Here is a 469,689-nt window from a genome sequence, read left to right on the forward strand (position 1 = left end):
TAAAGATGAGAGCAGCAGAATAGGAACAAAGCAAAAGGTTTAGTATTTACCAAATTACCAGGTGACAATGTAGCTGTTTTAATGTGTACAAAGTAATTCAAAAACATCCTTTAGTTCTGTTTTCAGGTAGGAACATGACTTTCGGTTGGCATCCCCACTGGGCAGCTATGGTACAGAGCTTTTTCTACTACCATTTTCCATCACACAGCTAACACACGCTCAGCTCCCAGGCCCAGAGCCCCAGCAGTGCTGGAGCTGCATGATTCCCTGCACCCTGCACCAGCCTCCCATGGATCTAAACGTTGTTTTGCATTGAGAAGTTTCCACTTAAGGGCCCCTCCAGCCCTTCCCAGCTCATTTGGATCCTCAGGCATCACCATCTCAGGCTGCAGGAGGCTCAACGCATCTGGTTAACAGTCATGCAAGATGGCCTGCGTGACATTTGGAGAGCTGGTGCATTATTAAAATGTGCAGAACCATGAGGGAACATGCTCAGCCTGATGTGTTACTGCCTCGAGGCAGAGGCAAGAAGGGAATCTTCTCACAGCTCCACACAGCCGCCTTTCAATGTTTGCATCAGGATTTTGCTATTAATTGATCTTGTTTAGTGCCCCAGAACTACCTGCTCCTTCGCTGTAGCTCACGGCAGTTTTAGTCCCCTTGCAATGAAAATAGCACAGCAGTTCTCCAGATAGCAGTGCATCTTGGGGGGAAAATATGCTAACCCTGCTGGTTGCTTTTACTCACTTTTGCACTTATGGCTTCAAGCTACGGCAGGGGAGATTCAGGCTGGACATGAGGAAGTATTACTTTTCAGAAAGGGTGGTCAGGCACTGCAATGGATGCCCAGGGAGGTGGTGGAGTCACCGACCCTGGGGGTGTTCAAGGAAAGGCTGGATGTTGTGTTGAGGGACATGGTTTAGTAGGAGCTATTGGGAATAGGTGAACGGTTGGACTGGATGAGCTTTTAGGTCTTTTCCAACCTTAGTGATTCGATGATTCTATGATTCACTTGGTGTTACTTACCAAGCACTCAACCAAGATTCAAGCTAGCTTCAGGTAATTCCTAAACCACTTAGTGACTGCAGCACACTGCAACAGAAGTTTATCTGGCCAGCTATTGAGAGGCTGGAACACCCCATGCTATTGCTACCAGCCTGCAACATTACAGCCTTTCTGCTTTTGCAGTACACATCTCAATCTCCTGCTCAACAGCCACACGCTGTCAGAGGTTCCTAGCAGGATGCTAAAGTGCACCAGAGGCCACAAGCCATGATGTCAGGCATGTCTGCCTGCTTGACAGTTCCATGATCTTATGACCACAGGATCTGTCACATCCCAATCTGCTTCTGTCCACACAGAAACCTGAACAGGGTTCCTCCACAATTCAGAGAGGTATAAAGATCAGGATCTGATGCCCTTCTCCACCTCAGCAGCAAGGCTTTAATAGCACATGGAACAAACACTGCAGCCACCAGCACTGGGATATGGCCCCATCCCTCCAACGTTACTCCAATTTGTTCAGTTTCATTTAATACTCACTGGACAAGAAAAAAAAAAAGGCCAAGAGGATTCCCTAACTAAATTCAGGGCACTCGGTAGGAAGGCATTGGTCCATCTGCCAATTCAAGTATAACTGCACCATTCACTGCTCAGTGACTTCATGCAGAGCAAAATAACTTCAGAAGAGATGATAAAAAACTGCTTGGATAGCAGAACAGCCTCCTGACACACACCTTCAATCCAAATTGAAAGTTAATTATAAGGCCACCCCAAACAGTGGCAAGTCCTATCTAGAGATGGGCAGCCTCCCCAAACATTGGGAATGATTCCTAAGTCAGACATAACAGAAGTTGGCACATCAGCAGCATCTGTATGCGTTGAAGACACCCCTCTACCTCTGTCTGAACTATCTCTGTGAGGGAAATGTAAGGATTCCCATCACACCCAAAAAGACAAACATCTGTTGGAGCACACCCAGAGGAAGGCAACAAAAATGATCTCAGGGATGGAACACCTCCCTTATAAGGACAGACTGTGAGAGCTGGGGCCGTTCAACCTGAAGAGAAAGCTGCAGGGAGACCTTAGAAAGGGTTTTCAGTACTTAAAGAGGAGTCGTAAGAAAGAAGGAGACACACTCTTCAGCAAAACACATTGTGGCAGGTCAACAGGAAATGGTTCCAAACTAAGAGAAATACTTATATTGAATGTAAGGATGAAGGTTTCTGTTGTTTCATTTTGTACAGTAATGGCATTGAGGCACTGTCACAGGCTGCCAGACAGGAGATGGTACCCTGTGCCTAGAGACAAAAGGTCAGGCTGGATGGGGTCTGAGCATCTGACAGGACTGTGGGCATTCCTGTTCACTGCAGGGAGCAGCACCAGACAGCCTTTAGGAGTCCCTGCCAACTCAAAAGGATTCTCTGAAACACACCAACCCAGACCAGGGCAGCAACAGACCCCCAGGAGCCCCTGATCAGAGTCACCAAGCAGCTAAGAGCAGGCAGGCTGCATCTCTAGGGCTCAAAAGCACCACTAAAGCATCACTTGGTTTTGTCTGGCTAAAGCGTAAGAGAGCAAGGCAGGCCCATTTAGACCAATACTCCACCCAGCCCTCCTAAAACAGGCGTGGTAATGGGATACAAACCACAAAAACAGTCACAGAAAGCAGTCGGACACAGATAAACGGGGCAGGGAAACCATTTATTGAGAGAGGCTACACCAAGGCGCTGCAGGTGGGACGGGGAGGCCCGAGGAAGCCGCAGGATCCGCTGGTGACAGCCTCATCCTGCCAGCGCTCAGTCCAGCTGCAAGAGAACGAGAAGAGCGTGAGGCACCAGCAGGGAAGCGCAAAGCCCTCCCGGCCCAACGCAGCCCGGCGCTCACCTTGATGAAGCCGATGTCCTTGGCGTACTGGCGGAAGCACTGCCGGCACATGTTCAGCCCGTACTTACGGATCAGGCCGTGGCGGTTGGAGCACACGCGGCTGTGAAGAGAAGGGAGCGGTCAGGGCGGGTAATGGCGGCGCGGAGCGGGGAGGGAGACCCAGAGAGTAAAGGATACCGCGACACGACGGCCCTAAAAACCCCGCCCGCCCCCGGGATGGACACCGACCACGAGCGGGAGCCCTGGCCGAATTTCCTGGGGTGACTCCAGTAGAGCTGCTGGTGCCCCATGCTGCCTGCCGCGCGCCCAGCCGCGAGAGAAAGATGGCGGCTCGCGCATGCGCTAATCAACCCTGCGCGGCCTCCCGCCCTGCACCGCGGCGCGGCCCTCGCAGCGCACGAGCACGGATGGCAGCGTGCGCGCAGACCGTGCCGCTCCCCCCTCCTTCCACGACGTGACGTCAGCGGTGAGCAGAGCTATAGCAGCGGCGTTGCGGTGGAGCCGCTGCCGGGCGCGGTGGCGCACGCCTGTAATCCCAGCTACTCGGGAGGCTGAGCCCGCCGGATCGCTTGAGCCCAGGAGTTCTGGGCTGCAGTGCGCTATGCCGAGCGGGCGTCCGCGCTAAGGCCGGCATCAATATGGTGAGCCCCGGGGAGCCGAGGCACACCAGGTTGCCTAAGGAGGGGTGAACCGGCCCAGGTCGGAAACGGAGCAGGTCAAAACTCCCGTGCCGGTCAGTAGCGGGATCGCGCCTGTGAATAGCCACTGCAGCGTAGCCTGGGCAACACAGAGAGACGCGGGTTCCTTTTGCCCGCACCACGCAACCCTTTTGCCCACCTGCGACCCCCCAACCCCTCTGTACTGCCTCGTGCGCGCAGCGCCTCCTGCTGGCAGCACCGCGCCACTGCAGGCTCCGCAGCGCCTCCTGCTGACCGAGAGCGAGTCGTACAGCCGCATAAGCTCCATCTCTTTTTTTTTTTTCCCAAGCCATCCCCTCTTGTTCTACCACCACACCGCGCCCTCAGCTCTCAGCCTGTCCTCGTACCGCACGTGCCAGTCACCTTCCCCGGAGGTGCTGAAGAACCGCGGGGATGTGGCATTGAGGGACACAGTGTGGGGGCGGGATATCAGAGGACTTTTCCAAGCGGGGCGGTTAGAAGAGCAGTTCTATGGCTCCACGATTCCCGCTCCGCCCCGCCACTAGGCGGCGCTCGCTCCCGGAGCCGCAGCTGTGGCCGCTCCTCCCCTCCCCTCGCCTTCCCTTCCCGCCCTTCCGGAAGGGCGGGAAGGCGGGAAGGGAGGGCGAGGCGAGGGGAAGGGAGGGGAGGAGCGGCCGGCGATGCGGCTGCAGTGCGATGTGGAGGTGGTGAGCCGGCTGCTGCCCACCTGCGGGCTGCGGGGCCGCGGTCGCGGCACCAGAGCTCTGCTGTCCCTCGGCCGCCAGCCCGGCCGGGCGCGGAGCGGCGTGTGCCTGATGGTTTGCACGGCGCGGGACCGGGCCGGGGTTCGCTACCGGGTGAGGCTGAGGGCTGGAGGGCCGCACGGGTCTCTTTCCCGCCCTGCTCAATGCCCGCTGTTCCCCTCCAGGTGCAGGACAACGTGGAGCGGTTCTTCACCCGCTTCGTGGAGGAGGGCAAAGCCACCGTGAGACTGAAGGAGCCCGCCGTGGATGTGTGCCTCAGTAAGGTGGGTGGGGGGGCACACATAGAACGGCCTGGGTTGCAAAGGAGCACAACGCTCATGCACTTCCAACCCCCTGCTGTGTGCAGGTCGCCAACCAGCAGCCCGGGCTGCCCAGAGCCACATCCAGCCTGGCTTTGAATGCCTGCAGGGATGGGGCAGTGTGTTCAGTGGGTTTGTGTTGGGCTTTTTGCCCTCAGCAGGTCTGCTGCACTGCACACAAGGTCTGACAGCTCCATAATCTGTTCATCTCTCGTTTAGCTCTGCAACACAGGACTTGTGTGGTGCTGAAGCACACTAATTCAGTATTCTGACATCTCTTCTACTGGGAAGGCATTGGACTTATGGCAGAAAATTACTTCCTGAACGCTTCCAGATAATTCCTTTCTTTTTTTTTTCCTGCATGTTTGTCTTGGTATTTTTCTCAACGTATTCTTAGAGACATTATAGCACCTTTATGTAGACATTGTGGAAGAAATCTACTTTAAACACTCACAGCACAAAGTACTGTTATTTTCAACTCACGAAACAGTGTAAACTTACTTATACATCCCAGCGCATTTAGCTATGAGAAGCAGCAGGTAGCTATTGCATCTCACACCAAGAGCCAAGAAATATTGCCAGCAACTTCATTCCATCAGTGAGTTGTTCCACTTGGTCTTTACAGATCTGGAGTACTTTTTCTCCTTCCTTTTTGCTTTGCTTTGATCTGTACTTAAGAGTGTGGCAGCTCTGCCTGTGGTTGGAGAGAGCTGCCTAGCGTGTCGTATCTCTATTCACCCTCTGCTTACAAGGGTGGGTGGTGACAGGACAAGGGGAATGGTTTTAAAGTGAGACAGGGGAGGTTTGGGTTGGATATGAGGAGGAAGTTTTTCAGCCAGAGGGTGGTGAGGCACTGGCACAGGTTGCCCAAGGAGGCTGTGGATGCCCCATCCCTGCAGGCATTCAAGGCCAGGCTGGATGTGGCTCTGGGCAGCCTGGGCTGCTGGTTGGCGACCTGCACACAGCAGGGGTTGGAGCTGGATGAGCACTGTGCTCCTTTGCAACCCAGGCCTTTCTGTGATCTCTGTGTCTGCAGAAAATAGTTCCAAAAGTTACTGTACAAATGAGTGCAAGAATAATGAACCTTTAATGCCATGCTCGTGTTTTCCTGCAGGCAAATGTCAGCAATCTAAAGACTTTCCTTTCAGCTGTGAGACTGGCTCACCAAGGGACCGACGTCGCTGCTCTCCCACTCTCAGCTTTGGTACCAGCAAAGACCTCAGAAGTTGAGAAGCCTAAAACCAAACTGATCATCACTTCCAGAAGGGACTATCCGCTCACCAAGGGCTTCCCCTATTCCCTCGAACACCTCCAAGCCTCATACTGCAAACTGGCCCGGGTCGACACGCGTGTGCTGTGTCTGAAGAAGCTGCGAAAGTTAGACCTGAGTCACAACCACATAAAGCAGCTGCCAGCCACCATCGGTGAGCTGGTCTTCCTTCAGGAGCTGAACCTGCACGACAATCACCTGGAGTCGTTCAGCAGCGCTCTGTGCAGCTCTACCCTCCAGAAATCTCTCCAGTGCTTGGACCTCAGCCAGAACAAAATCAAAGCGCTCCCGATTCAGTTCTGCCAGCTGCGAGAACTTGTGAATTTAAAGCTGGATGACAATGAGTTGATCAGGTTGCCGTTCAAGATTGGCCAGCTGGATCATCTGCGCTTTCTGTCAGCGGCTCGGAACAAACTGCCCTTCCTGCCCAGCGATTTTAGGAAACTCTGTCTTGAGAACTTGGATCTCTTTGGAAATCCTTTTGAACAGCCCAATCCCCTTCTTCCCAACATACAATTGAAAATACCATTGACTTTATTAGAGTGTGCTGCAAGAGCTACTGTAAATTACAGGTAAGGGTAGCACGATGGGTGCACATTTCACCTCTGTCTGAAACCTGCTCAGCTTCCCTGGTTTGGTTTTTTTTCCATTAGTGGGAACTGCTCTTCACGATGCTCAAGTTGCTTTGAATTCTGCTCGTAAATTAATGCCATTATTATCCAGGATACCACAGCTTCCAGCAGTAAATTGGGAGCTTGGAAGCATTTAGAGAATGCTGTAGATTGAAATGAGTTGTATCCACAGGATGAGGGCACCATAACAGAATGTTCTTGTCCAGCCATAGGAAAAGGTTCAGCTCTGTAATCCTGAACTGCTTTCAGCTCTTTGTATGCAGGAGCTTGTCCTCCTGTGTTACTGCGGATTTTAACGGGTCGTGTTTTCTGTTGGGCTCTGGCTTAGCAATTGCTTTCAAACATGCTTGCCCTTCATCCTGTGCTCAGATTATGCTAAAACCACATGGGAAAACCCAGCCCATAGCTGTCCTTTCCCATGTGAGAACAGCACTGGCAGGACGTCACCCTGTGCCACACAGCATGGAGGTCAGGCTGCTTTGCGTGGCACCGTGCAGAAGCTGAGCAGTGTTAGAAAGAGGCATTCCAGTAAGTCATTGCCCTGCTGGCCAGGCTGCTGGGTTTGTTGTTGTCTGTCCTCCTCTCCCCTGCCCTCACAGCACTTACAGCTCTCACTGTGTGCCCCTCCTGTGCTACCATCTGTTGCCATCCCCACTCTGCTCTTCTGGGTGGAAAGGCAGCGAGGCAGTGGAGGAGTCACGGGTACAGACAGGTGGTGAGATAAAGACCTGAGGTTCTCCTAACCTGCTTGGTGTGCCCGTTCCTGCCTTGGGGTGGGGAGAGCCCAGCAATGCTGGCCTGATTGCTCAGCAGTCCGTGCTCCAGGTGTTTGCAGGCACACGGGGCGCACCCTGCGGATGAGGTGAGCAGCCGAGCGTTCAGGTTCAAACCTTGCCCACTTCTGACCTTACATAAATCACAGTGGGCTTGCAGTGTTTGCTTTCTGCTGCAGGAGGCTCGGGAAGGTGGGGGCAGTGGAATCAGCACCTGCTCAGACCTGTGGGAGCACAGCTGGCAGCGTGCTGTGACTGGTACAGCAGCACCGAGGGAGGGAGCGCCGTGGGGCACTGTGTGCCCGGCTTTCTTATGTGGAAGTCCATCACATGGACTTGCTAAGTGTGATTATCTTCACACCCAACCCCTCCTCCCCCCCCAGAAAAAGTAGCAGGTAGGCGACAGGCATTCTGTGTGACATTCACTGGGTGTGAGAATTAACAGAGGAAGAAACAGGAGTGACAATAAGCTGTGAAAACCTTGAGAGAGGAAGAAAACAAGACACAAAAGCAAACACTTGGAAATCAATCTTCATAGTGGCATTCTGGGCAAGCACCAGAGCTGTGATTGTGTTTGTCCTGACTGGAAAAAAAGGATGTCCTGAAATCAAGCTGATGACAAAAACCACAGGAGCCTGAGCTATGTGAATGATGGCATGCTGAAAGAATGGGACACATAGGTGTAGTGATGTGAGTCAGACCTACTCTGCCAGTCCTGCGTGACAGCTGGTGGCTTCCACACACCTGGAAGTCAACGCAGCATACAGGAGTTCTTGTTTTGCGCCCCAAAAGCAGTGCCACTCTGCTGCGAGGTCAAGCTGAAGTGATTCTGTTGTGTTGGTGACAACAGCACCTTGACAAGAGAGCCTTAACTTCTCATGAGCAGCACAGCGGGCTCACTGCTGCCTCTGTGCACCCTGCAGGTTTGGGTGCTGCTTCCTCGTGTCAGAATGACAGCAGCTTTTTGGGTACCTGGCTGAGCTGGGTGAGCTGCCTGGCTAACGAGAGGGCAGGGCAAGCATTTACTATGGGTGCGTTTTTGCTCCATCTTCTCACATCCATTTCTCTCTTCTTTCCCTGTCACTACGATTCAGGCTGCTGCGATTTGTGGGAATCCCTGCTGCTTGGTGCAGTGTTTTCCGGAGGTCAAATCCTTGGCACTTGGGGGTCAGAAACGCAGCTGTGTGATATCTGTGGCTCTCTCAGAAAGCGGCCACATCTCAGCTTTGTGCTGGGGACGGTCTCGCTTCGGCACTGACAGCGTGCAGCACGGCTGTGTTTGAGTGACACTGATTGATTTCACCTCCTGCTCTTGTCCAACAGAATCCCGTACGGTTGTCAGCTGCTGCCTTCCCACCTTTGCAAAGATCTGGAAGTGGCCAAGACCTGCCAGTGTGGCAGCGCCTGCCTGAGCAGCTTCATTCAGCTGACGGTGACCATGAACCTGCACCACGTGGCTCACACCGTGGTCCTGGTGGACAACATGGGCGGCACGGAGGCGCCCATCATCTGCTACTTCTGTTCTCTGGGCTGCTATTCCCAGTTCCTGGACAGGTACCTGCAGAGCAGCGCCGACCACTGACAGCCCTGTTCTCGCAGGAGCTGCAGGAGGTTCTCTGTCGCAGCCTTGCGTGGAGGGGACGTGGTGCCCAGCTGCTGCTGGAGCCTCTGCCAGGAGCCAGAAATGCTGGTTGAATGAGAATGTACTCCAGTTGTGTTCTCCTTATTGCCTGTGCTTCGAGAAGGGGCCTTTTGTTGTCGTTTTTTTACTGAACTATTTGTATCTCTTTGTAATAGAAACACCTTTTCTAAACACACCAGCTGTGCTTTGTTTCCTTGGGCGTTGTGCAGATTGAATCCCACGCTGGGGGTTCCTGGTGTGTAATGATGATGTCGGAGAGACCCGGGAGTTCTTCACTCTGATGTGTAAAGGTTTCTTCACTCCGCTGTTTTAAACGTTCCTGTACCGTTCTGTGTCATTAAATGCTGAATCTGCTCTCTGCGTGCGGTGTATCGTCCCATCGGCACGGCCGGGAGCGACCTCTGTTAGGATCCACCTCAGTGCCGCAGATCCGGAGCGGCTCCACAGACGGCGTCCCTTCATGTCCCCGGGCACCACGGCCGGACCCCGCTCCCCGCACGCACAAACACACACACAGACACTCGCACACACGGGCGCACACGCACACACGCAGCTCCGCCCCGCCGGAAGCCCCTCTCAAAATGGCGTCGCCGGCGGCCAATGAGGACGCGGCGGCGCTGGACGCGGGCGCCCTATGGCGGGCGGCGACGTGTGAGCGTGGGGCGGCGGCGGCGCGCACACGCGCGGAGCGGGGAGCGGGAGCGGCGGCGCCGGCGGCAGCGCGGCCGCCGGCGGCGGGAGGATGAGGCTGCGGATCTACAAGCGGAAGGTGCTGCTGCTGGCGCTGGCGCTGGCGGCCTGCGCGCTGGTGCTGTGGGGAGGCGGGGGGACGGGCGGGCGGCGGAGGCGGCCGCAGCAGCCGCAGCAGCGGGGCGGCACCGGAGAGCCGCCGCGGGTCAGCGAAGCGCCGCGCCGCCCCGCCGGCGCCGGCAACGCCTCGGCCTCGGCCTCCGCCGCCGCCCCGACCGCCGGCGCGGAGAACGGCACGTTGAGCTACCGCTCGCTCGTCTACCGCCTCAACTTCGACCAACCGCTGCGCAACGCGGGGCGCTTCCCGGCCCGGCCCGGCGGCCCCGACGTGGTGCTGGTGGTGCAGGTGCACGACCGCGCCGAGCACCTGCGGCTGCTGCTCGAGTCCCTGCGGCGCGCGGCGGGCGTGGAGAACGTGCTGCTGGTGCTGAGCCACGACCTGTGGGCCGACGAGCTGAACCGGCTGGCGGCCGGCGTGGACTTCTGCCCGGTGCTGCAGGTCTTCTTCCCCTTCAGCGTGCAGCTGTACCCCCGCGAGTTCCCCGGCCACGACCCCCGCGACTGCCCCCGCGACGTGGGCAGGGCGGCGGCGCTGCGCCTGGGCTGCCTCAACGCCGAGTTCCCCGACTCGTTCGGCCACTACCGCGAGGCGCGCTTCTCGCAGACCAAGCACCACTGGTGGTGGAAGCTGCACTTCGTGTGGGAGCGCGTGCGGGCGCTGCGGGAGCACGCCGGGCCCTTCGTCTTCCTGGAGGAGGACCACTACCTGGCGCCCGACTTCTACCACGTCCTCAAGCGGCTGTGGGCGCTGCGGCAGCGCGACTGCCCCGAGTGCCAGCTGGTCTCGCTGGGCTCCTACGCGCTGGGCCGCGGGGGCTTCGCCGGCCGCGCCGACAAGGCAGAGGTGAAGACGTGGAAGTCCACGGAGCACAACATGGGCATGGCCTTCGGCAGAGACACCTACAGGCAGCTCATCGAGTGCACGGACGCCTTCTGCACGTACGATGACTACAACTGGGACTGGACGCTGCAGCACTTGACTGTCTCGTGTCTTCCAAAGTTCTGGAAGGTGCTGGTACCCGAAATCCCGCGCGTGTTTCACACGGGAGACTGCGGCATGCACCACAAGAAGTCCTGCAGGCCGTCCTCCCAGAGTGCCAAAATCGACTCTCTGTTGAGCAGCAACCGGCAGTACCTGTTCCCCGAGACGATGAGCGTCAGCAAAAGGTACTCCATGGCCCCCCTGTCCCCTCACGTCAAGAACGGAGGCTGGGGGGACATCCGGGACCACGAACTCTGTAAGAGTTACCGCCGCCTCCAGTGAGGACCTCGCTCGCAGCCTTCTCCTTTTTGAACTGCCCCATCCCGTCTTTTACAGACACACACGTGTATAAAGAGAAAAACAAACGAAAAAAACAAGCATTTATGAGTTGGTTTCTGCTTTAATATGAATAAACATTCATGTCAAAGGTGTCCCAAAACGTTCATCTCCGGTGTGCGGAGCTCGGCAGCGCTGTGTGCGGCCGGGCTGTGGAGCAGCGTGGATGGTTGTGCTCCGTGCTGCGCTCACTGGAGGACGAATAAAAGGAGGAAGAGGAGGAGAGAGCTCTGCACCAAGCACGTCTTTGCAGTGCTCGCTGTGTACGCTTTGGGTTCTTTTTTGCACCGTGTCCTGGGGCAGCGCGTTGCCTCCCTGCCATCCGCGGTGCTGTGCTGTGCCGGGTGGTTGGCTGCGTGTTGGTGAATATATGAAGGAAAAAAAGAAAAAAATCATTGTTTTTACTACGATGTAGATAAATATATACAATTTTTTTAGTTCTGCCAAAATAAAATTCAGTTGTTTTGTAATGCTGGAGGAGTTCTTCATTATCCTATAACGGTGATGGCCTCTTGTGTTGCTGCGGAGCCGGGACGTGGGACGGCATCCATCAGCCTGCACTGAACTTCACTGTGGTTTGAATGAATGGCACTAATGGAGCTAGAGTAGAGGAACAGCTGTGTGCTGCCCCCCAGCTTGCATTGGAGCTGTCAGCGGCGTGAAGTGGGAGCAGTGCTGGGTGATGGAAGGGGCTGAAAGGAGGTGAAAGCAGCAGAGCCCTTCGTTAACAGCCAGCACTCGTCAGTGTGGGTTAAGGTGATGGCACAGCACCTCTGGCAGCAGAGAGGTTTGTGTAACACGGGTGTGTTAGCAAAGGAAGTTGCTACTGAAGGTGGCACAGGTAGATTTTACATTGAGGGATGCTGGGGGGAATATGAAAAACCAATTTTGTTTCTTAATCAGATGGAATAGGGCTGGTGTTGTTAGGAGACCAGAGGTAACAGCGCATGGGGACACGGGCAGCACTGCCCTTCTTCCCCACCTTGACAACACTTTGGGTTGTGAGCGTGTCACTGAAATGTTCTTTGCAGAGCGAGCCAGGTTTTGTGAAATAGTCCAAATAATACAAAATGTTTACTCTGAATGTGCCATGATAAACTGCATTTTTGTTATGGGTAATTTGAGTGCCAAGATTTTGTATGAGCTTTGGTATTTGCTACATTTCATCGTTCCACAGTCAGGGCTGATGCTGAGAACAGCAGTGCAGGCTGTGTCAGCTCCCCCCATCCCTCCCCCAGGGCTGCACCACCATGGGCTCACCTTCCCTGCACAGCCCCCACCCCGGGGCCCTCTGTCCCTAGGGACTTCTGCACTGCAGCTCACAGAGCAGCACAGGGCCAATTCCAGAGCTGCTGTGAAACACGTCCCATTTAACTGTGTTCTGAAGAGTTACGGTCTTGTGCAACTCAAAAACCAGAAGCAGAAGCGGTCAGAATGGGAATTGAAAGTTTACTGTAGATTTGTTCTCCTGGTTATTGCACTTCAGAGAGGAGGAGCCCGCAGCGTGCTGCAGCTCCCATGGAGCTGCTTCTCAACAGTGCATCTCCTCTGGATGAAGGGAATCAGTTCCAGAAGTCGCCTGCACTGAGCAGACGGCCACGAGACAGGATGGTTGTATTGCACGGTTGTGTTTGTTCAGCTGACAGACGGGGCTGTGCTTGGATGCTGCATCACTGAAAACATGTACTAGGGCAGAATATGTGGTATAAATGCTAATTATTTCTAGGAGACTAATTAGAACTTCTCCGTGTAATTAGGAATTTCATTTGATTGCTAGAACTCGGCGGCTGCCTAATCCTGCAGTTATCACAAAATGAAGGGTTTGAGCAAATGATGAACACTGCTCATTTCTAGGTGGACTAAATACAGCGGCTCCTGAGGGAGCCATTAGAAGAAGGATATACAACTACTCCATGTAATTTGGCAACAGATTAAGAAAGTTACATAAACAATAAAGAGGCACTGTCTTCCAGGAGCGCAGAGCTTCAGCTGCATCGTTCCCGTCAGTGAAATTAGTTCAACCCATACGTATGAATAAAGGAAACTTAGACATGTTAACTTCACAAAGTATTAATGGCTTAAGCGTTCTTCGTTGACAGATTAAGAGTTTCAGAAGGAACCCGGTTCTGCTTTCAGCCCTGCAGCCATAAACCACAGTCAAACACGAGGAGGAAATGCTGGCGTGGCGCCGCTAGTCCAGTTCATACAGCACGGAGTTCTGGAAGGCGATGCTGCAGTGTGTGCTGTGGTCCCTAATGCTCTGCACGCTCCCATCCTCACCCACCTCCTGCAGGAGTGGGGATGCAGCTGGGCTCCCCGCCCCCCCTCCCTCCAACCCCAGGCCTGCAAATGCCTCATCTAAAGCTCGCTCTTTTCCCCCAGGTTTGCCAGGAAGCGCCACACCGGTGTCAGAAGGTTCCTGCTGCAAACAATGCTGTGAACTTCCATCCACTTCTCCTATTGTTTCAGCTGTTACTAAAGATGCAGCAGCTCGCTGGTTTTGTGCAGGCCGTTGCTCAGCCGTGCCAGTGGCCGCACGCTCTGGCTCTGGCTCTGTTTGGAGGTGGTCCCCGTTGTTCCTCGCAGTGACGACTCCTCCTGAGCTGCTCACCGCTTGTTTGGTTTCATCACGTTCAGAACTGGCTGCTTCCTGCGCCTGAGGAGAAAATACATTCATTGTTTTATATCTGAAGCTGACCAGGCAGCCCGAGCTGCTGTGAAGCAGGCAGGGATGCTCGTTTCTCCCCCCAGGAAGCAGTCAGTGTGGAGCAGAGGTTTTCCTGATCCCGTGCAGTGGGAATGAGGGGCCGGGAGGCTGCTCGCTTCCTCAGGGTTTCCTCTGCAGTAGGAAACGCTACTGGGCGGCTTCCACACGGTCATGGCTTATAATGCAATTAACAGAGTGGAAAAAGGCAAAGCCACCATGCCCAGAGGTGACAACATCAGCCAAAGGAGCCGAACTCTCATTGCGAGGAGCAGCTTTTAACCTTACAGTGAGGGAAATGACCGTCTTGCTGTTTGAGAACATAGGGACTGGCAAGCAGGCTGCCTTTCTCCATCGGCCTCAGCGAGTTCATCGAGGAATTGCTCTGTGTGCCTCAGGAGAGAGTGAGCTGTGCCACCTGCTGCTGCCCGATCCCCACAGGTAGCACGGCCTCCCACCAGCAGGCAAGGAGAGCTGGGCACGGGGCTGCACTGCCTGCATCACAGCTTCCCTGACCCCAGAGCGGTGGCTCACACTGCTAAGAACCAAAAGAAATACTTTTAAGAGTCTGAGACCCAATTCTTCGCAAACAAAATTCTCCAGGTTTTCACTGTCCTCGTGATAAGGCAGAGCATGAAATACTGGCAGCAACAGAACTCTCTCTGCCCATCCTAAGGATCCTTCATGTGTCAGCCACCAGCAGCAGCTTCCTGCCCTCCCTCCTGCCCCCAGTCCCTGGGGTAAGCCCAGCTCTGCTTACCAGGCTCCACCCAACTGTTGTACATAGGAAGGACGTGGAGCATTCACTTATTTAGTTCAACGTTAAGAATGTTCTGGTTTTGTTCAGAAGACATCTGCCCTGATTTGTTTGCAGCGTGTTGTCATCACCTGGATGCACGTGGGACTGCTCTAAAGAAGGCACACTAGGTAACTAGTTGGCCACTTTTCTATCAGCAAGAGACAGTGCATGGATGCCCACTGTGTATTCCTGCAAGGTGAAAGAACATCTCCAATGACAGCATCACGGCTCTCCACTTTCCCAGTGAAATATAATGAAGTTCCAATCCTTTGGTGACATTAAATGGCACAAATGTGAACCTCTCCCTACAAACTGACACCAATGCTTACAAATGCACCATACGCTGTGGCTTTTTGTGCTACATCAAGACAGAGCTGTAGCACTCAAGCTGATGCTCTCTGGCTGAAGTACAGAAATCAGTTGGCAGCATGTACTGCTGCCAGAGCTCCTTACCTTCAGCCTGATCTGAGTTCTGTCCTCAGACACATCGAGCACCTCAATCGACGTCTGAGCTTCCAGCTCTGACTGCATGCACGAGGAGGGGCACAGAACAGTGCGTAGGAATCCATCAACATTTTCTTCACTGACAAATAACCTCTCCTAAAGAAAAGAAAGAGCAGTTTATGTTCGTTCTGTCCCATACTTCAGAGGTATTGGAGCAAGAAACCCACATGGAACAACGCCAGGAGCCCGAGTCACAAACCAGCAGTCCCAGCACTCGCTTGTGGATACAGATTCTGCGTGGGACGCTCACAAGGGATGCAGTGAAGCCAACACAGAGCAGCACTTAGCTCATGTTGATTCCAAGTGCAGAGGAAAGCAACATGCTTTTTCTCTTTGGATCCACGATTCATATACAGGTCTGAGGAACCATTCACAGTGATGTGGTTCTGCTGTCCTCACCTGTCCTACCATCAGGCGGTCTTGAGCATGCAGGGATTTGTTTCAGCCTCTTGCTTTGGGAAAACACAAACACCTGAGGCATCCAGACCCTCAGAAGCCACAGCCATAAACATGCATGTCGGTATTCCTTTCACATCCACCTGAGAAGGCTCCTCAGGTGTCCCCTTAGGCACGAGCCAAGAGCGGCTGGAAGAAGCAGAGAGGCGCCCAAGGCTCACGCAGGCTGGGGCAGGTCCTGAGGCTGTGTCAGCTGCGGTTCAGCAGCAGCACCAAACACGTTGCCACAGGTTTTAAGATTTCAATCGCTTACAGTTAATGAACAGCCCTAAAACACATCCTGGAGGAGCAGTTTCCTAAGTGTGGCGGACCCGGTGCTCCTATTCTTCCAAAGGCATCTGCTTAAGGCTGTGGGTAGACAGACCTCACTCGGCACAGCAAAACCAGTTCTACCCAGAGGGCTGCCTGGGGGAATGACGTTTCCATTCAGCAGTGAACACTTGAGTTGGAAACAGGAGGAATAAGTTGCAAGGCTTCTGCCGTTGCTCATATCCAAAACATCTCATTCTGTCACACCCTCTTGTCAGCCCAACGAAAGTTACATCCAGTTAGCAGCACCTGAGCAACAAAGAAGTAATTCATTTTTGCCCCTATGGATGCAGCCTTACGCACACTCGGATGCTGCACTGTTTCTAAGGTACAACACTTGACTGTTATCTTAACAGAAACAAAATCTGTATGGGAAAAATAAAATAGCTCCCTATTATTTTCACTATTCAGTGCAGGAACCGTCACAAGTGGAAACTTCCACAAAGCTTCCCCACAACAGGCTCAGCATCTAGCCGAGGACAAGCAGCCACTGCTCGTGCTGCTGCTTGCACCGTTCTGTCTCAGTGCTGCAGCTCTCTGCTCTACTCCCACAGCCCTGCACTTACACTGCAAGGAAGAAGTCGAAGTCTGAAAGCCAGCAGCCGGGCAGAAATCAAAGCAGCAGGTGCTGTTGGCACAAGCAGTGCCATTTGTTACCAATACAATGACTGTCATTAGCGTGTTCAGACAACCAGCAACTGTAATTCAAACTCTGCGTTCACAGCTAGCATATGCTGAGCCATTTCTACTCCTGCAGATGTTATCAAGGCATGGACTTTGGCAAGAAGTCATTCAGCAATGTATTTAAAAACCTGTTTGCTCTGGCCCGTAAATGCAGCAGCAAATGATGAGCCTGCACGGATGATTCCAGTGACCCTATAAGGAAATTACTGCATCTTAAATTGTTTTCTGCTATTTATGATACTGTTGTAGCAGCTCAGAACTGCATTTGCTCTTCCCGGTGGCTCTCAGCCCTGCCCTCACACAGCTGCACTCTGAGCCCTCTGCTCTGCACTTCATACTCCAGGCCCTGACACAGGCTGCGAGGGTTTGAAAAGAGGGGCAGACCTCAGGCTTACAGCATCCATGCATCTCCTGCAGGGAGAGGCTGATCCCTGGAGCACAGACCCCTCTGTCTGTAGGGCCTCAAGGCATGGGGCTTCGAGGCTCACGGTGCTGGGGAGCGGAGGTGCTGAACTGGAGGCTCAGAGGGAAAACTTCTGTAAGGTTTTAATGACTGCAAAGATCCAACAGCTCGAAAAGCACTTCCATGGGCTTCATCAGCAGGTGAATGTTTCCTGACACAACCACTCTGTGTAAGAACATTATTCCCATAATGAACCTATCAATTCAAAGTTCATCAGGCATTTGTTTGCTTTATAGCAAAAGCAAACTATCATTTGAATGTAGTTTGGAAAGAGAATCATAGAATCATAGAATCACAAGGTTGGAAACGACCTATAAGATCATCCAGTCCAACCGTCTCCTCATCACCACTGCCACCACCAGCACTAAACCATATCACGCAGCACGTCATCCACCCTGCTCATGCTCACCTCCATGATCACCTCCCTGCTCCTGCTGGCCATTCCTAATGCAGGCCAGGATGCCGTTGGCCCTCTTGGCCACCTGGGCACACCGTGGGCTCATGTTCAGCTGAGCATCAACCAACACCCCCAGGTCCTTCTCTTCTTCACACTCATCCAGCCACTCACCCCCAAGCCTGTAACGCTGCATGGGGTTGTTGTGCCCAAAGTGCAGAACTCGACACTTGGCCTTGTTGAACCTCATCCCATTCACCTCAGCCCAGCGGTTCAGCCTGTCTAAATCCCTCTGAAGGGCCGCCCTACCCTCAGGCAGATCAACACCACCTCCCAGCTTGGTGTCATCTGCAAACTTACTGAGGATACACTCAATGCCCTCATCTAGGTCATCAATAAAGATATTAAACAAGATGGGCCCCAGTACCGACCCCTGGGGGACACCACTTGAAACAGGTCACCAGCTGGACTTCACTCCATTCACCACGACCCTCTGGGCACGGCCCTCAGCCAGTTCCTTACCCAAAGAAGTGTCTATCTGTTCAGACCACGGGCAGCCAGTTTCCCCAGAAGAAGCCTGTGAGGGACCGTGTCAAAGGCTTTGCTGAAGTCTAGGAAGACTACATCAACAGCCCTTCCCTCATCTATCAGACTGGTCACCCAGTCGTAGAAAGAGATGAGGTTGGTCAAGCACAACCTGCCTTTCATGAACCCGTGCTGGCTGGGCCTGATCCCCTGGACACTGCATACATGCTGTGCAATCTCATCCAAGATGATTTGCTCCATCACCTTCCCTGGTGCTGAGGTCAGGCTGACAGGCCTATAGTTCCCCGGATCCTAACCAAAGAGGTTACTTTGGAAGAAAAAAAAAAACAGTGACTTGGTTCTGTTGTCCTTTTCCAACCTTCTCTGGTCTCCCAAAAACCTCATGAAGGGTCCTGAAGTGCTGAGCCCAAAATTAAGTGAATCAAACCCAAACTTTCATAAAGTTCAAATGCAATAGGCTCATTTTCTAGCACCATTTTCTAAGACAATGCCATCACCAAGGGATATTGACTCTTTTTAGCAGTTTGATGACTGAAAATGGTAACACTGATTGAATGTTAAAAGAAAACATCTAACAGCTCTGAACAGCTTGGAACCGAAGGCAAAACATGGGTGCATAAAGGCAGCAGGGCTGCATCCAAGCTCACAGCTGTGATCCAACACTGCTGGCTGGATGTGCTGGCACCCTGCAGGAACACACTGCAGCAGTCCATCCATTCCCCAGCTCAGAGCTCTCCCTGATAATCAGAGCCTTTGAATGCAAAGGTTTCTTGCACTCCAACAACTCTGCAGGCTGCACACTCGGTTGCCCCTCAAACCAAGACCGTTCCTCCACCAGAGTCCTAAGTCTGAGATCTCTGATCACGAGGAAAGCTGAGCAGGGGAGCAGGCCCAGCCACAGTGCCTGGACACAGTCCAGAGGTTGGACACGTGGCAGTGACCAGAGGTTACAGTGCTGCAGCGTTATCTAAGGGCTCCTAGCAAAGGAAAAAACAGCAAGAGCTTTGATAGGGTCTCACTGGGCTCTGGTGGCCAGGCCGAGCAGAAACACCACACTGTGTTCAGTAACACAGCCATCAAACACTTACCCATGAAGATATAAGCATTCCCACAGAAGTGAAGCAAAGCTTCGTGTCACTGCACAATTCTCTTTCAGATACCTGTGTTAAGTAATGCTCACAACACATCTTTCCTAAGCAAAGAAGAGATTGTATATCACACAGTAGTGAAAAAGCAAGTTTCTTTGGTTGCACTGATGGTAGGTAAGGGAAATGAACATGAAATGCTGATGGGCTGCAACAGTGAGCCTGAGAGGAGCTGCTGAGTATCCTGGCTTGTATTTCTGTTCAGAATCAAACAGGAGAGCAAACATGACACAACAGCACTCTACAAAGCCATGTTTCAGTAATTTCCCAACTCCAGCTCTGCTGTGAACTGGGACGTTCCAGGACATGCTGTTCTCAGAAACCTTGCCTGGCAGGCTCACAAATGTTACTGATGGGTATTTAGCTCTCAGCTATTCTTTTTCATAACATATTTCACAGGTTCTGTTGTCTTAAAAAGAAAGGGGGGAGGGTTCTCTGGTGTAGGGGGTTTCCTCAGCGTGAGCTCTTAGGATTCAGACACACTCTCCTGGAAAAACAGGACCGGGAGAGAAGGGCAGAGGGATCGACACACCGAGATCTGCAGCAGAGCATAACAGCTTGTGACAAACAGTAACATCTGAGCCCCCAAAACATAAATCCAAGTCCAATGTTATGAAATTTCTGTTTTTCATAGGATTTCTGTTCACCGTGGTTTGGCCAAGGAAGGAGACTGCTCTGAAAGGAAAAAAAAGCAATGGCTGCAACTGCTGATCAGAGAGGTACGGCTCAGGGTTGGCAGAGAGCTTCACTGCGCAGCAAAGTGGGAACATCGGTGACGTTAAGAGCTATCAAATGAAGGAGTCCTTGCAGCAACACATCTGAGGTCTGGGGGGCGGAGGACTGTTGTGCTGCAGAGGTTTGCTGAAAATAAGCACTTGCTTTAGCTGGGGTGGAAATCCAGACTGCTCAGCATCTATGGAAACCGAGCTCTAAATATACCATCTTTCAGCACGGCGATTCAAGAGGCTCTGCCTTTACAAAAGGAAACCCGGTCCTTGAAGTTCTGTTTCAAGAGCGCTGTTCTAAGCGGAGCACAACTCGTTCTTCTTCCATTATCTGCATCAGTCCAATTTCTGAGGAGAAAAGAGGCCATTGTGGGAACAGAAGTTCAGAAGCACGCGAGGCAGAGCTGTGCAATTACGGGCGCAGCTATCGGCATGCTGATCTGGGCAGAGGCACACAGGAGATAAAATGCAGCCACGTGCTGCGCTACATCGCAGCCTGGGGATGGGGCTCTGAAGACACACATTCTGCTCATGCAGAGAGCAATTATCCCAATGCATTTTGCTGGCTGTTTGGTGAGTTAATGGGAGGCAATTACACGGGCAGCATCACGGGGGACTGGAACAGCCAGAGGCGAGCTAGGCACGTTTCTGCATCACTCACCCAGCAAGGAACCTGCTCCAGGCCTTCGTCTCCCATAAGAAGTGGATTCCTAGAAGATACCAGGATGGGCATTTCCTGTCCATGAGGAGCACTGGCTCTTTATTTGCTATCCCCTGTGGGAGAAGGGGCTACAAGCAGGCAGACCAGAGGTAAAGGATAACATTCTGCTCACCCAGGCCACCAAAAGCCACCTAATGCCATTCAGTGGGGCACTGCTGCTGAGCTTATCCCTAAAGTGCTCTCCTCTGCGATCGATGCAGCTGCTGGCAGATCCCAGTGCATAGCTCTGATTTACAGGAATAGATCCATAGGAGAAAAATAACAGAGATTACAGCAGACAAATTGAGGAAACCAACATTAGTAGAGGAGAAGCTACCGCAGACTAATCGTTAATGGACAGAAGACAGCATATAATAGTAGCTCTAATTAAATATTAATTTTTCTCACTTCTCTCTGAGTGAATGCAGCTATCTGTGCTGGCACAGGCACTTCTGGGAAATAGCACAGTTCAGAAGAAAAGCAAACAGAACAAATGACTTCAGATTATTCCAACTGCTTCAATTTGCTGCCCTGGATCCAAAAGGGCTGCACCACAGAAGAAATCTGTCTTTTTCACTCTGCTACATAAATGAATGGCTGGGAGGCCTGTGACTAATTCCAGAGCTCCTCCTCCTACTACTCCAGCCAAAACACTTTGCAATGTATAATAAACTCAGAACATTTAAAGATATGGGGGTTTTGTCAAAAAAAAAAAAAGAGTTGATCAAAATTCCATTCTTGAGTAGCATTTAAACACTTTTCCCTAGAAAGATGTTCCCCATCATAATAACAAATACATCAAATATCCTAACTGCAAGGCTGAGATCAAAGCATACAAACACATCCGTCAGCCAAAGCACCAGACACTGCAGCAGAATTTCCTGCTCCCAAAATGAATTTTCAGCAAGAACCCTGCAAAGAGTCACAGAAAGCTGTGCTCTGCTCCCCTACGATACAGGATTTTGCTATAACCATTTAAAATGATAAATGCTAATGAATGAGCATCAATCACAGTGACGTCTGCAAACCACTGCATCCTCACCCCATCATTTCTGCTAACGTCCCTGGAGAACTGCAGCAGGCTATCAGATACTCCAGGAGCAAGATTGCTAGATGTATGTTTAGGCCTGTCTGCTATCAACCAACAAGTGAGCAGGCTGACATGCATCATGGCACACGATGCAGGGGATGGATATATGCAGACTAGGTGACAAAGCAGTCAGAACGCTTCTAGTTGCCATTCATCCCTTCCCTATGCACACAGAACACAGGCAGCAGTTGGCACAAGAGCCTCCTGCATGCAACCTGACACTGCATCAGCAGCGTTTGCTTCTACAGACCAGCAGCAGTGTCAAACACTTTGTGCTCCCAACTGTACAGACTTGCAGGCTCCTGCTCTGCTACAAGTCAAGGAAATACACTGTAAGCAGTTCAGTGCGGGTGGTTCTCAATAAATCCATCCTCTCTGATACCCAGCTGATCAGCTCCTCCTTCAGAGAAGCTCACAGGAAAGGTGTTAGCCTGCTAGATGGGAAATAAACAGGAAGCTTCAGCTGCACAGATACTAATGGGATAAATGTATCTCCCTCAGAATCACGCAGTATGCTCTAACTGTAGGGGCTGAGCAATTAAGGCTCCAAGCCATCATCCCTTTGGATATACTTCACCAGTTTTGCAGACTTGCACTCCCATAGTTTGTTATCCAAAGTGTTTGATTTTCTAAAACACAGATAAGCTCAAAGTCACAGGGCCGAAAAGTTCAGTAAGATTTACACAGCCTTAACCCCTGCTCACGTAAGTTACATGAGGCACCGAGCTTACAGAAGGGTGGATTTGATGGAGAACTTCTCCACCAAACTTGTGTGAGTGCTGCTTCACAGAGCACCTTCTGGAGAGAGTGCTGGCCCTCAGCGAGGCATCATCCAGATGCAGCAGACATGCTGTATTTCTCCATCACACAGAGCATCTACTGCCTAATGGCCCTCAGAAGAAAAAAACATCTCCACAAGAACCATACTCAGATGTAATGAAGGGATGGGGAAGCACACCAGCACAGGGGGAGACTGCTCACAGCTACTGTGGCTACAGTACTGTGTTTTGCAGCTGTAGAGGGAATGCTGAACTGAAAGGCTCCCCTCACAACTGCATTTCAAGGAGCTGCACACATGTGTGCCTCTGGTGGGTGACCAACATCTCCTTTCTTCACATACACAGGCTGAGTGAGCCAGGAGGTTGTTACAGAATAGCTGAGGTTGGAAGGGACCTCTGGAGATTATCTTACTCAACATCCTCATTCCAAAGGCTCCCCCAGAGCACAGCACTGTGCTTTCCTATTGGTTTGCAATGTTGCTGTGAGAAGCAGCTGGTGAACTTGGCAATCTTGGCAAACACACGTGGGAAAGGTTAAGGATGAAGGCCATGCCATTTTCACTCATATCAGCATTTCTTTCAGGAAAAGACTCAGCTCTGGAGGCAGAAGTCATTCCAGCCCCAAGGACGAAGCTATCAGCTCCACAACACGACCTTCGTTCCGCTCACATGATACCAGCACTAATTATGTCATTTGTCACACTGACATCTGCTACCAGCCCTGCAAGTGATAACCTAAGAGATATCACACACACAGTGCTGCGACGTGGGGAGAGCACAGCAACCCCTGGAAGCTGTTACCTGCAGAGCGGAGGCGTCGAGGCCGAAGCAGTACTTCTCCCAAAGCCCGGTGCTCTCTGGGGCCTTGGCAAGCAGGATGACAGCGTTGTGGGCGCCCACGCTGACGCTGGTTTCGGGGGCAGCCAGCCTATTGGCGGCGGGGAACTGCAGGATGAGGGCATAGGCAACGGCACCGCTGGAGAAGCGGACGCTGTAGCGGTTGGCGGCCACCTCCCCGCTGAGGCTCTGGGGCTGGATGCCGGGCACCGGCAGGAGCAGGGTGAGGGAGGCCTCATCCTGGCGGCACCGGAAGGGAGGGCACGCAGCAGCGGCGGGACCGGAGTCACCCCCGCCCCGGGGATGAGCCATGTGGCCGGGGCCGCCCTCGGCCGGGCACGGAGGGGGGGCCCCGTCGGGAGGAGCTGGCTCGGAGCCGGCGCTCGGAGCGGGGAAAGTGGCTCCAGGCTCGGGGCCGGCGCTCGGGAAAGCGGCCTCGGAGCGGGGCGGTGGGGAGGATGCGGTCGCCGGCTCGTCGGGGAGCGCCGGGCCGGGCCGGGCCTCCTCCCGGGGCTCCTCCCACCGCTCCCCGCCGGCCTCCCCGAGCGGCGCCCCCGGGCCGGGCGGCGGTACGACGGGCAGCGTGACCAGCAGCCGCCGCTCGGCCTTGTCGAAAACGGCGCGGCCTGCGCTCTCGTCCACGCGGTACGGGAGGCGGAGGCGGAGGCGGTAGGCGGGCCGCCGCGAGTCGAGGCGCAGCTCCCGCGGGCGGACCTCCAGCTCGGCCTGAGCGGCGGAGCGGAGCAGCGGCAGCTCCACCGTCACCACCAGCTCCCGGGGCACCGGGCCGGGCGCCGAGTCGTGGCAGTAGTCCTGTAAGTCCACGTAAGAGCGGTGGCGGACGCTCCAGCGCGGGGTGGTGGGGCCGGGCGGCGGGCCGGGGGCCGGCGGGGGAGCGGCGGAAGGAAGGCCGGGCGGGGGGAGCGGCGGCGGCGGCAGGGCGGTGTCAGAGGGCGGCTGCGGGGCGCCGCCGGGCAGCGGGGAGCGGATGACGGGCGCCTGCGGGACGCCCTTGTAGCGGGCGCCGCGGAGCACGGATGCGTTGGCGCGGTCGAGCTGCACGGAGAAGCGGCTCTCCACGGCCTCCATGGCCGCGTCGCTGAGCAGCCGGCGGAAGCGGGCGCTGCGGGCGGCCAAGCGGAGCGCGGCGGGGTGGAAGACGACATCGTAAACGAGGCAGCGGCGGCCGGCCCGACCCAGCTCCTCGCGGCCCGGCGCCAGGCTGTGGGGCAGCGCCCAGCGTTGGCCGCCCGGCTCGGCGCGGGCCTGCGGCGGGGCGACGTGCGGGTTGCTGCAGATGTTGAGGTAGCAGCGGCGGGAGCCGGCCTGGCTGGTGCGCAGCACGTAGCCCGGAGTCGGGTGGATGAAGCGCACCTCCACGCCGCGCTCCCGCTCCAGGGCCGTCACCTCCTCCTCGTACAGCCGCCGCTGCTCCGGGTCGGCCAGCTCCGCCGCGTACTCGGCGAACAGCGCCCGGAACCGCTCGTCGCGGAAGGCCCGCTGCAGCCGCTCCGCTTCCTCGGAGCTCAGCTCCAGCTCCTCCAGCCTCCCCGGGCCCGCCATGGCCGCGCCGGTTGCTGTGGAGACGCATAAACAAGATGGCGGCTCCGTTCTGGCCTAGCGCGTTGTTATGGCGACGCTAAACAAGATGGCGGCACCCTTGTTTTGTTGCTATGACGACGCTAAACAAGATGGCGGTGGCGCCGTCAGTCCGTTGCTATGGCGACGGCGAGCAAGATGGCGCCCCAGTGAGCTCCGCAGGGCCACTACAACTGCTGCAGGCTATACCACCTATGGAAATCAGTACCGCCACGTCCTGATGCTCCCGCATGGATTTCAAACGACCTCACCCCTGTTCTCTTTCGCCTCTCCTTGGCTGAGTACCACTATCCACTGCCAGCACTAATCAGCCCCTGGCAAATCTGCCTTATGCCTTTCCTGCCCCAAGACAAATCCCAGCCTGCGCTGCCCTTCCTGTGGGTAGCAGAGAACTAGCTCTCAGTTCTGCTCAGCATAGGGAAAAACTGTTCTCCCTCTTTTTCACTTCCTTTCTAAAAGATACCAATTTCCTATACGTGCCCTTGCTTCTTCCAGGTGCCTTCTTTTCTTGTGTTGTGGAAATTAATTTTATCTAAACGCAGCATATTTTTGTGTAAAAGTTTATTTTTGTACAAAATAAGCGTGGCTTTGACATTTATTATGAACAGCCTGCAAAACATCATAAAATCAATCCATCTAAACAAGTGCTGCAGTTGGCCTCACAAAGGCTCAGTCTCTTTTTGTAGTCTTGTAGGAAGTCAGAGACCCTGAAGCTTGCTGAAAATACCAAACAAAAGATAGGTTTAGTTAAAAGAAATGTCAATACATACCACATCATTCTATTCTGTGATCTGTGAAAGACTTCGTAATGTTTTGATCCATCTAAAGACCTAAAACACCTCTTGGTACAATTATTTCTGTATTCAAGTAAAGATTGAATTAAACACAGATCTATCTTTTATCCCTTACATCTTTTATCCCTATTCTACAGAAGATGTCAAAAAGCTGCTGCAAAAAGACATGAAATTGAATCAGAGGCAGACAAGACAAATAGCAATTTTCCTGTTTGGTTCTACCACTGTTATTTCAAACAGATGGAATTTTTAGCACAGTTGTAAATGTTTTGATAGTGTTTAGTTTGTGTTTTTCTGGTTTTGCAACTGGTTTGGTTTTTTTCCAGCTGTTGAAAGAGCACACTGGGAATGAATAAGCACACATGTAAAATACATGAAATCAGAGCATTAAAATGGCTTCTGAGTTTGATTATGATCACAAAATGAACCAAAAATCGTTTCTAAATGTGATTAACCCATGCAACAAGTATAATGTTCAGAAACAAATCTGTTTCCCAACTGGGTCTCAGTTACTGAAAATCATTTAATACAATCTATGTTTCCGTTTACTTTTGGATCACGTTTCTCATCACTGTTTCCTGACCATAAGTTCTGAATGTCTTATTTTAGGTCTAGGCTTCTGAGCTTCTTATGCTGCTGCGTTAACTGCTAGAAGATTCATTCTGTTTATATAGTTGCTTTTCTGTATTCCTCCTGATAACTAGAAAGTCAGCAAATAAAATGAATATATTTACCTGTCTTCAACAGTCTTGTTGGAGGGGTAGAATACCTTGAAAGAAAACCCACTCCTTGGAAAAGAACCCTGTGAAGAAAAATAAACCACAAATGTGCAAGTATAACGCTGTACAGATGGTCAGAGGCAGCATGTAACTGCATTCCCTTTGGCAATTGACCCATCATTAATTTTCCTAATAATAAAGCTATTTATGAATTCAAGGTTGTCTGCACAAGTCTTATTCTGTAAAGTGTAAGGAAATCTTACAGGATTTATGCAAATGCAGTCAGTGTTGGTGACAGTGAAGGGGTCGTATTTATCCGCAATGACGAGCATGTCTGGCACAGGATAAACCCTCAGGGCGTAGTCGTAGGCCCAGTACACAGGGCTAACATACAGTGGAAGTGGTGTCAGGTGTCCTTGTGATAATATGGTCTTTACAAACTGCAAGATAAACACAGAGAGTTCATCTCAACCATACCCTATAAGTCAGTCTCGTTCCTACAAATGTTCTGCCTATAGAGAAGTTTTGAACCTGGAAATACTTTCCATGCCTCTCGCTCCCTCTGGTTAGTGGGGCTTTCTGTAGCAAAGCAGTGATTCCACTGCAACAGCTGATTTGTTTTCTTTGTTAATACACAAACTGCAAAATCTGCTCATCTGTTTCTCCAGCCCAGAAGGTACCAACACTGCCATAGATTTTCTGTAGCCTTCTTGCTTTTATTCCTCAGGGCTTTTCTTGCAATACCAGTTAACCACAAGACCTACACTTTACAGTCTTTACCCTGAAGTTGTGTTTTTGATTCCTAAGTGACACCTCCTGCTGTGTAGCTGCTCCCCTTGTAATTCCCATTTTCATCTGGCAGAATTCAGGAATCCCTGTATGAGTAAATCAAGGTTCACAGCATACACACATGTATGCAAAAATGCACACAGAAGACAGGTGCATCAGTATCCACAGTGGGGTTCTCTCTGCACACAAAGAACCTGAGCGTTGCTGCGATGGAGAGAAGGAAGAGTTAACAGCAAGTTTCCAAGTCAAACAGATTAAAAACAAAAAAACCCTATCAAATAAATAGAAACAGATTCCATCCATCACAGCAATGAGCCAGTATTGTCTAGATCATCCTCATTCACTTATATCAGTAAGTCTCATCAACTGCCGTGCACTCATTAACTAGAATCAGAGTGCTGTGTCTATGTATCAAAAGCAGGATTAAGACTTCAAGTGAAAAGGCAGATGAAGCAGATGACCTTTTGGAAAAGCGACGTGCAGCTTGACTGCAAATGTCACTGGTTAATTGATCAAATCTTAGAAAGGTAATTTCTATTAAGCTTTGCCTTTAGGAATCGATGTTTAGCGGTACGACGTTCATTGCTGGTACACACACACCAACAGCCAGCTGCTGGTAAGTTCTGAGTTCAAGGACAAGTGCAATGGGACAGTCAGCACGACTTGATGTCATCCACAAGCATCCTGGTTTGGTTATCTGCTATCAAGATACAAATGCAAGCAGTACTACCACATGTATAGATCCCTCCTCACAACTCTTTCAAGAAACCTGGTTACTCTAAGAAGTTTGCAAACACATGCAGCTCTGCAGGTCAGAGGCAGCCCAAATGTAGACCTGCTGATCAAAGGAAAAAAGAAGTCAAGAAGTTAGCAAGAAGTGCTGAACACAACTCACATGATTGGGAATGTCCATGCTGCTGCTAGGGAAGCGGACGCAGTTTCTGCACATTTTGTTTACCAAATCTTCACGGAAGATGATGATTTCTTGTGTGCAATATTGAATCCTAAATGAAAACATCAGTGAAATTAAACGAATGACAGTGAAATGCTAACAGATGGAAAGATGTATTATAATCTTTAATACAGCAAAATGAAAACACGCGTTTCAATTAAAACAATCCCTCCTCATCTTTGTTTCTTTCCCTCCAGATTCAGAAAAAAAAATGTTTTTGAGGTTTTTCTATACTGAGTTAAGCTTCTAGCAATACTTCCAAACCATTTTGTTCAAGATGGTGTCATCACTGATTTATTTCTATATTAATGTATTTTAAATTAGTTACAATTAATGTGAGGAATTCTCCTCACTTAAAAATGTTAAGACCACTACATCTGCACATAAACTAAATAGTTCAGTTCAGTTAAAATAAAGAAGAAAAAAACCAACATGAAAACTCCCAGTAAGTTAGACTGTTACCTGCAAGGATTTGTGGTGAAAACTGAAAATGGCACCAGCTGCCTGAATTCCTGAGTGATGTTTTCAGCCAGAGGAGGTCTAAAATAAGTAGCAACACGTGAATCACACAGATTTCCTACTTTCTTTAGCTATTTCATTCAGATTTTCAAAATGTAAAAAGTGAAGCAAACTGACCGTGGTAAAACAGAGCCAGGACCAGGATCTTCAGGGCCAGGAACAAACACAAATCGACTACTGCAATGAGTTAAACACATTGCTTTCATATAAAATAATCCTAGAAGTATCTAACCATTGCTTATGTACTACCACAGTTCCACAGATGAACACAAGTAACATATTCCACGGCAGAGCTGACAGTTCCTTCAGGCCTTATGAACAACTTTAATCACAACTGAGTCGTAAGGCTCATATCCATCCCGCATTGAAGTGGGAGAGCTCTTATATTTAAGAAATGACTGCTCTGGGAGCCCATCCTAGGAACTAGCTCTGCTTCACAGCTACTGTTAGGAACTCAAAGGTGAGAAGCCAGAAAGGATAAGCCTGGCTGTCTCCCTGCTTTTCTTTCCTTCGTATGTTCAAACATCTGTAGAAAGACAGATAAAGGATCCATCCCTCTTCAGGATGGTGTTGTTTTGCCTGGCTCTCAAACTAACAGCTGTGGAGAACCATGCAGGCAAGAACAGGAAGGCAGAAACAAGAAACTCTATGCAGGCAGTGTTTCAGATGACATTTCTCAGGGTTGGTACAGAAAGCCTGCAGCTGCTGCTAGCGGCATCAAGACCCGGACATCAGTTTAGTAAGCAGTACCACATGGGCAGATCCCTGCTGAATGCAAGGGAATTTTGGAGGAAAAAAGCCTCACTCAAATAGAGCTTCTGGAGAACTGTGGGCCACGCTTCATCCATCTGGGAAATGCTCCCAAGAAAGGCAGGTTCACCTTTGCTGACTCAACAGGCAGCTTCCATGACCAAATTGTTGTAGCCAGAATCAGTGCCTTACACCAATCCCCAAACAATCTTACAGGCCTGGAACCTGATTGCAGCTGGCTCACAAAAATGGGAAAACGTGCTATCTGTTCGTTCCTGAAGTGATTAAAGCAACATTTTCCAAAACAAGCACATTCCCCCTGCCACCCCCACAGCACTTCACTGTGTACCTTTTATGAATGCTGGGATATTCACATATTATATCTGCAAGAGCCTTCAAGGAACCTAGAGCCAGAGAAAAAATATCCATGGAGCAGCACTTGGTTAGAACAAAAACACACGTGACACAGATCACCTGTACACTTCAGCACAGCAAAAACAATGCACTTCTTTTCTGCCTTCTGAAACAGTTTTACCACCTCTGTTTTAATTTAATGCTCAGGATTGACTGCGAAGAATTCCACACCTTTCAGAGACTGAATTTGGTTTTTTCCATATGGTGCAGATGAGAAATTTCCACAAAAGAAAAAGCAGGTTGGAGGAGCAGAGGAATAACCTGGAAAAACAAAGCACATGTGAGTGTAACATCCACCCACCTCGAGATCTTTCATCATTCAGCCTCCAGTCCATTTAATGAAAGGCAAAAGCCAAAACAGCACTTCAAGCTCTGCTTCTATTAATACCCCTAACTATTTCCTAGACACAGGCTTTAATTATTTACAGTTCCAACAACATTGTTTGTGTGTATACAACTAATCATTGAGCCAGTCCTATAATTACACAACTAAAACCTGTAATAATAATACATTCTTTCCTTGAAAAGAAAAATAGCAAGTCAGTAGCAATGGATTGTTATTAATCTCCATGCATCATTCAATTCAAAAGCTCTCCTACTGTTTAACTCATTTTTTAGCATTATAAAGCAACAGTACTGCACGAGCATTTTAAGGATCTGATGAACCCTCACAGTAGCACTAAACACATTGCTTTTCAGCAATGGCTAAAAAAAATAAACTCATTTGCCACCTCTAAAACAAAAACAAAACATCTACTTGGGCATTTGTTTTGTGTTCCACCTCACACTCCAGCTCCCTGGCCTGCAGCACCAGACTTGCATTTCCTTCACTATGTTACAAACCAGCGGGGGTAAACAGGATAGAATTGCTTCTGGCAGGCAAATGGCTCAGCAGTATTTCTTCCTTGCTATTCCTCTCTGCTATTACTTTTATTATACAATTATGAGCTTTACCACTTGTCTATAAAAAAGAAGTCTGAAAGTGGTAAACACGATATATGCATCTCTTCCAGCTTAGTCTATTAACCTCCCTGACCGAAGCCCTTTATTGCTTCAGCATTTGCAGTTTTAGCTCAGGCTTGGTTTGGTTCAAGGATCTTGCCAACTCTCATCAGGATACAGAACTGGTTTCCTAACTTCAAAGTTCACTATTTAACTTCTCAGTAGATAATATGACAATGTGTTCAATTTTCCTTAAGTGAAAGCAGTTTGGCACCCTTAATTTTATACTGCTTGTTTTTTAAAGCAGCTGCCCTCTCACACCTCCATTCTACCTAAGGCAGACAGGACAAGCTGTTCCAAAACTGTTCTGGAATGCAAAGAAGCAATTCACAGATCTCACAGATGCTTGCTATCTAAATGTTGCCATCATTACTGATGTAATGATGCATGGAAGAAACAGCCCATATTTTGAGAATAACTGACATCTTTCCATTGGTGAAAAAAAAACAGAAAGTGTTCAAGAGGGACTGTGCATCTCATAGAACCACAGAACGGCCCGGGTTGGAAGGGACCTCAAGGATCACGAAGCTCCAAGCCCCTGTGCCATGCAGGGCCACCAACCTCCACATTTCACAGCAGCCCAGGCTGCCCAGGGCCCCATCCAACCTGGCCTTCAACACCTCCACGGATGGACGGGGCATCACAGCCTCTCTGGGCAGCTGTTCCAGCACCTCACCACTCTCACAGCACACAACTTCCCCCTGACATCCAACCTCCATCTGCCCTCCCTCAGCTCCAAACCATTTCCCCTTGTCCTGCTGTCATCTCCCCTTTCCAAGAGCTGACTCCCCTCCTGTCTGCAGGCTCCCTTTAGGTACTGCAGGCTGCACTGAGCTCACCCCGCAGCCTTCTTTTCTCCATGCTGAACAAGCCCAGCTCCCTCAGCCTGTCTTTGTAGGGAGGTGCTGCAGCCCCCTGCTCATCTTTGTGGCTCCTCTGGACCCTCTCCAACAGCTCCCTGCCTTTCCTGTACTGGGGGCTCCAGACCTGCACACAGCACTGCAGCTGGGGCCTCACAAGAGCAGAGCAGAAGGGGACAATCACCTCCTGTCCCTGCTGCCACCCCTCTGCTGATGGAGGAAAAAGTTTTCTTTAAACTAAGGCTAGGATGACTGTTCATGAACTTTCTTGTCAAAACACATAAAATGGCTACTGTCCAAAACAATATTGGTGCTAAAAGATTTATGAAAAGCAAGTGACAGCTCATAAAAATATAATACAATCCAATTTATAAATCTGTTAGGGAAAGATCCAAAAGAAATAGAACAGCAAGCATGAAATGCAAATAGCTATCGTTAAACTGCAGCAAGACCTTGCTGGCTTTATTGAGGCTGGGGTTCAGTGGGGTTCTGTAAAATACTGTCAGCAGCTGGGCTTACTGGTACTTTCTCAGAACTGAAATTCACTTAAAACACACAATAAACACAGTCTTGAAAATCGTTGCCCAACCTTTTTATTTAAAGGCATACCTTTGAAAACGGTACCAAACTCACTGTTTCACAGAAGATCACATTCAGATCATAGTTAGCAGCCCCTGGGCAGAGCAGCCATGCTGTCAGCCATATGCTGGCCAGCTTCTCCTCCATGGACAGTGATGCTCACTGTGAGCAACCACAGGATGCAAGTACAGAAAGCTACATCAGCTTACAGCTCTCCAACACAGGTTTCCCATGGGATATTCCCTGTGCTGGCTCACTGCAAGGCCAGAGCTCTCAGCCCAAAGCAGGGAGGGAACACAGCCACAGAAGGGGACCTTCCAGCTGTGCATCCTGTCACGCTTACCAGTGCCACCAGCAATGCTGCTAAGGATCAAGAGAGATGGTAAACATTCTCTCAAACAAAGCTCAGACTCAAAATGGCCACCACCTACCTGAAAACATTGTATGCAGCTTTTCTAGTACTTCAGCTTGGTCCAGCCACACATCGGAAAGAAATACAAACATGGCATCCTCATTTTCATCCTCCAGCTGCTTCAGCTTTGCGGAAGCCTTTACTGAAGTTGAGGAAGGACCTCCAAAGAAGTTTATATTCCCATAGAAGGCTCTACATTATTAAAATACTCATGTTACTTCTGTTCTCTTCCCAAATAATTACTAGTTTTGATTATGACTCACCTGAGCCATTTAAATTATTATTATGATGAAAGGTAGCTCAAATCACATCCTTTATCATTTAGTAGCTGATGGAGAAACCAAGGAAAATAAATGGCAGTCACCTAGATATAAAGCATGGGCACTGCTCTGCCATAAGTTCATAGATTATCTCAGGGTAATGTGTGCCCAGGGCTCCCTCCCTCATCCATTCCCTGAGCAACACGGAGCTTCTTATTCCTATGTAATAGTTATTTAGTTTTGCAGTTCAGAAGTGTTTAGATCTCAGTGGTTATCAACACGCTGAACATGCAAGTCTCAGAACTGCCTCCTTAAAATCGTATTTCACAGAATCACAGCATGCCCTGGATTGCACAGGAGCACAGTGCTCATCCAGCTCCAACCCCCTGCTGTGTGCAGGTCGCCAACCAGCAGCCCAGGCTGCCCAGAGCCACATCCAGCCTGGCCTTGAATGCCTGCAGGGATGGGGCATCCACAGCCTCCTTGGGCAACCTGTGCCAGTGCCTCACCACCCTCTGGCTGAAAAACTTCCTCCTCATATCCAACCCAAACCTCCCCTGTCTCACTTTAAAACCATTCCCCTTGTCCCATCACCATCCACCCTCACACACAGCCGTTCCCCTCCTGTTCATACGCTCCCTTCAAGCACTGAAGGCCACCATGAGGTCTCCCCTCAGCCTTCTTTTCTCCAAGCTAAACAAGCCTAGTTCCCTCAACCCTTCTTCACAGGAGAAGAAAGTATTTACTTTGAAATATCTGGAGAGGGGAAATAATAGCATACTTCAATGTCACAAAATTATAAAATGGTAATGAGCTGACTTGGAAACCTACAACAAAATACGAAGCCAGAGTGAGGCTGCTGAAAGTCAGTTCTATACCTTGTGGTAGCAGACGGCTCAGTAGGCGGAAATCCAAAAGCATTCACATGAAAAACTTCATCTTCATACCAACCTAAGACATTTTGGAACAACAAAATAACCTTTAGTTTTTGTAACAGCATCATACTCTAGACATTAGTCAGACAGTTGGCAGCTGTGCTGCTCAGTCCCAGCCTCCATCAATCCCTCTCTTGTGACAGCACCAGTCCCTGCACTGCTCAGCAGTGAACAGAAGTGAACTAGATGGCTGAAAAACAGGCTGAGCAAGACACCAACTATTTTAGGCCTCTACCATTTCTTTGAGTGGATTTGCTGCACAGCCACATAATTTTTCTCAACCCAACTGAGTAAGAATGTAGGGAAACAGCAATCATTTTCCCTGGCTCTGCCCCTGAAGGGTCTGCATCAAACTGCACCCTTTCTTGAGAACTGTCATCTCTTGAAAGAAGTGACTGAGTGGTACTCAATCCCCACTCGTGCTTCTCTTCTACTTAGAGTATTTCATACATTCTAAACATAAAACACATTAACAGAACACACAGAGCAATGTCCCACAAACAGCAGCGTCCATCACTGCACATCTAAGGCTCCAAAACTACACACTGTCTTAATGAGAAGCCTCTGAAGAACTGAAGCTTTGACAACACAAAGCAGTATTTTCTTATTTTTTATTTACAGTCATAGAATCATAGAATGGCCTGGGTTGAAAAGGACAACGGTCATCTAGTTCCAACCCTCCTGCTATGTGCAGGGTCCCCAACCACCAGACCAGGCTGTTCAGTTTTTCTAGTCCATGTCCTTCTGGTCACATCTTCTCCATCATGCTCTATACAGACTAACTAAGGCCAGCTCCCAATGCTGTTGTGGCTTCTCTCATCTCATCAACATCACTGAAAAGCACAGAGTGTCATGGAGCTCTGCCTCAAGAGCCTGAGATAACAGGAAAGACTTAGGGCCCAAATTCTCAGTCACAAGCTCAGCTCATGGTCAAGCCTCACCAAGATTAGACTTCTCTTTTTAGCCACATTTGGCAAACGTCTAACTGCAGCAAAAGCCACCTGCAGAATAATTCATTCCAAGTTAAAAAAGGATAAAAAGAAGAAGTCTGCTTTACCTTCTGCCAAAACGAAGCATGATTCGGTATATAAACCACTGTGGAACTGGTGAGGAAAGGTTAAGAAATATCTTTTTCTTACATCAGGACTTCTACGCTGATTCTTGTAGCCAAAGTTTGCTTTACAGCCAGCTTAATACAAACAGCACACAAACAGGAACACACTCTACTTCCACTAGCAGGGATTCTATCCTTGTCCTTCAAAAGGGCACTGAGCTCCAGCAACTATGAAACTTGTAAAAGAAAGAAAAAGATGGAGCTGCAACTTGCAGCTCTCTGTACATAATTCTTAGTGGTCAGTATGGATTTGTTATTCAAACTGAGCATCCCCAGGCCTACAGGAAATGTATTCCACTCTTAGATCACAGATAAAGGATATTGCTTTACTAAGGTCTAGCTGGACAACTCCTGTAGGGTCTTCTAGGAAATACTTCCCCTAAAAAAAACCAGGATTAATGAAGCAAAGTATATCCAGACATGTAAATGCTTTAATCACAAACACTTACCAGTCAGCATTTATAAACAGTTTAGTGAAGTGTTATATTATATACCTGGAGCGTAGATGTGGAACTGAAGCAATGTAGTTGATGTTAGCATCTTCCCTCAGATGCTCTATTAGTGTATTTCTCCCCTTAATCACAGGCCAATGCAGTGCAGTGCAACACAGTGACTGGAGGCCTCAGCATTTCAGTAAGGAGCACACCCAGAAAATGTTAACCTCCTTTCAAGGAATGAGTCCTGCACCATGGACACCGATGGCAGCTCTGTCACCAACTTACACAGGAGGATGAGGTGCTGACTGAGCCTTCTCATTTCCTAATATATTCAAGTGCTGAACGAATGGTGATCTATACAATCCACTGTAAACAGCATCTTACCTCCTTAAGCTGAGTTATCATCCCAAGGACAATCACTTCTCCCACTTTCACTGTATTGCCCAGCAGAGTTTCTACTGTTTTAAGCTGGAACCAGAGGCAAAGAATCATGTCAGATTAACTCCAGGTCTCCAAAATAGCTTTTCTGAAGCAAGCAAGACGAAGTATCAGACAGCATATACAAATATTCTTGCATAAATACACAAACAAGCTAGGACAGAATTCAGGCTCATTAGAAAATCAGGGACACATTTCTGAATGTCAAATGTAGCAGACTTGAGGGAAATATTTCCAATAATGGCTGCCAGCACAAAGAAGTGCTTAGCAAGTAAATATCTGTTGTTGCTATTTTGCTTACAAAAGCATTAAAACTGAAAAGAACAAGTGGCAATTTCTGCTCTTGCATATGAATGTCAATTTTAGTAATTGGATCTTCAGCAGAATCCGATCTGAACCACAGGGCAGATCTGAACCTCCGCCCAGGCAGTAACACTAATTATTTCTGCTGAGGAGCCTTAGATGGATGACAGAGAAAACTCCTGAGTAACATCAGTGATACCACACAGCAGGCTGTCTGCATTCTCTGGACAAACTCATTTTGGCCTGCCAAGATGCAGTTAAGGGAGAAAATCCTCCTGGAACATAGGCATAAACAATAGATGCTCTTGGCACTGTTGACAGGAGAACAGGAAGCTGTCGAGAGAGAAAGATGCCTACAGAGCCTGCGTGGAGATGCAAGCTCAACTCAGCTAAGGTCACTTGTTTCTTTTCCTACAAGATGCCATGCTCTGAACAAGCAGAAACAGGCAAGCTGTTCAAAACAAAACCTGCTTGGTGCTGAGAGACATTTGCGTGCATTTTTTCTTTTAAAATATGTAATAATTACATCACATCAGAAGAGTATTTAATACGAGAAAACTGAGATGGAAACAGAACAAACTCAGGTTGTGAACTTATTGAATCAATGGTTTGTGAATCTGGTGCTAATGAAAGAAAGAAAAATATTCTCAAGTTAAAGGAAAAAAAGTGTAAAGCTGAGCAGTTAATGTATTTCCACCTTGGGAAGCTGCATTTCTCATGCACTTCATAGCTGTTTTTAAGCAGCTTGGTCATCATGCTGAGGTAAGGCACATAACTGCCATTTTGACACACAAGCTAAAAATGATAGAAAAAAACTCATTTCCATTAATCACCCATACAAGAAGGAAAAATAAGGTGTCACTGTGCATGAAAGCACAACACCAACAGTTCCATTTGCAAGAAATAAAGACTTTTTACCTGGAATTTGCTCCTACTGTCATCAGGATGAACGACGACTGCTGCAGGTGTAAACAGCTCATGTCTGTGAGTCCTCTGCAGAAACCAAAATTGAAGTAATATAGTTTAAAAAACAAAAGAGTGCTGTCAAAAAGTCAGTTCATTACAACCACCATATAAAATAGTTTATGAAGTTCTCTCCCTCTATTTTATCCAGCAACATTTGACTTGATTTTGCACAATCAGTTCAGTGGACAATAATTTGCTTCTAAGAAATAGATTCACATTGGACTATAAAACTAAGCCAAAGAAGTAACTGCATGTGTAATGGTTTTAAAAGTTACTTCTGACTACCTGGAGGAAAGCAGTGGGACAGCAAGAGAAGGTGAACTGCATGAAACGCTGGCTGTGTGGAAGAGGGCTGGTTCTCTCTTCAGGGCAGGCCTACTAAAAGCAAGTACTTTTTTTTGTTGAGTTTGAGCTCTTTTTTTTACAAACAGGGGCAAGCTACACTAAAACTAAAGTGCAGAGCATGTAGAAAATACATTTGGCATGTAGAAATTTTCACTTATTTCAGTGCTTTTCATGCAGTCTAAATACCTCTCCTTGAAACAAACTCATTGCTACCAGCCCGTGTACCACATGCAGGAATTAGTTCTAGCAGCCTTCACTAGCAACCTGAACATTCACTTTTCTGGAGGTCACAAAGAAGTAAACTTAACGTACTGTTTGTATGGACTAAATCTTTAGCTAGTGGTTAACTGGCTGCCAGGATAGAGGCCAGGATAGAGGCAAACTGCAGTACACATTCTTCCAGCAGCAGCTGTCTGTGGAAGACAGAGTTGCTGGTGCCCTGGGGTACATCACCCTGGTCAAGCTAGTCACTGTGGGGTGGCACAGCAAAAAGCTGGGCTCACTGCCTGCCTGCCTCCTGGTGGTTCACTGGGGTTGGGACTGCACAGAGGTGAATGGTTCTGCACACAACCTGCTAGCACATGGCATGATCTGTGCTGTGCATCTGTTAGAGCAGACACCTCATAAACAATTAACAAGCCATCACGTCAGCCATTCACTCCCTGATCTCATACTGCTCATGCCAGTCTGCAGGGCAAAGCACAGCAGGGTTACACTCCAACGTGTGAGGAGAGTGGATGGGAGGAAAGAAGTGAGTTGAGGGCCTGCTCAGGGATGAGCCCATAGGCTGACTCTGAGCTGAGAGTGCAGTCTGTGCAGGGCCACCACCTAGAGATGCTGTCAGTACCTGTGGCTACCACCACCACAGCAGTGCAAAGCAAATCCTGCTGGGGAACTCTGCTCAGGAGCTGCTCGCACCAGGGGACAAGGCACAAGTGCCACCATGAGATGACAAAGCACGGCTGACTCCTACTGAGCATTCCTGATAACTGGAAAACAAATAACTGAAATAAGGCAGAAGCAAACATCAGTGCTTCAAGAAGAGGCTGAATGAGAGCTTCCCAGGGTTTCAGGGTTGTATTATCTCAACAAGCACTGTGTGCAGTGACAGGCTAGTCAAACACACGAGAGACAGGAGGAAGACACACATACAGATAGATAATCTGCTCTTATGACATGATGCTAAAATGCTCAAACACATGCATCCATCACGCTGTATGGTGTCAGCTGAGAAAACTATACCTGTATTTAACAGCAAAAAAAGAAAAAGCATTTTGTTTATGTGTTTTGTTAAACAAAGCAAAACCGTTTCTGACCTGCTGTAAGATGGAGTAGCGTTCACGGAACAACTCTGCTTTATCTCTGGCAGTTCCAAATAAATTTGGTGCAGGAAAGTTGGTCATTGACAGACTGCAAGAAGTTCAACAAAATCGAGATTAAAAAAGGTACATTCTACACACAGAAATTACTTATTGATCTAAAAGGTGCCTGCAAAAGCTATAGTGCTACTGCGTGATATATTTAGGCAATGAGTAACATTTCTGATAGGGCCTCTATGTTTCTGTTTTTGAAGGCTACATCAATTTAATTTTCCTCTACATCACAGACCTCAAGACCTGTATTTCCACGTGAACAGGACTTTGCAGAAGTCCATTATTTAAAAACAGATATGCCTATTAAGTGACTGTGAACAAGTACAGTTTCTTCCCTTTGATGAGCAGAATGTCTTCATGGAGTTCTCTGCTTCTGATAGCCTAGAAAGCTAGAAAGTGGCACTGGAATTAACCTCCTCCTGCAGACACACAGAATGTTGTTGCTGACCAGCAGATTCATGAACCAAGACTAGAAAATGACATTACATGAAGGTCATTGTAATGCCTCACCACAAACACAACTATCAGTTTCTCAGCTAACAACACCTGCAGCTTTGTAAAAGTGCAGCCTCTATTGGGCTCAGCAGTCTGGGCTGCTTGCTGTTAATGTAAATTCTTCAGTAAATGTAAATGTTCCTTAGCTCTCTTTAGAAATGCCCCAGAGCTACAGGACGTTGCAAGCTACAGTCTAGGAAATAAATACAGACAGACCAAATTTATTGGGAAAAAAAAAACAAGAGTCAAATACAGAAAGCAAAAAAGTAATCATTACGTTAGTGATGTATGCCCTTAGCCTTAGTGTCTATTGTATTCCTCAAATGCCATTAACACAACTGGCACATTGTGAGATAAATACTTGAGTTTCCGAGCTAGTCAGATCACAGGCAGCACAGAATACACTGCCACAGAAGAGACAGAGATGGCCATTTCAGCTCCATTCTACCAAGTGGGGAGAAACCCAATGGCACATTTATTAATGAGCCAGCATTTATCATAGCCTCTGTAGAGTCAGGCAGGCTTTGAGAAACAAAATTATCTTACTTTCTCACATGAGCTTGAGATGAGTGAACCCAAGAGGGAAAGAACAGAACAGAGACTTCTCAGACATAGAGAAATACAGGCTATCTCTTAAAACAAGGAGCAGTTGAAGCTTAAAATATGCACGACTTACGGTAGAAATCTCTTTCTTTCTGAATTATAAATGTAGCGTGGAATATCAAAGGCTCCAATAATGTTGAAAACATTTTCTCTGAAATGAGAATTTATTTACAGCGTTAACTGAGGTGGAACTAACAAACAATAAGGAGAGAAAATAATTAAACAAACGTTTTGAAGAGAAGTCTATTTGTTTTGTTCTCTATTGCCCTGTGTTACCACTGTACCTCCTGCTCCACTCTACCTACTGGCTACTGCAGCACCTTCTAATTAAAAAACAAAAGGAACACTACTTGGAAAAAGATACATCTCTGTGATATTTCTATCAGTATCCTCTGGTACATTTTTTGACAACAGAACAGTCTTGGTGTGCTTTATGTGAATATGTTTAAAATTACACAAATCTTCATTTACTGAGTTGATAGCTTCCATTACATGTACTGGTACTGTTCTCTTTGATACCCCCCATTACTCTTACTCTGAGAGCATCAAATCAGAATAGAGAAAAATTTTTCCATGAACCCTCACTATGGTTTACAAGCACAGGACAACAATCATTGCCTATCAGACAATGGGGTCTTGGACTTCATTTGTATTTCATACAAAACTTTATCCCCAAGCTTCTTGCACTGTAATTTAAAAGTTAGAGAGGCACGAGTGACCTGTGCAGTATTCCCTTCAGGCCTCTGCCCTGAGAACCTGTGCAGTTGCAGAATCATGGAATGACAGAATGGCCTGGATTGGAAGGGACCTCAAGGATCACGAAGCTCCAACCCCCCTGTGCCATGCAGGGCCACCAACCTCCACATTTCATAGCAGCCCAGGCTGCCCAGGGCCCCATCCAACCTGGCCTTCAACACCTCCAGGGATGGACGGGGCATCACAGCCTCTCTGGGCAGCTGTTCCAGCACCTCACCACTCTCACAGCACACAACTTCCCCCTGACATCCAACCTCCATCTGCCCTCCCTCAGCTTCAAACCATTTCCCCTTGTCCTGCTGCCATCTCCCCTTTCCAAGAGCTGACTCCCCTCCTGTCTGCAGGCTCCCTTTAGGTACTGCAGGCTGCACTGAGCTCACCCTGCAGCCTTCTTTTCTCCATGCTGAACAAGCCCAGCTCCCTCAGCCTGTCAGGAGCAAAAAACGCATTTAAGTGTAAGAGGTGACAAAAGAAAAAGTCACATTGAAACCACCAGCATTATAAAGGTTCCAATGACTAGGAGAAAAGTCAAAAATAAATAAATTTGCTTCACACTGAGGAACTGTGGGATCACAGTGTCTGACATGCCTAACAAACCATTTATTTTCATGATTTGCATTACGCTGTCAATACACAAGGCAAACACTGAAGAAAACACATTCATCACAATCACAAATAAAACTCTCAGAAGCTCAAGTAATTGTTCTCTGCTTTGTTATCAGAGAGTGAAAATCAATCATGGTTTTCCAAATAACAGCCCTGCTAGACCAAAAAAAGCACACAAAAAAGCAGAAAGCAGCACCCTGGAGGAAAACTTTTCCAAGTGCTATCTTATGAAAGTCACAAAAACAACCTCATATAACTTTCATCTGGAGAAAAGGAAATAAAGAAACGAACAGAAGTATCAAGTTCCCTATTGGTTTATTTCATTGGTTAATATTCAATCTGTGTCACATGTAACACATAACCATGTAATTTTAATTCCAGAATGTTGGCATTATATTTAGAGTCCCCCAGAGGACTATGCATGAGAACCAATTTTCTAAGAAGGAACATTACCAACCTTCCAAGGCAGCATCAGGAAGACAAAGCACAAAGCAATTACTGGCATGTGTAGCACTGCTGGAAACGCCTGCCATTTATTTCCTAATCAGAAATAAAGGCATGCATACAACTCCCATAAGCATCAAATAAAAAGAAATAATGTCACCGTACATTGTTTCATCTGATGCTTGGCTACATTCTTGGACAGCTGCTTCCACCGTGGACAGTTCAATCATATTAGTTGACACTGGAAAGAAAGTTTCTAAGAGTTAAAAGTGCAGCATATGGAGAGTGGTAAGAAAGCGTGGGGGTCTCTCATACTTTACAAGAAATGGTAGAGAAGAAATCTTCTCTACTACACAAAAAAGCATACTTTCAAAAAGGTAACAGCACACAGGATGGATCACTTAGTATTCTTACCAGTAGGATGCATCTCAAGCAAAAAATTAACCCACACTCATATTGTGCCCACCATTAATTCGCTAAACACGGACAGCAAGACAATTATAGCTTATGCAAAGCTGCCAAATATACTACAAATGTGTTAGATGAGAACTTTCACATTCTGAAGGTTAATTTTATTCCAGAACATTATCGCACAGATTGCTGTCATATATAAGTATTCAAACAGCTTAGCACAATCTTGGAGACAGGCACATTGTTGCCTTCATAGATGTTAAACTGATAATTGAAATCCAAAAACATTTCCAAACGCTGACGTCTTGTTGAATTTGAGAAGGACACCAAGGCATGGATTCACAAAAGGATTTGGTCAGTGCTGCCAAGCCTGACTGCTGGAGTTGCTGACTCAGGAAACAAAATCACACCTCATGTAAGTCAGTGCTGAAGTGCAGAGCAGGAGGGGCACCAGGTGAGCCAGCAGGAATCAGGGGGGATATCAGCACATCCAAATTGTGGTCTCTAGCAACTCACGGTCATTAGCTGGACAACGCTGGCATTAATTGCACAAAATCCCACCTTGTACAAAGACCAGCATTAGCAAAAACACCAACCACAGGTACTACATTGGCCCTGGAGCTTCTTGTACTGATTTAGAACTGCTCAAAAATGTGCACATGTGAATTTGTACCAGCAGGCTTCACACTAGGTGAGGACCAGCTCTTCAAACTGCTTTGGCTCCCTATCTGATCAGCTGTGTTTTTCAATGGCTAGTGTAAGAACGTAAAGTTATAACTTCTGTTGTTGCTACTCTATAGATAAAGCAATAAAATGCCCACATTTCATTGAACCTGCTTTAAATAGGAGAGCTGAGAATGTTTCCTGAACTCATATAAGGCCTAACGTTTATATGGGATCGAATCTCCTCAGCCAAAAAACTGGTCAGGTTTTCTGGATCTCATGAGCTCAGATTATTGAACACATGTGCATGTTAGGCATCAGTGCCACCTCCTTCAGCCATGTTCTTTAAGTGAGGATGTGACAACTCCTGTGTTTTGTGGCCCACAATTAGGGACACTGTGTCTGAGGACACACAGTCCAGACTAAGCAGGAAATGGTACCCAAAGAAAAAACTCCTGCCAGGATGACACAGTTTCAGACATGCTCAGAATTACAGGAGTTGTAGGAATGCTACCAGCAATAGTTCAACTCATAGAGTGTCTCATGCATAAAGAGGGTTTTCCAGGAGTTTTCTGGATTCACTTTTGGACTCAGCCATTTATGATATCTGATGCATTTTCATACATCAAGGATGTACAGCTCATCCATTGCTGCAGTGCCCCAACTGTTAGCAGCACCTTCAGCCCAACATTACTACAAGATCAGTCAGCATGACAGAACATCAGCACCTGCCATGAGCAAACAGAGAACATTCAGGTGCTGTTAACTCCTTCCATAGTTGCTTTAAGCACATGTGCTGGATTGTTACAGCACTCCTACCTGCCTCTGCACTTGAATGCAAGTGCAGTGACCTCTGGTCAAAGGGAGGTAACTGTTCTCTTCTCACAGATACAGCGAGGCTCTGAAAATTACAGCTGTCAACATTAATATTTCTCTGGACCTGGGCTACAGAATAACAAGTGAACTAACTTCTTGCTATTTCTTGGGTTTATTTGAGTGTTTTAGATGACAGTTTCATATACAAAGATGCCCACGCAAACTCAGCTAGGAGCTTTTAGTAGCTGGCAGTGAAGAATTTCACTACTCTTGGAATCCAAAAGTCAGGAGCTACCAACTTGCCAACTTTTCAAACAGCAAAGTGACACTGACTTTTGCTGACATTACAAACTTCAGTATTTAACAAAACAAAATGTCAACAAATACATCTATCTTGATCAACCTCCTAGACCAGAGTGACACTGCAGTGCATAAGTTGTCAGTAATTCTGTCTAAATAACATTGTAAGTGCAAGATAATCTTAGCAAGCTTAGGAAAAAAGTGTTTACTTACAAGGCTGTTTTTCAACAGCATCGATGATTCTGTCAATTACGTCCTCAAACTCTTCTTCATTGAGGGACTGAAGAGTTTCAGTGAGATATTTTACAGCTTCCCTAATGTCAACAAAGAAAGTTAGCTCAAGAAGCAATTAATATTCAGTAAAGTTCATATGAACTGTGTCAGTTTTGGCATATGTGCATACAATCACTAAATGCCTTGTGATTAAAAATGTAGAAACTGTTAGTACTGATTTCTTTTTTAAACTTGTGCTCTCTTGTCCTGTCGCAGTGTGTTGTTGAGAAGTCCCTCCTCTTTCTTCCTAATTACCTTTGAACAAGACTGGGGTTAGATTTCCCTGAGCCTTTCCTTCTTGAGGCTGAACAAACCCAAATCCTTAGCATTTTTCCACATGTCAAGGTCAGGCTGGACAGAATTGAGCACCTGATGGAGCTGTTGGAGTCCTTGTTCATTGCAGGGGAATTGGACCACATGACCTTTAAGGGTCCCTTTCGACTCAAACAATTCCACGACTCTAAATTCTCCAACATTGTAATCATCTTGGTGGTCTTCCACAGAGCCCTCCCCAGTTTTTCAATATCTCTTTTGAACCAAGGAGACCAAAACCAGAGCTTTTTTTGCTGCCTCTCACACCTCTGTGCTGTGGCTCCTTCTCTCCACAAGTCCCTTTTGGACAGCTAGCCTCCATCTTCCATCCCAAGGGCTGAACAGAGCTGGCTCATCCCTCAGGTACTGCCAGCCCACGCTAGCCCCAACTGCCTTCTGCAGGATTCACTCCACTTTATCAGTAGCTCTGATACTGGAGTTATTGTAGAATCACAGAATCATTTAATGTTGGAAAAGACCTCTAAGATCCCCAAGCCCAACCAATCCTCACCATGTCCATTAAGGCACGTACGTCCCTCAGTATCACACATTCTAAATTAAATGAGAATTACAAATCCATTTCTTCCCTCATCCTTAAATACACTCTTGCAGTTAAAGATAACGATTTTCTTATTACCATCCTCTGCCAGACAATCAAACTGGCTCTCGGTTAACGGCCCGACCTTCGCATTGCTGTTTAACAGCGGGCTCGGGGCTCGGTCTCCTAATGAAAGAGCCAGGACCTCGCTCAAAACAATCACAATCTATTCACATCAGATACAAAGCAGAGCTGATATTATGCAGAATCCTCAAAGGCGAAATTCGAGTATCGACCCAACAACGCGGCAGCTCATCGGGGAGGGGACGGAGGAGAGCTTTTAGGCAGCTTTTGGCGCTCCCTAGACCCGAGCGACGGGCGGAGGTGGACGGAAGAGGCCCACGGCAGGGCAGGAGGCGTTCGGGCAGCCCGAGAGGAGCCTCCGAGCCCGGCCGAGGCCTGCAGCCGCCTCCGCGCCCGCCCCGCGCCCCGCTACTCACGCCCGCAGCATCAGCCCGCGCGCCCGGAACGCGCAGCCCAGGCGGCGCCGCAGCCGCTCCGGCTCCATGGCTGCCGCTTGGCGCCCAGCAGCGCCGCGCCGCCCCGCCGCCCCGGCCCTGCCCCGGGGTGGGAGGAGGCCGCGGGCCGGCCGGGGTGCCGCGTGTAGCTGCAGCTCTCGCGCTCTATCGCTCGACTCTTAATTTCTCCTCTCTCTCGGATCGGTTGGTCTAAGTTTCGTCAGGCCTGGGACGCAGCTGTCAGCAGTGTGCTGGAATTGGGCGGTCTGTTGCTCATCACCTTTAGTAAAGGAAGGGCACGCGGCGATCCTGGTCTGTTTTCTTCTGCTCTGACATCATATCTGTCCCATCCAAACATCGTGTTCACAAATGTCAGTTGTCCCCAAATTTTGCATAAGTCAAACTCGCTCAGAGTTCTCACTAAACCACAACACAAAATCCAAACGCTCCTTGAACACCTCCAGCGTCGGTGACTCCACCACCTCCCTGGACCGCCCATTCCAGTGGGCTCCTCACCACCCTCACTGTGAAAGATTTCTGTTGATCTGCACCCACAGCTTCACGTTACAGCAGCTCCATGCTGAAGATGAGCATTGACGTGTGAAGATGAACTCAAAGTTCTTCAGTTCATCGCCCTGCAGCAGTGACTGTCAATGTTCCAGCATCTTTAAAGATGAATCAGGTTGGATAAAAGATTTCTTCTCCAAAAGAGCAGTGCTGCAGTGCCACAGCTGCCTGGCAGTGGTGGGTCACCTTCCCTGGAGGTGTTACAGAGCTGTGGAGATGTGGCACTGAGGGATGTGGGCAGTGGGCACGGTAGGGTGGGCTGGGGTTGGGGTTTGGGAGCTCCAACCTGAGTGATTCTGTGATTCTATAAATGCCCCCACGACTGACTTTTCACACAGGCAGGGAATTACACGCATTTTTTCCTCTGAGCTTGAGCATCTGAAGTCTGTCACAGCATACTAAGTCCTGGTACAAAGCACAGTAAATGCACTGCACCTCTTGCAGTTCCAGTCCTGTGGGGCAGCTGCCTCCTCTCCAGCCAAAAAACGACTTCATCAAAATACTCCCAGCCTCATCTGCTAAAGTACAGCTTTGTTTCACAGAAGGCTCAAAAAGTAACTGAAAGAAAGATCCTCAATCAAAACACTTTGGGGATATAAAGCCAGATTGAAAATGTCAGCTTATTTTCCGTAGTCCATTCTCAACTGCATCATTTATAATCAATTCCCCTCATCTGGAGGAAGCTCATGGGCGAAGCTGAATCTATCTACTCTCTTTAGATATAAAGCTACCATCTGACAGGTCTCAGCTATTTTGGCAGGAAACACGATCCATTTTTCATCTCAGCTAGGTGTGAATTATGAACCCTTATGTAAGTTCTTCTATTTGCTAAGATTACTGCCTTTCCTTCTTAAATAAAATAAAATAAAATAAAAAACAATCTGATTTTGCCAATGTCTCTCCCAGAGAAGGAAGGTAGCCCTCTTCTAACATAAGAAATATTAATTTCTTTTAAAACACATGACCAAACCAGGAACACAGAGGAAATTCCTGCGGCACCCTGCAGTGCTTGGGGTTCTGTTAGGTTGCCTGGAGCCTCCCACCAGAGATATAAAAGTATTCCAGTGTGAGCTACAGACTTCTGTTCCCAGAACCATCTGTCTCGTGCTCTGGAAGCCAGGCCCAGCTCTTTGCCTTCAGTTTGCAATGACTCTTGACATGACTACTATGGCATCAGCATACATGGCTTGAGAGGAGGGAGCTGACTGAAACAGTCTGATGGTTCATGATCAATTAAGCTCAAGGAGGGAAGGTTTAGGTTGAGTGTCAGGGGGAAGTTCTTTGCTATGAGAGTGGTGAGGTGCTGGAACAGCTGCCCAGAGAGGCTGTGGATGCTCCATCCATCCCTGGAGGTGTTGAAGGCCAGGTTGGATGGGGCCCTGGGCAGCCTGGGCTGCTATGAAATGGGGAAGTTGGTGGCTTTGCCTATGGCGGGGGCCTGAGACTTGACGACCCTTGGGGTCCCTTCCCAACCCAAGCCATTCTATGATTCCATGATCACACAGCACATCTGCCTAGAGCCAAAGATAGATGGGTGGAATTGTTGTTATACCAAACATGACAGATTATCTCATCTTTGACCAGTACTCCACTGGTCAAAAAACATGAGCTGCTTCATACTGCCCGAAGTATCTTTCTGAGATCACATCATAGCTCTACTTGACTTACAGATGTGTTTCTCTATCAAATGTTTCCTTCCTGTGCTTTAATCATCATCCCAGTGCATCATTCTTACTTTTATTAATTTTAACAACTGTTGACAGTTAATGTCCTCCCTTTTTGATCACAGGAAATGCATCTCACTTTGTGTCCTTTTACAGATGTTTAAATATATGTTTCTCAGAAATTCTACACCGCTACTCGTGAAGAGCTGTACCTGGATTATTTCAAATTCCATTCATTCCAAATGGATCCACTCTTCGGCTGAAACTCACCGGGTTGTTGACTGAACAATGCAGGAGCTAAAATGGGAACGAATGCATATCTCAGCCTGCTGCTCAAGGGCAAGCCAATAGGGAGGAGTGTGTGTTGGGGGAGGTTGAAGGGTAGTGACCACTCAAACAGACAAAACCTGTAGTTGGAATCATGATGGGAGATGACATGTTCAATGTCAGGCTGGTTGGGGCTCTGAGCACCTGATGGAGCTGTAGATATCCATGTTCATTGCAGGGGAATTGGAATAGATGGCCTTTATATGTCCCGTCCAACTCAAATGATTCCCTGATGAGTTCACAGTGAGCTTGCAGCACCAGCTCCATGAAGTTAAGTTCAGCAGCGGCCCCAACATGCAGATCCTGCACAACAGCCCTGGGATCCCCCTGCAGTGCTCTTCCATCTGTGGTTGGAAGCTTCTCACTTCATCTGCTTTAGAGCTGAAGATCAAATGGTAGCAATTCACAGAATAGTCCTCACTAAGGTCAGTGGTTTGAAATGCTACACAATTGTTTTTCTATCAGAAAGTATTTCACAGCTGCTGTTTGGCAGGAGCCAGACGAGCAAGTTTCTGAGAATCACAGAATGGCCCGGGTTGGAAGGGACCTCAAGGATCACGAAGCTCCAACCCCCCTGTGCCATGCAGGGCCACCAACCTCCACATTTCACAGCAGCCCAGGCTGCCCAGGGCCCCATCCAACCTGGCCTTCAACATCTCCAGGGATGGACGGGGCATCACAGCCTCTCTGGGCAGCTGTTCCAGCACCTCACCACTCTCATAGCAAAGAACTTCCCCCTGACATCCAACCTAAATCTCCCCTCTCTCAACTTCCAGCCATTTCCCCTTGTCCTGCTGTTCTCTCCCCTTTCCAATAGTTGATTCCCCTCCTGTTTGCAGGCTCCCTTTAGGTACTGCAGGCTGCAATGAGGTCACCCCGCAGCCTTCTTTTCTCCAGGCTGAACAAGCCAAGTTTCACTATGGTTGTCCTAAGCCACGTCCCACGTTGAGCTCTGCCTCAACACAAGCTTCTCTTCCGACTCCTGCACTGGCTTTATGTTCAGGTATCCTACTCTCGGCACCTTCCCGTGCTTTTACCGTCAGGTTTCAGGCCTCAAATCCATCTCTCCGTGCCCCTCACCAGACACACACGGCTGTGCACCCTCTCTGACAGGGCCCGTTCCGGGAGAGCCGCAAACAGCCAGCTAAGCACAGCCCCGCCGCCAGCCTGCCCCGCCTGCAGCGCCGGGGCACAGGGCAGAGGGCAGCCCGCCGCCGCCCCACCCTTTGGACCCTCCTCGCTTCCCGTCCGCCCGAGGGGAGCGAGCGGCGCCGAGCCGCAGCCTCTCTTAGAGGAGACGTTGGCGGGGCGCGAGCGCTGAGGCACGCGAGCTGCTTCCTCCTCCTCCTCCTCCCTAAGATGGCGGCAGACTCCATGGAGCAGTTCTGCGTGGCCGAGGAGCGGAGCGGTCACTGCGCCGTGGTGGACGGCAACTTTCTCTACGTGTGGGGGGGATACGTGGTAAGGCGGGAGGAGGCGGGCGGAGGGCGCTGAGGGCGAGGGGAAAAGAGGGAAAGCGAGCGGGGGACGCGTAGCCGCGCGGTAGGGGGGCGCGCACACCTCACGGGGCTGAGGCGCCCCGGGGTGACGGAGCGGCACTAAGCGGGGCTGACCGGGGACTGACAGAAGACTGAAAGGAGGCTGCCCCGCCGCTCCGCGTCGCCCCCTCGGCCGGTGCAGCCCCTCGCGGGCCGGCGGCGCGGCGCTGTTTACCTCAGCGCGGGCGCTGATTGGCCGTTGGGGCGGCGCGCGCCGTGGGGGCGGGAGGTTCAAACGGCGGCGGCGCGCGGGGTGGGCGTTGGGCGCGGCCGTCGTGGCTGCTGTGAGAGAGGAGCCCGCTGTGCTCCTAACCGCCCTGCTGGGTTCTCACTGAACCCCGCTCAGGAAGGCTGCCTGGAGCCCGACCCTTCCTCAACCTGTGATCGACCGCTCTGGGCTAAATACCTTTCCTCCTTCCTTTCGGGCGTGTCAGCGTTAATTTGCGGATGTTTTGTTGTTTGTTTTTCTTTCTCCATCGTGTAATTTGTGCTCTTGTTGTTGAGTCCCTGCATTTTTTGCTTATTAGTAGTTAAGTGCAGCATGCTTTCTTCCTTAGAAAGCAGTTCTGTTGGTTCACAGCTAAGCTGGTATCATGCTGAAAACATACCTGCTCTTTGCCTTCAAGGCATCACTGTCAGTTCTGGTATAAACAAATCCTTGTGGTTCTTAGTTCTGAGTTAATTTAGCCTTTAAAATAAAAACTCAGTGTTGTATGCAGTTAGTTCAGTTTATCCATAGTGCCTGCGCCCACTGGTCCTAAGATGTGCACATTGAAAGTAGCAGTCCTGGTCTTCCTCTAGGTTAAAACATGCTGCTTTTCACTACTTGTTTTTTCCTTGTTTTTCCCAGGTTAGCTTTTAGATAAGCAAAACTGCTCTGTGTTCAAACAAAGTTATTCCTGGATGTGAAGTTTAGAAGAGATCGTATGTTGTGAGTAAGCAGCAGCACGCTTCTGGGGCAATCAGGTCCCTCTGGTTTCTGGAAATCAGAATATTGTTCTTTGAAGTGCTCAATTTAAGCAATGGGATAGAGCTGAGCGGCTTGTGGAATCTGAAGGATTTCTGTGCTCCCATGCTTGATCAGTTGACCCGAAAGGAGTTGTGCTGCCAGTATTGAAAATACAGAGAGAGAAACTGAAGGGCTGTTGGGAAGCTGTGAAGTGTCCTGTGAGCTGTTCCTGCAGGGTTCTTTCCTGTTAGGGCCTTCAGTAGGTGGTGTAGGAGGAAGATGTCATGGTTTAACATTGAGGAAGTTAACTGCCTCTCAAATATGAATGCATCAGATGATCTGTCACATTCAGGAAGGTCTAATACTCTTTTTTGGCCTTAAGTTCAGTAATACTCTATAGCTGTGCAGCATCTAACTCCCTGGAAATCTCTGTGCCATAGTCTTCAGAAACGCAGGTTGGATTGACCTGACTAGTGTAACCCTTCACAAAAACAGATGACTTTGTTTTTACCTTTTACGTGCTATTGGTGGCCTATTGCCCAGTGACTTATTATTCAGAGCTGGTTCTCCAGCAAATACTTGGCCTCAGTTGTACCTAGATTAAATATAGCAGACTTCTGTGCTTCTTTTAAAGCTGCGAACTGCATGCTATGGCAGAGAAAGGCACCTGGCAGGATAAAGTGTACCAAAGGTAGTGCTTGTTTGCCTGTTCAACACCTCTCAAATTGATGAGATAATAATAAGGGCAAGTAATGAATATCAGTAATTAATAACTACATTTCCATTTTGTGTATGAGCTCATTTACTCTCGTTCATTTCATTTTTATCTATGCTTTTTATTTCTCTGGCTGCTTATTCCCTTAATTCCTCGCAAAGGTTAAGGCAATAATGACACAATAGTTACCCAGCTGGAGTTCTGCCATCACATTCTTTCAGATTTGCTTTTCTTGGCTGTTATCCTTTCTCATTAGTATTTCCCAAATTATTTTTCTTTCATATACAGCTCCTGTTTCACAGAGCAGTCAGGTTTCTCCTTCATGTTACGACATCTATTAAGCTTTTCTGTATTTGACAATTGGTTAAGGTCCTTCATGCTGCTGCTGCCCATAACTGCTCATGTGCCTTTCAGTTATGCTTTTCTCTTTGTTTTGCTATGTTCTGCCTGGAATTGCCTCAGTGACTTGAGGAAAGACCCAGTGCAAAAGGAAAAACATCTTCTTTGAACTTCTAGTATAAAATGTAAATTATTAGCATTATTGAGCTGCGTGCTCAAAAAGGTAACGATCAGAGCAAAAAAGCATGACTGTTCTGGTAGGTCATATCCTTAAGAGCATTCCATGTTGCTAAGTAACGTGATCTGGTATTCATTTTAAAATATATGGTGCATAATATATGAGTGATTAAACATCTGATTTTTTTTGTTCCATTTTAGTCGATTGAAGAAAATGAAGTGTATTTGCCTAATGATGAGCTCTGGATCTATGAAATGGATAGCGGGTTATGGTAAGTTGAATTATTTATATTTAATTAATATACTAAATTGGTATTTGTGTAGGTTATAGTTAGCTGCCATGCAAAGACTTCAGTTATGTGAGTTATTGGTTACTGGGAGTTCACATTGCAGGTGTGTAATGCGAAGACTGGAAAACAGACATGTGTACTTCCAAATAACACATTAATTGCTTAAATATGATTGTGGGGTTTGCTTTGCTTTTTTTCTTGAAAGAACGTTTGAAATGGCCACTTAAGTCTCTGCTGTTAGAATAGATGTATTTTACTTGTGCCTTGTCCTCCATACGTTAATGTTCAAGGACTATTGTAGATCTATTTACAATTACATGTATTTGTGCTATTACTTATAACTGTGTTATGAGTGCATTTGTAAAAGTAATTCTTAACTAACCAAATCTTGCATGTCTTTAGCACTTTAATCATTGCATTTTTTATTTACTCTGCGTATATATCCTATACAAAGAGATAATAATGCTTCTGTTTGAAGTTTTCCTACGGAATCTACTGTAATTGTGTTCAGTCTGTCAAGTAGGATTAATTTGGGTTCATATGTGTGCTCTGCCAGCTGCTTTTCTAGTATCCCAACTGTTTATGTATTTCTTGCTTTCCCATATGAAAAACATCAATTTGAAATTGAGGAAGAAGGGGATCAGGTCTGTCTCAGGAGAGCATCTTATAGTATGTATGAAATTCCATGCTTTAGTCAAATGACTGACTTTGAAAGCAGCATTCTGGCTGTTGTTGTCTGTGTCTTTTGGTGAAAGGGCTGGCCAAAGCAACCCCATATCCTCTCTTATTCCTTCCCCCGTCCCCGTGTTGCTGTATCATGTGTGTTGGTACAGCTGTTTATATGGGCACGTAGGAAATTGGATCAGGAAAGCGATCCGAGTTATATTTAACTTCTCTTTTTTTCAGACTTAGTTTTCAGATGGATCAGTTCTTGAGCTCATTCACATCCAGCACCAGCAGTTGTGTGCATACAGCTGGGTGCACAGCGTGACACAGGAACGAGAGAGCAAGAGCAGAGAAGGGGAAGGTGGCTTTGATGGCAGAGCAAAGATACTTGGGCACAGTGCCCTGTACTGCTGCTGTCCAGCACAGTGTTCAGTAAGGTCACACGTTCATTGTTCACATCTGGTAATTAAGGACATGTAAAGCTTTTCCTTTTAAAGGAAACTGCTTTCAGTTCTTGTAGGCTGGAATAAGGTCGAGCATCAGAACTCAAAGCTGCATGAATCCTTCTCTTCTCTATGGTCACCAGTGGTAGAAACTGAAGGCATCTGGTTGAAGTGGAGATGTGGCAAAGATGGGAGTGAATGGGATTGTCTGGTCAGTAGGCCTAGCAGAGAAAAGAAATACTGGAACCAGATGGGAGGCCGTGCCTGAGGAAAGAGAAATAACAAATTACTGGTTTGTAGGTGACACTGGCAAGGAGAAGGCTGGGGACTGCTGAATGCTCCTTGATGAAACTGACACTGTTAAAGCTTTTGTGTTGTGCTAAATACAGTGCGAACTGTGGTTTGAGAAGTGACTGATTGAGGTGTGACCCAGTACCACAATTAGTGAGAACTGCAGACCTGTATTTCTACTTCTGCCTCAGTTCTCCACTTCTGCTATAAACAACAATACCATGTTCTAATTTCAGGAGTTTTTGCAATTATCACTAATACTATTTCCAGTGTTTTAATAACTATTTTTTAGCCATAATAATAGCCTTTTAATTTGAGAAGCTTCATAAATGCATGCACAATATTCAATTGAAAGCACTCTTACAGCACCAGAGCCTGACTTCCTGTATCAGCTGTGGTTTCTACTAGTTATAGCCAGCACACTGCAACTGTGTTATTAGCTTTAAGCACAAAAATCATTAATACCTGTACTTTGTTTGTTCATTTTAGCATGTTTGGAAACAGCATTGTGAGACTTAATATACTTGCCAAATTGCAGGACGATGCACCTGATGGAAGGAGAGCTGCCTACCTCCATGTCAGGAAGCTGTGGAGCGAGCATTAATGGGAAGCTGTACATTTTTGGTGGATTTGATGATAAAGGATACAGTAATCGGGTATTGTGTTCTTTTCTTCGTAACGTGTCGTATTTGAACAAACAGAAATACTGACCTGACTGAAATAAGGAGAAATGTAAGGAAAAACTCTCATTTGTAGAAAAAATGTACTTTTAAACTGACCAAAAAAACCCCTTTCTGTTTTAATGTTCAACTCCATTTATTTTTTTTCTTTGAATTTTTGTTGAATCGTAGCTTCAGAACGAGACTCAGTTTGAAACATTTTCTTTCTAAGAATTGCCAGAGCTTTCCTGAGGACTTTAAAAAAAATTGATAGTGGCAGTTGAAATTGATCTTGTACATCACTTTGGTGATTACCTTCCTCACATAATGAGCAGTAGATAAAATATAACTGCTGGTTTTCACAGTAACCAAAGAGCGAAGCGGCTTTGCTATCATTTAGTGCAGAGGCAGGCAGAGTTCGGTGCAGGCTAGAAAATAACTGATAGGAAGGCTGCCGTCACCTTTCAGGTTAGCAGTCCCTCCTCAAACACTGCTGATTTTGGTGTGGGTATTCCATTTAGGTCAGGTAGAAATACCTGTGGTTATTAGAACTGAACAGAGAGCTGCTGCAGGTTGCTTACAAGGCTTCTGTTGGCAGGAGGAGCAGGGTATTACTATACTGGTCTGACAGAGAAGGCAAGGAAACTGGCCACTCATGTTTTAACTGTGTTTTTGTGGTGAATGGGGCTCTTGCCATGTGTTGCTATCTATTATAGAGTTCACACTGTGTTTTTATTTTTAAAGGAACAGCATATTCTGGGGGTAGGGATGTTGTTTTTGGTGCTGCTTTGTACCAGATCGTTCAGCACCATTTATACTGAAAATGTTGTGATTTTGTTTTTCTTTTAAGCTGTATTATGTTAATTTGCGAACAAAAAATGGAACCTATAGGTGGAAAAAAATCACCAATTTTAAAGGTCAACCTCCTACACCACGTGACAAGCTCTCCTGCTGGGTGTACAAGGACAGGTAACACATTAACAATATTTATTATGTATTGACTGCAGAGAGGGAGTGCTATAACATGAAGAGAACACAGGCTGGTGATGTGTGACACTAAATCTTAGCTTGAGTTGCTGTGGGATTTTGTGTGACTCTCCTAACTTTATACCAGAGTTCTCTCACGTGTGAGCTGAATGAATGGTAAGTATAAACCTGCTTTAGGAGAGGGTTAGGAAGCTCGGGGAAAGTTTCTGGGTTGCTTTGAGGCTTTGGGTAAAAACTATTGCACTTGTATTACTTCCAGAAGTTAAAAGAAATCAGTGTAGAAATGACATTGAATTTCTGTTGCTTTATGTAACTATTAATTTATTTCCTGCAATAGGGTATATTTAGTATATTTTGAAGTATTTTTAGTAGCATACAAGTACTAAGAATTGCAAGGACATGTCAGTATCATTGCATTATGAGATCCAAGCCAGCCCGTGTGTGTTATATAATTACTGAGCATATTTGGGGAAAAAAATGCTTAGCTAAAACATATTTTACATCAGATTTTACAGTTATTATGGAAGGTTGCTGGATTGTGGCATCTGTAGTCACAACTGAGTGATGTCAGCTATTTATGACAAAATTATTGTGATTGAGTAAGAAAATGGTGTATGCTAAACATTTCAAAATGTAAATGATTCTGATGGATTCTACATTAGAGATGTTCAGATTAAGCTGTATGATGTATCTGGGCTGTATCTTGGTTTTGTAATTCTAATTTAACTTCAAGATAAACAAAAATTGTGTCTTAGAATCACAGAATGGTTTGGATTGGAAAAAGACTTTTAAGATCATCCAGTTCCAAGCCCTGCTGCAGGCAGGGACACCTCCCTCTAGAGCAGGTTGCTCCCAGCCCCATCCAGCCTGGCCTGGAGTGCTTCCAGGGAGGGACATCCACAGCCTCACTGGGCAACCTGCTCCAGTGTCTCCGTGTATTTGAAGCAAACTTCATTTGCTATTAATGCAAGATCATTCAAAATTAAACGGTAGTCTGAATAGATAAACTTAATCAGTACACTGAGATCACCTGTTTCAGGTGGCAGAGTGTAACCAGCATAACCTTTTTGTTTAACAAGAGCACGTGGGGCCCAGCTATGCACATTAGAATTTTACAAGGTGTGAATTTACAGATCTTAGTGTACTGCACGATGCTTTCACTGTTTGCTTAGGAATGTCAGTCTGGAATGACTTCACCACGGCATCATTTCCTTAATTGCCCTCTCCCAAGATACCAAATACCCTCAAATGTTGAAGTTAAACAAACCTTTAGGAGCCATTTCCTGTGGATGGCTTTTTGATGGGTGGAATATGAGGCTGGGAGGTACGTGACAATGCCTGCAGTGCAGCACTTCCAGTAACTTTTAGTTGGAAGAATCTCTTAAGTGATGGAAGGAGTTTGTGAGCTGAGCTTTGGGAACATTAGTTGAAAAAGGGGGTTTATGGAAAGCTAACAAATACTGCAGAAGCATGGGAAGTGGAAAAAGCGTGGAGATGTTCTGCCTTGTGTGTAATGTGTCATTTTGCCTTGTGTCTGGCAACATGACTGTGATAAACTTGTGGGTGGAGGAATGCAGAGTGGGCACTTGGAGGTATCTTGTATCTCCCTCCTCATAGAGGTGGATTTTTGTCAGGCACAGAGGACTGTAACAGTTCTACCTTTGTGCTGGAAAGGTTCTCTGTGTAATTAGGTGCAACGTGAAATATTTGTATTTGTGTTATTCATAGTACAGTAGGTAAAGCACAACTTCAAACTGATCATTACAGCTTATTCATTTGAGTGCTATGTTAAAAGCTAACTTCTTTTCTCTGTTGGTGTTTCAGGCTAATATATTTTGGGGGCTATGGCTGTAGGAAGCACAATGAGCTGAGTGATTGCTTTGATGTCCATGATGCATTTTGGGTAAGGGATTTCCTGCAACTTAGAATGTTTTGTCCTTCCTGATTGTCAAAACATGGCCTTTTTGCTTTGCTCACTAGGTGTGAAGGTCTGCTTGATTGTCTTTTATGTGTAGAATCAGCACAAATGTAAATTTGAGTCTTCTATTGAAAATCTCTTGTTGCACTTTGGAATGGGGTTGAGCATTTATTTGTAGCACCCACTGCTAGGCTTTGAGTACAATGAAACAAAATGCTGTGAAAGTAAAAACAAAGACAGTATTTAAAATCTGAAAGTGTATTTTAAGCATAGAACTCCCAGAGTATGTTAGATTTTCTTTTTTTCCTTGAAGTAATAGCAGGGAATATTATAGCTTCACAGATGTAACGGACAAACACCACTGGTGGTTTTTCTTAATTTCTTTACCAAGTCAATGCCAGGTGCTTTAATGACTGTAATGAGCTCCTACAGATGGCAGAAGGAAGGAGTCTGGTGAAAGTGTTCATTCACATGAATTAATAGATATGCATTCAAAGGAGTGCAGAGCCTTAGCTCACATGCTAAATATTGCCTTGCAGGAAATGTACTACTTTGTGCAGTAAGATATATTGTAGAACTTGCCTACTGCAGCCACTGATTTTGGAGCTCAAAACTCGTTTTCAGAAGAGCCATCATCCCTAATGCTCCTGACTGCTGCTGGTCTGCTTTAACCACACCCAAGTTCCTCTAAAACACTTTAAAACAGCCCACGTTGGTTTTTTTTTCCTTAAATAAAATAGTTTAGTTTATTTTCTTTTTGATAGATCACTTCTCAGTCTGTACCCTTTAATGAGCACATAGATTTTAAGATGAAATAACATTTTTTATTTCTGAACTTCTCTTTTAGGAAGGACAGATTTTCTGGGGATGGCATAATGATGTTCATGTTTTTGATACAAACACACAAACTTGGTCTCAACCCGCAATTAGAGTGAGTGTTTTTAAGTCTTGCTGTCTGAGAAAATTGTGCTTTTCCTGCATTTTGAATAGTTCCCAAGCTCTAGAAATTGATGTCAGGACAATTTGAATATGCATAGTGTCACACTGGTTTGTAACGCTGAACAGGAGGACATTGACAGAACTGAAATGTGCAGGACTCAAGGTTTGACACCGTGACTTTTTGCCCTCCAGGATGTGATTAGATGGGTGTTGGGTTTTTTCTGTCATGTTCTGAGACTAAAAATATAGAAAGGTTCAGAGAGCTATTTGTAATATGTATAGATTAGATGCTACAGTATTTCATACCTAGAATGCAGAGCTTTGTATTCAGACTTCAGATGTTGGGAATACAAAATTACTGTCAGCTCTCCATTACTGGAAGGATGAGGCACTGGAATACTCCCCAAAAGCATTTATTGTGTATAGCAGAGAGGTGCTGAGAATCAGTCAGAGCATGGAGGCATTTCAGTGGCCCTCGCACAGCACACGTGGGTCCTGCAGAATGCATTCTGCTGCCTCTTGGGCTGTCCTGTAGTTCTTTCAGGGCTGGAAACATTCCTTAGCTGGGGCATAAGCATTAAGCCATGCTGCATGTCCTAGCAAAGGCCTTCTGGGACACAGCAAAGGTCTTTGGGCGGTGTGTGGTGTAAATGTATGAATGGTTTTAGTGGTGCCTGCTGGTGTTGATGAACACTGTTGATCTGTTTTGATGTGAAGCTGTTTGGTTGATTGCAACCGTGTATAATTAATCTGCAACGTGGATGAATTTTCACAGATAACTGAGAGTTGGCCCTATGAGAATTTAAGGCTGGCCAGGGGATTTCTTCCTCCCTTCTTTCCCCTCTCCTTTTTCATAAAGCTGATAGGTCAGTCAGTGTGAGTGATAGCAACAGTGGTCTTGAAATTGAGGCTCTCTTGGTTTAACATTCAGCCCTCATAGTCTTAAAAAAGGCCAAGAGAGAGACAGAAAACCTATCTGTATTGTTAGATGAGGCCTTCAGTCTTTATTTGTGAAGTACAAATGTTGGTTAATATGAGGGGGTTACATGTGCATTATTTGAGTGCTGGGTAAATGCAGTTGCTGTATTCTCTTGGGGCCTAGTATTGAAAAATGTTTCAACAAATCCCTCATAGCCATACAGTCATGTTAGAATAAACAGACCAGATAGCCTCCAGCAAATACAGTATTTCAGTAGTCTTCCAAAGGAGTGGATATACTCAGTTTCCCAGTAAAATACTGATTAAATAGAATAATATAGAGATTCAGAAAATCCTGCTGAGTTTACAGAAAGACTCATTAGAGGTATATGGCAACAAGGTCTGTTGCCATAGGTTGTTTTATTTACCAGATGTTCTGAAATTCCTACAAAATTAAATGCAAAAAAAATGAATTTATTGTTTAAAAATAAAAGCTATCTCTTTCCAACTTAGCCAGGGAAGATTTTGTAGCATGTGGCTGTTAGGTGTTACACAAACACTAAGAATCTGATCCCAGAGATCTCTGGTACCAGTTCCTGATAGTTTGCACCTGGGAAAAAGTAAAGTTTCCTGGAATATATCAGCAGTTACTGATGTGTTATTTTAATTTCATGCTTAGGAAGTAAAGATAGATGAATTGAATTTCACTTGAATAAATCATTGATAAATTAGACCAGGAGGGAATACATTAAGCATTAGCAGCTGAAGGAACTCATTGGAAGCTGTCCTTAGCAGCTGTGTGTATTTTCTAATGCCTGTGGAGTCTTGGATGTGCTTATAAATTATTTATCGATGCCTGTTGGCCTTTGTGACCGACTGCCCACGACTCCTTGGCTGACACTTTGACCACGTTGTGAAATAACATCTGTTGATCCTTCCAGGGTGGAGATCCACCTCAGCCTCGAGCAGCCCACACGTGTGCTGTACTGGGAAATAAAGGATACATCTTTGGAGGACGAGTGCTGGTTAGTGTATAATTAAAACATTTATTGGTGGTAACGTTATTTTTTTTGTTAGAGTTTGTGTTTCCTTGTTTTGAAGGTTGTTTTTTTTCTTGTTTGTTTGTTTAAAGCAAATTATTTTTGCAGTAGAAACAAGTCCAAAGCATTACTGGCCTAACCAGTATGTTTATGAGTGGTGAACCCAGAATGCTCTTTCATTCCCCTGTGCCTTACAAAATGGAGATTCTGTCTTTCTGTCTACAGTATTGATGCTGAAATATGAATTGTACCAAAAAGGGAAAAACAGATTGACTGTATGATAAATGTAAATGCTTAGAAATCAACAAAAATGGCTGACCTGCATCTGTAGGAGATGCTTCTTGAGAAGCAGAGAGAACAAACCTGACAACAGGTCAGATTTTAATAAATGGAGGGATGCTAGCATTCTGTGCTTGGTACAGCATTGCAGGTTTATGCATCGCTTAATGAAATGATAGCAAGTAGTGAACACAACCAGGATTTTAGCTTGTGCTATTTTTCTTTCCTAGAGGAAGGGAAACTATGTCAGAACAGTCATTTCTTCCTCATTTTTACCTGCTGAGAAATTGAAGTTTATTATAATGTGTTTGATTTATATTTTATATTGACAATTGCAACACATGCTTCTGAAAGGTAGGAAATACCAGATTTCAGCTGGCTTGATAATTTAAACTATTTTTTGCATACTAGTGTCTGAATTATGGTCATTTAGAAAAGCAGGATGTGATTACAATGTCTGGACACAAAGCTCATGTCTCTGTACATTCAAGCTGGCCCAGCAAGCTGCAGCACGTTATCTGATAGCACAGGCTGCTGCAGCCAGCAGTCATCTCAGTCCCATTAAGCCTCTCCTCTGCTCTCTGAACTCCAGTTTTGCAGTCTGTCTTTACCTTCAGCCTGTTTTGTGTCCTTGTTAAAGAATATGTGAAGAGCATTGGAGACATTGCTGTCAACAGCTCTTTTCTGTGTGTCCAATAGAGGCTCTTGACTGCATGAGTAAGGTTTGTATGTACTTTCTTGATAGCTGATCTAAGACTGTACCATTTAGTACACTGTCTTAAATCTACTGCCACTTAAGAATCATCAAGGGCAAAGAGATGTAGATGATGTACTGTGCATATTTAAAGCAAAGCTGGGTTCTCACTGTATTGTCTTAACTCTTAAATTCCTTACTTTCCTAGCGCTTTTTCACTTGGGGGAAAACAAAAGTCACAGGTATAATCCTATGGTTGGTCATCTGTACCTAAGGAACTTGAAGCTACCACTGGAAAGTAGGGAGATACTAAAATCTCAATAAAACATTTAATTTTTCTAGCATTGGTTAGAGGAAATTTTCTCCTTACACTTCTTCTCTGTTGAAGCATAAAATAAATGTAAGTATTTAAACCTGAGGCAGCAATCCAATATTAATAATATATATCCCTTTCTTATGTCTAAAAACAGAGATAGTAGTGAGTAGTCTTAACTAATGTAGGTTTCACCAAGCATCTGGAAAGTTCTTTGCCAGATTAGTTTTGTTATGGGAGGGAAAATGTACCAACTCTTCTTAGAGCTGCTGCAAAAGCATAGGTAAGATAATATTTTTATATGTCTCCATATGAGCTGGAATTCATAAGAAATGTGAGAAACATTGTGAGGCAAGTAAAAAAAAAAAAACAACACCTAATTTAAGTTACTGTGTACTCACTCATCCATATTTATAAAAAATTGCTACAGTTTTAGCCTGTTTTTTACCTGTTACTGATTCATAGCCTTTAATTGTATTCAGCTAGAAGATGAGCCTTTATGCTTTCTATTGCTATGAAAAGTAACAGTAAAGGAGCTTTTGAAAGCACTCTGTCTCCATAGTTTTACTGTATGCAAGAAAAGGAGTTAAGTAACTGTTGGTTGGAAATGTCCTATAGTGAACATACACCAGCTTCATCTTAGAAAGCTTTGATAACCTAAACCTTGAATTCTCAAGGTATTGTAATTTTTCCCCATTCAAGTTCTCCTTATTTTTCAAGCTGTAAAAGTCGTGCTGTGACTTTTTTCGTTCTTCTCAAGGAAGGCCTACAGTTCTGTTACAAAATGGCTTACTCCTGCTTGCTCAGATGGAGACCAGGCACGCAGATCAAGGCAGGTGGAAAATGGCCACAAAAATCAAATATGCAGTCAGTTATTCACTTAGAATTTCTTCCCACTGCTGAGGGAAAAGTTTTTACCCAAGTACCTTTTCAGGGCAATCAGAGAGGAAAGTAACCAAGGCTGATGGTGTTGATTCTTAGCAGTCTGCATTATGTTGCCTTTGATACAGGCTCACAGTCTTTGGATTGTTGCTGAAGCCCCACCTCTGTCTGGCAAAACTGCAAACAGTAGCTTCCAGAGCTGTGGGTTTGGACAAACATGATTTACAAATATCTAAGGAAATAAATGGGTAGTGGGAGAGACTGAAAAAGTATCTGGTCTTAAGCAAATACCGTGTGTCACAGTTAGCTGCAGTAGGCTGTGAGGTCTATAAATGAATTCTTGCTAACCACAGCTGAACTGAATCCTGCCTCTCATTTAGCAAGTCTACAGACATGAGAGGGAGAGAAACTAAATGTAAAGAACAAAATCTGCAGCTCAGGACCTTCTGATCTACCATTCATTTCTGTGTACTTCTGTGGCCTACAAAGCTCTGCTCCCTCTGGCTTTCTCTCAGTCTCTCTGTAGTGCAGAGGTACTTTGCAGAACAGGATTGCATCGTGTGCTGTGTCCAAGCTAAGCCAGGGTTGCTGCACTGTGCCTGTTGCAATTGAACTGCTCTGTGACTCCAGCTAAGACTTCCACACAGCCTGTGCTACCCACAAGTTATTAGTAAACTGGAGCTCACCTGTGATTTCTCCACTGAGCTGTTGTGTAATTAGATATGCCCTAAGAGGACGTGCCCTCTGGCTCCAGTTAATTCTGTCTGTTTCACTGCAGGATTCAGAAATACAAGAAAGCTCCAGCCTGAAAGGGTTTTTCTCTCCCTCAAGTAGCACCTGCTTTCTTAATAACCACTTGCTAAATTTCACTGAAGCCACTTGGGGAGGACATGAGAGACGAGTGAAATTTTGGAAAGCTGTATTTAATTTTGTATGAGAGTAGTAAGTGTAATTTCCACCTTAGAGATACCTTATTATCAATTCACTTTCTATTCTAGAAATAAATGAAGGAAGCTTACAGAGTTTAGGAAACATTCAGTGAGGCGTGAGGAGTTAATGTAAGACACGAAGCAGGGAAGGAAAGCTAAAGACATCAGTAAAGAACTGCGCTTCCTGAGAAGAGTAACCTCCCCCCAGAGGGTGAAGTCTTGCTTTTGTCCATAAATTAAGGAGCAAATATGGGGTTGCTCTGCTCCTCCTTCTCCTTCTAGTTCACCATAATACAAATCTTCCCAGGGAAAAGGCTCTACAAGGAACCAGAAAGGGCCAGGAAGGCTTGAAGTCATGAGGCTTCTCCTATTCATCCTTCTGGGAGGAAAGGGCACCTTTTTCCAAAGTTGGAGCTAGAGCTGGTAAAAGAAGATGATGATCAAAATCAATTGTACCAGGAATCATTTGAAAACAGGCTCAGAAGTATTATGTGGACTCTGTTCCTCCAGGTAAGACCCTGAAAATCAGGAATGGGAGAAAGTGGGAAGGAAGGAAAGTTAGTCCAAAAGATGGTGAAGTCTCATGTTTAAGCAGAAAGTTTTTGTATAAAGATTGATGAAGTAGTAATGCAGTCTTTTCAGCAGCTCTTCACGCATCTGATGCCTAATGTATGCATGCTTATATTTCTTTTTAACCTTTTTGTCACTGAAGATAAGAAGATACATTGAACTGCAGTATTTCTTTTACAAAGATTTGAGTTGTAATAGCTGTTTGATTGTAAATCTGAGCCTGGAGAGCTATACTGAGTTTACTGTAACAGCAGTGATCAATAAATATGTCACCCTTAGTGCCTTTCATCACACTAGAAAGCTAGTCCTGAGACAAAGCAGATCTTGGTTAATGTTTACTGGGCTGCATCTAAATGAATATGCCATAGATATGTAAGATATCTGAGTCCTTGTGGCTCATAGGGAAATGCAAACCCTCTTACGATGCTTAATGCTTTTGAGCCTGTTAAGAACCAATGTAGGATTATGAGCTGAGTGATTAAATATAGTAGCTGGGAGTTATAAATACAGGAGCAACTGTAGGAAAACTTGGCGTGCTTGCCTATGTGATACCTGACTGTGAGCTTTATAGTTTCCCTAATGAGGGTTGAGTAGATAGACATTTTAATTTATTAAAGCTATGTTAAAGGGCTGAATCTCAGACAGAAATGTCCAACTGATGCTGTGTTTTGAATTCAGAATGAAGTTGATGTAATTACTCATTTGTCAATCTGTTGAAACATTAGCATGTAAAGTTATTATACATTGATTTCCTAGGGACCGAGGAACTGAAAACTGCTCCATCTTCTGCCTTTTTAAAGAGAGGAAAGTCAGCTAAGAGGTCTTGAACAGCATCTTCATGAAAGCTTAATTTGCAATATAACAGCACCTTTCTTTCTTCCCCTCCTTTAATCCATGTCCTCTGTATTGAACTGTTATTCCAAGACGATTAAATATTTGCAATTCTGGAGGCCACAATGTTGTTTTTTTCCCCACCCTATCCTCAAGTGTCTAACTGTGTACAAGTACAGCAGAAGAATCTCAGTAATTGCATTTTGCTTTCTACGTGTGTGATGTGTTCCTCGTTTCCTTCAGAGCCACCTGAAGGAGCAGGAAGCTGAATAGACTTGTCGTGGAAGACAGATCATCTCACTAGCTGTTAGTTGGACCAGATTCTATTGTTATACTCACCTTCTTGTGGGGGTAAAGTTTCTCAGGCAACGCACAAAAGCACTTGTATTCTGTTTTTCTTAAGTCTGTTGGCTTATCTGAAGACAAAGCACTAGTTAACATCATCTTCCCCTGGACAGAAACAGGCTAGCACATAAGAGATCAGAGGAGGCCACAGCTATCTTGAAAACCTTGCTGTTCCCTGACAAATGCTGAGAGACCTTCCATAGCTTTGATGGACTGCTCTGGAAGTCTCTCAAACTCGCTAACTGGCTGAGTTCTCAGCGATAAAACTACTATTCTGACTTAAATGACAAGTCTAGTTTCTGCCTCAAAGGATCTACAAGCTGGAGAAAGGCTTATTCTAATAGATCTATGGACTGCCTTAGGAGAAAGAAATTGTAAGGTAAGGCAAGCTATATTTCCCTACTTCTCAGATACTGTTTAGTACTACCAAGGGGAATCACAAATGTCAGTCAGGTGTACTGCAAGGCACTGAAAATACTGCTACAATCTCAAGCAAAGAAATTTTCTCACATTCTCTTCCCAGTCCCCCTCCTTTTATGTTTTCAAGGCAATTACTTCATTCTAAAACACAGGCATATATGCAAGCGCATTGATTTCCCATTCTTCTTACTGATGCATTTTATTATTGCCATGGCAAATGCTAAAGGATCATGGAACCTTATTGACAGCAGTAACTTTGTGAAAGGGCTTGCCATCCAGACAAGAAAAACAAACACAGATGTTTTTAACTTCCTGTGGGATGTCATGCACTGAGTATGTTACAAGAAATAAGTGAGCAGGCAGCCAGGAAGATGCGTAGTTACAACCAGAACGCAAATAAAAAATGAGAAGCTATGTATAGAGTGTTGTACCTTCTGCTATTGCCTACTGCAAGTTCTGTGGATGAAAATTAAACACATCTCCAGGAGTATCACATAGCTCTTCATTAAAGATTGTTTAAGAATAGAAGTGACTCCGTAGTGCCGCTGCTTTATTACCAGGTGTACTCCTGACAGTTTACTTTCAGAGAGTTGCCTGGTGGTTTTTTTTGGTTGTTATTGTTTGTTTGTTTTTTAGAAGAAATGCTTTCCATCTGCCTCACAGCGCAGAGTTGTTTTAAGGCACACGGGTACAGGTTTCTTTCTGTCCTAGGATGGTATCACTGAAATACTTTGCTCATTGTTCACTTAATACAACTTAACTGGGACATTTTCTTTCTTTCTTCTTTTTTTTTTTTTTATTTTTATTTTTTAATTTATTTTAGCAAACGAGGATGAATGATTTGCACTGCCTGAATTTAGACACTTGGACCTGGTCTGGAAGGTAAGCTTTTCTCTCTGATGTTTAAAGTTGAATGTAGCAAATTGAAACACACAGTTAAATAGTTCCAGTGTTGATTTTGTAGCTTAGCCAAGAGGAGAATGGGAGTTTGGGGACAATTACAACAGCTGTTACATTGTGATCTCAATTTAATTTAATTTGATAGGGGTTACTACACTTGTTCTGTTCCGCACCAAATCATTGTTAATGCTATTTCAAGCACAGCACGCAGTGATTTAACATCCTAATGTCCATGAAGGGTTCATTTATACATATGGAATTTTAGTTCTGATGTCCTGAATACTGTGTTTTCCTATACTTTTCCTATATATTTTGCTCTCTGCAGTCCAGGTTGAGGAAAGGTGATTTTCTTATTTTTTCCATTTCAAGCATCTAAAACTTTTTTTTTTTAATTAGGTAAAATAGCTGACCTAAATATTTCAGTTTTAAACAATGTGAAGTATTAGCATGCATTTTTAAATGCTATCCTACACTTTCAATACTACATGCATAGAGTCAGTGAATGTATTGTTAGCTTATAGACAAACCAGGAGACCAACAGGTGATAACCACTCTTCTGCTCCTACCTGCAAGGAAACCTAATGATAATCCCAGAAATGACCAGAAAGTGCAGCTTTACAATTCTATGCACATTCTGACGCTGCTCCAGAGCTTTATGTGCTTCATGCACCTATGATGGACATCTGTGACTTGCTGATCCAATCTCTGCCCTCTGAAACAAGAGCTAAAGCAGGGTGTCCTCCCTCAATTCCTTCTTAGTGCTGGCGGGCAGCAGGACAAGGAAGTCCCACAGTGACCTAGCAGACCTAGCAGGGTAGCTAATCAAAAAAGCACCTCTTTGGAGACTTCTTACATCAGCACTTAAGATTAACTGAAGGTTTAATTGACCATTTTCTTTGTTGTTTTAAAACAAAGAATATTTTGCTTAGATGACACCACTGTTATTCTTAGAGAGTGAACTTTCCCTCCAGGTGGATTGATTATGCCAGTTACTGGATGTCATTGCTTCCTTGTTTTTGATTGTTGCACAAGCAGTTACTGTTTGACTGACTTTATTATTGCTTTAATAAAGGAAAGCTGTGACATTTGAGTGACAGGTCAGTAAGAGGAACATCAAGCCTTGAAGGAAAGGTGTCATAGTTGCAGTTCTAAGACCAAGCTGGCCATATTAAAGTTCCTATCCATGTTATTGGCATGTGAAAGCTAATTTCCAGGTTTTCAAAATTTTTCTGTTCCTGGCCTCAGTACAGCAGATGATTTTACATACAAGTACATGTACATAGTCTGAGACTGAGGATAGACATACTAAATGTAACCATTCCTTTAAACTTGGTCCAGTATCCAATTATGTCTATATTGTGATCCAGAGTAGCTCAGAGGACTGACCTGTGACTTAGTATAGCCTGATAATTTGGGACACTGCTGCAAAAAAGCTTTGCAGGGTGTTTGCACCATGCGTATTTATTCAGACCTAGCAGGGTAGCTAATCAAAAGCTGTTCTTACAGGCAGCCTCTGCTCTCCCTTTGGTGTCCGATCTTACAGGAGCCTGAAAAGTAATTCAGACCATCACTAATGGAAGGATTCAGATCAGGCACAGTCATCTGCAAATCAGGAAAAAAGGGCACTTGCCTAATACAAGACAGTGTTCTCTTCAAATAATTATAGCTACAAATATATTATCTATTATGGTATGATCTCATATCACCAGTCTACCTGTCAGCATGCACAGTAGCTCTAAAATAGATTTAATCTCCTAATTATAAGAGGAGCAAAAATTCAGCGTGTCTTTCAGGAACTATCAAAACAGTATTCACATTTTAACTCTGTTCCACAGGCTGTCTTTGCTCAGCTTACTTGGGAAATGATTTTTGGGTAAATACATCCATTATAGAGTCACTGTCAGTAGCTATACTAGAAATTGGGCATTGTAGGGAACATCTCCAGGCTAAAGAACGTAGTCCCAGAAGTTCCACCATTCTGCACAGTGTAGAATTAGATAGACTAGATAAACAGAGTGGCATTTTTTCTCTTCTGTATTTTAACCAATGAAGTTACATATTAAGAGTGAGAAATAAACCAAATCACCCCATATCCTTTGAGCACCAGCAGCTGTGAATAGTTCTAATTGTTTCCAGCTAAAAACTGTCTCAGAAGATGAGTGAGGAAGTTCCTTCAGACTTTCTTGCCATCAGTGTGAATATTTTCTGCTCCAGGTGTTTCTTGCAATTACCCTTTCCTTTTTTATGCTATCACTTCATATTCCTCTGCTCTAATGACAAATGAAAAACGGAGCAAGCTGCAACCTTTCTGATCTTGATAAGAGAGTTACCTCAGACACTGCAGCAGCAGAGAGGTTGCTTTTTGACTGCCCACATGAATTATCACCAAATGAGGGTCAAACTTTTAATACAGGTTAAAAAGTTTGGCTATCTGAACGCTGCAGATGTTTGGATTTCTACTGTGAAGTCCACATCTCCTGTTGAGGTGTTGGTTTGAACAGTCCAACATCCACATTCACTTGTTTGGAATTTTTCAGAGAAAATAATGAACATACTGGTGATTTTATTGAAGGCCTTGTGGCCTGTCGTGAACTGACACGCTGTCATGACTCATCATACACTTCTTTCACCAGCCTGCTTTACCAACCAGTCGTACCAGGTTTTCTTTCTTATTTAACTCATAACAGGTTTCTTAAGGAATTGCATCATATGAATTTACTAATCCAGGAATATATTCCAGCATGGGATTGCAGTAATAGTCGTTGTCTTTTACCACGGTATTCATTGTTAAGCTTCTTTAAAAATACTCTTGCATTACTCAGGTACAGCTTTGACTTGCCACTGTTACCTGCCAGCACAAGTAAGGCTCAGAGCTAAGGACTGGTCTTTCCTGGAGTTAACTGTATACAGAAAAGATTAAAGAAATGCCCCCATGTTGCCACCACCTCTTGGTTCTGTCCTCAAACCTTCCTCCCCAAATCTTAACTGCTATGCAGAAGAAAAAAATGCTAAATATGAGTAACTGGGAGGGTCTTTTTACAGACTGTTGTTGAAATAAAGGCCTTTAAATGAATGTCTTTAAGTTAGAAATAGTGATTTTCAGAGGTAAAACATTTCTTCTTGAAGAGTAATGTAGTTTATACTGTCTCTTACCACTGGCACTCTTACCAGGATGCCACATTAATACGTCCAGTGTTGAAACTGTCAGGTAGAGGTGGAGCAGGGAAAGACCCTACTGCTACTCAGAACTTACTTCATCTCTGAGCTCCACCAACCTGCTACTCAAAATGTCCAATAGTATGATATTTCTATTACCACAGTATATTTTTTGTAGCAGTAGCAAGGAAGATTCAAACACTATCACTCAGTATCAATCAGTATCTGGTACATACTTTCCTAAACATCAAAGCTTTTGTATCTCAGCAGAGGCTGCCTCTTTTGCAGATCTGAGAAGTATCTCATAGGAGAGTTATGTGAAGCAGGCAGTTAAATAAGCGTTGTCAACTTGGCTCCAACTTCAGTGCCAAATTTAGTAGGAACGGTTTTGCAATCGCTGTTTAATTAGCTGTGATTCTTCAGTCTTTGCTTCCAGATGGAGAGCTGCTCAACAGTCAGCAGTAGTGAGATTCCTCTAACTGCAGGTGCCTGCATTACTCACCCTGGGCTTCCTCTGTGCTCAGTTAGAGAAACAGGCACTTCTTTGGCATGAGACAACTGCTGCCAACGTAGACATCTGAAAAGTGTCACAAGTTCTGCTCTTCAAGAAACTGTTTCTCTTGATGGATTGTAAAGGAAATACAGATTATTGTCTCTTTTTGCTGTATCGCAGTATCGATAGAGCACACATCTGGCTAAACTAGATTAACCCCTCTTTAGCAAAGTAGGAAAAAAAGAAAGGTAACTGGTTCTTGGAAACAAAATCTGGGTGGTTTGTTGCAAAGTCCCCTCTTTTGGTCTATGGACAGTCCAGCAAGAGTCTGACCCTGCCACAGAGCTGACTGGTGTCTGTAGCTGTTCTTTTTGTTATCTTTCCAAAATCAGGACATAGTATGTGGTAGCCTAGACTGTGTGTGTCTACATTTAGGTACATTTACAAGAGAAGTTCCCTTTTGCTAGACTGAGATACAAGGTGGTCTGATGCCCTCTGGAGGTCTGTATCTTTCTCTGCTGACTTTTGGAATCCACCTGATGCAACTGTACACCACAGTGCCCAGACTAAGGCGATGTGAATTCAGGCCACCCACTACAGGAGATCCCAAATGTTCAGCTTCTTTATCCAGATTCTCATCTCAAGCATTATGTAACAGCAGCTAAAATGAAATACCTCAATAAGATCTGGAAGAACATTATTTTTGTCATGTGACCTGAATTTTAGAATAATAAACTGCTTCTGTTTCATACTTGCAAATTTTACTCTTTAGTCACTTTTTTTCCCCTCAAAGTTTGAGCAGCCCACCATTATGTGAAAAGGCACAGTGCTGGGAGAGATACTGTACCCTTGGGCTAAGACATAAAGCCACCATCCTTGCAGCGTTTAAAGTTATCTTCTTAGGAAATGAAAGGTAGTAATTCTGTAGTTTAATTCCATTCCAGTTTTAAATTCCTACGTGTGCTGTGCAGGTCATTTGAATATACTGTTCTTCCCTTGCTGTCCTGAGTGCTTTCAGTTGTTTGTTAATTAGTGGCTTCAGTAGTATTAAGAAAACAAACAAAATAGCAATCTCTGCTTTTCTCCTCTCCTCTGATATTTATGTCACTGTTGAGAGGACAGTCAAAGCACCTGCTTTAGATTTGAACACTGCTCTTCTTGAGGGTAAACTCAGATTGCTGAATTGCAGATTTTTTCACTGGGAAAATATCCAAGCCTGCCTTTAAGACAGACTGAATTAACAATTAAATTTCCCATCAGGTTCATGTTCAACATTCTTTAAAAAATTGCTTTTTGTTTCTTTGTTTCATCAAGAATTAGTATCAGTGGGGAGAAACCAAAGGATCGATCATGGCACACCCTGACTCCAATAGGAGATGACAGACTCTTTCTTTTTGGAGGACTGAGTTCTGATAATGTTCCTTTAAGTAAGTAATTTAAAGGTTATAATTTGACTGTATACTTCAGTGCTAACTAAATACACTGTGATGTTTGTTGTCTTTCTTAAACTAGAGTTGAGTTTTTTCAGAGTTCTTCTGGCACTTTAAGTATTTATCTTGCCATGTTGCTTCTTAAAGAAATGTAGGTGCATGTTGTGCAGCACAGTGATAAGATATGGTGATAAATCTTTCACTGAGCTGCCTGTGATCTAAAAAAACCAAATGTTTCACACACTCAGGTATGAGCAGGGGGTAACTGTTGATCTGAACATGAATTGCAGTAAGAAGATGCATGACATCAATGTGTTATTTGTACATTTTTGGATGAATCACAGCTACAAAATGTGAAATAGGAAGTAAGGTGGTCTCCATATTCTGTGTTCCCTTTCTAGAAAGAGCAGCTTTTGTAGAAAAGGCAATCTTCTCATGACAGGATATGAAAATAGCTTTGAGTGTCACAGATATGTTCCATTGGGAGGGGATGCTTTCCTAAAGGATGTTGACCTGCTTTCATAGGAACGTCAGCCTGCTTTTTCAATGTATCAAAAAGAAAAGAAAAAAAGCAGTTTAATTTCAGATTTCAATGCAGCATGCTTTTGGTAAGTGAACGGCTAGGTTAAACTACAGAGATTGAAATGGTGCTAGTTAATGTAGTAATGATGTTTTTGTTATCTTAATGCACCATCCTGCTGGAACACAGAGCTTTGTGTATAAGTGAAGGGAAGGAAATAAACTGCTGACATATGTTCTTATTTACAGGTGATGGCTGGATTCACAGCATTACAACAAATGGATGGAAACAACTTACTCATCTGCCTAAGAGCAGGCCTAGGTACACAATAACAGTTGCTGAAATTTACACATTTCAAGTTAAGGAATTCTGAATTACTCAACAGTGTTTTTAAACTATGTTATATAAGAATATTTTAGAAATATTTTACAAAAATGGATGCAGTGTGATTGAAGGATTGCACTACTTCGTTATGCTCCTTCACAGCAGATAAGGCTTTACTTTGTGGTTGTTACAGCTGAATTATAATGCTTATTTGCATTCAAATATTTTAATGCAAATTCACCTTTTTATACAAGAAAATTTATATTGTTTAACTTCGAGGAATTTTATAACCAAGGAGAATTACACACCCTGGTTAATGATGGCACATCTTGAGAAACAAGGGGAAGACAACAATTAAAATGCTGACGGACCTTTTGGGCTCCAAAAGAATTACAAACAGCTCTTGTTGGTTTGGTTTGGTTTGTTTTTCTCTGAGCCGAAGCAACTAATCATGATCACAGGTGTGCAGAGCTGACTTTAATACTAAACAACAGCTGGATTTAAGCAGCACAATCAAGGCTTGTAAAGTTGGTTTTTTAGTTTTAAGAACTGATAATCAAAATAAACCCTACGTCTAGGATGTATGTGGCTGTGCTGTCCCAGATTCTGTTCCCCTTTCCTCTCAAGTTCATGACTACAGAAAAAGATCACTTCTGACTACTTTATCCTATCCTAGGTTACTTTAAAATATAGCCCACCAAGTTTTCTGTTTTCTTATATTTAAAACTATTTCAAGCCTAAATAAATTCATACCTTAGCTTCATAGAATATTTTCTGTCTTTTTACAGTCAGTGAACTGGTATGTGAAAACTGCTGATTGCTTTAAATAACTAAGCACATCATTAGCTGTCAAGGTTAATTAGTCTTCCTGTTTGATTCTTTACACGGATGGGCTTCTAGAAGTTACCTGCTGAAGTGCACTGCCTCCCCTTGTGGGTTTTAGTTTTTGGTGCATCATAGAAAGGGACTGGAAAGGAGCAGGATGTGCTCGTCCTACCAGCAGCAGGCTGGGAACCTGCAGCTCAGCCTTTTCTCTGCAGTTAAGCTGTAAAAACATTGGTTGCTGGCACTCTTGAGCCCCAGGGGGCTTACAGGCAGCTCAATGGCAGATCCCTTACTGGGCTGCAAAGCTTCCCTGTCACTTGACTGTGCTGACAGGGAGGCTGCTGAGCAATCCACCTGCCTTGCTGCTGTGGAAGCACCAAAAAAGGGCAGCTGAGACTGGTACTGCTTGCTTTGCTGTGCATGCAGCCCTGAGAGAATGGAGCCATGGGGTTCATCTCATGAGTGTCTGAAAGTTCCCTCCAGTTCAAATGTGTCTTGCTATTCTCTGCTGCCTTCAGATTTTGGTGTACAGTTTTGGCAGGCTGAGGACAGTTGCCCTTCACTGATAAGGAAGTAAATGACAGTCCAGCACCACCTTCTTAAAGGAAGATATTGCAGTAACATTTTTCAAGTCTTGGAAACACATAAAAGAAGCCACAGCAAAAACCTGTCTATATATTGAATTAGTCTGAATGAGTTGCTCACATGCCTTTAACAATAGGACTTAAAATGTTCTGGCATTATACTTAAATGTGCACTTAGGTTAGATATTTCTCTCTACTGCACTACTGCATGTGTCAGTATATTTTCCTGGTGCTTCTGCAAAATTGTTTCTCATTAAATTCTTTAAAGAACAGTTCCTTTAGTTTCATTTAACCTCCTTTTTCCAGTAAATTGTCTCCTTTTTCTTTATTGGTAGAAAAGAATATATTTTTTTCTGTCCATAAATTGTGCTTTAGAAAACGTTTTGCATGCCAAATTAATTAACAAATTATATGTTTAATTTAGAAATTCCTAGTGTTTGCATTGCCATGTAATTCTGTTACTGTAGATAGAAGAGCTATGTAAAAGGTTACATGAATTCAGCTCCTGTGTAATTTAAATAACATGCTTTATTAGAATGTTTAGGTGCTAAGTTAGAGCAGCTGTGAGAGGACATAAACTCTGTCAGTCTGTAGAGAAATGCATCAGGTTGCAAGATAGGATGGCAACAAGGTGAAGGCAGGAAAGGCTTCAAGTGTTCTTCGGTGATGAAGTCCAGGCCAGAGTTTCCCTAAGGCAGATAAGGCAGAGACAGATCTATGCACAGGTATGAGGAAGAGAAAAGGTGGGACGCAGTTCAGCCTGAGGAGAGCGGTGAATAATTGAAGTGAATGGAGTAAGAAAGTGCGAATGCTTCCTTTTGCACAAGAGCTGTAGCTGCATGTGTTGTTTTGGTTAAGTTCACGTAAGGGGCCAGAGCTCTGCGGCCATAATCATCCTGTTACTTCAGTGGTGATACACCAGTAGAAAACTGACACGTTTTTGTCTGCTAGCAATAAAAAGTAAACCTGGCAAGGTGTAGCTACTGAAGTAGCAGAGTCGTCGTCAAGGCAAGATTATTTAAGCCAACTTTTTTGTTTTGTTTTTGCTGCTGTTTTTTTTATACTACCTGCTTTTATGCGTACAGTACAAATTACTTGTGGACATGGCATAAGTAATTGATGCACAGAAAATGACCCCCGTGAGATTTGGGGTAAGCACAAAAGTGATATGAGATAATCTGTGCTACCAAGCTCTCATCCTAGTGCTCAGGGATAAGAGTCAGTACTAAAATCCCCACGACTTTGAAACAAATACAATTATCTCATGGATTAAAGAAACAGGATAAAGGCTGTTTTGATAAAAGCTTGCTTTCTAAAATTTCTCCACTGCAACTTTCTGTTGCACCACTGATAATTTGCACACTGATTTGCACATAAGACAAAGTAACTACAATACAGCCAAGTCAAGTAGTGACAAAAGTGTACTGGTCTGCATGAAATGTAATCATTCACCAAAATTCTCATGGAAAGGATAGTCACATTGCTCTCTCCTTTTGTATTGTTCAGTAATGGAATAATTACATAATATTCTAAGGGACTGGGTTAGTTTTTGAAAACCTTTTAAATAATGTCTTTGTCTTGGTTTTCTAAAAGGTGGGGGTTATGTTGCACTACTCTACATGTACATCTGCCTCTCTTTGCCATGTATGTTTGGAATCAGTTGGTCAGTAATATTTGACAAAGCAGAAACCTCAGAGGTACTTCCCAGGGTATTACTCTGTGCAAATAAATGCTCAGACAGAAAAGAAGGACTCGTACTGGGCTTCACTCCCGTGGAGCTGAGGGCTCACTAGCAAACAAAGTCTTCCTTAAGACACAAACAGTGAAGAACCAGCTTTATTGTTTCTCCACCTCACAGTGCAAGTTGTAAAATTAATTATTTCAAACCTTGCAATTCTTCTTGCTAAGTGGTGTGAGAAGAATGAGACTTCAAGGCTCTCTGTGCACAAGAAGTGCAATCCCAGGACTGAGCAAAGGTGACCTTTCCATTTTAATTTAAAGGAATGCAGACCCCCTAATGGAAGAGTTGTGAAAAGAAACTTGAATATGAGGAATGTAGGAAAGTGTGTGAGGTAGTTAATATGTGGATGTATTGCATAAAAATATGTAACTTTTGGAATTGTTTTACTGATAACACACATCTGCTCATTGTTATTTGGTCACTGAACCTATTCACAATGTTATTTCTAGACTGTGGCATACAGCCTGCCTTGGAAAAGAAGGAGAGGTGATGGTGTTTGGTGGAAGCAAAGATGACTTGCACTTCATGGACACGGTCAGTAAACTGAACAACAAAATCCCAGCACTATAGTTAATATAAGTGAAATAAAATGAAGTTAATACAGTTGCTGATATAGAATCATAGAATTGCTCAGGTTGGAAAAGACCTTAAAGATCATTGAGTCCAACCACAACCTAACCATCCAACCCTAACAACCCTCTGCTAAATCATGGCCCTGAGCACCACATCCAAACAGTCTTCAAACACATGGAGACTCAACCACTCCCTTCCAGTCCTTAACAACCCCTTCAGTAAAGAAGTTTTTCCTGATACAAGGATATGAGAGGATGATGTGACCTTAGGTGTTCCTGAAAGCTAGTTTAGAAAGGGTTTTTCTTGCTTTTGTTAGGCTCATAAAGAAGTCTACTATTCAGATTCCTTCTAAATAATTATTTGTCTGCAATTTAAAACTTTGGATGTAGCAATAGGTGTTATATTGATGTACAAAATAGCAGTATTTCTGAGAAAAGCTGTTTGTCATTTACATGCTTGTTTTCTTTCTCTCAATCAGGGTCACTGCAGTGACTTGCTGATATTTCAGACACAACCTTACTCACTTCTCAGGTGAGCTGAGGCTGTTTACATCGCTCTGGTGCTGTTTGTACACAAAGGTTTTAATGTAATCCTGTGTAGGCAGGTAAACTGTAAAATGACTCAGCAAACCTTTGAAACATGCAGTGTATAATAATCCATAGCAGTTTAAACACCAGTTGGTGTCTAATCCTCTGTCTCCTGCACGTGTGTGCACAACACGTGTACTGAACATTGCACGAAGCTTTTACTCAGCACCACTTTGGGTTACAGATAACTTACCTAAATCAGAGAATCACAGCATGGCCTGGGTTGCAAAGGAGCACAGTGCTCATCCAGCTCCAACCCCCTGCTGTGTGCAGGTCGCCAACCAGCAGCCCAGGCTGCCCAGAGCCACATCCAGCCTGGCCTTGAATGCCTGCAGGGATGGGGCATCCACAGCCTCCTTGGGCAACCTGTGCCAGTGCCTCACCACCCTCTGGCTGAAAAACTTCCTCCTCATATCCAACCCAAACCTCCCCTGTCTCACTTTAAAACCATTCCCCTTGTCCCATCACCACCCACCCTCACACACAGCCGTTCCCCTCCTGTTTATCTGCTCCCTTCAAGCACTGGAAGGCCACCATGAGGTCTCCCTGGAGCTTCTCCAAGCTAAATAAGCCCAGTTCCCTCAACCTTTCCTCATAGGAGAGGTGCTCCAGCCCTCTGATCATCTTAGTGGCCCTGTTCTGGACATATCTTTGTTGTGCTGGGAACTCTAAGGACCTTTTTTTTAATTAAAAAAAAAATGTTCCTTTTTTTGTTCCTTTTTTTTCCCTACCTCTTCTTCAGGTTGTGCCTTGACTGCATTGGTAAAAACGCAGCCCTACTGAACAATCAAATCCCTTGTTTGCCATCCAAACTTCTGCAGCAGGTGCTGAAGAAAATAACCTTCTGGGCTGCAATGAACCACCGGCAAGAGAAGAAAGCAGAGACGGAGCGGCAGTGCCAGCTGAGCAGCACATGAGCAGTGGGCACACAGCTGCTGAACGCTTCGGTTTCTTCACAGCGTACGGCCAAGTCTTTTGTTAGTGAACTTTCCTAATGCTACAGAACAACAGTATGTTCAGCTGAGTTTCTAAGTGAAGTTTGAGAATGAGGAAATCCTTTTCATGGAAAACGTTTTGTTTTCTGCGCCGTAGGAAATTGGGAAAATTTAATTTGTATGTATTGTTAACTTCTACTGTTGTGGTCTTAACGAGACAGCCCATACAACTTGTTCCTCTGGAAGGTGATGTGCCACCAAATGCATTCAGTTGACCAAAATGTGGCTTAAGCCACAGAGCTTACCGCAGCCTTATGGCACCAGCCTTCTGAAAAGCGAGTGGAGCACTGCCCTTGGGAGAGTCACACCTGGCATAGCACCACCGAATCCCACCGTTAGATCAACCAAACTGGTATCTGGCACCTGGCTGAAAGGCAGGGCTGAACACTGCACCGGGGGGTGGAAGCACAGCCTGAAGGGAGCCGCACCGAGAGGGGAGGGAGCGTTACAGCGCCTGTCAGCACCGAGTGCTTTGGGAAATAGGCTGTACGTTGTATTGGAACGTGTAAAGTTTCTATTTAATTGTTGAAAAAACGTTTATTTATTGGTTAAAGAAGAGCAGATGTAGTACTCGCTATTTTTCTGTTTCAGATACCTAGTTAACAGGAGCGCAGTCATTAAAGTTTTATAGAGAGTTGGAGAACGATCCGTTTGGATGCTTTGTGACGTGTTACACTGTGAAACCCACGATCTGAAACCGACAGCTTTCCCCAACACCCCCAACCTCTTGCGCACGGCGCAGCGCCTCTGCGCCGCCCCGTCTGCGGCCCCTCCCCCGCCGGGCGGAGCTGCGCCTGCGCAGTACGGCCGGAAGTGCGGCCCTCGGTTGTTGGTGCTGCGCAGTACAATCGGAAGTGCGGCCCTGCTGTTGTTGGTGCTGCGCAGTGCGACCGGAAGTGCGGCCCCGGCGTTTGTTAGTGCTGCGCGGGGCCCGCTGAGGTGAGCGGGGGGTGCGGCTGGGCTGGGAGCGGTGCTGTGCGAGCGTTGTGCCTCGGCCCCGCGCTGAGGGGAGGCGGCGGGGTCCCCTGAGGCAAGGGCTGGAGTGCCGTGCGGGGCTCGGGGCCGCTCGGTGCGGGGGGAGTGTGGCCGAAGGCCGCAGGCGTTGTGTGGCGTGTCTTCTACGGCGCGCAAATAGTGCTGGTCGTGGGCAGGGCTCGGTGCGGGTCTGGTGGGCCTGAGGCAGAGGGGTGGGCAGGGGTCTCTGAAGCGTAACTAACGCGGCAGAATTGCGTGCTGGGGGTGTTGCGGTGCCGGTCACTGAGGCGGTTCATGCTGAAGTCGCAGTTAGCCCGCTCGCGTTCCGTGCCCCCCTGAAGACCTTTCCCTGTCCGCACCGAGCCCTGCTTTGCCCCCGGCCGCCTCAGCCCTCGCTCCGCCCGAAGGCTCCGGCAGCTGGCGGCCTGAGGCTGGCACCTCCCAGCTGGTGCTGCCCTGGGGCTCCTCCTGGGCCCCGTCGGTAGGTTTGGGCCTTCTGTCCGCGGTGTAATGCAGAGAGGGGCTCTGCTTTGTTCTGCGATGTAGGTGAGGTCCTGCACTGAGCAGCATGGATGGTTTGGGGGGGAGGAGGCTTAGCTTTGGAGGCCCAAAACGGTGGCCCCACCACCTCCCTGGGCAGCCTGTCCAGCACCTGACTGCTCTTTCTGAGACATTGTTTTTCCTAACATCCAGCTGACCCTCCCTGACACGACTTGAGGCCATCACCTTTTATGCTGTCACTGTTGCCAGGGAGCAGAGGCTGACCCCCACCTCACCACCTCCTGTTCAGGAGTTGTAGAGAGTGATGAGGGCTCCTCTGAGCTCCTCTTCTCTGGGACAGCAGTCTCAGTTCTCTCAGCCACTCCCTGTAAGATATGCGCTCCTGAGCCCTCACAGCTCTGTTGCCCTTCTAAAACTTTCCTGAGTGATGTGAAAGCTTCTTCCTGAAGAACATCATTCTGAAAGCGTGTGGTTTATCGTTTTTTTTTCCCTCTGTTTACCCTGATGGTTTTCAAAACCGTTCCGTTATTGTGTGTCGCACCAGATCAAAATGGCTGATGATAATGAAGACCTGCAGGCAGATGAAGAGCTCCCGGCTCCAGCTGAGGACAGCTTTGAGCAGCTGGAGAACGACAGCCCTGCAGAGCGCAGCGGGCACGTGGCAGTGACTGATGGGCGCTGCATGTACGTCTGGGGAGGATACAAGGTACACTGTGCTCTGTGCTACCTGCCTGTCACCCTTAGTGCTTGTAATTATGTACTGTTTGTTTGGACGTGGCTCTGGAGGCATTCAAGGCCAGGCTGGATGTGGCTCTGGGCAGCCTGGGTTGCTGGTTGGCGACCTGCACACAGCAGGGGGTTGGAACTGGATGAGCACTGTGCTCCTTTGCAACCCAGGCCATGCTGTGATTATGATCCCTCCTCTAAAAAGCTAAAGCTCCAGTTATAAAGGTAGAACATACAATCTGCTATGGAATGCATTCCCTGCAAAGTGTTGCTTTTTTTACACCGTTATCAGCACAACTGTATGTTGCATGTTACCAATCACGAGTTGGTTATTTAACATGTTGAGGTGCATGCATGGCAAGTGGAGCCAAACCATTCTACAGTTTTGACAGGAATGAAAAGGAATCATTTTTCACTGGACAGCAGATTCAGTGGGTGAATTTTAGCTCAAGACAAAGCTTTGATGTATTGCCATCCCTGGAGGTGCCCAAGGCCGTGGATGGGCCCTGGGCAGCCTGAGCTGGGGGGAAGTCAGCCCACAACAGGGGTGGGGCTGGGAGCTGTGTGGTCCCTTTCAACACAACCGTGCTGTGGTTCTGTGATTATTCAGTTGGTGTCATGGGAGTGGGAATTACAGAGAGCACTTTGGCTCCTTTGTGCACCCAGGCTGCTCTGCCTGGCATGTGAACGTAGGGTTCAGCTTCCATGTGTCCCAGCCTGTGGCCCCGTGGGGAGTTTGGTCCCCAGCAGAAACAGTAGTAAGGTTCAAATGGCTGTGTGCAGGCAGGAGGTATAAGAGGGCAGCAGGCACTGCTCCTGTTGTTTTTGCAGGTTGGGTCTGTGAGGGCTTGTAAACATTCAGAGCTGCCTGTAATTCAAGCGTCCTTTTTCTTTTCTGATATGTTCTGCAGAATGCCCAAGTTAGGGGATTTTATGACTTCTATCTGCCTAGAGATGAAATATGGATCTACAACATGGAAACTGGAAGATGGTACAGTAAATAATTAACTTGATATCTTTTGCTTTATGGAAAAAAAACAAGTCTTAAATTGGTACAGTGACCACACTGAGGGTCTGTGGGCAGAAGGGGAACTCCCTGACTTTTTTGTTCCCACCTATCCTGCTGTTGCATACTGTGTACAATACTTCCAAAGTTATTATTTTGTGTTTTTTTTCATGTGATAAACAAATTTTCCCAGGAGTGAGTGGGGTGAAGTGGGAGAGAGAGCTCAGGGAGTCAGCACAGGCAAATGTCAGCATCAGCATGGGGTGTCCTGGGATGTCTGGGGTAGGATGCAACACCTGAGCACTGAGTGGGTGCCACGTGGTGGCGGAGGAAGCGTTGTGGGTACCTCCTGTGTTTTATTTCTTGTCGTTTTTGCTAAGTATTTAAGCTGCCAAAGAAGCTGCTGGGTCTGCTAGGGGCCATAACGTGGTGTGGAACTGCATGCCTGAAAGCACAGGAGGAGAAGGGAACACGCTGCTCTGATGCTGTAGCTGGCTGGGGCCACGTGCTGTGAAGCCCAGTCTCCTCTGTGCTTAGCAGGAAATGCAACTTCAGCACTTCTTGCTTGGCAGAGTGGTTTGGGAAGCCTTCAGTGCATTTATGGTGTTTACAGACATTAGAGAAAAACAGCAGCAAAATGAAACCCGCAGTTTGGACAGGTGCAGCCTTTTTGCCTGGGGTTCTTCTGGGATATGGAATGGGAACAGCACCCTGAACTCCTGCACTGGGCAGACAGGATTCCTCCCTCAGAAACCACGGGATAATTCAGCTGTCTTTTCCCCACCCCAGCTCCCCATAGTGCCTGGTGTTGTGAAATGTTCAAGCTTCGTGGGTCTGAAAAACTCAGAGCTGAGTGCTGCACAGCGACCTGTCAGAGTTACAGATGTGATGGTGGTGGTTCAGGTTTTCACTCCAGACAAAATCGTTCCTGTTTATTTTGGGTAACTATAATGTCTGATTCTGTGTTCGTAGGAAGAAGAGTAAGACAGAGGGAGATGTTCCACCCTCCATGTCTGGAAGTTGTGCTGTGTGTGTAGACAGGGTGGTGTATCTGTTTGGAGGACACCATGCACGTGGCAACACAAACAAGGTCAGTGATTTAGTAAACCCTTTCTCACAAATGAGTCCCTCATCGTTAGCTTTTGGTCCCGTTCTGTACAGAGCTGGACTTCTCAGTTACTTGAAATCTATCTGTAGCAGGAAATGGATCGACTTAGCAAATCACAGAAGCTTTTTCTTCTGAATTGCTGGACGGATCGGAAATCGGTTCAGAGCTTTAATGTTAGTAATGGGATCCTGAACGTGGATCCAGGCCCTGTGTGCTCCGTGGCTTCACCTACTGGCAAGCAGATAGCAGCCTTTGTGCCCTGTCAGCAGCTTCCTCAGGTGCAAACCAACTGAAGCCATGTGTTTTCGTGTTTGCCTGAGAGGTTCTGGCTAACAAAATGCTGTGCTCACCACGTGAATCTCTTTATTTTCCACTCAGGTGATCAGCTGGCACACTTTGATCCATTCGGTGTGTTAGTTCTCTGCTGCAGGTCAGATAATCTGTTTTCCAAACTTGAGGCTGGCCTCCAGCTCTGCACCATTGCTCCCTGGTGGCTTTCCAGCACAGAGGAGCGCTGTGACCTTTTACTTGTTTGGGAGGCACTTGCTCTGCAGTTCACCCTGTAAATTATATCACACCAGAGCTTCCAGGTTTGCTTCTTTGAAAGGTGGAAATTTCCAGAGGTTGCTGAATTAATCTCAGGAGGTGTTGTGCAAAAGCTTTAAAAACACTTTTTTGGAACTGTTAAGTTACAAGGCAGTTGTGATGTTGTGCACACCTTCATTTGCTTCTGAATGGTCCCATTTGTGCACGGTCCTGTTCCTTTTGTAACAGAATGTTTGGGGCCTGAGTCTGCAAAAGGATCTTTGGGTCCACAGTTCATTCCTCATGTTATCTGTGCTCTGTGCAGTGAGGGAGAGAGAGCTCACGTAGTGCTGCTGTACCAATGCGTGCCAATTACAGGTTGTTGGTGTAGCATCGCTCAGACTTGAGCTTTCAGCTAACTGTTTGGGTAAAAGAAATCTTTTTATTTTCTACAGTTCTACATGTTAAATTCCAGATCCACGGACAAAGTGCTGCAGTGGGTCAGAGTAGAGTGTCAGGGGGTCCCCCCTTCATCAAAGGACAAACTCGGCGTGTGGGTTTACAAAAACAAGTAAGGCTCCAGCAGCAAAGCACAGCAGTCCTTGTGTGTGTGTGTGTGTGTGTGTGTGTGTGTGTGTGTGTGTGTGTGCTTTTCATCACTCCCAGCCTTGCTGTTGTTGTGTCTTTCTGTTTGCACAAGAGCTGCAGCAGCAGGACTTCTTGCCTGCAGCACAAATGTGCTTTGGGAAGATGCTGGATTTGTCCCCCAGCCTTTTAAATCTGCTCTGTCCTTTAGCTGTTGCTAAATGAAGGACCTAATTCCCAGTCTGGGTGTGTGTAAGCCACAAAGTATCCACGTGAGTCACGGTGCAAACAGTGGGCTCCTTACAGGCAAATCTTCCACAGTGCTTCTTGGTCTGCTGTTGTAAAGAGTGGTTGCTTGTATCTGTGCCCTTCTTGGCAAGGACAGAGAAGCCTGTTCTGGGATTCCCATTACACACAAAATGCAATCTGTTGTTCTTATCTCAGGGAACAGCCTGTGTGTCTTTGATGCTTCACGAGCAGGAGAGCAGGAAGCCATTTTAATAACAAAACATATATTGCTTTTTCAGCAGTGCGTGTTCTTAATTCTGCCTGGTTTGTGCTGGTTGCATTTGTTGTGGGATTCGCTGCAGAGAAAGCAAAGCTTGCAGAGTGCCTGTGGTGTTCCTTTCCAGATTGCAGGCATGGAGAGACAGCTCACTGTGGATTTGCAGGACTCGAGCTGTGGCAGTTCTGTCAGCTTTATCAGTTGTTTTGTGTTTCTTCATTAAGACTTTCTGGCAAAAACACAGGGCTCCGTGCAGAACAGGCACTTGAGCTCTGCCTTTCAGCCCTCTCCTCTCTGGTGGCTTCTCTCTTCTCACCCACACACTCTCTATGTTCCATGGCTTCTCAAAGGACTGTTTGTGAATCTTTTGGGACTGGGGAAATTGAGCAGCACGCTTGGAAAGGGCAGAGGCAGGAGCCCATAGTTCTGTGTGGGAGCCCTGAGAGTGAAGGCTGGAGCACGGGGATCAGGCAGCTGGCCTGGCAGCTTTGCTTTTAGAACAGCAGCAAAGCTCAGCAGCCTGGGGCCTGGGAAACACCTCCAGAGAGGGATTTTGTGTGGGTGCTGAGGTCGGTTAGGCAAGAAACAGGGCCCCACACCTGGCAAACTTGCACTGTTGATGTTTTGGAAATAATGAAGTCAGAGGTGCTTCCCTGCCTTCAGTCTGAGCCCAACCTTTAACAGAGCTTTAGTTGGTAGTGAGAAATGTGATCACGTTTGTTGCATGTTTTGTTTCAGGCTAATCTTTTTTGGAGGCTATGGTTATTTTCCTGAAGGGAAACAACGAGGAACTTTTGAATTTGATGAGACCTCTTTTTGGGTAAGCAAACTTTTCTCACCTTGAAGTTATTTCTGTTGACACCCAATAGTTCATTAGTGCCTACTAAAACTTGCTTCTCTGTAAATATTTTTAAAGAATTCAGGGCTTCCTAGAGGGTGGAATGACCACGTGCATGTTCTGGACACTGAAACATTTACCTGGAGCCAGCCTATAACTACGGTAATCACTGTTCTTACAGCAGTTGAAGTTACAGCTCTTCAGAAAGTCGTGCTGTATCTCTTCTAGCAGCCTGTGAAATCACACATGACTCTGCCAGGCCTGCCTTCACTGCTTACATTTAAGTTAGAATAGGTTGCTGATGAAAGAAATCCTTCCTAACCCCTGGGCCTCCACCTGGTGCGACTTGAGGCCGATAACAAGTGCTGGTTTACATTGTTTCTGTGGCTTCTCCCTCCTCTCCAAAAGTAAGAAGCTCGCCTGTTCTGTGCTCTTTATCTCTTCATCTTTTTTCCCACTGAGTTGCTTTCTTTCATGCTTCAGTGGTGTTGTTCTTAAGGGGAGCTCAGGGAAACAAAGTTCATGGTTTCCTGTGTGTGTCCATGGCAGCTCCTTGTGTGTCACTTGACTGCTGGATCCTTGTCAAAACAAAAAGCTCTGCAACTGCAAAGTGGCCTCATTTAAAGTGTCCCAGCAGTATTTAGGGACAAATAGAGTGAGGCTGCCACAGGGTTTGAAGAAATGAAATGTGAGATAAGTAACTCCTTGCTCAAATTACCGAGGATCTGCTTTGTCTGAATTCCTATGGATCTTAGATACTTCACAGTAGCTCGACAAAAATCCTGCCTGGCATTCATTATATCATTACCTTGTTCACAGTGAAGCCTTTTGCCTCACACATTTCTGCCCACAGAACGACTTTTTGCTCCCTACTCCTTGGTGACCTTAAGTCTGACCATAGCTCAGCCTCTCATTTCCTTGGCTGGCTGCTTTGTGGGGCTGGGATGCCCCACATGTGGGGGTTTCCCTTGGAATGAGGTTTTCTTTTGTTAACACATCTGATAAACTTCCCTTCTTATTCCATGTTTTCTTTTCCCAGGGTAAAACTCCATCACCACGAGCAGCTCATGCATGTGCTACAGTGGGGAACAGAGGCTTTGTGTTTGGAGGCAGATACAGAGTAAGTCACAGCCCTGCTGAGAGCTGTGCTACCAAAACCCAAATGCAGCATCCAGCCACGCTCTGCTTTGTTGTAGGAGTCCCGAATGAACGACCTGTACTACCTGAATTTGGATACGTGGGAGTGGAATGAAATGTAGGTACTAAAACTCCAGTTCCTTAGTGTGGAAAGCAGTGTAAAGGTGTCATCTTTATTCACTTCTAATCAATCCAGTGAAGCTTAGTAAACTGCAGTAGGTGAGCAGACACAAGTAGGATGAGCTCCCTGGTTTTTGCCAGCAGTGTTTTTTCAAGACTTCATATGAGCAAAGCTCTTTTTGCTTTAGACACAGTAAAAACTTGCTGTTGGGTCATGACCTGCGTGCAGCACGAAGTCATGTGGGTCAAAGACCTGAAACATAATGAGCAGCACTGTTTAACTTCAGCCCATCAGTGATTAATGGTGCTCTTGTTGAAACACAGAATGGCACAAGGCGTCTGCCCGGTGGGCCGCTCCTGGCATTCTCTAACACCCATTTCCTCTGATCATCTCTTTCTCTTTGGAGGATTCACCACTGACAAGCAGCCATTAAGTAAGTCATTCCAAAAGGATTTTGTCTTTGTGTTCTTCAGTAAGAGCCTGAGCTACTGCCTAGTCACCCTGAAGTCTTTGTACATTCCCTCCACGTCCTGTGATGTCCTGTGATCCGGTTCCTTGTGGCCAGCAGCTGAGTTGACAGAGTAGGAGTCACTGAGTGTGTGCAGACATTGCTATTTACAGAGCTCAGGCTGCTCTAGAAACATCACATGCAAATTGCAGTTAGTAAGAGCTCTGCAGTTCTCTGTCTTTCCTCCTATTAAAGTGCTGTTTTCAGACAGGCAGCCCAAAGCTTCATAGAATCACAGCATGGCCTGGGTTGCACAGGAGCACAGTGCTCATCCAGCTCCAACCCCCTGCTGTGTGCAGGTCACCAACCAGCAGCCCAGGCTGCCCAGAGCCACATCCAGCCTGGCCTTGAATGCCTGCAGGGATGGGGCATCCACAGCCTCCTTGGGCAACCTGTGCCAGTGCCTCACCACCTCTGGCTGAAAAACTTCCTCCTCATATCCAACCCAAACCTCCCCTGTCTCAGTTTAAGACCATTCCCCTTGTCCTGTTACCATCCATCCTTGTAAACAGCCGTTCCCCCAAGCTGCAGAGGGTTTGTCCTGAAAAACTTGATTTATTTAAGAACAAAGATTATACAGCCTGCACTGTATTATACCATAGTACTGGTTTACTGCAACAACAGTGACAGAACTAAAAGCATCCTGTTTATATTTGGGGTTTTGCTTGTTTTCAGGTGATGCCTGGATTTATTGTATCAGCAAGAACGAGTGGGTACAGTTTGAGCATAACTACTCTGAAAAACCCAGGTATGGTGCACCCTTACTTGGAAACTTAGCAAAGAAAAAAGAATGAGGGGCCTGTTTGTGATGGCACTGAGGGAGGACACACACTGCTCACACTGCTTGTCTTTCTAACAGCACAATACCCTGTGTTAGCATTTCCTACCCCACAAACACCGACGTGCAGCATCTGTATGACAGTGCTGTGCCCAGGGTGGAAGCAGCCAGCATGTAGCTCAGTGCTTTGTGAAGCTGCAGGAAACAGGGATTTGGGGCTGGATGTGCAGGCTGAAGGGGCCCTGAGCTGTGTGTGCCAGCACAGGAGCTGGCTGGAGCCCGTGTGTCCCTGCTGTGCCACAAACACACACTGTTCTCAGCGTCTTCATTCAGAGCTGGCCCTGTGCCCCCCGGGGTGTTTTTGTATTCCATAAAGACCTCCTGAGTAAACTGGAGGTGATGACCAGCAATTTAAAAAGCACTGAAGCAGTGGTGATGCATGCATAGGGCATCATAAACACTGGTGTCATGTGAGCTGTGACCCATCGTGTCTGGGGAAGAGGTTTGGGTTGGACTTATGGCAGCAGTGGTTCCCTGCTGTGCCCGTGGGCCCTGCTGCTGGCAGTGAGGAGGGGGCTGTTTTTCAAAGCCACAAGAGAGGTACAGATCTGTTCCTTCAGCCTGTTGACTGGAGGGGCACGCAGTGCTCTCACAGGCTGTATTTTCATTGCAGCCATCCTGCAGGAGTTTGATGTGTGCCTGTATCTGCAGGCAGTTGAGCCCCGCAGCCCTGCTCTAACCAGAGCAGCCTGCCCAGTCCAGCATTGACCGGCCAGGAGTTCTATTCCTCAAACCACAGACTCCCATTGCATTGGTCAGTGCTGCAGGACAGCGTTGGGAAGGCAGACCTGCGTGTGTTAGCTTCAAGTTCAAACCCCAGACGTGGCTTTTTGGGTGGAGTGTTGTTGTTGAATGCTGCCTTCTGTTTGCAGGCTGTGGCACACTGCTTGTGCAAGCGAAGAAGGAGAGGTGATCGTCTTTGGGGGCTGTGCCAACAACTTGCTGGCCCATTCTAAAGCTGTAAGTTTATCCCAAGCTTTGCTTTCCTTCTTGCACAGCCCTGCCCTGCCTGCAGGAGCTGCAATTCCTTAGTGCTGCAGCAGGCATGAAGTGCTTCTCATCCTGTGTCTGCAGGACTGGCAGACACACAAACAAAGCTCTAAGGGGAAACGTGCTGCTTTTCTAGAGCAGGTCACTATAGAGTGTTCAAACAGACGTGGTTTGTTTCCCTCATGGTGGTGTTTCACTTGGAGCTCTCATCTGCTGGCTCCTGCTTTAGCTTTGCTCGGTGCTTCTCACCAGGTGAACTCAGTGGGCCCCTCCCAAAGCAGTTTCTTCACTGCAGTGCCCTGTTGAGGCCACGTGGCACAGAGTGGGTTTCTTTAGCCAGGACAGGGAGTATTATGGTCTATGAAGTCCCCACATGGCTGGAAAGTGACTGGGAACAGGCACAGCTGTGCATTTTAATGTCAGAACCAAGGGTGTCAGGTGGAACCAGCAAGTGGCAAATGAGAGTGGTGCAACACCTCATCCTTTAAAACAACAATAAAAAACAGTGACTGCTGAGCCTGCTGCAGTCCCTGGGCCCAGAGGATCTCACATGCAGATCCCTGGAGACCTGGAAGCTCCAGCAGCACCCGCAGGGGTTGTTGGGTTGCTGCTGTTCCGTTTGCTGAGCTGGGTGCTGGCCAGGCAGAGCAGGATGGGAGGCACTGATCCACCTGTAGTTCCCTTAGTGCTAACTGCAGGCACCACGGGGTTTGGGGAGCAGTTCTGGGTCTGGCTTATGTGAACTCCAGCCCCAGACCTGTGCTGTGTCTGCCTTCCTCACCCAGATCCCTCTGAACCTTGGCTGGTTTGGTTCTGCTGTCATGATAGGATCCACACAAACTGATTCTCTCTTTCTCCCTCCCACGTGCAGGCTCACAGTAATGAAATACTTGTGTTTTCTCTACAACCACGATCTCTTGTAAGGTAAGAAAGCAAGACTTCAACATTGAGCTGTGGTGCCCCCTTCTAAAGCAGCTGGTGCAGGCTTAGTGCCAATCTAAAATGCTTGAAAACATTTCTTCCTTTAAAGAGAGCTGAAACAACAGCAGCTGAGTATGGGCACAGAGTGAGATTCAGTGGTGGTGTGGCAGCAGACAGCTGTAAATGATCATTAGCTCACCTTGCAGGACTCCATTCATGCTAACAGCAGCTGTGTGCTCCTGTCCCCCAGGCTGTGCCTCGAAGCAGTCATTTGCTTTAAGGAGATGTTGGCCAGCTCCTGGAATTGCCTCCCCAAGCACTTGCTGCACAGCGTCAATCAACGGTTCGGAAGCAACAACACCTCTGGCTCCTGAGCTCCTGTGCTGACAGCTCTGAGCGGTGCATGGATGGTCAGTTCTAAGATGTAATAATTAATTGTACCACGTGTGGCAGACATGAAACCTGTATAGATGAAGTAGCTGTACTGTAGGTAGTTGCTTCCCGCCTTGAAGTTGCATGTGAATGGCCTAGAGAAAACCTATTTTTGTGTAAAGATGTTTGCAATAACTGTATTTAATGCAAGTGGAGGTGGATGCTGTGCTTCAGCCAAACCTAGTTGTGGGTTTGTCCACCGTGAAGTTACTTGTGAGGGCCAACCCTGAGCAAAATGAGGTGTGGATACGTGGAAATAAAGCTGTCTGAAGTCCCAGTTGCTGCTGTGGACATTGGTGGCTGTGCAGCAGATAGAGAGGCCCTGCAGACACGGGAAGGAGAAGCGCTGCTTTAGTCTGTGCTGAAGAGTGCTGTGATGGGTGAGTCCTGTTTTAGTCTGTGCTGTTAGGGAACTGCTTCTCATACTTTGCTACAGAGGTCAGAGAAACGGGATTTGGAAATTGTATGTGACCCAAATTGCTAAACTGTTGTAAACCTTCAGCTGTCAAAGCACCACGGCTCTCTGCTTGGTCTGGTCTATGAAACTCTTTTTATGTTGTGGAATTTCAATTGTGAACCTTAGGTAGCAGATATTCTGCCCTGAGCAGTGTAACTGAGTGTGCCTGAGCCTGCTGTCAGCTGTCAGGAACTGCAGAGCTCACCTGCAGCAGAACAGCCTGAGCCACAGAGCTCAGCCTGCTGGCACCTGGGGCACAGGGCAGGCTGTGCTGCTGTTGGGAATGGGGTACATCTTGTTTAGTGAAAAAAGTCAATAAACAACTGACTTGTAGGACATAACGATTCCTGCAGTGTGATGTTTGCACTCATTTCTTTTCCAAGCTTTAGCTGGGGCTTCTGGGAGAGCTCACAGGGCTGTGGAGAGAGTTTGAGACCTCCAGGCTGTGCTGATGAGCAGCTGCACGTGGACTCATTCTGCTCCTCTGTGTGTGCTGCTCTTGTGCACAGCAGTGAGAGTTACACAGCACAGGTTGCACTGCTGGGAGCTGGGGAAGTGCTGGAGCTGGAATTTTTGGCTCCTGGCCTGCCTCCATGCTGCGTGTTGGAGAAAATAACTGTCTTTTCTCAAGTCAAGCATATTATTCACTGAGACATCTCTACCACGAGCTCCGATCCCCTGCAGGGGAAAGAGGCAGGTTAGGTGGAAGCAGAACATCTCAGGTTGTGCTGGAGGAAATCAGGGCATGCCTCAGCCCAGAGCAAGGTGGGGAAAGCATTAGAGAGCACACAGCTTGACAGCACATCACTGACCAGAGGCCAGCAATTTACTTCCATGTTTGGATGCCATGTATAGCAATGGAGGTGTCAGAGTCCATCTAAACTGTGATGGAGGAACTGGTCCACATCTGCTTGCTGCCAGAGAAGCTGAGTGCAGCTGAATGGCAGCAGTGAGGGCAGGGCTGTCTGCCCACCTGCAGGCACCCATCTCGACTGCTCAGCTGCAGTTTGGTGGTGAAACTCAAATACCCATTCACTTCTTCTTCCTGTTGAGCAGATTCGGTGCAGACACTTTCACTTTGCCAGGAATATTTCTTGATAAGTCAGTATCCTGCAAGACATCAGAGATGATAAACTGAACGTACAGAGATGGATTTATAAGCATCTTCCTCCCCAGGCAATGCTTCTGAGTCAGCCAGCAGGAACCAATGTGCCCAGTTCCCCTCAGAGAATGCAGGGCTGACATCAGGCTGCTGCTCTCTCATTCAGTGCAGAACCTCTGGCTGGTTTTCTGTGCACTGTGTGGGGGTCCCTGTGTCAATGATTTCCCCACAACACAGCCAGTGGGAATGGAAACAGCCTCCCAAAACCAGAGGGTTTTATGCAGATGATGCTTTTGTCAGATATTATTCTGATCAAGAGACACAGAACAGAAACCTACAACCCAGCGTTGCTGGTGAAGCTCATGTTCTATGAACTCCTTCCACCCTAAGCAGTAAATCTCCCCCAGCAGTACTGAGGAGCACAGCTGACCTTTCCAAGAAGGCCAATGGCATCCTGGCCTGTATCAGGAATGGTGTGATGAGCAGTGCTAGGGATCATCCTGCCCTGTACTCAGCACTGGTGAGGCCTCACCTCGAGTTCTGTGTTCAGTTTGGGGCACCTCAGTACAGAAAGGACACTGAGGTGCTGCAGCAGGTCCAAAAGAAGGGCAACAAGGCTGTGAAGGGCTTGGAGAATACGGCCTATGAGGAGAGACTGGAGGAACTGGGGCTGTTTGGGCTGGGGAAAAGGAGGCTGAGGGGAAACCTTGCTGCTCTCTTCCAATACCTGAAAGGTGCTTACAGAAAGAGCTGGGCTGGTCTCTTCTCACTGGTGACAGGACAAGGGGAAATGGCCTCAGGTTACACCAGGGGAAGTTTAGGTTGGATATCAGGACAAACTTCTGTACAGAAAGGGTTGTGAAGCACTGCAATGGGCTCCCAGGGAGGTGGTTGAGTCACCATCCCTGGACGTGCTTAAAAACCATTTGGATGTGGTGCTCAGGGCCATGATTTAGCAGAGGGTTGTGAGAGTTGGGGCAGGACGGTTAGGATGAAGTTGGACTCGATGATCTTTAAGGTCTTTCCCAACCTGTTAGAATTCTATGATTCTAACACATTAATTCTGTGAAGTATTTACCCCCACCATGGCAACAGTGGGCCATTTCTCTGCTGCTCTGTGTGTGAGAGAAACTCAGCCCAGCCCCCACTCACCTTAACACTGCGGAACAGGTCTTTTTCTCTTGCAGAGGCTTCTTTGGACTGCATGAAGTTATGCAAGGCAATCTTTGCAGCTGTAAAAACACAGGAAAGATTTGAAGATTGAAACGTGCTCTGGCTTCCAGTGCTGAGGATTCATCTGCTTTAATACAGTACCTTTTCCTTTCTTTTGGGTGCCTGGAGTGAGCTTGACTTTGTACCTTTCAGAAAGAAAAGTTTCCATCAGTCCCAGGGCCGAATGCCCCCAAACCTCCCCCACAGCAAAGCTGCAACTCACTTGTAGTTTGTCATGGCCGTGTAGGGAGCGCAGATGGGCACGGCAAAGAGCAGGATGTCCTCAGCGTGTGGCTGGCCTGTCAGTGAGTCCAGCAGGGCTGTGCCATCCTGAAGGGGAAGGAAGCACACTGTGACAGCAGGAGCAGCACCCAACTCAAAACAACCACCCCATGTCATGGGGAAGATGAGTGGTGTTCCCTTCCCATCACCCGCAGGTGCCACGTGACAAACCAAGGTGTGCTCAAGTCTGGCTCATCACTCTCCTCACTGGTATTTAATTCCTAACCTATCACTCATGACAGACCAGCCTGGAAGTTGTGCGCTGTGAGTGGTGAGGTGCTGGAACAGCTGCCCAGAGAGGCTGTGATGCCCCGTCCATCCCTGGAGGTGTTGAAGGCCAGGTTGGATGGGGCCCTGGGCAGCCTGGGCTGCTGTGAAATGGGGAGGTTGGTGGCCCTGCATGGCACAGGGGGGTTGGAGCTTCGTGATCCTTGAGGTCCCTTCCAACCTGGGCAGTTCTAAAATTCCATGATTCTACCATTCCTGAAGTCACACCACTCACAGCAGGACGGACCTCAGTTTTCAGTGACCCCAATGAGACTCCCAAATGCAGCCACATCTTCACAGGGTCACCAAAAGTTCCCTCCTACCGTTATCCTTTAATTAAAGGTTTTAAGGACCCAGCTAATGACCAGCCTCGGGCAACACCCACAGCCTGTAATTGTATACACAACACCTTGAAGCTTTTTTTTTTTTAAATGTAAATAAGCTTCTCAATCAAACTGCACTGCATCAGCCTGTGTCACCCTCCAGCCCAGAGCCACCTACTACTGAGCAGCGCAAAGACCTCCAAAGACAGGGGCCAACCTTCAATTCAGACAGTTTCCATAAGGGAATGTGGTATGTGATAAACAGTGTAAGAAGAAAGCTGGGTTCAAACAGCCTCGAGCACAGAGGGAGCCCTAAGAGCAGAACCAAACCCTTCTGGAGGGCTCAGCACATGAACTTCCATGCCAGTCCCAACCTGCTGAGGGCCAGGTTTGTGCCCCTGGTGCTGCTGACACAGAGCTGCGTGCTACAGCACGGCCCAACAGCCCTGAGGGGGAGTAAACCCTTCTCAGCACATTTAGGAGTTTCAAAGATGGGAACATTTTTACCTCCACTCCTGGCTGATCCTGGTCTTGCTCATCCTGTGAACACAGAAAAGGAGACAGAGCTGAAATGAGCGCGTACCTGCTTGCTGATCCCTGAGCCCATGGAGAAAATCAGTTCTTTTATCAGCACAACACAAAAAGCCAAACTCTCATTGCAGAGATAAATTGCTTGAAAGGTAAAAAGAGCATTTTTATGAAGGTGAGGGGAAGGCTGTTCCCTTCAGAACTCATTAGCTTGGCACACACAAACTGGAGGAGAGAGACGGACTGTGATTCAGAGATACTGATTCACAACGTCAGAGCTGGGGGGCTCTAAGCTGCACTTCAGCTGCACCGAGTGGGAGGTATTGACTAAACCAGATCCTTGGCAGTCTGGTGACGTACTCAAACCTTCCTCCTGGCTGTGCTGAGAACACAGCATGCACATGGATTGCTGCAGGGTCTTTTTGCTGCTCCTGGAAACCAAAGGGCTCCTGCAGACAGGGTGTTAGGCATGCTCATCTCCACAGCACCCCAAAAACCAGCTCAGCCACCCGAGCAGAACCGCACTACACAGCACCAGGAGACCACAGCAGCGAGTGAGAAGGAAGAGATGTGTGGACAGGAGAGAAGAGGCAGCACACTGCTCACCTTCTCATCCTGCTGCTCCTCCAGGGCCGGGTCCTCTGACTCATGCAGCAGGACTCCTCCTGGCAGCATCTCCTTGCCCCCTCCAGCACTGTGATGCACAGCCTTGGATTTCTGCTGTTGCTTCTTCACCGGTTCTTCTTTCGTCTTCCCCTTTTTCCCTTTTTTCCCTTTCTCCTCTTTGTTTGACCCTGCAGACTGGGGTTGCACATAAGAGGCAGTCAGAGCCGGCAACCGCAGCACCGCAGGGAGGCAGAGCTGCTTTCACTCACCCCCAGCAGCTTCATGATGAGCTCCCGGTCCTCCTCATCCTGGTCCTTGTACTTCTCCTTCATCTTCTTCATTTTACTCTACAGAAGAAAGCGCACCAACAGCTTTAGGAACTGACTTTTGCACAGCTTTGCAACCCATAAAGAACTAAATGCTGTGCCCACACACACCCCTTTTAGGTCTTCCAAGCCTCTCTGCAAGCAGTTCAGCAGTAACCAAGGGACTGTGCATTCAGTGAGAGGAGCACCACGTGCTCACTGCTCTCAGAGCAGCTCCATCCTCCCCAAACCATCAAGAGCTCCACCAAGAGTCTGAAACTACGGGGCACCACGGACATCCCAGGGAAACCCCAGGTTTCTCCCACATTTCACATGGCAATGGCTCAGCTCGTGGGTAAACCTGCTCACCTTCTGTCCCCGTTTGATGGGCTGAGGGGCTGGCACACCCTTAGTGGTGTTGGGAGGGGGGGCACGCTGTGTCTCCGTGTCTTTCTGCCTCTCTTCAGGCGGATCCAAGTTCTCAGAGTCATTCTGCTGCTTCTTTTTCTTCATTTCTCTAAGGAAAACAATCACTTGTCACAACACCTCTTGCTGCCATGAGGGAGGCTGCTGCTCTCCTGCCAGCACTACCACTCTGCTTCCCAGCCACAGGGAGCCTGAGGCACATCCACTGGAAATTAACCCTCCTCAGTAAAACCTCAAACCTATGGGAATGCAAAGAATTCTATTAACTGCTGGAGCTGGAGCCTCCACCTGTGAGTGATCACCTCCCACAGCCTCCCAGCCCCTCAGCTGCTGGCCGGTGCCATCTCTGACACAGCTGTGTTCACAAGGCTCCTGTCAACCAGTTCAAACCCAGATGGAGGAAGATTTCTATGTTTCCTGATGACAAAGAATGCACAGATCCCCAGATTCCATTTTCCAATCCCAGCCACTCATTCCTGGAGAAGGAATGAGGAGGAGGAAGGAATTCATCTCACCCCAAACACGGAGATGCTCTCACCTCCTCTCCTTGGCAGACAGGTGTCTTCGCCCCTGGGACTTGCTGTCACTCTAAGAAGTGAAACACAGTTAGAGCACACCATGTCCAGCAGCAGGTGACACTGATTTTTGCCCCACACCTGAACTGGGACCTTACCAAGTTGGGTTCTTCCTCTTTGGGGATGGTTTTCTGCAGGGATCTGCAGGGAGATCAAAATGGAGCCCGTCACTGGATGAAGATCAACTGCACACACACACACACCCCAGATGTAAGCCAGCCTGGTTACATTGCACCTGGCTTTCTACTTCAAAAATTTAGCTTGGGTGAACAGAAAAGAGCAGCAATATTGGGATTTGGTTTACAAAGCAAGATCTCTGCCAGGTTGTCCCAAATACACAAAACAATACAACAAGGGTAGCTTGTACATAATACACACTAAATGAAAACACACCACGTGAGCACCCTGATGCTGAGTGCCCATGCACAACAACCCTGACTGGCCATGGTATTCCCTACAATGGCTGCCTGCTTCCACCCACTCAGTCACTCTGCTTTACAGCCTCTGAGGAGTTCCATTTCCAGAGACACCAGGGAGATGAGCTCATCTCACAGCTACACGCAGAGCAGCAGCTCAGCACCAATCACTCAGGTTTTTGGGTCTGAATGACTCTGCAGAGAAAAGTGGGGCGGCCATCTTCTGAGGAGCAAAATCAGTGTGTGGGTGATTGAGGGATGTTTGGGCCAAAACAGGCACTGACAAATGGGGACCAAAGAGCCAGACAGCCTTCACTGGGGAATGGGCAGCTATCTGTGTACTTCAGGAGGTGGGACAAAGGGAAAGCTCTGTAGGGAAGGGGCAAGGAACGGTACACAGCATGGCAGCACTACCACAGCACAGGGTTACTGCCCTGCACCTGACAGCCTGCGTAGCTGAGCGTCACAAAGTGACAGCATCTTATCACAGCCCTGGTCCTGGCAGCATTTGAGCAGTATGGAGAACCTCAGGAGGGCCCACAGTGCTGATCAACGCAGCTGCTTTGCTTACCTTTGAGACTGAAGATGCGACAGGTCGATTGTTGTATCCGGGTAATTCACCTCTTCCTCTTTCACTTCACTCTTTGGCTCTGGATGTTCCACTTCAGATCCTCCATCATCCTCTTCAGAGACACCCTCTGGCACAGGAGGTGTGCTTACTCTGTCCTGGTCAAGGTCAGCAACATTCTCGTCGCCATTATTTTCAGATGTGGCTTCCACATCTCCTGGTGCTTCGTGGCACTCTGCCTTGTCCTCTTCGCTGCTGCTATCTCCTCCTTCTGGGGCACACAGGTGAGGAAAGCACAGCTCACATCAGAAATGGCAGAGTGAGCCCAACAGCTGCCTCTGGCAGCAGTGTAAACTGTACCTAATAGCTCCACTTCTTCTGACACCAGCTCACTGGCACCGCTGGAAACTGTTTCCAGATCCTCATCCTGTACTTTGATCTTCCTTTCTTCTCGGTGTCTCCAAACGCAGCTTTCATCCACCTAACAACAAAGCACCCTTATGTGGCCAGCACCAGCTCCACCACGGCTCTTTAGCCTTTTTGGAGAGCACCCCACTCAGCCTTACTCGTTCCCTTTGAACACTTCTTGTCATTCCAAGGGCAGTCAAACTAAATCAGCACAATTTAAACCTATTCTGACAACCCAGTAAGTGCAGGTAGCAAAGAGGCACACACTGCTGCACAAACAGCAGACACACACAGGCCTCCAACAGAGCTAGTGCAAAAATCCAGCAGATACAGTCATGTTAACAGTGTGTTTAAAAAAAAAAAGGTAATTGGGAATACATTGACAGCTAGAAAATAAGTTTCCAACAGCTTAAACAAATTACAAAAGGCAGCAAGAGCTGCACAGAAAAAGCAGTACCTTGAACAAGAAGCTAAAGCCCATCATCAAATAAGAAGGTGGAAGAAAATTCTTCTTCCCTGAAAAACAAAGACAGAGTCTCATGAAGAGGTTCAACAGCTGTGTTAGATGGAGTATTTTTTAAATCCATTTTTGCTACAAGCTTTAGGCTGCCAAAAGTTACACCAGGGCTCATTGTAGCTTTTGGATGAGGGCAGAACAGGAGAAACCAAAACAGCTCAGCTAACAATCTTCTGTCCAGGGCCCCAGCTAGCAGATGCTGCCTGATATTTGGTCTGCACTGCTCAGAACAGACTGAGAAGTGCAGGCTGTCACAGCAGTGGGGCAGCTCAGGGCACTGCCCTGCCATTGCAGCACAGCACCTTCAGGCAAAAAATCTCAGCCTGGAGAAGAGAAGGCTGCAGGGTGACCTCATTGCAGCCTATCAATACCTGAAGGGAACCTACAGCCAGGAGGGGAGTAAACTCTTCAAAAGGGCTGACAACAGCAGGACTAGGGGAAATGGATCCAAGTTGAAGGAGGGAAGATTTAGGTTGGATGTTAGGGGGAAGTTCTTTACTAGGAGAGTGGTTAGGCCCTGGAACGGGCTGCCCAGGGAGGTTGTGGATGCCCCGTCCTTGGACGTGTTTAAGGCCAGGTTGGACGGGGTCCTGGGCAACCTGATCTGAATGTGTATGTTTGGTGGCCCTGCTAGGCAGGGGGGTTGGAACTCCATGATCCTTGGGGTCCCTTCCAACCCGGGTGATTCTGTGATTCTGTGAAAATGGACGCCCCCATCCCAGCAGTGCCCAAGGATGGGCCGGATGGGGCCCTGGGCAGCCTGACCTGCTGGGAGAGGCTCTGCCCACAGCAGAGGCTGCAGGAGCTTCAGGCTCCTTTCCAGCCCCAACTTCTTTGTGATTCTGTGAAAACAGCTCATAACATAACTGCACTGCTGCTTTGTGCCTCACCTCGGATCATGAAGCTTCCAGTAGTGAGATATTCTCCTGTAGGTGCAGTTTTAGAAACCTGGAAGAACGTGATGTCAGCATGTCATGGAAGATCAGCATTGTGTCATAACAGCACCACAACAGCAACGTTCCAGCAAGCCACGTTTTTAACTTCTGGGAATAGCTTTCTGTAAGAACTCCATATCCCAGGGTTTTTCTGTTCTTTGTAGGACATTTCCCTAAAAGCTGCTCCAGTTCAGCTGCACACTGCTGGCACTACATTTAGAAGTGCTGGTGAGGACCTGAGCTAGTCAGGCAATAGGAACACAGAAGACTTTACTGCAATCTCTCTAGGCTTACAGTTGAGTAACTTGGAAATGCATTCAGACAATGGTTAATCCATAAGCTAGAAGCCCAAGTGAAAAACAAAAGAAAAAAAAAGAAAAAAAGAAAAGGCTAGTTCTAAAATTTCTTTTTAATAGAAGTGATGCCCCTTCAGAAGTAAGACGACAGGCTTGCAACACTTCCTCTACCATGCTCATATCATATCAGAGGTTAACCTGCCCAACCCTACCCTGAGCGCAGCACTCAGGGAGAACCTGCAAGGAACACTGACAGAGAACAGTTCCAGCCCCATCCAGCAGTTCCCAGATAGAGCCACAGCAGCTTCTCCAGATGTTCTAACTGCCAAGGTCACACACAAGTGTCCTCACCTGGTTGTGGGAGACCCACCAAGCACTGGTGACAACACGGGCATCCCAGGCAGCGCTGTAGCACAAGGCCATCGTGCCTGCCTCCGTCAGGGTGCGCGGAGGAATGGGTTCACCTACAACAGGAACACCCAACACATCAGTGAATGCAATACACCCACAACAGATGTCATCCCTCAACATCCACACGCAGCCTAACCCAGTATATGGGCTTCCCAGGGCACTGGGCAGTGACAGCATGGGCTGCCTAAGCTGTAAGGCACAAGCAGCATCCATGGCTGCTCTTCACAGCTCCTCAGCGGAGGCTGAAGCCACACGTGCTACTGCTCTCCCTCCTCAACACAGCTCTGCAAGGCAGCAATAAGTGCACTGCTCACACAGCTAATTTCTGCCACTGGCCACAAACAGGGCAAAGGTTTGCACAGCTGATCTCCCACAGGACACGTCCAACTGCACCAACACTTTCATGCTGAGATCAGCACCCTCTGCCAGCACCCAAACTGCTTGTGCCATCCACAGAAGTCTCAGCAGGTCTCCAGTCCCTGCAACCAGCAGCAAAGCACTTGCACCAAAACTTCTGCCATCAATTACTGCTTCTCTCAGTGAGCACAGCTCTGCTGTTCCTTCCCACCAGGAGCTCAAGTGAACAAGCACAAACAGCCAGCCATGGCTGGGAAGCACTTTCAGGTGATGACAATCTGATCTTGGAGGAACTGAAGCCTCTCGTGTCCCAACTGAAACCCCTGCTGGAATTGGGTGCTGCAGTGAGGGGGGAAGGAGCTCGCTGGGCTGGACTTGGACATGCAATGCAATGTCTTGAGGCTTCTACAAGCCCCCCAATCAGCCCCACACAAAGCACCTGTTGGATTCTTGATCACGCAGCTTGTGGCTCCGTGGAGGTCAGCGTGCACATATATGTCCCCTGGAAAAGAAATGACTCAAGTCAGTCATGTATGTGGTAACCACGCAGACCACCAGAGCTAAGGCAAAGGCTCCTGGTACCAGTGGGAAGCAGCTCTCTTGTCTGCAAACAACAGGATGGGAAGAGTCTTTCAGCCCACCCCAGGTGCCCCAGGCAGGATCAGCTCATTTGCTCCTGACAGGAGTCCACCCAACCCACTCTTACTGCAGGGTGCAGCCTCCCACAGCACTCAGCAGACAACACACACACAGCCCTCAGAACTCACCATCACCAAAAGCCCTTTTGCCAAAGTCTCAGCCTAACAACAGAGCAGTCAGAGCTCCCTGCATCATCCAGAAACAAAGAAACTGATAATATTCTCCCTGATTACTCACCTGGTTTAAGATACCGCTTCACAATCAGCTCATTCTGCTGCTGATCTCTCCCAGCAATAACGAGGTAATTCTCAGAGCTAATGAACCACAGGAACTTCTCAAACCTGCCAGATCACACCAAAGCACTGCGTGAAGAACACCTGGAACTCACAGGATGGTACAGAGATGCTTTGTGTGCCAAAGTCAGGGAATGTTCATCTCAGTGTCTGTGATGTACAAAATAGCTTCATATCCTTCCATGTGCCTGGGGCACACAGACAAGGCATGATACAAATACAGCATCGCTGCCAACAGTATTTTGAGATTAAAAAGTACTGCTACCAAAAAGCCCAGCAGCCTCCTGTTTGTTTTTAATGCTTTAGTTATCAAACTACACAAACCTCTGTTCATTTGTTAAAAGCTACTGCCACTATCTACCTCACAGACACTGAGCTGCCAGAAAGTAACAGAGGAGTTCTCTAAGCCCACCTCCTAGCTGTGCTGAGAGCAAAAACTCAGCTCAACTACAATCCATATCCATAGAGAAGAACCTTCCCAGGCAAAGGCACTGCCAGGATCAGGTCAGAAGCTCAAATGAGTAACTGCAAGGAGGCTGAGTGCAAATTGCAATGCTCAGAATTCATACTCAGCTCCACTGCTAAGCTCCTGAAGTCAGACTGACACAAACGTTTCAGATTTGTGCACGTCCCCAACGCATCACATAATAACAACAAAACTGTACTTGCCAATAGACCTTTCTTGCTTTCTGAATGGTGGTAACTGTCTGAACTTCCTTCAGTGTCTGCTTCGTCTTCTTCTCAGCTGATTTAAATGCCTAGTTAGACAAAAAAGCATCATCCCAATCTGCCAGCACAGGAATCACAGCACTGCTAAATGGACAGCAGGAAAAGCAACAGGCAATTTCTCTGAACTTTTTTGAGAGTGCAGGCTGTGCAATCTGCTAATAGCAAGGCCACATTCCCTTCGTGCACAGAACAAGACTAAGGCTCAAATCATCACAGCTGTCTGACCTGCACTGTGGCCCTGCTTATCAGTTGGTCGAGCATAAGGATTCCCACTGACTTCCCACTGCTGCCTTTGTAATTACAGCTCTGTCAGCACCTCCAGGCACTCACAGTGCTGACCAAACAGCACAGCAGGCACCTGCTCTCCTTTATTCAGTCACTTTGAGAGCTTCACAACAATACAACCCTGGTTTGTTGTCCTCAGCTTTCAGGTCTCATCAGAACTACTTCAACTAGGGCAGGCTTGTCCATGTATCAGTGACAGGGATTCAGCTTTCAAATGCCTTCTAAAAACAAAGACAAATACCTTTTGTGCAGCTTCTACTGTCTTCTGTGTTTTCTTAGCTGCGTGTCTCTTGTGATCATAGTACCTGCAAAAGACAAGTTTGTTAATGCTTGAAATCCCTGTGTTCTTAGAGTGCATTTCTCCTCATTCCTTACATTTGTTGTAAACATTCTATTTGGAGACAGTATTCTTCAGCCCAGATCTTTGGATCTCCTTATACGAGGAAAGCAGCCAAACAAAGTGACTTCCTTCTCAGACTGACAGAGTGCCTGCAGTGCTGTGTGACAAGAAGCAGCCACGTTCTGCCCCTGCCCAGAATTGTACTCAAAGTCACATGAATGCCACAGCTGGAGAATATCTGCTGTGCAACTGTGAGGCATTGGCTTTTGAGCAGGAAAACGCACAGCCTGCACCTCGTGGCCATCTACCCACTTCAATGTCTGATGTTTCTTTTCAGAAAGGTGCAGACAGAGCCCTTCCTGTGCATCATCCCTAACCACTGCAAAACACAGGAACTTGGACTAACAAAGCACACTGAACCTTACTTTTTGGCATTGGCGTATGCAGACAAACTGAGATCAACATCAACTAATGATGGCTTGTTTTTCTGAGGTTTCTTCAACTGCTTGTTTTTATTTTTCTTCTTTTTGCCCTTGGGCTCTTCTGTTTCTTCTTTCTCTATGTCAGCATCCTCCCCCTCCTCTTCCTCTTCAGATAACACATATGGGTTCCTAAAAAGCATGATATCACGTGATTAAGAAAACTGTTTCTTTGTTAATCTCACTGCAATTGCATCCTTACTTCAAGCAGGCACGCTGAGCAAACATTAGCTGGGATTTGTGTCTGCTCCTCATTGCTATGTTCAATCCACCTCAGCACAGCTGTGCTATGTCTGCATAGCACAAGAGTCTCACTCCTTTTTCTCTCTCTTATTTTTTTAAAAGCACCACAACACAGCATTCAAACCTGTGTAACAACATTCCCAGTAGCATTTTGTTACCAGAACTTCTAACAGAACCAGCACCAAAGCTTGCAGCTCACAGCAGCTGCATTGCTGAACCATCAGCCTGTCATAGGGCTGCTTTTAGCATTGAAAGGAACAGGGTCTCACAGCAATTTTAGACCAAAGTAATTAGCAAAACATGCACAGCTAACTGCTGGCTAATCCAAGGGTGGTTTGGACCTCTACTGCTTTATGACACATTCCAATGACTTAGAATACAGTCAGACAGATGCACCAGAACAACAGACTGACCAGATCAACAACAATTACAGTAACTAAATTATTATTACTTTTGAAAGCAAAAAAGAAGGCATCCATCTTTGCTCACAAAGCCATGTTCTCTTCACACAGCTTGCAAATAAAACACAACAGCTTCAGTAACAATTTACCAGCTATAAAGACACTTACCTCCTGTGCAGCCTCTTGGTATGGATGACCTGAATGCACTCACCTCAACAGCATTGTGATGTGATTTGTCTGCAGCTTTAATTCTTTGATTGCATTTGCTACAGGGTCTCCCTGTGCCTGAGCCTCCTTAACAATTGCTCCAATCTCTGTCCAGTCTATCTGGTTGGCCAAGGCGCTTCGCACCACCTGGATGGCTCGGTTGACCATCTCCAAGTTCATTTCTATCAGTTCTCCTTTTATCTTATCGACTTCCTGAAGGTAAAAACAGAGATTGACACCCATTGAAGCTAAACACACACTGGGTGATGTTTTTAAGTTAGCAGAAGTAATTAATGCTGAGACAAAACTCACGAATGGCACAGAAGCAATCACACTGGGCAATGTGGCCCTTGCAAGCAGAGCTGCACAAATAAATTTTGCCAAGGGAAGTACAAAGCATTTGTATGAGAGCAGAGGCCCACTGTGCAGGCCTACCCTCCCTGGTGGGTTACAGGACAACAGCAGGGCTCACTTTGGGGCCTAATGCTGACCACAGCAATCATGACCAGCAGGTACAATTCTGTGTCTTCCTAGGTGCAAAATTCCAGTCTTACTTGAGCTTGCTGAAGAGCTTCCAGTCTTTGCTCGTGATCTCTACGGACATTTTCAAGTTTCTTCAATGCTTGTTTTTCCTTTCATACAAGATTAACATGGAAAAAATATATATATATATATATATATATGTAAATGACATCATCTAATCATCATCTAATCACTGTAAGATACTCAATACAGCACCCCAGAAAAGAAAAATACAACAGCATAAGAGAAGCAAAGACACCAAAATACTGTTGCTAACATGATTACTTGCACTGCAGAACTAACTACTACATCACCTTGTCTGAAATCCATTCTCCACCAACTCAGCATCTCCACAGCACAAATAAGTAAGCAACACCTCCCCCATCTCCAACTACAGAATCAGAATGTCCCAAAGCACTCGAAGCCCACAGAGCCACCTCAGGTGCTCCATCTCCATGACAGCATACCTGCTGCAATGCTTTCAGGTCAATTTTCTGTCCTTCAAGCTTGGAGTAGAACTCATCTGCTGCCTGCAAGAGAAAATCAGTTTGAAGGATCTCCAAGTTGCATTATGCTATACCAGCAACAAGCAGGCAGGGAAGGTTGGGCACCACAGAGGTGACTGCAGAGCTCTAAAAGAGGAGATAAGCTCAAACAAGGTTCAGTAACTTTCTCCATTTTACCTTTGCAGATGAGTTCAGCAAGGCCATCAAGGTATGTCTTGCTACAAGCTGTGGGCTGTGCATGACAGTAACTAGCTGGCCAAAGTAGGGCCTGCATTTTTTATTACAATATGATGAAATGGAACCTGCTGTATCACACAGTGTGCTCTGCAGATTGTGACTGCAATTATTGACCTATGTGCCCTGAATTCCTGCTCCTTCAATAAGTCATTTAAAAAACAACAACAACAAACTATAGGAAGCCTAGAAGCTATGGCTAAGGACTGCTCCTGGTGGGCTGCTCCAGTTTCCAGATAACTGCAGTTAAAACAAAAGGCAGGATGCTTTCAGACCATCAGTGCTGTGAAGAAGATGACAGAAACTCAGGCAGCAGGGCAGGAAAGAGAATGGAGAACTCTAACGATCAAGGTCAGGGACCTGATAATGATTCCATGTAATGTTAACGAGTCAAGGACCAGGAGGGACTGCACACAAGGACATGGCAAATTGGACATCTCAGGCTTCCAAAGTAGTCACTGTGATGGTGGAAATGATTGTTTGCCTCCAGCAGGAACTCGGGATCTGAACTTCTAACACTGACAACGTGTTTGACCAGGACTGGTGACAGCCAACAGCCCTGCAGGTTCAGAACACTCCATTATTTCACCTATGGGGCCTATCAACTGAGTCAGCAAAGGCAGCCCTGCCCAACAGTAGCCTTTTCTGTGTAAACATTCATCCATTCAATTCATCAGCTCTTCCAAGGCCTCTGTTTTCATTAGCAACACCTGCACTACTTTTTTTTAACGGTTCTTTTTAGCATCAGTCAATTAAAGCACTTAAGTACAGCATCAGCAAAAGCACTGTACCTTATTGAATGAGTCAAATTCCAAGTAGGGACATTTTGAATGTTGAGAAAACAAGAAAGGATGAAATTCCTCATATCTGTAAAATACACATTTGATATTATCACCTGAAAACTAATGTCAGTCACGCAGATTAGTAGAAAAGGAAATAAATACTCCAGATATTTACGTGTAGATATCTTCTGCTGGTTTATCTGGTTCCAGGCTTGGCTTTTTCTCCTTCTTCTGGATAATATAACCCTGAAGGAGTGCAGAAATACGTCTATCAGCACTGGCCTTTGAAAAGAATCCCCTTATCTTGGGAAGGCAGTACGATTCAGGTGCTAATCGACCATGCAGCCCAAGACAGTAATGCACTCTGTCAGGGAGACTTAGAATGGCCTGGGTTGCACAGGAGCACAGCGCTCATCCAGCTCCAACCCCCTGCTGGTGGGTTGTGCAGGTCACCAACCAGCAGCCCAGGCTGCCCAGAGCCACATCCAGCCTGGCCTTGAATGCCTGCAGAGATGGGGCATCCACAGCCTCCTTGGCAACCTGTGCCAGTGCCTCACCACCTTCTGGGCTCCTTTGGAGCACAAAGTCCTGACTGCTTGCTGCTCTCCATTCCAACTTACCCCACTAACAATGGTGAGCTCACCTTACAGACCTCAGAACTGCCCTACAGCTCCCCACACAAACGCAGGGTTGACACGCAGAAGGGCATCACATGCTGTGACAGCACAAGTGCATTCTACATAATCTGCGTGTGAATTATTTAACTGCTGTGCAGGAAGGTAGCAAAGTGCAAGGAAGTACTTTTTGTTCCCCCTAGCTGGAGCCCAAGGTTCCAGAACAAAATCTGGAGCTGATCCTGCCAGGAACAGGCACGTGCTGAGCAATACTTCCTACCAGTTCAGTTCTGCAATCCCTGCATAACTGATAGCCACAGTGCCCAGCTCAGACCTTACCTTTCCATTGAAATCCTCAGTGAGTGTCATATATTCTTCTGCTTTTTCTAAAGCACTGAGTACTTTTTCAATATTTTCTGAAGAGAGAAAGGGGAGGAGAGGAATATTTTAAAACATCTAGAAAAGAAAGATGTTTTTATCCAAATACAGCACAACAGCAGATCAACAAAGGACCCAGGCAACTGCTCCTCCAATTAAGTCCCAGCTATGACACAACCCTGCCATAGGAGTCCTATGTTCTATTTCCAGTGTACTCACAATCCTAGAGTTTAATGTGGACCAGGTTGGTCCCAATGTAGAACATTAAAGCACATAATGTGATCAGAACTGCAGGCTTAAGGAATACTCATCCCTTTGAAAATAATCTTACATAGCAATGTGTAGACATAGAAATGTGTACAACCCCTAAGGCATTATTTCCTACATACCTTTACTTTCCATATGTTGATCTATTTTGACATAACCAGAAAATCCAGCTTCTATAAGGCAATGCTCAATGAGAGTGGCTCCATAAGCTATTTAAAAAATGAAAAACAAAGATAACCACCTCCTGAAAACATTCTCAGTGAAATCTGCATTCACATTAAGATCAGCACAGAAAGCATTTCCATAAGCCTTGACCAGGATATGCAGTCAATCCCCAGATTGCAGAGAGTGAGGCACTGTGCTCCCAAATTCAGAAGGCAGAATCTATGGTGAACAGGTGAGCAGGACTCCTGCAGCTGCCCTCAGAAATGCTGGCTGGTTGTGCAGAACTGACAGGGCTCTGATGAGATTTTAGCAAATTAGGGATGCTTGGAAGTATGAAGGGTCTAGGACTGAGTGATGCTAAATGGTTCCAAAAGAGACTGGGTAAACAGGTGGAAGAAGAGTGCAAGCTAAGACATTAAATGCAAAGGTGCTCAATGATCAGGGTGGGAAGCCTGTAAAGCATGGCTACTGGGCCTGAGACACTGCTCTGCTAAAGTATCAGTGCTTCTGCTATGGGAGGAAAGTAATTAGGAGCAGGTTGTTTCTTTAGAAGGAAAGCAGGCTGGAGAAAGAAAGGAACAACGGTGGTGAAAAAGGGAAACGAGAAATGGGAAAAGTAACACTTAGGTCTGCAAATCGTGTGATTTAAGTTGTTCAAGGTGCCTGCCAAGCACCCTGCATTTATCAACAGTGCCAAACAGGGAGAATAAACCAAATCTGTTGTTCTGACCACGCCAAACAAGTTAAATCTGCTTCTGCAGTCAGAAGAACTGGGGCATGGGGTGCTTCACCTCTCTTTACAGAGAGCACCCACACAGACAGGTCGAGCCTCCTTGGTTTTATATCAGTGCTCAAACCAGGACAGGCATCACCCAGCTGCTCCTCAACAACACCCCTGCCCTGGCTGCACACTTCCATCTCCTGCTGGGGAGAGCCAACAGAACCGTACCCATATCCTCCAAACTGAAGCAGCACTGCAAGGCTCACTGTGCAGCCAACTTTAAATACGTTTTCTTTTAAAATCTATTCCATTTTCAAAAGCTTGGTTTATTTTATTATTTCTCTAACACACATCAAAGCAGACTGCCAAAAAAACCCCAAAAACTTAAAAAGACTGTGCAGAATCACCTATTGCCCTCGTTTCTCTTCCTTACGAAACAGCACTACTTACGAAGATGTGGGTTAAGAACCCTCTTCAGCTGTTCCCCTTTGGGTGCATTTGATATTATCTCAGTTAACCTACAGAAGATAAAAGAGTTGCCGTTTGAAAGAACAACAGATTTTCAGGTCACATTGTATTGCCTAGAAGCAACAACACATTTTCAGTATGAAAAGGGCAAAGTAGCCTGCAGTACATGAAGACTAGCCCCAGATACAGCACTTTTAAAGAACACTAGAGTTCAAAGTGTCATTAAGTTCAAGTAGGCCTACTTTTCAAGCCTGCCAGGTCCCTTTGGACAGCATTCCTTCCTTCTGTTGTATTAGCTGCACCACTCAGCTTGGTGCCATCGACAAACTCGTTGAGGGTGCGCTGGATCCCATCTTCCAGGTCACTGAACAAGATGGCAAAGAGCCTCAGCCCAAAGAAGGACCCCTGGGGGCCACCACCCATCAGCAGCCTCCACCTGGACACAGAGCCGTAAGTAATTTGGGTTTATTCCCACACATACACCATTAAAAAGCAATTACCTTTCCAAGGAGGGCAGAGGGGTGGGTGCTTTTGCACTGTCAACTGGGTATCGTTCCCGAACTGCAAATCTGACATCATCTGCTTCATCCGTGCGAAACCTCAGAATGTTTAAAATGAGATATTCGTGGTCTGTCAGGACTATGTTACCCTGCAAGCACACCACAGCGGGCCCTTAGCAAAGGCTGTGCTCAAGTGTTCACTTCCAGAGCACCATTGGCAGCTCTGCACTCACCCTGTCGTACAGCTCGATGATCAGGTGATAAGCAGCTTCATTGCTTCCAAACTGGAAGTCCACAATTCTGTCTATTCCCAGCTGTCTCACGCTGACCAGTCTTCTGGTCTTCAGGTGCTTACGGCACTGCCAACAGCAGAGAGAACAGCTGTGAGAAGATGCAGACACATCTGCTTGTGACATTTTACATCAACACGCATTTGCTTTTTTGTTTTAGCTGTCAACCCCTCCAACAACACTGGCTGCTTCTTAATACAAATACTACAAAAGGAATATTACAAAAATTATATTGCTGGGCTCAGTAATATAAACATAATAATGCTTTGATATTTACAGGCAACATGATTGTCACCATCAAAAGATTTTTTCTATTTCAACAGCTATTTGTTGTGCTGGCTCGTTCAAAGCAAGGTCATCTGTCACTTCAGCAAGAGTGGCTAATTAAAGTTCAGAGGGTGTGTATTACACAGAGAACCAAGATTAATCCTGCATCCACACAGGACATGCAAAGCCAGCGCAGAGTCTTTGCAGAGCCCTCTCAGTGAGGCCACATCCAGGGGCAGCAGGCTGTGCAGATCTGTGTGAGCTGCATCCCCACAGATCTGCCTATAAGAAAGCAACTAGCAGCTTGCAGCAAGACCTGAACCCTCCAAGTCTGAACAGACCGAACAGAAAGACCTTATTGACACAGCATTAATACATTTGGACAATCCAATGACGAGGGTCTCACTGGAGTAAAATTCAGAACAGTCTGGGTGGCTCACAAAATGTTCAGCACATTAATACCAGCATTCACAAATCTACACCTTCAATGTTTCTGGCACTGAGCATCAGCAAAATGATCTGAACTCCTAATTTGCTCGTCCCATGTCCTCAGTCACCTGCCTGACCAGGATCTAATAGGTAAACCCTTCAGAGTTTTCTTGTCCCCAAGGTCAGAACGTTAATGCTGCTTTCTTTAATCAGCATTCTTTTCAAAATGAAAGCACCAGTTCGTTTACCTTCATTGCAAAGCCAGATGGCATCATGTTTTTTGGCCACTCAAACTCCGTGGTGTGAATCCGTATGCCAGATTCGAGCAGCAGTGTGGCCTTGCAGTCTGGTCTGTTAACAAAACAAAGACTCAATTTGGCATGTGAGCAGCCACCTCTGACTACACAGCAGCCTGCAATGGGATGAGATGGAACTACCATAACCAGCAGCGCATCATCTACAGGAAACAGTGGACAAAACCAAGGAACACCAGCAAACAGTGCTCCAACCAGGCTGACAGCAAGAGGATGCCCATGCTTTAAATCTATAGATAACACACCAAGCAAAATGAATGCTTTTGGAGTTAACTCTCCCACTCAACTGGAGGCAGGCAGGTGCCACAGGCTGCAGTGGAGGACATGATGCACCCTACTCACTGCCTGGGCACTGGTGTCACTCATAGAACTGCCACTCTCCATTCCTGCCACTTCTCTCTCCCTTCCTCACTCACAAAAACATGGCAAAATCTGGAGAGTTTTCTTCTCAGAAACAGTGGTGCTGCAGTGGCACAGCTGCCCAGGGAGGTAGGGGAGTCACTGCCTCTGGAGGTGTTCCAAACAGTGAAGATATGGCACTGAGGGACATGGTTTAGTGGGTATGGTGGGGTGGGCTGGCAGCTGGACCTGGAGATGTTAGAGGTCCTTACAAACCTCAGTAATTCTACAAAAAAGAAACATCCATATCCACATGCTCTTATGGCAGCTCCTCTACCTTTCTGGACATTTTCTGCTGCATTTTAAAAAACTGAGACAGGGGAGGTTTAGGTTGGATATGAGGAGGAAGTTTTTCAGCCAGAGGGTGGTGAGGCACTGGCACAGGTTGCCCAAGGAGGCTGTGGATGCCCCAACCCTGCAGGCATTCAAGGCCAGGCTGGATGTGGCTCTGGGCAGCCTGGGCTGCTGGTTGGTGACCTGCACACAGCAGGGGGTTGGAAGTGGATCAGCATTGTGTTCCTGTGCAACCCAGGCCATGCTGTGATTCTATGATGTGATTCTATTAACTTTTTCTCTTCTCACACCTGTACCACAGGCTATCTCACAAGAATTTCCAGAATAACAACAGCTGCATTTTATCAGGGAACAACAGAATTCCAATGAAAACTTCTCAGAAAAGCCAAACACAGTTCATACATGCAACAAACGCAGCAACAATGTAATGAAACATAAAGATATCCTTACTTTTGGAGGCGAATAAGGTACGTCTTATTGTCCACATCATAAACATTGTTCACTCTCATTCCCAGTAAGCTGCCAAAAACAAAACACGTACTTTGGAGAACACAATACATACAAGGGCCAGGAAACAAAAAAAAAAAAGAAAAAAGCAGGATAACTGAGATATACACAAGTGTGAGCGGTGATAAATCACCACAGAGGTTACTGGCTGCGGCCCCCAGCGCCACGGCACGGCCTGAGGGACGGCGAGGCTTTCCCCACGATCAAACGGGAGAGCTGAGCGGGCAGCAGGGGGGACAGGAGCGGCAGCCGTGACGGCGGGCAGGCGGCAGAGCAACGCCGGTGTGAAGGGGCACGGAGGAGGCCGCTAGCACGGGGCAGAGCGGAGCCGCCTCACACGGCGCCGGTTGCACACCGCGGGCAGCAGGCGGTACCTCAGGCGCAGCTCGGCCACCAGCGCGCGGATGTCGATGGTGCTGAATCGCGACTTCATGCTGCCGGTGCCGCTGTTGATGCCGGTGTCACCGTCCACCCCTCACGGCCGCCCTCGCGCATGCGCCAACGCCCGCTACGGGTGCCGCTCGGTGCCAATTCCCGTCGCGGGGACGGAACTCGCGCTCCGCTCCGCGCGCACGCGCCGTGCCGTGCGCAGGGGGGGGCTCCGGAGGGCGCGTGGGCAAAAGGGTTGCGTGGTGCGGGCAAAAGGAACCCGCGTCTCTCTGTGTTGCCCAGGCTACGCTGCAGTGGCTATTCACAGGCGCGATCCCGCTACTGACCGGCACGGGAGTTTTGACCTGCTCCGTTTCCGACCTGGGCCGGTTCACCCCTCCTTAGGCAACCTGGTGTGCCTCGGCTCCCCGGGGCTCACCATATTGATGCCGGCCTTAGCGCGGACGCCCGCTCGGCATAGCGCACTGCAGCCCAGAACTCCTGGGCTCAAGCGATCCGGCGGGCTCAGCCTCCCGAGTAGCTGGGATTACAGGCGTGCGCCACCGCGCCCGGCAGCGGCTTCACCGCAACGCCGCCACCCGATGCCGGCTGTGCGTCCGGACCGGGCGGAGCCTCCGCTTCTCTCCGCAGGGCTTTGCTACGGAGCTGCGCGCTATAGCGGTGCAGCACCGCTCTTAGGAACAATAAATGTTGTTCCTAATATCCAGTCTGAATTTTCCACGCGGCAGCCTGAGGCCACGACCTCTCATCCTGTCACTGTTACCTGCGGAGCTGGGAGAGTCCAGAGGAGCCACAAAGGCTGCAGCACCTCCACTACAAAGACAGGCTGAGGGAGCTGGGCTTGTTCAGCATGGAGAAAAGAAGGCTGCGGGGTGACCTCAGTGCAGCCTGCAGTACCTAAAGGGAGCCTGCAGACAGGAGGGGAGTCAGCTCTTGGAAAGGGGAGATGGCAGCAGGACAAGGGGAAATGGTTTGGAGTTGAGGGAGGGCAGATGGAGGTTGGATGTCAGGGGGAAGTTGTGTGCTGTGAGAGTGGTGAGGTGCTGGAACAGCTGCCCAGAGAGGCTGTGATGCCCCGTCCATCCCTGGAGGTGTTGAAGGCCAGGTTGGATGGGGCCCTGGGCAGCCTGGGCTGCTGTGAAATGGGGAGGTTGGTGGCCCTGCATGGCACAGGGGGGTTGGAGCTTCGTGATCTTTCCAACCCAGGCCATTCTGTCATTCTGTGATTATCTGGGAAAAGAGGCTGACCCCCACCTCAGCACCACCTCCTTTGAACTGTAGACAGCAATGAAGTCTCCATTCAGGCTCCTCAAAAATTATCAAACCACAGAGAGCAAGCCATGGAATGTATTTTGAGACTGAAGCTGTTCCAGCTAAGAGACGAGTCTGGCCCCATCTCTTGATCACCTTCCCTTCAAACATGCATAGTTCAGATCCCCAGTGCCTTTTCTTCTCCAGGCTGAACAGGCCCAGCCCCCTCTGCTTGCCTCAGAGGAGAGGCTGAGCAGCCAGGGTTGGGCTGGGTGCTTCTCACAGGTTCCTGCCTTGATTCTGTGATTACATGATTCTATGATAGGAGAGCTGCTCCAGCCCCTTCCTTATTTTCAACAGCATCTCAGCTTGGGCCCCTGCTGAGGAGGTGGATGGTCCCTGAGCTGCTCCAGAGAGGCCAGCCTCATCCTGGGCACCTGCAGCTCCTCAGCTTGAGCCCTGGTTGCTTCTCATACAACCAGTTGGGGTCTGGCTGCCAGTGCCTAGCTGGGTTCCAGAGAAGGATCAGGGGCATCTCCTTGACTGGGAAATTTCTTTTAATGAGTGCTTCTCTCTCCCCTATTAGAGAAACATAATTTTTCCCCTCTTTTCCTCCCTCTTCCCCTCAAGAAAGGCCCCTGTGCATCGTGCCCCCTGCAGCTCACACCACACACGCACAGTTCCCAATCACACAGCAAAAGGAAGCTGGGTCCCGCTCTCTTGCCCAGGCTGTGCTGCAGGGACTGTTCACAGGCGCGATCCCGCTACTGATCAGCACAGGAGTTTTGACCTGCTCCGTTTCCGACCTGGGCCGGTTCACCCCTCCTTAGGCGACCTGGTGCCCCCTGGCTCCCCGGAGAACACCATATCGATGCTGATCTTAGCCTGGACGCCCGCTCGGCACAGCTCTCTGCAGCCCAGAACCCCCAGGCTCAAGCTGTCCGCCAGCCTCAGCCTCCCTGACGCTTGGATTACAGGCACAAGCCACCGTGCCCGGCTGTTTTTCAGCCTTTGGCAGATTCCTCGACATCTGTCTTGTATGGGCTCTGCCTGGCCACACAGTGGCAGTGGGGATCTGAGAGACAGTCCTGCTGCCCGTGTTTAAAAATGGATGGACGGATACACAGGAAAGGCATTTCTGAGCACAAGTAGATTTAAGCAGCTGACAAAACCCAGAGTTCTCACTTTTAGCCTGGAGAGACACGCTATGATGCTCTGCTTTCATTTTAACCCCAAAGAGGCACGATGTCTCCGGAAGCTCCATCTCTGAGACAGCTCAGCTCTTCATTTACTGAAGAGAGCATAAGAGATGTCTCACTCTTTGCTTTCTCTTACAAAGAAAGGCATCTTGATGCACCAGAGGTCTCCTAAGAGAGAGGAGCTCAGAGCTGAGGACACAGAGTAGTTGTGACAGCAAACAAGAAGTGGAGGAGGCTAATGAGATGATCCTGGGAACTTTGGCTCCATCTGGAGCAGGCTGAACCTGACTGCTGGAGGGATGTTTGCTAAAGTGCACGTCTGGGAAAATCTGCTGCCTGGGATTTCCCATGTTCGTAGTTAAATTTACTGGGATCTCAAAGGTTTGGCAGATCCTGCACTATGACCCCTCACTGCTGCAAGAAACCACAACACACACAACCTAAGCACACACAAATGAGCAAAGCTGTGGCCACGTCTGCAGGAGACGCTTTTGTTTTCTCTCAGTATCGACTCTTTTGTGCTCACTCTCTGGGATGGACGGTGCTGCAGCTGCCAAGCGCAGGGTCGTGGGGAAAGCAGACAAAAGAGGTTGGGTCCCGCTCTCTTGCCCAGGCTGTGCTGCAGGGACTGTTCACAGGCGCGATCCCGCTACTGACCAGCACGGGAGCTTTGACCTGCTCCGTTTCCGACCTGGGCCGGTTCACCCCTCCTTAGGCGACCTGGTACCTCCCGGTTCCCCGGGGGACACCATATCGGTGCCGGCCTTAGCCTGGACGCCCGCTCGGCACAGCTCTCTGCAGCCCAGAACCCCCGGGCTCAAGCTGTCCGCCAGCCTCAGCCTCCCCGACGCTTGGATTACAGGCACAAGCCACTGTGCCCGGCTGGCTGCAGCTCACACTGTCTCTGCTCTCCAACACTCAGGGATTAGCCTCACCATAGCAGCAGGATGCATTCGTGCTTTAGCAGCACATGGGAGAGGAAGAGCACAGTCTGCAGAGCATAGCTTTTCAAGTAAAGATTCAGTGCAATACTTTGTTTTGGAATGGCCAAACTAAGCTTTGTAGGACAAAAAAAGTGTGTTGTCCTCCCTTATGGTGTCCAGGAAGAGCTCCTGATTTTTGTATTGAGGTACTGTAAAGAGAGGTACTAAGCAGCAACCTACTTGCTGCATGAAGACTGGGGGCTGCAATGAGATGTTCTGATTCCCAGAGGACATGATATTAACAAAAATGTAATGCAAAAAAAGCAGGAGCTTCTTTCCTTTATCTGTTCACAACTGCAATAGAGAGCTGTGTAGAAATAACCTCACAGAACACCTGAGATCTGCACCATGTATTTGCACCTCAGAGGGCTGTCCAAGCTGTCTCGCTTCATGCTCCAGTTATCTGCTTAAGGAAGAGCTGTCAGTGACAGCTGGAGTTTTGGCTAATGGTATTAGTTAATGACTACAGGGTCATGGGTGTGAGGAGATGGAGGCTTTACGTCCACAAAAGGACAGGAAAGGCCAGCAATTTGCACAGAGATACAACTCAGGTTGTTGCTCCTGGCAGAGCCTGGCATCCCCCCAGCACCTCCTCCTGCCAGTAGCACTGCTCTGTTTGGCCAAAAATGCACACTTTTCACTGCAAATGCAGGCTTTTCATCGCACTTAAAAACTATCACGAGTGGATTGAGATACCAGGGGGGTGAAGCTACCTGTTTTGCTTGACAAAATGTGGTAGGAACAAGCTTGGCAGGCTGAGGAGGGCTGAAACATGGCTGAGACAGATTCAAAGTCCTGCAACATCCCCCTGACGTGTCCCCTGCCTTCAAACATTACCTGTTATGAAGAATGTGGCTGCTCACAGATGGGAAAACTCAGCTGCCCCACAGAGCCACATGTTGGGAACCAGAGGCCTTGGGAAGGAGGGGTAAAACACACAGCTTCTGCAAAGCCAAAGTATCCAGAGCTCCTTGGAATCACCATACTGCTTCCATGCTTAGCAAGATACTGACATGGCTGAGATCATCCTGGTGTCAGCAATGGCCTGGTCCAAAACCAGCTCACAGGTCTCCAGAGGACAGAAGCTGCTGCCTGGAGGGTTGCCTGTGTCTACAGAAAGGTGGAGGACATCCAAGGAGACCAGGACAGGGTCTGATTTCTGTTTAGAAATTTAGAAATTCAGGGTCAATTTCTGATTAGAAAAGCAGAACTCCCAGCAATTCTCCAGGGTCCTCACTACGCACACAGCACACACAGGGGCTAACAAATCTGCTGCAACCACAGCACTCAACTCCCGCCCTGAGTCCCACCCTTGCACTGTTCCATAAAACCTCACAGGAAGAAGCTGAGGACGTGTTCAGTGCTGCACTACTGATAACATTTGCATCGCAGGCTGAAGCTTCAGCTTCCTGGCCAAGCCCTGCTGCGGCTGCACAAACGCAGATGTTGCAGAATGGCAGGAAATACTGCTGAGATGTCCTGGGGCCACCTCCGTCACTCTCCGACTACAGCTGTCCATGGAAAGCACTACTTTGACCTGTCCCCCCTCCAAGATGGCACTTGGCCTGCTGTGTCCTATCTCTTGGTGATAAGAAAACCGAGATAAAGCTGTGATAACAAGGTTATTACTCGTTTTCACAGCAGAGCTTTGCTATACAGACACTAAGGGCAAAGTATTAATGCACTGGCCTTCCTTGGAAGGCCACAGGGTTCTCTGAAAGATCATAGAATCCTAGAATGGCCTGAGTTGCACAGGAGCACAGTGCTCATCCAGCTCCAACCCCTGCTGTGTGCAGGTCACCAACCAGCAGCCCAGGCTGCCCAGAGCCACATCCAGCCTGGCCTTGAATGCCTGCAGGGATGGGGCATCCACAGCCTCCTTGGGCAACCTGTGCCAGTGCCTCACCACCCTCTGGCTGAAAAACTTCCTCCTGTTCCCCTCTCATGGTGTCAAAAAACTAAGCAAGATAAGCAACAGCATATGAAAATGGAGCTGGCCTGATAACCCGCATTGATTGGGAGGGTAAATTATATTCAAGTGATAAAAAGAAAGGGGGCATTGACCCATTTCCTTGAAGTTTGCTTGTTGGTTATAACACAAAGCCAAAATGTATCATTTTCTTCTGCCGTATTCTTGTGACAGCACTGGGATCACAGGTGGAGGACAGAACAAGTAGACACAGGCTTACACCACCATGAAAGACACAGCAGCAGATGTCAGTAGCTGTGCAGCTGGTGAGGGAAGCAATAAGGAGCAGACAGCCCTGGGCCCGGCCCAGGCCCAGCCACCAGAAGGCCCTGCAGGCATCTGCAGATATCCTTTTCCCCAGGCTTGAGCCTCTAATCACTTTATAACTCTAATTACTTCATGCTCTCAAGGCTGGAAATCCACGCTGGCAGCTCAGCAGGACACACTGTGCGCTGACTTCTGAAACATTTACCTTGCACAGGAACGCGTCAGGCTCTCCCAAGGACACAAGCAAGCTTTGAATTCTTAAGCAGGTCCCTGAAACCCAACCCCTTGGAGGAGGGCAGCTTTTCAGGTAAGGTGGAACACCTTCAGGTATTGTAAAGGCTTTTGTTTGGTGTTTGACCTTGAGAATCAACCAGCAACACAATAAACAGAGCTTTATTGGGCACTCCTACAGGTGTGGGTTTGTAGGCTGTCTGCAGGGTGAGCACCCAACTACACCCATCTCCCCCCGACCGACGCAGTGCTATGTCGCCAAAGACCTTTCCACACCACGGCCACCTCAGATGCCATCACAAGGCCCAGCTTTCACAGCGGTGTCACCGAGCGGCGGTGAGCTCTCCCACCTGGGGAGCACTGGGCGACACGCCGTCCTCACGGCAGGGCTCTTCTGCAGCCATTTTTAAGGGCAGCCACGTGTGACCCTTCCTGCCCGCTGACACAAAACAGCCGTTCCGGAAGCAGGCAGTGCTCTCCCACCTCTTCCTACCAACCCATAGCTTCGAGCTACACGGACTGCACCGCACAGGGCTGATGAGTGACTGATTGCAGCTCTTAACCGCTACAATTCCCAACATCCCAACTACCTAATTGTACAGTGCGCGATCCTAAACTTCACTTCACCCTCAAAAACACCAACAAGCGCTTTTTTAGAACCTTCTAAAGCCACCCGATGCTCACACCCGGCGGCAGACCCCCTCCGGAAGGGCAGGCCACCCCCCGCCCCCCGCCTGGCCCTTTAAGGCGCTCCCCGCACCCCCCGCCCTCTCCCGCTGACGCGCGATCGCGTGGCGCCTCTCCCCATAGCAGCCCGGCCCCCCGCGCCGCCCGCACGCGCACGGCGCGCTCAGCAGGCGGGCCCGGCCCCGCCCCTCCCTCCGCGCAGCCGCAGCAGCGCAGGAAGCGGCGCCCCCCGCCCGCGCCGCGGGGAAGGAGGAGCGGCCGGCAGCGCGCACGCGCGCCGCTCCTCCCGGGCAAACTGGGGCACCGCCTCCGCCCTTCCGCTCCGCGCCGCGCGGTGCGCGCACGCTTCCGCCCACGCGGGAGGGGCGGGGCTCCTTCCGCCGCCTCCGCGCAGGCGCGGCGCCCCCCCCCGAGGCCGCGCGGCGGGAAGCGGGCGAGCGCCCCCGCCCCGTCGGCGGCGCACGCGCGGGCGGCGGGGCGGGGCGCGGCGCGCACGCGCGGTGGCGGCGGAGGGGAAGTGAGGCGGGCTCGCGCGGCGCCTTTCCGGCGGTGCTGGCTGAGGGAGCGGCGCGGAGCGGAGCCGGCTCCGAGCGCGCGGGCGGCCCCGAGGTAAACGCCGCCTCCCGCTCCGCTCGTTTTCCGCGGGCAGCGCGCCCGGCCGCCGCTCCTCCCGCCGCCCATGAGCTGAGGCGCCGGGGCGGCAGCCGAGGCGGGAGCCGGGCGGAGCCGCCTCCTCGGGCCCGGCGGGCGAGCGGGGCGCGGCGCGGCCCCTCACCCCGCGGCGGCCGGGCCTTCCCCACGGCCTTCCTCCGGCCCCCGCCCCGCCGTTTCCGCCGCCGCCCCATGCGCGGTCGCCGCTGAGCCGCGGCCCCGGCCCCGCTCGCTCGGGCCGCCCCGGGGCTCTCGCCGCTCGCCCTCCGCGCCCTCCGCCCCGCAGCAGGCGCCGGGCCCTTGGATGCCGCCGAGATGGGCAAGGTGCTATCCAAGATCTTCGGCAACAAGGAGATGCGGATCCTGATGCTGGGGCTGGACGCGGCCGGCAAAACCACCATCCTGTACAAACTGAAGCTGGGCCAGTCCGTCACCACCATCCCCACCGTGGGCTTCAACGTGGAGACGGTCACTTACAAAAACGTCAAGTTCAACGTGTGGGATGTGGGGGGGCAGGACAAGATCCGGCCCCTCTGGAGGCACTACTACACGGGCACGCAGGGCTTGATCTTCGTGGTGGACTGCGCCGATCGCGACCGCATCGACGAGGCCCGCCAGGAGCTGCACCGCATCATCAACGACAGGGAGATGCGGGACGCCATCATCCTCATCTTCGCCAACAAGCAGGACCTGCCCGATGCCATGAAACCCCACGAAATCCAGGAGAAACTGGGCCTGACCCGGATCAGGGATAGGAATTGGTACGTGCAGCCCTCCTGTGCTACGACAGGGGACGGACTCTACGAAGGGCTGACATGGTTAACGTCCAATTATAAATCCTAATGAGAGAGTAACTATTTAGTCTACAAAGAATTAAAGAGGAAAAGAGAAAAAAAAAAAAAATAATAACCCACACGGCTTTCCGGAAGAATGATTCTCTACAGAAAAGTAAAACAAAAGCATCCATAGGATTATGATCACCTTTCTCCAATGACCACCCTTTCCTTCTCCACACCTGACTGGATTCCTGTTTTAACTCTCCTCGCTTGGCGTTAGGATGCTCTAACCTCCGAATGTGACACGAACACAAGCACTAGATGCTATGGCAGACCTCCAGCAAACAGGGGAAAGACACGTTGTAGACTTGCTAAGTAACTTCTTTTTTTTCTCTCGATAGCCCTTAAGATGGTTTGATTATTTTGGGGGACGGCTGGGGGAGGGGTACCATTTTCAGTGTATGCTTTCTGGTTCTACTTTTTTGATGATATTTTTGTTCCTCTCTCACTTGCTGTAGATTGCTACTTTTTTGCCTTCATGCGGAATATGTCGATAGGTCGACTTCATCTAGTAAACTGAAAACTCTTGCTTAAAATCAAACTGCAGTCTGTCTTTTTATATTAAGGACTTTTTTTAAAGTTCTGTTAATCTGTAACTAAGTAGTGACTCTCGGTCTGGCTCCATATCTCAGCCTCGTAACGAGACGAATTCCTGCCCGCGGTGGCAGATAGGAATACCATTGTAACATGTTCAAAGTGCATATCGGGCGTCATGTTAACTAGGTAATGTAAGAACTGCTTTGAAATGTCAGCTGTGAAGTTCTGAACCATACATCATGCATGAGAAGGGATGCAAATAAGTTCCCCATCCTACATAGCAACCATATAGCGAATAAAACGTGAATGATGTAATAACAGTTCCAGGGTATGAACTGTTCCGTTTCTGTCTTGCATTACAAATTGAATGATGTTTAGCTGCAGTTTTTACTCCTTTGGTCAGTCTCCAATTCAATGCAAGATAGGTTCCTTCCAGAAAAATGCAGCAATAACCTGCAAGCGTTGCAACAAGTTCTGCTCCAAACTGGCGGGTTGGGGCAGAAGTCTAGCACCGACTTGCCTGCCTCGGGATGAAGGCACATTGCTTCATCTTCAGGCCTCACAATCTTGAAAGGATTTCTCACTTTTGGCTTCACCTTCAGGCATCTGAATCTCGGCAGGGTTTCTCGTTTCTGAGTGCGTGCCGCTGGGAGAACAAACAGAGCCCTGTGGCTGTGGGTGCGCAGAGGGGCAGAGCTGAGGGCTGAGCTGCGCCCTGGGGAAGCAGGCTGAGCTCCCGCACAGCCGCGCAGCCTCGGCCCCGAGTTGCTGCTGCAGTGCTGTAGGAAGGGAACCGTGTTGGATGGCTGAAGCCCATTGAGTAACTGCCAATGAGAGCGGGGTGGAGAGAGTGAGAATACGACTATGAATGTAAACTTCCATGATTAGTTCTTAAAGGGCAAGCAGCTCATTCGCCGTGCCACAGCGTGCAGGTGTGGCTGGCAAAAACACCCCACCCAGAGCCAGTGTTAGTGTGAAGTCTCAATCAAGTATTAATGCTGGCCGCAAAAAATGCTAAAGCAGCTGGTTCTGATTCAGCCTTAAGGATTAACTTCTGATTTCCTCAAGGAGTTCGACTCCATTGGGGAATTCTAGGAATGTATGCTACAAAACCAGAAGAAAATGTTGGTTGTTTTCTTTTTTTTTTTCCTCAAGGATATGAGTTTGATGTGAAATTGGGGCATTACACTACAGTTGTGCAAAGTACATTGTAAATGGAGCTCTTACCAAAGATGAATGGGAAGATTAACACACACACACACACACAAATAATACTGAATTCACTTCTGAAATCGAATGTTTCGGACCATGCAAAAGTTACTTTGGATCTGGTTCCAAACGATGTGGGGTGCAAGTGGGACCGAATGGGTTCTTGGTGCTGGAAGATAGAGCACTGACTGTAAGCCCTGCTGAGCTGAGGGGTGTGAGATGAGCCTGGTGTCCAGTACTGCAATCTCAGTTCTGGAGGAGGGGGGTCCTTCCCACCCCAGCCTTGTTGCTGTCGGAATGTCACTGCTCTATTTTCCAGCTTGTTACAAACGTAAGACTTTTTGTGTTCCTCTTGATGTAATTTAACAAACAGTGTGGCGGTATAAAGGCTAAAATGCAAGAATATGGTTTCTGTTTTCTTCTGGAGCATAAATAAAACAGCCAAGCACAAAGTAAATGCCTAAACTGGAAAACTTGAAGCTCTCTCAATGGTTCTTGAACTTTCTTAAATCTATTCTCAGTCAAAATGGAAACGTCCATCACTTCATTTCCCGTCTCTGTCGGTTTGCTGTGCCGGGGCAGAGCTCCTCGCCAGGCTTTGTGTTGCCTCACATCCACCAGTTTGTACTCTGTAGCTTCAGACATTCTGCTTTTGCAGGGAAAAGGAAACCAATTTGTTTTCTTCTTTTGTCTTTCGGTTGCTTGTTTGGTTGGTTTTGTGTTTTTTTTTTAATGTCTTATTTTTTTGGGGGGGTGGAGGGAGATAAAAGTGACCGGAACGTGGCGGAGCCTTCACAAATAAATGGCCATTGCTACCGAACGCCTCTGGCGGTTTCACTTTCAGAATCTCCTTGATAGGATGGAGCTGCAGCTCACCGTGGGGTGAGGTGCTCCAGAGCCCAGTGATACCACGAAGCGAGCCCGAGCACGGCCGTTTGTGTCCATGTGAATCTATGGAGTGAGTTTTGAATGGCGTTAAACCGTGTCTGATCAGTGAATGAGTTTGTAGACTGTGATCTCCCTGATGAGAAAACAGGAATTTTGTGTTCTCAATATGGCTGTAGTGTTGGTAAAGAACTAATAAGCAGAAAATAAAGCAATTACACAGCGGAGCTCTCCTGGTATGTTCCTTCTATTTAATTATGAGAGAAACAGAAAGGGGCAACATGGCACTGCAGCAGCGTGTTCTGCTGACATAAAGAGCTCTCTGTTGTATCTCACAGCGGTGAAAGCCTGTCTGCAATTCCCATCAGACTTAGATGAGGGGCTGTTATAAATGGGAAGGGCCATGGTGAGGCACTGGCACAGGTTGCCCAAGGAGGCTGTGGATGCCCCATCCCTGCAGGCATTCAAGGCCAGGCTGGATGTGGCTCTGGGCAGCCTGGGCTGCTGGTTGGCGACCTGCACACAGCAGGGGCTTGGAGCTGGATGAGCACTGTGCTCCTGTGCAATTCAATGCTTCCATGATGGCTGAGCAATGGACGGTTGTGTGGGGAGCACGTGGGGCCAGCATGAAGGCAGCTATGCCGTGGAAGCACCCGGCCCGTTGGCTGCCCATTGGGGCTGGAGGCAGCTGCCATTGACACAGCGCCATTCGGGGCTTGGGGAATGGCTGGGAAATGTAGCTGGGCTGTGTGGGAGCGCGGTTGAGCTGCTGGGCCTTCCTGCTCCCCAGCTGGCCCTGTCTGCCCGCATGTCAGCGAAGGGTGCGGCTGCGTAAATGAACTCGCTGCAGCTTAATTAAGCTCCTTCAGGTGGGTAGACAAAGCTCTGGAGGAGTAAACTCACTTCTCTTTCATGGCAGGAGTTAGTCAGGGCTCAGAACGCCAGCGCCGATGCTTGAAATCAGAGCCCTGGGTTGTGCCGTGCGTGAGTCACCCAGCAGGGCCTTCCCCAGTCACAGGGCTGCCGTCCTCACGGGCAGGGATAGGAACAAATGCGCCTGCCATCCCTAATTGGAAATTAACCCTGCTAATGCAGTCTCACGGGTAATGGTTCTCCCCAAGGAGCGGCTCTTGGGTTTTAGAAACCACCGGGATGCTCAGTGCTGGAGGAGCCACGCTGGGCACCGTGCTGTGAGCTCTGGGAGCAGAGCAGAGCTCTCCCACAGCACGGAGGCAGCCCCGGCCTGGGCACCACGCTGTTCCTTTTCAGCTTTGCTCCCTCAGCCCAAAATGCTTTGGTGCTTTCAGGAGAAAACTTTCTGCTGGCAGATGGGGAAGCGTGAAGTCGCAGAGCTGTCATGGAGGCGGTGGCACTTCCATGGAGCAAACCCGTTCCTCTTCTGACCTCCAAAGTGTGACAGCAGAGCTGACGTCTCCGAGCAGCTTTGGGCGAGGTGGGGGACTCAAATGCTGCGGTCAACCTCGTGTTCAGGACTTGGAGCTGTGTAATTTCAGCCCTGCCTTCGGTTTGGAAGGGGAAACGGCTGAGTCAGAGCCCCGTGGTGCTCAGCACTGAGGTTTCCTCCCTGCGAGCGCCCAGAGCTGGGGTGCAGGGCGGCTGCTTTGCTGCACGCCGTCCAGGAAGCAGCTTCTCGTGCTTGAGAACAGGTATCTCCGCCCTTGGAAAAGAGAAAAAAAAGAATCAGAGGTGTGAGTCATCTGCAGAGCCTGGCTGAGGCTGCATGGTCTCAGCGCTGTGCTCCTCCACAGCTGGGAGCCTTCCCCTTCCCTTTGCTCGGTGTGCAACAGCTTTTAGTTAAAAACAAAACAAAACAAAACAAAACCAGCAATAAAACAACTTAGGCAGTATTTAATGGGTATCTGTTTCGGTAGAGAAGGAAGCCAGTAATACTCGAAACGCTGTGTATTTTTCCTTAGGAGTGCTCACATGGGTGGATCCCCGTCCCCAGGGCTGCCACCAGCAAGTCCAGGCTCAGCCTCGTGCCTCTCACCGTCACGGAAGAGAAGGGAGTGGAGCTGTGCACAGCGGGCTGAGCCCCAGAGCTGCTCCTGTGTCCAACACAGGGTGAGTCCCTCGGTTCAGGCACGGAGGCAGCAGCAGCACAAAGGCCGTGGGGTGAAGAGGACAGCATCAAGCGGGGCTGAAGGCATGCTCAGCGTGGCATTGCCATCCTTTGCTATCCCAGGGCACAGGCTGGCTCGGTCCCCGTGCTGCTGACATGTTGCTGTTCTCTCCCCCAGGAGCTTTCTGCTTATTCCTGTTGAAAGAACAGGGGCTGTTGTCAAGCGGGCGCTCAGTCGTCGGCTGCCAACATTCAGCCGCCGCCACGCAGCGGGCCGGGCTGCGCTCACAGTTATCCCATTAGCTTAACATCTGCCAGAACGCCCTTTCCCCACAGGGGCTGGATTAGTTTGGAGCTGACCCAGCTCTCCTGGAAGCTTTGCCTATCACGTACTTGTGGCTTCCAATCCGCTGCCCTAACTGGAACCAAACCCAGCCAGTGTGCTCGCCGGAGAGCTTTTCCTTCAGCCCGACAACATTGCCGTGAGCTGGCTCTGCAGAAGTGAGCCCTGCTGATCAAGTGCCCAAATTACATCCTCCTTCAGTGTCCCCGTTGCATCCTATCCATCACATCAATAGCTGTGTGTTCACGCTCACAATTCCTGGCTGTGATGGAGCCCGGCAATGGCCCAGCCCTGCAGGACCCTCAGTCTGCTGGGCTCAGGGGGGGAATGCAGGAAGGGCAAAAGCACAGAGCAGGGTGGGCAGGGACACACAGCACTGCGGGGTTCCTCCTTCCCCTGCAGCAATAAAAGCTTCCCCTCTTCTCCTTCTGGACCTTCTCAACCACACGTCCCTCTGCGCTTCCTCTTTTAGCACCTAAAAAACAAAAAAACCCCACACCAAAAAGCATCGGCCTCAGCTTTGCTGGAGGCTGCAGGACTCCAGCCAGTGAAGTCAAAGCTGCTCCGCCGATCCCTGGGCTGAAGTCAATCTTTTCCGGTCTGATCGCACGGCCAAGGAATGTCTGTGCATGCACAGTGTGGCTGGGGAGGGCTCAGAGCTGTGCCCGAGTGCTGCTCTGCTGCTTCCCTTTGCCTGCAGTGCAGAGGCTGCAGGGGATGCAGGGTCCTGCAGAGGAACCCAAGCATCTGGGCCACGTGCTGCCCCTGAGATGCTGAGGGGGAAATTAGGTTGGCTAGTAGGGTTAGGTTGGGTATGAGAAACATTTATTCTCCAAAAGAGTGATGCTGCACTGCACAGCTGCCCGTGGAGTGGTGGGGTCACCATCCCTGGAGGTGCTGCAGAGCCGTGGGGATGTGGAGCTGAGGGACGTGGGCAGTGGGAACAGTGAGGTGGGTTGGAGATCTTGGAGGTCTTTCTAACCTGGATGTTTCTATGCGTGGCTGCAGCCAGCATTGCCCAAAAGCCGCTCTGAGGCCTCCAAGCCTTCCCCCAGGCACTGCCTCCCCACTGCACAGCGCTGCCCACAGCACAGAGCTCACCTGCTCCAATCTCAGCTCTGCCCAATGAGAGCAGACACCCACAGCCGTGTCCGGCCCCGTGACACCTCGTTACACATTAACAGCAATGCCAATATTGACCTATTGCCCTACAGGGCAGCTCTGGTGCCTCCACACCCCACTGCCCGTGCTGCAGACACCCCAAAACGTGCCCACATCATAGCGAAGCAGAGGGGACCTCGACTTTTCCCTCTATTTGTTTCACAGCTGTGCAGCTCCGAAGGGAAATCACGCGGCCGTGCTTTTCTCATTAAGCGCCGTCACATTTTCCAGACAGAAGCTCAGAGCTCAGTGCTGTAAAATTGGGATTTTTTCCTCCTTTTTCAGCTGCAGATGCTTAAGGATCCCTGGCTGAAGGATCCTTCCCTTTCCCACTATGAGCAACACGTGGGGCACCCTGCACCCCAACCCCAGCCCCAGCCAAACTGCCCCATGCAGCAAGCAGCGGCGGGTCAAGGAGGTATCTGTGTGTGTACAGATGGGTGTTTGTGCAAGAAGAGGAGCCCCACACGCAGACATTGCAGCTCCATTGCCCCCAGCCCGCTCAGGGCTGCTCCGCCGGCACTTCTCATCGCGTGATCCCGAGCTGCTTTTGAAGGATGTGACCTAATTAATGCTCAGCTCTTTTCAATATGATTTTCATAGTCCCACGGGCTCCTTTTCCCTGTGCGACCGGCCGGCCCGGCTGGGCCTCCTGGGACGTCTGGGAGCAGGAAGAGAAAACATCAGAGCGCAGCCCCATGCAGTGCAGTGCAAAGGCCGTGCACGGCCCCCAGTTTGTCTCCTTCCTGCAGTGCTGATGGCGCAGAGCTGGGGGCTCCCTGCAGCCCCCTTGGCCGTGCCATTGAGCTGGGTTGGCCATGCCGAGGCAGCTGCATTGCCTGCCATTGAGCCCCAGGGGTGGGTGTCGGGGCTGATGCACTGAGCCTCAGCGACACAGGGCCGTCCCCACGTCCTATGGGGTAGGTGACCCCTTCCCCACTCACCCACTTTTGGCTAAAAACAGAGTAAATGGCTCAAATCTGACTCCAAACATGGCCCAACCCGACCTTCACCACCTACAGCAGCCAGACACTGAGCCCGGGGGCTGTTGGATTGGGAAAAAAAAAGTGACCTTTGTGGTGCATTTGTTGGGATGGGACGTTTCCCCCTGGTGGGCCAAACAGGAGGAAGCTCCCATTGCAGAATCTGGGTGCACTGTGGCCAGGTGAGCGAGGTGCCATGAGTTCCCACAGCAAGGATGGGAGCTGGGACGTCCTGCATGAGTTGGCAAAACAGCTGAGCAAGCTGATCTGCAATTAAGGATGATCTGCACTTCCTCCTCCTGATTAGCATCCAGAAAGCCCATTCACTCATACACTGAGTGCTGCCTGCTTTGGCTGGAGCACCGTTCCCATGCACCAGGAGCAGGTGAGCAGCTCAGCCAGGCCAAGGTGGCTGTAGGGTGCATCACACAGACACCCCATGCAGAAGATGTCCCAACTCCCAGCACTCCCAGTTCTCCTGGTGTGCTGTTGCCTGCATCTGCTCTGGGGCATCGCCTTCCCCATGCTGCAAACCTGCAGCAAAACAGCATTTCAGAGCGGCGTGGCCAAATTGGCATCCTGGCGTCACACAACCATCCATTTCTTGGCATTAAAAGCAGAGCAACCCAAGGGACACCCAGTGCTTCTCTCTGACCCTGCGGGCTCCCCGGCCTCCTCCCGCCGTGCCCAAATCCCACATGCTGCACCCGCCCCTCCTGCTCGGTGTGGGTGCGCCGGGCGTCACCAGCCCTGCACTGCCCCAACCTGCCCAGCCACCCCCAGCGGTTCCTGGCACCCCCAGGCTGGCTTGGCCTTCTGTGCACTCCCTGCTGCTCCTCCTGCCTCTGGGCAGCCCCCAGGATTTCCCTGTCAGCTGCTGCGATGCAAGCACGATGGGGAGAATGAATGGTGATGGGGTGTTGAAGTGCTGGTAGTGCCTTGAATCGGGTGGGAAGACAAGCAGAGGGAGAGGCTGAGCTCGGGGGACAGAGGCTATCCGGGAATGGAGCTAATGTTTAGCTTTGGACTTTGCCAAGGGTGCCAAAGGGCACAGAGGGGTGCAGCAGCAGGCAGCATGGGGTGGACAGTGAGGGTGCCATTGGTGACAGCATTGCCAGTGCAACGGTGGATGCCGTTGGTGGATCCCACTGGTGGTGCTATTGGTGGATCCCACTGGTGGCTGCCATTTCTAGATGCCATTTCCCCCACACCCAGGGACCCCACAGATGCCCACCCCCACGACTGGAAGCTCTCCAAGGTTTGTCTCCATCCCCCACATCGCCAGTTCAGTGGGGAGCGGTGTTTGCTGACACGGCCTTGCTGAGCTCTGCCGTTTTGCTCAGCTCAGTACAATGCTCAACCACTGCTGATTTATTTTTATCAGCCCGCTCCCGTGCTGCACTGAGGGGATGTTGCAAAGAGAAGCCTGGTGCCGTCGATGACAGAGCTGTGGAAGTGTCCCCAGTGCTGGTGTGTCCCGCTAGCCTGGATAACCCTCCCCGCTGGGCATCTTGTCTCTATTTAAACCCCTCTCCAGGGATATTATTAAGGACATGTCTGTTAAATTGCTCTGTACCAACGCGGTGCAGCTCATCCCCATCACCTCACAGCCATTGGGCGTCACCTTCCCCATGCTGCATCCCACACCTTTCAGCTTTGCCGTGGGATTTTGCATGGCAAATACTTGTCCCCTGCTCCCCCAGTCCCAAATTATTGCAATGGTACCGCCAAAAAGCTAAAAATACGAGGACAGGAGAGCCCCCGAGGTGTTTGGGAACATCACACCTCCCTGCTCCGCGCCGAGCCGCCGATCCTTAAATATCTGGCCCAAATCCACGGGAGCATGGAGCTGCTTAACTCTTTGTGCTCAACCCAAAGGGAAACTCAGTGCCAAACTTCAGCTGGACGAGAAAACCCAAAATCAAGGAGGGGAACACGGAGCCCATCAGGAAGTGGTGGCTGTGGGTTTTGTTGCATTTCTACTCAGCGCTTCCTGTGTAGCTCAAAAAAAGGGATGATGGCTGGATGTGGCTCTGGGCAGCCTGGGCTGCTGGTTGGTGACCCTGCACACAGCAGGGGGTTGGAACTGGATGAGCACTGTGCTCCTGTGCAACCCAGGCCGTTCTATGATTCTATGACTCCCCTCCCCCCATTAGTAATGAGCACCCCTTACAAGGAGCCCTATAACAGCACCATTCTGGGACACCCCAAGAAGCCCCTGCATCCCACAGGGCGCATCCCTCCAGAGTGGGAGCTCTGGAGGGCAGAGATAATTAACATGCACTAATTACAGACAGAGTCCCGCTCATTGGGCTGCTCTTGAGGTTTCCAACTCTCAGCCAGGGTGGCAGGAAGCCGGGCTGTCACCATGCAGCTCAGCCGCTCCTCTGTGCAGCACAGGAAATGCAGCAAGGGGCACCAGCAGCCCGGGCTGGTAGCATTCTCCAGTGGCACAGTGGCACAGCGAGTGGTGGGGTCACCATGGAGGTGCTCCAGAGCCATGGGGATGCAGCACTGCTGCCCGGAGCTGTGGGTGTCCCATCCCTGCAGGTGCCTGAGGCCATGGATGGGCCCTGGGTAACCTGAGTTAGGGGGCACCCAGCCCATGGCAGAAGTGGGGCTGGGGAGGCTCCTTCCAACCCAACCTGTGCTGTAATTCTGTGACTGTGCTGCAATGAGCTCAGCCCCGAGCAGCCAGGAGGATCACAGCTCCTTTCCAAACTCCCTTCCCCCCCCCCAAACCAAAAGCAGCCGTTTCATCTTGCGGCTCTGGGGAGTGACAAGCGCTGTGCTCAGGGCCTCCTTCCCCACACCACCCTGCTTCACAGCCACTTCCTCTGCGTGAAAACAGGAGCAGCAGCAGTCAAGGTGCAGGCGGTTGGGTTTCACAGCCCCTGGCATTGGGTGCAGGGGGTGCGGGGTCCTCCTGGGGCCACCACAAGGTGCCCTTCGCCCCACAGCAGCCCCAGCGGGAGAGCTGCACGCACTGAGCTGAGGGTGGGGAGCAGCAGCTGCCGGCTGCACATAAGGAAGAGAAACACTCAACTTCCTTTTTTTCTTCTGAGACAGAAAAGGAAGTGCCAAAATCACAGAGATAAAATGCACCCAAGCCCTGGAAAACACCACTCCTCCCTGCACCGCCCAGAGACAGCACAGCGCTGGTGGTGTCCTCACATCCACCCAGGGACAACGATTCCAGGGTAAGGGTTTCCACCAGGGAAGCCAGGCTGGCATAAACATGCTGGTAAATATCCCCCTGCAGGCCAGCTTTTAATTACGGAGCTCTTTTCCTTCCAAGTTAACAAATAACGCACGTGGTCACGACAAATTATGCCCTCACTCTGCTGTGCATTCAGGGGCTGTGCTCTGTAAGGAGCAAAGCTTGCAAGGAACATCTCGGAGGATGCAAACGGAGCATGGAGGGGTGCAGCAGCGGCGAGGTGCCTCCCAGCAGCAGCAGCCCTGCCTCTGTGGGTGTGCACGGCCACAAACAGAGCAGGAGCAACATCTCCTTTGAAACTCCATTTCAAAGCAATCGCTGCGCAGCAACGAGAGGCAGCTTGGCAAGAAACACCAACTGTGAGAGGAACCTGCTCACCAGAATAGCTGAAAGGTGTCAGCATGCAACGCTGCACCTCCTTAGAATAGCAAAGCGCAGATGGAGTTAAAAGAAAGAACAATTTTGCACGGCACAGACACCATCTGTGTGCTGTGTGTGTACAGTGCCCACCGCCACCGCTGCGCCTGCAATGCAGGAAACCACGGCTACAAAGGAAACAAGCAGCCACTGCCCACCTCACGTAGCAAAGTTTTATTGAGTGGCTCCCAGGGCTCATCTGTCCCCCAGATGGGGTTCCCCCCTCGGGCAGTGCTGCCTATGGCACAGAGAACACACAGCAGCGCTGCACTGAGCCGTGGGTCCGTTCCACTCTGCCTGAGCCTGCAGACAGCACAGCCTTCCTAATGGAAAGGTGCAGGGGGGGCACACGGCCCAACGAGACCACTTCTCCTCTACATCACCACCAACGCTGCAGGCCTTTCCTTTGTGGGGTTCACTCCTCAGCAGGGTCCCATCCAGCTGCCGAAGAACAGGCGGTGCTGCCACAGAGCTCACGATGGGGAATTCTGTGAAGAGATTTAAAGGAAAATGGAAAGATACAAACGTTTGAACAGACTGGCTTTGTTTCAACACCAGGCCCACGTGCCAGCATCAAACACCTTCGTTATGCATATCTGTGTGGTTACTGGGATAGGCTGCCCAGCTCTGCTCTGTGCAGTGGGGTGGGGAAGAGGGTGGCAGAGCAGAGCACCAGGAGCTCAGAGCAGCACTGTGTGGTGTTTGTAACACTCAGGGGCCCCAAACCTTCAGCCCAGCAGCCCACAGGGACAAAGGCTGGCACCTGGCACAGCGCTGTGCTTTGGAACTAAAGAGCTCCACTGTGCAAGCACAGCTTTGGTCTGCAGCTTCACGGGTTCCCTGAAGGCATTTCACAGTCACTTTACAACCCTAACCGTGCCAAGTAAGCAGCAGCTCTGCTCACTGCTGGCAATGTGTGCTGATCCATGAGCCATGAGCCCCGGCCACCCACCGTTCGTTTCCTGTGGATGGTCACGATGTGGATGTCCTCACTGCGATACTCCTCGTCGTGCTGATCCAGGGGCACTCGTTCCAGCTCAAAGTCCACCTGAAGCAGCTGTGAGGACAGCATGGGGTCATTGGGTGGCACTGGCCTTTGGAATGGAGCGTGCATGAAGACAAGCCCGGTGACAAAGGGGCCCAAAGCAGCAAGTTGCTTGTCTCCTGGTGCAGCTCATTCAGCCTCATTGTAACTCACCCAGTGCCAATTTACAGCTGCAGACACCTAGCAGTGCAAAATTAGAGTCACCAGTTCAAGGGTAAATCAAAAAATAACCTAAACCGAAGGCTTTAGACAGAAGGGTTTGCTTCCTTCTGTCTCCAAAGCACCACTTCAAACCGCAGCACCTGCCTCGCTCTGCCAGCCCTCGCAACTGGAGGGAAAGGAAAACAAACACACATCGCCTGCAGGATCGACTTGGCTGAACCCCGACGAGCCGAGGAAGGAAATAAATTATGGGAAAGCAGAAATCATCCAGAAACACCCACACTGCCTGCATTGACTGCTGTCTGAGGGCGGCCTCCCAGCTGCCTTCACAGGTGCAGAGCCAAACCCGGCGCCGGGGCAGCCCCATAGGGACAGCGAGCACTGTGCTGTGAGTCCGACCTGCTCACAACACACACCTGGTCCATGGGAATCCCACCACTACCAGCAGCACCTCAGTGCAGCACAGCAGTGCCTGGGAATGCAGCTGTGCCATTCTGCAGGGCTTGCTTCCTGAAGCAGCCCGCCATGGAACACGTGAAAAGAAAACAGCTTCTCGCCAGGTTAATGTTTAACTCTCCCCATAACCTCTGTTAGGAACCAGCCGCTGCAGAAAGAAGAGCACGGCCACCTGCTAGCCTGCTCCTATGGAATCACTCTGCTCTGACACACAACTGGTGATGCAGAGGGGCCCTTTTGCAGCTCAGTGTCCAGCCCAAAAGCATCAGCACAGTTATGGTGAGTGCTAACATTCCATACCTTCTGCCTCTGGAGGGAAGGGAGGCTCAGTGAGCACCCAGGAAGGCTCTGCTGATGAAACTGCCACCAAGTTCAGCTCAGCCAACCCATTCCCACACCCCAACTCATTGCACACGCAATCACAGAATGGCCCGGGTTGGAAGGGACCTCAAGGATCACGAAGCTCCAACCCCCCTGTGCCATGCAGGGCCACCAACCTCCACATTTCACAGCAGCCCAGGCTGCCCAGGGCCCCATCCAACCTGGCCTTGAACACCTCCAGGGATGGACGGGGCATCGCAGCCTCTCTGGGCAGCTGTTCCAGCACCTCACCACTCTCACAGCACACAACTTCCCCTGACATCCAACCTCAACCTTCCCTCCTTCAACTTCACACCGTTTCCCCCTGTCCTGCCGTTCTCTCCCCTTTCCAAGAGCTGCACCTGAAGCACACAACACAGACACTCACCTCGAAGTACCTTCTCTCAATCTCGGGGTTCCTCCCCATGGTCCTCTGCTCATAGCAGCACAGCACACACGTATCGGGGCCGGTCAGCTCTCGCAGCGTCTTCAGCAGCGGCTCTAAGGACTGCCCAAAGGATAAGAATTCCCCGCTTACAGCCCGTTTCATCGGCACGGTGCCCACCGCCTCCAGCCCCGGGCAGCTGCTCAGTGCCGTTACGCGGCACAACGGGGACGAGCGGGGCGCACAGCGCGGCGCGGCCGTTTCCTCACGCTTCTCCCCGCTCACAACCGCCGCGGGCCCCGACGGCGCGGCGCTGCTTTACCTCCTCATAGTAGATGCAGTCGGCCATGAGGATGTAATCGGGGGGCGGTCGGAACTCGGACACGTCCTCACCCCTGCGAGGCGGCGCGCGGTGAGCGCGGGGCGAGCGGAAGCGGGAAGGGGGGGGGTGAGCCGGGGTGCATACAAACCATTTCAGTACCTCGGCTCGCACCGACCCGGTCACCAGGTGCCGGTTGTTCTCGATGTTGACGGCCAGCAGCTCCTGCAGCTCCTGCAGGTCGGTGAGCGTCACGTCGGCCCTAGGACGCGCGGCGGCCGTCAGCCCGCGACCCCCGCGGCCCCGCCCGCAGCCCGCGGCCCGAGGACGGCGCGGCCCCGCGCTCACCCCAGCGTGGCCGCCATGATGCCGACGGCGCCGGTGCCCGCGCCCAGCTCCAGCACGGCCCTGCGCGACAGTGGCCACGCGCCGCTCTCCAGGAACTTGGCGAGCACCAGAGCCGCGTCCCACACCACGCAGCCCACGCCGCCCGACCGCTGCTCCAAGCGCAGCGCCGGCCCGGCCCGCCGCTCCAGCTCCCGCACGAAGCTCGCCATGGCCGCAGCGACTGAGCCGGCGCGGCCCCTCCTACAGTGCGGGCTGACAGGGTGGGAGGGAGGGCAGGTTTGGGTTGGAAGTTGTGTGCTGTGTGAGCGGTGAGGTGCTGGAACGGCTGCCCAGAGAGGCTGTGATGCCCCGTCCATCCCTGGAGGTGTTGAAGGCCAGGTTGGATGGGGCCCTGGGCAGCCTGGGCTGCTGTGAAACGTGGAGGTTGGTGGCCCTGCATGGCACAGGGGGGTTGGAGCTTCGTGATCCTCGAGGTCCCTTCCAACCCGGGCCGTTCTGTGAGGGCTGGAGCAGCTCTGCTGTGAGGAAAGGTTGAGGGAGCTGGGTTTGTTCAGCTTGGAGAAGCTCCAGGGAGACCTCATGGTGGCCTTCCAATATTTGAAGGGAGCTGATAAACAGGAGGGGAACGGCTGTTTGTGAGGGTGGGTAGTGATGGGACAAGGGGAATGGTTTTAAAGTGAGACAGGGGAGGTTTGGGTTGGATATGAGGAGGAAGTTTTTCAGCCAGAGGGTGGTGAGGCACTGGCACAGGTTGCCCAAGGAGGCTGTGGATGCCCCATCCCTGCAGGCATTCAAGGCCAGGCTGGATGTGGCTCTGGGCAGCCTGGGCTGCTGGTTGGCGACCTGCACACAGCAGGGGGTTGGAGCTGGATGAGCACTGTGCTCCTTTGCAACCCAGGCCACGCTGTGGTGATTCTATGGTTCCCCACACTCCCCAATCACACCGGGTGCCTCAGTGCCATGATGCCCTTGGTTTCTTGCCAACGCTCCCATCCCTTCCCCAAGAAGCATTCACTGCCTTTGCTAAGGACTCCAAACTCTGCATTCAGACCTCCACGTATTTTTAAAATACTTGAAAAAAGGAATTAATAAAATTGTTCCCCCCCCCCCCCCCCAATCATTCTTTTTGATGTGCTGCAGCCAAGTCACAGTGCCAGAAGAAACCATTCAGGCTCCAGAACAGGAGGAACTGCTGGAACTCGGTCCCTGAAGCACCCAGCAAGACATTTCATTTACCCTTCAGAGCTCTCACATCCCATCTGTTTATCTGCTCTGTTCTGACGGAGCTGCCTTTTCCCACACAAACCAACTCCAAACCCAGCAATTTCACATTCTTCCTCTAGCATTTTTTTGCTCTTTTTATCCACCCCTCTAATTATAAAGCAGCTGAAATGCCAGTTTGCTTCTCCATCTTGGCATTCCGGTGAACCGCACTGGTGGGAATCTGCCTGCCTTTGGCTACTTCCACAGCACAGCAGTTGCTTTGGGAACGTGTGTTTCTGTACCCGCCGTGCTCCTGGGCTGCTGGCATTGCTGCTGCCCTGCCTCGGAACGTTCCTTCCTTTTGGCATTTTCCAGCTCCTGTTATGCTTGGAAGAAGGTTTAATTGTGCGGTAAGCGAGCCATAAGCAAGGCTTTTTTTGCATCACGCTGTGATTTATATGCTTCCAGTGAGTTCCAGCACTGGCACTGTGAAGGTACGAGCAGGATTTCATGCATGGGAAATGCAGCTGAGAACGCTGCTTTGCTGCCACGTTCCAGCACAGGCCGATACCTCAGGCAGCGCTCCCACCTTGTGACTCCTGCTCATCAGGTGATGGATGAGCTTGGTGCTCTCCTGCCATCCTGCTGGAGCCAATTCACGTGTGTGCACGGCCTGCTAAGCCCAAGCTGCAAACACCACGCTTACTGGGACCTGCTGCTGGCAAACAGGACTCGCAGGCTCCTTTGTCCCCTAGGGCCCACCAGGAACCTGTGCCAGCTGCACTGCTCCTCAGGACAGCCCCAGACAGCAGAAAGCAGCTGTGGTGGGAATGCCCACCTCCCCCCATGTACCTCTAGTGGAGAACAGTGACCTGCACTCAAGCCCTCTTTCAGCTGCATCGCTGAGCTTCCCAGTGAAACCATTCAGGGCCCCACTGCAAGTCGCCTGTTTCTGTTAGCTCTAAGTGTGGGATTTACAACTGCTGCCCAAAGCCAGTGAATGTATTCTGCTGCTTCCACAGGTTCAAACATCCTTGAATTCCACCCAAAACCAGCCCTTTACAAAGGTTCTGGACGGCGTATCCTGCACAACATCCTCCATAAAGTGCTTTAGCTTTTGGTGAGCCCCAGCAAGGTCAGGATGGGCTCTGGGGGTCCCTTCCAACGGAGGGAAGTACTTTGATGTGCACAGAAGGCATTGCTAATCAGCAGATGCTCAGCTTAAGACAATATGGGAAGGACTTTGCTGAGTCAGGGCCAAAAGATAAAGCTATGCTGCATTTTAATATGGGATACTGAAGGTGCACCTGGTCTAAGCACTTGTATGGAAGGTATAAAAAGCTGATGTTTATGTAGTCTGAAGTTTGAAAGAGTCCCCAGACGCCCAGCAACAAACAGTGTTGAGGTTTGAGAAGGACATTACTCATCTGTTCACAGTAGATGCTGGTGAGGGCTGCAGAGAGTTAACACAAATAAATGAGCACATTCTCCCTGGTCAGCTCACTGGGCAGATCTCCAGAACTGCAAAAGCCAACAGCTGCCACTGCTGTGCTCAGCAGGGGAGCACTGGGCAGAGCTGCACCACCGGACAGCTGTGGTTCAGCCCAAACTCACACTACAGAAGAGGTTTGATCTGTGTTCTGTAACAACCGGAACCAAAGCATCATCCATTTCCTGCATGCACCACCAGTGACTCCTCTGTGAGATCAACCCCTCCCTGCAGCACAGAAGGCACAGGCAGAGCAGAGTCCAAGAGAGAGAAACTGCAAGATGCACCTTCCCAAAAGACGATAAAACCTGAAAGAGCAGTGCAGAAAATCAGGGTGTTCTGCATCACCAGCAACTCGCTGAGTCCCAACCACATCCTCAGAAGGAACACGCAGCGCTCGGGCTCTTGAAAATTAAGACTGGGGTGATTTATTAATCTTGTTAAGAACTCTGATACAAAGCACAGTAAAAGGCCACAGACCAGTAAATAAAATGTGGCTTCTGGCCACTGTATAAATGCTGCTACACTACTACTGGTAAAACAGACTCGCTCTCACACCAGATCACACCAGTAGTCTGACTGGTAAAGAAAAGTTCCATTCAGTTGTCAGTTTAAAAAGTTTAATAAAGCTTTAAATGTTTGCTGGTTTAAATGCTACCAATTTCCAAAATGGATTCATGATTAAGTTAGGTGAAATCTGAAGGAAGTTATTAGGTTTGGAAGGCAAGACTGTTCCTAAGCCAGAGGAATCCTTCTGGCCACATAAGATGGCGAGCAGCAGGCTGTTCCAGGCCTCGTTTCACTTCCTTTTGTACAGGTTATCAGCACTACTGTAAATATACAATATGAACAACTGTACATACACGGCGTATAGCTTTGTTCTCCAGAAGAGCAGAACAACTCTTTAGCTTAAGACATCTTCACCTACCGAAACAAAAAGGCACATCTGAACAAGATGCATGCTAAGTACGTAGAGGGGTGCTTTCCAGTATGGGAGACAGGCAGTCCTTGTTCATCAGTCAACACCAACTGGATATTTTGGTATCACCTGTGAGATTTCACTCCATTTCTCTTTGTCTTCAGCAGCAAATCAACACGCATTACAACATTGGGGAACAGCAGCTGTCACTCACAAACCTCCGAGCCCAAAGTTAGAAGGCAGGTGGCCGGAGGCTGAGATCAGTAACACTGTGTGTATCCTCACCTCATGGAACCATCCCATGGTTCTTTCCAAAAAGGAACAAAAAAAAGGCCATTAGTGCTCAAATCAGAAGATTCCACAGATGCACCTTTTTTTTTTTTTGGCTCAGTGCAATCAAATGATGTCAGTTTCAACTCCATTAGTGTCGTTTACAGTGCAAAAGGTATCTTTGTATACTGGCATAACTGGCGGCACTGAGGGTGTGAAAGAAGGCAATGCTGCTGCTCACCTGAGGGCAACGCTGTCCAACAGACGCAGGCCAGACTGTGTAGTTTTGTTGGGTTTTGTCCCCAATTTAAGCTATTTTTTGTTTGTTTGATCAGCAGCACTTTAAGAGCACAATTTGCGAAAGTACTAAAATACACTGCCTTTCTGAATAAATAACAAAAGGAACTTTACAAAGACTATTCCAGTGTCAATGACTACCATGGCTAAGGTCATTGAGGAGCTTCTGCATTTTCCAGCAAAGACAGTCTGTGCAAAGGGGGGTGGGAGAGCTCCCTTTTGTAAGTCTTTGGCGGCAGCTTCGGGAGCTGAGGGCTCGAATTCTGCCTGGGTGGGACGGGGGGCGCAGGCGGGTGGCCAGGGCTGTTGTGAGCGGCGCCCATCACGCAGCAGCGACGCAGCAGCCGTGGAGAGGGAGTGCTGGGAGGAGTGCCAGGAGAGCTGGGGCCTGGGCCGGCCTCCCGGAACCAGTCGGGATCTCTGTGCATGCGGCCCAACGGCGGCGGCTGCAGGTTTAGAGGGCAGTTGATAAAGTGTTCGGGAGGCCGGTGAGGAACCGGAGGTGGAGTGTCGGGGAGAGGGTCCCGAGGGGGAGGAGGAGGAGGGCTGTGCAGAGGCTGCTCAAAGGGGCTGTAAGCAGGAGCACGAGGCTGCAGCTTTGGAGGTGGCGGCTGCCGAGGTGGAATCGCTGGAGGATCATCATCTGATTTCAGGCTTCCCTGCAGTGTTACAGAGAAAGAGACACTGTAATGGCTGATAGGACGAGGGGAAGGTTTTAAAGTGAGACAGGGGAGGTTTGGGTTGGATATGAGGAGGAAGTTTTGGAGCCAGAGGGTGGTGAGGCACTGGCACAGGTTGCCCAAGGAGGCTGTGGATGCCCCATCCCTGCAGGCATTCAAGGCCAGGCTGGATGTGGCTCTGGGCAGCCTGGGCTGCTGGTTGGTGACCTGCACACAGCAGAGGGTTGGAGCTGGATGAGCACTGTGCTCCTGTGCAACCCAGGCTGTTCTACGACTCAACAATTCTAAGAAACATAGATTTGCAGGTAAAGACTACTTTTGGAGAATGCTCCAGGCAGACTTCATTTTGGTCTTCCAGCACTTCAAGGTACAAACAGGAGGGGGAGTGACTTTTTCCATGGGCAGATAGTGATAGGACAAGGGGGAATGGCTTTCGACTATAAGAGGAGAAATTTGGGTTAGGTGTTATGGGGAAAGTCTTCAGCCAGAGGGCTGTGAGGCCCTGGCACTGCAACAGAGCTGTGGGTGCCCCATCCCTGAGATGCCTGAAGCTGTGGATGGGCTCTGGGCAGCCTGAGCTGGGGGGCTGTGTGTGTGGGGGGTGAGGGGCAGTTCAGGGTCCCTTCCCATCCAGCTCTGCTGTGATTCTCAGTATGATTTTCTGAAAGGGATGGAATTTTCTTGATGTCTGCTATTGGTGCTGTTAAATATGTGATAACGGCCCAGCCATATCTTGGATCTGATTACAACTGGCATGTTCCTGAAGCAGCTAGCTGCATTTGAACACCAGGAACTTGAAACTTCAAAAATAACTGGAGCACTGCTTTTGAAAGGTGCCAAACTCTAAAAGACCAACAGAGTCTTGCCTGAGGAGATCATAGATGAGATCATAGAGATGTTCAGTGCTTTGTTGTCAAAGCTACTCAATACAGGACAATACCTTGGCATTAGAAACATCCTGATCCATCTTTTTTCGAGGAGGAAGCGGAGGAGGGTTTTGAGGCTCATCACTTAGCTTAGGAAAGCTACCCCATGAGCTGAAGAAAGTCTCTGCAGAGAGAAAAGCTGGTATTTTAGTGCTTGTGTAACAGGAACATACTCAAGAATATTAAACCAGCCCAGATGCAACTCAAACAAGCAGATCTTTGTGCTCAACAGCAACATGAACCATTAACTCAAGTAGCATGAAACTCTCACTTGGTTCTTTAATCAGATACACTGCTCACAAAGTGGTCTCCCGTTTCTGATATCAAAGATAAGCACCTGCAGTTAACAGTTAATGCTAAAAGATACAAAAATGAAGAGAATGAAGTCAACGCTTGCTCAGCTTTCTCTGCAATGTGTTCCTCGTGGCAGAATGTGCCTGTTTATCACCCTTGCAGAGCTGGTCACATGGCTAAGTCACACTTTGGAGTGGAAGGTTTGTTCCCTTTGGCTCTATGGGTACACATTCAGATTTGGAAGCTTAGAAGCTTTGTTCAGAGTTCCTAAAGCAGGAGAGTGTAAATAAACAGATGCTAACTCTCACAGCATTTTAGGATCTTTCCAATCCTTCTTCTGAGGAAAAAATGCTCAAAGTTAAAAAACAAAAACCATCCCCCAACCTGCCTGTGAGTTTCATCACTCCTTTGCTTTTTGTCTCAGAAGTGCACAGAATTCTGTACCAACACGTTAGGACACCGTGCCCAGTTTGAACACTTGTCATGAGAAAGTATCTACGTCTGTGCAATAAGGGAGTAAGGAGAAGCTCAAACACAGATGAGTACAGGCTTTCTCTTCAGTCCTTAGCAGCAGAGCAGTTGTTTTCACTGTGTGGCAATGCTAAACTATCAGGCTGCTCCATTTTTACCATTATGCAGTAATCATCAAGGACACTCAAAAGAAAAGCAGTGTCATACTAGAGGCCTGGGGAAAATAAACAGATCAGACAGATCTTCGACTTCACAGACTGCTTTACTGGACAGCTGGTCGAAAGCCTGTACAAAACCCTTTCAGAACTCTATTTAATGGACACAATCCGTATCTTCACCCCAGATTTCTGAGACTGATTAATTACTATCCAGCTCTCCTGCAGCAGGAAAAGCAGAGTTAAACCAAATGTTTTAAATGGAGTTACAGCACTTACTTGACTGAGGCAAACTGACGGGAGCGAAGATGCTGTTGCTACCTGTTAATGAGAAATGAATTACAGACTTTCCAGACAACAGTTGCAGACAGCACATAAAGCATGCTTGCAATGACCTCAAAGATAACCAGACTCTCTAAGTTTTACCTACTGCTAATTAAGTTTTCAATGAAAAACATTCCTGAAGTAAAGACTTTAAGCACCAAGTCTCTCTGTGCAGATGCTGCATTGATGCAGTCCCTGCATGCAGTGCCACACAGGGACATTTCCCAAAACAGAATGCCTCAGCTCTGGTAGGCTAAAGGACCAGAAATATCACTTGTTAACTAATTGCTTACAGCAGGCATTTCCAAGCTGCAGGACGTGCAACACCAATGCAAGAACTTCAGAGCTCACGACCACATTTTGCTATAATACACCAATACATTTTGGAAGCCTGCAGCACAGCAACAACAATTATTAGAATCTATTGCACATTTACCATAAGAACTGTTGAGATCAATGTCTAAAAACACGCTGAACTCAGACGAAGCAGACACTGGGGGAGTGGAAGGTGTGTTGGGAGAGGTTGGTGCAGACACTGCTGACTCGTGCTCCGCCTCAGTGATTCGACTGAAACTTATCTTACTCGGCTCCTTTTCAAGTGGCAGTGGGTGACTTCTCAAGGTGCCAGAGGTGGAGCCGTGCCTGCCAGCATTGGGCCTTATCCCAGGAGACTTCAGTGGGTACATTGTTTTCCTAGGCTGGAGCAAGGAAAGCTGGTTAGAACTGCTGGCTTTTCAGGTTGTAACATTGCCAAAGTCCCCATGAGCAATTCTAAAAGGCACTCATCGCATACACCTCAAACAGCCTTTGTACAGCTGTCTCCAGGTGCCGACTGTCATTACCTATATAAGAGGAGTTGACTGAAAAGGTATGGATGGAGCTGAAAAAATTCTTTTTTTCCCAGCTTATTACATCTTTTCACATCTGGGAAGAAGGAGAATTCAAGTTTTACATGCTCATCAATCAGGACAAAACGCAAGGAAGAGAGTCAGTCTTGGGAGGGTCACGTCAAGCATCTCAGCAACTTGCAAGAGAGCTTCAAAGAACAGCCCCATGGACGTGCTGTCAGCTTACAGCACAGCTGCATGCTGTGACACATGCTGTATGGGCACTCAGCTGAGTCAGCCTGACATTCTTACACACATGGCTGGTGTGAGTGAACCCAGCTCACAAGACTCAGGTGTAACACAAAGCTGATCCTCTGAAGATGAACCACGTTCCCACCTTATGGTGGTACATACAGCTCCACTCCCATTTGATGGTCAGAGGGCTGGAGCAGCTCTCCTATGAGGAAAGGTTGAGGGAACTGGGCTTGTTCAGCTTGGAGAAGCTCCAGGGAGACCTCATGGTGGCCTTCCAGTGCTTGAAGGGAGCGTATAAACAGGATAGGAACGGCTGTATGTGAGGGTGGGTGGTGATGGGACAAGGGGAATGGTTTTAAAGTGAGACAGGGGAGGTTTGGGTTGGATATGAGGAGGAAGTTTTTGAGCCAGAGGGTGGTGAGGCACTGGCACAGGTTGCCCAAGGAGGCTGTGGATGCCCCATCCCTGCAGGCATTCAAGGCCAGGCTGGATGTGGCTCTGGGCAGCCTGGGCTGCTGGTTGGCGACCTGCACACAGCAGGGGTTGGAGCTGGATGAGCACTGTGCTCCTGTGCAGGATTACTGCACCCAGAACTGGGCCTCCCTGAAATTCCCATAACAACGTCTGGTTTGGAAAACATGAACTGTAAAGAATTCATGGTCAGATAAGTGAGACAGCAGCACTGATATCTACTTTAAGGAGAAAAAAAAAAGCCACAAGAAACAAGAAAAAGAGAAATTACTGCAGGCAGCCTTTTTGCAACAGTAATTTCTGTGGTTTCTTGCCATATTTACACAATATCATTTTAGTCACTCCCCTAGCAGGAGATTGCTATAGTGATTGGTAGTGCTGTCAACAATGACAGAAGACTCCAGCAACTCAAGTGTACAAAGTGCAATGTGTAAAAATCAAGGCAAATGAAAAACAGCAACTGAGTTTTAACTAAAGAAAAAAATATATATATAAAACCAACAAACAACTGAAATTAATGTTGTATGAGATTACTGAGAAATGTTATTGTACATTCCATCACATGACTGGAAGGTAAGATACTCAGGTGTAAAGTGGTATCATTAGATTGGGGGAAAAAGAAACGTTTGCTCTGAGATAAGCTAAAAGCAGTATCTTTTAGTAAGAAGAAACACCCAGATTTAGAAGAACACTCAAGTTTTGCTGGAGATCCACCTCATTATCCACCACAGAATTCCAGAAGGAACTGATATGGCTTATATCAGTATTTATGGGTTATACAAGCTCTCTTTTCTCACAGAGCCTGGTGAATTTCAGCTATGCAATGTACAGCACAAGACTTACAAATCTAGGAGGTTGCTTGCAGTTTCGAGGTTCAATTTCTAACGACTTGTTGAACAGATAATCTGTAAACTCTTTTTCAGGTATCTTCCCCATAGGATTGAGATTTTCAAAGAATTTCTAAACGAAACAAGCATCAATAATATTTTCTTTAAAATAAACACAGAGAGGATTTGAATGCAATACAAATGTAGCTCTTCACTACACAACTCCTGGTAAGCGTCCCAGTGCGAATGAAGGCCCTGATTTCGACAAGCAGGCAATGGAATTGTAAAATGAGGGTCTTTGTAAACTGTTTGCCAGTATCTTGTTACTAGTTGACCATGTCCAGCAGAGCACTGCTACAGCATACGCTGCGTGCTTCCCTTCACCTAACAGCACAGATCTGGGAGGGAGCAGAATGCAGATCACACAGCACTGAAAGCAACGCCAGGGATGTTTTTAAGGGGTATTTCAGATGTCATCAGTTAATTCCAAAGGCCAGGAAGGCACAAAGGACAAAAGCAGAAAGAGGCAGAGCACAGCACCGAGGGCACAGTGCAGCACCCAGCCCCCTGCACCTGATGCAGCCGAGTCCCTGGGAGTGAGGGGGCACAAATGCTGCCATCCCTCAGGTGTACTTTGCTTCTTGGTTTAAGAACACTGGCATCTCCAAAATCCTTCCCAGAAATGTCTACAATGATTCAACACAGGATGCAAGTCGCTTTTTAAACAACAGTATTATTGCCTGTGTAATTCTTCAGGCAAAGTAACCAAGCTTTTTGTTGCTTCCTGACTGATGCTGTTCACAAACCAAGAGAGCTACCCACAGGATTGTTTACTGGAAAGGTTACCATTAGCTGTGCACTCAGCAAGAACTGCTGGTACATAAAGCTGTTCTTTTAAATCATTATTACCTCTGTAGACAAACACCTGCCTTCTTGTTCCATCGTCTTCCCTTAAATTCCTTCAAATACCCAGCATACACGAGGTCTCTGTCTCATAAGTAATCTCTCCAGCATCCTTCCTTGTTTCTGCAGGCAGTGCTGGCTGACTCTGGTACACCCCTGCATTGACCAGCTTCCCTCACTGAATGAGGCTGCTCATTCACGTCTCTGCCATTCCACAGGTCAGCAGGCTCTGCTCAGCAGGTTCACTGCAGAACCCCTGAAGGACTCATTGCCCCAGGCACATACACAGCATTATAGATTAGAGGGAAGCAATTTTTCTTCTGCTGCTTAGTCACTGTATCTCATTCACTGCTTTATTGCTCAGAAATCTCACCACTACCGGGCTGCAGAACAAGGAGATGAACAAGACCCAGAACATGGAACCCAAACAAGCAGACCCCATAGCTCTGGTTGGGCTTCTGCTGTGGTACTTCTGCCACGTGCTGCTTCCAACCAGCCACCATTCCCTCCCTCCCTCCCCTGATGGTCACTGCTGACCCAAGATCAGGTCTGGTGCCAGAAGAGCAGCTGACCATTTTCTGTTGTGCACATTCCTTTCCTTCTCTTATTCCCCAAACAAAATGTTTAAGTTTTGATTACCCGAATTTCTGGCTCTATCCGTAAACAGTAAGGCTGGTTTTGATACTGCTGAATTTCTCCTGTAATTTCAGCCACTTTTCTCCTCTTACTGAAATTAATTAATTCTTTCCCTTGTCTCTTAAGGAAGTCAGGATTCCCTTCTTCTGTCTTCAGAATATTTGTTAGGTATATTCCTGAGAAAAGGAGAGATGGTTTTGAAAGTTCATTTGCATTCAAACAGCTGATTTCATTCTTTACAACAAATGAAAGATTGAAAAATAGAACCTGAGCATAAGCAGATCATTCCCTTTAATACTCCAACAGTTTATTAGCTGTCAGGAATGAATTAAGTTTGCCTTTTACATAGGAACAAGGTATTATTTAAATGGGATGCTTTTCCTGAATTCAGCATCTCGTGTTATGGAGATGAAACATTCAGGTCACATCACCAATGCAGTATTAAAATGAAGTAACAGCCATACCAACAGCACCAGTAATCTGTATCACTAAATTAACTTCTACACAAAGGCACTAAGCCTAAGAATATTACAGATCTATCAAGTCAAACTAGGATTCTGCTGTATTAAAGGATTTTTAGAGCAGAACACAACCTTTAACTTGGAGAAAAGCTAACACACCTGTATCAAACCCAGTTTAAGGCAGGCAGTACGTTGAGCCTGTTCTGGTGTTACTTACCAAAGAAAGGCACGCAGGGTGGATTGATTGACTTGAGTTTAGCTAGGTATTTTTTGAAGTGATCTTGACTTAGTTCCACTGCCTCATCCAAAACTCTCTTTTTCCTTTCCTGTAGTGCCTTAGTTGTCAAAGAGAAAAAACAAAGCAGCTATGCGGTTAGGAATGAACCAAAGTCATGATGCAGCTCTCTTAACAAAACTTAGAAACTCAAATTCATATCTGAAAGCATCTCTTATGTCAATGGTTTGTTCTGAACCACGGCATCATCAGTCCATAATCCCAGTCATGGGACTTTTGAGGCTACTGCAAACACAGACTATCAATTTTGTCCATCGATTTAGAAGCATAACCCCAGTCCTTTAATGCAATAAAAACCAAACATTTGATTTTGAATTGAATTTACAGGCTCTGTGTGGCCTTTCAAATAGTTACAAAACTCAAAACATCACATTAATGCTTCTTTTTCTATTTTAGTCAATGGAAGCTTTGCTGCCAAATCCAGGGCATTCCTTTTTCTTGTCAAGTGCAATAAGGAGTCACTATCAGTGCAGCAGTCTCTTTCTGCTGTTCATATAAACCATCCAGCAATCGTTTCTTTCTGCCTCTGACAATCAGAGTTGTCTTAGACTCTCATCCAAGAGGTGTTTGAGATAACTGCGAGCTGAGTTACAGCTTCCTTCTCCCTGCCCTTCTATCCTTGCACAGGCACCAGGTGCTGCAGTTCAAGTGCTCAAGGTCAGGGTTCTCAGCCTTGGGATCCTCCTCTTTCAGACTCATAAAACAGCAGCCTGAAGCATCAGCTTTGTTTCAGACAAGTTAATAAGCAATCAAGGCCACGGTGCTTCCCCTTTTTGAGCTGAGCACAAGATGACAGCTGCTGAAAAGCTCCATTTCCCCTTACAAATCCTTTGAGACATCCAGCCCATCTCATACTTCTCATAGCTCTTGTAACTTACTGTCTTCTAAGAAAGCAACAGTGATTTGGACTTCACTTAGCAAGTCTGTCTGGTGCACTCCTGGATCCCATAACTTACCTCGAATGTGTGATCCAGCCTGTACACCGACACAGAGTTCATTGCACTGACTATCTCCAAAACACCATTGAAATTGTTCAGATCTTGAAACACTTGCAGGATTTCTATAATCCTGCTCAGCACAGCCACTCGCTCTTCAAAGTTCTCAGTTTCCACTATACACCTGAATCGAAAGAAGTCACTTGAGAAACACCAATAAATACAGCCTGACATTCTGCTAGCTACTTCACTGAAGAATTCCATGTCAGAACTCTGTAGTACATCCAGCAGGCACATTTTGGCACACTCTCAAGGATCTCAAGCACTAATTTATGTAATCACATCTTGTATATGCTCAGGTTGAAACGCCAAGAAAGACTTTGGCTCATACTATAAAAATAGAGCAAAACTCAAGCAAGATCCAGGGTAAACAGGGTGACTCACTCAACCTGCAGAATCTACAATGGTGCATTAAATTCACAGGGTTAGGTGTGCACACACAGAGTGCTACATCCTCCTGCTGTGACATGGCCACGTCCTAAGAAGGATCTGATGTGAGGAGGGAGAAAGATGAAGGTGAAGCAACAGACACAACAGTGCTCTCAGCAGTGATGTACAGAAGTGGTGCTGAGGCCAGCACTGCCCTCAGTGCTTACTGATGTACTGTAAGTAATATAGACAGGGCTTGTGTTGACTAAGCAGACATTACTGGAGAAACATCATCTGCTGCAGGGAGCAGTGAGTCTCTGGGACTGACATGGCACGTACTCCTGAACCAAAACCCAAATCTACTGTGGTACTCTGCTGCCATCTCAAGATTCGAGGCAGCACAGTTCACATCAGAAAAGAAGGTTTCTCAATTTCAGATGGAGTTCACGCCACCACACTGACATCATCACCTCTGTACTTACTTTTCAAACCACAGAGTAAGGTTTGTAGTATGGCGAATCATTTTCAATAGGTTTGGGGAGTTAATTTCCTTATCTTCTTTAGTCCAAACGCTACCGACGAGTTCAGAAGGCTGCACTGCCCTGTTATGATAAAGGAGTGCTCAAATACAAGCAATAATGTACATTCTGTGTTAGCATTGCAAGGTTATTTCTTCTCTTAATCAGAAATTGGTATTTCCCAAATGTGATTCCATAACAGTTATTTTAAGGAACTTCTCAATGAGGATGTCTGGGAAGAAGAAAATCCATTCCTATCATAACTGAGATTGGCATTTTTGAATAAGCATTTCTACCTAAGAAAAGTACAACAGAGTAAGTTTCATCTCCTGGAAGCAGAAGGAAGCACCCTAAAGACAGTTACAATACTTTTTAAATAGGAAGCTACAGGACTTTGCAGAGTGGGGAAAAGTGGCCCATTTCAATAGGAAATCTGCTGTCACTGAAACGTTAAGGGAGCTTCACCTCTGAGTTCTGTAAGACCACAAAGAACTTCTATCCTGCAAAGCTGAGTTCTCTCATCAAGGCTTTATTTATTATAGTAACAGCAAAGCAAGGAAACAGCAGAGCGTGGCACCAGACTAAAAGACTCTTAGATCAGAGAAGCCTGCTGTAGCAGTGCTGCAACTGTATGGCAACAGTTGTGCCTTTGCCATGCAACTGAAAGAGGGGAAGATGCAATCAGGTGTTATCTTCTGACAATGCAAAAAGTGTTTCTTATTCATGTAGCAGAGTTCACTTCTGGCAAGGAGGCAGCAAGTTCACATTATCTACCCCTGATACTTCAGCTTCTTCATTTACTGTACTGATTGAGTTACGCTGTCAGAAGTCTGGTATAGAAATACAGAATGTATTTTTTCTTGTGCCTATTTTGGCATCAAACAGAAAACCTCCTTCCATAAACCCTGTAAGTGAGGGGGATGCATTTCGGACTGATTCTAAGCATTTTCAGGGGGTGAAACATGCTGACAGACACGTGCACTCAGCCAGCCCCACCTGTACAGGTCAGACTCGAGCAGCGTCAGCTGCCGAGCGATTTCGATGGGATGCAGAGTCATGAGGTCCAGCATCTCGCTGTGCCCCACACGCCAGATGTGCCACTCGATGGGGGGAGGTGGACTCTCAAAGGTGATGTTGTGACTGATCCCATTTGCCTGTGCTTTCTTTCTCCTGATGATTTTAGCAATCGATTCCACCCACTTCTTCATGGATTTTCCTACAGCACAGAAACCACGAGAAACACTTTCAGTACCATCTTAATTGACTTCTGGTACTTTAATGAAACTCAGTAATAAATGCACTCAAAATACTGCATTTCCACAGGCAGATCAGTTAGGTTTGTAGGTGCCCAGTTGTGTATAAATGCACCTACTGACACTTCTAGAGAAATTAACCAACAGAGAAGGAGCTCTCAACAAATATGGGATGGAGGGAAGGAAGTTGACAGTCAGGCAAGGATGAACATTACTGTCCAGAAGTAAACACAGTGAGGTTAAACAACACAACAGGGCTTGAAATAATTTTCAGTAGCCATTTAGAATCCAAACCTAAGACTGCTCGTGTAAAGGAACGTCACATTAACAGTTCAATTAAAGACACTAAAATTACTAGCGTGTGTACAGATATTTTCATGCCCAAAATCCAACAGTAGCAGACCAGCAGGTTGTATCAAAACGTGGAAGAGAGGACAAGCAATTCACACACCTCTTACACTTGAAATAAACGTCTCCAATCTCTCCAGTAACTCCAGATCTCTTTCAAAATCATAAAAATGGTGTTCCACCCAGTGCCGAAAAACATTTAATATTCTGAGGAAGGAGAGAGAAAGAAATATTATGGTTTTAAGGACTCGAAACTCATTCCATGCAAACATGAAACAAAAGGACTGTAAAAAAGCTGAGTTACAGATTCATGCAACCATAAACTATCAAAACTCATAGGGACACTAAAAAACCCAATTTGGATCAACTGTTTCATTAGAAACAAATTTCATTCCTACACATAATTTCATCTTTTAAGTTGTTGCAAGCATGCTGCTCTACTGCTGGAAATTGGTGACAGTTGCTACCATCAAAGGAGTTACAGTTTGAAACAAGCTCAGTGCCTCCTCTCTCTGGTGACCTCACACATATTTAACCTGGTCAATGCCATTAACATTTCCATGCCTGTGCACTGCACAGCATGGCTGCAGCATTACCCACAAGAGGTGGAATAAGCACTCAAGAAGGGGAAGGAATGAGCATCTTCATGTCCTCCACTGCCTTCCCACATCTCAGATTGCTCTGAAGTAGAGGTCAATGCTATTAACAAAACTGGTATTTACAAAGTGTATATCAAACTAACAGCTCAAATTCAGACACTTCTTTGGAACTTAAGAGAACTAAGAGTTCCAAGCTACTGTAAGATCTCCTCAATTCAAAGATTAACTATGAACCACAGAAGTGTGAGTGTTAATTAGCCACCTTAAAGCACATCTTTCATCAGGCAGGCAGTAATAAGGACACTGCTCACCAACCACAGCAGCAATTAGACAGCAAAGCATAGCTGTCACAACAATGGGTATCCTAATCTCTCAGATGAGGAAAGAGACCAGAAACCTAACATCATGGATATGTCAAAATTAGGCACAGGTTTAAAGAGCTTAAACATCATACGTAAGGCAAAAGCACTGGATTGATTTTGGAAATGAATAGCAAGGAACATAGTTACGAGCTGCCTCAAGCCTTTCTAGAGGTTCCATTTCACTGCTTATCACTGCTCCTGTTCAGCTATGGCAGTCAGCTGTGCTGTAGGAAGATCACAGAATGGCCCTGGTTGGAAGGGAGCTCAAGGATCACGAAGCTCCAACCCCCCTGTGCCATGCAGGGCCACCAACCTCCCCATTTCACAGCAGCCCAGGCTGCCCAGGGCCCCATCCAACCTGGCCTTCAACACCTCCAGGGATGGACGGGGCATCACAGCCTCTCTGGGCAGCTGTTCCAGCACCTCACCACTCTCACAGCACACAACTTCCCCCTGACATCCAACCTCCATCTGCCCTCCCTCAACTTCAAACCATTTCCCCTTGTCCTGCTGTAAGATGTATTTGTAACAAGGGAAGGAGCACAGAGGAGATCCCCAGCTAGCAGAGGTTATGAAAACGGCATCAAAAGCAGCATAACTATATTTAAACTCTTCCTCCAGTTAGGTTACAAAAAGCCATTCAGTGCAGGTTTCTTGGGAGGGGCTCTATAGGCACCTTACATGGATGTCTGCAGAAACAGCAAACAGAAAATAGCAAGGAAAAGTACGTGCTGAGAGGGAGCATGTGAAGACCTTCCAGGAACTGATAGCTCTGGAGACTAGTGGCCTTGCTGAACCCACAGGGACAGATAAACTCAGAACACCAAGAACCTGCCAAATCTGTACAAGGACAAGAGCACACACAACTATCAAGGTTACACTGGGATTGTATTACTTGGGTCACTTCCAAGAAGGTGCTGACTCTTATCAACAAGAACTGCAGGATTACATACATACATGCTTGGGTGTTTTGTTTGGAATATTTGTACATGGGTATATGATGAAAAAAAGCACTAAGTGACTTTCTAAACACCTATACTGAAGGAACTGGCATGTCATAACCCTCCACTTAAGTGTAAATTGCTCCAAGCAGGTTAACTATGAATGACTGTGCAAGGAGGGAAAAGATGAGGGCACCGGGCCTCTGGTTATCTGCCATTCATAATAACAGCTTGATGCCACTAATAACAGTGTAATGAATAAAAGCTGTTCCAGCAAATACTTGCTGTGATCTGTGTCTCCTCCTGACTCTTTCTTATCAGGGAAACAACTGGCCTCATTCATGCCAGAAGTGCTTAATTGTTGCCCAAGTTAGCTTGGTCAGCAAGACCTTGAAGATTCACTGCAGCCTGTTGCAAAGCACGGCGCAGACAAGAGTCTCCCTTTGTGCAAATCCATCAATAGGGCTGGGAAAGGGAGTAAAATACCAGAGGACTGAAAACACGGAGACAGAAACTATCTTCACAGGGCCTATTAACAAGGAATCTGTTCAGAACGCCGTCAGAATCACTTTCAGTTGTACATCTCTCACCCACTGTTGCTTTACACAGCAGCCATACAGCGTTCCTGTGGGTGGCAGAGATCACAGCTGTGAGCAGCAGAGAACCAAGCAGAGTTGCAACAACAACAACAGAAGCCAGTATGACTAATCAGAACATGGTTTGGGCTATTAGTCTGGTCACAGACAATGATAAGTCCCTACTTGACAGCACAGCAGTCTCCTAAGGAGATTACTGTCTCCAGGAACGCAATATAATCACCAAACTCAAATCTGGATTTAACAGAACAAATTTAAAAGCAAATAAACCTGAGTTGCACTGGCTGGACGTATTCCTTGCGAAATCGCTTCAGGTCTGCACTGATGGGCTGCTCCCCTTTCTCAATTGCCAGCCTGTCTGCTTCAGTAGGCTCAGGCTCTGGGATTTCAAACCTATGAATACAAGCACCAGAAAACCGATGGTAATTAAGATAAAACCCAAGCCCTTTATGTAGGACACGAAGAGCAATTTTATTTAAAGAAATTCAATGCAGCGAAACTCAAGCACTCACTCATCCAGTATCCAGTCCGCCTGGAATTCCCTCCTCCCCAGCTATGCTGTGCTAACACACCCTGCCCTCACCCTGATAATTTGCTGGTTTTCTGGTCATCACAAGACGTCTAGACTAGGATAGAAGGTTTTTAACTACCTGCTAGCTTGATTAAGCCAAGATTAGAAGAAAGCTGCAGAGCAGCTTTATCACAGTGCATTAACATGCTGTTTACAGTAAGAGTCTGTGCCTTTCAAACAAACTGACTAGAACATTTCAGTTCTTATTTGCATTGAGACACACTCAAATATGCTCTTATGATTAAGTGAAGCAGTTCAAAACATAACCAGCTGGCAGCCGAGGCACACTGAGTGCTCGAGCTGGTAAGGCATTCAGGTATTAATTTAACAAAATGGAAGAGAAAAAGCTTGCATTAAAAGAGATCAATGCCCATTTTTGAAGTTATTTTTGATGACCTTCACTGTTTTTCCTGTTTGCCAAACGTACGACACGCAGCACCAAGAACCCGAGCAGAAAAGGAGATGGTAAAGGAACCCAAAGCCCTTCTGTGCATCTTCAGAAAGGACGATCGCTGCTTACCTTTCAATCAGTAAACTCAGCAGTTCCTGGGGCTTGCAAAAGGAGCGGTATGTGGTAAGGAAAGTACGTACAAAATTGGGATCTGTAAAGACAGAATACAGAAATATAGTAAGTTGAGCACTGTGGTGTAGAAAACACCAGAACTGATACTGCTGAAAGTTCAGCCCTTTGCTTGAGCCTTGCTGAACAATTCAATGGCACGTGCTATGCTCCCTCAAACACTGCGTGCTCAACCTTGGCACACGGAATGCCTTACACTCACTGAATAGGAAACTATTCAGTGACTTCATAAAGACAAAGAAAACATGGTCGAACTACCTACTATCTGCACATCAAAAACACCTCTACTGCCCCAACAAAACATCTGTCTTACCTGTTCTTTAAATAATCTCCCCAGCAGGGACTGCACACCTCGCCCAGCCATGCCACAGCAGCATACAGGCAACCTTTGCAGGGCAGTCAGCAGTGAAATCATTACAAGAAGCACAGACCTTACAAAGCAAATGCAGCAATTCCAGACGCTGCACCTCCAGGAGCCACCACACCTCCTTCCTGCTGCTCCTCTCTGCTAGGCAGGACTGTTACCACCAGACGTGCCTGTCCACAAGCCAATGCAACTCTCAGCCAAGTGTCAACCTACCTTTCCAGGCATTTTAGCTGAGCCCAGCATGTGTTTCAGTTGGCACACTGATGCTTTAGAAGCATGCATCAATTACAGTCCTGTTTATCAAAGGCATTAGGTGCACTCTGCATCACATCTGAAGTACAGTTTCTGCCCTGTCACCTGCACCAGCACTCCCATCAGCTCGCCCCTCTGCAATAAGGAATGCAAGTCCAATGGGCATCTGCTACAAAGCTCTGTCAAACCAACTAACCAGCACAGAGCTGAGGAAAGCACCCAGTCCTCTGCAGACCACTGCACCGAGGTGCTGCAAACAAAACGTTGCTCCTTTACTCCCCAGCTGAAGGCCACCTACCGGCCTGGGCAAAAGATCACAGCCCCTATAAACAGAGGATCTTAACTCGTCCCCAAAGTACCAACCTGGACACTGAGGAAGGTGGCACAGTACACAAACATTGGGTAGCAAAAGACTAAGGACACATCTGCCATAAGAAATAGAAATCTAATTAAATAATTAATTGCAAATGCTCCCACCGATTTCAATAACGTCCCTTTAATTTCTTTCGATTCCACTCTTGTAGAATCCCCCAAGATTGTGAATAAGCAAGCTGATCAACAAACCCCTTCACTACAAATCCTGAAGGGTCATTACCCACTCCTAATCCTTCCATCCACACACAGCCACCCGTGGCAGATGCACAGCAGCAACTGAAGGCTGAAATAAAGGAAAACCAGGCCTGGAGAAGCACGTGGGCAGATGCTCCCTCAGAAATGTTTGCAGTTGTTCAGCCTTCCCTTTTTCTTGCTGGTCTGTAAACAGTCTTGAACCTGTCAGCGTTTAGTGCAGGCAGCTCACACCAGCAATCAACATGCAGTCAACTAATTTCTCTAAGAGACACACAAAAGACAAAGCAGGATGCTTCTAGGCAGGCTTCATTCCCCACAAAGTACTGTTCAATGCTTTTAAGGGATCCTATACAAACCAGAAGTAATGGTGCTTCATTCCGTGATAATGCTGCTGAGTTTGCACCCTAGTGCTGCCCTGGCCTGTTCTGCTTCTACATCACATCACCCTTGGGTATTATTTATGACACTTTTAGAAGAAAATCCTCCTCTTACAAAGGCACAGGCACTCTCTGCTCAGCAAGCCTTTCCAAAAGGTGACTGCTGCTCTGCCTTCAGAGCTGTGCAGGTGCCCTCACATTATCTTTTAGATTTTTTTTTTTAAAGTAACATTTTCAGTACAATGGAAAATAGAAGCAGTGTGTTTCTAATAGCAGCTCACAGGTCACATGCAGGAGATTAACAACTGCATCTGCTGCTCTGCATCTGTTACGTCCCACGGCAGCCCAGTACCAACTGGGGAGCTGTTAGGACAGAGGTCGTTGTGCAAATGAAGAGCCTCTGTGCTGGGACAAACCTGCTCCCACCAAACCTGAAACTAACACAAACATACCATAAACTGAACAGCTACAAGTGTATTTTGTCCTAAACACAAAGATAAAGCACCGCCACGATCTGCTAGGAGTCCCTCCCTGTGATGTTATTGAAATGTCCTTGTAGAAGGAGGGTTTGTTAGCCTTGGCTCCAAACACTGCTTGGAGAAAAGCGCATGGGAACCCAAGAGACAATGCTTTCACCAAGGATTCCCAAGGCCAAAGCAGCAAGAATTCGTGCTATAAAAACTTGCAGAGTTATGCTATCAAACTGATGCTCCAATACACTCTGAAAAAGGCACATGCCACAGAAACCCAGCACATTTTAGATGTGGAGGACTTGGAATTCACAGGCAGCACAGCTATGGGTTACCTGCATGACCCCTAGTTGGATCAACACTGAATTTCAGTGTTCCCCTTTCTTCTTGAAGATACACAGCTCAAAGCAATCCAGTTTTAGTTGTTACACAGTGTGTGTGTTTTTAAAGACTCGTACAGAAGATCTATCAAATATTTCCAGCAGTGTAAGCACATTCAATAACTACAAGCCTGATTTCTGTGGCTTTGATATTGCGTTTCACAGAAAAGTCTGAAGAACTGACTGTGATTTGCATCCTTTCCTACTGAGGGGCTTCAGAAAGCAGCAGGCTGAAGTATAACAAATGACCTCCAATGTTTCTCCTCCTCCACACAGCCTGCAACAGCCCTGCTGCTTTAGCCATGAGGGTCTTGGGAAATGAATAAGCAAAGGTTTAACAGAAAGCATCAGCAGCTCCTAGTAGTCCATTGAAACATTGCGGGGAGGGAAGGGGTCTTGCAGGCCCCAAGGCTTTTTTAAAGCTTTGCAGGTGAGGCCGCTTGGTTTAATAACAGATACTGGTTACTTCTGCAAATCTCACATTACATTTAACCAAATGTAGCAAAAAAAAAAAAAAAAAAGAAAAAAAGAAAAAAATAGCAAACAATAGATGAAAGGACCGATTTCATCACCCATACGTGCACCATCTTCAAAAACACATGTATCAAATGTACAGGGTACCTGCATACATATGGTACGTTAGCCTCTCGATTAATTTCACAACCGTTCCTCCTTTGATGATGGGAATTCCATTCCTGCTTTGCAAGTTGTCCTCAAAAACAATGTTATCTTCAGAATCTTCTACGACAAAGCGGTACACGCTTGGGCTGGGCAACCTCAGTGGCTGCTCATTTTCCTCCTGCAGCAACACTGAGTCGAGCATCCTATCCAGAGTACTCCGATACTGGAGGGAAATCAGAGCAGCCATCCAATTACTCTTCTCTTCAGCAGACTTGGCAGCAAAGAGTATACTGTTTTCATCTTTAGACACCAGTTCAAAAGCATGTTTATATTCAGATGTGTCATCTTTATCAATGATCTGTATTTTTCTCATGATTATCTTTTCCTTCAGTCTGTACTCCGCGTTGCTGTAACCGGGGAGCCGCGACTGGCCATGGTTAGTTTTACAGCTGATCATTAAGCCATCAAAGAGAAAGATGTGCCGTTCGTGTTTAGCTCCTATTTTTGTCAAGGTGCCTTCCATTATGAATTCATTGCAGCACTGCCCAATATCTTTGCCTTCCCAGCCATCAATATTCTTCTGGATTTCGTTCATTTTCTTGATGGCCAAGTGCTTGCTTCTTATTTGCCGGTTATAGAAGCGACAGACTGGCTCCCTTGAACGGATAAAAGAAAGTCACAATGGGCACATTCCATCCCAACAGACTGAAAACCAACTACGTTAGCTATATTAATGCCCTTATTTCTTCCCCCTGAATGCCCTAACCAAGTTTACTGATCCAAATAAGCCATGTGTACTGCTTTGGCTAGTGAAAGAATAAGATACTGATGTTACCCATCAGGTTTTGGGCTGCCATTCCATTTACAATGGAAACGGTCACAATGACATCTCTTGAAAAGGAAACACACACTAACTAGAAAAAAACAACAACGCCTTCCACATAATTTCTTTCTTTCTCTGCCAATATTGCAAAACCAGCACAGGTTTGTGCCTTATTACCCAGGCCGGCGTCTTGGGGAGTGTTTGCTGTAGATGCGCTCCATGCTGCACTGGAGATTCAGAAGAGCAGTAATGGCTTGCTTTAAGCACTCCCGATCCTCCTCATCTTCACTGCATTCCTGCAGTTGCTGCAACATAAAAAAGGTTTTTCTTTCAGATTTGTCTAAAGGACAGAAGGGTAGGAAGACTGACAAACATTCTTACAGTGTTTTTCACAGTGCTCAGTGAAATCAACGGCTTCCAGTTGACAAAAGAGTTGTGCCCAGCAGCACCCCCAGAACTAGCAATGCACGTACCCAAAAAATACATCAGATACTGAGGAGTGATCTGTACAAAAGCAGAGAGAGGTCGGGAGTGTAGGAAGACAACCCAGAACAGAGAACTGATGCTAACGGTCAGAGACGTCGTTTCTCTATCTGTTCACTAACGTTGTGTTCCACAGCTGATAACAGTTTTGTTCTATAGCTTGGAGTTTTGAAGCAGTCCAGGATTAAATGCTGTTTTACGTAACTACATGTGATACTTCAACGAGTCAATTAACATTTCAGAGCACATTTAAAGGACAGAAAGACAAACGTTCACCTTTTTCTTCTTACTGTTCTAAATTCAGCCATCTTCAGTATATTAATCTGCATCAACTTTGCATGACAAACTCTCCCATCCTAAATAAAGTCTGAAACTTGAGACGTGCTACTAATAGCAAATGTAAATGGTGGGAATCAGCACAAAGGCTAAATCTGCCTCTGCCACTAGTTTGAAACTTCTTGAATATGAAACGTATGGAGATATGAAAGCTAGTTACTTTTGACAACAGCATGCTTTGAGAAAGGCCTTTTCAGAGAATTCCTCTTTTTGGTTAAGGTCATCACTCCTAAAGCACGACTGATACAAGTAAGATTTTTGTTTGTAACCCCTTTGGTGTTCAAGATAATATAAATGTCTTCAAGAAAATTCAGGCAAACAGAATTGCTGGGCAATATCAGGACAATATGCCACACAATTTCGGATGAACCCTGTTTTACCTCCATACTTTAAGAGAAATCTTACTTACAATCACTCAGCATGGCAGAAGCCTTCTTTTCCTTTCCCCACTACGTTCCCTCAGCAAGGATATGTAGCGTCCTCTAAAAGTAATTGAGAGAACAGGATTTGACCAGCCTGGTCCACTCTCCTCATGTAACTGAAATGACTATGATTTTTCTTTTGCACATGCCCAAATTCATCTCGCATATTAGAAAAATGAAGTTTGCACAAAAATCTCTAGGAAGTTTATGAGCTGAGGAACAGTACAGGGAAGGGAAAAATAAGATGCCTATCCCTGTGGAAACCCTTCCTTTCCTTTGTATGAGGCACAGAAATGCAAAGAACATTAAAATGACTTGAAGAGAGCAAAATCCTAAATGTGGGAAAAGCTACTTGCTCTATTACTCTTCCTCCTCACCTGTCCTGAGCACAGTTTCTTGCATACCCTATCCAAACTACAAGCTTTGCCAGTTAGCAGGCATCAAATGGCATACTTTGCTTTTTGCTGGTGCTGGTATTGAAAACAAAGCTTCCACTTGTCCAGTAACCCACTCCAGTTCCAGAGTTAATGCCCAGATCCCTGGCCATCAGGCAGATTACCTCAAGTGTGTCTCTTTCTCTGTAATCACTCCATCAACATCTGCTTCTCCAAATGCCTGCTTTTAATCAAGCATCTTTTTGTCTAAACAGCAGATGCAAAAGCATAACATGGTTGCTAGACAGAGAAAATAGGTAAATATTTAGGAAAAGGGAGAAAAGGGTCCCTCTTACATCAGATATAGTTAGGAATATAATCAGAATATATGCACATTTAAGATACTAGTGATGATAAATTAGAGTATTAACTTCTCACTTCATTATACAGAAAACTGTCAGAAAACAGAAAAGCAGCATTCATTAGAGAAAGGATACTGTGGTGATGCTGTAGCACACTGGAAAGGGTTTCTCTGTCTGTATCAGTGATGAGGTAGCAGTGGAAAAGATCAAAAGGCAGAATTGCACAGACTTTGTGTTGCTTGACGACAGTGTAACAAGTCACAGGCATGAATGGGGGCCATCTTGTGCCTGAGAGTCACATGAGAAGGCAGAATGTATTCTGTAGGCAATAGAGGAAAGCCTTGGACGTAACCACAGATGTGAACTGCTCATTTCCAGGATTTTAAAGACTTCCCTATCTTGCACTTGCACCTTGCTCAGGACCTGGACAGACTGCACAACCCCTGGAGTTGTTCCCACTGCATTCAGTGAGTAATATTCCCCAGAACTCTGCTATTGACAGCATTTATGAAAACATCACTGGAGCTTGAAAGACCAGTGAAGCAATGAACGTCCCCCTGCACTGCTACCATTAAGGTTCTTGTCTTCACAAGCGTTCAGCAGAGTGATCTGAAGCACAGAACACTCAGACAATCAATTACAGAGGTCAGTCAGAACGTATTTGTTGTCTGCTTGCAAGATCTAACAGGTTTTGATCACTACCAGTCATGTTTCAGGATAATTCTTCAGTGTGACTCCCTTCAGCCTTTCCCGTAAATCACCTGTTGCAAAACAGCCCATGGTGAGGTTTGTCTTCTGTTGAACAAGCAATCAACATCAGTAAAGAGCTGCAGCAGCAGGGCCTGCCCTCTGACTCAAGGTGCTCAAGGCCATTTCCTGGTGTCCTCTCTCCAGCTGCTAAGAGCAGACACACCAAGCAAACTTGTGCCTCCTGCTTCAAGAAAGAGGACCCTACAACGTGTATAAAATGGCTGCACATACAGGCTTGAGCACCAAAAAGCAAAGTGCTGCACCTTGAAGGAACTCTCAAGCTTTTCACGTTTTCACTTCACAGAATCATTGAGGTTGGAAAAGACCCACTAAGATCATCAAACCCAACCACTGCCCACCTCCACCCACTACACAGCATCCCTAACTGCCACATCTCCACGTTCCTCAAAATCCTCCAGGCTCCCCGTGCAGCTCATTCCAATGCCTTCTCTCTGCTTTCACCCATTTCAGTTTTGCTATTTTGCAAAAGAGCAAACAGCAGACTGGCATTTCTGTAAATCACATCTCAATTCAGTGCTTTTGGGGGAGTGTACCAGATTTTTTGGAAGCTTTCTTCAGGAGCAACAGTCTCATACTTAGCTTTTCTCTACTGAAGCCAAGAAATTATGACATTTCAACACTCTGTTCCTTTTCCACTTCTATTTTTACCAGCTCTCTTTCAACCAAGGCTCCTACAGCCAAACACAATGGTAACAGCAGCAGTTACCAGTGCTTTATAAACATCATATATCCCAAAAACACTCTGCTTTTTAAAAAAATCACTGCTGTAGATTGAGGACATCTTAAGCATTTTAAACCTAAACAGAAGTGATGGCAAGAAAAGATTTCCATCATTTTCACTGCTAGAATTCCCTAATTAAAATAAAACAAAACAAACCAACACTGTTTAGTTCTCTCTCACAGAATCCTGTTGTATGCCAAAGATAAAAACAGCTAAAAGAAGCAACACTGCTTTTTGTACTATCTGCCAGACTGCATTCTTTGAAGCTAGGAGGCAATACTAAGAACGTGCACACAGGAGCTGATGCCATCAATAGTAACAGGAGTTATGAGCATCCCAGGAGATGGAGAACTCTTATAACAATGAGAACCTAAGACAGGCTATGAAAAATGAACCACCTTCTCTGCACAATGGTCTAAAACACAAGTAGTAAGCAGGAAAGAAAAACCTGCAAGTTTGTACACTAAGAATTTCATAGAATCATCACAGAACCACAGCATGGCCTGGGTTGCACAGGAGCACAGTGCTCATCCAGCTCCAACCCCTGCTGTGTGCAGGTCACCAACCAGCAGCCCAGGCTGCCCAGAGCCACATCCAGCCTGGCCTTGAATGCCTGCAGGGATGGGGCATCCACAGCCTCCTTGGGCAACCTGTGCCAGTGCCTCACCACCCTCTGGGGGAAAAACTTCCTCCTCATATCCAACCCAAACCTCCCCTGTCTCACTTTAAAACCATTCCCCTTGTCCCATCACCACCCACCCTCACAAACAGCCTGAAATTTGAGAATTACAGAGCACAAAACAACCACTCATCAGGAGGATGTGTGTGTTATTGTTCCCTACAAAGCAGACAGACACTGCGCAGCTTGTAAAAATCAGGCTAACGGTCACGTTCTACCAGGGCTGGGCCTTATGGCTTCACTCTGATTTCATACTGATGTGCCCTAATTGCCAGCTTTAAGAAACAATTAGCCTGACCTCCAATACAATCACAACACAGATCACTAAACTGTGTTGTTTCAGTATGAAAGAACAACATTTTAAGAAGCTCAGAGACTTACCATACACAACAGACCTTTATGGAAAGGGAAGTTGCACTACTTTGAAAGGAAGATGTAAATTACAGAGCTCTCAGTGCTCACAGACCCGTGCTGCTCTCACTGCCTGCAGTTTGTACTTTCAAACCTCTCCTCACTTCATAAAGCTTGTGCTTCTGTATGAAAACTGTGGTAATGCAGGTTTGCTGCTCTTGATACACACAGTCCTGTGGTACTGACAGCTACAGAGGGTTTGTTTTTCCTTAAACTTTTTCCTAATCTGACTATCAACAGAAACATGTTCAGATTTAAAATTTCAGTCACTTGGAATTGAAGTTGGCTATAAATCTGTGGTGATCCATATACTGTGGAAGGTTTGTGGGCCAAATTAAATGACTGGTATTTTGCTTATCTAATTCAGCATATGCAAAGTCATAGCACAGATGATCAAAAAAGAAGAAAAAAACATATTAGGTACCAACCGTTCTTTTTCTAGGCTTCAGTTTCTTTCCTTTGAAAAGACTGTACACTGGATTATAGATGTTCTAGGTTGCGAAGTTTCCTACTCTTCCTTCATTCAAGCAAACTTCTCTGAAAGGAGGGGATTTGAGTGTTTGTGAGGGTGGGTGGTGATGGGACAAGGGGAATGGTTTTAAAGTGAGACAGGGGAGGTTTAGGTTGGATATGAGGAGGAAGTTTTTCATCCAGAGGGTGGTGAGGCACTGGCACAGGTTGCCCAAGGAGGCTGTGGATGCCCCATCCCTGCAGGCATTCAAGGCCAGGCTGGATGTGGCTCTGGGCAGCCTGGGCTGCTGGTTGGCGACCTGCACACAGCAGGGGTTGGAACTGGATGAGCACTGTGCTCCTGTGCAACCCAGGCCATTCTAGGATTCTATGATGACTCTATGAAACGCAGAGTACAGACTGCTTAGACTTGTACTTATACTATACTTGTACAAATGCTAGACAGCTTTTTACAGTGAGAACTTAAAAAAAAAAAGTGTAATTTCTGATACTATTAACAAAATGCAAGCTACAGGATATTTTATTTCATCCATTTAAGTATATCCCATGTAGTTAATAATTCACTTAAATTTATTTGCATTACAAAGCTCCCTAATACAAGAGACACCTTTTTTAAACACAGTCTTCAGCTACTTAAAGCTCCATGTATTTTCTGAGATACTGCACTCTACAGCAAAGACAGCTTCTTCTTATTCAAGAATGATTATCATGGATGTCAGATGTTAAATTCCTGCTGACTGCTGACCTCTGATTTCATAACTGACTGTAGAAACATTTGCTTGTAAGCAAAACAGATACATGCTCAGTTACCTTTTGGCTTTTAGCTTTTATACCCAAGGGAAGTATCTGCTGATGCAAACCACCTTGCTAGAGCACAGCAGAATAAAACAAGTGGAAGTCATCTGTGGGGAAATCAAGCAAGGCTCTTCTAATGGAAGTAATGCCTCAATGCACAGAAATGCTCATACAGGCCAGATGCCAACGTAAACAATTTGTATAGCAAGAGCCCCAAAGTACATCCGACAGGAACAACTTTCCAGCAACTGAACAGGAATTCCTGAAAGCCTGTGTAGTTCACTAATGCCATTTCTTAGATGATAGAAAACAAGAACACAGCAGTGCTCATCTTCATTCCTTCTCATCACAGACAAAGTGTGGTACAACATGAAAAACAGCAGCGCTTGCAGCATCTCTTCTGTTTAGTATTCAGGGCAAGTGGTTGAAAATTAAGAACAGGTCACTCTGACTCTGCTGAAGGGAAGTGCTCCTCCCAGCACCAATAAGATCAACTGAGATAGAGCTGCTGTGTTCTCAGCATCTGGTCACACTTATCTGAATTATGCTTAGGTTCGTACTGAAGGGATACAAAACACAGAACTCAAGTGAAGAGAAGATTAAAAGATTTATGTATTGCATTGTTAACAATATTTGAACTCACGCTCAGTCAAGGTTTGCATAATGAGATACACAGTTACTTCAAATGTTCTTACAGGGGCAACAGGTGCTTCTGAGGATTTTTTCACATGAATTTGCTTTTCAAACACACCCTGATGTCATACTGATGTTTGTCATATTTTTCAGTGTTAAGCTGCAGCAAGTAAAATCTAACTGCCTATTTCAAAGCTCAGATTCTCCACACTAAAAAAAGGTTTCAGCAGGAAGAAAGTGTGTGGATTCACTTACCTGCAGTAACTCAAAGTAGTGCAAACAATGATAGACTGGGATAAGCATGAGCCGTGGGAGGACGTATCGTACAGCTTCTTTAAAGCCTTCAGCAGTAGACTGAAAAGGAAAAATAAACAGGATTACTTACAATGAAACACTCAAAGCAGGGCAGGACAAAGCCCTGTGCACTCCGGTGGAATTGTGAAGTCAGCCCTGCTTTAAGCAAGGTGGTTAGGTTGGATGCATTCAGCGTCCCATCTGATGTACATCACTCTGTGCTTACCAGGGAGGAAGACAGTAAAATTCCCAAGAAATCTGTCTAACAAATCAAGCAATAGAACCTGTCAATGCTCCTCCAACCTCTGTCATCACTTTCTTTTTTTTCCTATCAGCAGCTTAGGGTGGATTTTGATGCATACTTACCAGCAAGCTCTGAGAACACCTCCAACCCCTACAAGTGCTATGGCTGCATGAGAGCAGCTGAATGGATTGCATTTCTGCCAGAAGCAGCAAATTAGATGTAAGAGCTAGAGGACCAAGTCATCCACAACTCATTTTTATAAGCACCTTTTGATATACAAGACCTTCATATTGCAATCCTTAGCACCTTTACATTTCACTGTCTGCAGCACTCAATAGCAACAGCCCAAGGTGACAAGACCTAAAAATAATGCACTGTGGTTAAGCTGCACACATTTTGGACATATCTCAGAAAGCAGGACAGTGTTCATATCCATTTCCAATACAACATGTTCTATCTGGGCCACAGTTAGTTCCAGAAAACACTGGAGTGTAAGAGAGCAGTCAGGACTCCTGTATTTGTCATCAACTTCTCTCTAATTACACCTCCTTCAAATTACACATTCTGTGCTTCAGTTTACAGCCAATTTACCACAGAGATATGGAGGTATCATTACATTTTGAGGAAATCAATATTAGTATCTCACCTTCCTCAGTGAGGAATCACAAGTTTAGGAGTTAGAAAACGCATCAGAAACCTTTTCCCATTCCCAGCAGTAATTCAGTTTAAGATGAGGAGATATCCTCCAAAGGACAGGAAATCCCTGCCACCATCCACACCAAGATAACGACCAAACAGAATCCAAACTTCTGGATCTCCATTTTGGAAATGACCCCTCCCCTCTGTTTAAGACTTAAGGCCACAACTCTGCAATTGCCAGAGACAGCTGCTATGTGTCCAACAGCCCACAGCCTGGATCTGTTTTTACCCCAGGGTTGGGACAAGTGCAGAGGAACATCCCCAGGAAAGCCCACACTTCCTATGCTGAGGAGAAAGAGGAGTCCAGATTCATCATCTAATGACTCTACTTCCAATTTGATCTCAAATAGGGTTTTCAGCTTTCTATTTGCAAACGAGATGATCCATCTCACCAAACATGCAGAGATGGAATGAAAACACTCCCCATGAAGGAGAGGAAACCCATCTTACAGAGATATAAGTCCCAAACTACAAGCTAACTGTAATGGTTTTAGCTGGGAACACAGCTTCTCTGAGTATGTTACTGAACACAAGCTCAGCTCTCCTCTCAACAGTAGTCTTTAGTAGAAACATGATGCTGGCAGAGGTTGATGAAAATCACAGATGATCTTGCTGAATGAACAGGTCAAGAAAAACTGTCAGTTCTAGTGCTAAACACGAGGACCTGGGGTATGAAAGGAAGCAAAAGAAAGTAACGCTCCTTCATGCCCGTGCTTGGTGTTAGAAAGCAAAACAGAAACAGAAATGGCAGGTATGAGAGGAAACCACCTACTGCAAACCTTCCAAACATGAGAACCAAACCAATTCAGTATCTCTCATTTGCACTTACCTGGAAGTGAAGAGCAACAGCAGGTTTTGCCATTAAGTTATTAAAATGCTCATGGAATTGTGGAGAGAGAATATCCTGGGACAAGGTTTCATATGGATCAAAGGCTTGTTCCTAAACAAAGGCAGAGAATTATATACATACAAGAAGAATGCATGATATTCCCACACCCGATGGTAACATTCATCCTGTTAATAAGCTAATACACAAGTAGAATTTTTCCAAAGATCCATTTTGCAATAAGAACATATTCATTAATTCACAAATCGTTTCTACTTCTTAACTGAGGAATGCTGAGACCAAACTGTGTGCAATCTTACCATACTTATCACTGACACAAACTGTTCTGCTGAAACAGTGGGAAGCAAGCGAAGTTGTGGCTCTCACCACTCACGTTTCACAGTGAATGGTTTATCCAACTCCTCTCTGCCAGCAGGAAAAACAACTGGGAAAGAAGTGTAGCAAAGTAACGCTTCAGGTGAACTTTGGAAACTGTCACAAGGAGGCATTGTTGTACCACCATCATTTCAGAGTGCTGTGCCTAAAGGCTGCACTAATTGCACCTTTCTCCAGCCACGCAGTACAGCTGGGAAAGCATCTCAGTCTGGGACAAAGTAACTCCGCTTAAAGAGGTTAAAAAGAGTCTTCAGGGGCCGAGCTGTTTAACCAGGAGAAAAGAAGTACTTGGCTCCTGTGAAACTCTGGTGAGAAGTATGGAAAAATAAGAGCAGGCTGAGCACTATGCCCAAAAGATTACAAGAAAACAAGGCATCTTCGTCCAGTTCAAGTACAGAGCCACCAATTCCAAGACAAGAAAGTATGGATCAAGTTGAAACCACAGCACCTGGGTGGCAGATCTGCTGCAAGAACCTGTGCAGGACAGCAACAAGAGTTTCGGGCAGCAAAATCGTGACCCTGGATGGGTTATCTGGCTGTGATTCTGTAGTATCAACTGCCCATCCATCACCTGCTCCAAAGCCTGTCAAGCTGTTCATGAGTCTGCAGATTCACGGGGCTGAATCACCCACGAATCACGGAGTTACCCTGCCCTGATGGCACAGCGCCCAAAAGAAGCACATCTCTCTTTCCACTTCAATGCAGAACTGCTCTTCAGAATGAATGCTGTAGAATTTGAGGGTAGGGAACACCACAAAGGCTCATCTGAACATCATATGAAGTCTCAAGCAATGCATGCTCAAGAGGGCTCAGGAATCTCCTACCTTACTCATGGGGCAGTGTAACTAAATGAGAGCCAAGGAATCCACTCCCTTTTTACATGCAAATTCTTATCATCCCTCTTCACAGTTCTAACCATCACTGTCCATTTGCAGCAGATTTTATCTTGTGGTGGGGAAGAAAGTAGATTTGGCAGTTCAGCATGTGAAATGAGGAGGCACCAAGAGGCTGATTTTCTTGAGCTGAACCTGAATGCACTTTCACAGCCTGTTTTGTGGTACATACCACTACCTAGAAGCATACAAAGTGGGACTCCTATTTGCCAGCACCCAAATGAAAGATGGGGAAAGTAACACTGCACATTGTGGTTTCTCTTTGCCATACCAGCCAAGACAAAAAGCCTATCTATATTACCTTAATACAGCATATAGTTCTGGATTGCTGTTGGTACTGCTCAGCCCCTTTTCTGTAGTATAGAAGTATCCAAGTTTTTTACACTGTAGATACCTAAAATATCTCTTATGAAAGTGCAAATACCAGGATAATGAGCTTACAATCTACTGATAACAAATTTGCTTTGTTAGCTGCCTTCTGAAGGACGCTTAAAAAGAGGCACAAAGACACTCTGCCCTTAGTCAAGACATTCTGCCACAAGCTGAATATCACTAAAGAGATTATTTAAGGCAATAACAAAGAACTGTGGTACCCAGGATTGTGAAAGTTAAGGTCAAGTTAAAAAACAACAACAAAACAATTTTACCATCATACCAGCAACTATCCATTTTCACTTGTATTAGGCACCATGCTTTTGCATTTCTTTCACATCAGGGAAAAATTCTCCCCATACCTCCTTGTCTCAGAAACACCAAAATATTTATGTTGAAACCTTCCAGGGGACTGATGCAGAAAAACAAAGCAGGAAAATTCCAGCTTGCAAGGGCTGCTTGTTTTTAATTATCCTCTCAGATAAGTTGAAGAACCTTTACAATGGAAACACTAAGCAAACGAGCCTGGCAATGAGGCAGAGCAAGTAAACACACTGCACTTTCTAATCTCTTAACCAATCCCTTTGACACATGTCCACAGAAAGATGATCGTTACATGTGAGATCATCAAACAGTACAGTTAAGCAGATCTTCTGTATTAACTCAACTATTAAATTCAAACTTATCAACTGCATAAGGAGTTCGACAAACAGCATCCTTCACTGCCTAGTAAAGCTTCTCAGTTAATAAGAAACAAGCCAGATTTTTACTTACAAAGATGCTCCCCATAAAGCACAGGCTGCCTAAGAGCAGCTTTTGCAATAAGCAGATACGTATGTTCCCCACAATGTGCTGTGTTTGTCCAAATGTTCTTTTTTCAGTTTCAATAGAATAGCTACTTCATTTTGTTGCTCAAATGCTTATGATTGTGTCAGCAAACAGACCTTAACATCTCAAGAACTCAGACAGACCTATTCTATTGGGCTTCTGAAGTGACATCACACGAGCAGCTAACTAAAACCAGCAAAATTCATCTCTGTGAACATTGCTAAGTGAACAGCACACGGGCTGAAGGACACGAGTTCTTCACACTGCCAATAAAGTAATTATGTTCCAAAAGGTACCGGTGTGTTCATGCATTCCTCCAATTCCAAAAATCAGACATATCTGATTTACTTAATAAGACATACTCCATACTTAATAAGACATAACTCAAGTGAAATAGAGAAGGTTCCAGTTTACTCAAACACAGTATTTTTAATACAAACCATGAGCTTCACATTCGCTGTGCGGTTCATCTTTCTCTCTTTCAGGTCAGAACACCTCATCCCAAAATCTCTGTGTGAGCAGTTCAAGTCACTCATCTCACAGAGCTGTGTTCAGATGCTACAATGCCTGGACAGCACTGGGGCTGACACCAAGGCCTACAGAAATCAATGCACCACCACCTTCTAGTAAGCAATCCCAGACAATGGCTTTTCAAATCCACATCCCTGCAGAACTGGAACAATTAATTCCCACTCCACAGTAAGATTTCAGTTCTGTGCTTACCTGCTTGATACAGTGTCTGTGACAGGTAGAAAACACATTTAGTTTACCTATTGAAGAACAGCTAGGGAAGGCCTCTATTCTGAACTTATTAAAAGAGCCACTACTCATGCACTTATTGGAGAGGTTTGAGTCGTGACCAAATGTTTACTTGGAAAACAAAACTCTGGGATTAAAAAACAAACCCTAACAAAGCCCAAATGAAAACATTAAAAGCAAAACAAAACAAAATCTGTACCTCAGCAAGATCCTCAAAGCAGCTGCCAGCCAGAGGATGAGGACTGCTCTCATCAGTCATTTCAACAGTATCCTCAATCAATCCCAAAAGCTTCACTGTCAACTCATGAATATCTGAAATGTTGCTGAACACCACATCAATGTCCTGCAAACACAAAATGTGTCTTAGTAGCGTTTAGAATCACTTACCTTGCTTCTGTAAATACCAGAGCCTTTCTAAGAAGTCTGAAACAAGAGGGAAGTGGAGAGGAGAATGGAAGAAAGTTAAATTTCATGGCCTCCCCAGCCTGCAAACTTGTCTGGGCACATCCAGCTTTGCACAGTTCTCACCTCAACAAAAGAAAGCACATCATCCTTCCCAGGAAGAGCAGCAGCAGTCCTGGTACAGCCTGTTCAGTGCTTTGGACACAAATGTCCTTCTCAGCCACAATTTGCAGCTGATGTTTTCCCCTCTGTTGGTTCTTCTCTCAGAACACAACAGGAAGGAGGCAATTTCAAGTTGCTCCGAGGTCAGAGCCTCAAAACCACAGGTAAAACTAAAGCCGTTACTTGGCTACATCAGCAAAATATTACCTGGGTACAGAGGAGCTGCCTGTTTCCTTTTCCCAATCCTACTTTTAGATTCAAATTCACACTCCACAAACACACACACCTATACAACAACTTGCATTTCTGCTTGTGACCCCTCCGAAACACACTTCCCAAAACTTTGCTTTTATCCTAACCATGCAGCTAAATCTGACCTCCTGCCAGCTCTACACCATGGCAAGCTCTTCAGGGAAACAAGCAATCCAAGTCTTTCCATTCCCCAATAACACAAGACTGCTCCTCAGCTCCAAATCATCACTCCTTTCTCCTGGGTTTTCTGTTTGAATTCTGTCCCCATATCTGCATAACACCCCAATGTCCTACCAGCTACTGAGTGACCTCCACATTGAGCAGCAATGGAAATGACTGCTGCTGCCAATTCTTACGACCTTCTGGAACCATCTTGGAAACCCAGATCAGGCTTTGCTGCCCTGGCCCCCTTCTCTTCCCCTCCATGAAAGGATTCACCCATCTCTCATTACTATTACTTCAGTTACATGAGCTGTGCTTTTCCCTTAGGACTAGCATCCTGAAAAAACAATTGGCCACAAATATCATTTCCAATATCAAGTTCAACCATCTATCAAACAGCAATTTCCTTTACAGTCAGTCACGTGCTAGTGAACCTGAAGCCAAGGGCAGTTTTACTTGCAGTTTGCACAGAAAGGATGCCCTGGAGTAGACTTCAAACGTTGGTTCAGGGATCCATCTGCATTCCCTGTACACTTGGTAGACAATTTCTGTGTTAAGCAGAAGTGTAACTATTACCTACAGGACCAGGAGGCACCACCCATCTCTGACATCCGACCAGGAATCTCATCCATTAAACTCCATTCTGAGAACAGCACTCTGCATTCTAGTGGTGGCAATTTCCTCCTCTTATTGCACATACAGTCAACAGTTCTTACACATTGACATACAATAAACCATATTCAATTTTACTTCCAATGCAGTCAATGTAAAATCGGCATGTTACAGCTACTAAAGGTGAAACTAGCATTACATATCCATAACCTACTAAAGGACTTACGTTAGGTGTGAACAACTTTCTGTTAGAGAGGAAAGCTTCCCGAAATACTTTTATGATCAGATTCAGCTCCCGGAGATATTGCCTTTCTTCTGCAATTTCATTTCTCACTAGGTCATAATAATTGAGTTCCCCAGAAGAAGAAGGTTCGTCTTCACAGAGAGAAACCAAGCCAATGTCATCCTGATCAAACATATCCATCAAAACCTAGCAAAGAAATGTTAAAGAATTACATGCAAGCCTGATTCTAACTCTTGGCTCAAGCTCAGCTATTTCAGTGCGTTCAGAGAAATCCTTTGAGTTTTTAATACAATACTTTCTGTGATCACTTTCACAAGGGAGTAATATTTAAACTTTGGCAGCAAAAGGCTGGAACAGTTGCCAAAGCCATTTTTCCCTTTATAAGTTAGTACAACCTAGAAAACAAGTTACAATTCATACAGAACCAACTCTGAAACCAAGGCATACTGCCTAGGTTTGGACAAAACCCTCCCATGAAAGATAGAAGTCAATGAAAACGTTTCTCATATTAATGAAGATGGAAAACTGAAGATCTGTTCAGTATTATAAAGAAGGAAGCAGTTGTCATGAAAAACATCATGAGTACAGTAGCAGCTGAGAAACAGAAGACAACTGTTTCTGTCCTTATATTTATTTGCTAAGAAGTGTTACTGATCCCAAACAGGCTCAAGTTAAGGTGACGTCTCTACTGGGACAGTTCTGGCACAAATAAAGAGCAATGCTTCTGCATTTAAGTGAGACTCCCCTCCTACACCACTTCAGAGATACCCTCTAAAAAATCCTGCCTGTCCAGAGGACTGTTTCAGTGCCCCTCCTTACCTTATCAGCACACATGGATACTTTAATGTCCTGCTGGGAGATCTCAAAGTGTCGTATATTGAAAACGTAGTTTCCAGCCAGCTTTAAAATATCAGCTGAGATGTATTCTAAGACAGCCACAATATACAGAGAGACATGGTAATCTACTTTATAACCTAGGACCTCCTACAAATTGAAAAGAAGAGGAAAAATGCTATTTACTCTAAAAGTTCACTTGGAATGACATTAACACATTTTGTTTTCTACCAACATTGATCCTGTCTGCGTTGATAATTTACAGCATTATGATAGCAGGGGCAAAGGATAGCAAAAGGAAATTTGACCGACAGCCTCAAAGTAAATGTTTGCAAATGCTTCCTTGTGCTATTTGCTGTATGCTGACTGGAGGAACTTCAATACTGGACGTAACTTCTATTAAAAACCAAACAGGCTCTGTACCTGCATCCACACGTCTGACACAGATTTCACAAAAGGAAACCAGCGTTGTTGAGAGGTCTTACAAAACACTGTTATCTTTCCTAACTTCTCTTCCATCTCATTAACACAGACTGACACGCTGTGTGTCACAGCACAGGAACCATGCCTGAAAATTGCTTTGGTTTCTGCTTATGCCCAGATCACGTTTTCTGAATGCAGCTGGAAACTCTGGCACACGCATTACTGGAAAGAAACATCTTTTAGGCTACAAACCAGAAACAAAAACAGAGAAAGAAATACAAAAAGTGCAATGTTTGAATCACATCAATCTACTGATTCAGCACAGACCTGAAAGTGTTTCAACGCTGGCCTAAAAAAAAAAATATATCAGAGTGCTGTTTCATCATTAAAAAAAAAAGAGCCCATGTGCACAATATGAATAGATACCATGTGGCACGAAATCTTGACTGCAAGTAAGAAGCTCTACATCTGTTATAACTGACATCTGAAAACAGAGATGGTCACACTGCTCACAGCAACAATAATGTCTGTATCTGCTCTTCTGTAACATCACTGCAGATGTACAGGTTTTAAAACAAAGGTATCAGTGATATTTAACACTAACTGAAAGGGTGGCGATACACATCTTAGTCTACAGTACACAGGGAACAGGATCTACTTGTTCTCTCCTCTTTTGGTTTCTGCAGCATTTTGAAACAAATGAAGCCATCAAAACAGTGCTACTGAAGTGGGTAAGGTAGTTGAGTTAGTTTTTAACATAAATAAAACCCAAACAAATTATTATGTTTCAAAGTAGATCAACCCATTAGATGAATTCAGGAATCTATATGCACTCCACAGTACCATGTATTTGACCTGGTCAGTGATGACTACTTACTCTTCCTGTCAATATGAGCAACTTACCTAATTCTACACAAACTAAATAATTTTAGAGGTTATGCTGGAGGGCAACAGCTGGGGTGTGTGGTGTGCAGAAGCAGCAGTCATCAACTGTTGCATTAAGTACCTTTAATAAGGGGTGTATTTTGTCCACAGGCAGCAGGAGTGGGTTTCTTCTTTTCCGTTTCTCTATGGCAGACTGTGCATCAGCAATGGCCCATTTGTCTATGGGATGGGGAAATGTCTTCTGAACACGCTCCTGTCCAAACAGACACACTCACATGAACTACATTAATCAAGGAGAAGTTTAAAAAACAAAACAAATTACTTCCCCTGCAGTGTGGTTAATTATCCTCCTCCGCAGTGTTTGCAATACTTCTTACTATTATCTCCTTCAGTAACCCCAACCAACCTTCCTGCCCCAAGCACAAGGAACTTCCCATCTCCTACAACAGCTCCTGCTCTATGATCTTTAGACCACATGAACTGTAAGAAACTGCAGTTGAGATCAAAATATAAACATCAGGAAGCACTCAACAGCTCACAGCCTAAATGAAGAAAACAAGTTGTTATTGTTCCTATTTCATAAAAGGATGCAGCTTATACTATATCAGGTGAAGTTCGGGGCAGAAATGAAAAGCAAGCACAGATCTTCCAGCTGTGCCCCAGCCATCCCTGGAGGTGTTGAAGGCCAGGTTGGATGGGGCCCTGGGCAGCCTGGGCTGCTGTGAAATGGGGAGGTTGGTGGCCCTGCATGGCACAGGGGGGTTGGAGCTTCGTGATCCTTGAGGTCCCTTCCAACCCTGGCCATTCTATGATTCTGTGAGTAGAGCTGCAGTTGATGAAAGTTTCCCATAGCACTTTGTGCTGCACTGGCCTGCGCAGGAGCATCTTTCCCTGTTGCACTTTGCAATTTCAGGCCATTTTATATGTTTTTAAGTTTTATAAGTTTTATATGGATTCACATTTCCCCACCTGCATTTGAACAGCAGGATGACCCCTCTGTAAGAGAGCTGACTGCTTTGGGCTGCAGTTCCACACATTAGCAATCCCATGCTAACACATGTAAAACCCTTGTCCTGCTCTCCACAAGCTCTCCAGGCTTCCTGCTGCAGCAGCAGCCCCTATGAGCTGGGAGCAGACTGCTGGAAGAATTAGTCTAATCCAAGCTCTGATGGCTGATTCTTAAGTGACTCTGGAAAGACAGATTTTCTCTAAACTGAACAGCCAGCATATAACAAGACAAGCAAGTTGTTTTCCAGGATGCTGCAACTGCATTCTGGTTGCAGCAGATTACCTGATTTTAACCCCAAAAGCTGTTGCACAGCTCACTACTGTACTGCAGCACATACTCTGAAATGGAAGAGGAAGCCTGAGGCCTTTCTAGAGGCAGCTTTCTAGCATCTGCCCATGGCCATCCAACAGGCAGCCCTCCGTGCCAGCTGCCTGTGCCAGATGAATGCACTGCAATCTTTCCTGGGCAGCAGCCCGACACCGCAGGCTGCTCTCACTGAGATGAGCTCCCCTTGAAAAGCTACCAGAAAGCACATGTAAACAGGTACAACGTGGAATTTGGATGTCCTTCGACAAGGCACGTATTGCCTGCACCAGGATTTTGCCAGTGTTTTGTTGGAGATCATTTGCAGGGCTTTTACTATTTATAAAATGTTTATAACTTGGGATTTCTGATCTCCATCTTGCAAATGCTTAGGTTTAGTATTGTGCACAAATAGTTCCCTTAGCCCCAGGCTGTTATGTAAATAGCAGCATGATAAACTTTAGAGATTGTAACTCTCACATCATCTCCTAACAGCTTAAAACAGCAGGAGCTGAGCCAGGAGCCTTCACCTGCAGCTCTCAGATGCCTGCTGGTCAGCAACTTCACCACCAAACCATAACACAACACTCAATTCTACTTTCCCTGCTCTGAAAGGGTCTGGATTTTCTGACCTACTGAACAATAAGATCCTGGGGAATATCTTACCACTATTTAGACAGAGCTGTGTTTCTATACTAAAGAACTGTTACAGTGCCAAGTGTAACACTGTCTCATTACTCGCAGCTTTAAAACGCCAGGTATGTTTGAAACACAACACAAAGGATTTAGCATCTGCTGTGACACCTATAACCACAGCTCAGAGCTGCCAGTTCCCTCACAGGCCTGTGAGCACTCCTGCACACAGCAATTTGTGGAGCACACAAGTACCTAACCAAAAATGAACTCAGATGCACACAGAGTACTCAATCATCCCTTAATTCAGGAGCAGAAAACGATGGAGTTGGTGCATAAAGCAATCAGTGCCCTCTCAAGTTGTCCTGTGTACTGAAGGATACGATCTCTGACAGCTGGAGAAAGAGCACAGAACTTCTCAGCTTCACATCTAACCCACACTCAAAGCAGTAACAATCCTGAGAGCTATTAGGGGACTGTTAAGTTTTATTTAGTCATACTATAATCTTTATGCATCAGTATTATATTAATCATAAACCAAACTTAATTATTAATGAAGGGAGTCAATGTTGAATAAAGGGTGATTATTGCATCTGGTAAGGATCTAGAACTCCTCAGGCACTAATTTTGCAAATGTTTATTTCCATGAGGCACGTATAGCACAGTGCTTGAGGACTTCATTTCGTTTGAGGCTGAAAATCCTTGCCACGCAGACTGATGCAAAATTAATACTCTGCAAAGCTATAATGGATCACAGCTACATGAGAGCACTTTCTCCCTCTGTGCTGTACGCTCCATGAAAGCTCTCATTTTTAACTGATGACACAAAAGCAGACAGCTGCAATATTACATGAGCCTCAGCGAGTTCCAGGAACACACAGCTCCATCCCCTCAGCTCACAGTCCAGGCCTAACCTTTCATTACAACATTTCTTTTTTCTGCATAATGTCAGAGAGTGGGAAAAAAAAATCATTACAACATCCTTTCACTCTTAGGTCCAAATGTATTCAAGCAGCAGAGAATCCTCCAAAGTACTCTGCATTTTTAAAAACAATGCTGAAGGCAAGAATTCCCACCATTTCTATTCTGATCTATGGTATAAGAAAGTTAATTTCCAGTTGAACTTGCTTAATGAAACTTGAATACTGTTCAATAGTTTAGAAAAACAGCCCTGCTAAGCTCTGCTCTTCAGATTCACCTTGCTTCAACTTCAAGCTGCACTGCTCAGAATACCTTTGTTCCCCCCAGTGATGCTGGGAGCAAGCACTCATTTTCCAGTAGCTCATCTTACCTCTACATCTTGGACTGTGCGTGGCTGGGCGATGCATAGCTTGTTCAGCAGCTGAAGTATCAACTCCTCAATGTAGTAGAGGGAATCTTCCTTTGCTGACAGGTTGGGGTGAACCTGTTGCTGAACCTGTCCCAAAGAATTTGTAAAAATTAGTCTTTTTTTGGCACTTCTTTTCAACTGAAAACTGTTTACCCTTTATGGTCGCAAGGAAATTTCAAGCCAAGGCAGATTTCTGTTGAAGATGCATAGAAAGCCATCATTGTAATTCCATGGCTATTTGCTCACAGAATGAGCAGCATGCAATTATTCCTGACCCTGCTAATGAGTACTGGGTGACCTGTGAACAGAGGAGCCCCAACGTACCACAGGAAAACCAGGAAAGGAGAACTGAACAGCCTGGCAGGGCACTGAATTAAGGTGCTCTTAACTCGTGGCAATGAAAAGCCATGGCCACAACATGGACAAGGGCTGGAACAATTCTTGGAGGTGCCTGAAAGCCAGAAAACTAATCAGAGCATCAAACTCCATCTGAGGCACAAGAATGGAAGGTACCAAAAGCACAGTGCAGTGCAGGAGGCCTACAGCAAAGCATGTATCGGAATACAAGCCTCCCAACTGGCAAGCACGGTGTGACATAAACAGACGACCACTTCCCTTTAATGCCAGACAGGATAATGCAGTTCTCTCATCCCATGGAGGTGAATTGCTGCTTCCATTTCCAAGGCTAAGCTGGAGCACACAGCCTGCAGCAGGCGGCTGCAGCACCCACTCACACAAGCTGGAGTGCTGCAGCAACTCGCCTGGCCCCAAATTGTTCTCCCACTGGAAATCACTCCAACCCAACAACCACCTTGGTCTACAACACCCTCCAGAGTGAATCTATACACTGTTTTCCCTGGCAGCCTCAGTCAGGAAAGCTGGATCTCAAACTATCGCCAATAGACTCATAAATAACAGTCCAGGGGAATTCCCTACCTTCCCCCAGACAAATGATATTTTAATTGCCTCAAAACAGTAATCTTACATCCCCACATTGACATTCTGCACGTGGTTTCAAGAACAAGACAAACAAACCATTCAGTTGCTGCGAATGTGGGAGCAGGGCTGGTTATATTGGAGTGGGTAACCAAGGCACCAGGCAGGGTGCAGAGAGCACAGCCAAACGTGTGAGCCCTTATGCTGTACCCCAGGATAGATGCTCCCACTTAACTGTGAGGGTTGGAGTCTGCACTGCCCTGCTCTGCAGCTGAAGTGTCTGCATGATTGGGTACTATTGAAGAAAAAAAAACAGCCACCAGAAAGCCAAAATCACTCCATGAAAACACTTATTTAAGCCCGCAGGTTTTCAATAATACAGGAACTTTTCACGTTCTTCCTGAACAGGAGAGCTGAATTCACAAACAATGGAACACCAGGAAGTGCCAAGTTAAGGTCCTGCCTCGCTTCTCTCCGAAAAGCACTGCTCCAGCATTAGTAACCAGCTAGGAAACGAGCTGCAACCATGCTTCCCAGAGAAGGAGCCCTCTGAGATGCCCCTCACAAACATCAAGAGCAAGAGGTACAAGAGGTGAGAAGATGCAAAAAGCCTCTTTGCTGTTTCAGATCACGTGTTGTAATAACATGTCAGTGCCACCAAGAAAACTTCAGTTCACGTCTGAACAGCTCGTGCTGCATTTCCCTCGGCTTTATGAGGAGTGCAGGAGTACCTAAAAATCACGAGGACAAGCAGAGAGCACTCAGCCCTCCTCCAGCTCCAGAGAGATCTGTTTCACACAGTGAACACAAGCCTAAGTACTGCAGTCCCGTGTGCTTTCCTGGCTGGCTCTGTGTCTCTGGTTGAGGCTGCACTCCCCCAGGCCTTGCACTTGAAATGACCCCACCTGCAGCACCACAAGAGATGTTCACTGCAGCACTCCCTGCTGTAAGAGCAGTTGTGCCCTAAGCATCCTAGCAGAGAAAATGATTTCATAGTGAGACCCTGACAAAACAGAGCCAGTTATGCACTTGCTGCACAAACCAGGTGCTGCGTATCCAGGACAGTACACTTACTCCATATATTCTATTCTACAGAGAATTCACCTGAACTCTGACTGGAAGATGTGAAAAAACAGGGAGAGGATGTCTGGTAAAACACTGAGTGTAGGAACAAAGCAGGAGGAATGACTGAGGGTGCATACAGTGATCTCAGGCTCTGAGCACAACGCTGTTAGCTAGCATGGAACAACACACCACAGCTAACACGGGAATCCATTCTGATCTCACTTGTTGTGCCCTTAAGTAATTTGGTCCTTAAAAGAAGCAGCTACATGTTGCACCAAACAGTTCTTGAGAACCACTGTGCAAGCACCAATCTGACCCACAGGAGCTACGGTACAAAGTCTGAGCCTCTATGACATCTGGACTGGGAGAAATTGTTAAGTATAAAATCAAGGGCCCAACTGTTGTACCTGCAAATGCTACAAGCTGAGAGAAAAACAGAGTCAGGACTGCAAGAGGCTTCCTTCTAATGTGCACCACTGGGACAATCCAGAGGTTTGGCTGTACTGACTCAATGGATCTTTACGTAACACGCATATTTTGGTAGTAAAAACACGTTCAGAAGGCTCCAGTTGTTCCACAGTAAGAACACGTGCAAAACAAGATACTGCTCAGAAAATAAACAGAGCCCGAAAAACAACCAAACCCAGGACATGCCTATCGAGTCACTGCACAGCAGATACGACCAGAGACACACTTACTTATTTCTGCAAGACCACACGACAAAATCCCACCTCCCTCATTACATTCCATACGACAACACTTTCAGGAAGCAGAACTCAGTGCACAAGGAATCACAGAATGGCCCGGGTTGGAAGGGACCTCAAGGATCACAAAGCTCCAACCCCCCTGTGCCATGCAGGGCCACCAACCTCCACGTTTCACAGCAGCCCAGGCTGCCCAGGGCCCCATCCAGCCTGGCCTTCAACACCTCCAGGGATGGACGGGGCATCACAGCCTCTCTGGCAGCTGTTCCAGCACCTCACCACTCTCACAGCACACAACTTCCCCCTGACATCCAACCTCCATCTGCCCTCCCTCAACTCCAAACCATTTCCCCTTGTCCTGCTGCCATCTCCCCTTTCCAAGAGCTGACTCCCCTCCTGTCTGCAGGCTCCCTTTAGGTACTGCAGGCTGCACTGAGGTCACCCTGCAGCCTTCTTTTCTCCATGCTGAACAAGCCCAGCTCCCTCAGCCTGTCTTTGTAGTGGAGGTGCTGCAGTCCCCTGCTCATCTTTGTGGCTCCTCTGGACCCTCTCCAACAGCTCCCTGCCTTTCCTGTACTGAGGGCTCCAGACCTGGACACAGCACTGCAGATGGAGCCTCACAAGAGCAGAGCAGAGGGGGACAATCACCTCCTGTCCCTGCTGCCACCCTTCTTCTGATGGAGCCCAGGACACCATTTCCTTTCGAGCTGCAAGAACACACTGCTGGCTCATGTTAAGCTTCTCATCCATCAGGACCCCCGGGTCCTTCTATGCAGGGATACAAAGACTGCTCCTTCCAGTCTGTATGGACGCCTGGGATTCCTCCAGCCCAAGTGCCAAACCTTGCCCTTTGCTGTGTTGAATCTAATTAGATCCTTCCAGGCCCACCTTTCAAGTCTGTTGAGGTCCCTTCCTTCCACTTGGTCACCTGCACCACTCACTAAGAACAAGCAACCTCTAATTTAAAAAAGGCCACCACAACACCTGTTAGTAAGTTAACAACACTTCTGAACTTACCACGTTTCAGAGATCGCACGCTGAAATTGCAAACTGCTCATCACAGAAACTGCACACTCCTCTCTTCCCACAAAGCTGCCTGCAGCTTAGCAATGATTTATGTTATCCTCACCTCGTAACAACACAGCAATACCAGATCTGAGGACACAAAGCTCTGTGAGGCTGTGTAACTGAGGCAATGTATAAATTTGGGAGAAAGAGGAGTAATTAGTACATTAAATATTTGCTATTGTCTTGCCAGCACTTGACAGTATCTCTATGCACTGTGATGAGAATACGTTACTGGCAGGGAAAGCAGCTCTGGGTTTGCCTCTCACTGCCGTGCTGAAAAGATAGAAATTAAAAATGAATTGGACAAATGTTTCTCTTTAGGCTGGGTTTTTGTTCCTTTTTATCTTGTCTCTTCTGAAGATAACGCTGTCCATTAAAAATAGAAAACATCTGCTCCAAAGGCATTTTTAATCCCTCAGCCAGGATGATTTACTGTCACACTCCCCAGGAAGAAGGGAACCAGATGTAGTAGCTTAAAGGTCTGTGACACTCTTCTTTAACAACAGCATCAATATCCCCATATTCCAAGTGTAACTGTTTGAAAGAAACTCAAAGATTTCAAAACCTGAAGAGACATCTCCTAAAAACACACCATCAACTCCCCAAAAACAGCTGCACCAATTCCTGACTTCATTTCCAGCACAACACTTTCTAGATGGCTGATCTTCCTCAAAGCAAACTGTAGTAAATGCTGATAGAGGAACAGTGTGAAGTAGGCTCTTTAGCAAAACAGAGCTTAATAATCCACTTGCAATTGACCCTGACCCATCTGGTGGCTTTCTATGGTGGAGTGACAGCATTGGTGGACAAAGGGCAGCTGATGTCACCTACCTGTGCTTCTGTGAGGTCTTAGATATGGTCCCACACCACAGTTTTAACTCTGTATCAGAGAGATGCATTTGAAGGGTGGGCTGCTCTGTGGATAAGGAAGTGGTTGCATGGTGGCAGCCAGAGGGCCGTGTCCAGGCAGAGGCTGGTGCTGAGCTGTGCGCCCTTCCAGGGGTCCATCCTGAGACCAGTGCTTAGCAGCAGCAACACGGACAGTGGGAATGAGTGCACCCACAGCAGTTTGCTTTGAGAAGGCTCCAGGGACACCTCACTGTGGCCTTCCAATATTTGAAGGGAGCATATAAACAGGATAGGAACAGCTGTTTGTGAGGGTGGATGGTGATAGGACAAGGGGGAATGGTTTTAAAGTGAGACAGGGGAGGTTTGGGTTGGATATGAGGAGGAAGTTTTTCAGCCAGAGGGTGGTGAGGCACTGGCACAGGTTGCCCAAGGAGGCTGTGGATGCCCCATCCCTGCAGGCATTCAAGGCCAGGCTGGATGTGGCTCTGGGCAGCCTGGGCTGCTGGTTGGTGACCTGCACACAGCAGGGGGTTGGAGCTGGATGAGCACTGTGCTCCTGTGCAACCCAGGCCATTCTAGGATTCTATGATGACACCCAGCTGAGTGGTGACATGACAGAAGGAAGGGACACAGCCAGAGGGACCTGGACAGGCTTGAGAAGTGGGCCCACAGGAACCTCATGAGGTTCAACAAGGCCAAAAGCAAGGTGCCACACTTGGGTCACAGCAGTTCCAGCTATGCGTACAGACCAGGAGAAGCACATTGAGAGCTGCACTGCTGAGTAGCACCGGGGGGTTGGGGTGGACAAGAAGCTGGATGTGACCTAGCAGTTTGCTTGCAGCCCAGAACACCAACTGTACCCTGGGCTGCACCAACAGAGGGCAAGGAGGGGACTGACCTGTGCTCTGCCCTTGTGAGGCCCCACCTGCAGTGCTGTGTCCAGGCTTGGGCCCAGCACAGAGAGACATGAGGCTGCTGGAGCTGGTCCAGAGGAGGGCATGAAGATACTCAAAGGCTGGAGCACCTCTCCTATGGAGACAAGCTGAAGGCTGGGGGTGTTCAGCCTGGAGAGGAGAAGGCTCCAGGGAGACCTCACTGTGGCTTTGCAGTACCTAAAGGGAGCTTATAAACAGAAGAGGAACTTTTCACATGAGTGAAAAGGGACAGGACAAGGAAGAACAGTTTTGAACTAAAAGAGGGGAGAGACAGCTCAGATGTTAAGGGGAAAGTCTTCACTCAGAGGGCAGTGAGGCTCTGGCACTGCCCACAGCTCTGGATGCCCCGTCCCTGGAGGTGCCTGAGGCTGTGGATGGGCCCTGGGCAGCCCGAGCTGGGGGGCACCCAGCCCATGGCAGGGATGGCTTTGAGGTCCCTTCCAACCCATCCATTCTGTAACTCTATGACTGCAGGATTTCACCTTTTACACTGCAACCATTCGACGCACAGTCAACAAAACAAGATACTCACATAACACAGTTACTGTGCTGCAAAAAGCCTCTGGGATGCAGATCACCACCCAGTTCCCTATGCACAGGGAGGGCTCACTGAACTGCCATCCTACAGCACCACTTTAGCATAAACACAAACCTCTTCATCCTCAGCTGCCTGACTAGCAATGGATAGCACATGCTGGAAAAGGACAGAGGTGCAGGGCAGGACGTCCCACAGGAGGTGCAGGCAGGTGCTGATCCTGTTGTTTTATGCAAAGGGTCGAGCAGAAAGGCTTAAGTACACAAACACTTGTTTGCATCTTCAAATTAAACATCTGGATTACATTCATCCTTATAAAATGCCTCAAGTTGAGACAAACCCCAAACAAACCAGGCACAGCCCTTCACGCCCTCCTCCCGGCAGCAAACAGCTTGTGGTTTTTAATTTGTAGGAAGTGTTTCCTAATTGCTGCCAAATACAACTGTGCCGCTCCTTCTACTTTTTTTAAACACCTCAGCTCCAAAAACCACCTTCATGTTGTGCCAGTGCCTGAGAAAATTCTCCTCCTACCATTTGCCAATTGCAAAAGGTAGTAACAGTAGTTAAGCCAAACAGGGTAACAGCTGGAAAGAAAGAAAAAAAAAGCATTAAAAAATAGGATTTAAGCAAAAGAAACCAGTCCCTTTGGTTCCTAATTTGTGATAGGGAGTATTTCTGCAACAAGAGAAATCAGCCCATCCACAAACAAGGGACCAAAACCAACTTGCAGAGATACCCAACCACTGATAGGAAGACAAGAGGCAGAACGAACCAGCTGCTAACAAAGGCTCAGCAGCCAGCATTCCATGGGGACCTGATGCTCCTAAATCCACCAGCTGAAAGAGCATAAGTATATGAAACTACCTGAACAATTCCACCTCGACGAGGCCCCAAGGCATCGCTTTTTTTTTCTCCCCTCACAAAGAAGATTGCCCCCAGCAGATGCAATTTAGCACTCTTCTGTCACCTAAGGATCACAGAATGGCCCGGGTTGGAAGGGACCACAAGGATCACGAAGCTCCAACCCCCCTGTGCCATGCAGGGCCACCAACCTCCACATTTCACAGCAGCCCAGGCTGCCCAGGGCCCCATCCAACCTGGCCTTCAACACCTCCAGGGATGGACGGGGCATCACAGCCTCTCTGGGCAGCTGTTCCAGCACCTCACCACTCTCACAGCACACAACTTCCCCTGACATCCAACCTCCATCTGCCCTCCTAAAACAAATAGGATACAAACCTGCCTAAATGCATAGAGAATAACATTCAAGAACCAGGTTCTCAACTTCTTCACATATTAAAGCAAGAACTGAAGTATTCCATTTTTTCATTCACCGTCTGTCAGCAGCCAGCTGCACTGCACAGAACTACGTGGCTTTAGGTGTTCTGATCAAAAATGACCTTAAAACTTGCTGTGTGCACAAGGAATGAGAGTCAAGCTCTTCAAAGCACTTAAAATGCAAGCAGCACAGAAACTCTGCAAGCACTGGTAACTGCACTGACCTGTCAGCCAGCTCCATTTCTTGTTGTATTTCCAAATTAACATTTCCCACACCTCAGCATACATAACAACCACCAACACATTTGTTTTTCAACCCTGCTTCTCTGCTCCAATTAAGCGCTCATTTAAAAATAACTCAAAGAAAGCCTTCCAAATAGGAAATGGAATGCTACCCTGACCTTGCAGCACTGATTGCTGTGGTGAAGCTTGCAAGTTCAGTGTGCTCTGAGAGCAGATGTTTGGCAGGAAAGTTTCTAAAGCTCAGCTGCAGTCACAAAAGATGCTGCCTCAGGTTGTACCTAATCTGGTTGACAGGCACAGAACCACAGAACAGCCTGGGTTGGAAGGGAGCTCAAGGATCACGAAGCTCCAACCCCCCTGTGCCATGCAGGGCCACCAACCTCCACATTTCATAGCAGCCCAGGCTGCCCAGGGCCCCATCCAACCTGGCCTTCAACACCTCCAGGGATGGACTCAGTTGGGTGCCCTCTGGACCCTCTCCAACAGCTCCCTGTCTTTCCTGGGGGCTCCAGACCTGCACACAGCACTGCTGATGGGGAGTGTTCCAACACAGCTCCAACTCGATTCAGAATTAACTTAGACACTAATTAATAATATACAGCTGCAATGCTTTCTAAATGCAGAAAGTACCAACCTGTTTCTTTAATGCACAGTGGGTTTTCAGTGGTACAGCTTCCAGATATCCCATCAATGACAGCAATGCTTTTGTTACCAGAGTGCAAGATGTAAACAGTGCAATAAGCCATGAATTTCTAACACGTCCTGGTTTAAAGACCCTTCCCCCTGTATCTGTATCAGAGCACTGCATCTTTCAGGCAGGGTTTCCCAGCTGGCAGCACCTCCAGCACAGCCTGCAGCAGCCACAACGATGAGACCACTTTGTTTTGACTCACTGATACTGCACGTTCAGAAAAGAAATGCATCTTACAGTGGGATTGCTTCATGCTAGAGGGTGGCTACAGCAGACAAGGAAGATACTGAGGAGAAAAGACACCTATAAGCAATTGCACATTTTAACAAGCAGCCACCGGGGCTGAAGATTTATTTTCTCTGGTTAGAAAGAAAGCTCACAGGATGGCGACCCTGCTCTGTTGGGTTTTTTGACCCAAACGTACAGAAGTGTTTAGCACTGTCAGGAGCAGCATTAGTTCTCTGACTTTTACATCTTATTTCACAACCGAAGACGCCATTTAGATTTAATGAGACCCGTCGGGGTCAAACTGCCACAGAGCCCCACCTCTCTGCACGGTGGTTCGTGCCAGGGTGACGTGGGGAGCTTTAACCACGGGCACCCAACTGAGCACAGCACTGCACCCACTGCCTGACCACAGCACTGCTTCGGGCCAGAAGGGGCCCCAAATCATTGCTGTAAACTGCCTGTAACCTCAAGCACCTCCAGGGATGTGGCACCCACAGAATGACAGAATGGCCTGGGTTGGAAGGGACCTCAAGGATCACGAAGCTCCAACCCCCCTGTGCCATGCAGGGCCACCAACCTCCACATTTCACAGCAGCCCAGGCTGCCCAGGGCCCCATCCAACCTGGCCTCCAACACCTCCAGGGATGGACGGGGCATCACAGCCTCTCTGGGCAGCTGTTCAGCACCTCACCGCTCTCACAGCACACAACTTCCCCCTGACATCCAACCTCCATCTGCCCTCCCTCAACTCCAAACCATTTCCCCTTGTCCTGCTGCCATCTCCCCTTTCCAAGAGCTGACTCCCCTCCTGTCTGCAGGCTCCCTTTAGGTACTGCAGGCTGCACTGAGCTCACCCCACAGCCTTCTTTTCTCCATGCTGAACAAGCCCAGCTCCCTCAGCCTGTCTTTGTAGTGGAGCTGCTGCAGCCCCCTGCTCATCTCTGTGGCTCCTCTGGACCCTCTCCAACAGCTCCCTGCCTTTCTTGCACTGGGGGCTCCAGACCTGCACACAGCACTGCAGCTGGGGCCTCACAAGAGCAGAGCAGAGGGGGACAATCACCTCCTGTCCCTGCTGCCACCCCTCTGCTGATGGCCCCATAGCTGTGAGCAGTGCCATGCCCTCAGGGTGAAGGATTTCCCTCTGACACCCAACCCAAAGCACGAAGCCGTTTCCCCTGCGTGTAAGAAGGAGCCTTCCTCCTTTACCTCCGCTCACAGCCAGGAGCCCAGCACAGCACGATCCCTTCAGCAGCACCCCAGTTCGGTGCCCTCAGCACCGCCACCCCCGGACTGACCTTGCGCAGGGCGGGCACGAACAGCCCCCGCCATTTCGGGCCGTTCTCCTCACCGAAGAACTCGTAGGGCTGCGGCGGCGGTTGCATGGCTGCTGCCTGTTTTCCGCATCGGGACAACCCGCCCAGTCGCTCCCCGGACCGAGGAGGGAGCGCTGAGGGGAAGGAGAAGCCGCCGCCGCCGCCGCCCGTCAGAGCCGGGCCGGGCAGCGCTAGGCTCGCCCCCCCGCCCGGGCGGCCATCACATCCGGCGCGGTAGAGGGCCGGGCTCCGTGCCGCTCGCCGGGCGCTGACGGGGCGGCGGCTGAGGCGCCGTCGGCCCCGCTCCTTGCGGCCCGCTACCGCCGCCGCCCTCAGCGCGCATGCGCCGCCTTCGGCAAGCCGCCCTCTGCCCTACCGCTATGGCGCCACCTGCCGGCCGAGTCGCGCTCAGCGCTACGGGGGGCGGCGCCGCTCGGGGCATCGTGCCGAGGTCCGGGGGTCGCAGCGCGGCGCCACCCCCCCGGCAGCCCCTTCAGCTGCCCCTCCTTGCATTCCCTTATTCCTTCCCTCTTTACAGGAAGGCTGTGGATGCCCCGTCCATCCCTGGAGGTGTTGAAGGCCAGGTTGGATGGGGCCCTGGGCAGCCTGGGCTGCTATGAAACGTGGAGGTTGGAGGCGGGGGATTGGAGCTTCGTGATCCTTGAGGTCCCTTCCAACCCGGGCCGTTCTGTGATTCTGTGAAGCAGCCTTGCCCTGACGGAAGAATCAAGCAGAACGGCCGTCCTGGGAAAAACCAGCGGCGTGTTGCTCAGTAACCTGTCAACAGCAGCCTCGCCCTAGCTCCGGGCAGTTCCTTTCACCCCCCTAGAGAGCGCTGGTTTCAGTCCCCTCCGCCTCCCGAGCAGCCAAATTTTCCGAGCTCATTGCATTCACGGCTCGCACTTTACATAACCCCTTCTTAGGGTTTCTCTACAAGGGATGCACTGCATCGGAACACACTGCCTGTCTGCGTGATGCTTTGTCGGGCACTGACAGCTCCTCCTGCCCCGTGCTGTTTGCTGGAAAGTTTCCAACGAAGTCTTTATTTCAATGGGAAAACATTCATCAAACCCAAAGTGTGAGCAAGGAGAAAAGCATAACCCACAGTGCAGCTCCAAGCCCCCACCGCCTGTGTTCCTCCAGGTGGGACATCCCTGCCCCCAGGAAGCCACAGTTGTTCCCCGACTGCTCCAAGGTGAGGCAGTGGTGGCCCCAAAATCGATGCTACAACTGCACACAATGCAGTGAAATGAAGGAACTCAGTTTCTCCCAGGGCAGCCATCCAGTGAGCCACAGCGTGGGGCACTCAGCATTTCATCATTTGGGTTGTGCCAGGAGGTGGACTCCATGAACCCGATGGAATCCTAGAATGGCCTGGGTTGCAAAGAAGCACAATGCTCATCCAGCTCCAACCCCCTGCTGTGTGCAGGTCGCCAACCAGCAGCCCAGGCTGCCCAGAGCCACATCCAGCCTGGCCTTGAATGCCTGCAGGGATGGGGCATCCACAGCCTCCTTGGGCAACCTGTGCCACTGCCTCACCACCCTCTGGCTGAAAAACTTCCCTCTAAAATGGGTTGCTTCCAACTTGGGACTGTCTATGATGAGAGACATTACAGCATTTTTTGGAAAAATACACTCTTTTAATCACAACAGAGAAAGGCAAGCTGATTGAGCCATCCAAGTGAACTGGACCTTTTAAAAATACATACATTCATACATCTTCCTACTTCGTGGGCAATACATGAGTGATGTTACAAAAGGTTTATAGCAAGCTTTAAAAACACAAATATTCTGCTGGCTTCAGTTAAATGCTACCATCTCCTGAGAGCAAAAAGCACAGCAGGGCGCACTTTAAATGCACTAAGACTCACTGTGGTGTATGTCTGCTACACACGGTAGTGTTCTTGTTCTGTTAATACATGTCAGGGCCACACCTCGTGTGGGAGGAAGTCACTTTTGCAATCTTTCTGTAGTATTTACTGTTGACTGGCAACACTTCTGGAGGGGAGCAGAGATACGGCTGTTCCGTTGTGAGATACCACTGTACAACATTACAGCACCTGGAACATGTGAACCTTCATCGAGTATTGCTGTGGGCAGGAATACAGGTGAGAGCTTTTCACAGTCACAGAACGGCCCGGGTTGGAAGGGACCTCAAGGATCACGAAGCTCCAACCCCCCTGTGCCATGCAGGGCCACCAACCTCCCCATTTCACAGCAGCCCAGGCTGCCCAGGGCCCCATCCAACCTGGCCTTGAACACCTCCAGGGATGGACGGGGCATCACAGCCTCTCTGGGCAGCTGTTCCAGCACCTCACCACTCTCACAGCACACAACTTTACTTCAAACAGCTCCTTATTTGCATACCTGACCTTCTTCATGCATGGCAGAGAACTAGAGAAAGCAACCTTTAAAAAAAAAAAGCACATGGCAAATTGCCTGGTAGCAAACTACCCACAATTATCTGTTACCCAACATCCTGTGAACATCTGCTTTAAGAATATTCTGAAGTGCTTTGCCCCTGAGGCCACGTATTTCCTTTTGCAGCAATGATGCAGAACGCGCTGAGATGCTCAGTTGACTCAGAACTCGTTTCACATCTAGCTGTATTTTACAGCATGTTCTCCACGTGGATTCTCTTCTGGGTGCACCTCTGATACAGCTTCAAACACCAGTAAGGGTGAGCTCCCCTCCTGCAGCCAGGAGGGCAATGGGAAACCTTCCTGACTCACTGCTGCTTGGGCTCCAAGGGAAGCAGCATGCAACATGACTCAGTTAAGACAGGTTTCTGTAGCTTCCCTCCCTGCACATTTGCTTTTACAAAGGCCATTTCCACTGGGTTGCTCAACATGCTGTACAAAGATAAGCTTCTTTTGTCCTACCAGTATTCAAAGGGTAAAAAACAAACGAGAAAAAAAAAATCCCAATAACTCAAACCACCAAAGAAGTTCCCCATTCATGACGGCTTCTGAGATCTAAGCCAAATGAAAAATGTCTGATTCTGTATACATTTTAATTTCAGCTCAATATTAAAATAGATAACATAAAGATGCAGTTGGAGATTCACAGTCGAAATTGACTTGGGTTTGGTAATCTTTTGCCAGGCTTATTTCTCTCTGAAATGCTCTAAATTTAAGTACATAGCTCTGAATTCAGCTATTAAGTACATAGCTATATTCAGCTACTTTCAGTCTCCATTAAAACCTTGAATTCTGTATCTGCAGAAGAATCCTTAGGCAGGGTTTATCCTTCCATCTCCATTATTTTAACATCAGTTAGGGGTCTGATGACTCCAAGCCAATTTAAAGTGACAGAGAGACAGTGCACAGAACCACCCGGTGCCTGGGGTTCTTCAGAGGTGGGCAACCCAACCACAGAGGCTCCTTCCCCACCTACTGTGGGCCTGGTGTGAGAACCTCACCCTGCACCGAGCACCAGCCCCTCCACAGCCTGCTCCAGCTGAGCCTGCAGCCAAGCCCTCACTGTAAGCAGCCCATTTGCTTGGCTCTTGCAGATGGCAGCACCATAGCAGGTCTTGCCCGGCACCAAACATCCTCTACTTGGGAAGCCGACAAGCTGTGGGCTGGCAAACATTTCAAGTGCTGTTTTTGCACTGCACATCTTGTACCAGCAACACGCTGCCTGTTTTATCTTCATCATGAAAGGCTGCAGAGTTCAGACGAGCCGCTACACATACAAGAGGTGTAAAACAGCCCTGCGCCTGGCAATCATTCACAATTCAAATCTTTGCTTCACTTCATCAGCGATCATTTCTGCAATGGCAAGGGAGGAGGTGGCAGCAGGAGAAGGGGCGTTTCTGACATGAAGAATTCTGCTTCCAATATCTCCGATGCCACCATCGAAAACAAAGTCATCCACCAAATTCCCATCGCTGTCCAACGCTTGTGCTCTCACTCCTGATGGACCCCTGCAAAACAAAGGAGGAGCACAACGTCAGAGTGAAAGTGTTGTAACCGTCCAGTCAGCTTCATTGAAACATGATAAAGGCTAGAGGTATTATCAGCAGCCCCTCGTAGAAAATGGAGAAGATCCAGAAATTAGTTACAACATTCACAAACCACAGGAAGAAAGGAAAAGGTAAGACACTGGTGTGCTCCATTCGAAATCAAAAAGAGGGGCCTTATCTGCAGTTAGATTTTTAAGTTACACACTTTTATCCAAGCTTTGACACGTTCTCTCAGAATGTAAATACAACCCTGATCAATTTCTTCACATAGGTATTTTCAGGGTTCGTCCTTGGAGACGCTCAAGGTCAGGCTGGACGGGACTCTGAGCACCTCATGGGAAGAAATGTGACATAACAGCTCAGTGCAGACTAATTCTATAGAAGTTTACATCTCATCAGAGTCTCTGTGCCCCTCTGGTGGCAAAACCAAAGATTTTACACAATTGATTATGAGTCAGTGTAGGAAACGTGCTTCCATTCAACAGGCACTAGCTTGCTTGTCCCCTTCTGTCATTCTGTGACACCCCACTGGGTGTTACCACCTGGGCTGGTTACTAGAAAAACCATAAATGCAATTTGGAGCTAAAGAAACAAGAATCAAGAGTTCTCTTTTACTAGAAAATAACCCCCAAGGTGGAGATCTGTGCTATCTGTAACAAACCCAACAAGAACATTCCTGCTGGGTCAGACCATTGGCCCACCTACCCTAACAGCTTGCCTTCTACCTCAGTCAAAGCCAATACAGGAACAGAACAAGCCCAGAAGACTCATTCCAACTGTTTGCTCACCAACCATTTGCAGCGTGGGACTTTACCTCTCCTCCTCAGTCCTGAACAGCAAGTTTGTCCTCTGCAAACAAAGCTGCAGAGATCATTCCATTTTTCCATTCTGTCTAGCTTTAAGTCTCCAAAGCAATAGTGTAAACACCACAACATTTAAGGAATTACGTTTCATAAGCTACTAATTCTTCCTATAAGGAAGCTATTCCCTCCAGGGTGTTAGAAAATTTGCCCTTCTCCATTTCAAATTAGTCCTGAAGGCTGAGAACGCTGGAGTTTTCTCAAGTCCAAAAATCAACTGTGTTCCAATGATGAAGATGCCTGGGGAAAAAGCAATGAGAGCAGCTGCTGTGCTGCTGGGGGAGCACAGGGCACTTGGACACCCTGAGAGGCAGAGCAGGAGGTGCCTCAGTGTGATCAGGACAGAAGAAGGGCAGGTAGCCAGGCAGAGGATTTTCTCTATTGTTCCTCATTGTGAAGTCACCCTCCCTTCTCAAACACGCAATCAAGCCCTCTCTTTTCAAAAGAGAATCCTTTGTTTTGAAATGGCAAGCCTCATCAAGCATGACTTTCATGCCAGCGGTACACTGCCTGAGTTCAGTAACTCCTTTTCACCATGCTCGAGCTCTTTCTTACACTGCATTTTCTCCCTGCAAATATTTAGACAGTTAAAATCATCCCCAAGTATTCTAAACGCCTCACATTTCCTGACAAGTCTCTTCATTTCCTTATCATTTCTACACTCCTTTGAATCCCTTGTTCTCCCTCCTCGCATTACGAAGCTGAATACAATTTTATTGACGCATTCAAACCAAGTCAGTATTTGCTTCTATCTGAAGACACTTTTAAGCACACATGTAGCAACATCACTGTCCTCCTCCTTGTACAAAACAGAGATGCAAGCACTTAGAATCATAGAATCATAGAATCACTAAGGTTGGAAAAGACCTAAAAGATCACCCAGTCCAACCGTTCACCTATTCCCAATAGCTCCTACTAAACCATGTCCCTCAACACAACATCCAGTCTTTCCTTGAACACCCCCAGGGTCGGTGATTCCACCACCTCCCTGGGCATCCATTCCAGTGCCTGACACTTCTTAGAATCTCTGCCAGCTCTAGTTCTTTTCCAGCACTACACCCTTCCATTTTTCCATTAAACAGCTATGTTTTAAGCCATATGTTCAGGGTCAATTAGCAGTCTTCTAAATACAAGGAGTTATGCTACATCTCTCCCTTTAGCAGCATCAGTAACAGGTCTCTGGCTTTCCCATCCACTAGCCATTCACTGATTAATTTCACTAGCCTTTACTCTCTTTGTGGATTGAAATTCTGAAGACTTGTTTTCTTTTTGGTCTCTTCTGTGAATTTCAGCCAATGGAGACCAAACAAAGTAAAACAAACATTCCTCAGACACCTTCTTGTGGAAAGCAGCAGTATCTGTTTATGATTCCGCGGTGCATTTTGGTGGAAGAAAGCAGTGAGCTGCATTTGTTGCTGTTCAAAAAAGAAACAAAAAGAAAAGAAGAGGTTTAAGAAGCCAGTGAGTGTTACTGACAAGCAGTGTTTTCTTTACCTGAGTACATCATTGACGGTGACCTCTGGGATGAACTTCTGAAGTTCCTTCACCTGTGCACTAAGGAAACACGCTCTGTACATCTCATTCAGTCCATACGATAAGTTTCTCAGTACGAGTTTCCATAAGCCACTGTAGAGGAAAAGAAAACAACTGTGGGAGAAACAAAGCTTCCACGATAAGCACAGCCACGTCCAACTAAAGCTGCCTAAGAAGGAAGCAAATCCAACTGCCTGGTGGAATTTCCCCTTCCCAACATCAGTGATCTGACAGATGCTTTCTATTTGGAAAATAGATTCATGTTCTTCCTGCTTCAACAAACCTTGAATACAAAGCTGCAGTGCTGCAGACTCTGAGCTGAGTCTTTCCTATGTCCAGCATTTTCCTCTGGTCCAATCAAATAACCAAAAGCTGCAAATCCCCATAGCAAGAGAGGACAGCCTTACTGCTTGGGCCTTTAGTCCACAGTCGTTCTGAAAACTCTGTCATACTCCTAACAGCCTCAGCTTTCAGTCAAGGAATCTCACTGTGTCTTTGCAACAGCCTTATTTGCTAGCTTTGCTCTCCTCAAACCTTCCAACACAAAAATCTGTAGACATCAACCAAGATGCTTTCAGCTTTTTCCCTTTAATAAATTGCATAAAGTTGAGCTCCCTGCCAGAAAGCTGTTCTGCAGTTCCCCGACCTGTTCTGCAGCCTCTCTCTGGATCCAACCCAGAATTTCCACATCATTTTCCCAGTTTCATTCCTAAAATTAAGCACTCAGTAAAGGTCTGTCAACCCCTCACAGCGAAGCAAGATTTCTCTTAACTTCTAAAGATACTCTGTTCATTTATGCTTGAATTTTTAGCAGTGATTCCTAGCTCCTCTGATATGCTGCTTCCCAGTCTGCCTTATCATAGAATCACAGACTCCTAGAACAGCCTGGGTTGCACAGGAGCACAGTGCTCATCCAGCTCCAACCCCTGCTGTGTGCAGGTCGCCAACCAGCAGCCCAGGCTGCCCAGAGCCACATCCAGCCTGGCCTTGAATGCCTGCAGGGATGGGGCATCCACAGCCTCCTTGGGCAACCTGTGCCAGTGCCTCACCACCCTCTGGCTGAAGGAGGGAGCCTTTGTGGCTGCTAACACATCTCCTTGCCCTTGGGTGCATTTCAGTTCATACTGATGATCTGACAAAGTTTAACATGACAATTCAGGCCAATGTGTATTCTCTCTTCCAAGCAGAGATTTAATGCCACTGTCTAGCTTGATTAAAATACTGCACTCCATTGAACCAAAAGCAGCCCTGGAAGCCCGTTGGGAGGAACAGGGCTCACCAGCACCTTCCTATGAACGGCCACATCCTCACACTTGCAGACACATGCCTCAGCAGTTTAAAAACTTCAAATATTAGATTACACCAAGTCAAATCTCTTTGAGAAATCCACTCATATCAGCACATCTGCCTTTAAAAACTCTACAACTTGGCAGGGCTTTTGACAAGAGTGAGCTTCCACGGAACGACAAGCTGACATTTAATTAAGTGCACTCAGCAGACTAAAAGACAAGATATTACCTGTACAGCACAGCATCTAAGAAGTCTGTAGCACTGAAGTCAAACTGCTTGTAGCCCTCTCTCTTAAAGGCCAGCACTGCATTCGGACCGAGCCAAACACTGCCATCCATTCTTGGTGTGAAATGAAACCCCAGGAAAGGGAACCGAGGGTTGGGAACCTAAAGGAGGACACAACACTTACTGCAGCTATTCCAACCCAGATGAGTGAAACAGCTCCAAGCCAGCCAAGCCAACACACTGCTCCAAGAAGCATGGGAAATATCTACGAGGAGGACAGTGCAGTTTATTGCGTGAGAGAGTTACTAAAACAAACCAAAACACAGCAGAGTGGTGTCCTCCCAGTAAAAGGAAATAATTCATTTGAAATGAAACATGAAAATGAATTCAATTGGCCACTTTATTTCCAATCACCACAGTAAAATTCAATAATTCAAATAAGTATGCTACTGGCTGCTGAGCTATTATTTTTCTGCTTGTTAATTGTACAGTTCCAGCAGGCAGCTAATTGAAAATGCCAGAGAGAAGGGCTAAGTGAGACTGCATCTCAGGGAAGGCAAAACGATCAGCAGAAAAAAAAGTACATGTTTTCTCAAGGTATAAATCAACCCACAACAAAACTAATGGCACACAAATGCTATTCACCAATAGTAATTACACTGCAATAAAATAAAACGAGGAAAATCTCCCCATTCCTGTATAGCTTGCAACAGCACACAATTAGCAAGCCTGATTAATAGTAATAATAAGTAATAGTAATTTATCTCCAGATTCTTTCTCTTGTCTATCAAAGGAACACAGTGCAATTGTGTATAAAGGCTGTACCAGACATAAGCTGCCTACATACAGCAAGTATAAAATAAGCACAACTCTTCTGGGCTGGTGCTTCAGCATCTTTAGCTGTTTCGGAAAGGTGCCCACAGAGGTGAGCAGCTTACAGTCTGAAAATAAGCAAGCATTGGGTATATCAAAACATACCAAAAATGAGGACTGAAAAATCACTTCAGTGTATGTTCCTTTTGTATATTCAGAGCTCTGCTTTTTCTGTTAGAAACACACTTTAAAAGGTTTCTAAGCTTAGTACAACCATGGCACAGATGACATCTGTTGCTGGTAATGTGACAGCAAGAATTAAGCAGTTTTCTAGTCTTATTATCATGTTTGGCAGTAAGAGAAGGCTACAAGCTACCATACAGCTATGGCACAAAGCTGGAAGATACCCTCCTACACCAGCCAGTTCCTCCCTCCCATCCCAAGGCACAATCCTGCATCACTTCCAGGTGACCAGAGGTCAGACAGGCAGCTATAATAGATTATAAAGCTTGTCCTTTTCCTGCCACATCTATTTTTTTTCTATCTGTTCCTTAAGAATCATCAAAAACAAGTCATCCTGGCAGAAATCAAACGATTCTAATTTCATGTTGCGCATCATTTCAGCCCAACAGAAACAACAGTGTAATTCTGCCCTCACGTCTGTGCCTTTAGCAGTTCCTACAACACACCATGAAACACATACAAGAGAGTACATACCGGGTAAATGTTTCCTTTCACCATGTAGCACTTCTCTGGTTTTAGCACCAAATAATCTCCACGGAAGGGTACAATCCGAGGCTCAGGGCTGCAACCACTGATTTCAGACAGGCGGTCTGAGTAAAGCCCTGCACAGGTCACTATGTGCCCACAGCAGATTTCCTCACCCTGGAGGGGGATTAAAAAGGGAAGGGAAGGGAAGGGAAGGGAAGGGAAGGGAAGGGAAGGGAAGGGAAGGGAAGGGAAGGGAAGGGAAGGGAAGGGAAGGGAAGGGAAGGGAAGGGAAGGGAAGGGAAGGGAAGGGAAGGGAAGGGAAGGGAAGGGAAGGGAAGGGAAGGGAAGGGAAGGGAAGGGAAGGGAAGGGAAGGGAAGGGAAGGGAAGGGAAGGGAAGGGAAAAGCAAGACCAACCTCAATTAAAAATACAACATATCTACCAGGAGGAGACCCATCGCCCTACAGCCTTGGAAAATCCAGTCACAAACAGAAAGGAAACCAACCATATAAAACCAGATACAAAAACCAGCAGCACTAACTTCAAACACTATCTGCAGTGGGGTAGGGGATGTTTTTTGTGCACGTGTTGTTTGCCTTATTTTTTCTGCTCAGTCTCTAAGGAAAAGTCCAGGTATTCTCCCTTGAAGACAAAAAGGTTACAAGCACATTTCCTGTGCAGCATGAACTGACCCACAGGAACGACCTCAGCATATGGACCTGCTGTCCTGAATGCCCTTGTGGTCTTCTGATAATAAAACGATTACAAATGCCTCCTTATCTTTTTTCATAGATGCTGCAGATTGAGAACAAACACGAGAATACATTTCTCTCCAAATGAGTAACTAATAAAGGGAGTCCATGGGAACAACAAACGAAGGTACAAATAAGGAAGATAAGGAGCACACACCATCAGGCAGCAGAAAGTTATACTTTCATTTTTATTCCCAGCACACAGTAAACTCTGGGCATACTCACATGCTTTGCTACCAGCTGGCTGCAGTTGTTTTGTAACAGCAGCCCTGGATGGTAGTGCACATGATGCAGAACAGCAGCTTTTTGTCTTTTAGGAGGTTGATAACACACTAGGGCTCAACAGATATTCTTAAGGAAAGGAGAAATAGCTTCCTATGAAGACAATAAATCTTAAGTTTAGTTCTTACCTTAGAGCTCCTAACAATGACTGGGTACTTCAGGCCTGTAACAGAATTAGATAGAAGTGTAAATGGCCTTAAAATGGAGCCCTGTGGAACCCCTCTACTGGCTGTCTGCCAGCCTGATGTAACCCCATTTGGTATGGCATTTTGAGATCCACTCATCAGCCAACTGCTCAGCCACTGCATTCTGTTTCTGCCTACCTGTATGCTGGACACTTTGTCTAGAAGACACTGTGAGAAACAGCATCAAAAGCTTTGCTAAAATCCAAAAACGTCCTATCAAATGGCTTCCCTTGGTCAACCAGGTGTGCCAACCTTGTCATAACAGGAGATTAAATCCATGAACAGGACTTTCCCCTTGTGATCTCATGTTGGTTGTGACCAACGACTACATTGTCTTCCCAGTGTTGTTAATAACTCCCAGAATAATCTTCATAATTCCACCAGGCACTGAAGTGAGGCTGACAGGTCTGTAATTACCAGGGTCTTCCCCTGGCAGACTGCAGAAAAGCCACTCCTGGACGTATGGTTGGACATAATTACATTTATAAACTGCTGTTTTTCTACCCTTCCACAATCTGCACTCTGTGCATCACTCCAGATCCAACCCACCCTCTAGGATAAAGAAAGAGCACTGTCACAAGCACACAAATGCAATATTCAACTAAATCACATTCTAACAGGAGAGAACAACCTATTTCCCATTTATTATACTGTCATTTTCACACATTAAGTATTTCAACTGAAGGCTGACCTGCCTGGGAAAAACAGTGAGCTTGCTGAATACTCTCACTAACACCATTATGCCTTTTGTCTAAACACATCACAGACAGAAAGGCTAGGAAACGTGATTTCAATTGACACAAACATGTTTTGAACAAAATCTCTTTCAGGACTATAGCAAAAAGAAGGCAAAAACTGCCTTACCATCTTCATTTCCTGAAGAACTTTCTTTAGCCATCTCCATGTCTGTAACTTCAAAATCAGTCAAGATTGTTCCACCTGCTTCCTGGAAGTCTTCAGCATAGGACTGAGCCACTTGTCTGTAATCCACAATGCCAGTATATGGAGAATCAAGGGCCATCAGACCCTGAAATGGTATTCAGATACACACACACACACACACAAAAATCCACCAGTGAAAGTTGTATGCACACTTTGGTCTTTGATACAGATATATTTGATATATTTCCTCTGGAATAACGCACACTGCCACTGAGAATGGAGTTCTGCTGCCTCCCCATCCCTGGCTGCTTGTCCCTCACCTCTCCACATGCCAGCTCCAGTAGCAGTGTCTGCGTTTACTGACAACTAATAAGGTGAAAACCAATTACAGTGGGTTAAATAATTGTGAAACCACAGCATGAACAACTATTCCTGACATAATTCTGACTCAAGTGCAATGTATTGCAAGACCATTCAAGCCCCCTATGTTTAGGAGGAAGGGATTCAGTTCAGGAAGCCAAAGCAAGTGGAGGAAGCCTGAATCCAGTCATCTGCACAAGTCAGTGCTCAGCTGAGTCCTGAACACAAAGCAAAGAAAGTTTTAAGGAGTGGATACAAAATGTATGAAAAAGATGAAAAAGATTTCCTTCCACCAATGGTTTGTATGTACCTGCAACCACTCATAAGCAGTGAGTCACACATCTACAGCAAGACCAAGCTGCCAGCTGAAACTGTAGAGGGAGTTTACATCCATGTTCCTTTCCATCAACAACAAACCAAACAGTAACAACTCTGTAACCCACAAACTGCTCACATTTCTACTGCTGTCAAAATAAACAAGCTGAAAGGTGCCACAACATGGGTATGAAACAACACCATCAAAATTGCCTTGATACCAATTTGTATTTGCAGATGAAAAGACAAACTCATCGCTGCACTATCAAATTTGACACAAGCTATGTAATTTTAGTGGGAAGGTACAGAACTGTCTTAGCATAAGCTCAAATGCAGCAGTTCTGGACAAGGGAAAGTCTGCCAATCAACCACAAAAACACACAGGCAGGCTCCTGCAAGTAGAAGAGCAAACAAATTTTTAAAATTAGGGAGAAATTATGGTGGCTTTCTTTTCCTTTCTTTTTTTTTTTCCCTGAGCACATACATATGTGAGAGAAGACACCTATGTGTAAAGCTGAGCAAAGGCTGAAGTTCAAACAGCTTGCAGACCTATTTGCTTATAGATTCAGTCCTACAGAGGGGCTGTGGAGTCCCTCTAGAGTCACTTTGACTGCAATAATTCTGATTTCTTTGATAGGTTGATGTTAATTACCCACTCCCCAGTTTGTGAATGCTGGCTCTCGTGACACAGCCAGCATTTCACCAGCAATTAGTGCAGCAGCAGCAGCTCTTAATGACCGCAGCACACAGAGAACGGATGAACAGTGAGCAGAAGAAAACCTGGGTAAAAACATCCATCAACACAAAAGATTCTGTGGGATCACCTTATAATGTGATAGACCTGGTCTGAATTCCGTGTAATGAATCATACACGTGAAGAACTGGCCTTAGTTAAGAAGTCCCAGAAATGAATGGATCTGTACTTTTGTGTTGGCAGTTACATTTCTTCCAGGCTTTCAGGGTCTTTGGAGCTTAACATGCATGCAAATTCCCTCAAGGCAGAAACATATTTACCTTAAATTCAAAAATATCATCACCTGAAAAGCTGAGATCTTGCATGACAGTTAAATATAACAAAATCCCTTACCCTGCAGAAGGGCTCTTTTGCCTGTATTTCTTTTGTTCCAATCAACTTCAGACCTCGGACGTTGTTCTGGAGCCCTCTCTCATACAGAGCTTTGAGTCTTGGGATTTCATCTTGTTCAACAGCTACAATTAGCTACAGAAAAGATAACAAAGCACACTAGTGAGCAAAATACACAAAGCCCGTTGAGGCCTGGCATCAATCCCAAGCTAAGAGCAAGCAATAGTGAGAGCAAACATTGAATTAGAATGGAAAGGGGAAAAAAATACCTTGCACCACTACTGGCACAAGTTGGTAAATACCATCCACCACTGAGAAAGCACAATACAGTAAAGACAGTGAAAAACAAACGTTAATGTATCGTTTCAATGACCATCCATGGAAAATATTTGCTAAAAGTATTATGGGATCACAAATCTGAAAGAAGAGACGATGATTTTAAGGAGCCACTGGGATGCCTCCAAGGAGACCACACTGACCTTAATGCAAGATGCACAAATCTCAAAACTGTTTTGGTATCAGAGTAAAGGATGGGCTCTGATACCACATCTAAACTGAAGTGCAGCAGCCTCCCTTCATTCCAGCACATGGTTGGATCACTACTGCAAGAGATTTATCCAGGCTGTGAACTGTCTGCACCAAGGACTCCAGAAGCTAGCTTGCACAGGCAACACTACTTGCAGCCCCAGCTCAGCTCTGGGAACACTGGCACCTTTGCACTATAGGGCACAAAGTTGTCCAAGCCTGGGGTTGCTTTGTTTTAAAATCAGCTATAAAGATTCATAATCTTCCCTAGAATACATATTGCTGAGGAAGGTGATGCACAAAGACACACAGTGTCAGCAAAGGACCAAGAACACTGGTAGGACAGTGCTAGCCCTTCCAAAGCACCACAACCTCCCAGTTGGTTCCCAGTTCTGAGCTGGGAGCTGGCTCCTAACTGCGGGCGTAGGGCTGCACAAAGCCACACTGCCACCTTGTGACCAGTGTCACAGCTCAGGCTGCACAGCTCTGTGCACACAAACGGATCCACCTGCACTGCACATCGCAGGTACCTCTGCTCTGCGTCCCCATCTCTGGAAGAGATCTGCACCCAGTTCGCAGCTGGTGCTGAGGAAAAGCCACTGGGCTAGCGGCCATCACATCAGCCACCATCTGCATTTTTAAGGGAAAGGCCTTTGTTACCCAAGATATTTCTGAGTGACTTGGAAAGGGGAAACCAGGTAAGTGAGGTAAGTCAGGTGACAGCTCAAAGCAGCTCGAAGTGGTTTTGATACTTCGTGGAGGTGATGCTGAAGAACTACAGAGGGACATTCTGAGGCGAGCAAGAAGTGAGCAAAATGGCTGATGAAATTCAGCACAGGTGAAGTGTGAAACGATGTCCACAGAACAAAAAGTTTTGGCCTCTCACACAAAATGATGGGCGTCAGGTTCCAAGTTACTGCTCAGGACCAAGATCTTGGAGTTATTGCAGACAGTCCTATGAAACCTGTGAGACCTGCTGTAGGGAACCTGCTTTGGCAGGGGGGTTGGACACGATGATCTCTGGAGGTCCCTTCCAACCCCTACAGTTCTGTGATTCTCTGAAAACATCAGCTCCGTGTCTTGTGACAGTAAAAATGTCCCACATTGTAAATTGGGAACTGTTAGGAAAGGGGTACAAAGCAATAGTGGAGAACTGTAATATTTCAGTGCAAAAATCCAGAGTCCAACCACACCCTGAATGCTGGAGCTCATCTTGTACCAAAGATGCATTAAACTACAAATGGTTCACAGAAAACAAGATGTGAGTAACAAAAGGCACGAAACAGCTTCTCTCACAGGAGTGACTAAGCAGGCTAAGAGTCACCAGCTGCAAGAGCTGATTTATGAGGAGCAGGAAATACAAAATGATGCATGACTGGGAAAATGTCAGCACAGACTGATTGTTCAGCATGTCTTTCAATTAAAGGGCCAACAGGCATCAGATGAAGCTAGCAGGAGCTGGTTTCAAAACCAAAAGGGGTAGCTGGGCATGGGCTCACGCAATGAGTTGCTGATCTGTGAAACTGATTTTAATAGAAAAATGCTTGGACAAGAAATCCATTGAATTACCACAGACAAGCCAGATAAGGCTCAGAGTACAACTGTGAACCTGAACTGAAAGCACGTGGAATCTGGAAGAATTAGTAGATTTGCTTGTCTAGTTCTCATTCCTTCCTCGGTCTTTGGCTGTAGACACTTCCAGACACAGGTTGCATACATCCTGATCTGAACCAGTATAGCCACAATTCTGTTCCCAGCACTTTGAGATGTATTACCTGGATGTAACACGACACACATGCATGTAGCTGGGTCACATCTGAAGCTGTATTCAAGTCAGTGAGTCTTCTCAGAGCTTGTTATGCCAAGATGCATACCGAGAGCCTTTGTGTTCCTTGGAATTAATGGCTCTGCATGGGTGCCTGCCATGGCACTTTGCTTCCACTGTTACCTGGGCTGATTCAGCTCAGCTCCCAGATAAGGAGAATAATTGCTTAGGGTCAGTGAAGGAACTGATTTGGGGAGCTGAGAAAAAGAAAATATGAAAGCACCTTTGTCTGGAAGGCTGTAAAAAGCATCTCTTGGGAGAAACCACCATAGCCAGGCATAGACAATACACTGTAATATATATTATACAGTTAGAGTTTGCAAAGTAGTTCCTATACCTTCCCACATTGTTTATATGGTATTCCCTTCTGGTCGCAATACTCATAGCAGAGAGCTGCACCTTGTACACACAGCTTGGCTTTCAGGGATCCAGGAGTGTAGTAAATGCCGCTGTGAATCACACCGCTGTTATGTCCACTCTGGTGATGAGCTAAAGAGAAAGAAAAACGCACTGTTAAAATACACCATTAGAATCCCACGATTGATTATTTCACCCATTAGAAAAGCGTGGTATTGGAGGTCCTGCCCTAAATCAGTGTCATCGCAAGACGTGCTGATACAACATAACCACACAGCACACACAATTCCACCCTGGGTTTCAGAAGGTTAAAAAAAATATAGCCGTAGCAACACTTAGTTAATAACTAACTAACTTGAAATGTGCTGAATCAACATGAGGGGGCAGCAATTTTTTGCTCCAAGCGTTACAACAGCAGGCCAGATCATCCAAGCTCCTATGCTAAGTTTAATTAATCCATATTTTACAGCGACATATATCCTTGAAGGCCTCACTTAACAAAAAGTCAGTGCGACAGTCAATTGTTTGGGGCATGTCAGGTCCAGAAGGCTTTTCAAGGTCTTGTGAACTGCATCAGCTTGCTCTTTAACTTCTTCAGTTTACTCAGTTACTTTGCAACCAGGTCACACGGAGTTGAAAAACATCAATACCATTTTTACGGAAGGAGTTGGGCACGTTTTCTCTCTTAAGGTATAGAGTCATGGAGTTGGAAGGGACCACTAAAGGCCATCTGGTGCAGCTCCCCTGCAGCCTGCCCTCTTCTTTGGGGATTGCTCAGCAGCACTGAAATTACAGGGCTCCAACTTTCTTATCTCAAAGCCAGGACAGATGTCCACATGCCTCAACATTTCCTGCATCCTTAAGCATGCTGGAAATAAACCCCCCAGCGTCTGAAGCAGCGATGGGAGGCGTGCCGCTTCAGTGCTGGCCGTACACAGAGAGCACCCTCAGGAGTAACTGCAGGAACAGCAGATCCAGCCAGGCGGAAGGGAACCTTAAAGGCCATCCAGGCCCCGCCGGCCGTACCTACTTGCCGCTCCTTCTCCAGCACGACGAAGCTGAGCGCGGGGTGCCTCAGGACGAGCTGCCGGGCGGCGGCCAGCCCTACGATTCCCGCACCGACCACCGCTACGTCGAACGTGCTGCAAAAACAAGGGGCACGGGTGTGAGCGCGGTCAACGCGAGGCGGGGCCGGGCCGTCCCCGAGATCCCCTACCGCCCCGGCCCTCACGGAGCGCGGCGGCCGCGGCCTCACCTGCGCTGCCGGACCTGAGCCCTCCGCAGCGCCGCAGCCACAACGCGGCCGCAACGCCGCCCGAGCAGCGCCGCCATCTTGTGGGCGGCCGCGGGCAGGGAGGGCGGCGGAGGGCCGCGCCGGGGGAAGGGCGCTGGGCTGCCGGGGCGGGCGCTGCGAGTGACGTTTCCCTTCGCCTTTCTTTCCCCTTGGATTTTCGAGATGCTGCTGGGAAAACTTGCGCAGCCGGCGCGCAGCTTGAGCGAACGGCTGTCGGCGGGCGGCTGCAGGCGGTTCTGGGGCTGGCTGAACGCCGTGTTCAACAAGTAAGGGGCTGGCGGCGGGGCGGGACGAGTCCTCCGGATCTCTGCTTCTGTCTTCGTTCCTCATCGGCCTAACGAACAGCCTGCGTCAGAGTGGATCCAAGGGTTCATGGAATCCCAGAACGGCCCGGGTTGGAAGGGACCTCAAGGGTCACGAAGCTCCAACCCCCCTGTGCCATGCAGGGCCACCAACCTCCACATTTCATAGCAGCCCAGGCTGCCCAGGGCCCCATCCAACCTGGCCTTGAACACCTCCAGGGATGGACGGGGCATCACAGCCTCTCTGGGCAAAATAATAAGGGTTCCAACCACTGCATTTAGAGTGCTGTAATTCCTGAGGGAAGAGCGCTCACAAATGGCTTGTGTGTCACAGGTGTGAGAAGGGTTATTGCATGCCGAGTCAAGCTGTGTTTGTATTCCTCCATTAACGAAGTGATATTAAAGGAACAAACAAACAACATACAACAAACCGTAATGCCAGACTGATTAAGAACCAGCCTGTGGCAGGGAGCTGCTTTACAGGAGTGTTGCACTCCGTGATCTCCAGAGGTCCCTTCCAACCCCTACAATGCTGTGATAATAAATCTGACACCTTATAAGAAACATAAATGCTCTGCCTGGCTTTGCAGGGTGGACTACGAGCGCATCCAGGCTGTTGGGCCCGACAGGGCAGCCTCAGAGTGGCTGCTGCGGTGTGGAGCACTGGTACGCTATAAAGGCTATGAGAAATGGCAGCAGGACTACAGCGGCCTCCCCACGGGGCCCTTAGGGAAATACAAGATAGAAGCAATCAACGCCACTGAGTCTTGCATCATGTACAGAGGATTTGACTACTTGGGTAAGGTCAAACAACATAGTTCTTGTATGTACCAATGTTAATAACTGTTAATAAATGTTAATACCTCGTTCCGTAGTAAGATGTAGAGAAATCTGGTTGGTTGGTTGGTTTCCTTAAAATGCTGCTACAGAGATTCAGCAGTTCTAAGATTTTGCTGGAGGTGTGCTAGGAAGCAGGAAGAAAGATCTCAGCCTTTACTTGGAGTGGCAGTAGCACTAAGGAAGTGCACCAAAGATTGGCTGTTCAATTAACTTCATAGTTAAGAGGTTGGTTTAAAAGAAAAATAGTGTTTAAAATAGTGCCTTTCACCACCAACTGATGGTTTTGGTGGCTGTGAAGCCAAAATACTGCTTGTCCTCCAAGAATTTATGATATCTTCAAAGTCAGTAAAAGAAAAAAAGCATGCATCCATTTCTTATAGAGCATAAAAAGATCTAAAAGCGTTTCAGTTTTCCTTTAGATAACAAAAACCAGAGTGGGAATTAGCACAGTACAGCGTTCCTATTTCAGAATCATTCTTTTTCACTCAAACTTGCAGAGTTTTGTTTGTTACTTGCCTGTATCAGAGCTTTAAGGATATTACCTTAGGATGCCAAAAGGAGGTTGTTCATAATTTGAAGTCCCACAAGAGGGGACTTTGGAGATTCATTGTGCATGAGGTCCCTCTTGCATGTAGGAGTGTGCTTCTGTGTTACTGCATTTGCAATGGAACAGCCAATACTTGTTGTTGCTGGTACTCTGAAGCCAATGTTCCTTTTTGTCTTTTCAGATGGTCTTGAACACGTTACTGAAATCAAGCTGCAGAAGTGTATTTATATACAGGATGAGTGTCTGCAGAGGCTCAGCGACACAAAGAACCTACAAAAGAGCCTCCTGCAGCTGAAGATCATTTCCTGTGGGAATGTCACAGATAAAGGCATCATTGCACTTCACAAGCTGATGTAGGTGAACTGCTGAGCTCTTCTGTACCAGCCCACAGTGCTGGGTTAGGTTGCTTGGGAATGCTGAAGTCTGACTGTTTTGTGGGCTGTTCAGATGTGTGGGGCGGTGGGAGGGCTGGGATTAAGGAACTGACCTGAATAAAACCTGGGAGGGGTGGCACTGCCACTGCAGGAAATACTTCAAGTATGATTGAAAATAGTGTTGTGGATAGCTTTGAAACGACACGTGAATTAATATGTATGTGTTAATCAGCCTCTTCAGGTTGGTATCAGGTACTTAATGCAGCACTGAAGCTTGCAGCTGCAAAAGCCAGAATTGTCTGTGACAGCGTGTGAATCTCAAGGTTTTGCTTCTACCCTTGGAGCTGAGTGCAGCACATTCCCCTTTCCACCTGAAGTTACTGCACAAATCAGAGCAGGACATGCCCTCTGTCAACACACAACCTTTGCAAGAGCAATAGGAATGGTGTCAGCACACCAAGATGGTTTTGCTTGAGAATAAGAAACTACTGACAACCATGGCTTCTACTCATGACACCCCTCTGTGCTGCAGATGCTTTTCAGGGCAGGTTTTCATGGTGCCTTTTGTTATCGCCTTCCTGCATCCTACACTGCTTCCTGTCACTTGGTTACATTGTGCTCACTGTAGCCTTAGAGGTCTCAGGAGTTCTCTCTTGCAGTGTTCAGCCTGGGAAGAGGTATGGGTTGGATACAGCACCCTCCTACAGCTTGGAAGCACAGCATGTGTGCTTTATTGATTAAATTTAAAGGAAACTCGATGATGTTGAGTGGCCAGGACCTCTCTAAACTGTGTACAAGTACTGACTTTGTTATCAACTAAAAACTTCAAGCACTCCATTTGGAAAAAATCTTCTGTGAGAATCATTAACCTTTCAAATACTCTTAACAGCTGCAGTAGAATCATCCTTTGCCTGATATCTGAGCCAGCAGTTAAATAGTAGTTGCTGACTTTTCTTCTTATGTATTTATAGGAACCTTGAATATTTGTATCTGAGTGACCTTCCTGGAATAAGACAGAAAGAAACTACTGCTCGTGTCCTTCAGCAGGCACTGCCAAACCTAGAGCTGGAGCTGGATCTGGACTGAATGCAACGAGGGATATTTGATTTCATGCTCTTTATCACATGTTGTGTAAATTAAGTTGTGGATGCTGCTCTATTTACAGGTATGGAAATAAACCCAGATCTCTCAGTCCAGCCTTAAAAGTCATATGCAGTCTTTTAACAAATTTTGCAGTTAAATTTCATTAAGCTTGAGGATTCTGTGTGTAGTAGTAGGCTTTATAGGAAGCCTTAATACGTCAATCAGAAGTTACGAACTACTGTATTGCACAGAAGTTCTTGTGTAGAATGTCAGTGAACAGAATGTCAGTATTGTGATGCAGCAGTGCTGTGCAGATTTATGAGACAGTGTTGATGCCATGTGAATCATAGAGTCACAGAATCCTCGGAGTTGGAATGACAGCCATGTACTTTGTCTGAAGGTGTCACCTAGTCAGTGAGTGACAGGAGCTCCTGGGCCTTTTTTCTGCTGTTCACTCTTTGATTGGCAGTCTTTCTTTGCTTCCCTTGGACTGAGCTGCAGACAAGCAGTCTATGCTCATAAAATCAGAGCTGATGAACCAACTATCTGGATTTGTGGAGAGGTAGGCTCTCCACAATGAGCCCTGTACATTTTTGCCACACTCTCACATGGACTAAACCTTTGTACCCCTTTACTTGCAACCGTATCACTCAGTAAGAGAGTCGTCCACCCTCAGGAAAGATACATCCTTTTTAGTCAGCTCCTGAGCTTCCGTGGTAGTTCAAAGATGGGAGGTGATGATTCCAAGAAAGCCACTTTCAGAGTAATGCCCCAAGCACGGCTACAGTGCCAGAGCTGAGAGCCTCTTTTATTATCCCCAGCTGCCACCTTATCCTCAGAAGTAAATGATGCACTGAAGGGGTAACATTTTTGCTCTAGCTGCATCTCAGGCTGACAGCTCCTAGCACAGAGCAGGAGTGGCGCCAAGGGAAGTTCCTCCAGCCTGCACTGCCCAGGGCCGTGTCCAAGAGCTGACTGCTAGGCTGTCAGTTACAGCTGCACAAGGATGTTGGGTGCTTAGCAAATGCACAGAATTAGATGACTCAGCCATACAGCAATGCCAGCATTTTGAGCATAACCAGAACCACCTGACAAGGTCCAGGATTAAAATATCATATGGAATATAAAGTAGGCAGTTATGCTCAGTAAGGATGGAGCTCCTGTTTCACTGAAATAGCTCTTACTGTTGCGGAACATATAACAGAACTGGGAAAAGGAAGCATTTTTGCTCTAATTTTCAAGTAGGAAAAGGCAGTATCTTGACCATTATTAAAAGCTTACGTAGTAAAACACATCCTGTGAACTGGAAAAACAAAGCTACATTTTTTTTAATTAAAAATCAACACAATATTACATTCTGAAATTACACAAAATCCAAGATTTGTTCTAATACACAGACTTAGGCAGAATTATTGCCCGTGTCTGGCTACTGTTATAAATTATATTGAGTTGTTTTTGATAAAAACAATTTCTGTAACACTACAGGCGAATGACTTCACATGACAAAACCAGCAAATATAAATAACTTCGTATTGCAAGGAAGAGACAGACAGGAGAAGCTCTGGAAAGGCCAAAGAAAAAAAGCAGACTTCAGTAATTACATTCTCCTTCTGTTCCCAGTGCCTGTGGAGCCTTCCAGTAAGTCTAAGTCAATGCCTGTGCTCGTGATACTTTATGCCTTACACAAGATAGACATATCTTTAAAACACTGCTATTTCAGCAGGTTTGTAATCAGCTGGACCTAATTCTCCTCAGCTGCACACACACACACACACACACATCTGCCTTCCACTCACAAAGGGAATAGGTTTACAGGTCCTTGCAGGATCTGTTAGCTAGCCACAGTGACTCTGATTTATTTGGCAAGGTTACAGTTCTCCTGCCAAGTCTGAAACACAGCTAATGGATAGGCAACAGAGTTCTCAAGATTCACCCTGTAACACTGCTTTGCAGTAATCCTGAACCAGTAAGCAATCACAAATTAAAGTAAAAAGAATTATAAGTAAAGAAAAAGTAAAGAAGAATTATATTTTCTTTACACAGAACACTGGCTAACGTGAGCTTGGAGTGCACCACTTTCCTTCCACCAGTAGCCCAGAGTACCTTACAGTCCATTTCTGTATACATCATCACCTGTATTAATTCAGTTTTCCACCACGTGGCCTTTGATAAGTGCTGAAGGACTGGAACTTTGAATGCTAGGTAGTTTTTCATCTGCCACCCACTCAGATGTTAGGGAAATGGTAGTTGGATTTCCTCGTTTTGCAGAAGTACTTCTTGCTGTCCAAAGCTGGCAGAACATTGCTGCTGCTTAACTGAGGCAGGTACTGGAAGTAAAGCAAGAGTTACATCACGTGTAGTTGTTTGAAAGAAGGAGAAAGCATGCAGTTCATCTTTCAAACAGGGATATAAGGCATAAAATTATTCATACTGCACTCCTGTACTTTTCAAACTAAGAGTCACGAGCACATGCAGTTTGCTCAGCAATCCTGCTACACCTCATCCAGAATGCACTTTGCTAAATAAACCTCACCTGTCACACTGCTGTGCTGCCTATCCCCAGTCACCCGATGGAGCTGCAGTGCAGAATTCAGCCTGCAGTGAGTTCCTCTTTAACCAGGAGATTCCTTTTGGATCTGTTCAGGTGTTGTACTGAAGGACATGGTTTAGTGGGAAATACTGGTGGTAGGTGGCTGCTTGGACTGGATCCTGGAGGTCTTTGCCACCCTTAGTGATTCTGTGGTTCTGTGATCTTCTCCTATTAATTAAGGCTGCTCCAATGTGAGAACTTCACCTCCCCACGAACTGCCCAACCTGTTCTTGAGCCCGACTTGTGGGCACCACGTTAAGAAAACAACTTCCCTCCCTGGACACTGAGCATTAAACACTGCAATGAAAGCATTACCCCTGGCACGTGCTTCCGTGTCAGCTTGGCTGGTTTCCGAGCTGCTTTTTCATGTTCTTTCCCCAGATCTGCCTCCCTAACGCTGTCGAAATAGGGGTGCTGCAGCAGCTGCTCACACGTCTGCCTCTCTGCAGGGTCCATACGAAGGCAGCCCTTAGAAAAGACCAAGGGTCACACAGAACATAAAGACACATAAAGGTCTGCACGATTCCAGCTCTTTGCAACCAATGAGTATTTGCACGGATGGATGCATAGGTTTTATTTTTCAAGGAATTCTACAAATCTGGCTTTTTAGTGTCAGCTGGAAGCTTGCAAAGCAGCTCACATGAACAAATGCCACCTCTGACAGAAGGCAATACTTAGAAACTAAGGCTAGAGGGACACTTTTGTTCTACAGCAAACCATCAAGTCTCAGAAAACAGCTAAGCCCATGACTTCCAGTTGAACCAGAACGGTCTTCTTAAACTGAGGAATCCAGTGCATCACTAGCTGTGTTGTTCCAGGGTTTGGTGCTACCTAAAGCTGCACCTTAGTTTTAATGCATTCACCCTCATGGTTTCCACTTGGTGCATCTCAATGGAACAATTTGTTTTCCATGTCTGTGCTAAAGGTGAGTGGGTTAACAAGAAGCAGATTCAAAGTTTTCTCCAGTTCCCCTTCAGCTCTGTTTTTCTATGAACCTATGATCGTTCAGTGGCCAAATCTCAAACCATCTACCATCTGAACAAGCGAAGCAGACTGCATTTGTTAAGTCTCAGTGTGGAGCTCAAGCTGTAGCTCCTTGCCTCCTGGGCACGCTGCTTCGGGTAGAGGACCTTGTGAGCTTCAGCTTCAGACACTTTGCTTACCTTCATGAGAGCTAAAGCAGGGTATGAAATAGTAGGAAATTTCATTTCCAATGGCTCCTGGAGGAAAAAGAGAGAAAAAAAAGTAGTTGTATTAGCAAGCTTTTCTTTCACCACGTTGCCTATAGATTGCTGGTTAGTGCTGAGCTCGAGGGGAACGCATCTGAAGGGAGCTCCTACCATGCTCTCTGGGTCTGGAATCGTGACGCCGCTGAAGAACTGGTTGGTGCTGAACACTTGCTGGTGCCTGGGAATAAGATCCCCTTTGAGCAAGGAGGAAACAGAATTAAAATCAGTCAGAACAATTGGCTGGTTTTACAGTGTCTGCTATGAGCAAGCTGATCTAACAAGGCTGGCAGCATCCAAGAGAATACTTCAAGTACCATCAGAGGAGCCAACAAAATACTGTTCTGTGAGCACCCCCCATCAGTCACCTCAAGGAATTGGAAGTTTAACTCTACTCCTAGCTAAGGAGTTTACGGCCCCAGCTCACCTTCCTGCCTGTATACATTGCTCAGCAAAACATCACAGTTCTCCACTCGTTCCAATACGAGTTACACACGGAGCTCTGTTCCCTCCCAGCCCAGAAATCAGTCACTGCACAGCAGCATCCACGGAGGAAACCCATCCTCGTGCAGCCACGGTGGGCCTGCTGCTTACCCAGCGTTCTGCGGATCAGGTACAGCTGGTCCACGTCCGACTTGCCGGGCCACAGCGGCACCCCGGAGAGCAGCTCCGCAAAGACGCAGCCTATTGCCCACACGTCCACCGGAGGGCCGTACTGCGTGTCCCCAACCAGCAGCTCGGGGGAGCGGTACCACCTGGTGGCCACGTAGTCTGTGTAGTAATCAGCCGGGCCAGCTGGGTTGGGGTCAGGAAGGAGAGCAAAAAAGTGGGGTGTGGGGTCAGAAGGGTGCAGACGCAGCTCAGGGCAGCAACAAGAGGCTGCCCAAAGAGGCTGTGATGCCCCGTTCATCCCTGGAGGTGTTCAAGGCCAGGTTGGATGGGGCCCTGGGCAGCCTGGGCTGCTGTGAAATGGGGAGGTTGGTGGCCCTGCATGGCACAGGGGGGTTGGAGCTTCGTGATCCTTGAGCTCCCTTCCAACCTGGGCCATTCTATGATTCTGAGATCAACAGCACCTTTGGGACCCACGTGAGCTCCAGGAACAGGATGAGTCACTGCCCACCAGCAGAATCCAACTTTGCAAATACTCAGGAGTTGAGAAAAACCCAGAGCATGTTTTTCTCAAAATGAAAACACACAGAGCTCGGCTGCAGGCCCCGTGCCAGCTCTCAAAGCCCACATGATTTGCTTGAACAACAGCTACAAAAATAAAATCGGGGGCTTTATTATGATGGAAAATGTGAAGCTATTGTTTGCAGAGATGGCACCTTCTGCCAAAGGGAGCCCTCCTGCCAGGGAACTCCAGCTGTGCCCCAGCATTGCACAAGCAGTGGTCAGGCCAGCCGCCGGCTCAGCACCAGCAGGGAGCTCAGGGCACATTAATTATAGAGGCATTCAAATGTCTGAGCCAGCCCTGTTTAATCTGCTCTGGGGATCCCAATCCAAGCATCTCCAGTGCCTTCAGCAGAAGCTCTTTGTAAAAACACACCAGCCCTTATATGTTACACAAGATCATAGAATCATAGAATCATAGAATCACTAAGGTTGGAAAAGACCTAAAAGATCACCCAGTCCAACCGTTCACCTATTCCCAATAGCTCCTACTAAACCATGTCCCTCAACACAACATCCAGTCTTTCCTTGAACACCCCCAGGGTCGGTGATTCCACCACCTCCCTGGGCATCCATTCCAGTGCCTGACACTGCCTGAAGATGTAACATTACTGAGGCCTGAAAGCCCAAACCTGCACTTCACTGAGCCCTGGCATGTACCACCCATGGAGGCAGGCAGCAGCACTCACTCAGCATGCGAGCAAATCCGAAGTCACAGAGTTTGATGACAGAGTGTTTCGTTATCAGGATGTTTTCTGGCTTTACATCTCGGTGGATGCACTGGAAACAAAATCAGAAAGTAAAAACCAAACCACATCAAGGTTAGAAACAGCTATTTTAGCTTGGAAAACAGCTATTGTTAGCTTGGAGAAGAGGGGACTCCAGGGAGACCTCATTATGGCCTTTCAGTACTTGAAGGGAGCGGAGGGGAACGGCTGTTTGTGAGGGTGGATGGTGATGGGACAAGGGGAATGGTTTTAAAGTGAGACAGGGGAGGTTTGGGTTGGATATGAGGAGGAAGTTTTTCAGCCAGAGGGTGGTGAGGCACTGGCACAGGTTGCCCAAGGAGGCTGTGGATGCCCCATCCCTGCAGGCATTCAAGGCCAGGCTGGATGTGGCTCTGGGCAGCCTGGGCTGCTGGTTGGTGACCTGCACACAGCAGGGGGTTGGAGCTGGATGAGCACTGTGCTCCTGTGCAACCCAGGCCATGCTGTGATCCTGTGATTCTATTTAACCTGGCCCTTGGACAAAGAATTGCTCAATTTAGCTGCTGTTAGTTTCTTCTCCTAGGGACTGAAGTGCTCCTTGCCAACCCAGCATCACAGAGTTCCAGAGAAGGGTGACTGCATAAAACCTCATCACTTGTGATCTACAGCAGGTCAGGCTGTGCTATCTAATTGTCCCCCAGCTTTAAAACTCCATTAAATCTTTCAGACTGAGAAAGAGAGAATGAAAAAGTCAAATCACAGCTCTCATTGGTGCTGCTCAGGGGACTTACGTTGTGTTTGTGACAAAAGTTCACAGCTTGGAGGGTCTGCCAGGTGATGCTCCTGACCAGATGCTCCGGCACCCTGTAACAAGAGAGCACATTTTTACTCTTTGGGTCAAACAATTTCACTATTACAGGAGAAAGCAGAGCCTGTTGCAGGAGGCAAAGCTCTCCTGGGAGACTGCTGTCCCAGCACAGCAGGAGGAGCTGAGGGACCATCAGCACCACTTCCCTATCTGGTCAGCACAATGAGAGAGCAGGATGTATGGCAACACAGAGCATGCCACAGCACCCGGTGCCACTCAGCCAGTTTCAAGCTCAAAACCCATTTTATTTCCTACGTTTAATGCTGCAAGACTTTTGATCCATCATCAATAAAAAAATAAGCCAAAATGAAATGCAAGAGGCTGGCTTCAGGAGACCCTCCGCTGTCAAAACAGAAAGTCTTGTGCTGATGCAGCTGTTGAAAAGCTTGAGTTTCCTTGCAGAAACATCCTAGAAGGCTGAGTGCTGTGCTGACAGAGGGATGAAGCTGGTGAGATGACCCAGAACAGTGAGTGAAGAGGCATGAGCCCTCCCTGACTGTGAAAGGCTTTACCTTCTGCAGGAGCAGAGATCAAAAGCCAAGTATGGCTGCCAGGGGGAAGTTGTGTGCTGTGAGAGTGGTGAGGTGCTGGAACAGCTGCCCAGAGAGGCTGTGATGCCCCGTCCATCCCTGGAGGTGTTGAAGGCCAGGTTGGATGGGGCCCTGGGCAGCCTGGGCTGCTGTGAAATGTGGAGGTTGGTGGCCCTGCATGGCACAGGGGGGTTGGAGCTTCGTGATCCTTGAGGTCCCTTCCAACCCGGGCCGTTCTGTGATTCTATGAACTAAGGAGGACATAGGAGGTGGGATTGTCACAGGAACAAACCTGGAAAATGTTCCTTCTGTTCTCGTAGCTCACACTGTGTGCACGTGGCTGTTTGCAGAGGAGGGTATCTGACCCCTGGGAGCTCCGCAAGGCACAGCTCAGGAAGTCGTGCCAGCCAACACACACTCCTGGGCTCCACCACTGCTCTGCTACACAGCAGGTCAGTGCCATCATTATGGGCTGTGTCCATGCTGGCTGCTCTGCCACAGCCCTGACCTCTTAGCAGTGGGACACAAAGCCTCCTGCAGCCACTCAGCCCCACTGCTGCCCCGCCAGCTGCACACCACCCAAATGCTCCTGCTCAGCGCCCTGCTCAGCATGATCACAGAATCACAGAACAGCCCAGGTTGGAAAGGACCTCAAGGATCACGAAGCTCCAACCCCCCTGTGCCATGCAGGGCCACCAACCTCCCCATTTCACAGCAGCCCAGGCTGCCCAGGGCCCCATCCAACCTGGCCTTCAACACCTCCAGGGATGGACGGGGCATCACAGCCTCTCTGGGCAGCTGTTCCAGCACCTCACCACTCTCACAGCACACAACTTCCCCCTGACATCCAACCTCCAGCTGCCCTCCCTCCACTCCAAACCATTTCCCCTTGTCCTGCTGCCATCTCCCCTTTCCAAGAGCTGACTCCCCTCCTGTCTGCAGGCTCCCTTTAGGTACTGCAGGCTGCACTGAGCTCACCCCGCAGCCTTCTTTTCTCCATGCTGAACAAGCCCAGCTCCCTCAGCCTGTCTTTGTAGTGGAGGTGCTGCAGCCCCCTGCTCATCTCTGTGGCTCCTCTGGAGCCTCTCCAACAGCTCCCTGTCTTTCCTGTACTGGGGGCTCCAGACCTGCACACAGCACTGCAGCTGGGGCCTCACAAGAGCAGAGCAGAGGGGGACAATCACCTCCTGTCCCTGCTGCCACCCCTCTGCTGATGATGAGCCACACCATGCAGGAGCACAGGTGGGCTTAGGGGCAGCAACAGGTAACCCTGGGCACCGTGATGAGAAATCTGTACTGGTATGAATGATATTCTTCTGGGAACTCTTCAGAGCTGCAGTGGGCTCCCATGGACAGCCCTGGCTCCTTTGCTCCAAGCTCCCAATGAGAGAAGGGCCACTCACCCCCGCGGGTGCTTATCCAGCTCGTGGAGAACGGTGTGGTCGCAGTACTCAAAGACCAGGTGCAGCTTCCTCTTCCTCCTGAACACCTCCAGCAGGTTCACCAGGTTGGGGTGTTTCAGTTGCTGTAACACACAGCAGGCAGGTCGGTTGGTTACTGCACGTACCCAGGCTTTGCAGCTATGAAAAGCGGCTCTCCTTGGGGAATCCCACAGTGACAGAGCAACACATGGTGAGGAAAACAAAGAGCTCCTCCGATAAGCACAAAGAAAGTACGTGGACTCAGCATCTCCAAGCTGTTGCCAGAATTTGGATGGGTTATCAAGCATATTTCTAAGCAAGGGAGCTGCAAAGGGCATTGCCTAGGAGCCACACTAACCCTGCCTTCCAAGGGGCCTCTCCATCAGACAGTGCCTGCAAAGGAGCAGGGAGCAGAAATGCGCAAGGAGCTGCAGCTGGGGAGCATCCCAAAAAGCCCTGCTGCGATTCCCCCTCTAGGAAGCAGCAGTGTTGGCTTTCCACTGCCCCCAGCGGGGTCCACATGCAGACCAGCTCTGTTTTGCACATTTCCAGCACACCCCTCAGGATCCACCTGCTGCCCACTGCATGGAACGGTCCTTTATCAGACCAACATCACACAGGCACACCTTTGGCAAACAGCTGCTGCTGAGCCGGGCACTGCTGCCACAAACAAGCTGTTACTATTGACAGAAGGCTGAGCAGCCAGCCACGCAGCTCTGCACTCCGTAACCCAGCGCTTCTGGGCTGCTGCTGGCCCTGCGGCCCTCAGGATGCTGCTCCACCATCTATGCTACCACAGACTTCTGCACTTCTCCTGCCCGCATCTGCAATGCCATTTAAATCTTAATGTACTGTTTGCTAAAACAGCACAGCTATCAGGCCTCTGTGCTCCTCTGACGGTAACGTGGTGTTGTTACTTATGGAGGTGTTCAGTGAGGGATGAGGGGATAGCATGAGAGGCATTGGGAAACGCTGTGACCTGCAGAAATCTCCTCTGCTTTGGGGAGCTGAGGGCCACCTGCTTCCCAGAAAGCAAAGCTGGGCAGCTCCGTGGAAGGGAGCAGTGCAATAAGCAGCCACAGGCTGGGAGCATGGAGAAAGGAGCTGGAATCATAGAACCATAGAGTGCCCTGGGTTGCACAGGAGCACAGTGCTCATCCAGCTCGAAGCCCCTGCTGTGTGCAGGTCGCCAACCAGCAGCCCAGGCTGCCCAGAGCCACATCCAGCCTGGCCTGGAATGCCTGCAGGGATGGGGCATCCACAGCCTCCTTGGGCAACCTAAGGAACGGATCAGAACATCATTCTCTGCAGCTCTATGGGGTTCTGTTAACTTCAGAACCTCAAGCCCTTGGTGGACTGCAAGAATGCGGTCTGTCCAGGCTGACTGCATGGCTCCTGTGAAGAAAACACCTTACAGGGGCTCCTTTGGCGTTTGTAAAGCTGTTTTTCTCCTGCCCCGGTGTGGCTGCCCCCCTACCAACGCTGTGTTATGGCAGAGGAAGGGAAACGTAGGGACGGAGCGTTCCTATGGCTGTGGCACGGCTGCTCAGGGTGCCATGGAGACCAAACGAACACAAGAGCAGAAAGAGGCAGACTGAGCAAAGGGCTGCGAGCCACAAAGCTACGGACACAACCTCCGGCTGCGGGAGCTGTGCCTGAAGGCTCCGGGGAAGGAACCCCAGAACCACGAGGCCAGAGGCCAGGTCAAAGCCATTAGGAACGCGGCCATCCCTTCCATGGGCACAGCGGCCACGTCAACCCCTCTCCGCAGCGCACCGGACGGACGCTCGCCCGCCCCCCGCGCGGTGCCGCCCACCTTCAGCATGCGGATCTCCCGCAGCGCGATTTTCCGGATCACCGGGTCCTCCTCGGACTCCAGGAACTTCTTGATGGCCACGATCTGACCCGTCTCCCTGTTGCGGCACTTAAAGACGACGCCGTACGAGCCCTCCCCGACCTTCCCCAGCTTCTCGTACCGCTCCATGGCGCGGCTGCGCCCCGACCTGAGCCCGGAGCCGCGGTCAGCACCTCCCCGGGGCGGGGAGGAGGAGGAGCTGCGCCCGGGGCCGCCGGGACGGGCACGGCGCTCTCCTCCAAGACCCGAGGGCTCCGAGCTGCGTGCGGGCAGCAGGGAGCGGGGAAGCTGATCCCGAACCTGGAGCAGCCCGGTGGGCTCCTACCAGCAGCAGGCCTTCCGTCTCCTTTTGTACTCGCACACACCGCGCGGGAGCGGCGTGGTCACCGTCCCTGGAGGTGCTGCAGAGCCGTGGAGATGCGGCACTGAGGGATGTGGGCAGTGGGCACGGAGGGTGGGATGGGGGTGAGCTTGGAGAACTCAGCTCAGAGAACTCACTTTTCTGAGTGATTCTATGGCTCTTTGTGCGATGTCCCCCAGCAGAACTGCAGGTCACCGAGGTGCTCCTGGCTGCATCAGGAGAGCAGGGCACTCAGCCCTGCCTGTGGCCCTTCCCACCGACTGCCACGAAGGCAGAGATCAGCTTACCGGGCTCCATCCGATGAGGCATTGTTCCCAGCAAGTGCACCGCACCACACCGAGGTATCAAATAAAGCATCGTTTATTTGGCATAGACTGAAACGAGCAGCAACAGAAACAGAAGCAGAACAAAAAGCCTAAGTTGCCCAAATGGGAACGCATTCCATCAGCCTCGGTTACAATCTATGAAACAAAACAGAAAGTCTCAACAAACAGACGGCGCCCATCGGAGGCAGCTGGGCATGGACCACGTGGCCACTGGTGCCAAACTGCTCAGAGGAAGCAGGGAGGCTCTGCAGTGGGAATCAGCACCTCACAGCTATGTAAAACCGGGCTGCACATTTCAGAACACACCATGAGAAACTTCAACAGCTCCAAAAGGGGGTTGGCACCTGGGGCTGCTCACCCAGCACTGCTCACCTCCACTGCCACCCAGGGCACCCAGCTCAGTGCTGCAGAGCTCAGCTTCCTTCACACGTGGAACTTAAACCTCTCCCTCACGGTGCCCATCCAGCTGCCCACTCGGCCAACTTCCAAGCATTGGTGGTGGCTGACTTTGAGGTTCTGGACGTACATCAGTTATCAAACCCTGATATGGATATGGAACTGAAAAGCCAGACTTGATGTAAACCTCAAGTCAGTACCAAGAACGGCTTCTGAATGACACAGCTAAGTAGATAAAGCACTACACAGCACGCAGTCTGCTGGTGCTCCTTCCTGACCTTCAGAACACCCACACTGGCAACAAAGCACATTACTGATGCACCACGTTGTGTGAGCTCATCCCATCGGTGTTCAATTCCAACCAGCAGGTTGGTGCCCACACAGATGTGCCTGCACTCCATCTGTCAGGTTGGGAGTTCAATCAACCTCCTCCAGTTCTGCTCGCAGCCTCGAGCCAGGCCCAGCTCAGTGCCATGCTCCCATTCCTGCCCCCTCACAGCGATGCACAAAGCTCCAGACCCATCTCTCTTAGGGCAGCAGGATGGATGCTGCATGCTGCAGGGCTCCATTAAGTTGTGTGCTGTGAGGTGCTGGAACAGCTGCCCAGAGAGGCTGTGATGCCCCGTCCATCCCTGGAGGTGTTGAAGGCCAGGTTGGATGGGGCCCTGGGCAGCCTGGGCTGCTGTGAAATGGGGAGGTTGGTGGCCCTGCATGGCACAGGGGGGTTGGAGCTTCGTGATCCTTGAGCTCCCTTCCAGCCCACTCCATTCTATGATGCTATGATTCCACGATTTCAGAGCCTTCCCATCTTACCAAAGCACTGCTCCATCTGCCTACAGACTGAAGCAAGCAGGTGGACGTAAGGTAACAAAACCAGATGCCATCATCAGCCCAAGGTACCTCAAAGTCTTAATGAACGAGAAAGACAAACGAACCCACATGGCTTTTTAATGGAGGAACAAAACCAGAAGGAACAAACGCAGCTGACAGAACAGGGAAAGGGAAGAGGTGATGGAAAGCTTTAATACAGAATACTGCTTCTTATCGTATTTATTTATACCACCCAGCGGGGAACGCGGCACCCAAAGCCCAAGAGGAGGAGGAGGGCAGAGCAGAGGGCCGTGCAGCTCCGCTCTCCCCCTGGGAACAGCATAAATAACCTACACGTCAGGGCAGCCCGATACACGACGCTTCCATTCGTTAAGGATGAGGCCCGGGTGCAGTTTCCACCTCCTGCCACCAGGCTCGTCCCTAACTTGTGAAAATAAAGCATAGCTATTTTGTACATTTATATATATATATAAATATATATATAGATATAAAAATACACGCCGCCGGTCAGCTGGATACACATGCACACATGCACACACACATGGATGTGTCTGGCACACACCCACCCGGCAGCAACACGTCAATACCAACACTGCATTTTGTGTACAGCACCCCTACGTCTAGCAAAGAAGAAAATCCCTTTTATGGCAATTCTGCAGGCAAGAAGAAAATCCATACAAAATACTTGGTTGTACAAAACTGCATTTTTACAAAGTCCGACGCTGTAACATAGCCTCAGTAATGCACTACATCTCTACAAGGAAAAGAATCGTCGAATCTTTATACAGCTGTAAAAAACCAAACCTGTGAGCTGCTCCACAACCTTCCTGTGCTCAAAGTTAGATCCGTGACACCACCCTAGCAGCAGATTAATAAATAAGGATTAAATAGTCTATAGTACAAAGCCATACCGAACGGCAGACTGAAAACCAAGGAGCTCTGCGGATACTTTCACTCCCTACACAAATTGGGGTTTTTAATTAAGAAGACTCGGTATAAAAGGGGGAAACAGCCACTAGGTCTGTATCTACAGAATGCACGGTAAGCCCAAGGGAAGTAAAATAATTAACAGTTTATGGCACCTTTACTGAATAACATTATTTTAAAGGCTCTGTTTCCCTACACTAATGAGTAAAGGGCTACTTAGATCATAGCTTTTATTAAGCAAACTTGACATAACCAACCACACAGTGGCAAGAGACAGAACCAGCTGTTCCCAGCTGCTAAAATGTATTGATTTCCACCTGAAAACAGCAAAACGTAGGTGTCAAGAGAAGCAAAGAGTCACAGTCCCACATGCACTGAGTTTCCTAATGCTCCTTTTCCCCCCGCGGTGAATCCCCCACGTCGGGTCACTGCAGCTCAGTAACTGTTTTCGTGGCCAGCCAAGATGTAGAGGTTGCTGTGTGCAGTTGGGTTCTCCGTCGGCCTGCTCTCCAGCACCACCACTCTGCAACCAAACACAAACAACACCCAAGAGTCAGCAGCAAAGCACACAGTATGTGGCTGTTACAGCTTTCTTGAGGCTGGGGGGAGAGGGAGCTCCTAAATATTGGGGCATTTTCTCCTTTAAACCCATTACCTCCTTTCCCACTCTGTAGCATCTCTTCCTTAACAACACCCAGGCAAACAAGGGGCAGGGGAGCAGTCTGCCCTCCCACCCACAGGCAGCCCCTCCTGTCCTTCCCTTCTGCACCTCCATAGCTCTGATGGGATCCAAGCCAGAAAGGTGTTACTGGAGCTCACCTGAGTGTAGTAAGAAAGTCTTCTGTCTGGACAGTGATAAAAGGAGGAACCGGGCAGCTTGAGAAGGATGGAAAAAACTGCACAAAGCAGCAAAAGCTTATTGTGATCAACTTGCTCTACTGGGGGTCAGTGGGAAGGAAATCACCACTGCCTGTCATAGAATCACAGAACCACAGCATGGCCTGGGTTGCACAGGAGCACAGTGCTCATCCAGCTCCAACCCCCTGCTGTGTGCAGGTCACCAACCAGCAGCCCAGGCTGCCCAGAGCCACATCCAGCCTGGCCTTGAATGGCTGCAGGGATGGGGCATCCACAGCCTCCTTGGGCAACCTGTGCCAGTGCCTCACCACCCTCTGATGAAAAACTTCCTCCTCATATCCAACCATGCAACACAACAGGCAGAGCCCTGCCACAGGCTGCACAGCCTTTGTATGTCTGCAGTCAGAGGTGGCTGTGGGAAGAACACTCAATTCCAATGGCAGTGCTCAGGCACAACCAGCCCCCAGTGGCTCAGGTGCGCAGCACAGACTGCAGTGGGGAAATACACAAACACACACCTCCAAACCCAGGAGAACTGGGGCAGCTTCAGCAAAGCTCTCCCACTGGAGGCAGCAGTGTGCACTGCAGCCTTAGGGCTAACAAGGTGAATGCACCACGGCACGTTCAACCCTCAATGAGCTCAAGTTTGCTTCACTATTTCCACTTCTCAGGGTCCAGAGCAGCAAAGGCCTTTTTAGAAGTGATCTGTTGCCAGATAGCGTCAGTTCAGCGTGAAAATCATCACAGCTGTTGCAGGTAGAAACAAGTGAGACTTGTCCTGCAGGACTGCCTACGGATGGATCTGCTGTGGGATGGAAGCCCACATGTGTGGAAGCTCATTGAAAGAAAACAGGTGTGTGTTTCTTCACACTGATTACCTGTCAGAGCCCAGTAAGCGAAAAACCCTGGTTTCATCTGATATCTCCTGGGTAACCTGCAGAAAGATGGAGATATTAAGGTCCATTTCAGAGGCAAAATGAGATGCCCTGGTGTGAGCTGGAAGGAAGAAAGAAATCAAAAATGCAAATATAATGCAGGGAAAATTACAGGACTGAATCAGACAAAGTGGTGCTAAGTAAAGAAGCGTTCTGAACTTGATAAAGTAAAGCTCACTTTAAATCATTTTTTTACTGCTGCTTACACCAGATCTGCAGAGCCTCTGCGCAGAGCCTCTGTGTGATGCTCCTGCAAACAGAGGTGCTTAAAGCACAGTGTGAGCTTGTCAGGAGCAACACATCAGGGCAGTCAGAGAAAGCGAGCAGCAAGCTGAACCAGGCCAACAGGGGGCACGAGCACTGTCACCTGGGGAGCAGCTGGGGGGCCTAAGGGTCAACTGGCAAATAAGGAGCAGGACGTGGTCAAACCAGGAGACACTGGGAGGTTACTCACTTCATCTGACTTGAAGCTCTTGCCCTGCATGCCGTGTTTCCAGAAGGCCAGCACGCTGTCCTGAAGGCACACTGCAGAGCAGAAACACAAACTCAGCCCCACGCCTGGCTTCTCAGAACCAGGAAATCTGGGATTCTCACCAGCAGCGATAATGGGAACCACGTGGACAAAGAACACGGGAGACTTTGACTCGTGACAGAAGGACGAAACTAAAATCTGTATAAAAACCTGGTTGGAATCACCATTTGGATCTGAGGCACACATTGCTTTCTCCAGTTCAGCTCCAATCACACCACTCACACGCTCACTGTTTGCCAAGACACAGGCCTCTGTTTTTTCCCTTTTTTCCCATCACTTGCCTGGCTTTTTATTTTCCTCCTGATCTGATTCTGCAGAGACGCACTGCCAACAGCAGTTGGACTGCTGGGAATTACAGCTCAGTGCAGTGATTACTTCCAAACAGACACGAGCACGAAGAATGGGGAGGACTGTGCCACCAGGCCAAAGAGAGAGCGCAGTGAACTGCCAGCTCTGAATGATTTCATTATCAGATTCCTTAACATGATGGTGGAAGAACCCAGTGCTCTTTAAGCAGTACTGCAGAAACTGTGTTTATACAACGCTTTGTTCTCCTTGTGTCTGTGCTCAGTGCGAGCTGTGTCCCAGCTGCACACACCAAAGGCACTCAGCACAGCCCTGGGAGCAGAGGTTTTCTCAACAGCCAACTCATCTGCACCACAGACTGGCCGTGCACCAGCTGGCAGCTGCCCTCCTTCCCCCATCCTCAGCCCTTCCGAGCAGACAGCCCAAACACTCACCCACTGACTCAATGCAGAAATCAAAGCTCAGCTCGGAGGCCAACTTCTTGCTTGACTTCAGTTTCCCTTGTAAATTCACTATTTTCACAAATTCTGAAGGGAAGCAGAAAAACAAGCCTTAAGAGCCATGCCTGCAAAGGATTACTGATGGCATGAAGTATGAAATACTAATTGCAGCTTTTAGGTACAAAAACAAAACGCCCACACCTGACAGCTGGGCTGTGTGCCCCAAACAAACCCTGCTCTCAATATGAATAGAGAAAACTTTCTTATCTAAAGATTTCATGTCTTTAGACTTTATTGATGGCCTTCCTGAAAATACCCAGCTTGGTGCAGGAACGCAAACGCCAACATCAAGGCTGCAAATGTAGGCAGATTAAAGTCACTGCAGAGCTCCCAGCCAGGTCCTGACCTCTGGGGCACACACATCACTGCTACAGTCACTGTGTGTGCATTTGAATTCTTGTCTGCAATGCTGCATTACAGTGTGGTGGGAAAGAAGCAAGAATGATGAGCCTACGGAGAGGGAAAGTGGAACTGTGAGAGCCAAAGTGAGAAGAGCAATCCATAGCATCAGTTACCTGCGTGGTGTGTGTCAGTGACATACACATGAGTAATGGAGAGAGAGCTATTAATTAATGGCAGGGGTGAAATGACTGGGGCCAAAGAGTTGTGTGAGGGCAGCAGGCTGCCCAGTGGTGCTCATCACTTACTGTCCAGGCAGACCAGCACGGTGTCTCTTTCCAGCTGTGTCACATGAATGGCATCCAGCTGCTGATTGCCTTGTGGAAAAGGGAAGAGATGGTTTTATATCACATCGAAGAACTCAGCTCAGAAACCCCCTCAAACTCTGCTGATTGCCACTGTGCTTTCATACACTACAAACGTTCTGCAATCTACTGCCTTTGCTGTTCTTTCACCCTTTGCTTAAGTGCTGCACAATCCAAGAATGCTGTGGGAGCAGAGCAGGGCCCAGGGACGAGCCTATGAGCTCCAAGCATGTACTCAATATGAAAGCACTGCCCGTTAGTGGCAATAAATGAAATGCATTTCGTGTTACAGTTCAGCACAGCAAGTCAGCTTGCTTCAAGGAGACGAATTACAATGAACAGAAGGAATCATTAAGGAATCTTTCCCCCTACAAAAAGTGCTCTTTTCCCCTAAACTCACATCTGGAAAGATTATCGTGCTAATATTGAACTGGAGTTGAACGGTTTGCATACTTTTTAATTAATGAAGTTCTCATCACAGCTGTATTTAAATGTAAAGAAGTGTATCCAAGAAAGACAGCAAAGCAAAGCATCTGCAAGATATCAAGCAGCTTTTGAAGATAAACCAAAACATTCTCCTTCTTAATAGGCAGCTGAAGACAACAACCCTCCCCCAGGGGTTGGAGGACAGACAGGAATGCATTTATGTGAGTCCTGACACAGGAATGAAGGGGAAAGAGCATGAAGACTGACCCCAGCAAGAAGTATGCAACCACAAATGAGAGTGCAACCAGCAGGGTCTGCATTACTATTTAAGGACATCCAATAAGAGATGTGTCTAAAAATGAAGTCTTCAGGATCGTTCACACTGAGGCTAGCAAATCATCACAAGAGGAACTTGGGATCAGCTTCAACGCGCTCTATGCAGGGAGGCTGCCTCATTTTGCCTCGCACAAAGGTTTCCAAATGACTTCTGAGGATATTTAGCAGGCTGTAGGACAGGCCAGGCTTACCTGCACCGATTTCTGTAAACCACGAGGAAGCAGAGTTCAAGTTGATTGTCTCAAAGTGAACCACCTGGTTTGGCTCGGCGCCTTTGCTGATAGCGACGCAGACCATGGGGTATTCCTGCTCTGGGATCACCAGCATCTCAAAGACATTCAGAGGGCTCGGCAAAGGAAAATCAAAGTGCTGGGGGTAAAAAGCAACACAGGCATTTGTGAAGTTTCCCTTCCGCCTTGGAGATGTGATGCTTAAAACGACACACACAAAGTGTAAAAGATGCAGGGCTGCTTTTTGCTGCTGCTAAGAGTGTTTGTAAGCTGTGCAGGCTATGACCTGTGCTCATCCATCCTGCTGGTACTGGGCTACATCCAGCACTGCACCCATTTCAGCCACTGGATTTTCTTAGTCCGTGTGTGTCAAGGCACATCTGCAAGGGCTCAGAACCCACAGATGTGAGCAGATGGAGATGGACTCTCCATCACAGATTGCAGAAAGGTTATTTCACCACCACGTCACAATTAGGATGATGGGGCAGGTAAGAGGGACAAGCACAAGCAAATGTTCCAGAAGGAAATATTTACCTTTATTAACATGAATTTCTGCATTGGCTCATACCACTGTAACAGAACAATTCCAGACTGCAGCGCACCGCAGAGGTACTTGTGTCCTGTGTATGGATTTCTGACTATAAGAAACAAAGAGAACAACACAATCAATCCCTTCTCATTCCAGAAGACTAAATGAAAATAAAAATTGCAGGTATCTTTACAAATCATTCAACAACCAGCCCCACTTTCACACTGACAGCTGTTTTCTGCACAGCCATTTGAATATCCACAGCAATGAATGCTGTGCCACGTTCCAAATGAACGCACTCACCCTTCTGATTATGAACAACAAGCATGTGGTAAGTCCCAGTGAAGAGGCCAGAAAACAGAACCACCTTCTTCCTGGGGCTGAGGAAGGGGAGTTAAAGGTCTGGGTCCAGCTGTGACTTAAATAAAAACCATCTCCAAGCAGCCCACATGCCCAGAGCCTCCCTGTGAGCTCTGACAGCTAATGCAATAAATAAGATGGAGGGCTGGTTGTTCTTTTGGCTCAGTTACATACAAGAGCAGCCTGATTTCAGCAATTATGTATAAATATGCCAACTGCAGACACTTGAGATGAGCTGAACAGGATCGCCACGTTCACAGCTGGGTACCTCGTACTGTAACATCCTATCTCACACAGTGCTGGGGTCAGTTCTCAAACAGACACAGAACTGTCATCCTCCATTGGGTTTCCCAATAGATCTTACTTTAGATAGCAGCATGTTTAGGTTAAGAGTTGGTATGAAAAATTTCGGTTGAAGTGATAGGACAAGGGGAATGGTTTTAAAGTGAGACAGGGGAGGTTTGGGTTGGATATGAGGAGGGAGTTTTTCATCCAGAGGGTGGTGAGGCAGTGGCACAGGTTGCCCAAGGAGGCTGTGGATGCCCCATCCCTGCAGGCATTCAAGGCCAGGCTGGATGTGGCTCTGGGCAGCCTGGGCTGCTGGTTGGTGACCTGCACACAGCAGGGGGTTGGAGCTGGATGAGCACTGTGCTCCTTTGCAACCCAGGCCATGCTGTGGTTCTATGACTCCCTGATTAATTCAATGGGAAGTTATGCATGTACTCACCTATGCAGCATTTGTGACACCCTTTTGTGTCAGGAATCTTTGTCGTTAAGGCAAACTTCCTGCAACAACAGGTACAAAAAGCACATCAACCAGAGAGGCTGAGGTCCTTCCATGCTCCCAACCCATCCGTGTTCCAAAGCACTGTCATCTGTTACTAATTGCAAGAGAAAGACTTGTACCTTGGTAATATTTTGTCAGGAAACCTATGGGTTTGGATGTGAGCAGCTAGTCCTGTTTTTTTGGCTTGTTCAAACAAAGCTATCAGATTATGGGAGTAGAGCTGGAACGTCTTCCCTGCAAGAGAGAAGAGCACGCATTGCTGTGGCACACGTGCCTCCACCAGGGAGCCGTGCACGATAGGAAAATGTATGTAGAGAAAATTACCTTCTAGAAAAATGGACCACATGCGTCAGATATTTCAAGTCCAATTAGGAAGAAAAATAAAACAAGACAACGATAATAATGCATATAGAGAAGACATGGCATTCAATGCAAAGTTCAGTAACACTAACAAAGCTCTGAAAGTTAGGCACGCATTTTTAGGAGGCTGTAATTACACCTCAGCAATTAAATACCCCGGGACATTTATCCATAAATCAGGGGAAGCGGTGTGACACAAACCCACACCTTAAAGGCACAACGCTCCTCTCGCTCTGTGTGTCACAACCCTCCTGTTTCCCTGCTGGAAATTCCAGGAGAGCAGCAGAAATGCTTTGCCCCCATCCACGTGCTGGATTAACAGCACCTCCCTGCCACCTCCTCCTCCTTTAATTTCAAGCTGGTTTTATTCCCCAACTCCGGCTCATTCTGACCATGCAGCCAGGCTACAGCACAGGATCAAACCCAGCAGCAACACCGCAGTAATGCAGCTGCATTAGCAAGCTTGAGCTTAATCCTCCCTTCATTTGCTTATGATGTTTGAGAGTGCCCTGATGCAGCTCTCCCAGCTCAGGAACTGAAGAGGAGGACGCTCCAAACTCTCTGGGTGCTGTTATCAAATGACAGCTCCAGCAGTTGGACAAACACCCACGGTTTTCCAAACTGATTCAGTTAATAAAACGGTGGGAAACCGTGGCCAAGAGATTCCAGCACTTGAATTTTAGCTATGGAAATCTTTCCAACTGAAACACTCATGAAAAAAACCTTCCTATAGAAGCACAAGGAACAGAGCAGTTTTCTACTTCAGAACAGCGAACATACGATGTACTGAATTATGATTTAAGTGCCTCTCTTTATCATCCTTACATTTTTTCTTCCATTATACGTACCTGACAAGGACATCAAGGTGTTATTGATAACATACAGCCAGGTGCACTTCCGGGGAAACAACTGAAAAGAGAAATTGTTTCCTTTAGTAGAAGCACGCAGGGGTTCATCCCCACAGCTTCCTCTGCCTGCTCCACATCTGTCACTGTTCTGCAGCAACAGCCATTGGTCAAAGTCCCACTGCATGGCATTTTCCCCTTCAATTCTTCCTTCTGGAGCCCTGGCTTAGCAATACTGTTTTGTCTGAAGCACCTTCATTCATTCCCTCTCCTACCCCCAGAACACTCCAACTGGTAACAGTTTCAGTTAGCAGCACAGAGGGGTGATGGGCAAAGACTGGAGCAGCTCCTGGAAGGCAGTGGGGCTGCTTTTGTTGCAGAGGAAGGAAGTTACACAAGGGGCAGCCAGCCTGGACTTGAAAAGCTGTAAGGGTAAGAGCCTCCTGAAGGGAATTCCAATGACAGCATCCAGGAGTCTCAATCCTGAAAGGAGTAACGCAACAAGGACACGGATTTTGTTGGCTGACTGAATTTATTGAAGGTTCCCAGGTCTCCCATGAGAAAAAAATCCAGAAAGAGAAAAATAAAAGTTCCTAGGATTAAGCTGTTTTGAAAGCAGGCCATTAAAAAAAGGCACCAGCAGAGCGCTGTGCTGAGGGAGCTCTGCAATCACTGCAGAATATCACAGAACCATAAAATTGTTTGAGTTGGAAGGGATCTTTAAAGGCCATCGAGTCCAGCTCCCCTGCAATCAACAGGGACATGCTGGAGACCAGGATCTGCAAAGGAACAGCTGCACTGCTTCAAGCAAACATCCACCTATTTCCAACAGGCACTGGAAAGTGATATAATTTAACCAAAGAAATGACCAGCACAGCAAAGTAATGGATACAATGCTACACCCAATACTTCTCAGCTTGGAAACCTGCTGAATCAGACAGGGCTTCTATGCATTCAGTGAGCTCCAGGGCATTTACCTCCCCCAGCCTGTTCAGTCTCTCCCCTCCAATCTCATGTAGCTTCCTTCATTCACAACTCCCCATAGCAAAAGGTGGAAAGGGGAACAGTTGCTCCCTATGGGCCCCTGCCAAGCGACCACAAGATGGGAGAGCATTTCTGATGCAAGTATCACAAACCCAATGGAAACCAGGGCCTAATGCTGAGGATGAACTGGCAACCACGAGATAAACCAGGATGAAGAAATCTAAGGTTAAGATGTAAATCAAATGACCAACGGTAATCAGATGGAGGCAACAAGAGAAGCCAACCACGCAGATAACTGGGAAAGCAAAAGGGATAACTGGGAAAGCACACGGCTTGACAGGAAGGAACATCTGGACTACATGATGAGTGGACAAACTTGTGCTACAAGCAGATAAAAGCCCAGTTAATGACTGGTTTGACCATATCCTCATGTCAGCGGGCCCCAGGGAAAGGCCTGCTGCTTTACTTCACAGTACTTAAGAACTGGCTCAAAGCCCAAGGCCTCTCTAAGTTATTTTCAAAGGCTGCTGGAAGACAACCAAGGGCCTCAAGGACACATTTTTAATTCACACACTCACAGAATCACCAGGGTTGGAAAGGACCTCCATCACAACTCCAATGCCAACCCGTCCCCACCACGCTCACTGACACGTCCCTAAAACTCCCCAGGGGTCACAAGAGAGCTGTGCAGAGCAGGCTGCTGTGCACACACCTCCTTCAACAGAGCACCTGCTACTGGGTGCAGAGAAATAGGGAGATGTGAAGCACGTGTGCAGGATCCCTTCCAACCCAAACCATTCCATGACCCTATGATTCAGGAATCGGCAGATATTAATCCTGGAGAGACAGGAAGCACTTTGGAGGATAGGATCAGAAGGAAAAACCTGAGAAACAGTTAAAAAAGAATCTCAGGTCCCAACATTTGGTGGTAAGGAATCCAACCAGCATGGCTGAAGCCCTGCTGTAGGCCTTGGAGCTTTGCAAGTGAACCAGTCACGCTTCTGCCAGCTGAGGCTGTGCTCTCAGGAAGGGAAGCTCTCATTTTAGGATGCATTAAGTGTTCTATGTAGACATTACTGAGTTGTCTCTAGAGGCCACCAGCAGCTCCAACCCTCGACAGGACATAATAAAAGCAGCTGGCAGAGTTTGGAGAGGAGTGTTACATAAAATAACGTAGAAAATTCACAAGGACAGATTGGTTTTACTGAGTAGAGACATAACTGAGGTAAGGCCTGGGAATCTTCAGCAACAGTCACCACTTTTTTTTGTTAGACATTTATTAGAAAAGCAAGTTGTTGTTCCCTAAGTCTGCTGATACAACAAAAACATTTTTAAAGCCTTCAAACTCTGTGTTCTCCTCTTGCATTCAGGCCTTTGCTCATCTCCCAACACTTGGAAGGACCTTTACATCGTAGCAAATTCAAATGTGCACCACCAAACCTTTTGTCTGTGCTCCCTGGTAACAACACTCTGCTCCTTCTGATTCCAAAAAAGCAAATTAACACCACCACGATTGTGTGAAGTGGTTTAGAAAGGGTTAGAGAGCCCAAGAAACAGAGGAGAATGTGTGTTTATTGGTGTTAACAACGCCAGCTACAATAAATGGCCAAGGGCTTCAGTAGCAGCCCGAGGAGAAGCAATGTGCCATCTAGTGGAGATGAAAAGGAGAAAGAAAGGACAGGCAACCTGTGTTCTCCAAGGAGAAAGCTATTTAAGTGCAGAGCCCCCGTGAAAGCAGTGTTATATAAGCAGCAACAAGAATTCAAGCAGGGGAATTATTAATTTCAGGACTTCCAGTGTTTCCTTCGATGCGAATCATTTTACACCACAAAGCCCAGCATCCCATCTCTCCCCCTTCTAACATAAAACCTTCTGGCTTCCTCGTGTCACCAAATCTATTCTGTGTGTTTGATGCACCCAAATCACCTGTTCCATTGTTGCTTCGTGAAGTTCATTCAAATTCAAAGTGTAGATACCTTCTTCTGTTCCAAAGATGATGTACTGATCTGAAAAACAAGACGGGGTTTGTTTCAGAAGCTCCTGACCACTGTGGCCAACTGGTGGGTTGCAAACACAAACAACAGTGTTACCTTTAGTGTCTGGATGAATCCATGACGTTGCACAGTTGATCTTCAAAGGGCAGCCATCGAAAACTTTGGAGAAACACGCTCCCATCTGAAAGACACAGAGCTGAGAAGTTAGACAAGTTGCCAGCACAAAGCTGTTAACCTCCAGCACTCAGCCATGTAAGACACACCTGCACGCACCGCTGCGGCCTTCTCTTCAGACACAAACTGAACTGTAACATGCAAAATGCTTCTATCTTCCCCCAAAATCTACAATGCAGCCTTCCAAACCTTTCCACAGACTTCATATAGGTTAAGAAATGCAAAGAGGGATCTAAGTTACACGGACAATTCTTACCTACTGGTAAGAACAACAAGGAATGCTTATGCAACAGTGTGAGAAGGCAAAACAAGCACAAACACCCTGTTACACCCTCTCCCATCACCACCTCCCTTCCCCTTTCATTAAAGAGAATGCCAGTGCAGATCACAGCCCACAGAGCCAGCGAGGTGTCTGTCCCTTCACCACCTGACCAAACAGTGAAAGCAGGGTTTTAAGAACAGGCTTCAATACACAAATGACTGAATGAAAAGTAATCGACTATGGCACGCAGGACACCAGCCCAGACGAGGTGCTGGCTCACAGCATGAACCTTCTGACACCAGACATGATGTGACAGCGGGCTTCCAACAATTCCGAGTGCAAATGAGATTTCTTACCAGCACCTTTGGCGTTGGTGGCAAACCATTGATTGCTGGCTTCTGTGGGAAGAGAGAAAGATCATCAAGTATGTCCCACGCATTGATGTAATGCTAGCTTGAAAGGAAAGATGACACGAAGCAGCTGATCAGACTGAGAGGCGCAGTACTTACAGGAAAATCTCTTTTCTCTTTTTTACGTGGCAGCTGAGGGATCTGTGAGGATCCTTCTGCATTTTCCTCAATGAGTTTCAGCATGCCGTCCCCATTTCCTACAAAGAAGCCCAGGTACATTTTGGAACTCACTTGACATAATGAAACAGAAAATTCTTTGTTGCTCTGTTGTTGCTCTTCCCCTGTGTCTAGGAGTAGAGCACAGTGAACTACAAAGCCTCACATGGACATCTCAGGTAGCCAAATCCTTTCAAGGACAGCTGGCCACTCTTCTGCATACAAAGATACACCGTAATTAAGGCTCCTCGTTACCCAAACATTCCTTGGGCCAAGGTCCTTACAGACAGTCCTTCCTGCACATGTGTTACTTCTATTCGTGCAGGCACTGACTGGCTGAGCATCCCTGTTTGGGGAAGAACATTTTTGCCACGGGTCACAGCTCTAATAAGAACCAGCACACACAATAAAAGGAAAGATGTGCTCTGTGGTCAGCTTGTATTAAACAAACTGTCGACTGAAAACAAAGCTGATCCCAAACTGATTTCCTTTTACAGGAAACAAGTCACCTTTAGGAAATGCAATGCATTTACCCAAGTCGCTGTATCTAGCTGTGAGCAATCCTGGGCTACTGATGCTGCTGGTCATACCAATGGGGGAAGAATCAGCCTGAGGCCCACAGACAGGAATACTCTGCCTCCTATGAGCTGGTGGGGCTCTGTTCTGTGAGTCAGGGAAGTGTTTTATCGTCTGAGATTTCTCATCATCTGGGAGGTTTTCCTCAGGGTAACTGTTTATTCTTGGCTGCAACAAACAAAAGAGGTGATGAGTACCTGGGAAATGGCATCCTGAAGCACACACAAGGCAAATTTTAATTCAAGATACACTGCTGCTATGTTAAAAAGGAATCAGCCTTTGAGCAAAGGCATCTGACAGAAGAACAATCTAAGAGGTATTCCTTCTCTGCAGGAAAAATCCCAGCTGCAGGCAGAACGCTGACCGAAAGGCCATTTCACACAGCATGCTCTCCTTAAAGCAGAAATACCTAAAGCCACTTTGCCAAGAGCAGTGCACAGTGCAGGAGTTCCCACAGGTCAAAACTGTACAGACTGCAAGCCAGCAAAAACAAGAAGGCACATGAAGCCTGCCTGTAAGTGGTATTTAACAGGACTTACAACCTGCTGAGAGCATCCAAGGGCAGCAGTGCAGAGGCTGCATGAGTGGGGCTTTGCTGCCCCAAACCTGTGAAACTCACAGTCACTTACCTTAGGGGGCAGTGGAGGTGGCCCTGCTCGCTTAAGGGTTGACCTGAAATGAAAAGATGCAGTAGCTGTCTCAGTTAAACCAACAACATGAATAGAATTGCTTGAGAACATAGACTGTAAATAAGAGAAGCTAGATGCACAGAAAAGACTGACTGCAGTTTTGCACAAATGGAGTTAAACCAGAAGTCCAAGACTGGGGGCGAGGATGAAAGCATGTTAATGTTGTTAGAAGTGTTGTTTTTACTGAAGACTTATGTTCTTTCTAAATGCAGCCGTCAGAGAGCACTGCATGATAAGCACATCATACAGGTAAAGGGACTGGTTCTGTGCAGCCACCACCCTCCCATTATGTGAATGTTGCTTTTGTGTTTGTTTTACTAGAAAATGCTTCCTGACAGTGAAAATGCAGCATTTCTGGACCAGTACGTCATGTCACAGCGCAGTGTCCTCCCCGGATTTGTCAAGGTGGCAAAACAAGACCACTGGATGTCTGTAAAAACAGTCCCAACTGCATCCAAACGCAAGGCCAAGCAGCACGCAGTTCCCAGCCACTCCATGCAGTTTGCAGCTTTGGTTCTGGCTCAGTCCAACAGGGGAGCTGCACAAACCCCCAGAGCTCTGCACAGATACCTGCATGCCCACAGCACTGTTAGGCCTGGATGGATTAATCGATGCCAAGTCGGCCTGCAGGTATCAGGTGCTTCCATACACCCCACGGGAGGAGAGCAAGGAAGAAAGCATCGCTGTGCACACGTTCTCCAGATGGTCAGACAGCAGACAAGCGTGCGTTAGACCTTGGAGCACAACCAGCCTTCACTTTATGAGTGGCAAAGCTGCCCGCAGCCTTTTAAAGGAAGAGCTTTTGCCAGAGCACTGCCTGCTTAGCGAGAGCCACGCGGAGCGACCGCCGCTGCACACGAAGGAGGTTCACTCACTCTTCAACATCTTCGCTCCCATCGCCAAATTTTGTAAGCAGTCCCCTAGGTGAAACGTTTGTAAAATTGAGAGTCCTGCTCTGAGGTTCACACGTGCAACCAAAGCCATTGGTGACACCGTTCAGAACAGGCAGCTCCCGGCCCTTCTCAGAACAAAGCGCTCTCACTCGCTGCCTTAAGTCCTCCTCAAGTTGGCACAGCCCCTTCCTTCACCTTCCACCTGCCCCCAGGAATCGTAATAGCTCTCTCCCACACTTACTCCCATCAGCACACCATTCTTTCCCTGCTTGGTACTGTAAATACTGCCAAATGGCTACTAGCAGTGCAATCAAAAAGGGGAGAACAAAGGAAGGCTCTGGGGACAAATGGAGAAAGGCCTTTGCAAAGAAAAAGTAGCAGCAGATGGCCTCCTCTGGTGCTGTATGCCCAACACACAGCCTGCTTCCCATCACTGTGCAAACTGCAGTTTCAAAGCTACCCAGGGGCAGGAAGAGAAATTGTGACTGGAGGCTCAGGGCAGCCCTGGGAATATCATTCTGACACAAACACAAATGGATTGAATTTTGCAAGATGGCAATTTGCAAGTTGTGTCTTAAAAAAAGCCATAAATAACATGGATTGCATGTGCAAATGCATTCTTTAGGATGCTGCTGTGGGACTGAAGTCTGGGCTTCTGCAGCCAGCAAGACTGAGCTGGAAGGGGCTGGCCAGGCTGCAGAAAGCCAGAGCAACCCAGGACCCTGCAGGCAATGCCTCGGCCTCAAGTGCAGAGACCTGAATGCCATTGGCACACATCTTCCATGTCAGCCAGCAAGGAATGGTGACAGCCCTAACAGGAAAATGGAAACATGTCACACAAAAACTGATGCAAGCAAATCTGCATGGCTACACAATTTCCCTACAATGTATTCATTCTGAAGGAAAAAGTAGCTGTCAATAGGAGCTAGCAAAAAAACTAACAGAACAAAGGCCCACCCATCCACAAAACCCACCTCCATAAGGTATAAAACCTATACAAGTCATTTCTAAATGCTACAGCGACTGGCAAAAGCCATCAAGTAAGTTCCATCTCCAGGTACAATGTTTGCTGTGCTGGTTTCCAGCAAAGCGATTCTGGAGTGGAACAGATCCATCACCACGGCTGATAGAAGCCCCAGCACGTGGAGAGCTGCAGTGCACATCCTCTCTGTGCAGCCCTGGCGTTATCCAGCACTGCTGGGCACACACAAGCTCTGCATTTCCTGTTCATCTTTTCCAACTGGAAGTGCATTCCAAGTAAGCGGTGCGGATTCAGCACCCAGCAATGTTACGACCGTTCTTTCGATGAGAGGGATTGTGTAGGAAACCTGTATCTATTGCCAAATTTATAGCCCTAGCAATGTTTGCTACAGATACACTCATTCTGCTTCCACAGAGTCTGGTTTAGCCACAGAATCAAACCAGGAAGTTGCTTTGCAGGAGGGCAGGAAGATGGGAACTCAGAGCCCACCTCCCTCCTGCTGTCTGCATGGAGCTCACTGCTCACCACAAAGGCTTTCGGGCTCACGGAGGTCATGCAAACAACAGGAATGAGGGAATGAGAGAAGTGACTGTCACTAATGGACAGGCATAGGCAGGGCCTTGAAGGCCTCGTGGAACTTGTACTGTGCCAGCGAGAACAGAAAAATGAGCTGAACTGAAAAAGACCCAAAGGCAATCTGCACCACACTGTCACCCCTCAGGGGGCTGCAGTGTCAGCTGGCAGCTTATGCAAGACCTTTCAAAAAAGCCAAAGAAATGTATTGTGTGCTGCCCTGCTCCAAACAAAGCTGGGAACAGGCTCTGTTTGCCTGGCCATTATTGCAACCTAAAGGCCATCTTCCCTGTGTGTGCACATTGCTACTGCTGAGCTTCCATGCTACTGCTCACAGATTCCAAATCCTAGAATGGCCTGGGTTGCAAAGGAGCACAATTACCTAGTTTCAACCCCCCTGCTGTGTGCAGGTCGCCAACCAGCAGCCCAGGCTGCCCAGAGCCACATCCAGCCTGGCCTTGAATGCCTGCAGGGATGGGGCATCCACAGCCTCCTTGGGCAACCTGTGCCAGTGCCTCCCCTACTGGAACAAGATGCCCAAGGAGGTTGTGCACATCCCTTTAAAGGCACACGGTGGTAGTTTGCAGCCCAAGGAAGCCACAGACATGTTCAGTTCAGCCCCAACTTGGGCAGAGCTGTGCTCTCACCTCAGGCCAGCTTCAGCCCAGGGGAAATCACAGCTCTGCCTCCAAGCCTGCAGCCTCAAACCCTGAGCAGGATGACAACACCCCCAGCACTCACAGCACTGCATGTGCACAGCTCTTTTCTGCTTTGCCTATTGCCGAGCCCTGACTGCAGCCACAGGATGTCACAGCTGTACAAGCAGCTCACGAGAGAAGTGTAAGGCAGCACAGGATCCTGAACTCAGCCCTTGCAAGGTTACTGCTTTTCCTTCCAAAAATTACCTCTGGCAGCATTATTACAGCATGGCTGGCATACTTGGATGCTTTGCTTTCTACCTACAAGTTTTAAGTAAACCACTGTTCATCATTAAAAGAGATTCAAATCCACTCCTCAAGACAAGGACCAACCAACTGCAGGACAACTGCAAACCAGGTAAAATTTCCTTTCTTTTTTTATTTCTAAAAGGACTTGAGCTGATGGTTTGGTTTTCCAGCTCAAAGTTTTTTCTTTTCAGACTCTATTTTCTCATTAAGTCACACAAAACCCAAGATGTTTTTAAACTCTGTACTCACTTGCTGCTTCCACCTTCAACAAAAGGATTCCAATGCGAAGCAAAATCGGTACCAGCTGCCACAACCTGAGGATGCAGGGATGGTTATTGTTTTTTCCCCTACCAAACAGAAGCCACAGTATGAAAAGGCCTGGGACGTTCCCAAGCGACCCATAAGAACAACATAAAACTCCAAAGTGAGGTCATGTTTTACAGTATTGTTACAATTAGTGAAAAAATAATGTCTGCTTTGGCTCAGACTGAAAAGCAGCATCTGGAATGGCACAGTGCCAGCAGCAATTAATAAATAACATGAAAGCAACAATTTACAATGAGAGATGGATTTTCCACTCAGAGCACTTCCAAGACACCCAGCACAGCTCAGCCACCCCCAGACTGAGAGCATTCCTGTCACTGCACATGGAGCAAGGGGACCTCAGCAGTAACCACGTGCATAAATCTCAGAAGTCCCATTCAAAAAGGATGAACTTTGTTTAAAACACAGAAACGGGGTTTTTCTGGAGCACTGAGAGCTGATGGCTCCAAATCACAGTTAGTGGCAGCTGCTTCTATTCACATTGCTTAGAAATGGAGCCCTCATACACACAGCCATGCAGAGACCCACAAAGAGGCTCATTAGCTGCTCTTTAGTAAGTTGCTGAGAGCTGGGATCAACAGCAGCAGCTCGTGGGGCAAAAATTCTGCATGCTGCACTGCTAGGAGCAAGTAGCAAACAAACTGATGACAGAAAGATCAAAGACTCAAATGCAGAACAGCCTCTTCACATTATCAGATTAATTGGCTCTTGTAGTTTTTCTCATCTGAGCATGACTCTGAGCACAAAGCACAGAGGGCAATTCATTTTCTTAAAAATGTGGTGATTGTCTGGGGACCAAGAGCAGCCTTCCCATGACTCTGTGCCTCAGACACATACATACTACTTGGAGTTGAACTGCAACACAAGGAAAGTGCTACGGCTTGAAGGAATGAAGGAAAACCCAAATTTGCCCTTACCATTTCATCCCGAGCTTCTGTTTCTTTCCGCAGAGGAGGCTCAAACTGGAGCTTATCAACTACAAAACATGATGTTGTCTGCTTTAGTACACTCAGCATTGTGCTGCTGCCCTTTCAGTGCTTACTGCAGTGAAACACGTGTTGTAGAATGGGGCAGGAACATTCCCAACACTTAACTGGGCTATAAAATGACTGTCACTGCAGGTCCTATTAGTGCCCAAATGCTTAAATTGGCAAATGTGAAGCACACAGGAAGAGATGAAAAGTAATACCAAGTTGTAATATGAAAGCACACTGATATGTGACTGTGTAACCACACATTATTTTTAATGCACGTGGGAAAAAAAAAAGTAAAAGGCTTTTAACAGTAAGCCTCCTAAAAGGGAGACCTATGTGACTCAGAGCAGCCAGCATTTATCCTACCACAGGCATTTGTCCAAACCCAGAAGGAGTTTCTATGCTCAAAATTTCATCTTACATCCAACAGAATAGAGCATCAATATTGTTATAAAAGGAAATAGAAGGTTTCATGAACAGAAAATGCATGGAATTGGCACACACCCTGGTGAGGACAGCTATTAAAATCACACGTCAGGGTCAAGAAAAGGTTTAATTAATGAATTTGAAGCAGTGTGAAGAAAAACACAAAATCACAGAATGCCTAGGGTTGGATGAGAACCACAAAGCTGACTTTGTTCAACACCCTGCCATGGACAAAGTGCTACCATTTTACTGCATCATATCACAGAATCACAGCACGGCCTGGGTTGCACAGGAGCACAGTGCTCATCCAGCTCCAACCCCCTGCTGTGTGCAGGTCACCAACCAGCAGCCCAGGCTGCCCAGAGCCACATCCAGCCTGGCCTTGAATGCCTGCAGGGATGGGGCATCCACAGCCTCCTTGGGCTGTGCCAGTGCAGAATAACAGCTAATGGAGTCATGAGAAAATACACCTTTCTAACTATCAAGTCACTCTTTATTTTTGGTGCTTACCTGTAATTAGTGATTTTGTTATTCTGTAATGCTTAAAGTGCAATCACAGAACTGGAAGAACTACATTGGCCATAAGAGATTTCTACCTAAACATTACTATGCAGCAATGAGATGAAATGTGAGTTTTAATTTCAGTTTTGGAAAAATGGTGCTGGTTCTGCTGCCCAAGGAGCTGTGGGTGCCCATCCACATCCCATCCATGCCATGGATGAGCCTTGGGCAGCCTGAGCAGGAGGGAGGTATCCCTGCCCATGAAGGGGTTGGGGCTGGGTGGGTTTTAAGGTCCCTTCCATCTCAACCATTGTGTGATTCCATGAAAATATTACTGAAGATTCATGTTTGAGCACTGTTTCTTCTGCTTTTGTTTCTCATATGTGCCAACAACTCAACAGACTTTCCAGGCTATGCAGCTGAACAATGACCCCAACCTCCTCCTACTGGTAGAAACCAAGCACCACCACCAGCTGGGTGAAATACATCAGGAACTTACAGTTTATCTCTGATGCTGTTCTTTCTGCCCTAACATTCCTGTTTGTAGAACGAATCGTATGGCGAATAACAGAATGAGGCTGCAAGGAAATAAAAACAAAAAGTTACGTGGTTTTATGTCAGCTCTCAATCAACAACCAAATCAACAACCAGGCTGACCTACAGAGCTATGCTAAAACCTACAAAGAGGAAGAAGAGGTGCTGCAGAGTTGCATGCTGTAACACACACTGCCTTTGTGCTAGCCAAGAGCCAGGACCACGCTTCCTAGGCAGAAGTGTGACAAACTCTGCTAAGATGTCCTGGTTCCTCCAGCACAGCAACTTACAGGAGCTCTATAAATGGTCCAGTGCCCTTGTCAAGTTACAGTCATACATGGTGAGAGCAAAGCAAGATATTTAAACTGCATTTGTACCCAAAGCCAGAAAATGAAAGATGCTCTTACCTCAAAATCATCATCATCCACTTCACTGCAGTGTGTGTGGTTGTCGGGATTATTAACTTTGTCCAACAGCTCAACTGCTAAAGATCGTGAAAGACCAGGCTGACCTACAAAGCTATGCTAGAACCACAGAAAAGAGCAAGTTACAACACACAGCTGATCTGCAACTTGAAACAACAAACCTTCAATTCAGAATGCCACTGAATTCTGCCTCTTCTCTGGGGGCTCAACTGTTTCTTTAGCCACAGTGGCTACACTTGATATCCCTCAGTAAGCAAGGAAACGACACACTGCTGGCCAGTTGTAAACTGGGAAGTAATCTCAAACAATTACATGTTAACTTCACTTTTTATATAGTAAGCAGCTGGGTCAAGTGCAGCAAGACAGGAAAAATACGAAACAGATCCGTTTTCTGTGTGGCAGGAAGGGTCAACAGCTACATGGCTGTGCCTTATGGGCTGATGCAGCCACCTGTACAAAGGACATGCTGTAATTATCCCTACCAAATGTCAAATAAATCCTTGTCCCTGAATAAAATCTTGCTGCTTTTTATTGCTGACTAATGTTTCTTTCATTCAGATTTCACCACACACTGTAGGATCAGGGGAAGAGCACTGTTCCAGTTTGATTTCCCATTGATGAGTTGCTCACTTGGAAGCAAGAGATCATTTATGGCTGCTACCAGATGTCACTTACAGCAAGGAGTCTGTCTGCTGTTGGTCTCTTCTTTGGATTTTTTGTAAGTGCTATTTTGACAAAATTATGGAATGTTGATGACCTTAAAGAAAGAAAAATGAGGAAAGAAAATTATTATATTTAAGTTTTCAGGAAGATATTTTTGATTTAAGCTACTGAACAGAAGAGATGCACTAAGTTAGAACGCTGCCTAAGCACCTCAGTGCATCCCAGCTTTGAATAATTATGTCACCAAGTTAACAGAATAGGGGAAATACAAATCCAAATACTGGACCTTGCATGGCAAATGTTTCAACAACACAGAGAAAACAAACTAAGCACACAAGGCATTATTTCAGCTTTTTCCAGGGTCAGCTGTTACAGAACTAAGCATTGGAAATAAAAACTGTGACTCAGGTGCCCAGCAAACCCACGTAACTGATCTTGGCTACGGATAGGAAAATAAAGTTCCAAATTCCAGACAAGGTTCAGTCTTTGCACTGGTTCTTCTTCTGTGGACAACGTTAGCCAAGAATATTTGATTTTGAATCATGTCCTGCTGCTGGAGCTTAGTTCCCCCATTTGCTCTTCAGAGACACTTGGAACAACCAGCGAGCTGCTTCTCACTGAGTCTTCCTTCAGGTGAAGTCACATCTCAAGCCAAGGAGTTTAAAACCAACCTATGCTATTGTTCACAGCCTTCCACCTTCAACAGTGACAAGTATAAAGACAACCTATGAAGAAAAGTTGAGGGAACTGGGCTTGTTTAGCTTGGAGAAGAGAAAGCTCCAGGGAGACCTCATGATGGCCTTCAGTGCTTGAAGGGAGCGGATAAACAGGAGGGGGAACGGCTGTGTGTGAGGGTGGATGGTGATGGGACAAGGGGAATGGTTTTAAAGTGAGACAGGGGAGGTTTGGGTTGGATATGAGGAGGAAGTTTTTGAGCCAGAGGGTGGTGAGGCACTGGCACAGGTTGCCCAAGGAGGCTGTGGATGCCCCATCCCTGCAGGCATTCAAGGCCAGGCTGGATGTGGCTCTGGGCAGCCTGGGCTGCTGGTTGGCGACCTGCACACAGCAGGGGGTTGGAGCTGGATGAGCACTGTGCTCCTGTGCAACCCAGGCCATGCTGTGATTCTATGAAGTATTATTTTTGTTCATATTGTCTACAACATACTGAGCAAAGAACAGGGCTTAACCTACCATTTTGCTTTTTCCTTTAGCTTTGGTGGTTGAAAATTACTTTTTGACATTAAGAACAAAGCCCTGAAGGTAAAGGAGAAAAAAAAAGTTATTATATGGTGGAAAAAAATCCATTTTCATTCTGGTATCTAAACACTTTATATTAATACTTTGTGATAAGAGCCATAATGATGAAACTGGATTACAGCCTCTACTGCTTTAGAGGACAGACATGGTAAAGCTGATGATTTTCTTATCTTCAAATAAAATCTTTTTAATGCCACCCATAATCCTGTTAAGCATAAGGTTACAGTTTCTCTACCCATTTGTCACACTTAATCGCAGCGCTGCAGACACGACAATTAAAAAAACAATTTTAAATCTCCATTTAGAATTTCAATTCCAAATGTAAGCCTGTAGCCTCAGACCGGTGTCTTCAGCACAGACACGGCTCACGCGGCAAGGAGCTGCTTGTGAAGGAGCCCTGAAGAAGGCTGGGCTGGGGCTGAAGGGGACGAGCAGGGTGAGCATGCTCACCTCATGGGGTGCAGGTCGAACATGGGGGGCTGAAGCTCCGCCAGCTCGATGGCTGTGATGCCGACTGCCCAGATGTCACACAGCTGGTTGTAGCCGCCGTTCTTCTCCACCGCCGCAACCTCTGGGGCCATCCTTCAAAGAGAAGCCATCACTCGGTCAGAGAAAAGAGCCAAACAGGAATCACTGCCTAAACACGGCACGACAGGTGACTGCAGTGCAGAGAGCCCCGCCAGAAGGCTGCTGTGCCTCCCCTCACCCGGCAGCAGGGGAGAAAACACACAGGCTGCATGTTCTACCTGAGGTCACCAACTGGCCAGCAGGGCTAGGAATAGACCCAGAGCCTTATGACTCCTGGTGCAATGCTTTAATGACCAGATAATCTTCCTGCCCTGCGTCCTCCTGCTGCGGGATAAGGAGGGCAGCAAACAATTAAGTGCCAGTGTCTGAATTAAGCTGCATGTAGGCATCGAGTCAGTACTGAGCACTTCACCCTGAAAGAAAGGCAGCTGGTAGAGTCAGAACTCAAAGGCAGTTAATTGACATCCATAATCCAGCTCAAGATTTACGCTGATATGACTGCGTATCGAATGCTGTCTCACAGGGAAAATTAAGTACTAGAGATGATTAAAAGATTGTTTCACAACTGTTTTTCTGCTGTGCAGAAGGAAATGTGAAGAAAACTGAAAGACACCTTCGGGTTTATTCATGAGGAGAACAAGAAGCTAGTGAGAGACTAAATGGCCATTGGGTTGCCCAAGGAGGCTGTGGATCCCCATCCCTGCAGGCATTCAAGGCCAGGCTGGATGTGGCTCTGGGCAGCCTGGGCTGCTGGTTGGTGACCTGCACACAGCAGGGGTTGGAGCTGGATGAGCACTGTGCTCCTGTGCAACCCAGGCCATTCTATGGTTCTGTGATTCCATTATGCATTCAGAGCCTGAGAACCCAAGCTCTTGGCATGATTTGTAAATATAGGCTTAGCTTTGCAAGCACACAGCAATGGAAATGGTTTCTTACCAGTACGGGGTACCGATAAACGATTTCCTCTTCGCAATGGTGGCTGTTATTTTTGCTGCTACACCAAAGTCAGCTGGAAAATGAAATCATCATTCGTTTACAATCTGATTTTAACACTCTAATTCCATTCTAGGAAGTGCCATGTTATGAAAAAGCACTCTTTCCTAATGCAAATTAAAAATTCATTCAGCTTCGACAGTTGATTAATAATAGGATCAACTAATGTCAGTGAAGAAATACTTTTGAATTAAAACCCTTAGTTTCTACAGCTCACTCACAATCCTGCTCCCCTCCTCACTGGTTTTCCATCTCCCCAAGCAGCAATCTTACAAAATTCAGAGGTATTCAATGTAATAGTTGAGAGGAAAACCAGCGTCATGCTTTGGAAACAGTACTATTTCTGTTACTTCCAGAGGAGCCATGGGGGGCCATCTCTTCTTGCTTCTGGAGTCAGTCTAGGGGACAATTACCCCTTACTGAGAGCTGCAGACAATCAGATGGTCTTACAGAGCCAAAAGACATTCATGTCCAGCTTTATTTTGATTGCATCTGTACTATGATAGCTGGAGGACAGCTGTGGACAGATCTAATAGGTTGGCAGGCACATGCAAGGTACAGCGTGCAAGCCAAGTTTAATGGAAACAGTGGAAGCTCCTATCAGTTTCAAGGTTTTTACTTTCTGAGGGGCAGCAAAGCCCCACAACCACTCCTATTTCAACCCAAGATCACGACTGTCTCATTCTGTCTCCTAAGATGTCTCCTTGTCTGCTCCTTCCTTCCTGAAGAGCCCTCACAGCACACAGGCTCCTATGAAGATGCAGCAGACAGGCAGATAGGAGTTCTGACAAAAGATTTGGCCTGCCCGTGCCCCTCTACATGCAAAGTGGCATTAGAGGAAGCCAGCAATGCTACTCTCTTTAAGTGCCTGCCTGTGGAACCCAGAGTGCTTGACCAAGGAGAGTTTCCTCACCTCCACCTGCATGGAAACACCCAACGCCATAGGCTGGGCTGGAGGCACAGCCAGGAACAGACCCTGCACTGCAACAGGCTGCCAGGTGCAGAACTGCCCTTCTGGCTAGGAACAGAGCCAGCAATATCCAGGTTCCAGGGAAAGCTGGGAGGCTTCAGGGCTGGTTGGCTGAGAAAAGCAATTACTGTAGCTTCGTAACAGAATGCAACTTCTCATCTCATCCAGGTGTGTGTGCCCATGGAGACACTCCTCCTGCTGTCCTCTACTGACCTCCAGCAGCGGGATGTTCTTACACACCAGAGGTTTATGCCACAGAGAACATTACCCAATAAAACTGGTTACACCAACACAGGAGTTCTGCTGTGATGGGCTTCATCGTTTATAGGAAGCTCAATCACTGCTGTACACGTGCTGCTCAACAAAAACAAGCCCATACAAAATCTGAATGTTCTCACCAAGGAAAATTCCTGCCTTAAAGAAAAGCTAAAAGACCATTTGCTCAACTCATGATTGACTGCATCCAAAATCTCCTATTTGCTTTCTGTCTCCATATTAAATCCTGGCCACTTACCTAACTTGACATCTCCATGGTCTGTTAGTAGAATATTTGCACCCTAAAACATAATAAGTAGAATATTAAAATGCATTGGCAGGAATATTTTCCAGCAGTAGGAAGTTTAAGGGTTCTCAAAGTTCCCAGTTACCTTTATATCTCTGTGCATTTTCCCCTTCATATGCAAGTAAGCGAGACCCTGGAAATAAAAAAGAGACATAACCCTTCATTAGCACACCTGGTAACAGACTGCAAAGCCAGTCCCATTCAATCAGTTTTAATCACTGGATGTATTTTATTGCACAATCAACTCAGATTTGCAGGTAGGAAGTGTACTGGGTTCTGTTCCTCATCTCTCCCAGCTGCAGCCAACGCACGTGAAGACTCATTTAGTCAGTGTTGAGCATTTTATGCTGGTAAATGGACATTTTCAGAACAAGACTCAGTTCAGGTGCTCTTGTCTGTCTGTCTGCCCTGCAATACCAGTTCCTGCAGCAGCAGGAGATGAGGAACAGAAGTGCCAAGCAGGTGACTGGACGGGCCTGCACCCCACCTCCAGCAGTGAGCAGTTCAGCCACAGCTCCTGGGAAAGATGGGGCTTCATGATTCTCTTCTGCAATCATCCATGGATGCAGACAGCAGGGATGGAAATGTTCCCTGCAGAAACACTGCCTGCATCACCTTATCTTGTATTTCTACCATTACGGGCAATCAGAAAACAGAACAATTGTAGCCACCTGGTTTTCTTCTCTACAAGTGATTAGAATTTAATGCCACAATCAAGCAGGCGGTTCAAAACACACCTTCTTTAAAATGTAATTGTTGTTATTACCCAGTTACTTACCCTTGCTTACTGGGCATTGGCTGCTTTCTGCAACGACATTCAGAACTTTGTCCTGAACAACTTCTGCACTCAACGGCTGTGTCAGAACAAGGCATGAAAACTGCCCAGACAGCACTGTGATCCCAACCTGCAAAGACCTGTCTTCCACATTATCACTGCCACCACCAGCACCACCAAGGAGACAGACTGACTTTTAGTATTTCGGTCCTGCAGTGGGATCCACAGAGACATCCACAAGTGCACCAGTGCAAATTACAGCTGCAAATTACAGCACGGAAGCAGCGCTGTTCTGACAACGATTCTAAGCAAATATTTGCACAACCTTGCTGTGCTTCTTGCTGATTTCTATTTATGCAATATGGAAAACTGTCTGATTGGCCTCAAGAAGCCTCCCAGTGCTCACAAATGGCAGTGGTGGTACAGCACTGTCTTCTGAAATCGCTCATCTTCTGCCCCTACAGCCGTACCCAGCCTCTATCACATATGACTACAATACATCTGCAAAACAGTACCTGCAAAGTCTCTCTGCAAACATATGCAATTTGTAACTCTGACAGAGGTCCGGTGACTGAAAACAAAGATAAAAAGTGTGTAAGTCTACAGGCTTTAGCATGTAAATAACACTGTGAAGAACCAAATAGCAGTACTGCCTTTTTTAACATGGACTGTATTTTACACTGAGCTGAAAAGAGGTTTTGTTTGTTTGCTTTACAGAAAGGCTTTTTGCAAGAAAAACAACAGCACATTAACAGAAGACAATATCCACAATGAGATTCCATATGTAGTTAGCCCATTTCTGGTTGCAAACTTCTTAAAGGTCCTTTCTTTTTCCAGTGCCTCCAGAAAAAGGAGATCAACTACCACTGCACACCAACAATGAATGGTGCAGGGCTGGCAGAAGGCAACTAAAGGCACAGAGGAGCTCACACTGAACAGCCACTGCAGGTACTGAAGAGCCCTGCAGGGGGACAAACCAAGCTCCCGTACCTAAGTATCAGGAGAGAAAGGAGCAGTGTGATTGAAAAACAAAGTGCAGGGCAGGAGGCATTCAAGGCCAGGCTGGATGTGGCTCTGGGCAGCCTGGGCTGCTGGTTGGCGACCTGCACACAGCAGGGGGTTGGAGCTGGGTGAGCACTGTGCTCCTGTGCAACCCAGGCCATTCTAGGAGTCTGTGATGCTGGCCCAGAATGGCAGGATGTTAGCACAGAGCCACTGCTGCCATGCTGAGAAGTGCTCTGTACAAAATCTGCTGCCTGTAGCTAGAGAAGTGTTCATTTCTTCAAGAAAACACACATGCAATGCCAGCCAGCATCAACCATCCCCCAGCTTTCAAATTTTCCTCTTTGCATAAATCATTCCAAGGGTACAGAGGTTAAAATGAGTTCCCAAAGTACCATGGTAGATATCTTGGAGGGATCCCCCGCCGCAGTACTCCATGCATATCCACAGCTTTTCACGGCTATCCAGGGAAAGGCAAAACACAGACATCAGAACCCAGCTGATCACTCTCACAGCACACAACTTCCCCCCCTCATGCTGCCCTCCCTCAACTCCAAACCATTTCCCCTCGTCCTGCTGCCATCTCCCCTTTCTAAGAGCTGACTCCCCTCCTGTCTGCAGGCTCCCTTTAGGTACTGCAGGCTGCACTGAGTTCACCCCACATCCTTCTTCTCTCTTGCTCAGCCCAGCTCCCTCAGCCTGTCAATCCATCAAAATGAAAGATCAGTGACAAGCTTTTAACTTCCAACTTATCAGGTGCTGCTTTAACGATGACCTCCTAACTGCAAGGAAGAAGATGTAGAACAAACAGCTGAAGTTTACCTTCTATCAGCAGGAGCACATTAGACAAGCCCGCCCAATTCACAGTTTCAATCTGAGATTGACAGTACCTAATCACACCTAAAAAATCCTACACGGCCTCCAGAAGAGCTGCTGGGGATTTCAAAATCCAGCTATTTTGTTCCACTGAAGTCCACTTGGGCTGTACAGATGAAAACGAATGCAGCCCTCCAAGAAATCCATAGGTGAAGCCTCTTAGGAAAAGACCAAACGGGCAAAGTGGTGATATATATTCCCACGGAGCCAATTGATAAATGGCACTGTTCCACAGAAGTGGAAAATCTCCCCCCAACTTGCTGTATCACATTTAACGCGTGCGCCTGCGGACGCAGCCAGCTGGCAATGCCTTGCTCTCAGTACGTCGCATCTGCAGCACCACAACCAGCAGAAATGCTCACCAGCAGCCCAGAGTGAGGGCTCCCTTACAGCCTATACTTTCCCAGCACACAACGCTGCCATTAAATACCATACCCCAAAGCAATTGCTCACGATAAACAGTGAGCTTGTTTTATATTATGAGTGATAGACTCATAAAATCTGCCCAGCAAAGTGAGTAGGATTGGATATGTTGCAAGAGTCTCTAAGGGAGAAGTTTCTTTCTGTTCCTAGTGATAAAAATATTCCAGCCTTTTGGCCAGCAGAGAAAACAAAGTATTAGTCACTTTTGTGTGTGTTTTTTTCTAAACCCAGAAGAGAACTGAATGGAATTCAAGCTAGAGAAGAACACAGAGAGGATACAAGTAATAAACCACAGGGAGACTGTTGTAGGAAAAGCCCAGCAGAAATGCAGGTAATGCAGTGCTATTTACCTGAGATAGCTCCCAAAATAGGCGACTATGTTGCAATGTTTGCATTCTTTTACCATATATATTTCCTGCTGGATCAACGAAAAGTCATCCCCTGAAAAACAGGAAACAGTCACCATTAGAGCACACAAAAATGAACTTTGAAGGTGATCTGAAAGCATGCGTGTAACTCACAAACACCAGCCGTGAGCTTGGATAACTGCTAAGCCTTCACAAGGGCTTTCTGACACATCAGCTTCTTCAGTAAGTTTTCAACATCAGCCCTTCATTTTCCATTCTTTGATCTGTGATCTGCTTTGGTGTGAATATTTCTCAAAGGCTGATGAAGAAAGGCTGTCCTGGGAACCTGTGCTCCATGGACCAAGGCAGCTCCACAAGCACAGAGTGCTCTGGCAGGTAAGGAGAAGGTCCTGTAGGATGGGAGCATGATGGCAGCTGTCAGAGCAACCGTGCTTCACCTGCACAGCTTGCTGCCTGCAGCACAAGGCTCCTGGCCACAGGCATGAAGACTACAGCAAGGGAAGGCCAGAGTCACCTTCTGAAACTGGGAGAGATCCCAGAAAATCAGGTCTGGAAGCACCCAGGACACCACCATCCTCCTTGGCCACCAGGGCATGCTGCTGGCTCGTGGTCACCCTGCTGGTCAATTGGACCCCAGGTCCTGCAGAGCGCCCAGCAGCTCAGCCCAACCTGCTCTGATCCATGCAGTTATTCTTCCACAGCTGTAGGACTCTAAAGCTGCCCCTGTTGAACCTCTTCAGGTTCCTCTCCACCCAACACAGCCTGTCCAGGCCTCACAGAACAGCAGCACAGCCTTCTGGTGTGTCAGCCACCCCTCCTAGCTTCGCATCACCAGCAGACTCACTAATGGTGTGCTCTATCCCTTCCTCCAGGTCACTGGTGAAGATGTCAAATGAGACCAGACCCAGCAGCACCAAGCCCTGCTGTTACAGCCCTGCTGTTATAGCCTCTCACCAGGCTGTGTCACTGATCACAGCCCTCTGAGCTCTGCCAGACAGCCAGTTCTCAACTCATATCACTGCCCACCCGTCCATCCAACGCTTCTAAACCTACCTACAAAGATGTTATGGGAGACAGTGTCAAAAGCCTTGCTGAAGTCAAGACTGACAACATCCACTGCTCTCTCCATCTACCCAGCCAGTCATGCCAGCACAGAAAGCTACCATGTTGGTCAAGCACGACTTCCCCTTGGTGAATGCACGCTGACCACTCCTGATAACCTTCTCTTCCAATTCCTTGGAGAGGGCATCCGGAACAAGTTGTGCCACCACCTTCCTGTGGCCTATATTTTCTGGGTCCTCCTTTTGCCCTTTCTGAAGACTGGAGTGGCACTGACTTACCAGCAGCCCTCAGGTACCTCTCCTGTTCTCCACAGCCTTTCAAAGATGACAAGAGAGTGGTGGGACGATCACTTCTGCCAGCTCACCATAGGCTCATCATTACAAACATCCCGTCTCCAAATGCTTTGCAGCACATATGGCCTGCACGCCCACTCAGCCACCACTGACTCACAAGGAGAAGCACAGGACCCTCGTGGCCCACTCCTGTGGCTCTGTTTGGTGACCAGGACAGCTGTATCACCTACCTGAGCACTCTGGCTGGATTTGCACAGCCTGCAGGACTGACACGCTGCCCCACAGCTCTGCTCATCACAGTGGAAATCTCAGCTCTCGTACACATGAAGCTGCTCAATCATGTAGTGAAATAACTATGACACACAGAACTACATGCATGCCCAGCAAATCCTCAAGGGCTCCTTGAATATTTATTAACTACGTGGAGAAAGACTTCAGTAGGGAAAGAAAACAATAGGAGAGGAGTTTAAAAAAAGATTCTTGACATTTGAAGCACAAACAGTACTTTTCTTTGCGTAATGAGAAAAAGGAAAGGCAACACAAACTAGGCAGCTGATATCAGTACAGACTTCACACTGTGCTGCTTGCTCTATGGGTCACCTTTCAGCTATAGCTTGGCTTGGAGTGGAGCATCCTGCACATCAATGCTTGCTATGAACAAAGAAATGCTGAGTTTGAACCAGGTGGATGAATCCCTCTTATTTCTGTGACAAACACCCAAAGGGAAATCAGTAGGTATTCACAGATATCTCACTTTGAAACTAAAAAGTCTACCTAGGAAGTTCAATCTAAGCAAAGTGTGAATGCAAAGAACTCCCACCCCACACCACAGTGCTTCCTCTAACACTGCAATTTGTCCAAAAGTTCAGAGAATGAGTTGAGAATCCTCAAATCAAAGGGTCTTGGATAAGCAAGAATCAGCGTTTCAGAAGAGCTAAATGCTGTCACATGAAAATCGGGGTCAAAAAGTGTTCTGAACACCAAAAAAAATCAGTAGGCAGCATCCTGAATTGCCCTTCATTGTCATATTGACTGCATCATCTACTGTGGGCTACTGACTACCATCTAATGATGAAGATGACCTTTTCATTTGCAATTAGTAAATGGACGACCTATGCAAGAAATGGGGCAACCTACAAAAGAAGGAATTAAGAGGGATTTGGAAGGAGAGGTCCAGGCTTTATGTGAGCCAGAGCTGACAGAAAAGTAGCGAGCAGATGGAAAGAAGGAGACATAAGCATGAGAAGAGTCTGGCCAAAATATGTCAGAAAGATCCTGAAAGATCAGACTCAAAGATAGCAGGGAAGATGTATAGAGCTTCAAAGACGACAAGAATGAATTCAAAACAATGGAATTCAGAGTTTCCAGGCAGCTGGAGTATTAATCTTGGCAAGAGATGCTGGAATAGGGCAAAAATTGAATATCCTTGGATAGCACGAAAATAAAGACAACAGTAAGAGAAAGAATTTGTAGAAAATACTTCATCGAGAAGACAGCAAGATAAGAATCCTTAGTTCAAAGGTGATCATATATCCACAGAAAGAGATTTGCATCTGTTTTAGTCGTCAGAGATCTGATGCTAAATAACACGGAATTGGAAAAATGTCCTTTCTGTCTACTCACATGTTTGCAATTATGGGCTGTGGGGCACGCTGAGCAGAAGCGCAGTGCAGGGAGCTGCTGTAAATCACAGGCAGTGCAGTGACTCACCACAGCGTGCTACTATCATGCAATTTTACCTCTAACGAGCCATGCAGGACACAATGCAGGGTTACAATGGGATATTCTCCTCTGGCCAGAGCCTGCAGTCCAAGCTGGGCTGCTGGGCACAAAGAGCTGCTTGTCCATCAGCACAGCTGGTGGGGAGGAGGACTACAGGAACTTGTGGCTGCATCATCTTGCAGAGTAGCTGTTGGGTAAGATTTCAGAAGCTAAGCAAGGTAAAGCCTGGTAAATTCATGATAAACCCATATCTAAGCAGGAGATCATTGAGAAAACTAATGGCCCATTAACACTTGTAAATTCCCCTATTTGCAGACATTAGTTCTCACCTATGTGGAATTGGCACAATACCAGATGTCCCTCCTGGGCCCACACAGCCACTCTGCAGCATGACAAGGACTGCTGGCTCTGGTGCCTATCATACAGCATTATTCTGAGCGTGCCTAACCTTGATGGCTTGCAAGCAAATTTACTGCTGGTCATACTGTCATGTGCTCCACCGGCTGCTCTGAGTGGCCCCATCCTGCAGGGTCACTGCTCACACCTCTCCTGGCTCAGCTGAGATTCACTTCACTGTCCAGAAGGCTCCCTGGGGAAGAAGCTATTGTTGTGTTTGGTTTATTCTGCATTACTTCAGTGCTGCATCATGGGATGATGCTGTGTGGGGGCAGGCAGCATCCAGGGCTGCATGCAACTGGGAGGGGAGATCTGACTGCTCCTGTAGGCTCCGACAGTCACCAAAGGGTGGGACAGCAGCACTTACTGAGGCCAAATGTTGTGGCACCAGCCAGCCCTGAGCCACTGCTCCCAGCACACATGGGCAAACTGCTGTATGGCAAGCAGCAGGGTCAGGGCACAGACTGAGCATGAGCACTGCCTCTGTGCCCCTCTTCTTGCTTTCTTTACTGCCCCACAGACCTGCATTGCTGTATGCCAACCCTTTGGAAAACTGCAAAAAAAAAAATCCTATTAAAGTTTTATGTCTTTAATAATAGCAGTACATTAAACGTCGCTCCAGCACCTGAGCTGTTTTATCCATACCTCTTTCCTTGGGATTAAAGGAAGCCTGCAGTCTGACATAAAGAATTTAAAGTCCCCAAACTTGAAGCTCAGAAACTTGATTCCAAGCAGGATACAACTATTTGGAAACAATGAGCTTTCCACCAGCAGATTTCATGGCCAGGCATCTCAGCTGCCACGTGCTAACCGCCACTGGTCCTCATTATGTCAGCTGATACAAACATTACTGATGGCAGTGCAATGCCACAGCACACAGATGTTTGGAGTGGCAGTTCTAATTCCACAACCAATTTACACCTGGATGTTCTGAGTGCTGCCCTCTCACTATTGCTATTTTTCTTCCATGCATTTTGTCAGATTAAGTGTACTCACAGTTGTGAGCAGCCCTTACCGACCTGCCTTCACCACAGATGGCACACTCCCCATCACCTCCCCAACACTTTCTCAGCATCTCTCCTACTCACAGTAATGCCTCCTCTAGCCAAAATATTGGATATTATGAAACGTTTCTTCTCCAGAAGAGTGGTAATGCATTGCAACAGGCCGTCCAGGGAGGTGGTGGAGTCACCATCCCTAGAGGTGTTAACAGCCATGGAGATGTGGCACTGTGGGCAGTGATGGGTTTAGTGCAGGTGGGGTGGGTTGGACTTGGTGACATTAGAAAGTCTTTTCCAACCTTAATGATTCTAGGACTCTGTGGTCCTCCTGCTGGCCTTCATCATCCAAGTAACTGTTTCTGTGAACGAAAGCTTACAGTGCATGGGAACATGAACTCACACCCTCTGCACACATGTATTTCTGAAAGGACAACAGCAGATTACAAATAAACAAGCAAAGCAAAATTAGGCCAGATTTCAAGAAGTTCCAAATGATTAAAATGCTGGGCACTCAATATTAGAAGACCACACTGTCTGTATTCTGCTTTGTGTGTGTTCCAGAGCAGCTGTGTGGGTCAGCAGCAGCACCCAGCAGTGCATGGTACAGCACAAGCAGCAGTGCTCAGCACTGAGCAGCTCTTGCATACTGGAAGATGCAGGCGTTCAGCTCAGGCAGATGCAACCAGCAAAGGAACACAGGAATGGGAATCGAGGGCTGCTGGCAATTTCTGACTCGGTCACACCAGACACGATCCCAGGCCCAAGCAGTGAAGATGGAAGAAATAACCAGAAGTTATTTTTGTATTTCTTCAAGCCCTGGAGCTTTCAACAACTGTTAACACCCACAGGCTTACTCAAACCAGCCTCAGGTTTGTTCTTCTCCATAGCTCACAGCATCCTTAGGGAACTTATTACATAAACTGCATTGCAGCATTTCTCTCCTGCCCCGAAGGGCCTTGGAGCAACACCTGTGCTGCAAGCATCCCAAAAGGACAAAGCACAGCCACACCTGGCTCAGCCCTAAGGGCAGTATGAACCATGAGATGCAAACCAAGTGTAACCAAGCAGAGCTGGCTGCAGATGTACTGAGCACAGCACTACACAATGCTGGGGGATTGTTTTCCTATGTACAAACAGCCTTGGATGGTCCCAGGTTCAGATTGAGATCCAGCTTGAAACACATAACCGGCTACTTCTGGCCCTTAAGAAGATCTCACATGGAAAACAAATGTTGCACCAGATGAAAACCACTAACAAGACTCTTCTGCAATTGTAAACTAGAGATTACAACCAGCCTTAAAAGCGTGAAAGGTTTCTGAGGTCACTGTTTATCATCACAACTGTATTCACACCAGACGTTCACTCATTTGAAAACATTTCATGACATTTCCCCAGGGAGAAAATTCAGTGGGGTAAAGCCACCCTGGCAAACAGCTATCTCTGTGTTGACTCCACTCTCGACTCATCTGCTAAACCCATAGAAGGAAGTGGCTTTAGTGTTTCAGATGGTTTTGGCTTTTACACTGCTGAGTACAGTTGGATTAGTTTCTGAAATAGAACTGGCTCCCAAATTATTTGAAGCATTTGTGCTCAGTGAATGCTGGGAAATGTCATTAGCGTGCCATAATACTTTTGCCTAATGCTCTCCAAAGTCTATGCCAAAAAAAGTGAAAAACACTGTCTATTTTGATTCTAACAGCACAGCTTAAATAACTGGTAGCAGAATCAGTTACTGCCCAAAAACTCCAATAAACTGATGACAGTAACCCTCAAAGCGGGGCTCATTTAGGTGTCTGGAGAACAAAGGAAGGTGATAGCACATGAAATAAAATCCAGTCATGCTGGGGTCTCAGTTCTAAGCTGGAGTCTACCAACTCATTACCTGCAGCAGCAGATGAGGGATTAACAAGGAAAGGACACAGTCTGTTCTACTTTCTATTTCAGTGGTTTTGCTGGTCTCCCAGAACACTGCCATCTTGCTGTGTGCTGTTTCCTGCAGCTTTCATTCATCACATTTCTCACCTCCTGCAGGGCACTCCCTATTCCAGAGGCTTTTGCCTTCAGATTCCAACTGCCCCCGTGCACGTGTTAAACTAGCTTTGAGTCTGGAGCTTGTGTTTTTCCATCTGCAAATGAATTCCCACCTATGAAGCAGTCTGCTCCTCCCCTCCAGAAGATGCTGTAAATAACTCAAGGGGAGCCACAGCCGTGCAGAAAAAGACCTGTGCCTGGGGGTACTGGTAGATGGGAAGCCGGACATGAGCCAGCAATGAAAGCCAAGTGTATCCTGGGCTGCATCCAAAGGCCAGCAGGGCAAAGGGGGGGATCCTGTCCTTCTACTCTGTGCTGACACCTCACCTGGAGCACTGCATCCAGATGGGGAGACCTCAGTACAAGAGAGACAGGAAGCTGTTGGAGTGCATCCAGAAGAGGGCCACAAAAACGGTCCCAGGGATGGAACACTTCTGCAGGACAGGCTGAGAGCTGGGGCTGTGCAGCATGGAGAAGAGAAGGCTCCAAGGGGATCCGATATCTGAAGGGGTGCCACAGGAGAGAAGGGGACAGACTCTTTAGAGGGAATGTGGGGACAGAACAAGGGGAAAGGGTTCCAAGCTCAAAGAGGGGCAATTTAGGTTGGATACAAGGAAGAAGTCTTTGCAGTGAAGGTGGTGAGGCACCGAGCAGGCTGTCCAGTGATGTGGTGGATTCCCCATCCCTGGAGGCTTTCAGGAAGGCTGGATCAGGCCCTGGGCAACCTGATCTGGCTGTGGTGTCCCTGTGCATTGCAGGACTAGATAGTCCTCAGAGTTCCCTTCCAACTCTAAGGATTCTATGATTCTGCTTACCTGGTGACTGATGTATGAAATGTATGAGCAGCTGTGCCACGTGGTCTGGCAGCATCTCTGATAACAGCAGAGAGGAGCCCTCCCTTAGGGAGCCCCAAATGAGCAACACCTGACACTGACTCAACCCAAGACCTGATGGTGCTCTGCAAACACAACCCAACATCTCTAGTCCAAATGAGCCTGAGCACTGGCAACAAGGAGCTGCTGATTTTTATTTTTAATCTGGAAGCCTTTGAACAGCCATGTCCAGCAAAGACAGCAAGCTGCTATCATGGAGTTACAGAGGCAACAGACATCCAGAGTGCCGAACATCAATAAAGAAATGCTGTGAATCCTCCTCAGAAACAAAACAACCCCCTGAAGAGATCCCTGCCAAGAGGCTGTGGGTGCCCATGCTTTGGAGGGTGAGCAGGCTAGTAATGTTTTAAAGGGTATTTGAAAGCACAAAGCAAAATGAAAACAGCTCCAGAAGAAATCACTTCTCCAGGGCAACTCGGACGAAGACATGATGAAACCTATAAAGATGTGGTCACTGATGCTAATTAGAATGGGGTTCTCAGCAGTGATAATTTGTGGCCAGAAACTCATGTTGTTCACTGTAGCAAAACAATCTGAGGCAGGGATTGCTCAGCCTTCAAAGGGTCCTGCTTTCTCCAGCTCCAACAGCCTCACATGTCCTCTGCCTTCAGCCTTCGCACACATCTGCTCGACTGAGGATTGAGGCCATGGAACCAAGCAGAATTACAAGCCAGCACTGCACTGAGTCCAATATGGGGCCTTCAGCCCGGTGTCCTGCTTCCAGCTGAGGATGCCAAGGAAGCACTGATAAATGGACCACACAGAGATGTCTGCTCTAACACTCCTGACCTCCAGTTATGGCTCAGAAAAATCGCTCAGAAAAATCTCTCAGTCAGAGATGGCATCTTTGTATTTAATAGCCCTTCATGTATTTTTCTCTTGTATGAATCTGTGCAGCTCTTTTTCACACCTGGGTAAGCACAACCGAATACAATGAGGAGTTTCAGAGATGTGCAGAGTAAACCACACTTCCTTGTTGCTTGCAGCCTGCCACTGCTTGCTGCCACCAGCTCCAATCTGGTGTCACCACATGCACACATCAGTGCAAGGAACATTGCTTCATAGCGATGAAGCCAGTATGGCCAAGACAACTGGACTGAGCCATTAAACATAGTGCTTTTCAGTACTGGAAAGCAGCCTCCAAACAAGGTGCTGAGTATAGCACCAAATAATCAGAGAAGACAGACAGCTCTGCTCCATCAGGCTGCCACCTCATGAGATCAAACAGCTGAGAGGACCTGAAACAGCTGAAGGAGTCAGTGAGTCGCAGAGGTGACACCAGCAGCAGCTGAGGCCACAACTGAGGTTTTGCCCACGGACCACCACTGTTGAGGTCAGACCACCAGGAATTCTGCTGTGGGTTCAGAAATGTAGGGCATCCACGCAATAGGAACTGAGCCACAGCCATCGACGTCTGCACCACGCTGAGTGCATGATGCTGAGCGTGGGGAGGAGCTCAGCAACTTGTGCAGATGAGAGTTGCCATGGAGGTGGCACCGTCCTGGGGTCACTTTGTCACCAAGGAGGCCTGGCTGCTCTCTGCTTGTTTAGTCTGGTGGCACACGCCAATGGAAACTTCAAAAAGGAGAAAAAGCTGAAGAATCAAGCTGAGCCTTTTTTCTCATCTTTTCACCAGGATTTTTCAAATTCTTCCAGTTGGGAAAAAAAAAGTTCAGATTTCAGGAACTTTTAACTGTTTAAAAAAGAACCAAACTGAAACAAAACAAAACCAACTTGGGAATGAGCAGCTCAGCTCACGGGAAATCTGACATCATCCAGACCAGAGCATCTTGGATGTGGGAAACCCCAAATTCTTTTGCCTGCAATCATTTTACCAAAGAGACCAACTATCACCAGGCAAAAGAGTCACTCTCATAGGATGTCTAAATCAATTCCCATTTCATTTACATAAAAACCAAAACATACACTGAACTTTCAGCAGGAATCAACAAAACGACCTTGGAACACTTCACAGGTCAGTAGGGAATGCAGTATCCTGCAAGGAGGGAGAACTCAGCTGCATGTCTTTATTGTCAGTAAGACAAAGATGGGTCTGAATTTGTCCCCTGTATCCCCTAACCACATGATACGTGAGGGCTCATGCAGTAAATGGCACTGCAGTCTTCCCAATAATCTAGCTTGAGAGGGAGAAAATGGGGAGTGTGGTAAAGCCACCACAGCATCCAGTATAGAAATGTTTCTAACTCTTATTCTGGTAAAAACTGCACACATAGGTGCCTGACCATTCCAAAATGGCTGCAATATGAAACAAACAAAAAAACCCAACAAAAAAGCCAACCATCCAACAAACAAAACCAACAAACCCACATCCAAGTACCTCAGAGATTCCACCCAGGACTGTTACCTTCAAGAAACATTAACAGATTTTCAGAAGCCTGAAAACAAAACAAAACCAAAACAAACAGCACAGATGCAAAGACCACGTTGCTCTTTTCTTGAGCTCCTTCAGCTCACTTCTATAAGAGGTGCTCCAGCCCCACAGGCATCTTCGTGGCCTCCTCTGCACCCACTCCAACAGCTTCACATCCTTTTTGCTGGGAGCCCTGGGCTTGGATGTGGTGCTCCAGATCCATAACTACTCAAGGACAACAGGCATGTTGGAAAATTTCAGTCCCTTGGACAATGCTAAACTTTTATGAAAAATGAATGCACTTTTTAAAAGCAGCTTTCGCTGAAACTTGACTGCTGAAATAAAAACTTAGAAGTATCTGGTTGCTAAGATCGACTCTGTGATCACTATATATAATTTTGGTCATACTCTTCAGTGGAAGACATTGGTGCTCAAGCTGGTCAGAACTCTTGGGTTGACACACCAGATTTGATAGAAATCCAGTTGGAGAAACCACAAAGTACAACACCAGAAGACTCTGTGTTTATGTATCCATGCCTCCCTAACCAAGTGAGTGAACAGAACCAAGTAACCACAAACAAACAGGAGAATGCATCTCCCTGAGCAAGAAATAGGAATATATCAACACGGCAAGATCCTCATCAAAATGGCAGTCTTTAATCTGTCCAGTCAAGATGTTGGCTGTGCAGGGAGATGCTTCAGAGCTGGTCTGCAAAACCTTCACTGCCCAAAGAGAGGCTGGCAGGGACTCTGATGGCCTCCACTACAGCCTTTTGCTCCAAGCAGGGCTCACTGCAGTCAGGTCACATTGCTCATTGCCTTGTTCCAGTCAACTCCCAAGAGTCTCCCAGGATGGAGATCCCCCCATCACTTCTTTGACATTCTCCTTATGAAGAGTTTTTCCCATTTCCAACTGGAATCTCTCTTGCCATAGCCTGTGCCTACTGGCTCCCAAACCTTTGCTGGGCTCCCCACTCTGCACATTTGCAGTGGAAGATGGTGTTCAGACTCCTCTTCAGCCTTCCTGCCTCCAGAACAAAAAGCTCAGTTCCACCAGTCGTGTCCTTCCACATTTTCCTCTTTTCCTGCCTGTGTTCATTCCCTGTAGCACTCCAGTCACAGAAGTTAACCCACCACATCTCCATAAACCCTGCTACTTCCTAGCACAGTGACCATACATAAACCTCCAGTGTCCCTTAATCTCTCCACAGACTACAGGTGATAGTGAACACTGGGACAGCTCACGCTCACAGAGCCCTCATCCCTTGTCCCTAAGAGCCAGGACTCCAAACGTACAGCACAGGAGTTCAGTGGAGATACTAAGGAGGCAAGGAGATGCAGAAGAGGGATACACTAAAGAGGGGTGTGAAAGGTATTCCAGAAGGCACTGATTTTCCCAACACACCTTTGGTGAGCACTGGTACCATTGCTTGGTCCCCTCCCCGTTCTGATTCACAAAGCTCCCCACTCTTTCACAATCTACCATCTGTCCTGAATCTACTGCAACACGCTGGAACTGCAGCATTTTTTTATGAAACAACAAGTAAGGCAGATAAGAACGAACAAGGAAATCGTGAGCAGGATATAGCCAAAAGCAATGGTACATCCTGTAGAGCTTCCTGTCATCTAACCACTGAAACAGCAAAAATAAACCCACTTCTTTTGTCTGGAGCTTTGCAGCCATGAAAATCAACATGTGTAAAAACTGAAACTGCAATCCAAAAACATAGAAAAGAATGCAGAACTTACCAGGCTCTAACTTGATTATTTTTACAGCAGCCAGTTCTCCAGTATGAAGATTTCTAGCCTGAAATAAGAGAGTTAAGACACATTCAATTATGCTGCAACGGCATCTCAGAGAGTTTTACAAGATATGCTGGATGCAATGTGTTACAAATACTGCACAACACAATCAGCTGCAAGCAACCTGGGTGAGGATTATCTGCGCTTGGTATTAGCACTGCAACAACCTAGTTGGAAATCTGAAGTGTTAGCAGCAGTTCCTTCCAGAGCTTCTAAAACCAAACAGCTTTTCATCAGCAAACGAGAGCTCATGACTTCAAAACACCACGGTAAGGGCTGTTCAAACTGAGAAGTGCCCGCAGCCCATGCAGACTGGAGTGATGCACAAGACTGTGCTGCACTGCGGGCTGCCAGAGCATGCTGAACTGCACCCACCTCATGGTGGGAAACCTCTGTGTGCTCTGAAAGTGGAACTGATAGGCAGAAGAGAGAAGCTCTGCAGATGCAGCATGTTTCATGGGAACTACTGGACTCTGAAACTCCTTCCAGCAGACTCTGGCTGACTGGTGTGGTCCCCACATTCCTCCACTCTTTACTCTGAGAGTGGTGAGGTGCTGGAACAGCTGCCCAGAGAGGCTGTGATGCCCCGTCCATCCCTGGAGGTGTTGAAGGCCAGGTTGGATGGGGCCCTGGGCAGCCTGGGCTGCTGTGAAATGGGGAGGTTGGTGGCCCTGCATGGCACAGGGGGGTTCGAGCTTTGTGATCCTTGAGGTCCCTTCCAACCCGGGCCGTTCTGTGGTTCTGTGAATGCAGCTCCAATCCAACCTTCCCACCATACCTGGAGGGAGTCCTCCTGTAAACTTCCCACTGAGAGCTCAGTGCTGGAAGACAATGTTACAGGAACCTTAGACCTGGAAAGCTGTATGAGGGGATCTCATTAATGCTGTTAACTCTGGTAAAACGAGCTCTAAATCACCCAGGCACCATCACCAGAGCTAAGCTATATTATTTTTGACACACAACCTAATCCAATTAGGGACTGTGGCATTCCCTTTTTGCTGAGCATCCAGAAGTTAATGCCTTTTGACTCTGTGAGAGAAGTTCAACATCTTATGAACACATAAAATATGGCAAAAGGTTAAAATTGTAGAAAATCTGAGGAAAACTGGGCCAGCTGAAATTGATTGCTAAGTATTTAGGATAAGGATGCAAAGGAAAGTTGCCTGAGGGCTGAGCTGGAGAAAGCCACTGCAGAACATGATGTTCTTCTCTTGCTTATGGACAAGAAGTCTTCATTTAGCAACAGGTAGAGCAAGGACTTAAAATATGAATCCCTCAACTGTGTCAACACTTAGTCAAGCTTCCAAATCAAGCTTTCCTACTACTGGGAAAAAAAAAAAGCCAGCAATAATTGGCCCATTCAAAGTCCCATAGTGTTCAGGTAAGTGCCATCTGTCAGCATGCAGGGTAGGAACACTCTCAAGTGTGACTCAACTGAAAACAAAGCAAACCTGAACGACCATGCAACAGAACCAACTAATTTACGCAAATCACTGAACAGAGCGATGTCTGCTAACCACAAAGGAAACCCCTGCCACTTCTTTAAGTACCTTCCGACCAGAAATGCTCAGCAGACTGCAGCAAAATCATTGGCATTCATCAACATCCTGATGAAGCACATCAGGGACCTTTTTGGTACTGTTACACCAACCTGTTATAAAACACAGAGGTGCCTGTAAGAATGTGAGGCTCCCACTGAAGTCAGGAAACCTCAACTATCCTTCCTTCTATCCAAAACCAGCCAAGCTGTCCAGATAAAGGAGACCGAACCACACTGTGTACAGAAGATCACCTTCATCTCTGAAACACACAGAAGACTGTATTCTTTCCTGATATTCCCATCACTGTTCCTGTTATGCCAAAGCCTGAAAGAATAGCTGCAGACTGCCAAAGGTACACACACTGCTCGGCTGGGGTGCAAAGGTCCAGGCCAGAGCTCAGTGCATTGCTGGCTCTCAGCTCCCACACTGCACAGGCCACACAGCTTCACCCAAGAACACCCTGCTGCTATCCTGCATTACCATCACGTTTTTGGCAAAGCCCCAACGTGGAACATTTTGGTTTTAAGCCATCAACCTTTGCCTGATGGCATGGAAAGCTTTTTACCAGGTTGGTATTTACGGACTGAACATATTGAGCTGTCTGTATCAGTCACCCTAAAACAGGTTTCCTGGTACAATTTCATCTTCCAACTCAATACTTTTCTTGAATTGACACCAGGACCACACACACTATTTAAACCATATCATGCCAGCACCAAAGGCAAAAATACTAAGCATTCCCTCACGCTCAGCATCACAGATTCCCAGCATGGCTGTGATTGAAGGTTCTGCTGGAACCCTCTGGTCCCACTCTGTCCCAGCAGGGACACCCAGAGCTGGTGCCCAGAGCACCTGGGGCTTTTGGAGGTCCCCAAGGAGGAGACCCCACAGCCTCTGCATCAGTGCTCCATCACAGCCCAGCGCAGAAACACTTCTGATGGTCAGAGGAAGCCTCCCATGCTCCAGTTTGTGCCCATCGCCCCTTGTCCTGGCTGCATCCTCTCTGCACCCCCATTCAGGTGGGGACCCCCTCCTCAGCTCCAGGCTGAGCAGCCCCAGCTCTCGGCCCCCCTCACAGCAGAGCTGTTTCAGGCCCTGCAGCACCTCGCTGGCCTTACGCTGGGCCTCTCCTCTACTGAGGGCCCAGCACCCCACGTGCAGCCTCACCAGCACTGAGCAGGGGCGAGGACCCCCTCCCTTGACCTGCCCACAATACTTTGCCTAAGGCAGCCCAGGACACCAACAGCCCTCTTAGCAGCAAGGGCCCAGCAGCTTGTTGGGCTGCTCACAGACACTAGAACTGCACCAGATCTTCTGTCTGCAGGGTCAGTTGCAGGCATTCAGCAAGCTTCCCAGGAGAGCCACCCACCCCTAAGTGCAACTATCAGCTTTTATCCCTCCTACAAGGGCACCCACTTTACATACGTACCTACACCTCTGTCTGTTGCCACCTCTTGCTTTTTCAGCCTTTCTACTTTCTACCTTTCTGTCAGCTGAAAACTTCATCAATAATGAGCGGCGGTTATCTCATGTATCATGAAAAACAAAAGATGGTGAAGGCTAAAAACTGCTTCCCCGTGGTACACAGTTTGCATTGCTGGGCTATGTTAAAAAGGACGGTGCGGTACTGAGGGAGTCAGCCTTTGTGAACCAATCCTGACGTTTTACCAAACATGAAATCTGACAAAACTCACCCATTTCTTACAATAGTTCTTACAGCCAGTTCTGACGCTGCAGGCTAAGAGACCACAGCCTGGCCGTGGCCCAGCTCCCTCCTGTGCTGGAGCCCACATCCCCGTCAGCTCCCTGCCGCGCTTCCCACGCCACAGAAGAACAGCCCGACTTCCCCGACAGATTGCAGAAGGAAGCCAGAGCCTCTGCTGCCTGCTAGCACTGATCTTGTTCTATTTCGTGAGACTCAGAACTAAAAATTATGTTCTACATTGCTTAGAGTGAAAATTGAAACTATGGGATTTTGGCAGAAAGTTACAGAAGGAAGTTTGACTGACACAAGAATGGGACAAGAATGAGGGCATGTTTGAATGGGGTGAGCCACAGAATTAACCTCTGAATCAGAATTGTTAAAGTTGGCCTTATTTAGCTCTACATCATATACAGCGTGTATGTAGTGAAAGAAAGGCTGGGTGGTTATTTGGTCACCCCCTTTCCTGGCTATGGGAGGAGTGACAGCACCCCAATGAACACAGCCCTTCCAGAATATTTTACCAGCTACATGCTAATCCTACAGAACAAGAGAGCCTGTGTTCAAGATTAAATACAAGGACTGCTTTTTTTTTCTCCTCCCCCCCCCAATGTCCCACTACAGGACAAACCCAGGCACAGCACAAGCTCAAAGGCTAACTCAAAGTGAAGAGATGCAGCACCAGGAGGGCTGGGGGTTTGGGCAGACAAAAGCAAGAGAACTGCTTTATGTGCACATTTGAAGTTCAGCTTTGCGTGCTCAGCCTCCTTTATGGAATCACACAATTGCTCACGTTGGAAAAGACCTTAAAGATCATCAAGTCCAACCACTACTCAAGTACAACCATACTACTGCCAGGGAGGTGGTGGAGTCTCCTTCTCTGGAGATGTTCAAGACCTGCCTGGATGCCGACCTGTGCGACCTGCTGTAGAAACCTGCTTTGGCAGGGGGTTGGACTCGATGATCTCTGGAGGTCCCTTCCAACCCCTACAATGCTGTGATTCTGTGATACTCTACCACTATCCTTGTCCAGCTGCTTTCTTCTTCAACACTGAAGAAAAGAAGGGCAAGATTTGGACACCAATACCACAACTTCCAAATCACTGTTGTCAATCTCCACAGTGAAATATCCCCCTCATGCTTATGCCTTGTCTGATCTCCAGGCTTGGATCAACCCTCCAGTTCACCAGCAGATTCATTTGTTCAACTGAGGCTTCATTTAATCTAATCAGAACTGCAGCTCCTGTGGCAACCCTCCCACACACCCCCACGTTATTCATTCCTTGCCAAGTTCCACTCATCAGTGACCACGATGCTTTGCTGTCTCATCTGCTGCTTGCTTTTTCTCCACCTCCCAAAGGTCCCCTGACTTCCAGCCACTGAAATGGAGGTTCAGTCATTTGCCTTCTAGTTTCTGACTTCTGATTCTTCGTAACTCTTAACTTGCTCTGTCCTGTTCTGAAATTCCCAGCACGGATAATGGGAACAGCTTCCTTTCTAAAATATGTAACTCCAGAGCTCCTCACAAAACCTTTAAAAGCAAAACGAAGTTAATTTGCTGTGCCAGTCTAGAATTGCTATCCTTCCCAAGAGAAAGACACTGCAACCTTTTGTAGCATCATGCCTTAGCAAAGCACATTTGTAGAAGGAACCAAACTCCCTGAAAGCTCTAAGAAAACAACCCTTGAATGTCTGCAGCTAAAGGTTAACATGGGCACAGAGACCAGTCATGGCAGCTCATGGCTGCAAAGAAAACAAGCAGCTCCCAATCCCCCCACATAAGCCCTGGCCTCGGGGTCAGGACAGAGCAAAAGCCAAAGGGTCACCTCCTCGGGCTGCAGGCTGACTGCTGAGCTCTGCCTGCTCTGCAGCCTAAACCAGCAGGTCCTGATACAGCTCAGATGAACTGAGCACATTCCAGCCCCTGTCCCAACACCAGCCATCACGCCCTATGAGCACCCACTGCCCACCTTTCCAGATGTGGTATATGACTGACCTGTATTCCTCACATTCCCCTGTACCAACCTCCTACCTGGGAGCACGTACCAAGCTCACCTAGACGTGACTACCAGACAATCCTATGTGTATTTTTGTTTGTTTGATCTGAAATAAACAAACCTGACCCCGTCACATAAACAAATCCTTCATCCCAAGCAAACCCACAGAGTGCTGGGCTGAATAAAGGCCCTTCTGCTCAGCACTGAGAGCATCTCCACAACAGACACCAAACATCTTCCCCTTCATGCAGTTCCAGCTCTGCAGGAATTTAAGAAGTGTGATAGGACAGCTGTAAGGAACGGAGCATAAGTGGGATGAGTCTACAAAATCCTAAAGCAGATCTTACTGTGTGGGATTAGATTTGTGCCAGACACAACAAGCACATTTGCCACCCCGAGTCCCCGCAATGCTCTGTTAATCTCTGCAGGTGTGCCAAGGCAGCTCACCTGTAAAGCAGACATCAATCTAATCTGAGCAGTTACAACATAATACCTAAGAGCACCTTCTTATTTTCAGTGCTCTTTCTCTTTTAGGAGGCAGAAACAGCCAGAAGGCAATTGTTTACTCTGCAATTTTCCAGCTGGATCTTTAATTGAGAGCCGTACCAGGCTCTTCTATGGGGAGAAGGCACAGAGGCTTTCAGAAGCCACTTCTCTAACAGAGACTTCACAGATTCAGCACCCTGAAAGAGATCCATCTCTCACAGCCATCACCACAGCACTTTCCAGAATAAACTAAGGACAAAGATTCACATGCTAATTTTACTTGTGTCAGCGAGTTCACACTGCAGCAGCACTACCAGCACAGCCATCCATTTTCTTCTGCCAAAGAGCAGGCAGGCACTGGAATGGGCTGCCAGGAAGGTGGTGGGCATCCCTGGAGGTGTTCAAGATACATTCAGGTGTTGTACTGAGGGACATGGCTTGATAGAACAAGGGGAATGGTTTTAAAGTGAGACAGGGGAGGTTTGGGTTGGATATGAGGAGGAAGTTTTGGAGCCAGAGGGTGGTGAGGCACTGGCACAGGTTGCCCAAGGAGGCTGTGGATGCCCCATCCCTGCAGGCATTCAAGGCCAGGCTGGATGTGGCTCTGGGCAGCCTGGGCTGCTGGTTGGTGACCTGCACACAGCAGGGGCTGGAGCTGGATGAGCGCTGTGCTCCTGTGCAACCCAGGCCATGCTGTGATTCCATGATTTGGTGGGGAACTACTGGTGGTAGGGGACCAGTTTGACTGATGACCTTGGGATCTTTTTCAACCTTGGTGATTCTACGGTTTTATGACTACAGACACTTTCCTACTCAAAGCCATCAAGGATTGAAGGCTCATTAACAACGTTAGGCCAACTCCTTTTATTCCTGCAGAGGGAACAGGCCCAGGATACGTACCAGCAAACTGTCTCTCCAGCTCTGCCACAGACCTCAGCAGCCACAAAACATTCAATTCCCATTCCTACCAATCACTGCTGAAGGACAAAGACCGATGGCAATGTGGGTAACAACAGTACCAAAGCAAAGCTCAGTGCACATCTCAGCAGCATTCAGCAGAGAAAAAGTAACGCCACCAAAAAAAAGCAGCTGTATGCTTCCAAGTTGGTCATTCTCCTTGTGATCCTCCTATGAAATCTTGGCAAACCGTTGTTTGCAAATATTTGGCGCAATCCTTCCAAAATTGAAAGGCTAAAGCTAGAAATAGACCCCGACCACAAAAGTGCTATTTAGCAACTAATGCAGCGCAAGAGATACAAAACAAATACCACATGAGAGGAAAAAAACAAACAAATAAAAGCCCAATTTTGATGCAGCTGGAGCAAAAGTAAAATAACAAACACAACTTCTCAAGTCACAACAGCGTGAGTAAGATTGCTTTGGGAAGCTAATAGAAATAGCTCACCCTCCTGCAGAACAGCACACATGTGTGAGCACATAAGGTGCCACAAACCAAAGCATGGCCATGAAGCTGTGGACATGCTTAGAACTGAGCACACATGGCTGACAGCTTGAATGGCTGGGGTGTAATTAGGGGGAAGTTATGAATAGATAAATAATAAATAAAGATATGTTTGAACTTATTATTAAAGCACGCACGGAGATGGAAGTTAAAAGGGTTTCTTACATAAAAGGGTTATAAAAGGGTTGAAAGCACATATCAAGATACAGGAAAAAAAATCCCCTCCACTTTAATGGATTATAAATTCAAGTAACATTAAAAGACTGCACAGCTTATAGCTGCAAGGGCATTTATCCACTCCTCAGAGACGGAAGAACTCAGGACATGCAATCCAAAATACGTGAAGGAGAGCAAGAGAGGAATCAGGGAGTTGAACTAATGGAGCACCCAGCCTCTCAGCACCTCTAACCCCACCTCATACATCAGAAACACACCAATATCATCTGTTAGACAGACACCTGCATCGTTTGTGTCAGGGAAGCTCTGAGGAATGTCCAACAATTTGCACATAGCAAGGACAGAACTGCCAAGCATTACTCAAGAAATCAATGATTCAGGTCCAAAGCTCTTGACTGTGCTTTCCCATCAAAAATAAAGCAACAAATCCCAAACATGTGCTTTCTAAACTAGGAGGAAAGCATGGCTTTGAAGCAGAAAGCAAGCTGTAAGCCACTTCTATTCTTCAGGACCAAGCCTTCTGAAGCACAGTACAAATCCCCATTGCTTCCTTTTCCTTATTGTCATTTATCTGACAGAACATAGAGCAATGCAGGTGAAAAACACCGATTTCAGCAGCAAAATCCCATGCTAGCATTGTTATCCTGTGAGTGCCTCCCTAAATCTCAATTCCTCAAAGATACACCAACAGTGAGAGAACCAGGAGGAACCAAAGCTGGCTGTGTGAAGGAGACAGGTCTGGGTGTTTTGTTTGGTGTCGTCAGTAAATAAAACAGTGACCAGAATGGATGGAATGAATGAAAAACAAGTCATGTAAAGCAAAGAAGATAAAACAAGGTAAAAGAAAGGTTAAGTACAAAATACGTCTTGTACTTACATTGAGTGCAGAGAGGAAATACGATCTGTAATAAAGTGGAAGTGTATCCTTCTGGATTTCACAGCTGCCTCATCCCCTCACACCTTATTTTAACCCGACAGGAGGGGTTTGGTGCTTGTTTGGGGTTTTTTTTGTTCATTTTTCAAGTTTTAAGTTGCTCCCTTGACTTGGACTCATCCCCTCATGCAAATAAAGCAACCAGAAAAGAAGAAACAAGCATTTTTGACAGCTTATTCTACAGCTGTCAAACCCTGGTTTCACTTCAGCAGCCTTGTTCCAACCCACCAGGCTGCTGACCTCCCCAGCTCACTTGCTCTTTTGGACAGAAAATAACGTGCATGCTATGGAAGTTATAATATCACAGTAAACTAGGCCTTGTGATTGAATTTGTATTTAAAAGGAAGAATGTTTCCCCGATTTTAATGCAGTTGAAAACATTTACCACCTTGTCATTCCTCTTTGTTTCATTACATACGCAAAATTTCCTCTTAGCATGAAGTTGCCAGTATCCTCAGTTGGAAGGGATATCACACAAGGATCAGCCCAGCTCCTGAGTTACTGCATCTCAGCACTAACTCAGCTGCCACCAACATGCATCCTCAGCATCCTTCTTGTCCTCTGAACACTGTGATGGAGGCTGACGATCCACACGCCAGTGGAAGGAACAAGATAAGATCCTCATGAAGCTACAGCAACAAAAAGCAAAAAGCAGACCTGTAAATCAAAACAGATCCCAGCCTTAAGCAGAAAGCCAAAGCTGTCACATGTAATACTACACTTGCTATAAGGTATCCTGAAGACATGATGTACCCTGCAAGTGTATTCCACCTCAGGAAGTTTAAGATAGCATAACTGCCCTTCTCTGCACAAAGCCACCGGAGATTGAACTCGCGCAGCCAAAGGGCAACCACACAGGGATCACATGCAGATTCCACTTTGGGCTGCCCTCGGCCAAAGAAAATGATGCACATGGGTGAAGCAATGAAATCAGAAACCATGAGAGAGTAGGAGGGCCAAAGCTGTCACGTCTAGATGAACTCAGCGCCCACTGAGACGGCACTGCATCGGAGCTGTCGAGGACACAGCTGGCCCCACACCTCCCCATGGCAAACCCAGCGCCTGGCTGACATGCAGCATTCCCTGCTGGCTGCAGGAAGCACTGAGGCTCCTAGAAACAGAGGCAGCAGCTGCTTCATCTCCCTCCCAAGTTCATCATTTTGTCGTTTCATGGAGAAAAGCCACAGCCCGCTGCTCTCCTCCTCCCAGACTCATCCCCCAGAAGTGACCTTTGCTGCCCAACCCAGCACAGCCCATCTCGGTCTATGAGCTGGACAAACCTCAGAATTTGCAGAATGAGAAAGAGACAACGTTTCTGTCCCTAAAAAGGCAATCAGTTGTGGCTGCTGAAGTGACAGCAGACGATGAAGCTCAAACTTGCCTCTCCATCCTCAGAGCTCTGCCCCCAGTTTGGCACTGGGAGGAAATGTGAAACCAGGCTCTGTAGACAGGAAATGTTTGGCAAAGTTTTAAAGGCACGATGATAATTAGAAGTGTACTCAATTGCTCCTGCAGTGACTTATGCCTCTTCACAATGATCTAAGCAGTTGACTGTCACGACTCGAGCACTGCTTTGAATTTCAGCACCGACATGCCCAAACCTCTGATTTGGATTCCTCCAAGGCCAGGCTGGATGTGGCTCTGGGCAGCCTGGGCTGCTGGTTGGCAGCCCTGCACACAGCAGGGGGTTGAAACTAGATGAGCACTGTGGTCCTTTTCAACCCAGGCCATTCTAGGATTCATGCTGACCAGGTATTTCGGCTATGCAGACACGCTCAGCACACCCAGGAAGCCCTCAGGAAGTGCTGATACGACAGAAGTGATGCCCACAACACGCAGCCTGGTTCAGCTGCCTCCCTTTGCAGTACCCTGCTGTTATCCTCATCCCAGCAATGGAAATTGCCCTCCTCATACAGGCAGCATTTCACATGCTTCTTCAAAAGAAAAAGGCATCTCAGATACCTCAAATTGACTCCTACCCCCCTCTGAGAGCCCAGCATGTACTGTGAGCAACACAAACACTCTCCCTTTTACCCCCTGCAGGCTAAACTCATCACAAGAAAAAATTTCAATTACTGCTGTTTTCACACCCTCCATAAACACAGCACAAACACCTGATGCTCACACTTTAACACTTTACCATTTATCTTCCATCAAGATTAATGACTGCATTCTCGGGAGGTCATCATTCATCTCTTATCTTGCACGTCCACATATTAAACAGCAAGTGAAGGCAAATGGAACACTGTTCTCTATCAGCAAGCAGCTATACTCGCAGATGAGAGCAGAACAAAACCACTCCAGCTTGTTTGAGCAGATAGTCAAATTCCAGTCAATATTTGGCTTTACCATCTCTCAGCCTTTGCTGTTCCTTCTCACTGACCCTGGAGGTAACTGCACAGTGTACAGCTTGGCATGCACAGGGCTCCTTGGGCAGCGTGCTGCTGAAAAATACCAAACACACAACTCCAGATACTCTAAGTAGGGCATGAATGTGATAAATGGATAAACCATCCAGAGTAAGTTCATCTGTTCTGCGCCTAATTAGAAAGGGAGCAAGCCATCAAACCACCTCTTGGCAGAGATAGCCACAATTTATCTCTTTAGCACATACAGCCAGAATAAACTTGAATATACTTAACTTACATCTAAATACACATTTCTGCATTTCTACTTAGGGGGAAGAAACGATGCCTTTAACGCTGCACGAGAAAGCAAGTTCAAGGAGGTAACATCAATAAAGACAACAGAGCCCTGCAAAGTCCTCCTCTCTGCAAGTAGGAACAGCAGCTGCCTCTCTGGAGCACCTCAATGTTCACATCTCAGCAAGTCCAAATCTAGCTGTGTACAGCTGAAAATGCGCTTCATGCAAGCAGAGAGAAGACATCAGCCTTCTCTCCAGAGCCCCGCTCCCACCTTTTGAATGCTTCTGTGAGGACAAGTCTCCTTTGGAGCCCTTTGCCTGGGCCTTGGCAGGGCCAGGAGCACCCACTGAACAGATTGGCCTCTGAACCAAGCCCTGACTGAAAGCGGGCAGGAAGCAATTCCTGGCTCACCTGCAGTGGGTGGGACAGCCCACAGACAGAGCGGGGTCTTCATTTTGCCACCTTGGGCTCTTTGAGGGGCAAGGATGGTCCTTGCAGGCTCTACCCATTGTGCTGGGTGAAATCAGTAAATGTGGGGTGAAGGAATTTCTAAAGATGAAGTGCAAAATGGAAAACTCCCTGCACTAAATGCAGAATTTCTCCCTCAAATTAGGCAAGGAACTGCCAGCAGCTCAGACCTCTGTGTGACAGAGCACTCCTGCAGAACAACGTGGGAAGAGGCAAGTCTGGAGCTCAAAATGATGGCACTGGGCACTACCCAGCAGATGGAGACAGCAATTTTATAGAGCTGGTTACATGGAAATGGAGTGGGAAAGTATCCTGCCCTTCTCACTGAGCTTTTACTGAAATCCCAGGATGTGCTCACAGTAACGAAAATTGCCATGAACCACCAATCAGAGGTCCACCAAACCTTGAAAGTGGCCTCATTGATAGGAAGAATTCCAAAATTTGGAGAGAATTAAAGCATTCTGATTCTTTGAAGAAATATAAAGCCTGGGATCCTAACAAAAAGGCAAAGAAAATCTTTGAGCAACTTTTATGTATGTAGAGATCAACCCATTTCACACACGGAATCACTGTCTGTTGATGCTGCCTCCTCTCTTCATTCACAGCTGTAACCAAGAAGCAAGGTGCCAAACATGAATAAAGGTAGCAAGCGTGGTTGTTTTCCCAGCTGCAGGAAGGGCAGACAGTTGCTGGTGTCAGCCAGAAAAGCTGGCAAACTCCGTGCTGGCCTTGTGAGCAGGAAAAGCTGCTCTACAGGACACAGCTGATCTGTGTGTCACACACCTCTCCTGATGCAACCTGGAAACTCTCAGCCACCTCTTGCTATAAGTTCTCAGCCAGAGGGTGGTGAGGCACTGGCACAGGTTGTCCAAGGAGGCTGTGGATGCCCCATCCCTGCAGGCATTCAAGGCCAGGCTGGATGTGGCTCTGGGCAGCCTGGGCTGCTGGTTGGTGACCTGCACACAGCAGGGGGGTTGAAACTAGGTAATTGTGGTCATTTGTAACCCAGGCCATTCTAGGATTACGTGATTCTATGAAGTCTTGGTCACATTCAAAGTCATCCGGATGAGCTGGCACTAAAAACAACTACTGCATCTCCTGGGGCTGAAGCTGAAGTAGATACTGGTGTGCAAACACAACAATCTTTCACCTGTTCCTCCTTCTCAGAGATTTCTTCTGCTCTTGTGGTGTTTCAAAGGGGATGCAGAAACCGCACCATGCACTTGAAAGAGAGCTCTGGGGTGGAAGGCAGAAAGGCACAGCACATATAAAGCACCTCCAGTGTTCCAGACTGCTCTGCAAAAAGGTGTGCAACTCACAGGGACTGAACCAACACGCCCTCATTCCCTCCTTCCTGTGCACATCCACAAGACATTAAAGCCTCCCTGGATTGTTCCATAAATAAATGAGAAATAAACTAAAATCACCCACCCAGCAGAACATCTCCTGAAGGACAACACTGCAGAGCAGGAGGCTACAGCAGAACCAAGGCTGGTGCCACTGGGACATTAAACCCAACAGAACAGGCTCTCAGCTCCCCTATGACTTAAGAGATGCTTTAGTGCAAGGCAAACAATGCCTATAATCCTTGCAGACAAGTGCTGTCAGCACACTTTACATTGCTTCTTATACCATCACTACTGCTGGCACCAGCAGTTGCCTTTCTGGACACAGCCCTGGTCCAGCTGACAGAAGCATACTGAAAGCTGCTGCCACACTTCCTTCAGCTCCTCTCCTCTGATACCTGGGAGGACAACTATTCAAAAAGACACAGAAAAGAGACCAGACCTTATTTTTAAGATTTTGGACACTACTTGCTTTTCAGAATCAGGGAAGAATCGGCACAGGGAGACACGCTCACCTCTCTGCACTGAACCTCCACAGAATGGTGGCAGAGCCTCAGGGCTCAGCAGGAGGCAAAGGTAGGAGAGCTCCTAATGATGTCAGCACATTGCTGGACAGAGGATTCTGAGGTGAGAGCCATCAGACCAGACCATCAGACAAATGGCACAGATACTCCCACAGATCATGCACTTGTTTCAAAAGGCATCGCCCTCAGCTAGACACTGAGTCTGGGTCCTCACGTAGCATTAGTGGGAAGTACAGGTACACAGGAGGTGATATTTCAACCCAAACAGCTTTGAATGTTACACAGTAAAGATGCTTATTAAGAAGAAATCAAAGATTACAAATGGAAAAGCAAAGGCTTCCCTCAGTTCCCAAATATCCTGAAAGTGGGTGTCAGCAAGACTCTGAGTATCTCAGTTCTCAGCAGTATGTTCTGTTGCATACACATGTATCAGTACTTACTGACTGCATCCAGAAGAGAAGCATGCAACTTCCCAGAAGAAAACATCCACAACAGCAGGAAGAAACTCAGCAGCAGCTGGTCTGATGCCATTCTAAACACCTTTCACATGGAAAAACAAGAACATGCAGACTTCATGTATGGCTCCAGCAGACACTGCTAACTATAAGCTTGGAGATGGAGAGGAAGAGAGGAAATCTCTCCATGTGATAAAAGCTTATGGTAATGTATAGACGTAAGCAATGTGTGTGCACCAGGAATAGAAGCACAGAATCAGGGATGGCCAACCCAGTTGGTCCACAGCTGCAAAAATGTACTCATAGAAAGTCTGAAGTATCCGACTGAAAACTACCAGAGCCATAGTGGGGCACTGGTAGTGAAACAAAGCCATTCCACTTTTGATCCGTTGACTTGAAAAAGCAAAATGTTTTAACAAGCAAGTTAAAGACAAACTTTTGTTTTCATAGTGAGGAAAAGCGTCTGGCTGAGTTGATCCAACTTCATTGCTCAGTATCTCCCTGCAGCAATCAGAGAGCTGTGTCAGAACAACACAGGGTGCTTCTGAGTGAATGCCATCAACTGGTGCAGGAGATTAAAAAGCACCCTAGAGAATAAGAAAAAGACTTAGCAGAGGAAAGGGGAAGGAATGAAACTTCTGTGATATTTACTAAAAACGTGTCTCCTTTACAGGCATTTTCTGCTATTAATTTGGTATATTTGTCTCCCACGGCTTCAGCCAAACCAGAGCATTCAAAAACACTGCTCACATCAACCATCCTTTTGCTCCCCTTCTTCAATATTGAAGATTAGTACAAACTCCAGGGCGCCTGCATGAGACTCCACAAAAAGCAAAGCCTTGCTTAGCTAGGAGAGAATGGGAGAGAGGAGACAGCAGGTGGGAGCAGGACTCACATGTGTAGTGATGGCTTCCATTTCCCTTCTGTGTCCAAGGGGTGATTTGCAGACGTGATTCAGCTTTCTGTCCTACAACACCAGGCAGCTGGACAGCTTCTGCATTACCCACACGCAGTGTCTATTCCAGTACCACCACACAGGTACACGACCCAGCTTGGATCGTTTTTAAACACTGCTTGTATACGAGTACAGTGGGCAGACAGAAATCTGGCTGGGAAAGCCAGATGAAGACGTCAGCTTTGCAGTGCTCACCTCTGCAGAGCTCAGGGGTATGATGCTGAGCTGACAACTGTATCACTGGGAGTAAGGGGGGAAAATACCATTATCAAGTTATTAAGATCCACTGAGCACCCACCCCCATCACTATCACCTCTTCCAGAAGTCAGCAATTGAAGATATGCCTAACGCTTTGAGAGAAATTACTGCAATGGGTTGGTATCAGCTCAATAACAAAATCCTCTAATACAAAGTAAAAAAACCCCTTCCCTGCACAGATGGAACAATGATTGCACTAGGATTTTAATGAGGAGTGCACTCCCACGACTGGTAGGCCCAAACTTGGATCCAATTCCACTTGCTGTGAATAGATAAGAAAATGTTTATTTAAGGATGGTTTCTCCCCCACCCTGAAATGCATTTTGGAGAATAAATATTAAAACAACACCAACAATCCAGCGCTTATGAGCGCCCTACAAGCAACCATTGTGTGCCATGTGACAGAGAAAAAAACACCAAGGCTAAGAAAACACAGTCTAGTTTTAAGCATCCATAGATTTTTAGCAAGGACTTAAGTATGTTTCTGTAACCTAACAGTGAACACAAATATTTGCTTAACCCCCGCCTTCGACTTCCAGAAAAGAACTAATTACCCTGACAGCTACCAAATGCCCCAAGAAGAATTTGAGGCATGAACCACCACCACCACCAAAAAGCAACAGAGACAGAGCTCCCACCAGCAGAAGGGCTGCCTCACTTGGGCATCCTGAACCCAACTGTGCCCAAGACACCAGTGACTCATTACAGCGATGGAGCAGAGGAACTGCTTCAGGGGGCGAGAGGAAAATTCCATCTTAATTTAAGAATGCTCTAACAAACCTCGCCTGAGCTCTGAGACACCCCAACAATCAGATATTGACTAAGAAAGGCTTTCTATAAACACTGCTGACAGTGCTCAGCGAGCAATCTGTGCTAAGAGCCCTACCATGGACACAGAAAACTCCAAGTACAATGTTTACACATCAGCTGCTTTCAAGAAGTTTACCTTAGATACTTTTAAAATGAACACAACATCAATGGCTTTTAAAAACGAAGTTGGCTTTGCGTATTTGCCTTCACAGCCTGCACCATCCCATTCACTATTCCCTTGACACAGTTCCTCCCTGTTTGCAAGGCTCTGCAAAAACAAAGAGCGCACCAACGACCTAGAAACAGATGCAGGATTCCTGACTGCTTTAAACTCATTAACTTCACACTTGGTTTAGAGGTGCAACAACTCCGTCCAAGGCTTTGATTTACATTTCTCAGGTTGTGCAAGGAGAGGGTTTATCACTGAGTCCCCTGCAGAACAGAAGGATGTTTACTAAGACCCAAAGAGAGGAGGTTTGGTGGGAAGGGGGGGGTGTTATTTACAGGGCACAGTGCAGTGCCCTGCACCCAGCCAGCTCCGGAACTAGAAGCTATAGCACATGTCAGCACAGCTCTCCACTCATTAGCAGGATAATGAGAAGCAGAATCCGTCTCTTTTTTTTCCACTAGGAGCAAAGGGATGACACAGAGCACTTCCCTGTGACACAGCCAGTCGCTTTTCACCACGCTGCCCTACGCTGTGCAGCTATACCCAAACAAACCAGCTGAAGGCACGCAATGTTTCAGATTTATGAAACCTGAAATGTCCTTTCTAAGTTTTACGGGCCAGATTTCCCAGCAAAGAAATCATAGAATCACAAGGTTGGAAAGGATCTGCAAGATCTACTAATTCAACCATCCTCCCATCACCACTGCTACCACAAGCACTAAACCATATCTCGTAGCTCCTCAGTTGACTGATCTGCACACAGCAATCTAAGGAAAAAATAAGAATGTAAATATCCATTACCGTGAAAACAAAAGAGTTAAAAATAACTCCCCGAGGCCATTAGTAACCATTTCAAAGGGGGATGAGAACGAGATCCGACTATAAAACTCCAATTTGAACATTAGCAAACAGCCCTCCCCCAGCACGCAGCAATTACCGGCGCCTTTCATGTGGCACAGCCACGCTCCTCAGTTTGGTCACACCAGGCCCATTTCGTGTACAGTCAGCAGCATTACGAAGTGCAACATCACAGCCATTCTGCCCACGGAGTCCACAAATTCGGACTGCTGACACACGAGCCAAAAACATCACGACAAAAAGAAAGGGCTCACGGAGCCATCAGCAAATGGCCGGGTCGGAAGGGACTCAAAGACCATCAGCCGCGGGCCGGGCGACCCCCAGCTCAGCCGCCCAGGGACCCATCCACGGCCTCAGCGCCTTCAGGGACGGGCACCCACAGCTCCGGGCAGCCTGAGAAAGGCAACAAGGAGGAACGTGGGGCGCCCACACCTCTGTGGCTGGAACCGCTTGAGCAGCACCCGTCGGCTTTCAGCAGCAGCCCAGCAGCGAGCTCCAGCTCCGCTCCAGCTTCCGAAGAGCTTTAATCCGCTTCTGCCTTTCTCGGCTATTATTAACCCCGGGGATAAAGTCGTTAATCGGGAGCTGGAAGCGACGCACTCCCCGCGCAGGTAAATGCCCTCCGCCTTCAGCATCGGGCGAAGCGCCGCCCGCAGCGCTCCGTGCGGGGCCCGGAGCCGCCGAGCCGGGTGCAGTGAGCCGCCGTCCCGCGGCAGATCCGGGCCCGGGCCCTTACCTTGTACACGTCGCCGTAGGTGCCGCTGCCCACGCGCTGAATCAGCTCGTAGTCCTGCTGCGGGTTCCGCCGCATGATGTCCCCGCTCGGCCGCTCCATGGCGGCGGGCCCCGAGGGCCGCCCCTCTGCTCCGGGCCGCCGCTTAGCGCGGCCGCCGGCCTTCGGCCCTCATGGCTGCGGAGCCGGGAAGTGCCTCCCCCGCCGGGGAGGGGTCTCGGCCGCGGCTGACAAAACAAAGGGAGGGCGAGGGGCGCTGGGAACGTCCGTTGGCCGCGGGGCAGCGGGGTGGAGGTCCCGGCCCCGAGCGGCTCGGCGGCCCTCCGCAGCCAGGCCGCTACGCCCTGCCCTACCCTACCTGCGCGGCCCTTTGTCCCGGCGCTCAGGGAACGCCGCGCTGCCGCCTCCTTCCTCCTCCCTTCTCCTCCTTCCTGCTCCCGCCGCGGCCCCACGCACGCACCGCGCCGGGACGGGACGGCACAGCGCCTCCGCAGCGCCACGGCGCGGCGGGATTCGAACCCCCGGCCCTCAACTCCACGGCCGCCGCCTCCTCCGCCCCGCCGAGCGCTTCCACGGCGCCCGCCCTCACAGCGCTGCGCTGCGCTGCTCCGAGCGGCCGGCGGGGCGAGCGGCGGGATCCTCCGCACTGCACTGCACTGCACTGCCTCGGAAAGGCCGCGTCTGGAGCGCCGAGCCCCCGGTTCCAGGCAGACGGGGAACTGCTCCAGAGATGGCACGGCTCTGGGGCTGAGAGCCTCCGAGGTGTCAGCTTGAAGGCTGAGGGGGATCTTATCCATACATATCAATATCTGAAGGGCGGCAGTCAGATTAGTGAGGGCAGTGCATTTCTTCCTTCGTGGAATGCAGCGCTGAGGAATGGTGCCATCTGTCAGAGCTGTGGCGTAGCAGAAGGCTGTGGCTGCCTGGAGGACGTGAGGTGATGGGCTCATCACAGGATCACCAAGGTTGGAAAAGACCTTCAAGATCATCCAGTCCAACCATGCACCTATCACCAATAGTTCTCACTGAACCATGTCCCTCAACACAAAATCCAAACGTTCCTTGAACACCTCCAGGGTTGACAGCCCATTCCAGTGCCTGACCACTCTTTCGGAGAAAGAGTTGCACCAGGGGAGGTGTGGGTTGGATTTTTACTTCACAGAATGACAGAACGGCCCAGGTTGGAAGGGAGCTCAAGGATCACGAAGCTCCAACCCCCCTGTGCCATGCAGGGCCACCAACCTCCACATTTCACAGCAGCCCAGGCTGCCCAGGGCCCCATCCAACCTGGCCTTCAACACCTCCAAGGATGGACGGGGCATCACAGCCTCTCTGTGGATCCTAAATCTGCCCTCCCTCAACTCCAAACCATTTCCCCTTGTCCTGCTGCCATCTCCCCTTTCCAAGAGCTGACTCCCCTCCTGTCTGCAGGCTCCCTTTAGGCACTGCAGGCTGCACTGAGCTCACCCCGCAGCCTTCTTTTCTCCATGCTGAACAAGCCCAGCTCCCTCAGCCTGTCTTTGTAGTGGAGGTGCTGCAGCCCCCTGCTCATCTTTGTGGCTCCTCTGGACCCTCTCCAACAGCTCCCTGTCTTTCCTGGGGGCTCCAGACCTGCACACAGCACTGCAGCTGGGGTCTCACAAAAGCAGAGCAGAGGGGGACAATCACCTCCTGTCCCTGCTGCCACCTCTCTTCTGAAGGAGCCCAGGACACCATTTGCTTTCTGAGCTGCAAGAGCACGCTGCTGGCTCATGTTCAGCTTTTCATCCACCAAGACCCCCAGGTCCTTCTCTGCAGGGGTGTTTCCAGCAAAAGCAGCTGAAGTACAGCAGAACACCTGAGTAAAACCCACCCGTGGTCTCTGAAATGGCTGTTGAACAATTTAATAGACCAAAGAGCCCAGACACGGAGCAGAGGAATGCTGGAATCCGCAGTGGTATTGCTGCACAGTAAAATCATTAAGGCCTACAAAAGGAGGTGTGAGCACTGAGGTGCAAAAAATACCACATACTCAACGCAGGAAATATGTTTGCAGAAGCTTGGTGGGATGAATGAAATGGATGCCAGATGTATGGGCCTTTTGGTGACTGAGCCTCTTTGGCAGGCAGGCAGCCCAACTGGGCCCAACGCATTGACAAAGCAGCTCAGTGCAGCTTCCCAGGTTAAAATGGAGCCTGTTTTCAGCTTACCGCAGCGCATTTGGGAACGCCACGTGCAGGTACCTGAAACCACACCGCTGATTGCGTCAGCTTTTCCTTCCAAACACGGGCTCTCCAGCACAACTCATTAGGATTATTGCACCGTTTGAGGTTGAACTCAAAGGCTGCGTGTGCTGACGCTCAGGAATTGCACGCTCACGTCTGATTTTATTGGGCTTTGATTTATGGGCTCATTGGAAACGGTGCTTTTCAGGAGCGGGCTCCAAATGTAAACTGCCTTGCTTCCAGAGAGGCAGGGAAGCACGTGACTGCCAACTTAAAGGGATTCACATTTCATTTCCCCTCGTACTCTGAAAGCTTTCTACATCCTGTATATTCTCTCCAACATAAATACGTCAGTTTTCCTGAACACCCAGCAAATAAAGGAAAGAAAAAAACTATTTACCCTTTAGGGGGCTGTATTTCCTCTGGTGATTTTCAACAAAACAATTACCTCTGCCCTAGAAATTAGCTTCCTGCACTCCTGATAGCGAGCTGTTTGTGTCCTTTCTTTTTCCCTCTTCCTCCGCTGAATGTTTGAACGCCACTTTTCATTTTCCAGATTTTCTGCTCCTGTCAAGCCATCAGGTGACAGCACAGGAAAGGCCGTTTCATTTTCCAGTAGCAGATGGTGCATTAAGACTTGGCCTGCTACAGCATTTTGTGGATCCAAGGGCTCTGCAGTGTAATGCAGGAGCTCTTTCATAGACCACAGTTTTGCCCTTGCTGGGTTGGTTACCCTTTGCTTCACACCTGGAGGTTTGGTTTCCTGGAGCATGTTGCCCGTGTTGTGAGCTCCGAAGCTGCCTTATGGTCTGTGCTTTGTTCCACCATCCCCAGCTGGGTCTCAGTCCCTGGTAGAAGCGACACTGTAAAGTGCACATCAGTAACAGCAGCACCAAGTCTACTTATAGAGCCATTCTGTGGCTGCAAGAATGGAGGTAAGAGAGATATACAAAGCGTCCGGTCCAAGACATATATCATAGAATCACATATCATAGAATGGCCTGGGTTGCACAGGAGCACAGCGCTCATCCAGCTCCAACCCCTGCTGTGTGCAGGTCGCCAACCAGCAGCCCAGGCTGCCCAGAGCCACATCCAGCCTGGCCTTGAATGCCTGCACGGATGGGGCATCCACAGCCTCCTTGGGCAGAAGACATGGCATGACACTGCATCCTCCCAGGCACAGACTCTTGAGCACGTGTCCATCTCCATTCTGCATTTACCACCCGAAATCACGTTGCTCTGCTGGTCAAGCACGTTGAGGAATGTGCTTTTATGCAGCATCGTTCATCTGGATGGGTCCCAGCCCTAGTAGGAATGTTAAGTGGTTTTACATAAGGCATTACGTAGGATTAGAGAATGTGATCTGTTTGCATTGTAGTCTTGAGAAGAAGAACAGCGAAGGTTATTTTAATGAGATCTAGCTGGTAACGGTCGATGCAAAGCTGCACCAATTTCTAGCTGAACAGTGCTATAAAAGTGCTTTTTAAAGCAGCACAGGGTGCTGGGCACGTGAACGGCTGCTCACTCTCAAATAGGAAACTGAACTGTGAAACATCAGCACTCAGAAAAAGAAATCGGCCCTCCTTCTCATGAGATTGCCGAAGCATCTTTAATTTCACATTGTTTAACAATCTCACACTGGAGGTGTTCAAAACTGTTCTGCAAGATTGCTTCACGGTGCATTTGACAACTCAAATAGACGAGATGCACAGCAACAAGGAAGCTGAAGGCACAGTAATCAGCGACAAGGCCTGCGGCTTTCCCCCTCGTCGATTCATGCCATGCACTCTATTTTACATCAGATTTCATTCATTGTTGAGGAGACAAAGTAGGCTCTCAAGAAATGCTGCAGCTTTTTCCCTACTTTTTTTTTTTTCTTTTAAGTTTGTGGTTTGGGTTTTTCAGATTGCTTCACCTTTCTGATGAAACACATGCTTTTGCTACAGTGCATCTCTCTGCTGCCACGAGCCAAGGACTTTCCTGGAGGGTAGGATTGAGGAAGATACCCACCTACTGCCCTATTCCTGGGGATGCCCAAGGCCAGTTGGATGGGGCTCTGGGTGGCCTGATTTGGTGGCTGGCACCTTCCCTGCCCGCAGCAGGGCGGTTGGAACAAGGCGATCTTTGAGGTTCCTTTCCAACCCAAGCCGTTCTGTGATTCTGTGACATAGGAGATGAGCTACTTCCAGGGCAGCTCTCTGACACCAAATCCAGCTCTGCCTGCAGCAGGTAGGATGCTGAGCATACAGCAGCTTCTCGGTGTCATTTCAGGAGCTCACAGTGCTGCTCACACTGCTTCATGCTGATTTCTGTTGGGGGATCCACAGACAACGCAGACAGGGCAGGTTTTGCAAGGGTGGAATGACCTCCCCTTATTGGTGCATCCCTTTGGAGCTGGGAGCAGCTGGGATCACAGCCAGCACATGATGGTCAGTACAAAGGATGCCAGAAAAAAAAAACCAAACCCACAAACATGCTAACAAGAGGACCGAAGATATCCTGATGCAGGAGCAGAAAGGAAAGGTTGTTGCTCTGCTCAGGTGCTCTGAAAGGAGAGAAAAGTCACGCAGGGTTGGAAGAACAAAGCCTTCCTAGGCTGCCAAGAGGCACAAAAGTCAAACAAGACCCTCTGCCAGCTTGAAGCCAGTTCCATGGGCAAGGATTTGTTTTCTAGGGAAGGAAGAGGAGTGCAGGTGGCCACGCATTACTCCTGCGTCACCTTGTTTACATCACTGTGTCCCAGGTCGCTCTGCAGCTGAGCATGCTGTTTGCACTCGGCAGGAAGGAAGCCAGGGCAGAGGTGAGCTGGCAGCTTCACCAGCACCAACTGCTCAGCGTGAAGATATGGAGAAACGTGGCTGCTCAATTCAAAGCCACATTAACGAGGGGACTTTCAGAGAGCTGCCTGGAAACCCATCTGCCACCCCTGCTTTGAGGTGCACAAAACCTGGCTGGAGCACACTGCAAGCATCTTGCTGAATCATGCAGGCAGGTAGGATGCACAGGTATTTTTGCCAAGGCACAAGAGGAGCTGGAACCCTGGGAAGAGGTGTATCTTTGGGGGGAAATCCTAGAAACAAACTTGGCACACACAGGCTTTGGCTTGGCCTTAGTGCAGCAGAAAACAGACCAGCAGGGAAGGATGTTTTGAATAGAGCGTCCATCCATCCGTCAGCGTAGGAGAGAAAGAAAGAAAGAATTAAAAACAATATTGGAGATACATGGGAAGCTGGGCTCAGAAGCTGGGCTCTTACTGACCTTTACAGAGAAATATGAGGAAGGAAGAGGAGTCTGGGAAGGCTGTGGTTCCTCCTGCAAAACCGGTATTGTCTGAATCCATGGCTGAGAGTGGGATATTTTGTTCCAGTTCAGCAAAACCTTGCAGGAGTCCTGAGGGTGTCGTTTGGGGTGAGGGACCGACTGGGAACTGGCCTGGTGGTCTAAATCAGATTAGAAGAATTGCATCTGTTTATTGCAGGCCTTGTGCAATTGCTTGTTGTTCCTGACCAGCAAACCCAGCTGTCCCCACATGCACTCTGAGGTTTCTCTGCTCGAAGATTTTGGCTGATATCTCCTTTATCTCAATCACTTCTTATCTTCTTAACTAGTTCCTTCAGTTTACAGAGCACCTTCCAGAGGAAAGCCCTCCCCACAGAGCGATTCAACAAGTTAATTAATTAACTGCTGAAATTCCATCTCCTCTATGAGTTAAATGGCTCTGTTACAGCTCTGGTGTGCAGTGATGTTAACAGAAGCAAAGAGAATTCCTCTGGTTGCCATCTCCATGTATACGTGGGTGGTCGTAACACAGTTTGGGGTGAGAAATAGGAACCGCAGGAACAGGAGGATTTCCTAAGCAACAGGGATCTGCTTTGCTTAAAAATACTTCAGTAAAGGGGAAAGAAAAGCAGAAATTTGAGACAGGTTTCAGCTTTCAAGAAGGGGCAAAACGCTGATTTTGTTTTATTCCTTTTTGCTATTTCCTAGGAATCTTGGCCTCTTAACCTGAGAGTAAGGACACAGCAATGAAAAGCGATGACAAATCGCTGCCACAGAGGAGTGTAAGTGCTTAGGAGAAGCACAGCTAAGGTCTGAATCCTGTGCACTTTCTCATGAAATTAAGCAGAAGCAGTGAAAAAGCAAACAGTGAGCAGGCAGAAGTGATACGAACAACTGTGGGGAAGGGGGAAAAGGGCTCCAGAACCTCATACAGCAGCGTGGGAACAGCCCTGGATGGGATGGGAAAATGGGGACCCTCTGAGCAGCCCCCAGTGTGCAGTGGCACCTGAAGCAGAGCAGAGATTGTGCAGCACCCACCCGGCCCTTACATAAGCATTGCACAATGCTTCTGCTCACGAAGGATGGGAAAAGCGATGGTAAATGCTGCCGTGGTAAGTGGGCCAGGCGAGGCAAGGTGAATTATGAAACTGCCCCCGTGAGCAATGTGCTTTATTGGGTTTAAATCCAGGTTTTCTGCTCATTCTGTGGCCTTTTCAGTGCTGCATCCTCCAGCGCTGCAGCTTGCTGACCCCACGGCCATGCTCATGTTCTGCACGGCACTTTCTCTTTTTGCCTTTCCCCCATTTAGCATTGTTTTTCCTTAAGAATCCTTCCACTGTGTGCCTGCTCAGCCCTGAAATTGATTCTTTGTGAGCTGCTCGGGCAGCAAGAACTTAAGGATGCTTCCGAGGGAGGGCTCCTCATGGGTGGAAATATGAAGGCAGGAAGAATCAGAGAACGACTTGGGTTGGGTTGGGTTGGAAGGGACCTCACAGCTCCCCCAGCCCCACTCCTGCCATGGGCTGGGTGCCCCCCAGCTCAGGCTGCCCAGGGCCCATCCACAGCCTCAGGCACCTCCAGGGATGGGGCACCACAGCTGTGGGCAGCGCCAGGGCCTCACTGCCCTCTGAGGAAAGACACCACAATGGAAAGTGAAAGTGAAAAATTGCCCGTAAATGGGGCAAGACAATCTTGACCTAAACTGCAGTTCTCAAAAGCAATGAGGAAAGCAGGACTGGAGCCCATCTTGGCTTAATTAGACTTTCAAATTAACAGATCTCCTTTCCATCCTCCTTTTTTTTTTTTCCCCCCTCTCCATTTCCCAGCTGCTTTTCTTTTAACCTCCTCTTTCAACCTATTTGAACTCTGCATGTCTCCAGCACAAGAAATCCCCTCTTGCAATGCAGTCTGCTTCTTGGGCTGCTTCAAAGAATCAACAGACTTTATTTTATATATATATAAAATCATAGTATCACAGAATGGCCTGGGTTGCACAGGTGCACAGTGCTCATCCAGCTCCAACCCCCTGCTGTGTGCAGGTTGCCAACCAGCAGCCCAGGCTGCCCAGAGCCACATCCAGCCTGGCCTTGAATGCCTGCAGGGATGGGGCATCCACAGCCTCCTTGGGCAATCTCCATTTGTTGAGGCCGTACCTCAACAGCTGCACTGCGCTCCCTTCAGAAGGGCAGCACATAGCTGTGGTCCTGGATCCATCAGCAAGCCTTACCAGCAGCCGTACACCAAGGGCCAGGCTGATCACTGGTCACATTTTGCACCTGGGTGTTGCCATGCACTTGTGCTGAGTCACCATTTCCAAGAGCAATGGGTCAATCCCAAACACCAGGGGTAAGAGCAGGGGGAAGTCTGGTGGGTGATACAGAGTCACAGAACGGCCCGGGTTGGAAGGGACCTCAAGGATCACGAAGCTCCAACCCCCCTGTGCCATGCAGGGCCACCAACCTCCACATTTCACAGCAGCCCAGGCTGCCCAGGGCCCCATCCAACCTGGCCTTCAACACCTCCAGGGATGGACGGGGCATCACAGCCTCTCTGGGCAGCTGTTCCAGCACCTCACCACTCTCACAGCACACAACTTCCCCTGACATCCAACCTCCATCTGCCCTCCCTCAACTTCAAACCATTTCCCCTTGTCCTGCTGTTATCACAGGGGAACGGTTTTAAACCAAACGAGGGGAGATTTGGGTTAGATGTGAAATTCTCCATGCGGAGGGCGGCGAGTCCCCGGCACCGCGCACAGCCGTGGGTGCCCCGTGCCTGGAGGTGCCCGAGGCCGCGGACTGGTCGGGGCAGCTGAGCCGTAGCGCACCCAGCCTACAGCAGGGCTTGCGTGGCGATGTCCGTTCCCAGCCGCCCATTGTGCGATCGCTGAGCCGCACCTTTTTGCGGCCCGGCCGCCCGCAGGCTGAGCGCACAGACGTACAGCAAGCAGGCTCCGTCCCCCGCCGCCGGCGCTCCCCGCGGGGCCGGGCCGGGCCGTGCTACGCCGTAGCGGGCGGGGATGCTGCCGGCGCCCCCGCCCGCCCCGCTCCACCGCGGCAGCCGCGCCAGACGCAGCGCGGCTCGGAGCCCGCACGGAGCCTCCCGCAGCCGCCCCGCGCCATGGCCCGGAACCGCAGGGAGAGGAGCAGCTGGGGTGAGCGGCGGGCCGAGCGGGGGGCGACGCGTCCCGGTGGCGGTCGAGGAGGAGGAGGAGCGGGGGAAGGGGGGGCACGGCCGCGGCCCGCCGCTGCGCCGAACAATGCCGCGGGGCGGGGGGCGCGCCCGGCTCCTCCCGGGGCTCGGCTCGGCCGGCGGGGCGGGGCGGGGCGGGCGGTGCAGCACGGCGGGTCCGGGGCAGGGGAGGCGGCCGGGGGCTGCGGCCGGCGGTCGGGCCTTGTGTGTGTGTGTGTCCGTCTGTCTGTCAGACGTCTCTGTCAGCCCGTGTCCGTGCGTTGGATGCTGGGGATGGGGGCCGTGCCGTGGGGCCGTCCCGAGCGGCCGCCGCCCTCAGCCGGGGCCCGGCCTGCGTGGCTGTCCGCCTGTCGGCATCCCCGCCGTCCCTTCGGAGCCCCGCGGCCCCGCACGCAGCCCGCCCCGTGCCCGGGGCTCTCCGCGTTTCTCGGTGTGCCGCAGCCCTGCGAAGAGGGGCCGCTTCCACACCGCCTGAGCCCTGGGAGCTTTTAGCATTGCCAGCGAAGAGGAGGAGGAAGAGGAGGAGGAGGAGGAGGAGGAGGAAGTCTCCCGGCCGCCTTCCTGCAGGCCTTCCCGTCTCCCAGCCGCCTTCCTGCGGGCAGGAGGGGAAAACTGCGTCCCCCTGCAGCCCCGGGGTCGCACAGGTGGGCTGTGCCCCATGCACACAGCCTGGCCTTCACCTGCCCTGCTTACAGCCTTCCTCACCCGGTAGAAATTCAGCTCAGACGGTGTATAGCTACTGTTTAAGGCTGCAGGAGGCATGATGTGTCATTCCCCGTGTTCCGATCCCTGTAGTAAGGCATCAGAGCTCACGGCACCCCGTCTGCAGGTGAGCGGAGCTCTGATGTTTAGATACACAAATTAGGTTCTAATTTGGATAGATGAGTGGAGTATTTCCCATGGTAATGATTAACGGCTCGGGGACATGTTTGCAGAAGCACACAGATAACGGAGGCTGTGATTGAAGCCAACGGAGCATGCGGTGTTCTTTTTGCAGGAGGAAATAAGCAGTGTGTGCCTGATGAGGGCTGTGTGTAACCATGACTGTGCAGGAAGGAGCTCAGACCTCGGGTAAACGGGGCTGACAGCTCGCAGCCAACACTGTGACATTCTCAGCTGTGTCTCACACGAGTGTCTGTCCCGTTTTTATGCGGGTTGAGCATTGCACGCACGTACGTGTGCTTGCACTTTGCATCTTGATGGTGTGAGAAAAAAATGCACGTGATGTCAAAACAGATTTAAACGGAGAAAAAAAGCCATCCCAGGAGGTATAGGCTTGGTCTAGCAAAGCAATTAGACACGTGCCTGGTGTGAGCATACTGCTAAGCCGTGCTGGAGTGAAACGTGGTCTGTTGCTGGTTTGCTTCTGGGTCAGCTCTGCAATAACCTCATGTGGATTGATCACCTTCCATCCATCCACACACCAAACACAGGGTGTTCCTGGAGTGATTTCCCAGCACTATGCCAGGCTGCTTGACATTGCAATTAGTGCGAGAGCCAAATGCTGTGTTTTTTAGTACCAAACGGCTCCCTTTAGTAGATGCCTGCATGTATACGGCAGCAGCTCATCTCCTGAAAGATGGGTTTTGTCAGCTGCCTGCATGGTGACATCCGTCTGTGAGGTGACTTCCAGTGCCTGTTTCTCAACCTGTCTGCTAAAGGAGCTTCTGGAGTGGGTCCAGAGGAGGGGCACTAACATGATCAGAGGGCTGGAGCACCTCTGTTACGAGGAAAGGCTGAGGGAACTGGGCTTGTTAGCTTGGAGAAGAGAAAGCTCCAGGGAGACCTCATGGTGGCCTTCCAGAGCTTGAAGGGAGCGGATAAACAGGAGGGGAACGGCTGTTTGTGAGGCTGGATGGTGATGGGACAAGGGGAATGGTTTTAAAGTGAGACAGGGGAGGTTTGGGTTGGATGTGAGGAGGAAGTTTTGGAGGCAGAGGGTGGTGAGGCAGTGGCACAGGTTGCCCAAGGAGGCTGTGGATGCCCCATCCCTGCAGGCATTCAAGGCCAGGCTGGATGTGGCTCTGGGCAGCCTGGGCTGCTGGTTGGCGACCTGCACACAGCAGGGGTTGGAGCTGGATGAGCACTGTGCTCCTGTGCAACCCAGGCCATGCTGTGATTCTATGCAGGAGGGGTTTCAATCTCCTGCCTTCCAGGCAGTAAGTTCAGTCAGTAAAAACACGACACTGTTTTGGAATGGATCAAACTTTGTCCTAGTTCCTAGTTGTTAGGCAGCCTGAAAGCTGCTCACTGCAATCCTCCACCTTTGTTTCATAAAAACAATTTGCTTTTTTTAAAGATCCCGGAGTGAATTGAGGTGAGCAATTGCACAGCACGCAGAAGGAATTGCTTCCAGCCAGCTACCAAGGCTGTGTTACTGCTGCACCTCCCCGCCTGGTCGTGCAGGGGCACGTTGTGCATCTGGCACAGGGCTTAGCCCTGGGCAGGAGGTCAGCATAAGGCTGTGCATCATTGGAGGCTCTCTTACAAACATGCTGAGTGGTGCGGAGAGCTTACAGCTGCTGCTAGTTGTGGGATGGATGGCTGGGAGAGCTGTGTATAGAGAAATCATAGAACCATAGAAAGGAACCCTAGAATGGCTTGGATTCGATCTTAGAGATCATCTGGTTCCAACCTCCCTGCCTGAGAAATCACGCAGTGTTTTCGTCAGAGAAGGGGATCCTGCTTCTTCCTGGTCTGAATCCCGGTGGGTGCAGTATTACAAAGCTCTGCAGTGTGTGGCAGTGGTAGTTTGTTCTGAGATTCCTTGTGCTTTTCACCTGCAGCACTTGGCTCCCTCTGCTGTGGCAAAACCACTCGAGATCTCTGCTCCCAGTCACTCATTTAAACAGCTCAGACGAGTACAAGATATGTGAAATCTCTCACTGCCCATCATGGCACGTGCTGCAATCCAAACGACCAGCTCGTCAAGAGTTCAGTTTCAAAACCATAAAGAGGATTACAGAGGTTCCTGGTCAGGCTTTTCAAACTGGACTTGAGCTTCATGAGGGCTGTTCAAAGGGCCTGGCTGTCAGGAGGGGCTGAAAGCAGCTTCTGGAGGAAAGATTTGCTTCCAAAACAGACCAGACTGAGTTCATCAGTGCCACACTTTCTGCATGTACAGAAATGGGTTCAACTGAAAAAAAAAAATGGGTGATTTTTGGGTATATATTATATATATATATTTAGGTAATATTGCTAACAGCCTTTTTGTTTGTCGTTTTGCTTGTGACTCTGGATGCCATGTGCCTCCTGAAGAATGAAAGCTGAGGCTTTTCAGGCAGCTGGGCCTTTGCACAAATGCTACTAGAGATGAGAAGTTTCACAACAGAATTGCTAGCCTGTAACTGAGAAGGGAAGATGAGGTGTTGGGGCTTGTGAGCGAGCCGAGCCAGCAGTGCAAGCTAGAGCCCCAAATCCCTAAGCAGCTTTTGGTCTTTGTGTGCCCAGGGTTTTGAGAGGTAGCATTGCACAAAGAATGTGAACAGCAGGGTGTGAGTCAGTCAGAGATGAGCAGGAGCAAGTCCAACCTTGCCCCTCCTGTGGAGGAACAAAGATGTGCTGAGCCCTGAGCACATGTGCAAGAAACACGTAGCTGTGACACGCAGTGGTTAGTGGGCATGGTGCTGATGGTTAGCCTTGATGATCCTGGAGTTCTTCTCCAACCTTAATGATTCTATGACTGTATTCATAGGCACCAGGAATCGTGTGAACCCCCCTGCACCAAATGCCTGCAGCCACCTCCAGCTGTGCTGTGAGGCAGAGGCGTACTGTCAGCTCTACAAGGCACGGTGTGCCAGTGGATCACCTCCAAAGCCACCTTGGGTTGGGGACGCTCCAGCTCCTTGTGTCTTGGAGAAGTGTTCTTGTTTGCCACCTCAGAAAGGAGGAGTGAAGTTTCCCAAGTGGGGTAGAGGCTCACGAACCTCTGTCAAGCCAGCACAATGTATTTTAAGCGCTCTGTTTTGGAGAAGCATTTGTGCAATGTGCATTTCAGTCACTGTGTCTCACCTGTGTGTGGCTGGACTGAAACGTGGTTAACAGTCCTAGAACTTCTACCTGAGAAACAGCTGAAGGCCTTTGGGTAATGCTGTCTTAGAGATGCACTTTTGACAAACAGATAGGAATCAAGTTCCTTCTGAACATCACCCACTTAGCTTTTGTGCCTGTGTCTCTGAAGCTTGCCAGCCCTGGGAGCTCTGCTGATGGGTGTTCTGTTGTTTCAGAGCTAGCTGAGGCACAATACTTCTGTGAGAGTAGGAGATGCTGTTTTCACTTTGTATTTTGGCATTTGAGATGCATCTGTCTTAACAAACAGTTTGGTGGCTAGTAATCATTCCAGCTCTTCACAGAATCACAGAATCATAGGGGTTGGAAGGAACGTCTGGAGATCCCCAGTTCAACCCGCTGCTAAAGCAGCATCCTTACAGGAGATTGCACAGAAAGCATCCAGGAGGGTTTGAATATCTCAGAGAAGGAGACACCACCACCTCTCTGGGCAGCCTGTTCCCATGCTATGTCACCTTACAAGGTAAAGAAGTTTTTCCTTGTGTTCATATGGAATTTCTTGTGTTCCAGTTGGTGCCCATTGCCCCTTGTTCTGTCAGTGGGCACCACTGAAAAGAGCCTGGCCCTATTCTCATCACATCCACCCTTAGGTATTTATATTCATCGATGAAATCCCTTCTCAGCCTTCTCTTGTCTGGGCGAACAGCCCTAGGGCTCTCAGTCTTTCCTCATAAGGGAGATGCTTCAGGTCCTGATCATCTCTGTGGCCCTCTGCTGGCTTTCTCCAGCAGTTCTGTCTGCCTGGAAGTGGGGAGCCCAGCACTGGGTGCAGTGTTCCAGATGTGCAGTTGGGAAGAAGAACCTCCCTTGACCTGCTGCACTCTCTATGCAGTGCATCCCAGGATATCATTGGCCTTCTTGGCCATCACAACACACTGCTGGCTTATGGTCAACCGTTGGTCAATTGCTGATCATCCAGAACACCCAGATCCTTCTCTGCAGCGCTCCTTCCTGGCAGCACATCAGGATGATGTGGTTATTTCTCCCCAAGTGCATGACCCTACACTTGCCTTTGTTGGATTTCATCAGGTTCCTCTCTGCCTGACTCTCCTGTGTTGGCGCAGCCTTTTGGTGTGACAGCTGCTCCTCCTGGCTTCATTTAACCAGCTGAAGGTGTGCTCCATCCCTTCATCCAGATGAAGATGTCAGAAGAGCCTGGCCCCAGTGCTGACCCTGGGGAACACTGCTAACTCGTGTTTCTGCTAGCAGCCTTCCATCTGGGAGTGTTGTCAGAGTAGTCACGCATCTCCCTAATCTGTCTGCCTTTGGAAGAAGGAGCTGAGCTGGCCATGCCGTTCTGATGCCAGCTGGATGTCTCAGGGCTGGCGGGATGAAGATGCAGGGCCAGTTCTTTGCATAGTGCTGGTGGATGGATGAAGAGGGCTCTGCCCAGCCTGGCAGCCCTGCTTGCCCTCCCGAAGATGCTGGCTCCCTGGAGCAGCACTGTCTAGACAGACACCTGGCAGCTCAGCACCTGGGGAGTTTGCTAATTCCCTTTGTGCTTTGGGATGCAGCTGTGCCCCTCTGCACTTGGGAAGGAGAGCTCTCCACTGAGCCTCTGTGCAGGACTGATACAGGTTGCAGCACTCCCTCCACCTTAGCTCTCCAGCGGATGCTTTGTTTCAGTGCTTTGTTTCTTGTTTTCCTTCATTAGCGTGCTAAGATGCTGAGCTCTGTGCAAGCCCCTCTCACAGAGGAGAGGATCTCTGGTCCCCACTCAGAATGGCTGCTGTCTTTTCCAGCCTTTTCTGATCCTTAGCTGGCGGTTGCATGGTGCAGTTAGCTCAGCACGAGTGGAGCCAGCAGGACTCGTGTGTGGGAGCTGGAAGGGGTAAGTGCCAGGGATGCCGTGGCCTGGAGATAGATGGCTTTCTCTGCCCAGGCTGTTTGCACGGGGCAGATAAGCTTTCTGGCAGCTGGAGCCCTCTGGAGAACGCACCGAGGGATCCAGGCTGAGCGTGATCTGTTCTGTGTTTGGCTCGTGGAATGGGTAGCAGCACTGTGATACGTTTGTAATGCAAACAGCCGGGGCAAAAACAGCCTCAGAAAGGATCCACACAGCTATCGCTGCTGACTGAATTAATCCCCGGAGGGCTGCTGATAAGCAACCAAATCCCATCAATACAGACATGGCTCATTCCAGAGAAAGAACCAGTTAGAGATCATAACATCACAGAACCCGAGCTGGAAGGGACCCATAAGGATCACTGAGCCCAACTTGTGGCTCCAGATGGGACCGCTCAAAAATTAAAGTTAAAAAGGTTCAACTGTTAGACTTCTGTTTTCTCTCCTTGGTCGTTTCTGTTGTTCCATGCAGCTAAGGCTTTTGGAGCAGCAGCTCCGTGGTAAATCAGTGTGCTGTAGCAGTGGCCCAGGCTGCAGCCCTTCTCCTCCCGCAGTGCTCCAGCAAGTGAGGCTCCTGGGCTCCCCTGAGCAGGGCTGGAAATGGTCCATCTCAGGCTGTGCTGTGCAGCCTGGGTTTGCACAGGCCGTGCCCTGGGTTGTGGGTCAGTCTGTGGAATGAGATGTATTTGTTGTGTGACTCATCGAAGGAAAAAGCTGACTTTCTTAGTTGGTCTCTGCTCTCAGCCTATGACCTGTTGGTCCGGAACTAAGGAAGAGCACGAAGTTCTCACAAAGTATGCTGCGTGATCAGTGATGTGCTTTATCCAATTTATTCTTCTGTAGGGGCTCAATTGCATTAGACATGAGCTGTCTGCCCTCACACTTGGAACATGCTGTATTTGTTGACTAAACTCGATTTAATTTTAACCACAAATAATTCCTACAGCGATTGAAGAAAGCTCAGTTTTCCCGTGGACTCAGGCTGTGTCAGAGCAGGGCCATTTCCTCACTGCTGCCTGACAGCACAATAGGAACGAATGCCAATTCCCCTCTCCTTCATCTTTCCACTTTAAGTCACTGTATGGAAAAGAGAACGTGGATCCCACCCTGCTTCGGAGTCGTGGAAATGAGCTGTTATGAAACGGGGAAAAGGAACTGCATCCTGGCAGTGACTGAATGAGCAGCTTGAGAATTGACGCAATCGCACGGCGCCGAGAGAGGAGGAGTCGAGTCAGAAGATGAGTGAAAGCAGGAGTGTGTTTGGGAGAGCTGAGGCCTCCTTCCCTCCCCTTTTGGCCAGATGATGGTTTGCCACCGCCAGGTACACCTTCCTTCAAAGCAGATAACTAATTTATGCTGGAAAGAGCAATTAAAATAATTGATTTCCAGTGATGCGCATCCAGCTTATAAAAACATCTCTGGTAGATAATGCAATAACCACAGCACGGGAGTTTCATCACATGGAAATAAATAGCAAGGATCGAGTTTTGTTTGCTGGCAGCTACATGAAAGCAGAAGAGATAATGGGGCTGAAATTAGCTCAGGGACCTGCTTAATGTAATGCCTTTCCTCCTGATATCTCCAAGGAACTGGAAAAGCAGCACATCCCACTCATCGTGCTCTGTGTGATGAGCAAACAGCCTGGCTGCCCACCGTGCTCCAGCTGATGGCAGAAGGATGTCCTTCAGTGGAGCAGGGCCACTCAGACTGCTGCCTGTGTGCACAGAACCTCCCCAAATCCATCAACGCTGGGTGAATTAAAAGCAAAGTGCTGCCAGTGAAGGGATGGCACGACCTCCTGGTAGTGCTGGTTGCTGTTGGTGATGGAGCAGGGACAACCGCTGTTCTGCTGCAGGTTGGGTCACCCCTGAAGGAGCTGCTGCGGTTCTCAGCTGCTCCTGATGCTGTCAAACTGATCTGATTCTCATGTGAGGCAGTAAGAAGTCATTGGTGGAATTTTCCACTGAGGTGAGAAGATGTCTGCTCTTCCTGGAGGCCCTCATCCAGGCACCAGCAGCAGGGAGCTGGGTACCAAGCATCCCTCATGCTGGCAGGGCAGGACGGCCCTTAAACAGGAGTCGGGGCGGTCGGATCCCCAGCAGGGTCTGAGCTGGGATATCCTTTGTGCCCTCCTGCAGGGTCCCACCATGGGATGACCGTCCCTCTGTCTGTATGCTCTGTGGAGGGGACCCAGGGGTGGCACAGCTCTGTCACCTGCACACTGGGTGGCCTCGCTATGGCTACAGCCAGCAATGTTTAGATTCAGTTCCATTTACAAATGTTTTCCTGCCTCCACCATGAGTCACATCCTACAAGGACCTCTCTGCTGTCCTTTCTGTGCAGCTGTAGAAAGGAAAATCAAATCAAATAAAATAAAAAGGACTCGCTTAGCTCAGCATTGGGAAACAGCAGGAGAGAGGGATTTCCAGTGATAGGCTTTATATGGCCCTTGCAGCATGGCAGGCCCTAAAAGGACCACCAGGTTTGGCACCTGTCTGCACTTGTGTGCTGGGGAGGACCTGATGCTGGAGGAGGTATTGAGTGCATGCAGCAAGCAGGCAGACAGCATTCCGGGTTTCTGGGTGGCTCAGTGATGTGTGCCTGCTCTGGGCTTTGGGAATGGGGAGGGCTTTTCTTGGAGTGACGTTGCCCAGGGGCTGATGCTGGAAGGGCATTCAGTGCTGCTGCAGCCTGCTGTAAAACTTTGCTTTTCAGCTTATTTGGGACTTTTGCTTTGCTAAGGGAACTCCAAGCATCGGGAAGAAAAGATCTTTGTCTTTCAACTGGGAGCAGAGAAAGCTCGCAGTATATGTCTCAGAACCACCAGAAATCCCCTAGCAACAAGGCTTAACGATCCTGATATTTCATAGTGGGTTCATAGGAAATCAGAAACTCGTACAAAAGCGCCGTTGTTGCTGGAGCCATCTTTATCAGAGGCCCAGAATGGGCAAACCCCATTCCTTGTGGTATTTATAGTTTGCCTTTTAGCATGTCTGTGCATCGTCCCTGTGCTTTGCAACAGCTGGGACAGGCCTGAAAGCAGGGCTGTGGGGTCAGGGCTGAGCTGTGTGCTGGAAGCCTGCAGGCTGAGGCAGTGAGGAGGGATGCTTTGGGGCAACGTGAGGGGCTTTCCACTGCATGCAGCTCCCCCACTGGTGAGCAGGTTTTACAAGGCCTCAGGTGAGCTGGTCGGCGTGGTGCATTGCCTTTGCTGTTCCTGTTCTGTGCTGGGCAGCTGGGAAGCAATGAAAGCACACTGGCAGGAGCTGGCCTGCTGAACCCCAGGGCTGTGATTCCTACTGTCACCATGGCAGTGAATGGGCGCTGTGTGTCTGAGTGTCTGTGTGTCCTGTCTGAAGGCAAGTTGTCGAGTGGGAAGATTGCAGAATTAACCCTCAGAGCCTTGGTGCAGACTGCAGGTCGGACAGGACTCTGGGCTGTGCTGTTGCCACAGAAACTGCAGTGACATACAAGCACAGAATTACAGCATGGTTGGGTTGAAAGGAAACTGAAAGCCTCCCCAGCCCCATCCCTGCCATGGGCTGGGTGCCCCCCAGCTCAGGCTGCCCACGGCCCCAGGCATCTCCAGGGATGGGGCACCACAGCTCTGGGCAGTGCCAGGGCCTCATTGCCTTCTGAGTAAAGAATTTTCCCCTGGCATCTAACCTACATCTCCCTTCTGTGTGTTATCAACATGCTTCTCACCCTAAATCTAGAACACAGCACGGTATAAGCTGCTAAGGGAGATGTTGTGGCCTCAGCTGAGGCTCATGGAGACGTTAGGAGAACCTTTGTGCATGTGAGAAGGTGTTTCTGAAGGGCAGAGAATAATCTGTTCTCCATTTCAACTCTTGTAGGAGCATTTCGTCCAGGAGGGTCCCAGCAGGGACAGGCAGGCATGCTGACAGATTGCCCCAAAGCAGCTGGCAGCTTTATCATGATGTCTGGGGAGTGCTGCAAAGACATCTGCTCTAAGCCGGGCCGTTCTGCGGTGGATATTTTGGCCAGCTGATCTGTTACAGCCCTGTCCTGTCCTGCTTTCCATCATTCTGTGCTTTCAGAAGGAGCCACACACTTCTTGTGTCACTTGTTTCCACAGGTAGTTTTGCAGACAAGGCTTACGAGTGGAGCTCAGAGGAGGAGGAGTCCGTGAGGAAGGCAGGACCGGTGCAAGTCCTCATTGTCAAGGATGACCATTCTTTTGAACTGGATGAAGCTGCACTCAACCGCATCCTCCTCTCAGAAGCTGTCAGAGACAAAGAGGTTGTGGCTGTGTCAGTTGCTGGAGCTTTTAGAAAAGGGAAGTCCTTCCTGATGGACTTCATGCTGCGGTACATGTACAACAAGGTATGGCTGCAGCTGCACCTGGCTCTTCCACTGCTGCTCAGTGCTCCTGTGTGTCCAGGGCCGAGCAGGGAAGGACTCTGGTTTGGTGCTCTAGAGATGCTCCAGCCTCTCTTTAGCATGGAGCCTCACCAACTAAAATAGAGATGCTTCCACAGCCCCATGCAGTAGTGGGTCTCCAGTGGGACGCTGCCTTCCTTGACTCTGGAGCAGAAATGTTCACGTTTGCTATACTGTAAGAAACCTCTCTTGTGAGGGCGGCTTGTCTCCCCTACTGGGGTAGAGGCAGCACAGAGAGAGGTGTAAAAACACAGTGAAATGGGAAATTCAGCATTTCATCTGTTCTCACCTGCAGGAAGCAGTGGACTGGGTTGGAGATTACAACGAGCCTCTGACTGGTTTCTCCTGGAGGGGAGGATCTGAGCGGGAGACGACCGGCATCCAGATCTGGAGTGAGGTTTTCCTGGTGGACAAGCCTGATGGTAAAAAGGTATTTGCTTCTGTGCTGTGTGGCTCTGTCTATGTGTTACTCATCAGCTCGTCTTGCTGCTCCGGCTTCTGCCTTGTTGGAGGTGGCTGAAATGGTTGTGCAGGTTTTTGATACATATCCCTGCTTTAGCATGAGTGGGTTTGATGCACCGAGTGATGTGATGTCTGAGTGTTTCCGTGTGTCCCTGGTGTCATCCCTACCTGTCCCTCTAACTCTGGGCACCCCAGAGATCATTTCTCTGCTGTTCCCTGGAATTTGAGCCCCTTGCAAACTATTCCCTGCTCCTAAAGCAGCTGTGACATGGAACGCCTTCGTTCAGAGAGGTCATGTGTAGTGAGAACTGGGAAATCCTGCAAATTCAGCTTGTAGGCAGGAATATTTGTATCTGTCAGCTCTTCAGTGAAGTTGAGATATGCTGCTGTATTTGGCTTCCATGACGTGAAGCCAGTGCAGGCTCAGGAAAAGACCCATCTGCACTGACAGCAAATGTCAGAAGAACAAAGCAGTTCCCTGCTCTGTGTTATGCAGCATTCATTTCTTGCTGTCAGTGACTGGAGATGCTCTTTTCCTTTATCTTCTACCAAGTCTGAGGCTGGAGCACTGACATTCTCCACACACAGCTGACGTTCAATCACCTGTCCTGGTGGCATTTGAGAATGATTTTGCTCGGGTGCAGATGCCAAATGGGTGCATCCAGGCTGAGCTGGAGCTTTCTGTCTCTCAGGTTGCGGTGCTGCTGATGGACACACAGGGGACCTTCGACAGTCAGTCCACCCTGCGGGATTCAGCCACCGTGTTTGCCCTGAGCACAATGATCAGCTCAATACAGGTAAGAAGGGAGATGTCTCCAGGAAACACTTGCTAAAAGGTGGTGGCTGAAAAGCAGCAGCTTGGCACCAGCCTAATGCAGGTGGGGGAGAGACAAAGAGCAGCGTGTTCGTTGCACTGAGTGCAGGGTTCAGTCGTGAGTGCACCTCTGCAGGGAACAGTCTCATCTCACCTCACCCCAAGGGCAAAGCCAGCAGCAGATGCACTCCTTTACTCCCAGCTGACAGAGAGGAAAGGATGTTGGTTGGTGAAGTTCGTGTGCCCTTGTCTCAGTGCTGCTGGAGAAACCTCTGGGCTGTGGGTATTCTCACAGCAGGTGGTTACTGTGGAGCAGTAAGGCTTCCTTCCTCTCACCTTTGCTTCTGGAGGACAGCATTAACAGGATGGAAGCAGTGTCTCGAGACAGAGCTCAGCACATCGTATACATGGAGGAAACATTATTTACTCCTATGAGGCTTCCTGGATGGGACATGACAGCCCCTGCTGCTCCCATGCTGGAGCGTTTTGCTGTGCTGACAGGAGCAGTGCCTGTCTGTCTGTCTGTCCAGCAGCACGGCTACACTTGGAGCACCAGGGGCCAGCTGGGCCTTTGTCTGTGTCCCTGTGGTCACATTGTAAGCTTTAACCACACTGATCCAAGGGACAGCACTCTGAAGTATCTGTGTTTTCTTACAGGTTTATAACTTGTCGCAGAATGTGCAGGAGGATGATCTGCAGCACCTGCAGGTAAGACCCCTTGTCTCTGCTGCTGTTTGTCACTGGGCTCCCTGGATTATGCTCTGCACTTGCAAGATGCTTTGCTCTGGAAAGGCACGTTTGCCTTTGGAGCTACAGATGGGTCTCAGAGTTTCCCAGCTCTCGTTTTGGTTCATGGGTGTATGGGAACTGCTGAGTCATGGCCTGAACCTCTGATGGATCACCTGAGGTGAGCCATGAGCCAGCCAGAGGAGCACAGCTGAAGGCAATTCACCTGTGCTGCCGGAAGGGCTGGAGCCTGGCTCCCCCCCTCCTAGACCTATTTAAGAGCTGGCTACCAGTGGGGGAGGATCTTGTCTGGAGATCCCTCCTTGTGGTGTTTTGTGGTGAGCCCAGCATAAGGGTAAGCCTTCCATTTATTTTCTCTTGTTATCATAGTCCACTTTGCCTAACTCTCTTGTTTATTTTGTGATTGTAACATCTTGATATCCATTGGTTATACAATGGGCATGGAGGAACAGTCACTTGTGTTGAAATGTGTCTTGCTTCATAGCATGCCTGCCTGGGGCAGGGCAGTCAGTGGGATGCTCACCAGGGGCAGAGTTGTGCCCTGTAGGACTTTGGGGCTGGCAGGGATCTGTTATTTACTCCTGGAGTCATAGAATCACAAAATGGCTTGTGTTGGAAGGGACCTTAAAGCCCATCCAGCCCCCACCGTGGGCAGGGACATCTCCATCCAGAGCAGGCTGCCCAGGGCCCCATCCAGCCTGGCCTTGGACTTTTTGATTGAGAAACCCAGAGAAATTGGTTTATAAGCCTGGATATTGACATCTGGCTGTGAGTCAGTACAGATGACCCAGAAGAGTAGTTACAACTCTGAGTGCTGGAGACCAGCAGCTTTGGGCTGTTTCTTTTCTATGGCACACATGTCCTGCCTGCCTCTGCCCACAGTTTTTTCTTGTTCAGTTGGCTTCCTGACTGGCTAGTTAGGATTTTTTTTTCCAGTAGCTTAAGGAAAAGGAAAGGAAAAGTCCAGCTGGAGAAATCAGAAGAGTTCTGCACTGTTTCAGTCAGTAAACGTTTCTTTAACAAGAATACTGTATTTACGTTGAACTTATCCAGTGCAAATCCTATCTTTCAGTTGGAATTAGAAGCCATTATTGTTGAACACGTTGACCCGCTTTTAGGCATCTGTGAAATACATTATTGGTGCCTCTGCTAAGAATTTGCAGCCCAGAGAGCCCTCCAATGTTGCTGGTAGGCTGATCTTACGGTCTCTGCACAGTGGGGGTTTGCAGGGAAAGCACTTATTTCTGAATTCATTTCCACCCCTTCCTGGAGCATTTAAACAGAGCAGGGCTCCAGCAGTCCCCTCTCGCACGTGAAGTTTGAAAGCAGCAGCAAGCAGTGGATTGGAGCCATTTTTTCATAGATTTGGCAGCCAAAAGCTCTAGACTGAGATCTCTCACTTAAGGGCTCTGCGTGGTGATTGCCTGCCCATAGCAGCTCCCTCTGCCCGTTAAACACGAAGCAAACGTGGCCCCGGCAGCTGACGGTCCTCCTTCCCTTGCATCTCTCCCCAGCTGTTCACCGAATACGGACGGTTGGCTATGGAGGAAACCTTCCTGAAGCCCTTCCAGGTGAGTAGAGGCTGCTGGCCGCCAGCATCCCCCAAACCGATGGCTTTGCCACGAGGTGTCACTGCAGCTTGCAGGACGGATGAGCAGGGAGGCGTGGAGACTGGCTGAGCTGAGGCGAAGGAAAGGCTTTGTGTTTCCTTACCCGCGAGGAGCTTTCTGAATGCATCCAATCTCTTTCTGCTCTCAACCTTGGCGGCTCCCCAGCCCTGCAGCGATCCCCTCACCCAGCAGGTCTGGATGCAGCTGGAGGCTGTTAGCTGAGCGAGGCTTTGTTCCCAGGGACAAAAGGCTTCGGTGCAATGTGATGAGTGCTGTGTGGCATCAGCTGTGTTCTGGCAGGGCACCGTACAAGTGATGCCCTGCCTTGAGAGCTGTGCAGCAGCGATGTGACATCCCCAGCTGAAGGAGGGAGATCCATCCCTACAGCTCAGCCCTGTCCTGCTGAGGTGCTCAGCTTTAATGGCAGAGCTGTGGAATGAACACCCAGACAGGTTTGTAACGCTGCAGCCTTGGCTGTCAGAGCCTTGAGCCTGCTGCCTGGGAATCCTTGCACTTGGCAGAACAAAGAGCATCAGCTCAGAATGAAGGGATCAGCTCAGAGTGGCAAGTATAAGTGGGATTTTAACTTCAAATAAGTGACATCTGTTTCCCAGCCTGTGCAGAGGTGGCATTCAAGAAAGGAGAGCATTAGGCAAACACCATCTTGCTCTGGACACCAGAGCTGTGAGCAGCTCAGCACGCAGGAGGATGATGGGCTGCAGGAGCCTCTTTTGGGGGGGAAGGTGAATGTGAGTGAAAAGAGAAAAGTGGAAGGAAGGCAGGTAGGAGTCTGTGGGATGGTTTTAGCAGCTGCTGTTGAGAAAGGTGGCTCAGCAGGTTGCTAAACCTGCAATCCTGCAACAGAACAAGCTGTGCTTTGTATGGCTTTGGTAGTGGCTGTACTGAACCCTGTACACCTGGAAGGCTGGGAAGGAGTCAAAGAGATTTGGAAGATCATTGGTACCTGCATAAGCCACTATATAAACACACCACAGATACTCACTTCCCTTACCCAGGTGCCCCCAGTCTTAGTCCATCTTCTAGCTTGCACCTACAATAGGAAAGCTGGTGACTGGATGCAGGATTTGTGAGCTTTCCAAAGCAGAAAGCAGCTGTAGAAATGCAAGCAGTAATTGGGAATTGGGAATATTCACAGCTATCTAGCTTTGCCTTCCAATATTAAAAGAGAATTGTCAGTCTCCCCCATCATCCTGGAGGGCAGGAGGGGTTTATAAGGTGGCTGTGAAGGGGGGGTGAAATGAAAAGGTTAAAAAATACAATGAATGGACAAATGGAGATTTTGGGGGAGCTTTGAGTATATATTGGATATAGTGTGGGTAGATGGTTGGTAAATGGTGTTAAAGCTACCAGTAAAAATGTATGGCTTGTTGCAAGAACCAGGAGAAAACTGTAACACAGTACAGAAAAAGCCAGACATTAAATAAATATTTCTGTTCTTTATTTAAAAGTTAGCAGGGTAATCTTGCCAAATGTTACAGTGAAAGTGAAATACTCTGTCAGTAAGAAGGAGGCTGTAAGGAGACACTGTTAAATGTGCTTAAGTCATTAGGGCTGGCTGAGAGCCTGTGGCTTTGCCTAACGATGTAAGTGATGTCATGCAGGTCTGTGGGCAGTAAGTCTGGTCACACGTCCCACTATCCCTTTGACAAGGCCACAAGCTTGGTTGATAAAGGTGACTGTCACTGTGGTGTTCTGCCTTCTGTGTGCCTTATCTCCATAAAGTGCTGATGGAAATAGAGCCAACAATGCAGCCAGTCAGCATTGTCTGTTTTAATCCGTGTAAATGGATTAAAAACCCATTAACTGATAGAGGGCTGAGGATGCTGAACTAATTGTAACAGGGACGCCTCATCCTTCAGAAGCCTTTCCTTGGGGCTCCCCCCAGGGTCTCTCTGCTTCATTGCAATCTTCAGCAGCAATCTCTGTGCAAGTATGGAGCAGATGTGGTGAGATTTGGTGGAGGAGCTGATGGTGGTGGGGCCATGTGGTGAGATTTGGTGGAGGAGCTGATGGTGGTGGGGCCGTGTGAGCAGCACACAGCTGCCTGTCCCCACCTCAGCACCCTCTCCTGCAAAGCACATCTGAGGACGGCCATCTATTGCCACTTCCCAGCCAGGAGGAGGCAGCCTGCAGCTGAGGCTGGACAAATTCAGTGTGGTGATGGGGAGCAATTGAACAGCTCAGCTGGAGGTGTGGGGGCCTGGAACCAAGGCAGCTTTCTTTGCAGAAGGTGGTCTGCAGCTCGAATTCTGTGGTTGAGGTTCTGAGCCTGGAAGTCAAAGTCAATGAATGTCTTTTGTCCTTGTGATACGTGAGCCTGGAAAGGAGGATTTTGGAGAAAGCTCCTATGGGAGGATGCTGCCAAACAGGGAGTGTGGTGATAGGGAGATGGTTGAGCTGGAGCTGCTGGAAAAGAAGCAGCACTTGATGGTGGAAAATGAGCTTTTCCCTTGTGCTGCTGTGTGCTGGAACGCAGTGCTGCGTGCTGACCGGTGCCTTTGCTTGGCAGAGGGCTGAGGGTGGGTGCTGGGCACGGTGAGCACAGCAGGTCTGCTGCAATCCTGCTGGAGAAGAAAGGAAATGGCTCCCAATGCAGACAGGACGAGGAGTGCATAATGTGTTTGTGGAAAAGCCCTAAACAGGGCCCTGTCTCCTCAGCATCCTGCAGTCTCCAAAAGAACAGCATGTTCTGAAAGACAGAGCTGCAGGCGTTTGCTGTGGCTTGCAGTGCCTTTAGGAATGGCCAACTCACTGCTCTTTTTTTTTCCCCTGATGTTTTCTGGAAGAAAAATAAGAAGGGGAAACATTTTTCCCTCCCTCTCCCGAATCTTTGTTTTAAACACAGACAAGTTTTAGGGAAATTCCAATGAAAGGCATTCTCCTCATTGCTCATTCCAATGGAGAGGAGAAGCCCTGCCTCCTCTGCCCCACAACCTTCCGTGGGATGCAGAAGAGGCACCAGAGATGTAATCCCTTCCAAACCCCATTTCTGTTGAGATGCAGAGTTGTCTGTGCTGGCATTTATTTATGCACTGAATGGAAACGTCGGATGTCTCAATAAAGATCACCAAAGCCAACCATTTCTTACTCCTCCATGTGCTTCTCGTTAAAAGTCTGTCTGGAGAGCTGCCCGGTGGAAATGGCTGCAAAACGAGCCTGTGAAATTCCCATAGGATGGAGCTCAGCGCTGCTGCAGCTCGCTGCCTTTTGTCCTGGTTAGCAAAAATCCCTTCCTTGTTTTGCAGTCAAAATGACCGGCGCTGTTTTTCAAGCGAGAGACTCAAACCATCATCCAGCAAATCCCCCCTGATAACGCGTGGCTGAGCGGTGCTGCGTGGCTCTGACTGCTTCTGCTTCTGTTCCCTAGTCCCTCATATTCCTGGTGCGTGACTGGAGTTTCCCCTATGAATTTTCCTATGGATCCGACGGCGGCGCGAGGTTTTTGGAGAAGCGTCTGAAGGTTTGTCCTTTCTCCTCTGGATTTCAGGAATGATTTCCACCTGGGCTTCTGCTACCAGGCAGGGCTTTGCTCAGCTGCAAGCTGATGATGATGGTTAAGGTCACACCCCGACTTCCCCGTGCCTTAAAATCGCAGCAGAAATGCCTTAGAGAATCATAGAACCACAGAATGCCTTGGGTTGGAAGGGACCTCAAAGATCATCAGCTAGATGATCTAGATTCTAGTTGATCCTTGAGGTCCCTTCCAACCCAAGCCATTCTGGGTCAGTTCCAGCCCCTTACCGTGGGCAGGGTTGCCAGTCACTAAACCAGGCAGCAGATCAGGCTGCTCAGGGTCCCATCAAGCTGCATTTGGGACCTCCATGGCTGGGGTGTGCCAGCACTGCCCAGAGGAGTTGTGATGCTATGATCCTACATTGTTGGAAGCTGAATCCTCCATGCTGCAGTCAGTGTGGGGCTGCCCTTCTGCTGGAGGGACGAGGAAAATGCTTTAATAATAGGCTCTTGTACAGTGAAAGCGATGGGCAAGGGCTGTGTGGGGATTAATCAGGAAATGCATGGGTGATTTGGTAGTGGAGAGACCTGGTCAGAGGGAAGACAAGAATGGCCCTGGTAGGGAAACCCCACATGCTTTTGCATTCGGGTCATGCACACATGTGCACATTCTCCAGTTGATGATAACGTGCCCCAGGGCGTGTGGTCAGAGATGTGGGTTGCTGGCAGAGCTCTGGCCTTGTGCTCATGCACCGTGCTGCTAAGGGATGCCCTCCTGGTGCGGACACCTCACGCTCCTGCTGGCACTGTTGTCCCATTCTCTCTGCATGCAAAGGAAACCTGATCACACTGCTCTCCCACAGGTCTCAGGGAATCAGCACGAAGAGCTGCAGAATGTCAGGAAGCACATCCACTCCTGCTTCACCAAAATCTCCTGCTTCCTTTTACCTCACCCCGGCCTGAAGGTAGCCACCAACCCCAACTTCGACGGAAAGCTGAAAGGTACAAAGCAAAGGTCCATTGCCAGATTGATACCACAGGCTGTGATGCCTTCATCCCGTGATGCCTTTACAAGTATTTTCCATGAAGGAGCTTCTGCAGTGCATTGCTGTTCCTGGTGTGCAGCTGGGCAGAGCAGGGCAGGCTGGTTCTTGCACAGCAGGTTGTGCTGGCAGCCTTGTCACATGTGCTCTCAAAAGAACAGTTATTTCACTTTGAAAAGCAAGGCACATTTAACCCTCCTGACTTATCTGATGGGTGATTTCCCTTCAGGACAGACTTAGTTAATCAGGTGAAATAAAAGGGAAGGGTAAACAAAATGGAACTCATTCCTCTGGCAAACGATGCTAAGGAGCAGCAGGGCAGGGGAGGCAGTGGGGGGGGAGGCTGTGCTGGAAGCTGAACTGGGGTTTGTTAATTCCTCCTTTAATTTCAGGTGCTGAGCAGTATTTAACAGAGCTGGCTTAGGATTGTCAGCATCTTACTGACAGCATTCTCTTGTTCTTTCAGAGCTGTACTCAGCTTTTCTCTTGGCAAGGAGGTGCTGCTCTCTGGCACTTGGTGCACGTGAGCAGTGCCATCAAAAGCAGAAGTCACATCTGTGTTCCTGCAACTACTTTGGAGACAGTGAAGCTGGCTGGTGTATACATGCACAGCTGAATGCTCTGTCTGTGGGTTAACTTCACTAGGATCATTGCTGAGCTCACCTCCCTGAGTCACAGTGTGTGTGCCTGTATCCAGGATCCCCCCTGTTGTGTGATGGCAGTGCAGGCTGGGGCTGAGGGGTGGCACTGATGATGTTGGGTTTATTTCCAGAAATAGACGACGAGTTCATCAAGAACTTGAAGATTTTAATTCCCTGGCTTCTGAGTCCCGAGAGCCTGGATGTTAAGGAGATCAATGGAAACCACATCACCTGCCGGGGCCTTGTGGAGTATTTTAAGGTATGAGCTTTCTCCAGAGAAATCAGGCTTATTTGTTTGTGGCACATCAGCACTTTGGCTGTGAGGAAAGGGGAAAGTGTCAGCGTGTTTGGCCACACAGTGAGCCTGAGGAGTGGGCAGGGCTCCTCCTTGCCATGGAGGACTGGAGGGAGGGAGGCTGAGGGCCATATTCCCATTGCCTTTGGAAAAGGCTGCGCTGTGTTGTCATGGCTACTGGGACATTTTAATGCAAGACATCAGTGAGTAATTCTCACCACCTACTCTCTGGGGCTACCTGACTCCGGCTCCTTCTCCTTCAGTGAAGGACAGAGGTAGGTGTGCAAATCCTATGGGGTAGATATTGGAGTGAGTGATGGCAGTGTGAGTCCTCAGAGACCCCCCTGCAGCACCCAAGGAATGGACGGTGAGCCGTGTGCTGCCTGGCAAAGCATCCCCTGCTGAAGCCATCCCATGCTGGGATCCTCCTCCTCTTGGGGCTTTTCCCATCCTGTTGATGCTGTGCTGGGGTCTGTGCTGCACCTGATGTGATTTCATGTTTTGCAGGCCTACATAAAGATCTACCAGGGGGAAGAGCTGCCGCACCCCAAGTCGATGCTGCAGGTAGGTGGGCTGTGCGAGGTGACGGCTCCTGCACTGTGATTGCTGTTATGTCCCATGAGCTGTCGGAGGAGTCGCACTGGTGCAGCACTTGGAGCTCCCATGCTTTTGAAGTGCCTTACTTTGACAACCCAAGCTGTGTCCAGCAGTCACTTCAAAGCCCAAAGGAGCTGTGCTGTGGGGAAGCAGCGGAGGCAGCAGGGCTGGGCTGCTGAGCTGCAGTTTCCCTGCAGATGAGCAGCATTGTCCCCTGGCTGTGCTGTGAGCACACACTGAAGGATGTGCCCCACGTGGATGCTGCAGTGCTGGGTCAGGGCTCAGCAGGAGGCTGCAGCTGTGGCTGTTTACATACCCTGAGCCTTTTATCTGCTTTCTTGCCGTTTCCCACAGCTGAAGCCAGAGGTTTCATTGCTCTGACTTGGAGGGGAGGAATCCTCTCCTGACGCAAGCTTTTGCCTGAGGGGACTGAACAGGGAAATAGAGAAGGATCTTGTTGTGTTGGTCAGAGTGCAGTTGAAGAAGGGAGCTGTGTAATTCTGTGTGTGTTCTGGGGTACCACACGTGCCTCCAGGCCAAGAGCATGTGGATCGTGTGCCCCCAGGTTCCTTGCTGTCACTACACTTCTGTGATGACGGGAGTTGGACTCAATGGTCCTTTTGGATCCCTTTCCAGATGGGGATGTTCTGTAGTCCTTAATCTTACAATCCTGCAGCTGAACTCTGCACCCTTTTGCCCTTCTTGCAGGCCACAGCAGAAGCCAACAATTTAGCAGCAGTTGCCACTGCCAAAGACACCTACAGCAGGAGAATGGAAGAGGTAGGTGTGCTGAGCAGGCTTCCTAGCAAGGTGCCTGGTGCCCCATGGCTGTCAGCATTCAGAGGGCATTTGGGCCTTCAGTGATGTGCTTTAACTTTTAGTTGGCCTTGAAGTGCTCAGGCAGTGGGACTGGATGGTCTTTGTGTGTCCCTTCCAGCTGAATATCCTGTCTTGTCCTATCCTAATCCTATCGTATTCTTTAACCTGTGTTGTGGCTGGTGCTAATTAGGGGATAAAGTCATTATATATCATTAAATTAAAGTCATTATATATCTTTATAAGTGGCTTCTCACCTCTGCCCTGCCCTACCAGCCCATCTCAGCTCAGGCATGTGCTGATGACTGTGATGTTTCAAGGTGAAGTTCAGACTTCAGCCTGTTTCCTGCCACTTCCAGCTCTGTTCTACAGTACTGGAGGTTGCTGTGTGTTGGCATGGGAGGGGTGTGGAGCTGCATGGCCAAATTACTGTGTGCTGCCCTGGGTCTGTGTCTGTGCTGGTGCCTTAAAACCCAAAGAGCCGATCCTATGGAGCAGGAGAACAATGCTGGTTATTTGAAGGTGGGCCTTTGAGTCTCCAGGTTCCTGAGCAATAGCTTGAAGACTCAGTGCCAAGAGGAGGGCAGGTCTTGTGATGGGATGGAAGCCAGGTGAGGCTCAGGTTGGGTTCTAAGAACAATTTCTTAGGCTAAGAGGAGGAGGAGAGGGGCTGGATCCCACACCAGTGAGCCGTCAGGGTGGTTGATGCTGAAGGGGAGCGCTGGTGGTTTGCATGGCAGAACCCAGGAGCTGAGGGTGCTGAGTGACCTGGCTGTGCTTTGCAATGCAGGTCTGTGGGGGGGACAAGCCCTTCCTGGCACCCAGCGACCTGCAGGCCAAACACGTGGAGCTGAAGGACGAAGCCGTCAGGCTGTTCCGTGGGGTGAAGAAGATGGGAGGGGAGGAGTTCAGCCGCCGCTACCTCCAGCAGCTGGAGAACGAGATCGATGAGCTCTACATCCAGTACATCAAGCACAACGACAGCAAGAACATCTTCCATGCCGCCCGCACCCCCGCCACGCTCTTCGTCGTCATCTTCATCACTTACGTGATCGCCGGGGTGACCGGCTTCATTGGCTTGGACATCATAGCCAGTCTGTGCAACATGATCATGGGCTTGACACTTATCACACTGTGTACCTGGGCGTACATCAGATACTCTGGGGAGTACAGAGAACTGGGTGCAGTCATAGACCAAGTGGCGGCGGCGCTGTGGGACCAGGTAGGATGAAGAGCTTCTCATTTAAAAACCCACCGGCCAAACCCACGTCCCAACCCCGAGTTCTTAAGCATTGTTTCCTGGGGCTTTTCCTCCTCTTCGAATGGCTCTTGGGTTTGCATGTAGGGTTGCAGTGGGACAGTGTGCTTCAGTCTGTGCCTTAGGCCTTCTAGATGGGGAAAGCAGGGCCAGAAGTGTTTTCAGGTTGGGTTGTGGAGGTGATCGTTAGGGGAGAAGAGTCTTAGGCCTGGGTGGCTCTCTGAGGGTGGAAGAGCACAGCAAGCCTGAAGCTGGCCAAGGCCCTGGGCTCAAGTCTGATCCCCACAAACTGTTTTGGTCTGCCTTTTTCTGCTTGTTTTACCCATCCCAAAATGCTGCTTTATGGACACTAAATGCTGGCACAGGGCAGCATGGAATGTGATCCTGCTGGGGAGGTGCTCAGGACCACAGGAGTTTGTGTGCTTGGAGTGTCAAGGAGGAAGCCCTGCTCCTCCCTCCTGGCACAGGGCAGGGATTTGGCAGTTCCTGCCTGCAGGATGTTAAGGCTGGGGCTCTGTCCTGCCTGCTTTCAGGCTTGCCATCTCTCTTTGTCTTTGCTTTGTGCAAATAGGTGCAAAGGTCCTGGTTGGATCCTGCTGTCAGACATCCCTAAAACCTTAACAGAGGTTGCAGTGAGAAAACACTGCCCTTGGCAGCGCTGCCCCTTGGTTCCTTTTCATCCAGGAGTGAGGAGTTTTAGCTTCAGTGTGACCACCTCCACCTGCTCCACGTGTGGCTAGAGCTAGCCACACTTCATTTTTCACACTGAGCTGTTTATTGTTCAGCTTCTTCACCCCTGAACCAGGCAGTGATGTCACTCAGCAGGGCTGCCTTTAAAACAAGGCAAGCAGGGGCAGCCCATGGTCCCCTGCATCCCGGCTGGGTCCATTCTGACATCATGGTGCTGCTATTGGGGCCTTTTGAGGGATGCTGGGTGTCGAAACCCATCCCTGTGAAGGAACCTGGGATGAGTTCAGCACCACAGTGAGCACAGGAGGGGCCAGCAGAAAGTGAGAGGGATGAATTGCCTGCAAGCTGCCCTGCTGGGAAGTCAAGGAAGAGGTTGAAGTGCTTGCAGCTGCTCCCAGGCACCCAGCTGCCCCAGGCACATCTCAGCACAACCCCCAAAGAGGGGGGAGAGCACTCCCAAGGAGCTCTGCAGAGTAGCAGGGCCTCGGGCTGTTGGTGCACTGGGGGGAAGAGCAGTGCTGGGAGCCCTCAGGGCTCTGTATGTGTGCTGTCCCTGTGGGTGCAGGAGGGCTGGCTGGGGCCCTGGGGGGGCACTGAATGGAGACATTTGCTCCCTTGGACTTGTGTGATACACAGAGATGCTTCTTTCTTTTATTTTTCTTCCCCTTTTCTTTCCCCAATGCCTCTCGCAGGGAAGCACAAATGAGGTAAGTGCCTCTCGGGTCCCTCTGTTCCCCCCAGCACTTCTCCTATGGGTGCCTCGAGTGCTGGGGAACCCCTGGGAGGCAAAGCACGCGGAGCTGCTGGATGCAGGGATGGGGCTGATGGCAGCATGGGGCACCTCCAGTGCCTGGGAAGGGCACTGCTGGAGGCCAGGTGGGGGAGAGAGTTTGGGGCTTGTGTGTGTGTGTGTGTGTGTGTGTGTTATAAGGGGGGGGGGCTTGAATCTTTCTCCTATTAATTGTGTTTGGGGATGCTATGGGGCCAGCTCCATGGCACAGCCCTGCTGCACAGCTTCCCTGTGTCAGTGCTGGTGCATTTTGCTGCCTTTGAGTGAGGTGGGAACTTCTAAGCGAGATGTGGAGCAGCTCTCACGGGCTGTGAACCCCTTCTGTCCCATGGGGACCAGTGCTGGGCTGTCTGGGGGCCTCTCTGTGCCTCAAGCACTGTTGGAAGTTGTGACCTGTGGGGCTGTTGGGCTTTGCTCAATCTTTATGCAATGCTAAGAGCTTAGTGAGCTCCTGAACTGGGTCTTTCCCCTTTTGGATGTCAGAGCAGGGCTTGGAGGGCTCTTCCACCCAACCTTTCTGCAGCTTTACACTCGTGCACCATCAGCAGTGGGTGCACAAAGCAGAGGCGATCCGAGCCTCTCCCGTGATCTCTTGCAGGCTTTGTACAAGCTGTACAGCGCAGCAGCGACCCACAGACATTTGTACCACCATGCCTTCCCTGCACAGAGAGCGGAGCCGGCCGAGGGCCCCGACAGGAAGAAGATGTGACACAGCTGTGAGCCCTGCTGCTGCATGAACGCGGCACGGCCGTCGCTTCAGCCCTTCTTTGCTCCCCCCTCACGAGCTGCCACGCAGGACCAAACAGGGGCTCTGCCCCCACGGTGCCGGCCGGGAAGCTCGGGGCACATCTGGTGTTCTGTTCCATGTACATAGCGGTGCTGCTGCCCACACAAAGTGCTTTTGATTGATTTGCAATATCCAGCGTACTTCCCAGCTCCTTTACAAAGCCTTATTTCTCCCTTTTTCATTAATTGGTAAGGGAATGGTAATTTGCGTGGCGCTGCAAATAAAGACCTTCCAAATCCTAGCGTTATTCCAAACCATCTTATGTCCAGATACTTGAACGGGTTATAACACGTAACCACAGGTTTTTTTTTCTTCAATTACAGCAACGTAATTAAAAATGTATTAACTTGCTCTGTCAGCAGCCGTGAGGACACTTATGCTATGGTATGTTCGTGGTATTGTAAGGAAAGCTACTGTTCCATTCGTAACTGATGCACACAGTCTCACTTTGTACGAGTGTTGGAGAAAGTCTCACTGTATTTCTGTATATATATCCGTTGTAGTGCGTAGCAATGTGTCCAGCAGTTCTTTTATTGTCCCAACTATTAAAGTTTGCTTTTTGTTCCTAAGGAGTCGGCTCTGGAGGCTGCGTGCTGCTCAGGTCTGAACCTTCGGTTTGGCCCCTGGGGCAGCAGAAATGAGCTGATCACCCCCCCGGCTCATTAAACAAAGTGATTTTTATTGAATTCATAGGATTTACAAGAAATGTCTTTTTTCTTTTTGTCTGCAACCGTGTTTTTATTGCACTAAAAAGAAATCCATAAATAACATTTCAGGACAATCGATGAACCAGATGAGAACAGCGGTGAGGCTCCCTCGCTGTACACGTAAAAATTTCCCCCAGGTAAGGAACCCAAACAGAAGACACAGCTCGGTTCAAAAAGAGCAGTAAGAAAGGAGGAGGTGGGGACCCATCCCTGACGTTTCCAGGTGCGGGGCTGGCGCTCACACGCCGCACTGGGGAAGCTCTGCAGTGAGGTTGGTCCTTAAGGAGGGTCGGCGTTTCCCCCTCTGCCGCCTGCGAGGTGGGGAAGGAAAGCTAAAGGAACAACGAAGTAAAAAAATAAGGCAACTCCCACTTTGCTGGTGTGAAGCACGTGGCAGGTCTGTGTGCTGCAGGACTGGAACACGTCCATTAAAGCTGTAAGCAGAGCTCACAGGAAGGCCTGAGGGAAAGGCGCTGCACCAGGGATTGCAGGGTGCTTTGCATCCAGGGCCTTTCTGCTAACTGCATCTATTGCTGCTTCAAAACATGCAGTCAGCTCCTCTGTAATACAGCTGACTGCTAGGAAAGGAGAGCAGAATCAGCTCTCTGCTCCAGCTCCACGCTGGTTTTCAGCATAATAAACTAGTTTTTGTATGGAAAAAGATTAACAAACGTTTCTCATTTGTATAAACAATACATAATACATGTAGAAAAATATTCAAGAGGATAATAACAAAGGTGCAATGTCAACAAAAATAAGCTGCCTTTTCAACCAAAGCACTTCTTTATGAACTGTGGGGGCTTCTGAAAGCTCCTGGCCTCCCCTGTGTCCGTGGGGCAGCTCAGAAGTTCTTGCCATGCTGCTGGGCGTACCACTGCTGCCGCTGCTTGCGGTGCTCCAGCTCGGTGAGCAGAGCCTGCCTGTAGGCTTCATACAGCTTCACAATGCGCTCCAACTCCTTCATGAAGAGCAGCTTCAGCATGCCCTGGTACGTGTCCAGGTCTGCCAGCTGGAACAGCTCCCACTTCAGGATGTGGTCGTACCTGGAGTGGCACAGAGGGTTACTGTGGCTGCTGCGCTGCCCTGTGTTCGTACTGCGCTGCTTTCGCTCACTGCATCTCAAACCGTGGGGCACAACTCCCATGGGACAAGGGGAGGAGAGGACCAGGTAGCATCAGTGAGGAGAAACAGCCCTAATTAGAGGCCATGTCACCTCGGTGCCAAACCTCTGGCTAACAGTGAGCTCCCCTGTCTGAGCACCACAGCTTTGCTCTGTACGAGATGCTGCATCCTTCCTGCAGGTTCATTATTTCCTGCTCCTTCCCCACACTTCTAAACATCTGTAATTCACCTGCGATGCGATTTTCTCATCTTGGGTATCAGCAGCTGACAAGGCAGCTGCTGAAAGAACGAGAGACAAGATGGAATGAGCAGAGCTATGAGATCCTGGTTACATGCAGAAAGACAAAGGTTCTGATCCGTGCTTCAAAAGAGGTGGGGAAGGATCTGAACTGCAATCTCTGTTCCACGGAAGGCACTGCCAGATTCCCCACCCTCAGTGCCCCACACATGAAGTCCACCAAACTCCCAGAGCACCAACCAGGTGCTCCTGCTGACTGCAAGGATGGATAAACACAGTGTGCAGGTTTAGCTGTTCTTTAAGGAGCCCTCAAGTCAGCTGCTACCTCTCCCCCTCCCTTTCCCAGTACAAAATCAGCACGAAACAGGGTTTGCTTCTTCACATTTGAGATTGCCAAAAACTCCAGGGTTTGTACCAGCACTGCTTCAGCTGAAGAAAGGTAAAATGAGGCTGGAAAGTGTGTGATTTTGGGTTCCTCCCAACACTGATTTCAGTGTCCCAGCCTTTCAGAATGTCTCTGAGAATCTTACAGTGCTAACCTTCAAGTTTCAAGAGAAGAACCAGCAAGAACCTACACAACACAGGCTGAAATACTTAAAACTGCGTTGTCTAGATGTGCCAAAGTCCTAAATAAAGAAATGCAGCTGCAGCCAAAACCTAGAAGTATTTCTAGGAACTCAGCCCTCTCCCAGGTTACAGGAACTCAGCACGCCCATGCTGCACAAGCACACCACTGGATTGTAGGTGCACTTAAATTGGGGTGGGTTTGCCAGCAGCCATGAGAAGTAATCAAACCCACTGCAATTACACGAAATAGAAGCAGCTGAAAAGTTCAGCTGCAAGTCACTGACTGCCACATGGTCTGACAACTCCCAACTGCGCCCTGCTGCACGGCTCAGTCTCACCACGTTCTCCTCAGGAAGAAGTAGATGGTTTTATAGGTACTGAAATGCCACCTGGATGCTTTTAGGAACTGATTTTCTACTCAGTGTCAGTCTTCTGCAGAGCTGCAGCCATCAGAACACGTTTCATTGCATTGACTCACATTGAGTCCTGGAGAAGATCCCCTGCTCCTAAAAATACCCTGTGTCATTTCTGTGCCATGGGGTGCCATCCTCACACTGAAAGTAAAGCCCCCAGTTCTGCAGGGAGTGTTAAGCAACGCCTCATGCAAAGCCAACCCATAGAAGTGGTCTCCAATCTTCTGCTAAGACACAGATAAAGACCAGTTGTGCTTTTTTCCAACTTACCCATTTCCACCTGGATGAGTCAAGAGTCCAGTCCTCTTACCAGGCCAATTTTTGCTATGTTTTTGGGAGATTTAAGTGTCATACGTATGACTTAGATCAAAATGTATATAACACAGGTTATATGCATGGTGAGTGATCTAATATAGTATACTAATTAATATCTAATAATACATACAAACTATATATGTTTTAAAAGCACATTCTGACAGCAGTTTGTTGAATGGGCGATTGAGCAACAAAAATTACAGGTCTGAAGTGTTCAGACTGAATCCTCAGCCAGCAACGGTCCACTCAATTTAGTCTGACTGTATTTCTGATATGAAAAATCCAGCACAAATTCCTCATCCACTGTCAGCAGCAGCTCTCACTCAATTATGGAACAGCCAGCAGCTGGAGCTCTACTTTCAGACAGCAGAATCCACTTGGTTTCTGTCTAAATGATGCAGGTGTAATGTGGTGCAAAATAAGAGTAAAGAAAACCAGCTTACTTGACAGGAGCCCTGGCGTAGACCTGCAGCCAGTCTGGAATCTCTGCAGTGTGGTAGGGGTTTGCAGGGACGAGGAGAGGCTGGCTTCTCTCTGCCTGCTGGGGCTGGTAGGTCACTGGGGGAGGCTGGTCGTAACGGGGAACGCTGTGTGGAGGAAGGCAGAGAAATTCAGCAAGCAGCAAGCAGGATGTCCTGCTCTCAGTAAGACAGAGATGGACTTCCTGCAATATAGCAAGAAGGATCAAACAGCAGAAATTGACTGGTAGATTTGGTGCGTGCTAACTTGATTTTACCTTCATGTTTTAAGCAGCTAAAATATCTTTGCATCCCAGAGATGACTTACTTGGGTTTCAGAGGCAGCTTACCAGAACATCAATCAAGTTTACCTTCAGTCCAAAACTCAATTCTGCTCTCAGCAGCTTAGCTGTTTCATCAGCAGTCACAGAGAAAGTCACAGCTGCTTTATTTTAGTAAGGTAAGAATAATACCCTGTGTCTAAAGTGAACTAACAGAAGAGACAGAAACCAACAATTACAGCTTTAAAAGTCTCAGTTCAGAAGCAGTAAAGCTTACTTTTGAAAAATAAGCTGGTTTTGGCACATAGTATGTGAGGCAAAAGCAGTTCATAGAATCACATCACAGAGTGACAGAATGGCTGGGCTGGAAGGGACCTCAAGGATCACGAAGCTCCAACCCCCCTGTGCCATGCAGGGCCACCAACCTCCACATTTCACAGCAGCCCAGGCTGCCCAGGGCCCCATCCAACCTGGCCTTCAACACCTCCAGGGATGGACGGGGCATCACAGCCTCTCTGGGCAGCTGTTCCAGCACCTCACCACTCTCACAGCACACAACTTCCCCCTGACATCCAACCTCCATCTGCCCTCCCTCAACTCCAAACCATTTCCCCTTGTCCTGCTGCCATCTCCCCTTTCCAAGAGCTGACTCCCCTCCTGTCTGCAGGCTCCCTTTAGGTACTGCAGGCTGCACTGAGCTCACCCCGCAGCCTTCTTTTCTCCATGCTGAACAAGCCCAGCTCCCTCAGCCTGTCTTTGTAGTGCAGGTGCTGCAGCCCCCTGCTCATCTTTGTGGCTCCTCTGGATCCTCTCCAACAGCCCCCTGCCTTTCTTGCACTGGGGGCTCCAGACCTGGACACAGCACTGCAGCTGGGGCCTCACAAGAGCACAGCAGAGGGGGACAATCTGCTGATGGAGCCCAGGACACCATTTGTCTTCCAAGCCACAAGAGCACACTGCTGGCTCATGCTCAGCTTTTCATCCATCAAGACCCCCAGGTATTCCTCTGCAGGGCTGCTCCCAAGAACTGCTCCTTCCAGTTTATGGATGCCATTTCTATGTTCCCAGCTAACCAGGACAAGGCCAATCACAACAAGCAAGCCTGCCGCCGTACCTGGGAGCGCAGGGATGTTTGTATTGAGCTCTTTTATTGATGTGATCCACATAATACACTCCAAACTCTGCGGACTCCACTCTCTCCCAGCCCGGCGGCAGCCCCTCCCGCTCCAGGGGGTGGCTCCAGTGCGTGGTGTTGGTGTTGTGGTCGATGTAGTACTTCCTTCCTCTGATAGTCCAGTCCACCGACCAGCCGGGGGGCAGAGGTAAGTCTTCAGAGCTGTGATTTGTGAGATTTCCTAGGGACGTAGCAGCAACTCTCCCGATGCCTAAAGACAGAAAATCCAGGTGTTTACCTCAACGGGGAGCACCTCAAACCAACGTTCCCCCCTCCACAGACACAGGGCACAATGAACAACGCTGCCACGTTTCCAGCACACCCCTGTATGCGTTCATAAAAGAAATCCTGCTCAGGTTATGATCATAGACTTGGACTGCCTGGAAAAGAAATCACATAGCAAAGTTTTCCAGATTAACCACTGAAGAACAGTAACACAAGCAGGAGGGAAGAGTCAGGCTCGTGCAGTGCAGCCATCAGCAGCCATTCCAGTTTCCTCTGCCCTTTCCTCCTATGTCCTGTGGACACTCAGGGCTGTTCTATCAGCTCCCTTCCAAAGAAAAATGAGGGAAAACAACCAAGTGATGCAATCAAAACTTCCACAGATGTCTTTCACCTTCTGGGTGCCTACTGAATGTGCTCCTGCTGGCTGTGCTGGCCCAAACTCAACTCTACTTAAGGCATTTCCTTCAGTTATCTGCAATTCTACAGTTATTCAGTCTTTGGATAAACAAAATTCCAATTACCTTTTCATCAAATGCATCTATTCACCCTCAGCACTCAGGGTTTGTACATTACTGTTTCCCCACAGGCACAAGAAGGGGTGTGGGAGCTCCTTTCCCCAGTCTCTTGAAGTCAGGAAGAGATATGACCATAAATGCTGTGTTAGCCAATGAGGAACACATCCCTCTGCTTGTTTTGCACAGCTAACATTTTGGTGCACTTATTCCTGAGTGGAAGGAAAAGGCACAGCATTTCAGGTACAGAATTCACTCCGAATGACAACAGGAAGAGCAGAGCAGCAGAAAAGCTCTTGTATTTCTCAGCAAATTCCACATTCCTGTTGGATGACCACAGGAATGGCTCCTTCCACCAGCACACACAGCCCTTACCTGCAGAATGGCAGACTGAGAACCAGCTGGGCTGTGATTCCAGTGACAGATCAAAGTCATCACCAACAAAAAGGTTTCAAAGCAACAGAATGAACAGAAGGGAGTAAACACAAGAAGTTCCTCCTGAGTTCTGCCCTGCAGGAGGCATCTGCTCACCTACAGACCCATTTCTGGCCTGTGTGTGCTCTGCACTGCACAGCCTCACAGTTTCTCCCCTTGTCAGAGCACTCACCCACTCACCAGCTTTGTGAAGGCAGGCTAATAGCTGTGTCCAAGTGACAGCTCCATCCTCATTAGGATTAAGCAACTCAGCCCTCTACTTCCAGTGAGAAGGAGCATGCGAGCTGCTGCCTGACCTTTAGCCATGCTGGGGCCAGGGAGAGCATTTCAAACCCTAGCCATGGTTACACCACTGGTTTTGTTTGCATTCCAATGACAAAATACCAACATTTAAGCTTCTTGAAAATACTGCACTCTGGGTAAGAAGTGCAAATAAACAACAAATATTAAACCACAAATCCAAATACCCAGATTTGACAGAGGGGAACGGTTTTCATAAAGGTATAAACATATTTTGCTGCTCTCCCCACCAGCATTTTGTCTAGTTGTGCTTTTTAAAGAGTTCCTCCCACTCGAATTCCTTCACGATTGCAGCAGCAAATACAAATGGATTTGATTCATGGGGTAAAGGTGAATGTTTCTTTAACACTTTAAGGCTGGTATCAGAAGTTGCCCAAGGCAGGATGACGAACAGGCAGGAAGCCACCCTCAAGTTCTGCTGCCACAAGGCCAGTGCGTGCTAAAGAGAGCCAACGAAGGCTGGAGGATGGACTCAGGTAAATAGGAAAGCCAGCATCTGATCATAAGCAGAACTGCTATGGGAAGCAGGCCAAAAAGCAAAGCCATGCCTTGCTGGCAGGACAGCGTGGGCAGCTCTGCTTCTGCAGCAGCAGCCACCTCCAGCTGCATGGCTTCTGCCCTCAGTACACTGGGATGTCAATCTCAGAACTGTCATATACAGGTCAGAGGTGCTCAGCTCACCACTCAAAGGGGTATAAATAAACTCTGAGGGCCTGGCCACAAGTTAGTTCCAATCTATGCTATAGATATAACAGTCTGTGACAGAACCACAGAACGACCCGGGTTGGAAGGGACCTCAAGGATCATGAAGCTCCAACCCCCCTGTGCCATGCAGGGCCACCAACCTCCACATTTCACAGCAGCCCAGGCTGCCCAGGGCCCCATCCAACCTGGCCTTCAACACCTCCAGGGATGGACGGGGCATCACAGCCTCTCTGGGCAGCTGTTCCAGCACCTCACCACTCTCACAGCACACAACTTCCCCCTGACATCCAACCTCCATCTGCCCTCTCTCAACTCCAAACCATTTCCCCTTGTCCTGCTGCCATCTCCCCTTTCCAAGAGCTGACTCCCTTCCTGTCTGCAGGCTCCCTTTAGGTACTGCAGGCTGCACTGAGGTCACCCCGAAGGTCAACCACAGACCTCCCCAAACCTTTCACCTAGAGGAGAGGACAGAGATGGCGAGAGTCCATCTTCACTTTGTAAAGGGCTCCACTGAGGTGAAAATCTTACAAACAGTGATGGAAACGTGTAGGGAAGAGGTGATCCAGACCAAGGCAAGGGATGCGGAAGGCCTGACTGTGCTGGAGACAAGGAGAGAGGAACTGGCAATTAGAGGGACTGGTGCTGCTCAAGGGAAACAAGGCTGCAGAACAGTGGGTGGCTGAAATCAGACTGAGCTTAGCTGCCAGGGGAAGGAAATAAGGAGATGTGAGGTTTTCTTATGGTTGACCACATGGTACCTCTACTGATATAAAGTAACACTGATTCTTCAGAGGACAGAAGGCCAGAGGTTAACATTCCTATTGCAGTGAAACTACAGGTGGAGCCTAAGAGTCCACATCCTGTGTTGAGATGAAAGGTAAAAGCAGAGGAGAAGGGATAATGTGTTGGTTCACCTCTCTGGATTATTTCCTGCATATACGTGAGACTGAATGCTCATCCATCATGAAATCTGTCCAAGCTGTTAACTGCAAACACACACAAGTGACAAAGACCAAAACCCACCAGCAGCTCCTTGTTTTCCAAAGGCTAAGAAGGCCTGGAGACAGACAAGAGAGAAAAGCCTGCTGAGAGAGAAAGCTGTGTTGCTTCAACTGAGAAAAACACAGCTGAAAAGTCCTGTGTTCTGCCTGTGTTAGCAATTTGCTAGATTAACTTCACCTTCAAACTAACAAGTGGAGCTCCATCTCTGCATCTACAACACAGCAACACTGGTTTTGAAATCTCCCCTCCAGTCCCATAGCAGAAGCCAACAGGTGCTACTATGAGGACCAGGTACATATTTAATGATGAGCAGCCAACAGATGGATGGCTTTCCTGCACAGTCCAGATAGCCCCATGTAGTTAGCCAGCATTTAGCAAAGTTAAGGATGAAGCAGCAAGTCTGAAACATCAGCACCTCAAAATGCACTGCCTGCCAGCAGCAATGCCAGCACTGCTCTCCTTAGTTGGAACACCTCTGTGTTACAAACAAACACCACCACCAAAGCGTTGTCAGCTTCTTAACTCCATCCTCAGCCTCACTGCTGCCATTTTTACCAGCAGATTGCAAGCCACAATGAACTAACAGCATATTTCACTACATTATTCACAGGTCTGAAGTGCTTCTTCCAAACTCCTCACTGAACATCACTTCAGCAATATAAACATCACTCCAACATTGCCTGTAAGGTCACCTTTCTATGGGTAACACTGACATCCCACGTTTCTTATCTCAGTACACCTACAGCAGCATGACATACAAACCAATGGCTCTTCTGAGTCATCACAGTTAACCAAATACTTCAAAAATAAATATTTAAGGGATTTTTATATCTGATTCTCTTGTTCCAGCAGAAAACTGTGACAAGTCCTTCCCTGCGATGGGAGTGTGTGAGTATGATTCTTCCTCAGTCACACAGAACCACAGAACAGCCCAGGTTGGAAGGGACCTGAAGGATCACGAAGCTCCAACCCCCCTGTGCCATGCAGGGCCACCAACCTCCCCATTTCACAGCAGCCCAGGCTGCCCAGGGCCCCATCCAACCTGGCCTTGAACACCTCCAGGGATGGACGGGGCATCACAGCCTCTCTGGGCAGCTGTTCCAGCACCTCACCACTCACAGCACACAACTTCCCCCTGACATCCAACCTCCATCTGCCCTCCCTCAACTCCAAACCATTTCCACTTGTCCTGCTGCCATCTCCCCTTTCCAAGAGCTGACTCCCCTCCTGTCTGCAGGCTCCCTTGAGGCACTGCAGGCTGCACTGAGCTCACCCCGCAGCCTTCTTTTCTCCATGCTGAACAAGCCCAGCTCCCTCAGCCTGTCTTCATAATATTACAGTATTACAAGCCAAAAAGAATTCAGGCACTAGGAAATGAATTTCAGCACTAACTGCAAGCCAATTTGTTAATTACACGAAACAGTCATTACTCACTGTTCAACAATAAATAATTCTTTATAAAATTAACAAAAATCAAATGACACAATGATGTTCTGGGCTTGTTTAGCTTGGAGAAGAGAAGGCTCCAGGGAGACCTCATGGTGGCCTTCCAGTGCTTGAAGGGAGCGGATAAACAGGAGGGGAACGGCTGTGTGTGAGGGTGGATGGTGATGGGACAAGGGGAATGGTTTTAAAGTGAGACAGGGGAGGTTTGGGTTGGATCTGAGGAGGAAGTTTTTCCCCCAGAGGGTGGTGAGGCACTGGCACAGGTTGCCCAAGGAGGCTGTGGATGCCCCATCCCTGCAGGCATTCAAGGCCAGGCTGGATGTGGCTCTGGGCAGCCTGGGCTGCTGGTTGGCGACCTGCACACAGCAGGGGTTGGAGCTGGATGAGCACTGTGCTCCTGTGCAACCCAGGCCATGCTGTGATGCTATGAAATACCTCTGTACCTGAAGCTGTTCAGTGACATGTGAAGGGCAGCAATGAACCCATCCTCACCTGAGGTGCGCCGGCCATGGTTGTGAGACATCCTCTGGAAAAGCTCCCCGCTGTGCTCATAATACCTGTAGTCCTCATGCAAGCGATCGTTCAACTGACGTCTCCTCTGGGCATCATAGAAGTGATCATAATAGTAACAACGTGTGCCAGCATCTCCATTTTCCAAAACCGAATTGGTTTCTGCTAGAAAGGACTGGGAGGAAGAGCCATATTCTCTAGCAACATCAGCTAAACTTCGAGCAAAGTAGGAAGGCGCAGACAGTCTGTTGCTTTCACGCCTCATTATTTCTTGTGGCGGCCTCTGCACCGGCGTTCGAAGGAAACTCTGGTTTCTGGAAACAGCTCCATCTCCACCAGAGCCATAAGCAGAAGGACTCGGGTCAGGAGGGCAGATATCAGTTCGTCTTGGAATGGTTGGACCGTGACGGATAAAGGAAGGCATCAGATCTGTTACGGCAGAGAAGGGAAATGAACTCTGCACGCACTTATGGTATTTGGTTAGCTACGGTGCCTGACTTACACCATGCAAGTGACTCCATTCTAATGCCAGAACCCCTTTAAAGCACCTCTAATGCATACAGCAGCATAACGGTGGGGCTGCAGTTTGCACTGGCACGACAAAAGCCTACACACACAGAAGCTATTGTCAAAGAAGCAGAGTTCTGACAGCAAAAGAAGCCAACACAAACAGCTCCCACCCAGAGAATCAAAGAATCACAGAACGGCCCGGGTTGGAAGGGACCTCAAGGATCACGAAGCTCCAACCCCCCTGTGCCATGCAGGGCCACCAACCTCCCCATTTCACAGCAGCCCAGGCTGCCCAGGGCCCCATCCAACCTGGCCTTCAACACCTCCAGGGATGGACGGGGCATCACAGCCTCTCTGGGCAGCTGTTCCAGCACCTCACCACTCTCACAGCACACAACTTCCCCCTGACATCCAACCTCCATCTGCCCTCCCTCCACTTCAAACCATTTCCCCTTGTTCTTCCCCCAGGCCCATTCACACAGCACTGATCGCTCCCCGCCCTGCAGCCCCCAGCCGCGCCCCGCTCAGCGCCGGGCGGCTCCCACAGGCCGTACTGATGGCTGGCGGCCGGCTGAGGGCGCAGCCGAGCGCCGTGCCGTAACCGCGAGCCCTCCCAGCTCCGTGCCGCGCTCCCGCCCCGCCCCGCCCGGCGCTCGGTCACTCACTGCGGAGCAGCGGGCTGGTTTCCTTCTTCACGTACTTCCCCTGCACCTCGCCGGGCTTCGAGAGCTCCGTCCGCGTTTTCTTCCGCGACAGCATCCCACCTCCTCCTCCCGGCCCGCTCCCGCCGCCCGCATGCCCGGCTCCGCTCCGCGCAGGGCCGGGCCGCCCGCGGCCCCCTCAGGCGCTCAGGGCGGCGGGCGGAGGCCGTGAGCGGGGGGCGGGCTGCGGGGCGCGGCCGCGGGGTGCCGTTAGGCGCGGGGCGTTGTGGGGGGAGGAGACGAGAGGAAGGATGAGGATAGAGCGGCGCGGCGGCGCGGGCGCGGCGCCCCCTGGCGGACTGGAGGCCGCGATCATTCCGGTTGGCAAAACCCTCTGAGATCCAAACCCTCCGCCCATACGATTTCCATAAAAGATGGAAAAAAACAACAAACAAGCAGACTAAAAAACAACCCCACAGCTACGAGCAAGAGTCTTACAGTGATTTCTTTTTATTTTTTACATTCATTATAAATAACACGTAGGTTGGTTCCTCCTGCTTTACATGGGGGTGTAAGGACAGCACATCACAACAGACCCAACGAAAACAAACATACACGACGGTCTCCGTTTACACAGCAAACACGTCAGCAGTGGTGGCATCTCACACAGCAGGCAGCCGTGGAAAACCTGAGAGATGGTGATGCCATTTGTGTTGTACTTGACAGACCCAGGCTGTCCCCAGCTCTACCTCGCCTGTCATTTGGCTAAAATATGTTACAACCCTTTCTTTTGTCAGTCAGAATTGAAATATTTCCATTCTCTTTGTACCCAAAGTGGTAATGGGAGTATGCATAGCAAAGAATGCTTTTATACCATTCTAAATTGACACAGAGGACTTCAATGGGGTGAATTCAGCTCACATCCGTTTGATACGAGCGTGATTGCTCTGCCCCTCCCTAAACTCCAACCCTGCATACCCACATGCCTTGATTTTCACAGTGATTCATAAAGCAAGAGCTGAAAGCATTTAAAACACCTTCTGGCGATGAAGTAACTAATATCCTAACTGTCGAGCCCTGCTGTACCAAGGAGGCCCAGAAACTCAGTGATTTACCACACCACTAAATACTTTGGTATCTTTAAAATGCCTGCAGTGCACCGGAGACACATTCATGCACAAAAGACCACAAATGCTTTGCATGTTTGCATGTTTCTATGCTTATTTTCAGTAGCCTTGACTTTGTGGGACGAGCTGCTTATTTCTTGAGCTGACACAACAAGCAACACAACGCTGGTTGGAGCACCGTGACCGTTCCCCCCGCCTGGGAAGGGTTTGTCCTGAATTGTCCTGCAGCAGCAAAAGTAGTACAGCATAGAAAGGCTCCAGCATGCGTAATGACAAAAGGCACTTCTGAGAATTCATTCACACAAGCATTCCAATGAGATTTGAGTTTTTGCCCACTGTTTTCCTCCTGCACCCTTCTCCTATCCTTTCCAGTTGGTTAGGTTGATGTTTGGAAGAAAGAAACGTAGAAGGAGGCAGGATAGGGTGGGAAGAGGGACAGTTAGAACCCCTTTCCTCTGCTTCTCCCCTGTATTGCAGTGCTAACATTATAGCTTGGCTCCCTTTTTTTCATAGAATCACAGAGTCATTTAGGTTAGAAAACACCTCCAAGATTCCCCAAACCCAACCAGCCCACCGTGCCCATATCCCTCAATGCCACATCTCCATGGCTTTGGAACACCTCCAGGGACAGTGACCCCTCACTTCTGGACAACATATGGTGTTAGTATGTACTAGCTAATAATACATTTCCAAACACAGTTCTGATCACCTGAACCATACCACGCGTTGTTTCCTGGAAACAGTTTGAAACTTTGCTAATTTCCATAGGGTAAGCATAGTTCAAGGTGTGCTCAGTTACCACACTGCTAACACACAGCCCTGGTACCCACACACAGAGGTGTAGCATGAAGCACTGCACAAGTTGCCCAGAAAGGTGGTGGGGCCCCATCCCTGCAGACATCCAAGGTCAGAGGATGGGTTCTGAATGTCCATGTCCACTGAGGGGAGTGGGACCAGATGGCCTTTAAGGGTCCCTTCTGACTCAAACTGCTCTATGATTACAACTGTTACCACTTACAGATTAATATAGAATCACAGAATCCTAGAATGGCCTGGGTTGCAAAGGAGCACAGCACTCATCCAGCTCCAACCCCTGCTGTGTGCAGGTCACCAACCAGCAGCCCAGGCTGCCCAGAGCCACATCCAGCCTGGCCTTGAATGCCTGCAGGGATGGGGCATCCACAGCCTCCTTGGGCAACCTGTGCCAATATTAAAAGAAGGATCTCTCAACTTCAAATTTTAAAATCAAGCTCCAACTCATGTCAGTGCTATTTGTCAACGTGTTTAGGCAGCGGAGATTTATAAGATATGTGGATCTCTGAGATTACATAGACAAATAACCAGTACAGGCATTCACAACAGCAGAATAGTGAAATAATTTAAAAGGAAATTTTTGTTCCTCCAAGATATTCTGCCACTATGGTATGTCTTTTCCTATAAGGCAATGGAGGAGGAGAAGAGGAGGTCGTACCCAGCAAGTGCAGTTCAGTCCCTCAGCCCTGTGAGTGGCAGGTAACCCTTTAGACAAAGGCAGCATCCCCTACAGCCACGCTGCTGAGTGAGAGTCACCTTCCATAGGGGCAGTTGCATCCCAATGTCCAGGAGACAGCTGCCACGTCACAAATGCTGTCACAACTGTCACCTTGCTAGTAGTCCCAGAGATAAAGCTCCCATCTTCCCCTCCTGCACCCACGATTTATGCATATTTAAAGAGGTCCAGTTTCAAGTATTGCCAGTATGGCCCCTTTCACTGGTTTTATTTACAATAAGTACACCTTACTGGTCTGATGGAGACCAGCATTTGTAAGGAAAGCTAGCATCACATTTGGACCATTGGTAATAATTGGTTACAACCAGCTCCAAAGCGTGTGAGCTCTCATTCAGCGACTGCTGTTGGGCCCATCTCACTCCTGAAGGTGATCCCAAAAAGCCTGCGTTCCCCATGAACTCATCAGATAGGAGGTGTAATCACCACCTGTCATTACAGGACTGCGTGCTCTTCAGCCTTCCTGACTGCAGCACCACTGCAGGTTGCTCAGGGGGTACGAAGGCAATACTCGACTGAACGTAATTCTGTTCATCCTGCTCTCCCTAGCGCATGCTAACATCCATCTATTGACATCAACATCCGCATCTATTAAACTGAAGGAAACGAATGTCTTATTCCCTGAGTTCTTTGTATTCACATCGAGTTTGTTTCCTCACCGTTAATTGCAAACTTAGCTTCTGTACTCAGACCCACTACAAAAGACACGTCCTTGCAAATCACCACATCACACAGAGCACTGCGTTAGTGACAGAGGTCTGTGAGGCCTGATCACAGCATGGCCTGGGTTGCACAGGAGCACGATGCTCATCCAGTTCCAACCCCTGCTGTGTGCAGGTCGCCAACCAGCAGCCCAGGCTGCCCAGAGCCACATCACTAAGTTCCCCTCTCCCTTCTTCTGCCAGCTGTGTAATAATATTCCACCACTATACTGAATGCACAACTTACATTTCTTCGCTTCTGTTTGGTGAAGAAACTCTTCTATGGTTTTGTATTAAAAAAAAAAAAGGCCTGTACAATTTCTTAAAAAAAATAATAAAAAAAGAGCAGTAGTCTTTATTTGCCACCTGGGACATTTCTCCAGATAAAACACAGTTATGTCAGTTGGAGGCAGTAGTCTATTTACGCATCTTTGACTGCTTTTCTTCTGTGGAGAAGCAGCCATGAGGAATAACCCAGATTCCTAATGCAGAAGTGGAGCATATTGCTTTACAGAAACTAGAATCGTATTGCAGGATACAGACACCACCGGGAAAGTCTTGCTTTCAATAGCAATTCCATCAGCAGTATTCAGACTGTAGATGTCCCTCCTCGTTCCCTGTTCCAGTTGGAGCAGACCTACAGGTCCCTTCCAACTCAGATGAGCCTGATTATATTATAATTATATTACTAGGTTTGGACCAAGAAGTATCCCAGAAAACCAAAAGGGTTTTAAAGTCATTAGTTGAATACCAGCAGTTTGTGCTTCGACCTAAATAGAAATAATCAATTCAGTATATTCAGCATCCGTGTTTTAAATTAAAACCAAAGTATCAAAATAAGTTAACCTAGAAAAACATCCTTTTTTTTTTGTTGTTTTTTTTTACATAGCAAAGATTACTTTTAGCCAAAACTGAGCAGAAAAATAGTTTGGGAATAAACATAAGGATCTCTGTAGGCAGTGTCTGCTTGGGATTTAGCTCTGCCACCCCTTGGAGGCATCTCTTAACTAAAGGTTCCGCAATACAAAAAGGCAACGCAGTGAAAAGCTGAAATATTACAATTCCAGTAAAGTGCACGGGATTGTGGCGTACTTCAGGGCTTTGCTATGACCTTAACTCAGCTGCTGAACTGAAAGATGGGGATGCCAAGTTCTTTACGATCTTATTGAGGTTGGCGATCTTCTCTTCTAGTAAATAGTTTTTCTTCTCGGCAGTTTTCTGGCGCTGCTCCGTCATCTCCAAAGCCTTCAGCAGTTGAGCGTTCTCAACATAGAGATCCTTGACCACTGCGTCTGCTTTGGTGTTCTTGGAAAGCTGAATTGTGAGCGAAACGTTATTACTCAGCATACAAACAGCAACAGGAAAACGAAAAGCTTTTTTAAATGGTCAGGAGGCACAGCTGAACACCTTCATTTTAACGTACCCAAGGCAGACAACCCGCCCTCTCATCCTCTACTGTCATCTGTTACAAACTAGACGTTTATGGAGCCATCACGGATGCTATGAACGTTTTGAAACTGGAAAGTCTTTGCAAGGGACTTGAAAGATCATGCAGATGTTGGAGGGCTTCAAATGACCCTTTTCCATTTGCCCTGTAAGGACAGGTGTGCTCCACATGCTCATCAGTCCCACACAGGTCATTCCACAGAGCTTTGGGCCACCCTGTCAAATCAGGGAAAGCAGCTCGACATCTGTCTATCTACATTGGAGAAGCAATTTGGCATGAGACCGCATTGGTGTAGCTTCTCCTTAAAATGAGAGGGGAGATTGCACCTCGACAGAGGGCAGACGTTCTCTCCAACGCTATCGTGTCGCTCCCTGCTAAGTGTACAAAAGACCCTATTGAGAATTTCTGAAGAAGACAGACCAGTGCAAGAACAGAAACCCCAAAATCTTATCGAGCAAAGGATGTGTTGGGTCAGGGGGTGTGGAAAAACCAGTTCTGTAATCCCTGTATTCTTCAGAAAATTCCTTAGTCCTTTGTAAGCAACTTCAGCTAAAATGCTTGGCCCAATTTTACATTTGTTTCCTGACTTTAAGTGTGCCTGCACACCAAACATGCATAGCTTTTAGGGAATTAATGAGCGATTAATTCAGACTTCAGTTTGAATTTCTGTGAAGTTTTGGGCAAATATGTTGGCTAAGAAGAACCCAAAGAAAAACGTCTTTAATTTTCTTCTCAGCAAGAGCAATGTTGTGGCTTTTGCCTGCTTAGCTTTTTACAGAAACAACAGGGAAGATTTGGGGAAAAGGGCAAGAAGGCTTACTTGTTCCTTCAGCTGATTTACTTTATCTTGGAGAAGCCTCTTCACGAGCCTCAGTTTCTGTTCAACATCCATCATCCGCTCTTCCATCATCTTTAGAAGCTGCTCATGGCCCCCCTAGAAAGCAAAAGAAAAGAAATCTGTTCACAAAGGTCAGGTCACACTCAGTGCTATCCTTCCTTTCACTTCATGCAGAAGAAAAGTGTTGCCACTCCACGTTTGTGTTCATTTTAAAGAGTCAACACAGTTAATAAACAGATCATGGAAGCGACGTTTAAAGAACATTCATGGCATTAAATCTAAGTTGCATGTTAGATTACTTTATATAAGACAAATCAATATAAAATTCTAAGTTCTGTATCAGCTGTGATAACTGGACCTGGATAGATTCCCTTTTTCATTCTTTGGATGCTGATCTGTATTAGGGGAAAAAGAAAAGAGGCAGTCATGCTGGCTTGTTACTTTGACCGTAACTCTTCATTCCAAAGGCCTTTCAAAATTCAATTATACCCTAAAATTAGCACATTATTATTTCGATCCTGATTTCTACTTTATTTGATTAGTTGTATAAAGCTAAAGCTTCTGAATAATCCAATGTGCTTTTGTTATTTTTCTCGAGTGAGGCAGTGGGTAAACCTAACTACAATCAAAACAAACCACAGACGTCAGTTTAGTGAGAACTATTGGTGATAAGTGGATGGTTGGACTGGATGATCTCCTAATATTTTCCAACCTTGGTGATTCCATGACTCTCTGAGAATGCCTGTTGCATCAACAGTTTGAATGCAAGCCTCCCAAATAAGTCACAAACACCAGAACTGTGAGGAGTCAGCTGTTCATCTTAACTGCTGTAGAAACATCCTGTTGGATGGATTGATTCAAGTCCGCTCAAGATTTTATTTGTTGGAACTCCAGAAGCTCCTAAGTCTAATTATGGAGCTGCATGACTGCTTAGCTTATAAAGACATCAAAAAATGCTGCATTAGTGTCACCCAGAGTTAAAGAGCTGCTGGGCTGGGTGCGTTTCTAACTTTTAATACATACTACTAAAAGGAATTCCAGCAAAGTCATCTTTGTTATCTTCTGTAACTTAATTGGAATTCAAGACCATGGCTGGGCATTACACATCGTACTTTGCACACTTGGAGCCTTGAGGGAGTGGTTCAGTGGAACCTAAGAATTAGATTAGTGGTCTTAATGTCCGTGATCCTTGATTTTTGGCTTGAAGATAATTTGAGAGCGTTCTACCTAATTTCACACTTCATGCTTGATGGGAGAAGCCAGCTCAAGCTTTTAGGAAGATAGACAAAAAAGATAACCCTTAAAGAAGCAGTTGTTGACCTCAAATTATTAGTAATAAATCTCATTTAATCTAGTACTTGGAGACAGGAGAAAAACGCTAAGGAACATCATCTGAGAAACAAGTCTGATCATTTTCCCCTTTCCTGCCACTACCCTTTTTACTTGATGGTCCCAGCAATAGGATCTCAGTACTATGGAAACTCTTGCCTCAAATGTGCTCCAACACGTCCTGGGGAAGCAGAACATTCCTTATCAAAGTACATCCTCTACTGCAAATCTTCCCCAGAAGTCATATGATAGAACCACAGCACGGTTGGGTTGGAAGGGACCCTAAAGCCCATCCAATTCCAACCACCAGCTCAGGTTGCCCAGGGCCCCATCCATGAAGAAATTCAACAACGGTGTCTAAAACTTGTTAATTCTTGTTCATAAAGCTGAGGCTACTGATGCTATTAAGACAAGAGACATTATGTTTAAAAAAAATTTATTTTGCATTTACATCAAAAATGTCATCTTTCCCCAATATAAAAGTTTAGGCATCTTATACAAAAAAAAAAAGCAGCATAAATACCCCAGATTTCCTTTGTCTCATATAAAATCAGTACCATTTAAGAAAAATAGGCTCTTCCCACATTGAGAAAACCCGCATTTTAAATAACATAAATAGAAATGATTTGCAACAAATGAAAAAGAACAGCTGACAACGTCCAGAAAAATCACTCCTGGGCAAATAAATAGGAAATAACACTGTGGAGACTTAAAAAAAAAATAAAAGGATCCTCAAGTTTCTCAGCTTATGCCAGTTTGTGTGTTTGTGTGTGTGTATCATGGCAAGGAATGAGGTGGTAAGCAGCCAAGCTGTCAGAGGTGCCCGATCCTCCTGTAGGAATCTGCATGCACTGCTCGCTGCTCCGGTAGCAAGGCCTAGAGAGAGAAGGTAAGTGGGACACTTCACCCTGATATCCAGGTTGTCTTCATAAATAAGTACGTACACAAAGCAAAGCAGCAGCACAAGCCAAGCAAGCAACACAAGACAAAAACACACACAGGAGAAAGCAGGCAGAGCACCACATCACATTTCTCTGTATTAGTGCTACACAAATGCAATTAAGGAAATACTCAGGATGCGTTTTCTAGAGGTCAGGAGGCTGAAGAGGACTGGTCCACATTTGGGGGGGATTTGAAAAGATCTGTGACAGCAACAAGTGCCATTGGCAAAGCAGTTATACTTGTTAAGGGGAGAGTATCTGCCACTACGTATTGCCTCAGGTGGCCAAAAAGCATTTGTGAAAAACAGTCCCATTGACCCCCTCCTCAAACCTAGCTGCAAGCCTTCTGCTGGCACAGCTGAACAAGCTGTTGGTCAGAGGTTATTTGAATTTTCCAAAGCAGACCAGCAGAAAGGGGGAGTTGAGCAACTCTGTGTATTCCCAGCAGAACTATGGGTTGGCAGAGGTTGGAGGCAACTTCTGGGAACCTTGGCTCAGGGATGGGCCCATGGCAATCATTATTGAGCAAGGCCCAGCACAGGCTGCCCAAGGAGGCTGTGGATGCCCCATCCCTGCAGGCATTCAAGGCCAGGCTGGATGTGGCTCTGGGCAGCCTGGGCTGCTGGTTGGTGACCTGCACACAGCAGGGGGTTGGAGCTGGATGAGCACTGTGCTCCTGTGCAACCCAGGCCATTCTATGTGGCAGTGCTGGGCAGCTGCTGTCTGGGACAAGGTAGGCAGGTTAACAGAGGAGAAAAGGATGAGGGGCTTTGATGGGGTGATGTTGGAATAGTGAGCTTGGTAAGCAACAGCTCAACACAGACTGTAAAGCAAAAGAGAACACAGACCACCGTAGCCATGATCAAAAAGCAATGAAGAAAGCAAAGCAAAAGGAGCACACAAATTCCAAAAAGGAGGGTAACTTTGGTGCCTTACACAGAAGGACTGGGGATGGAAGAAAGCTGCAAAGTGCAAAGCAAGGTGATAAACTGATGCAGAAAACATGGATGCCATGACATTGTACTCAATGGTGAAAAGACAGTGAAGAGGGGTTAGGATGCAATTTCCCAAGATGCTAAAGGGAACATTGGAATGGACAAACTCAACCAGATGTTTGCTTCAGGATGACGAAGGGAAAAGAGTAAGGATTAAAAGTGTGCTTAAAGAAGCAGTTGGGTTTGTCCCAGCTTAAAGCATCCACCACTCTGCCCTTGTTTACAGTTGTATAACAAATGCTTCACAACAGTGACTTTAGGAAGCCACGTAGTAGAGCCCACACAAACAGCTGTAGATGTTCCAAAGTGGAACTTTGTTCACATCTGTTCACTTTAAGTAAAAATCGATACAAAAAGATTTACAAGCATTAAGTGCATTGACAGCAAAAGCTTGAAAAACCTCCGGGAAAGGATTTTTATATTCATGAAGGTTCTGGGAAATAGAAGTGGTGCATCTGTACAACTGCGGGTTCTGGGATATGATTAGTTTGCAAATTGCTTCTCAGGCTTTCAAAAGCAGAATTACAAAACTGCTTCTAATGCAATGCACACAGCACACTCTGCAGATGCTGCTGCTGTAATAGAGCTTATATTGATTTCAAAATTCAACTGCATGCTTTGCTTTCCAACGTGTGTGACCAAGTACATCAGTAATGCGCCTCCATCCACACTCAGTGAAAGGGAGAGAAACTTACAACTCATTTTTCCTCTTCTCCTGCATTCTTTGCTGTTAAGCTCCTTTGCAGGGAACTGTTCCCTTTAATGCTGTGGTTTAAAACAGTCACTGCAAGTTCTGTAAGCTTTAGAAACTATTACTGGACATATTTTTTTTCCCCCCCATAATACACCTTCCAAAATACACCTACTAACATGGTCAAATCTTTGAAGTTCAGAGACTTAAAGCTGATGTAGATATATCAATTTCTAATTTTGCTCTAGATAAAATACAAGAGAGTGTAAAATGTGGTTTTTTTTTCTGCTAACAGGTTAATAAAAACGTTAGCCTTTTATTTACATTACTTAGGGCTTTATCTTAAGTCATATTACTGTTATTTTAAGATACGTGCCCAAAGCCAAAGCTTTAGAGATTTAAGGATGTGGTCACCAAAACATCATCTGACTTTTCCAATGAAAAAGACCTGCAGAAAGCAGGAGCTGAGCACGTACTCAAGCAAAACTATGGGTTGGCAGCCTAATTTTAAGGTTCATTTTACATGGGAGATGCAAAATTTGCTACTAGAGCTTATTATTGCTTATCATTCAGTCTTGCATGTTGAAATACGAGGAGTGACTCAGCCCAGTGAGTGCAGAGGCTGCATCTTTGTTGGAATTAGATTGCTTTCCCTCAGAAACAGCAGGGATGATGTTTCAGGACAACAGGAACGGTGCCCTCCAAACAACACCCTATCGTGTCCAAATAATGAAGATGGGAAACTTTACAAAAAGGGTCACTTGCTTGTATTATGCTCTGCCATGTCTCAGGTGGCAGAACTCCATGTGGCAGCAACAGCCTGAGCTCATGCTTTATGTCTGATGCCAGCGTGTCTGTGCACTGTGTATTTCCCAGAGCAAAGGTTCCAGACGTGGACGTTAGGGAAAATAAAAAGCCAACTGCAAACACTTACTGCACATTGATGACAAGGAGAAAAGCCAACAGCTGAATGTGGATGGAGTGAGCCGTGAAGACTAAAGGGACTTCAGAACTGAACCACGGCTCAAGCTGCGTGGGCTGAATAAAGGCTTGTTTGTGCACAGCTTTGATGCAACTAATTCCCATTTCGAACTGGCATAAACGGAGAACGGATCTCAAAAGTCAAAACACCAAACGAACCCAACGCCCCACTGAAGCCTGCAGAGAAACGAGAGCCTTACCTGCTGCATGTGGGTTTCAGAAGGTCTGCTCTCAAGCTCCTCCTGCAACCGCTGGCCCCGCTGCTCCGCCTGCAGCAGCTGCTGCTGGAGCTGCAGGAACTGCTCCCTGGGCACCACGGCACAGCCCTGCTGTGGGAGCTCCCGGGGGTGCAGGGGCTGGCTAAGCATCCCGCTGCTGCTCGAGCGTCGCATCTGCAGGGCAACAAGACAGGCTGTCAGGGGGGAGCAGCACGGCGCGTTGCTCGAGGTGTGTGTCTGGAGTTGTTCTTGCATGACACACGATGCACTGAGCTTAAAGCTTAAAGCATCTCTTGTGCACAAGGGAAGCCAGTCTGAAGCCAGAAACAGATGCTAAGACAAACTCTTCCCAATGGAAAATGATGCATCTTTACATGCAGTTCTGTAAAGTCTATAGGAGATTGAGCTTTGATTCGTAACTTCAGGCCTGCATTACAGCTCCTGGAATCTCTGGTGAAATCCTAAACAGGTCTGTGCTGAGCTATAACTTCACTTTTGTTTTCAATTTTAACCTTAGCCCTTGCAACTCTTCTAATAACAACATCTTGGTACAAATCAAAGCTCTGGTATAGAATTAGCATAGAATCATTAAGACCTCTAAGATCCCCCAGTCCAACCATCCACCTGCAACCAATCCTGCCTACTAACAGTGGGCCTAAGCCTACACCCATCCTTCCCTTAACACCTCCAGAGATGGTGACTCCACCACCTCCCTGGGCAGCCTGTCCCAGTCACACCACTCTTCCAGAGAAGAAATTCTTCCTAATATCCAAGCCAGCATGAGGCAGGCTGAAGGTGTCACCCACCAGCATTGATTATTTCTAGTCTTTAATCTCCTCAAAAAGCAAAACAAAATCCTAAAAGCGAAACATTCTCTATACAGTCTAAAGTGACCGAAGTATCTTCATGCTCTCTGCTGCGTTGTATTGTGAATTCACTACTTAGGAGCCTTCTGTGGAACAGAAGACCTCACACATTTTATGTTTCTCGTTTAGAGTCATGCCACAAGCAGAGCTTGTTAAAATTTGAGACTTAAGTTTCAGCCAAGCCAATTTGCAGCTTGCATTTGCATAAGATTAATGCTTTCTTCGTGTAAAAATCATTCTTCCTGTAAGAGCCAGCTAACCACATCACAAAATCCTGTTATCTCATAACCATTACTCTGGTCCCTTAGGAAAAGGTGAGATTACATTAGCAGTATTACTTTTCCTTTCACAAGTGCTGTAATTAAGGCCTCAATTAGCATCACAGTTCCGTTATTGAGTTCATCTATAATGGAATCAACTATAAGCACTTGACATAATGGTGTAATTCCATCGAGGGTGCTGCTCTAATGGTGTATCCAATGGTGGAGCCCTAATGGAGATAGAGAGGGGCTTGAAATGTGATAAGAACATCAGTGCTGTGGCTGTGATAGCATCTGCCCACCTCTGCTGGCTCAAATAAATTGAATATAGGCTTAGAAGGTATTTTAAAGTAGTCTAAGTATCTCAAAAAAGCTTTTTTTAAAGAATATATAAATACGTATCAGGAAATTCTCTTGAATCAATTTGCCTACAACAAAGCTATTCTTTTACCAACAGCATAAACAGCAGAAATAATGAAATTTGAATGGGATTTGTACAGGGTTTCATGTGATGTTGCCAAACACACGGGTGGAAGAGCTGAGGAGACACCAACAAATGCTGACATCTCAAAATGAAGTCGCTAATGGCTCATGAAAACAACGTAGTCTTGCCACATTCATCTGTGGAAGGAAGTGGAACAGTAAGGAGCTCACTAAACTATCAGGGATGACACAGTGTGAGCACATATCAGTCAGTACTAGGGAAACACTTGACAGTCTGGTGAAAAGGCATGCAAAAGGCCAGAGGCAAACATGAGGACACCTTCAGGCCTCACAGTCACTGGGTGAGAAGGAAGGGATGGAGCCACTTTTCATTTTCTCACGATCAGTTTGATCCTTTTGAACGCAATCGGTCATTTCTCCATTTTCACTGCAACCCCTCTGGAATATCCAATGTTTTCCTATAGAATCCAATCACAGCACGCACTGCCTGCACCCAACAGGTTAGCGCAGCTGCCAAAGGAAGGACGTTAAAATGAATAATGGCTCCTTTACTTCAAAAGATGCATGGAGTAAAGAAGAAAATCCATTCCAGAATGTTTTCTTCATGCTATGGTAGTACATTGAAAATGGTTGCTCTACCTTCGCACACTATTTCAGAAAGAGAACTGCACCCTTCTCTGCTAGTTCCAACCACTGAGTTCTAGACAGGTTAGCCATGGACAAAAGGAGAACAGGCACAAAAGAGAAAGTTAGAGGTCACAAAGTGCTAAGTGAACATCATACACTCCTGCTGGGATAATGGTATCAGAAATAACAAGTCCTGCATGTTTGAATTACAGCTTTTGGGAGAAAACCCAACTCCATACTTGATGTTCAGACTGAAGAGTTCAACAGAGTTGGGATTTTTCCCAAAGCATAATTGGAAATACACGAAGCAAAGGCACAGGAAATAAAACTGTTTTCAACAACTGGCCAAAATTTTTCTAATCAAGTTTTTAATAATTTCACAGCTAATTACAGAGTATATTCAGCATAACACGTTTCCCGTTTGCTTCCCTGATGAAAACCATGAGGTATTTCAACCAACAGTGCTGCAAAAGCCTCATCTATAAGACTGTCTCATTTATGGAACAAGTTAAAAATGTTTTAAACTGAAATTCAGACCAAGTTCATTGCAGAGACAGCTCAGAGGTTCTGCTAAGCAAGGCTTCCATTCAGCCAACTATTCTCATGGTAAATAAGAACAGGCTTTTACATTAAGAGCAGCATTAGACAAATATTAGTCAGGACATTTGAGGTGATATGTTTTAGGAAGGAAGAACAAAGTGTTAGCCTTGCCTCAAGCACAGAAACAAAATTCTTCCCCATTTGACTTTGTATCTGGAACATCACACAAGTTACCATGAACCACACCGTGCTTCACAGAAGCACATCAATCACACTCACACTGATCATGAAAGATCACATTAACATTAACAGACAGCAATTCTTCCAGTTTTGATCATTTTCCCTGAAGAGGAAAGCTTTACTTTCGTTTTATAAATGAATTCATGGATTCAGTGACACACTGATGATAAACCTCCACACTACAGTCAGTGCAGTCAGCACCTATTGAGAAGTACCTCCATTAACTGATCGTCCAGCTTGACCTGCTTTTTCCTTAGCCCTTCATTTTCTGAGCTTGTTTCCAATTCGTGTCCAACAGAATTCATCTGACTGATCTATAGAAGACAAGAGGTTTCCTTAGAAAGGCAGCAGCTTCATTTTATCTGCTGTATTCAACATGCAAGTCATGAGTGGCTGCACGTCACACCAACCCCAGATTAAGCACTTGGACTAACCTTCCTATTGGCAGAGGACAACTCCTTCTGTAGCTGTTCACACTCTCTCTTCAAGCTTAGTTTCTCCTGCTCTATGGCTTTGACAATACCTGACTGGCTTTGATGCTTCTGATGCTTTAAGGAGAGGACAGTGGATTCCAGCTGTCGGATCTGAAGAGACCAGAGATGAACAAATGTGAGAAGACATTCCAAACCATTCCATCTGCTTTGTAGTGATGTTTTTGGCACATTCCAGTAGGTCAAAACTGACAGCCCACTGCAAATAAATCAATTGCATTTGCAATATCTGGTACCAGCTGATTTCAGATTCATAACAGATTCTGGTACTTCTGATATTTTAGCTTTGAGCAACTCTTTCTCCTCCCCATAATCTGCCTAATATTGTAAGCTAGGAAATTAAATGTGAAGAATGCTAGAAGACATAATAAATAAATCCCAGAGTTGTAGGCAATGGAAGGGCCCTCTGCAAATTCCCCATTCAACCCAGGGTAGATAGCGAGAGGACAAGGGGGGATGGTTTTAAAGTGAGACAGGGGAGGTTTGGGTTGGATCTGAGAAGGAAGTTTTTCAGCCAGAGGGTGGTGAGGCACTGGCACAGGTTGCCCCAAGGAGGCTGTGGATGCCCCATCCCTGCAGGCATTCAAGGCCAGGCTGGATGTGGCTCTGGGCAGCCTGGGCTGCTGGTTGGTGACCTGCACACAGCAGGGGTTGGAGCTGGATGAGCACTGTGCTCCTGTGCAACCCAGGCCATGCTGTGATTCTATGAACCCTCTGCTAAAGCAGGTTCCCTACAGTAGGTTGCACAGGAAAGTTTCCAGATGGGTTTTGCATATCTCCACAGGAGACCCCACCACCTCCCCGGGCAACCTGTGCCAAGGCTTTGTCACATCTGATGACCCCCCACCACCTCTGCTGCCCTCCATTGGCTTCTCTCCAGCAACTGCACATCTGCTTGGAACTGAGGAACCCAGAAGGGGATCCTGTGCTCCAGATGTGGCCTCCTCAGGGCAGAGCAGAGGGGGCAGAGCAGAATCTTCGACAAGAGACTATCTGAAGCATCCCCTACCTTCTCCCTGGCATGCACCAGCTCTGTGGCAGAGCTGCGGGCTTCCCTCTGCAGCCGTTCCTTCTCCTGCCGCAGCAGCTGCTGCTCCTGGGCCATCAGCTGCTCCAGCTCGTCCTGCTGTGTGCACCCTGGGGAAGGCACAGCCCGTGCTAGGACCCTGTTCTTAAGACAGACAGAATTGCAGGGTTAGGCCTTCAACAGAGAAGCAGACGTTTTCTCCGTTCAGGAGGTGTTTAAGGAGGCTTTTGGTAGCTGCAGGGCTCTATCTCCCTCCCAGCCTATGTGCCAGTGAAATCCAGCATGGTCATCCCAGTGTGCAGCCAAGCACTTTGCCAAATCACAGCTGGAATGCTTACTGTGAGCGCACACTCAGCTCGATGGCACAAAAATGGGCTCTATTTTGCAGCCTCATCAAATAAATAATAGAACTCCATTACATATTATTCAGCAAAGCTGCGATTCAGCTCCTGTTGCACAATTCTGAAGCACTCTCCTTCCCGTGTGCTCATTAAATATTCCTTTAATTACACAGCAAAGCAGCCAAATCGGGGGCTACATTCATAATGCTAACGCAGGACTGCTGCCTGCCACCTCCTTCAGACCCACCTCCTCATCAGCTTGGCATTGCAAACAACCTTAACAGGCTAATGATAGTTATCTCTTCAACATGAAAACTATTAAAACCAGAAAGCATCACAGAAATACTGTCTTTTTTTATGCCCTCCTCCCTCTAGGCAGTTTGATTGCTAGCTTTCTATCACTTGTGTTTATAAGAGTCAAAACCAATGTCATTCAGAAGCTGCTTGCTCAGGCTTGCAGCACTATTTCTGCCTTGCTCATTAATGAGCCAGCCTAACAATCAGACTGGCTCCAGTGACAGGATGCCCATCTGTAAGTCATCCGCGTGGATCTGACAGAGCTCAGTTACCTTCTCATTGGCGTTCTGCAGCTGCTTGTGTAAAGACATCACCTCTTGCTCAAGAGCTTCCTTCTCCTGCTGTGCCACCCGCAGGTCCGACCTCAGGCAGGACATTTGGAGGCTGGTGTTCTGCAGGGTTTCATCCAGGCTCTGAACCTGTAAGGTGCCACAAATCTCTGCTATTTGACTGCTGACTGTTGGAAGGGGTGATGAGATGATGCTGGCAGCCCAGCTCATGGAAGTGATAAACAGTTCTCCAAGTTTCTGCTTCAAATCAGCTGCCACACCCTCTTAAAAACGGCCAAAATACTGCACTCATCTTCCATCACAGAATACTTGTTGTGACATGCTGGGAAAAGGAGATTCCTTCTGATTTATTTCTTCTTCTTGGTGGCCCATGGCCAACAAGAGACAAGAGCAGTGCCATCAGCCAAGCAAATGGCCATTTGTCCCTGCTCTTGGCTGCTAGGAAACAAACAACCATCAAAAAGCAGGGAGCAGAAGCAGGATCACTGCAGTGCTGGGCAGAGCGAGTTGGCAAGAGGAACTTGGATGTGGGGAAAAAAAAAAGGTCATATTTAACAAGTTTCCTTTTGTCCTTTAAGGACATCACTTTGAAAGCCCATCAAAGCACCCATTCTGAGTTGCATGAAGTCCTTGCACATGTTAGAAGAGGGCTGTTTTCTATGAAAAAAGCTGTACCAGAAATTCCAAAATGCTTTGATTCAGGACTGTAACAAAACCCACTGTTATACCTTCTCCTGTGAAGCTGATAGCTGCGTTTTCAGGGTCTGACTCTGTTGTTCCCAGGACTTCTGCTCCTGCTTCAAGCTGCCAACAGCGCTCTCCAAGCAGCTTACTTTGGCCACCTGCAATAAGATACACAGCTAAGCCTGAATCATTTGGGATTTTCTTTAACTCAGTTTGACTTTAGGAGTTATGATAGATGGAGTTACAGCTATGCAAGGAAATTGGAGGAGAACAAACAAAACCAACCAACTCAGTTGTGAATCTGTGCACAACAGGATCATTATTTATGGCATGCCCACTGTGCTGCTCCAGCCTGGAGTTAGAATACAGAGTGCAAGAACACTGTCCTCCTTGTCCTGCTGCAACATTCCTATCCATGCCTCTGCTCCTCACTGTTTGGAATTTGCTATGTAACCAAACTGCACTCAAACTATGCTCCAAAAGCGCTCCTTAAGACCAGCAAGGGAAAAAAATGCAATGGCACAGAAGCCTCAATCTGGCCTGAAGGTAAGAAGGAAACCCAAAGCAGTTTCATAGCTTAGAGGGATGCAGACTGTGACATAAGAACTTCAGCACCTTGTTGCAGCACCCAGGTAGGGGCATGGCTGTGCAGTCCTGCCTTACCTTATCAATACATCTGCTTAATTCCTCGCTCAGCGCTTCCTTTTCTTTCAGCAGCTTTTCATTCTTAGTCATCAAGCTAGAGACTTCGTTCTGAAGGTCAGAGAGGTCAGGGCACCTGGGCAGCTGTGGGAGACAAGGCCCTCCATCAGTTCAGAGCTTTACATGCAAGCACCGAACAAAGCCTTCTCCTCACCTTAGGACCAACTGTAGTGCACTGGATAGAGTGGAAAAGATAGGAGCAGAGTACCACTCATGACCCAGGGCAGCCTGTGTCAGGGCTCCTGTGAGCCACACACCTGCAGACAGGTGCTACACCTCCTGCACTGCTTGTGTGTTAGAGCCCATGACATAATATAGGACCCACTGGGTTGTACAACACCAATTGCATTGGGTAGAGGACATAGCAGATACTAAAGCTTTGAATTTTCATTTTGTGTATCGTGCTGGGTTTTGGTTTTTATTTTTATGAATAATCAGAACAGACAGTTCTCCTTCCCACATCCATGTCCCCAGTCACCTTCTAACATCAACAGAGTAGATAAGGCTTTGATAAGATAAGGCCTCCTTCCCAGAAAAGGAGGAAAGAAAAGCCACCCAGCTGACTTCTGATCCCTTTCCCATCTGGCACAGTGCATCAGCTTTGTCTGCCTTCTCCTCTGCTCTATGGGCTTTGCTCACTCAATCTTCTGTCTTTAATTACACTCGAGCAGCAATCCACTCTTGACTCAATAGATCTCATCTGCTTTTGCTTTTTAAGGCCATTATAAATCCCAAGCATGGGGAACATCAAATGAATGCTCTGCTTTAAAGAAAATGACTTCGTGGCACCCTAATCAGGAAGGCTAATTCATTGGCAGCCTTCATTATTTATAATTATCATTATATACTTGCTGCCAAATGAACCCTGTTTATATGGGCAACAGCCAGGCCCTCCAGGACATTATCTTTTTAAAGTTCTAAGCTGTCCAAGTCTCCAATTGCTACTCTTATTGCTTTGGCTTTGCTAGGGGACATGGTGGAAGCAACCACTCCTTGAGAGGAGCTGGATGGATGTCACCAACTGCTCAGTGAAATATTCCACCCTACTCACACAAGCTAGAAAAGCCTTATATGCTGTTGAATAGTCTTGGTCTTTGTCATTAACGACTGACTGTGAAGATCTACTGCTCTGGAATAACTTTTGGCAAAGTCTAAGCAAGCAAAATCAACTACAATTGAACAGCTGTGCCTTGCACTGAGAGGCTGTCTCAAGAAGATTTATAATGCTGTCCTTGATAATACACGTTACATTATGACATTTGGTTAGAGAAATTAACTACTTCCATCTCAATCAAGAGAGCAGGGCCCAAGAAGAGACAGGTTGGTGGCTCTAAGCCATCACCTGGTGGTACCTGGGTAGGGTGCCATACCTGCTTTGCCTTCTCCAACTCCTCCTTGAGAAGGCGGTTCTCCTGCTCCAACACACGAGCTTGAACTTTCATTTCTGACAGCTCCATCTCCAAGGAGGACACCACATTTGATGACTGCGAGAAGTAAAAAGCCCTGATCTCAGTTTGAGAGACACTAATGAAGGTTCAGCAGAGGGTGCTGGGACCAGTGATACAGGTTAGGGAAATGGATGCTAATTCCTAAAGGTTCAGTTGCTCCATTCCATTAGAGCCACTTATCCCATACCTTCACTTTATTGTTTTCTAGTTCCTCTTTCAGTGCCAATCTCTCCTTTTCCCACTCTTCCAGGGTACATTTTCCTGCTTCCCTTTCCTTTTGCTTGAGCACCCTTGCCAGCTGTTGGTTGAGATCCTGCACATCTGCTTGGTTTTTGGAGTTTCTCTGGCTCAGTTCTGTGTTTTCAGAGTCCAGCTGCTGGTTCCTGGCCTTCAGATCTGCCACCTGAATTGGGAGAGCAGTGTCAGTTACGACTAGTTTTGGCACTGCATGGTAGATATATATATATATTTTTTTTTTTAAAAAACAATTGCAATAGCATCACAGTTGCCTTCAGGTTGGACCACGTAAGGAAGGAGCGATGATTACAGTGATGTTTCTCCAGAGAAGCTGCTGGACTCGGTCTGCATACCTGCTTTTTCAGATTGTCAACCATCTTCTGCACAGCCACTTTCTCCTTCCTTACTGCCTCTATCTTTAGCCTAGGAAAAAGGAAAGCTCATCAGTGTGAGGTCACTTGCTAATATACATGCCTGCAAAAACAATCTGGTTCACCTCACAAGAAATGGTCATTCCGGACTTTCATTTCACACTTAGCATCACTGCTTTGCACAGACTTGGTGAGTACCTGCTTCCTTGACACCCCCATGCATTTCTTTCCTAGAAGACTGAGGGCTGAGCACCTCTTCTATAAGGAAAGGTTGAGGGAACTGGGCTTGTTTAGCTTGGAGAAGAGAAGGCTGTGGGGAGACCTCATGGTGGCCTTCCAGTGCTTGAAGGGAGCGGATAAACAGGAGGGGAATGGCTGTGTGTGAGGGTGGATGGTGATGGGACAAGGGGAATGGCTTTAAAGTGAGACAGGGGAGGTTTGGGTTGGATCTGAGGAGGAAGTTTTTCAGCCAGAGGGTGGTGAGGCACTGGCACAGGTTGCCCAAGGAGGCTGTGGATGCCCCATCCCTGCAGGCATTCAAGGCCAGGCTGGATGTGGCTCTGGGCAGCCTGGGCTGCTGGTTGGTGACCTGCACACAGCAGGGGGTTGGAGCTGGATGAGCACTGTGCTCCTCTGCAACCCAGGCCATTCTAGGATTCTATGACAATGACCCATGGGTTAAAGCTCCTCCTTTAGCTCTAGGATCAGGCAGGAGAAACTGTGGGCTGGGGAGGGGCACAGGAACTGCTGGTGGCACCAGACAGCCTGCTTGCTTCAAAGCCTGGGCAACAGCTAAGGTGTGCAGGAGCTTTAGGAGACAGGATGCAACCTTGCAGCAAGAGCCCAGAGGTGCACACGTGGTCGCACGCAGTCCTTACCGCATCTCCTCCCGGGATCCATTCAGCTCCCGCAGTTTCAGGCTGGAAGCACTGCCCTCCTCATTTAACAGCATCACTTTGTTTTTCAGAATGGCGTTTTCTTCTCTGAGCTTCTCAGCCTCACATCTGTGGCAGAGAGATGAGACATGTGAGAACAGCTTCTGAGCGTCACCAAAGGAGAGAAGTCACTGAAAGCCTGACCTGCTTGTGATCCTTGGCAACAAAGCTGCAGCTGGGTAATTCATATGAGCTGCATAGAGATTTTACATTTAGACTGCTTCCTTGAATCATGAGAAAGGGGATATTAACTGTACAAAACACCTGCACAAAGTTATTTAAGATAGCTAGTAGAAGTTTTGCACTTCAATACTGTATTATACCTTCTGGTCCTTAAGTATCAATAACGTAGCTGTGAATTTGAAGAGCTCCACAGCACCATCAGCAGACTGCAGCATGGGGACTGCTGTGGCGGGACAAGGGGAAACAGGTTCAAACTAAAAGAGGGGAGAGTTGGATTGGACATAAGGGAGAAGTTATTGACATTAAGGATGGGGAGGCATTGCACAGGGTGCCCAGAGAGGCAGCGGTGCCCCATTCCTAAGGAAATCCAAGATCAGGGGATGGGCAGTGAGCACCGATGGAGCTGTGGGTGTCCCTGTGCACTGTGGGGAGTGGGATCAGATGGCCTCAAAGGGTTCCCTTCCAACTCAAACCATTCAATAGCTCTGTGACTCTTTAGTGTTGCCTCTGGTATTTAGAAAAAGCAAAACAATTCTAGCTTTTCCAAGTAACACTCTAGAAGTGCTAGAAAGGAAAAGAACAAAGAGGTGATATTAGTGACAGCTGAAAGCATCCTGAAAAACGTAACTACCATCTTTCAGACATTAACACAGAGGGCCTTGCTGTACACGCTGCAAAGGCAACTGCATCCAAGGGCAAATCACTTGTGTTATGTCATGCTAAGTCACGTTCAGAGGAGCAAGCCACATGTTTATCCCAGCCATGGTTATCCACATTCAGACACCTATCAGCAGTCAGATTCCGAGGCACTGCTTTCTAAGGGCTAAGCTACAGAGGTTAAGGTGGCAGCCGCAGGGCGGTCAGTAGGGCTAAGGATGGTCAGCAGGACACACTAGGTTAGTTTCTACGTGGAGCAAGCAGCAAGCTGGAGCATTGTGGGGCTGCCACGCTTCCCACAAAGCTCTGTAAGCGTACATTACCTCAAAAGATCAACTTTTTGCTGCAGCTCGGTGCACGTGCTTTGTAAGCCACGTGTCACTGCGTTCCTCTCCTCCTCCTGGGGATGCATGGCATTGGGGTTAACCAGAGTGGGGACCTCCTCCAGCATCTCACTGTGCTCCTGCAGACCTGTCTTTTCTGTTGATGCTTCCTTCATCGTGCTGCCACGTTGGGCATGCTCATCTTGCAGAGCCTTAAGCACTGCCGCCCGTTCTTCTGGCTTTCCAAGCTGGCATCGCAGCCTTAACTTCTCCCTGGACACATCTATTTCTCCTCCAACACTTTGGGTTTGGCCATCTTTCAGTTCTCTAACTGTTTTGGGGAGCTGCGTGTTTTCTTCCCAGAGCTTCATACTTTCCAGCTCTCTTTCTTCTAGCTTGCAATGAAAGCTTCTCAGTTCACACAGGTTGTCTTCCAGAACTCTGTTTTTTTCTACTAACTTCATCACTTCAGATTTCAGGCCCTCATTTTCTGCCTGAATTTCTTCTTGCAGTGACAGCAGCTTGGCTTGTGCCATCAATCTTTCTTGCAACTCTTCAACCTTCTCCCAGAGTTGAGGTATTGCACTTTCCAGGTCACCGTTCATCAATCCAGGAACACGTTCCAGTTCTTTGATGTGCTCAAGTTCAGTCTGCAGCCTTGAAGCATCAGGATGAAAGCTTTTACTCTTGGGAGCTGCTCTGTTACTTAGCAGACAGACATTCTGCTGTTCAATACCATTCTGGAGTATTTTTAGCCTGGGTACTCCCTCAAGATCTCTGTTTGTTTGCAGCAGAGGCACCTGAGAACCCACCTCTAGATCCTTGTCCAAGTCAAGGTTGCCATCACTCTCCAGTGCCATTTTACCCCCTGGCACGTGGCACATCCACACCTCAGGAGCACCACTGTCCGCTCTGCTTCCATCACACGGCTCCTCCAAACCACAACCCATCCTTTCTTCCAGGTCTGTAGCATCAGCCTCCAGGAACTGACAGCCATCCAGATCCGCTCCCTTGCCTTCATCTCTACAGTCACAGGGCAGCCCTCCAAAAAGAGGATTCACTTCATCTAGCAGCTGCAATGTTTGGTCAGAGCAATTAGGCCAGGCACGCCCCATGGATCTGCACTCAGCATCTTGCAGCCTTTGCTGCAGCCTGACAATCTCAGCAGCCATCCTGACATTTTCCTTCACAGCTTGCTCATGCACTTTCTGCAGGTTTATGAGCACATCTGCATCATCTCCCAGCGGCTCCGTAGCAGAGAAAGAAGCTATTTTGCTCTTTGCTTTGGTGTATTCGTTTTCCAGGACCCGATAGTGATTCTGTAGTGCAGAAAAACTAAGGTTCTCCCACTGCAACTTCTGCACTTTTTCTTGGAGGTTTGAGATTTCCAAATTCATCTCTGCCTTTTCTGCTTCTGCTTTCACACAAATGTCTTTGTTTAAACTTTCCAAGGCCAGAAGCTTGGAATTCAGTTCTTCCTTCTCCCGCTTATACTCACTATGGAGTCTCTCCAGCTTTTGCCTGATCAGTTTCCCACTTTCCTCCACCGTGTTGATACGCTCCTCTTTGTCCTTCAGCTCTCTCTCGTGGTCATTTTGAAGCTGTAGCATCTCACTGCTCAGCTTTCTCTCCCGCTCCTCAGCAGCATCCCTCAGCTCCTGCAGTTCTTTCTGGAGCTGCTCCTTCTCGCACACCAACATGTTCACCTCCTCCTTAAACTTCTTCTCCAGGAGCTCCTTCTCTCGGCTCAGGGCAACAGATGCAGCCTTCTCATTTGCCAGGCTTTCCTTCAGCTGCTCGTGGGCTTCAGCGACCTCCTGGGCAATCTCATCCCTTTCAAACTCCCACTGAGCCTTCTCCTCTCTCTGCAGTTCCACAAACTCACGCAGCTCTCGCTGGTAGCGGCCCTCCAGACTTTGGATGGTTTCTTCATACTTATTCACAAGTGTTTGGGTGTCAGCAGAGAACTGGCTTTCAGCATGAGATGCTCTTCTGTTATAGTCACTTTCCATTTTTTGCCTAAACGTGGTTAACATAACACATTACTAAACCCTGGGCTATCTCAGGAAGAGATCAATTTTCAAAGCTACTTCAACTGAATACCTTCTCCTACTGAGTTTTAGTGGCACTACTGTTTGCTGGGTGTTTCTGAGAGCAAAAAGTTAAACGAGGCCATTTATTGAAACTTGGTGTACTCGTTTTCCATGAAAACCATTCCATTTCCAATGAAAATTATCAATTTTCATTGATAATTCAATGATAATTGCCATGGATGTGTTCTCCTATACCTGGCATTGGATTTGAGGGGGGCAAATATTCTTGTCCCCATCTCTCCCTGTCAGCCCAGGATGCTCTCATTACTTCTGATGCTCACTCCTGACTAGATGCATGTACCAACCACCTGTTTGCTTCTTCACAAAAGGACAACTCGAAATTAAAGGGACTGTAAAGCACAGGGATGCCGAATGGAGCTCAAATTAACCACGCCTGGTTATGCTTTAGCAGCACTGCTGCCTCTGGGTGAGCTAAGAGCCAGCAGAAATATCTGCTGGAAAAGGGTCAGAAGACACAGCTCTGTGTATGAGCCCATCTGGTTCTGGAATAAAGCACTGTGCAGTTACAGCACCTGAAACGAGCACTGGGAGCGAGCTCTGTGCCAGCATCACTAAGGTCACAGTGCCAAGCAGCACAGAGCACAGCTATAGAGCCATGGGGACACTCACCTCTCCTCCTCCAACTCCTGCCTGTGCTTCCTCAGCAGCTCCTCCTTCTCCAGGGCATGTGCTTCTGCCATCCTCTCCAGCTGCTGATGGAAGCCGTGCTCCAGCTCTCCCTTCTCATCCTGCAGTGCCTGCAGCAGTGCTCTCATTTTCTCCTCTGCCCAGACTCCGTTCTGGATCAGCTCCTCCCGTTCTCGACTGAACTTCTCATTGGCCTGCTCCAACCTGGCTCTAACATCGTCCTCGTGCTCCTGCCTCAGCAGCTCCTGCAGATTGGCTTTCTCCTCACTGAAGCTGACCTGCAGCTTGTTTTTCTCAGCATTATGTTCACAGCCAAGCTTTTCTTGCTGCTCCCTGAGTGCTGCAGCCTCTCCTTGCAGCTCTGCAACTTGGCTTCTGAGCCCAGCTATCTGCTTCTCCATCACACGCATCTCCTCACTGTACTTCTTCCTCATGTCCTCCTGCTCCTTCTCACAGTGGGTTTTCGTCTCACCCAGCTGCTTCTCATAGTGACTCACCTGCAGGAGGAACACAGACTTTTTCTCCAGAACATACAACAGAAATGAACAGGAAACATCTCTAGAATGTTTTCACATAATTTATAGAGCATTTTGACATTTAGGTTGGATGTCAGGGGGAAGTTTGCGCTGTGAGAGTGGTGAGGTGCTGGAACAGCTGCCCAGAGAGGCTGTGATGCCCCGTCCATCCCTGGAGGTGTTGAAGGCCAGGTTGGATGGGGCCCTGGGCAGCCTGGGCTGCTGTGAAATGGGGAGGTTGGTGGCCCTGCATGGCACAGGGGGGGTTGGAGCTTCGTGATCCTTGAGGTCCCTTCCAACCCGGGCCATTCTGTGATTCTGACTCACTCTTTACATTGGTTTCCCCTGCTAAGAGCTCAGCATCATGTCTCACTGTGATAAAGATGGCTTTGGTGAAACTCGTATCTTTACATTAAATGAGTTTTGTCACAGAAGAGAGAGCCTGCTCACTTTAAAGTCCTAAGTCAGGTTTGTAGCTGCCATGGAAGCATTTCACCAACACATTCTTCAAAACCCTCCCCAGATTAAGAGGTGAGGGGTTTCCCTTCATTAAGGTTTTAGAAGTGACAAGAAAAGTAATGATGTCAGGGTAATATTGCTTTAGTTCCCTTTCCCCACAAGCACCACTTGTTTCCCTTTGCAAACCAGGGCAGACAGTTGCCACTCTGTCAGAATACAATTTCATTATCCCCTTATAAGATAATTTCATTATCCTATACCATACATGAAATGAGTGCATTATACAGATGCAGCATAGTTACCAGCTCTTAACTGGAGCTGAAGTCCAGTGTATCAAATGCAACAGAAGCCCAACAGGACCAATGACATCTGCTCCTGTTGCAGAACAAGCTTAGACTGCTCCCAGCTGCAAAATTTGGTGAAGTTCTAAACAAGAATAGCTTACAGTGTCTTCCAGCTCCTGCTTGAGGTGATGCAAATCCCTGTGATGCTGCTCCTTCATTTGCTCGATGGCCATTTCAGCCTCTATGCTCATATTTAATGGATTGCAGTCTTCTGACCCAAGTCCTTTAAAGAGAATAATTACATGCATCACCTTGAAACACCAAGAGCTATGTTTTCAATAGATGTATTCATACACCCAGAGGGTGGTGAGGCACTGGCACAGGTTGCCCAAGGAGGCTGTGGATGCCCCATCCCTGCAGGCATCCAAGGCCAGGCTGGATGTGGCTCTGGGCAGCCTGGGCTGCTGGTTGGTGACCTGCACACAGCAGGGGGTTGGAGCTGGATGAGCGCTGTGCTCCTGTGCAACCCAGGCCATTCTATGATCTGAGCTTTGAACATGGCACAGCAGTCATGTGCACTTAATGCTGCACATTAAAATGGGAGTGCTGCTAAGAATTTCATTGGGAAGGTTTGGGGCAGCCTTTACATAACCCCATCTGAGACATTCTAAATATCTACACTGCAGGACTTCCCATAGAGGAAACATGCCTTACCCTGGTCAGGTTCAACGCCACTGTTGCCATAGCTTTTGATATCAATATCAAACTCCTCTGACAGTGAGTTTTTCAGGGACGGCCTGAACACCTTGCCCTGAGTGCGGTACTCCTCCAGCTCTGAGTGCAGCTCATCGATCTGGTCCTGCAGCTCCTGCAGGGGAGAAGCAGAGGAAAGCTTTGGTAAAAGCAGCCAAACAGCTGGGCGTCTGCACACCAGCATAACACAGACACAAGACATGCAGGAGGGAATTGCTGCAGATAAGGACTCAGTCTTGCCAGTTAACAACCAGGATGAGAAGTGATGGCCTCAAGTTGTGCCAGGAGAGGATCAGGTTGGATATTAGGAAACATTTCCTCTCCAAAAGAGCAGTGCTGCCATAGCACAGCTGCCCAGGAATGGTCACTGCCCATGAGGGATGTGGGCAGCAGGCATGGTGGGGTGGGCTGGGGACTTGGATGTCTTCAACCTGAATGACTCTACAGGTCCCTTCTTTTGGAGAAGGCACTGTTTTTCCAAGTGCCAGCCCATGTGCAAGGAGCAGATATGTTTCTTATCAAGATGACAGAGCCTCCTTCAGATTGATACATGCATGTATTGTGCTTCTGAACTCCACCACTCTGTAGGACTTGCACTTTTTATTCCTTCTTCCTCCTACAGTTTTAAACATCACCTTCGGAACGCTTCCAAACACAGTTGAGAAATACTTCCTAAATACCATTCTACTTGGGGAAAAAAAACCAATCAAAGCAGAAGTAAAAGATCAAATTAGGAAAGAGATCTCCTCATTAGTGCCTTTCCCATCTGGTACTTCTGCCCACTTGCCAGCAGAACCTCCCAAGTGTTTGTGCCAAAGGCAGTGTGCTGAGCTCAGTGAACAGCGCTTATTGAAGATAGGAATGCCTGAACATGTAAACATGCAGCTCTGGAGACTTGGAGGGTTCAGAAAGGGAACCCTAAAGACTGACAGTGTCTGCCAGCACTCAAAAGAGCCAGCTGCACGTTCAAGCCAATTCTTATCAAGAAATATCAATCAGTTCAGCAAATATTTCTAGAAAATATTTGCTTTTTAACCCCAACTTTAACAGAGCTGCTATGCTGTTCCAATCACAGTCCTGAGCCAAGCTGGTTCCACAGTGAACAGGGATAATGCAGAACAGATGAGCCAATTGCTTGCAATCAGTGCAACCCTCAGTAAACAGATACAGAAATAGATACTCGCAGACCCACCTTCAGGAAGCATTCAGCTGCACAAGATGTGGGGAGGAGAAGGCAAGCTTTAAATGCATGTAGTTCTGTTTTCTTAAGCCAGAGCTGTTCCAGGAACAGACAGCACTCGGAAATATCCCATCCCAGCCCAGTGCTGGGTCCCCAACCCCAGGGCTCCACTCACCCTGCACTGCAGCTCGTATTCATTCTTCATTTGGGCCAACCTCTCCTCCTGCAGGAAGAACTCCGCACTGCTGGGATCCAGGTCCCCAAACTGAAACGGCACCAGCACCACCCAGTTAGCCTTCCACACAGCCCTGCTGCCTCTCTCTGCCTTATTTATTATTTTACCACTGGAATACCACCACATTCAGCTGTTATCTTGATTTTCAGATGAAGTTTTAGCAGAGGTGCAATGCAACACCAAGCACCTCGTGATGTGCGCCTGCAGCCTGGAAGGGCAGCTGTGTTCTGGGCTGCATGAGAAAGGGGCAGCCAGCAGGGACAAGGAGGTGATCGTCCACCTCTACTCAGCTCTTGGAGCCCCCATCTGCAGCACTGTGTCCAGGCCTGGGGCCCCCAGCACAGGAAGGACGTGGAGCTCTGGGAGCGGGTCCAGAGGAGGCACTGAGATGAGCAGAGGGCTGGAGCAGCTCTGTGTGAGGAAAGGTTGAGGGAACTGGGCTTGTTGAGCTTGGAGAAGAGAAGGCTGCAGGGAGACCTCATGGTGGCCTTCAGTGCTTGAAGGGAGCGGATAAACAGGAGGGGAACGGCTGTTTGTGAGGGTGGGTGGTGATGGGACAAGGGGAATGGTTTTAAAGTGAGACAGGGGAGGTTTGGGTTGGATATGAGGAGGAAGTTTTGGAGCCAGAGGGTGGTGAGGCACTGGCACAGGTTGCCCAAGGAGGCTGTGGATGCCCCATCCCTGCAGGCATTCAAGGCCAGGCTGGATGTGGCTCTGGGCAGCCTGGGCTGCTGGTTGGTGACCTGCACACAGCAGGGGCTTGGAGCTGGATGAGCACTGTGCTCCTGTGCAAACCAGGCCGTTCTGTGATGCTGTGATATGAGCTGCCCTAGAAAGGATCTGCAGATTGGATATATCCAAAATTACAAAGGGGATAAATAAAGCAAACACCAAAACACCCCTCAGACCCATGGAATGATTGCTTTGCCATGTGCCTCTCCACTGTTGATTTTAACCAAACTACAGGCAAGCTGGAGGATCTGTGATTTCCTTCAATGGAAATGAGTTGGGCAATTGGGAGCACGTGCTGGTAAGAGGAGGCTTTACCTTCTCAGCCAGGACATTTTCCAAGTTCCTCTGCAGTTTGCTTGCCAGGCTTTCATACTCAGCCAGCTTTTCTCCAGTTTCCAAGAGCTCGCTTTCCAGACGGCTGTTTTCCTGCACCAAACATAACCCAGCAGCCTCAGCAGTTGCAGAAAGAAAGCAATAGCAAGCAATGGCTCATTAGAGAGTCAAGTTAGAGCCTGACATTGTTATGAGTTTCAGCCAGCAATGGGAATTGTGCATTGGTTTCCCACCCTTCAAACACACACAATCCCTCTCGCCACAAAAAAGCAGCTGCTGGTGGTCCCAACACACCCCAACTCCTCTCTCTTTCAAACTGCTGCTTCAGGAGTGTTTAACAGCTCCCTCGATGCTCACAGGGCAGCCAGCCTGCTTAGAAGCTGCTCTCCTCAACACAGCGTGTTGACTGTCATTGCCTGTGATGCCCCTAAGGTAACACCATTATCTTTCTCCTGTGATGAGCTTACAAACAATCTGAAGCTCTACATTATGATTCAGCAGTTGTCAGCTTCAGAGAAAAGCTGGCTGTGATTTAAGTGCTTCCTAAAAAATAATATGGCTGAAGGATGTGAACGTGTAGGGTCACCGGTGAAAGACTGCACTGGAAGGCAGAAAAGAGCTTTCCAAAGAAATAAGCAAGCAGGCTTGCTTTACCATCTGAAACGGAGCCCCATGAGCCCAAACAGGAACCAATCAAGGTGATCCAAGAAACGCCATCACAGATACAGAATGAAACACCCCGAGTTGGTGGCCCTACATGTGGCATCCTCGAGGTCCCTTTTAATTCTATCATTCTATGACTTGGAAGGGACTCATAAGGACCACTGAGTCCGATGCCCTTACCTTGCAGCTACACCTACTTTCACTCAGCTCAACCCACTGCGGCAGAGATCCTATGATTAAGGAGCTAATCGCAGCACTGCTCCCCCCTTCAGGGTCCATTCATTCTGTTACCTTCAGGGACAGTGTGAGGCGGTCACGGACGTAGTTCTCATCAGTTTTCAGCTTCTCTATCTCCTGCTCCAGCTCCAGCCGCTGTCTGTTAGCCTGCTGCAGGATTTGCTCGCGCTCTTTCCGCAGCTCATTCTTCAGAGCGCCGATTCGTTCCTTGTACTCCTCATCCAGCTTCCTATTAAGGGATCAAAGGTAAGAAAAGCTCAGGAAAAGCAGCAGGCAAACACTGCTGTGAGTTAAGCTGGGCGGTAATCGGCGCTGCTCCTATCAGTGCCTGCACCAGGAGGGACTGCTGCCTGGAGAAGCATGGATTAACTGCACGGCACAGAGACATTTCAGATGTGCAGCCCACAGCCTGGCCAGGATTTTAGGATTCAGGCTGCTGTTTCTGCAGCCAGAGATATCAATATTTGAAGTTTGACATCCACACGCACCTCATAATGGGGAAGGTGAGTGGTGTGCACAGACCACAGGTGGGAAGCAGAGAGATGGAATGGGGCTGGCACCACCTGAGACCCATGGATGAGTCTGGCAGGTGGGGAAGGAACAGCCCAGGACTGCTTCAACTTGGCCAGCCACAGGACAATCTCAGGCTGCATTTCAGCCAAACCTCAGGTGCTCACCCCTGCCCCAGGCTCCAGCCCCAAGCACTTACAGTGCTATCCTGCAGCAATGCTCAGGATAAGCAGGAGCTGCTGTCACCCATGGGGGTGACAACATATACCAACACCATACCTGAGGTTGTACTCATTGCGGCGCTCTATTGCTGCATGGTGGTCATCAACTTCAGAAGCCATCAGAGATTTCAGTTTTTCAGCTTTTTCCAAATCCGAGCGCAGCTTCTCCTTCTCTCTGGCCACTTGGTCAACTCGCTCCCTAGGGCAAAGGAAATGGAAACACTTGGGCCTGCCCCATCTTGCAGCCATAGAGGAGACGTGGGGAGCTGAGAGGCACAAGTTATACAAGCCGGTGGGTAACACCTGCAGGTTTAAAGACCAGCTGCTGCATGGATGCGTGGATCTGTGGTGGATGCACAGGTTGATGGATAACCAAGGACAGTATTTCAAGATAGATAGCAGAAAACTCAACACTGCTTAGAGCTGCAGCTTATATGCGTGGCATACAGATGGACAGGGGAACAAACCAAAGGGAAAAGCAGAACCAGCGATCCCAATGACTTACAGCAAGTGTCTGATCTCTGTCTTGAAGCTGGCCAGGGCCGCCTGGTGGATGCTGTTCTTGGTTATTAGAAGCTCATTTTCTAGTGCCAGCGTCAGCTCGGTCAGGTTCACCTTCCCATCCAAGCTGAAATCCAAAGCCTGTGAAACAATCCAGTGTTAGAACAGAATGTGCTTTCTTGTGCACTTGGACACAGACTGACAGAACAAACTGAGCAGGCTCAGATGAGATCTGTGCTTGCTGTGAATGGCTTTGGGTACTACAGGAAACACCTCTGGCATCTTCCTACATTGAAGTGCTGGTGCCAGCTGCGGCGATGGAAAACACCACAATGATGCTGCAAGACCAGCTGGAAATGAAGGTCCTGCTTGACTAAAGTATCAACTCTCTGGTGGGCCTAATTGCAGTGCCCTTTGAAAATATTCAAAGGCTGCAAAAAAGGGGTTGAAAGTGTTCCCAGTAAAAGAATGAGGGTGTGCAACAGAGGCAGTACAGAAGAGGTCTTTCCTTGTGAGGTCTCCACCTCTATCAGAAAGTTACTGTGATAAGTGCTCGGGATTTCCCTCAGCACAAAGCAGGACAGATGGAATACTCTGCACACACACTGCAAAACACAGCAAGCCAGGAAGAAAGCAACAGGCAGGAGGTAAGCTAAAGGCTTACCACACAAGTCTGGCTCACATAGCACTGTTAGAGAGCTGAGTTGCACACATGCAAACTCCAGCTGGGTTTTATTTGCTAGAGAGCAATGACAGAGCTTTGGATAAAGTGTTTACGGCAGCCTGGATGTGCAAAATCCACACAGACTGGAAATGCTAAGAGAAAACTGTTGTTACCATTGCCAGCAACTCAGAGATGCTCTAGGAACGAGCACGTGTGAGTGTTTGATCCCATGCACAGCTTCTAGCAGGGTGGGCAGGGAAGGGATTGACTTCAGGCACCTGATTCACAATACACAGAGCAAATGGGTAATAAAGCACTAGCTTGTAATAAAGGACTCAGCAGGTTTCAAATGCTGCTCTTGGTTCCTGCATAAGCCTTAATCCAGGCCATGTGAGCACTAACAGGTTCACAGGTGCCGTACTCAGCAATGTAAAGGCAGATTGCTTTCTACAAACACAGCTGACCTCTCTGAGCTAAGCTGGAAGCCTTATTACACCCATCATTAACTTTTGGCTCTCAGATACACACCATTTCAACAATGGACGTCACTGGGGATATCCCAGAACAGTTCTGCCCAGACTGACTTTTAGTAAGGAAAAACCCAGCTACAACCCAAAACCCCACAGAGAAGAGCCAGCAGGGCTGAGGCAGGCCTGCCATTACCTTCAGGACGTCCTGGCTGTTCTCCATGCCTTCCTGGTGCCAGCAGTCCAAGATGCCCTCCACACAGCCATAACCCATGCCATCATCCAGGCCGGAGAAGAGGCAGAACCCAACGGTGCTGGGCATGGCGGCGGGGCCTGCAGTGCGGCGGCCACTCTCATCAAAGGACTGGAGGAAAAGGGGAGAGCTGTGGGGGGTACAGGCAGACCCAGCCCCCTGCACACCCATCTGGGAAGGGCTGACGTGGGTCACGTTGCTAGCGGGGATCTAGAGATTAAGGATTAATGCTGCTGTTCCTCCCTGCCACACCAACGCCCAGCAGTGACCTGATGGGAACGCAGCACAACCCAGCGCAGTGGGCTTAAAGCGAATTGGAGAGCAGCCCAAGCTGGGAGGGAGCAGCTCTTGGAAAGGGGAGAGAACAGCAGGACAAGGGGAAATGGTTTTACGTTGAGGGAGGGCAGATGGAGGTTGGATGTCAGGGGGAAGTTGTGTGCTGTGAGAGTGGTGAGGTGCTGGAACAGCTGCCCAGAGAGGCTGTGATGCCCCGTCCATCCCTGGAGGTGTTGAAGGCCAGGTTGGATGGGGCCCTGGGCAGCCTGGGCTGCTGTGAAATGTGGAGGTTGGAGGCCCTGCATTGGTGGGTGGTTGGAGCTTCGTGATCCTTGGGGTCCCTTCCAACACTGGCCATTCTGTGATTCTGTCAAGTGGGATGTGCACAGCTGCAATCTGGAGCCAACCCCAGGCTGCCACACATCACATCTGGCAAGATGCATCCCCAAGCCCCATTATTAGAATCATTACAGCTGGAAAAGACCACTAAGATCAAGGGAGCCATCTCTCCTACCACGAGCATAAGGCCAATCCTACACCATTCTGTCCCCACAGCTTTCCCCATAGCACTCCAGCTCCACAGTGCCCTGGGGCACTCCAATCTCCCCACAGCACAGTGAACCAAGGCTCCTTGCCCTATCCCTCACCTGCATGGAGAGGTGTCTCTTCAGCTGTCGGTACGGGGTAGATGCTGAGGGTGTCAGTGGCTTTGCATTCCTAAACAAGCTGTAGAAGAAATCTTCCACACTCATAGTGCCATCCTGCTCCAGGTTATGGAGCACCTCTTCAAGCACCTGCAAGAGGCATGGGACAGAAATCAAGGCTGCTATTGCTGAAAGCACTGCAACAACATTTCTCACAGCAGACCAGCTCCTATGGTTTGAAGTTGAGGGAGAGCAGATGGAGGTTGGATGTCAGGGGGAAGTTGTGTGCTGTGAGAGTGGTGAGGTGCTGGAACGGCTGCCCGGAGAGGCTGTGATGCCCCGTCCATCCCTGGAGGTGTTGAAGGCCAGGTTGGATGGGGCCCTGGGCAGCCTGGGCTGCTGTGAAATGGGGAGGTTGGTGGCCCTGCATGGCACAGGGGGGTTGGAGCTTCGTGATCCTTGAGGTCCCTTCCAACCCGGGCCATTCTGTGTGATTCTATTCCCTAGATCTCTACAAAAAAAGGAAGAGCAAAGCAAACAGACCACAGGAGTACATCAGCCCACTGCTGGGACAGCCATCTCACAGAGCTATGCGCTGCTCAAAGCAATAGCAGCTCAAAACCAAGCTTTAGAAAGGACACCATTTCAAATCATGGCATTTTAAGATGTGAAATAACATTTTTTTTTCCCCTCTCTTTAATAAAACCGAATCTTTAATAGACTCTGCCTGGAGAACAGAAACAGCCTGCAGTTGCTTTTGACTTTGCAAAGACATATTTAAGGATATTTGAACCAATGTTTACTTCCTAGATAGAAAATTCCTCGGATTAAGGAGGTATGCTTGGAATCTGGGGTATACCTTATTGCTTAAGCAACCCCCAGCTCCACTCACCTCCCCGTCGATGTGTTGGAGCCCGAACTGCTCACAGATGGAGATGAGCTTCTTGCGGTTCAAGTGGCCATCCCTGGAGATGCCAAGGTGCTCACAGACCTCTTGCAGCTTCTCCTCCACCCATTCTGGTGTGGGCAGTGATGTGCCTTGGGAGGCATTCAAGTCGTCTGGGTTCCAGAAGCGCAGCTGCCCTGAAATGGGAGAAAAATCACCCCAGTGTATGGGGATGATCCATTAATTGCAGTGACTGCTGACAGGACATTAATGGTGCTTGCACACCACGAGGAGCTTTGTAGACCCCAGTGCACACTTGGCACGTTGAGGTATCACTACCAGCAGCAGTGTGGCTGTCAGACTCTTCCAGAAGCAGATTTAATGGCATTTAACTTCCACCACAAGCAAGGAATCCACATGTCCAAGCACGGGGCAAGCTGGGACCTCCAGGATGGAGGTGGGCTGGCAGCCCTGCTGCCCAAACCCCTGATGGAGAAGTGGTTCCTCCTCTCTAAAGGACCACAGGATTTACAGAGAAGACCTTGAATAGAGCCCCTGGAGACAAACCAGCCAAAGCATGCCCAGCTGCAAGGCCACCTCCTCATGCCTGCTGAGAAAGTGGGGCAAAACTTTGGTCCTGGTGGATGGGGCGAGGGTCAGCCAGCAGCTAGCATGGGGGAGGTGTCAGAGCAATGAGGAATTGCATGGCTTAGCCATAAGAACATCCTCACGTGCCATGGGCTTTGCTAAGAAGAGCAGAGCAGCTCACGCCAGCTCTCTGTTATGGGGTCCACCCCGAGCATCCCAACCCAAAGCACACCCTGGGATCACCCAGCTGTGCTAACGGGGAACCGAGGGCTGGCCCGTGGTGACATCTAGCGACCACCCTGCTCCTCTACAGGGACAGGACGTGTCCCAGGGGCTGCTGTGGGGACAAGGAGGAAGAACGAGCAGGAGAAGGAGTGCGCAGAGATGCTGAGACATCAGGCAGCGCCCTCGAGGAGATGCACTTTCATCACCATTCCCAGTTTGGGGCTCGCTCCCATTTCAAGCAAGGAAAGACCCGTGTGTGTGCCCGAAATTGGGCCAGGAGCTCAGCACAGCCCAGCAGCACAGCGCTGAGACCACCCTCAGGCTCCTGTGATGGTTCTCCTTTCAGCTTTGAAGCAGAACCACATCCATCTGTTTGCCCTTACCTTCTGCCTCGTACTCCTCGCTGTCCTGAGTCTTCCAGCGCTGGGGAGAAGACAAAAAGGGACCTTGAGCTGTTATGACTGCAAGACACGACACGTATGAAAGACTCCATGATCAGCATCAAACAAGCTGCAGGCTGCCAGGCTTTCATCTCCCTGCTCCCAGCAGGCAGCCCTCAGCTGTTTGATGCTGCTGCTCCTGGCACACACCGTGCTGCTGGGGGACACACCACAGCCGTGTTAGGAGCTGCCAAAGCCCTGCAGACAGCCCAGGAGAGGTATGCTGGCAGAGAGCAGCAGGGCCCAGCAGCTCGATGGGGAGGGAACGAGAGATTTGCTGGCTTTTGAACTCTCCACGTTGCCTTCTTAGCAATATTGATGGATGAGACAGTGGGGATGCAGCAAAGACTGCGCTGTGCATAGGAATCATCTGAATTTGCATCACCCATTCCTTGCAGCACCTGATTTCCTGCTGCACATTGAGTCCTGCAGCCCACATGGATCCCACACACAGACAGCTGGCTTGGCAGAGCACAGGCAGAGCCCACCTAGAGCCTCAAACATCCCCCTCCATGGACAGCCCTATGGCACACACTCTCAGGGTGGTTTCACATCACCTCACACCAGCTGCAGAGCCCGACCATCCCAGGCAACCACAGCAAGTAATTAAGCCGCAACAATCTCACATGAGCACCACAGGGACATCTGCTCCCAGAGCTCACACAGTGTGGAAGATGGGGATTTCACTGCTTTGTGCATCCCATCTTGCAAGCAGGGACGCATCTGCCTGCAGAGCATAGGGCCAACAGCATGAGCTTGGCCCAACCTGAGCATCCTGCCTCCTCTGCCTCCCTTGTACCAGCTGAGGGTCTTTGCTAGCACGCAATGCTCAGCAATTTAATCTCCCAGTCCAGCAACAGCATCAGCAGATGTTACTCCTGCATTACAAGCGTGTCCTTGCGCGTGCATGGGACCGACAGACTTAAAGTCAAAGTCACTCAGGACATAAAGAGGCTCTAAATCATCCTACAGAAGTTCAACACGCCTCATTCAGATTACAGCTAAAAGCCATTAATCTACAGCGTTGCCGTGGAAACCGGATTAGGTCACTGTACTTTTTTAGCCCTGCTGCCGGATGAAGGAACGGCTGCCGCCAGCAGCCCCACGCGGCCCTTTGCTGTGGGGCCAGGGCAGGAGGCTGGGGGATCCCAGAGAGGGGGAGATCAGCCTTTGTGCCCCTGTAAGGCTGCAGGCAGAGATGGGTTGGCACAAGCAGGGCTGGAGCTCAGCTGGGTATTCGGGACAAAGCCAGGGACGTAAATAACACCACACTGGAAAGCTGTGGATTTTGGCCTCAAGCAGAGCTGCCTGGCTACAGCCACAACTGAGGCATTGGGGTGGGCAGATCCCTGTTTTGCTCAACAGATGATGGATGCAGTCAGTGGGGATGCATTTGGGTCTGGACTGGGGGGGTTCTTGGAGGTCTTCATGGAATCCTAGAATTGCTCAAATTGGAAAAAACTGGGAAAGACCTTAAAGATCATCGAGTCCAACTTCATCCTAACCGTCCTGCCCCAACTCTCACAACCCTCTGCTAAATCATGGCCCTGAGCACCACATCCAAACGGTTTTTAAGCACGTCCAGGGATGGTGACTCAACCACCTCCCTGGGCAGCCCATTGCAGTGCTTCACAACCCTTCCTGCAAAGAAGTTTGTCCTGACATCCAACCTAAACCTCTCCTGGTACAACCTGAGGCCTTGGTCTTTTCCCCAGTCTGAATGATTTCATGCTTCGGGGAAGCCAGAAAAGAAGAGCCTGGTGCTCATCTTCAGAGGGGCAGCGATGCCATTAAAGATCAGTGCATTCCCCATCACCCCTGGGAGCTGCTGCCACGTCTGGGGGCCCTTTGTTTGATGGGGAAGCTTAGGGTGGGCACAGTGGGAGGACAAAAGGGGCTGGCGTGCCCCCCTGTCCCACACAGCATTGTTCCCAGCCCTGCAGCTGGATGTGGGTCACACACATCAGCGGCTGCGTGCAGGACTGGGATCCCAGGAATGCATTATCCCAGCGGCGCGTGCTCGGCTGCCCGAGGAGCAGATGGCCACAGCTTTCAATGCTCCCATCCTGCAGCCCGGGGCCCGGCGAGCATCTGCAGCCTGTGCCGTTTGCTCGCGGTGGCCTCTCCCCATAATAACTTAGCAACCTCTCCCACCCTGCCATCTGCTTCTGTGAGACAGACCTTTGTTCTCCCCCAGAATATATGGCTAATTAAAATGATGATCAGGAGCACACACACTGAGCGCAAGGTGATCCCCCGTGCCTGTCCTGACAGCCCCTATTTCATCCTCCTGCGTCTGCCTGGGGATGAGCTCAGAGCCCAGCAGGCTCTGCAAGGAGTGCTAGAAGGCAGCACAACTCCACAGCCCAACCCTACGGGTTACCCTCAGCTGCAAAGCAGAGCATCAACAACTGTGGCTTTGGGGAGAGTGAGCACAACGCTGAGCTGCCGTTTGCAGATCCTGATTTGTACAGGATAAGGCTCTGGTACAGCCCTGTGGTTTGGGACAAGGCAGCCCTCATCTCCTCTCCCATAACGAAGCCACACCAGACAGCCCTCTCCCTGCAGAGGGGAACAAACAGATGTCCGGGGAACAGATGGGGCAGGCACTGCTGCCACATCCCAGTCCCATCCCTTGGGTTTCTATGAGCTTCTGCCTCCTGCAATGAAGGAGGGACCTTTCCCAGAGCGGAGCCCAGCAGCTGGGAAGGACATGACAGATGCCTGGTGCTGAGGTCTGGAAATCAGCACAGCCTGGGAATGAGGCACATTTGACCACATACCTGGGGATACGATGCTTGAGACCCCACAGCCACTGAACCCCAACCTTGCACCATCACACCAGGCAAAAAGGAAACTAAAACAAGGCCAGCATTCTCCAGGCATGCTTGGCCAGCTCTATGCCACTACGGCCTGAAAGCCCAACAGAATCTGTCACTCGCCCCAAGACTTTAGGATCATAGAATCATTCAGGTTGGAAAAGACCTCTCAGATCCCCAACCCCAACCACCCCACCATGCCCACAACCCTCAGTGCCACATCTCCATCACTCTGGAACACTCCCAAGGATGATGCCCCCACCGCTCCTGGGCAGCTGTGCCACTGCAGCACCGCTCTCCTGAGAAGCAATCTCAAATGACAACTGGGGCTGGAGATGAGCAGCTTCAACCACTGCAAGCGTTCATGCTGCATTTCCAGGGGCTTTCACGGTTGCACCTCCAACAGCACCGCATCCTAACGCTGCCAGAGCCACTCATTCCTCATTACCCATTAGCACACAGCCTGGTGACAGTGCTGAATTCAGCTCTGATTGCTCCAGTGGTTCCCAGAAAGTCACCAGGGATGGATGTGGCAGAGAAGCCCCGGGCAGCTGCTGATCTCCACAGACTGGCCCTCCTCAGCTCTGTCAACATGAAATGAGAGGCTGAGAGGGAAGGAAGCTGCTCAGACAGAGCCTGAGCCCTTCTAATTGGCACCGCTTGAGAGCAAGCGCCAATTAAGCCACACTGCCCCAGTTCTCAGGCTGGCAAAACACCCCAAGCTGGAGACAAACTCACAGAGCAGTCAGCAGCAAGTTCATACACACCGCAGGAAAGAACTGCTGGATGGGATGGGCCCCAAAATGTTGGGGACTATTCAAGCACTGACAGCAGCCAGCACTTCAGCCCCAGGCTGCAAACAACCAATGCCTGCGTATAACAGGAGAATCATCTTCTGGAGCCAAGAAAATAGCACCGATAAAGATGAGAAGTAGGGATTTCACACATTTATCCTCTTTTTTGGCTCAAGGTGCGAGGGAATTATCACTCCATCCATCCAAAGGAGCGCAATGGGAGGCAGCGCCAGGAGTCTGTGCTCCCTGTTGGCAGTTGGGTACCAATTTAGTTAATTGGCTGACCTTGTTAATGGGCTAGCCCTCTACACCTACTCAACAGCTGAAACAGAGGAATAAAATTAGAGTGGCCTCTATCGAGGGCATCACTTCCCTGGAGGAGGTGGGTGGATTCGCACTGATTTCCAGGTCAGGGCAGCACTGGGAGATAGAAGAGCATCCCCACAGCTTTGTGAAGATCTGCTTCACAGAATTAGCAATCAGGAAAAAAAAACTTCTCCGAAAGAGCAGGCAGGCTCTGGCACAGCTACCCAGCTGTGGTGGGGTCACCGTCCCTGGTGGTGTCCAAGAAACACAGAGATGGGGCACTGATCAGTAGACATGGTGGAGTGGGGATCTTGGAGGTCATTTCCAGCCTCAATAATTCTATGGAACGTTCTCCCTTTCTCTTGCAGGGAGGAGCATGCTTGTGTGCGGGGCAGCTGCAGAGCCCAGAAAGAGCAGAGTGACGCCAGGAAGGGGAGGGGAAAGCAGCTGCATTTCTCCCTCCTACTGGAAAACTCCTACCACGCACCGAGCGCTGAATTGACAATGGCTGGCAGGCCTGCAGCAGGCTGGAAGGGACCCAGCTCCAAGGAAATGCTGCTGGGGCAGCCTGCTGCCAAGCTGGGAGGGGAGATGTGGGTTAGATACAAGGGGAAATCCTTCACCCAGACAGCAGTGAGGGCAGCAGTGGCTGCCCCATCCCTAGAGGTGCCCAAGGCCACGGATGGGTCCCGGGCAGCCTGAGCTGGGTCCCTTCCCACTTCCCACCCAGCCATGCTGTGGTTCATGGCCACAGCTGGCTTTCCACAGGTGAGCTGATGGATGGGGATGCTCCTTCTGCTGGCATACCCCCAGCCACACAGCGTGGCTCACAGCCCGCACTGAATTGCTGGCCAGGACGTGGGTAGCACACATCACCGTGCCCACAGCCACCCTGCTCACCTCCTCACGGCCGCTGGTTGTGATGTGTGGAGGCTGCACTTCCTCTCCCAGCGGCTCGAGGACAGTCACCTCAGCAAAGTCCTCCACAGACTGCTGGAACTCCGGCAGCGACCGGCGGCCGTAGCGCTTGTTGCCTTTGATGTATTTGGGCTGCGCTTCTGGGGAGCAATCTGCAAAGGTGGAGAGCAAAGGGAGTTGGTGACAGGTTAGAGTTGCTCCTACTGATGGAACAGCCACTGTTGCAGAGATCAGCAGGCTCTCTGCCTTTCTCACCCTTCTGCTCGCAGAATCATTCTGATAGGGAAGATCCCCATGCCCACTCCATCCCACCACATCCCCCAGTGCCACATCTCCACAGCTCACAGGCTGTTCTGGACCCCAGCACTCCCTGCCCAGTTAAGGTGCTGGGGTAACCCATCCCCAGTGCCACCTCTGCCTCAGATCACGACGTTAATTAGGCCTTTCCTCCTTGCACTAATCTTCATTAGCAGCAATGGGCAAGTTTAACAAGGGATAGCAACCCACTCGGGCAGCAACAGAGACCCACAATGCCTGGACACATGAATGACCTCCACTGCTTTCCTTTCAATCACTACTGGATTAAAAGTGTGAAAACAGCCAAAGGAGTGGAAAAAAACCTGAGCAAATATGGAGGCAAACATGCCCCGAGGGGCCCAAAAGAAGCAGCTGATGCAGGGCAGGTCCCGACCCATGCACACTGCCAGCTGCAGCATCCAAATAACCCTCTGGAGCTGCCATCTAATTACAGGGGGCTTCATGGCCCCGCTCACATTCCCCATCTCAGCTTCCCCCAGCAACCTCCTGCCTCCAGGGACTGAATTATCCTCCAGCGCTTGCGGTCAGGGATCAAAACAAAACAAAAATAAACAAACAAGCACATTTTTGGGCTATTTTCAGTGCGAGTCATTGGACGGCTGGAGCAGGGGGCGAATTAACCAGAGGACCAAATTAACCAGGGATTCAATTAGGGGAAAAGGCTCTCCACCACACTTCGTTTGCTAACCTCACCGTCAAAACCCCCGCAGGATTTCTCTCAGCTTTGTTTCCTGCTACTTGCAGCACACGGCGGCTGCTGAAAATTTTATTTGCACAGAGCTCTGCTACAAAACAAATGCAAGAGTGCTGTACTAACAAGGAGCAGGGAAGCTGTTCCATCACTGGGATGCAGCCAGCGGGTCTCCAAACCCCCCTGCCTAACTGCCTCCTTGGATAATATTCTTTCAGATACGGGGAGAAGGCTTCAAGCTTGTTAGAGGAAAAAATATTCCACGACTTAGCTATGCAATGAATTATAAAATACACAGGGCTTGGAGGCCTTTGATTCCTCCCGCCTCGCGCTCCATCCATCCATATTGCAGCTCTAGGGAACAAACCCGGCGCCCGTGTTTGAACAAGGCCATCCTAACGAGATTTGCTGCAGCTGGGACTCGCACATGAAAGTTGCCTGATGAAGTGTGCCGATAGAAAAACCGCAACGAGGCAGGCTGATGAAGGGAGAGCCCGAGAACAAAAGCAAACCTTATCGCTCCTATTAAAGCCTGCCCGACGGTGAACAATCTCCACCGAGCAGCTCGCTCTGAAATGCTAAATAGCCGTGGCTGCCCGTGCACCCGTTGGTTTCTTCCATGCAAAACAAAACAAAAAAAAGGCTTTGGGGGCTTTGTTTTGTTTGTGATAAATACATTTCCTTTGCTGAGATGGAGGCGCAGCTCAGTGCGGTCTGTCTATGGGAAGACGGAGGGGAAAAGGAGCAATTAGGTGATAATGAAGCTATCGCTAGATTTTTCTTCTGCGTTTCCTGATGCTGAGACAAATCACATCTTGGCCACGTCAAGCCACGTCTTGGCTGCGTTTAACCATGGCTGCAGTGAGTACCAAACCCAGACATGCATGGAAACCCAGGTGCCTTTATGCCGGGTCGCTTTGCAAGCCTTTCAACAGCAGAATGGAGATGATTCTTTTTGTTGTTTCTTTGTTTTTTAAGCATTTGGAAGCCAACAGCTGATTTACCTCTCCCCACTTTGCCTACGGTCCCTTTCATCTGAGGTCCCTTTCATCTGAGCACCGTGTGCTCATTTTTCCTTCTCCTTTGAGGAGTTCTAAGGCCTGGGAATGTCTCCAGGAGGGATGGGCGACCTCCACAGCCTGAGATGGGAGCAGGAAGTTGGCCTACACCCTGCAGCACTCCAACACCTGAGCCCATCAAACACAGGCAGCCCATCCCTGAATCACAGAACCAAGAATGGGTCAGGTTGGCAAAGAGTGCTGAGACCAACAAGTCCAACCTCTATCCCACCCTCACCATACCCACTCATAGAATCAATAACACTGGGGAGGACCACTAAGGCCAACCACCAACCCATCACCTGTGCCCACCAAGCCGCATCCCTCACTAAACCATCACCAAATTCTGTTTGTAGACCCACTGCTCTTCTCTTAATGCTGGTTTACAGAAGCAACCCATGCTTCCCAAGCACAAAGAGCTGCGCTCAGCTCCCCGTTCCCAGCCAAAACTGGTGAGGAAGGATGGTTAAGGGCTTCTGGATCCACACCTGCTCCAAAGGTACATAGGGAAACAGAAGGGGGATGCCAAAAATCACTGCTTCAGATGCACACAGGACAGACCTGTGCTATTAACCCTAAACTCACAACCATGGAGGGCTGCTCCTGTGCCCCACAGGGCAGATGGGAGAGGGATGCTCAGCACAGCCCTTATCAGCCACACACCAACAAGCCACTGGGAGATGTGGAAAGGAAACAAGAAGTAGAAAAAAAAGAAAGGACAAATACTCCCTGCTTCCTATAGCCCTCAGCAAGCCATAGGCTCTGTAAAACACAGACATCAGAGCCTGTCTAATTAAACACTAGGGGTTTTCTTACCTGGCCTCCCTGAGTGCCCTGAAGGCTGCGAGAGCTCACAAGCCAGCACCTGAGCTCCCTGCCCTGTGACACGGCCACCCAAAACCCTCCTAAAGAAATCAGGCCAGCTGCAGCTCCCAAGAACGCCCCCATTTCAGCACTGCAGACAGAAGGCATCCATTCTGCAGCTCCCCTCCCACCAACCTCCCCTCCCTGGGGTTACACGTCGCCACGGTTGGAGATTTCCACTTGATTCTCTGCCTTTCTGCATGAGATAAATCATTTCCCAGCCCGCTCTGCCCCCAGAGCTGGGGATTCATCCTGCCCTCCTCACACAGCACAGGGAGCTCTCCTGGATGCAGCATCACAAAGCTGTGCACAAAAGAGTTGGGTTACATTTGAGGAGGAGGAGGAAGGCAGTCGCCCTGAAATCTGGAGGCAAACAGAGGCAAAATTAATTTCTTTGCTGCTGAAGATTTGGAAGGCAGGAATCCTCCTGGCCACAGCAGACAGCAAATCGTATTACAGACGGGATTGGCTAAATCCTAATCCCTGAGGATACCAGGTATTGTCTGAACAACTCCTTGTCCCTGCTTCAAGCTTTGGGCTCTGCAACCAAGGCAGAGAGCAGCAGGGACACACAGCCAGAAAATTCAAGTGCCTGTACCCAAATCACCTCCATCCCAATGCCTTTATGCCCCATGTGAGTCAGCTTGCAGACCTCTGCAAACCTACAAGCAACCCTTCTCTACCATGCATGATTCCTGCAAGTCATCCAGCCCAGCTCCCTGCTGGGAGGGCAATGCTGTTGTCCCCATGGGAAGAACAAGCAAGCATCCCTCGTAACCTGGCTGACATCACCATGCTCTCTAATTTGTCCTGCGTGCTTCCATAATCCCATGCCCCACCCAGGTAATCCCTCCTACCCAGGCTGCTAATGCACAGATCTGACTTCTTTTTAAATAACAATTGATTTTTTTCTTTTTTTTCCTTTCTATTTTCTTCCCCCCCTTTCAATCCCTTCTATTATCCCTGGACAACCTGTGCACAGCAGGCCCATGCACAGAGCATCGCTGGTCCTACAGCAGCAGCATCCCCCCTCAGAGCCCATCCCTGCACCCATCTCCCCACGGTTCATTCATGCTTGTCACTCACTGAAGACCCATTCTGAAAGCATTCTGCTTTTCCCACACCCACTGCCCCCAAGCCACGTCACTTCCAAGCAGCTGGGTCCCCATCTCCAGCCTCCCCAAAGGGGACAGAATCACAGAATGGCCTGGGTTGCTAAGGACCACAATATTCATCTAGTTTCAACTCCCTGCTATATAGCGCACTGTTGCCAGACCAGGCTGCCCAGAGCCACATCCAGCCTGGAACAGCAGCTGGCAGGGAGCTCTGCTCTTGGTGCAGCAGAGCCTGCAGCCCTCATATCTCATCCTTTTGCCAGTGTGCCCTTCAGAGAGGGAACTGAGCTTTGCCAAGGAAAAATACTACTAAATCAGACCAGCATCTCTCCCTCCTGTTCTTCCTCTCCAAAAATAGGGAAACCCTACCGATCTCTTCTGCAGGAGCTGCTTTAGCATCACACAGCCATCCTGGTTCCCTTTTCCCAGCCTGTGGGCAGCACCATGGCCCCCCAGCACCAATGCTGCCACTTCCTCACAGCATGGCAAGCAAGCCTTAAAGCTCAGCCTTCCCCAATTACATTTTCATTTCAATCACACGCTGCAGAGCTCTAACTCAGTCTTTCCCCAGCCTGGGGCTGGCTGCAGCACCGGCATTCTGTGCTCACTGACAGTTTGACACCGACAGCACAGAGCAGCTTGTTCTCCCAATCTCAGGTTTGATCTAAATTAAAAGAAGCAAAGACTTCAGCGTTAACCAACCTGTCACATCGCATTAAAAACAAATGCCTGCAGGGCCCACCCGTGCTGTGCTCCTTACCTGCAGCACAAGCCCTTTGATTACCACCATGCTGACACATGTCCCCAAGGTGGGCTCCTCTTGGGGGCTGCCTTTGTCATTTTTGCATTAACAACCCCAAATTTAGCCATTTCTGGAAGACTTTCTTTTAATATGTCTCCATTTAAACAAAGCCAGTGCTCCTCAGCTCCTCACTGCCCAGTAGATGTGTGACACTGGGCTCGTTCTGGTCAGCAGGGCTGCCTCCCAGTTCCTCTCCATTGAGCTGGGAGGGATTGCAGCCAACCCAACCCCCCCCAAGGCCCCAATAAATCTCCCTCCAGCCTCACTAAGGGATGCCTGGTGTGAGAGCTGTCAGCACCCATCACCCTTGAAGCATGGAGAGCTTCAGAAATGAGAGGGGAAAAAAAAAAAAAGAAAATAAAACCTATCTACTGCATCTCTCAAGTCCTACATTATTATTATTATTATATTTTTTTTTATAGCTTCTGCAGGAGGGGAGCTGTCGCCTTGCTGACTGGCTGTGCTATGGATGTTAGATGTGCAGAGGTGACACGAGAGCAGACCTGGAGCCCCCTCACCCCCAGCCCAAGCTGTTTTCTCCTCCAGGGCTTTCACACCCCACAGGCAGTGCTATGGATTTAGGATTGACACAGAGGGGTGCAGCAGCAAGCCTCAGCCCTCAGCTTGGGCTGGAGCTCAGCCCTGCTTCCCAGCACACCAGAGCTGTCACCTCATCTCCTGCCAGGGTCTAAAATACCCATATTTGAAAGGTGTGAGGAAAACAAAGCAAAGAAGAATAAAGGATGGTGGTCAGCACCCTGTGCTTCCTCCAGCCAGCCCCAACCTGGCTCATTCAGAGGGCTTGGAGAAGAGAAAGCTCCAGGAAGACCTCATGGTGGCCTTCCAGTGCTTGAAGGGAGCAGATAAACAGCAGGGGAACGGCTGTGTGTGAGGGTGGATGGTGATGGGACAAGGGGAATGGTTTTAAAGTGAGACAGGGGAGGTTTGGGTTGGATATGAGGAGGAAGTTTTTCAGCCAGAGGGTGGTGAGGCACTGGCACAGGTTGCCCAAGGAGGCTTGAAGGTTCCTTCCAAACCAACCCATTCTAATCCTATCATTTCAGCACTGAAACAGTTGTTGTTCCGAGTGCTTCTGTGAGAACTACCCAAGAGCTATTTTAGGTAATTGGAGCACTTACCTGGCTCTTGGAAGTGCTCTTCATTTGACAGTGTTCTGGACAAGATGAGGATAAGTGCTTCCTTGAACTGATCAAAGTGGACCTGTGGATAGAAAAATGAGATGAACGGGTGCAGATAATTGAGTATCGGTCTGACAACCCATCAGCACTGCAAACATTCAGTGTTAGCACAGGACAACCCAAAGCCACAACTTGAATGCATTTGTAACCTTTTCCCATTAAGCAGACAGCTGAAATAATCATAGAATCCTTGAGGGTGGAAGAGACCACTACAGTCATCTTAGTTTGTCCATAGCAACCAGAGGACCATGGGGAGCATCCCAAGTTGGAAGAAACCCACAAGGATCATCGCAGGGAGGTTGGATCAGATGGCCTTTAAAGGTCCCTCCCAACTCAACCCATTCTGTGGTTGGGTTGCAGAGGAGCTGCAGTGTCCTTTGCAGTCACGCAGGGGAATCTGAGCAATCCCAGCCATGCACTGGCACCAGGTGATGCTGTCAGGGTGAGATGGAAGGCTGGGGACAGCTGGGCTCAGCAGTGAGGCAGAGCTGGCTGCCTGTTGGGGCTGGAGAAATCCTTGGAGAATTTTTAGCCTTCAACAAGGGACTTTATGCCTAGAGAAACAGAGGATGCTATTGCTGGCAGTCAGGTGCTGTAGATGCGGTGCTGCCGGAGCTGCAGCCAGAGCAGATTTTAATGCTGTCAGGGAATGGATGAGCAGCAAAGCTCAAGTGTGAATCACAGAATCATTGGAAAAGACCTCTGAGATCCCCAGCCCACCCCACCGTGCCCACATCCCTCAGCACCACACCTCCACCACTCTTGGACACCTCCATGGACAGTGACCCCACCACGCAGCCCCATGCCCATCACTGCTGCCTTCCTGAACACCTGGAGTCATTCAGAACCTCATCAAGGAGGCCTTCTCTGAATACCAACTGCTGCCATTCGTTTCACAACATGAAGCATGTTGTGAACATGGAGCATGAATAAAAGATGAGAGTTGGAATAAAATGTCCTCCTTCCCCCCAAGATCTGCTTGGGGACAGCAGGCAGAGCCACCCCTTGGTCAGGCACAGGTTCTGGCTGGGTCCTGGAGGCAGCAGGGAAAAATTAATAGGAGTCACTGGGTGTCACTTGTGCAAATGGGATGAGCTGTGGAGCTGAACCAGGAGCAGGGGGGAGAAGGAGGGGAGGGGAAGGAGGGCAGGGCTGCAGCTGCACGTGGGCAGATGGCTGCAATTTGACCGTGACCACAGCCAAAGACGCTCCTGGAAGATTAGGCTGCAAGGCTGGGGTTGGGAATCCTTCAGTGCTCCTGGATTTCAAATGCAAATGGGCAGCACAGACACAAGAGGCACACTCACAGGTGGCCCTTAATCACAGAATCATTAAGATTGGAAAAGACCTTAAGATCATCTAGTCCAACCACCCATCTACCACCAACATTGCCCACTAGCCACGTTCCTAAGCACTACATGTACGTATTTCTTGAGCACAGTGCTCCCGCAAAGCCAAGGGGCAGAGGGAGGTGGCACATGGATGCACCAACAGCCCTGCAGAGAGCCCAAGTGCCTTTGGGGCAGCAGCACCCGGCTTCAGGATGGATGCACCATGAGAGCTGGGGGGTATTTCCCTTCCTGTTTGACCTGCTGGAGAACATCAAGCAAATCCCAGCAGCCAGCAAGCCAGGAAAAGCAGCGTCTGCTTGCGCCATGCACCCGACCTTGAGCGCTGGAGGGATGTACAAAGAACATGCCTAGAAAATTGCAGCTGCTAGAATTAGTGCTGTGCTCAAGCACAAGCCAGGCAGGGAAACCCATGGGACAGCAAAGCCACAAGCTCCAAAATAGCTCATGCTACAGAAAGTGAGGCTTTGCCACTGCTCCCAGCACCACTCTCCTCCAATGACATGCAGCAAGCACCAGTGACATCAGCAGTGGACACAGCCCTCCCAAAGCAGCCTCAGCCACAAGCCAGCCCTGCCAAAGCCTGTACAAGCCAAAGGCAGAACGTCTGCAGCAGCAAAACACCAGGAGGGCGTTTAAAGTTTAATGCTCTTTTTGACACGCTTGGCTGAACGTGGGGTATTTTGGGACCTGGAGCTGCAGGACTGGCCGTCTGTGCTGTGCTGGGTGACAATGGCAGCATGTGTGTGCCCTGCTGGGATGGGGCTGGGGTCAGCACCACATCCCACTGTCTGCATCAGGACTTGGGAAGGGCCGTGTTGGGCTGAGAAGGGACGGCCACCAAGGAGCGCTCCAGGGAGGTGCCCAACATTCCCCAACCCCACAGCTCCAGAAACGTGGAGATGTGGCCCTCATGGAGATGGGAGAGATGGGGAAACACGGGGGCCTCATCCAACATGAGTGATCCCACAGCTCACATCCCTGCTATCCCTGCAGTGCTGCTCCATGTTAGCTGCTCACTGACACGAGGGGCAAGCAGGCAGAGTGCCCAGGAATGCCAGGAATTGCTGCAAGCATCGCAGAATGGCGTGAGAAGAAGAACCAGGGACGGCCCAGCAGTGCTGTAAGGATTTGCACAGCCCCACCGGACTGCAGCAATAATCCCCAGCAGCCTGCACAAAGCCAGCAGCAGCACGTGCACCTCTTTGGTGCTGGGATGTGGGGATGCTCCCCCCGGCCCCAAGCATTCAGCCCCAGCACAAAAGGCAGCACGTGGCCACGCCAACTCCCCGCCGCTCCGCAGACAAAACGTTCCCCAGAGCCTCCCCAAGAAATAAAGCCCAGGAACAAAGCAGCGTGGCCCACGGGCAGGTGCAGATCTCCCCAGCAGAACATGAAATAGAAACGACCCAAGCTTGTGGGAAGCCGGTAGGAGGGATGGGGTGAGCATGCCCCATACTTGGAGTGCTCTCAGCAGGGGCTCGACACCCTGATGCTTCCATCTACGAGGACACAGCCACGGCATAATGTCAATTTGCAAAGCACAGAGCAGCTGGGGGATGTGTGAGCCAGCAGGATGCTGCGACCCCAAAGGAGGAAGGAGCCATTTCCTACCAGCAGCTGCATGGGGACACCAGGAAATGCGGATGGAGGTGGCTCAGGTGGCCACCATGGAGTCTGATGGCATTCTCAATGTGGTGGCATGTACTCCCACCACAGCTGTTGTCCACAGCAGCTTAAGTCACCCATGGCAGTGGGCTGGAACTGAATGGGTTTCAAGGTCTCTTCCAACCCAACCATTCTGTGGTTCTTTGAAATCAGAAGCTCAAGCCCTGGCTTTAGGTCCCCATAACCTTCCAAGGACTCAAGGAAGTGATTGAGGCTGGAGACAGCACAAGCAATGCTGAGCATGAAGTGATGGCATCGGAGAATTTTGGTGGGGAGAAACTCCGTGCAGTTGGCTCCATCTGGGGACAAACGTTACAGTTGGCAGTTTTCTCCTCTCCCATTATAGCTCACCTTCTGGAGGCTGTCTCATGCTCACCCTATCCTCACACAGTGGAGCAGCAGTGCAAACACATGGCTGGAGCTGGGCTGCACACAGCCCAGTGACCAAAGCAAGAAACTCTGGCTGCCCTGGAGATGTCTGAGGCCACGGATGGGGCTATGGGCAGCCTGAGCTGCAGGGGGGCCACCCAGCCCATGACAAGGATGGGGGTCTTTGAGGTCCCTTGCAACCCAACCATTCCACAACTCCATGAAACACATCCTTATCATGCACACAGCAAGGACCACGTCCACACAGTAATACAACCCCAGCCTTACCCTGCCTAGGAGGTTGCCCTGGAGCAGGGTCTGCTGCAATGCCGGGGCCACCTCCTCCAGGTGCAGTACATGGCACAAGTCAGTGAGCTCCTCCTGCCCCAGCGACCCCGTGCCCGTGCTGTCAAAGCTGTCAAAGAGCTCCTTGAGGCGGGCTTCATACTGGTCCTGCTCAGCTTCATCCATCCCATAGCCTGCCAGGCTCACCTGGGGGGAGAAACACAGAGGTAAGGATTCCCATGGCACAGCACAAAGAAAACCCCAAGGGCTGATATGGAGGCAGCTTTGCTCCATGGTGCATACCATTTGCATCCATGTTTGCTTGCATTAAGCCACCCCAGTAGCCTCCTGGGTGAAGCCAGGAGCAACGCACTGCAAAGGCTCAGTGGGAAAACATAGTGAGGATCTGGGGGATCTTGCACCTTGCTGGGTGATTTGCAGGTACGTATGGCCACTATACTGAGGGCTACACCCCAAAATCCACAGGGCTGCCATCATCCAGTCGTGAGCTTCCCTCTGCACATGGATCTCATGGCACGTGGGAGCAGAGCATGCACCCCAAAGCAGCACTTCTCCTGTTGTTGGCATGTGCTCAGGGGACACATCCACGCTGGATCACTGCCCTGACCATGTCACAGCACTGGGCTGCAGGGACCTGAGGTCAAATCCTGCCTGGAGCAATTGGCACCGAGCACAGGACACTGTGAGGTAGCAGTGCTGGAATCTGGAACATGGAGCATCCCAACCCCAGGGATTTACTTTGGAAGGGGGAGCAGAGAGTGAGATTTCCTGTCCAAGCTGAGGACTTGACTGGCATCCTTTGATTCTGGCTGCAGGGTTTCCCTCCTGGCTCAGGAGGTCAGCAGCAGAACCGATGCCGTAACACAACCGCAGGGTCATGCCAGCAACCCAGGCACAGGTTATAGGGCTGTACCTGAGATGCAACCCAATTCCACCCCCCAACACCATTCCTTCCCACACAGCGGCCTCCAGGGATCCCAGGAAACTGGGAATCAGGAAACCCACAGGACAGACACAGCAGCCTGGTCCCCAATGCGCAGCAACAGCGCATCTGCATCCAACCTGGGGTGCGGAGGAGGAGTCAGCACCTGAAACCCCAAATGCCTGCCAGCAGAGGGAAGGCAGCAAACTGGTTCCTTGCTTCTCACCCACAGCAATTCCGTTTCCCACCTGCACCCGGGGCTCTGCACACATCAGGCACCAGCACCACAGCCTGCATGGCAGCCCCAACGCTCACAGCACACCCTCAGTGCCTCCAGCCCCAGGATCTTCCCAGGCACTTCTGAGCCTCGAACCTTTGGGCTCAGCTACCACCTGCCCCCCCCCAAACCATCCCTGACTCCACATCCACACCCCCAAAGCCACTTCCACCAGCTGGGCAGAGCACAGAACTAAGTGCCACCTCCCAGTGCACAAACAAGTATTGGGGTTGCTGAGCCCCCCTCTGCTAAACCGACCCCAATGAGCCAAGAGATGCTGGGGGAGGAGGGATGGAAGCCCATAAATCCAGCAAGGAATGAACCCACAATGCCACAGAGCAGCACAGCAAGGAGGGACGGCCAGAGCACGCCAGGCTGTGAACACAGACAGACACAGACATCCCCACACAGCCAAGGGGGGGATTTAAGGTTTCCCAGCCTACAAGTGAACAAAGGAAGGAATAAGGCACAGGACATCCCCCTCCTTCCTACCTGCAGGCAGCCAGCGCCGCAGCCCCACACGCATCCCATACAACCTCCATCTTAGGCAGCTGCCGTGCAAGGTGACCCAAGATGCCTGAATTATTCAGCATTGCTTCGGGGAGAAGGATCCAACCCAGCCCCACGCCTTCCTCCTACCACCAGGCTGGGAGGCAGCAGCACAGCCATCCCAGTGCTGTGGGGATAATGGGGTCAGCTGAGCCCCAGCTGCTGGTCGGGGGCACGGAGGGGAAACCAGAGCACAAAGCCCGGCTGAGAGCAGCCTCTCGTCTCAGCTCCAGATGGGGCAGCAGCTGAGGTGCTGGGAGTGGTGGGATTGGGGAGGGGGCAGCAGCTGGGCCGGCCCCCCCCTCCTTCCCCCTTTGAGAGGGGCTCAGCTCCAATGGGGGTCGCTTTGTTTGGGTTCGTTAAGTCCTCCAAAATGATAAACTTGGGTCGAGCGGGCAGCTTTAGGAGAACTGCACTTTATTGTTGTTATCATTGTTATTTCTACCGACCCTATGGCAAGCCTTTGGCAGGAAAGCACTTGGGATGGTGAGATAAGGAATTCCCCCAGCATTTCTCTCCTCCCTTTTGCACCCACCCCCTTCAACACAGAGGCTGACAAAGCCATTCCCAGCTCAATTTAACCCTAACAATACAGGCTAACGCGGTAATTCAGGACTTTGAGCCAACCCCAACCTCCAAGCTTTAGCCTACATGGCCGATCCATGGATGGCACACTGCAGCTGGCACAGCAGTTGCTTATCAAAGCAAAGAGCGGAAGGAAGGAGCTTCTCCCAGTGCTGCTCTGCCTGCAGCCCTCAGGCTGCATTGCTGATGGCATTTCTGTGCACCCAAACCAATGCTGTGACCCAACCAAGCCCTGGCACCCAGCAGTGCACAGCCACTGGAGCTCCATCACATGGCCATGGCCAGAACATCAGCAGATGCAGAACACGGCCAATGTCACCTTGTGCTGAGCAAGGCCGGGACCCAGGCATTGGCACAGTATTTTGTTCCAAGGTGCCACCGACACGAGGCCCTGGAGCTCTTCTGGAAGGTCAGCTGTCTCATTGAGCTTTTTATCTCCTTCCCCTAATGAATCATCTCACACAGCACAGCTGGGACCGAGCTGACATCATTCCCTGCTTTCCCTGCTCAAACACAGACCCCTATTTCGCCTCTTTTGGGGCGATTTCTCAGCTTAACCCACTTCAGGTGCCACCATCTCCTTGGTTGAACAATGCCCAAAAGCCAATGGGAAAAAAAAAAAAGTCAATGAGAAAGAGGAAATAAACCACCAACAGAACCCAGAAGGACAACGCAGCACCCAACCATCAGCCCATGGCCACAGCACACCCACCTCTCCAAGGGTCACCCCAAAGCCAACCCTACAGCTGGCGTTTCCTCTGCCCCATTGAGCACTGCAATGATTTCCACGGCCCCTCGGTGCCACCCCTCTCCCCCAAAACACAGCCAACCCCTCCAGAGCTGGCAGAAAGAGGGGACGATGCTGTTAACCAGCCCGCAGATTAGCGGGCAAGCGATGACAAATAAAGAGCTATAAATTTATGTAAAGAGCTTCAAAGCAGCACGGAGGTTTGAATATTCACGGCACCTCGGGATTTGCATTGTAATGGGCCCTTTCAATAAGGAAAAACAATGCTCCCATCTGCTGGGGTTCTGCAAGCTGCCACGGGGCTGTGCCCCACAACTTGGGGAACCCTGATGGGATGAAACCCAGAGCCAATGGTCGTGGAGTTGAGGAATATGTAGAGTAGGATGGAACCCGTAAGGATTGTGGGGTCCAAGTGCTGGTTGCATACAGGACCACCCAAAATCCAAACCCTGTCACTACAGAATGACAGAACACCCCGAGTTGGAATGGATCCGTAAGGACATCAGGACCAACTCCTGGCTCCACACAGGGCCACCCAAAATCCAAACTCTAGGGATCATGGAATCACAGAACATCCCCGATTGGAAGGGACCCATGAGGACCAACACCCAACCGCTGCTCCCGAGCTGTGCACGGCACCGGGACGGAGCCCCGAGGACACGACGGGTGCTGAATCACGGTGCCACACACCGGCACCCCCACGGCGGACACACGGAAGATGCTCAAACGCCAACGCAGCATCCCAAAGCAACACACGCCAAAAAAAACCCCAAACCACCAAAGCCTTACCCCCAGCTCCTCGCTCCGGCTGACCCTAAGGGGCTCCGCTTTAGGGTCTCACCCCCAGCCCCGCGCTCACCCACCAGCTGCCGTCTGGGGACTTCACCAATGACAAACGGTGCGATGTCACCATCCCAGCCCCCGCCGGCAGCTCGCTACGTCCTTCAGCCCGCCCGGAACGACGCGGGCGGCCTCGGTGGGCGAAGCGAAGGAGCTCGGCTCCCCACCCCACCTCCCCCCGGTGCTCCCCGTGCTCACCCGGCGCCCTGCCGGTGTCTGCGGCGGAGCGCAGCGGAACGGAGCCGAACGGAACGGAGCGTGGCTACCGGAGGCGGCGCCCCGTTCAAATGCGGCCGCGTTTATTGGGCAGCGGCGCGGGGGCGGCCCCGGGGGGGCGGGCGGATGGACGGCGGTTCTTTGTGAGCCGGGGGAGGGTCGGCGCCGAGTGGCGGCGGCGGTTCGGAGCCCCACGCGGGGTCCGAGGTGCGCCGTGCGGGTGGCGTCACCGAGGTGCCGTGTCCCGGCTTGGGGTTCCCGTGCCTCCTCTGTCCTTTGCCCCGAGGTGGCATCACCGTGAGGCCGTGCTGGCTTGCACCCCAGTTTAGGGTCCTCGTGGTCCCCTCTGTCGCCGAGGCGGCATCACCACGCCGGGGGACGGCTTACCCTTGTCCCGAGTTGCCACACCAACTGATGCTGTGTCACCCCAATATCTCCAGCCCAGGAGCGTGTCGGCTCCCTGCCACCCAGGGTTGACCTTGTGCTGCAGGTCCCTCAGCAGTGACACAGCACCTATGGGCACCCCCAAAACGCAGCACCCTATTAAGGCCCTCATTGGGGCTGGAGTCCACCTCAGCGGCCAGCTGAGTGCAGCCTGTGGGTTCTCTGCTGGCTCGTATGGGGCTGAGCTCCCACTGCAACATGCTGCAGGCTTCTGTTTCACTTCTCTCTGCAAAAACTCTCCGGGAATCCTCTGAGCTCTCTTTGAAGATGAACCTGAAGCTGGTCTCAATATATTTAGGAAAAAAAGAGCTTCAAACCCACAAAATGCTGAGGGATGGCCAAGAGCCCAATGGCTGCAATGGGGACAGAGCCCCACTGCAGCACCAGGAGCAGCCCTGGTCTCCATGCAGTGTCATCACCTCCTGTCCCTGCAGTCCCCAGCGCGTGCTGCCTGCTGGGGTCACGGCCCCATGGCCCTGAGCGAGGCTAAAGGTGACAGCAATGGGGACTGGGGCTGTGTGGGACAGATGTTAGTGAGAGAGCTTTGTGCTGGGCTTTGGGGTCTGTTTTGTAACATTTGCCATTTTTCTCCGCAGCTTTCTTCTGCTCTGACACTTGCTGAGGGTTCTTCTATTAATTTATTTATTTATTTATTTATTTATTTCCTTTCTCCCTCCCTTTCCCCATTTGCTGTTTCATCCCCGGTTCAGCCCCCCCCCCCCCCCCCCCCCTTTTTTTTCCTTCACTGGGCTTTATGTGGAGCTGGAACCATCTGCTGCTTTGTTTTGTTGGAGCACGGCGAGTGCCAGGACCTTTATCCCCCGCACCCCTCCCCACCGTGCTGTGCTAATCCACAGCACTGCCCCAAAACCACCGCCGCCACCAAACAAAGCCTCTGCATGGCTGCGTGTGTGCAGCTGGGTGGGCAGCAGGGATGGGCAGCATCCATGGCATCCTCACGGTCCCCACATCCTCACACTCCCATGTCCCACGTCCCTGTGTCCACCTGACCCCATGTCCCCAATGTCCCTGTGTCCCCATGTCCGCATGGCCTCATGTCCCCATGCCTCTGTGTTACCATGCCACCATGTCCCTACTCCCCCAAGTCCCCAAATCCCCATGTTCTCATGTTTCTGTGTCCATACATCCCACATCCCGATGTTCACACATCCTCATATCCCCACTTTTCCACATCCCCATATGCCCACGTCCCCGTGTCCCTACGTCCTCAAGTCCCCATATTCCTGTGTTCCCGTGTTCTCATGTCCCAACATCCCTATGTCACCATATTTCTACATCCCCATGTCCCCAAGTCCTCATGTCCCTGTGTGCCCACTTGTCTCCCATTCCTACCTCCTCACATCCCCATATCCCCCCTTTCCCATATCCCCAATTCTTCATGTCCCTATGGCCCCATGTCCCCACATCCCCATGTCCTCATGTCCCATATCCCATATTCCATGTCCCCACGTCCCCATCTCCCTGCCCACGTTTGACAGCAGTAGTGGATGCAAATTCCCCCTTTCCTTTTAGGGCTGGCTTCTGGCAGAGTCATCCCACCGTATTCCCCCCATCCCCGTAGGATGAAGCCGTCCTTGCACAGCCTTTAGCTCTGAGCACCCTCACAGCTGCAGCTCAGTGCTGTGCCTGCAATGTGAGCTCACAGGAAGGAAACTCGGCTCTCCGGCGCCATCACAAGTGACGCAGGCAGAAGAACAGCAATCTGGGCAAAGCCAGGCCTGCCGAGCAGGAACGGGGCCGGGCCTTGTGCGTGTCTGTGCCAGCAACGTGCGGCCCCACTGCTGGGCAGGAGACCCTACAAAACCCCCCTCCCGGCCCCAGTCGCACTGCGCTGTGCCTCTTTGCGCCCCACTCCCCTGCACAGCAGCTCGCTGTTCTGTTCTGGGGCTGATTTCTGCTGCAAGGGGAAAAACCCCACAGCAGCCTCCGGTGCATTAAAGCGGCAAACCTACACAAACGGCAGCAAACGTGAGCAAGAGGGGCGTATAGCAACGGGGTAACAGCCGAGAGGAGCCCTATGGTCGGAGCGGAGAGAAGTCGGGGATGGAACAAGCCCGGACTTGGATGGATTTGTCTTTATTCTTGTACAAAAACAATGGTGATAGCCGTCCGCCTGCAGCTCGGTGCTGCCATCCTACGTCCGACCCGGCGCATTCCTGGGCCTGCTGCTGCTCAGTCCCGGCTCCGTCTCTTGGCTCTTATCTATATATTTTTTTAAAGTTATTATTTTTTATTTTGATGTATTACTTGTTATTATCGCTGTTATTATTTTGGTTCCGTTGGCTTTTTATCATTTTTATTTTATTCATTATTTATTCCTCCCCCCCCGCCCCCCCCCCCCTTCAATGCCCCACCGCTGCTCCGCGGCCCTGCACGTGGGAGTGTCCCACGGGAAGTGGGCGGGGCTATCGGGCAGGAGGCAGGCTGTGATTGGCGAGGCCTAGGAGAGAGGGCGTGGCTTGGCATCCTGGAGGCGTGGCCTAGAGGAGGAGCGACGCTGTGAGTGGTGGGTTGAGCCGGGAGGGGCGTGGCTTAGCGGCGGAGGCGTGGCCTAGCGGCGGGGCGGCAGTCGGACGGCACGATGCGGCGGCGCGGCGGCGCGGAGGCTGCGGAACATGGGAACGGTGATGGCAGCGGGCGGGCGGCGGAGGGGAGAGCGGACCGACCGCGGCGGTGAGTAGGTGGCTCTGGTCCCCGGCCCTCAGCTCCGCCTCGGGGTTGCTGCGTGCCAGGCATCTCCGCCGTGCCCTGTGGCGTAACCTTATATCCACGGGCGCGTGGCCACGTGTGCCCCTATGGCAGAGCCGCCCCGCAATGGCCATGTGTCCCCGATCCCTGTGGCCTTGCGTTCCCTAGCCCTCACAGCCTCGTGCCCTGACCTCCACGATCACTTTTCCTTCGCCAAGCTCCATGTCATGGCCGTGTCCCAGTGTCGCACAGTACCCTGACCCCATCCCGTGTCCTCAGGTCCCCCTGCCATACCGTGTCCCCGTGTCACCCCTCCGCACACCGTTTCCCTTTGCCGTGGCTGTGCCACCCCTCCGTGCTGCCCCCCGCCCTGGCCCTACCTGCCCCACCTGTGGGATGTTGTGCAAGCAGGGTGTGAGCCCTCGCCCCTGCACTCGGTGACGGGGTGCAGCACCCGATAATTAGCCCTAACGATGGTGAGCCCCGTTGGCGCAGCACGCAGGGTTCTGCACCCTCCAGTGCCCATGGGCCGCATCAAACTGCCCTTTGCAGCCCTTCCCTGCAACACTGAGGCTGTGGTGCCAAATCCACCCTAGCACAACCCCGCAGTGCTGCTGAGATCTGCTTTGACGCACGCAGATACCTCTGCCCCAGATCCCTGCTGGTTGCCCCATCGCCATGCTCAGGGTGCTGTGATTCTGATAAGCTGCAGAGTTTGGCATTTCCAACCCTCCTGGGTGCTCGTTTCAAAACTGCTGCAGCTGTGGAGGGTGTGGATGTGTCCCCAGTGCTTTGGGATGAGATGAGGATTTGGGATGCTGTTGGAGCATCACCTCCGTGCTGATGGCATCCCTCATCTACTCTTTGTGTTGTTTGCCTGCAGCACGGGTCTCCCTGGGCCATTTCCCAGCTCCTTCCTTGTCCACAACTTTTGGACACTTCTGTCACCTCTGAGCTCTGGGTGTTGTCACAGCGTTGGTGGCTCACTTGGCATGTGCCCTGCCCTTCCTGCCCACTCGTGTCCCCGTGGGAGGCTGTGGGGGACCGGGCGGTGGCATCCGGTGATGCTGAATCACAGCTCTGAGGGCTCTGCTCCCCAAAAACCAAAACTCTGGGGGAGCACAGCCATAAATCAGCAATGGAGAAAACAAACCCAATGTGAGGCCCTGGTCTTGGGAGGACAAACCTGACGTCAGAGCCTTGTCTTGGGACAGACACTTGGGTCCAAAGGGGCTGTGCTGACTGTGCTGTGTCCCACAGGGGCTGGCTGGGCTGGTGCCCCCGACTGCGCACCGTCCTCCTGCAGCTGCTCCTCATGTACATCTCCGTGCCCTTCCTCGTCCGCCTCTTCCCTGTCATCCTCACCAAATTTGTCTTCCTGAACTTCAGTGAGTACCCCAGCACTGAGAGCTCGCCCTAAGCAGTAGCACGCAGGGGGGGTTGAGGTTTTTTGGGGGTGGAGGCTTGGGGGGGGGGGGTCCCAAATATGCACGGTATGCTCACAGAGCTCACAGCAGCTCTCCATTGGGCACCCCGTGTTTTGCAAGCGACGCTGCGTGTTGCCAGATCTTGCAACACATCTGGGTATACAACACGTCCCTATGGCAGGAGGTGGCCGTGCTCCAATGGGGTTGGTTTTTGGGGTGAATTATGTCCAAAAAAAGAGCCAACAAAACAACTGAGAGATGCGCTAAAGCAGCTGGCTTTGAATGGGTCACAGAATCGCAGGGTGGTTGAGGTTGGAAGAGACCATTTGGGATCATCTCATCCAACCCTTTGCCATGCCATGTCTCGCAGTGGCGTTCCCTTTCTTCGCGGACCTGCGGCAGCCGGCGCTGCTGCTGAACAACACCATCAGCCTCTACCTGCCCACCGAGCCGGGCGTCACCGTTGGCATCTGGTGAGCAGGGTGTCCCGGCTCCTTGTCCTCCCTTTGGTGGCTGTGGGTTGGGGTTGAGCCGCGTCCATCCCCGCAGGCACACGGTGCCGGGCAGCAGTGGGACAGAGGCACGAGGTCGGGAGCAGCGCTGGTTTGAGGAGGCTCTGGCTGATGCTCACCCCATCATCATCTACCTGCATGGTAACGGGGGCACCAGGCAAGTACCCATGGCTGCCCAGCCCAACGGGCGAATGGTGATGTTGTCCCATGTGATAGCTGGGCGCTCCTCTTTTGCTCCCACGGGTGTAGAACTGTCCCTTGTCCAGCATGACAGTGTACCCCAGCTGGTCCCACCTTGCTAGAAGGGGGAGGCACCCTGTGCTTTATCCTTGCTTTATCCTCTCTTTTCCCACCAGGGCTGCGAGCCACCGGATCCAGTTTATGAAGGTAAGTGGGGGCTGGGATGTGCCTTGCACATGGGAGGTGACATGGAGACACCTTAATGAATGCTGTGCCATGTCCTACAGCTGATGGGGGCTGCCGGCTTCCACATCCTGGCTCTGGACTACAGAGGTATGGCCACCCCCCCAGCCCTCACCCAGGGGTCTGTGCCCTTCGGGTGGTGACATGGGAACACATTCTTGCAGGCTATGGGGACTCCAGTGGGCACCCCTCAGAGAGCGGCTTCACCACCGACGTCCTGGCACTGTACGACTGGGCCAAAGCACGCAGTGGGAACAGCTCCATCATCTTCTGGGGACACTCTTTGGGGACCGGGTAGGTGTGGGGCCAGGTGGGGGGCCTGCTGTAGGGCTCCCTTCCCCCTTATTACCACCTCCTTTGTTGCAGGATTGCAACGAACGCGGCCAGAAAGCTGCAGGAGGAGCGAGGTAACACCACGTTTTGGACAGCAGAAGCTGGGGGGCTGCATCATCACTCTCCTCGAGTATCATCAAGTGGGGACAATTGTCTGTCCCCATCCTCCTTCTGGGGACGGGGATGTCCCATCTGACTCCTACCCCATGCTGCTCCCAGGGGTCCAGGTGGATGCTGTTGTGCTGGAGTCCCCTTACACCAACATCCGCGACGCAGCCGCCAACATCCCCATCACTAAGGTGAGCACAGGTCCCTGCACCGTGGCACCGCATCCTGGCACTTCATCCCCCTGACAGCAACTCAGTGAGTGCCCTGCCTCTCTCCTGGGCAGATTTATCGGCAGTTCCCAGGTTTCGAGTACCTCATCTTGGACTCCATGGCTCTGGGCAACATGTTCTTCCGCAACGATGAGAAGTGAGTGCCCAGTGGGACGGGGTGAGGGCACAGGGAGAGCTGGGCTCCCAGTTGTATTTGCTCAGCTTAGTCATGCCTTAAAAGTGACTTTTATTTGTATAAGGGCAGATACCAGCATTACTATCGAGCCAAGCCCACCATCTGGTCATAGAACCATTCAGGTTGGAGAACGAGAGAACCTCTGACATCCCCAACCTCAGCCCATCTTCACTGCCCACGTCCCTCAGTGCCACATCTCCACAGCTCCTGAAGCCCTCCAGGGGTGGTGACTCCACCTCCCTGGGCAGCTGTGCCACTGCAATTGGTTTTATTTTTTTGAGCATAATGTATTTGAATGCTGCCCACTTGGCACCATGGTGTTGGGGATGAGCGTTATGGTGATGGGGTCCTCTTGGCTTGGCCTTCACGGACAACTTTGCTAAAGCTGAATGGTCTGTGGGTGCTTTTCTAGTCAGAGCATCCCTGATCAGTGTTTTGAGTTGTTATTACATTATCAGGTGCTGAGTCCCGGGGTGAGCACCCTAAGCATTGCCCATCAGCAGCCCTGGACACCAAGGGTGGCCCTAAAAAGCAGTGGGGGTGGGGGGCTAAAGTCATGGTAGGGGGGTTAATGGGGCAGGAGAGGCTTGTGCAGCCCCATGCTGACCCCTTCCTACAGTGTGAAGGTGCTGGCCTGCCCGCTGCTCATCCTACACGCAGAGGATGACACCGTGCTGCCCCCGCAGCTGGGACGCCAGGTAGGTCACCTGCTCTGCGGGCTAAAAGGCAGGGAGGGGGATTGGGACCCCCCTGGGATCCTGTGCCACTAACCCTGCTCCCACCCCACTGCAGCTCTTCGAGACCGCACGCAGAGCCTACAAGGACAAGAGCAAGGTGAAGCTCATCACCTTCCCTGAGAAGCTGGGGCTGGGCCACGACTACATCTCATCCAACCCAGAGCTGCCCACCCTGGTGAAGTAAGTGCTGCTCTGCAGAAACGTGGGGCACAGCACAACCCTTCCCTGTGCTCCTTTGCAGCTCCATGGAGAATCATCCCGTCCCATCCTACCCCACCCCATCCCACCCCATCCCACCCCATCCCATCCCACCCCATCCCATCCCATTCCATCCCACCCCATCCCACCCCATCCCATTCCATCCCATCCCACCCCACCCCATCCCATCCCACCCCACCCCATCCCACCCCATCCCATCCCATCCCATCCCATCCCATCCCATCCCATCCCATCCCATCCCATCCCATCCCATCCCATCCCATCCCATTCACTGCATCAATTTGCTGAGCCCCCATCACTGCTCCAAGCCCATCAGCACCGCAGTGACACATGGGGTGACGCAGGGAGAGCCCCCATGGGATATGAAATGAGCAGCCGGGGTGAGTGACACAGCGTGAGGTTTATTGCATCTCGTTGCAGAGACTTCTTGAACATGAAGTGACTCCAGCTGCTGCCCGCAGCGCCCATAAGCACTGCCCCTGCCCTGCACTGGGACCCCACCATGGCACTGACCCTACTGCTGCTGTATGTAATAAACACTGAGACCCACGCTCGTCCTCCCACTGCTGCGGGGTGCTCGGGGGATGGAGATACAGCTGCAGGGACAGAGGGGTCAAGCAGGGACCAGGAGCAGAGTGAGGGTGCACTGCAAATACCCCATCCCCTGCACGTTCAGCAATCAGCTTTGCAGCGAGCAAGCCCAGTTCCTCATTCCATCTCCAGCAACCCCCACTCCTCCTCTGCGCAGCACTTTTAGTTTGAGCCCCTACAGCAAGCAATGGGTCGGAATGGTTTCGCTTTCAGCTCTGTGCTCCTCCCCTGCCCTACGCCCTCGCTGCAGTGCCGTTGGGGGTCCTGTCCTCGGCCCCCTCCCGCGGCTCGTTGGGCGGTGGGATCTTCAGGTTGGAGGGCTCCACGTGCCAGATGTCCCGCGCGTACTCCTTGATGGTGCGGTCGCTGGAGAATTTGCCTGCAGCTGCGATGTTCCTGATGACCATCTTGGTCCACGCTTTGGAGTTCTGTGAGAGAAAGGGGATGGAGGGAGGGCTGTATCTATGGGTGCCCATCTGCACGGCCCGGTGCTGTTTTGGGGTCCCACAGCAGACCCCCTCCTGTCCCCTCTCGCACTCACCAGGTACAGCTCGCTGACTTTCTCCTGGCATTTGACGTAAGCCTCGTAATCTGCAAAGACTTTAAACCTGAGGCAGCAAAGAAAGGAAGAGTTAGGGAGAGCAGGGTGAGAGCGTGGCCGGCATGGAGGAATGGGACGCTCGAATGGATGCTTCAGATAAATTAACCTTCCCTAGCCTATACTGAATCACAGCCTGCTAGAAAAGCCCTTGAGATACCTGAAAGCATCCATCATCTGGCAAGGGCTGGTCTGGTATGAAATGTGGAGGCTGGCGGCCCTGCCTGTGGTGGGGGTTTGGAGCTTCATGATATCCTTGAGGTCCTTTCCAACCCAAGCCCTTCTGTGATTCTATGAAGGTCTGTGCACCCGAATGCATTCCAGCCTTAATGCAGGTTTAATGCAGCCCAGCTGAAGGGCTGAGCACAGAGAGACTTTTGTGCCAGGGGTACAAAAAATTGCTTTTCCCTGTACACAGGAGCTGGGGCAGGAAATGGGATACTATCAGGCAGTGGGTATAGGGCTGCTCTGCATGGATATATGGTTTCCTTTAGGATGTGAGTTAATGGCTGCAAGGGGAAGGTTTGGGTTGGATATTAGGAATGATTTCGTCTCTGAAAGAGTGGTTGGGCACTGGCACAGCTGCCCAGGTGTGGTGAGGTCACCATCCCTGGGTGCTGCAGAGCTGTGGAGATGTGGCACTGAGGGACGTGGGCAGTGGGGGCGGGGGGTGCTTGGGAATCTCAGTAGTCTTCTCCAACCTGAATGATTGTGATATGGAGCTGGAGCCCAGGGATGGGTGTTATCCCAGCCATGAACCTCACCGGTCATGATGGAAAAGCATGTCAACCACATCCCTGAAGAGGTCTGGCTCATCCGAGGAGAAGAAGCCACTCCGGATCTGGTCAACAGCCTGCTTCAGCTCGGGGAGCCGGTCATAGTACTGCTGGGCATTGTAGCTGGGGGGCAGAGAGCGTGAGCCCATGCCAACCCCAATGCCCACCATGTCCCCACCATGTCCTCATTACTCACCCATCCTTTTCCAGCTCCGCTACATCCTCCACCCTCATCCCAAAGATGAAGAGGTTTTCCTCTCCGGCCTCCTCGGCCATCTCCACGTTGGCTCCATCCATGGTGCCGATGGTCAGGGCCCCATTCAGCATGAACTTCATGTTCCCCGTGCCCGATGCCTCGGTGCCCGCTGTGGAGATCTGCTCCGACAGGTCGGTGGCAGGGATCACTGCCAACAGAGCACACAGCAAGGGGCTCGCCAAGGCCGTGCTGAAGGACGCAGGCCAACTGCACTGGTGTTCCCCTATAGGACGTACCCTTCTCTGCCAGGGAGACCCTGTAGTTCTCCAGGAAGATGACCTTCAGCTTGCTCCCCACAACGGGGTCGTTGTTGACCACCTGGGCCACGGCGTTGATGAGCTTGATGATCATTTTGGCCATGTGGTACCCCGGGGCAGCCTAGGGGCAGAGTCACGGTGGGCTAACTGGAGCGCTGGGGACTCCCTTGTAGGGCATTCCGAGGGCTTCCCCCAAACATGGCTTACCTTGCCTCCAATGATCACCGTCCTAGGAACAAAGAGCTTCGTAGGGTCCCTCTTGATGCCTGGAGGAGAGGGCAGCACCAACGTCAGCTGTGTGCCATCTCCCACCCACCCCCTGCCCATCCCCGCGGGGCCTTACGGTTGTACATAGTGATGATGTGCAGGCAGTTCATCAGCTGCCGCTTGTACTCGTGGATCCTCTTCACGTGCACGTCAAACATGGAGGAGGGGTTGATCTTCACCCCATACTCCTTCTCCAGGTGCAGTGCAAACTTCACCTTGTTCTCCTGGCCGAGGGCAGGGCGGGCGTCAGCCCTGCACCCCCCTCAAATCCACAGCCTCCAAATCCATGCCCCCTTATCCACATCCGCGCTCCCCCTTGTCAGCATTCCTCACCTGCTTCACTTTGGCAACTTCCCTGATGAACAGGTCGTCATCTACAAACTCGTGCAGCTTTGCCAGCTGGCTCAGGTCCCGCACGTAGTCCTCCCCTATTTTCTGTGAGAGGAGCACAGCCACGTGCTGACCGCAAAGCACCGATGGACTGCGGCCACGGGGGAGTTCAGAGAATGGGTTGCATTGGAAGGGACCTCAAATAAGTACATGCTGCTGACTTGTAGCCAGCTCAGGCCTGGAACTCAATGATCACAGAATCCTAGAATGGCCTGGGTTGCAAAGGGGCACAATGCTCATCCAGTTACAACCCCCTGTGTGTAGGGTCGCCAACCCAGGCTGCCCAGAGCCACATCCAGCCTGGCCATGAATGCCTGCAGGGATGGGGCATCCACAGCCTTGATCCTCGAGGTCCCTTCCAACCCAAGCTGTTCTGTGTCTCTACGATGACCCCCAAGGCTGGGAGCCACATGCAGAGCCACCCATACCTCTGCAATGAGCTCAGCCAGCCCTGGGTTGCAGAGCAGCAGCCAGCGCCGTGGGGTGATGCCATTGGTCTTGTTCTGGAACTTGTCCGGCTCCAGCTCTGCAAAGTCCCTGAAGCTGCAATGGCAAGGAGGGGGCAACGTCAGCTCTGTGCCTGGGGGGATCCCCCACTGCATCCCACCCACCCTTACACTTCAGACTTGACGATCTCAGAGTGGATCTTGGCCACCCCGTTGACAGCATGGGAGCCGACGATGCAGAGGTGAGCCATGTTGATCCTCTTGGTGCCTCCCTCCTCCACCAGGGACATCCTCCGCAGCCGGTCCACATCGTTGGGGAAGAGAGATGCGATGTGCTGTGGGGGGTGGCCAGGAGGGGGTGAGCAGCCAAGCCAACAGACCAGCACCCAAGGAGGGGACCACAGTAACATCCTCAATGCATTTGGTGCCAGCCAGAGCAATGGCTTTTAGAGGGTGATGGTGTGAACCTTCTCCGTGGGGTTCAAGCCATCCTCATCCTTTTCCAGGATGAATTTAGAGTTCAAGGAGCAAAGAAATGTCAACTTGACGGTCCCTGAAGCATTTTAAGTATTTTAAACAGCCACCAACAGTGGATAGCAATACAGAACGCTGTGGCTGGCAGGGATCTCTGGGTCCCTCTGGCCGAGCTCCTGCTCCAGCATGGACACCCAGAGCTGATCCTCAGCCCCATGAAGGTCTCCAGGGAGAACCCACAACCTGTCTGGATAACTCTACGGCAACAAGAAGGGCTTTGCATTGCCTCACCCAGTTCCTAGTTACCAGCCTCCCCAGAGAGCTGCAGAACCACCCAACCACCAACCACACAGCACGGTTTGTCCCCATCCCCACAGTGAGACCCCATCACCCAGAGCCCCCAACTTGCTCACGTCCAGGTGCCTCTGGTTGATCTCATAGATGATTTCCAGGTGCCTAGGGAGCAGCTTCTCCACCAGGTCCACCGGCCAGCGCTCCAGGGCTTCGGGCAGCACGGTGTGGTTTGTGTAGGCAAATGTCCTCTTTGTGATGTCCCAGGCCTACAAGCAGGAGAGTGGCATCAGGGGCAGCTTCAGGGCACCCAGCTGAGTGTGATCACCCACATGTGTTCCTACGCCCAGAACCATGGCCCCAGCATGGCTGCACAGACTCATCCCTCCCCAGTGCCCACTGGAGATTTTCCAATAGTGGAAATGCTCCCGAGCTGCTTGTTGAACCCCACCTGCTCCCATGCGCTGCTTAATTAGAATCATAGAATCACTGAGGTTGGAAAAGCACTTCAAGATTCCCCCAGCCCACCCCACCGTGCCCAGTGCCACATCCCATAGCTCAGGAACACCTCCAGGGACGGTGACCCCACCACTCCATGGGCAGCTGTGCCACTGCAGCACTGCTCTTTTGGAGAAGAAATGTTTCCCCACTATCCAACCTGACCCTCCCCAGCACAACCTAGGGCCATACTCTTGTCCTATCATCCTATTAATGATGGCTAATGGGTGTATGACCCTTATACACAAGGAAGAGGTGCAGCACCCATTGCCCAGACCCATTGGCCGCCCTGCAACACAGAAAGCTGAGCCACATCCCCAGACCTTGCTCCAGGGCAGTTTCTCAATATCCACAAAAATCCTCATCAGCTCAGGGATGGCCATGGCAGGGTGCGTGTCGTTCAGCTGGATGGCGACCTGCGGGGACACGGTGGCACCCATCACCCACATCAGCCCGGTGGCTGAGTTCACCAAACGGCACACAGCAACGGGGAGGTGGATTGCTGGGCTGGAGGCACGGGGTGGAGCAGCCCTGCTTTGTACCTGGTCAGGGAAGGAGTCAAACACGGTGCGGACGCTTTCCGTGCTCCCGAATTTGGACGCTTTGAAGCGGCGGATGATGTCCTGCAGGGTGGCAGCCACAACAAAGTATTCCTGCTTCAGGCGCAGCTCCTTCCCCTCGAAGAACTGCCGGTGAGAGGAGTGGGTTGGACACCGGGCACACAGGGAAGGGCTCACATGGCATCACACGGCATGGCAGCCCTGTGCCACTCATCACAGGCACAGTGAGAATGCCTGACTTACGTTGTCATTGGGATAGAGGACACGGGAGATGTTCTCAGCCAGGTTCCTGTCCAGCACGGCCTGGATGTAGTCCCCAACGTTAACTGTAGAGGTGCAGAGGGATACGGTCAGAGTGGCCTGGCTGCCCCCTATCCCACCCAGCCCCCATTGGCCCCCACTCACAGTCCCGCAGGTTGAAGTCGTTGGGTGCCCGAGCCGACCACAGGCGCATGGTGTTGACGGTGTTGTTCATGTACCCGGGCACAGGGGTGTCGTAGGGCAGTGCCAGCACCACCTGGGGCATTGGTGAGGCTGGGCAGACTGCAGGCACCCTGTCCCCACGTCCCCACGTCCCCACGCCCTGCTGGAACCCTCCCACCCCAACCACCAGAGCTGCACCCACCCTTGCAATGGTGACAGGCTTGGGGATGCGCTTGGAACCCCAAAAGGTTCCCCAAGGTCCCCAGAGCCCTGGCTGCAGGGACACCCCAGCTCTGCCTGAGGCCAGAAGCCCTCAGGAGATGGACAGATGCCTTCAGGTGCCAGCAGCAGCTGGATGTAGGCTGTCACTCTGAGTGCAGCAGGACACAAGCCACCTGGGGGCCCTGCATGCTGGCTGTGCCCCCGTACCTGGGTGTCCACCCACTTGGTGCCATTGGCAGTGTGCTCCACACGGCCATAGAAGTGCACGGGCAGCATGTACTCGGGCCGGGCCTTCTCCCAGGGGTTGCCATGCCGCAGCCAGTCATCAGCTTCCTCCACCTGCATGGGGGAGTCAAGGAATCACAGCATGGTTGGGTCGGAAGAGACCTCACAGCACTTCCAGTCCCATCCCAGCTATGGGCTGGCTGCCTCTCAGCAGCTCAGGCTGCCCCTGGCCCCACGCACAGCCTGGGGTTCCCACCATACCTGCCACCCATTGCGGATCTTCTGGTTGAAGATGCCATACTCGTAGCGGATGCCATAGCCGTAGGCTGCCAGCCCCAGCGTTGCCATCGAGTCAAGGAAGCAGGCTGCCAAGGATAGGAGACAGCAAGGAGCAGGGAGCCCCGGGGCACCGGTCCCCACATGGGATGTGCCCTCACCCTGGGAACAACACCTTTTGGGGGTTCTCTCACCTGCAAGCCGGCCGAGCCCACCATTACCGAGCCCAGCATCCTCCTCGATCTCCTCCAGCTCTTCTATGTCCAACCCCAGCTGAGGACAAGGAGGAGGCAATGGGACTGAGCGCCCACCCCGCACCCCTCACCTAGTGAGGGTGCTGCCCTCACTGCTGGGACATGGGGACATGAGGGAGGGGGGCAGTCCCTGTGCTGTGTGCATCCCCAGTGCTGTGGGTCACTATGAGGGACACCCACATCCTTCCCCTCCTTGTGGACAAGCTTACAGGTGGCACCACCCTACAAAAGGGACAAGCAGAGATGTGGCTACAGCACCCCTACAAACACATCTCCAGCTTTCAGCCCACAGTGCCGTCAAGGAAGAAGTTTTGCTTATGCAAAGCTCCCAGGGCAGCTCAGGAGGAACTCAGCTGAGCCACCAGCTCCCACTTCTCCAAAAAACCCACAACCAACATGTTTGCCCACGTTCTCCCCATCCCAAAGCTCCCCAGCCGGTCCTGCAGCACCAGCCTCTCTCTGCATTGCACTGAACTGCCCCAAACACCACTACGCACATTCAAACCAATGCACATGAAGCCAAACATTTTATTGCAGAGGCATTCAGCACTCAGCTTGCTGCACAGCTGTGCAATCACCATGCAACACCCAAACCTCTTCCTATAGCCGCCTGCCCCTGGCCGGGCTGTTGCCCTCACTGTGCTTACAGCTTTAGAAAAGCCCGACAGATAAATCGCCCTCCCTTTGAATGTCATTTGCTTGAAAGCTGCTCCTGCTGTTGTGCAACCGCCCCAGCTGAGCAGTGGCTGCCCTGCACGGGGCAGAGGGGTGGGAGGAGAGAAAAGCAAACAAACAAAGCCCTCCATCAGCCCAAGTGTCACCCCAGGGCCATGAGGCCCAGAGCTCAGTGCTCACCTGGTACACAGCCTCATCGCAGGCGTTCTGCAGCCCCAGGTTGATCATGGTGTTCTGCAGCGTCCGGCCCATGTAGAACTCCAGGGAGAGGTAATAGATCCTCTGCAGGAGGAAGGCTTAGTGCTCAGCCAACCCCATGGGCTGCTGCTCCCAAAGCAGAGCTCCAATGGGAAACCCCACCTCCCAGCACGCTTTGGAGTGGGGATTTTAGGACCTGGATGAGGTCCACTGCCCTCACCCCATTTTGGCCCCTATGTTATTTTTGAGGAGGGCACAGAGGGTTTGTTTGGATGGGAAGGTCACACAGAGTCACAGAATGGCCCGGGTTGGAAGGGACCTCAAGGATCACGAAGCTCCAACCCCCCTGTGCCATGCAGGGCCACCAACCTCCCCATTTCACAGCAGCCCAGGCTGCCCAGGGCCCCATCCAACCTGGCCTTCAACACCTCCAGGGATGGACGGGGCATCACAGCCTCTCTGGGCAGCTGTTCCAGCACCTCACCACTCTCACAGCACACAACTTCCCCCTGACATCCAACCTCAATCTTCTCTCCCTCAACTTCACACCATTTCCCCTTGTCCTGCTGTTATCTACCCTTTCCAAGAGTTGAGTCACCTCGGTACAAAGTTTAAATTTAAAGAGGACCCATTTCCTAATGTTGCTCAGCATCACCAAGTGGCAAAGCAGAACCGGGCGCATCCCATTTCCCTGTGTGCTGCCATCCCATGGGCTTGGCCGTGGGAGCACTGCTTGTAGGGCTGTGGACCCACCAGGTGTGTGATGCAGCAGGGCACCAAGAGCAGTGGCTCTGTGAGCTGCCCATCTGTGGTGTCAGCACTGATGGGTTTAGGGAGGACTGGGGCTGCAGAAGTGCTGACTGCACACACCATGGGATGCAATGGGATCGGTGCTGGGCGGGTGGCACCTGGGGGGGGAGGAGGGGGGGGTCCCGCATTTGGAGCCCTGTGGCAGAGTTGCACCGAGCAGCGGGCTTCCAGCTTCCACTAATAGATAAATTGGGATAAATTGGAGCCGACAGTGCCGTGTGGGTGCCAGGAGGGGATTAGAGCTTAATCCCCAGCAGAGCCCGGTGCAAACCCCCCAACACGGCTCGCCCTCGGTCCCGAGCGGTGCAGAACGAGCTCTGTTGCTGCCTTTCAGCTCCATTTGCTTCGCGAACCCCATCCTCCCTCCACGGGAACGTTCCCCGAGGCGCTCCCACGGCCGGGCCGGGCCAACAACATCACCGCTCCCCCGCAGGACGATGCCACTCCCATAGAGGACAGCAACGCCATTCCCATACGGGACAGCGCCATTCCCATAGGGGAACAACACCGCCGTTCCCATGCTCGGAACCAACGCACTCTGTTTGTTTTGCAAAGCAAAGGGCAGCGGCCTCGCCCGCTAAAGTCCACCCGGGACACTTTGCAAAGCTGAGCGGCGCAGCCCCACGGAGGAGGAACGCAGCGCCCCGAGCCCAGCCGTGCCCCACAGCCCGGCTCCCCCCGCACCCACCTTGGGGTCCCTCTCGTAGTAGTATTGCTGCGTGCGGATCCATCGCCCCACCAGGTGGTCCCGCACGGTGTGGGCCAACGCGAAGTAGTAGTCGCGGGGGGTGGCCACGTTGCGATCCTTAACCAACGTGAAATGCAGGTGCCGGTTGAAGCCCCGCTTCAGCTCGGCCACGTTCTCGGCTCCCACGATGCCGCGGATGCTGATCTGCTTCCGTCGCTCCTGGTCCGACAGCGGCCGAGACATCGCTGCGGAGAACGGAGCGCCGACGGCCGCGGGGTTCCGCTTCGGTCCGGGCTGGCACCGCCCTGGGGCTGAGCTCCGCCACGGGCCGGGCCGCCCCCGAGGGAGGGGACAGCGGGAGGAGCGGGGCCCGGAGGGGGGAGGGCTGGGCAGGCTGCGCTGCTCTGTTCTGCCCGAGCCCCGTTGCTCCCTCTGCCTCCCCCCGCACCCCTTTTCCATGCATCTCCTCTGCACCCCTACGCCTGGGACTCCCCCACAACCCCATCTCCCGCAACCTCCCCCAAAGACCCCCTTTCCCCGTACCCACAATCACAGAACGGCCCGGGGTTGGAAGGGACCTCAAGGATCACGAAGCTCCAACCCCCCTGTGCCATGCAGGGCCACCAACCTCCACATTTCACAGCAGCCCAGGCTGCCCAGGGCCCCATCCAACCTGGCCTTCAACACCTCCAGGGATGGGGCATACCCCTTTTCCCCCTGCTTTTCTCCTTCCCAGTTTGCTGTGTGCCCCTGTAGTTCCCTTCTTTTCCAACCCCTCTGACCCCATCACTGGCCGCAGTGTTGATGGTCAGTGGTCAGACTTGGTGAGCTCAGAGGGCTTTCACCAGCACTGCTGTGGAATGCTGAGCTCCCACTTTTATTTCTAGAAAACATTTAATTTCCAGGTTATCATCTTGAATTTATTGAAACCACTTGATTTGTAAGCGACTTTCTGGAATTTTTGGACACCACCCCATCTCTAGTTGGTTTTCTCCCCTCCCTGCATCCCACCAGGTGCCTTCCCTCCTTCCCTAAGGAGAGAAGATTGAGGCTGGATGTCAGGGGGAAGTTGTGTGCTGTGAGAGTGGTGAGGTGCTGGAACAGCTGCCCAGAGAGGCTGTGATGCCCCGTCCATCCCTGGAGGTGTTGAAGGCCAGGTTGGATGGGGCCCTGGGCAGCCTGGGCTGCTGTGAAATGGGGAGGTTGGTGGCCCTGCATGGCACAGGGGGGTTGGAGCTTCGTGATCCTTGAGGTCCCTTCCAACCCGGGCCATTTTTCATTCTGTGATTCCATACATCCCAGCCTGGATGGCAGTGACCTTCCTGAAATCACTCCTGAATGTGCTTAGAAATAACCCACACTTATCAGTGTCCTTGGAGAGGGGAAAGGTTGGAAAAAGGCACTTTGGGACAGCAGCTGAGCCCTTGGATCTGGGAGCTGTGCACAGCCCATCTAAGAGCCAGCACTGTGTCATTTCAGACCCAATCACAACGATTCCACGATTCCATTCACAGCCAATGCCCAACCCTGAGGGTGAGGATGCTGCAGGGGCTGCGTTGGTGCAGAGATGCTCAGGGAAGCTGAGTTTTAATGTGATAAAAGTCCTTTATTAGAACAGCAACCGTGACACTCGTCAGGAGCAGAGCAGCTGCAGGCAGCTATCATCGCGGGACAGTGGGGACGACACCGCACGACCATGAGGAGCCTAATAAGCACCATGAACATCCTAAAGAAGGGGGGGAAGGGCTGAGGAAGGCACCCCGTGACCCGGCCACGGAGCCCATCGGGCAATCACCGCAGAGCCGCTCGGCGTTGTCCCGCAACACAGCTCTCCTACAGCGGAGGAACTCGTCGGTGTGAATGAACAAGATAGCACCCAGTCAATAAATTAGGTGAGTTTCGTACTAGAGCAACGCGGGGACGGAGGGGATAAGGGGGTGATAGGGAGGGGGTGACCTATATACAGTTGTTCTGCCGGGTCTGAGCCGCAGCTTTCTGATGGCACGGGCAGCGCCGCCGCTGCGAGGGCGAAGGACCGTAAAGCAAAGCGTGGGGATGAGCGCATGCATGGCCCTTGGGTAGCAGTGTGTGTGGTGCAGCAGGCATGGTGCTGCTCAGAGCCTGAATCGCCCCTGGGGCACGGCCACGGGGCAGGCATGGCAGGGGGCACGGCTTCCTGAGTGCAGGTCGACTCTCCGTGCTCCCCATCCCCGGGCTCCCCTTCAGAACCTCTTTGCTGAGTGAGTTTTCCTGCCAAGGGAAGGATGCTATCGGGCAGTATTTAAGGCTCTACAAAAATAAATGCTCGCCTCCAAGGAGCTGCACGGCGTATGGCTGTGGTGCTGGTTTGTGGGGAGCCGGGTGCTGGGTTTGCCCCAAATCCTGCCCCTGCTGTGCCCAGCCTTGGGGGCACAGTGGTGGGAAAGGTTTTGCTCTCCGCTCTGCTGGCGCTGACCCCAGCAACGATGCAGCTCTGCTCCAGCAGGTGGCTGTGGTTTAACCCCAGCCACGGAGCATCGCCCCGGGGTGCTGCTGCCTTCACTGGGAGCTGCAACACCCCAACAGCAGTGGGGGTGCCGCTGGGGCTGCTGTAGCACATGGGGCATCCCTCCATGGGGACCGGCAGCAATCCAGGGCTGACCCTGGTGTGTGGCAGGGAGGTGCTCTGCAAGAAAGGCCACGGGGAAAGAAACATCCTGCGAAGGAACGGGGCTGGAGGGGGCGAAAGCTTTCTGGGGGATCCCTCCCACAGCCTGGCCAGCTGCAGCAGGATGCAGGATGGGAAGCTCTCATCACAACTCCAGGCCCCAACTCAAAGGAGTAAAACCGAACCTAAAAGCGGACACAGGGACATCTCGGGCTACCTAGGTACTTCATCAGCCAAAAAGAGCTAAACAGCGAAGCGTACACACACAGGACAGCGCTGGTGGGTGGAGAATGAAGACTGCCAAAGCTGGGTTCCTCCTTCCCTTCTGGCTGCCCCCAGTGCCGGCGCTCGCAGCTCCGTGCTGCCTCATCCTCACTGCATGGCCGAGCGCGAGGCGTAGAACTCAGGGACCGGCAGCCCCGTGTGCAGCGTCACCTGCAAGGAGACGGGGTGAGGGTGAAGGATGCTGGGGGTGATGCTCACTGCTTGGGGCCGTCCCAGGTGAGGGGCTGTGTCCTGAGCACACACACAGGTGTGCAGAGCTGCTGTGCGGGGTAATTCAGCTCCCCCTCCCCCCCTAAATGCTTTGATTTGGAAGGAAAGCACAATTCCACATTGAGAAGGCATGTTCCCCTTCAGGTATGGATTTATAGAAAACTTTGTCTGTGATACAATTACCTCCATCCTGATTGGAGTCGTTGTAATTACTCACGTGCCCCTGAAGGAGGATAATGAAGAGCTTGGGTTTATTAGCAGCCTTTAATCAGCATTCCAGGCTGGATGTGGCTCTGGGCAGCCTGGGTTGCTGGTTGGCGACCCCTGCACACAGCAGGGGGTTGAAACTAGATAAGCATTGTGCTCCTTTTCAACCCAGGCCATTCTCTGATTCTATGATTCTATGATCCCCTGGGATGTCCCTAATGCTGAAGGATTTCAAACTCTCCCTTGCACACTGAGCTGCCAGAAACCAGAAGGGCTCTAGAAACGTGCCTGTCTCTTGTGGCAGTGCCAAGGAGTGTGGTAAGAACTAAACCCACTGTGGAGAAGGACATTTGTACCACACCAATAGGCATCTCCTAAAAGCAGTGCAGACAGATGGGCTCGTGCAGTGCTGGAGGAGCAAGCAGTGACCACAGGGATGTGCCACAGCCACGCTGGGGGAACGTGGAGACTCACTGGGGTGGATGAGAGCAGGGATGAGATTGGTGATAAGGGGAAATGAAAGATGAAAATACCAGAGAGGCCCAGGAAGCCACCACTTGGTGATGTTCAGGATAGCAGAGAGCTTGGGAGAGAGGGAGAAAAGAGGGGTTTGAAAATCCCCAGAGGAAAACAGGCTTTAAGTGATGCCCTTCTCCCTGGTAATGCTCTCGTTTAGGACCTGGAGAGATGGAGGAGCTGGTGAGGCTCCTGCAGGGAGCACCTACCTGCACGTTCCTGTTGAGGCTGACTGCTGGGAAGAACAGGCCCTCCAAGTTCTCGAAGGCGACGGGGCCCTGCTGGTCCTCGTTGATGGAGAACGTCAAGGTCCTCCTGGTCAAATCCAGCAGCACTCCCACCGTGGCACCTTTTGTTATCCCACCTTCAGTCCTGTGGGAGCAAAGCGAAAGTCACAGCATCTCCGTGGCATCGTGTCCCTCGTGCTCCTGGCACAGGGATAAATGAATCACAGAGCACTTGGGCTGGAAGGAGTCTTAAAACCCACCCAATTCCAAGCTCCTGTCATAGAATCACAGCATGGTTGGGTTGGAAGAGACGCTAAAGCCCACCCAGTTCCAACCACTGGCTCAGGACATCCAGGCCCCCATCTGTGGCCTTGGGCACCTCCAGGGATGGGGCACCCACAGCTCTGGGCAGTGCCAGGGCCACAGTGCTCTCATGAAGAATTTCCTCCTGACATCTGACCTAAATCTCCCCTCTTTTATTCTGCTCCCCCTTGTGCTATCTACCAGTTCAAATGCAACCACGTACTTTCTTGCAGTAGGAACTACAAGGCTTTGGGTACTAATGGAAGAGCCAGCATAGGGAAGAAGTGGCTGTAGCAATGAACCAGTGCAGCAGGGGCTGTTTTCTGCTTTGGGCAAGGGCACACATCTTCCCATAAAGGTAACCAGCAGTCAATTCAGCCCTCCTGCAGGCAGACAAGCCATGGTCTTGCAATGGAGCAGCGCCCAGGTGCAGAGTGCCTACCTGTTGGTGTGAGAGTTGTTGTGCATGAACCAGCTGCGGTTGTTGTCCACATACATGGCCCAAGCTTTGTCATCCTTGCCCAGCATGGCATCCTTCAGGACGTCGATGCGTGCCACGCCGAAGGCCGGGTCCGGGTGGTTGTCGTAACGATCGATGGACAACTCCCAGTAGTGCAGCCCTTTGGAAAAGCCTGTTTTCCCCAGCACAACCCTGTCATCATAGCTGTTGCAGGTGACAGTCAGGTTGTCGTTAGAAAAGATGATGTCAGCGTGTGCAGAGGCAGGATCGAAAGAAAACCAAGCTACTGGAATAAATGAAGAGCGAAGGGTTAGGCCAATGGGAACCTCACCTCCCATACTGAGCCATGGGGACTGGACAGACAGTGCATGCTCCATGCAGGGCTGACAGCCAGGGAGGGCTGGGCTGCTGGAATGTAGGGTGGGTTGAGGCTTTTTGGCTGGGACCCAATGAGCTGAGCTCTGTTCTGCTGCTCCTCGGGTCCCTGCCTGTCTGCAGCTCAGGATTACGACCATCTCCTAAAGCCTGGCACTAGCAGAACACGTGCCATCCTGGCCAGCTGCTGGCTAACACAGGGGGAGATGCTCACTCTTCTGTGCAGGGTCAGGCTTGGGGTGGGAAGACTAATCTGAGGATGAGCAGGTAAACCACACGTGTGCCTTGGAAAGCTGGCAGCTCTGGCAACCCAAAGCACGTCCAAAGGGTTTGCATTTATGGGAACGCTTCTCCACGTCCCTACAGAGCAACCAGCCATGCAGGAGACAAGAGCTAGCCCATGGGAATGCTGAAAGATGCCCCAAAACCTCCACGCCTGGTTATAAGCACAGACTCGGTCGCTGGCAGTCCAATAGACACAGCAGTGCTCAACAAGACAGAGGCACAGGGTTGCACAAACCACCACCCTGCCTTCACAGCTGGTTTTTCTCCAGCAGTCACTGGACCGAGGGCTGACACATCCACAAACGTTCTCCCACCCAAAGGAGGAAAACACAGCTTTAAAGATGGAACGCTCTGGTGAGATTTATTCCTCTGCCCATTGGATGGTGTCACAGGACAGCTCGCATGCACACGGGTGCCCCACTGCTGCAGCCCGACAGAAGCGATTCCGTACCTGCCACCATTTTTTTAATGTCAACTGTGGTCATTCCCAAGGAGAGGCATGCAGGAAAGAAAACAGCGCGTAAAGTTGGCATTCGGTCAAAGAAGGAACCAGAAACAATTTCTGCTTGCCTGCTTCTCTGGCTTTCAGCATTGTGCGTACACTGAAATGCAGGGAGGGAATGTGGGGTGTGGGTTGGAGGGCATGGAGAGTGCTCCAGGGACTCCTTCCCCCATCCCATCCCATTAGGATGGGCCCTTCAGAGGACTTCTTCCCCCTTCCCATTAGGATGGGCCCTTCAGAAGCCTCTTTCCCCCATCCCATCCCATTAGGAGGGCCCTTCAGAGGACTCCTTCCCTATCCCATGCCATTAGGATGGGACCTGCAGGTGACTTCCTCCTCCATCCCATCCAACCCCATAAAGATGGGCCCTCCAGAGGACTCCTTCCCCCATCCCATGCCATTAGGATGGCTTTGCAGGCTGTGAGTGCCACTTGGTCCTGGAGAAGGCGGTGTGAGCCTGATGGATGCATGTCTACCCCAGCACTGCAATTAGCAGCAGGAGGGCTAATCATCTGCTTGTGGTCTGGCACACGCTCAACTATCCTGAATGAACAGGAATGCCTTGAGCAGAAGGCTGGGTTTTTAATCAGAGGTCATTGGCACAGTGCTGACTTCAGGTTTCTCTTCACAGGGGGAAAACTTAAAATGCCTTTACAGCATATGGTCACGACCTTCAGATTTGCCTACTGCTATCTGGGAACGCCCTGCAAGGAGGGTGTGCATGAGAAATGCTGCTCACCCACCCAAGTTAACAATCAAACAAAAAAGATGACCAACATGGAGTAGGTGCCGGTTAATTGTAAGAGAGATACTTGCCTAATTGAGAGTAAGGCGTTCCTTGTGTCTCAAAATTGCATCCTATAAAGAGATACTGCATTTCACACATCACAGCTAAGAAAGAACAACTGGTCTCCTGAAAAGCACTGCTGAGGAGTTAGCCCCTCATGGAGCAGCCATGGGAGGCCTGATTCATTGAAAGCCAGAGAGCATGGAGGGGGCTCCCAGCACAACCTGGGAGCATGGGTGACAACGGGGATCTCTGGGGTGGTTCCTGCCCTCGGAGCCCCAAAGGCTGCAGCCCTCCTGCTGGCTGCAAGCATCCCCTGAGCGCTGCCGTGCAGCCAGGCCAGACCCACGGGGCTCTCCCCACCTGCAGGGGTTGTTTGGCATTGCAGCAATGCAGTTCTGCAATGCAGAGAGGTGGGGACCACGGCCCAGCTTCGCCCCGTCCCAGTGCCCCATCTCTCCACACATGATGCTCACAGCCACTGCAGGAGGTGTTGGTACAGTGGACACAAAGTCAGAAACGTCCGTAACGAGACAGTGGAAGGCATCAGTGCACAGCGGTATGATGAGAAGGAACATAAAAAGCACAAAGAAAAGAAAAGCTGCAAGGCCCCTGGTTATTCCAGCAACGGTCATGCTGCAGCATTCCTCATTCCAGGTTATGAGATGGAAAGAAAGCAATCGGGGACCCCCATTCTTCCTGGGCTTACAATGGAGGAAGCTGCAAATGGCTCTGTTGGGGCGGCGTAAACCCACCGGTGGAAGAATCGGAGCCCAGGATTCATTAGTGACAAAGGATGTGCAAAGATTGGTTAGAAAACAGCTCTGAGGTGCACTGCGCCTGCGCTCCTCGGGGACCTCGGGGACCACCTGGTTCCAGCCCACCTCCATAGGGGAAGCAAACAGTGGAAGTGCACCCAGGGGTTCCTCCTGGGGGGGGCTCTGCTCTGCCCCCATCTCAGCACAGGATTGATGCCAACTAGAGATGAGGAATCTGCTCTGCTGAGGACAGCACGCCCGGCATCGCCCCACGCCTCGCACTGCTAAGGACAGATGGACACACTGCCACAGCTACACCGCCAAAATCCCCTCCGGGTTGCGCTGACGAACAGCACAGCTTCCCCCTGCCATCCGCATGTCATGGGAAAAACAAACAGAACGCAACAGAACAAAACAAAGACTTTGGAGATGCCCAGAAGCACAGACCAAGAGAAATGCCAGAGGTGCTGGGCTCACCGGCTGAGTTCAGGGACTGTAAGGAAGAATGCAAGCTCAGCTGGTGGGCCGAAGATCTTAGCTCAAAGTAGGATCTCCCCGGGAAGCTGGGTTGTAGATTAAGGGTGGAGGAGAAAGGACTCATTCTACGAAGCTGCAATCTTTCCAAAGGCACTGGAAAAGGGAGGGTCTGTTCTTCTGACTGCGTCTCTAAACGTGAGATCAATGCAAAGCGGAGATCAGACATCAGCTCTGCAGGGCCACGCGCTGCCCACACCCGGACCTCGGCTGCAGTGAGTGCATGTGGGCACGGGGAGCGGGGCAGGGCACCGTGCACAGCATGGCCTGGCAGAGGAGTGAGATGCATCACTTGGCTTACAAGGTTTGTAATGCTGCAGAGGCGTTTCGCAGGGCTGGGCTGAGCTCTGTTGCCCTAAGGGCCATCAGGCACCCACCTGACTCAAAGGCTGTGCGGTTGGTGTGACCTCGGTGTCTCTTTGCACCAGTGGAAGCACATCTGAGCCTCACAGTGAGAACTGAACTTGTGTGGTTCACAGAAAACAGCTTGGAGGGAACCTCTGCACCACTGCATCCCATTCCCTGCTGGCACCAATGGTCACCTCCTGCCACCTCCTCCCTGCCACCTTGGCAAGGGCTGCTCTATTGCTAAGACGTAGAATCCACCATCCTTCACACACTGCAATCCCAGACACTGTCACCTCAGCCTTCCCACCTCGCTGTGAGTCCAAAGAGATAAAAGGAGGCATTTCTTTGTATGGTGGGGGCCAATTTCTGGGACCTGCTGCTGCGTGAGGCTACAGAAGCAAAGAGCATCAGTGGGTTCAGCAACGGCTTGGGTAACCCACTGCAAAACGTGTTCATACATGGAGCTCATGCTGAGGTGGGGATGCGCCCTCTGATGTCTACCAGGAGCAAGAGGGCCGCTGTGGGCAGGCAGGCTCATGGCTCTCTTAATAGCATCTGATGTTCCTACGGCTCCTTGTAGTGCCTTTCCCTTGTGCTGTTCAGCCCTTTCCAAATGATGCTGCTTCAAAACTTGCTGCTGGAGGTCACTCTGTGGATGGGATGGATGCCATGTCAGGTAGGGAAGGCATTACGCTGCGCCATCTTCGGAGTCTATGGAGACTTTTGGTTTCTTCTGTTGAGAAGCCAGGCACCCTGCAGGGCATTCTGCTCCCCAAAGCTCATCTCACTGCATGCAGAGGGCAGAAGCTACCTTCTGTAGGTTTTGCATTCAGTTACCACAGCATAGTTGGGTTGGAGGGGACCTTACAGACCATCTGCCATGGGCTGGGTGCCCCCCCAGCTCAGGCTGCCCAGGGCACACCCATGGCCTCGGGCACCTCCAGGAATGGAGCACCCACAGCTCTGAGCCTTCTGAGGAGAGAATTTCCTCCTACCATCTAACCTACATTTCCTCTCTCTCAGTTTGAAGCCACTCCCCCCTTGTCCTATCGCTATCAGACAACACAAGCAGTCAGACATTGCCTGCCAGGACCTGAAGATTTTCTCTATCAGCATCTAAGCAGAACATCTGATAAGGTCTTACAACGGGACAGCTGTGCTCTGAGAAATGTCCTCCTCATGCAGAGCATGTCTCTTCTTTTGTCCCTCCTTGCTCTCCCACAGGAGCACTTTGCAGGGGAAAGCCAAACCCGAGAGCTATTTCAGTGCAAACAGCACTTAGAAACTGGGTGCTGCTGTACAGGCATAAAAGCCCAGATGGATGGTAATGACGTGCAAGGCAGCCCAGTCACCGCATCGCTCAGGGCCTGGAAGCTGCACACAGCTGCAATTTATGGCACTTTGAGTCCAAAAAGCTCTGACTGCCTCTGAAAGCAGCAAGCACTCTGGGTCCATTTACTTTTTCTGCCTCTTTCTTTTGTGCAGGAACGCCGAAGGCCATCCAACACAAAGCCAGCTTTCATCTGAGGCACCGATGAGCGATGTGTGTGTGCTCCTGAGCTGGGCACCAGCCCCAAGCACCACCCAGCCTGCTGGGACCACCAACAGCCGTTTTCCAGCTTCCTCTGTATTCTAGAGCTCCTGGGATTGCCTACGGGCCAACTGTGGGATGCTGTGTCTCAAATGCAGCCTAAAAGAGGCACAAACCTGATGGGAAGCCAAAGCCCTGCTGCCTCCTGCAAAGCCCAGTGAAGCCAGGCAGTGATGCAAGTGATATTTGTTGACTTCAGGAGTCACCCCAGTGTGGGCTGCTCTGTGTTGTGCCATCCTCAGCCCTCCAGAGCAACGCCACGGCTTCCCTGCTGCTGCTGTCCAGCTTTGCAGATGCACACACAGCTCTCGGATGGATGGGATTTGCTTTGGGATCCTCTTGGATGAGAAGGGCTTGTCACAGGTTTGCTCTCTGCTCCACCTCACTGTCAGACATTGTTCCATTCCTGGCCCATGCTTCACAGAAGCAGCAGCTTCCTGCTAGGGATGAGTGCAAGCAGCACATGGGAGTGCTCTGCATAGCCTTGCTCTGCTCCTACTCCACAACCCAGTTTGCAGCAGGAAACCCTTCTTCCTGCCTGCTCAAACCCACCACTGTGCTCTGCAGCAAGAAGAGGTTCACCCCCATCCCCAGCCCTGAGCTGTGTGCTTCCTTCTGTCCCCAGCTGCAGCTGGGTGTGCTGGTGGGACTGAGCCTTTCCTGCCCAGCTGCAGCACTGCTGCCTGCTCCCCCACAGCCCTAACCCTGTGACCTGCGTGTTAGAAGCAAGCCCATTTTCCATGAGGGATTAAGCACCTGCTGTGACAAATGCACTAAAAGTCAAGCGAGGAGCTTCCCCTGCAACCTGCAAGAGTGTTTGATATTCAGAACGGCTCTGCTGGTGCTGTCTGTGGGGTCTGCAAGGACATTCCTGCAGCTGCACAGTCCCTGCCCTCCCAGGGGTTTAAGGGCACACTGTATGGCGACGTCACTCTGCAGCCCTGCTCAGCCCTTAGTGCCTGAGGAGCAATGCTCACTGTCTTGTTCTAAACCAAGTCAGTGCAGCCATGAGTTTCCCTTGGGCGTAACACAAACCCAAAGCTCACAACACCTCCCTTTGGGAGGCTTTCCACGACTCCTCTCCAGATGACACCTTCTGCAAAGGAAAGGGGATGAGAGAGCATTGCGGGCGCCGCTCCAGGCTCCTGACACAGCCCTTCCTCCTCCCCTCAGTGCTGTCTCCTTGCCATGGCTGCTCAGACACCAGAGACCCAGCGAGCGTGGAATTCCCAGTATGGCAGTGCCAAGCCTGTGGTGGTGATGTGCCCCACGTGTGTGTATGAGCAGCAGCCGGGCGCACAGGGCTGGGGCTGTGGCCGTGCCTTACCCTCGGATGTCTGCAGCACCAGGGTCTTGCTGTAGGGGCTGACTCCTGTTTTGTTGAAGGCTTTGACACGGGCGCTGTAAGTGCTGTTGAAGTGAAGCCCGTCCACTGTGCACATGGTTTCCTTGCCCACATACACCTCCTGCAGAGCAAGCACAGCTGGGGATTAGTTAGCAGGGGTGGCAGTGCCCGGAGCATCCAACCCCAGGGGTGGTAGCAGCCCACCTGCTCCTGTTACTCCATGCTGCATGGGGCAGCTTTATGGGCATGCATATTGCTAAAGCCAAGCAGAATGACTCTGTGCTTTGTTCCTTGACACTAATGTACAATTTCTACAGGGAAAAGACACACTATTCACGTTGGACCAACTTGTAAAGCACCAGTCCTAGCTAAGCTCCCACTGAATCCCAGAGGAAACCTGCCAGAGAGATGAATTAACACAGAGAGCCTAGGACACAGAAAAAACCTTGCAGAAAACAATTTTGCATGCTCCTGGATGGCAGGATCAAAGCGTTCCTTGAAAGAAAACAAAGTGATTTCGCCCATGTGGTGCTGACTCACCATCGTGTCATGCTTCTGCTCCTGTTCAAAGCAACAGGGCTGTGTAAGCTGACAGCAAACATGCCTACAGGCTACTGAAACACCTGGCTCACAAAGCACTGACTTGTAATTAGCAGATCCCACAGCTGAGCTCCATTTTTCATGGTGTGGATGGAGGCTCTGCTTGGGGAGCACACCTGCATGGGGAAGCTCTGCTGCCCTGCTCTCACTCCAGACCTTCCTGTGATGCTGTTTGAAGAGGCAGTACTTGAAGCTGAGCCCTGCTTTCCCAGGTGTGTGTCTGTCCCCAAGGCTCATAGGACAGCCTGCAGGCTCCCTTTCATAGAATCACAGAATCCTAGAAAGGCCTGGGTTGCATAGGAGCACAGTGCTCATCTGGTTCCAACCCCCTGCTGTGTGCAGGTCACCAACCAGCAGCCCAGGCTGCCCAGAGCCACATCCAGCCTGGCCTTGAATGCCTGCAGGGATGGGGCATCCACAGCCTCCTTGGGCAACCTGTGCCAGTGCCTCACCACCCTCTGGGTGAGGGTTCCTGCCCTGACTTTGCTCTGGCTCCTGCCCAGCTGAGTTTCTCAGGGATGTACTGAGAAATGATGATGGGCAGTCACAGTGACTGGGTAATTATCAGCGTGTCAGATCAGAGCAAAATCATATTTTAATTGTGTAATTACAGCAATTTAAAAGCCTTCAGGCCTCAAACACCTCTGCTTGCTGGCAGCTGGCAAGCTGGGAGACTTTCAGGGCAATTAGCATACCTTGCAGGAAATATTCAGCAACCTAAAAAAGACAGAGCTACAAACTGGTCTTTCACATTTGCAAGTCATGTTGGTCACTGGAAAGGTATTTCTACCCCTTCAAGTAACCCCAGCCCCCAGAAAGCCCCTGTGGCTTGTCTGCACCACTGGTTTCCTTGGGCAAGTCTCACATTTGCAGGGCAGGAGAGTGCCTGCAAGGACCTGGGAGCTTGCTGGTTGCCTTATGGCCGTGCTGTGCCATAGGGCTGGCTCTGTGCCCCCAGCACTTACCCTGAACTGCCCTCCATTGCCATCGTCGAGCTCCAGGATGTAGCCTTCCACCTGCACCGTCGACAAGGGGGGCTGCTTCCAGGACAGCGTGGCGCTGTTGTTGTGGGTGCAGCACTCCTCCAGCTGCAGGATTGGGGGGGCCGGCACTGGGGAGGAAACTAAACACAAATTAGGGTGACCTTGACTGCTAGCACCACTGGGGAGGAGTGGGGCAGAGCCGTGCATGTGCAGCTGGAGGATGGAGGATGCAGCCACTGCCCCAGGGCCAAGGCAGCTCTGCAAAAGTGATGCCAGAGCCATAAATACCAGCACCTGCTGGGCTTTGCAGAATAGATTGGATTTCTCTTTATATGGGAGGATATGGCACGAGTTGAAGGACTCTGCATAGAAGAGATGAGCATTGCCCAGTGATGCTATTTCAAGGAATGATGGCCCTCAATCTGCCAAAAAAAGGCTCAGGGTCCTCCCACGGTGTCCCACGCAGAGCCTTCCCAAATCTGAACCACTCATACTCCATGCTCTTCCCTCAAAATTGATTGGGGCCAGTGGGAGAGAAGAGGTGGAGAACCCAGACAAGACGTGGAGAGGCCACAGATGTTTGGGAGAGGAGATGGACTCAACAGCAAAGGTTCCCCATTCACCATGTCCTGCTGTGACTCCTCCATGCCTTGGGCTGGACCTGCAGCAGAGTGCAGCAAGGCCTCCTGGCACAGCCATGGCAGCAGCAGCCATGCTGGCAGTGCCAGCAGCAATTGAAGGATGCCCCTTGAGAAAAATAGCTTCTACTCATGCTTAAAAGCAGAATTTCATCTCACTGCGTGGAGTTGAGCCAAAGATCTCCTGTGGTGTCTGACCCACAGCGATCCCAACACCTGGGGACTAAAGGAGTGCTGCCACTGCTGCCAGGGCCACCCAGATGGAAAACAGGAGCTGGCTGTCTTAAATGAGTAGCAAAGGCCCTCTCTTGGAAGGTCTCATCACACTGCACATGTGCACCTGCACGGTGCAAAGCCGGCCCCAGTCCTGCCCTGTCTGCAGGTGCTGCAGTGGGACACAGCTGTCACAGGACTGTCCTCTGCTCCCAAAAAGAGCCCTAAAACTCACAATGGGGAGTGAGGGGACAGCCATTATCTGCATTTTACCATTGAGAAACAGAAGCAAGTTTGACCCAGGCTGAGCCCCGACCTTCCAAACTCTGTTTGTTGGTAGGGAAGGGAACCTCTTCTCTGCTGCCCCTCACCTGTGCTGAGTCGCACAGAAGCAGCCAGCACAGCAGAGGAATAACCTTACCTTTCATCTGCACGAAGTCGAGCTGATGGATGGACTGCAGGAGGGGGCCGTTGTCAAGGTTCAGGTCAAAGTCCGTGGTCATGCGGGGTGTGAGCGTCCCTTTTCCCCACTGGTCCTCCGTTAAGTGCACTCTTCTGATGAGAGCATCGGAGATCTGGTGGCAGGGAGCAGCCTCAGCTAACGAGGGCAACCTGGGCATGCTGAGCCTCATCCCCACCCCACTGTTCCCCTTCCCTGTGCCTTCCAGGCTGCCACCTCTGGCCCCGACTGCTGGAGTTCTGGTGGTCATTCCTGCCCAGGTGCACGGCCCTATGACTGCCCTCACTGGATTCCCCTCCACCCAACTCTGGGAGAGCTCTGGGGAGACCTCATGGTGGCCTTCCAGTGCTTGAAGGGAGTGGATAAACAGGACAATGGCTGTTTGTGAGGGTGGATGGTGATGGGACAAGGGGAATGGTTTTAAAGTGAGACAGGGGAGGTTTGGGTTGGATATGAGGAGGAAGTTTTTCAGCCAGAGGGTGGTGAGGCACTGGCACAGGTTGCCCAAGGAGGCTGTGGATGCCCCATCCCTGCAGGCATTCAAGGCCAGGCTGGATGTGGCTCTGGGCAGCCTGGGCTGCTGGTTGGTGACCTGCACACAGCAGGGGCTTGGAGCTGGATGAGCACTGTGCTCCTTTGTGACCCAGGCCATTCTATGGCTCTACGATGAGGGTCTGGCCTTTGCTTTTAGGGCTGGCAAAGCCAGAGACACCACCCTCACTGCATCTCCTCTGACTGTGCTGCACCCCAGGGCTCTGGCTGCGCAATGCCTTCCCACTGCTCCTGGGAGCTGAGCCCTGACCTGCAGGAAGCCGCTGGGGTCGTTCTCCTTGATGACCTCCAGGCAGTACTCCATCAGCCCCGTGGTCTGCCGCAGCTTCACCGTGCAGTGAGAAATCTGGTCTCTCACCACCTGCAATGACACCAGGAGAGCAGTGTTGGCACATGGATGTGATCAATAGCAAGGGGAACAAAGCGTCCAGGGAGCAGACAGGACAGCTCACTGACTCCATCCTCCATCTGCCCTCCCATCCTCAGTGCAGCTGGGCTGCTGTGCTGGAGCCAGGAGCGATACCTGGCAGTCTGGTATCTCCAGGAGGAACGAACACATCACAGCCCCATCTTCAGCACAGTGATAGCAATAAAATAAGCCGTGCTGAGTGCTTCCTCTGCGAGCTATGCAAAGGGATGGAGGTGAACCTGGGCACGTGCCAGCCTCCTGCAGCCAGCAAACCTGGGCTGCAGAGGGGGGCAACAGCTCCTGCAGGGCAATCGATCAGATCACGTGTTGCTTAATTATAATTTAATCACCTCTGCTTAATCACCTAGCAGGAAGAAACGAATCAACGGCTCTGCAGCTTGGGGCAATGTATCTGTTTCTGTGAGGCAGTGGGAAATGCTGGCTCTCGGTTTGGGGGGGGATTTGCTGTTTGCTGGGGCCGCGTCAGCATCGTTAGCAGCAGCATCAGCAGCACATACCGTGTGCCGAGCTGCAGAGACAGCAGGGGGAGCTCCCACCTCGTCCTCCATCCCAAAAAGCGAAGGGTGTTGGAGGATTTTCCTGACCAAGAGGGTTGGACGCCGCGTTTCCCAGCTGCAAGACATGCTGTGTATCCCCGGCACAGATAACCAATCCAAAGATGGGACTGGGAAAACAATCTTCTTATCTTCTTTGCAGCTTAAATCTCCATCGGGTTGGGCCAGCATAATGAATTTGCAGCCCTCTCCTTGCCCCAAAGGATGCTTTTGAAGCATTACCAGCAGAATGGCCATCTGTCAGCAGCAGCCCGACGTGTGCTGCCGACAAGCAGCGGTCACCCAGCGAGGACCGAGGCTGGGGAGTGATGCTCCCTGGCTGCACAGTCAGCCCCAGCAGGCTCCTCCCTTCCAAGCAAGGCTGATTCCTGATGTCTGGTCCCTAACAGAGGTCTGGTCCCAACCAGGAGCAGCAGGGTGGTCTGTGCTTGCAGGGAATGAGCCAAACACCCACTGCTCCCATCCCAGCAAAGCTCACAGCGCTGCTGACTGGAGGGAGGATGCTTAGGGACAGGCTGAGAGGTCACCATCAGGCTCACAACCCAGCCCAGGCTCCTTGCCATAGGGCACAATCAGCTCTGGCTGCACTGTGCATTGAGTCCCAGCAGCTTCAGAACATCCATCCCACCAGGGCTGCCCCTCAGCAGCATTCCTGCCCTTCTGGAGCTCTGTGATTCTGTTCAGGGATTGAGAACCTATTCAGCTGGAGAACTAGAGCATGAAACAGCAGATTAATTGCAGTAGTTCTCCTCTGCTGCTGTCCCCACTTGGTGGGGTATCTCAGCTCCTCATTACACCAAAATAATGGGGGTTTATGTTAAGAGCCAAAAGGAAAAACTGGAAGCTCCTCTGACTTGTACAAGGGAGCAAGGCAAGCAGCCATGCAGCTTTAGGAGGACTCTGAAGGCTTGCAGTGCTCACCAGACAGCCAGCAGCACCAACTGCCTTGGCATTAGCATAGAATGGATGGTTTGCAAAGCTCTGCTGAAAGCACTGAATGGTGGCATCTTCTGGGAAAAGGCCTGTGGGACACAGAGCACCAGCTCAGCTGGCAAGGAGCTTGGGGCAGCTCCACACATTTCCCTTCTGGTTGCTTTTGTCACTTTTTTTTTCCCCATTGCACGTCAATGGAGGCAACAGCCAGAACCCAGTTACTAATTGCAGCCTGCAGAAAGGACGTTTGCTGCGTGCTCACAGCAGCTCCTTACTACCTTAAAATAGGAAATTTATTTCCAGAGCTTTTCTCTCCTGCAAGATGACATTAACTATAATTTACATTTTAATATAGCTCCTAGAAGGCATCTGCACTCAGCTCTACCTGTCTTCCTCGTCTTCCCTCCTCTTTTTAGCCCTTGGCTGGATTTCTGCTTTTCAAGGCATGCAGCCTCATGCAAACCTTGGCTGGATGAGCCCTGCTGGGGGCTGCCATGCCATACGAAGGGTCATGGAGCAGCACTTCATCTCTGGAGATGCCAACATGTCCAGTGATATGGGCTGAAGCTCCAAAAGGTGTCTTATTTCTACCTGGGACAACCCTGTAGGAATGCATGTCCCATACTCAGTGTTTGTGCCATAGGACATCTTCCTTTGGGAACACCACATCAGTCCTTTGGAAACCAAAGCCATCCATGAGAAGCAGAACACACAAGGTCTGCCCTGGGTATGGAGTTTAAAACCTGTCCCCACTGCTCCTCCAGATCCTATTTTTTAAAGCCTGGCTCTTACTATGAATCTAAGTTTAGGGGAGGTTTGGGAAAAGCAGGGAGATGTCCCTTCCAAGTTCATTCCTTGGCACAATCAGTGTTGGCCCATGGGCAGTCCTGGCCTGGTGCCTGTCTCCATGAAATGTGTGTCAAGCTAAAGTAGGTCAGTCCTGAAGCTGAACTGACCCCAACTGCGGGCATCCCATGGGACCAGCAGTACAGCAGAACGTACAGAAAGCCATGGGCTGAGCACACAGCATGGGGGCACTCGGAGGCAGCCCCTCCATGCACCACCAGGCACCCTGCATGCTGTCTTTTCTAACACCCTGCAGGGATGTCTGCTCCCTTTGCAATGCTTTCAGCCCCACAGAGCCTCCAAGCAAAAGCTGCAGGCTTTGTCATCGTCCCCTGCAGGCAATGCCAGCCTTTGCAGCCTTGGTGACACCGGGGAGGTGCAGCTGCTCCAGGCACAATGCTTGCCCAGCTGGGGGCTGCAGGTGCTGTCTTTGTCTGGGGGCTCCTTGGAGGGGCAAAGGAAAAGCTGCTCCAGGCAGTGATGATCCAGGCAGCCTCATCCCCTGGGTCACAGAGCATGGTGGGGACAGGGCTGTGGGGTGTGACATGGGAGGGGACCCTGTTTGAGCAGAGAGAAAAGCAGGGAGGTGCCCAGCAGGCCTTCACCTCCATGTATGAACACAGGCAAGACCCTCTCTGTCCCTGCCCCAGGACATGCATTGAGCTGGGCTGTATGTCTCAGCCACTGAGGTTACATCTCACAGAGCAGGACTCAGCTGCCCTCAGGTGGGTCACAGCAGCAGCTCTTGTTCACTCCTAATTCACAGGAATTAGAAGGGAAAATTAATAATTTCAGGCTAAAAGTCTGACCAGCGCTGCACAGGTTGCAAAATAGAAGGGAGCAGCTTCTGGGTTTTAAATAGCAGCCACCGTGATGCTGCTGACTCCATGGAGCCCTTCCTGCCACACAGCATCCCTTCCCACACAGCTCAGGAGGCTGCTAAACTCAGTACTCCAAGCAGGGAGACTTGAGGGCTGATTTAAGAGCCCAGCCTGAAGCCCAGGGGCTGGAAGTGCACTCACAGTGTGGCTGCTTCTGCCTAATGACAAAGGCCAGTCGGTAACAAGCGTGGATGAGGCAGGATGAATGTGTTGGGGACAGGCAATATGGGATGAGCGAGCCGTGGGAAGCAGATTTCTTCCCCTGGCCAAAATATGAAAGGCTTCTGTAGTTTGTGCTGAGCCAAGAAAATGTTTTATGCTTTAATTAACCATGCCCTGAAGGGCAAGAGTGAAAGAGAGCCCGCAGGCACAGGGGTCCTCTCTGTATCTACAGGCCAGCAACGTGGCACTGCCTATTTGGGCTGTGCTCTGTTGTTGGACAGCAAGCCCTGATGCAGGGTTCAGCCCCACAAAGCTGCTATTGTCCAACTCCCAGGCTTGGATGGACCTATTTTGGACCCATGGGTTTTAATTGTGGATCAGAGTCTAATGCCCAACCTGCTGGGGGCTTTGGAGGGAGGCTGGGGAGAAGCAGCAGCGAGGAGAGAGTGTAGGACAGTGAACATGATGGAAATGCTTGAGAGGGAGAGCCTAAAGGAGGTGTGTGCAGAGCTCAGCCTGTTTTCAGCTGACCTCGATGCTCACACTGAGATGTGCAGCTCAGCTTCCTCTGTGCCAATGTTTCACTGCTGGGTGAAACAATCATCCTGAGGTGCTCATCAAGCAGAACAGAACACAGAGTGATTCCTGCTCCCGCCTGATGACAAAAGTGGCATCTTGCAGCCCCAGGTGCCCCAGCTCTTTGCAGCTCCTGCTGAAACCAGCAGAACTCACAGCACTGCATCCTGCAGGATCAGACCAGGAGCTCAGAAGCAACGTGGGACACAAACAAGGTCACCTAACAGCCTCTGGATACTGTACAGAGGGCTCTAATGACCCAATCACTTCTAATTGGTGCAGCAACAGAGTAATGCAGTGGAGGCAGCAGCACTCTGCTCAGGACCCATCAGAGCAAGCTGAGCATGTGAGAAGCAGCTTTGCAGCAAGCCCAACAAACAGCAGCGCATCTCACCCCGCTCTGGTGGCAGCCCTGCAGGAAGCCCTCTGAGCCTGGGGCTCACCTTCAGCTTATGCTCGTGCTCCTTGTTGACCCGGGACAGCAGCTGGGCTTTCCTTCTGTTGAGGGCATCGATGAGGGCGTCACATTGGGCCACCAGGCAGGCTTCGAACTCCACGCTGTTCTCCTGTGGGTCAGAGCAGAGCAAAGCATCACAGCATGACTTTCCTCCTGGGGTCTACTAGGGTTATCTTGACGTGTACAGCCATGGCAGCACACCAATCCATGCTGTTAGCATATGTACAGCCCTGGCTCGTGGCAAAGAGAGCAGCAGTGAGCATCCTTGGATTTGCCTGTGGCAGAGTGAGGTCTGCTCACCGCATCACTCAGCTTCGGGAGGAACAGTTTTGGGAAGGATCACATGAAAAGAGATAGCTGCTGACTGGGGGCCCCTTCGGAGAGGATCCCCCCGAAGCAAGCTGAGGAGATGGGGTGGAAGATCCCAGAGAGCAGCTCATCCCCCCAGCAAGGGCTGAACACCGTACCTGGATTTGCTGCACCATGTTGCGGAGCTGCACCAGGAACTCTTTTGCCTCCTTGGCTCTGTCTGACAACCCATTCAAGGCCTGGGACAGCTGGCTCTGCAGGGGGAAGAAGAAGTAGCATCATTTCCATGTCCCAGACTCGCTGCAGGAGCTGGCATGAGTGTGGTGGGGATGGACTGGGGTCCCTGCACTGCCTTCCTGGGGCAGGAGATGTCCTGTTGCCCTGGGAGAAGGAAGGGAAGAGGAGGGGTAGCCATCATCAACACTCTCAGATTTAGGAAGATGCCTAACAGGGAAGTGTTTCCACTGTGCTCTTAATCCCATTGCATCCCTGCTGCTCATGGCAAGAGTCACCCAGCTGGGGACACGGAGCAGTTAGCCCATTAAACATTGTTAATTAATGCTAGATGACAACGGAGCGCGTGTGGGAATGTGCACGGGGGCTTGCAGGCATGCCTGAATGTATTCATTAAGGGCAGCACTGTGAGCACAGTGACAACATGATTCATAGCTGTGGGGGACAGAAAAAAACGAAGCCCTTCTGGTTCTGTGTTATTCTAAGTCGGGGAGAAATTAAATGTCTGAGTGGGGGCCGTCAATCCTACAGGTGCCTTCCTGAAAGGCCACTGCCCTTGGAGCAAAGCCAAGCTCCAGAGATGGCTTGGATCACCAGGCACACGAGGCAGTCGCAGGTTGGCCCTAAGAAAAGAAGGCAGCAGCTTGCATGGGTGTGAGCAGGGGGCAGGATGAGGACGAGGTGATGAAGGCTTGCAGCAAGGTGTGGGGGAATGGGCAGGTGGTGTTTGTGCATCTCTGCATGGAAACAGACTGACAGGGAAAAGCTCTGGGGATTCTTGTGGTTTCTCAGGGCTGGGAAGCCTGCTCTGGGACTGCTGTGCCTCAGCAGAACACGAAAGGTGGTGGAGACCCAGTGTGTGCTCCAGTGTGCACTGCAACACTCATAGAATCAGGCTGGAAAACCTGATTTAACCTCCAAGATCCCCAAGTCCCATCCCAGCCCACTCCACCCTGCCACTGCCCACGTCCCTCAGTGCCACATCCCCACAGCTCTGGAACACCTCCAGGCACGGTGACCCCACCACTGCTGGGCAGCTGTGCCACTGCAGCACTGCTCTTTGGAGAGCAATTTTCTCCCTACATCCAACCTCCAACATCCCCTGGTGTCCCCTGTGACCAGAGCAGCATCCCACCACAACCAGCATCAGTGGGAGAATGAATGAGTTTCAAACGAAGAAACATCCTATTCAGCACGGTCTTAAGAACAAGTGAATTTGTTCTCCCACATAGCTGGCCTGCTTTCCTGATGCTCTCGTTTCAAAGCAGCGAGAGGAGACCTCCGTAATTCACATTAGCATTAATGGGAGTTAAGCATTTAAATCTCTGTCCCTGGAGCACTTAGGAGAGAATCCATCCCTTTTCTGTGCTCACTAATAGCCCCCCTTCCCAGGCTTGGCTGACAAAGGGATTTCTGTTGGGCTTTGACTCCCTCCTGTTGGAAATCAGGGATGAGCACGCAGGATCTGCCCGTGGTGAAGCCATGCTGGCTGTCTTGGATCACCTTCCCATCTCCCACAGCCTTAACACAGCCTCCATTGGCACATCCTCTGCTGGGACACAAGCTGTCACACATCATGTGTGACTCAGTATGGGCAGTGGGGCACTCACAGAGGGGTGAGGGAGCTAGAAGAGCAGCACAGTGAGCCAAGGCAAGAAGAGATCTGCTCCCAGTGTTCTGCTCATACCCCCAAAAGGATGAGGAGCTGCCACAGATGCTGGAGCTCAAGTCATGTGCTTCATCCTTTTAATTAAGGCACAGGACCTACAGCCTTTGAATCCTGTGGCAAGCTTACTGTACGTGATGCCTGACTAATTAAAATGGGATGTTTAATTAAAACTTGCATTCGCTCAGAAAGTTGATGAAGCTAAACAGCTGCTAATTGGCTTTCTGCTACAGCCACGGCATCCTGACCCTGGTGAGGAAGCAGGGCCAAGGGTGCAGCCCCCACTGCTGTGTGTCTGACCCAGCACACAGAGCTGGCTTTGTGAGCAAAGCTCCTGGGTGCAAAATGCAGGCAAGAAGCAACCCCCCGCCTCCTTCTTTGCAGTTATGGGGGGATGCAGGAGGAGGATGAGATGTGAATGTTAATGCTCAGCAGCCCTGTGGCAAGCCCCAAAGCCAGGCTGCTGCCTGCCAGCTGCTAAGGTTTGGATAAAGCCAATTATTTGTTGATAAAAGAACGGCAAAGCAGCTCTGGGTGCTGTAGTGCAGAGCAGAAATCAATTCTGGCAGACTGGACTTCGATGCCTTATCAGCTCATAGAGCTGTTTCTTATCCCTCTGCCAGCCCATACCTGCTCTGTTTGGCCCACCTACACTCAGCTGACTGCAAGCAGCAGCCAGGAGCCAAAGCCCAGAGCATCACTGTGTGCACAGATGGCCCCAGCCGCTGGCTTTGTTCAGGCAGACACTGGGGCAGTGTATTTCCTCAGCAGGCAGAAGGGATTCAAAAGCTCCAGCCTGGAAATAAGACAGGGAATATATTCTTTGCAAGCACAATGACCTCGCTGAAGCCCTTTCACTGCCTCCTGTATGGCTCCAGGGTGCCCTGCTCTGTGGAGCAGACGCACTGCTCTGCCTCACCGCGAGGAACACCGAGTCTCTTGCATTTTCCACTTAGACCTTGGTGATGCTGGCACTGCCTGCAGCCCATCCATGCTAACACAGTGACTCACCGCAGCTGCTGCCCAGAGTCTGTCCATGGAAGGGACTGGGGTCAGTGTTCCGCTCAGCCCCGGGGCCAGGAGCCTCTCTGAAAGCAGGTTTCTCATGTTTTGAAAACCACCTGCTGCCTCTTGGTTGCCAGCCCCTGGAATTGCACGTCAGCCAGCGCTGGGCACTCTGCTGGAAGTCAGACACTCCGGGTAAAAACAGCAATTATGTTCTTTGCGTGGATTTTAATGCGCCTAAACGTTGTGCCAAAACCAGTGATGAGTAACCTGGGCCTGCAGCAGAACAGCACAGCACCCCGTTCCTGCTGGGAGTCCCCATCTGAACCCTACGCTTCCCAATGGGAATCAGAGGAGGTCTGGGAGCAGCCCAAGTGATGTGGTGAAGGTGCAGCCCCTGCTTTGATACAGGATGCAGTCCTTGCTTTGATTTTTACGCAGAAGAAATGAGCACCGAGATATTATCAACAGCCCTTTGATATTGCCAATTAATTCCTGTCTTGCTTCATTAACACTCGAAAACAAATCACCTTTGCTTTTCATCAGCGAAACCTACTGCACATCCCTGAGAAATCCCAAGGAGAAGCAGGGTGAAAAGCTAAAAAAGGCCAAATATTGGGCATTGCAGAGCAGGCTGATGGTGAGGAAGTACGGGCAGCTCCATCTGGTTTGCATGAGGCAGACAGGAGGAAGCAGGGATGCTCTGGCCAGATCCTGGTGCAAGCTGGTGCCTCCCAGAGCAGCAGCAACGCACAGCTCCTGTAATGGGGAGCCAAGGCATGTCTTGTCTTGAGCAAGGCAGCCGTAATGATGGCTGATTCCAGCCACTCGTGGCCCAGCACTCTGATCTACAGCTGCTCTTGTGAGGCTGGTGGCATTTCCAACCCCCCTGGAAGCACTGGGCTCATTTGCTGTGTCAGTGCTGCTAATGCTTCCAGAGATGAATGAGGCTGGTGAGAGGCTGAGGACAACCTGCAGCTGATCAATGACTTCTCCAGGCTCCCTCCCCTCCCCTGCACAGCACAGAGCAGCCACACCACACCACTGCTTGCACACTGCGCTCTGAAGAAGCTGGAGAGGCTCCATCTTGCACATCTCTTGCTGCATTCACACACAAATGAAGGTCGGATGCCCTTTGCTGCGTGGCAGAGAGCAGCCTGGTGGTGGGCTGTGATGCTTGTGCACTGCTCCTCCTGGGGATGTCGGCACGCTTTTGTCATTCCCTCCTCACCTGCACAGGGACGCTCCTGCTGGGAACAGTTTCTGCATGGCTTCTCTGCATTTGGCTGCAGCTGCTGCTAGGACAGGAGCAGGGAGATGGAACGAGCTGAGCTGGGGGCCGGAATCAAGAGAGGAGTTGGGCAGGGACCCAGCAGAGAGCTCAGTGTGCCCTCGTGCCAAGAAAATGGCAGAGGAGGGGGTCAGTGCACTGGGTTCTGCTTGGAGCACCAAGCGGTGGTACTGCACATCTCCAGGTGAGAGCAGGGCAGACACCCAGGCAGTGCAGCTTGGTGTCCTTGTTAGCACGCCCAGTGCTCAGGCTAATTAGCCTGGGTGCAGCTCCATGATGCTTGGTCACCCTGTGGCCGCACTGAGCCCTGCTGGAAGAGGCCTCCCCTGGACTGACATCAGTCTGTGCTGATGGGAAACTGCAGGACATCGACTTGCTGCTGCCCAGACAGGGAGGTATGTGGGGATGCTGCCCTCCTTCAGAGCCCCACCAACACAGCACCACCTCTGAACGAGCACCCGGGAGGGAAGCTGAGGCTGAGGGGTGCATGGAATCAGGGCAGCAGAGCTCACCTGCTGGAGGGCTCTGCAGGTCAGAAGGAAGCAGCTCATCAGGGAAGATCCTCCGCCCCTCAGGCAGCCACTGCAAGAGCCTCACTATTGTTTTAAAGAGTAATAAACTCATTGCACAGCCTTAATTAGAGAGCGAGGCAGTTAATAAAGCCAGACACTGCATTTCCTGGGAGGTCTGCTCAGCAGCTAATGTCTGCAGCACCTGATCCCTCCTCAGGTCACTGCTCCTTGTGGCATTTTCCCTTTGCTCTGAATGAGCCTCCAAGCCTCAGGTACCCCTTCCCACGGTACAGCAGGCCCAAGGGTGGGAATAAGGCTCCCACCTGGCCAGTGCCATCCTTCCCCTGGTGCCTCTATGCAGCAAGCAGCCCTATGGGCACCACCTACACCCAGCAAGGTGCACGCTGCAGCCCTGATGCTTTCCACCTTAAAATGATGCCCCGTTTGCCTTCAATCCAATTATCGCCTCCCTCAGCTGCCTCCATGGTTACTCGCACTTAAGCTCTGCCATCCCATTACTGCATTAAGTCTTTAAATCTGATTACTTTGGTTGGAGTTAAATTTAAACCTGATTAACCGCCCCGACGATGAATTTTCCCTCTCCTAACCCAAATGCAGGGGCATCTGAGAAAGCAGGTTGCAAGCCCCATGGGGTCATTCATCCCTCTGCACTATGAGCACTGACCATCCTTGTGTCTTGTCCTACAGCCTCCAACACCCATCTGTGTGCTGCAGCCCAGTATGGCCATAAATAGGCTTGACAGCTAGCCAACATCTTGACTTTGCTTTGACATTTAATTGCCTAGAAATGCAAATGAGAAGAGCAGCCACTCGTCACCACCCTGCTGATGGTGGCTGCTGTGTCCCACAATGGTGGACAGTGATGCAGTGAGCTGAACGAACCCACCATGCCACCCAGGATGGTCCCCATGTGGCTTTGCCCCAAGGTAAGAGCCCACCGAGCTGAGCAGAGCCAGGCAGCCCGGCTTTGGGAGATCCTGTCTTTATCAGCAGATCCTCATTTCACAGCCCTGTGCCTCTTTGGCTGCTGACCAACATCAGCAAGCGCTCACACACTTTGCTGAAGGGAGGTTTTCATAGGCACAGATGGGAGATGGCATCTCATCCCCTTTGGCTCTCAGCACACAGGCCCTCCCTGCGATGGGGACAACTCACATCCCCCGAGCATCTCCGCAAAGCAGGGCTGCGCCGTGCCCTCACAGACAAGCCATCTGCTGCCACTTCCTCATGAATCCTTCATCTGAAGATGAGCTAACGTGCCTCAGCGCTAGTCTGCCTTCCCCAGCTAAGCTAAAGCAACCACAGGTATCTCCTCTCCCACCCAAACCCCACCTGTTCCTGAAGGATGCAGCAAACCCCTTCTCTCTGCTGCTCAGCTCAGGCAGCATCAAGGCCAGGACATTGCTGCCTTACTGGCAGTTGCAGTTTCACTGGCAACAGAACACGAGTTAATTATTACTGATTTTCTGCTTTTAATAAGATTGCTGATATCACACAGCAGCAGGAGCTGGGGGGGGGGTGAAGTCAAAGATGCATGCAGATCGACTGGCCTTTCTGCTTCACCCCTTCCCTCTGCAGCAGCACAGCACGCTGCTCCCCCAGACCAGCTGCCTTGCTCTGTGCCAGGAGCCTTCTGCAGGCAGCACAGGGAGAGGTGAGGAGCTCTCCCTGCCCTGTGGGCTGCAGCTTTGCTCTCTGTGAACGTCCCCAAGTGGCGATGCTCCCACCTTGCTGCCCATTGGGGTGTCCACGTGGGGACACGGCCACTGTCAGCCCTTGGGCTGCACACTGTCCTTCCTGGAGAAAACCAAGGGCAGACACAAGACAGACAAACAGGTAAGTCCAAGGAGCAGGGTTCCCTATTTCCTTGAAGCATCACTGTAGAGATATTCCCATCACCATGGACACCAGAGCAGGGGGATGGCAATGCTCATTGCTGCAGCAGGTGCTTGGGTAGCACTCAGAGCACAGCGAGCAAGCTCAGACCTCACCTTGCACAGCAGCCCCAGCCTCCATGCCAGGGAGCATCCCATGTTGGAGGGGCTGGATTTGGGATGACTCCTATTTGGGATAGGAACCAGGTGATATGTGCAGCTGCAGGTAGCCAAAAAGCAGCCTGGATCACCAAGGCTTCAGGATAAGGAGGGAATAGGACTTGTGGGGAAGAATCTCATGTCCAGCCTAAGCACAACCAGGAGTCCCTGCTCCTTACCCCCAGCTGGGATGTGCCTGAGGGCATTTGTCAGCCCTAAGATGTGACAGGCCCACAGCAGAGGCACAGGTTGGGGTGGAAAGGTATGAATTCAACAGGCACACAGGTGTGAAGCATCCAAGGACTGCAGCTCCCAGTTCTCCTGATGCAATCCAAGAAGGGCTCTCCAGCAAGTCCATCCCCTTGCACTTGGAAGATGCATTTCAAGCAGCCTCTTGAGAGCCCCACTAAGATTTTCAGTGCAAATAAAGCAGAAAGAGAGCAGTATGGATGATAAAAACACTCAAAGACAACATGAGAAGGAAGGGCATGGGGAGGGGTGGGTACTGGGAAGGCTAACCACACAAACTGGATGGGTTATGAGAAGATCCCAGAGCCATTAATAAAACAGGAGGAAGAGTAAGTCAGAATTTCACCAAGAGCAGGGCTAAGGAATGCCTTGAAAACATTATTCTTTAATAGGAAAGGATGTTCGGCTAATTAGGAAGTAATAAGGAACCTGTCAGAGAGAAAGGAGGAAAGGGGACCCGGTGCTCAGCACTGAAGGATCTCCATTCACTGGAGCCAGGCAATACATCTCTGTGCCACGAGGACAGCAGCTAATGGGCTCACTGAATCATTTATGATTATTTATGAAGTGAAGAATTCAGGAAATACCAAGGGAAAGGAGGGGGGAATCATTCACATTTGCTCCAGTAACCGCCTTCCTAGGGGAAAGAAAGGAGTGACCCCAAGACCTTAAAGAAAAGACAGCCAAAGGGGTTTGGAGTCAGTGTTGGTGCCTTCACATAAATTCACCTTCTTTAAATACAGGAGGAGGGGAAGGAGGCAATGAGAGATGGCTTTAAAGCACAGAAGATGTTACAGAGCCAGGCTCAGGATAGCAGGTGGCATCTCCAAACTCAGACCATGCTTTGCAGCATTCCAACTTTCCACAAGAGCCATTTCACACCACAAAAGGCCAAGAAGCGATAGATTCAATACTTCTTTAAAAGAAAACATGTATGTCAAAGAGCTTTGGGAGACCTGTTGCAATGGGTTTTACAGGCAGAGAAGCCTCTTGTTTTCCAGAGCAGAAGAGCAGCACTCATCCCATTTGGGTGAAGGGCTCTTTCTCAGTTACTGTTTTGATGTAAGGGGAAAAGAAATCTTTCCCAACACTCTCAGAGCGTGAGGATCCGGTGGAAACAGACAGGTGCTATGCTGATCTTTATGAGCATGAAGGCAGGCAGCTCACAGCAGCAACGCACAGCACATCAGGAGCTCCACTCCAGCTCTGTGGTGATGCAAGCGAACACTGGAGAGAATGGCAGAGGAGCTGCTGGGTGCAGAGAGCAAACTCAGCACAGAGTGCCAGCAGGGGCTGCCTGCAGCCTGACCAACGTGGGCTGGTTATATGGGGTGAGGAGAAGGCACCCACCCTGCAGTGATGGATGAATAGATCTTGTTTAGTGGGATTAACCCAGTGATCTGCTGGAGCTCGTCAGCCCTGACTCTTAATTAGCAGCCTGGATGTCCCTGCTGTGCCCCGTGTGGGCAGGGAACTACCTCAGGTCTGTCCCAGCTCCAGCACTGTGGCTGCACATCACACCTTGGGAGGAGCAGAGGACAGTGTGAGCATCCCAGGTAACTCCAGAACATCAGCTGGAGCTTGTTCAGATTGCAAGGCAACGGGGTAAAGTTACACCAGGGCCTATTCCTTAGGGCTGCAGATTTGATGCTGGGAGATTTTGACTGAATCGTGTTTTTATTTAGACTTACAACTAGCTCTGAATACACAAGGGGAAAGCAGCTCATTAGCAAAGCTACCCAGGCCTGTCCTTCCTTCCCACCCTTGCTTGCAAGGCTCCCAGCCAAGCAGCAGCGGAAAGCACTAACTGCAAACACAGCAGAACCACGGTGGCATTTCCACCCTGGAAAGGCACCTGCATGCCCAGGGATGGGCTGAAACAGCAAGAATGCATTTTGTGGTGCAACAAACAACCCCTCCAAAAATACCTCAGCTTTGCAAAGCCACTAAGCAGTGCAATGCCCAAGAGCTCTCATTCAAAACCCTGCTCAGAGGAGCAGGCAGGCAGGGGTGAGCTGCCCCTATAACCAAGTGCTGGGGGTGCACGTGTGGCTGCTGTGCCCCTGGGCAGCACAAAGGGCCCTTTACCCACTGCCAGCATGTTTCTCATCTGCACATCACGTGTGGGTGCTCTCATCTCCCATTGTGGGCTGCCCAGGCCAGGGATGCTCCCAGCACTTAACGACAGGCTGCAGCTATAACCTACCTGCTCTCTGCAGCAGGGAGTCTCCTGCCATTAACTGGAGAGAACCCAAGCAGCAAGAAGCCCCTGCAGGACTGGAGGATGCTAAGCATTCTGCAGAAAGGAGGTTGTTTCAAAGCAAAACCCACCTGCACTGCTTCTCACAGCAGATGGGCCACACGACCCGCCTGCACCTCCAGGTCAACCACAAGCAGGGTTCAAGTGAGGTTTTGGGGACAGCTGCAGGCAGAGCTCCTTGAACTCCCTTCAGAGCTGGAGGAAAGAGGATATTCCTCCCGAGAGCATAAGGAAAGGAGTCAAACAGCCTCCTAAAGAGCACTGCCTGAGCCACAGAGGGACCCATGCTCAAGTCCCTGTGAGCCACGTTACCACCAGGTACAGCGTTTGCTCCCATTGCTAATTCAGAGGTCTTTCAGGCTGGGGCTGCGCTGACAGGAGACTCCCGGGTGCCATTCTGCCTTACCTTCTCTTTCCAGGAGAGAGGGACAAGAATCAGCCCATGGGAGAAGGACTGACCCCAGCCACGTGCTGAGATGTCTTTGGGATGCCCAAGCACAGACAGCGCAGCACAGCACTGTCCTCTCAAGTCCTAGAGCATTTCATAGCATCACAGCATGGCCTGGGTTGCACAGGAGCACAGTGTTCATCCAGCTCCAACCCCCTGCTGTGTGCAGGTCACCAACCAGCAGCCCAGGCTGCCCAGAGCCACATCCAGCCTGGCCTTGAATGCCTGCAGGGATGGGGCATCCACAGCCTCATTTTCAGGGCTTCCCACTGGAAATGACAAAGCTACAGAGATTTACCCCTGCTCCAAGATGGCCCAGAGCCCATTTTCCTTGCAAATACCTAAACGGGCGTCTCCTGGCACCGAGCACAGCGCTGGCTCCAAGAATGCCTTGTAGAACTTGCTGTACCACATTGCCTTTGATTAATGGGATATTCTTGGATGCTTGTTCCTCCGTTAACTGAGGTTAAGCACAGCAGGAAGGGCTGCTTGACAGAAAGCTGTTTTCTAAATAAATGCTTATGTGAGAAGGCAGCATCACTCCCAGATCTGGGACTGGGACTTATGGAGACCAGGGAGAATTTGTGTGCTATGAGAGTGGTGAGGTGCTGGAACAGCTGCCCAGAGAGGCTGTGATGCCCCGTCCATCCCTGGAGGTGTTCAAGGCCAGGTTGGATGGGGCCCTGGGCAGCCTGGGCTGCTGTGAAATGGGGAGGTTGGTGGCCCTGCATGGCACAGGGGGGTTGGAGCTTTGTGATCCTTGAGGTCCCTTCCAACCCGGGCCGTTCTGTGGTTGTGTGACTGACAAGCTGTGCACACCCACTGACCTCAGTGACATTGCTGGCCATCCTCTGACTTCAGAGCTGCTGCCATCGCCCCCAGCTCCCGGCCACAGGAGAACAAAGCAGCAGGGAGCTGCATGGCACGGCCAAAGGAGGATGGATGTGCTGCAGACAGAGTGAAGGCAGTGGGAATCCAGGACAGCAGAGCAAGGCTTGGGAAAGCACAGTAGTAAAAGATAAAGGATTCTCACTGCTTCTATCTCAGCAGCAAATATTTCCTTTTGCAAACGCAAACAGACCTTTGTCTGGTAGCAATCCCTTGGGGTTTCCCACGAGCACCAGGCAGGCTCATGAATAACACTGCCTCCTTGTTGCTGCCCACTGTTCCCCAGGCAGGAGCTAACGGGCAATGCAGTGTTTCCCAGCCTCTGGTTTGTCCCACATGTACAAAGCAATCACGCTTAGCATCCACAGAGCTCCCCTGCACCTCTAAGCCTGGCTGCATCAGTGCATGGGCTGGGGGCTAGGTAACACAGCTGCTAATTAGCTGCTAACCATCATCACAGCCGAATTCAACAGCATGCAACTACAGCCAGCAGGGCTGGCCTCTGCTGCAAGGAGTGCAGAGATGCTGTAGGGATCAGCGACCTGAGCACAGTTCTGGGGCTGAGGGGGTGTGAGATCCCTTCCAACCCAACAGCTCCCTCATTTTGGGGTTTTCTCTCTCACCATCAGCAAGCTGTCAGGCCTGCCCTCACCATGAAAGCACAAGAGGAACTCAGATGTGTGAGGAATACATGAGCCAGCTCCATCTTGTGCTTCTGCTTCTGACATGACTAGCAGCACCACATCTTCCCAGGGCAAAACCCAAACAGCTGTGACATGTGTACAAAACTCAGACACTTCAGATTAAACCTGTTTCCTTCTTTGCTTCGCTGAACATTTACCCCTCTTCCCAACAGCTGTCCTGAAGGGAAGATAGGAACAGAGAGGATTTCCAGCTTAGAAATCCGAGCTCCCTGCCTTGTATGACATTGTGTCTCAGCACCAATTATTCTGAAACGATCATCTTCGTTTTCAGAGGGAAGCAAAAAGCAAGGCAGCTCCCAAAAAGCTGTGCTAAAAGCCCTTTGGTCTCCACCCCATTTTCAGCCAGAGGGTGGTGAGGCACTGGCACAGGTTGCCCAAGGAGGCTGTGGATGCCCCATCCCTGCAGGCATTCAAGGCCAGGCTGGATGTGGCTCTGGGCAGCCTGGGCTGCTGGTTGGTGACCTGCACACAGCAGGGGGTTGGAGCTGGGTGAGCACTGTGCTCCTGTGCAACCCAGGCCATGCTGTGATGCTATGACCACCCGCTGACTCAGCAGTGATTGACAAGGCCTGGCAACCCTGCATTGACACACTTGATGGAGCAGCAGCCCAGCAAGCCACGCTCAGGTCAACCTGGGCTCCAGTGAGAATCACATTCATCTCAGGTCACAAATGATGAGCACTGAGGATTACTTTCCACAGAGCACTGTGATATAAGAGAGAAGGCAACAGCTGACACCTCTGCCCCTTCTCATGGTCTGTAGGTGTGTTACAGGCACTCACAACAGCAGGAAGGTGGGGCAGAAAGGGGCAGCCACCTCTCCTGCAGGTTTGCCTTGCTGCCTAAGGGCTGTGCTCCCCAAAACACAGGCTGTTGGCTCCAGATGCACAGCCCTAACCCAGGATGCAGCCAAACTCATCCAAAGCTTGGGCAGTTTCACTACACAGCATCTCAAGGAGCGCTCCTGAGCACTGAAGGTGAAATCATTCCTTCAAATTAAAATAAATAAATAAATAAGTCACATCTAATGCCAACAGAACTCTTTTCGCTCCCCTAACAAACACGCAGTGGGAAACGGCAGTGAATTCAGGCCCTGTCCTATCCCAAAACCAAACCAACCACCCGCAGAAAGGCAGGCATGACTTCGCAGTCTGATTTTCAGGTAGATGCATGGAAACTCTCAGCAGCAGCAACACGGCAGCTCCATGCCTGGCAGCATCAGTGAGGTACTGCATTGGTAAAGTGGTAGGTGCTCCCTGCACAACAAGCCATGCCAACCAGGCTCTCAAGGGCTGACCCCGCAGCAGCTGAGTGCACACAGCACTGCCCATCACCTCTGCTGGATCTGCACCCAACAAAGGGGGAGGTGAGTGCTGGTGCAGGCTGGGCTGTGTGCTCATGGCAGCTCTGTCCCCAGCTCCAGCAGGGCCCTGTGTGGGAGTGACTGCACTCCGGAGCTGATCAGCATTCAGGGGATGCCACCCTCCTCCTCCTCCTCCCCCCAATGAGTCAGTGTGCAGGAGGCAGACAGCCCTTTCTCACCATCAGTGTGCTGCAGGTTGGCTTTGCCCTGACTGCCCAAGGAGGCTGTGGATGCCCCATCCTTGCAGGCATTCAAGGCCAGGCTGGATGTGGCTCTGGGCAGCCTGGGCTGCTGGTTGGTGACCTGCACACAGCAGGGGGTTGGAACTGGATGAGCACTGTGGTCTTTTGCAACCCAGGCCATTCTAGGATTCTAGTTGTGAACCATTCATAGAAAAGGGCAGATTTTGAACCACGAGGTCGGAAAAGACCTCTAGGATCATCAAGTCTAACTGCCAACCCATCATCACCAGGGACAGGCCGTAGCGGGACTGAGTGCCCCATGTGCACAGCTCAGGAACACTGCAGTGACCCCAGCGCTCCCTGGACAGCCGTGCCACCGCAGCACCGCTGTACCCAACCTGGTGCAACATCAGGCATCACCTCCCGCCCTGAGATGCCAAGGGGAAATCCTTCACTCCGAGCGCAGCGAGGCCATGGCACCGCTCACAGCCGTGGGTGCCCCATCCCTGGAGGCGCCCGAGGCCGCGGATGCGCTGTGGGCATCCCGAGCTGGGGGGCACCCGGCCCTCGGCAGGGGTGGGAGGGACTGCGGGCCGCGAAAGCCCTCGCAACCCAACGCGCTGCGATCGCACGCCGCGCCCCCTCACCTTGTGCAGCTTCCACATGGCCCCCAGCGCCTTCACCTCGTGGCTGGAGTGCTTGCCCTCCTCCAGGCACTGGTAGCACACGGGGCTCTTGCACTGCACGCAGTACATGCTGTGGTTCTCCAGCTCGTGGTCCGTGCACGTGGAGATCTTGCGGGGGCTCAGACGGCGGCCGACGCGGCCCTGCGCGGGCGGCACCAGGCGGTGTTTGGCCAGGGGGCCGCGGGGCGGATGGCAGCGCAGGCGGCACGGCTCGCAGTAGAAGACGTCGCACTGCTCGCACATGACGGCCGCCTCTTTGGGCGCCTTCTCGCACAGCTGGCAGCGCAGCGCCGCCGCCCGGCCCTGCTGGTAGCGATCGATGACGCCCTCCAGCAGCCGGTTGCGGGGGAAGCCGCGCAGCCCGCGCTCGTCCAGCACCAGGCTGCGGTGGCACTGCGGGCACGTCAGGCACGCGTTGCGGGGCGGCGGAGGCGGAGGGGCCAAGGCGGCGGGGGGCGGCGGGGCGGCGGGAGGGAAAACCCGCACGCCGTTGGGGGATTTCTGGCACGGGGTGGTGGGAGCGCTGGCGAAGCCGCCGTAGGAGCCGTAGCCGCTGTCCGCCTCGCTGTACAGGCTCATCTTATCCAGGTCCAGGTAGTCGTAGTCGGAGACGGCCGAGCCCGACGCGCGGCGGCTCTGCGGGGATTCCGAATCCGGCGTCTGCACCAGGATGTTGCGGGCGCACGCCTGGCACAGGTTGTGCGAGCAGGGCAGGATGATGGGCTCGCGGTAGAAGGAGCCGCACACCGGGCATTTCAGCTCCTCTTCCATCTCTTCCATAAGGGGAAAAGGCGACGCGCGGCGCCGGCCGCGGCACTGCCCGACAACACACCGCACCGCACCGCGTCCCGGCGCCGACTGCCCGCCGCCCGCACGCCGCCCCGCCTCGCCCCGCCCCTCCCCGCCCCGCGCCCTCTGATTGGTCCGCTGACAGCGGGGAGGCGGCCGGCGCGCCGCTATTGGTTGCCCCTCCCGTCCGTCCGCTGGCGCCGCGGGGGGGGCCGTTCTCGGGGCTGCGGGGTCGGCGCTGGGGCGGCCGGCCGCTTCCGCCGCAGTCCCGGTTTTACCCTAGAGAACGGCCCCGCCGCCCCCCGGGCCGCCCTCCGTCCCCGCCCAGCCCTGCGGGTTGCCCCCAAGATGGCGGTGATGTTATCACCGTCGCTTGCCCGCTCCCCTTCTGCACCCCGGCAGCCCGCGGGAGGATTCGCTTTGTCTGCGGGAGCCGCCGATTAGAAATCGGGATCGAACGTGAAGATATCGCCGGGAGCGCGGCGGGATGCTGGGCCGTGCTGAAAAACCACGACGGTGCGGTGGCTCCAAGACCCACCGGGAAATGGCAGCAGTTGGGGGTCGGGATGCGCTCCCGTATCCCCTCCAGCCTTCATCCCAGCCTTCATCCCAGCCTTCCTCCCAACCGCATCCTCCAGCCGGGCTGTAGGACACGAGGAAGGCAGGGCTGGGGAAATCGATGGGTTTCTCCTCTAAGATCAGAGTGAGGAGCAGCAGGATGTGATGCTGAAGGCCGTCTGTCGCTAATTAATCTGCCGGGATCATCGCAGCACATTGATCTGTGGGGCAGAAAGGAGCCCGCCTCAATCCCCCCCATGGGTGGATTCCCAGAGCGGATCATTGAGGTGGTAAATTGGCTGCTCCCACCTTTGCTGTGTGCTGTGTGGGCTCCTCGGTCCTGGGTGGGATTTTGTGCAGGTAATGGGCAGCCAGGAGGGTGAGTTTGGGTTGATTGGTGAGGCTCTGAGCTGTGCTGGAGCTAAGAAATAACAGAGAGGAATGAGGTGAGACAGAGAGCTCTGCAGGCTTCATGGCTCTCCTGTAACACCTCAAAGAGATGAATGAAAGTGGGTGGGCTCAGGGCCCCCTCCTTCCAGAGGGACACTTCCACCCATGCATAGCATTCCTGCCCCATGGACAGAAGTGAGCTCTGCACGGGGTCTCTGTGTCGTGTTTCCCATGCCTACTGGAACCATCTCAGTGGACATGTCCTTGGATGAGAGTTGCCTTTTTTTATTCCTTTAAGACATTGGCAGCTCACAATTCATCCTGTACTCAATGAATAAAACCTGGTCCTCTTCCTCTCAGCCACTCTGAGCAGATGAGCTCATGGCTGACAGCAGAAATCCTGGTTGATTTGTCCCTGTGTGCACACCTGACCTTTAGTTCCACATCCCATCCTCATTTCACCTTTCCAGGTCATGGAGCCCAAGCTTGGTGACGAGGCCTCCAGCAGAAATGCCTGCTGAGATGTCCTACAGCATCCCAGGTCTGAAATCCCAGCACTGAAACAGGGACTACCAGCACAAGATGCACCACTTCTGAAAGGTGTCCCCTAGCAGGACAAGGGGAAATGGTTTGAAGCTGAGGGAGGGCACATTGAGGTTGGATGTCAGGGGGAAGTTGTGTGCTGTGAGAGCAGTGAGGTGCTGGAACAGCTGCCCAGAGAGGCTGTGATGCTCCGTCCATCCCTGGAGGTGTTGAAGGCCAGGTTGGATGGGGCCCTGGGCAGCCTGGGCTGCTGTGAAATGGGGAGGTTGGTGGCCCTGCATGGCACAGGGGGGTTGGAGCTTTGTGATCCTTGAGGTCCCTTCCAACCCGGGCCGTTCTGTGATTCTGTGAAACCTCTGGCCCTGTGGCTCTGTTTCTGAAATGTAGAAGCTCCAGAGATTGGAAACACCTCCTGTCTGCTCATGGTCTGCAAGGAAAGGTGCCATCTTACTGCAGGTGTTGGAGCCCACTGAACTCAGGTGGTCCTGAGGAGTTCCTCCATGCATAGGTGGTGGCATGAGTGCCATCACAACTGTGTCACGTATTCTGGGCAAGCAGCATCCATGGGGTCCCATGAAATTCACCAGTTTTGGGGTCGGGGCTGACTCTTGAGCCCAGCAGCATCACGTAAAGGCTTTCTGCTGACTTCAGTGGCTCTGAGTCAGGAGCTGCTTGAATCACAGGCAGCGTCTGACTGCATCTGTCCCATCCGTGTTCCCAAAACGATGACACAAAGCTTCTCTGGCTGCTGAGCAATAGCTCTGGATCTGGGTGGCCTTCTGGTGCTACAGGACCTGATGCCACACGGCCTCCTGAGAAACACCAACGGGACCATTAACATGTAAGCATTTCAGGTGTTTGATGGCCGTTTCCTTTAACAGGCAGGGCTTGCACTGGAGATGCTGGCAGTGAGCATGGTGACATCTCCCCATCACCTCCAGCACCACTTGCTGGACATACACTTTGGCAGGTAAGTCAGCCAGACTGACATCCAAGCTGGTGGCACATCAGCATCCTGTATTTGCTGAGTGCTTCCAGAGGTGACATCATTTCTTTCCATCCTATTTTAATTCGGGTTTTATCGGATGGTTTCTGATTTCATTAGCTGTTGCTAATACACAGGAAGAGCTGGGCTGCAGGGATAATTTGCGATGCTCCTTTGACCGCTGCCTTTGTGCTGCCCACTTACTCATCTCCCCTGAGATTAATGCCCCACTTTCCCAACCTGTGACTCATCTCAGAGAACAGCAACACTGAACTCATCCCACCCGAGCAATCTGTCCTTCCTCCCACAGCCTGGCTCTGTCTTCTTCCCTGCTCTCTGCTGGCTGAAGACTCTGCTGGGAGCTTTCAGGGCTGGAGATGCGGCGTCCCTGCAGACAGTGCTGCCTCTGCATTGCACAGAGCACCCATTGGAGCCCCCATTCCCTGTGCTCCGTGCTCACATCCCTGCTGGCAAAGCTTTCTCCGGTCCTGCAGATCTGGCAGGAGCTTGATGATCCTCAGGGTCCCTTCCAACTCAAGCCATTCTATGATATCCCTGTCTTCCAACAATTTCTGCTTGCTTTTAGCTCATACATCACCATGTAAACCCACTCCACCTTTACAAACCTCTGCAGTGCAGTCAGCTTTGCTGTGATACCCAAGCAAATAAAACTTCGTATCCCAACAAGCGCCTACGTTCGATGCAGAGAAGGGCTTCAGGAACATCATTATTAAAGAGCAGCATGCAGGTTATTTCACTTCCCAGCCTCGCTCCACCCATGGTGGCTTATGGCTCAGAGCTGCAGGAAAATCACTTTAAAAGTTTTTGGATGTATCAAGTGGGAGGCCAAAATCTAATGTATAGCTGCGTCTGGTGCAGACTTCTTCACGCTGCCATGGTAACCAAACTAACTAAAAATAAGAAGTATTCCCATAAATGTCAAAACACACCATGCTTTCGTGACGTACCGAGTCTTTGACCTGAAATCTGTGATCATTATGTAACGGTGTTTAACATGAAGGTAATTGCAGGGGAAAATTGTCTCCAGGTAAGGCACTTTGCATAACTTAGGTAGCCAGCCTGCTTCCCTGCGTTCTTTGTGTCACTGACATGATAACCAGTGCTTAACAGAGCTGCTCACATCACTCAGATCTGTTATGGGCTACTGCACACACGGCCCTCATGGAACTGGTGCCATTGACCATCATCTCTATGTAACCATCACCCAGGGCTTGGTGAAATCCAGGCTTCTGGAAGGCTTCCCATGCAGGTAGCAGCACCACGTGGACTTCAGAGCCTTGGGAAGGAGATTGGAAAGCTTGGAAAGGAACGTGGGGAACCTGGTGTAGGGGTAGATGCCTTCACAGAGGGCATCCAGTGTCAGCAACCACCATAGCATCGCCTCCCATGTCAATGGGGTAGCGAGACAGCTGGGCCAGAAGGACCCACTGAGCCCTGGGGGGAGGTCTGGGTGGGCTTGGGGTGCTGCTAAGTGAGCCAACAAGTCCCACAGTGAAGGACAGCGGCAAGGGGACCCCGTGCTTCACTTTGGGCTGTAGGGGTGGGTGGGCTGCAGCCCCACGTGGGATCAGAGGTGCAGGTCCTGCACTCACTGCCTGCAGGGAACTGCTGCTCCCAGCCCCTGGTGTGGGTGTTCCATGCCTGTTGCCATGCAGTGACACATTCAGATGAACCAAGGGGGTGGAAGTGTTGAGGAGATGTTGAGAGAAGTGAGCCAGGCGTGTTCCTAGCCCTGGAACCAACCCTCACTAAGACACATCAGGTTGACCAAGTCCTGTCTTCCATCTCAAGAAATGGACAACGTGGCATGGAGAGAAATCCATATTCTCCCCGGTAGGGCAACATCTGTCCTCGTTTGGGCCCATATCTGGAAAACAAATATATGTCTACAGGTATCCAGCAGTGCTTCTCTAGTGGTTGGGGACCCTGCACACAGCAGGGGATTGAAACTGGATGATCATTGTGGTCCTTTGCAACCCAGGCCATTCTATGATTCTATGATTCCCCTACACACCACAGCTACATCCTGCTCTTCCGCCACCAAGGTTAACTTCAGAAAAGTCCAATTTTTGTCTCTTGAGGCCTGAGGAGTCTTGGGGTCTTTTTAGAAGTTGGACTCAATGATCCTTATGGGTCCCTTCCAATTCAGCATATTCTATGATTCCAAAGCAACACCATCCAGCCCTACACCCCATGTGCATGTAGGGGATCCAGAACCAGCCCTGCAGCAAGAAGATGTGCACCCACCCACCCACCTCAGGCACGGCAGCAGATGCTGGCACAGATGAACAGTCGATCTGTGTGGGAGAGGACTGGGAAAGAAAATATCTACTGGGAGACGTCACTTGAGACACTGATTCACTGGGGGCTGAGCTGTCCTCACTGCAATTTCGCTGGCATGGGCCGATGCCACTCTTTCGGAGGGTCCTGTGTTGGCCATGCATGGGGTTTTACACAAGAAGATTTAGGAACAAATCCCCTCTGATGGCCTCATGGATGTCCTGGAGCTGCTCCTGTCTGGCTCTAAGAGCATTACAAAGGCTCTAGGCTTCCTTCTCCCATGACTGTTCACCCGCCTTGCCCAGGATGCCACTGGAGATTTGATGGCTTCAAGGGATGCTGCCCACCTGCCCTGGGAACTGGCACTCAATCAGGACCCAGGGGGACCCAGGGGGATTGGGCACTTCCACCAGGTCAGTGCTGGCATTGGGATGCTCTTGGCTTTTTGTTTGTCTTCATTTTTAAAGCTCACTACTCCCATACCTATTCCTTGCTTTCTTTCCATTTTTTTCCTTCTTCTTCTTGCTGCCATGGCAACCTCGACATATTCTGGTCACGGCTTTGGCCACAGGAACATCCATCAACAAGTGACACCCCAGCAGGGCAGGCAGAGCCCTGGGGACACCCCTGCAGACAGGAATTCTTCAGCAGGCTGCACAGCTCTCCCTTGGTCCCACTCCCTGCTCCCTCTGCCTGCAGCTGGCCCAGGTTTTAGAATAGGGCTGGGTAATAGGATCTGGCACTGCAGCCCCATGCAGACACAGCCAGGAACCTGAGCCACACCTCTCCTGCATGAGGAAGCCCCGGACCAGGCTCCAAGCCACCTGAATTAGGTCCTTCCTCCAGAGCATCCATGAGTTCCTCCAGCATCACAACTCCCAGGGCTGTGAGTGTAGAAGTGCTGCCTTCTGTGCGATGGGGATGTGGAGGGACTCCTCTCGCTGAGCCCAAGCAGGTGGCACTGGGGTGCTGTGGGGCGATGCCTGGGGCTCAGGCACTCCTGGAGCTCATCAGTTGGCATGCTCACTCTGAAGCCCTTGGGAATGCTCTGCAGCCAAACTGGAGCATTTTGGGGTGTCATAGAATCGTTAAGGTTGGAAAAGATCACTCAGATCATCAAGTCCAACTGTTGACTCATCAGTACCGTGCCCACTGAGCCATGTCCCTGCTGGGCCCATCAGTGCTTTGGATGTGGTCAGGTCCCAAAGGCATGAGGAGATGCCCGACTCAGTCCTGAGGTCACCTTGTGTGGGGAATGCCAGCTCGGGCTGCCTGGCATTTGGGTGATGCCATGGAGGATCCTTCAATAGGAGGAGGTGGGCACTGTTGTTGTGGCTCATTGGCTCCTCCACAAAAAATGTATTCTGCTCCTGAGTTCTTCTTGGGACCAGAAGTTGCATTTACTTTGGATGTATGTGATTTCCAGTGCTCAGATGGACCTTCAGCCTGAAGTTTATTTGCATTTTAATAAACTGTCTTTGATGGAGAACACCCTGCTCTATTCATCTGCCACAAAAGAGGAGTGAATTGAAAATTATGCAGGATCTTAATGGATTTGAAAGGAAATTGCCAGCTCTGACTTGACTTCACTCAGAAATCTTGAAGATCAAATGATCCTGCCTGCAGCAGACTTAAAAAGCTCCAACATCTGCTCGTGCTGAGAGCACAGAAGGGATCGGCACAGAAAGATGCTGGGGAGGGAAAAGTGAGGGCATGTGAGGACACGAGAGGGCCCATATGTGTCCTCCTGGGCTGGGGGCTTCACACTGGGGGAAAATCTAAAGGGGGCACAGCGTGGGTTTGGGTTGGAACCAAGGTGCTTTGCCTGCAGGGCCCGTGAAGGCTTGGCAGTTAGCTGGGGATGGAGCAGAGCCAGGTTTGCAGGATGAGGGATGCTCAGGGCAGGAGCAGCATCTCCACAGCTCTCCCCTGCTCTCCATCCTTCTCTGGAGGATGCTGCAGCTGTGCCCGTGGGTGGAGGTTTGCCGGAGGAGGAGCAGGAGGTGGGCAGACAAAATCACCAAGGCGAAGGCAGACAGAGAATAGGATCCGAGCATCTGAGATCTTCATTGTCTTCCTTGCTATTCAGCTGGGGAAAATTTAGCACCATCCGAGGAGAGCAAAGCCATCTCCGCAGCTCTGCCACTTCCCGGTGGAAGCAAGCTCTCTATTTATAGCTGCGTATTTATATCTGCTCTGAACCTTTGCACCCCAGGCTGTGCTGTCTGGGGCTTCCAGGGCTGACTGGAGAGGATTTAGGCATCTCCAGGTGGATCTCATGGAGCGTGCTTGGCCCCGGGGCCAGCTTGCTTGTGCAGCACTTGAAATAAGCAAGCACTTGGGACACCTGAGCTCTGCATTTAGCATTCCTACCTGAAAGGAGGTAGAGAGATGGAGTTGGTCTCTGCTCCCAGGTAACTGCTAGAAAAAGAGTTGATGGCCTCAAGCTGTGCCAGGTTTAGGGATGCTGGGAAACATTTCTTCTCTGAAAGAGTGGTGATGCAGTGGCACGGACAGCCCAGGGAGTGGGGTCACCATCCATGGAGGTGTTCCATGTAAGAGAAGAGCAGTACAGCCCTGCTCTGCTCACCAGCCACCAACCGTGTCCCAGTTTGGGCCATTTCTGCTCTGGGTTGTCCTGACCCCCTCACTTCACTTGGGGTTTGTGGGCTTGAAAGGGCCAGGAAGGTTTTCAAGCTGCTCTCACTTGGTCTGTGTTTTGGAAATATTTCCCAAGTGCTGTGGATGCTCAGCCCATCTCCTCCCCCAATGGCTCCAAACACCTTCATGTTGTCTTTCAAAACAGGCTCTCAAATCCCACATCAGAGAAGTTCTTCAGCTCCGAGCAGCATGATGAGGGCCTTCTCTCCCACTGCAGCTGTGGTTCTGCCTTTATGCAGTGAGAAGGCAGCTCAAGGATGGCACGCGATTCATTAATGCCCAATTAACAGCTGTAATTATCTACCCTGACATAAATAACCAGCTGCAAACCTTCCATTGGTACAGGGTGCCCTGACTCACACAGCAGGGGCAGGAAACAAGACCTGCTTCAGGAAAAACCTTTACCCAAGTAAGGAATAAATACTACTTTGCCTTTATTCAAAGCCCACAGCGCTGTGGGACGATGCAGAGGACTGCTCCATGAGCACCCACAAGATGTGCTCCCAAATAGATAAACACATAAAAATACCCAAGGAATACGTGCTGCTCTGACTAAAGCATTGCTAAAATAGAGAAAGGTGCAAATCCCTTTTCAGTTGCTCCTCCCCAGTCTCTGCATGCACCCCCGCAGGGCCAGCAGCCAGCAGCATCACACTGACCCTCCTATCTTCTCCTGCAATGGGCCCTAAGGGGTGGTGATAGGATAACACCTAATCAATGAGTGGCAAACCTCGTTGGTATTTGTTTTAGAATCTCCTCAGGTGGAGGCAGGAGAGGAGCAGTGGTGATATTTGGGGTGGGCTCGTGTCCCAGCCTGCGTCTCCCAGGAGCAGCAGCTTCCCCAGCAAACCCATGGGCTCTGCTTCCCCTGGGGCTGCAGGGCTCCAGCATTTACATGGTGAGATCATAGAGTCACAGAATGGTTCGAGATGGAAGGGACCCTTCAAGGCCATCTGGTCCAACAGCTCTGCAGTGCACAGGGACACCCACAGCTCCATCAGTGCTCACAGCCCATCCCCTCACCTTGGTGTCTGCAGGGACGGGGTGGCACCACCTCCCTGGGCAGCCCTTTCCAATGCATTACCATTCTTTTGGAGAAGAAATGCTTCCTAATATCCAAGCTGACCCTCCCCTGGCACAACCTGAGGCTGTCACCTCTCATCCTATCGCTGTTACCTGGAAGCAGGGCCAACCCCCACCTCACCACCACCACCTCTCAGGGGGCTGTAGAGAGCGATGAGGTCTCCCCTGAGCCTTCATGTCTCCAGAAGAGGAGCACACAGCACACATGTCATCTGTCCCTTCACATGCTTCCACTGACAACAACAGAACACGTGTGCATTGTTAACAGCCCATTAAAATTCATTGGGAGCTGCCACTGCTCAACTAGAAGCTGCTCTTGATGCTAAGCCAAATGATTTGAGTTTTTCGTCTCGGTGCTCATGTAAACAAACTGTCAGACATCCAGATGCAAGAATGGAGAAGCATTCATGGAGTGTAAGGGCTGATGGGGCTCAGCGTATATTCATTTACTAATCTGATTGTTGTGCATAAATTAAATGGCAGTGTTAGAAGTGTATTCCCTGAGCCCGTGTTCTTCTGTATTAATGTGTGATGATTTTGCACCTTGGGTCACTGAGCAAACAGATGCTCACAGCGGTGAACTGAACCAAAGCCGGATGTGTGCAGCCCGTTGTTTTCACACCTGTAGGTCTCTAAATGCCCAGTTTGGAAGATTCCTATTGCAGAACACCATTCCAGGGGTATAAGATGATAGAATCACTGAGTTGAAGAATGGTTGGGTTGGAAGGGACCTTAAATCTTCCCCTGTAGGGATTGCTGGTTGTCCCCGTGGGCTGGTTGCCCCATTGCTGGAGGTGCCCTAGGCCACGGATGGACCCTGGGAAAGCTGAGCTGGGGGTCACACAGCCCAAGGCAGGGATGGGGCTTTGGGTTCCTTCCAACCCAACCATGCTGTGACTCTGTGATCCGATTCTACATCAGCAGCTCTGTGCTGCCCACTGCAGACAGCGCTCCGTCAGCAAGGCTGCGGCTCTCTGGCTTTGCCTCATCTCCACAAGCGCAAGGACGTGCAGCATAATGACTTCGTTTACAGTGGAAATCCAATTACTGCAGGGAAGCATTTCATTAGAGTGGATTTTCTCTGCTGGCCGCCGCACTCTGGGAGCTCGCTGGTGGCGTCGGCGCACGGCCAGCTGCTCACACCAGGGCAATGCGTGGCAGTGACAAGCTGTGCAAGGCAGCGTGTCGTGCTCTGAGCTCTGGCAGCTCAGTCAGCTCGTGGTGCTGGGGCTTTCTAGGAACACCTCCTGAAACTCTTCATAATGCACTCTCTGCATGGAGTTTCTAGCAGCTCGTATCTGCTTTGAATTTGGTGAAATTGGTCTTTATACAGAGGAAGTACATCCTGCAGTGATTTTCTCCCAAAACACAGCAAGCGTTGCATGAATAAGGGCTGGGAATGAACGTGCCTGCCATTAGCACAGTGCAATTTGCGAGCAGGAGGTGCTGCTGCAGAAGGCACAGTGGCAGCAGATTCATGGGGCTGCAGTTGGGCACTGCAATGCAATTCATCAGCAGTGATAGATCTTGCTAAAGAGCGGAGCTCACCTCCGTGGCAGTGATGGATCACCTCCCCGCTATCACTGCATCGCACTGCACTACCAAGGAAATTAAACAGTTTCTCTTGGGGAGTGTAGTATTGGCTGTTCAAAGTGGGCTGTTGTAGACATGGGAGGAGAGCAGAAATGCATGAAAATGAGAGTATTGAACGAGAGGGAAGAACGCTCTTTGTGGCCCCATCTTATCAAATCCCCCCCCCATTTCTCACTTAGAGGCTCTGTGTGGTTTCTGGTTCACCCCAAGGATGGGCAGTGGGCATGGTGGGGATGGGTTGGGGTCGGACTCAGTGATCTCCAAAGTCATTTCCAACCAGAGAGATTCTGTGATTCCCTGGTTTAGTTTGATTCAGCATACTCTGGTTGGAGAAAGCATTTGTGATGACTGCAGTGAAGCTTCCTCATGCCTGCTTCCATCTCCCTCTTCCCTGTGATGGCAGGCAGAGCCCTACCAGAAGAACACACCTTGCTCTACAACGCCTTTTTCAGCCCCGTTGTTCCCATTGCTGACTGCAGGTGAGTGAGGCACACGCTGGATTGGACTTCTGGGAAGAAGATTCTCTAATAAGCGTGGCTTCTTGCTTGGTTTCTCAATGACATTTTAAGGCAGAGGCAGGCAGGGACCGGTGGGTGAAGGAACATTTTGCATCAGCCTACACAGCAGTTACAGCACCCTCGGTAAGTAACGTGTGGGCACATCATACACAGCTCTTCAAAACAGAAATGCAGATATGCGTGCCAGAGAGAACACCCTCTGTGGAACAAAGGGCAGAGCTCTTATTATGGAATCATTGACTCAATTATTCCCTTAAAGCATATGAAAATGCCTCCAGATTTTTTATTTTTTTTTTTGCAAAGGGATGAATAGATCCATACTTTGTTAGTGTAAATAGGTTTCTATTTGAATTAGCAGAGAGAACGCTAGCTTGGCCAGCTCTTCCCCTGCAGGCAGCTTGGTGTAAGCTCTTGGGCCATCAGCCACAGTGCAGAGCAGCGAAGGGAAGAACAACACGGCTCTCTGAAGGCACTGAAGTGTGGCTGCAGCTCATCTGGATGCCAGGGGTTATGCAGAGAATGGGACCATTTCCCCCTCTCCCCATGGACCCTTCTGGCCTTGGTATCTGAGGAAGAGAATCGAATCCAATCCCATAGAATCAAAGAGAATCATAGAGTCGTAGGTGGGACAATATTCTGGTTCCAGCCTCTCTCATGACAAAGGCATTTCTCATAGTGACAGCACAGATGTAAGCCCTGCTGACATCTCCCTGGCCTTGTGATGTTTTATAGAGAGAAAATGGGCCCAAACTGGCATGTTTTCATTGCCATATTTCATGTCTTTCCCAGTTAAAGCTGCCCTATTTCCCTGTTGCTCAAACAAGCATTTGCAGGAGCTCCTAAACCAGCACAAGAACATCTGCGCAGGCCTTTCCCCTTGCAAAAGAGGCACTGTGAAAGAAAAATATCTGGATATCATTTTCCCTCGTATGCCTTTGGACACCCTTAGGCAGATTCCTGTGCTGGCCTCAGGGCAACAGGTTTCTTGTCATTAAAATACAGCACACGAGTTTCAAGAAGCAAAATGGTCCCTATCTCCTGGAACCACGAGGAGCTTTCATGCTGGTGCAAAGCGATGCCAAACCGTCAGGCCGTGAAGGATTTACATTATTGCAGCAAATCAATACCTGGAGGGCAGGAGATGGTCGTGTTGAGTATGGCTCTGCAGAGGAGCATGTAATATGCTAGTCAGCCCAGCCTCATTCCATGCTTTGCTATGTAACTCCTGGTTTGTGCATCTTTCACAGCAACATGCTATCAAGCAGCAGAGGAAGCAGCAACACTTACATTTCTGGCTGCCTGACATTTCCTACTGCAAACTTTCAGCTTCTTCTCACTTCCCAAGCTGCAATCTTGCACAGTGACGTGTTCCAGGCCATGGAACAAATATTCTGGAAGGTTTCTGCTCAAATCAGTTCAGCAGATAAAGACCGAAGCTACCAAGAAAAGGAGGTTTGCCTCACACTGTGTTTCTATGAGGCCATCGCACTCATCCCTGACTTTGATCAGATTGGAAATTTGGTGGTTGATCAGACTGGAAACTGGATGTTGAGCAGTTTGGGTCCCTCAGCCATTCCCCATAAGACTTGTGCTCCAGACCCTTACAGCATTCTTGTCCTTCTTTGGATGCAGCCCCCACAGATGCATCCCGTGCCCACACCACAATCGACCTGGAAGCCCCCTGAGATGTCCTGAGCCATGAGGGGAAGCCAATGAGGGAATGAAGCTAACTAGGGCTTCCAGTGGCCTTCAAGAGGATCACAGAATCCTGGAATGGCCTGGGTTGCAAAGGAGCACAGTGCTCATCCAGCTCCAACCCCCTGCTATGAGCAGGTCGCCAACCAGGCTGCCCAGAGCCACATCCAGCCTGGCAAAGAGAAGGGTTTCACCCCTCTAAGGGAGCAAATCTCATTGACACAGAATTTGATGCTAAAAAAGAGATAAAAGCTATTCCAGAATACTGCAAGAAAGCAGTTAAAGCAAATGAATAAACAAGTGAGACAATATTAATTGTCTGAAACACAATCTGCTTGACTTTCGGTTTATAAAGATCTCTCTACTTGAGTTCCCATAGCAACTATTGCGCAAAACCACACTTTTCCTAATCATCTCCACTGAGTTTAAAGCAATTTTGTAATCCAATCAAATGTAAAGAAGAGAATTTGCGTTTGCGCTGAGAAAACTGCTACCTAATGAGCAAACAGTGACTGGGAGAGACCAGATTTACAATTACGACCCTAGAGAGACACTTAATTACTGAATAATTAGCGGTTACTGGAGTTCCTCAGCACAGAGAGGAACAGGCTTGTGGGTAATGGCTGTGAGAGGGGCTGCTGCAATTCGAAGGTCTTTCAAGCAGTTTTCTAAGGTGAGAGCAGCAGACCTTACTGTGCATCGCATTTAGTTGGATATGAGGAGGAAGTTTTTCATCCAGAGGGTGGTGAGGCAGTGGCACAGGTTGCCCAAGGAGGCTGTGGATGCCCCATCCCTGCAGGCATTCAAGGCCAGGCTGGATGTGGCTCTGGGCAGCCTGGGCTGCTGGTTGGTGACCTGCACACAGCAGGGGGTTGGAGCTGGATGAGCACTGTGCTCCTTTGCAACCCAGGCCATTCTATGTTGCTATGACTCTATGATGCAAACTGCAGTCAGGAATGAATTGCATAACAGCAGAAGCTGAGGCAGTGCAGCTCTTAGAATGAAGTTTTGGGGAATCCAAACCCCAGAACATCTGAGGGAGCAGAGGATGAGGCTGTCAGATGGGAACTTGCTTTCCAAACAGGTTTCTCTCAGCACAGTCCCCTGTGGAGGTGGGTGATGTCTGCTCAACCTCCCCAGCTGTGCTCAGTGTGTGAAAGCCTTGTTCCCAGGCAGCAAGTCCCACCTGGACCTGGGACTTCACAGCACCCTCTGTGTGCTCAGTGTAGATAGATAGGGTCACATTATTTCCCCTTGTAAGGTAGCACTCCCCATAGGAGGAAGTGCTGATGCATAGACTGCTTTCCTGTAATGAAATGCAGAGCTGCAGAAAAGCAATTAGCTCTTGACTTTAATTCTTCAGATGCTGAAGCCCATAAAACTGTTCAGAGCGGCCAATTTTCCCATAAGGCCAAAGCTCAGAAACAGCCAAATAAATTAAGCAAGATCAGTTTGTCTTCCTACAGCGGTACAGAATGCAGCCCCAGGCTTGTTGTGACTTTCAGGGTCAGCCTGCTTTCACCCTGGGCTCTGGGACAATGACTGCATGTCTCCTGACTCATAGGAGCACTCTGCATAATCTCTCAGCATTTCATAAATGCAGGCACGGTAAATGAGGTCAGGGCTCTGTTGCTGCACCTTGTCCAGGGACTGCAGAGCTTGGTCCACATTTTGGAATCATTACCTGGCCAGCATTCTGCTCTGTCAAATCAGTCAGCCCCAGGTGGGCAGCCACAGTGCTCCTATGATCATCTGCCTGGTTTTGTTCTTTTTGTCAGGACGTGGAAGGGTACTTAAAAGGGGAAAAATAAAAATGAAAAATAAGTGCAGGAACAAGGATGTATAATAAGGTGTGTGTGTGTATATATATATATATATATCCCCATGTGTGATCACTTACACAACTGGTTGAATTGGCAAAACTTGTTCATCTCTGTAGCTTCAACTTTGGGCAAAACATTGAGATGTTCGTGTGCTTTTTTTGGTCTTTTTTTTTCCATTTCCAGTTGAAAAGAAATTGAAGCCCCAAAGGAGGACACTTCCTATTCCCACACTTCCTATTCCCACTCCTACCTGTGGGATCTATTTGTCTGAGGTGCAGATGTCATCAAGAGAAGAATCACAGCATGGCCTGGGTTGCAAAGGAGCCCAGTGCTCATCCAGCTCCAACCCCCTGCTGTGTGCAGGTCACCAACCAGCAGCCCAGGCTGCCCAGAGCCACATCCAGCCTGGCCTTGAATGCCTGCAGGGATGGGGCATCCACAGCAATGCATTGGTCTTTCCAATGTTCCGTGTCTCATGGCTGGATCTTCCCTTCTCTGTTCAGTATTCAGAGCAGTTCAGAGCCTCGTGATTCCTCTTTTGTCTCTAATAACTCATAAGCGCGTGCTTCAGACTCTTTCTGTGCATCAGCAATACTTATTCTCCTTTCTGACTGGATGTGAGACCAACTTTGGCCAAAATGGCCACAAGTTTTGTGGTTGTGTGCAGGGGGGGAAGAAACGTAGGCTGACCCTAACATCCCCTGTCCCTCAGCTCCTTAGAAAGACAACCTAGAAAGAAGGAGGACTGTTATCAAACAAGAGAAGAGCCTTCCTGTTGAGCACCTGGGTACAGAGCAGGACGCCCCTAGCGGGACGTGAGGATCGGTTCTAAGCGATGAGGGCTCGTTTCGCTCTCCTCGCTGCCACGAAGCAGCCTCAACTCTGCCCCTCTGTGGCTACGTTGAAAAAGCACATGGAAGCAGATCAGCAATCGGTGACCACACGGTAATTCTGAGCCCTGAAGTGGCGGAGGAGGTACGAAGTCGTGCAGTCATCCTTCTGGGGGTCTGTCAAGCTGTTTCCATAAGGAGCTCGGCGTGCCTTTGAAATAATAATCATCTTTTCAACTGCTCTCATGGGTGCTGCAGGCTAGCTTGCTCCACCTGGCAAGGCTACAAATGGTGGGATGTGGTATTTGCCCCATCCCTGCAGGCATTCGAGGCCAGGCTGGATGTGGCTCTGGGCAGCCTGCTCTGCTGGTTGGCGACCCTGCACACAGCAGGGGGTTGGAACTGGATGAGCACTGTGATCCTTTTGAACCCAAGCCATCCTGTGATTCTACGATATGAAATTATCGCAAAGACCCCACTGAAAGATGAAGGAAAGGAGCCCTTACACAGCCCATAACAAACATGGCGGCAGCACCGCCCGTAGCAGCGGAAGCGGAACGCTGGCTCCCCATTGGCCAAATCCATCACCGACGAGCCCGCCCCCCCACATAACTCGCCTCCCGATAGGCTGCCGCCCTCTCTGAGCCCGCCCCCACCCCCTTGCAGTCACAGGGCGCAACCTTTGTGCGCATGCTCAGCGTCCCCGGAAGTTGTGTTGTGTGGGCGCGGCGCAAGATGGCGGCTGCGGGGCGGCTGCGGGTTTGGGGCGCGCTGCGCAAACCGAGCCCGGTGAAGGAACTGTGGGACGGCACGCGGTGGGAATTGCCGCGGGGCGGAGCCAGGCCCGTCGGTGAGGAGCCCCCAGTGCTCCGGGACTGGTCTCGTCAGGACGGAGCAGAGCAGGAGGAGCACCTCTCTCGCCCTACTGGCCGTGCTCCGTCCATCCGGGGCACGCTGCTGCCTCAGTGCCAGCCACAGATCAGCATTCATCAGCCGTTCATCAGCTGTTGGTCAGCCGTTGCTCAGCCAGGACCCCCACGTCCTTCTCACAGCTCCTCTCCAGCAGCTCAGCCCCAACCTGTGCAGCTCCGTGAGGTTATTCCTCCCCAGCTGTAGGACCCTGCGCTCCTCCTTGTTGGACCCAAGGTTTTCCATCCCTCACCAAGAGCCAGGCTGGATTTTTTTTATGCTGCCAGCAATGTGTCAGATTCCCTCTGCCAGCCTATATTACGTGGTTACCCAGCGTGGTCTGTTGGGCTGAAAACTGCACGTCATGTGGCCCAAAAACCAAACTAAAAATAAAAGTAGCTTTCTCTAAAGTGCTCCAGCCAAAGGGACTGAGGGCAATGGTTATCACCTGACATCACTTCTACCCATGGGGAAATCTCCCTTTCTGTCCAGGTGCCCTTCTTTTGCATTGTGCCATACTTTGATATGCACAAGTCTGTGTTTGATGAGGGTTTACTTGGGCATGTTTGCTTTTATTTGGGTGTATAATGCCAGTTGTATGACTGCTATTATGACAATAACTGTTTACTTACAGGGTTAAGGGGACAATTTGTCATAACAGCTCTTCTTACCATCTATCAGTGAGTGCAATGTGACTGTTTTTGGAGGAGAGAGGAAATGTCTCTGTTTTCTGATACAAGCCAATGGGATTTGCCATGCTCTTGAAGAGTGACACCCTGAGATAACCACTGCTTTATCTACTGCGAGCTCACAATGAATGCCACTGTTATTTTTTTCCTTTTCCCTTCAGGCCATATTTATTCTGCCTTTTCCTGGGTGTTTCTGTTTTGCAACTTTTTCTCTGTGGGTTGGTATTAATGTTGTGTGGCAAGTGCATGAGGCAGATCCTTATCTTCCCATGGAATTGCAACCTGAAACAAGCCTAGATTCTTAGAACTGGTTGTGTTCAAGTTCATAAGATAACATTTTAGAGCCAATGTTATCTAAAGGAAAAATTAAGGCAAAATCATGTAGGGGCAGATACTGAGTGTAAGCAAATGTTGCGTGTTTAGACTGCATAAAATAATGGACTTTTTTGTTGTTGTTCTTTAACAGCTATAAAGATGGAGTGTTTGGGAAATAGCAGGGTGCCGGGATGAAAACTGATTTCATAAACTTTATCAAAGACCAGGAATGGAAATCCACTGAACCAGTTTCATCATGGTTTCATCCTTCCTTCTACCTGTAAGGTTTGGTATGCCTCCTGTGCTTGTTTGTTGTCAAGCAGGCACACTTCAAGGGCAGGTGGGACAGCTGCAGCCTGTGTGTGCACCTCACCTGGTGCAGTTTCCTGAGCAAAGTTTACTTTTAGGTTTCAAACGCTTGAAGTGCTATGCTAGATTGAAATGTTACTTTTTTTTGGTGGCTCTTACAGGAAGCCTGGCGTTGTTACTTTGCCTGCTTACAGCACTGCCTGAATCTTGAAACTGTGCAGTTGATTTCCTGCACCCGATTTTCCTGTTACTCCATGCCAAGAAATGCATGAAATAAAGTGCTTATTTTAGGATCAATAAGTTTTCTATTGGGAATGTACAGTACCAGCTCCTTTCTGCATGTTGAAGCAGTGCACAGGACTGGTGAATGTCCGCTTCTGCAACTCAGTCTTTAGAAATTGATGTAGTCTTAATGTTCAGAATTCTCTTTATTTTTATAAGGATCATCAATACTTAATGGTGAAGTTTCACAATAGCAGGGAAATGTCAGAACCAGCAGAATATATGTGGCAGATAGCCTGGTCTTTGCTTGTGTGTAAGCTGCAGCTAAACTCAACTGTCTGAATCTCTCTCAGCTCTTATACCTTTTATTCAGTAGGCTGATTCTTTGGTTTGGGAAGTGCCCAAATTGCTTAATTAGTGATATCCTTAATAGAGTTCCAGTTGTTGGGCCATAAATAACTGACGAATTTGTTACTTTTGTTTATGTTCTGTGTCAGCAGGTTTAAGTCAAGGGATTTTGTCAAGGAGTTGGTAGTTGTCCTATGTGGAATATTGTACAGAGTGATGTCACTTCTGGAGGTGCTTCATGGGAAATTGGTGCTTAGTGAACAACAGACAGAATAGAAGCTAAAAGCAAATTAATCCAGAGGGAAACCAGGCATGAGCAGTTGTTCAATGTGCAACTAAATAATGGCTCATCAGGCAAATCAGAAGACAGTAGATTCTGATTGACGTGGGTATTTTCACATACACTTTCCTGCTTTGTTTCAGGACGAGCTGTGTGTCAGCTTTGTGACAGATGTCAGCGTGGGTCAGGGTATGTGCTTCTATTGACTTGATTTCCATGTTTATTTCAACATTTATGATACTCAGTCACTCTTGAAACGATTCTCCTGCCTTCTGTTGTAGCACTGCCATGGTTATTTAACAGAAAGCATTGGAATGCAGATTTGGGGCTCGTGTGCTGTGTTCCTGTTGGCCACCCTCTTCTCAGGGCTGATCCTGCAGCTTGTAAGTGAGCCACTTGAAGCAGGTCAGTTTGTGTCTGCTGCATGCCTGTGGTTTAAGCTTATCTTCCATTCCAGATAATGGAGTTCTTAGCAGACTGCCTCTGTGCTTCCAAAAACACAGGCCAGCACAGTGCCCTTATTCAAGTAAGCACACTGTGTGCTTCTAGTTCAGTGAAGCTGTTGGGTAAATCTTAATAAAAACAGGGATATAACTTGTGCTTGCAGAACAGAAGGAAGTTTCACGTGTGATTTGTGTTTTCTTTAACTGCAGCTACTTGCCTTTCATGGTTTATATTGGGATTGTGTAAGCAGCTAATAGTAAACTATTTCTTCAAGATAATTCTTTAGGTGATAGAAAAATACCACGTTTCATTCCTGCAGGTTGTGAAGTGCACGGGAGATAGAATAAAGTCGTTGAGTCACTGCCTTCTTTTCTGGAGTTCTCAGTTTTGAAGAGTTGGGGGATTTGTCTCTTGTTGAGGGGCAAAGTGTCACAGAATTGTAGGGGTTGGAAGGGAGCATCGAGTGCAACCCCCTGCAGAGCAGCTCCCTGCAGCAGGCTGCACAGGTTGGCATCTCTAAGCTGGAAGGCAGCACAGCTCTCTGGAGATATTATCCAGCTGGCACATGGGAGCCTCAGTGCCCCCCAGCAAGGAGTCCCCAATTACTGAGACTCTGCCCTTTTTTGGTGGCACTGGTTCTGATGCAGTGCCCCGACTGGCCCTGCTCCCTGTGCTTGTTACTCCCTGTATCATCAACATGCCTCTCTAGGCTGGGTTCCGACTGCTTTCCAGACTGCTGTCCGGCCTGAGAGCCTCGGATCCATTACTCAGCAGCACTTCAGGGGTTCTTTATAGCAGGGAAGCAAAACTGCAGCTGTTTCCATGGAAAAAAAGAATGCTGTAACACTATAGTGAGTGAGCCATTAGTGAGGCGCTGCTGTGAAAAGACGAGTTCAAATGATTCCTTGGACTGAAGCTGCACTGAGATACTTGTGGTCTCTAGTTGGGACTGCCTTGCATGTCTCATGGTCGTTTGAGTCATTTGGGTTAGATGATTTTTATGGCTTGGGAAAGAGCTTTCATGCATACCAGGCTTTGAGTGATGGCCGGCGGTGGGGAGATGTATTCTTGTGTTGCAAAAAGAATGTGGGCCAGTTGACAAACGATGTTTAAAATTCAGTTCTTTGTAACCTCGTTGCATTTGCCAAAAATCCTGCTGCATATGGATGCAAATCATCTCTGCTACAGACTGCTTCCTCCTCTTGTCCACCTACACGCAGTATTTCAAACCCTACCAGCCGTGGTGGCCAACGCCGGTGCGTTTATCTTGGAGTAGGAAGCTAAAATGAGGATTGGCCGAGTTCTGCAATGAAAGATCCTTGGCAGGGGGGACAAATCAACACAAGGTATGCTCAGCAGCCTGAGCCAGCATTCGACTGCTGGCTTCTCTCAGCAGAGTGTCTGTTTTGCCTCTGCTTCCTTGGTCTTTCCCCCATCTCTTCCCTTACAGAGTATAAGAGCAGGGCAGTGTTGTGGCTGCTCTTGGTGCGTGTGCAGTTAGCTGGAAAAAGGCAGCGATGCTCACTGCAGTTTCTCCTCAACAGGAACAAGGAATTTGTATTGCCTGGGGAGTGATTGAATGCTCACACAAGCCCAACTTCCCTCCTCTTCCACTCGATTTATTATGTATAACAGAAAGTAATAGCCAGTCCAAAGGGAAAACAGCTAAAAGTTGAGCTGAAATGGATGATTAAAATAGTTGGGATTAGCTTCAAGAGAAACAATGAAGTAGCTGTCTGGCAGTTTGTGTTTGCCAGCTTGTCAGTTAGCCCTAGGCCTGGTTTTGAAACGGGCAGAGTTCCATTTGTGACAAAAACCAACAGGAAAGGGGAAAACTCAATATGTTGTAGCAGTGTTTCTGTGTTTAGAATTAAGAGAATACAACTCTGATAGTAATTTGAAGACTTTTTTACTTAGAGGTGAGAGAATGTGCCTGGTGATGCTGTCTCGCCCCCTTTTCTGCATCAGGTCTGAGTCTGTGTCACAGCACAGTGAGGCTGTCTGCCTTGTGGATGCCATTGCACGAGGTTTGTTTTGCACTGGTGAGGCTCAGATCTGCCACGAGCACAGTGGCATCGATCTGTGCCATCTGACTCCTCGGGCTGTCCAACACTGCTGACAGATCACAGCACGTATCTGTCTTGGAATCTGCCAAACAAAGAGAAAAACTCGAGGAGGCCAAGGGCTGTGTTTGTATGGCCTGAATTCCATTGATGTGCTTTGTCAAGTCACAGGGGAGAAGAGCCCAGAGCCCCCAGAAGTGCTGGCACAGAGAAATGGGCAGGATGTGAGCTGGATGGGGTCGGGGCTGACAGCTGCGCTGCTGGAGGAGCTGGAGTGCAGGAATGAGTGGGGATGTGCTTGGCCTTGTCTTTTGGCTCTCAGGCAGGTGTGATGCCGCTGCTCCGTGGCAGTGAGGAAGAGCTGAGTGAAGCCTTCCCTTATCACTGAGCCTGGCTGGCGTGTTCATGTGGGCTGTTCAACCCCTGAGGCTTCCAGGAAAATGTCATGCATTTCCCTTGTTGAATTTTCCTTGCTGTTCACTGGGCTGCAAAGCTGATTTCTTAGGTGACTGGAAAAGCGTCTTGGCTCTGAGGATAAGGAACCATGTCCTCCTCTCCTCATCTCCTGGGCAGGATTCGAGCTTTTGTTGGAGGTTTCTCTGTTTTCTTTGGCAAAAATGAAAAGAAAGAGCCCTGCCGGGGTCTGCTGGCCCCTGGGGGAGAGCTGTTTGGCTCGGTGCTTTGCTGGAGCTCTGAGCGATGACTAAATCCACCCAAATCCCACTCATGGTGCTGCAGAGACCTTGCTGGGCTGCAGGAGCACAGGGCCGGGTCAGAGGCATAAGAAAACATCTTTTTTTTTTTCTTTAGGAACTGCTGACTAAATAACCCTTGGCTAGATTTATATAGAGCACATGATATCCTGATGTCCTGTGGTCACTTCTGGAAACACCTCATTTGTCTTCTGCTCACCCAGGAAATCACAAACCTTGGCTGCTGCCACGGCAGTGATTTCAGCTCCAAAAATTGTGAAATTTGGGGGCAGGATCTTGAGAGATGTATCTGGCCATGTGCTCTTTGGGTTTGTCTGTCGCAGTTGTGTAGTTGGCCATGAGCCGATGTTCCTCACCAAAGCTCAAACGTCCCAGGCAGAGACCTGCTCCATTTGGAGCACAGATCTGTTTGTAAAGGACTTTGGAACATGTCTCACCATGGTTTACTCCAGTTTTACCCTGGAAGGCGGTGGAAGAAGTTGTTGGGTTGTAAAAAGGAAACCAACCCTTTGGTTTGGTTGGAATCATGGGGCCATTCCGTTTGGAGAGGACCTCCAACGTCCCTGTCCCATCCCACCATGTCTCTCAGTGCCACATCCCCACAGCTCTGGAACACCTCCAGGGATGGTGACCCCATCACTCCCTGTGCAGCTGTGCCAATACCTCACTATTCTTTCAGAGAAGAAATTGTTCCCAATACCCAGCCTTGGAGATGCACTTAAAGGTTGCTTGGACCGGTGTTATTCCTGAAGGAAATGCTACAGCAAGACCAGAAATAATTTCATAGCTTAACAGAGAATAGCAAAAGCATGAAACAAACCAGTGTAAGTAATTTTAGTTGATAGATGTGCATACAGTGGGTACAGAGCCAAGTTGTGCCACATTATGGTATGGTACCCCATCCCTGGAAGTGCCCAAGGCCAGGCTGGCTGCTGCCATGGGCACCCTGAGCTGGCAGCACCTATTGCAGTGGTTGGTAACCCTAGTTTGGAACTGGATGATCTTAGAGATGATCTTCCAACCCAACCATTCTTTGATCTTCTCACACTGCATATTGCCTTTGGCCAGGGCCAGGCTGGGCAAGCAGCAGTCAGCTGGTGGCAGCAGAGCCGTGCGGTGTGCGAGGAGCTGCTCGCAGAGCTGGTTTTGTCAGGGTTTGCTGCCTGCACAGCCTGGGGCTTTGGAAAGGCCGGGGGAGAACGGAGCTGCGGTGCTGCCCTCGGGCTGGGGGCTGCTGCATTTGACTGGTTCATCCGTCCCTTCTCTCTCCTCTCTGCCTCTCCCAGTCCCGACATGTATTCCTGCCCATCGGGCCCAGCCCACGTCTGTTGTTTCTGGCTGGATCTGCAGAAGCTGTTTATTTACAAATCTCTCCAGAATTGGCCTCTTTGGTTCAAACTGATGCGGGCGTTGCTTGAAGGAAAGCTGATTTTTGACAGTCAGTGTGAGGATGGGAACAGATGGAGGCTTTGATGAATTAGGTATCTCTGACTGTCGTCCTCCTGCAAATCAGCTTGGTTTTCTCCATTAGCATAAGAAGCAGGAAAAAGGATTTCATTTCTCCCAACATTTCCCCTTTCCCCACCTCTCCAGCTCAGAGATGCGTATTGCTGCGTACCAACGAAGCGGCTCAGCTCCTTCCACAAAGCAGCAGCAGCAGTTCCCAATCCATCGCTGGCACTTCTCCCTCCCTGGGGTGCGTGCTGTGCTGCTCTCCACCACGGGATGCTAAAACGAGAGCCTTCCTGGGGCCGTGAGTCATCTGCAGTGTGAATTACTCGTTCTGCTTCGCCGAGAGCAGGAGAGATCTGAGCGGGGCTGCGCTTACTCACGGCTGCTCCTCCATCACAGCCAACTCAGGGCAATGCAGGCAGCGCAGATGCGGAGAACGCGGCTGCACTGTGAATTATTGATAAGGGAATAACAGCGCTGGGAGATAATCTCTGGAGGAGTGTGGAGAGTAAATCTCTGCTGCACAGGGAGTGAGTGTCCCCGTTAGGAGAGCTTCTCCTAGGCAGGGGATAGCAGCAGCGGGAGGTTTTGCTTGAGTGCAGAGCGCAGAAACAGGTTCCATGCAGCATTTCAGGGAAGGAGTTTGGCTGGGAGAGAGAAAGTTGTACCCTCAGGCCTTGCTCTTCCTTTGGGAATGTCAAAATATGCAGCTGAGAGCAGCAGGTCCTCCAGGAGAAGGCCACTGGATCACTGCAAACAAAGTCGGCACCCCATTACCACCAGCTGGCTTTTCTCCACCTGGACAGATGGGGGTGATGCTCTTGCCCAACCCAAAATGGGTGAGCAGGGATTCCCATATCCAGAGACTCATGGAATCTCAGAATGGTTTGAGTTGAAATGGGGCTTTAAAGGCCGTCTGGTCCCACTCCTGTGGCTCCATCAGGTGCTCAGCCTGACCTTGGCTGTCTGTGGGGACAGGAGCATCCTAACCCTATGGACGCCGTGCCAGTCTGGCCCTATGTCTCCCATCACACAAACACACCTGCTGCTCCAGCTGCTGAGTGCTGGGGGCCATGTCTCAGTTATGCTGCATGGCACAGGGCAGGAAGCACGCTGGCAGGGTAGGGCTGGGTGAATGCCCCCAGTGAAAGCACCATCTGTGACATGCACACGTCACTTGCACCGACCTGATGCTGTCTGCTGCCCCAGCCTTGCTTTGCTGGCTGGCCATCTGCTCTCTGCAGGATGGGTTTGCACCATCTGTAGCATTGACAAGCGCCGTAAATTTCACAGAGCTGGAGCTGGATTTCCCCCCATATCATAGAATGACAGAACGGCCCGGGTTGGAAGGGACCTCAAGGATCACGAAGCTCCAACCCCCTGTGCCATGCAGGGCCACCAACCTCCCCATTTCACAGCAGCCCAGGCTGCCCAGGGCCCCATCCAACCTGGCCTTCAACACCTCCAGGGATGGACGGGGCATCACAGCCTCTCTGGGCAGCTGTTCCAGCACCTCACCACTCTCACAGCACACAACTTCCCCCTGACGTCCAATCTGACACCTGCTGATGCACGGTGTTGAATTGAGTGGCACGAAGCCTTTGGAGATCTCAGAGATCTTTTCCAGTGTTAAGGATTCAGTAATTGTAGGGGTTTGGATCTGGACCAGGAGAAAGGCTGTGAGTGCCTTTGGAAACTGCTTTTAACCTTAAGTTCCCATCCTGGCCAATGCTGAGCACCCCGTGGAGCAGGATGTGATTTAAGGCAGCCCCATTGCTGAGTGATGGGAGCTGCTGGTGCAATTGGCTTCAGGGTTTGTTTGCTGAAGAATGAAGAACCAAGGGCCCCCAGGGCGAGATGCATTGCCTCGCAGAGGTTGTGTTAAATGTGCAGCAGCCAGCTCACCAAAAGCAGGTTTTGACCCACAAGCTTGACATTGTCAGGGCTCTCAGCCCATTTCCAAAATGTGAGCTAATTAGCTGGAGGGGACGGCCACCAGCCCCAGGAATTGCCTTGGAAAGGATGGATAAATGGGGAGGAAGAGGCGGAGGAGCTGTGCTTCCCACGAGGCCGTGAACAAAGTGCTGCTCTGTTCCCTTGCGGAGCTGTGCTGGTGCTGCTCCCATCCCACGGGATGTGTGCCCATCACAGCAGCCCTGAGCATGCTGATGGGTGGTGGGTTGGGGGTTGGACTGGGTGATCTTAGAGGGCTTTTGCAGCCTCTATGATGCTATAATTCCATGCCCAGCTCCCATCTGGCACTGGGCTGCTCACCCGCTTGGTGGTGAGCACTGCACATGGGGCTTTGCTCTTTCTGGGTGCTGACCTCTGTGGGTTTTTCGGCTGGCCGCTGCCTCCAGCACATCTGTGGAATTTTGGGGTCCTGGGCACATTTTCTTGGAGAGAGAGAGGAGCTGAGCGTGAGGACACAAGCACAGGGAGGTCACGTCCTGCTGCAGCCTCCCAAGTGACTCACACAACCTCTGTCTCTACCTGTAAAACGGGCACAGCAGGATGGTTTTGCCTTCCTGGTGCTTTGCAAGGCTAAATTCCTTACCTATGAGGAGTTCTGCATTGATTTCAGCAACTTTTGTTGGTGCTGAGACCTGGCACTTGCTGCAGCTCTGCAGCCCTCCCCTTGGCATCCGTGGCTCTCCCACGGCAGCATTGGCATGGCACCATTGGCTTTGTGCACCTGTTCTGGGGAAGACTTTTGCCTTTGGTCGGGCAGGAGGTGTTGGGCTCATCCTGATGGGCAGGGATGGGGCCTGGGGAGCCCCGTGGTGCAGTGCAGGGTGCTGCACGCCCACTCTGAAGTTATTAATAAAATTCACAAATGCTTCGAGATCAAATCCCCGTGTCAGCTCGGCTCATCAATTCTTCAGCAACTTCTCTTTGCCTTTGAAGGGATTATTTAAATATGCGCAGCGCTCTTCAGACATCCCATAAATAAATCTGTGTCATGAGGGGTCACGCCGCATCCGGCGCGCTTCTGGTCTGCAAATAGCGCATCCCTGCTCCTGCCTGGTGGCTCTGCAGCCTGCGTGCACAGAGCTTGTGCTGAACGTCTCAGAGCACGTGGAATGGGGCAGCAGAAGGAGGAGAAGAAAACATGGAGAGCTGTGGATGCCCCGTCTCTGGAGGTGCCCCAGGCTGTGGATGGGCCCTGGGTAGCCTGAGCTGAGGGGGCACCCAGCCCGTGGCAGGGGTTGGGGCTGGATGGTCATTGAGGTCACTTCCAAGCTAAGCACTCTGTGATTTGTGAACCCTATGTGCTTTTACCTTTGACGGTGTCCTCTTTGGCCCTGCCTGCTTACTCCAGAAGCAAATCACTAAAGCCGTGCTACCATTTCACCAAGTCATAGAATGGTTGAGGTCAGCAGGGTCCTCTGGGTCCCTTTGGCTCAGCCCTGCCCCAGCAGGGACACCCAGAGCTGTGCCCAACCAGGTTACTTCTGATGATCTCTGAGGAGGTGATTCCACAACCTCTCCGGTCCCTGTGCCAGAGTTTTGTGACATCTTTCCCATATGGAGGTGGAATCAATGGAGGGGTGGATGGAACCAGTGATGAAACCCATCCAAGAGGCTGATGACAGCTGGGAGGTGCTGACCCTGCCAGCATGCAGATGGATGCAATGAACCAAACCCACGTCCCACCGCCACAACGGCGGGTCACAAGGAAGCGGCAGCACTTGGGGGCAATAGCGCAGCTGCACCTGGCCTCTCCTCCTCCAAGAAGATGAGCTCATCTCATTTTCTTTCAGGCGATAAAGAGAAAAAACAAAAGGAAAAAACAAAAGAAAAGAGGCAAAGCAAACACCTCGGCCTTTGTTTGGGCAGAAAACAGCCGCAGCCCACTCAGATGGAATTTATTTTGCGCTCGGTAATTCAATCCATTCGGGCTCAGGATGTGGCTGGGAGAGCTGAGCCAAAAAATGCAAGTTTAAAGCAACTAAATTTTATGCTGTGTATACAGTTGAGTTTGGGTTTGGCCGAGGCGAGAAGTTTCCATGTTTTTTTGCAATTTCTGTTGTAGCAACGAACTCCTTGTGCAATGGAGGGGCTGGAACTGTGGCCGGAGAGAGGGGCTCAAGAGGAATGGGACTCATATGGTCTCAGTGTAATGGGATGAGACACGTTCTCTTTGCTGGTGTCCTTTTTGCTGCCATCTGCATTTATCAGCATGGTGAGGGCTGGGAAAGCCGAATAATTGAATGATTTGGGTTGGAAGGGACCTCAAAGATCATCCAGTTCCAACCCCTACTGTGGCCTCGGGCACCTCCAGGGTTGGAGCACCCACAGCTCTGGCTAATGCAGGGCCTCACTTCCCTCTGGGTAAAGAATTTCCCCCTCATCTAACCCAAATCTCCCCTCTTATAGTTTAAAGCCATTCCCCCTTGTCCTACTGGTCCCAGCCACCACCACCTCCATGGCCCTGTGTCCAACCCCGCGTAACAGAACATCTCCGCAGGCTGGCCCCTAAACTGTTAACACATTAATTACAAGAAGAAAGAGGAGTCAGTCCCATTAAGCTCACCATCTGTTTTAATTACCCACTAATGCTCGCGGAAAGCTTTGTACACACTCTAATTGCATAATTAAAACGAGCTGTTGGGAGATAGATGGCACGGAGATGGCTGGGGCGAGGGACGCGTCCTTGCTCCTCTTGCAGCAGCATCCTAATTAAGAGGGAGCAGTAAAGTGCCTCCTTTTGGGGCTGAGGATAGCAAATTCTTCAAATCCTGCACTTCCAGCCCAAATCCGGGCTGTGGATCCCGGAGTAGGAATAGTAGAAGGACTTCTTTGCTTTGTTTGTTTGTCGTGTTGTTCTTTCTTCTTCCACCTTCTTTTTCCCACACTTCTGCTCTTTCCCATTCCCCGCAAACCCACTCGGTGGATCAACACAACACATTTCTCCATTAAACCTCTGATCTGTGCTGAGAAAACACGATGAAGTCATTGCGAGTCCCGACAACAGGAAGGAGTCCGCCCTCCTTGGAGCGCTCCGAGGGAGCTCTGCAGCCAGGAGGAGGCCCAGAGCACAAGTGTTTGTGGGCAAAACCTGCCTCCTGCAATCTGCCCACGTGGATTGGGCTGTTGGTGAGTTTGTGATGAGTGATGCACTGGGACATAATTAGGGAATAACTCGCTGCAGCGGCTCTGCTTCAGCACGGCTGTGATGGGAGGTTTTTGCTCTACACCGTGCCTGACAGCTCCTACTGCCTGCTGTTTGGCCATAGATGATGCTAATATCCAAGCTGAACCTTCTCTGGGGCAATTAAAGGCCATGACTGCTCTTCCTGTCCATGCTTTCCATGTGCATCCAAGAGATCCAAGGGCTGGACCCATGCCGTCATGGTGGAGGAGCTTTGCTGGCTCTGTGGAGCTATTGCCATGGGGATCAGAATTTGGATTGGGCACAGATTTCCCAAAAAATAAAGCTGTTGTGACAAAGGGGAGAGTTTTGTGTGCAATAGCACATAGATCTGCAGCTCTCAGAGCTCCTGGACATCCCCCCTGTGCATCCCCATGTGCTGCAGGTCTATGGGCAGATTTCCACAGTGGTTCTGCATAGGTCACTTTTGGGGCCTCTGGGAAGCACTTGGAAGTGAGAGGTGCTTAAAATGAGAGATGCTTATTGAAGCATCTGAGATGTTGGTTGTCCAGCTCAACCTCCAAACAAACCCCAAAACAGAAGCCTCTGTGTAAGCCAGTGTGTTGCTCCTGCAGCAGCACACAACAGCCATTGGTTTTCCCCATTCTGGGCTCCCTTGCCCACACACGTCTCAGCAATCTGCCAGCCTGGGTGCAGGAAGAAAATCCCATGAGTGGCATAGATCTGCTGTATTTGGGCATGGGAGGAAAAGAACAGGAAGTTTGGATGCAGGTTTCATCTTTTTCTAACTCATGCGTATATTAAAATTAATTCAGCTAAGCGTTGGAGTGAAATAGTTGACAGCTTTTTCTGTAGAACATACTGAAATAGGACTTTTTGGCTAACCCCAAACTCTTGGAGACGTGTTCAGCCTGCAGGCTGTCAAACTATTTCACCCCATGGGTCAAAACCGTAGAATGGCCTGTGTTGAAAAGGACCACAATACTCACAGTACACACTTTCAACCCCCTGCTATGTGCAGGATCTCCAACTACCAGACCAGGCTGCCCAGAGCCATGAAGCATCTTCTAGAAAGCATCTCCTCCTTTTGGAGAAGGTCCTGCTGGGGAGGTCCACCAGCAGCACCCAAAATGTAATTCACAGCCCTTGGGTCCTTCAGCCATGCATGGCCAGCACTTGCCCTGCAGAAGGAGGCACGTCCAGGAGCTGTGCATAGGAGCAGCCCAAATGGCTTTGTGTATATGAAACACCGCAGCAGCATGGATGCTCTTGGGGTAGAGGCCATCCCAAGAAGCTGGGAAGCTGCTGGCACAGGCCGGCATGCTTTAGAGTTCTAAAAACATTTCTGTGGGCTTTTTATTTCGCATTTTTTAACAAAACACTGAGAAAAGCCTTGTCTGGGCCCGCCCAGAGCTGCTCTTGGGACCGGCACGGAGCTGATGCCGCTGGCGTCGGGCGAGCTCTCCCTTTGTGCACCATTCTCCCTTTGTGCATGATCTGCCTTCCCACAGAGGCTGGCTGCTGAGCCGAAAGCACTGTTTGTTTGCAAGCAGTGAGCTCTGTGCAGGAGAACACCCAAACGAAATGAGAAGCACCCGAGTGAAGCATTTCGGCACCAAACTCTGCCCACCCTCCCCAGCGCTGCTCTGCTCCATCACGCTGTGCGTTCCCACCGCGCTCCATCCGTTCGTGGTGCTGATGTCTCCTTTGTGCACGGGCACGCTGCCACCTGGCAGTGCCTTGGACATGGCAGGGCCACCAGAGCCAGTGGCCGAGTCCTGTGCCCTGTGGGACCCTCCAACATCCCAAAGCTGTGGGTGAAGGAGCGGGTTCCCCATCCCTGCAGGTGCCTGAGGCCATACCTGGGAGGCTGGAACTGATGGGGGGCAGCCAGCCCACAACAGGGATGGAACTTTGATCCCTTCCAACCCAGCCATTCTATGATTCTATGATCCCAATCCCCCATCCCCGTGGCATGCACATGCCACACAGTGCAGTCTGAAGGAGGAGCAATGTAATAAACCCTTTGAAAAGCCATATTTCAAGTTAACTAACCTTTTTGGATGCTCCAGAACAGCCTGTGCTGGGCTGGGCTGAGCTAGAGGCTTGGAAGGGAAGCGTGGGGCTGTCCCTGCTCCATCTGAACCGGTCGGCTGAGTCATCCCCTGAGTTCATACCTGGCACCAGCCCCGCTGGATGGGAACATGGGGACAGCTGGGGCTGTGCTGGTGGGATGGGGCAGGCAGCAAGGAGAGGCAATGCCAAGGGTGGAAAGGGATATCAGGTAGGAATACATTGGGATGGGAGGAAGGGGACCATGGGATGCTCCAGAAATCTTGTGCACAAAGGTCTCCATGTGTCCTGCTCACTTTGGGGACCCTCCCAGCCCCACGCTGTGCACGGAGGGATGGTGGGCACCCTCACAGTGTGCTCACTGGGCTCCGTGGGGCCGCCAGCCCTCTGCATGCTGCTGTCCCTCCTCACAGGGAACGCCTCCTGCCCCTCTGGCTGACTCCCAGGGCTCCATTAAGAAGGCAAAACGGGTTTAATTAGAGATGCTGGCAAGCTGGCCATCGGGCAAGGCGCTGGTGGAGCTCCGGGGAAGGTTTATCAGCTCACACTCTGGAACGTCTCAGGATCTATTAGCCAAATGCCATCTAATAAGCAAATAAATATCTGCAAATCAACTGCAGCTCTGACGAGTTCCTGCACTTTCCCATTGCCCTGGAGCTGCTCAGAGTACTGAGGTTGGGTAACTCCTGTTGCCTCTGCTTCAAACCGGTGCTGCTGTGCGAGGAGCAGCTTGCAGGAGCCGTGGGAGGAAGGGGAGCAGCTCTGTGCCCACTGCACTGGGGATCATCCCGACCCCTCAGCCCCACGGCTGAGCACAGGGTGAGCTCCTGCATCATCCCAGGAAGTTGTGCTGCTGTCCCCAGCTCCGGTTGGATTTGGTGATCTTGGGGGCCTTTTCCAACCAGAACAACTCTGTGATTTGCCAGCAGCGGCTTTGCGGCAATTCCCAGATAGAGGACGGAAAGATTTCTGACCTTTCCACGGTGCCAAGTCCCACAAACCCCCAGCAGCACCGCCCTGCTCCTCTGGGGCTGCTGGCTGGGCAGCAGCTTGCTGGATTCTCCTCTCCCATTCTTAATCCTGTAACGTCAGCTTTATTTGTGTTCCATAGAGCTCCGTTTTCAGTGGCAAGCTGAGGATTGCCACCCCTGCTTTCATGAAGACCACGTTACACACCTTGCAGGCAGGTGGGACCAGCAGCTGGCTCCTCTCCCCCTGCCCACCTGCCCTTACCCTCCTCTTGCTGCTTTCCTTTCTTTCTGTGCTCACAGCTGGCTCTGTGGGGTGAGCAAAAACCCCTCTGAAAGGGAAACACGGCACCCAGCTGTCCCACCTGCAGAGCTCCAGGTCCTGGCCAGGCAATGCATTCCCTTGGGGGTTTTGCATGGCTGAGGATGAGACTCTCCATTGCAACGAGTGACACGGAGCAGGTTCCTCCAGGTAATTAGGTGGCTGCTTTCCTGGGCTTTCTCTAAGTCAAAATTGCAACCTGCTGTACTCCATGTGAGTCGCTGGTGGGCTGCAGTGTTTGCAAGGACTTTCAGCCTCCCTCTGCCCACCAGGACAGTCCTTCCCACTATTCCTTCTCCTTGAATTCTGGGGTCAGTTAGCACCAAAGTGGGTTACAAGGATCTCCTGACACGTCTGCATATCCATCCCTGCCGTGGGTTCTCCTTGCAGGAGAGCTGAGAAGCTGGAAGCAGAGGGGGAGTTGCTGCAGGTCTGGGCTCCCTGCATCGGGTGAGGAGCCCCTGCAGCAGCAACAAGAGCCTCCTAGGATGGAGCCATGGTGGGAGATGAGCTGGTGCTGGGAGAAACCCTCAGCCTCCTGCCCCAGGGAGGTTAATTACAGCCTCAGTGCGGAGCAGAGGGACCTTTGATGTGGGGAGCCTGGTGCAGGTATCTCCAGGAGGAGATGTCTCCCTGCTGTCTAGACTCCCTTTGCAACGAGGGCCAGCTCGCAGGGTGTGATTCAGCTCGTCTCGCAGTCTACATCCAAATCCCACCCAGGGTGACTCTTAATGAAGCAAACGATGACGAGGTGGTAGCCCCGATGGCAGCTGCAGGGCTGCAGGATGCGTCCGGATCCAGGCTGTGCCCCAGGCTCTGCATCACTCAGGGTGAAAGCAAGGCTTAATTGCAGCATGAGTAGCAGCAGCGAAGCCGCTGGCGGGTGGTCGGGCTGGTTGAAATCCATGGAGGGAGGTGGTGCACTGAGATGCCAGCAGTGAGGAGGGCACAGATAATGTTCTAAATGCTGTCTGGAGGAAAGTCCATGAACTTCTTGCACACTTTGATATGTGGAGCTGGTGTGGGCTTCCCTCAGATAGGCTACATTTGGGAAATCCAAAGCCAGTTGGAGAGTCATAGACTCATTCAGGTTGAAAAAGGCCTCCGAGATCCCCAAGCCCAACCCACCACACCTACTGTCTGTGTCCCACATCTCCATGGCTCTTGAAGAGGTGGAAGGTGCCCACCCCATGCCTGGATGTGGGAAATGCACCCAACTTGTGCCAACGTTGGTGGTGGCTCTCCAGCACCTCCGGCACTCCATCATCTCCTCCATAGCAAACACCACGCCAAGGCTTTGGAGGCCCCTTCCTTTTCTGCAACACTGGGGCAGGACGATGGGGTACACTGAGAAACACAGGTTACACAGATCCCTTCCACAATGCCCAGGCTTTTCCTGGGTACAATCCCATCTCCCACCCTGAGAGGGTTGGTTTAACCCAGACCCCGATTTCTGCCTCCCATCACTCGCTGTTTCCCTGAGGAAAAGCCGTGTGAAATTTATCTCATCATCTTTCATTTAAATAAACCAATTAAGCAATGCTCAGGAATCTCTGATCCAAGCCAGCCTGGCTGGCCAGCATTCCCATGTTTCCACAGCACCTTCTAGCCCTGCTTGCCCTCACTTCAAAGCAGCCCCGGCCTCGGAGCGCTTCGACAAAGTATGTCAAGAGATCCGGGAAACAGGATTTAACGCCGGGGAAATCAGTAAGCAAATGAGTTCTTGGCCAAACGGCTCCTCTTCTTGATCTTGGGAAAAGTGGTGTTTAAATTCTCTATCTCATGGTTTGAGACTCAGGAAATGTGATTGCGCATCTGTCATTATTGTACTCTTCTGTGTTGATTGCTCATCTTAAACAAACCGCATTCCTGCATCGCTTAGTAATCTCTGCTGTTCCCTTTCCTCTCCGAGGAGGCAAGTCCCAGCTTGACATCAATGTACCTGCTGATCAGAGCTCCACTGTGAACCAACCGGCCGATCCACGCACACCGTGGCCACGCACAGCCCTCGCGCCGCCGGCCCCTTCCCTCCGCATTGCCCCGGCTCGGTGGCTCCCCTTGCCATCCATCACACCTGCTTGGCCAGAGCACGGGAAGAGCCACGATCCACACCTCACTGAGACCCATGCGCTTCTCGGAAGGGCTCTCCAACCTTCCCCCATCCTCCTCCGAGCAGGTAAGAACACGCGTTTGGGAGTTGGATGCCACTCAGAAAAGGGCAGGTCCCTGCCAGCAGAGCGCGGTTCCCAGCAGGAGCTGGAGAGCCTGGTGCAGTCCCAGCGTCCTGCAGCAGGACGGCGACCGCCAGCTCTGAGCGGCCGTGCCTATGGGGACGCTGAGCCCTGCCTATGGTGATTTTGTCTTCCAGCCCTGCTGAGATAGCCCTGAGCTCGCCATGAAGCTGCTGAAGGATCCCCAGTGGTAGATGTTCCTGGCTGCAGGTAGGAAAGCCGGTGTGTGCTTGTAACTTCAGGGAAGGGAAGGGTGGTGGCAAGGGTGACCTGGTTCTGGGGTGCCATCTTAGCATGCGGCTGAGCCTTTAGTGGTTGGGCTTGATGGTCTGAGAGGTCTTTTCCAAACAAAATGACTCCACCATCCTACAGTTCTACGGTTCTGTGATTTTATGGCTTTGTAACCTACGGATCTGTGATTCTACGATTCTGTAATTATGTAATTCTACGATCTTACAACTCCACAACCATTAAGTTCTTGTGTTTGTGAACGCTTTCCCATGCAGGACCTTGTGGCGCCCACAAGGTTGTTGTGTTAAGTCTTTTGCTGAGGAGTAGGTTGGTCAAGTGTTGCCTGTGTTCCCCGTGTCCCATTGATGTGCCTGGGAACAGGGGACGTGCAGGGATGAGAGTGGGGATCTGGTGGGGATGGAGCCATCTCCAGACCCCCCACCAAGCTCTGGAGGGGAGATGGTTTTTTGGCTGAGATCAGCCAGCTTGGATCCGATTTTGTTTGCATTGTCTCTGATGGGGATTCCCAAAGCAGCACCAGGGTGGGTGGGTAGGAGGTAGGAGGGGAAAAAAGGGCAAAAAAAAGAGTGTCCAGTGAGTCACCGATGGGAAAACAGGAGGAAAGAAAGGCTGGAGTGGTACCTGGGGAAGGTAGGGCCCAAAGCACTGTCCATCTTGTTCTCCATCAGCTCTGCTCCCATCCCCAACACCTGGGCCCCCTCCGTAGGACCAGGGACCCCAGTGCTCCTTTAGGAGCTTCTGCCTTGTGTCCAGCCTAAGGTTTGGGTTTGGGAGCACCTTGGGATCTTGCACAAAGCCAACCCCATGCAAATCCCTGCCCAGTGCGATGCTTGCACCTGCTGGAGCTGCACAGGTTGGGATGAAGCCTGTTCCATGCCGACACACATCCCTTTACTTGGCTGCTCTTTGTGCTCCTCTGCCTTCATTGGAGATGAGCTCTGCATGTCCCATGGCTTGCTGACACCCTCAGAGCCCCTGAGTCTCCTCCTTTTTTCCTTTCCCCCAGAGAAGACTGGTGTTTTCAGCATGGATCCTTGCCCTGGTGTCAGACAACAGCACTCCTGCTGCTCACCTTGCAGCCCTCGCTGTGCCACCTTCAGTGCCACCATCCGTGGTCCCAAAGTGTCCCACCCTCGTGCACCCCCAGCCATCATAGCTCGTATCCATGGGATGTCCCTTTTTAAACAATTACAGCTTCTCCAGCTCATTTCCTTCCATGCCCTCACGGAGGAAATCAGCTTAATTACTCATCTTGCCGTGTAATTAATTTTCTCAACTTCTTTTGGTAGCTCCTCCAAAGCAAGGGAAGAGCTCTGCTAAGCCCCCAGCCCCATTTGCTGCTTTTTGCTGGGAGCAGCTCAGAGGGGTGGAAATATCCCCAAAACTGGGGCTGAGAAGGGGCTGGGGCTGGGTTCTCCAGGAGGTTACCCACCCTGTGGATACATCCAACCCATGGATCTCATGCATTCCTTAGCAGACCATGGGCATTCAGCCCTAAATCCTGCTCAGCCATTTTGTAGAGAAGGTTTTAAGGTTCTCCAAACTCAAAAGATCAGCTTCATTTCCATCTCCGGGTCTTTGCTTTTAATAACAGGAGGGTCTGCTGTTGTTTAGTGGAGAGACGTTAATTACTACTCTTACGAAAACGATGTAAATAGGGACTCGGGGAAGCAGCAAGGGTTATTAAGGCGAGGAGGCTGTAATTGCCGTGTGCCCCTCCCTCCCCATCAGATCTCCGTGGAGGACCGGCTCAGCCAGTCGGGTGTCCCAGCCCTGGGTGTCACCTCGGGACCCCGCAGCGATGCACGGCCTGCAAATGGAGGGAGCATTGGCAAGCAGGAGAGTTTTCCTTGGGGAGAGTCTTTAGACAGCCGCAAATGGAGCTCTGAGATGCCCTTGTGTTGGTTTTTATGTGCGTGGTGTCTTTGGTTTCATTTAATAATGAATGAATGGACAAAGGGGGAATGGTTTTAAAGTGAGACAGGGGAGGTTTGGGTTGGATATGAGGAGGAAGTTTTTGAGCCAGAGGGTGGTGAGGCACTGGCACAGGTTGCCCAAGGAGGCTGTGGATGCCCCATCCCTGCAGGCATTCAAGGCCAGGCTGGATGTGGCTCTGGGCAGCCTGGGCTGCTGGTTGGCGACCTGCACACAGCAGGGGCTTGGAGCTGGATGAGCACTGTGCTCCTGTGCAACCCAGGCCGTGCTGTGATTCTGTGAATGATCTGCGTTGGCCTGGAGCGTGGGTTGTGTAAGAGGAGAAAGATTTTAGCAACGCGTTGGCTGAAAATATTAAGATATGAAAAAAAAAAAAGGGAAACAAGAGGAGGAGAACAAATGGAAGAAGTGGAAAACAAATCACTGCCGAAACCTCTGGGAATAGGGGGAAAAAAACCAAACATCCAAAACAACCCCAAAATGCAACAGCAAACTTTGTGCAAAAGGCAGGGCTATGGCACAGGTCACTCCTGCGTGGTGCCCATTGGGCTCCTGGTCTTTATGTTGCCCCTTGGGCTGCCCCAGGGTCAAGGCACTATGGGGCTGCCCATGGGATTTGGCACTGTATGGCTGTGGGGGGCACCAGCACTGCTCCATCCCCGCGGTGAAGCAATCACACACCGTCATGGGGGAGGAACAAGGTGGGGGAAGCATTGTTTCTATGCCAGCATGCAGCAAGACGCTGAGTTTGCTGCACCCTACCCCACGTGGGGAGGTTTTGGGGTGAGATGGGCGCTCAGTGCATCACTGGGTCTTGCTGTAGGGTTGATATGGGGTGGTGGAGTGGTGCACCAGGCATTGGGCATTTGCTGTGTATGGTCTGGGGAACGCAGCTCCCCATAGCGCCCATGGAAACGGGCTGTCGTCTCCTGGGGGAATAAGACAAGCAGGATTCAATCTGGGTGGAAAAAACCTCCTTTTGGTCAACCTTGTGATTGGAATGCAAGGCTCCAGATGTGCTCGCTGGCTCTGCTGTTTGTGTTTGGGATCCTTGTGCTGATGGCAGTCTCCTCCTCCTCCTCCCACTGCGGAGGCTCTGGCTCTGCCGATGGGGAATTTCCCACTGTGTCTGCGATCAGCCAGCTTTGGGGTGGAAATATGTGCTTCCCTCCCTGTTTGGAGCCCACAGCTGTGGGTGTGTGGGGCCCTCATTGGCTGCAAACCATCCCGTAATGTTTTGGGGCAGTTTGGGGACTTCCCCCTTCCCTTTGTTTATGGGCAGGGTGATGGTGAGTGCCGTCTCCCCCAGGTCCCACATTTGGCCATTCCAAGGAAGTGAACTGCCATTTTTCATCTCATTTAGCAGCTGGGTTTGGGGAACCCTGTGCTGCAGGAAGGATGCGGTGCTGCTGTTTGGTCATTCCCATGAGTGATGAGCAGAGAGGGACATGGAGCAAGAAGGGCTGCAGGGGTTGGAGGAGGGATGCTCGGTGGCTTTGCAAACAGCATGTCCCCAGGGCTGGCTTTGCTCCATTGCCACGCTCTGCTTTTGGGAGCTTTCATCCCCAGGGAAGTGGCTTAGCTGTGTAGTCACCCACATGCTCCCTAAAACCCGGGGCTCAGCTAGAAGCCAGCTGAAAAATGGGGTTGATGGAAAAACTGTGATTTTTCTCCAGCTGCTGCATGACAGGGTCCCATAGGTGAAGGGATGGAGAATGGGAATGGAGAATGATGATGGTGATGAGGGATGGGGAGGGAAGGGAAGATATTGCTTTGTAATATTAATCACAGAATCACAGCATGGCCTGGGTTGCAAAGGAGCACAGTGCTCATCCAGTTCTAAATCCTGCTGTGTGCAGGTTGCCAACCAGCAGCCCAGGCTGCCCAGAGCCACATCCAGCCTGGCCTTGAATGCCTGCAGGGATGGGGCATCCACTGCTGATTTGGCCCAGCTAATAAGCAGGTTACCAGTGCCTCATTCTTCCCACCTGGATGGGAAGGGTGCTTCCAGCTCCAAGGGTTTGTAGCTGAGGCATAAAAGAGCGGACAGGAGCCAAGAGGTAATTGTTATCCCTGTGATTTCAGCAGTGTCGTTTCACTTGGAAAATACATGCATTTTCCTGCTGTTCTGCCCTGCTCTTCATTCTTTCCCATCGTGCTACAAGAGGGAAGGAGAAACGCCCATCTAGCTGGCTGCAGGACCTGGGCAGAGGTTTGCCACGTCCCTGTGTGGGGGACAGCTTTGTTTTGGGGTGGGGGCTCTGCAACTGAAAAGCAGAGCTGGGAAATGTCCCTGTGCTGCCTCATGGTGTCGTGATCCTGTGCAGACCAACCCAAGCAGCAGCCACAGCCAAGTGCTATTTCCCTAATGGTGTGTCTCCATCTGATAGATAACTGGTCTGTATCTCATCTCTGGTGGAAAAAAAATCTAAATTTCTTTGGCTTTGCTGTTTAATGTTTAATTACCTTCAATGCAAACCGTGAATCAAAGGAGCATGGATATTTCTGTAAGGAGCTCATGCATACCCCAGGAAGCTAAGTGCTCACTGATGTGCTCCTCCTCATGAGCAAAAACGTTTGGGCAAAGGCAGCAGAGAAAGCACCTCTGCTTGTTCCCCATCACCAGTCTGTCCTCACCATCCTTCAGATGGGAGCGTGCACAGAGCACGACAGGGACAAAATCACACTTGGGTATTCAGGCTGTCCTTCATGCCCTTCCTAGCTCCTCCATGCACTGCAATTAGAGGTGTCTGCAGCTAATGGGTTGGCTCAGCCCTCGCCCGGTGCTCCATCAGCTGCTGTGCTGGTGTCCCCTGGGCTCTGAGCTGTGCTGGGTGCTGCTGGGAGCAGTGCTTTTGCATCCTCAAACACCCATTTTCCCAGCCTATAGCAAAAAAGGAATAACATTCCAGCTCTCAGAGCGTCACTGCAAATGCAAAGGCGTTAAAAAAAGAACAGATCCGCGGAACATTTGTAACCTGTTTGCGTAACGCAAAGATATTAATTGCCAATTAGTCGTCAAGCAGGACTGAAGCCATGCAGCGCATGTAGCACAGATGCAGCCAGCCCTCTGCAACTGGAAAAACACCAGGCACCTTGTAATTAAATGTCTCCTGCATGCTCACCCCACCTGGCTGGCTCGGGAATTGCTGCAGGAGGCTTCCCACACTGCAGGGATGGGCACTGCTGGGATGGGTACCAGCGGGTACTGTGCTGGGTGGTCAATGGGTGGGTAATGCCAGGAGATAGATACCACCAGGATGGGTGCCATTCAGCTGGCTATCACCAGGATTGGTCCTACTAGGATGGATACCTCTGAGGTGGGTACCTATGGGATGGTACCTTTGGGGTGGATGCCACCAGAGTGGATACCAGGATGGGTACCACCAGGATGGGTGTCGTTAGATTGATTCCATTGGGATAGGTACCATTGAGATGGATACTAGCATGGGCTACACCATGTTGGGTACCACCAGGAAGGGTACCATCAGGCTGGTGCCACTGGGATGGGTGCTACAAGGATGGATACTGGGATGGGTACCATCAGGCTGGTGCCCTTGGGATGGGTGCCACCAGAATGGCTGCTGGTCTCGCTGTGCCCTGCAGACCTCAGTCTTTCCCATGGAGATGAGATGCCCCCGGGTGACTCCATCTCTCAGCAGCAAGTGACCTATTTTGGATCACAAGGAGCAGCACAAACACAGGCTCTGGCAGGAGAGCTTTGAGCAATCCCTGCTGCAGGGCTGTGCTGGTAATTGCAGTGTCTGATGGACATGGGCAGGAGGAGCTGCGGTATCGGCTTAGGCTGGGTGTGAGGCCCGATGCAAATTTTTAATTGTATTTTTAATGCAGCAGCTTAGGATCCAACATGATCACAAACACAAACAGGGGCAGGTGACTGAAGCCTCCGATCCTGCTCTGCAGGTAGGAATGTCTGCTGAGCTCCGTGATGGAGAAATGCAAAAGGCCTTTTCCTCCTTGGAAATTGACCTGGTTATACTGAAAAGTAGGGGCTTCTACTTGAAAAAAAAAAAGCATTTTGAACATTGTTTCTCCAGCTTGATTCTGTGAGTTCCTAGTAGGATCCCTGCTGTGCACTTCTGCAGCAGCAACAGCTGATATCCCTGGAGAGTTAAATAACTTCCAGCAACTGAGTGGATTGCATTTGAGGTGATGGAAAACAGGCAGTGCTGGCCAGAGGGGTTTGGGGCTGCATTTGTACCCATCCCAGTATCCATCCTTGTAGTACCCACCCCAATGGTACCAGTCTAATGGTACCCATCCTGATAGCACTCATCCCAGTGGTCCCCATCCTGGTGGTACCCAACACGGTGTAACCCATGCTAATTTTGGGGTGAGGACCTGGAGCAGAGCACGTGAAAGGACTCCATGGGAATCCAACTGTGTGCAGCCTCCCAAAACCTGCCCGAGGTTTAAGAGTATGGTGATGGTCTGAGTGTGTGAGAGCAATGCCAGATCAGCACCAAGTCACAAAGAAGCCCCAAGAGTCCTTATGGGGCAGCAATGGCTGTGGCCACTTGGGCTGGAATGGGGAATGGAAGGAGCAAAGGATGGGGGTGCACAGCCCCCACGCAGCCCTCCCAGCTGCTCCATGGTGCTGTGGGCAGAGAACATGGCTGGGTACTGTGATGGGGCACGAGGGACACGACCCCGGGGGGCTGTGGTGCTGCAAAGCGCTGAGAGGAGGTGGGGCATTTTCTCTTCCTTTGGTTATATGTGGATGAACGCAGTGATTTGAACCAGAGGCCCCGGGGAAGGAGTTTCCTGTGGGTCTGGAAGCAAAGAAAGCCTGTCCTGAAGAGGTAGGGTCAGCGCTGGGTGTGATCCTATCCCATGGGATTCCCACATCGCTGCACTGCCCGCTGCCGGGTGGTCCGGGCGCATCCGGAGCTGCACATCGCAGAGCTTCCCTTTGGCATCCACTGAAGCTATTTCCTCTGTCTGAAGGAATCCAGATGGAAACCATCTGCTCGTTCCTGTGTCCCTCACATCTCCTCCTGCATCCCCCAGACGTGCATCTGTGGTCCTGCACCTCCTTGTCCTGTGTTACAGATGTGTGCGCACGTGCCAAGGGAGGCACCCGAGTATTGTCTTATCTAAGAGGAATGATCAGAGCTGGGGGTAAGGATGCAGGGCTGCAGGGATGCTGCTAATTAGCTGCATGGCATTAACCAGCCCGTGGGAGCCTGCTGGATAAACATTAGCCAGGATTCACCTCTCAGTCCAATTTTACAGAGCTCTGTTGAGTTTGGCTGGGTGTGGGACCGCCGTGCCAGTGACCCCACTGGGGACCAGCTCCAAATGGGTCCACATTCCTCCTGCCATGAGGGGGAGGTCCTCCTGCACTGCTCTGAACCTGGGGGTGCTGAGAGCTGTGGGTCCAAACGCATGGGTGCAAATGGGATGCGACAGCTGCAGCAGAGAGAGCAGACTGGAGCACCTCCAGCAGCAGGGGTGCAAGGATGCTCTCTGACCCCCACTTTCCACCCCGTTCCTGCAGTTTGCCCTCCAGATGTGAGCGAGTGAGGGAGAACCCTCTGTCATATGAGCACATAATTAAAACCCGCTGGGCAGGGGGCTGCAATTGGAGTCTCATAGGCTGTGTGCTGTGGATTCTCTGCTGTCTCATAGTCCTAAATCCCTGACCATCCCCATAGCGCAGCCCCACTGCGGTTCCCCACTCCCAGCCCTGCATTTTGGATCCCCCCCCCAGGGATTTGTGTCCCTGCTCCGGATGGGACCATCTCTGCAGCTGTGAGCAGGCGCACAGCCGGGCTAAAAATACTCCTGCTCTGTGCTCCTTCCTGCCCGCACTGCTGCCTTTCCTGCATTACTGCACGTTTCCACCACTCCCAGCAGCTCCAGCAGGCTGGGGAAAAAAAAAAAAACACACCAAAACAACAGACAAGTCCAGAGCTCCAAAAAACCCCCAAAATCCCAGCTTCGCCCCGGCCTGAAGGCTTTACCAACACTTGATGCGCTCAGGGTGGATTTTCCTTTTCCAGCCCCATAAACAACAGCTTTATTTCACTGCTCAGCTGTGCTGACTTCCCAGGAGAAGCAATATCAGGTTGAACAGAATGGGACGTGTGAGGGTCTGGCCCCCCTGAGGTGTGGGGGTCTCTCCTCCCCCCTGAGAACCCCACTGAGCGCAGTGGGGCTGTGGGTGACTGAGTTGCTGGCATTCCTGCCCCAGTGCTGTGGCTGTGTGCCACCAGCAGCCATCCCACCCCAGCACCCAGCAGGGCCAGCCCTTGTGCCCCACTCCTGGCATGGCTGAGAGAAATGGCCTTGAGGACTGCACTGCCAACTCCGTGCCAGCCCTGTGTCTCCAGGATGTGCCCAGCATCACTCCATGAAGCCTGGGTGTCATCCAGGGCTGGTTCCTGCCTGGTGGGGACCAGCTCTCTCTGGGATGCACTGAGATGCACTGGGATGCACCAGGGTATACTGGGTTGCACTGGGATACACTATCAAAGAGCTGAGGCAACACCAGGCTCTCCATGGATGCACTCTGCGATGCATTGGAATGCTGAGATGCACAGGGTTGCAATGGGACCTGCTGGGATGGATGGTTCTGGGCTCACTCACCACCTACCAAAGAACTGAGACAGGTTGAGTTTCCTTGGGAACCCCCCATGAAATGCAAAGACACGGTGAAGCCCAGCCCCACACCGGAGTTCATGGCAATGCACGGCTGTTGTGGCTCTGCACAGGGACGAGCAGGGCTTCATTATTTATTTTCTTCCCTTTATGGGCTGAGAAACCATCCCTCAGCCTCCCACCTCTGTCTGCGTGCTGTCTGCAGGGGATTCCTGTGCCCTGCTTTCAGCTGGAGCCATGGCTGTGCCGCACATCCCTGCATGGAGGTGACAGCCCTGTCCCTGTGTGCATCCCAGGGCCATGCGTGTGCCTTGGGATAAGGCTCATACACAAGGAAATGTGCACCCGAGGGGTCAGCATTTACAAAAACGAGTGGCACAAGTGGAAGAACTCATGGCCAGCTCATGGAAGGGGTCAGAACAAACCTCTCAGAGCCACACTGAAGGCATTTAGATCCTTCCTGGGACACTTTCTTCTAGGGGCACGGCAAGGGTGACCCACGTGGCACCGCAGGGTGGGACATGCAGCAGCCAGCATCGTGCTGAGCAGCACCATGGGGCAGCGCAGGGGGGAACGAGCTCTGCACGGAGCTGGGGGCTGAGGGTGGGATGAATCGACTCGTTACTCTGTTGCTTCGTTTGCCATTTTGGTCCCATCAGCAAAATCATAGGGAAAATATGCGTGAGATAAGGGAAGCTCTCATGCTTGTGCTGCCATCCCTGCCAGTAACAATGCTGATATTGAAACGCTGTGCACAGAGACTCGAGTGGAGATAATGCAGGGTCGTGGCGAGCAGCTGCTGTCTCCCATCCTCTCCATGTAAACACATCCACTGTGAAAAATGCTGCCTGCTTTATGAGAGTGGCATTTTCACTCATAACCACAAATCCTTTTATTTTTTTCCCCCGGGACGCACCTCACCATGCATGTAGCCCAGATTTCAAAACAAAAATAACAAAACCAAACAAAAAACGAGAGAATAAAACCAACAGAAGGAAAAAGCCTCCACTTCTGTGACATTTTCCATCTGCGTTTCCGCTTCTTGGGATTTTTGGCAACCTTAACCACAGAATTGTGAAAGAGAATTGTCGCCTGCGTCCTTGGGGCTTTTCCTTCCATGAGGAAGGCAGGCCGGCCGGACGCTGGCCCGCGTCCATCTTTCCGAGCTCTCCCCGCAGAAGGGAGGTGCTCGTGGCCCTGGCCTGAAATTGTCTGCGTTTGTCACGGGATCCACGGCGCTGCGTCCAGATTTGTGTTTATGGATCGCTTTGCTGGCATGCGAAACTTCTTTCTGCTGCTTTATTTGGCTGTGCCAGAGCCTCTGCGGCGGGGCACCTTGTTCCCAAGGGGTGGCAGTGGGGAAGGGGCTGCCTTGCAGTGCAGAGTATTCCAGATTTGGTGTAGAGGCTGGTAGGAGATCCATCCACACCCACTTCTGTCGCCGCCGTTCTAAGCAAGGCTGGGAAACATATCTGCATCCGAGCCTTACCAACCAGCCCTGCTCCTCCCCACCCCTCTATAACCGCCACGGGGCTGAGGTTCCTCAACGCGGGTTGCTGAAACTTGGTATTGACACCTGTGAATTTATGCATTGTTTTAATTTATGTAAGTTTTTTTCTTCAGCCCCCAGCTCCGTGCAGAGCTCGTTCCCCCCTGCGCTGCCCCATGGTGCTGCTCAGCACGATGCTGGCTGCTGCATGTCCCACCCTGCGGTGCCACGTGGGTCACCCTTGCTGTGTCCCTTATAAGAAAGTGTCCCAGGAAGGATCTAAATGCCTTCAGTGTGGCTCTGAGAGGTTTGCTCTGACCTCTTCCATGAGCTGGCCACGAGTTCTTCCACTTGTGCCACAGGATGGAACCTGTGCACGTCAATGAGCCGCCATCTGTCTTGAACTGAAGAGCCCAGAACTGTCCCCAGTGCTCCACATGTGGCCTCCCCAGGGCAGAGCAGAGCAGGAGGAGCACCTCTCTCACTCTGCTGGCAGTGCTCCATGCATCCCGGGACGCCACTGCCTTCTTGGCCTCACACTGTTGCCTCAGGGCCAACCATTGGTCAGCTGTTGGTCAACCGTTGGTCAACAGTTGGTCAACCATCAGTCAACCATAGGTCAACCATCGGTCAACCATTTGTCAGCTGTTGGTCAACAGTTGGCCAACCAGGACCCCCACGTCCCTCTCTGCAGAGCTCCTCTCCAGCAGCTCAGCCCCAACCTGTGCAGCTCCATGAGGTTCTTCCTCCCCAGCTGTAGGGACCCCGCACTCCTTGTCGAACCCAAGGATTTCGAGCCCTCACCAAAAGCCAGGCTGGATTTTTCCATGCTGCCAGCACAGTGCACTCGCATCATGGAATTACCCAGCTTGATCCTTTGGGCTGAAAACAGATTTCAGGAAGGAGAGTCGGGGTGTTTGCAACAGAGCTGCTCTTTATTTAGGTCCGGGAACGAGCGGCTGTTCTCTCCCACAGCCATGCAGAGATTGCGGGGGCAGAGGCGGCCTCGCAGGTCAGCCCGAAGGATGCCTATAGATGCTTAAAAGTGAGGAATAAATAACTCCTCCCAAAACAACCTCGCCATATGGCACCTCGGAGGAAGGAGTGCGGTGGAGATGCTTTGCTGCTAATTTATGGGGCTTTTGCTGCTATTCTGGTCCCGGGTCACCTATGGAGAGCAGCACACAGGTGCACGCTGTGTCCTTTGTGTGCATAGGGCATCCACGGTGCAGCTGCTGGGGCATCAGAGGCAGCTGCCACAGGATCAGGCTCGGTCCTGATGGTTCCTGGGCGTCCACTCAGGGTGTTGGTGGCATGGTTGGTATCTTAGGGCTCTCTGTCCAAAGAGGTGCCCAAAACCAGCTTGGATAGGATACCGTGCAACCTGATCTGATGGGTGGCTACCAGCAGGG

The 469,689-nt window shown here is 49.7% G+C and overlaps 21 protein-coding genes and 1 long non-coding RNA gene across 48 annotated transcripts; 9 read left to right on the forward strand and 13 right to left on the reverse strand.

Annotated features, from left to right (window-relative positions):
* Positions 1-2,684: 2,684 nt before the first annotated feature.
* RPS29 (ribosomal protein S29) lies at positions 2,685-3,249 on the reverse strand. Its single transcript, XM_048949237.1, has 3 exons — positions 3,115-3,249; positions 2,887-2,986; positions 2,685-2,807 (listed from the first exon to the last, which is right to left on the reverse strand). Exons 1-3 carry the CDS (start codon positions 3,174-3,176, stop codon positions 2,799-2,801), a joined length of 171 nt encoding a protein of 56 aa, XP_048805194.1. The 5' UTR covers positions 3,177-3,249; the 3' UTR covers positions 2,685-2,798.
* A 911-nt stretch (positions 3,250-4,160) lies between these two features.
* On the forward strand, positions 4,161-9,279 carry LRR1 (leucine rich repeat protein 1). The gene is made up of 4 exons (XM_048949192.1): positions 4,161-4,402; positions 4,474-4,572; positions 5,723-6,450; positions 8,607-9,279. The coding sequence occupies exons 1-4, from the start codon at positions 4,226-4,228 to the stop codon at positions 8,863-8,865; spliced, it is 1,263 nt and encodes a 420-aa protein (XP_048805149.1). The 5' UTR covers positions 4,161-4,225; the 3' UTR covers positions 8,866-9,279.
* Positions 9,280-9,621: 342 nt separating this feature from the next.
* On the forward strand, positions 9,622-12,279 carry MGAT2 (alpha-1,6-mannosyl-glycoprotein 2-beta-N-acetylglucosaminyltransferase). The gene has a single exon (XM_048949189.1). The coding sequence runs from the start codon at positions 9,668-9,670 to the stop codon at positions 10,997-10,999; it is 1,332 nt and encodes a 443-aa protein (XP_048805146.1). The 5' UTR covers positions 9,622-9,667; the 3' UTR covers positions 11,000-12,279.
* A 675-nt stretch (positions 12,280-12,954) lies between these two features.
* On the reverse strand, positions 12,955-25,296 carry DNAAF2 (dynein axonemal assembly factor 2). The gene is made up of 3 exons (XM_048949164.1): positions 23,153-25,296; positions 15,010-15,156; positions 12,955-13,709 (listed from the first exon to the last, which is right to left on the reverse strand). The coding sequence occupies exons 1-3, from the start codon at positions 24,749-24,751 to the stop codon at positions 13,245-13,247; spliced, it is 2,211 nt and encodes a 736-aa protein (XP_048805121.1). The 5' UTR covers positions 24,752-25,296; the 3' UTR covers positions 12,955-13,244.
* A 34-nt stretch (positions 25,297-25,330) lies between these two features.
* Positions 25,331-49,034, reverse strand: POLE2 (DNA polymerase epsilon 2, accessory subunit). Of its 5 annotated transcripts, none has more exons than XM_048949187.1 (19): positions 48,917-49,034; positions 44,056-44,156; positions 41,818-41,893; positions 39,920-39,997; positions 38,692-38,785; positions 36,983-37,057; positions 35,708-35,791; positions 35,209-35,265; positions 34,830-34,878; positions 33,716-33,788; positions 32,597-32,769; positions 29,896-29,985; positions 29,660-29,714; positions 28,678-28,737; positions 28,504-28,581; positions 27,985-28,093; positions 26,564-26,740; positions 26,316-26,383; positions 25,331-25,504 (listed from the first exon to the last, which is right to left on the reverse strand). In XM_048949187.1, the coding sequence occupies exons 3-19, from the start codon at positions 41,880-41,882 to the stop codon at positions 25,486-25,488; spliced, it is 1,404 nt and encodes a 467-aa protein (XP_048805144.1). In that variant the 5' UTR covers positions 41,883-41,893; positions 44,056-44,156; positions 48,917-49,034; the 3' UTR covers positions 25,331-25,485. The 5 variants fall into 5 exon arrangements, with proteins under 5 accessions (XP_048805144.1, XP_048805143.1, XP_048805140.1 ...); XM_048949186.1 differs by lacking the exon at positions 48,917-49,034 and adding an exon at positions 45,764-46,050; XM_048949183.1 differs by lacking the exon at positions 48,917-49,034 and adding an exon at positions 45,466-45,592.
* VCPKMT (valosin containing protein lysine methyltransferase) lies at positions 40,027-132,902 on the reverse strand. Of its 3 annotated transcripts, XM_048949227.1 has the most exons (7): positions 132,659-132,900; positions 132,462-132,572; positions 132,314-132,386; positions 131,995-132,114; positions 130,782-130,808; positions 130,536-130,640; positions 129,743-130,071 (listed from the first exon to the last, which is right to left on the reverse strand). In XM_048949227.1, exons 1-7 carry the CDS (start codon positions 132,865-132,867, stop codon positions 130,057-130,059), a joined length of 660 nt encoding a protein of 219 aa, XP_048805184.1. In that variant the 5' UTR covers positions 132,868-132,900; the 3' UTR covers positions 129,743-130,056. The 3 variants fall into 3 exon arrangements, 2 of the variants coding, with proteins under 2 accessions (XP_048805184.1, XP_048805185.1); XM_048949228.1 differs by lacking the exon at positions 130,782-130,808 and having other exon boundaries at positions 132,659-132,895; XR_007377804.1 differs by lacking the exons at positions 129,743-130,071; positions 130,536-130,640; positions 130,782-130,808 and adding an exon at positions 40,027-40,814 and having other exon boundaries at positions 131,854-132,114; positions 132,659-132,902.
* Positions 49,294-77,947, forward strand: KLHDC1 (kelch domain containing 1). Its single transcript, XM_048949195.1, has 13 exons — positions 49,294-49,502; positions 51,961-52,031; positions 53,988-54,105; positions 54,959-55,077; positions 56,920-56,998; positions 57,861-57,944; positions 59,812-59,895; positions 65,997-66,055; positions 71,037-71,149; positions 71,921-71,993; positions 75,596-75,680; positions 76,198-76,250; positions 77,049-77,947. The coding sequence occupies exons 1-13, from the start codon at positions 49,401-49,403 to the stop codon at positions 77,221-77,223; spliced, it is 1,215 nt and encodes a 404-aa protein (XP_048805152.1). The 5' UTR covers positions 49,294-49,400; the 3' UTR covers positions 77,224-77,947.
* KLHDC2 (kelch domain containing 2) lies at positions 78,106-89,820 on the forward strand. Of its 2 annotated transcripts, none has more exons than XM_048949193.1 (14): positions 78,106-78,240; positions 79,322-79,483; positions 80,415-80,494; positions 81,482-81,599; positions 82,598-82,713; positions 83,971-84,052; positions 84,149-84,232; positions 85,110-85,190; positions 85,267-85,325; positions 85,652-85,761; positions 86,512-86,584; positions 87,547-87,634; positions 88,536-88,588; positions 88,836-89,820. In XM_048949193.1, the coding sequence occupies exons 2-14, from the start codon at positions 79,328-79,330 to the stop codon at positions 88,957-88,959; spliced, it is 1,224 nt and encodes a 407-aa protein (XP_048805150.1). In that variant the 5' UTR covers positions 78,106-78,240; positions 79,322-79,327; the 3' UTR covers positions 88,960-89,820. The 2 variants fall into 2 exon arrangements, with proteins under 2 accessions (XP_048805150.1, XP_048805151.1); XM_048949194.1 differs by lacking the exon at positions 78,106-78,240 and adding an exon at positions 78,308-78,331.
* NEMF (nuclear export mediator factor) lies at positions 90,268-110,802 on the reverse strand. Of its 2 annotated transcripts, none has more exons than XM_048949133.1 (33): positions 110,656-110,802; positions 110,225-110,293; positions 109,016-109,118; positions 108,015-108,140; positions 107,782-107,930; positions 107,264-107,331; positions 106,050-106,136; positions 105,622-105,698; positions 104,844-104,914; positions 104,678-104,753; positions 103,614-103,676; positions 103,179-103,256; positions 102,629-102,837; positions 101,720-101,905; positions 101,196-101,259; positions 100,610-100,698; positions 99,885-99,988; positions 99,448-99,510; positions 98,592-98,704; positions 97,900-97,957; positions 96,950-97,008; positions 96,445-96,565; positions 96,088-96,352; positions 95,199-95,241; positions 95,064-95,113; positions 94,469-94,616; positions 94,064-94,141; positions 93,795-93,989; positions 93,168-93,200; positions 92,012-92,118; positions 91,891-91,934; positions 91,729-91,808; positions 90,268-90,584 (listed from the first exon to the last, which is right to left on the reverse strand). In XM_048949133.1, exons 1-33 carry the CDS (start codon positions 110,712-110,714, stop codon positions 90,507-90,509), a joined length of 3,213 nt encoding a protein of 1,070 aa, XP_048805090.1. In that variant the 5' UTR covers positions 110,715-110,802; the 3' UTR covers positions 90,268-90,506. The 2 variants fall into 2 exon arrangements, with proteins under 2 accessions (XP_048805090.1, XP_048805089.1); XM_048949132.1 differs by having other exon boundaries at positions 96,088-96,355; positions 110,656-110,801.
* Positions 118,094-118,822, forward strand: ARF6 (ADP ribosylation factor 6). Its single transcript, XM_048949232.1, has one exon. It carries the CDS (start codon positions 118,225-118,227, stop codon positions 118,750-118,752), a length of 528 nt encoding a protein of 175 aa, XP_048805189.1. The 5' UTR covers positions 118,094-118,224; the 3' UTR covers positions 118,753-118,822.
* A 2,853-nt stretch (positions 132,903-135,755) lies between the features above and the next one.
* Positions 135,756-184,534, reverse strand: SOS2 (SOS Ras/Rho guanine nucleotide exchange factor 2). Of its 2 annotated transcripts, XM_048949122.1 has the most exons (23): positions 184,201-184,533; positions 174,335-174,460; positions 171,220-171,351; positions 169,776-169,940; positions 168,939-169,142; positions 167,322-167,465; positions 163,878-163,988; positions 162,067-162,165; positions 155,531-155,658; positions 154,531-155,186; positions 151,434-151,515; positions 150,613-150,735; positions 147,948-148,051; positions 147,240-147,459; positions 146,208-146,327; positions 145,318-145,480; positions 144,284-144,401; positions 143,609-143,781; positions 142,083-142,199; positions 140,123-140,384; positions 139,642-139,683; positions 138,457-138,566; positions 135,756-137,495 (listed from the first exon to the last, which is right to left on the reverse strand). In XM_048949122.1, exons 1-23 carry the CDS (start codon positions 184,285-184,287, stop codon positions 136,989-136,991), a joined length of 3,993 nt encoding a protein of 1,330 aa, XP_048805079.1. In that variant the 5' UTR covers positions 184,288-184,533; the 3' UTR covers positions 135,756-136,988. The 2 variants fall into 2 exon arrangements, with proteins under 2 accessions (XP_048805079.1, XP_048805080.1); XM_048949123.1 differs by lacking the exon at positions 142,083-142,199 and having other exon boundaries at positions 184,201-184,534.
* A 2,678-nt stretch (positions 184,535-187,212) lies between these two features.
* On the reverse strand, positions 187,213-201,598 carry L2HGDH (L-2-hydroxyglutarate dehydrogenase). Its single transcript, XM_048949191.1, has 10 exons — positions 201,439-201,598; positions 201,210-201,325; positions 200,164-200,315; positions 197,480-197,611; positions 195,700-195,862; positions 194,779-194,813; positions 193,624-193,791; positions 192,097-192,254; positions 190,540-190,671; positions 187,213-188,146 (listed from the first exon to the last, which is right to left on the reverse strand). The coding sequence occupies exons 1-10, from the start codon at positions 201,513-201,515 to the stop codon at positions 187,951-187,953; spliced, it is 1,329 nt and encodes a 442-aa protein (XP_048805148.1). The 5' UTR covers positions 201,516-201,598; the 3' UTR covers positions 187,213-187,950.
* A 36-nt stretch (positions 201,599-201,634) lies between these two features.
* Positions 201,635-206,218, forward strand: DMAC2L (distal membrane arm assembly component 2 like). Its single transcript, XM_048949229.1, has 5 exons — positions 201,635-201,743; positions 202,370-202,578; positions 203,348-203,519; positions 204,512-204,705; positions 206,109-206,218. Exons 1-4 carry the CDS (start codon positions 201,640-201,642, stop codon positions 204,624-204,626), a joined length of 600 nt encoding a protein of 199 aa, XP_048805186.1. The 5' UTR covers positions 201,635-201,639; the 3' UTR covers positions 204,627-204,705; positions 206,109-206,218.
* On the reverse strand, positions 205,932-215,411 carry CDKL1 (cyclin dependent kinase like 1). 2 transcript variants are annotated; one of them, XM_048949204.1, is made up of 9 exons: positions 214,952-215,409; positions 213,118-213,239; positions 211,108-211,180; positions 210,299-210,389; positions 209,034-209,234; positions 208,554-208,636; positions 208,377-208,433; positions 207,529-207,681; positions 205,932-206,950 (listed from the first exon to the last, which is right to left on the reverse strand). In XM_048949204.1, the coding sequence occupies exons 1-9, from the start codon at positions 215,117-215,119 to the stop codon at positions 206,849-206,851; spliced, it is 1,050 nt and encodes a 349-aa protein (XP_048805161.1). In that variant the 5' UTR covers positions 215,120-215,409; the 3' UTR covers positions 205,932-206,848. The 2 variants fall into 2 exon arrangements, with proteins under 2 accessions (XP_048805161.1, XP_048805162.1); XM_048949205.1 differs by lacking the exon at positions 207,529-207,681 and having other exon boundaries at positions 214,952-215,411.
* Positions 215,412-217,005: 1,594 nt separating this feature from the next.
* MAP4K5 (mitogen-activated protein kinase kinase kinase kinase 5) lies at positions 217,006-275,377 on the reverse strand. Of its 3 annotated transcripts, XM_048949138.1 has the most exons (33): positions 275,231-275,377; positions 274,876-275,099; positions 257,299-257,356; positions 245,763-245,853; positions 244,509-244,573; positions 243,627-243,682; positions 242,422-242,469; positions 242,289-242,331; positions 240,748-240,820; positions 239,734-239,865; positions 239,218-239,280; positions 238,039-238,120; positions 237,346-237,462; positions 236,904-236,982; positions 235,421-235,479; positions 234,429-234,493; positions 231,660-231,704; positions 230,725-230,767; positions 230,053-230,263; positions 229,463-229,560; positions 229,310-229,351; positions 228,614-228,698; positions 228,450-228,529; positions 225,543-225,603; positions 224,454-224,568; positions 224,275-224,333; positions 223,193-223,296; positions 222,620-222,797; positions 221,610-221,678; positions 220,897-220,989; positions 220,079-220,149; positions 219,568-219,623; positions 217,006-218,354 (listed from the first exon to the last, which is right to left on the reverse strand). In XM_048949138.1, the coding sequence occupies exons 2-33, from the start codon at positions 274,972-274,974 to the stop codon at positions 218,267-218,269; spliced, it is 2,628 nt and encodes an 875-aa protein (XP_048805095.1). In that variant the 5' UTR covers positions 274,975-275,099; positions 275,231-275,377; the 3' UTR covers positions 217,006-218,266. The 3 variants fall into 3 exon arrangements, with proteins under 3 accessions (XP_048805095.1, XP_048805096.1, XP_048805097.1); XM_048949139.1 differs by having other exon boundaries at positions 274,876-275,377; XM_048949140.1 differs by lacking the exon at positions 231,660-231,704 and having other exon boundaries at positions 275,231-275,375.
* Positions 275,378-280,043: 4,666 nt separating this feature from the next.
* Positions 280,044-307,810, forward strand: ATL1 (atlastin GTPase 1). Of its 3 annotated transcripts, none has more exons than XM_048949174.1 (14): positions 280,044-280,068; positions 293,560-293,807; positions 294,160-294,294; positions 295,019-295,123; positions 295,798-295,848; positions 297,402-297,458; positions 300,886-300,978; positions 301,835-301,973; positions 302,787-302,914; positions 303,458-303,514; positions 304,256-304,327; positions 305,154-305,585; positions 307,004-307,018; positions 307,700-307,810. In XM_048949174.1, exons 1-14 carry the CDS (start codon positions 280,059-280,061, stop codon positions 307,808-307,810), a joined length of 1,653 nt encoding a protein of 550 aa, XP_048805131.1. In that variant the 5' UTR covers positions 280,044-280,058. The 3 variants fall into 3 exon arrangements, with proteins under 3 accessions (XP_048805131.1, XP_048805129.1, XP_048805130.1); XM_048949172.1 differs by lacking the exon at positions 280,044-280,068 and adding an exon at positions 283,385-283,509; XM_048949173.1 differs by lacking the exons at positions 280,044-280,068; positions 307,004-307,018 and adding an exon at positions 283,385-283,509.
* Positions 307,811-309,429: 1,619 nt separating this feature from the next.
* On the reverse strand, positions 309,430-319,663 carry SAV1 (salvador family WW domain containing protein 1). The gene is made up of 5 exons (XM_048949200.1): positions 319,474-319,663; positions 318,281-318,727; positions 313,104-313,374; positions 311,694-311,837; positions 309,430-309,638 (listed from the first exon to the last, which is right to left on the reverse strand). The coding sequence occupies exons 1-5, from the start codon at positions 319,565-319,567 to the stop codon at positions 309,437-309,439; spliced, it is 1,158 nt and encodes a 385-aa protein (XP_048805157.1). The 5' UTR covers positions 319,568-319,663; the 3' UTR covers positions 309,430-309,436.
* LOC125695135 (uncharacterized) lies at positions 311,848-348,224 on the forward strand. The gene is made up of 3 exons (XR_007377823.1): positions 311,848-312,667; positions 317,591-317,991; positions 347,984-348,224. It is a non-coding gene; the product is annotated as an uncharacterized LOC125695135 (long non-coding RNA).
* On the reverse strand, positions 319,991-373,813 carry NIN (ninein). Of its 4 annotated transcripts, XM_048949110.1 has the most exons (30): positions 373,729-373,813; positions 369,592-369,795; positions 365,858-365,939; positions 359,853-360,022; positions 354,977-355,016; positions 353,787-353,977; positions 352,898-353,044; positions 351,918-352,085; positions 350,595-350,731; positions 350,148-350,288; positions 349,413-349,587; positions 348,441-348,551; positions 347,334-347,423; positions 345,940-346,093; positions 345,387-345,508; positions 343,950-344,464; positions 341,227-343,245; positions 340,007-340,132; positions 339,111-339,180; positions 338,708-338,923; positions 338,443-338,556; positions 337,034-337,156; positions 336,415-336,528; positions 335,669-335,815; positions 334,741-334,902; positions 333,675-333,824; positions 333,456-333,554; positions 330,246-330,437; positions 325,091-325,204; positions 319,991-324,137 (listed from the first exon to the last, which is right to left on the reverse strand). In XM_048949110.1, exons 2-30 carry the CDS (start codon positions 369,772-369,774, stop codon positions 323,928-323,930), a joined length of 6,282 nt encoding a protein of 2,093 aa, XP_048805067.1. In that variant the 5' UTR covers positions 369,775-369,795; positions 373,729-373,813; the 3' UTR covers positions 319,991-323,927. The 4 variants fall into 4 exon arrangements, with proteins under 4 accessions (XP_048805067.1, XP_048805071.1, XP_048805068.1 ...); XM_048949114.1 differs by lacking the exon at positions 341,227-343,245; XM_048949111.1 differs by lacking the exons at positions 319,991-324,137; positions 325,091-325,204 and adding an exon at positions 326,746-327,313.
* Positions 373,814-376,755: 2,942 nt separating this feature from the next.
* ABHD12B (abhydrolase domain containing 12B) lies at positions 376,756-381,597 on the forward strand. The gene is made up of 13 exons (XM_048949202.1): positions 376,756-376,884; positions 378,160-378,287; positions 378,697-378,799; positions 378,876-378,995; positions 379,195-379,225; positions 379,306-379,351; positions 379,426-379,555; positions 379,628-379,668; positions 379,814-379,893; positions 379,986-380,068; positions 380,727-380,805; positions 380,900-381,024; positions 381,484-381,597. Exons 1-13 carry the CDS (start codon positions 376,793-376,795, stop codon positions 381,503-381,505), a joined length of 1,080 nt encoding a protein of 359 aa, XP_048805159.1. The 5' UTR covers positions 376,756-376,792; the 3' UTR covers positions 381,506-381,597.
* On the reverse strand, positions 381,503-390,535 carry PYGL (glycogen phosphorylase L). Its single transcript, XM_048949141.1, has 20 exons — positions 390,239-390,535; positions 388,723-388,824; positions 387,808-387,886; positions 387,599-387,702; positions 387,320-387,451; positions 386,873-386,984; positions 386,711-386,793; positions 386,450-386,593; positions 386,231-386,323; positions 385,532-385,678; positions 384,816-384,979; positions 384,627-384,741; positions 384,142-384,243; positions 383,885-384,032; positions 383,749-383,807; positions 383,521-383,662; positions 383,225-383,432; positions 383,017-383,151; positions 382,196-382,262; positions 381,503-382,082 (listed from the first exon to the last, which is right to left on the reverse strand). The coding sequence occupies exons 1-20, from the start codon at positions 390,479-390,481 to the stop codon at positions 381,888-381,890; spliced, it is 2,574 nt and encodes an 857-aa protein (XP_048805098.1). The 5' UTR covers positions 390,482-390,535; the 3' UTR covers positions 381,503-381,887.
* A 1,294-nt stretch (positions 390,536-391,829) lies between these two features.
* Positions 391,830-424,617, reverse strand: TRIM9 (tripartite motif containing 9). Of its 10 annotated transcripts, none has more exons than XM_048949151.1 (13): positions 423,716-424,617; positions 410,371-410,466; positions 409,890-410,012; positions 405,315-405,425; positions 404,474-404,627; positions 403,184-403,329; positions 401,601-401,739; positions 398,278-398,466; positions 397,072-397,113; positions 396,205-396,228; positions 395,076-395,379; positions 394,313-394,475; positions 391,830-393,320 (listed from the first exon to the last, which is right to left on the reverse strand). In XM_048949151.1, the coding sequence occupies exons 1-13, from the start codon at positions 424,532-424,534 to the stop codon at positions 393,258-393,260; spliced, it is 2,373 nt and encodes a 790-aa protein (XP_048805108.1). In that variant the 5' UTR covers positions 424,535-424,617; the 3' UTR covers positions 391,830-393,257. The 10 variants fall into 10 exon arrangements, with proteins under 10 accessions (XP_048805108.1, XP_048805107.1, XP_048805106.1 ...); XM_048949150.1 differs by having other exon boundaries at positions 395,076-395,376; positions 403,184-403,341; XM_048949149.1 differs by having other exon boundaries at positions 403,184-403,341.
* Positions 424,618-469,689: the final 45,072 nt, after the last annotated feature.

Source organism: Lagopus muta, chromosome 6 (assembly GCF_023343835.1).
Source record: "Lagopus muta isolate bLagMut1 chromosome 6, bLagMut1 primary, whole genome shotgun sequence".
Classification (NCBI taxonomy): Eukaryota; Metazoa; Chordata; class Aves; order Galliformes; family Phasianidae; genus Lagopus; species Lagopus muta.

Excerpts from the sequence above, each read along its gene's own strand:
- RPS29 (XM_048949237.1), bottom strand. The coding sequence starts at position 3,176 with ATGGGGCACCAGCAGCTCTACTGGAGTCACCCCAGGAAATTCGGCCAG. Across the intron at positions 2,987-3,114 it reads GGCCAGGGCTCCCGCTCGTG|CCGCGTGTGCTCCAACCGCC; the intron begins GTCGGTGTCCAT and ends TTCTCTTCACAG.
- LRR1 (XM_048949192.1), top strand. The coding sequence starts at position 4,226 with ATGCGGCTGCAGTGCGATGTGGAGGTGGTGAGCCGGCTGCTGCCCACC. Across the intron at positions 4,403-4,473 it reads GGGCCGGGGTTCGCTACCGG|GTGCAGGACAACGTGGAGCG; the intron begins GTGAGGCTGAGG and ends GTTCCCCTCCAG. Across the intron at positions 6,451-8,606 it reads AGAGCTACTGTAAATTACAG|AATCCCGTACGGTTGTCAGC; the intron begins GTAAGGGTAGCA and ends CTTGTCCAACAG.
- MGAT2 (XM_048949189.1), top strand. The coding sequence starts at position 9,668 with ATGAGGCTGCGGATCTACAAGCGGAAGGTGCTGCTGCTGGCGCTGGCG.
- DNAAF2 (XM_048949164.1), bottom strand. The coding sequence starts at position 24,751 with ATGGCGGGCCCGGGGAGGCTGGAGGAGCTGGAGCTGAGCTCCGAGGAA. Across the intron at positions 15,157-23,152 it reads TCGACGCCTCCGCTCTGCAG|GAGAGGTTATTTGTCAGTGA; the intron begins GTAACAGCTTCC and ends TCTTTTCTTTAG. Across the intron at positions 13,710-15,009 it reads GAACTCAGATCAGGCTGAAG|GCGCAGGAAGCAGCCAGTTC; the intron begins GTAAGGAGCTCT and ends TTTTCTCCTCAG.
- POLE2 (XM_048949183.1), bottom strand. The coding sequence starts at position 45,533 with ATGGAGCCGGAGCGGCTGCGGCGCCGCCTGGGCTGCGCGTTCCGGGCG. Across the intron at positions 35,266-35,707 it reads TGATAACTCAGCTTAAGGAG|GGGAAGTATTTCCTAGAAGA; the intron begins GTAAGATGCTGT and ends GGTTTTTTTTAG. Across the intron at positions 28,582-28,677 it reads CCTGGCTCTGTTTTACCACG|ACCTCCTCTGGCTGAAAACA; the intron begins GTCAGTTTGCTT and ends TACTTATTTTAG.
- KLHDC1 (XM_048949195.1), top strand. The coding sequence starts at position 49,401 with ATGGCGGCAGACTCCATGGAGCAGTTCTGCGTGGCCGAGGAGCGGAGC. Across the intron at positions 54,106-54,958 it reads ATAAAGGATACAGTAATCGG|CTGTATTATGTTAATTTGCG; the intron begins GTATTGTGTTCT and ends TTTTCTTTTAAG. Across the intron at positions 55,078-56,919 it reads TGCTGGGTGTACAAGGACAG|GCTAATATATTTTGGGGGCT; the intron begins GTAACACATTAA and ends TTGGTGTTTCAG.
- KLHDC2 (XM_048949193.1), top strand. The coding sequence starts at position 79,328 with ATGGCTGATGATAATGAAGACCTGCAGGCAGATGAAGAGCTCCCGGCT. Across the intron at positions 81,600-82,597 it reads CACGTGGCAACACAAACAAG|TTCTACATGTTAAATTCCAG; the intron begins GTCAGTGATTTA and ends TATTTTCTACAG. Across the intron at positions 85,191-85,266 it reads TGTTTGGAGGCAGATACAGA|GAGTCCCGAATGAACGACCT; the intron begins GTAAGTCACAGC and ends GCTTTGTTGTAG.
- NEMF (XM_048949132.1), bottom strand. The coding sequence starts at position 110,714 with ATGAAGTCGCGATTCAGCACCATCGACATCCGCGCGCTGGTGGCCGAG. Across the intron at positions 107,931-108,014 it reads TCATCGAGCTGTACGACAGG|GGTAACATAGTCCTGACAGA; the intron begins GTGAGTGCAGAG and ends GTGTGCTTGCAG. Across the intron at positions 95,114-95,198 it reads AAGAGGAAGAACCCAACTTG|AGTGACAGCAAGTCCCAGGG; the intron begins GTAAGGTCCCAG and ends TTCACTTCTTAG.
- ARF6 (XM_048949232.1), top strand. The coding sequence starts at position 118,225 with ATGGGCAAGGTGCTATCCAAGATCTTCGGCAACAAGGAGATGCGGATC.
- VCPKMT (XM_048949227.1), bottom strand. The coding sequence starts at position 132,867 with ATGGCGAGCTTCGTGCGGGAGCTGGAGCGGCGGGCCGGGCCGGCGCTG. Across the intron at positions 132,573-132,658 it reads ATCATGGCGGCCACGCTGGG|GGCCGACGTGACGCTCACCG; the intron begins GTGAGCGCGGGG and ends CGCGCGTCCTAG. Across the intron at positions 130,641-130,781 it reads CAGCTGTAAATTGGCACTGG|CTGCTTCAGGTGGACTTTGA; the intron begins GTGAGTTACAAT and ends CTGTCCTCACAG.
- SOS2 (XM_048949122.1), bottom strand. The coding sequence starts at position 184,287 with ATGCAACCGCCGCCGCAGCCCTACGAGTTCTTCGGTGAGGAGAACGGC. Across the intron at positions 171,352-174,334 it reads GCACAGTCCAAGATGTAGAG|GAGCGTGTTCAGAAGACATT; the intron begins GTAAGATGAGCT and ends CTGTTTGGACAG. Across the intron at positions 146,328-147,239 it reads CTCGAGTCTGACCTGTACAG|GGCAGTGCAGCCTTCTGAAC; the intron begins GTGGGGCTGGCT and ends TTATCATAACAG.
- L2HGDH (XM_048949191.1), bottom strand. The coding sequence starts at position 201,515 with ATGGCGGCGCTGCTCGGGCGGCGTTGCGGCCGCGTTGTGGCTGCGGCG. Across the intron at positions 200,316-201,209 it reads GGAGAAGGAGCGGCAAGTAG|CTCATCACCAGAGTGGACAT; the intron begins GTACGGCCGGCG and ends CTTTCTCTTTAG. Across the intron at positions 190,672-192,096 it reads TTAGATGCTGTGCTGTACAG|TGGCTTATGGAAACTCGTAC; the intron begins GTAATATCTTGT and ends TTTCCTCTACAG.
- DMAC2L (XM_048949229.1), top strand. The coding sequence starts at position 201,640 with ATGCTGCTGGGAAAACTTGCGCAGCCGGCGCGCAGCTTGAGCGAACGG. Across the intron at positions 201,744-202,369 it reads CTGAACGCCGTGTTCAACAA|GGTGGACTACGAGCGCATCC; the intron begins GTAAGGGGCTGG and ends CTGGCTTTGCAG. Across the intron at positions 202,579-203,347 it reads CAGAGGATTTGACTACTTGG|ATGGTCTTGAACACGTTACT; the intron begins GTAAGGTCAAAC and ends TTGTCTTTTCAG.
- CDKL1 (XM_048949204.1), bottom strand. The coding sequence starts at position 215,119 with ATGGAGCGGTACGAGAAGCTGGGGAAGGTCGGGGAGGGCTCGTACGGC. Across the intron at positions 213,240-214,951 it reads GGGAGATCCGCATGCTGAAG|CAACTGAAACACCCCAACCT; the intron begins GTGGGCGGCACC and ends TGTGTGTTACAG. Across the intron at positions 207,682-208,376 it reads CTGCTTTAGCTCTCATGAAG|GGCTGCCTTCGTATGGACCC; the intron begins GTAAGCAAAGTG and ends GTCTTTTCTAAG.
- MAP4K5 (XM_048949138.1), bottom strand. The coding sequence starts at position 274,974 with ATGGAGCGGCCGAGCGGGGACATCATGCGGCGGAACCCGCAGCAGGAC. Across the intron at positions 236,983-237,345 it reads TGGATGATGATGATTTTGAG|CCTCATTCTGTTATTCGCCA; the intron begins GTAAGAGCATCT and ends ATTTCCTTGCAG. Across the intron at positions 229,561-230,052 it reads AGCTAGATACAGCGACTTGG|GAAATGGGGACGGCATGCTG; the intron begins GTAAATGCATTG and ends GCTTCTTTGTAG.
- ATL1 (XM_048949172.1), top strand. The coding sequence starts at position 283,476 with ATGGCCCGGAACCGCAGGGAGAGGAGCAGCTGGG. Across the intron at positions 294,295-295,018 it reads ACAAGCCTGATGGTAAAAAG|GTTGCGGTGCTGCTGATGGA; the intron begins GTATTTGCTTCT and ends TCTGTCTCTCAG. Across the intron at positions 304,328-305,153 it reads ACAGCAGGAGAATGGAAGAG|GTCTGTGGGGGGGACAAGCC; the intron begins GTAGGTGTGCTG and ends TTTGCAATGCAG.
- SAV1 (XM_048949200.1), bottom strand. The coding sequence starts at position 319,567 with ATGCTGTCGCGGAAGAAAACGCGGACGGAGCTCTCGAAGCCCGGCGAG. Across the intron at positions 318,728-319,473 it reads AACCAGCCCGCTGCTCCGCA|ATCTGATGCCTTCCTTTATC; the intron begins GTGAGTGACCGA and ends CTGCCGTAACAG. Across the intron at positions 311,838-313,103 it reads AAACATCCCTGCGCTCCCAG|CGTTCCCCGTTACGACCAGC; the intron begins GTACGGCGGCAG and ends TCCTCCACACAG.
- NIN (XM_048949110.1), bottom strand. The coding sequence starts at position 369,774 with ATGGATGAAGCTGAGCAGGACCAGTATGAAGCCCGCCTCAAGGAGCTC. Across the intron at positions 338,924-339,110 it reads TTGACAATCTGAAAAAGCAG|GTGGCAGATCTGAAGGCCAG; the intron begins GTATGCAGACCG and ends CTCCCAATTCAG. Across the intron at positions 337,157-338,442 it reads AGTTGGAGAAGGCAAAGCAG|CTGCCCAGGTGCCCTGACCT; the intron begins GTATGGCACCCT and ends TGTCTCCCACAG.
- ABHD12B (XM_048949202.1), top strand. The coding sequence starts at position 376,793 with ATGCGGCGGCGCGGCGGCGCGGAGGCTGCGGAACATGGGAACGGTGAT. Across the intron at positions 379,556-379,627 it reads GGACACTCTTTGGGGACCGG|GATTGCAACGAACGCGGCCA; the intron begins GTAGGTGTGGGG and ends CCTTTGTTGCAG. Across the intron at positions 381,025-381,483 it reads GAGCTGCCCACCCTGGTGAA|AGACTTCTTGAACATGAAGT; the intron begins GTAAGTGCTGCT and ends ATCTCGTTGCAG.
- PYGL (XM_048949141.1), bottom strand. The coding sequence starts at position 390,481 with ATGTCTCGGCCGCTGTCGGACCAGGAGCGACGGAAGCAGATCAGCATC. Across the intron at positions 383,808-383,884 it reads CATCATCACTATGTACAACC|GCATCAAGAGGGACCCTACG; the intron begins GTAAGGCCCCGC and ends CCTCTCCTCCAG. Across the intron at positions 382,263-383,016 it reads ATGCTTTTCCATCATGACCG|GTTTAAAGTCTTTGCAGATT; the intron begins GTGAGGTTCATG and ends TTGCTGCCTCAG.
- TRIM9 (XM_048949149.1), bottom strand. The coding sequence starts at position 424,534 with ATGGAAGAGATGGAAGAGGAGCTGAAATGCCCGGTGTGCGGCTCCTTC. Across the intron at positions 398,467-401,600 it reads GGTGCTGCAGACATCCGAGG|AGACGCAGTCAGAAGAACAG; the intron begins GTAAGGCACGGC and ends TCTCACGTTTAG. Across the intron at positions 396,229-397,071 it reads AACGCCTTACTCTCAATTAG|TTGACATTAAAAAAATGGTG; the intron begins GCAAGTATCTCT and ends GAATGACCACAG.